Source organism: Triturus cristatus, chromosome 4_2 (genome assembly GCF_964204655.1).
Source record: "Triturus cristatus chromosome 4_2, aTriCri1.1, whole genome shotgun sequence".
NCBI classification, from domain to species: domain Eukaryota; kingdom Metazoa; phylum Chordata; class Amphibia; order Caudata; family Salamandridae; genus Triturus; species Triturus cristatus.
In genome coordinates this window covers 694,853,351-695,430,066 of record NC_140586.1, presented here as the reverse complement: position 1 = coordinate 695,430,066, position 576,716 = coordinate 694,853,351, and the positions used below count along the sequence as shown (strand labels likewise).

At 43.5% G+C, this 576,716-nt stretch overlaps 1 long non-coding RNA gene across 1 annotated transcript; it reads right to left on the bottom strand.

The window, feature by feature from the left end:
- Positions 1-227,540: 227,540 nt before the first annotated feature.
- Positions 227,541-559,131, bottom strand: LOC146834909 (uncharacterized). The gene is made up of 3 exons (XR_014960353.1): positions 559,003-559,131; positions 315,180-315,324; positions 227,541-227,653 (listed from the first exon to the last, which is right to left on the bottom strand). It is a non-coding gene; the product is annotated as an uncharacterized LOC146834909 (long non-coding RNA).
- Between the last annotated feature and the right edge of the window lie 17,585 nt (positions 559,132-576,716).

Sequence of the window (576,716 nt, the reverse complement as noted above, 5' to 3'; positions counted from 1 at the left end):
ATCTATCTATATATATATTCACTGAAAAAACCATAGGTTTCACACACGTTATAGTTAGGAATTAGCATTTAAAAAACCTTGCAAATTCACTGAAAAAACCATAGGTTTCACACATGTTATAGTTAGCGGAAATTTTACTGATAAAAAACCAATGAAATTGCCCCGTTATAGTTAGTGTTGGCAACTATAACTCACGCGACCGCAATCCTCTGCTGATGCTAATACTGTATTTAGACACTTATTTGCCCATGTCTTCTTCCATACATTTTTAGCTATACATATATTACAAATATTTTTTTTTATAAAGACACATATGTCATCAGCAGAAGATTGCGGTCGCGTGAGTTATAGTTGCCAGCACTAACTATAACGGGGCAATTTCATTGGTTTTTTATCAGTAAAATTTCCGCTAACTATAACATGTGTGAAACCTATGGTTTTTTCAGTGAATTTGCAAGGTTTTTTAAATGCTAATTCCTAACTATAACGTGTGTGAAACCTATGGTTTTTTCAGTGAATTTGTACGTTTTTTTAAATGCTAAGTTACTTTACGCCATTCGAGGCGTGCGCACCCACTTAACGCAGTGCGTTCCGTGCACGGTTTTTATCAACTTTAATAAGCCCTGTACATTTGGTGGCCTTCGGCCACCAAAAGCACAGGGGGTGGGGTCAATGTGGATAGTGTTTTTTTTATTTCGTTTTTATAATTTCATGTTGCCAAAATATAGTTTTTTTACTGATGTAATAACCCCTGTACATTTGGTGGCCTACGGCCACCAAAAGCACAGGGGGTGGGGTAAGTGTGGATAGTGTTTTTTTTATTTCTATTTTTTACCGTACGCTTACGGTAAGCGTACGGTAAGCGTACTCGGCGAAATTGCCTAAAAAAAAATAAAACCGTTTTTGCTCTTGGGGGATGTTTGGGGACTCCCTCAACATGACTATGTGGGAGGGAGTTGTCAAAACAGCCCCGTAACATGTTTTTGGGCATCATGTTTGATAAATAACATTCAGTGCGAGAGACAAAATGGCGGGCGCCGCTTCCTGGTTTCGGCCGATTCGAATGTTTACTAAGATCTAAGAGCCAATCAGAATCGCGCTCGCGCACGCCACCGTACGCGTACGGTAAGCGTACGGTAAGCGTACCGTAAGCGGGCTCAGATATATATATTGATTTAAAGGCTATTTTCTCAGAATCTACTGAACAGATTTACACCAAACCTACAAAAGGCACTTCCTTGACATAGGGACTACCTCTCTGCCAAATTTCTAGTAATTCTGTTCAGCCGTTCGGGCTGTAGCTCGTTCTAAAGGTCCTATGGAAAAATGCATGGGAAAAACGCGTTTTGGGACCCCCCTTTTATCTCAGCCCCCGCTTGACGAATCCCCCCGAGACTTTCAGGGTAGGAGCGGAGCGTAGCGCCCCACCTATTTTGAGAAATTCGCGAGGATTCATCGACCGGCGCCAAAGTTATTCAAAATAGAATGTTGCGGATTTCCTATGGAAAAGGGGTCCTAACTATAACTACCTACTGGCGACCGCCAGTAGGTAATATATACATATACATATATATATATCACGCTATGCACTTATCATGCACTGTCACTTTAAAAAGCAAAAAAACTTTCGCAGCATTGTCATGTGATCAAAACTCTGTGTGAGTTGAAACGCGTAATGGCGACTGCTGAATAAAACATCTCAGCGAAACTTGAGGTCCGTGTTTTCCCTTCCAGGAGTGGAATATGATGGCGATTGCAATATATGATCCAGGAGGTTTCTGCCCAGATCTACATGGATCCCCGTTCGACAAGTGGCCGACGCCAAAACACAGAAACCTACGTTCACCAGCTCCGGCTGGGATCATTTCTTTTGGAATCCGGTAGTATTATGTGTGTCGCCCCCCCCCCTCCCGTGGCACCAATAACTGCCATAAAAGCCTCAACCTTAGCTAGCGACGCCGAATCGGAGGATCTGGAAGATGCCGGCCGCAGTTCAGGTAGGCAACAACTGGTAGCAGTGTGTGGTGAATGGTATTTCGCTTAAGGATTGGTGCTTCTTCTCTCCTAAAACAAACACACAAGGAGTAATCAGCGCCAGCCCAATTTTAAAATTATAGCATGTCGCACGACATGATGCATGACCGCGAAGCAGCGGTGAGTGAACTATTTAGTGACTCACCGATAGTCCATTTGACTGCAGAGAAGGCATCAAGCAGCCAAACCAAGAACACCAGTAATATTAAAGACAAATTTAAACAGCTAGAGAAATGTATGGCGCCAAGAACAAAGTAAGTGGTGGGAATCAAAATCACTACAAGGTTAAGTTGATGTAGGGCGTGTACCGAGAGGATTGAGAATATTTATTGCATCAAGTTATGACAATTCTAATCCTCTTATGATGCAAGATTGGGCCAACTGTAATTTGGAGTCATCAAGAAAGCTTATACTGATATTAATCAAATATGCGGACATTGATAGAACTGCTCTGCTTGAACTAATTGATAAACTAAATGATGAAATACAAAAACTTGGCTTGAGTGATGAAAGTGCAAAGTTGCTTGTTCGTTTAAAGAAGGAAGAGGACAAAATTAAAGAGCACAAAGCGTATAAATTTCAACGCGATAAAACAGACTATGAACTCGGCCAGATATTTACATACTCTAAAAGATATGATGCTATCCGAAACATGAAAGATTACAACAAATAAAGTGATAAACTAATGCCAAGTATGTCCAGAATAGATGAACAGTCTTTGCAAACTTCCAACTCTGATTTAAGTTCCACTCCGGAGAGTGGGTCTGACTCTGAATTAAGGGATCCCAATCAAACCAACCCACAAAACAAAAAAACACCTGGTGAGGAACTTCATTTTTTAGTAATGGACCGAAGGGCAACTTTACGTCCACGAAATCCACAAACACAAGCATCAGGAACAGAACCCACAAACGCAGGCAGAGGAGGAAGGCGAGGAGGCAATACATCAAGACCCAAAAGACGGGCCACGGGGCGTTGGAACCAACTTTAAATAATCATCTGTCTGACACTGAGAGAAAAACTGTTATCAACTTGGCCAAAATCAATCTTACACTTGCAGAAGAACAAATTCTCAAATTGGGCCTATCGCATTGCCCCAAAAGCAATTTCAACTACGTGAAAACTAGAATGGATGTCTATCAATGCATCAGAAAGTTGAAACTTAAGAAGTACTTCATGATGAACAACAACAATGATAGTACCAATAAAACCTTACAAGATTCAAGACAGCTACAACAAACTGATGCTCCTGATACTGACAGATATCTATTATCAGACTTTGAAGTTCTATGGGAAGAGGGCAATACTGATGATATACAGACTACGACAACCCAAGCCAATATCAGCATACATACTGAGCCCCCCAACCAACTCCCATCCGGGGCAAATCGACCTTTAATCCCATTATGGGCAGAGATTCTATAGACATCTTCAATGAACAAACTGTAACACAATTAAAAAAATGACATCATAAGGTCGAAAACTCCAAGAAAAAAGTTAATCAATGTATCATGAACTACCATAAACTAATGACTCGATTAGAAAGTGGCAATTCTATTGTAATCAGAAGTGCTGATAAAGGCGGCAATATAGTAATTTGGGATAAAAAAAGAGTACACCAAGGAAGCATTGTCACAATTATCAGACCGTACTTGTTACTCCAAAAGCAATGGAGCTGAATTAAAACAAACATACACAAACTACAACATCCAACTAAATGCATGGAAAACCAACAATCTGATAACCATTGACGAATGCAACTTCCTAAAAAATGAACATCCAGTGACAACTACAATTTATTTTATCCCTAAAATACACAAAAATGTAGAACATCCGCCAGGTAGACCTATTATTTCAGCACACAATGGCATCTTAGAACATACGTCTCAGTATGTAGACTATTTTTTGCAAGGATTCGTCCAGACATTACCATCGTATGTGCGGGACACTAATGACTTTTTAACCAAACTAAACAAGTGCAACTGGCAGGAAAATTACCTGTTGATAACTCTTAATGTGACCTCTCTTTACACAAGTATACAACACAGTGATGGACTTAATGCCCTCCGATATTACTTGTCTAAAAGATCAGATTCTCTGACATTACACAGTAAAATGCTTATAGATATGGTAACCTTTTGCTTAGATAACAATATTTTCATGTTTAATAACATGTTTTTTAAACAAACTAGAGGCATAGCCATGGGTGCCAGCTTCTCCCCCAGCTAAGCATGTCTTCACATGGGCTGGTGGGAGGAGCTGGTAGTACACACTAATTTTAAGGTTGAATGCCAAAACAATATTATTGTTTGGTTACGTTATATTGATGATCTTTTTGTAATATGGTCAGGATCAGAACAGTCGGCACTTGATTTTATTAATGCTCTCAATGATGACTCTTTGAATGTACAACTAACAGCAATAATCAGTGCTGAGACGGTCAACTTTTTGGATATGCAAGTTTATATCAAGAACAACAGAATAGAAACAAAACTATATCGAAAAGAAACGGCAGGCAATGCCACCTTGCATGCCAGTAGTGCACACCCTTGTTATCTTATCAATAGCATTCCCTATGGGGAAATGCTCAGACTCAGACGAGTCAATAGTGACCCTATGTCTCTCAAACAAGCTCAAACTGAAAGCAAGGCCAGATTCTTGGCAAGAGGCTACACTGCTAAAACAATTGACAGCGCTATCGCTAAATCTATGACAGTAGAAAGACCAGATCTGCTATGTGGCAAACAAGCAGCCAATTCCAGCGACACTCAACAGTTATCTACTCTAAATCCAGAACAAATTGATTTTAGAGTAATACTGGAATTTAATAAACAAAACAGAGAGATTCGTAACATCCTCCAACGAAACTGGCCACTAGTTTTAGATGATTCAATCATAGGAGCTGTCTTACCAAAAAATATAACCATCACCTACAGCAGGGCCCAGTCAATGAGAGACATTCTAGTCAAGACTAACTCTGATGTTTTAGACAATTGCAACTGGCTATCAACACACAAGGGCATTTTTAAATGTATGGTGTGCAAAGCCTGCCAACATGCAACAAACACCACAACTTCTGTAACTCCATTTGGCCCTAGGCAGTACAAAATTAACAAACTTCTTACATGTAAAACAGAATTTGTAGTGTATGTCCTTGTCTGTCCATGTGGAAGCACCAAACTCCAGGCCTACAAACGCATTTCACAACATTTGCGAGCCATCAGCAAGCAGGACAACACCTACCCTGTGGCCTGACACTTTAGGGACATGCATAATTATAAAAATGATGTTCCAAAATGCTATCTTATAGATTCAGTTCCAGCTAGCAGCAGGGTTGGTAACAGAGAAGAAACACTACGTAAGTTTGAAACCAAATACATTCTGTTAATTAATTCTAAACAGCCTAATGGGTTAAATGTGACTGAGGATCTCTATACCTGCATATGACTATCATAACCAGTAATTGCCGCTTTTACCTCTAAATACATGATGAATCTAAATCTTTTTTAACATTTTAAAACATGAGTTCCTATATTTAATTATTTATAGAATTGCATGTTTACATGACTTTTTATGTATTTATTTATATATATGATGGTCATATTCCTTGTCTTTGAATTGATCCATTGCGTAGTACAGTACAATGGATATGTCGATAAAACCCTTAGGGGCACAATGACCTACATCCATGACTTAACTTCTTTTGATCTACCACCACAACAATTTAAGCTATTACAATAGCCAATGTTGAATTAATTGAACTTTCCCTAACCAAGCAAAAAAAAATTGGGGGGGGTAATTCTTCAATTCAAACAAATGAAATATTACTCAGTGTCTTTAGCATATTGATATTACTTTTTAAAACTATTGATGATGTCAAAATAAGGAAATTGTTCTTATCTTTTCCCTTTGTTCACACATTTAATTTTCACAGCACATCTGCACAAAGCTCAATATTTAGACTGTCTTTACGGTTGGACTATACTATATTAAGCCACATTATTGAGATATAAGAAATCTGGGTTTTTGATAAATATCAATATCTAGTTTTCAACCTATCGCAGGTTTAAATACGACAGAGAATAAGATATCAAGCTTCACATCAACAGGAAACTAAAACTATAGTAAAAAGACTAAGAGACGTGTATAATAACTTGTTTCGATGATTCCACATTTATGTGCCTACCCTTATCAATTGAATACTTTACACAGAATAGGATGCAACAAAAGTCGACAATTGTATTTTTATCACCCAGAGGTCTAACCGCTGGTATAATATATTGGCAATTGATTTTTGTTTGGTTTTATCCTGTTGCCATTGTATATATTTATATAAACATTTACATCCGTTCTCAATGTTGGCTAGACATATATTTCTACAAACCGAATGCACTTTTCAAATCAAACAGAATGAACTACTGAATGAAAGATGTTTTTTATTTCTATGACTGTCATAAGCTTCACGCTATGCACTTATCATGCACTGTCACTTTAAAAAGCAAAAAAACTTTTGCAGCGTTGTCATGTGATCAAAACTCCGTGTGAGTTGAAACGCGTAATGGCGACTGCTGAATAAAACATCTCAGCGAAACTTGAGGTCCGTGTTTTCCCTACCAGGAGTGGAATGTGACAACGATTGCAATATATATAATATAAATTCTCTGAAAAAACCATAGGTTTCAGGGGCGTTATAGTTAGCTGGACTTTTCACTCGTACAAAACCATTAAAATGCCCCCGTTATAGTTAGTTCAGCTAACTATAACTCGCGCGCCCGCAATGCACTGGTGATGACGTCACATATTACATCACTCATGACATGGTCAGTGACATCACTCATGTCATCACTGATTACATCTCAAATGACATCACTGATTACATCACTGATGACATCATCCAGTGACTGTGTGTTTTTCTGAAAATTACATATGTTTTATATATGTATATCTCAAGGTCGATGGAAGAATAAATGAATATATAAGTGTCTAAATGGATGATTTGTTTTTGAAAAATTGATTGTATAACTGACTGATTAAGTGTATCTTAGTGAATACATGGCTTAGTGAGTAATGTTTAAATATGTAAATATCTGTATTAGTCTCTCACTTTGTGTATCAGTGGCTTCATGGGTTGGTGAGTAGCTACATGAGTGTCTTTATAGGTTATTAGTTGGTTTTTTGAGTATCAGTATGAGTGTCTGAGTGTCTGTATGGTTCGGTGGGGGGTATTATGTAGTGCATAGGTACATGAATGAGTGACTCACTGTTTGTATGTGTTGAAGACAACATGTGTGCAGGACTGTATGGGTGGATGAGTGTGTGCATGGGTGTGTTAGTGAGTGAATGACTGTCTCAATAGTGTCTTTCTGAGTAACTACATATGTTTTAAACTAGTATATGTGACTATTGGTGTATATAAGTGAGTATATGTGAGAGTGAGAGATTGAAAGAGTTCCTGTATGAATAAGTATGTGTTTCTATAAGTGATTTTCTGTGGAAGTAAGTGTGTTGGTGTGTGTATAACTGTATATGCAAGTAAATGGATGCTTGATTCTTTATTAGCGTGAGTGACTATGTGTGTGAGTAACTCTATGGATGAGTGGCGTTGTGTAACAGGATGTATAGGTGTATGAGTACATATGATGAGTGAGTACATGTATGAGTGACTGTATAGGACTGTTGGTGAATGAGTGGATGTGTATGTGGATCTTAGAATTACTGAATAGGTTGTTGTAACTGGTATTGGTATGTCCATTGTTTTGAAAATTTTAGTTTCTATTTTTGAATGTGTGTATCAAAGGTTATATTAGGGGGAGAGGAGGTCTGCCACTCTATCACTAGGATGATGTAATCAGTGATGTCATCAGTGATGTCATTCGAGATGTCATCAGTGATGTCATGAGTGATGTCACTGACCATGTCATGAGTGATGCCATATGTGACATCATCAGCAGTGCATTGCGGGCGCGCGAGTTATAGTTAGGTGAACTAACTATAACGGGGAAATTTCAATGGTTTTGTACGAGTGAAAAGTCCAGCTAACTATAACGCTCCTGAAACCTATGGTTTTTTCAGTGAATTTCTAAGGTTTTTTAAATGCTAATTCCTAACTATAACGTGCCTGAAACCTATGGTTTTTTCAGTGAATTTCAAAGATTTTTTAAATGCTAATTTCTAACTATGCCTACAGAGATAGGACATGTGAAGAAAGAAGAAAAAACGCACAGAAAGAAAAAAAAGAAATGCAGAAAGAAGGAACAGAAGTTCTCAAAGACGAAGAAAAGTGCAGGTAGAAGGATAACGTGCAGAAAGAACAAACAGAAGAGCAGAAAGAAGCCTTGTTGCAAAATCATCCTGTACCCTCAACTTTTTCAGACGGATACTGGTGGTAACTGAGTCTGACTAACCAGTCCTAGAGCCAGTGCTATGTTAAAAGACGCTCAAAATACAGTGTACACACCTACATACACTAGGGAACACTATGCGTTGGGGTCTCCCTGTGATTAGCATGACCTCCTCTGTAAGCCCCTAGTATATAATAGGGCAGGGGATTAAAACTACCTCTTAAAATGCGCCACAGGGCATATTTGCACACATCACCTCAGGCCCCGTCCCCTCCCTTCCCCACGGTGTAAACACGCCCTGTGGCCGTTTTAAGTTGGGAGATTAAGTCCCCTTGAATCCTGAGGGTCCCTCGAGTCCAACTAGACCACTAGGTACCTCCAGTAAGCGCCACAGAGCTGCGTTGCAGAGAGATGTAAAAAGGGGCACGGGCTAGACCACCTCTCTGCAACGCAGTGCAGTGGCGCTTACTGGAAGCACCTGGTGGGCTAGTTGGCCCACAGGGTCCCTCAGGATTGAAGGGGAATTATTTCCCCAACTTAAAACGAACCACAGGGCTTGTTTGCACACGTTAACTCAGGCCCCGTCCCCTCCCTTCACCACTGTGTAAACACGCCCTGTGGCCATTTTTAGTTGGGAGATTAAGTTCATTTGAATCCTGAGGGTCCCTAGGGTCCAACTAGCCCACTGGGTACCTCCAGTAAGTGCCACAGAGTTGCGTTGCAGAGAGGTGTAAAAAGTGGCACGGCCTGGACCACCTCTCTGCAACGCAGCTCAGTGGCGCTTACTGGAAGGACCTGGTGGGCTAGTTAGCCCCCAGGGGCCCTCAGGATTGAAGGGGAATTATTTCCCCAACTTAAAACTCGCCATAGAGCATGTTTGCACATGTCACCTCAGGCCCCGTCTCCTCCCTACCCCACTGTGTAAACACACCCTGTGGCCGTTTTTTAAGTTGGGAGATTAGGTCCCCTTGAATCCTGAGGGTCCCTAGGGGCAAAATAGCCCACTAGGTACGTCCAGTAAGCACCATTGCAGAGAGGTGTAAAAAGGGGCACGGCCTGCACCACCTCTCTGCAACGCAGAGCAGTAGCGCGTACTGGAAGCACCTGGTGGGCTAGTGTGCCCCCAAGGTCCCTCAGTATTGAAGGGGAATTAATTCCCCAACTTACAACTGGCCAGGGGGCGCGTTTGCAGAGTGCTGCAAGGAGGGGGCATGGCCTCCGGCACGATGCTGGTCTTTTATTTATTTTATTTTTTTAAGAAGGAGGGCTGTGTGACCCCCCTTCTTCTTCTAATTTATTGGCCCTGGGGACCCCATCCCCCAGGGCCTGCACCCTAATTTTTTTTGTTGAAAAAAATTAATTTGGTTCTCCCAAGGCCTTAATCGGCCCAGGGGAACCCAACCCCCGGGTCATGGCCTTTTTTTTTTTTTTTAATTCTTTAGGAGGGGGGCTGCGTTGCCCCCCTCCTCAGGCCACTTATGGCCCCGGGGACCCCATACCCCGGGGCCGGCCTTTATTTTTTATTATTTAAAAAAAATATATATTGATAGAAACACCTAGGACATGCTGGACAAACCGTATGTACCTATCACCATGACGATTTGCGTGATATTCATTAAAAGCGACTATGCATAGAATGAATCCACATGGAATGTATTTACACCGCTAGTGAAGCTCTGACGTGTCTTACGCCCTACCGTGCCTAATCCCGGCACCCCCGCCAGTGGGTACTCTCCAAGTAGACACCCTTGTCGTTTATTTATACAAACATGGGTAGCTATTGACGGGCACATTTAATAAACACGCACACCAAGCCATTCAAAGGGGATTCGACAAAAATTCGACCAAACTATGCAAGAAACCCCCTCACGGTTAACAAAACACACATCCACCGCCGGATGTGTAATACTTTTTATTTTACTCTCTGGAAAGGAGACGAGCTCACTTGAGAGTCACAGCGTGCTCCTGGCTTAGCCCAATGCTGTGTTACACCCACCAGTGCCCGCCGAGTGCCACACACCTCTGTGTTGTATTCCATCAGCTAGTGCGTATGCTATGACACTCTCTAGCCCATGTGCACTGTAACACCACCCCGTGAATATGTCATGCCACACTTGCCTTCGTACGGGTTATATTGCCCCATCTAACGTACCTTCCTCGATGCCTATGTTATAACGCACAGCGCTATGCCATACATATTATAATCTGAGATCCATATCTTTGTCACAGTGCATATGCAACGTTACACTCCCCAGCACACATTTTATATTACAACTTCAGAGACTAGTTAGGTTACACAACACTGCCCTGTGCATATTACACTCCAAGGCACATATCGCGTAGCACGCGCTAGTGTCTGTGCTATCTCGCGCTCTCCAATGAATCTGTCATTGCGCACAATGTATTGCATATTATATTTCACGCCCCGGTTCATCTTATATCACACTTTTTGGTGCATAGTTTATACCATATACTATATCTAGTTTTCATTTTCAATCGTGCTCTCAGGACAATGTTCTATATAACACTGCATCCACCTACCCTTTTCACGGGCATTACATTTTGTGATGGGGGTGGAGGGTCAGGGGGTGTTTCTGCCAAGTGAGCCCGGAGTCACAGTCACAAACGTCCTCTTCTTCCTGAATAAAAGTGAGATTATGCTGCATACTTGTTCATATTTTAAGTAGTTCGCACAGACACACATTTTCAAAACCATAAAGTTCCTAATACCCACCTTCTCTGAACAGTTAGCTTGCTGCCCCATCCACCTCCTCCCTATCCTCTGTTGTCTGAATCCATGGACTAGCCTCCTCCCTCCTGCCATGCATGGTCTGATGTGCTGCCACTGCCCTCCATTTAGCATGATGTACCAGTCCACTCCTCCTGCCCTCCATTGCCCAAATCTATGGCCCATCATTGACCTCCTGCTTAGCCTCTGTGCTTAGCTTGCTGCCCCTATTCTCCTTCCCCCTGCCCTCCGATGTCTTTGTGCATGCCCCTGATCCATCCTTTTTGCCCACCATGTTCCATGGACCTGCCACTCCTATCTACTCTGAGTGTTCTGTTGAGCTGCCACTCCCCTCCCACCTGCCTAGCATTGTCAGGTGACTGTAACCTGTCCCTGCCACCTCCACCCTGCCTGTCCACATGCCATGCCCCTATCCCCTTTCTCCTGTTCTCCATGGTCCATTTTACTGCCACACCCTTCTGCCCTCCCTGGTCTGTTGGGCTGCAACTGCTCCTCCTGTCTGCCCCGTGCGGTCTGTTTTGAGGCCCCTTCCCCTGAACTCTTTTGTCTGTGCCCAGGTCCTGACCCTCCCGTCTATCCTCCATGGTCCTTTGTGCATGCCCCTGCACTCTCCTTCTTGCCCATCATAGCCATTGTGTTGCCACTAACCCTCCCGCTTGCCATGCATGGTCTTCTGTGCTGCCATGGCCCCTCCCACCTTCCCTGTGTGGTCAGCTAGCTGCCCCTGACCCCCTCCCACCTTCCCTCCATGGTCTGTGTGTATGCCATCATAGTCTCATTGTTGCTCTCCATGGTGTGTCTTGTTTCTAGTGCCCATCCTGCCTGACCTCCATGGCCATCTTGCTGCTCCTGCCCTGCCCCCTTGCCCCCAGCCCTCTGTTTCCATGTGCAGACCCCTATTCCCTCCCTCCTGGCTTGTCTGTTCCATTGTAATTCCCCTGAGCTGTCCCTCCTGCCCTTTATGGTCTGTTATGCTGCAGCTTTCTCTCCTGTCGGTCCATTATGGTCAGCTAGCTACCATTGCCTCTTTCCCCTCTGTTCTCTGTTGTCCATGTGCATGGTCCTGTCCCCTCCCTATTGCTTTCTATGGATTGTTGTGCTGCATTCCCGTCCCACATGCCCTGTGTGGTGTATTGTGCTGCTGCAAACCCTGATGCCTGTCCTGTAGGGTCAGTTTGGTGCACCTCTCCATGTCCCTCTTGTCCTCTGTTATCCGAGTCCATGTCCCTACCCCAATTCCTCCTGCCTACCATGATCCAATGTACCATACTTGCGAACATTTTGAACTTAGTAAGAGGGAGATTTTGAAAAAAAACTGGGGTATTGATTTTCCCCTTTGAGTTACATTGAAAAAGAGGAGATTGTAGACAGGAGACAGATCAAATAAAGCCCATTTGAGCTTAAAAACATTGGACGTTTCCTGGCTGAAACGGGTCTGTTGGCATATATGGTTGTACTACCACTACCTCTTCCTTCTGCCCACAATGGTCTATTATATTGCCACAGCCTCTCTTGCCAGTCCTGTATTGTTGGTTTGTTGCCCCTGCCCCCCTTTCTACTGTCCTCCATAGTCTGTTGTGCTGCCACTGCCCTTGCTGCCTGCCCAGTATGGTCAAATTGTTGCCTCTCCACTCTCCTACCTGCCTTCAATTATCAGAGTTTGTGCCCCTGGCCTCTGCCTCTTAACAGTATCCCAATGAACAACTAGATTGCTAACATTCTATATTTATTACAAAAGTGTGGAACGCCTGACGTCATCTTGATGTAATCAAAACTGTAATACCTAGAGCATTTCCTTTAGAAATTACATATATGAGAGGGTCTTATTTGCATCAAAATTATGGTTAGTGCTCTAAAAAACTAAAATGAGGACATATTCTCTGAGTTTTCAAATAGCGACAAAGAACTTTTAAATTATCTGTAATTTTTGTTTTTTTTATCCAGTTGACCACTTGATTAAATGTTGCACCTAGGGGAGAGGATGTGGTGTTACTTCCAGAGCTGCGGACTTTGCAACTGGGGAACCAGGTTGGAGTTTCTGCTTCAGCTCAACATTCTGTGATTCTGGTCAAATCACTTAATCTCCCCATATCTACAACCAAAATGAATTTGATCTTGTGTGATGTAACCAATGCTCATGTAAAGCACTCCAATACCTGACAAGTCTGCACTATATAAAACTGCAAATACACAAAAAATAAGTGTTTTGTACACTTCTGTCATTGGGCTACATGTGGGCTACATCTGGGTGATATTTTTGCTGCATTTGGGCTCTTTTGTCTCTGGTGGCCATCTTGGGAGATTTATTTGTTATGAAGTTTCCTAATTTCCTCATTTACTGCAGTCTCCTCAGTAGGAAATGCTTTCAGTTTTTTACTTTGATTCCATCAAGAAGGTATTCAGATATGTCACACATTTGCCATAAATTCTGAATGTTAGCACTCTAGTTGCTCATTAGATCACTGTAGTAAAGCTACTGCTCACCACGGCTGCTGGTATTAAAAGTGCATGTTTCAGTCTGCATATCAGAATTTTTTAATGGAATAGAAGAGGATTTGAGAAGTCACTCAAAATGTGCCCTCGTTTTTCTTTCTGCAGGACTAATCATAATTTCTATGGCAAAACGAACCCCCTCATTGTGTTCCTTTTTAAATTAAATGTTTTAAGAGTTACCACTTTATTCCAATCAAGATGGCTTCAGGTGTGCAATATGTTTGTCATAAGTAGGACTGTTAGCGCTCTAGTTGTTCTTTGGAACACTCTGGGAAGCTGCAGTAGAACATCATTTCTATGGCAAAATGAATCCCCTCATTGTGTTCCTTTTTAAATTAAATGTTTTAAGTGTTACCAGTTTATTCCAATCGAGATGGCGGCCGTGACACTGGCCGAGTGAGGCAGCGTTTTTCACTCCGCTGGGCCGTGTTAACATCCTAAACGGTTCCTATCCCTTCTAAGAAGTCGGCTGTGCCGGGGAGTTGCCGGGGAGATGCTGAGGAGATCGGGTTTCGCTTTAATCAGAAGTACAGTGAAAATACAACGAAATTTAATTTAAAACAGGACGGAGGAGCTGAAAGCCATTGCATTACATATGGCACTTGTATCTCGCCTGGACATCCTAAGACCCGCCTTCTCATTAAGACTGTGCTGGCTCTGGCGGGCTGTTCGGTGTTTGAATCCTAACGTATTCTACACGGCGTCTCACACACAGCCTACCTTCTCCGTGGATTCCCGGCTCCCTTCCAGGTTCCTTTCGGATTTCTCGGCTGTACCGGTGATGCCACCAAAAGCGTCAAAGTCAGCTCCCAAACCGGTGAAGTCTCGTAATCTCGTAATCTCACCCGTAACCACCCGCCAGATGCTGATATTAACATTTCACGGACCACTCGGAAGGGCAGAGCTCCAATGTCGGATAAAATCCCCGCTCAGGATTCATCGGCTGCTACAGCTGCAGCTCCATCTTCAGTACCGGGTAAGGTGCAGACTCTATCTGACATTTTTGCTAAATTGGGAGCTAGGGAAAAAAACTGCCTTATCTGCTTCCTCTGCCTCATCCGCTTCATCCGCTACATTAGTATCTGCAACAGTAGCCTCTACATCTGCTACTTTGTCTATCTCAGCGCAAAACTCTTCCTCGATGGGTATCCATGCTCCTCCTCCTCATGTTGTGATTGATTCTCCCCATGTGGTTCCCTCAGTGGCTATTCCTGACATACCTGACATACCTCAGCTTACAGTGTACTCCTCTCCTCTAACAGATCCACTTTTCTCGGCTCCCCTGGTGTCCGCCTCTGGCTCTGTTTCGGCCCAATGCATTATGGATAATGTAGTTTCAACTAATCATCAACCCTCAGATGCTATCGTTTCAGGAGCCTCGGCAGAGTTCCACGTCACGGGGGGTCGGCGATCAGTGATTCAACCGAAAAATTCTATTCCGTATCAGATCACTCGCTGTCTGGAGAGGAGGGTGATCCTGATTTAGAGTGGTCAGACTATGATAGCGAAGCTGCTGACTGGCGACCTAGTGAGACCACAGAAGCTCTAGCCACTGATACGGTCCGTAAGGCCCCTGGCATTAAACCTCTAAGTCAGGAGGGCCTATATGACAACTCTCGAGAAGATCAATCCCAAATCGATCTTCAGATATCACTAAATTCCAACGGTGGGGCCTTACCTGACGTGCCGGAGGAGGTCTCTCTGTCAACAATATATCATACGATTATCCAACACAGAGAAGCAACTAAACAAGAGAACTTACGCACCCAATCTGTGTGTCGTAAATTGCAAAATTCCCTCCGACGTGTTATAAAATCATCAGCTGAGATTAATACAAGAGTTACTGAAGCCGAAGAGCGGATCTCAGCCCTTGAAGATGCCGCAGCTGTCCAAAAGGATTTGGTCACAGAGGTTAAGGAACAGCAAAAGGATATAATATGGAAACTATCGGACCTTGAGAACCGCTCAAGAAGGAATAATCTACGTGTTTTGGGAGTTGAGGAGGATATTGAAGGAGGCGATGTCCGGCAGTTTATAGTTGAGCTTTTTACTGAAGCATTCCCAGAGGTTACTCAATGGAACTGGAACTCAGAAATCCAGAGAGCACATCGCTTCCCGTTCTCAAAAAAAAAGAAATCACCCTCTACCAACACTAACAGTTCTTATCCACGCGCTATCTTGGTTTGCTTTAACACCTTTCTTGCGCGTGAATGTATATTTGATCTAGCTCGACCTAACAAAAAGAGATCTGCCAAGGGCTGCCAATTTTTTGTTCGACCCGATCTTGCTGCAGAGACAGTGGATCGCCGTTGGCATCTCCGTCACCAGATCCCTCTTTTTCAGGCGAAAGGTGCCCAGGCTTTCTTGCTCTTCCCAGCAAAGCTGAAAATAATATATAAGACAGAAACAAACATTTTTCTCTCTGAAATAACTGCAAGGGACTATTTGGACTAGGGGTGGGCGGAATTTGCATAATTGCGTTACGCAAATCTCCGCGAAACGGTAAAAAATCTCCGCGAACACGCAGAAATCCGCGAACACGCAGAATTGCTTCTTCGCGATGCTTTTTTCCTGTTCACAATTGCTGTTTGCGTGCTCGGGGAGAAATATCTCGCGATCACGCATTTTGAGAACTCAAACAAGCAAAAATTTCGCGAAATCGCGGAAAGCAGACTTTTGAGCAATTTCGCGTTCTCCGCGGAACGCGAAATTACGCAAATTCCGCAAATTCCGCGGGCGGAACGGAATTTACCGCCCAGGCCTAATTTGGACACAATGTAGCATATTTTTCTTTTTTTTTTTAGCTGTCACTAAGGTTCTTTTTTCAAAGAGAAAAAAAAGGGCGAAAAGGGGGAAAAAATGATGATTGTTGTCACTGTTTAGAATGGGGATTTTCATACACTTTTGGGGATTGACTTATATAATATAAAAAGTGTTGCTGCATTTGTTCTTTTATCAAGCTAATGTGTTAACAGAGTGCTAATAGTGCGCAAATAGCACCAATTAAATGACTTTTTTCTTTATTATATCAATGCGATTCTAATAGGATTGACTCTCATCTATAATATTACGTGTATTGCTATAGGCCCAGCGGAGTGTGGTGTGACGCTCACTCAACCATCACAAGGACCTAGGTCCTGAGCTCCCGATTTTGGTTAAGGGGTAGGGGTAGGGGTAGGCGGGGGCAACGGGGAGGGAGGGGGGGTTGGAAGGTGGGTCGGGTGGGTTGGGGGGGTCACTGGGTGGTACTGTGGTGGGTACTTGAGGTGATTGGCGATATTAGTAATATACATGGCAGTGTGATTTCAATTACACTTAGGATGTTAACTATTTGTTTTTTCTTACGACATGTTGGTGGTATAATCCTTATACAGGGTCATTCTCTTTTAGGTATATATATATATATGATGTTTTCCCTTTCTATTATCTCTAAATGGCAAATCGTAGATTGACCTGTGCAACTTGGAACATATGTGGGCTAAATGATCCCAAGAAGCGTAGGATCTTTCATAAGTTGATGCAGGCCATGCAAGTGGACTTGATCTGCCTGCAAGAAACTCATACTTCTTGGGCTAATCGGCACTATCTTAAGTTTTTGGGCTATGATTTAGTGGCTACTACCAGACAAACTTCTACCATTAGGGGTGTCGCTATCATTTCAAAAGTAGGGGTTGCCCAAGTTAAAAGAACTAAGCAAGATAACACAGGTAGATGGCTAATAGTTGAATTGCTTATTAATAAATCTGTACTTTCGATCTGCTCAATATATGCATCTAACTTGGATGATCCACAGATTTTGATGGATCTAAACGTAGAATTAGCTAATTGGCCGCACCCGTTAATTTTCTGTGGAGATTTCAACATTAATATTCCTAGCTGGTTAGATATCACCAAATCTACTGATTATGTTGGCCGGAAACCCCAGGTCTATAAAGCACTTCGTACATTACTACTTGAACATGGTTTGGTAGATATATGGCATGTCAGCAATTCAGCCCATAACGGATTTACTTTTTACTCAATACCTCATCAAAAATTGGTTCGTATAGATTACGCTTTCACTTCTTTTGAAGTTTTGAAATCTATCAAGGTTCGGCTTGACCCTCGGACTATATCCGATCATAATTCTATAATTTTTAGTTTTCCTTGGGATCGACCTCCGCATCATATAAGACCCTGGACTTTTGATAGGAAATTATTATTGGATAAACTATATCATGAACGGATGCTAGCTTGGATTCCAGACTTCTTTGCAATCAATAGCCATACAGCATCTGTTGGTCTAGTCTGGGATACCTTCAAAGCTGCCTTACGCGGCGAAACTAAGAGAATTGCGTCTTATCGATGGCAAACTGAACAGCAAAATCTCAAAAATAGAGTTCTAGCACTTCAACAAGCTGAGCTAGACCTAAGCACTAGTATCCATATCGGTGAAGATCTAACATCTTGTCAGAAAGCGGTTGCTCTTGCCAAGGCTAATCTCTTGGATCCCTTGTATGCTGATATAGCTACCAAGTACTTTCAATTTCGTACATCAATGTATGAGTTTGGTGAAGCGTCTGGTAAGGTTTTAGCAAAAAGATTACAACAAAGGGCAATAGCTAGCTATATAACAAAGGTCAAAGATCGATCTGGTATTTTACAAGACTCACCTAATGGAGTGTTAAACACCTTTGTGGATTTCTATTCAACTTTATATACTGAGGAACTAAACATATCCCAGCAGCAACAAAAACAACTAGATCACTTTTTTAAATCTCTCGAAACTCGGAAGTCCTCTCCCGATCAGAATTCAATTCTGACTGAATCTATCAGTTGGGAAGAAATTGAAGCTGCCATAAAATCTTTGTCTTCTGGTAAAGCGGCAGGACCCGATCTCATACATCTCGAATTTTATAAAACTTTCTCACATTTATTTAAACAGCAGATGCTTGAAGTTTTTCAACTTGCTCAGAGGGGGGTCATTCCTGAAACCTGGCGACAATCGACCATTGTATTATTTAAAAAGAAAGGTAAAGACGAACTAAATCCAGCATCATACCGGCCCATAGCATTAATCAACACTGACAGTATAATCTATTCCAGAGTTCTAGCATTTCGTCTCGTTCCAATTATTTCTCCGTTAGTTTCCATTCGCCAGCATGGTTTTATTCAGGGTAGAGACACTACCGATCATATTAAGCGTGTTATCGCTCTTTTAGATTGGGCCCAGGTGACAAACTCTCCCCTTGGTGTGATCCTGTTGGACGCCGAGAAGGCGTTCGACAGGGTCTCCTGGGGTTATCTTTGGGCCGATCTTCATTGGAAAGGGATACCGCCTGAGTTTATTCTAGCTTTGCAAACATTGTATATCTCCCCAATTGCCAAAATCCGTATTTCAGGAAAGGAATCAAGCTACTTTTCTATCACACGCGGCACCAGACAAGGGTGCCCCTGCTCCCCCCTCCTTTTTGCTTTATATATCGATCCTTTTTTATCTCTGATAGAAAGAGCCCAAAACATTTCTCCACTTATTGTTCATGGCGTCGAGTATAAAATATTGGCATATGCTGACGATATAGTAGTATTAACAAATAACATCACTGTTTCTCTTGCTGCATTGGAGACCCTAGCAGTACAATTCGGTCTAATTTCAGGTTATAAGTTAAATATCACTAAAACTCAAATTTTGCAATCGTCAGCTATGCCAATATCAACTGCTCTTATTGCCCCACAAGCGACATACTTAGGCATTCAGATCTCGGCTGATGTTGGTCAAATTTCAGATCTGAACTATCTACCTATTATTGATCAGCTTCATAATAAACTAGAACGGCTGAACCACCTTCATCTCTCCTTATTTGGGCGCTGCAATGTTCTTAAAATGTTGGTACTTCCAAAATTCTTATATTTATTTAGATCCATCCCGTTATTAATTTCTAACCCTACTTTAATAAAAGCACAAAGAATTTGTCAGAGGTTTTTATGGGCATACCGCAAGCCAAGACGAGCTGCTAAATGGACCTATCTCCCGCAAGAACGCGGGGGCTGGTCAGTTCCAAATCTTGTTTACTATTATTGGGCTGCGATGATCCAACATTTTGCTTTTCCACTATTTGGAAAGAAGGTGGAATTACCGCCATTTTTGGCTCCTTCAATATACTCAATTTCATTAGGTGACGCTACACAAGGGATATTAACAAGCATTTTAGAACCAAGTTACTTCAAAAAAACGAGGTTCAAGGTAGCATGGGCCCTGTTCACGATCTGGCAAAAAATTCGTCGTCTCTTTTCTAATTACAAACTTAATTACCATACACCATTGAATGCGTCTGGGCTCCCTCCAGTGATATTTCAAGATTCAATAACTGTTATCTGGGCCTCACAAGGCCTGACTGATATAGGCGACCTAGCTGACTCTGGCCTGCTGGCATCTTTTTCTTTTTGAAACACAAATTTGAATTGCAATCTAATCATTTTTTTAAATATCTTCAAATTAGAAGTTTTCTCGATAAAAAACTCTCAGAAAACCCTGCACTCTTTGAGAAGATTTTGATATTTGAATTGGTTAAAAAAAAAGCCAAAATTGGTACATTATATCAAACTTTATTGTCTCAACTACCAGATGATCTCTCTGATTTTAATAATAAATGGGCGGTCAAATTTGGTGTACCCTCTATAGATTTAAAATTGCCACTGATGTTAGCCAAGACGGTTTTTGTCTCTGGTACTCTTCGTACCCAAAGTTATATGGCTATGTTTAATCTTTATTATACCCCAGCAAAACTAGTCAGATGGGGGATGGCCCCCGGAGGTATAAGCCTATCATGTGCAAGATGCAACTTTCCATCTGCGGATTCTCTCCACATGTTTTTTGACTGCCCTGAGTTATCACTCTTTATTAACCAAATTGAAACGTTTCTCACACAGATTACTCAATCTTCAATCAAAATTTCTGCTGAAATGGTAATTACTGGTTATCAATATGCTATGGATTCCACAAGATCAAGACATTTACATTCTTTTTTGTTTATTGCAATGGCAATGTTCAGACTTTGTATTACTTCTATTTGGATAAACCCTCAACCTCCCACTTTTTTCCACTGGCAGGCCAGGATGTTGGCATGGTTCAAATTAGAAACTGCTGTATGTAAGTTTCAGGGAAGGAGAAGACGTTTAATTGCTGCAAAAAACTGGGCTCCATTTCAGGATTGGTTAGCAAATTAATAATGTGTTTTTGTCATAAACTGTCATGTATTTTCTTTTTGTTTATCTTCAATGTATTGTATTTGTATTTGTTTTTATGAAGCATAAATCGCCAATCCCTCCCCCACCACCGCAAAAATGAAAAATAAAATAAAAAAATAATTTTTCTTTCTTCAGCACTAATCATAATTTCTATGGCAAAATGAACCCCCTCATTGTGTTCCTTTTTAAATTAAATGTTTTAATTGTTACCAGTTTATTCCAATCAAGATGGCTTCAGGTGTGCTATACTTTTGTCATAAGTAAGACAGTAAGCGCTCTAGTTGTTCGTTAGAACACTCTGGGACATTCTGTCAAAGGGCTATACTTGGGCTACATCTGGGTGATATTTGGGCTACATTTGGGCTCTTTTGTCTCTGATGGCCATCTTGGGAGATTTATTTGTTATGAAGTTTCCTAATTTCCTCATTTACTGCAGTCTCCTCAGTAGGAAATACTTTCAGTTTTTTACTTTGGTTCCATCAAGAAGGCATTCAGATGTGTCACACATTTGCCATAAATTCTCAATGTTAGCACTCTAGTTGCTCATTAGATCACTGTAGTAAAGCTACTGCTTACCAGGGAAGTCTGCTGCTGGTATTCAAAGTGCATGTTTCAGTCTGCATGTCAGAATGTTTTTATGAAATAGAAGAGGATTTGAGAAGTCAAAATGTGCCCTAATTTTTCTTTCTGCAGCACTAATCATAATTTCTATGGCAAAATGAACCCCCTCATTTTGTTCCTTTGTAAATTAAATGTTTTAAGTGTTACCACTTTATTCCAATCAAGATGGCTTTAAGTGTGCCATACTTTTGTCATAAGTAATACTTTTAGCGCTCTAGTTGTTCGTTAGAACACTCTGGGACATTCTGTCATTGGTCTATACTTGGGCTACATCTCGGTGATATTTGGGCTACATTTGGGCTCTTTTGTCTCTGGTGGCCATTTTGGGAGACTTATTTGTTATGAAGTTTCCTAATTTCCTCATTTACTACAGTCTCCTCAGTAGGAAATACTTTTAGTTTTTTACTTTGATTCCATCAAGAAGGTATTCAGATGTGTCACACGTTTGCCATAATTTCAGAATGTTAGCACTCTAGTTACTTATTAGATCACTGTAGTAAAGCTACTGCTCACCAGGGAAGTCTGCTGCTGGTATTGAAAGTGCATGTTTCAGTCTGCATGTCAGAATTTTTTTATGAAATAGAAGAGGATTTGAGAAGTCACTCAAAATATGCCCTCGTTTTTCTTTCTGCAGGACTAATCATACTTTCTATGGCAAAACGAACCCCCTCATTGTGTTCCTTTTTAAATTAAATGTTTTAAGAGTTACCACTTTATTCCAATCAAGATGGCTTCAGGTGTGCAATATGTTTGTCATAAGTAGGACTGTTAGCGCTCTAGTTGTTCTTTGGAACACTCTGGGAAGCTGCAGTAGAACATAAAGGAATCAACTGACAGTCACTGCCCTTGTTGGATGTACATGTTTTACTGAGAATGTCAGACTTCATTCTCATATGACTGAGAAAGATAATGTGAATTTACAGAAAATATGCTCTCAGTTTAGCTTATAGATCACCTTCCAAACCTCTGTGGGAAAAGCATGAGAAAATAGTTTTCTCTCAAACATGATTCATGATATCACAGCAGAAGGCTTTTTCACATGGTAAAATCACCTTAGAACACACCACAATTCCTAAAATGAGTATGGTACCATCAACAAATGTTTTATAATGTAATTAAAGTCTTAAAACCTTCTATTAACTTGGTGAGGTGCTATCATGTATATTGGTCCTAAGATGGCTGCCAACACTTCTTGGATGAAGTACTGACAGCCAATCAGATCTCACGTTGAGATGTGTGGTTAGGCTCCGCCCAGATATATCTATCTGTTTAACTCTAATTTTCTCAAGAACTACTGAACGGATTTACATCATTTAAGCAAAAGACACGAGTCTGAACTGAGGACTACCTCTTTGCCAAATTTGGTGTAATTCCGTTCAACAGTTCAGTCTGTAGCTGCGTCAACAGGTCCTATGGGAAAATGCATGGGGAAAATGCGTTTTGGGACCCCCCTTTTTTCTCGGCCCCCGCTTGACGAATCACCGTGACATTTTCAGGATAGGAGCGGACAGGAGCTGGCCTAAAGTTTGGAAATTTTCGCGAAGATGCGTCAATCGGCGCCAATGTTATTCCAAATAGAATGTTGCGGATATATATATATATTTATATATATATATATATATATATATATATATATATATATATATATATATTTATATATATTCACTGAAAAAACCATAGGTTTCACACACGTTATAGTTAGGAATTAGCATTTAAAAAACCTTGCAAATTCACTGAAAAAACCATAGGTTTCACACATGTTATAGTTAGCGGAAATTTTACTGATAAAAAACCAATGAAATTCCCCCATTATAGTTAGTGCAGGCAACTATAACTCACGCGACCGCAATCCTCTGCTGATGACATATGTGTCTTTATGAAAAAAAAATATTTGTAATATATGTATAGCTAAAAATTTATGGAAGAAGACATGGGCAAATAAGTGTCTAAATACAGTATTAGCATCAGCAGAGGATTGCGGTCGCGTGAGTTATAGTTGCCTGCACTAACTATAACGGGGGAATTTCATTGGTTTTTTATCAGTAAAATTTCCGCTAACTATAACATGTGTGAAACCTATGGTTTTTTCAGTGAATTTGCAAGGTTTTTTAAATGCTAATTCCTAACTATAACGTGTGTAAAACCTATGGTTTTTTCAGTGAATTTGTAAGGTTTTTTAAATGCTAAGTTACATTACGCCATTCGTGGCGTGCGCGCCCACTTAACGCCCACTTCGCGCACCGTGCGCGCACAGTGAGAACGCGGTGCGCTTCGCGCACCGCGCGCCCACTTTACGCAGTTAGTGCCGTGCACGCACGGTGGGCACGTGGTGCGCTACGCGCACCGCGTGCCCACGTTACGCTAGATGGGCCATGTACGCACGATGCGCTTCACGCACCGTGCGCACATGGAGGACATATGATGCGCTTCGTTGTGAAAGGTAATATTTTAATTTTTCACTGTAGTTAATAAGCCATGCACAAATGGTGCCATTCGGGCACCATTTGCACATGGGGTAGGGAGAGTGTGGATATTTTTTTTTTTTTTTAATTTTTAACGTATGCGTACGGTAAGCGTAATCGGCGAAATTATCGAAAAAATTCCGTTTTTGCCTTTAGGGGAACTTTGGGGACTCCCTCAACATGGCTAGGTGCTTAGGAGCTGTCTAAACAGCCCCTTTACATGTTTTTGCTCATTGTTTTTTAACCCCCTCTCAGAGTGCGAGAGAGAAAATGGCGGCCGCCACTTCCTGGTTTCGACCGATTAGAATGTTTACTAAGATCTAATAGCCAATCAGAATCGCGCTCGCGCACGTCACCGTACGCGTACGGTAAGCGCACCGTAAGCGCACCGTAAGCTGGCTCAGATATATATATTGATTTAAAGGCTATTTTCTCAGAATCTACTGAACAGATTTACACCAAACCTACAAAAGGCACTTCCTTGACCTGTAGACTACCTCTCTGCCAAATTTCAAGGAACTCTGTTCAGCCGTTCGGGCTGTAGCTGTGTCTAAAGGTCCTATGGAAAAATGCATGGGAAAAACACGTTTTGGGACCCCCCTTTTATCTCAGCCCCCGCTTGACGAATCCCCCCAAGACTTTCAGGGTAGGAGCGGAGCGGAGCGCCCCATTAGTTTTGAAAATTTCGCGAGGATTCATCGACCGGCGCCAAAGTTATTCAAAATAGAATGTTGCGGTTTTCCTATGGAAACAGGGTCCTAACTATAACTACCTACTGGCGACCGCCAGTAGGTAATATATATATATATATATATATATATATATATATATATATATATATATATATATATATATATATATATATATATATATATATATATATATATATATATATAGCTCACTGTAACAAAGTGTGGAGGGTTGTTATAAAGTTAGGCTAACAATTCATGTGTACAAAACCAGTGACATCCAGCAGTTATAATTAGCTTTTGTTTTCACACAAAGCATCCTGCATTTGAAAACGCACTCCGGAATGAATAATTGAAAAGGCAACTGGCATTCTTCCTTCATTAAAATACAAACAGCCTTACGCGTTTCGAAGTTACATCGTCTTGTTCACAGGCAAATCTGAGACTGCACAGCATTGCAAGCAAGAACTCTCACCTTTTAAGCTGAATTTTATTCTTGTTGCCCTCAAGTGGGCCGGTAAGTAAATCACAAAGTGTGGTGCATTATGGGGTGTATACTACAAAGTGCCTCCTTGATTGTTTCCCTAATGGGTTCTACGCAGTCCCAGTTCAGTAATATTCATTTTCCTTCGCCCTCCAGTGGGCTTCAGAAGGACGATGCCAGCATATTATGCCAATCCATTCCCCCACATGCAGACTTCGAGTAGTACTGTGTCCGCGTGGCCCCTTGAAGTCCGGGTGGTGCGTTTTCGCGACTGGACAGCCGCAATTAATTTTTCACACAAAGCATCCTGCATTTGAAAATGCACTCCAGAAGGGATCATTGAAAAGGCAACCAGCATTCTTCCTTCATTAAATTCAAACAGCCTTACCTGTTTCGAAGTTACATCTTCTTGTTCACAGGCAACTCTGAGACTGCGCAGCATTGCAAGCAAGAACACTCCCCTTTTAAGCTGCATTTTATTCTTGTTGCCCTCAAGTGGGCCAGTAAGTAAATCACAAAGTGTGGTGCATTATGGGGTGTATAGTACAAAGTGCCTCCTTGGTTGTTTCCCTAAAGGGTTCTACGCAGTCCCAGGTCAGTAATATTACTTTTTCCTTCACCCTCCTGTGGGCTTCAGAAGGACGATGTCAGCATATTATGCCAATCCATTCCCCCACATGCAGACTTCGAGTAGTTCTGTGTCTGAGTGGCCCCTTTGAAGTCCCGGGTGGTGCGTTTTCACGACTGGACAGCCGCAATTAATTTTTCACACAAAGCATCCTGCATTTGAAAACGCACTCCAGAATGGATAATTGAAAAGGCAACCGGCATTCTTCCTTCATTAAAATTCAAACAGCCTTACACGTTTAGAAGTTACATCTTCTTGTTCACAGGCAACTCTGAGACTGCGCAGCATTGCAAGCAAGAACACTCCCCTTTTAAGCTGCATTTTATTATTGTTGCCCTCAAGTGTGCTGGTAAGTAAATCACAAAGATGCAAAGATTCAAGAATATTGATTAGCATGAATATAAATGCTGAAATAGACAACAGGAATATTTGTACTTATATGATATTCAAAACATTTACATCAGTTTATTAAATGGTCTGCAGCCACCCTAATTAATGAATTAAGCATTCCGTTGTCAATTTCATATAGCCCAAGTGAAAAGGAAAACACTTTCCGCTCTTTCCCGTTTTCTTTCCTTCTTTATTTCCGGCTCTAGTTCAGGCCTATGGGATTTCCATGTGACCCACCATCTGGGTTGCGACCCTTCTCTTGTCCCTTTTCTAAGTGTTTGAAATCATTGATTAAACAAAATGTCATTAACATAGAGGCAACTTTACTTATGAGCCAGCAATCAAATTCACAAATCCTGTTTGTGAATATGTCCTCCGTGACAGATTCTGGGCTGTTCTTCTCCCCCTTTTCCTTTGCTCCTGTTATTATTTCCTGCTGTGCTATAACTTCCTTGTAATGCCTAAGCTTTTGTCTTGGGGATGGTGGCAGGATCGCAGGTAGTAGAGTTTGTTGGAGTAGTGACAGAGGACAGCAGGTAGCCAGGTCCTGGGATTTGTTTTCAGAGGTCTGAGGTGCCACAATACCAGGCTTGGGGATTTGTTTCAGGATCTGCAAGATGGCACCTTCTGGGTTTCCTTAGAAAATGAGTAATGGAGCATGAACTGCATGCTCACTGTAAACAATTTCCATCTGCAGAAGATATTTATCCAAACTATATGAAAAGATGGCCATAATTTGCACATTCCATTTAGGCTGCCAGTGCTGGTAGATTAACAGACCCAGAAGCCTCTTAACGGTTTACAGGATGTCTATACTTCAAGTTCTGTTGGCGTACAAGTGTTGTTTAATGTAATGTTTAAGTCATAAAGAAATGTACACAGTATATATAAGTGAGTTGCTAGTAGGTAAGGCATTCTCTCATTGGTGTTAGCTGTGGTCTGTAAAGCGTGCAGCAGTCTGCACTTTCTAATCTGTAGCTGGAGTTGCTCATCAATTTCCCAGTAAACCTTCCAGTGGGTGCTGCCTATAAAGTAATTCTGTTATTTACCCAGGTCCTAACTTTCCTGGAGTGCTTAAAATTGCAAAGGTGAAGGTATCAGCCAATACCCTTTGATTTAACTAAAATATATAAAATATACTTATATTTAGGGGCTTTCAGCCATCTTTCTTCACCCATTGGTCTGTTGTGTCATTCACATTTTGCTTCTGCCCACTACAGTAGATAGCATGGAGCAGTGGGTCAGCCTACTTAAGCCACTGGTTAACTTTACTTTGAGTGACTGCATTTTGCTCTCTAACAAGAGCACATTCACACTCAAGTTAGTTCCCTTCAAAGGCAGTGTTTTTACTTTATAATTACTTTAGTGTTGCCTTTGTGTCTAGAGCTTGATGTGAAACAGGACACTTCTGATGCACATTCCATCTTTATTAGATCCCATCACCTGCCAATATTATTGCAAATCCCTTTTGAGGTGTTTTGCTTTTCTGACTGCTACTATTTCCCACAATGCCATATTGTGTCCAATTGAAACTGTTCTGTATTAAGTTATCCTCTTTTACCTTTTTTCCTTCTCTCTTTCTTTCTGCCTTTGCTTCTTTCTTAGTTTCTTTCCTTCTTTGTATTTTCTTTCTTTCTTTCTTTCTTTCTTTCTTTCTTTCTTTCTTTCTTTCTTTCTTTCTTTCTTTCTTTCTTTCTTTCTTTCTTTCTTTCTTTCTTTCTTGTTTTCTTTCTTTCTATCTTTCTTTCTTTCTTTCTTTCTTTCTTTCTTTCTTTCTTTCTTTCTTTCTTTCTTTCTTTCTTTCTTTCCCACACCAGTTATCCAAAATGCACCACCGGCTACACACCACACCATTACTACTCTCCTGTTGAAAGGGCATGGCACATTTGCCACACTTGGGGACATTTTTACTAAACAATGTCGGAGTGCAGTATTACAACAAATTTGTCAACGCGCGCTCTGACATTTTTTAAACAGAGAGATGCGCCATATTTACAATAAAAATATGGCATACACCTGTGTTTCCCCTACCGCTGGTGATAAAAAAAGCTGCCTGGCACAGGCACCCTTCCGCCATGTTGCAAGCGTTCCTGTGCTGCAGGGGCGATTGCACATAAACAATCATTAATGGTGCTTCGCTCTTTTCATGTGTGCTGCATAATGCAGTACCCCTTCCTCAAAAGCAATGCCGGCTCCCGCAGGAGGCAGGGAGCCGGCAGGACTGTGGGGGCATTGGGGCTTACCGACGGTCCCCAATGCAAAGGGCCGGCCCGGGGGATGGGGTCCCCCGGGCCAGGAGTAGCTCAGGAGGGGGGCCATGCAGCCACCCTCCACGTTAATTTTAAAAAAAATGGTCCCCAGGGACCCTCAGGATTCAAGGAGACTAAATCCCCCAACTTACAATGCACCAGGGGGTGCGTTTGCACAGTGGTGCAGAGAGGGGGCAGGGCCTGACATAACAAGGGTGCAAACACACCCCCTGGCATGTTGTAAATTGGGGGATTAAATCCCCTTCAATCCTGGGGGTTCCTGGGGGCCAACTAGCCCACCAGGTTCCTCCAGTAAGCACCACAGAGCTGCATTGCAGAGAGGTGGTCCGAGGCCACTCCCCTTTTTACACCTCTCTGCAATGCAGCTCTGTGTGGCTTACTGGAGGTACCTGGTTGGCTAGTTGGCCCCCAGGGACCCTCAGGATTCAAGGGGACTTAATTCCCCAACATACAACACACCTGGGGGTGCGTTTGCACAGTGGTGCCGGGAGGGGGCGGGGCCTGATATTATAAGTGGGCAAACACCCCCCTGGCGCATTGTAAATTGGGGGATTAAGTCCCCTTGAATGTTGAGGATCCCTGGGGGCCAACTAGCCCACCAGGTATCTCCAGTAAGCTCCACAGAGCTGCAGCTCCCCTTGTTCAAAAGCAATCCTGCTTTGCTTCATTGAAGCAAGAGCAGGTTTTCCTGCTCTCGCTAAACGAGAGCAGTTTTTCCTGCTCTCGCTTCAATGAAGCAAAGCAGGGTTTGCTATGGCAAGGCGGGAGCTATGCTTCCGCCCTGCCATAACAAACAGCAATATCCCAGGGGTGGGCACCCCGGGACGTTGCAGGAGGCGGCCCTGTGGGTGGCAGTCCCCAGGGCCATCAAGGGCTCCTGGAGGGGGGGCCGCGTGGCCCACCTCCCAGGATTTTTAAAGCCCCAGAGGGGTGGTGGTCCCCAGGGCCTGGGGGTTCACAACAGCCCCCTGAATTTAAATATAGAGTGCCCCGGGTATGTGGTGATCCCCGGGGTGTGTGGGGGGCTAGAGCCCCCACACACATATTTTTGTAGAACATACAGAGCCCTGGGGATGTGGTGGCCCCCAGGGCTGCGGGGGGGGCCGTGTGCCAGCGGGTTTGATTTGCAAAGCCCAGGGGAGGTGGTGGACCCTGGGGCTGCGGGGGGCTGCGTGCCCCCCCTGTAAATCATCAATCAGGCCCAGGGGAGGTGGCAGTCCCCGGGGCTGCGGGAGCCCCCGCGGGTCCCTGCTATATAATTTGTGATTGCCCCCGGGGTCCTGGCCAACCCGGAGGCTTAACAATAACGAAGCCGGGGAGCCCGCTCTTCGTTAAAAAAAATATAGATATTTTCTCAGCAGGATTGGCGCACCCAGCCGAATTCTGGCGTTTGCAAAAAAATGCTTATTTTGGACCCCTCAAAAAAGGCCTAGGGGGTCAGGGTGATTCCACCCTGCCCCCTTTTCTTGTTTTTAACCACTTTTTCACTGTTTTCTTGTCATTCGGTTCTACCGAGTAACAAGATGGCTGCCAGCACTTTTTGGTTTGGAGTTTTGGCAGCCAATCAGAGTGAAGCTCATGCCCGGGAGGAGTTACGACTCCTCCTCGGTGCTCAGATATCGATAGTTTTCTTTTTCTAATTTCTCAGGAACTACTGAACGGATTTACACCATTTAAAACAAGCATTTACAATGCAATGGTCTGGGCATTGGTAAAGTTAGAGCTATTGGCATTGCTCATGACATTATTTTTATTTATGTTTTTGTTTTTAAAACATTTAAAGAAACGGCATTGTTATTTACAATGTCAATAGCTTAATCACTGTCAAATGCGAGACCTATTGCATTTGCACCCACACACACACACACACATAGTGGGCGTTCCATAACAGGCAGCTTTACCTACCCACGTGAGGCATGATAGAAAGGATCTGGGAATATCTCAGGAATAAGGACTCCAGGGTCAACAAAGCTGTGAGACCCGAACATGGCTTGCCTCAAATAGGTCAAACCAGCATCGATACAATCAATATTATCAATAACTATGCCAAACAGATTTCGCCATATTTATGGAACTTTTACTACTCGTATTGTGCTGCAGTTCCAATGTACATTAATCACTGAAAGTGAAAACTTAAACAACAAGTTAGTTACAAACTGATGGCATTCTAAATCATTGTAATCCCTTTTAACTTCGAGAATATACATTGGGTAGCAGTGAAAACCAGCTAACCATCGTCAAAGCGCCGCAAGCGGTTGCCACTTACTTATAACACATTATGTAAAAAAAGAATCTAAACAAGTTAGGTGGTAGAGACGATGAAAAGCCTGTCTCGGTAATTAAGACGTCTCATGAGTTTCGGTGGCTTATTTTAAAATTTAACAACACTCAAAACGCCTTGGAAAACGTGCAAAGCTAAAATCTCGGTCTTACCCGTGCAGGCCAATGCGGGTAACCCTTCATCTTGGCGAAGACCAGGTCCCCACACTTGTACTCAGTCTGCCGGTTGGTACGGGATATTTTCTTCATTGGCGTGGTTAAAAAGTAAAGTGTAACGCCTAGACGTGTGTGTTCTTGCCAAAAGGCGGTCACGGAGGACTCTGGCACGAAGAGAACTCTTAGCTCCTTGCGGTCTTTTTCCTAACTAGCGCCGGTGGCACCAACGGTCCAGGAGTCGCGTGTTGGCGGGAAGGGCGCCAGTCAGACTCTGTGGACCTGTCCAGGTGTCCAGAGCACTTGCTGGAGGCTGCCTTCTTACAGTTGCCCTCGCGATGATCGATTAAGGCAGTGGTTCCCAAACATTTTCTACCCAGGTCTCCCTTGACCTATTGGCTGTTAGCTGCAGCTCCCCATTATGTCACTTTTCTTGGCACGTGGGGGAATGCAAGCCTGGCCTCGGAGTACTTCCGTTTTAATCATAGCTGTAATCCAATCCTATGCACTGCAGCGCCCCATGGAGTGCCAATGAGTTATCGGAGGGACACCTGGATCTCAGATAAGGGAACTGTGAAGGAATGCTTGATGCCAGGCCCCGCCCCTAACAATACTTCATTCTAAAAGGTGCATGCATGGGTGCTACATGTTATGGCTGCTGGTAAACTGTTTTGTGTGCCAGATGCTGGAATCATGGAAGGAGGTTTATGCAAATGTTTTTGAGTGAAATTCGCGAGTCTGCCTTTCCATAGGAGGGGTTTTAGAGCTGATCTCCTCCCCAAGCCCCTCTCGTGGCTTGTCCTGTCACTGTGCAGCACAGTCAGAAATCTCAGCCATGCATTTATTGTAATGTTAAAGGCCAGAAGTAAAATAACGGAATCGCCATTGGTTCCAGCACTCCCGATTATGGTGGGCGCTGTTTAACCAACAATTGCACTGTTTTACATTCCCCGGCCAAAAAGATCCCCCCGTTCAATAAAAGCCCAACAGAGACCATACCTTCCCTGGATCTTATATAAACCTCCCTCTTAAATCTTCCCAGATACTGGCATGCATGGATGTGAATTTTAGAGTCCGAGTAACCAGCGGTTCCACCTGCCGTTCAGTGGGAAAGAAATGGGAGATAAAAGATAAAAGACGACATTTCCTAAGAAGCTAGCGGTTTCGGCAGATTCCAAAACCTGCATGACCCTCTCCCCTGCCCCCCACAGCACACCTCGGCACGAGGAATGGGAACTTGTTTATTATTTGCCACCTATGGCATATCCGGTTCATAAGACCGCCTGTGGCATTACACCGTCCATCCTACCTCCATGCGTCTTAAACCGCTCTGGCAGACAGAGGGTGAGCATCAGGCATACTGCAGTGAGGAGTGTCGTGAACGTGGACTTGACACTGGTTCTGCACATCACGCTGGGAGATGGTTTTTTTAAACGCTTCCTGGCTCCGTAAGTGTCTGAAGTGAAGTCGGAGCTGCCCGCGCTTTGTTCAAAGGTTATTTTTTGCATCGCGCTCCATGCAGTGGTTCACAAACTCTGTGCTTGGTGCGCGGCGCCCCAGGCTTGTTTTGATGGCGCACTGGAGTGCCGCGGTGCACAGATTGGGAACCGCTGGATGAAAGCCTTGTGATGTGCTCGCGCAGCTTTCAGAAGGGTTCCTCTTCGGTTCCCTATCTCAGATCTTCCACTGTTTCTCTTCGGTGGTGAGCGGTGTTTTTGCGCTTTTGTTCGCTGACGGCGAAGGCGCTACAAAACTGCCCCTGGGTGCGTTGTTTGTGTTTGCGAAGAGAGAGAACAAGCACACCACTGCCTTTCTCCGAGGCGAAGCAGAAATGCCTCGGAGAAAGGCAGCGGCGCTTTCGGATTCGGGGGCGTGTTTTTCTTTTCTCTCCTCTTGCCATTGGCTGGAGGAGATAATCAGAAAAGTAGGAAAAAACACGCCCCCGAATCCGAAAAGGACGGGGCCTGTTCGGAGAGACAATCCTCGTCTCCAATGGCTGGCCAGCATTCAAGAGGCCAGCCAATGGAGAAGAGGAGAGAAGAGGGGTGAGTTCAAGCCCATCTTCTCCAAAACATTAAATCTCCGGACTTCCGGTTCTGCCTTCGGCAGACCGGATGGTCCCGAGACCTAAAAAGGGCACTTTCGGAACCAAGGGCTACCTTTTTGCCAAATTTGGTGTAATTCCGTTCAGTAGTTCGGCTGTAGCTTTGTCTAAAGTTTCCTATGAATATTAACATTGAGGAAAATGTATTTTGGGACTCCCCTTTTATCTCGGCCCCCGCTTCATGAATCACCCTAAAACTTTCAAGACAGTAGCTGACCAGAGCGCTCCACTAGTTTTGAAATTTTCTCAAAGATTTGTCAAACGGCGCCAAAAATATTGGCAAAAGAAAATACGCGATTTCTTAGAAATGAGGTCCTAACTATAACTACCTACTGGCGACCATATATATTATGCACTTTGAAAATGTTCGAGTGCACACCATCGTTCCATTTTATTAGATATTTTTCAAATGCTCCGGGCAGGTATGTAAGCATGCTACCCTGGTTTGCGTGCCCCACCGTGCGTGTGAATTACATCTCCAAATACTTGGAACCTCGTCAGGCAACAAATCCAGGATGCCCAGCAACTGTAGATGAATCATCCAATAAAGTTCAACCATCTTCAATTGGTTTTATTCCAAAGTAATCTCAAACTCATCTGTGTTTTCATTTACAACATTCCATGTTTCATCAAAGTTCAGCGAGTGCCCTTCAGGTTTTGCTCATGTGACACATAGAAGTTCAAAATCATGTATATTCCAATGTGAAGAGTTCTTGACCCAATGAATTTCGGGCAATTGTAGCCCTTCCTCAGGGGTAACCACTGTAAAATCCAAATACAGCCACGTGTTATATACCTTATACATGTCCTCGGTTTATATGTATGACTCAATTAATTGCAGCTATGTTTTATAACTGTGCCCCATATTACAGTGCTCAAAATAAATAGTGTCTACAGTTTAAATCGACATAAACTCTGTCCAGTGCTCACTGAGTGCTCTTCTTGTATGCTCACTTGAAAAGCACGCACTTATAGTGATCTCCCCTTACTTTCGACCTATCCTTCCCGTTTACAACTCAAGCATACACCATTTTTTTTTTAAACGCAAAGGAAATCTTTCTAAAGTTGTACCCAAATAAACAGTTTTAGATTGTGCCGAAGCTACCACACCCACAGATAACTAATGTGCAACATACCTTCACAATGTGATATAAACCGGCGCGTTCAAATCAACCCTGTGTTCCCAACTAAACCCATCACAGGTGTGTCTATTCTTTATGGTGGGTATCACGTGCCTGCCCAAGTCACATGCTCTAACCCCTTGTGTCATCATAAAAAGAAGTACAACGTCTAGCATGCTCTTGCTCTCCCCAATATAATCTCCCCATGCGTTTTGAACAAAAAATATTAAAATGTCAAATGCTAAAGTTAGATACCTCATGCTTCATGTAGAAATGTGACTATGTAAAACTGAATATTTAAACCAAATGTGACCTGTATAAATGTATTGAATACATTTGACTATAACCAAAAAATGAACCTCAAGTGTCCCTTAACACAATACATGAAAATGTTAAAGCTTTCAAAATCATTCTGCCCATTTTACTTTGGTTCGGGTGCAAACTCCGCGGTAGATGGAAAAAGTACATTATGCACATTGAAAATTTTGGAGTGCACACCATCGTTCCATTTTATTCGATATTTTTCAAATGCTCCAGGCAGTAATGTAAGCATGCTACCCTGGTTTGCGCACTCCGTCCGTGCGCATGAACTACATCTCCAAACACTTGGAACCTCGTCAGGCACCAAACCCAGGATGCACTCCAAGTGTAGATGAATCATCCAATAAAGTTCAACCATCAAAATTCAAATTCAATTGGTTTTATTACAAAGTAATCTCAATCTTATCTGTGTTTTCATTTACAACATTCCATGTTTCATCAAAGTTCAGCGAGTGCCCTTAATGCTTTGCTCATGTGACACACAGAAGTTCAAAATCATGTATAAACCAACGTGAAGAGTTCTTGACCCAAAGCTTTTCGGGCTATTGTAGTCCTTCCTCAGGGGTAACCACTGTAAAATCCAATTACAGCCACGTGTTATATACCTTATACACGTCCTAAGTTTCTACGTAGGACTCAATTAATTGCAGATATGTTTTATAGCTGTGCCCTGTATTACAGTGCTCAAAATAAATAGGGTCTACGGTTCAAATCAACAGAAACTCTGACCAGTGCACACTGACTGCTCTTCTTGTGTGCTCCTTTGAACAGGCCTTACTGATACTGATCTCCTCTTACTATAGATCTATCCCTCCCGTTTACAACTCAAGCATACACATAAAATTTTAAAGAAAATTAAAAAGAAACCGCAACGGAAACCTTACTAAAGTTGTACCCAAATAAACAGTTTTAGATTGTGCCAAAGCTACCACACCCACAGATAACTAATGTGCAACACACCTTCACAATGTGATATAAACCGGTGGGTTCAAATTGAACCTGCATTCTCATCTAAACTCCATCCCAGGTGTGTCTTTTCTTTATTGTGGGTATCACGTGCCTGCCTAAGTCACATGCTCTTCACCTTCTGTGTGAATAGGACTCAAAATCACTCCCATCGCTACTACTGCTATGGGTGTCCAAATCTCTCCTTTCTGACTGAGGGACCCGTTTCATGTTTGCCAGTTTGCGTTGAATATATTCCTCATTTGTGTAGGAGTATACTTTCTCCTTCAAAAACCGTTTTCAAATCTTTCTGCAGTTTAGTGATTTTTGACTGCTGGTTATTCCCTGGAACGTGTCGCATGGGTATTGTTAATGGGTAAAATCTGCACATTGTGTGTTTGTGTCCAAATTGGATTATAATGCTCGGATTAAGGTCTACGAGTACCTAGAAGCTTGTTTGTGTGGTGCGTGTTCTTTTGTGGCATATGAGAGCCAGGTAATACCTCTCCCTGTAACCTTCTGACAGTTGTGTCTTTTGATATATGAGTGATTACTTTTTACTTTTACTTTCCTTTTTCTTATTTGACAGAACACAAATTGTGTATTGATCAAGGTATATCTGCATGACTAGAATCACATTCCACAGATACCAGAGGTAGGATTATAGGGGACCTCCCTTTTTGGGTCCCGAAGGGTCCTGATGAATGCTGAGAGACCCCTTCTTTATGGGTAGATGATATAAACAGAGAATAGGGACTTTTTCTTTGTCCCTTCTTTATGGGCACATCTTTTACTGCAGAAACATGTCGACACCTTGGCAGTAAGGAGGGGTGAAGGAATCTTAATTTTCTCCTTTCAACTCCATCCTTCACGTTTTTAAATATAGCCGGAAGGCCCCAGAATAAATTTGGGAGTGGGTATATATCTGAGCTAGTTTTAATTCTCACTGGCTACACTTTTTCTTTGGTGATCGCAAGAAATGTCATTGTTTGTATTGTTTTCCCCTCCCTGTTGCTCCACCCCAGGCGTTGGTCTGTAGCACGCCCTATGATGAAGCATGTCACAATTTTGTGAGTGAGGGCAGTTTTTTTACAGGGAACACGTCACTGTCTTTTGTGTTTTTTATATATATATTGTACACACAGTTCTTTACATTTCTTCCTTTCCCTACTCCTCTGTGTGTAATTCTAAAATTTGGTCAAACAGCAGTAATCCTCTTCTTTAGATGACTCAGTCACACTCTCCACTACAGAAATAATATAACAACACTAACAGGCTAAACATAAATTATGACAAAAAAAAAAAATATATATATATATATATATGGATGTCCTGCAGCATGGTACAACTGGTTGCTAGAGCAAAAGAGAATTGGCCAGGTAGCAGAGTACTTCCATTCCGGAATTGAAATACATAATAAACTTAGTTGAAAAAATCACATCATGTATTTACTAATTAAATTACAAACATCACCGATGCTAACAAAAGGTTTTTCAAAAAGAATGGGAGTGGAAACATTGTTCCTAGGGCTCTTTCCATTACTACAAAATGAATCTCTCTAATGTTTTAAGTGGCACTGGCCCATGAAGCAACATGTAATTGAAAAGCGGGATAGATTGTTCCTAAACTGTGTTCGGAGCACACTTTATTTAGGATAGTTAACACCACATACTCGACTAGGCTAGATCAAGGCCTTTCATCACTAATCGCTACAAATAATAAGTACTTCATCAACTACCTTTGGGACTGTTTCACTTCAGATGACAACACACAAAAAACTTAATTAAAAAGGACGTTTTTAACTCATCTGGGAACAGTAACAGCCGGCATAGATCGGGGTGGTGAGGCGGGGGGCGTCTGCTATAGGGTGCAGGGATGAACTGCACCTCTGCTCCTCTTGGAATGCGTGCTCCCATTGAAAGGTATAGGCATGCGACCGAACAGGGTTTGGTTGCATCCTACTTCCACGGCTGTAACCGACGACAGGAGGTAGTTCTGTTACCATTCCTGACCAATGTCAGTCGGACTCTGGTCCGTCCAACATTGGAATCGGCTCCATTGTGTTTTATATGTGTTATGAGTAATGTCTTGAGAATACATGTGAGTGTACATGACTCAAGAACGTTTGTAAATTGCAGTCTGTCCTAAACCCCATACTGTTTAATTTACATCTTTCTCTCTCTGCCCGCATTTTTCCAAATTTGGTACAGTTTACTAGTATTTTATTATGCAACATATGACTTATGATTCTATGTGCTGCTTCCTTCACTGCATCAATATTATTAAAAAAACTGTAATATCCCTTATAATATGGACATCATCTGTTTAATATGCTCTTCCTTGTTGCTTTTTCGATTTAAACCATAACCTGTTGTGTCTGAGTATCAGCTTTACTAACATCACTTTGACACACTTTCTTAACCTCTAGCATGGTTTGTGCTATCGCTTGCATGATGCTTTAAACATACTGTATATTTTATACTTGTACAGTCCACTCCCGCATCTTTATTTTGGATGGATTTGTACTCCCGTTTGATCTCACTTGGGACGTTTTTAGGCGTCTTTATGGTCTTATGCCTTTGTCTGTTCTGTTGGTGTTCACAACACAAAAATATCGCTTACTTTTGCCATGCCTCAGCATTAGTTGTTGCCTTTCACTCCTATTTTTACTTCTGACTTCCTGTGGATATGACACATTGCCCGGCTACATACGGTGTCGGTTGTTGCACGCTGTTGCAAATTATCGAGACCAAAGCGTGACATGATCCGCGCCTGAAGATATGTAAGGTTAGTCAGCGGTCTCTGCATTTCTAGTAGCTTTATGGTTGCCAGGTCTTATTAACAGGGTGTGTGTTAACTTTGCACTATATTTTTAGGCTCACCAAGGCCTCCATAGGTCCACCTATTGGTTTGGACTACATTTCATAAACTGCTGTGTGACCCGCCTGCCAACTTACATATGTACCTTATCTCCCATATTGGAGTGGAGTCATTCAGTACTTTTTTTGGCTGGCGATAGGAGGTACTGGGTTTATGGATATGAGCTTTGTGTGCGTATCAACATGACCCGTTTTCGATTATGGAGCATTAGAGTCCTTCTAGAGATAATTTTTCTGCAACATGATTACTTTTAGGCTGCATAATTGTTTGATTAGCACTCAGCCTTGCCCCATTGGTTTTTGTACAATTAATCTCTTTCAAACTTTGTTACCGGGAGGCTAGTGAGAGTGCGCTTAGTTCTACTGGTTTTCTTACCTTAGTAGTGACGAATTAATATTTCTCCCTCTTTCAGTTATGAACATTGCTTATTACGCATCATAGAATACGATTGAGAGGTCAGATTGTACTGCGCTTGGACATTTCGGACTTATTACAGCTTCAACTCACAGCACCATCTTTATATTGCTGCTTGGTAAGAGCTTTATATGGTTCTTTTTTTTATGTTTACAGTGTTTGTGGTGACACGGAGTGGGATATACAGATCTCTATCGGCACGAGTAATGAGGCGTCACACCTTGACATATTAATTTGTTGAGAACTAAAAATTGGGTATTTGTCTGTCTTCTGTGGCATGAAAGGAAAAGTTTCTCGGTATCAGGACCTAGTGATAGTACTTTTCGGGTGTCTGTCCCGGTCTAACACACATTTTCTCCAAATCAGCTTCAACAAGAGAATAAGGTTGCCTTTGGATACAGATTTTATGTGTCCTGTAAATCTTTTCATCTATATTCAAGATTGATGGCTATATAGCCATATATTTTATATATGTGTATATGACATCTGCAGCCTTGAAAATGTCCATAGGACGAAACATGTGTCGGCTGCCGCTGTGCTTGTTTTGTGCGAAAAGACTGGAAAATAAACACCATGGCATAAAGAAGAAAAGTTACTCTTAGACTATGTTTTTACAATTTTCATTGCTACGAACCAATATAACTGTATGGACTACTTACGTGTGCCTCGGTACTCTTGTACATGAAGTGCTCACTTAGGTGGGTGTTACCACTCCTCCCCTGCTCTACAGCCCCGCCCCGTCCTTTCTTTTAATGCATTAAGGCAGTGGGGGGATGCTCCTGTGCCTTAGCGGGGGAGCCGCCACAGTCTGTAGGAAGCTGACTCTTTATATGTTGGACCAAAAAGAGGTACAAAGGAATTACAGAGGCACAAATTACACCTCAAATGATCTCTTTTGTGGTAGTGTCGGAGAGCAGTTAGGCATATCAGAAGGTAGTTCTAAGCATATATTACAAACAAGCAAAGGCAGTAAGTGAGACCACACTCAATAAAGAAATATGACACAAACTTATAAAAATAATACTAACCTTTATATAAATTGAGATACCAAGATAATCAGAATAGAGAAAGTACTTTTTGAGTTATGAGTTTTTACGGTTTCCAGAAATGGACAGTACATTTTCCTGATCGGTAATGATATCCTATTGAGGAAAAATGTGTTTAGAATTCAGACACTTGACAACAACTTACAGGATTGTTCTTCAGGACTTAAGGGGAGTATGGGGGCAAGGTCCAAGGCCACACCAAAAGGTCATGTCAGGAAGCTCTTGGGCGTCTGGGTCCAGAGGCATGTCACGGCGTCGGGTGTTCACTTCAATAGAAGAACTGTCATGTGACAAACATGCTGCAAGCTGGGACTGAGGAGTAGTTTGGGTGGCTCTACAGGGGGGCTTGGCCCTTGAGGTCCTCAGGCACACAGGGACACCATTGGGTCACTTCTCCTTGGGCTGTGGGGCTCAGTGCAGCGGTGTCTTTTGGTGTCAGATCCAGTGCTGTAGTTTCTTGCGGTTGGTGGGGGCCTGCAGAAGAGGCTGCACGTGGCAACTGGAAGTCCAGACTGGGCAAACCCAAGGATGGGCATAGCACTAGGGAGTCTGGGGACCCCGTTGGCACTGTCACCTCCCTTGGACTTTGGATCTGGAGCGTGGGTGCATAGGTGCTATGCAGCATCACGTGGTGGCGGTTACAGACTCACGTCTTGGTCTTTGTTTGGCAGAAGAGGGGCAAACAGGATGTCTGGGGCACTCATAAAGTGGTTCTCACTGTCCCTGAAGTCCCTCGATGTGCAGGTCGGTACTCCTTGGTGTGGGTGTCCCGGACTTGGCTCAAAAAGCCTTGGTTGCCTCAAGGGGGTCCAGTACCACAGGGATTAGTACTGTGCAGCTCCGGTCGGTCCTGGCATCCCCAAACTTGGATGGAGGACTGATCTGACCTGTTGGAGCATGGCTGCCTCTTCCTGGTGGTTGCTGCATCGTCAGACTCCTTAGTCTGCAGGTTGGCATACCGGGTCTTGCTTCTTTGGTGCCTGCGGCTGCAGGGGAGTAGCTCCTGGACTCCAAAGGAGTTTTTTCAGGCAATTGGGGAAGCACTGGCAGTCCTCTAGGCTTTTGGAGACTGCACAGTGGCATGGGGAGTCTGCTTCTTCCATGATTGCTGGGGGCAGCAGTCAGACTGGCATGGTTGGATTCAAGTCAGCTGTTGCTCCTTGGTTCCCATTACAGGACTCTTCTTTGTCCGCTCCTTCTATTGATTCGTCAAAATCTGAAGTCCTGGTATCAGGGGGTCCCCTAAATACTCAAGGTATCAGGGGGCCCCCTAAATACTCAATTTAGGGCCGTTAAGGGGAGTGAGGGCTAGTAGCCAATGGGCTACTTACCCTAGGGGTCGCTACACCCCCTACATATTGTGACCACCGGACAGGAGCTCCTCCACTGAGCTCTTGGGTTAGGGATCACCAAATCGGTCGATATCCCTGTATACCCTGCCATTCATCACCCTGCTGCCCACCACCTTCATCACACATCAACATCGGACCCACCGCACCGACTATCTCACTCAGACCCCTCTCACCTTACATGGGACCGTCGGCCAGTGGACAGATAAGTTGGCAACTTGGTGAGCCCGTATGATACCTCGCCTCAGCAGACTGACTGACGATGACCTGAAGTCCCCACCGAGTGCTGCTCCTGGACCGTCTGACATCTCCGGAAGGTTTGGAATCGTCTACGACTTTGGGCTGCTGGTTTCCGTCCGCTGATACTTCAAGCAAAAGGGCCTGGTGAGTCCCCCTGTTGCTGGACACTCACCACCCTGGGCCCCGTGTGTGTTGCCCATGGGCAATTGGTGAGTGAGTACCGAGCCCTAAAACCGAGTCTCCAGAGACCGGGTGCAACATCTGTCTCGGCCGAGTCCCTGGCTATCTCTCGCCGCCTCGGTACCTTGGCCCTGATGTGGGTTCCCATACCGCCCGCCATAATCATTTTGTATCAGTCCTGTTGAGGAGAGGCCTCCCACCCTGGGAGCGAACTTCCTGTCGCTGCCTCGCTATCGAACTGAGTCCCGAGAGGGGCTGCGCGCGCCCGCACCCAGGGTTCCACCTGAGATTTCTACATATCTAATTGTGCAGTCGGGGGGATCTTCGCCATAACAAACATCACATTGCCATATCCAACCTCTGCATCGGCCCATCCGTGCACATCCCCCCTCCCTCAGATTTTTTACCGGTAATTTCTCTGCCCATCTGCGGCCGTGTCGCTCTTGCAAACGTGGGCCTGAGAAAGTCATTGTCCGGATGCAGCAGCATGTCGTGCCCAGCCGGCTATCTATGTTTGTTTTTCCTGCCTGCAGGCCAGTGACCCCTTGAGTGAGGAGCGCACACTGATCAAGATGAGCCTGGTCAATACCATCTACCGGAGCCACTAGTGCGGCGTACGAGTGATGTGACTCCGCCCACCCCAACGATCGTCTGACATAACTGTTCCTGTCCGTTTTTAAGGAAGTGAGAGCTGGGCCTGGGGGTCTCTTGAGAAACAATTGCAAGACATCCCTGACTCTTGTTGGTTTACATAGATGGTTGCCCATTTTGTTTGTATCTATCTTGATCTTTACTGCTGATCACGGGCTCCCATTTTGTTCTCTGGTCACTGGAGCGTGTAATTGGATGCCCTCCTCCCCGGCCTCTTTGCTCGGTTGGGCATAGAAAAAGAAAGTGGCTGGCTCCACTCTCTGCTGTTTGGTGGCCATCTTGGAATGGGCATCCTAATATTTATCCCACATTCCTGGTCTGAGCAGTGAAAGAGAGAAGGGCTACTATTGGTGGCCATCTTGGAGTGGGCATGCTGGCATTATCCCACACACTTGGTCTGGTCATAGAAAGAGAAAAGGGCTTATAAACAGATAAGGACTGGTTCCACCCTTTCTTGGAGTGGCCATCTTGGACTGGGCACTTTGTCATTATCCCACACACTTGGTTAAGGAATCATCCACTTAACACCATCCTTGCCCCCACAGTTATGACATTTCCACCGGACAATAGACACACTCTCAAAATGGATTTAAGCCCCGATCCCTCTGGATCCAATGCATTCACTAACAACTACCCACCGAACCTATCAAAAAACGCCGCCGACTAACATAAGCATCACATATTCAGGGCTAGGCCTGAAACCTTAATCTCAGATGTCTATTTTTGTACAGACAAAGGTAGTCGAGTTAATGGCCTTATTTTCTACACTAGGAAAAGAGCATCCTGGCGAAAAGTCCTATACACTATGCTCCGAATATCAGGTACCAAAAAAACACCTCATGGTCTTAAACTTACTACAGTGCCCTCATCCACACTCAATGTCAATGCCACCATCCCCCTCTATAACAAAGGGATCATCCTAATCCAAGCTTTCAATGTCAATCTAATTAAGATAGCCATTATCTTCCCGCTACTCAAAAACGCAGTTTCAGAGAAATCCATTGACACACACTCTCACAATACCATCACTCAGGTCATTATCAGTCCTCCCCCCACTCCTCTGGGGAAGTCCTCACTCTCACTAAACCACTCATCACCTTTAGATGATCACAGAGTTGCTCTGTCCCATGTTGATGTGCCCCAACCCCCTAAATCCGTGACTCAGATGGTGAGTGATTTTTCGAGTTCACTCGACGCACAGCCAGCCAGTCTGATTCTATATGTTCCTTGCTTGGAGAGTTCTCTGTGTGACCCACTATCTTTGCCTTTAATAACTGATCCCTCTACCCTCCTCCCTCTCCCCATGCCCCATACTATGCTGGTCAATGGGCAACTGCCCTCCACCGACCATGATCGCTCAAACCCATTATTTCCTATCTGGACCGTACCTGACCCTCAGCTCAAGGGTCATAGCGCCCTCGCCAATGCCTCATCTGTGATATCCAATGGCCAAAGAACTCAGCTAGGCCCAAATGATCAACTCCCTCCCCAGGAACCACTCTCCATCACCATGGACCCCAAGGACCTACACCGAGGCCCCCCCTTCTCCGCTTGCGCTCCCAACACAACCTTTACTCCTCTCTGGTTGCGCGCCTGGATGATATATCTCTCCAGCTGCACCTTCTCACTACTGAACTACATGACCTGAGAGCCCTCTCAAAATATTTTTTTCCTGTGATTAGCTCCCTCCACATTTCAGCGAACCTGTACAGAGCCTCCCCGAGAGTGAGTGAACACATGGGCCAGTTTTTGCCCCCGTCGTCTCGCAAACCATTCCTTTAGCGAACGCGCCCTCCCGCCCCAGAAGATTTGAGACCTACCTGGCGTCCAATGAAATCAATGATCTTCACAACTCTTACTCTACTAGGTCCAACTCCAACTTGATCCCACTGAGACAGATTCAAACCATCCATTCCAACCCGTACAGAGAACCTCCTCTCAATCTAGAGTCATTAATAAAGACAACCTCACGAGAGTGACCGTCATCCAGACTCCCTCCCACAGTAATCCACCACGACTTAAATGTGCACTACTCAATTGTAGGTCAGCCAGTAAACTGGCCTCCGACATCTTCGACCTCATCCATCACATGAATTTAGGCATTATTATCCTCACCGAAAAGTGGCTAAATCCCGCCTCCTATCCTATCTTAGACCTCCTAGTACCTCCTACTCATGACATAATTAGGCTGGACAGAGTCCGGAAGCTGGGGAGTGGCCTAGCCTGTATTCATAGGAACACACTTTCGATTTCTCACTTGAACTCCCCTTCGCCCTCCTCCTGTGAATACCTTTGTCTGAGTATCTCAAGTAATAACCTGCCGATTTGCAAACTTCACACTTTTCATCAGCCCCCGGGAGACAATCTCCCCTTTATCGATCAACTAATGGAAGTCATCTCTGGCAATGGCGACTCAGCTGTGTCCCAAATCTTCCTTGGTGACTTCAACCTTCACTGGTCTAATCCCAATGACCAGGCGGTATCCTGCCTTAAAGCATATCTGAATGATCATGAGCTGATCCAGCACTGTGAACAACCAACTCACAATAAAGGAGAAATGCTAGACCTCATTATCTCGAAAAGGCAGACCATCACATTGGATACCATTACCCCTTGTGATTGGTCCGACCACCATTGCATCCTCTTCTATATTAACAGGGAGGTGTTGATGAGGAAGGCTCAGCCAACTAAATCAATGATCTGGAAAAGGGACCTCAGATCAATAAACGCAACGGAACTAGCAGCCAACTGCAAATCTGCACTCTCCGCCCAAGCTGACTTGGTTGATGTTCAGTTACTCATTGACTCCTACAATTTGACCATCTCCAACATCATGGATGACATTGCACCTTCACAACAAAAAAGCGCTTCAATAAAAATATCTAAACCATGGTACAATGACAATTTAAACATGTAACGCCACAATCTTAGGGCAGTTGAATGCTCCTAGAAATCCAAACCCTTCCTAGAACAACTAAAACTCCTTAGAGATGTTAGGAGCTTCTATAACAAACAAATCAAGTGCCCCAAGGCAGACTATTTCAGACACTAATGCGATCAAGCTGCAAACTGCCCCAAGAAACTTTTCGAATTGGTGAAATGAGCAATCAGTGGCAGGCCCAAACCATTCGGATTCCAGAGTCATTCCACCTTCATGCGATGATCTTGCCGCTTTCTTCAATGAGAAATCAAGACGCATCACCATTAAACTCACCTCTAAGAAAGCTCTACTGCTATCCTTTGACCTCTTAGATAAGCGCAAACCTAGCAGTCTGATCACCAAAAACAATGCGTCATGGGGCTCCTTCACCCCATTCAGTGAAAAAGACATCAACATGATTCTTCAGCACATCAATCCATCTAACCACTTCATTGACCCGATGCCCCTGGCCATCTTCAAGGAAATTAAGAATGTACTCATCCCCACCTGGACAAGGATTGTAAACACCTCTCTAGTACAAGGCTCGATCCCAGACTGCCTAAAAGCAGCTCAGGTGTCACCTATACTAAAAAAGCCTAACGCAGATAAAACCGACCTCAATAATTTGCGCCCTATCTCCAACATCCCTACACTAGCCAATCTACTGGAAAATGCTTACAATCCCAACTTTGTGCTCACATAGAGAATTTCCAACTACTAGACCAACATCAATCCGGCTTCCGGAGGGGGCACAGTACCGAATCGGCTCTCACATTATGGATGACATTTTAAAAATGCTTGACCAAAATGATTCCTGCCTCCTAACCCTCCTTGACCTCTCCTCCGCATTCGACGCGGTTAATCACGACAACCTCCTATCCATTTTGAAGAACAGGATGGGTTTCTTGGGTCTGGTGTTACAATGGTTCGCCTCCGTCCTCCACCACAGATCACAAAGAGTCAAGGCAAACCACTCCCTCTCCCAGTCCTCTCCAGTACTCATGGGTGTCCCCCAGGGTTCTGCCCTATCTCCTATCCTCTTCAACCTTTTCTTGGAACCTCTAGTGAAATCACTAAATTCCACAAACATTCTCTACCATATGTACGCGAATGACACACAGCTTTATTTGAAAATCTCATCCCCGGATAACATCATCTCACTCAACACTACCCTTCAGGCCACACAAAATTGGTTAACTGAGAATCATCTACTACTCAACACTTCCAAGACTGAATTCCTTCTCATCTCTCCCCCAAACCACATCCCCAAGCTAGACCTTTGGCTGAATCACCTCATGGCCTTTAACTGCACCCCCCTCATCATTGACTCAGCCAAATCTCTTGGAATCACCCTGGACAATCACCTTAATATGAAAAATCATAACAGCAATGTGTGTAAGGGAGCTAACCATCTGATGAGGACCCTGAGAAGCATGAAACCATTCCTGTCACAAAAGGATTTCAAGCAGGTAGTCCAAGCACTGGTCTTGCCAAGGCTAGACTACGGCAGTGCTACAATCTGTGGCCTTCCCAAATACACCCTGGCTCCACTAAGGGCATAACTGAACGCTGCAGCCAGACTGGTCACAGGTACCAAACTAAATGAGCACATATCCCCAGTCCTTAAATCTCTCAAAGAGTTACCATACGAAGCTCGAATTGAGTTAAACACTACCGTTCTGACGCACAAAGCCTTGCATTTTAAAACTCCCAGGTACCTAGCGCAAAAGCTTGAATTATCCTGTTGTGGGGGAGCCTCAAGAAGCGCTAACACAAGAGAACTTGTTACGAGCCTTCTCTGGCGTGGCCCAAAATATATGGAACTCTCTTCCACCGAAAGTACACAGAATCTCCTCAACAACTGCTTTCAAACTGTAAGCCAAAAGATTCCTAATGGGCAAATTCCTACCCTAATCTGGGCTAGGTTCATTGGCTCGAAATTATTGATCCTATAACCACTGTTCCATCATGTGATGCTGATCTTCTTTACCACATTGTGTGCCCCCTTCGTAGTCCGCTATATACCTGTTTTTTGTGGCACTCTCCTTTGTGTCATTTGTCTGTGAATCATGCGATTATTCATGTTATGTATTCTTACTTTATGTAGATATTGGGTTTTTGACCTTCCTTCCACCCTTTTGTAAAGCGCTCTGATAAACTTCGGGTTCTTGTTCGCGCTATATAAAACTTTATAAATAGATTTAAAAAAATGAAAGAAATAAATAAATAGATGAACACTTTCTGTAGTGAGTGGGCAGTACCCTGTCCCAGAATTCCTAATTCCATCACACCCAATATGGTAGAATTTCTAAAGTTGTGCACACATAAGACTTGGTCACCCTAGAGGTGTGCCTACCCTGGCAGAGCAACACGCCTCCTGCATAGCTGATTTCCTCCCCTGTCCTGGTGCCAGATGGTTGAGGGCAGGGGGGTCGACATCCTCTCCTGTTTGAAAAGCCAGACTCGCATACCAAAGGCAGTGGGCTTTTTAAAGTTACCTGCCTAGGAATGCTAATTTTACCAGCCTTCCTGGAGGAGGAGGTGATAACGTCTCTTTCCAGACCAGGCATCGTCCTTGACCTCCTGAGAGTAAAGGCTCTCATCCATGAGGGTCAGGAACTTGTCTGTGGAGGCGGGGCTGGACTGGGCCAATCAGCTGGCGCACTAGATGGCTGGTGGGTTTCAGGGGGTACCTCTAAGGCACTCTCTGGGTGCATGTATTAATAAATCCATCACCAGAATCAGTATGGGTTTATTAATACAAGGTGCTTGATACCAAACACCATATGTTTCAGTGAAGCCATTACGTAGCTGGAGAACTCGTTTTGACCAGTGCCCAGTACATACCTTAAGATGGCTTCCCTGAGCACTTGAAATATCTCGCAAGAGAACTAGACATCACAGGAGCATATCTCCCCACATACAATATAATGCACCCTGCCTTGGGGCTCTAGCCCTGCTATAGGGGGGACTTACATATATTAGATGCAGTGACTTTGGTATGACATACAAAAGTGTATGTGGGTCAATTTGGGTGGCTGCAGCCCTTACGAACCCTCTTTAGTACCCATGCCCAACATATTTGGAGTACCATTTACTAGGGAGTTACTGTGGTGCTAAAATCCTTACCCACTTGTAGCACAATTAGACTTTACTATGTTTTAGGGAAGGAATACTGGTACTGAGGTATGGTTAACAGGCCTCGGTGCACTGTCAGAGTCGCAATACAGCATCTAGTAGAAAAATAGAGGGCAGAAAGTGGGGGGGTAACTGCAACAAAAATACAGTTCTCTACACACTCCTCAATTCATCTAGAGTTAACATTGATTCTGACAGAATATGGGCTTCCTTGAATCTCTATTCTCACAACAAGGGGTAGGGCAGAATGAAAGCTGCTAATACAAATATTTGAAAACTAATCAATTAATGCTTGATCTTGAACAATCTCCAAAATACAAAAAGACTAAGGGCCTGATTACGATTTGGTCGAGAAACAAGGCGCTATTTATTGCATCTCAATAATGATACCCCAGTGTACGTTATTTATTGGGTGCAATAAATAGCACCTGTTCAGGGAATAACAAAATTCACATAGTACGAGAAATACTGTACACATTTACGTTATTAAATATTGGCAGGGTTGACCTGCCGAAATTTAACAAAGGTTGAAGTATTTAATAATGCTGTCTCAAAGACAGCGCAAGAGCACAAAGAGCTCCTAAAAACAATGGAATTTGGCTGGGATTGACTCAAGCTCTTCATTATTGGAGGCGATAAATGCCTCCCAACTCATAATTCCGACCGGTGCACAGACAAGGTTTTACACCCTGTTTGGAATACCCCAACCCACTCATAACCAGGCCCTAAGTATCTACAGTGTACTTATGCTACAAACATACAATCTAAAAATAATCAAACCCAAACAGATTTTCCTAGGTTTTGCCTTACTTACAGCTAACTCCTTGGAGGGATCGTGTTAAAACGTACTTTCAAGATACAATAGCTCTGTCATCTTTGTTTTTCTCATGTAGAAACTATTAAACACATTCCTTGCATAAGTCATAAATTAGCGGAAGTACTTAAGACAAATCTTTCCACTTAGAGAGACCAGAACAATGGCAGCAGAAACTGCACTGGGCTTCAAAAATTCAATAGGATGCCCCATGGAATTTTTCTCTGTATTTGAACATATTTTAAAGTCCCTTACTAATCAGACGCTAAGCATTGTTACTAATAAATATTGATTACAGATATTCAAAGTAATGGCAATATAATGACCTTATAATAATTACTTTTGCTGCTTCATTTATATTTTATTTTACATGGGTTTAATACGTTAATGCAATAAAGAACTTTGCATACAATACTACTGTGCAAAAACCAGTGTAGAAACAGCACGGTGGCACAGCTGTTACACGGATATATGAACGCGAGGTTGAGTTTTAATTAGCTGGATAAGTGATGAATTATACAATACTGCATTAAAGTACAATAAAATATTTTTTTGAATAGGTGGTGTGCAATTTTGGGTAAAAAAGTATTTTTTAATCTGGTGCAGCGTGCTTTAGTGCCCACCCTTTTCTATGCAACATATATACTTGATGTGTGTTCAACTGGATTAATCTGCATGCCTTTTGTTAATCAATAGTAGAAAGTGGCTATGTATTCCTTTTAATGATAGCCACCCATATAATTAGTTGAATTATAATGCATGTACTTATCATGAAAGAGAATGCATGCTTTCTCTAGATTGCTTTTGCTGTGATCATTTATGTTAGCTATATTAATTTAGAATCTGTTTAGAAGCTAATGTTGGCCTGACCTGTAACTTGACCTTAGTGCACACATTTTGTTTTATAAAATGTTTTTCAAGTTTCTTGCTTTCTTTCCTCTGCCAGTGCCTTATCTATGTGCTTGTTAATTTGTAATGTACATATTGTTCAGTCTATCAGCCTACGAGGGTCTGATGGTTTTAATTAAATTTTGACCTCAGATATGGAGACTGAAACATTGGGAGAAGCCATCCCGAACCAGGCAAAACGAACTGATGTTACATCCAAAGTTGTCCAGATGATTGCTTCTCTGTTGGAAGCTGGGAAAATAGGGAGTCTACCTGCTCCCTGAGAACACTGTCTTTTTATTGGTTTGTTTTGTGGAAGGTGATGAGAAGAAGCCCCATAGAATCCTCATTCATGCTTTTTTTTGAGTTTAGAAAGCTTCATTGAATATAATAAACCAAGTAAAACATCAGTGCAAAATTACAACATTAGGCAATGTGACAAGATGATAAAGTCACTAAAATTCTAACATGATTTAAGAAATGCCTAACAGAACCAGGGGATATACTAAGGGAAAAAGCTTTTTTGAAAGGTATTATGTTTAAGGGGCAAAGGGAAGTGATAAGGAGAGAGAGGGAGGAAAAGGGAAGGAGGGGAAAGAGAAAGAAAATAAATAGATAAATAAATAAATAAATAAATAAAAATACTCAGTATAGTGGGTAAAATATGGAAACAAGATAATCAAGGGGTAACATGAGAAAGATAATTAGTTAAAGGCAACCATAGCAAATCTTTTTTGATCAAAAGGGGTACAGTGGTAGCAAAGGCGCGATCAAGTCTGTGATGATGACACAATAGATTCCACCAAGCGTTGTATGAGATCTTGGAGGTGTCTTTCCAATTCGTAGTAATTATCTGTAAAGAAATGGCTATATACAAATCTATAAATTTACGAGCATTACAATGAACATTCCATATAGGTGAGGTACCACCCAGGAAAATATGAACAATCTCAAAGGAGTGGTCAGTAGCTAATATTTCATTCAATTTTAACCAAATACGCGACCAGAGAGATTTAACTAATGGGCAGTAAAAAAACATGTGAAAGAAATCACTATTGATGTGAGGGCAAGACCAACATTGTTTGGAATCAGAGAGTTTGAAATTATGTAAGTCTGAAGGGGTGAAAAAAAGTCTGTTGTAAAAAAGTACAAAGTCTGTGTAGTGCTAGCAGAACGGGAAACAGTGTGTATCTTAGACCATAAAGAATTCCAGACCTGAAGGGGAAACTCTTGAGCTAGATCTTTTTCCCATGAAAGTTCAAGTTTGGACTTGGTTCTTTCAACCAGGGGGCATGCAAGAAGTTTATAAATAGCAGCAGCCTTCAGAGGAATTGAGAAGTCTGGTAGTGACAGAGAAGTGGTTGTGTCGGAAGGTGGGGGGGAGGTAATTTGAGAGAGAATGAGACTTAAGGAGTTTTTGAGTAAGTTATATTGAGAAGAGTGTGCGTTGGCGAGATGAAAAGAAACACGAATATCCGCGTAGTCTAGTAAGGAATTATGTACAAGGAGATGATTAATGGTAATAATACCTTTATCAATCCATTCCTTCCAAAAAAGTGCTCTGTTATTAATCTTTACAGATTTGTTATACCAAATTGGAGTAGAGGAGAGAAACTCTGGCTGCGAAAGAGAGGAGCGAAAAATTGAGAGGGCAAGTGTTCTAGAATGTCGAAAGATAGAAAAAACGCTGCGGAGGCTCAGATAAGCGAGTAGCCGCATTGAAGGAGAAAGGTGAGAGTTGCGCAAGTTCTACAGAGCTCCAGGCTGTCAAAGGAGGATCGGATGAGTCGGACAAAAAGGGCCAGATCTGTTTCAAAGTAAAGGCAGAGTGAAAGCGAGTGAGATTGGGAAAATTGGCTCCGCCTGATTCTTTGGGTTGTTGCAAACGGGAGATAGAGATCCTGGCTTTGCGGTTATTGCATAAGAATGAGGTAAAGATACGATTTATTGTTTTAAAAAAATAGAGTGGTAGGGAAACTGGAAGCATCGAAAGATAAAAATTTACAATGGGGAGAAGCATCATCTTAATAGTGGCTAGCCTCCCCCACCATGACAGGAAAAGCGGAGACCAATTAGCATTCAGGGAGGAGAGCTTATTAACAATATCCTTCTGATTAAGCTTAATGGTATCTCTAATATTGTTAGTGTAGAGAATACCAAGGCATTTAATATTGCCAGAATTCCACTCAAAGCCAGATCCTTGAAACATATAAGGAAGGCAAAATTTGTTAAGGGGTAGGACCTCAGACTTATCTATATTAAGTTTGTAACCAGAAACTAGAGAGTATTCATGCAGCAGTGAAAAGAGTAAAGGCAAAGATGTGGTCGGATTAGAGATATACAGTAAGATATCATCAGCATAAGCAGTGAACTTAATATGAATGTCCCGAAATGTGAAGCCGGTATATGATGGTGAGCGACAATTTTTTTCTAAACAGGGTTCCAATGCAAGAATGAAAAGAAGAGGGGAAAGAGGGCAACCCTGTCTAGTGCCTCTATGCAGAGAGAAGTAGTGAGATTGAAGACTGTTAACCCAGATGGAGGTTGAGGGGGCAGAGTATAATAATTGGATATATCGAATAATAGTAGGGCTAAAGCCATGCCACCTTAATGCACCAAACATGAAATCCCAGCATACTCTATCAAATGCTTTCTCAGCGTCCAATGTAATAGCAGCAACTGGGAAGTCCATCCTTGAAGCAAGGTGAATGATATTGAGGAAGGTTCTCGAATTGTCAGTAATGGATCTGCCCTTGACGAAGCCAGATTGATAAATATTGATGAGATTAGGAATAATTAAGTTGATACGGGAGGCAAGAATCTTAGCATAAATTTTACAGTCGGTATTAATTAAAGAAATGGGCCTATAGTTTTTGCAAAGGGAGGGATCCTTATCTTTTTTAGGAATTAGACATAACATTGCCTGCGTAAAGGATCCCTTGGATTCTCCTTGGGCCAAAAAATAAGTAAACAAAGAAAGTAGATGCGGCAAAAGGAGATCTTTAAAATACAAATAAAAACGGACCGTAAACCCATCAGGACCAGGTGCTTTATCTTTAGGGAGAAGAGTAATAGCTGTGAGCACTTCTTTTTCCGAGTGGGGGGCATCGAGGGAAGAAAGATCGGGAAAACTATCAGAGGGCCAGGGAAGAGACTGAAAAAAAGCATCGATTTGATCCTGAGATGGGACGGATTCTGGAGTATAGAGGGAAGAGTAATATTGAACAAAGCATTCAAGGATTTTATCATCAGTGTGATCGTGCATCCCACGTGAATCGGCAATAGTAATTATTTTGGATTTTTGCTTTTTGATTTTAAGATAGCTAGCGAGGGATTTGCCAGCTTTATTGCGGCCCGCGTACATCTTGGCATGGAAATTAAGGAGGTTATTACACGCAGAGTCCCAGGAGTGTTTGTTATATTGCATTTTAGCTTTAATGAGAGAAGAAAGTACATCTGAGGAATTTGTGGTGAAATAAAGATGTTCCAGATCCCTAATTTGTTTAAAAATTAGAGCAGACATAGACAGAGCTTTTTTCTTTTTTCGGGATACAAAATCAATAATGAACCCTCTGGAAGTAGCCTTAAAAGCGTCCCAGACAAAATGAAATTGAGAGGTAGAGTGAAGGTTATTTGTGAAGAAGTCTGCTGCAAAGAGCTTAAATTGTTCAACAAACTGTGAGTCAAGGAGGAGCGAATTGTTAAACCGCCAACGTCTAGAGGTACGAGTAGGCGAAGGAAAATCCATATCAACTATGACAGGGGCATGGTCGGATATTAGAATGGAACCTATTTCAGAGTTAGTCATGAATTGAAAGGTGTTTTGAGTGAGAAAAATATAGTCAATACGGGAATGTGATGCATGTACTGGAGAAAAAAAGGAAAATTCTAGAGTGTCAGGGTGGGAAAGTCTCCATGAATCTATAAGACCTCTGGATGAAATGGCCCTAAAGAAAGACTTTTGCATCTTATTAGGTACATATCCAGTGAGCGATTTGCGATCCAAAAAAGGGTCCATAAGTTGGTTACAATCACCCCCTGCAACTAAATCATCAGTCGCATGAGAGGAAAGAAGCATGGAGAAATCATTCCAAAAGTCTAAATCTAAACCATTTGGGCCATAAACGTTACAAAAAGAAAGTTTTGTATTGTTAACAGTAACATCTACAAACAACCATCTACCACAATTATCATGAAACTCATTCAGTAACTGAACAGATAATGATTTATGAAATAGAATAATTACTCCATTCTTGTTATTTGTTGCAGGAGAGCAAAAGGCTTCCCCAACCCATTGCTTACGTAAGGAAGACAAATCCTGTGAATTAAGATGAGTTTCCTGTAACAACGCAACATGACATTTCAGTCTTGCTAAGTGAGAGAAAATACACTGCTTTTTAACAGGATTACGAATACCTTTAACATTCCAAGAGATAACACGAAGACCATTCATTTCTGGAGATAAAATAAGTAAAAGCAGAAGAAGGTAGAGAAGTTAAAGCAGAGTGAAAGAAGAGGAAAAAGGGAGAAAACGTAATGGGGAAAAATAAATGATGGAAAGGAAACAAAAGCAAAAAAGCTAACACATGTGCCCACCACAAAAATGGTAACAGGAATAAAGGAAGAAAATCGCAGAGTACCATAGGCCGTAGGGAGAAAAGAGAAAAAAGATATAAGATTGAAAAAAAATTGTACATGTTGCCAAAAAAGTAGAGAAAAGAGGAATAAAAAGGGAAGGGAGGGGGGATGAAAGGAAAGAAAAAGGAAAGGAAAGGGAGAGAGGAAGAGAGAAGATAGAAAGGAGAATAAGAGGGAGTCAAGTCACCCAAAAAGTAGCAGAAAAAAGATGGCAAAAAGCCAAAAGGCTTTAACCATATAATACATCCAAGCAAAAAACATTAGTGTGGGAGAGGGACAACGAAGAACAAGACAGCCGAACTAGGAGAATTCAATAAGAAAGAGCAGGCTATCGTAATCAAAAAAGGAAGACAAACTATGGAGTAAAATATTTAACAGAAGACAACCAAATAGAACAAATGAAGGAACTTACCAACCAGTTAGGGAAAAAGGAACAGCAGCAGGGTAGAATACACATTATAAACAACAGGGCGACACGAATTGTGACCTTGACAACAACATCAAAAGGGGAAGACCTGCAAGATAAAAAAAGAAGGAATGAACAAAAGACATAAAAAAACTAAACTAAACAGTTTAAAGTAGGAGAAAACAAGACACAATACGTCAGACAATAACGAAACAATACAGTTAGGGTTTGCTCAGTTCCATGAGTTCTCCTTTGTGGGTATGGATGAACTTCTTCAAGTCTGCAGGGTCTTCAAAACTGTATGTTCTATCTTTATAAGTCACCTTGAAAAAACAGGGATGGATCAGATCATAACGTGCGTTCATGGATCTCAACGCAGGGCCGAAGGTCCAAAAATTCCTTTCGACGAGAAGCAGTACGCTTGGAAACATCCTGAGTGAAAAAAACTTTATGACCAGACCAAATCATTTGCTTATGTTGCTTGGCAGCTTGAAGAATCATCATGAGGTCTGAGTAAAGAAGGAAATAGGCGATGATTCCCCGCGGTTTAGATATAGAGGAGGTATTCTGAGGCCCCAGACGATGGGCGCGTTGTATATTAAAGTCTGAAGATTTCGGGAGGCCAACAATTTGAAGAACTTGAGTTTTCAAAAAATGGATGATGTCCGCCCCTTCAGAACCCTCCGGAATACCATAAATGCGGAGATTATTGCGCCTGTTGCGATTTTCTAAATCCTCCGTGACTTTTTGAGCTGGCTGATCTCCTTAGTGAGCGTGTCAACTCTAGCGACCGTATCCTGCGCGTCACTAATCCTCCGCTCAACATCAGAAAGTCTTGTGTCTAGACTAGACCACTTGTCATCTACCCTCTGAAGAGTAGTAACAGTGTCTGTCATAAAAGGACTAATAAGGCGCAATTCCTCCATAATGTCTTCGAGAGTAAGAGGCAACGGAGACTTATTTGGAGAAGGCGGGTCTTTCTTGGTACGCTTGACAGAAGAGGAATTAGAATCCTTACGACCCCCTGAGGAACCTGCCTGAGGTTTACCTGAATGCGCAGTATCCATATTGAAGATGTCGCAGCAGAAGATGACAGAAGAAGGCAGACGATTACAGCAGACTACAAAGCAATAATGGTGAAGCCACAATATTAGAAATAAAAATGGCGCAAAAAAAGTGATAGGCTCCAGCAAAGCACAACAGTGGATATCGTGGAAGTATGGAGCGCTTAGATGGTGCCACAGGGAAGCAGTGAGATGTTGATAAAAGCAGAACTAAGAGGACCTCAGCACCAGCAGCACCAGAATAGCCAAGACCAGATAACAGAGATCATCCGTCATGAAGATCCTGTACTGCAGATACGATATTCCCACACGACGAACAGGCTCAGCCGAGCGGGGCTCCTCACAGAACAGACATCACGTCTCGCCGTGTTGCGCACATTCCATACAGAAGGTATTTGACAGTTTTCCGCTGAGCAGTGCTACGCACATTCAAATCACAGCGCCCATTGAAGGAACCATCGTACTGAAGTCACTTTTCATCAGGAAAAACAAATGCCGTAGGAAGAAGAACACTGCCCTATGAGTTGCTAGGCAAAAAGGTTGACGGAAAAAAACTGCCTGTGGTCACATGAAAAACTCGTCAGGAGGAACTGCATTTTGCACATTCAATCACTAAAGTGTTAGGCAACTGAAAACCCACTGCACAGACAAAGCCCAATATTCAGTCCGAGAGAATAGCATCAGCTGGAGGTAATACCTGTTGAATTTGAGGCGCCATGACCAGGAGGAGAAAAGTTCCAAACGCAATTAGGCGGAGAGTCCAGGTCAACGTGCCCGTGTTCCTCGCGCCGCCGCCATTTTAAGCAACGCGACTGAGGAAAACACGAGCGCAGCAAAAAAGGGATGAAAAAAGCACTCCATGGGCGTTGCAACGCCTCCGTCGAATTCTTAAAGCATTCCGCAACCGATAACCGCTAAAAGAGCCAGCTGACAAGAACTCCGGTGTTCAGGGTGCGAACATCGTCACGGAGACGCGCCAGAGCTCAGAAGAATGCGGCCATCTTGACCGCGTGCAAGCCACGCCCCCCTCATTCATGCTTTAATTGGGTGTTCTTTAAAGTAGTAGACCAGACCCTGTCCTGACTTTTGCTGAGAAAACTGTTTCTCAACTCTGCTGATTTCCTCTACCCAGAGTATTCTGCTTCATGCTTGAATACTCAGATTCTTTCAATTAAACCTAAATCTGGTTCAACTGATGCTGACACCTTCCTCATAGAATTTCACCTTGCCACTTTTGATACTTTATTTAGAATGGGGAAATTCCTTTATGGAACCTGCTTGGGTATTATGTTTGCTGTATGAAATACTATTTTTAATTTTCTTTCATATAACATATAAATTCAGATTTCATGATCATTTGAACCTGTACGCTCTTATGATATACTTTCTTCAATTCTGCTGACTTTACTTGTAACATATTTTTTTTTAATAAAACCCTCAAGGTTAAGACCATCTTGCAGTGGTTTCTCCATTTGACCGTGGAGACATTGACCCACCACTCCTGTTGCCCCCACATGCATTGCCAAATGAGAGTGCCAAATCAAATTGCCATATTATTATTATTTACTGAGACCCCAGTATGTTTTACATGTCTGGCAGCCCTTGTCTGGGTAGGGCAGGGTATGGCCAATCTTGCTGTTTGGCAGTAAGCAGCTAAAGCCTCGTGCGCATGTCGGGTTGGACAGGCCTGTTACTGTGACCAACTAGAAATGTGTACTTTAGGCTTCTGAACTGCGCTGCTAAGGAACCAGGGGGAAACCAGCACAGTTACCCCAGTCTCTTTTGGAGCACTGGGTTCCCCTGCTCACACCAATCCTTGCTTTGCTCTTATTCTGTTTACTAGTAAAAGCAGCATGAGAGCAAGGCATGGCTTGGTTGTTTTTAAATCAGCCAGTTCAGGCTGTGGTAACATGACAATGGATTTATTGGTGCAAGGTGCTCTGGTGGAGATGGAGCCGACGGCATGTTCACCGGTTAGCAGCAAGAGTGGCAGCGTGTTTGTATGCTTTCCGCCTCACCCGAAATGCATAAAACAAAAAGAGATGAGCTAGCAGTTCCTAAAGAGGCTGGTGAAGGGCCAGGAGGAGCTGGAGTACACTTTGGAGGTATTGCAGATAAGTTAAAGGCAAATGCAGAGGGTGGGGATTCATCAGCTGAGGGCCCGCTCTGCGTTTTAACTCACAGACATACTCTGCAGTGAGACAGGTTTAATGCATCAGTGGTAACAATCAGCGGTATGCAGAATACAGTCTCCTCTGACATGACTATCACCAAAGACGACATCGGAGCCACAGACTAAAGAACATCGAGGACGTGCTGCAGCTGATTGGTAAGTCAACATTTAATTTGTCATTATAATAGAGCGTTAAAGTATTCATGCATGCCATGACATTAATTTAGTTACTGCATAAGTTGTATTCCCGGCTATTTTCTCATGTAGGATGTTTCATTATAGGTAAGAGGGTGTGGCATAACAGCCAGAGATGATGACTTTGGAGCTAGGGAAACAGGTTTGAGCCTCAGCGCTGCTTAACATTCTGTGATTCTGGGCAAATAACTTAATCTCACCGGTACCCGTAAAAAATGAAGGTAAACCTGTGTAATGTAACTAGTGTTTATGTAAAGCCCTCCAATACCTTTGGGTAGAGTTCTTGCAAAAGACTGATTGTATAGTGCATACTTTGAACTCTGTGCTTTCCTTTTTGACTGAGGCACTGCACTTGCACTGCCTTAAGCCTCAACTCCAGAGGTCTGAGTCGTGGTCTGTTATAAACAAAACACTTAACAAGTCATGATTGGGAGCTTTGGTGTTGAGCCTAAAGGCGCTGCTAGGTTCACACAATGGCTGCCAAAACAGTCACTTTGCCCCCCACCATTTGTGTATGTCACCAACTGCCACTGCCACCGTCCTCTCTGCTGTTCTTGTGGGGTCACATTGATTCCACTGTATTTGCAATGTACTTCTGATGTTAGCTTCTTTCTTACACTACAAGTCGACAATCAAAGGTCCATACAACCAGTTGGGGATTCTGTCTGATGACTTCACCACAAACCCTATCCTATCAAATACGAATCATTTTCACAATGAATATAGTCGTAATCAATTAATTAGCAATGCTGCACTTGAAACAATTTTATTTAGAGGTTTGGAAGTGTGTTTATTAACGTAGTTTAGTCATACCAAATGTTTGCAGAGATACCATTTTATTAATATGAACGCTGTTTTGTTCTGTTTATCTTGCTCCTGCTCATTACCCATCCCTATCAATGTCATCCCACAGTCTTCCCAGAGCACACAACACTGTAACACAATTGTTTTTTTTTTCTTAGAGAGCATCTACTGAGAATGAAACTTTCTTTGTATATTTAATGTGTCAACAATACAAGGTCCTTCAGCTGGAAGTTCTGATCTAGACCTGCTAGCATTTCCTAGTTTATGAATCATTGTTTGAAAAACTTTTAATATTGTGGTGTACAACTCTGGATTGCGCTGTTGCTGTGGAAATGGGTTAGTGTTATATTTACACTTATGCCAATTATTATTACGATTTGCTCAATATGTGTTATCACTAGTCATGCCATTCTGAATTTGCTCATTTTGTGTTCATAAAACCCCTGATCTTTGGGGTGAAAGAGAGAGACTTTTTGTTTTCCTTACAGGAGTCTGACGGATTATCTTGATGACTTTCATTTCATACTAGGGACACATTTGTTGAGAGTTTTCCATTTATATTAGAGATGTTGTCTTTACGATTGTTTTTGCTGATTGGAATTTAGAATAATTCTGATTTCTGGCTATGTATTCTGTATCTGAGCCTTCATGGCATATATATTTTGCATTTCTCTGTATTGCTTATTTTGAGATATTGTAATAAAACTCTTCAACTTTTTACTAATGAAGAACTTAATTAATCAGTTATTTTTATTACTCTGCTAATTGTTTGGAACTAATGTCAAGTAGGGTGGTGAGACTTATTGCACGATCAATTGTGTAAGAGCAAAGCTGCCAGAGGTAAAATTTGGCTTAAATAAGATATAGGGGTGCAGTACAATATTTGGGTTCGGCTCCCACAGTGAGTTTTATAGCTTCCGGTGAATATTTAGTGCCACACAGTTTACATGGCTTTGATAACTCGGCATTGAAAGGACCGGGTCCATAAGTTTCTGGACCTATTCTAGAACCACAATCTGATGGTTCTTTTTAGCAGCTTGAAAGCGTACAGGGGATAAAGTTTGCTATTATTGCCAGCCAAATCAACAAGAAATCTTTTGGACACATAGTAACCACGACCAACTACGTAAGGTTAGTTAATTTATTCCAAAACAACCGACTATAAAGATAACTCATGATGACCGTATAGAAATACATCGGAAACAACATGAAGCCAAATCTACATATCCAATTGAGGCGATGTTGCATAAACAAGACAATTAGCTAAAAAAAAAACAGGATGCAGAGGATCAGAAATCATGAGTTCAAATTTTCCTGCACCGACGGTTGGTGAGTAAATAGCATTAATCTATCCCTACTCTAACGCTAAGTGACATCCATACTTAAATATCTTCAGAAAGGAAATTTAAAAGGTGTCAGTCTGTGGAGTCTCCCGAAGAATTCTCTCCACAGTTAATGGGTCATGTAGCATAAAGCTACTGAGACAGAGCTTGCACTCAGATGCTCTCTCGCCAAAGTCAGAAGAAGAAGTGGGGCACTTTCCCTACTCCCAACAGCACATTATTTCAGGTATCCTTCCCAAGAGTCTTTGGCGGTAACACCATCTGCTCTGAGTACGATCTTAAAGGTAGTTTTCCATGGGATAACTATGTTCTTGATTTGCAACAAGTTGGCCTTGGTTCCAAGGACTTCTCTTGTGTGAAGCACAACAGCCTTCCTTCATCGACTCAAGTTTATGATGTAACTTCTTCTCTCCTTGCCTGACTAATAAAACAAAGACATTATTCTAGCTAACATGGGTGCTTCTTTCATTGCTAACACAAAACGTGAGAGAGAACAAATTCCACAGCACACATGAAATTCAGCTATTAATTCTAAAGCAGAGTTTCCAGGGAAATGCATTTCAGGCCTACAAGATTCAGCTAACATACAAAACCAATATATGAACTTTACGAATTTTAATAGGAAATTTAGGCACATTCAATTAATACATTTACCTATATGTAAAATGACACATTTAATAAGCAATTTTAATATATGAATTAATGTCATTATAACAATACGAGTTCTTCACGTTAATGTTTTCTGCTAATTACAATCACTTTCTACGTTAATTCTCCATATTACTTTCACATGGGCCTAGGCACATCAAGTTTCAGGTTAATACGATCCCAAATCCTAACACTTAACGTTATTACAACAATAAGATATATGCGGGTGCGCTCTACACATGTGATTATAATGCACCCCTACAAACAAAATGTGATTTCCACAACATTTGCATCAAAGACTAAAATTGGAAGCAAAGCTTGTAAGAAGGTCATATATCAGGCAAAACAGCCTAACGCATTATCAGGAAGAGAAACTACAAAAATACAAAGTGATTTTTTTAAGTGATTTTTGTTTAAGAATCTGAGATCTTGTTTATATTTTCTGACCTGCTGGTAATGGAAATTGTTGTCTTTGAACATTTTTTTGTTTAGGTGATGTTTCCAGCAATTGAGAAGGGATAAACTGTGAGTAAAATATTTATTTCCACACTTCAGAACATACATTGATAAATTGCTGTGGTTTTCATTCTATGACGATGGACACTCACACCAAACAATTTATTGGCGCATTTTAGTTCTCCGTGTTACCTGCACGTGCTGAAGCTGTATAGGAAAAACAGCTGTTGAGAAAATAACATTAAGTCCCAAATAAGGTAATCTTTGCAGGAAATAACTGTGCAGTTAGGAATCATCCCTTTTTAGTTTAATGTCTGTGTTTGTCTTGTCTCCAGTGATTAAAAGATTTACTACTGAAAGCATGTGTTTTTTCTGGCCAGGTGTGCTGTAAACCACAGTAACATCGGAATCTTCTCTTCATCCTAGCTATTATTTCACTCCAGCTCTCCAGGAAAAAAAACAATTTATTCCCCGTGTCTGTTTGTGTTAGCAGACGATGACGAAAGTCACAAAAGCGTAGGCTTGCAGTGTATACAGAGTATAGATGGAAGCCATTGTGTCTCTGTGCATTGAAAAAACACATAGCTTCCCTTATGTCACAAAAGATTTATTAAAAAACACAACCCTTCTTGCTTAAACAGAGCTGACAATGAGACTATATCCACTGACTGCTGCTTCACAATAACCTGCAAAGCATAACCTTACTCAGTGGTAGGCCAAGACATATTTGTTCCTGGTTCTAGGATGTGCAGTATCCAACAACCATCCATTTCAGAATTATGAATTTTACAGCTTTTCTTAGCTCACCTGGTACTTACCAAGTGTGATAAAAACTGCATCTCATGTTCAGTGCCTCATGACTGCCAAAAGGTGTAAGGAAAAACGAAGACCTGGGAAATACCAGGACATGCAGATTTTAGTGTGGTAAGGACCATAATCTGCAATCTAAGGGAAAAAACGTGATAGGTTCAATTTATAGCACATGCTAAAAACATACTAGACAGTATTGTTATTTATTCAGGAGTGATGTATGGCAAACAGCCTTAACCACAACACCAGAGCATGACATTCCTTTGTGACAACGCCTTAACAACAAATTACTCTTAACAGTGAAGGTTTTTGCTACAAGTTTTTTAACCACGAATATGCCTTCACCGCGGATGACTTTACAACAAAAATGTAAGTATTTCACAGGTAAGTAAGGCTAGTGGTAGCCGAAACGTGTAGGCCGTCCTATTTTTTGCTCACTTTGCACAATGGTGGGGAAATAAATCAATTTTAAAAACCATTACCTTGCTGTGGTGCCGTGACTTCGACGTGACTGAGAAGCTTTACACGGAGACGAGGGAATCCCAGGAATATATCTATATATATATATATATATATAATTCCCTTGCAGGCATAGAGTGACGCATAAATTATGCAAAAAAGAAGGAGAGAACTCTGGGTAGTTCCCAAATTTAGCTGGACGGCAGCTCATGTACAGAGCACCCTCAACACCAGCGACACTCTAAATTTGCTCACCTCAAATGTCTTCTTTTCTATCGAAGTTTTTAAGCACAGGATTAGTACAATGCTATCCACGCCGAGATAGTAATGGACAAAGTCTTTTGCCATTTGTACAGCAAAGTCTTTAAGCATAGGATTAGCACAGTGCTATCCACGCCAAGCTGTAAAAATGACAAAAGCCATTTATCACTCCAGGCACAGTATTACAGCTTTGGATTGGTGAAATACCATCCAGGCCAACCTGAAATGAATAAAAGCAACCCCTGACACGTGTTTCGCTGTCGTTACAGCTCTTCAGAGAGGTTTAGCTTTGTCCAGACACAAGGGAGCACACAATATAAGTCAAAACAATTCCCTTGCAGGCATAGAGTGACGCATAAATTATGCAAAAAAGAAGGAGAGAACTCTAGGTAGTTCCCAAGTTTAGGTGGACGGCAGCTCATGTACAGAGCACCCTCAACCCCAGCGACACTCTAAATTTGCTCACCTCAAATGTCTTCTTTTCTATCAAAGTTCTTAAGCATAGGATTAGCACAATGCTATCCACGCCGAGATAGAAATGGACAAAGTCTTTTGCAATTTGTACAGCAAAGTCTTTAAGCATAGGATTAGCACAGTGCTATCCACGCCGAGCTGTAAAAATGACAAAAGCCATTTATCACTCCAGGCACAGTATTACAGCTTTGGATTGGTGAAATACCATCCAAGCCAACCTGAAATGAATAAAAGCAACCCCTGACACGTGTTTCGGTGTCATTACAGCTCTTCAGAGAGGTTTAGCTTTGTCCAGACACAAGGGAGCACCCAGTATAAGTCAAAACAATTCCCTTGCAGACATAGAGTGACGCATAAATTATGCAAAAAAGAAGGAGAGAACTCTGGGTAGTTCCCAAGTTTAGGTGGACGGCAGCTCATGTACAGAGCACCCTCAACACCAGCGACACTCTAAATTTGCTCACCTCAAATGTCTTCTTTTCTATCAAAGTTTTTAAGCATAGGATTAGCACAATGCAATCCACGCCGAGATAGAAATGGACAAAGTCTTTTGCCATTTGTACAGCAAAGTCTTTAAGCATAGGATTAGCACAGTGCTATCCACACTGAGCTGTAAAAATGACAAAAGCCATTTATCACTCCAGGCACAGTATTACAGCTTTGGATTGGTGAAATACCATCCAAGCCAACCTGAAATGAATAAAAGCAACCCCTGACACGTGTTTCGCTGTCATTACAGCTCTTCAGAGAGGTTTAGCTTTGTCCAGACACAAGGGAGCACCCAGTATAAGTCAAAACAATTCCCTTGCAGGCATAGAGTGACGCATAAATTATGCAAAAAAGAAGGAGAGAACTCTGGGTAGTTCCCAAATTTAGGTGGACGGCAGCTCATGTACAGAGCACCCTCAATACCAGCGACACTCTAAATTTGCTCACCTCAAATGTCTTCTTTTCTATCAAAATTTTTAAGCATAGGATTAGCACAATGCTATCCACGCCGAGATAGAAATGGACAAAGTCTTTTGCCATTTGTACAACAAAGTCTTTAAGCATAGGATTAGCACAGTGCTATCCACGGCGAGCTGTAAAAATGACAAAAGCCATTTATCACTCCAGGCACAGTATTACAGCTTTGGATTGGTGAAATACCATCCAAGCCAACCTGAAATGAATAAAAGCAACCCCTGACACGTGTTTCGCTGTCATTACAGCTCTTCAGAGAGGTTTAGCTTTGTCCAGACACAAGGGAGCACCCAGTATAAGTCAAAACAATTCCCTTGCAGGCATAGAGTGACGCATAAATTATGCAAAAAAGAAGGTGAGAACTCTGGGTAGTTCCCTAGTTTAGGTGGACGGCAGCTCATGTACAGAGCACCCTCAACACCAGCGACACTCTAAATTTGTTCACCTCAAAAGTCTTCTTTTCTATCAAAGTTTTTAAGCATAGGATTAGCACAATGCTATCCACGCCGAGATAGAAATGGACAAAGTCTTTTGCCATTTGTACAGCAAAGTCTTTAAGCATAGGATTAGCACAGTGCTATCCACGCCGAGCTGTAAAAATAACAAAAGCCATTTATCACTCCAGGCACAGTATTACAGCTTTGGATTGGTGAAATACCATCCAAGCCAACCTGAAATTAATAAAAGCAACCCCTGACACGTGTTTCGCTGTCATTACAGCTCTTCAGAGAGGTTTAGCTTTGTCCAGACACAAGGGAGCACCGAGTATAAGTCAAAACAATTCCCTTGCAGGCATAGAGTGACAGATAAATTAAGCCAAAAAGAAGGCGAGAACTCTGGGTAGTTCCCAAGTTTAGGTGGACGGCAGCTCATGTGGAGAGCACCCTCAACACCAGCGACACTCTAAATTTGCTCACCTCAAATGTCCCAGAGTTCTCTCCTTCTTTTTTGCATATACACACATATATATATATATATATATATATATATATATATATATATATATATATATATATACATAGGGTGGGCCTAGGTTTTTGGGGGACAAAGGTATTTTTAGGGTGTACGTGGGTAGGGGTATTTAGGTGGCAGGGGTACTTTTAGCGTTTACAGTATGGGTTTTTGGGTGGCAAGGGTATTTTTTAAGGTTTGGGGTAGGGGTATTTGGGCGGCTGGGGTATTTTTAGGGTTTAAGGTGGGTATGGGTTTCTGGGTGGCAAGTGAATCTTTAGGGTTTAGGGAGGGTATGGGTTTATGGGTGGCAAGGGAATTTTTAGTGTTTAGGGGAATATGGGTTATTGGTTGACAAGGAAATTTTTAGTGTTTTGGTGGGTGCTGTGGGTTAATAGGGTGAGTGATATATATATATATACATATATAATTCTTTTTTTTTTTTTTAAATCAACAGGAGAATAACGCTGCACTTGCCAGGGAAGTTTTCCAAATCATTTATTGTGTCCAACAAGCAACTCACCCTGAGCACGTAGGCTGAGTTGCTTGTTGGACTCAATAAAAGATTTGGAAAACTTCCCTGGCAAGTGCAGCTTTATTCGCCTGTCGATGGAAAATATAATTCAGGGGTAGTTCACCCCGGACGCATGCACCAGCTGTACAAAGTCCACACTTTGTTTGGACTTCTTTGGTGTGAAGAAAATATAAATATATATATATATAAATATATATAAATATATCTATACACACACATATATTTATATGTATATATAAATATGTATGGTAGCCACAATCCTGAGACGATCCTTTTCTTGATCCAAAGCAGGTACGGACCACAACGTGGAGAAAAATTATTGTTTATTCTTGCAGATTTAAATGTGCAAGTGTATATTCCATTACAAGCAAGTGCCCAGCCTGATGCGTTTTGTCTGCCCAACGGCAGTCTTGATCACATGAAGCACTGGACCAATCATTACATATATATAGTGTCAAACAAAAAGGCACATGATACACATATTTAAATTAACTAAAAACGGAGTGCAAACATAGAAAGAGGCCTGTTTTTTTAAAATAAAGACGAGCCAATCATAATAGATCTTACATATTACTGATCGCGTTTTCTTGTTTGTGCAACCAAATGTAACAATGAAAGCTTAGTGCTCCTAGGTTCATGACTCACAAACAGAAATCGTCCAAATATGTGCAATTGGATTTAGCATATCTCGAAAACACAACTTTTAGCATATGTATATACATATATATATATATATATTCACTGAAAAAACCATAAGTGTCTAAATGGATGATTTGTTTTTGAAAAATTGATTGTGTAACTGACTGATTAAGTGTATCATAGTCAATACATGGCTTAGTGAGTAATGTTTAAATATGTAAATATCTGTATCAGTCTCTCACTTTGTGTATAAGTGGCTGCATGGGTTGGTGAGTAGCTACATGAGTGTCCATATAGGTTATTAGTTGGTTTTTTGAGTATCAGTCTGAGTGTCTGCATGGTTCGGTGGGGGGTATTACGTAGTGCATAGGTGCATGAATGAGTGACTCACTGTTTGTATGTGTTGAAGACAGCATGTGTGCAGGACTGTATGGGTGGATGAGTGTGTGTATGGGTGTGTTAGTGAGTGATAGACTGTCTCAATAGTGTCTTTATGAGTAACTACATATGTTTTAAATTAGTATATGTGACTATTGGTGTATATAAGTGAGTATATGTGAGAGTGAGAGATTGAAAGAGTTCCTGTATGAATAAGTATGTGTTTCTATAAGTGATTGTTTAAAAGACTAAGTATGTGTAAGTTTCCGTAGAAGTAAGTGTGGTGGTGTGTGTATAGCTGTATATGCAAGTAAATGGATGGTTGATTCTTTATTAGCATGAGTGACTATGTGTGTGAGTAACTCTATGGATGAGTGGCATTGTGTAACAGGATGTACAGGTGTATGAGTACATATGAGTGAGTACATGTATGAGTGACTGTATAGGACTGTTGGTGAATGAGTGGATGTGTATGTGGATCTTACAATTACTGAATAGGTTGTTGTAACTGATATTGGTAGGTCCATTGTTTTGAAAATTTTAGTCTCTATTTTTGAATGTGTGTATCAAAGGTTATATTAGGGTGAGAGGAGGTCTGCCACTCTATCACAAGGATGATGTCATCAGTGATGTCATCAGTATTGTCATGAGATGTCATCAGTGATGTCATGAGTGATGTCAGTGACCATGTCATGAGTGATGTTATATGTGACGTCATCAGCAGTGGATTGCGCGTGCGCGAGTTATAGTTAGCTTAACTAACTATAATGGGGGAATTTCATTGGTTTTTTACGAGTGAAATGTCCAGCTAACTATAACGTCTGTGAAACCTATGGTTTTTTCAGTGAATTTGCAAGGTTTTTAAAATGCAAATTCCTAACTATAACGTGTGTGAAACCCATGTTTTTTTCAGTGAATTTGTATGGTTTTTTAAATGCTAATTCTTATATTTAACGTGTGTGAAATTATTATTTTTTTTTCTTTTTGCAAGGTTTTTTACATCTTTTTTTTTTACTTTATATTCTCTTTAAACACTATGGTAAAATTTTTAAAATTCTGCAATATATAATTTTTCACCTTTTTTTTAACCAAACAGGTAAGATATAGTAGTATAGCATAGTGAATCTTTATTTATTTTTTTTACGTGCACGTACGGTAAGCTTACCGTAAGCGCACGTTGTGCTTTACGTACGTAATATTTCTACTCTGTTTGCGTATGGTTACGCAATTTACGTAGACGTCCGTACTGCGTACGCGACGCGTAAGCGCATACGTTACACGCGCACGTTACGCGGAAGTGTTGGAGCGTGCCTGTTATGCGCATGCGCGCATGCGCGTGACTGTTATACACGCATGCGTACTTTTACCGTAAGCGCTCCGTAAGCGTAACGTACGCGCACGGTTGGTCATGTGATCAAGAAACAGCACTTTTGATTGGTTTAAAGTACTTTCAGTTCTAGAACTCTCCTACACCACACCCATTCCCCTCATTTCTGCTTGTGATCCCTTAGGAGAAGGAGCTGAGTTGTCTTTGTGATACGATGGCAGAACAGCAGTCCTCTTCTGAGAGTGAGCCAGGTAGCAGCATCATCAGAGAGAGAAGGAGGAAACAAAAGACTTCTTTTGTATGGGAATATTTCACCTATCCAGAGGGGCAGAAAAAGGTAAATGCTCCTTTAGTCACCTGCTCACTTTGTGAGCGTGTCTTATCTAGAGGGAATCCTAGGAAGAAGTATTCCTTTGGAAATCACTCTATGGTTAGACACATTAAGGATAAACATCCCAGGACTTATGCTAGACATACTGGAGAAACATCTCCAGTAAGTCACCCAAGCACACGTGCAGATGCTCAGCCGAGTACTTCTTCGGCAGCTCAGCCGAGCACTTCCTCTGCGGTGGGAGCATCAACCTTTTCTGGTCCTCTGGATATAAACCCTCGTTTTGGGAGGGTTACAATGAGGTGCACAAGATGTCATGGCCTAATTGTTCATGCGGAGACCAGTGTTTCTCTCATAAACAATAGGATAGACCAGCACATCTGTGGTCCTTGTTAGTATTCCCATTCTTTCTGTTATCTTTCCCTTTATGAACACAACGGTTCTTTTAAGAGCCAACCTTACTTCTTAACTTTTTTTAAAATTTTTTAATTGACTTTTTTTATTTTTATTTTTTTACCGTGCGCGTACAGTACGCGCATTTTTTTTTTTTTTTTTTTAAAAACCCCAAAAATTTAATCAACCTACAAGGTCCATGAGGGACTACTACAGAAATGAAAAAAGCATAGAGAAGAGTAGTGAAAAAAGTGAGCATTAAAGTAAATGTGTGATAATTCCTGAAATTTCACACCTACCTGACAAAGAAAATAACTAAAAGAAAAATAAGTGATTTATTTTACTTGCTGTAAAGAAGTTTATTTTTATATTTTTCCTTTCTCAATCTGTAAAAAAAGAAAAATGTATTAATATTTAACAATACTTTTTAGAATACAGTGCACATATTTTCATTTTTGATCAAACATATTTTTGCCCTTTTTTTGCTGTTTTCAGAATATATTGCATTTTACTGTAAATCGTAAAAGCAATTGCATTCATCACTTAACAGCGGGCAAAAAAAAAAAACAATCAGAAAGATTGTTTAAAAAAAGCCCAGAATCTCTTCTCATTAAAACATACTGTAATATAAACCTCACGTAAGAACAATCACTAATTTCAGTAAATATCGTCCGAAAATTCTGTTGCATAAGCATAATCATCAAAATAATTTGTGTCAAAGAAGTCCACAATGCAAATTATTACCTTTCCGTAAGGCCAAATGGTAATTTTAATAATAATATTTGATGTCATTTCCGATGGTAATCCAATTAAATGGAAATAATGTTTTCGACAGATGTTGCAATTTCTTTCTAAAATTTTGGTTTCAGAAAAATTAAATAGGAATTTGCTAAATCAAAAGGCAAACGTTGCTTGAAAACCAATTCAGAATCATTACACAGTGTCCAGCCTTTTTCACATTTAAGAAAAACTGTGTAATGACTAGAAGTTACAAAAGGCCCATCATGGAAAATTATTGCAACTGTGACAAAAGTTTTGCCAGAAATTGATAATTGCTGTCCTGTAAATTTCTTTATTAAAGTGTCCAATTTTGTTCCATCAGCTCTACAACGTTGCATCATTAAAATTACATACTGTCCATAATTCTTTAAAAATAACGTTGAAAACATGTCTGATTTACATTTCGAACATTCCATGTTGTGATTGGCATCTTTAACTAATTTACTAAAAGTCACTGATTTAGTCTCTGGCAATGTTAAATAGATAAACCTTTCTGAATCAACATTAGAGCTGCATGTGTAGAAACAGTTTTCACAACTATGTTCCCATTTATAAGACAGACCAAACATATTTTCTATTTCTACCCCTTCATCTTCAAGTGCCAAAAGAATGTACATCAAGAATTCCTGTGCATCTTGCTGGACATTTTGTGAAAACTGTGTTCGTCCTGAACAAACATCTAATAGATTTCTAATTTCATTCGCACTTTCTATTTTTGCTTTATCAACACTCAGTTTCTCATAAAGAAGACTTAGCACAGAACAGAATCTTTTTTCATGATTTTCTATTATCTGCTCTTGCAAACTTTCAAGATAAAATACAACATTCAGCACTACATTTGCATAGCAGTTGACACCAGAGCTATTTTCAAAATGGAAACCAACAACCTGTTCAACATTGTCCTTTTTCTTTTTGCTTGCAATCACATGACTCTCTTTTTGTTATCTCTTCTCTACATCCTCATTACAGATATTCTCAAATCTCCTTTTCCGACAAACAACACGTTTCTCCAACACAGGATACTGACCTAAATGAGGAGCATAGGTTCTTCTTAATCTATTGTACTCCTTAACACAATTTGCATCAGCACTAACTTTTGAGTCATCAAAGTCTATCATGAATAAACCAGATAATGTTTTCACTCGTGACAAAGCAACATATGCCATACCTTCTTTGAACACTGGAGATCCAATGTTTACAAATGCACTATCAACAGTTAATCCTTGACACTTGTGAATAGTTACAGCATATGCTAGAGAAAATGGAAACTGCTTCCTACGTACATATAAGTCTTTCACAAGCAAAAAACGGACTGAACAACGACTAATGTCTTTTACCTCTTCAATCTGATCAAATTTTATTTTTAAAAACTCAATTCCTTCTTTTTTCTGGTAGTTAACAAAACCCACAACTTTACCCATAGCTCCATTCACTAAACCTTTTTCAACATCCAAATTTCTCCTTAGAAATACTCGACAGTTCATGCAAAGATATAGATTTTTTTCTAATCCAGCTGTTTTCGAAATGTTCTTCTCTAGAGAATCCAATTTATTTTTCAGTTCGCCTGTTAATGTAATAGTAATTCTTTCATGTTGGATTTTGTCCACTGCTTCCAATTTCCTAATCTCTTCCTTTTCCAATTTCAAAAGTTCCTCATTGAATATCGAGCATTCACGTAGTGTTGGCATTAAGCAGATTACAGTATTTTTTTCTGCAATGTTCTTGTATATTTTCTCTGCAACTATTTCCTCATTTGGAAATAAATTATGTAGCAACCGACTCTGTATTGCTTTTCTTCCTACTTCTGTGAGTAGTCCAATTCTGATATCTTTCAGAATACTTCCATATTCTTCATCCTTTGCTTGCCTCATATTGGTAGTGAGTTCTTTGTACTCAAAGAATGACCAAATATTCGCATTACCAATGCTTCCTAATGACTTCTTCGTGTCCTCAAGTGTCACAGTATTAAACACTGGTTGTCCTTTAACTGGAGTGAGCTGCAGTAGATCCCCAAAAACTATAACATGTTTTCCTCCAAATAGCACGTCATAGTCTCTTTTTAGAATTTGCTGCATTCTTAAATGCACAAAGGCAAGCATTAAGTTTGATACCATGCTTACCTCATCAATAATGAGAACTTGCATCTTCTTCAACACTCTTGAAACTTCGAAACATGCTTTGCCAGTTAGCTTGTGATATTCTATTTTGTTCTCATGCTCCACTGGTAACATTAGCAAGCGATGGAGAGTAATTCCTTTAATATTATATGCTGCTAATCCAGTTGGAGCAGTAACAACACAAGATAAAGTTGAATCAGTTTTTTGCTGTAGGTTGCTTCTGATGACTTTAATTAAGAAACTTTTCCCAGTTCCAGCTTGTCCACTCACATACAACCTAATTGGTTCAAATGCTGTGCATGTGCACTCTTTATTTTCATGTAGTAATCCGTGATCAATTTTTTTTCTGACCTCCTCATAAATTTGTCGTTGTTCTTCATTCAGTTGTTGTTCCAAATCTGGTAAGTCTATTGAATCTTCCTTTGCTTGATTCATAGCCGTTTCCACTTCAGTCATGGCTATTGCAGCTTCATTTTCTACGATTGGTTGTCCTAGGGGATCTTGACTGAGCGTTCCAGAACTTTGGCTGTCTTGAGAACTGTCTCTAGCTACTTCAGCTGCAATTGTAGCTTCCTGTTCAATTTCTTCGTTTAACATTTGGACATAATTCCTGAAAATACTGCATTCAATGGTATCTTTACATGCATTAAATGAATCCTCATAGCTTTGAAATTCTCCAAGTAGTTCGTCCTCTGAACGCCATGGTTTAAACAACTGTAAAAGTGCCAAGTAGTAAAATTCCTTTTTGTCAGTAGTGTCACAACTCAGCTTCCTATGATTAATCAAACTTCCTTTTGTTTGCTTCACTAAACATCCTTCCTCACCAATGACTTTATATTTTCCATTGTTGATGTCTTCTGTGGCTTTCCGTGAAAAAATGTAGTTCTGCAGCACTTCATAGAGACACATGTTCTCAAGATGATGACTTCTTTTTGGGTAATATGTGTCCAACATGTTTGTTTTCAAAATATCTGTACTTTCTGGGTCGTTCTCGGCCAAATATTCAATTTCTCCAACAGATTTCAGTACCCGATTTCGCATTCCTGCAAGGCCTAAACTGACCCAAATTATTCTTCTGGATTTTGAGTAAAGACTTGCAGATGATAACCTATCTGAACATTCGTAGGATCCAATTTCTCGATGCGTTAACATCTTCAAACTGAAACTGTACAGCTTCTTACTGACAGTCTTCTCATGAGAAATCTCTTCCCACATTTCCTTCAATTCTGTTTTCTCAGATTTAGTAATGTATGATGTGACATACCGAGCAACAGCAATAGAATTGTCTGCCTCATACTGAATATCCATGTTAGCATTCCACATGGATAAAATGACTGGGTTGTAGTCATTTATATATTTTGACTGTTCTTTTCTTCTCAGATTGTACATATTTTTGGGAGATTTTCTTGTAATAGTATGTCGCACAGCTGACATAAAACTGTTGACTCTTCCTTTTGAAAGAACAGGTCTTGGAAATCCAAATCGACATTTTGTGTAGAATTTATCTTTGGTCTTGTACTTTCGTCGACAGTATTTTCCACAGCAATGACTTTGGAAACGTAAAACTTGCTCTTTTAACTTTTTCTCTTCTGTGCTTTTAGGTATAGCACATGTTGCATATTCTTCAATGAAAGATAACACTGCTTCATCAGCATCTGTTCCAAATTTTGGAGCATCCTTGATCCACAACAGCATATGAATGTGAGGAGCACCTCTTGCTTGGTACTCTTTTCTCCAAAAGAAATCCAAAACTTCTCCAAGTGGTGGATTTTTTTTGTTGCAGATAAAGGACATCATAGCCTCAAATCTATGATTGAAATATCTGCAAACATTAACCGGATCCAATGAGCACAGTTCTCCTGCTGTCTTGTATTCGATGTTTTTAATGTTTGAATTTGCCTCTCGTAGAAAATCCAGTAAATCATCCCAAGCGTATTCGGCACAGCTTAGGGTTAGGAACCATGTTGGAGTTCCTAAATTCCGTAACATACATTTCAATTCTCCATGGCGTCTGTACCAATATTCATTCGTCCCACGCTGACAAGCCATCAGATTGATCAATTGTGATTCCAAATGATCATCTCGCTGCTGCACTTTGTTCATAAAATCCGTAGCAGACACATTATGTAGATGTGTTCCACTTTTTAAAATGTGGTTTACTGCATAAGATAATGCAGACAAGTCACTTTCAAATAACAGATGGAACAAATAAGGAATACTTTGACGAAATCTGGGATCTTCTGCATATAATCTTGTAGTCCGATACTCAGAAGCAGGAATCTGGACTGGACGTTCATCATATCGTCCACCTTCTCCTGTAGGAAACAGCTGGGGAAAACATTGAGCTTCCAAACTCTCCTCCCATACACTCACAGGAGTTCCTTGTGCTTTTTTCATTTGAAATAGATCAATGGTGTTTGCCATTACTTCTTTTGAATGAAGAGGATGTATGCTGAAATGTTCATAAATTTCTTCTTCTTTTGACTTGTCAACTTTTTCAATTTGCCCAGTTGGTGTGTCTGTGTCTCCTTCTAAATCTTCTTCATCTTCATCCATATAAATGGCTTCATACCATTTATTATTCCTTTTCAAATATAAATTTGCTCTTTATACTTTCCGTACATCCTCCAATTCCTGCCAAATTTTCTTATTCTTTGTAGGTACACCATTAACCAGAATAACTAATGGTTCAGTTTCCAAAGTATCTGTGTCAATAGTTTCCATATTTTTTTTCAAATCCAACGGCAAATAGACAACTCTTCCTTTTAAACCTCTCTGTAAATCTGAAGGAGGTAATTTGCCTGTTTTTGGCTCCATACGTACTATGGTCTGGAACGGATGAACACATTGAATGAGTATAGACTCATACGTATTTAAATCAGAAAGTTCTGCAGGAACTTCAACCAATTCTAAATTATTATGTACAGCTCTAGCTGGCATTTTATTTTCTTCCAACTTGTTGTAACAGTATTTACAAATACGATGATCTTCACCCAAATCAAAACAATTTTCAAGAAATATATATGTTGCAAAATCCTTCCACTTATAATTATCTTCTTCTTCACTTTTTTTGTAGAGATCAACATTCCTTGTTTGGATTTTGTAATGGCTTCTCCGGCAACAAATACAAGTAATATTTGGTCTTTCATTAGAGATGATAGCAAATTTTGTAATTTGATCTTCACATTTCTTATTTACGGAGGGTTCTACATTCTCTTCCACATTTTCCTCAATAACTGTGTCATTCCCTGCACTTTCTTGTTCTGGCCCAAAGTAACAAAACTGAATCTCATCAGTAACCTTCTCAACATCTGATACAGATCCACGAAACAGAGCCTTATTCAACTCATTTAACTTTAGTGCTGGACTTTTAGCAAAATACAATCTTCTCACAAATTTCCTAATTTCAGTATGATGAACTGCCAGCATCCTAAAATGGTGAAAAACACTTTGACAAACTTTCCTAGATAAACAAGCCAGAGAGTGACCTTGCAAACCAGTATTCTCTCTCACTCTGCATGGATCTAGTCCTTGAAGCACCTTAATCTTCTGTTTAACACTCTTTTTACTATATTCTCTTAAAAACTCACGTAATTTATCAATAAATTCCTGTCGCAAAGTACAAATACTACTACAATTCCAAGTATACACTGGGGCTTTAGGACGTCTCCCCATAACCTCATCTGCAATCACTTCTTCCTCATTTCTTGGAACCATTTTCTCCTTTTCCATTATACAACCATCCTTAACTTCATATGCTCGACCACTGGTGTCAACTGCATGGCAGCAAACTATTACTTTGAAGATAACTCTCTTCATTAAAAAATGGTTCAGTACTTGAACTATGCATCCATTCTCCTAAAAACACTTTACAAAAGTTATTTCTTTTTACTACTCTTTTCTTTTTGCTTTGTGACTTCATTACATTAACTATTTTTTCTAATGTACGCATCCTGTTCAAAATTAAAATGAATAGTTTTCTTTTTAAATTTAAAGCCTTTGCTACAATGGCTTCAATATCTTTTTTTCTCTTTAAAAATTTTGCTCTTTCCTTATATTTTTTCACATCCTTTAGCAAATTGGACATCACTCTTCTCTGAAACATTTTCCTACGGATCTCTTTAAATGCTGATTTTCTTTTCAAATTAATTATTATAGCTTCTGCTTGTACATTAGCATTTAGTAAATTCTCACTATTCTCCTGTTGTTTTCTACTTGGAACAGTTTTTCCAATGGGGGCATTTTTAAAATTTTTCTTTTTTTGAATATATTTTTAAAGAATTCCTTTGTCTGCTTACCAGAAGACTTTTTCTTTTTCCCAACATGAGCATCTTCAACTAACTTAGGTCCTCCAGTTGTCTTCAAATAAACCTTTTTTTTCTTTTGTTTTCTTTGTCTTGATTTTATAGGCATCTTATATTTCCTTCACTGCTCTGCAGCAATACCTGAAAGAAACTAAATAAAAATACCTTTTTTGTAATTTAAATATATTACTATATTTGTCATGATCATTTCTTTTCTTATAACACTATCTATCCCTTTCCTACAAGTGAAAAACACAAGAAAACCAACACAAATGTAATCTCTAAGATCTATTCCTGTGTGCACACAGACTCTTGGTGTAATTCTAGACAGAACACGATATTTCTTTTGCAATTCAAAAGCACACTTATTTTTTTTTTTTTTGCAATTGTTAATTACTCTAACAGTCTGACACATTTTCTTTATAGTTTACAGAGGCAGAAAACAGCACATGTGCAATCTGCTTTTTTCGAGCATATACATGTGTAACCTGGCAGACTGACTGCACTCCTGCAAAGATAATGAACCTTGGTGATGTTGAATGCATTAGCAATTGTCAGAGGGTCCAAAAATGCCATAAAAGACTCATGCTGTGACTTTACGCAGAAAATGAAATTTGCTTGCCAATTTCAAAGCACACTTACTACTGTTTTTTTCTGCAAGTGTTAAGTACTCTAACAGTCTGATACATTTTCATTACAGTTATCAGATACAGAAAACAGCACATGTCCAAACAGCTTTTTCAGACCATGAACATGTGTGACCTTGGTGACTGACTACACTCCAGCAAAAGAAATCAGCCTTAGTGATGTTGAATGTATTAGCGTTACTCACTGCTTCCATAAAACACCAGTCACTTGTGAATACTCAGCATAATTCTACAGGTTAAACTGCTTGGTGTGTGCTAACAGTCTGCTTATGCAGACTGTGTATTTTCAGTTGCAAGAGACATACGCATGGTTACTTCCCAAAAGAAACAGAGAGACACCAAATACATCTTTGACAGCAATTCCTCTATGCTCACAGACTCATGCTGTGATTTTACAAGTAAAATGAAATTTGCTTGCCAATTTCAAAGCACACTTACTACTGTTTTCTGTATTTTTAGGCAGAAAACGAAATTTGCTTGCCAATTTCAAAGCACACTTAGTACTGTTTTTTTCCTGCAAGCGTTAATTACTCTAACAGTCGCATACATTTTCATTACAGTTTTCAGACACAGAAAACAGCACATGTGCAAACAGCTTTTTCTGACCATGAACATGTATGACCTTGGTGACTGACTACACTCCAGCAAAAGAAATCAGCCTTAGTGATGTTGAATGTATTAGCGTTCCTCCATGCTTCCATGAAACACCAGTCACTTGTGAATACTCAGCATGATTCTACAGGATAAACTGCTGGGTGTGTGCTAACAGTCTGCTTATGCAGACTGTGTATTTTCAGTTGCAAGAGACATACGCATGGTTACTTCCCAAAAGAACCAGAGAGACACCAAATACATCTCTGACAGCAATTCCTCTATGCTCACAGACTCATGCTGTGATTTTACGCGTAAAATGAAATTTGCTTGCCATTTTCAAAGCACACTTACTACTGTTTTCTGTGTTTTTAGGCAGAAAACGAAATTTTCTTGCCAATTTCAAAGCACACTTAGTACTGTTTTTTTCCTGCAAGCGTTAATTACTCTAACAGTCGCATACATTTTCATTACAGTTTTCAGACACAGAAAACAGCACATATCCAAACAGCTTTTTCTGACCATGAACATGTGTGACCTTGGTGACTGACTACACTCCAGCAAAAGAAATCAGCCTTAGTGATGTTAAATGTATTAGCGTTACTCACTGCTTCCATGAAACACCAGTCACTTGTGAATACTCAGCATGATTCTACAGGATAAACTGCTGGGTGTGTGCTAACAGTCTGCTTATGCAGACTGTGTATTTTCAGTTGCAAGAGACATACGCATGGTTACTTCCCAAAAGAACCAGAGAGACACCAAATACATCTCTGACAGCAATTCCTCTATGCTCACAGACTCATGCTGTGATTTTACGCGTAAAATGAAATTTGCTTGCCATTTTCAAAGCACACTTACTACTGTTTTCTGTGTGTTTAGGCAGAAAACGAAATTTGCTTGCCAATTTCAAAGCACACTTAGTACTGTTTTTTTCCTGCAAGCGTTAATTACTCTAACAGTCGCATACATTTTCATTACAGTTTTCAGACACAGAAAACAGCACATGTCCAAACAGCTTTTTCTGACCATGAACATGTGTGACCTTGGTGACTGACTACACTCCAGCAAAAGAAATCAGCCTTAGTGATGTTGAATGTATTAGCTTTACTCACTGCTTCCATAAAACACCAGTCACTTGTGAATACTCAGCATGATTCTACAGGATAAACTGCTGGGTGTGTGCTAACAGTCTGCTTATGCAGACTGTGTATTTTCAGTTGCAAGAGACATACGCATGGTTACTTCCCAAAAGAACCAGAGAGACACCAAATACATCTCTGACAGCAATTCCTCTATGCTCACAGACTCATGCTGTGATTTTACGCGTAAAATGAAATTTGCTTGCCATTTTCAAAGCACACTTACTACTGTTTTCTGTGTTTTTAGGCAGAAAACGAAATTTGCTTGCCAATTTCAAAGCACACTTACTACTGTTTTTTCCTGCAAGCGTTAATTACTCTAACAGTCACATACATTTTCATTACAGTTTTCAGACACAGAAAACAGCACATATCCAAACAGCTTTTTCTGACCATGAACATGTGTGACCTTGGTGACTGACTACACTCCAGCAAAAGAAATCCGCCTTAGTGATGTTGAATATATTAGCGTTACTCACTGCTTCCATAAAACACCAGTCACTTGTGAATACTCAGCATGATTCTACAGGATAAACTGCTGGGTGTGTGCTAACAGTCTGCTTATGCAGACTGTGTGTTTTCAGTTGCAAGAGACATACGCATGGTTACTTCCCAATTGAACCAGAGAGACACCAAATACATCTCTGACAGCAATTCCTCTATGCTCACAGACTCATGCTGTGATTTTACGCGTAAAATGAAATTTGCTTGCCATTTTCAAAGCACACTTACTACTGTTTTCTGTGTTTTTAGGCAGAAAACGAAATTTGCTTGCCTATTTCAAAGCACACTTACTACTGTTTTTTCCTGCAAGCGTTAATTACTCTAACAGTCACATACATTTTCATTACAGTTTTCAGACACAGAAAACAGCACATATCCAAACAGCTTTTTCTGACCATGAACATGTGTGACCTTGGTGACTGACTACACTCCAGCAAAAGAAATCAGCCTTAGTGATGTTGAATGTATTAGCGTTACTCACTGCTTCCATGAAACACCAGTCACTTGTGAATACTCAGCATGATTCTACAGGTTAAACTGCTGGGTGTGTGCTAACAGTCTGCTTATGCAGACTGTGTATTTTGAGTTGCAAGAGACATACGCATGGTTACTTCCCAAAAGAAACAGAGAGACACCAAATACATCTCTGACAGCAATTCCACTATGCTCACAGACTCATGCTGTGATTTTACGCGTAAAATGAAATTTGCTTGCCATTTTCAAAGCACACTTACTACTGTTTTCTGTGTTTTTAGGCAGAAAACGAAATTTGCTTGCCAATTTCAAAGCACACTTACTACTGTTTTTTTCCTGCAAGCGTTAATTACTCTAACAGTCGCATACATTTTCATTACAGTTTTCAGACACAGAAAACAGCACATATCCAAACAGCTTTTTCTGACCATGAACATGTGTGACCTTGGTGACTGACTACACTCCAGCAAAAGAAATCAGCCTTAGTGATGTTGAATGTATTAGCGTTACTCACTGCTTCCATAAAACACCAGTCACTTGTGAATACTCAGCATGATTCTACAGGATAAACTGCTGGGTGTGTGCTAACAGTCTGCTTATGCAGACTGTGTATTTTCAGTTGCAAGAGACATACGCATGGTTACTTCCCAAAAGAACCAGAGAGACACCAAATACATCTCTGACAGCAATTCCTCTATGCTCACAGACTCATGCTGTGATTTTACGCGTAAAATGAAATTTGCTTGCCATTTTCAAAGCACACTTACTACTGTTTTCTGTGTTTTTAGGCAGAAAACGAAATTTGCTTGCCTATTTCAAAGCACACTTACTACTGTTTTTTCCTGCAAGCGTTAATTACTCTAACAGTCACATACATTTTCATTACAGTTTTCAGACACAGAAAACAGCACATATCCAAACAGCTTTTTCTGACCATGAACATGTGTGACCTTGGTGACTGACTACACTCCAGCAAAAGAAATCAGCCTTAGTGATGTTGAATGTATTAGCGTTACTCACTGCTTCCATAAAACACCAGTCACTTGTGAATACTCAGCATGATTCTACAGGATAAACTGCTGGGTGTGTGCTAACAGTCTGCTTCAAGTACATTATTAAAAAGTTATACAAAAGTTTAAAACGTGTCACAGACAAAGAACTGCTGTAAATTACTAAAGTTCTCACCATAAAGTGATTAAAGGAAAGGAAAGAAAAGGGGAAAGTTTTGTTTAAAGGTGAGAAGCAAGAAAAATATATATATTCTGATACTAAATGCACCACTCCCAAGATCTCTTTTAATATATAGAACCACGACGTTTAAAAGAAACGAACGAGAACAGAAAACAATGTGATATAAGACAGCATCATGAAAAATAGTAGAACTAAGAGTCCCAAAGCTCCAAATAATATAAGATAGTGGCCTTGTCCCCGGAAATAGGTATATGTTATTACCTTGACATATGGATAAAGTCAAATCACTATGTCATTACAGTGAGAGACTCGTGGGGACATTAAAAATGAGGAGGATACCTAGAAATATTCGAAAAAGAAAAAGGAGGATATCAAGCATGGAGATTGTGACAATGATCAAAAGAAAGACAGAAAAACTTAAAAAAGACATTAGGTTTGCTAGCCAGGAAAAGATTTATCCTTATTTGGCTGACAACTTTTATCAACAAGAGCCGAGTGGAGAATCAATAACAGTCTACATATAATAGACATCCGAGAAAAACCACAACCTTTTCTGATACTTCAGATTCGGATGGAGAAGGATATGGTTACTTTCAAGAATAAGGCCCGGAAAGCAATGCAACCAAAGCCACAAGAGGTGATCGCTCAGCTTTTTTAGCCATGTGAGGGAACCAACGAACCCATTGGCGAACGAGATATCAGCCCAGATTCAGAGGCAATCAAAAACATATTCAGAACCAGCAATACATTCCTCCTCAGAATCCGCAATACCCTCCACATTAAAGCCATTACCATCAGGCACAAAACCAATATCCGCCACAGAATGAGAAGCAATATTTGGTAACAAGACATGGCCAATATTGGCGAGATTGAGTGATATTCCAATCTTCAATCTCAGTAGTTAAATATTGGATTCCCCTACTGAATCCCTTTTAACTAAAAGACTGTCCTTTGTCCCTCACACTAAAAGTAAACAAATTTGAGATTCTTCTAGATTTGATGATCTTCTTTCGTAAGATCAGGCTACATTTTTTTTTGAAGATCAAGATAATTCAGCGCTTAATGCTCAAAATATGTCAGGACTCACTCCGAAGTCTACCTTTTTACCTACTTTGGAACAAGTTACTCCAGAAGTAGCTCTTTTTGAACATGTGGTGTACAAAAAACTCACCACAGCGATGAAATATATTCCATTTCCAGATTTTAATATCTGTTGTGAAGAAAACACCGCACTGAAAGACCTTGTTCTAAATACAACTCTTACTATAAAAAGTGGCCACAAGGGAGGAGGTATAGTCCTTATAGACACAGAGAACTATGACCATAAAATGGAAGAAATGTTAAGTGACAGACAACATTATACCCTGATCAACATTGATCCTACAAAAAGAGTCCTAAAAGTAATACTGGATATTACCACACAAGCACTTAGACACAACTACATCTGTGACAAAGAATGGGGATACCTCTATATTGACTATCCAAAAATAGCGGCAATATACGGTATCCCTAAAATACACAAGCATAGTACTGACCCACCATATAGACCCATCGTAACAACAATTGGATCAGTTATGGAACCTCTTTCGAAATATGTGGATACCCTGTTGAGACCACATGTCCCTAAAATACCATCCTATATTCAGGATACGTGGGACATTGTCAACAAAGTGGAATATTTCCAATTTAATGCCTCAATGGATACCATGGTTACCATGGACATTGAGGCTCTATATAGCAATATACCACAGGAAGGTGCCATGCATGCTGTTAAATGGTTTATATGGCTTTGTATTAGATGTTTCACTACTCATCATTTCCAAAACAGAAACATCATTGTAATTGCCTGAATGTGTTTCACAATTTTTTGTCCTCATGATATGTAAGTCTCAGGATACAGGCTTGTGTCCCACTAAGACTCTACTTACATTCTTTGGATCACTGCTAATTATTTTTACTTATTAAAGTTGCCATGTCCGGCTGGATATTGGCTATAATATAGTACCAATCTTGGCTATATTCATTGTATGTCTAACTATTTTTTGCTTCAAGGACCATTGTTTCCTGTAATACTTAACTTCCCAAGGTCCCTGTCTAATTCCTTTGGGTGCCCTTGTCCCCTTTTTACATAGTAAGCGCAATCGCTGGATTGCAAGGGCTCATGCTCTTATCCCCCCTTCGTGTTTAGAAAGTGGGTCACTTTCCTTCCCTACCGACTACCATATCTCTAGATTTCCCTTTCTTTCCCTTTTTCCTGTCATGTCAGATCACGCACCCCTTTACACAGATGAATACATCAAAAAGATTCTAGAAGGTCCATCCCTCTTCACTGACTCCACCAATGCTCCCCAGGAAATTAGTTCCACACTGCCCGAGCAACTAGAGAAAACCAAGAAAAAGTCTGTCAGGTTACAACTCATGATACGGATGCTTACAGAATATTTAAAAGCTGATATTATTCCGACAGGCCTCCAAGTCAGAAACATACCCGGAATTTTCACTGACATTCCTAAATACATCACAAATTTCAGCTACATTAGTACAACCTGCTCCAGGCATTGGATGGTCCGAGGTATCGATATAGCGACAGAAGAACTCAAGAAACTTCTGGAAGAGATAACAGACATTGAAAGACAAATAACAAACAGCGACACTATATCTGATAGTAAGAAACTGCTAGAACAAGTACAGAAAACCGTGGACGAATTCTATAGAATCGAACAGAATAAGAAATCCATCAAAGTAAAGAAGGACATTAAATCCTACTCCACGGAACGCACTTACCCTTACCTAACCAAAGATTTCTATATCAACAGATCCTATAATAACCAACGTAGCAACCGTCCCTGGGGTCGATTCAATAGAGGAAACACTCTAGTGGGATTCTCTGATACTTCTGTGGACTCATCTGATAGTTCGGACCCAGGTGAAGGGACCAGCAGTGCCAACAGAGCACCTGGTAATCCACAACCTTCAGCCTCTTTTTTAGGACGTGGCCAACACGAGCCACAAAAAAGAGGGGCTTGAAGCGTGCCCATTGGCAAAACCCACCAGGAGAACGACAAACCCGACGCAATTACTACCGTTGGTAGACTATCTACAACATATGGACAACAACAACCCCTCTAGCCAGACACAAACCAACCTCTTACTTCCTATATTTAATCTCACTAAACACCATCTGAATGATTCTGAATTATCTATACTAAGTAAGGGCCTTTCATTTGTACCCACCACTAAGACCAACTTTCTTGACCTACAGACTGAAGTTCTTAGGTTCTTCCGCAAGCTAAGATTACATAGCTATTTTTTGCTAAATCCTCTTTCACCCAAAGCACCCAACACCCCTTTGAGACCTCCGTCCACATTTTCTCCATCGGCCAATATGGTCCCATCGGAGATTTCCACCTTTGAGAAGCTGGTATTAAATGACCTATCACAACTGGCCAAAGATCACCACTTCATCCCTTATAACATCTCAATGGCAGAAAAATCAGCACTTCAAACTCTCAAGACCAACAACATGATTGTCATCAAACCTGCCGACAAAGGCGGTGGAATAGTGCTACAAGAAATCACTACCTATAAAAGTGAAATATTAAGGCAACTAGGTAATGCGGATCATTACTGCAGACTCCCCACCAACCCCACCAATGAACTCAAACAAATCATCCAGCAGGTAACCAAATCAGGTTTAGATCAAGGCTTCCTATCCAAACTCGAATATCAGTTTCTTAATGCAAAGGCTCCACGGATGCCAGTTATCTACACTCTACCAAAGATCCACAAGGACACTCTGAACCCACCTGGACGTCCCATCGTCTCAGGCTGCAGTTCCATTCTAGAGCCACTGGGTCTATATGTAGACTTTTTCATAAAATAATTTGTTCCATCTACTCCTACTATGTTAGAGACAGTATGCAGATGATTACCCTGGTAGAAAATCACATTTTTAATCCCTCAACTGACACACTCTGTACTCTTGATGTTGAGTCACTATATACAAACATCCCCCAGCGAGACGCATTACTCATCATTGAGGCAACCTTAGACACACGCATCAGACCACACGCAGTCCCGACCATTTTTATTTTGCAACTTCTCGAGATCTGCCTGACCAGAAACTTCTTTTTGTTTGACGGTCATTACTACCAGCAAACCAAGGGCACATCCATGGGAGCAGTTTTTGCACCAAATCTGGCTATCCTCTACATGAATGCACTTGAGATGAACCATATACTGATCCAACAGAACCCTTTCTTCTCTGCCATGTCACTTTGGAAACGATACATCGATGACATCTTCCTGATCTGGCATGACACCCAAACCATGCTTGAAAATTTCCTTCATTGGCTCAACAACAACTGCGGTGGTCTTAAATTCACACTCACACATAACAAAATATCCATTCCATTCCTTGACCTCAATATAGCACATAAAGATGGACATCTGATTACCAGCCTTTTCAGGAAACCAACTGAGCGTAATACTCTGTTGAAGTATAGCAGCAATCATCCAAGAGCTTTAAAAGACTCTCTTCCCTATTCCCAATACCTACGTATAAGACGTAACTGCACCCTCAAGGAGGACTACTTCTAAAACACTGAGCAACAAACTAACCTCCAGAGGCTAACCAAAAAGATTGATCCGCAATGCCCTCAAAAGAGCATGGTACTGTCCAAGTGAAGTTCTCTTGGAACCCAAACCCAAGAAAACAGAGAACCGCATAGTATGCCTAACCACTTTCTCCCTCGCCTCCAACAAACTACGCAAAAGTATTCTCAAACACTGGAGTGTGGTAAACGCAGGAATGCTCAACCTAGAGAGACCTCTCTTTGCTTTCAGAAAAAGCAAGAACATTAAAGACCACTTGGTTAGAGCAGCACTCCCCAGTACCACAGACACGGGTACCCTTCATGACCACTGGGCCTTACCATCTGTGATTGGTCACAATAGATGCGGTAACTGCTCTGTTTGCGGATTTACCACTGACTGTAAAGAGTTTGTATTTGGGAATATACGTAAACGTCACAATCACTTCAGTAACTGTAACACTTGTAATGTCATCTATGCCATCTTCTGTCCCTGTGATATGATTTACATAGGTCAGACCACGCAAAAAATCCGGATAAGAATCTGCCAGCACAGAAGCAGATTAAGATGTAAAACCCCAAATGCACCATTGGTCGAACATTTTGAGGCCAGAGGCCACACTGAGGACGATATACGCTGGACAGTAGTTTCTGTTGTGAAGATTCCACCGAGAGGCACAGATCTCTCCCAATTGTTGAACAAAGAGGAATTAAAGTGGATTCTAAAAACTGGAAGCATACACAGAGGGTTGAATCGCCTTGAGGACTGGACCTCCCTGCTATGAACTTGTTGGACCCATTCATCCCCAATTTCATGTACACCGACCAGAACACTGGAAATACACACAGAGGGCTGTTACCACCTTGAGGACTGGACCTTCTTGCTATGAACTTGCTGGACCTACTCATTTCCAATTTCATGTACACCGACCAGTACATCGCGGTCCCCATTCGCCACTATTCGGATGATTTAGTGGCAATGTTGTGCATAATCGATTGCTCTTAACTCTCGAATGTATATTGCTGTGACATGTTTGTTTTCTTTAAATATCAACTGTATTTCCATAACACTTTTACATTTAATACTTTCTGCCAAGGTAGGCCACCGCTCTTTACCCTTGCAAACTTTTCTTTCTTTTTCTTTATTTTTTAATTCCCCGGCCGCCTTGACCTTCATTCAGCAACCCTTGCTTTTTTACTCTCCCAATATGGCGCCCAGATACACCTACTTTTCTCCTATTCACCCACACGGCACTCCTCGAGATCACCTGACCGCCCATGTGACCGCCCACATGACCGCGTATACCTACAACATGATGTTGGTCCACACCCACTTTACAGTCGATCCGGCATTGTCCGAACGTGCTGTCCTTCGCATGGCCACGGAATTCGTCTCTCTAATCATATTGAGGTAAGAATCGCCACTGCGTTCCCATCGTCCTCACCACTTGATCACTCCCTGGCTCCTGATTCCATTCCCCTAATTTTAGTAATTTCTCCCACCAGACCTCCTATTACCGTGTCCCCCACTCCGGAAATTGAATTTCCAAGGTAAGCTTTTAACCCACTCCACCTCTTACTAACACGCCGCTTCACTCCATTTCCCTCATTATAACTTTTCTCTCCATAGGCATTGCACCTTCCATACGCGCCCTTCCGGAAATTTGCGTACCAGTTATCCGGCTAAGACACGGCGCCCGTTACGTTGCCTTAATTGGTAACACGAGGTATTTCCCTCACTCCCTCCACTCACCGAGCATTTTAACCCACTCCACCTCTTACTAACACGCCGTTCCCCTCATTTTAATTTTTCTCTCCATAGGCATTGCACCTTCCATACGCATCCTTCCGGAAATTTGTATACCAGTTATGCGGCTAAGACACGGCGCCCGCTCCGTTGCCTTAAGTGGTAACACGAGGTATTTCCCTCACTCCCTTCGCTCACCGAGCATTTGCGCCGGTTTTTAAACCACGTCACCTCCCGCCTTCTCTTCGCGGCACTGTTTGACAATCCATATGGCATTCTTCCGCTTCACTATTCATCTCCGGCACACAAACCATGGACCTGCACATTTTCTCTTCGTACTTCGCACGCAGTGCAAATATCTGGTTAATTCTTAGCCTTCGAGTGTGCAACCACCAACTCTTTACTCAATTTTTCTTAGATCCCACCTCTTCTTTCGTGTCCTTTATTATTACCTCTCCGGATGCTTCATGCCCGAAACGTTACTACTGCAAATGTAGATTACCTTTTGATCTGACACTAATGTTTTTTTCACCTTCTAAAATGTAATAATAACTATTATTTTGCCATTTTCTTTCCCTTCTCCCCGAATTTTTCCCTACCTGTGTATGTTTTTGTTGTTTGCCTTATTATTTCATGTAAACTCAGGCATTTGAATATGGGCAATTTAACTGATTAGTCCTGATGATGATCCTAAATCCCTCTGATAAGGATCGAAACGTCGTCGACTTTGTTGTCCACCTTACACATTTAAATTTTTTTGTATATAACGCATTGTGAAGGTGGCAAAAATTTGTATTAGATGTTTCACTACTCATTATTTCCAAAACAGAAACATCATTGTAATTGCCTGAATGTGTTTCACAATTTTTTGTCCTCATGATATGTAAGTCTCAGGATACAGGCTTGGGTCCCACTAAGACTCTACTTACATTCTTTGGATCACTGCTAATTATTTCTACTTATTAAAGTTGCCATGTCCGGCTGGATATTGGCTATAATATAGTACCCATCTTGGCTATATTCATTGTATGTCTAACTATTTTTCGCTTTCAGGGACCATTGTTTCCTGTAATAGTTAAATGGTTTATGGACACCTTCGACATTGTCCCAAATCAATTTTAATAGGTTGTCTCAAGTTGGTACTCCAGGAAAACACTTTCGAGTTTAATGGGACACTATATAAACAAACAAAAAGAGTCAGTATGGGGGCATCTTGTGGCCCCATGGTGGCTAATATCTATATGGCTCTTTTCGATTATAAATATATTGACAATGAGATTGCCCCATTGAGTGAACCAGTAAATATGTGGTCTAGCTATATAGACGATATATTCTTTATCTGGACAGGAAATTCAGATGACATCTCAGAATTTGTGTCATGGATAAATTTATGTGACAGTAACATCAATTTTGCAGCTAAGTTTGGCAACAGCAGGGTGGAATTTTTAGATATCTTCATACAGAACAATGTGGACCACCTAGAGGCAGATCTGTACACGAAACCGACTGAACGCAACATATTTCTGCATTTTCAGAATTATCACCCCCAGTCCCAAAATACCAGCATTCCTTTAGGACAGTTCCTGCGTCTCCGTAGGAACTGCACCAATTTACAGGATTTTGACCAGCGAGCTACTGAGATGAAAACTAAATTCATAGCTAGAGGTTACCCGAAGCGTCTAGTACGGGAGTCATATAAACGGCTCGTTTTTACAACAGACAAAATGTATTAACTAAACAAACAAAAGTTAATGATTCCAGATTAGTGTCCGTGACACGCCACTCCACCCTGAACGATAAAATATGTCACATTATTAATAGCAACTGGCTTATTCTCAATGCCACCAGAGAACCTGAAAGCTTTATATCGAAACCTTTATTCGCACACAGAAAAAACTAAAATCTTAAGGATTTAATAGTGCGCTCTAGAATGAAAATAGTTCACAAAACAACAATCCAGATAACACTCAAAGGCAAAGATTTCCCTTGTGGCAACTTTAAGTGTATGTCCTGTGTTGCTTGTCAGTTCGCCATCGAAACAACTACACATATGATCAATGGAAATAACATCAAACTGAGATCTCTTACGAACTGTAAAACCACCAACATTGTGTGCTTGATTGTATGTTCATGAAAGCTTGGCTATGTTGGTGAAACTTCTTGGTCAATGGCGACTCGATTAACAGAACACAGATCTGCCATTAGAACAAAGAAAACATCTGCCCCTATGGTTAAACACTATATGGAAGCACAGCATAGTACTCAAGAAATATAATGGCTGATTCTATAAAAAATACACATTAACGCGGGAAGCCAGAGCACAGACGTACGTAAACGGAGGGAAGTGTTTTGGATCTACACGCTAGATACATATAAATGAAGGATAAACAGTGAGATCCCCTGGGATCAAGTTATTCGATATAACAACTAATGATACGTGTGTCGCGTCTAAGATTCCGGATATCTATTCTCAATTCATTGCTGTATTCTTAGATATATTAGCAACAATATCTATCATTGCCTATATTTGCCACAGTCCATCAAGTGGCAAATACTTAGTATTCTGAGTCGAAGTCCTTCTTATTCGTTACCATCTTCTCTTCAGGGCCTCAATGTATAGGACATTCTCAGTTAATTTTCAAGTATTGAATTTGGTACATCGGGTAATCTGATCGTGCCCGACACTGGACCTTATAGTAACAGGAACTTTGCCTTCTATATATTGTCACCACAAAATCAGGCCAAGCCACCCTTACCCTTGCACATATTGGGTCCTTGTTTGTTTAAGTATTTTTCCTTTTACTTTCATTGATAAAATGAAGGTTATTTTACAAATTAAGATTTTCAATATTGAACGCGTGGATCCGTCGGAACAACTGTAATAATTTATGGTTCCACCAGTATGGGCCCTTGTCTATCAAAGCCAGCCATTCCCCATTCCAATATGGCAGTCTCTTTATGTATACATTACGGTCCTATTATAGACTGATTTGGAGACCCGCCCTAGTGCCCCTGCTACCTATCAATGACCCTTGACACCACATCTGGGCACAAGGTATAACCCAACCCCGCCTAAATTTGGTTTAAAATGGCATCTTAACTGGCAGTCCTTTGGCTTACCGGTTTAAGGCATCCACCAGCGAGAGACGGCCATTACGCACGAGGGCCGCAGTCTCGAGAAAAATTCAACCTCATTTCAGGTAAACAACATGATTACATAGTTTGTGCATTATGTCTTAGTATGTTCCTGGAACGCTTATCGTTCATGTAAGCGTTTGGTACAGCAATCTGATAGGTTTAAATTATTTTAAAATTGCCATCTAGAACCAGAATGCACCTATTCAAATACGATTTTATACTTTTCACTACACAGTTTTTCAGTATCCGCACATTCATGAATGCTCTTATGCCCTTTTGTCTATAGGACGCGTCGAGTGTTTCAAAATCAACATGTTTGGGACTCTTGTCTCGTGATATCGAGACCTGACCCTAGGCACCAGTCAGAGTCTTTTAGAAGATTCGTTCCTTCGCCAACTATTCCATCAGAGGTAGACCTTTTTTACAGCTACTTTAACACGTTTATAGTAGTTACATGTCAATCAATAACCAACAGATATAATATAATACAAGATTATCTGATGGGATCCCTTTCTCTTCTATTCTCTTCCCCCCTTATTACTTCTCTACAGATAGTGACGGTCAAGTTTCTGAACAAACTATGCCACATTTTAACATTTTTATCGGTTGCGACTAAAATCGAGATCGATTGTAGCATAACTATACATCTATTAGAGGTAAGACTGTTAAGTGCCGGCGTCGTTCCATCCAGCAGTGCGAAAAGATCCCCCTCTTTTTGTGTATAACTGTTTTTCGCCCTTTGGACCCGGGTCTTTTGTTTTATTTAAGGCAATAAATATTACTGCAGCAAGTCGCGTTAGTTGCGTTATCAATATGCTTTATGCATGGCTCAGAGGCATTAGGTGACGAAAGGTCAACAGAGAAATCATGAGATATAGACTGGAGGGCTTTATTATGATCATTGCCACAGTCTCCATGCTTGATATCCTCTTTTTTCTTTTTTGAATATTTCTAGGTATCCTCCTCATTATTAATGTCCCCACAAGTCTCTCACTGCAATGACATAGTGATTTGACTTTATCCATATGTCAAGGTAATAACATATACCTATTTCCGGGGACAAGGCCACTATCATATATTATTTGGAGCTTTGGGACTCTTAGTTCTACTATTTTTCACGATGCTGTTCTTATATATCACATTGGTGTTTTAACCTAAGGGTCTGTTGTTCTTTTCTTTTCTGTTCTCGTTCGTTTCTTTTAAACGTCGTGGTTCTATATATTAAAAGAGATCTTGGGAATGGTGCATTTAGTATCAGAATATATATATTTTTCTTGCTTCTCACCTTTAAACAAAACTTTCCCCTTTTCTTTCCTTTTCTTTAATCACTTTATGGTGAGAACTTTAGTAATTTACAGCAGTTCTTTGTCTGTGACACGTTTTAAACTTTTGTATAACTTTTTAATATTGTTCTTGAATTTGAGTAGGACCTGTACTTTATAGTCTTCTAAATAGCCACAGAAGTATTTTGCCCATCATGCATAGGCCATATATGGAATTATAGATGTATCCCTATCATGACTAAAGATTGTATGTCATTTATTTTTTCTAACAATATTTGTGAAAATATACGATTCTTTACTATCATCTAATTAATAAAAATAATAAAAATAGATATTTTTGAAATACATTTTTCGTTTTATCTGGTCCTATAGTGTTTTTATATGTGTCTAGGTCCACTTGTTCATCTATTTCCTAAGTAGTTTACTCACACATAGTTATTCTCCCTGATTTAGGAAATTTATTCAGGGGTACCCCTTTTGTTACACATAGTGTCCAACTAACTATAACATCGCTGAAACCTGTGTTTTTTTCAGTGAATTTCTGTGTTTTTTAAAGGCTAATTTCTAATGATAACGTCCCTGAAACCTGTGGTTTTTGCAGTGAATATATATATATATATATATATTACCTACTGGCGGTCGCCAGTAGGTAGTTATAGTTAGGACCTAGTTTCCATAGAATTTTTTTTTTGTTTTTCCAATAAATTTGGCGCCGGTTGTCGAATCTTCATGAAATTTTCAAAACTAGTGATCAGCTCCGGTCAGCTCCTCTCTTAAAAGTTTTGGGATGATTCGCAAGCGGAGGCCGAGAAAAAAGGGGGGTCCCCAAACGCGTTTTCCCCATGTTATTTTCCTTAGGTATCTTTAGACACGGCTACAGCTCGAACTGCTGAACGGAATTACACCATATTTGACAAAAAGGTAGCCCTTTGTTCAGAAAGAGTCCTTGTTGTTAAATGGTGTAAATCCGTTCAGTAGTTCCTGAGAATAATTTTTTTTTAAAAAGGTGGATAATCAATTTTCCATAGGAAATTTTAGCCAAGGCTACAGCCCGAACTGCCAAATGGAATTACACCAAATTTGGCAAAAAGTTAGTGCTTGGTTCAGAAAGCGACCTTTCTTGAAATGGTGTAAATCCGTTCAGTAGTTGCTGAGAAATTCAGAAAATAAAAGTTTCGATATCTAGGGACGTGGTGGAGTCGCGACCCCTCCCGAGCATGAGCTTCACTGTGATTGGCTGCCAACACTCCAAACCAGGAAGTGTTGGCAGCCATCTTGTGACTCGGTAGAACCGAGTCACAAGAAAACAGTGAAACAAAGGTGACAAAAAAGAAAAGGGGGCATGGTAGAAACACTCTGACCCCTAGGCCTGCTTAGGGGGTCCCAGAAGGACCCCCAGGGCCAAAAAAAAGATTTTTTTTAAATAGTTTTGGCAGAATTCGCGCTGGGGTCGCAATTCCCGCTGAAATTATCTGGCCACTTGTCACATCAGGGCCCACCCCCTCCCTTCACCACTGTGAAAACGGGCCCTCTGGTGCGTTGAAAGTTGGAGGATTACGTCCCCTTGAATCCTGAGAGTCCCATGGGTCCAACTAGCCCACTAGGTACCTCCAGTAAGCTCCACAGAGTTGCGTTGCAGAGAGGTGTAAAAAGGGGTGTGGCCTAGGACCTCTCTGCAACGCATTCCTGTGGCGCTAACTGGAAGTTCCTTGTGGGCTAGTTGGCACCCAGGTACCCTCAGGATTCAAGGGGAAAATACAAGTCATTGTAAAGACTTTTATTGTAAAGACACAGCTATTGTTCTGGAATTGTTGTAAAGGCATTCTTTGTAAATGCCAAAGTGGTTCTTTCATACAATAGTGATGTATATGAGCTTACTGTATCTCTGCATAAACTATCCTGTATTGATTCAAACAATCTGACAATATATGTCCAAGCACATTTTATTACGTTTCATAAAAATCTGCACTTGACCATTACATTTATTGATAAAAAATATATTTCTAATGTATTAGGAACAATTCAAAGATAAAAAACAAATGAATGGTTGCAAAGGCTTGAGTTAATTTTTAGCCACTGGCAATTTCTCTTGACGCTTTCCACTTCCTAATTTTTACAGTATTCCACACTACAATCAGGGACCAATCAAATCAGACTTTGTCCCACAAGAAAAGGGGTAGCCTGGCACAAACTCCCAAAAACAATGGAATGTGTCTGAGATTGATTCAAGCTCTTCACGTTCTTTTGCTGTCTTTAGGACAGCAGAACAGCTATTTACCTTTCATATTTCTATGCGGATTGTGTTTTATTGAATATTGAATGTGAATATATATATATTAAAACATGTCACTGACTCAATCCATTACCTCAACCAAAAACACAATGACTGTGTTCATCCCATGGTTGTCTTCTCTTTTGATGATTTCACTAACACACTCCAGTCTGTTCACTACTGCTGCACCTTCATTTCTTGCACCACTCTTCAAGCCTTCTTGGCCAGAGATTATGCCCTCTATATATGCCTTCAAAACTTGTATGCTTACTCACTTTCACAAGTCTAGCAAAGTCTACACTTGAGCAACATGACACCTACAAAAGAGTCCCTCAAAGTCCTTCAATGTCCTAATACAAGCTCTTAACTCTTAATCATATCAGCATGCTATCTCATTTCTTCACTTGATTGCCGGTGACACAGTTCTCTTTCTCTCCAACTTGCCATCAGAAATACTTTCAGCAACCTCTTTGATGCCTGTTCAGCTTTCATAACTCGAGTCCTTCTAAGGTCTTCCCCCTTACCTCCCTTTTGGGGTCATCTCCATATTATGATTATTCAACAACGCCTGAACTCCATTTGGACCGTTTTGGTCTAAATTCACAAAACAACTCTCCTTTTTAAGCTGTTCCATCTCTCTTCAAGCACTCATACCTCCTTGTTTCTTATTTAGAATGCTTTAACCCTGCAATAGTCCTACCTCTTAAAATCGACGCCTGATTCCTCTTCTCTGTCCAACTACTGTTATGCTGGTTAAATCGCTTTCTTCATTCAAATCCTTGAGTAACCGCTAGTCCAATTCACTCCAAAGAGATACTCCTTATACATGTCAAATGTTCTCATTTTCACACACTGAAAATATTGCCCATCCATTTACCTCATCCGGGATCCTTGTGTAATATTTAACACTATCATGAGCTAACCATCCTAGTAACTATTGCTTTCACAGACAGTGCTTAAATGGAATTAGAGTTCTCGTATTTCTTGATCACCTTGTTTTGTGTTTGCTACTGCACAGTGCTGTCTCCTTCCGTGTCTCTGTCAGTTGGAGTTCTAAAGGGATCAGTCCTGCAACTTTCAACAGCATCTTCAAAAGTGGCATTATTTGGTTTTGAACCCCTTCCATGCTCATGACGGCCGGGAGCCGCCATGAGACACGGTGGGCATGTGCTCATGATGGCTCCCGACCGTCATAACACCTGGCCCCGGAAATCCCTCTGGTACGGGCACCAGAGGGATTCCCTTTACACCCTAAGAGCCTCGGGAGCTGGGGGCCCCCCCTGGTTTCCCTGAAATGACGATCGGCGCGCACGTCGCGCTGACGTCATTTCAGTGAAACTGAAACTGAAATGAGCCAAGAGGCTCATTTCAGTTTCCCTTTCTATGTGCTCAGGGGGCTATCTCAGCCCCCTAAGCACGTAGAGAGACGGGAGAGGTATCGTTGGAAAGGGGGTCCCTGCTTGGGGATTGCCCCAGGAGGGTGATCCCCAAGCAGGGATCCACCCACTAGACACCAGGGAGGGGGGAGCGGCCCCTTGGGCAAGGACCTTTGCTCCCCCCAAATAAATGTGGTACAATTTTGTCTTTTTTCTCCCCCTGGTGGGCAGATGGGGGCATTAGCCCCCAATCTGTCCCCCCCGGGGGGCAAAAAGTCCACTAGACACCAGGGATTTCTGTAGGATATAAAAATAAGGGTGGGGGTGGCCCAAAACGGGCATGCTCCCATCCCCTGCAATCATTACAGCCTTTCTGCACCCCCTGGGGGACAGATGGGGCAGTAGCCCCCAATCTGCCCCACCGGGGGGCAGAAAACCCACTAAATGCCAGCGATTTTTTTTTGCATAATTTGTTTTAGGGTGGGGGCTGCCCAAAATGGGCATGCCAATGCCCCCCACCCCTGCCACTATTACAACCTTTCTGCCTCCTCTGGGGGGCATATGGGGGCAGTAGCCCCAAATCAGCCCCCCAGGGGGTCAGGAAGCCCACTTGATCCAAGGGATTTCTTTTGCATAATTATTTTTGGGTGGGGCTTGACCAAAACAGGTACACCAATGCCCCCACCCCCACCACCATTACAGCCTTTCTGCTTCTCCCTGGGGGCAGATGGGGGCAGTAGCCCCCAATCTGCCCCCGGGGGACAGAATGCCCACTAAACGCCAGGAATTTTTTTTGCGCCATTTTTTTTAGGGTGGAGTCTGCCTGAAACAGGCACGCCAATGCCCCTAACCCCCAAAAAATTGACAGTCTTTCTGCCCCCCCGGGAGGCAGATGGGAGCGGTAGCCCCCAATCTGGCCCCCCGGGGGCATAAAGCCTACTAGAAACCAGGGATTTTTTTGTTTTATTCGTGGAGGGGTAGGGGCTGCCCAAAATGGGCATGACAATACCCCCACCCCACCCCCAGAGAAAATGCAGTCTTTCTGCCCCCCGGGAGGGCAGATGGGGTCAGTGGCCCCTGATCTGCCCCCTGGGGGGGGCAGAAAGCCCACTAGGCACCAACAATTAGGCATGCTTTTTTTATGCGTGGGGGCTGCCCAAAATGGTCATACCAATGCCCCCACCCCCTCAAAAAATAGTCACTGTCTTTCTGCCCCCCTTGGGGGCATATCGAGGTGAACCCCCTTCCCCCGATTCCCCCCCAGAACGACAGAAAGCCCACTAGGCACCAACTGTTTTTAGCAATGTGCCTACGTGTGGATTTTGGGCCCTAGCGCAGCTGGCACTTAGGGAAACCTAGCAAGCCTGTACATTTTTTAAAACTAGAAACCAAGGGGAATCCAGGATGGGGTGACTTGTCTGGCTCTCACCAGGTTCTGCTACCCAGAATCCCTTGCAAACCTAAAAAAATGTAAATAAAAGCCACATTTTCCTCACATTTCTGTTGTGGGAAAGTTCTGGAATCTGCGTGGATCATCAAATTTCTTTCTACACAGCATTCCCCCAGGTCTCCCAATAAAAATGGTACCTCACTCACGTGGGTAGGTCAAGTACCCGTGACAGGCAAGAGCCCAAAACCTAGTCAGGGACATCAAAATTACCTATCACAAACCAACCTGGTTTTCGAGGGGGGTCCCATGAGTTTTTGGCCCCGGGCTCGGCGGCCATCAAGGGAAACCTACCAAACTCACACATTTCTGAAAACTAGACACCTAGGGGATTTTAGAGAGGTATGGCTTGCATGGATTCCCCAACGTTTTATTACCCAGAATCCTCTGCACACCTCAAATTTAACCTGAAATAAATCACTTTTTCTACACATTTTTGTGTGGGAAAGTTGTGGTATCACGCGGCTGACACAAATTTCCTACCACCCAGCATTCCCCCGGGTCTCCCGATAAAAATGGTGCCTCACTCGTGTGGAAGGCCCAAGTACCCACGACAGGCAAGGGCCCAAAATGTATTGAGGCAACATCAAAATTGCCTATCACAAAACGATCTGGTTTTGCAAGGGGGGTCCCCTGGGTTTTTGACCCCGTGCTCGGCACCAGCTAGTGAAACCTACCAAACCCACACATTTCTGAAAACTAGACATCTGGGGGATTCCAGGGAGGTATGGCTTGCGTGGATCCCCCAACATTTTCTTAGCCAGTATCCCCTGCAAACCTCAAATTTAGCTGAAAAAATCACTTTTTCCATACATTTTTGCATGGGAAAGTAGTGGCATCACCGAGCTGAAACTACCACCCAGCGTTCCCCAGGGTCTCCCGATAAAAATGGTGCCTCACTTGTGTGGGAGACCCAAGTACCCGCGACAGAAACCAAGGGGAATCCAGGATGGGGTGACTTGTCTGGCTCTCACCAGGTTCTGCTACCCAGAATCCCTTGCAAACCTAAAAAAATGTAAATAAAAGCCACATTTTCCTCACATTTCTGTTGTGGGAAAGTTCTGGAATCTGCGTGGATCCTCAAATTTCTTTCTACACAGCATTCCCCCAGGTCTCCCAATAAAAATGGTACCTCACTCACGTGGGTAGGTCAAGTACCCGTGACAGGCAAGAGCCCAAAACCGACCAAATGCATACATTTCTAACAACTAGACACCCGGGGGATTCCAGAGACGTATGACTTGCGTGGATCCCTCAACGGTTCCTTACCCAGAATCCCCTGCAAACCTCAATTTTAGCTGAATAAATCACTTTTTTCACACATGTTTGTGTGGGAAAGTTGTGGTATCACCGAGCTGACACAAATTTCCTACCACCCAGCATTCCCCCGGGTCTCCCGATAAAAATGATGCCTCACTCGTGTGGGAGGCCAAAGTACCCACTACAGGCAAGGGCCCAAAACATTTTATGATAGGCAATTTTGATGTTGCCTCAATACATTTTGATACATTGGGAGTATGTGGTTATTTGGATCACTTTGAAAGTTCACGTGGGCAATTTGGATACCTCCAGTACATGACCTGAAGTGTGGTTTTTCTATGCACTAAGTTGGTTTTGAGGTAAATGGTCTTGGCATATATAAGTGACTGAGAAGAGGCTTGTGATGCATCAGGCAACTCTAGAATGTGGAATTTCCGTTTGAGTAGTTTAAGAGTCTTTTCATTACATGAACATTGACCAAACCTCACCAAAACGTAGCCAAATAATAATCCCAATCCTTATCTAAACATTAAGCTAAAAGATAACCCTAACCATTAATTTGCCTCTTACGTTCCGTGACCCAAATCCTACTCTTGAAATTGTTGCACTGACCCACACCTAACTGTGACCATAGGACTAACCTTAAGGTATTTCCTTACCATAATGCTCACCAAACCCTGGCCCAAAACAGACCCTTGACACTAAACATGCTAAAATTATGGACCAGACTATTGCCTAGCTCTGACCTTAACCCAACTGCAATAACTGAAGGAAGCTCTTGAATCTTTTGTTAACATTCACTTTATCCTTTACTCTAGCCCTTACATTAACTGAATCCTAATCGTTACCGTTTACGCAAGCATATGCTAAACTGTAATTATTGTCTTAACTTGAACCTAGCCCTGTACCTGCCTCTGAGTAGGACCTGATTCTTCCCCTTCTTATCCTATTTTTTTCAGATACATTATTCCTCTAATTTATTTGTTTTTCTCTTTCTTTTATTTTTCAGTTAAATTGCTTTTCAATCACACATTTTCATTGAAACAATTTTCTAGGAATTGGATGAAATGATGGGATACTGAAACTACCCCAGACAATGTTTATGTGCACTACCATTCAACACTTTTTCTAAGACTCCCAGCAAATTACTTTTATTTATCTAGGTTTGTAACCCAATGCGTTCAATCACATCCATTAAATGCTTACTTCTAGCCTTGTGAAGATCACTGACAAAACAAAATACCTTTAAAAGCCAATAGTGTTCTGCCACATGATGACAGAGCGTTCGGATACACACCCACTGAGCCTGAGCCACAGGAGGTGTTAAACCCCTATATGAGTCTTAAAGCTCCCTCTCTGCTCCCACAGCTATTGTTGCTGGCACTAAGCAGACCACCCCAACAACAACTGTCAGTCAATGACAGTGGGAACTCTGGAAAGATATAGATACACCCTGCCCCTGTCTGCCAAGCTGCTTTTTTCACAGAACAGAGGGTGAGTCAGGGCAGTAGAAGCTTCCCTTATGGCTCCTGGCGTCACTGCATTACAGTATCAGTGGGATCCATCAGGGGAAGAAACCTTCTTTCCCTGGTCAAAGCCAATGGCCTCAATTTTGAGTTCTTCATAATTGTGTAATTTTTTATCACATGCATTAAACAACAATACCTTGGAGTTCATTATTTATCAGATGAGGTAAATAATGGCAACTATGAGTATTGCCCTCACAATGGAGCACAACACTGGGGATTTGTTTCTTCTTGACCAGATTCGGCATGCCTATTATTTACCAGGTGTTTTTCATCTGGTAAATTTCAGCAGAAATGATCCACCGAAGTTTATCAGATGAAAAATCTGACTGTTGGAGTTTTCCAACATACTCATAATTTTCAGCATTCGTGCAAACAGTAGTCTGTATGGGTGTCAAATTTTCAAAGGGACTCATGTTAGAGGCCTAATCCCCCTCGACTTCCACCAGAATCTCTACAAAATCCTACAGAGAGACAATGGGTGGGGAAAGGGCAGGCAAAGGCTGCAGATTAGGTCATTGGAATCTTGATAGCAATGAACCAACTTCAGTGTTTTTTGCTGCAGCCACCAAATTTTAAAGGAACTCCCATAAATCCAATTATTTAACACTAAACATTTATAAACTAACTTAAGGTGATGTGAAAGCTTCCAAAGTAAAGTACACCAGTTTTGTGTTTCAGGCCCATCAATCTTGAGGGAAAGTTCAACATTAGGAACTACTAATTTGCAACCACTAGTAGAAACCCCAAATGTATCAGCTCAGCTAGAGTTTGACCATCATTTTGACACTCATGTAATGCTCAATGAGTTATTCATGTTCATTTCTTTTTACTTTAAAGTGAAAAGGTTTTTTATTTTTACTCGTATTTTACATTTGTGTGAAATCAGAAGCCATGCTGATAAGGAAAATTCATACTAATAACATTTAGATCAACATATTTAATTGATGTTGGCGAAGGGCACCAGAGAGTATGGGATGTCAAGCCATGACAAGTCATGAAAAATACATATTTGTTAAATGTTGTCTTGCTGTCCAATTATAGACCCACCCTCACTTCTCCTTAGTAGCCTTTTACTAATCAGTAATGGATATATTCATTGTGTTACATTTTTATAAGCATCATGTAAATAAAACTCAGTAGATTCTACATTATTTTTTGGCAAATGCAGGAAATTACCAACTTGGCAACTCTGAGTAGAAGAAGCAAACAAGTTATGACCCATGTTCTGCTCTCCATTTACCTGAGGATATTGGCATCTATGCTGCTTAAATGGCGGACACTGTCAGGCATATTTGATTTATTGCTGTTGTGAGTTCTGGCAACTTTTCAACACAAGTGCATCTACACAAGAAATCCATACTTGTAAAGGCTCTATTTTAATCTAGTTTAGTGCAGGATAATAAACAAAATAATAGCACAAATCCGTAACATAGTAACAAAGGGGTAAGCATAAAATGTAATTATTATTAAACATATTATATAAAGTGCATTTTTAAGGATCCCTACTTGCCAGACATTTAAGCATCAAAGATTTTGCTGTACTGATGGTATGTATTTTGACAGACTCAACATCCATTCTTACCTGAACTTCATATGCTTTTTGTAAGAAACTGATTCTATAAATACTGCACCAAAGTGATGTACAGTGTGTGTAGAGTCCAAGAGTCTCCAGAGGTTTGGCAGAGGTTAAAGTTAGATAGAACCTTACTCTCTAAAGTGGTAGCTTGGTCGAGCAGTAAGGCAGTATCAGAGGACAGTGTAAAGCATTTGATGTACACACTCAGTCACCAAATGGTCTCACACACTCAAGAACTGAACTCTAGGCCAATTGTTTTGTATAAAAAAATATACTGTTGTTTTATTTATAGAACCAAGCAAGCCTGGTACAGGTAAGCATATAAATACTTTGCAGTAGTGATTGTCTTGTTTGAACACAGTTCAGAATTGCAGTATAACTGGTACTGGTTTTGATTACAGGTTTAAAAAAGCAGATTGCAGGTATAGTACATTCAATTCAATGGGCTTTTTAAGTAAAATGCAGTTAATTACTTTTCAGAATACTTTTCTAACCAGAGGACTGGATCCTAGATTCAACCCTGGGACATTTCCTGAAAACAGTTGAGTAAATGCGTTTTGGTTAAAGGTATGATTTGTAAAGAATATTATTGCATTTCAAAAGTTAACACAAAAACTTTTTCACATAGAATCACCAATGTTATCCTATAGGAGGAAATTAAATTAGCAGGTAAGTTACTTTTGCGTTACTTTTGCAATCCAGTGCTGGACTCCTAGATTCAGCACTGGGACATCTACTTAAAACAGGTAAGTAATTACGTTTTTGTAGTTTGTACGATTTTTAAAGAATATCCTTGTATTTCAAAAGTTGACACTTTTCACAAAGAACCCCCAACGGTATCCTATAGAAGGAAATTCAATTCACAGGTAAGTAACTTTTTAGTTACTTTTCTTACTCAGTGCTGGACACCTGGGTTCAGCACTGGGACCTTTCCTGCAAACAGTTGAGAAAGTTCGGTAGGTTTATTTGTGCGATTTTTAAGGAATATTCTTAGTTTTCACAAGTCAAAAATTAGAAACTTTTTGTGAGAAAAAGTGTAAATGTTATCCTATGAGGAAAAGTGAGTTATCGGTCTCGAGGTAAGTAATCAGTCTTTTGAGTTAAGGTTCTGGGGTTAGTCTCAGGGGTCTCCCAGGGTCAGTGATGCACTGTTGTTGGACCCCCAGTGGCACTAGGGCGGCCAGGTGCAGAGTGTTGAGGCCCAATGTTCTCCTATGGAGGATAGGGGGGCTCCGGTTGGTGGTGGCTGGCAAGCAGGCCACGGGGTTGTGGGAGCAAAGCTCCTAGGGTTAAGCTCAGGGCAAGTTGGGGACCAAGTTAGCACCAAAGCGGCACCCTCAGCGAAACTAGGGCAGCCGGGTGCAGGGTGCTGTTTTGATGTCGGGTGCCCTGTTGCTTTCAATGGAGATTTTCGGTTTTGGTTTTCAGCTGCAGGCTCGGTCCAGGAAGTCTTCCAGGAGGAACCAACAGCTGGGCAGGTAAGTTGGAGGGCTCGGGGACGTAGGTGCACCTTTGGTTCTTTTCTCCAGGGCTCAGGGCCGCTGGATGCTGGGGTGTGTTTTGAGGTCAGATTTCACCTCACCGGGCCACTCCCGGTTGGGGGGGTCTCTGTGCAGACGCTGCAGGCGACGTCGAGGAGTCCTGGAGGGGTCAACCCATGATGGACGCGGACTCTGGAGCGCTGGGGGACCTCGCTGAGACCAGTGAGCCACTCGAACTCAGGCCGTTGGTGACGGGAGCAGTTGTAGTTCCAGGCATCAGGTTTCTTTGTTCCCAGCAGGCTCAGAGTCTGTTTTCGGAGTTTCTTTTGAACAGGGCTGCTGTTCACAGGAGATCCGGTCTTTGTTGAAGGCAGTCAGTTCTCCCAGGGGTTCTGGAGGTCTCTAGCTGCAGGACAAGACTATTGTTGGCGCAGGATCTCTGGAAACTGCAGACGGGCCGGTAGGGCTGGGGCCAAGTCAGTTGTTCTCTGCAGTCTCCTCTGCTGGGTGTCTTCTTTTGTCCTTTTTCTTCTTAGGTTGCGGGAATTTGAGGAAGGAAGGTTCAGGGTGCCCCTAAATACAAAATGTAGGGGCGTTACAGGTAGGTAAAGGGCAGGGATCAGTGGGTGGGGACTTGAGGTTGTGCTTCACCTCGCCTCCCCCACCTTTGGGGTGGAGTTGGCAGAGGTGGGCACACCTCTCTTCCTCACTTGTTTTTCCCGCCCGTTGTCCCGCCCAAAGTGGGGGGTAGAACCAGTGGGGACCAGTTGATAAAAGCAGCAAATGGTCTGGAGAGGCTCACAAAGGCAGCATGCCTTTGAAGCTTCTCCTTCGTGAACCCTGCCCATCCTGGGGGAGGAGGCTTGGCACCTCGTCCCAGGATGTGCATTGTTTCAGGCCCCAGAGAGCAGCAGGCTCTCGACCTAGGGGTCCAAAAACATGTCGGGTGGTGGCAGCCTGCGCAGCCGCTCAGTCAGGTAACTGTTAGTTGGTAATTTTCAGGGGGCATCTCTAAGATGCCCTCTGTGGTGCATTTCACATTAAATCCCACACTGGCATCAGTGTGGGTTTAATGTGCTGAGAAGTTTGATACCAAACTTCCCAGTCTTCAGTGTAGCCATTATGGTACTGTGGAGTTCGTAATGACAACCTCCCAGCACCATATACTCTTAATGGCAGCACTGAACTCACAGGGCCCAGGAATGGACCTGGGTACTGTAGGGGTACAGGGCTCATGCACCTGTACCATCACCAGTGGCAAAGGGCACCCAGCTAGAGGGGTGACTGATGTATGCCAGGGCAGTGGTTTGTGGGCATGGCACACAGGGATGTGTGCCATGTCAACTCTTTGTTTGGTTCTGCACCTAGACACCCAGCCTGCAAAGGCAGGGTGTGTGTGTCAGGGTACAGGGCCTCCAAGGGTGGCACAATAAGTGCTGCAGTCCTTAGGGGCCTTCTCTGGTCACAGTGCCCTGGGTACCTATGATATCATTTACCAGGGGATGACATGTGGCCAGAGATGCCAATTGGGCTTAGTTTTGGGGAAAGAACACAGGCCCTGGGGTCCTGATTGGCAGGGCCCCAGAGCACATCAAGTCAACGAGCATCAATAGTCTGACAGCAACAAAAAAAGGGGGAGTTTACTGCAACAGAAAGCCACTTTCTCACACTTTTCCAGTCTGTATACCTGTCTTCGTGTCTAGGCTAAGTTATGTCTCAGCATGAATAAATGTTATAAGACAAAAAGCCCAGAGGGCCTGGAGTGGCGCACTTCAAAGCCAAGCTGCTCTGCTGTCTGGAATGTCTTCATATGTCTTCAAAGTCCTGATCTCTTTTGTGGAGAACGTATCTACTTTGTAAACCATTCATTTTGAGAAAAATAAACTAAACATTACTGACGGAAGGTGAGAGAAATAACATCGAAATTCCGTTGCCTAGTCATGTTAAATACTGGAGTTCTAGCTTTTCCCTAACAGCCAACTATTTCAATAAACTATGAACCAAAAGCATGCTATCAAATCACATTATCCAAGTAATCCACATTGTTGTACTATAATAAAATAATTACATTAGCCATTGCGAATGAAGAACACCTCATGTGACCAGAGGCCTCAAAGAGCAAATGAACCAGTGCACAATCTAGAAACTCCCTAAAGGACATAAAAGGCAAAACAAACTCACAATTGGTTATCTTGAAGCCTTCCACACTGAACATGACTCTTTTAGCGAATACAGGACATTTACCATTTCCTAAATCGCAACAAATACCATTTATCTAAACAGGAATCGCTACAATATGATTAACGGATATTTTTAATGTACCTTTTCTAAAGTCAATTAGCAATTTGTAAGCATTCAGTAATTTTAAATACTGAATCAGAAATGTTGAAGTGTTGTGAATTGCAAATTACGACTGTCACACTGGCAGCAAGTGATGACGTCACCCACTTCAGGAAGCATATTTACTTCCAGCTGCAGAGCTCAAGCAGAACTTCTCTCCTTTCAGAGGACTATCTGAATGCAGTCTATCTAGCAAGGAGCCACATGAGAAGAGGAAGAGAATTCAGTGACAAAGACCTAGAAAGATTAGTGGAGGTGTGTGTCCTAGAAGATGACAGACTTTCAATGTCAGTTCCAGAGACAACTAAAAAACTAATTTGGACAAGTATTCAACATTGCAAAAAGGCCAGTGGAAGAGATCACGAACAACCTGAGCTCCTGCATCTAAAAGATCATGAATAACCTGAGCTCCTACACCTAAATGAAGGTAGCAACTAGAAGAAAGGAGGCTGCAGCTACAGAGTTACCACCCATATATATGGAAGAATAATTAGAAACAACATTCCAGCCTAAAGCCATCCCTAGAGTCTTGAATATAGTCACTTCAGCACCTGTATCCGATGCTCCAGGTTGGTTATTCACAATCTACTTCTATGAATATAGGTGTAAACTGTTAGAAAAAATATATATTCATATGTACGCACCAGATAGATATTTCTAGTTCTCACCCACACTATCTCAAACCTACTGAATTATCCCTGTAACAAGCTGCTTTGAGTTTGCAGCTCAGGCCCTCCTTCGCACACCAGCCTCTCCTTCACAAGTCTTTTCCAGCACTGAGCAGAGTCCCTCCACTGCCCTCTCAGACACCTCCAACATCTGCCAATACAAACCACTCTGAGGCCTTCTTATGTTAAGTGTAGCTCCTGTGTCTCATGTTAAGTTTAGCTCGACCTCTTTTCTGTTCCTTTGTTTGCCTACACTGCATTATGTATATTTTTTCACTGTGTTGTTGTCATTTTGTGCATAAGTGGCAATTTTATTTTCTATATGGTTGCCCCTGTTTAGACTGTGTCCTCTTTTGGGGTTTTGCTGGTGAGTGCGCTTTTTAACATATATGAAGGCCCCATAAGAACGAGTCAGGGCAGATGAAGCTTGGTTCTAAGGCGTAGGACTGGGATGAATGCTTGCCTTCGGCCTTGGTCTGCCAATAAGCTTTTGTACCTTCAAATACATTTCATCTATTTCGGAACCCTAGTGTTTTCTTTGCATCACTCCAAGGAGGGTTGGAAAAGTTGTTCCCTAATGGATGGTGCAGTGACTCGGATGTGTGGAGTATCACACCTGGTGAGTACCTGGCTGCTTTGGCCCTCCAACGTACAGAATAGACTTCTTTGGCAATTAAACAGGGGACTGAGGAGCAAACTGCGAGTTTGCTCTATATCAATAATCTTATTGATAGTGGCTGATCCCTTTGGGGGAATTGTAATCCACACAGAAGAGCCTGTGCCAGAGGAGATTTTTGTTAAGGGGACCCAAGGGGCAAGACAACTTCCCGAGTGTAGTGTGGAGAACATTTTGATTATCAGGTGACACCAGAACACAGGGATATGGTTTTGAAATGTGCACACAAATAATCAGTTATTGATCAATAACTGTATTTGGATTTTATGTTGACTGATGGTAATGTGCCACTATGTTTCCTTGCAATGTTTCTTTGAAATACATGTATTCCTGCCCTGGAGAAGCAAACTGTTTTATGTGCTGTCTCTGAGTTGTCAATAGCTGTTGATTTCTCTTTCTCTCTTTCTTCCCATCCACTGCCTAACAACTTTTCTTGCAGGATACAATTGTTGTGTTTATATTTCAGGGTGTAAATTGTGAGCGAAGGGCACAATGGACAAGGGAATATCTAAAGGAAGTGGGGAGGTGAGGAGACCTCATATGTTGAAAAAGACTAAAAAGTTGTTTAAACAGCTGGCAGGAGAGATAAGTCTTAAATGACCGCCAGATAGCTCTTCAACTCAGGTTGTAGAAGAGACAAATTGTCTAGAATATGCAAAACCTTTTTGTGAGCTAGTCTGATGCGGAAACATAAAATAAAGGGAGATGGCCTAGATTTGGTTCTCTTGAGATAGATGATATTAAATACTTGGCAGAGACTATGGAACTACAAGGTGACCCATGATGAGATTCACACTATATAAATGATTGTTTGCAGCAGTGGAATTCAACTGCTACAAAGAGAGCTCTCCTTTCAAAAGAGAAAGGCCAGGGAAATGCAAAACAACCACAGTCTCCTATGACAGAGTGCGGAGACTGTTTTGCAGTAGTAGTGGTGAACAGTGGACGCGCAAAACCTAATAAAAAGGAGCTAAACTATGGAAAGATAGCCTAAACCTTTAGCCAATGTTTATTAGAATTCAGTAACTGTGTGCAAACAGAGAGAAATTTCTGCCACTGTGTAAACACTGTGGTTTTACATCAGCTTAAGTAGACAGGTTTAAAGCCATACCAAATGCCACTCTTCTAGAAGAGCTGCTGCTCTGCTGTGTATATAGACGCACCACCAAGTGTATGTTCACATAAATAAATTGAATAAACTGTTCAGTATAGCCAATCTTCAAGGCCTTTATGTCAAGCTAGGAGAAGGAGCAAATGGTGAACAAATAGCTGGGAGTATATTGACTGAGGAGGACATTTTGTTGTTAGCTGAGGAAGAAAGGAAAAGACAGAGATTAAAGACGAGTAGTGAATTCAATTCCTGACTTGAAGAAAGAGACAGTGGCAGGAGTGGTCACCCAACACAGAGACAAAGCACCCATTCCGCAAGGACTGTTCCACCTGCACCTAATTTTTCATCCCCTCCTCAAACAACTTCAGCTTACCCATCCCTTTCAGGCCCCTACATACACTAGGAGAGTGTTAGACCTGGCACCTTGGCGTGAGTCTCCCTTCCACTTTTTGTCGCTGTGCCTCATGTGTTTTGCTGGTGTTAGCTGCTCAGAGCACTGTGCCTCTGCCAACCAGTGCCACAGTGCAAGTGCTCCCTATTTAAAATGTATATGTTGGTTGGATTCCATGATTGGCTTATTTGGTTTACTGTCAGACCCCAGTAAAGTGCACCAGGAGTGACCAGGGCTTGTAAATACAAATGCTGCTGGTGGGCTTGCAGCACTGGTTGTGCCACCCACAGAAGTGGCCTGGTAAAATGTATCTAAGGTCTGCCATAGCAGAACCTGCGTGCAGTCTGGTACTGGCATGCTGACTGGGCGAGTGCACACACTTGCCAGTCCCTAAACCTTCCCTTAACTTCATATCAGTCACCCCTTTGGTAGGCCCAAGGGCGGGGTGCATTGTAAGCATAAGGTAGGACAAGCCCTGATGTGTGTGGCATGTCCTAATAGTGAATTACAGCCATTTTCGTTTTTCACTATTGTAAGGCTACCTGTTCTCCATAGGCCAGAATGGGCTGTTAGAATTGTTACATCCTATGATCCTAACAGACCCAGGGAACATGGTAGAAATTCGAGTTTAGTATACCTGAACTCAGAATAATAAAAGACATCTTTTAGTAAAGTTTATTTTAATATTCTGTGTTTGCAAATACCACTTTTAGAAAGTTGGTATTTGCTTGCCTGACCATTTCAGCCCGCCTCTGCTACGATGTATATCTGCCTGTCTGGTTGTGTGAGTGACAGGGCTGGGGAAACCCAGAGGGGCAGGGCTAGGTAGCCTGGTGGTGAATAGGAAGATTGGCAGTCAGATGGGTGGGAGGAGTACACCTGGGCTCTGAATAGGGTTGTGCTCTGCTACCACAATGCTGGCTCCACCTCCTGTGGAGCGGCTGATGTCTCTGCCCTGCACCCTGAATAGAAAGGCAGAGTCATGTCAACAGAGTGCTCAAGAACTGGTTTGGACTGGGCAAAGGCCCCTCAACCCCAGAGGAACAAAGGAATTAGGGGTATAAATATTGGGACCCTGCTCCCAAGAAATTAGATCCTGCTGAAACAAGAAGAACCTCTGCCAGAGGAGAAGGAACTGGGAAAGCTGTAGGAGGAGTACTATCCCTGACCTGGGGAATTGGCCTGCAGTGGTTGCCTTGCTGCTGAAGGAGAGGAGAAAGACTACTAAAGATTTTGCTTCAACTTGTGCTTTGAAAAGATCTCCAAGGGCTTGAACTGAGCTTGCCCCCTGAACGAAGTCCCAGGACCAGTGGACTTCACCCCCAGCTCCCCAGAGTCTTTTGGAAGTGCCTGCTGCTGTTGTTGGGCCTTCTGAGGGACTGCGTGTCGCAAGGAGCTGGAAGCGCGACGCAAGGAAGAGAAGCGTGCCGCCGTCAGAGCTGTTGCCATCGCATCTCACAGAGAGTGTCGCCGCTGTAGCATCGCATCGAGCGGAAGCGTCTCACATCATTCCGGAAGTGTCTCGCAACGCCGAAGAAGCGTGTCGCCATCCCAGCCATCGTAGCTGTCGCATTGCACCGCATTGAGAGAAGAGTCTCGCATCGAGGAGGAAGCGTGTCGCCATCGCAGCCATCGTCGTTGTCGCATTGCACCACAACCAGAAAAGCGCCTCGCATCCACGGAGAAGCATGCCGCCGTCGGAGCCGCTGTCGTCGCACCTCGCAGAAGGGGTGTCGCCGCTGCAGCATCGAGCGGAAGCGTCTCGCAACGTCGGGGAAGAGTGCCGCTGCCAAGGCCGCTGTCGTCGCATCTCACCAAAGGTGACGCCGCTGTAGCTGACGCATCGAGTCGAGCCTTCTCGCAACATCGGAGAAGTGTAACGCATCTGGAAGATCCCGTCTTTATTTCTTTTGCACCAAGAACTTCAACTCATCTGCATCGCTGCAACACTTTAGTTGCCCTGCGTGTCGCATCTAAGGTACATTGACTTAAAGTGTCGCATTTAAGAACTTAAGAGAAACTAAGCAATCTTCTACCAACTAAGCAACCGTATTGTGTATTTTTAATCGTTTAATGGTCTTGTGATAATCCTATATAAAGAATCCTTATTTTTAATATAAATACCTGTGTGGTGTCCATTTGTAGTGTTGTCACTTGGTTACTGTATGTGTTCACAAATGCTTAACCTATAACGCTCTGAGATAAGCCTTGTCTGCTCGCGCTTAGCTACCTAGAGGGTGAGCAGGGGCTGTTTTAGTAGTGTAACCCCTTTCCCTGACTAGAGGAAAGGTTCCCTGCTTGTCACAAGTACCTACCTGTGCCAACCAGAGAACCCGGATTCTAACAGAGAGAAATAACACAAATAGCAGGCATTGCCTCCAAAACAAGGCTTCTCATGTGTCCCTTATTTTTATATATTCCTGGAAAGGGATTTAACTAGGGTATTTGACATGCCAACTAGCTCTAGAGAAAGTAGTTTTAAAACCCCAGTCCTGAATGGACACCTGTCATTTGGAGGGGACATGCAGCGTGCTCTTGAAACCCCAGCCCCAACTGTAACTTTTGGCCTGAGGGAGGATTTAGGGCTAGGTGCAGAAGAGAAAGACAGCGAGGAGGAACGCAAGCAATTAGCCCACCTGAAAAGGTGAACACTGAAAGGGAGGAAATACAACACTCCATTAATAAACTCCATTGTAAGATAGACAACTGGGAACGTCTGATACATATATAGTCATGCACACAGGCTCTAAAGGTAAAGGGTGAGAACACACGTACTGATGAAATACTATTGAACACTAACATAACTTCACCAAAATAGTTTTGGGGGGGACAGCCATGTTAAAACCATGGAACCCCTTGGAGGCAGCTCAGATGACAAAGGATGCGCCGGACCCATTCACAGCCAGTTTGAAATATTATGAATGGCTTTATAAAATATGCCTACACCCCCTTCCTAGAGATGTTGAAGTGTTACTAAAAATAGGATACGGTAGCAGATGGTCTTTGATAAAAAGTGTGTTTCAATTCCACAAGAAAGAGATTGAAAAATACTGCTAATAATATGGATGCCACAGAAAATAGATTGATAAACTGGTTAGAGACTATCAAGGACACCATTAATGGCTTAGCAGTGAAACATGGTGATTTTTCTCAAGTCATGGCCATGTTGCAGAAGTAAGGAGAGTCAGTGGCTCATTACATCTTAAGGTATAATGAAGCAAGGGATAATAGTACAGGGTACCACGCACAACAGTGGCATGTAAAGTATTGGCGACTTAGACACTTATAGTTAAGGGTGGGCGGAATTTGCGTAGTCACGCTACGCCAAGTTCCGTGAAACAGCAAAAAGTCTCCGCGAGCACGCGGAATTCCGCGTGCTCACAAAATTTCTTGTTCCGCCTGTTACACTACAGCTGTAACTTTGCCACCGCTCCGGAATGGCGCAGGGGTCCTTTGAGTAATCTCTGTCCATCATATTCATTGTGGGGAAAGGGCGGGAAGACGTTGCATACAGCGAATGTGTGTATGGGGCGGGGCTTCGATGCGAGTTCACATGCATCTTGTTTATAAAAGGTCAGAGACCGATCAGAGCAGCAGATGAGGAGAGAGAACCTTCTGGTCACAGGAACTACACGGGGATTGTGCTCGAGAAAGTCATGGATGCAAAGACCTCCATCAAGCATCACAGCTACTTTTTGATGGTAGATATGGGGAGAAAGCACACCTGCCCAGCCTCGACCGACCGCACGATATTTTTGTGCTGATTAATAATGCGTTACCGAATTTGAGCTTCATCTTGAGCACCTGCTTTATCTGTAAGTGCTTCCTTTTGAGGTTTAATTTTAGTGAAAGGAGCATCGTGCCAGAATTAATCCTGCCCAGCATTTACATTTATCCAAGAAGATGCCACCTTTTTGTGCAATACCCCTACTGTACTCACAGTCTCACACCATCACCATGCCCACGAATTCCGTTCCGCCGCAGATCACGGAATTTTCGGCAATTTCGCATTTTGCGCGGAACACAAAATTGCCGAAATTTCGCAAATTCCGTGTTCGGAATGGAATTTACAGCCCACCCCTACTTATAGATGGATTGTTTGTTTTTGTGTCCCATAGTTGTAAACTGCACCACCATGATTGGTCTACTAAAGGATATCAAGAGCTGTGCACCCTTCTGATAACTATGGAAAGGGGTGGTGTTTTCCAGGTAAAGAAGGACACAGCTAAAAATGACAAACAGATGATGTTACAGCAAGAACAAAGAGAGGAGAGTCCAAAGGGAATGTGCTCTCAGGGGGCACAGCATAGACATGATGAAAGATATCCGAGAGGAGACAAGAGTAGGGATCAGTGTTATATTTGCTGGAAGTACAAGCACTAGGGCTGAAATTGTAGAAGTTATTGAGATAGGAGAGACAGATGGGAAAATGACAGGAATGAGAGAAATGACAGGTATGCTAGACATTACAGAAACAATAGAAATGACAGGTTTGACCGGGATGACGTCCAGCCAGCAGCACCACCCATGCCCAGAGACATCAAGCAGACACAACACTCCATTAGGAACCCTTTCCATGAACAACATTTATCAGCATAGGACCATGCTGAGAGAAGGGCGATGACCCAAAACTGCAGAAACCCAAGCCCAGTGTTGTATGGTAAAGGTATGAGACACACCTGTGGAGAATACATGTTTACAATTAAGGTAGGAGGTAAAAAGATTAATTTCATAACAGACAGAAACAAGTCAGGTCCCATTTATGGCGAGAAAGTAACTACTGTAGCTGGTAATGGAATGCTAATGCATGAAGCGTTAACAGAACCCCTATCAGTATCTGTTGAGGATTTTACAATTGACCCATCAGTTTTTCCTGTTACCAGATATGCCCATTAATTTGCTGGAGAGTGGCCTCCTCTGTAAATTGCATGCAACTTTCTATTTTTCATAAAATGGGATTTACTTACAAGTACATGAGGACAGGCTAGAATTGGCTAATAGAGCACACACTACTTGTATAATAAGTGAGGATACTGATTTTGTGCACCCCCTGTCTTGTCTCTCTCTCCAACACGTTACCAATGGACTCCATTACAGGAAGATTTCTATAATTACATGTTTCAAGAACTCTTTAAATACAGCCCTGACACTGAGAGTGATTTGGTTACTCATTTAGGGCAGTTGACATTAGTACCTGGGCCCGTGCACTGTACTGCAGTGTTTTTCTCATGGCCAGTGCCCGAATGGTATGCCTACATGGTAGACAAACATTTGTACTGGACAATGGAGGTTCTCAAGGACACAATGCATATAGGCAAATAAGGATGTGCAGTGAGTATTGAGCTAGGACCACAGGAAGAGAGGTTCTTTCAAGTGCCAGCTTCAGAACCACACATGTCTATAGCTGTAGCACCAGGTTTCTACCATACAGATTTGGACCCCATGGTCAAACGCCTTCAGGACGTACCAAGAACTGAAGATTGTATATTTCCTTTGGGAACAGTGTTGGGAGATGGAGAAGGATGCTGTTAGACCTTTAGTATGCTCAGAAATGACAGGACTGCAGTTTATGACAAGCTTGAAGGGAATACGGCTTTACAGCTGACTAAAAACAAAGTTATTGAGCAAGCGAACTTAGAGGCATGGGCAAAAAACAAAAATGAGTTTGGATTGAAAACATGCCCACCCCATAAAGTGACACTTAAGAAAAATGCAGAATTACTTTATGTGCATCAGTAGAGACTGTCACCTCAGACAGAGGAGGGAATAAAACCTGTGATTGAGGCTCTCTTACAACAGAGTATTATTAAAAAGACCACCAGATGCTGTAATAGTCCATTATTCTACTGCCAAGGGCAATACATGACAATATAGGTTCATGCAAGATTTACAGCAGATAGAGAACATTGCGGTTCCCTTAGCACCTATTATGCCTGACAACAATACTATATTATCTTTTATACATGTAGAGCTGAGTACTTTTCAGTCATAGATCTTTCCTCTGTGTTTCCAGTATTAAAGTCCATCCAGAGAGTGAGCACCTCCTTGCCTTCACAATAAAAGATATTCAGAACACTTTCACATGACTTACCCAAGGCTTTACTGAGGGTCCCACGGTCTAGGCGCAGGCAGTAAAGAGAGACCTAGATAGCCTACAACTGGCAGGTGGTAGCATCATCTTGTAGTACGCTGATGACCTCCTTGTGGCAGCTTCATCACTTGAGGCCTGTGAAAAAGACACTGCAGCTCTGCTAAGCCACCTCCAGGGGAGAGGACACAAAGCCAAACTGTCAAGATTTCAGTGCGTTGTTCCCTAACATAAACATTGATGGTAAAACTTGTAAAGAAAGGGACACCAGAAATTTTGATTACATTTTTTTATATTTCAAAATACTCAAAGTTGTATTTCTTCAAAAAGACACTAATCTATGAAAATTGAGAATATATTAAATGTCAGGTCCTCGTAGTGTTCAAATCAATGCATGAATGAAGGCCAAATGCATAAAACCAAAAGTTACTTAAAACAATGTTACCCACGTTCATGGCTATATAAATGATGCTAATAATGAAACATGTATATTTTAAATATAACTGAAATGTGAAATTAGACAATCATGTTAATTTTGAATTAGTACAGGAGTTTTTGAAACATGCTGACCATTTATATCAAATGAATATTTTCACTGTTTTCTAACCTACAACAGCTCAACCTACTCATAAAACACCAACAGAAACAGAGGATGTTGGTAAAACATTGTCACACAGAAGCTGAAACTGCTGTAACTGTGGCTACCATGCCTACAGAGACTGGAAGTGCATCAAGCAGCCAAACCACCAGCCCTACACCAGGAGACCCAACTATTACTTCCTATTCAGTAACTCAATAACAACCACTCCTGCTTTAGAAAGAGAATGAAGGGCTTAAGGCCTACAGTAAGACCCAGAATGGTAGCAGTCCAGTACACCTGCTAAGTTCCATGCACTGGAGCAATCAATGTTGAAATTTCAAAGAAAGCAATACTGGTCTACCTCAGGATTAAGTAGATGTGTAACAAAGTTAAATAGAGCGATTTATATAGGTAATATAGCAATTCGATCAGGTTTTGAAGAGTTCAATATGGCAATAAAAAACTAGGCCACCTAAGTTCTCAAAACTCTTTCAGACTTCCCCCCGGCATATTGGATGGGAAGTTTTGTAAGTGGGTTAGAAGGGTCAACCTTACTCTTAAGGTTTATATGTTGATGGAATATCTAAGACTAGAGATCAGGGTTCAGCCGAATTTCACTACACCATACCAATTTGAATAGAGTTACCCAGCTGATCCATTGGACTTGCCAGACTGTCACCCTCCACTTGTTGGAGGATATTCTGAATGGCGGGAGCAAAAAGAGAGCAATTTCACATTTTTACAGAGCGCTAGAATGCCCTTTAGATGTGACCAAGACAGGAAATATTGTACTATGGGCGTTGGATCTGAATATTGAGATTCATGAGGGAGACTGGGGCGCAATTTGGGAGAGGGCAGCTAAGTCCTCCATGTGTATCCAATACAGGGAGACTGCTTACAAATTGTTCCATATGATAGGAATGAGCGATAACTGTTGACGGGGTGCAAGACTCAAGGCACATATAGTGGGAGTGTCTGATAGTTGCTGAATTTTGGAAGCATGTGCTCCTCCAAATTTCTGAAATCCTGCAGATCACATTCACCTCCCTTTCCTTTCAGGCACTCTTATGTTCCCCAGATGAAGAGGGTCTTTATCCACTCACCCCCTCTGTGTGCTGCACGTGGTCAGTTATGAAGAAAATATTTGTCAGGGTTCTCTGTTCCCTCTCTTTTGGAAAACTACGTACCCAGGGACGCCTCCCATACCCATTATTCTACTACTGTTTTTATACCCTTTTTTATGCTTGTACTGCCCACTCCTGGTGCGGACACATATTGTTTATGCTTTTTTCCTCTTTTCCTTTGTTAAAACTTGATAAATAAAGCTGGGGGAAAAAACTCTGCATCACTTAGGCGTCAAAAGAGACATTTTCACCTCTAAGTATTTAGGCACTCTGTGGAATGGTTAGTTAAAGCCACCTCAACTATGTGTCGGAGAACTACTAACATGCAGATTGAGTTTCTACACCATAGTTGTGATGCAGGAAGGATCTTGGGCCAAATAACACACTGTTTAGAGGAAGTGCAAACTGCTAATGCAGGAATTAGGGCAGCAGTTGGGGAAACAAGGAGGGCTTAAGTTTGAGCAGTATTTCCATTAGGGAGTCTGCTATATCAAGCAGCACAGAGTGGAGAAAGGCAAGGAAGGACCATAAGACATTCAACAGAAAGAAAAACTACTTGACCTCAAAGGCATGAATAGTAAAACATAAAATGACACTGTTTTAAAAAAAATAGAAAATATTGTTGTTTTTTGTTTTAACATAAATAAAATGTCTATTATATAATAATTTGTTCAAAATCTATTTGTTATGCATCTTTAAATGAATGAGTGAATACATTTAAAAAAACTTTATCTAGTGTTCAGTACACATCGTTTAGCAAGTACTTAGGAATATTTCTGTTATATGTAACTTTCAAAAAGTTGTTTGTGACATCATACCTACTCATTCATCCCACTTAAGCTCTTGCCACATCAGGTCCTGGAAGGGGCAAGCAAGGGGAATTTTTTTATGATCTTCATTAGAATCATCACTTGCATGAGTCCATTTAGTGTTCTATGTATTGCTAGTTATGCAGAATAGCAATGGTAGGTCTCCTGAGGCTTGAGCGGGAGAAGCACTGAGGAAGTTTGTTTTTGCATTTGCGATCTTGCACATAACAGCGTTGTTTGCACAATCTTATGTTTAATTTTAAAATTGAATTTAAACTGATAAATTAATTTTAAACTGATTTTAAATACTGGTTACTTTACCGCATTCACCTCCCAGGGGCTGGAACCAGGGGGGAACTGACTCAGAATCGAGAGCCGGGCGGGACCATCTTAGGGGGTACGTCGATCAATGGACTAGGCTTTCCCTAACTGGAACATAAATTGCCAGGCTGGCCCGAATGCGCCTCTGGCGCGCCAAAGGCAAGCCTAAGTCAAGCCCGTCTGCGCCCGTCTGCCTTTGGGCCGCGGTCAGTGCCAGGACCCCTGGTAGTCACAGGTCAGTTAAGGCACCCATTCTTAGCTATGGTAGATCTACCCTGTTTAAGCTAAAGGGGGCAGCCAGAGCCAGGGACTGCATCTGCCTTTCAGTGGATGCATTACCGGCAATTCCTCCAGGAGTCTGTCCTAATTGTAAAATCCCCTTACCCATGGTTCATCTGGCCCAGATATAGTGAAGGCCACCCCTCCAGGGTTCTTATGCCATACTTTAGATAGGCCTATTAGGAAAAGAAGGGGCCGGGCGGTGATCTACCATGGATCGATTAAAGTAGCTTTTCAGCCTATCCCAATAGAAACATGTGAGGCCTTGTTTTTTAATCTTAGTCTATGCTATCATCACACCTTCAAAGGATGTTTACTGTACAGGCCGCCAGGAATTAAAAAACCCTTTTTAGCATCCCTCGGAAACATACTGGAAGAGGGCTTTTATTCAGAGGCCTATACAATTATGGGAAACTTTAATTTTCATTTGGAAGCACTTGCCGAACCAGACAAAGTGACTCTGAATGATCTGATGCTTAGCGCCGACCTGAAGCAGCGGGTAGTTGGTCCTACCCATGTGGCAGGACATACCTTGGATGTTATCTTTTACAATGACCCAAGCCTTCAATTCATGGGTCTCTTACCCTTGGTGTGGTCGGATCACGCCGCCGTTCAATTTGAGTTAACACTGACAGAGCATCGCGCTAGGGGTCTAGGTCCAAAAGAACATATAAAAACAAGAGCCTGGAATAAAATTGAGGGGACAGCTTGGCAGTAGCTTCTCACCTCCACGGCAGTTCAATTGCTGCTGGGAGTGGAGGAGGCGAGTCTGGTAAATACGGAATGGCTGGAGCAAGCCTGTGACATATTAGCTCCAGTTTAGATCCTCCGTCCTAAAAGATCACAAACCTCCGATCCATGGTTTACAGAGGAGTTAAGAAATCAAAAACTCATTTGCAAACGGCTCGAGCGGAGTTGGAGGAGAATCTATAAGGAATCAGAGAAAAGTCTTACAAACTTAGCCTGCAGAACTATAAACTCATCTTCTCTGCCAAACAAAAATGTTATGCAATTCGTATTGAAGGAACGAAGAACTCAGTAAAATAATTGTTTAGAACAGTCGCCACCCTGGCTTCACCTAGGCCTGCCATAGTCCATCCAAGTCAGGAACTATGTTAAGAAATTGACAACTTTTTTCTCTCCAAAGTGGAATCTATCTTCCTGGCCTTTAGTGGGGCAAGCACAGATGGGACGAATATGGCTAGGGAGGAATCCAAGGTTGTGAAGGCTCCAACCCCCACTTTTGAGAATATCTCGCCAGAGTTCCCTGATGATATTCAAAAGATCTTTGGGGATGTAAACTCAGGGTCACCTTATGACACATGTCCAGTTGTGGTGGTCAAACTGGCCTCGGGCCTGATCGTAGCATCATTATAATACATATTTTACACTATGTTGGTAACAGGGCACTTTCCAAACGCTGGAATTTGCCCTCCATTTTGCCCCTTTTAAAAAGCCTAGCTTGGACACTAAGGGTTCAAATAATTTTTGCCCTATCTCTATACTCCCACTCCCAGCAAAACTGATCGAAAAAATCATGAACAGACAACTAAGCACCTTTTTATCAGAGACACAAGCTCTGGATCCCTCTCAATGTGGCTTTATGTTATGTTATATTATGTTATGTTATATTAAATTTATAAAGCACACGGCTACTCAAAGTGTCCCGGCGCATACTCCAGAAAAAAAGTGAACTACACACACATCAGAAACTAAAAAAGCAATGTTTTAAGCTTTTTCCTAAACAACAATGGATCCTGAGTGTCCCGGAGTGCCAATGGTAGCACATTCCAAGCCAGGCAGGCTTTACGGACAAAAGAACTCCCGCCAAGCCTTTGACGCTTAAACCTAGGAATCTGCATCAGCAGCTGGTCAGAGGAACGAAGCTGTCTACTAGGTCTATAGAAAACAAATCTCTTTTGAAGATAGATAGGGCCTAAACCATACAGGGCCCGATGTACAATGGATAACATCTTAAATTTCAGCCGAGATTCAACTGGGAGCCAGTGCAAGCTGTGTAGGTGGCTCCGAACACTATGTGTGGAAGAAAGACCCAGAAGCAGTCTGGCTGCTGAGTTTTGGACCACTTGCAGCTTTTTTACCAGATAACCTGGACTACCAACCAAAATAGCGTTGGCATAGTCCATTCGAGATAAAATCAAGGCCCGGACCACAGTTTCCTTGGCACTAACAGGCAAAAAGGGAGAAACTTCCTCAAAATTTTAAAGTGCCGAAGCAGGTTCCTACCAGTTTCTTCACTTGTGTTGAAAAAATCAGGTTTTCATCGAACCAGACACCGAGATTTTTTGTGGTGCCCTTACCCATAAGTGGACGGGGTAAACGCAGAGGCCATAACCTTTCCCTAAAGTCCACTGGGAACGAGCCATACAAAAGCACTTCTGATTTTTCTTCATTGCACTTCAATTGTGCACTCCCCAGCCAGTGGAACACGGCTAGACAAACAGTGCTGCGCCGCCTCAACCGAGTCGTCACCGTTTCCCCATGAGAACAAAAGCTGAGTGTCATCTGCATAGGCCATCACCTTAACCCCCAGTGACTCCGCAAGATAAATCAGCGGAGTCACATAGATATTAAAGAGGGACACAGTACTAAGTCTGCACTCATTAAAGCCACTGAGGAGATCAGGGAAGCCGTTGATCGGGGAGGCAGGGCAGCACTGATCCTATTAGATCTGTCCTCCGCCTTCGATATGGTTCATCATGATATATTAATGGACTGTCTAAAATCATGTGGAATTCGTGGGAAAGCCTGGGATCTTTTAAGATCTTTACTTGTAGGTAGAGGACAAATTGTTGCATTGGGAGACTACCAGTCTAATCCTTTTGCACTGCCATGTGGGGTTCCACAGGGGTCCTCTCTCAGTTCGACGCTTTTTATTGTGAACGTCTGCGCTCTGGCCCCCATTATAAGCGCATTTGGATTTGGTCTTACCTCTTATGCGGATGATACCCAAATTGTGGTGTCTATGACACCAGGCAAAGAGGCGGGAATAGAAGGATGTTTCCAGGATTGCATGTTGTCAGTGAGAAGTTGGAGGGCAGAGAATTGCCTAAAACTTAACATGGGTAAAACCAAGGTTATATTGTTCAGCAATAATACCAACTTCTGGACACCAAACTGGTGGCCGGACTCGATGGATACCCTCCCTGTCCCCACTAAAAAGGTTAAAAACCTGGTCGTAATAGTTGACAAGAGTCTCACCTTTGGGCCCCAAGTAAATTTAATGGCATCGAAAACAATGTTTGTTATGAGTATGCTCAGGAAAATATTGCTGTTCTTGCCCCCAGGGAGCAGGCAATAAGTAGTCAAGGCTCTTGTAATGGCGAGACTGGACTACTGTAACAGTCTTTACCTAAATGTTCAACAAAGATTTTTGAACAAATTACAAGTGTTGCAGAACGCAGCAGCTAGACTGCTCACTGGGACATCGAGATTCTCCTCGATTTCTAAGGAAATCAAAAAATTGCATTGGCTCCCGGTAAGGAGTCGAGTACGTTTCAAGGCTCTGTGAATGGTTTTTAAAGCACTCCAAGGCACAGGGCCAGACTATCTAAAATGGCGATTCCAATGGTATATCTCAGAAAGAACACTTCGATCAATGTGGGCCAAGTTAGTCCTAGTGCCACGTACAAAAAAGCCCGATGGGGTGGCAGAAGCTTTGTTCACTGTGCGGTAAAAGCTTGGAATGATTTCCTGTTCCACCTGAGAAATGCCACTGAACTTTTGTCCTTCAGGAACGGCTTAAAAACGTGCCTTTTTTACCAATAATCTGGTCCCAATAAATCCGTTCTTCCGCTCTCGGCCATTAGGAGATATACCTAGCACCAGTACACCTCCGGATAATCGACGTGCTTAAAAAATGTCATTAACATAACATACCATATTTTGAATCACATTGCTGGATCATACTTTATGGCTTTTACCCAGCGTTTGTGTAGACATCGAAATCTGCCTTTAATTAAACCAAAGGTCATTGTTTGCCTGCGAGCAGCATTGTACCTCCTTTGTCTAAGGGTTCAGGAATGAAAATATGGAGCAATGATCCATGGTCTTAAGACATTAGCACTGTCACCTTAAAATGAACAAAGGTGCTTTAGAATTTATGAAAAACCCAAAGATTAAATTTTAAAAACAATTACGCCTCCCAGCTATCCTCTTGCTAGCCACTCACATAGTCCATTGTGTATAAAAATGTTAAGAGTCTTGAGTGCTCCCAGGTTTTCGAGCAACTAGCTCTGTGATCAGACATGTAGCATTGGATAGTTAATGAATATAGGCTATTTTTATTTCGATACACATACTCTATTACAGAGGGTAGACAAATTAGAATATATGTATAGTCTACACATCTAACCACTTGGTGAAAATCTGCTACTGCGTAGAATTGGATTTTTGTACCTTCCAATTCAGCAGGGGTACTTGGAAATGCAATGTGTGAATTTATTCTAGTCAAGACTGCGTCACGAACATTTATAAATTCATAAGGCATTCTGTGATATTCCTCATGCAACTGCAACCGTGTGTTGGTAGAAGCTAAAAGGTGTAAGCTACACAAAACCTGAATGTGTTTAAAAATAGCACCACTGTGTTGTGATTAGTACAGGGTCCAGAACGTTAATTGAAGTTATAATGACCAATTTGATCAACTTGTACCGACCACACAATTTCTCATCTGTTTCTTCAGTTAGAATCACTCCCTGTCTGAAAATCAATTTTCTGCACTTACTCCCTTAATAAGCTCCAGGAATCTGCAACCTTCTCACTACAGTCAGTATCATCTTAAGGACTTCTGGGGACCCGGGCACGAAATATTGTGGAGTCCCCTTTTGATCAAACTTTAATTTGAATACCCATTTTTCCTAATTCTGCCCTATATTGCCTAACAATTGAATTATATGATAAAGATTAAGATACACAAATACAAAGATGTAAGCCAGAGAGAAAGATTGCTTTCCCACCCCCCTTGCAAATTCTCACCTTGCTCAAGCCTTGAAATATTTCTAACTACAGCATAGAGTGCAGCCGTTATGAAAGGTTGCAATGTATTTGGTCCTACTTTTTTTTAAAATAGTGACTCTGTGTAAGGTAATTGCATCTAGTAGGTAAGTATTTTTTATCGCAAAATAAGGAATCACAAAATGTTTGGTGTGGTATGCTATTTTAAGAAACACACTATTAGCAATTCTTTGTAAATAGCAAACACATTTTTGGGGGTCTCTAACCATTTTGTGACTGGTGTGAGACTCGCTATTTTTCATACATCAGGCGCCTAATTTGAATCAATATACTATCATCAACTTAAGTTAAAAGTCATTGCTTCCTCATAAGAAATCATCAAGCTCAGCAATTTTAGTAAATTGCACCTGATCATCTGGGAAAGATGTGGCATTGATGTAAGGATTATTTAAGATGAGCCTTAATTTTGTATTGATCTAGTTGAGACTGCTGTAAAAGATTTGAGAATGGTATGCTGATGTGTATGCCTTGTTCCCATAAACTTTGATGGCAATTAAGTGCGCCTAGCAGACTTGGACACTAAAAAGCTATATTGTGAAGAAGGGGATGTTTTGAAATGTTTGGGCTTGGGTCTTCTCAAGAGTGATCCCTTCAAAGACACAAATGCATAAATAAACTGATGAAACTGTTTACAAAACACACAACACACATATAGGGAACACACTTGTTGGAGGAGTGGCGAGGACAAAAGGAAAGTGATTTCTCATTTTTACAGAGCACTAGAACACCCTTTAGATGTGACGAAGACAGGCTATATTGTACAATGGGAGTCGGATCTGAATATTTAGATTAATTAATATTGAGAAAAAGCAATACCTATATAGATTTAGGGAGTTACCTTAATCCTTTTATAGAGTAAAACTGGGCCTGGATAAATGGCATCTACCACTCAAATTAGCCCTTCAACAGGTCCTAAACGTAAGGCATATTCTAAGTCTCTATACTGCACCCAGTCCTCCAAAATATCTCCATGATTAAGAAATGAAGTTAAGACCACAAAGCTGAAGTTAACAGTGAACAATATTATTAGTGATTGTTAATGCTTTGTGATGTAGGAAACAATTGGTTGGAAGACCAACAGCCTCTGATTATAGAAACCATGCAAAGTTGATATGCATTGGGTACTTAGTGACCCTATGACTGACTAAATGGAGTAAAATAAATACACACTTTGAGTGCTCTTCAATCTAGATGTACATGCCCCGCACTAGCAATGTATAAAATTCAAGCTTTCTGTAACCAAAAACCATTCATATTGTCCTTACATATTATCAGGCCCCTGGAATGATGCGATTCTGTGGCTGTGATGTTGCCACATAAATTATAATTTTTCTGCACTTGCCACATTATCTATCTTCCGCTGCTTAATTTTCAGATTTTAAGAGTTTGTTTTTAGCTCAAATCGATCAAACATTGCCAAATGCGCTGCCACACGTTTTGCGCACAGGGGCAGGCTCTTTGGAAAGCTTGACATATCACTTTTCAGTTGCTAACTGCAGTTGCTAAACTGTTTCTAGTACGGTTAACCTTTTCCAAGGCACTAATAATGTGTAAAAAAATAAAAAAAAGAAGTAATACTGCCACAAAATGGAATGCAATTTGCTGCATTATTTGCCTTTTAGCACACATAAATTTGTCGACCCTGTTGCATAATGTGGTCATAACTGCTGCGTAACTTCAGTGGGCCTTTATCTAGGTTATAGCTCTCTTTGTGATTATGTCTGGTACGGTAAAGTGAACAGTTATCCAGGGACCATCCAAGATGTATTATTTCTATTAAAGCAAATTCAAATGTTAATTGAGCTTGATCATTTTTTTGCCTGTATGAGACAAGACATGATAATTTAATGAAGCTTTTTTTGTTAAACTACCAGCTAAAAACACCATCTCAATATCAGCACAATAACAAGTCAGAACAAATGATACTATTAGATTGCAAGAATGACCTGACTATTTCTACATTTACAGGTCTGAGACAAGGAAGGTAAAATTGGAATCCCTGAATCTTTAGTATTTGTGTGCACACTGCCATGAAGTAATCTGTCAGATAATATTCAAAAAGAAGCATTATTGGTCAATTTCCTTTAAATAAGTTCCTTGTGCAAACGCCTTTTCGTGCAGGGGTTACAATAACGAATGGAATGGTGTGGTAAATTCTAAGGATTTTATCCTTTAAAATTTGGCAGTTCAACCCTGCTGAAATTTAACTGGGGAAAAACGTCTGATAATGAGTGCGACATGCAAATTGTGATGCAAAAATCCCCAAGATCCACATGTTATGCATCATATTTAGGAAAAATCTTGTAAGTGTTCTTTTGTTTTTTGTGCAGAGGTTTATATAGCGCGAACTTGACCCGATTCCAATCAGATATTCGAGCGCTTTACATAGCACCAGTTATGTTATACAAGGATACCCATTCATTTTTTGTTAGGCACGGGGGGATTAAGTGATTTTCCCAGAATCACAGGAAGTTCAGCGTCATTACCGAGACTCGAACCCAGTTCCCCAGGTCCGAGGTCGAGCGCCCTAGCCGTTAGGCCAACTCCTCTCCTCTTCTGTTTTTCACGCACAGTGAATTCCAAATCCCCAAGGTGATTAGATTTCAATGGGTTTGATAAATACCCCAAATGCTCCACTGTACTCATAACCGAGGCCTAGGTTTGCAAGAATGCTACATTGTTATCTGTATCATGCCTTTAAATTCAAGCTCATGCTTCCATATAAAGCCATGCACAGAGGTTAGCCTTGAAGTCCCTTCTGTTCTACAAATGTTGGTGACTCCAAGTACAACACTTGTGTCTCAAACCTGCGGGTTTGCATTGATTAGAGAATCACTTTGAGTACCCTGTAAACTGAGCCCTATAATTTCTCTTTTTTTACAAAAATGTTCCCTCTTCTTGGCAAAAGATATTTTTCCCTTTGATTTGAACTGTTCTCATATAAGGCTGTCAAGTCATATCACTGTTCACCACTCTCAGCCCTTAGGCAGCTGCCTGGTTGAAGATTAAGGGGCAGATGTAGAGTTTGATGGATAATAATTCTTCCATTAGGGTAGTGGAGGACACAGTGTCCTCCACATTCATGGACTTCCATCTGCCAAAGATATAGAGGTCACCATTGGTCACCGGATGATCTCTGTACCTTGAACGTGACTGCCACCTTGGCGGGCCTGTCAAGATACAAACTTTAGTGAACAGTTGCAATTGGATTTTATGGCTTGCCCTGGCTGTGGGGGTTAATATAAATTTGTTCCAGAACCTGCCAGTGACAGACAGAAAGAAAAGGACATAACACAGCACACCCTAAATTGGGGAAGTGGTGTAATGCCCTTCCTCCGATGATCCATCTTCATCAGGCCACCATAAGAAGATTTACCTCAATTGAGCAAATAAGGGATCAGTTGAGAGAAAGCTGATGGTTCTCTCAACTCTAAACCGGTTGGGCAGACAATCATTTTGGCAAACACAGGAGTAACCTGTCTGCCAAACTAGAAATCGTCCCCATGTACAAAATAGTGGATCAGTTCATGTTAACAAAGGTGAAATTGTGATAAAGATTTACAGATTGTTTTCAAAATAAGCATTTTCTTGACCGTATACGTGTTTTATTGTATTCAAGTATAAAATGTGGTGTAGAAATGTGTGTAGTTCGCTGGTCATGTGCTCCAGTTTCAATTGGATAGCTGGAATACAAAGCACCTTTTGCAAAAATGCTTGTGTGAAGTGCAAGATCCAAGAAGCAACAGCTCAGTGGCTCAACCAGACAGTTTTGGCTTTAGGGAGGGTCTCTTTGGGACCCCCCCTCAAAAGGTGTTAGGGGAAAGGGTATCCCTACCCTGCCCCTTTATGTTTTTTAAAAAACCTTTTCAGGACAGTAGATTAAGTCCCTGAGCCCTGTAATGGCTGCCGCAATGTTTTTGTTCATGTTGCGGCCAGTCAATCGGACATTTGGAGCTTGATGGCCCATGGGAAAAAAAAGCCTCCAATCACAATGCTCTATATCTTGTTAAGTTGAGGTTCTCGGACTCTTGCGAGAGTCCCTTAAACCTAACCATCCAGATACACAAATATTTATTTACCTTAATATCTCCAAAACTACTGAATAGACCTACACCAATTTACAAAAAGCACACTTTTTCAACCAAGATTTAATGTCATGCAAAATGTGGTGTAATTCCATTCAGACATTTTGGCTGTAGTGCTTTTAAAAAAAAGAAATATGGAAATTGTATGGGGATTTTGCAATTTTGGAACCCCCTTTACTCTTACCTTGCTTGATGAATCACCCCTAAACTTTCCATGAAGGTCACGGAGGTTTTTCCTACCCCGTAAGTGATTATTAAATGAGAATAAGATCTATTGTGATCTGCTGGGACGACAAACTAACATTTGAGGGAAACATACAACAGTTTGAAACCACACATTGAGAAAGACGAGAAGGGGTCTTTAAACTGGGCCCTTGAATTCATTCGAAAGAGGCATTGGTCGGCCTTATTTACTTCTACCATTTGGTGTAAGAATTACAAGTTTTGGAGAATATTTTACAGAGAGAATAGGGGTGACTAACTGAGAGTGTGGTTCACTGACCCCTCTATATGTGACTGCAAAAGGATACCTGCAGTTGATACTGTTCAGATACCCTGGATTAAGAACAGATTCATATTGCGTTCTGGGAGATAATCGTCTTCCGTCCTGAAGAAGGTGCTGTTTAAGCAGCGATACCCACCGAAACACGTTGCCGCCTTTAGTTAACAGGCAGACTGTAGACTGTGAAAGACATTTGTTATTACTGTCAAGTTTACTGCACGAAAATCAAATGTCAGAAAAATGAATTTGGTCTGCTGTATTGGCCTGTTTTAATGATTGGAAATAATTTTTCTTGCTGGTTCTCCCAGTATTGTATTAATTTGTTTGGTTTTTAATATTTGTGGGCAATACTTGCCTCATAGTGTTTTTAACCTTCTTTTTATATGTTTTTTTATACCTAATAAAATACTCGTATTTTTCTAGCGTTTGGCCTTTGATGGTGTTGGTGTTATGTTCTGGTGATTTGATTAAGTGTGCGATTGTATGTGGTTTGGTTTATTAGGGTACCCAAAGGGGATTTCTTTTTGACTGAGGTCTATTAAGTGCCCTACTCCTTTGGTGGTAAAGGGGTCCCTCTCATTCTTTTTGAGTTACAAAGATCTTTGTCAAACTAAAATAAAACTTCTCTTGTACTGCATATACGATTAGACATAGAAAATGTGCATTCACACATCCATGATGATACAATCATAGACATGGGAACAGACCGTGATTATTCTGCAGTTGCATTGATATGGAAGAAAGCCTTTGTGAGAAATGTTTACGAGAGTCAAAGATAAATCAAAAGTGATGGCATTAAGGTGTGCCTAACTTTTGTCATCAATACAGAATGTTAATGTTCTAGTTGTTAGTTAGAAGTCTGCGGTGAAGCTGCAGTAGAACACTGAGGAAACAGATGACAGGCTGCTGCTGGTGTTGAAACTACATATTTTACTCAGGATATCTGACTTTGTTCTCACATGGCTAATGAAGATAGTGTGAACCTATAGAAAACGTAGTATCTTTTTAGCTTCTGGAGCACCTTCAATAACCTTGATGAAAAAAATCATGAAACAACACCTCTGTGCTGAGGATATGCATTTTTTATAGGGCATAACCACCATAGAATACAAAACAATTCCTAAAGTGAACTACTACCAACAAATGATTGATATTGTGACTAAAATATGTCATCACCCTTTAGATGTGCTCATTTTCGGGACGTCAAATAAAGCTTTCACTACAATGAATTTGAATGAGGGTCATATTACGAGTTCTGTAATGGCTGCCACAACATGATCCAATTTGTGGTCAGACAACCCCCCACCCCATTGTGGGGCACAAGTTCTGATTAGCGCTGTAAACTATAACTGGTGTATTTCAGTGTTTTTTAAATAAAATGTTATGTTTTAACTGACATTTTCACCAAACTATAACATCACTTTAACTTTTGTTTTTTCAGTGAATATATATATATATATATATATATATATATAAATATTACCTACTGGCGGTTGTTATAGGTAGTTAGAGTCAGGGCCAAGTTTCCATAGGAAGAGCATTTTTTGTTTTGCTTATAACTTTGGCGTCGTATGATGAATCTTCATGAAATTTGCCAAACTAATTCTTTGTTCATATCAGCTCTCATGTTGAAAGTTTGGGGGTGATTCATCACGGGGGGGGCCGAGAAAAAAGGGGGGTCTCAAAAAGTGTTTTCTCCATGTTAATTTCCATAGGAAACTTTAGACAAGGCTACAGGTCGAACGGGTGAACGGATTCACCCTAAATTTGGCAGGGAGAAGGTTCTTGGTCTAAAAAGCACACTTTTTGTTTATTTGGTGTAAATCCGTTCAGTAGTTTTGGAGAAATATTGAAATTTACAGATATCGATATTTGGGAATTCTGTCTTCTGATTGGCTGCGGGGTTACGAACACGAGCTTGCTGCTTATTGGCTGCGAGCGGTTGCAACTAGGAAGTGTTGGCATCCATTTTGTGATTCCGTTGAAGTGAGTAAGGGGAAAAAAGGGCAAAAAGAGTAGGAAAGAGGAGGGCAGGAGCGCTGTGAGGTCTGTGGGGTGGTTAGGGTGTGCTACACAGGGAGTGTGAAGCGATGTATTCACCCCTGCGGTGTGAAAGTGCTGTTTTGCCCAAAGTGAGATGGTGCTGAGGTGAGGTGCCGGTACACTCGGGGATGAAACCGTGAGCTGATTGCTGTAAACTGATCTGCTCCTGGCGCTGTAGCATACTGGCCGCTGTAGCATAGCTGTGCAAGTGGTGTTAGTATGGGTTTAGACTATAGCGCTGTGAGCTCTGTGTGGTGGTTAGGGTGTGCTATAGAGGGAGTGTGAATCAAAGTATTCACCCATAGCGGTGTGAAAGTGCTGTTTTGCCCAGAGTGAGATGGTGCTGAGGTAGGTGCCGGTACACTCGGGGATGAAACCGTGAGCTGATTGCTGTAAACTGATGTGCTCTGGGCGCTGTAGCATACTGGTCACTGTTGCGTAGCTGTGCAAGTGGTGTTAGTATGGGTTTAGACTATAGCGGGAGTGGAAAGCAAAATACTCACCCATACCGGTCTGAAGACTCGAGTGGAGTGTTTTAGCAAGCAGGAATAAAGAAATAATCGTGAAGAATATAATGCAGAAGGTTGCAATGCCACAGAAGACAAATGGTGACATCCGGTGTGTTTAAGAAAGTGGCTTTGTGGGTTGAAGTGATGGAGTCTGCAAGTTACATAAAAAGTGTCTTAATTTAAGTGCCATAAATGGAACCACTGGTGCAAGAGCTAAGGCATCCAGCTGAGGCAAACTCCAACCGCTTCTGCTGTATTCAAACCTAAGCTCCTGCATCAGTCAATTCCACATTACATTTTACAGTTCCATGTGATACAAACAATACGTATTAGACATAAATGACTGTAAATTGTAGAATGAAAATAAAGGTAGGATAGGATTACCACACTGTGCCAACCAGTTCCTAAACAATGCCGAGTTTTTTTATCTTGATCGCCAGCTCATGAGCAGAGGCTGAGGATGAGCTAATTTGTGTGAAAGGGCTTCGTGGATAACAGGCAGGCAGAGAGACGTGTGTACAAAGAATAGATATGGTTTCAAAATGGATGTCGGGTTTAGGCTAATTTCGCAAGTAAATAGCATATTTGCATAGGCCATACATCATCCATCCCTGATTAGTATGGAGACGTAAGGCCCAAAAATGAAAACACAGTTCAAATGCCTAAGCACACTTAGAAAGTTATTATATGAAAATAGTTCAATTGAAGTGTATTAAAAAAATGTATAGGAAAAAGTCAAAAAAGTTGGAAAAAATCAATCCAAGAATAAAGTGAATTGCTTACAAGTCTTGGAGATTGCAGTCCGGAAGTTCTTCAGCGGCTTGAGATGCGTAATGTTCCAAGAGGTGACTGTTGCCATCATGTGAGAAAAGCAAAGCGATCCAATTCATATCCTCAGAGGGACAGTAATGTTCCTCGAATGTTGGAGCGGCATTTTGAATTGGCAGGCAATCTGCGATGTTGTCAAAGGTCGCACGTTGCAGGAGTTCTTTCGTGGCTGCGCAGAAATCCCATTCCGCCAGGATACCTTTTTGTGTTGCATCCGCCATTGCTCCACTGCCTGAACAATCAAGTTCATGGTTTTCAAGATACTCTATTACCTGTTGGATATAGGGAGCATTTGCTGGGATGTTGGAAATGTATAGATCCATTCGCCAGTCGATTGGGCAAGTTTTGCAATAAAAACACGGTTGCACGCAGATCGTATATGTGTAAATAAATGTCATGTTGTAGCTGGCTCCGATAATAGATAGAGGCAGGCAGCCGAAAAGTTGTTCCAATTTTTCACGGTATTGATGTAGCTTTGCGGAGAGGCGTATTCTGTCGGACATGTTTGTTACAACAGGAGTGCAGCCATTGTTAACAAGCTAAAATAGTAGTAGGATGGCCGCAAACAGAGCGAGAATTATGGGCACTGTTCCTGTTATTCCAGAGATGATGGAATGAATGAATGCAAAAATAACAATTGATGGACAGAATGCAGAACAATGTCATACATTCACCCCAGTTCAGAGATCTGGGCCTAAATCCATCGTTTTTTTGCTCACCATGCCATTCCAGTTTGAACCCAGCCATATGCAAATCAGTCTTGACCCTGTGCCCCATGGGAACAGTCCAGCCCGAACTGCCAAGCCAGGTCCTCCCTGGACTGGAAACAAGCATCCTAGGACCGGTTTCGGGCTTTCAGCCCTCATCAGCCAGGATAGCCTGATTCCTGTGGCATGGAGAGCAAGGGACTCACGTCTGAGCATACCCTTTCCACTCGGGGTGACAAATGCAAAAATAACAATTGATGGACAGAATGCAGAACAATGTCATACATTCACCCCAGTACAGAGATCTGGGCCTAAATCCATCGTTTTTTTGCTCACCATGCCATTCCAGTTTGAACCCAGCCATATGCAAATCAGTCTTGACCCTGTGCCCCATGGGAACAGTCCAGCCCGAACTGCCAAGCCAGGTCCTCCCTGGACTGGAAACAAGCATCCTAGGACCGGTTTCGGGCGTTCAGCCCTCATCAGCCAGGATAGCCTGATTCCAGTGGCATGGAGAGCAAGGGACTCACGTATGAGCATACCTTTTCCACTCGGGGTGACAAATGCAAAAATAACAATTGATGGACAGAAGGCAGAACAATGTCATACATTCACCCCAGTACAGAGATCTGGGCCTAAATCCATCGTTTTTTTGCTCACCATGCCATTCCAGTTTGAACCCAGCCATATGCAAATCAGTCTTGACACTGTGCCCCATGGGAACAGTCCAGCCCGAACTGCCAAGCCAGGTCCTCCCTGGACTGGAAACAAGCATCCTAGGACCGGTTTCGGGCTTTCAGCCCTCATCAGCCAGGATAGCCTGATTCCAGTGGCATGGAGAGCAAGGGACTCACGTCTGAGCATACCCTTACCACTCGGGGTGACAAATGCAAAAATAACAATTGATGGACAGAATGCAGAACAATGTCATACATTCACCCCAGTACAGAGATCTGGGTCTAAATCCATCGTTTTTTTGCCCACCATGCCATTCCAGTTTGAACCCAGCCATATGCAAATTAGTCTTGACCCTGTGCCCCATGGGAACAGTCCAGCCCGAACTGCCAAGCCAGGTCCTCCCTGGACTGGAAACAAGCATCCTAGGACCGGTTTCGGGCTTTCAGCCCTCATCAGCCAGGATAGCCTGATTCCAGTAGCATGGAGAGCAAGGGACTCACGTCTGAGCATACCCTTTCCACTCGGGGTGACAAATGCAAAAATAACAATTGATGGACAGAATGCAGAACAATGTCATACATTCACCCCAGTACAGAGATCTGGGCCTAAATCCATCGTTTTTTTGCTCACCATGCCATTCCAGTTTGAACCCAGCCATATGCAAATCAGTCTTGACCCTGTGCCCCATGGGAACAGTCCAGCCCGAACTGCCAAGCCAGGTCCTCCCTGGACTGGACTGGAAACAAGCATCCTAGGACCAGTTTCGGGCTTTCAGCCCTCATCAGCCAGGATAGCCTGATTCCAGTGGCATGGAGAGCAAGGGACTCACGTCTGAGCATACCCTTTCCACTCGGGGTGACAAATGCAAAAATAACAATTGATGGACAGAATGCAGAACAATGTCATACATTCACCCCAGTACAGAGATCTGGGCCTAAATCCATCGTTTTTTTGCTCACCATGCCATTCCAGTTTGAACCCAGCCATATGCAAATCAGTCTTGACCCTGTGCCCCATGGGAACAGTCCAGCCCGAACTGCCAAGCCAGGTCCTCCCTGGACTGGAAACAAGCATCCTATGGCCGGTTTCGGGCTTTCAGCCCTCATCAGCCAGGATAGCCTGATTCCAGTAGCATGGAGAGCAAGGGACTCACGTCTGAGCATACCCTTTCCACTCGGGGTGACAAATGCAAAAATAACAATTGATGGACAGAATGCAGAACAATGTCATACATTCACCCCAGTACAGAGATCTGGGCCTAAATCCATCGTTTTTTTGCTCACCATGCCATTCCAGTTTGAACCCAGCCATATGCAAATCAGTCTTGACCCTGTGCCCCATGGGAACAGTCCAGCCCGAACTGCCAAGCCAGGTCCTCCCTGGACTGGAAACAAGCATCCTAGGACCAGTTTCGGGCTTTCAGCCCTCATCAGCCAGGATAGCCTGATTCCAGTGGCATGGAGAGCAAGGGACTCACGTCTGAGCATACCCTTTCCACTCGGGGTGACAAATGCAAAAATAACAATTGATGGACAGAATGCAGAACAATGTCATACATTCACCCCAGTACAGAGATCTGGGCCTAAATCCATCGTTTTTTTGCTCACCATGCCATTCCAGTTTGAACCCAGCCATATGCAAATCAGTCTTGACCCTGTGCCCCATGGGAACAGTCCAGCCCGAACTGCCAAGCCAGGTCCTCCCTGGACTGGAAACAAGCATCCTAGGACCGGTTTCGGGCTTTCAGCCCTCATCAGCCAGGATAGCCTGATTCCAGTGGCATGGAGAGCAAGGGACTCACGTCTGAGCATACCCTTTCCACTCGGGGTGACAAATGCAAAAATAACAATTGATGGACAGAATGCAGAACAATGTCATACATTCACCCCAGTACAGAGATCTGGGCCTAAATCCATCGTTTTTTTGCTCACCATGCCATTCCAGTTTGAACCCAGCCATATGCAAATCAGTCTTGACCCTGTGCCCCATGGGAACAGTCCAGCCCGAACTGCCAAGCCAGGTCCTGGGGATGGGTATTCCCAGACGTGGGACCCGTGCTCACTACGCCACTGGAGTAAAGCTATCCTGGCTGATGACGGCTGATAGCCAGAAACCGGTCCTAGGATGCTTGATTCCGGTCCAGGGAAGACATGGCTTGGCAGTTCGGGCTGGACTGTTCCCATGAGGCACAGGGTCAAGACTGATTTGCATATGGCCATGTGTAAACTGGGGTGGTGTAGTGGGCAAAAAAACGATGGATTTAACCCAGATCTCTTGACTGGGGGAGAATGTCTGCATTGTCAGCATTCCGTCCATCATTTGTTTGTTGTAACGCTTTTCGCCCTAAGTGGGATGGGTATTCCCAGACGTGGGACCCGTGCTCACTACGCCACTGGAGTCAAGCTATCCTGGCTGATGACGGCTGATAGCCAGAAACCGGTCCTAGGATGCTTGATTCCGGTCCAGGGAAGACATGGCTTGGCAGTTCGGGCTGGACTGTTCCCATGAGGCACAGGGTCAAGACTGATTTGCATATGGCCATGTCTAAACTGGGGTGGTGTAGTGGGCAAAAAAACGATGGATTTAACCCAGATCTCTTGACTGGGGGAGAATGTCTGCATTGTCAGCATTCCGTCCATCATTTGTTTGTTGGAATGAATGAAGTCTGATATTAGACTAAAAACAGTTTGAAAGCCCTTGACGAAGGCCGGAGAGACAGTGTTAAAAAAGTGTGCCAGACCTTAAATGTCAGATGTGTTGAAAATTGTGTCACAATTCACAAAGTGTAATGGGAGGTTCGTATTTAAAAGGGAGTGTATTTTACTTGAAGTTCGTGCTATCTGCAGTCGATAAATTACTTTTGGAGAAGTGAGGGACATTTCTGTTTGAAACAAATGCGCTTTCAGTTTACTCCGTTTAATAAAATCTGTTTTCAAAGTAGGTATTGAAGGCCAAGTTGAACTTTGAGAGTTACTTTGTGTGGGTGGGAATAGAGATTGCCTGAGGAAGTTATCCGGTTTGAAACAGTAAGGACATACAGTATGCCAGCTCACATTGCGTAGCAGTCCATGTTATTAAGAAACAGATAACTGCCGTTAGAAAGCTGTGTGAATGTTGGTTTGATTGTGGGAGTTGGCGTGCTTTTAAGAAAGCACGCAAGATTGGGGGCTGTAAGCTTAGAAGTGTTGTGCAGTTGGACATTCTTGCATAGTAATGAATGACTGCCATTGTGGTCCCACTTTTCACCTATGATAAAAACTTCAATATCCTCTTTAAGACAGCGATATGTAAATGGGATAAACCACTGCTCATAAATAAAAGCGCTACCTTATATTATCACATACAACATGACAAACAACATGTACACTAGGCCTGGGCGGTAAATTCCGTTCCGTTCGCGGAATTTGCGGAATTTGGGTAATTTCGCGTTCCGCGGAGAACGCGAAATTGCCCAAAAATCTGCGTTCCGCGACTTAGCGAAATTTTTTGCTTGTTCGCGTTCTCAATATGCGTGTTCGCGAGATATTTCATCCCGAGCACGCAAACAGCGATCGCGAACAGGAAAAAAGTATTGCGAACAAGCAATTCCGCGTGTTCGCGGAATTTCTGCGTGTTCGCGGAGATTTTTTACCGTTTCGCGGAGATTTGCGAAACGCGATTGCGCAAATTCCGCCCACCCCTAATGTACACCTAGCAGACACAACAACACTACGTACTGTGGGAACCGTGGCTAGCCATGTACACAAACCAAATATAGCACCTCTGCCACACAATGCATAATGCGGGGAGAGATGGGAGGAGAGTATGTGCGACAGTGGCAAGTGATTCTCGATTATAAAAGTATACAATGCAAAGTGTTGAGGGGATGTGTCGGAGAGACTTAAGTATGCAGAGCACAGACATGTACATGTGAAGATACACTGATGGTCTATTGAGTGAAGTGGACAGTGGACGCAACCATGATAGTACAGTCAGTAGGGAAGATTACGAAAACATAATGCGTACGTGCCCCCTCCCCCTCAAATCTTTAGCGTAGTGGGCTGGCTCAGCATATGCAAGGCTAGCGTAGGGGTATGAATAAAAGGCACGTTTCTCTGGGTGTGGTTCTCTTCCGGAATGGCAAACATGTCTGTCAGGTCAGCGCAGCTTACACCGCCACGAGGCTGACGCTGTGAGCGAAGGTGGCTGCGGGAATAATGCTCATGGCCGCTGCGACGCACATATGCCCCACAGTTCACCTTTCGACACTGCCGTATGTGAAAGAGGGCCAACCACGTGCCGGCGGAAGCTCCTGGGCCGAGGTCTGCGAGCTGGGAAGACTCCTGAGATCAACGCTGACCACCGCGACAGAGGCAGACAACTCCAAGCCTGAGGCCCAGCACCGTGGTGAGCTCTGTATGCTACTAACACAGTAGTCCAACAGTGGAACGGGACCTTGATCCCACAATGGACGATGTTAGAACTGCATCTGAGAGCGCAGATGAAGATATTCCTTTCGACCAGCTGTAACCAACTGTAGGTCCCAACAGTGGAACGGTGTCTTGATCCCACAATGGACGATGTTAGAACTACATCTGAGAGTGGAGATGAAGGTACTCCCTTTGACCAGGTGCAAGCAACTCTAGGTCCCAACAGTGGAACGGTGTCTTGATCCCAGAATGGAAGATGTCCAATATTACCTGCTGCTGGGTTTTCAGAGAACTCCCTCTGTTGAGGTGCATCAGACTCTGTGCTTCCGTAGCTAAGTGCTGCACATGATCATTGGGCTTGGCTGACTGCAGTGGGTGGAGTACATCGTGGTACAGCAGGTCGGAACCAGTGTTTTAGCTGGTTCTAGATCACCAGCAACCAATCCAACTATTTGGTCCATTGGCCACGTGGGAGGAGTGCCTTGATGTTTAGGATTGAGATCTGTAGGTGGAAGGGATATTGATGTACATTCTGTAAATGAACCTTTCTTTCCCTATAGGATATAAGGTATTTCCCCCACATGTCGAGCGCTTGAACCGCTTATCTCTCCAACTGTGTGCAGACCGGTGAATGGATAGTGTGAGTGTTGGTGTTATGGGCCCCACCAATGATTGCATGTGTGAATGAGTTAGTGTGACACTGGGTCTGCGACGAAAGGAGGATATCGGTATGGGTTAGCTTTCCCCGTTACCAAGGTTTTTGCGCTCCATCAGTGTCTTGATCCCAAAATGGACGATGTCTGATATTACCTGCTGCTTGTTGTTTTTTACAGAACTTCCTCCGTTGAGGTGCATTGGACTCTGTGCTTCTGTAGCTAACTGCTGCACATGATTATTGTGCTTGGTTGACACCAGTTGGTGGAGTACACCGCGGTACAGCAGGTCAGAACAGTGAAACGGGGTCTTGATTCTGTGATTGAGGATGTCAGAAGTTAAAGTTTGTGATGATTTGTGTGTACCCCCTCCGATCAGGTGCAACCAACTCCGTGTTTCCGAATCCAACGGCACGTGGTTGTGAGGCATTAATGACCACTGCCTCTGGCCTATTCTGCAGTCAGCAGGGCTCACAATTCAGATCGAGTGGTAATGGTTTAATTACAGAATCCAGTAGGCAACTAACTACAACGTCTATTGAAATATACACAATAGCCTTTTAGTATACTTGGTTGAAGAAGTTTTTTAAGATGACTTATAGGTCTACTATGCTTCTTGGTAGTGGTAAAGAACACTGAATAACAGTGTACACAGTGGACGGCAGAGATCGCAATTGGAATTGTTTTGATTTATTTATTTCAGAGTTTTGTGTAATTTCTGTTATTGTATTTTGTGAAGAAGGAGTGAGAAAAAGTATTCATGGAAGACTGTGCTCACTACTGCCTTCAATTTATACTGCAGACAGCAGTGTTCACAATTCAGATCAAGTTACTATTGTAGATGACGCAGTCCTGTAGGCAAAACACATTGCTCCAGTGCGCTCTGTCCGCACCACGCATACGCATCATCGCAGGGTCCGCACATGGTTTTTTTTGCTTTGCGTACTGCAAACTGGACAGCTCAAGTCAACGCCACATGGCTGTGAGCCCTTGCTGACTGCTCTCTGGCCTACACTGCAGACAGCAGTGTTTACAATTCAGATTGAGTCGCTATTGTAGATGACACAGTCCTGTAGGCAAAAGACATTGCTCCAGTGCGCTCTGTCTGCACCACGCATACGCATCATCACAGTGTCCGCACACGGTTTTTGTTGCTTCGCGCACGGCAAACAGGACAACTCAAGTCAACGCCACGTCGCTGTGGACCCATGCTGACCGCTCTCCGACCTACACTGCAGACAGCAGTGTTTACAATTCAGATCAAGTTGCTAATGCAGACGATGTAGTGTTGTAGGCAACAGACATTGCTCCTAGTACGGCCCGCCCGCAGCACGCAGTATTGCTGGCTGTGCACATGCTGAAGGCTTTTGATGTGGCTATCTGAGTGCACTAGACCTGATGGACCCTTTATGATATAATCTTTTCTTGTATTATTTCAGATCTACTGCCTGTATCTCAGTATAACACAAGTTATGGTTCTTTTACGATAGAATCTTTTCTGTATTATTTGACATCTGGTGTCCCTACCTTACTGCAGCACAAACTATTGACCCTTTTATTATTGAATCTCTGTGTGTGATCCAATTATTACTGTTGTAGTTGATGCTAGCCCCCTGAGGGCTGGTTTACACTCACCCCACACGCATTCAGCACAGACGTCACTGGATACGTTACCCTGGTAATAAAAAGGAGTTTAGCGCACATGCCCGTACCCACTTCCACTATCTATCTGTGTCTGTGTGTTCATTATCTATGCATAATACTGCCCCTGGGCCGTACCACATTACATTGTGCTGTGGAGAGCGTATGCAACCATGTTACCTATGGCAGTGGGGAAAAGTTCTGTAATGTAGCTTTTACATGCATGGCTATCACAGGTGGAAGGCTACTTTACAGAGCATGCACATTGATGAAGATGATGGTTGCATGTTGTGTGTAGTGGCAGATATTTGTATATAGCAAAAAGTTTTTAAAAAGCTCTGTAAGCAGAAGAGGAGTCTCTCATCAAATGCTGTAGAGAGAATGACTAAAATGGGTGGGGTCCTCCAACTGTTACAATGGGAAATGTTATGAAGCAATGAAATGCTTTTCTTTAAGGTCACATGGCAATCGTGCACAGAGCGCGCAAGGAGGCTGCATCCGACGCGGTTTTGAGAAAACATATTTATCATAATATAAGTTTATTACAGTTAGAAATATATAAATGTTTAAAATATTTTAGATGAGTGCTTGTTCTCATATACACTTTAAACTTATTTATATATAGTTTTGAGATGAAAAAAAAATGTGGGAATGGCGTTCCCAGTGTGACACCATACGTCTGTGACGTAACACAAGGCCTGGCAGCGTGCAGTCGTCGCATACGCAACGCGCAGCGGGCGTGTCCCCATACGTACATGACGTACGGTGTGGCTTGGTACCGGTCGGATACCAAAGTAGCATCTGGCGCGACCACATACGTACATGATGTTACGCGGGACGCGGTGCCACGAACCCGTTGGATGCGAAATGCGCATCCTTTACGAGTTTAGCAATATGGCAGATAGGATTTGCGTGCTGATGGAGCTTGGTACACTACCAGTATGGGACTTCAGTTTTCTAAAAAAAAAACATATACATACTTTTTTTTGAAGAAATAAAACATTACATATTTTTGCATTTAAAAAAAAAAAAGGATAATAGAGTTCCAAAATCTTACAAAAAAATAGAAAAAATATAGGTTTTATGAATATGAAAATATGACGTCCCTAAAACCTATGGTTTTTCAGTGAATATATATATATATATATATATATATATATATATATATTCTGCTCGTTGGGGATATGTCCATTCAATGAGCCGCACTCGAGACACAGGTAAGCATTTTCCCCTTCGCTTTTATTGGTATGGACAGTTGCGCTATCGTAATTCGCCGCACCTGAAAGCCCAACGCGTTTCAAGTCAATCTCTTCATCAGGGGCCAATCAGAAGAGGGCAAACTGGAATACCTTCTCCCCATACGGCGATATCGTGCGCCCAGGTGGCCCGCTCAGTTGAGACAACAAGTTGCCTTCTGGGAGATGATGTCCATAATTCACTCCTGTATGGAAGCCCTCTCAATACCATGCGGTGCACTTCTGTCCTCAATCCGTATCCTGTGCTCCACTCCTGGGCCAACATCGCGAGCTCGTGGCCCCCTCTTTCGGGGTGGTGCTGGCTCAGCGGCAGGACGGCCGCTATATATTCTGCTCGTTGGGGATATGTCCATTCAATGAACCGCACTCGAGACACAGGTAAGCATTTTCCCCTTCGCTTTTATTGGTATGGATAGTTGCGCTATCGTCATTCGCCGCACCTGAAAGCCCAACACGTTTCAAGTCAATCTCTTCATCAGGGGCCAATCAGAAGAGGGCAAACTGGAATACCTTCTCCCCATACGGCGATATCGTGCGCCCAGGTGGGCTGCCCAGTTGAGACAACACGTTGCCTTCTGGGAGATGATGTCCATAATTCACTCCTGTATGGAAGCCCTCTCAATACCATGCGGTGCACTTCTGTCCTCAATCCGTATCCTGTGCTCCACTCCTGGGCCCAACATCGCGAGCCCGTGGCCCCCTCTTTCGGGGTGGTGCTGGCTCAGCGGCAGGACAGCCGCTATATATTCTGCTCGTTGGGGATATGTCCATTCAATGAGCCGCACTCGAGACACAGGTAAGCATTTTCCCCTTCGCTTTTATTGGTATGACAGTTGCGCTATCGTAATTCGCCGCACCTGAAAGCCCAACGCGTTTCAAGTCAATCTCTTCATCAGGGGCCAATCAGAAGAGGGCAAACTGGAATACCTTCTCCCCATACGGCGATATCGTGCGCCCAGGTGGGCCGCTCAGTTGAGACAACACGTTGCCTTCTGGGAGATGATGTCCATAATTCACTCCTGTATGGAAGCCCTCTCAATACCATGCGGTGCACTGCTGTCCTCAATCCGTATCCTGTGCTCCACTCCTGGGCCCAACATCGCGAGCCCGTGGCCCCCTCTTTCGGGGTGGTACTGGCTCAGCGGCAGGACGGCCGCTATATATTCTGCTTGTTGGGGATATGTCCATTCAATGAGCCGCACTCGAGACACAGGTAAGCATTTTCCCCTTCGCTTTTATTGGTATGGACAGTTGCGCTATCGTAATTCGCCACACCTGAAAGCCCAATGCGTTTCAAGTCAATCTCTTCATCAGGGGCCAATCAGAAGAGGGCAAACTGGAATACCTTCTCCCCATACGGCGATATCGTGCGCCCAGGTGGGCTGCTCAGTTGAGACAACACGTTGCCTTCTGGGAGATGATGTCCATAATTCACTTCTGTATGGAAGCCCTCTCAATACCATGCGGTGCACTTCTGTCCTCAATCCGTATCCTGTGCTCCACTCCTGGGCCCAACATCGCGAGCCCGTGGCCCCCTCTTTCGGGGTGGTGCTGGCTCAGCGGCAGGACGGCCGCTATATATTCCGCTCGTTGGGGATATGTCCATTCAATGAGCCGCACTCGAGACACAGGTAAGCATTTTCCCCTTCGCTTTTATTGGTATGCACAGTTGCGCTATCGTAATTCGCCGCACCTGAAAGCCCAACGCATTTCAAGTCAATCTCTTCATCAGGGGCTAATCAGAAGAGGGCAAACTGGAATACCTTCTCCCCATACGGCGATATCGTGCACCCAGGTGGGCCGCTCAGTTGAGACAACACGTTGCCTTCTGGGAGATGATGTCCATAATTCACTCCTGTATGGAAGCCCTCTCAATACCATGCGGTGCACTTCTGTCCTCAATCTGTATCCTAAGCTCCACTCCTGGGCCCAACATCTCGAGCCCGTGGCCCCCTCTTTCGGGGTGGTGCTGGCTCAGCGGCAGGACGGCCGCTATATATTCTGCTTGTTGGGGATATGTCCATTCAATGAGCCGCACTCGAGACACAGGTAAGCATTTTCCCCTTCGCTTTTATTGGTATGGACAGTTGCGCTATCGTAATTCGCCGCACCTGAAAGCCCAACGCGTTTCAAGTCAATCTCTTCATCAGGGGCCAATCAGAAGAGGGCAAACTGGAATACCTTCTCCCCATATGGCGATATCGTGCGCCCAGGTGGGCCGCTCAGTTGAGACAACACGTTGCCTTCCGGGAGATGATGTCCATAATTCACTCCTGTATGGAAGCCCTCTCAATACCATGCGGTGCACTTCTGTCCTCAATCCGTATCCTGTGCTCCACTCCTGGGCCCAACATCGCGAGCCCGTGGCCCCCTCTTTCGGGGTGGTGCTGGCTCAGCGGCAGGACGGCCGCTATATATTCCGCTCGTTGGAGATATGTCCATTCAATGAGCCGCACTCGAGACACAGGTAAGCATTTTCCCCTTCGCTTTTATTGGTATGGACAATTGCGCTATCGTAATTCGCCGCACCTGAAAGCCCAACGCATTTCAAGTCAATCTCTTCATCAGGGGATAATCAGAAGAGGGCAAACTGGAATACCTTCTCCCCATACGGCGATATCGTGCACCCAGGTGGGCCGCTCAGTTGAGACAACACGTTGCCTTCTGGGAGATGATGTCCATAATTCACTCCTGTATGGAAGCCCTCTCAATACCATGCGGTGCACTTCTGTCCTCAATCCGTATCCTGTGCTCCACTCCTGGGCCAACATCGCGAGCCCGTGGCCCCCTCTTTCGGGGTGGTGCTGGCTCAGCGGCAGGACGGCCGCTATATATTCTGCTCGTTGGGGATATGTCCATTCAATGAGCCGCACTCGAGACACAGGTAAGCATTTTCCCCTTCGCTTTTATTGGTATGGACAGTTGCGCTATCGTAATTCGCCGCACCTGAAAGCCCAACGCGTTTCAAGTCAATCTCTTCATCAGGGGCCAATCAGAAGAGGGCAAACTGGAATACCTTCTCCCCATACCGCGATATCGTGCGCCCAGGTGGGCCGCTCAGTTGAGACAACACGTTGCCTTCTGGGAGATGATGTCCATAATTCACTCCTGTATGGAAGCCCTCTCATTACCATGCGGTGCACTTCTGTACTCAATCCGTATCCTGTGCTCCACTCCTGGGCCCAACATCGCAAGCCCGTGGCCCCCTCTTTCGGGGTGGTGCTGGCTCAGTGGCAGGACGGCCGCTATATATTCTGCTCGTTGGGGATATGTCCATTCAATGAGCCGCACTCGAGACACAGGTAAGCATTTTCCCCTTCTGCATGGTATTGAGAGGGCTTCCATACAGGAGTGAATTATGGACATCATCTCCCAGAAGGCAACGTGTTGTCTCAACTGAGCGGCCCACCTGGGCGCACGATATCGCCGTATGGGGAGAAGGTATTCCAGTTTGCCCTCTTCTGATTGGCCCCTGATGAAGAGATTGACTTGAAACGCGTTGGGCTTGCAGGTGCGGCAAATTACGATAGCGCAACTGTCCATACCAATAAAAGCGAAGGGGAAAATTCTTACCTGTGTCTCGAGTGCGGCTCATTGAATGGACATATCCCCAACGAGCAGAATATATATATATATATATATTCACTGAAAAAACCATAGGTTTCACACATGTTATAGTTAGCTGGACATTTTACTGATAAAAAACCAATGAAATTCCCCCGTTATAGTTACTGCAGGCAACTATAACTCACGCGACCGCAATCCTCTGCTGATGCTAATACTGTATTTAGACACTTATTTGCCCATGTCTTCTTCCATTAAATTTTAGCTTTACATATATTACAAATATTTTTTTTTCATAAAGACACATATGTCATCAGCAGAAGACATGTGTGAAACCTATGGTTTTTTCAGTGAATTTGCAAGGTTTTTTAAATGCTAAGTTACTTTACGCCATTCGTGGCGTGCGCGCCCAGTTAACGCAGTTCGTTCCGTGCGCGCACGGTGCGCTTCGCGCACCGCGCGCGCACAGTGAGCACGCGGTGCGCTTCGCGCACCGCGCGCCCACTTTACGCAGTTAGTGCCGTGCACGCACAGTGGTCACGCGGTGCGCTGCGCGCACCGCGTGCCCACGTTAAGCGGGATGGGCCATGTACGCACGATGCGCTTCGCGCACCGTGCGCACATGGGGGACATATTTTGCGCATCTTTGTGAAATGTATTCTTTGTTAACTTCTTACATGTTTTATGCCATACACAAATGGTGCCCTTCGGGCACCATTTGCACACGGGGTGGGGAGAATGTGGATAATTTTTTTTTTTTTACAATTTTTTACCGTACGCGTACGGTAAGCGTAATCGGCGATTTTCCGGAAAAATAAATATTTTTTTTTTGGGCTTGGGGGTGGTTTGGGGACCCCTGTATCAATGCTGGGTGGTTAGGATCTCATGAAACTGCCTCTTTACACATTTTTGGGGTTCGTTTTTGCTGCCCAACTCAGGAAGCGAGAGAGAAAATGGCGGCCGCCGCTTCCTGGTTTCGACCGATTCGAATGTTTACTAAGATCTAAGAGCCAATCAGAATCGCGCTCGCGCACGCCACCGTACGCGTACGGTAAGCTTACGGTAAGCGCACGGTAAGCGCACCGTAAGCTGCCACAGATATATATATTGATTTAAAGGCTATTTTCTCAGAATCTACTGAACAGATTTACACCAAACCTACAAAAGGCACTTCCTTGACCTGGGGACTACCTCTCTGCCAAATTTCATTAAATTCTGTTCAGCCGTTCGGGCTGTAGCCCTGTCTAAAGGTCCTATGGAAAAATGCATGGGAAAAACGCATTTTGGGACCCCCCTTTTATCTCAGCCCCCGCTTGACGAATCCCCCCGAGACTTTCAGGGTAGGAGCGGAGCGTAGCGCCCCACCTATTTTGAAAAATTCGCGAGGATTCATCGACCGGCGCCAAAGTTATTCAAAATAGAATGTTGCGGATTTCCTATGGAAACGTGGTCCTAACTATAACTACCTACTGGCGACAGCCAGTAGGTAATATATATATATATATATATATATATATATATATATATATATATATATATATATATATATATATATATATATATATATATATATACACGTTGGAAAATGTTGAAAGATTGATAATGATGTGTTTAAATTGTGAGCAACTGAATGAAATGTTGAATATATCTTTTCTATGTTCTATGTTGCAGTCTTTTTTCTATGTCTATAGCCATTGTGTCACATGGTCAAAATCACATGATAAACTTGTGAAAAAAAGTACACAGCATAATAAAATGTAGATAAATAGACGTGAGAGCAACGTAACGCACTTGTGATCAAGGCCACAGGACAGCAGCCGAAACGCGCCATATGGACTTTTGAATCTAAAAAATAAAGATGTACGTCCTAACGGAGTCTGTGCCTTACCTGTTTCATTGATCGCAAATTTGGGATTTTCGTATAATACTAATTAAAATATGTCAAAATTTGATGATGGTAGAGAGGAGATGGCACACAATCTCTTTGGTACAGGGATCTTGAAAGAAAAAACTACTTCGGAATTAACACAAAAAAATAGTTTAAAAACACTGTTCATAAGACTTGAACGATTGAAAAAACAGGAACTTAGTCGCTGGTGGGATGGTATTACCCTAAAACGATATATGGAAAATGGTATGGTTCCGAGGGGTTTACGTATCCTAATCTTCCCCACTTTTGAGGATCTTAGTGATGCCCTACTTAAAGAAGGGAATGTAATCTAGAGGGAGCATCAAAAACTATGATGAGAATTTTGGTAAAACATGCAATGGAAAAAGGGGAAAAACTTCAGGAAGAGATTATTGTGATTGAAAAACTAATTGGTGAAATGGAAGAAAAAGATCTGATTGATAAAAACTATGCTATCTTAAAACAGATCATAGATAACCATCAGATATATTTAAAAGACAAAAAGCTTAGAAAAATTAAAAGAGACGACAGGGACTACCGTGATGGAAGAATCTATACCTTCCATAAAAAATTTGACAATGTACAAGGGTTGGAGGATAAGAAAAGAAATAGAGAGGATAAAGATGAAAGTGAAGATACCAGCTCCATTAGTAACATATCTGTCTGGTCGCAGGGGGGTACTGCCTCATCCTCCTTGGCAAATAATGTCCCTTTAGGGGAAGGGACCTCGTCCTTTCAGAAAGAACTTGCAAAATTACGCATTTCCAGCCGACTCCAACAAAAGAAAGAACAACAAAAATCAGACGGGGAGGGAGGAGGACAAAAAGCAAATCCCAAAACTACAACCGGAAAAATGGACACTCTAATAAGAACCAAGAAGGTCAATATCAGTTAGTGTCAAATAATTATATTGTTAGTACGGATGCCGATGATGGTTGTCCCTTGAAGATTGTTCATCTTGCCAATAAAATGCTTGATAAAGATGAGACTAATGTCCTTAGTAAAGGTTTAAACTTTTTTCCAACACAAAGTGGGGATTTGGTTAATGCTCATGTAGATTTGTTTAAGTTTGTAAGGATGTTAAAACTTCGTGATTTTTTTATAAACAGACCACAAGAAGCTATCAAGGGTACACCCTCACGTGAGCCAGACTCTCATACAATCGCTGATGTTAGAAATATACAATGTCTCCTGTCTATTGGTGATGATGATGCTTATGAGATGTCCACTCTATTAGATGACTTTGATATCAGACAGGATGGCCATGTGGCAAGTGGATTACGTCCCAAATCCAAATTTATACCCATTTTTGGCTATGACTCAAGCATTGATGTTTTCCATAAGAAAATGTCGGAGGAATTATATGCATTGGAAACATCAAAAAAATATAAACCAAAATTGACACAAAACATCTCTCTTACTGAAAGATTGGCCCTTCAACGCCTAAGGGAGGATACCACGATTGTGATAAGTGAAGCAGACAAAGGGGGCAATGTGGTCATTATGAATCATCTTGACTACCTTAATGAAATCAATCGGCAACTGGGTGACACCTCGTGCTATAGACTCAATACACACAACCCTATTCCTAATCTTATTACCACCATCAATGGCAGACTTAGTGAATGGAGAGACGAATGTCTTATTTCGGAAGATGAATATAGATACCTTAAAGTTGACTGTCCATCAAACCCTTGTATTTACGTTTTACCCAAAATACATAAAGGAGGTCCTTTCCCCCCTGGAAGACCAATTATTTCGGGGGTGGGATCATCCACTGAGAACTTATCTAAATTTGTTGATGTTAAACTAGAAAAATTTGTACTTAATCTTCCATCATTTGTAAGAGATAGTAAAGATATTTTGGTCAAATTCAGAAATTTTCAGTGGTCGGACGAACTCTTGTTCGTGACCTTTGATGTCGTAAGCTTAAATACCTGCATTGACAAGCACTTTGGGATTATGGCTATGCGCTCTTTCCTGGATAGAGAAGGGGCTGGACTCTATCAATACAACAAAATGATCGTTGAGATGGTTGACATTATCTTAATGAATAATTTCTTCTTACATGATTCGAGTTGGTACCAACAGACCAAAGGCGTTGCGATGGGCTCCGGGTTTGCTCCCTCGTACGCCTGCCTCTTCATGGGGTGGTACGAGAAGAAGCATGCCTGGGCCCAAAGTGCCTCCCCATGGACGGAATTTATCGTATTTTGGGGGAGGTACATAGACGATATTATTTGTCTTTGGTCAGGGTCTGTTGAAATGTTACAGCAATACTTTGAGTACCTTAATGATAATGTCTTTAATGTCAGACTTACGATGGCATATCATAAGGATAAAATCAATTCTTTGGACATAAATTTCTATATTGAGGACGGGATGATACAGAGCAAGCTATATAGAAAGGAGACAGCGTGCAATGCGGTGTTGCATACATCCAGTGCCCATGCTAGCTCGGTTATCAATAATATTCTGTTTGGCGAAATGACCCGCATTAGGAGAAATTGCAGCACTGAGAAAGCTTTTTTGCTCAATATCAAGGCAACAAAAGGAAGATTTGAAAAAAGAGGATACAGCAACAAATTGCTAGGTAAAGCTAAACAGAGAATCCTCTGTACAAATAGGGACTCTACATTACTTGACACTCCCTCTGCACGGGGGACTCTAAAAAATGACAACAAAATTAGGTTTATTACCCAATATACTACCTATAGCAATAACATCTTTAATGCTTTATGCAAAAATTGACATCTCCTTTCTTCAATCCCTGGACTAAAGGATTGCATTACAAATAGGCCTGCTATCACATACCGAAGGGGGACCTCTTTGAGAAAACAACTCTGCCCCAGTTATGTCGTGACTCCTCCAAGAAATGGAAATTGGATACCCAAGAAACCTAATGGTTTTTTCACTTGTAGTCTGTGTAATATTTGCAGTAGTGGAAAAAATAGGACAATGTCCTTTTCATTTAACATTCCACGGATTTATAACATCACCCACTTTATCAACTGTAATACCACTCATGTGGTATACATTTTGGGATGTGAATGTAACATCATATACGTGGGGAGCACCACAAGATGTTTAAAAATTTGAATACAAGAACATAGGAGAGCATTAATCAATAGGGATATCAGATACCCTATTACTGAACACTATAATAACAAACATAATGGCAGTAATCTCTTCTGGTTTCACGGCATTGATCATGTACCTATAAGCAAGAGGGGAACGAATCGTGAATTGGCACTCAGACAATTAGAATCAAAGTGGATTTGTCGTTTGCGAGCCATCACGCAGGGTCACAATTCTGATTCTGAAATGCATTTCTTCCTCTAAAAAAACTATTTATATTTTTTCTTTCATGGATATGTTGTTACATTCAGGTACAGTAGTGCAATGTAACTCTCCATCTTATGACCTTTAATATAGTTTCTAGAGCCCTCCTTTTTTTGGCTTTCTTGTAAGGCCGTTTTCTTTTCTTTTCTTTATTTTCGGTTGCCCTGGTGTTTTCTGGGTTCTTTCTTTCTTTTATTGTTGTGTAGTGGCCCCCCTCTCTCACTTCCCATAGGCATGTTGATTAATTTCCAAAAGAATGTTTGATTTTGAGTATTTTATGCAGGCCCATTGCTCTTTGGTTTCGCGATAGAATTGGAACCCCTTTTCTAATTCCGTTGAAAATGGCATGCTCTTCGATGTTGGGGAGAATCTTGCGATGAGTTACAACACCGTTTTACCATGGCGCCCACCCCTTTTTTCTAATAATCTTCGTGTTTTTCTATCTTTTTTCCGACTATAAATATTGTGTGATATGTGACTCATTAATTCGTCCCATTATCGGGCTCACTATTTGACAAAATTAATTAATCTCCTTGCAAAAAATTTATTTTACACCAATATGCTTTTTAATGTTTGACATGGGACTTACCAACTAGTCCAAATAGCGGGCATATCTGTAAACCATACGACATGTTTCATTGTTTCAACATGGTGTCTCTTTTTTCCATACTCCTTTTTTTCTCCCGAATCAAAAGATCGCGAGGTATGGGATGTGGCTTACGGTCATATGACTGACACTTCCGGTGCTTATATCTTTCGAATTGAATGGGGCGCGACACGGACATCTTCGCCGCGTGGATTTATTTATTTCCCCGGTCTTTCGGAACATGGGACTTCCTACGAGCGTGTCTTATTTTTTATAAATGAACTTTTTCCAATGCTATTTACTTGTTATTCTTAGGATAGTAACTTTGAAGTCTGAGACATACCGTGGAATGGGTTATATTATACCCCTTTTCAATTAAGTAGGCACTACCTTCAGGCTTCTTCCTGTGTCCGTGTATTTGCTCTTTACTGCTTTCGGCAGTTCCTGTGCGAAAACGTGCCTCTTCAGCCATACATTGTTGTCCTTACTCAATTTCAGGCCTACCGCATGTTCTTGTTTTGTTTTACTTATGTGTCATCGACTACAAGACAGAGGTGGTAGTATCGGCACTCCCTTGCATGGTTATTTCAACTACATTGACCATAAGGCAGTTGTTCTTAAGATATGTGGTATAAAATTTTGTGTATTATGTTTTCCTTGGGACTCGCAAGGCGACATATGTGGATCATTCGTTTTTTTATATTTGCTTTTAGATTTTTGGAACCCTTCTGATTTCGATCGTATTATGGAGATTTAATATCAACTTTACTAAACCGACAAACTTGTTGACTTGGAGGCTTGATCTATAAAACCTTTTTTCTAAGACTAACACTCAAATTTTGGGTAAGTCCTTTTTGATTTACATCTTGAAACTATTTTGTCTGGTAACTGTCACGATCATACTAAATGTTTTATTTTACTATTGGACTTATATATTCCTCTGTTTGTAATTATTAAAGCGGGTAGATCAGACTTAGAAACACATCCTAGCCTTCTAAACATCACTGCCTTTGAAATGTAACAATAGTTTTCACAACTTGGAGCGATTCTGGACTTGGTATTTTCGCTTTATTATTTTCTCATTTTAAAATAGGCATCGTTAGCGCGCACGGAACGAACTGCGTTAAGTGGGCGCGCACGCCACGAATGGCGTAAAGTAACTTAGCATTTAAAAAACCGTACAAATTCACTGAAAAAACCATAGGTTTCACACACGTTATAGTTAGGAATTAGCATTTAAAAAACCTTGCAAATTCACTGAAAAAACCATAGGTTTCACACATGTTATAGTTAGCGGAAATTTTACTGATAAAAAACCAGTGAAATTCCCCCGTTATAGTTAGTGCAGGCAACTATAACTCACGCGACCGCAATCTTCTGCTGATGACATATGTGTCTTTATGAAAAAAAAATATTTGTAATATATGTATAGCTAAAAATGTATGGAAGAAGACATGGGCAAATAAGTGTCTAAATACAGTATTAGCATCAGCAGAAGATTGCGGTCGCGTGAGTTATAGTTGCCTGCACTAACTATAACGGGGGAATTTCACTGGTTTTTTATCAGTAAAATTTCCGCTAACTATAACATGTGTGAAACCTATGGTTTTTTCAGTGAATATATATATATATATATCAAGACCAGACTCCCTTTGCAAAAAGAAGTTCGAGCACACACGGGTCACCAAGAAAGAATGCTCCTTTATTCTGGCATACGGCATGACGCGTTTCGTCATGAAACTGACTTCCTCAGATGCCGCCAAACTAGTCAGTACTTTCTAAGCCCACATTTAAAGCATATATATATATATATTATCTACTGGCGGTCGCCAGTAGATAGTTATAGTTAGGACCGTGTTTCCATAGGAAATCCGCAACATTCTATTTGGAATAACTTTGGCGCCGGTTGACGAATCCTCGCGAAATTTTCAAAATAGGTGGGGCGCTCCGCTCCGCTCCTACCCTGAAAGTCTCGGGGGGATTCGTCAAGCAGGGGCTGAGAAAAAAGGGGGGTCCCAAAACGCATTTTCCCCATGCAATTTTCCATAGGGACCTTTAGTCCAAGGTACAGCCCGAACGGCTGAACAGAATTACTTGAAATTTGGCAGAGAGGTAGTCATCAGCTCAGGGAAGTGCCTTTTGCAGGTCTGGTGTCAATCTGTTTAGTAGTTCTTGAGAAAATCAAAAGTAAATTCATATATATATGTGGGCGGAGCCTAACCACACATCTCATCCTGAGATCTGATTGGCTGTCAGCACTTCATCCAAGAAGTGTTGGCAGCCATCTTGGGACCAATATACATGATAGCACCTCATTAAAAAGCATTGCAGTTAATAGAAGGTTTTAAGACTTTAGTTACATTATAAATCATTTGTTGATGGTACCATACTCATTTTATGAATTGTGGTATGTTCTAAGGTGATTTCACCATGTGAAAAAGCCTTCTGCTGGGATATCATGATTGAGAGAAAAATATTTTCTCATGCTTTTCCCACAGAGGTTTGGAAGGTGATCTATAAGCTAAACTGAGAGCTTATTTTCTGTAAATTCACATTATCTTTCTCAGTCATGTGAGAATGAAGTCTGACATTCTCAGTAAAACATGTACATCCAACAAGGGCAGAGACTGTCAGTTGATTCCTTTGTGTTCTACTGCAGCTTCCCAGAGTGTTCCAAAGAACAACTAGAGCGCTAACAGTCCTACTTATGATAAACGTATGGCACACCTGAAGCCATTTTGCTTGGATTAAAGTGGTAACTCTTAAAACATTTAATTTAAAAAGGAACAAAATGAGGGGGTTCATTTTTCCATAACAAGTATGATTAGTGCTGCAGAAAGAAAAACTAGGGCACATTTTGACTTCTGAAATCCTCTTTTATTTCATTAAAAAATTCTGACATGCAGACTGAAACATGCACTTTCAATACCAGCAGCAGTTTTCCCTGGTGAGCAGTAGCTTTACTACAGTGATCTAATGAGCAAAAAGAGTGCTAACATTCTGAATTTATGGCAAATGTGTGACACATCTGAATGCCTTCTTGATGGAATCAAAGTAAAAAACTGAAAGTATTTCCTACTGAGGAGACTGCAGTAAATGAGGAAATTAGGAAACTTCATAACAAATAAGTCTCCCAAGATGGCCACCAGAGACAAAAGAGCCCAAATGTAGCCCAAATATCACCCAGATGTAGCCCAAGTATAGCCCAATGACAGAATATCCCAGAGTGTTCTTAAAAACAACTAGAGCGCTTACTGTCTTCATTATGACAAAAGTATGGCACACCTGAAGCCATCTTGATTGGAATAAACTGGTAACACTTAAAACATTTAATTTAAAAAGGAACACAATGAGGGGGTCATTTTGCCATTGAAATTATGATTAATGCTGAAAAAAGAAAATGAGGGCACATTTTGAGTGACTTCTCAAATCCTCTTCTATTTCATTAAAAAATTCTGACATGCAGACTGAAACATGCACTTTGAATACCAGGAGCAGACTTCCATGGTGAACAGTAGTTTTACTACAGTGATCTAATGAGCAACTAGAGTGCTAACTTTCAGAATTTATGGCAAATGTGTGACATATCTGAATACCTTCATGATGGAATCAAAGTAAAAAACTGAAAGCATTTCCTACTGAGGAGACTGCAGTACATGAGGAAATTAGGAAACTTCATAACAAATAAATCTCCCAAGATGGCCACCGGAGACAAAAGAGCCCAAATGTAGCCCAAAATCACCCAGATGTAGCCCAAATATAGCCCAATGACAGAAGTGTGCAAAACACTTATTATTTTGTGTTTTTGCAGTGTTATATAGTGCAGACTTGTCAGGTATTGGAGTGCTTTACATGAGCATTGGTTACATCACAAAAGAACAAATTCATTTTGGTTGTAGACACGGGGAGACTAAGTGATTTGACCAGAATCACAGAATGTCGAGCTGAAGCAGAAACTCCAACCTGGTTCCCCAGTTGCAAAGTCTGCAGTTCTGGAAGTAACACCACATCCTCTCCCCTAAGTGCAACATTTAATCAAGTGGTCAACTGGATAAAAAAACATAAAGATAACAAATAATTTAAAAGGGCTTTGTCGCTATTTGAAAACTCAGAAAATATGTCCTTATTTTAGTCTTTTAGAGCACTAACCATAATTTTGATGCCAATAAGACCCTATCATATATGTAATTTCTAAAGGAAATGCTCTAGGTATTACAGTTTTGATTACATCAAGATGACGTCAGGTGTTCCACACTTTTGTAATAAATATAGAATGTTAGCAATCTAGTTGTTCATTAGGATACTGTTGAGAGGCAGAGGCCAGGGGCACGGACTCTGAAAATTGAAGGCAGGTAGGAGGGTGCAAAGGCAACAATTTAACCACACTGAGCAGGCAGGAAGGGCAGTGGCAGCACAACAGACTATGGAGGGCAGTGGAAAGGGGGGCAGGGGCAACAAACCAACAATACAGGACTTGCAAGAGAGGCTGTGGCAATGTAATAGACCATTGTGGGCAGAAGGAAGAGGCAATGGTAGTACAACCATACATGCCAACAGACCCGATTCAGCCAGGAAACATCCAATGTTTTTAAGCTCAAATGGGCTTTATTTGATCTGTCTCCTGTCTACAATCTCCTCTTTTTCAATGTAACAAAAAGGGGAAAATCAATACCCCAGTTTTTTTTCAAAATCTCCCCCTTACCAAGTTCAAAATGTTCGCAAGTATGGTACATTGGATCATGGAAGGAAATGGGGTAGGGACATGGACTTGGATAACAGAGGACAGGAGGGACATGGAGAGGTGCACCAAACTGACCGTGCAGGGCAGGCATCAGGGTTTGCAGCAGCACAATACACCACACAGGGCATGCGGGACGGGAGTGCAGCACAACAATCCATAGAAAGCAAGAGGGAGGGGACAGGACCATGCACATGGACAACAGAGAACAGAGGGGCAAGAGGCAATGGTAGCTAGCTGACCATAATGGACAGGCAGGAAAGAAAGCTGCAGCATAACAGACAATATAGGGCAGGAGGGACGGATCAGGGGCATTACAATGGAACAGACAAGCCAGGAGGGAGGGAGTAGGGGTCTGCACATGTAAACAGAGGGCTGGGGTCAAGGGGGCAGGGCAGGAGCAGCAAGATAGCCATGGAGGTCAGGCAGGATGGGCACTAGAACCAAGACACACCATGAAGAGCAACAGTGAGACTGTGATGGCATACACACAGACCATGGAGGGAAGGTGGGAGGGGGTCAGGGGCAGCTAACTGACCACACAGGGAAGGTGGGAGGGGTCATGGCAGCACAGAAGACCATGCATGGCAAGTGGGAGGGTTAGTGGCAGCACAATGGCTATGATGGGCAAGAAGGAGGGTGCAGGGGCATGCACAAAGGACAATGGAGGATAGAAGGGAGGGTCAGGCCCTGTGCACAGACAAGAAAGTTCAGGGGAAGGGGCCTCACAACAGACCGCACGGGGCAGGCAGGAGGAGCAGTTGCAGCCCAACAGACCAGGGAGGGCAGAAGGGTGTGGCAGTACAATGGACCATGTAGGACAGGAGGAAGAGGATAGGGGCATGGCATGTGGACAGGCAGGGTGGAGGTGGCAGGGACAGGTTACAGTCAACTGACAATGCTAGGCAGGTTGGAGGGGAGTGGCAGCTCAACAGAACACTCAGAGTAGATAGGAGTGGCAGGTCCATGGAACATGGTGGGCAAAAAGGATGGAGCAGGGGCATGCACAAAGACATTAGAGGGCAGGGGGAAGAAGAATAGGGGCAGCAAGCTAAGCACAGAGTTTAAGCAGGAGGTCAATGATGGGGCATAGAATTGGGCAATGGAGGGCAGGAGGAGGGTACTGGTACATCATACTAAATTGCACATCAGACCATGCATGGCAGGAGGGAGGAGGCTAGCCCATGGATTCACACAACAGAGGATAGGGAGGAGGGGGATGGGGCAGCAAGCTAACTGTTCAGAGAAGGCGGGTATTAGGAACTTTATTGTTTTTAAAACGTGTGTCTGTGCGAACTACTTAAAATATGAACAAGTATGCAGCATAATCTCACTTTTAGTCAGGAAGAAGAGGACGTTTGTGACTGTGACTCCGGGCTCACTTGGCAGAAACACCCCCTGACCCTCCACCCCATATCGCAAAATGTAATGCCCGTGAAAAGGGTAGGTGAACACAGTGTTATATAGAACATAGTCCTGAGAGCACGATTGAAAATGAAAACTAGATATAGTGTATGGTATAAACTATGCACCAAAAAGTGTGATATAAGATGAAACGGGCGTGAAATATAATATGCAATACATTGTGCGCAATGACAGATTAATTGGAGAGCGCGAGATAGCACAGGCACTAGCGCGTGCTATGCGATGTGCGCCTTGGATTGTAATATGCACAGGGCAGTGTTGTGTAACCTAACTAGTCTCTAAAGTTGTAATATAAAATATGTGCTGGGGAGTGTAACGTTGCATATGCACTGTGACAAAGATATGGATCCCAGATTGTAATATGTATGGCATAGCACTGTGCGTTATAACATAGGCATCGAGGAAGGCACGTTAGATGGGGCAATATAACCCGTGCGAAGACAAGTGTGGCATGACATATTCACGGGGTGGTGTTACAGTGCACATGGGCTAGAGAGTGTCATAGCATATGCACTAGCTGGTGGAATACAACACAGAGGTGTGTGGCACTCGACAGGCAATGGTGGGTGTAACACAGCATTGGGCTCTGCCAGGAGCGCGCTGTGACTCTCAAGTGATGTTCGTCCCCTTTCCAGAGAGTAAAATAAAAAGTATTACACATCCGGCAGTGGATGTGTGTTTTATTAACCGTGAGGGGGGTTTCTTACATAGTTTTGGTCGAATTTTTGTCGAATCCCCTTTGAATGGCTTGGTGTGCATGTGTATTAAATGTGCCCGTCAATAGCTACCCATGTTTGTATAAATAAACGACAAGGGTGTCTACCGGGATTAGGCACGGTAGGGCATCAGACATTTCAGAGCTTCACTAGAGGTGTAAATACATTCCACGTGGATTCATTGTATGCATAGTTGCCTTTTAATGAATATCACACAAATCGCCATGGTGATAGGTACGTACGGTTTGTCCAGCATGTCCTAGGTGTGTCTATAAATATATATTTTTAAAAAATATTTAAAAACAGTGGCCGGCCCTGGGGATTGGGGTCAAAAAAATATAATTAGGAGACAGGCCCTGGGGGATGGGGTCATCAGGGCCAATAAATTAGAATAAGAAGGGGAACCACACAGCCCCCCTTCTTAAAAAATTAAAATAAATAAAAGACTGGCATCGTGCCGGAGGCCACGCCCCCTCCTTGCAGCACTCTGCAAACGCGCTCCCTGGCGAGTTGTAAGTTGGGGAATTAATTCCTCTTCAACACTGAGGGTCCCTGAGGGCCAACTAGCCCAACAGGCATCTCCAGTATGCGCCAAGGAGCTGCGCTGCAGACAGGTGTTCTGAGGCCAAGCCCCTTTTTACACCTCTCTGCAACGCAGCTCTGTGGCGCTTACTGGAGGTACCTAGTGGTCTAGTTTGACCTTAGGGACCCTTAGGATTCAAGGGGACTTAATCTCTCAACTTAGAACAGCCACAGGGCGCGTTTACACAGTGGTAAAGGGAGGGGACGGGGCGTGAGGTGACGTGTGCAAACACGCACTATGGCACATTTTAAATTGGGGATATAATTTCCCTTCAATACTGAGGGCCCCTGGGGGCTAACTAGCCCACCAAGTGCTTCCAGTAAGCGCCACTGAGCTGCATTGCAGAGAGGTGGTCCAGGCTGTGCCACTTTTTACACCTCCCTGCAACGCAGCTCTGTGGCACTTACTGGAGGTACCTAGTGGGCTAGTTGGTCCCTAGGGACCCTCAGGATTCAAATGAACTTAATCTCCCAACTAAAAACGGACACAGGGTGTGTTTACACAGTGGTGAAGGGAGGGGACGGGGCCTGAGTTAACGTGTGCAAAAACGCCCTGTGGCCTGTTTTAAGAGGTAGTTTTAATCCCCCTACCCTATTATATACTAGGGGCTTACAGAGGAGGTCATGCTAATCACAGGGGGACCCCAACGCTTAATGTTCCCTAGTGTATGAAGGTGTTTTCACTGTATTCTAAGTGTCTTTTAACATAGCACTGGCTCTAGGGCTGGTTAGTCAGACTCAGTTACCACCAGTTTCCGTCTGAAAAAGTTGAGGGTACAGGATGAATTTGCAACAAGGATTCTTTCTGCTCTTCTTTTTGTTCTTTCTGCACGTTATCCTTCTTCCTGCACTTTTCTTCGTCTTTGAGGACTTCTGTTGCTTCTTTCTGCACTTCTTTTTTTTCTTTCTGTGCATTTTTTCTTCTTTCTTCACATGTCCTATCTCTGTAGGCATAGTTAGAAATTAGCATTAGCATTAAGGTTACATTAGGGTGAGAGGAGGTCTGCCACTCTATCACAAGGATGATGTCATCAGTGATGTCATCAGTGATGTCATTTGAGATGTCATCAGTGATGTCATGAGTGATGTCACTGACCATGTCATGAGTGATGTAATATGTGACGTCATCAGCAGTGCATTGCGGGCGCGCGAGTTATAGTTAGCTGAACTAACTATAACGGGGGAATTTCAATGGTTTTGTACAAGTGAAAAGTCCAGCTAACTATAACACCCCTGAAACCTATGGTTTTTTCAGTGAATATATATATATATATATATATATATATTCACTTAAAAAACCATAGGTTTCACACATGTTATAGTTAGGTGGACATTTCACTCGTAAAAAACCAATGAAATTCCCCCGTTATAGTTGGTTCAGATTACTATAACTCGCGCGCCCGCAATCCACTGCTCATGACGTTACATCACTCATGACATGGTCAGTGGCATCACTCATGACATCACTGATGACATCATCCTCGTGATAGAGTGGCGGTCGCACGAGTTATAGTTATCTGAACTAACTATAACGGGGGAATTTCATTGGTTTTTTACGAGTGAAATGTCCACCTAACTATAACATGTGTGAAACCTATGGTTTTTTAAATGAATTTGCAGGGTTTTTTAAATGCTAATTCCTAACTATAATGTGTGTGAAACCTATGGTTTTTTAAGTGAATTTGTACGTTTTTTTAAATGCTAAGTTATGTATGTATTATTATATATTTTTTTAAGGTTTTTCACGATGCGCGCACCCCGCGATGTTTAAAAAAAAAAACAAATACATTTTTTCACCCTTCGGGGTCCTTCAGGAACCCCCTGACAAAGGCTAGGGGGTCAGGGACTCTCTACCCTGCCCCCTTTTCACGTTCGCCACCTCTCTTTTTCAGTGTCGCACCCAAAACAAACAAAATGGCGGCAGACACTTCCTGATTTCGACCGATTCGAACGTTGACTGACATGTAACCACCAATGAGAATTACGCTCGTGCACGTAAGGGTGCGCGCACGGTGCGCGCACGGTGCGCGCTCATAGATATTTATGTACTTTTAACTGCAATTTTCTCAGGAACTACTGTACAGATTGACTCCATATATGCAAAAGGCACATGCCTGACCTGAGGACTACCTCTCTGCCAAATTTCAAGTAATTCTGTTCAGCCGTTCGGGCTGTACCTTCGATTAAAGGTCCTATGGGAAAATGCATGGAGAAAACGCGTTTTGGGACCCCCCTCTTTTCTCAGCCCTAGCTTGACGAATCACCCCGAGACTTTCAGGGTAGGAGCTGAGCGGAGCGCCCCATTAGTTTTGAAAATTTCGCGAGGATTCATCAACCGGCGCCAAAGTTATTCAAAATAGAATTTTGAGATTTCCTATGGAAACTCGGTCCTAACTATAACTATCTACTGGCGACCGCCAGTAGATACTATATCCATATATATATACAAACAAAGTTCCAGCCACGCTTACATAGTCAAGAGGCAAGGACCTCTTAGCAATCTCCTTCAAAGATAAGAACGAAACACTGCAGGATTCAAGTGTGCAGTGCAGATTTTTATTCCAGCAATTAAATCCAGAAATGCTCGGGCTTAGCGCCCACACACACACACACACACACACACACACACAAAATAAAAAAAACTTGCTAACATGTAGTGTAAATCCACTCCCAGAATTGTGACGCCTGACCCTGTGGCTGCAATGTAATATATATGTGCTTCAGTGATTCTCCATTGGTAAAAAAAGACACCAGTGCACCAGAAACAAAGATTGTTCAGAATGATCTGCTTACAGGAAGCAGGGATACTGGGAAAAAACATATGCCTTCCGTATAACAGCAAGTTCCAGCTCATCAGTCCAGTTGAAGAACAGTGAGGGGAAAGTACCAGGACGCTGCATTTCGGCTGCGTCATGTCCAGTAAGTGTACTCCACGTCAAGCGATATCATGTGTTTGGAACACTGAGCCCCTCTCAGCAGCCAGGGAGCATGTCTCCTAACAGCAGAGGTGGCCATTTACGGAGAGTTTTCTTTCCATTTAGTTCCTGGCACCATCTGACGTCTTAACAATAACGCTGGTTTGCCGGACAGGCCCAAGAGCAGCATGCTGCAGGTGCCGTCATCGAGTTTCCCGACAAGTTGGAGGGCAAGAGCTACATCGTTTTGGCGAAATTCTCCCCATAAATCTCAGGAAACTATCAAACTCGACACAGAAGCGAAAGTTCGAAAAATATTTTATGGGATAACAAAATAATAATTGTTCGTCGTGTTTCCAATTTTGGTTAAGAAAATTAACGTAAAAAGAACGCCTTGACAGACGGACAAAACCGACCCCACGTAAGGAAAAGGTTCAATATGTAACTAGCATTTATGCAACGCTGGTCAATGTTCATATTTTTCACACCGAGGAGGAAGTATGCAATGAAGGAAAATGCAACTGAAATGCAGAGCAGCTGGAATGCTTGACGGAAATTGTGGAGTGCAAACCTTTTACAGTGTGTCACGAATGAGACATTGGATTACCTTGTCAGCGAAGGGAGTGGGAAGAAGAATTGTTTTATAGTTTGTTTAGATTATCGGGTGTAATTTTATACTCCACGGTGTTTTGAGCAGAGGTAATTTATCACTGTTTAAAAGTTCCCATGTTGGCGTCAGAGCACACGTGTGATCCTTATCACAGGATCTGAGCTAACACACTGCTTGCTGGGAGTCTACTATTCTCAGAAAGCCAAACTTCCACAGAGACCACCCTTGACTTTCGGTACACCCACAGCAGCCCGTGACACAGTGCTTAGTTTGTGCCAATCATTGCAGATGGTAGGGAACTGGATTTAACTCTCATCATCACACTGACCCAGAGAAAGAAGCTTCAAGAGAAAAATAGGAAAACAGACCTAAAAGGTGAAAGTAAAGATGAAGAAGAACTCGCATGTGTGAAATACGTCAACAGGAAGTGTAGTGTGTTGGAGCAAAGATTATGCAGCCTTGGTATCTTGTATTTTCAGTACTTTCTGGGAGGTGGAGGGCGAGGGATGGTGTTTGCACTCTGCAAAATATGGTACACAAGGGCCAAGGGAGCCGCTGTGTATTTGGCCTTCATGGACCTTTGGTAGGGTGAATAGATCTAAGCTCTGGGACGCGCTGGGTCCATTGGTGTTGACCCGCTCTTTTTGTGCTCTTGAAGGATCTCCAATCCATGCCAGCTTGCTGGCATCTGTCAGATATGGCCCCTCTGGCAAATGGACGCAGCATTTTAAACTAATTTTTTCTTATCTGGGTATTTTATTAGATTCAGGCCTCAGCTGACATCCTTTGCTGAATAAGAACATGGTTAATTTTAAGAGAGCTATTTTTAGCCTACAGGATTTCTCACGGTCGTTAGGGCAAAGCCGATAAAGGTCCTTCTTGACATATAAATTAAACCAAATGTTTCCCCACAGAGGTCTCTTAAGTGTTGCACAAGGTACTCCCTCAATGATTGCTCAGGAGGAGTTGGGCATGGGCTATCTCTCGAACTCCTTACGTCTGAGCCCCTTTTTATTATGGCTGTCAGTATGGGTGAAGGAGGAGTTATTGTTAAACAGGAACATTATTAGGGACTGTATGCGCTTGGATAAGATGTTGCACAAACCATGGCTGTGCTACATTGAGTCTAACCTCAAGGATCTTGGGAGGCCGGAGCTCTTTCTGGAGCCTGACTGTATTGTTAAAACAGATCTAGTGTGGCTGAAGGAGGCTTTCTTACTCAGAGTGGCAGCTGAGCACGAGGCCTCTGCCTCATCTAAGCAATGTGTGCGCCAGCATGATATGGTCAAGTCTGTACCAGGTATTATACTGTACCTGCAAAAGGGGATGTCCAATCACCTGCGACGCGTACTGGCCCACTTTAGGCTGGGAATCTTTCACCAGCTGTTGTTTACCAACGCAATGGCATAAAAGCTTGGCTCTCCCAGTATGTGCTTGTGATAACCTTTCTATATGTAACACCATTTACATCACACTCATTTGCCTGAGATTTAACACTTTCTGACACAGATTTATTCAGCCTGCTCTACTTCCTATGCACTTTAGACAGGCTAGACCTGCGATCTTATACTTGCGGCTTTTATCATCAAGTAATATCTGTTTTTATGCCACGGTTTTTAACTGTGGTTTTCCCATCATTCAGATGCTGACAGTTGGTGTTTCTGTTTTCTGTGTATGAATTGGTCTTACCTGGGAAGGTTATTATAAGGCACTTGATGTACTACTGTTATCTTTTTATTTCCTGATCTGATTGTTTACACCTTATGGATTGTTTTAGGTCTTGATTTGTATACTTTTATGATTTTTACACAAAATCGAATAAAGATGGTTGAACTGAAGAGAAAAATAGGAAAACAGACATAAAAGGAGAAAGTAAAGATAAAGAAGAATGCACATGTGTGAAATAAGGAAACAGGAAGTGTAGGGTCTTGGAACAAAGATTATGCAGCCTTGATATCATGTAATTACGGTATTTGCTCAGGGGTGGAGGGCAAAGGATGGTGTTTGCACTGTGCAAAATGTGGTGCACGTCTTCAGATTTCAGCTGCGCTCCTCGAACCGAGGCTTAAAATCAACATTTCAATATTAGATCAAAGACAGTGAAGCATATTTTGCCTCACAGTAAGGAGAGAGAGCTATGAAATTACAAACCCTGAAAGCTTATTAACTATTAGTACAGATACAAACTTAAATCTACCAATTTAGCCATAAATCAATTATCACCCGATTACAGCATAAATGCAAAGCCTAGATATTTAATGATAAAGTAGGCAGATGACGAAGGATTCGGTTGTCCTGAAGGGAAACTCCCTCATGCTAAACTAAGTTAACAAAGTTTCAGGTAAAGCTGGGAAAATTCATAAGCTGCAAGTGTCAGCAAATACAGCCTCTGAGAAGTACCAAATAAAGGTTCCAGTCGCTAAAAGAAGACATGTATTTGCTCAAGAGAATAACTCAGTGATTCAAAGAAAACCCAGAATAGGGTCTCAAGAGTGGGAGAGGGATGCCTGCCGCCAAAGGTGGACAGTAAGTCTAACTAACTAAAGTCAAAACATGGAATTAAATGAATTAGATACACTGCACAGTTCCAACAAAAAGGAACAAATCAAAACTAAACATAAACAAAGTGCATGGTGTTTGCTCACTCTAATGACTCATACATTGAACGATTTCAGTCCCGCGGTCTTCATAGATATCAGGGAGCATTTAAAGAGTAAGTGCTTGATACAGGACTCCTGGAACTACCTATGCAGCCCAGATTAATTATCCAAATGGTCCAGAAGCGTTTGCTCCAATGGTAGTAGGTGGTTTAGATCACACTTGTATTAAATGTTTAAGCTGGAATGTGGCAGGACTAGCTTCCAAAGCCACGATTGAAGATTGGCAAACTTTTATCCTGAGGTATGATATAGTCTTCATGAAGGAAACATGGGATGAAAAAAAGATAGTTTTTGATGGTTTTACTTGTTTTAGCTTGCCAGCGATTCCGTCCTCAGCAGGAAGAGCCAAAGGGGGGTTGACAGCTTGGTTTAAAGTAAATATTGGCTGTTCTATCTCTCCCATCTTTCTGGAGCAGGGGGAGGTGCAAGTCTTTTGTCTTAGCTGGAATAATATTTTTAAGATTGATATGGTGAATTTTTATAACAATAACTTCTCCAGTAAGGGTGATTGCAATTTCCAGTGCCTCTTTGAGGTAATTGACATGCTGGTGGACAAAGACGCTCCGGTGGAATGTCCCCTCAACCTGATAGTGGCAGGGGACTTTAATGCCAAATTAGGATACTTACCATTCAGATCTCCAACTATTTCTGTACCCCCCACCTGTGAAGAAGTTTGCAACACGACGAACACTAGGGGGTGGGTCCTAATTTACTTACTGTCCGAACAGGCCTGGTCAATAGGATCACTAACCCCACTGGCTGTGATATTCCAACTTTTACAGGGCGAGGGGCAGTGTGCACCATATACTATATCTTTACTTCTAGGTGTATGTCCTTAATTACAAAAAACAGTGAGGTCATAGTTCAGATCTACAGCGACCATAATCAGATCTCTGTGCGAATATAAACCCCATTCAAGAACCACAAGCCCAAGCTCCCATCCCCCCAGGTCTTAAATACAAAGGATGCAGGGCGCGAACTGGTCTGGCGTACTACAAACTTGAAGTGCATTATGTCCCACGTAGTTACCAATAGCTCGACTTTGGTGAACAGTTGTAATTTGGCTAGCTGCAACCTGGCCATTATCCTAACCCACTTCACTAACCTTTTGTTGTTGATAAAAGAGAAGTTGACTAGGCCTATTGCACAGCCACATCACCAAGTCAAATCCTGGTTTGACAAAGAATGTAGATTTGCTAATGTTTCCCTACATAGGGCCTTAAAGCAATCTCCCAGTGATCAGAGTGCCATTATAGCCAGCTGGAAAATCTACAAGAGAAGGAAACAGGCCATAAAGGAAGAGAAATGGGAATCCATCGTTGGAGCTTACCAACTAAAAGACCCACAGGCCTTTTGCAAAGCAGTGCACTCTGTTTAATCTCCTCCTTCACTGCAAGACAAAGTAACGGTTCATATCTCAGAGGAGGTCTGGCTGGGGCATTTTTCTGGGATGTGGCGCAGCGGCCAGGGCGTCTGACTCCGGACCACGGAGGCTCACGGTTCGATCCTAGGCACCGGCGGCAGATCAGTCCAGCACCATGTGACTCTGGGCAACAGTTTGCTTAATCTTCCCGTGGGCCCCCAGCACCTTGACACCTTCGGGTAATTGTTCGTGCTTTACAAATACTGGACATATACATTTGATGGTGGGCCAGACGAAGTATTGCAGCCACCGGCCCCACTGGGTTTAAACCTGGAGTTTAGAGAGGAAGAGGTTCTGAAAGCGATTTCTGACAGCAGGTCTAAGAAGGCTCCAAGCACGGATGGTGTCCCCCTTGATCTGTTCAGGGAGGATCCAGGGTTCTGGACTCCCGTCCTCACTTCTGTATTTAATTCCACGTGGGAGTACTCAGGTCTTAGAGTACTCCATAATAGTCCCTATTTTAAAAAAAGGCCCCGTGCATGACGTTAAATACTATCGCCCAATATTCCTCCTGGATTCTACAGCCACAATTATCGGGAGGGTAGTCCTGGATCATCTACTTGACTGGACTGATAAAACTAGAGCACTTGCCCCAAGCCATTATGGATTTAGAAAGGGCCTAGGAACAATTGAGCAGTGCCTCAATCTTCACCTAATCATGGCCAAATATAAATATGCTAAATGAGTTCCCACCCATTTGGCATTTATTGACCTATCAAGCGCCTTGGACTGCGTATCCTGAGCTAAGTTGTGGTCTATTTTAGAGATATGGACGTTGATGAGGGACTGGTCTCATTTTTAAGACTTCTTCACTATGACCTTAAGGCAACAGTCAGGTATGGTAGTGCTGGTGAATGTACAGAATTGTTCAGTACATGAATGATCTGGAAAAAACCCTGATCTCTGTTGGGACTGATGTGCCTTGTATGGAGAAAAAGCCCGTTCCAGCACTCCTATAAGCTGATGATGCGGTGCTCCTGGAAAGGACAGCCAATGGCCTTAAGAGGCTCATTTTCAGTTATGTCAGTTTCAAGAGTGAGCTGGAGTTGGAGACTAACCTTAAGAAAACCTTTACCATGGTCTGTGGTCCTAGAAACACGAAAACACACACTCTTAACACAGCTGGTAAAACATTAGACAGGGTCAGCTCCTTCCCTTATCTGGGTTTGGACTTTGATGATGGCTGCACTTGGTCCACCTGTATTAAAAACAGGATTATGCACTATACCCAAGCTGTTGGCACTACTTCCGCGCTTGCCATGTCCATTGGCAAAAAATCCATTGCGCCAATCGTAGAGATCTATAATCTGAAGTGTTTGCCAATTATGACATATGGAATGGGTATTTGGGGATATAGGGATGCCTTTGTTATGCAGACGGAAGAGAACCGATTTTGTCGCCGGCTACTAGGTGTCCCTCCATCAACTCCGCATTTTCCATTGCATCTGGAGTTAGGCTCGGGATATGTTCAAGATACTATTAATGCTGCACCCCTGGCTCTTTGGTGTTCCATCTGGTACAAGAAAGAAGCTATACTTAATCAGGCAGTCATCAGAGACTGTATATCTTGTGACTGTGGTTTGGCCATACCATGGTTAAAATATATCAAAGAGAGTTTCTTGGTGCTGGGATGTGCACACCTGTTTGAACATCCCAAGTCAATTGTGAAGAAAGATAGAAACTGGGTCCAGGATTGTTTTCTAAAGCTTAAACAAGTAACCAGGGAACAAACGGAAGTGGCCAAACCTGTAGTTGGAGATTATTGCATTATCAAAACGGTGCCAACTACTGCTCAATACTTATTATATGTATCCAATGTGTATGAGAGAACCCTGCCAGCAAGGTTCAGATTAGGCTCCTTCTGTTGATTAATCTGTTTTCCTCTAGGCCAGTATTCCTCAGATTCCATTTGCACTTGTCCATGTGACGAGCACTCTTGCCAAACTCTTTTACACTTCGTCTTCTTTTGTCAATTCTACCTGCCATTCACAAGGACATTTTCATTACCCCTGTTATGCAGACATACATGTTTTAAGTGTAAAGTCGCCCTATTTTACCTGTTGCAATTCAATGACCACTGTGTATGCCAAGCAGTTGCTACCTTCTTGAAGTGTGTTTTTGCTAAAAGAAGGAGCATGTTGTTCTGATGAAATAGTTTTCATACTCTTTTAAATAGCATTGTGGGTCTTATATTGTGAAGTAAAAGTTTGTTCCTGGCATCCTACTTTTCTACTAGATTTGATGTCCTCGGATTTAAAACTTATGCACTGTCACTTTACATATTGCATATTATCATTTAATTTTTAGATTTTTTTAATATATGCAGTTTATACTGTATAATTTTTTCCTAATGTATTACCTTTAATGATCTGCTCTTTGGGAGATCGAATAAAGATGAAGATGGATTCATTGATTGACTCCTGGAATGAGAGAAAGATAATGCATAGCAAGCAAAAACACACCATTTAATTTAATATAGAGCCTTTAAATCAAGGCCTAGAGTGACTCTGGCTAACTTGAAGTGAACACACTCTAAATATGGTTAACTATTAATGTAAAAATCACAGATTATACTAAATCTACATACAAAATTATATGTGAATATATATAAGTCAGGATTGTATGTGTTATGCAATAGCTTGTCATTAAACACACAGGAAAAATAGTGACAATGAGTCACCAGTGTCAGGCTCCTTAGAACGTTAGGCTTATAAATGAAATACAGACAGCAACTATAGCCTATAGTTTGTTCTGCAAAACAAGAGTTGGAAGTTCATTTAAAGGCATTCCCTTATTTGGGTCTTTTTCTGCTCTGAAATATTTTTTATGTTTTTTAATTCCTATGCTAAGGATTCCTTTTTTGTCCTTCAACCTATGGGTAGACCTCATCCCAAAAAGTAAACCAGGGGAAAGAGTAATCGTTTCCATTCCCAACCCTTTCTTCTCTTGTATTTGAACTGTCTATACATGTTATGCATACCATTGCATTATAGTATTTTGTGTATATTGTATAACTCATGCCTTTGCTCTGTATTGCTGCCTTTGGATGCTTGACATGCTCTTGCATTAAATGTGCATTACACATGTATATATGAGAAATAAATTAACCCTATAGTCCAAGATTGGGCTGGGCTACACCATTGATCAACTAGTTGCCAATGTATGACATCTTATTGCAAAAGTAGAAAAACAATTGTTTTTCACTAAAAGTTACAATATGTTTGGGAAACCTGAAATTTAGACTACTGGTGAATATATGACATTTAAGGACATGGCCATTCCATGGGAGAAAACCTGCATGTAGCTACCGTCACTTTGACAAGCTAACGACTCTTCACTCAAAGAGTAGACACAGGCACGAATGTCTACCACAAGGTGAGGCTGTTAGAGCTTCTCCAGCTGCTTCTTAGCTTCTCCCTTTCAAATGTCCCTCTCCTTCCCTTCCATCTCCTACATGCCTCCTCTGTCTGAGCACATCCTACTCTTGACAAGTGCACGTTTGACTATTCTCTATTTCAGCAAATTTCCCACAACTCATCTTCAAGTTCACAATCTCTTCTCCTTCAGCTGAAAATCATGTGTATGCAACCTAACAATATCTAATCGCCTTTAACTCCTGTATTAATCCCACCAACCATGTGCTTGAGCTCATCTCCCCCCTACTAATGATTGTAACCAACCAGTATTACTTTAGTCCACCATAAAAAACTGAAATGACTGCATGGAATGGTTTGATTTGAGCATACACAACAAATCACAACAGCAAACAGTAACCAATAACACTGCACTGTCCGTTAACCTTGTCATTCCGGAACAGGGTTCTAACCGGCGTTGGTGAATTAAATTAAATAATTCATGTTTTCAGCATTTCTTTGTTGTGTACTTGTTTCTGAATTGTGTGCATTGTTTTGAGGCTCTAATGGCAGATATTGTGTAGGCAGGAGTCCCCGGCATTCAGTAGGGATTCAGTGGGGGTTCACAGAAGTTGAACGCCTAAGAACCACTGCTCTAAATCATATGACTCTTCTCAGCACTACCACCAAATTGAGTTGTCTGATAATCGGGCATGGATGTCATTAAATATGTCATGGATGGCGCACCATGTGAGGTCATAAGCAGTGCATGATGGGGCCCAAGTTTCAATTAATGACTAAACTATAACTGCTGTTTCAGAGGTTTTATTTTCTAATGTTAGCTCTTGTCTCATTTTTACCACTAACTATAACGTCACTTTAACTTTTTGTTTTATTTCAGTGAACACGTTCTAATTTAGCCCTGGGGACAAAACTCTGTGAGGGCCAAATCCTCACTGTGCAAGGTCTTAGACAGTAACTGAGGGGATTAACTGCAGACCCTGGCCTCATGGCTAGGTTCTGTTACTAGCTCTCTGCTGGCAGAATTTCTCTCTGTGTACAGTGGGGGTTGGACACTGGGCCTGCTCCAAGTCATCGGCTGGTGACCCTCTCTGGGTGCCCAAACACCATTGTGTGCAGTGGGGTTGGACACTGGTCCAGCGCCCAACTTTACATGGGTGTTCCTTTGTGGGCACCAAACCACTGAACACAGCTAGGGTTGACCTCAGTGTTTGACCTCAAGGGCAGGTCCCACGGTCAACTCTTCCAGTGCAGCCAACCCATCACTGTAAACAAAGTTCACCTACCAAAAAATGTTGTATCCTAAAATTAGGGAGGTGTTCAATGACTGAGAAGATGGGTGTGGGAGGCCAGAGTTTATACTCTAGTCACATGCCCTGCAGTTTTAAGTCCACAGGTTGACAAGTAGGCATTTGCCACGACACCTTCCTGCAGGCCCTATGGACAACCTTCTGTAGTTTGGAAGAATATATTACATGCATTCCTGAGATGAGCACAATGGCATAGAATCTTAGAGCCATGTTTAAAACCTCAAAGTGAGTTAAACCACCTCTACGTGATTCACCCCAATATTCTACATCATTCAACATTGTGTAATGCCTCAAAATCAGTGAAAGTCTGGAAATTAACATCCACACATAATACATGTACTCTTTACATAAAATCTATCTATAGCACTGTAATACAACTATTTAGCATAAGCACATGCCCTGACATCCACTTGTGGGTAATCTATTGTCAACAGATGCTTTGACTTTTCTTACAATTTTCTTCAAACAGGCTTTGATTTTAAGCACCAATCTACTTTGAAACATGCCTCTGCACCCCACATCAGGTGCCCTCAGCCTTTCCCTAATTTAACATGGAGTACCACTTGCACACAAAACTTTACTGACTTGTAATTGGCAAATCATATAACTTTCAACACGCACAATCACACTTGTCTTCAGGGCTTCTACTATTTCCATTCTATGCACCCACTTGTGTTTACTAACAACTTTATTTTTGAAAATGATATAAGGGCTTATGGAGTGATGTGTACAGCGATATCATGGATAATTATTCGAGATGTCAGTGATGTCAGTTATGTAATTTGAGATTTCATTAGTGATGTCATATATGAAGTTATTTAGCTTGTCATGAATAATGTAACATGTCTTCCACAAAACATTTGTTCTAGAGCCTGACAAACTGCTAGGTAGACTCATCTGGCACAACTCGTGCCGCCGGATAGCCCTATCAAAACTTCAGCTCCCGCCAGACTCTGGGAGTTTCCAAATTCAGGTTCTATTACCTGGTTGCCCATCTGCAGTGGCTTGCTCATTGGACAGCTGGGGCCAATTTAGAGAATATTAGCACTCTGAATCCCTTGCATTTGCCACAGAGGAAGTTAGTAGCTCTGGCTCCAGAAACTTGCCAGGGGGGTCGACCCCCCAAGGCTACTTACGACTGATAGGCCTGAAGAGTCTTATAAGAGGCTTTCGGGTTACCAAGAGCTCACCCTTCTACACCCTTGCACTGTATCTGCTTGGTCTACCTGTAGGGCTGGATCGCTTGACTAAACAGGATCTGCAACACTGGGACCAGGCGGGGATTTCTACATCAGGGGACCTCTTCAGCAATGGCCACTCCAAACCTTTGCGGACTTGATTTAACAATCGGCCTTCCAGAAGGGGTAATTTACCATGTATGTCCAAGTCTGTCAGACTTGGGTGACATCAGAATGCATGGAGAATAGAACCAGCTACCAGCCAGCTCACAAATACTCTACTGGCACTCTACAAAATGCAGACCAATCTCGTGGTTTCTAGATTTGGCCCTTCTCACAGTAAAGTGCACTTTCACCATCCATTGGAAGGCCCCTGTGCCTCCTCTTAGCGAGCATTGGCAGATCACCATGGTCTGTGGGCGGATGCTGAGGCCGTTGCCCTACTCAGTGAGGAAGCGAGAGGTTTTCACCATCATTCGATAGCCTCTGCATGGGACAGGCTCCTGGAAAAGCTGAGCGCACCACCTGACGATTGCACCAACTCTTTCTAATCCCCCATAACCATCACGTACTCGGAACTGGCAACACATTGGCCTCCATTCCCTCCCCCCCAATTGGTCCGCTTGCAGCACCCCATAGATGGTAAGGTGAGGGTCACTCTTTTTGCTCCTAAATGGGATGATGCAATGATAATGTATTCTATGATGGATGTGTCCTGAAGCGTTGTATGTGTTGTAAATCTCGATAAAAATAGTTTTTAAAAATTAGTCATGTCATATGTGAAGTCATGAGCAGTGCATGACAGGGACTCATGTTACAGTAGTTCACTAAACTATAACTGGACAATTTCATTTTTTTCAGTTTTTTAAATGTTAGTCTTATCTCATTTGTTTCCACACCTACCGGTAACTTTATTTTAACCTTTGTTTTTTTAGGAATTTCTGGGTTCTATCAATCTTTCACCACGCCTAACTGTATTGTCAACTTAACCTTTGTTTACCCTTTGTTCTTCTCAGTGAACACTATATAAAACAAACACACACACACAATAAAAACCTTCCCTGCAAAGTTGTGATGGAAATGAACTTCTGATGTAGTTGTCGGAGATGCAGTGTCCTACAAACATTCTGTCACTGAACATATCTTGTCACAAATCCTATTCCGTGCTTCCCTAGGGAAGAACAGTCACAGTCATCTGGCGATGGCAGAACTGTTTTAAAGTTCCGCCCTTATAAGTTCTTACAGCTCACCTCACATATATGTGCTTCTGAGGTGCTGCATTGTTAAACAAAGACACCAGTAACACGATGATTTTTCAGAAGAATCTTTAAAGGAAGAAGATGTTTCAGTAAAATGCATATGTGTGACATATAACTGCACATTACAGCCCATGAGCCCAGTTAAAGATGAGTGACGGGAAATTACCAGGACGGTGTATTTCTTCTGCTCTGCTGCGTCACGTCCAGTACGCCTACTCCACGTCAAGTGATATCATCTGTTTGGAACGCTGAGCCCCTCTCAGCAGCCAGGGAGCCTCTATCCTCCCAGCAGAGGCGTCCATTTGAGGAGAGTTATCTTTCCATTTAGTTCCTGGCACCATCTGGCTCCCTAAGAATTGCTTAACAGGCCTTAGAGTGACGCGATAGGTGCAGTCAAAGGGATTCCCTACAGATTGCAAGGATAACGTCATTTTGGCAACAATTCGCTCCATGGGTCTCATACATATTTGGCAAATATCAAACTCGATACAGAATAGAGTTCCCAAAAGTTGGAAAACACAATAGTATAACAAATCAACAATTGTTCGTCGTGGTTCCTAATGTGATTTAGAAACAATGTAAAAATAAGCCTCTTACTTATGATAATTATATATTGAACTTTTTCCTTAGGAGGGGTCGGCATTTTCATGTATGCAACGCTGACAACATGTTCATATTTTTACACAGAGGAGAAGTACGCAGTCAGGGGAAAAAACAACTTAAATATGGAGCAGCTGGAATGCTTGACGAACCTGGTTATGGGTGGAACTGACATTGGATTCCCTTGTCAGTGAAGCAAGTGGGAAGATGAATCGTTTTGTTTGCTTAGATCATCTAGTTTTATTTTGCATTCTATAATGTACGGGAACACAGGAATTGTATCACTGTTCAAAAGAACCCATCGTGCTGGCATGCATCACAGCACACAAGTGACAGCAGAGCAGATCCCTATCACAAGAGCAGAGCTCACATACTATTCTTAGGAAGCCAATGCTCCGCAGAGACCCCCATTGGCCTTCGCTACACCAGCAGCAGCTAGCGACACGGTGCTTAATTTGTGCCGGTGATGGCAGATGGGGGGGATGGGAGTTATCTCTCATAAAACTAACCCAGAGAAAGACGCTGCGAGAGAAAAATAAGAAAACAGAAAAAAAAGATGCAGAACCCACACAGGTGAGATACCAAAACAGGAAGAGTAGGGCGTTGGAGCAAAGAATGCACTGCTTTGGTTGGTATTCAACCGGTTGGTAGCTGGCAATTTCAGCATTTGCTCTGGGGTTGATGGGGGAGGGAGACAGTATCCTAAGAAAAACTATGGGGCATATCAACAAGGCAGCGCTATAAAATTATCGCCGCTTTTGCGGCCGTTTTCGGCTGAAAAGCGGCAATAATTGATTTGCTTTATCAGCAAGGTCACCCTATCGCGTGAATCCATGCCTTAGCGCCCTTTCCCGTAATGCCCAGCTTTGTATCTCTAACGAGGTGCAAAGTCGGCGTTCTGTCCCAAAATAACTGGAGAAATGTCGCCAACCGACATTTCTCCAATTATCAATGGGCACGCTAACAAGCATAGCGATAAGAAAAGTAGCGTTAACCGCGGTTATCGCTACTTTCCTTACGCCTGCTTTCAGGTTGACTTAGCCATTATATCCAATGGAAGGTGGATATAATGGCCAAGTCCACCCTGCCCTATCAACAAGCTATCACCAAATGTTGTGCAATTATCCAGCGATAATCGCACATTTGCCAGCTTGCGCCTGGAATTTTATCGCTGTTGAGATAAGTGTTGCTGATAGCACGCAATCTCAGTGATAAAATTCGGCGCTAGCCAGCGATAATTATCCTAGTACTAAGTGCGCTTAGCGATAATTATCACCGGTTGTTGATGATATGCCCCTTTGTTCTTACAAAATAAATACTGACAGCAGCTAAGGCCTATAGTTTGTTGCTTTGATTATAAAACGAATTGGAAGTTCATTTCCGGACATTTCCTTACCTCTGTTTTTCTGTTCTTACATTCTCTTGATTTAGAAAAAAATCCCAGTCTGAAAATTCTCGTTATGTTTCTTCATCCCCTGGGTAGATCCTTTCCAAAAGATCAAACGGAAAAGGATTATTCTTTTCAGTTCTCAAATCCTTCCTTCTCTTGTACTTGAACTGTCTGTACATGGTGTGTAAACCATTGCCTTATAGTGTATTGTGTGTATGCCACAACTCATGTTGTTAGTTCCGTACTGCTGATTTTGGACGCTTTACATACCTGACATCAACTGTGCATTAGACATGAATATCTGAAAAGGGAATGAATACCGTGAGCCGATGGTAAGTTGAGTTATACCAGTGGCCAGCCAGCATTCAACTATGCACATCTTATTGCAAAAGTAGTAAAAAGATTGTTGATACTAACAGGTAGAATATGTTAAGGAAATCTGCAATTCAGATGTGACGTGTTCCGGTGAATATAAGACATTTAAGGACAGGGAAATCTATGTAGGAAACCTGCATGTAGCCATGGTCACTTTGGGCAAGCGAAGGACTCTTCACTCAAAGACACAGGTTACAGTACCAACGTCTACCACTAGGTGCGGCTCCAGCAGCTTCTCCAGCTGCTTCTTACCATGTCTATGTGTGCCCTCATGTGACACTCCAAGACAGAGCAGGCTGCGCAGCACCAGTTTCTATAACCATCCTGGCATCGCCAGCGATGCCAGGTGGAAGCGCAGCTGCCTGGTGTGGAGCCTGGGACAGTGGAGCTAGCGTGCAGATGGAGACTGGCGGTCGAAGTGGTCATTCCCTTAGATTGGACCCTTGGGATCATTTTAGACCCAAATGAGTTCCAGTGAACACCACAATCATGAAAGCCAAGTTCAATTTACAGGCATCAACTTTCACAAACCACAGCAGCTGGACACAGTCATGCTGACACTCAGCAACGTGGAAAGTGCTGAGTCCAAGCATTTCGTGCACCCAGTTTGAAGATCAGTTGTGTTCTAGAAATAGTTCGCTCACTGTGTAAGAAGCATATTAAAGAGGGATCCAACTTCGTTGTAACTCAACCCACTACATTCTGCTCCCGATGTGGCATTTTTAGGTATTAATAATAAACATTTTGGTTTCTTACAACCAATGATTTTACAGTTTTGAATGTCTGCCAGTAGTCAGTCCCCATTTCCTATATTACTTTTGTGAAATAAAGTGAGAGATGATTCGTTTCCCCATCTCGCCTGTTGCTGCATGCCCAGGATTAGAGGAATATAAAAATTAGCGGATTAATTAAGAATGTATATACATAAAAATGCAAAAACTGAAAATGTTACATTTTAAAATGTTCTGTAAATAAGAAGGAATTCAAAATTGGAGGCTAAAAATTCAATTGAAATCCTTAGCTTGATTAGTGGGTGGCAGGCAATACAGCGACCAGAATCAAGAAAGGATGATTTGTGGCCTAAATTGTACCACTGATAGTCCCTGACAAAAAGAGAGCATGCATTCGAAGTTAAATAGAGAAACTGATTTGTTGTCCCTTTTAGATATAAAAGTAAATTTTAAAAAGCTCCAACTTTCCCATTAAAACTAACATTTCTATTTGTGCTTATTTTTGTTTAGTTAATTTGATGAAATATTTCATAGTTTAAGTATTTCCTTGATGCATACTTGTTTCTGTATTTTTTTGTATAGTTTTGGGTTTCAAATTGTAGATATTGTTTAGGACGGAGTCTCCGACTTTCAGTAGGGTTTCAGTGGGGGTGCACAGAAGTCAAAAGCTTACACATCGCTGCTCTAAAATCTCCTCAAGGCTCTCACCAGATTGGATGGTTTGATAATCTGGCACAGAAGTCATTTAACGCATAACAAGAGATGTAATATGTGCAGTCACAAGCAGTGCATGATGTGGGCAAAAGTTGTAATTAATGACTAAACTAAAACTGGTGTATTTCAGTAGTTTTTAGTTTTTTTTAATGTTAGTGCTTGTCTTATTTAGACATTCAACTACTTTAACCGTTGAGGTTTTTTTCAGTGAAATTCTCAGGTATTTGATCATTTTCTAATTTGGCCCCCTGCCCAAACCTTTGTGCGTGCAAAACCCTCCTGCACAAGATCGTAGCTTGTGCACAGCAGGGGTTGGCTGCAGAGCCCGGCATCACAAAATTATCTGCAATAGCTGCGCTGTCAAGCTCGACCATAAGTAGGAAAACAGTAGCAATGAGAGAAAGTAAAAATGAAAAAGAACTCACGCGAGTGAGATAAGGAAATAGGAAGTGTATGGTGTAGGCTCCTAAAAAAACCTTGGCTTTACAAATTAAATATGTACACGCTGCTGAATCCTATAGTTTGTTCTGTTGTTTATAAAACGAGTTGAAAGTTCATTTTTAGACCTATGTTTACATATATTTTTATCTGTTTCTATACTTACTTTGTTTTTTTTTAGATTTCCAATCACAGAATTATCGATTTGTTTCCTCCAACCTTGGGTAGATCCCAGTTTGAACTGTCTGTACATGGTGTGCATACCATTACTTTATAGAGTTTTGTGTGTATTCCACAAATCATGCTATTGGTTCTGTATTGCTGACTTGGACGCTTGACATACCGTGCATTACACATGTTTATATGAAAAAGAAATGAATACCATAAACCGACAATGGGCTGCGCCAAACCAGTGACCAGTCAGCCCCTCAACGTATCATATCTTTTTGCAAAAGTAGTAAAATGATTGCATTCACTTAAAGGTACGAATATTTTTGGGGAATCTGCATTTCAGATGAATATTGTTCGGGTGACTACACGTAAATTACGGACATGGAACATCAATGGGAGGAAACTTGCATGTAGCTATGGTCACTTTGACAAGCTGACTGACTCTCACTCAAAGAGTAGACACAGGCGCGAATGTCTACCACAACGTGAGGCTGGTGGAGCTTCTCCAGCTGCTTCTGAGCATATGTATGTGTGCCCTCATGTGAAGCTCCATGGCAGAGCAGGCTCCACAGCACCAGTTTCTATAACCATCCTGGCATTGCCAAAGAAGCCGGGTGCAAGGGCAGCTGCCTGATGTGGAGCCTGGGACTGGTGACCTGGCATGCTGCTGGGGGATAGCAGTTGGGTGGTTATTTTTCTGAGGCAGGACTCTTGGGAGCATTTAAGCCCAAACAAGCCCCAGTAAACAACAACACCATGAAAGCCAAGATATATAAACAGGCATCATCTTTCACAAGACACGGCAGCTGGACACATATATGCTGAGAGACACTCCGTGAAGTGAAAGTATTTGTCTCACCATGTAAGAGGCATAAATAATGAAGAGGCACTCTCTTTCATTCCTTGCTCGAATGTAGCCCAACTCAACTTCCTGCTTCCCGATGGGACACTTTTTATGCATTAATAATCATAATTTTGGATTATTAAATCAACTGATTTTACAGTTTTGAAAGTCTGAATTTTGTAAGCCTTACTCAAGCACCAACCACCATCATAGTCAGAGTGAGCAGCAGGCAAACTGTAAATTAACCTAGGCTACCCCTCTGGTAGCTTGCACAGAGCAGTCAGGCTTAACCTAAAGGTAATGTGTGAAGTATTTGTGCAACACTTCAAACAGTAAAACAGTGAAAACACCACACAAAAATATTCAACACCAGGTTAGAAAAATAGCGCTTAATGTAATTAATATAAGACGAAAATTACCAAAATGACAAAAATACAAAAAATAGAACTTGAGATATTGAATTTCAAAGTTTTTAAGTAATAATAGCGCCAAGAAGCAAAAAAAATGTTGGGGGGATATCTAGTCGCGCAGGACCGGGACAAAGTCAAAGGTTCAGGCCAACCACAATAGAGTGTGGGCAGGCTACAGTGACCCAGTTAGCCCCGCTATACAAAAGCACCTTCATTCCTGGTTCGGGAGCACTTGCCTGGATCTTCATCGAAGATGCGTCGCTCAGCCAAGGTGATGCGTCGGTTCCGAGAAGCAATGAAGATGCGATGCACAGTCCTCAACATCAAGTATTCTGTTGATGAGGCTTACGATGTTGATGAGGCTTACGATGTGTAGTCCAGTGTTGATGATGCACGGCACAGGTTCCGATGAGCAGTGAAGCTGTAATGTGGAGTTCCGTCATCAGTGTCAAGGCTGCTGTCAAAGAGAGATGCGCAGAGCTTGCGCTGGGTAAAGTGTTGTGCAGTGAAGGTTCTGAAGGCAGTGCTTTCGTCTCAGATGCAGGAGGCTGTGGCAATGCAACTCTTTTGTGATGTGTCGAATCCACGCAACAGCGGCAATGAGTCGGTTCTGCTTGAAGATGCACCACTCACCGAGGAGATGCGTCGGTTCTGCTGGAGGATGCATCGCTCAGCAGAGGATTCACCGGTTCTGCTGGAGATACACCTTTGGCCCACTTCCAAGTGTCCAGGACTGGAGTGGACCACTTGGAAGGGCAGACTCACAGATGGCAGAGTCTAGGTGTAGAAGCAGGTTTGTTGGAAGTCTTTTATGTCCTTTAGATTTCAAATCAGCAGGTCAGCCAGCTAGCCCTTGGAGTCACTCTGGGTTCAAGTGATGCAGATCCTGTCCTTCTCACTCAGGCAGGAGGACAGGAGGCCACCAGATGCGCACCACAAAGCAGGAGTCCAACAAAGCAGCAGTCCAGCAGAATGGCAGTTCTTTTAGTAGCACCGTAGTCCTTCCTGGCAGAGTTTTCACAGGTCCAGAAGTGTACTGTATTGGTAGTGTCTGCGGTCCAGTACTTATACCCAGTAGTGCCTTTGAAGTAGGGGAGACTTAAAAGACAGGTCTTTAAAGTGCACAGAGGCCCTTCCCTTCCTGCCCTGGCTCCAGACTCACTACAGGGGATTATGCAGCCCTTTGTGTGGGGACAAGACAGAACCCATACTGGTGTAATTAAGGTTGGGTCCAGCTCCTCTCTCACACCCTACCAGGATGGCCTATCGAGTCACACATAATCTCCCATTGTATGTGGCTGTCTAGAGGGAATACACAAAGCCCAGCTGTCACCCAACCCGGACATATCAGAGACAGGCAGCAGTCACCAAATGGCTAAAGTAAGAAAAGGCCAACTTCCTAAAAGTGACATTTTCAGGATTGCAATCTAAAATCCAACTTCGCCATAAGTTTGGATCTAAAATTATGATTCCAGAGATACCAAACTCGAAATGTCTGTCTCTTCACAATTGGGAGTTACACATATAAAATGTAATAAGGTAATCCCAATGTTATCCTATGGGCAAGATAGGCCGTGCAGTAATGAAAAATGAGTTTAAGTGGTTTTTACTACTAGGAGATGTAAAACTTAAGAATATGTGTCCTGCCTTTTAAATTCTTTGCACCCTGACCTCTGTGCTGTCCAGAGACTACCTCAGAGGTAACTCACATGTATAAAAAAGGAAGGTTTGGGCCTTGCAAAAGGTCAACATGGCAGTGTAACGGTACACACGGGCTCTGCAATGGCAAGCCTGATACATGGTTAGAGGGCTACATAAGTGGGTGGCACAAGCAGTGCTTCAGGCCCAGTGGTAGCATTTAATTTGCAAGAACTGGGCACATGTAGTGCACTTTACTAGGCATTCATAAGTAAATTAAATATGCCAATTGTGTATTAGCCAATTTTGCCATGTTTTAGCGAGACAGCACATGCACGTTAGCACTGGTTAGTGGTAAAGTGCTCAGGGGCATATTCTCAAGGATCTATCGCGAGTTATCAGCACATTAACGCAGGCAAAATCGCGATAAATTCATCGTCCCATTCACAAGCTGGTGCTAACAACCGATAACGCCAGTTTACCTGCGATAGCACCCGCAAAAGACATCACCACGGATGACCCCGGCAACTAATGCTAATGAGATGCAGAGTAGGCGTTCCCGTGTAAAAAGCCGCAACAACACCACTCCGCAACATTCTCAACGACCAGCCAGATCTGCGAAAGGATCTAACACCTGCTATGACCTGGTGCAAAGTCAGACAACAACCGAGAGCACAGCCCATAGCCAAACATGAAGAACAACAGATGCCCCGAGCAACTGAACATGCAGCCCGGAGCCCCAATAGGGCAACAAAACCCACCGCCACCACCCCCAGGACCCCCCCCCCCCTCCCTTGGACAAAGATGAGGCACATCAACTCCACAAAACCATGAACCAAACAAATCACCTGAAGTCGCACAATCACAACACCTAACATAAAGGTGTGGCCAGAAAAAGGCAAATCATACATTCATATCATATGATCCAAATAAAACGTTTATTAGAGATGAAACAAAAAACAACAATTCTGAAGAGGCACAGTGGGTCTTCTCTGCGCATTTTGTAATTCACAGCCTGCAAGACAGAAATACAGATAAGAAGGTGTGTCATGCACCCATCAAAGTACAGAGAGAGAGAGAAAAAGAGAGAGAGGGGGAGAGAGAAAGAGAGGGAGAGAGAGGGAGAGAGAAAAAGAGAGAAAGAGAGAGAGGGAGAGGGAAAGAGAGGGAGAGAGAAAAAGAGAGAGAGAGAGAGAAAGAGAGTGCCGACACTGCGGACCCAGGCCTCACTGCTCACCTGCTGCCACCGGTGTGTCCCCAACCACGTGCCGGTATACACTGCAGTCCCCCAGGTCCCTTATCTGCAACAGTTCACAGAGACATGAATGGCAGAGTCCATAAAGTTGCACACACCATCATCGCTTGCCCGTCCCTGTGCACACAGGCTGCTGCACTGCAGCCCCTTCCGCTGCCCAGCTGTGACTGCCCGCCCCTGCTCAACGAGGCCTCACTGCTCACCTTCCGACACCGTCGTGTCTCCAAGAGGACACACCACGTGCCGGTGGGAGCACCAAGACCGGGGCCCGCGACCATGGCACCCTCCACATCATGCAGCCTGCACCACGGGCCACCAGGTCACAGAGACCATATCAGTGCACATGGCCTCATCGCAGGCTGCGCACCTGCTCAGCCCTATAGGTGCCACTAACTCTGTGAACCGCTAGGCAATGCCATGTGGCAGGAAGCCAGCACTGCCCGCTGGCTTAGGCCTACACTGTGGTCCAGCAGGGCACACACTAATCCTCACCAGTCCGGACTGCACGGACCGCGCATCATCGCAGGCTGCACGCCCTCTCAGCACTTAAGATGCCCCTATCTCAGTGCACTGAAACAAACTATTCCGTGGCGGTGTGCCTGTGCCTGCCGCAGTGTATCCGGTGCCACCAAGTCTGTGCACCGCAAGCCATGGACCCTTTATGATTAAGTCTCGGGGTGCGGACGCCATCATGTCACCCCCGGCACTGTGCAATACGCTGTGGCATGCATCAATGAGAACCACACGGAGACACCCAGTTACAGAGTGGAAATGGCATCCAGCACGTACGCCAGGCCCTTTATATTGGCAGGGTCACATGTCCTGTGATGGCTGTGCTGGCTCGGTGTGGTGTGGGTGTAAACCAGCCGTGATGAAGTGGCTGTGGCATGCTGACAACTGGACCTGTGAGCAGCAGATCCCTACAGGGAAGGGTTGGGACATGTAGCGTTGTCGCCTCCCCCATGAGCGTAAGGCAAGTGGACTGGCATGGCGTATACCTGTCCAGCATAAGGGTGTAAACAATGACCCCGGGGCGCTGGGCATGGTTCTGTCCTGGGCTGGACAAGGAAGTAACTAATGTGTGTGTCCCCGTTGTAGTGTTGGCGCCGCCCGTGCCGCAATCGGCAATGTGTCACTCATGTCCCACAACATGAGCAACATGGACGTAAGGGGGAATCACTGACTCTACATTCATCAATACTTCCACACCTGAAAGATTATAGGCATGACACATCGGTGTGACCACAGATGTTTATTGCAAACTCAGTGGGGTTCTGAAGCCGGAGCAGTACAGGGCCATGCAAACCCCACTTCACATTGTTGGCCCGTGTAGGGCCAGCCAGAGTCCTTCAGGGAATGACAGGTACATCAGAAGAGGAGGAGTTCAGTCTGTAGTCTGATAGCTGTGTAATTGGTAACCAAACAGAATATGGCAGTCCATGTCTAGGTCCAAGGTGAGTGTTGCAGAGTGCATCGGGGGACAGTGGAAGGTGATGATGCAGAGGGCAGAACTAAGCAGAAACAAGCCATTTGGAGGAGATGAATGGTACTGCATTCTTCTGACCACGGAGACAGATTGATCCGCATCTTCGTCCTCTGCTGTTGCATGTGCCTCACATGTGGGTGGTGGTGTGCTGTTTCCAGCACTGTGTAGCAGTGACACCTAAGGGGCCATAGGTGTAATATCTGCCACACTGTGTGTCACTGACACATTAGGGGCCGGGATGTGGATGGAGTGGTAGCAGCAGCATGCATCAGCGCCAGGCCTTGTGGCAGCAATGCCATGAGGAGGGTCTTTATGGCATTGAGGGACCCAGATACATCTTGCTGGTGTGCAGCCGTGGCAGCCGCTCATTCTGCCCGCTCCATGTTCTCCATGAGCCTCCGCATGAGTCTCAACTACCGGGTGAGTTTGCTGGAGGCACTCTGACTAGACAGTCATTCTTGTCGCAGTGTGAGGACTCTAGCAATGTCAGCCATGGTTCGTAGGAGAGCATGGAGCGGACTGTGGGTGTCCGTTAGGGACTGTGAGTGGTCCTTGATGGGACTTAGACACCCACGTATGGTGTCTAATTTGTCTGCCATGCGGTCGAACCCCACCTGCACCTGTTCAGCCAGCTTCTCCTGGCACCCCAACAAACGGCGTTGGAAGGCCAAGTGTTTGTCATGGGGGTCCTGGGAGGCAGCCGTGGTGGTGGGTACTGCCTGCTGTGTGTTCTGTGCAGGGGGTAGGTTCTCCTCGTAGCAGCTGGGCTGCCCTGCTCCTGGAGGTGGGGTGCGGAGGCTCTCCACAAGCTGTTGGAGGGCTTTGGAGTCGAAGGTGGGGTGGTCCTATTCGTCATCAGAGAAGAGAGGTTGGGCCTGCTCTGCAGGAGGTGTTGGATTCCCCCATGCAATGTGAAGGTGAGATGCAGTTTAACATTGTGTTCACATGTATGTTGACGCATTGTACATGTTTACATTCAGACTGAATGACAGTGTACATTGTGACTGTTTGTGGGAAGCTGCCTATATGATGCGGGACAGTGGACATTTCGACAACATAACAGATGTGTACTTGTACATTGTCAACTCACATTTCCCTGCAATGCCATATGTGGTTGGCCAGTTTCTGCACACAAGCGGCACCAGTTGTGTTCTCTGTTCTGTTGTGGACGTGTTGTGGATTGTGCCACATCGTTGTCAATGTTGATGTGCTCTGCATGTGATGTGTGAGTGCCTCATTTTGGGGGAGTCGCCCCTGCAGCTCTGATTTGGCTGCCCCTTATTCCTTACATACAGTGTGCCTCTGACCTCTGTGCTTATACAGTGCTGAGATGTTGCATACTGGGCAGTGGCGTAATGAAATATGAGTGGGCCCCCCTACAAAGCACATGGAGGAGGGGACCCGTGGCGGCCCACACCTACCACTTTGCCCTCCCACCCAGAAATCTAGTATATTTTGATTTGAACCCTCAAAACGTTTAAATGAAATGCCTCTATATTGTCTCTCTAAGTTCTAATGAGAAAGTGGGAGACACTCTTAACATACAAGCTATGCCATTTGTAACAATACTCTCACAAGCAGATTATTTAACTGAGGCAGAAATCAGAACAATGCCAAGGAGAGATCCTATTGTCTCAGGAACTGCCTAAGGCTGAAGAACAAAGAACAACTATGAAGGGTCTGAAAAAGGAATTGACATTAATGGACAAAAACTTGAAACTTTGAAAGACAAACCTAAACCTGCAATTATATAAAAACTCGACTGACAATATACATGAGAAGTACACAAGATATAATTCAGTATCCTGCGAATGTCAAGAGAAATAGACTGCTGAATTATCTGCATGCCACACACTAGCGACTGTCAAGGGTTGTGCATGATAATAACGTGAACTGAGGAAGCAATTTCAATTTCTACCATCATGTCTTTATTAGTAAGCATTGCAAAACAGGCAGGCAAACAAGGCTGAGGTAGAAACTGTTTGGATGCTTCAGAACATTGATGCAGATATTTTGTCTGTTTTAATTGATCATTTCTGTAGTATAAACAATGCTAAATACTAGATTTAAGGCACACATATTACAGACAAGTGCAAGCAAACCATATATAACACTGCATGTATAATAAAAACAAACCATATCAGCAAGTACCTAATGACAATCTATGCATATCTATGCAAACTGTAGTTGATAAAGCAAAATAAAAAGTTCAAATACTTTCAAAGTGCATAATAAAGCAATCACCAGTCCAGTATTATACAAAAATCAAGCATGTTTTGTAAAACAACACAACTTTTATTGCATCAAGGTGAAAATACTTTCAAAGTGCATGGTAAAAACAAGTCCAGCAGTATGCAAAAATTAAGCCAGGTTAGGCAAACAATTCCCCGTTTGGTGTGTGCATACTTCAAAGCAACTGGTAAACAACAACAACTACAGCACCATACAATAATCAAACCGGTTTAAACTAACAATTCCCTTTTTGAAGGCTCAAATATTTCAAAGTGCCTGGCAAAACGGTTACAAGTACAGCAGGCAGCAGCATACAAAAATCAAACCACTTTAGTCAACCAATGCCCTTTTGGTTTGTGCATGAAAGTGCAAATATTTCAAAGTGACTGGTAAAACAATAACAAGTACAGCAAGCAGCAGCATACATAAATCAAACCTATTTAGTCAGACTAATTCCCCTTCTGTTTGTGCATGAAGGCATAAATATTGCAAAGTGCCTGGTAAAGTATAACAATTTATCAGCATAAACATCAAACCCATCCAGTCAAACAATGCCCCTTTTATCTGTGCATAAAGGTGCAAATATTTCCACGTGAGTGGTAAAAACGCTAACCAGTTTAGCAGCATGAACATTAAACCAGTCTCGACAAGGTATGCCCCTTTAGTTTGTGCACAAAGAGGAAAATATTTAAGTGACTGGCTAAACAATAACAAGCTCAGCAGCAAAATAAACAAAGTGGTTTACTCAAATGATGCCCCTTTTGTGTTTGCAAAAGAAAGTGTCAAGGGGGTGCATATATGTCATGTTAAACTGAATACATTTCTTCTCGCCTCTATAAACGTATGTTCAGAATATTGAGGTAGCCTATATATAAGCGAACAATATTTAAAGTATGATATACTGGCAGAATGCTGGGGGCACAGCTGCCAAGGTTTCAGATTGCCATGTGTGACATTCTCACAATTTCAGTGTAATTGTAAGTGACATTTCAATGACTATGAGTGACACTTTCTTGCGAGAAAAATTAAGCAATGAAGACGATCAACACATATAAATATCAGAAATAACACCACAAAGACTGTCGCGGTCGAAACACGTCAGTCTTTTGAATAAACCTTTGAATAAACTATGGCAATTATATCTCAGAAGGCGAGCTTTACTCTGTTTGTGTCCACAACGCAGTGCTGTTTGCATTTTCATAGTGGGACATGCTCGCACTACTGTGCACCAACCCTAACAGGTGGATGCAATCGGAAGAATTTTCGGTCCTTTCATATATCTCTCTCTGTGACTCCTTTTATCCCTCTCGCTCTCTCCCTCTTTTTATCCCTCTCTCTCTTTATGGCTCTCTCTTTATTCCTCTCCTCTCTCTTTATCCCTCTCCTCTCTCTTTTTATCCCTCTCACACGCTCTCTCTCTATCCCTCTCTCTCTCTATCCTTTCATCCCTCTTCTCTCTCTCTGTCTCTTTTTAGCCCTCTCCTCTCTCTCACATGCTCTCTATCCCTCTCCCCCACTTGCATGCTCTCTCTCTCTATCCCTCTCTTCTCTATCCTTTTATCCCTCTCCTCTCTCTCTCTTTTTATCCCTCTCCTCTCCTCTCTCTGTCTCTTTTTATCCCTCTCCTCTCTCTCTGTGATTCTTTATATCCCTCTCCCCCTCTCACGCGCTCTCTCTCTATCCCTCTCCTATCCGTCTTTATCCCTCTCCCCCTTTTGCTCCCTCTCCCTCTTTTTATCCCTCAATCTTTATTCCACTCCTCTCTCTCTATCCCTCTCCTCTGTCTTTATCCCTCCCCTTTTGCTCTCTTTCCCTCTTTTAATCCCTCTCATTATTCCTCTCCTCTCTCTTTTTATCCCTCTCTCTTTATTCCGCTCCTCTCTCTTTTTATCCCTCTCTCTCTTTATCGCTCTCTCTTTATTCTTCTCCTCTCTCTTTATCCCTCTCCTCTCTCTTTGTATCCCCTCCCACGCTCTCTATATCCCTCTCCTCCTTATCCTTTTATCCCTCTACTCTCTCTGTCTCTTTTTATCCCTCTCCTCTCTCTCACGCGCTCTATCTATCCCTCTCCTCTCTTTATCCCTCTCCCCCCTCTTGCATGCTCTCCCTCTATCCCTCTCTTCTCTATCCTTGTATCCCTCTCCTCTCTCTGTCTCTTTTTATCCCTCTCCTCTCTCTGTCTCTTTTTATTCCTCTCCTCTCTCTGTGACTCTTTATATCCCTCTCCCCCTCTCACATGCTCTCTCTCTAGCCCTCTCCTCTCTGTCTTTATCCCTCTGCCCCTTTTGCTCTCTCTCCCTCTTTTTATCCCTCTCTCTTTATTCCACTCCTCTCTCTCTATCCCTCTCCTCTGTCTTTATCCCTCCCCTTTTGCTCTCTCTCTCTCTTTTTAACCCTCTCGCTTTATTCCTCTCCTCTCTCTTTTTACCCCTCTCGCGTGCTCTCTCTCTCTCTATCCCTCTCCTTTATCTCTTTATCCATCCACCCCCCCACTTTTGCTCTCTATATAGCCTTAGAGTCCTTCCTCGCTGCAGCCTCCTCTCTCTTTCGCACCCCCCCTATCCCGAGCATAGGCCCGGTGATAAAGGCGATGTGACGTCTGAATGCACCAGTGAGGTGTTTGGGACAACAGTATTTTAAGACCCGTGGAACATAATTGTAACCCTAACAAAAGGACATTTATAGGAACGTTTGCAGCAGACTGTTATTTTCAAGACAATGCTTTACTTTACTTCCCAGAAGAATATTTTTTCTAATATACCAATTGATTGAATTTGCCAATGAACTGAGGGCACGAGAGGGACTATTGTGGACGGGCGGTGGATGCGGTGCTCAGTGAAGACCTATCACTGCAGAATTTTACAGTGAATTGCCACGCTATAGCTTGAAATAGTTCACGGATAGACTTATAGCCCGACTGGCCTATTCCCATGATGTCATCATATGTTAGCATATAAAATAAAAAGCCTTCCGAGTAATTCGCTGGTGCTTTTAATTGTCAGTGAAACCAACGTTCGTAATAAGCTGTCATATTCATTGCAATATTGCACCAGGTTGCACTGTTTGTTTTGATCTGAAAACATTAATTGAGTTATGTGTTCTCCATAGAGGCCGCCGTGCTATTACAGATGAGCGCCATTTTCACACAGTTGTGAAAAATGTCACCTTGCCTTTAAACATCCGTCATGAAAAAGAAAAACATTTTTGGCAAACCGCTATGCACTTGCTCTCATCCTCGGCTTGCGCAATCTAACTTGCTGCTCCATCACGCTTCAAACATTTTGCGCCAGTGACCTCTGTAGCGCCGAAGCGTTCATTCATTCACGCCCGGCAGACAGTCCGCCGCCTTTATTGCCTAGGTTTAGCTGAGGTGCTCGCCTCCAATGCGCACGGGTCTCTTTCATACACTCGTCCGCTCCCTAATCGGATAATACTCTCATTTGCTTAAGTCTATCAAAGTGGGGGGCCTCTCGGCGCATTATTTATTCAATTGTCTCCTCCTCCCCATTTCCCGCACATCATAAAGTTTATGTGTAAAGTAATCCCAACCCCAGCAGCTGCGGGCGAACCATATTTAACCATGTGTGTAGTAGGTAAATCCCAGCAACGCTCTGCACTACCCGCTTCTCTTAAGCCTACCTACCTTCCTCAAAGGCACCTGCCCACGTTTTTTTTTTTTCTTTTAAAAAAGGAGCTGTGTGTTATCCACATTATGAGAGTCAGGTCTTTGGAATGGTTGAAGCAGGAAGGAATATTCTTACGACACTCAAATGTCCAATTCTATATTCGCCAAACGTATAATCGCCAACAGCCATTAAAACCCTGGGATGCCACCAGCCGCCCTCACCTCACTGGTCACGATTCACGTGCACTTTTAATTGCGCTGCACAATGCGCATGACTGACAGTAGTCACCAGCCCCACCCTGAAGACCGCGCAGACGCGGAGACATCTGCATGCGTGCACCAATTAATTAATAAAGAGGAGAGCCTCAGCGGCCGGGCCGGGCGTGCGCACACCATTTAAATAATGAAGATAAGAGGCTTGCTGGCTCCGCTGAGTGAAGGGGCCCCTGGAGCGCTGGCCCCTCCGCAACACGGAGGCTGCGGGGGCCTGTTTAACGCCCCTGATACTTGGGTGCATTGGTCTCTTGGTGGGAGTTGGGGGTCTAGGGCATGGTTTGTCCGCAAATGTGCTTTGCTTACTTGTGCATGTGTGCCATTGTGCCCATCTCCCCCGTCCCCCCAGTCCCTGGTCGTTACTCACCCTGTTGCTGTTGTGTCCGGTCATGTTGAGCAGTGTCCAGTCCCCCAATTCCTGCCACTGTCTCTCCACTGATGATTGTGGACACCATTTCCCACATCTCATCCAGCTCCTCCTGTGGCGCTGGACTCCCGCCGCCTCCAGTCTGCATTGCTGCCTTCTGGTTGTTTGCGAGTTTCTGCTTGGTTTTGCGCTTGACATAATTCCATTGCCTCTTGACCTCTTCCATTGACCTCTTCAGCACTCCAACTGCATTCGCCTTGTCCACGATGGTCTGCTATATTTCATTGTTAGTTTCCAGTGACACAGTGGAGGTGACGAACAGTAGTTGATGGTGTTCTATCATCTCCGTTATCAGGATCCTGTTTTCTTGAGGACAGAAACGCTTCTTCCTACTCTTCTTGTCCTTGCCCTTCCCTGACCCCGAAGTCCCAGGCTGGTCCTCCGGGGGGCTTGTGGGGTTCTGGTTGTCCTCTGCACTTGCTCCGGCTACCTCCATTGGGCTTCGCTGTTGTTTGGCTTTTGTCAGTGCTTTTTTTTACTTTTATGGTGCATTTTCCCGCATGAAGCGTGGGAATTGCAGGCCTTTGGCTGGTTTTCACTGATTTTTGTATCGCGATTGGCCTTATCGCAGCTTTTTTTGTGTTCATGTTTTGCATTTTTGTGGCGTCGCCTTAACTTTATCGCGGTCATTTGGTGCGTTATGGTGGGACTATCGCATGGTGCCGCCGGGTTGAGAATACCACGTTAACACTGTGTCATTTTCCCGCGATAGACTGCGATGAGAAGAGTCGCGTTAAGCTAAATTTGCGATGGTTATCACATGTCTTGAGAATATCCCCCTCAGAGTCCTAAATCAAAAGAAAACAAATTCAGTAAAAATAGGAGGAGCAAAGCAAAAGGTTTGAGGATGAGCCTTCAGAAAAGGCCAGTTTCCAACAGGACTTTTAAGTCCCAACAGTATGTATCAGTGGTTCTTAACTTTTGACTTTTGTAGTCTACCGCTAAATCACGACTTGAGGCCAAATACTCTACCAAATTTACAAAAATGTTTTATTTATTTGAAAAACAATAAATACAAAAATAGATATTTTTTAATTAAAGGTTGGAAATTTCCTCAATCGTTTTTAAATCTAAAAGATGAAGAAATAGTCTAGACTTAAGCATATCAATATGTCGATTTTGCTCCTAATGAATTCTTTCTTTTTGTCAGCACATTCCTGTACTTCAATTGAGGCCACCAGTCATCCATACTAGATTCTGTTTGTTGTACTTGCGGTGCTCTCACAAATCAACCTAAGGATACCACCTTAATTTTTAGCCTCCAATCTCCTATTCCTTAACATTCACTGAATGTTTAAAAATGTGCTTCCTTATGTATATGTACTTTAGTAATCGGCTAATATAATTTATTTGTATAAAGAGTTGTGGACCCCCAGAGGTCTGTGGAATGCAGGTTAAGAAATACTGGTCTATATTTTACCAACGTGTGATCCACCTTTTGATTTCCTTTTAAATAGCCAAACTACAACCATTGATAGTGTGATAAGACTTTTTCTGGGCCAATAACTATACTAGGAAATTAGGAATATGTGTAACAACTGATGAGATGGGATTGATACTCTAATGAAGTTAATTGCTTATTCCAAAAGGCATGGGATGTTCTGGGACCCACAAAATATTCCCTGCTATGAGACTTAAAGTGTGCTCCAGAATTAAGTCATGAAGCTGATCCCCCAGTCCTGCTAAAATATGGGAAAATGATGGAGGCATGATAGGGAGATCTATTGACAACTCTAGAAGTGAAGGGTACTACAATTTCACCCTCGACAATGGTGCAATTAGAACAATGTGGGCTGCCTGCCTGAAAAGTTAAGAAAGCACTCTGGATATCATTAGAGATGGATGAAAAATGTAGAGATCCCTGCATAACTAATCTTGCAAAAAAGTGTCAGTTGCTAACAATTCTATGTCTAGTCTCCTACTAAAACAATTGATGTAGCTGAGATGAGAGAGAGGACGGAAAGAGATATGTTGTAAATGGACTCCTAAGCTTATTAAGAGCCTCAAAGTACCGCGGATGTAGTCACCAATTACTGTGGTCCCAGATTACCCATGAAAACCAATCTGCTATACGACTGTATTGTCCTGGAAAATATTCCGCTCTCTGGAAGATTCCCTAACTAGTAAAGAGGCTTTGCCAGATCCACGAAATGTTTTGACTTTATGTCCCCTAACGGATTTACATAACTAATTACTGTCAAATTGTCTTGGTATTGCACACTTTGCTTAGCCTTTCTCAAAACTGTGAAGTGCAAAAAGAAGACTGCAAGAATCTTTGATAGCACCCTTTTTGACCTTCTTCCCCCGTTCATGAACTTGCTACATTGAGCTCCAATGACTGTTCCAAGCATCTACGTGACTAAACCACCATATTATTTCATATGGGCATTGTGATCCACAGGAACCCCATATGAATTTTTCCTGTTGTTGGCGAGGAGTGAGGCAAGCGAAGGAGGTGGGGGCGGGCGAGCCGAGAGTGCAAGTCGCAGAGCACTATCAAAGCCCTGGAGCGGCCCTGCTGGCCCTCCGTCACTGCCCCCAGCAGCGGCTCCCGTAATGGCAGCGGCTCCCATAATGGCATCGGCATCCCCCCTCACGGTGAGCCCCCCACTGCCGTGACCGCCCTGGTGCGAAATCGCCTCGGATCAGCTGTTTCGGCCACCAGCCACCCACCCGCCCCAGCCGCTCCAGCATTCAGCCAGCCAGCCAGTAGCTCCAGCGGCTCCAGCCAGCAGCTCTAGCAGCTCCAGCCAGCAGTTCTAGCAGCTCACAGCTCCGGCGCTGAGAAAAAACACACTGGCCAGCGAGCCGCGAGCTGAGAGAGGTAACTTGGGAGCAGGGGCGGGGCTGGGGACAGCAAAGTAAAGTAAAGGACAGTAAAGTAAAGGAGCAGAACCGGACCATGCAACCCCCATAATCTCTTGCAATTGCCGCAACCCCAACAACCCCAGCAACTCCTGCAATTCCAGCAACCCGCATGGCGGGGGGGCGGCGTGCAATGAGTGTTAAGGCCACTAGTGGGCAGTGCTTAGAGGGTGCCCAGGAGGACGCGGAGGCGGCCCGGTAAGCCCTGGGTGCCCCAGGTGCAGTCTGCGCCAACTCATTGTACCTAGTCAGTAAACTTTTCCAAAATGCTGTGACAGCAGAAGTTAAGACAAATCGGATTATAACGGACAATACTTGATTCTATTTCCATTTCCCGCCATCTGTTATTCTTCTCTAATGTCTTATAAAAAATTACGCACTCGTACGATCCACATGAAAAGACTGGGCACACACCAAACATCACGAAATTGCCTAGGTAAAGCAGCCCACATCGGATTTCTGTCCGGGAATGCTGACATCTCAAAAATTTTCACTAAGCCTGCTAAACCCGACCAAGGGTCCTTTCAAATCGCACACCTAGACGAGGGTAATGCACAGGACAAAAGCCCAGCTAAAGTGGAGAAAAACAATTCCTCCATTCAAAATATCAAAGCCTGCGATGGAACGTCGTTAAATGACACTGCAATCTTAACATCTGCAAAAAACGACGATCCCCAAGGATGTGCAGATCCAACTGATCCATCTCCTAGTCCAAACGATTACAAGATCCGTCAAATTTCAGAAACTGACTTTACTTTACCAGATATAAAAATTAATGAAACACTATTCCAAAGGGTTGACACAATAACAGTGGAGACCCAGGTACCTTTAAATAGCATTCCCCAGATACCATCTGCCTCAGAAATGAACTATTGCCATCTCTTGGTACTTCCATTTCTAAATAATATGCTATCTTCTAATGTCCAAACCCCAGTGTCCAACTCATTACAGACCCTACAAAGCATCTTGGAGTCAGTACTACACCTTCTAGGGAATATAATGGAACACTCCGACCAGATGCTGGACACACAAATAGGAATGCTCCAATATCTAGTAAAGAAACATCAGCAAACAGACCAGCAAGTTCCACCATCGAAAAGCAAAGGAGTGGCGATAGGAAACTTGGATAACTCAAAAGATAATCATCTAATAGAAATGCTCCCAACACAAAAGAAAGAAAAAGCGACCCAAACCAACTAGAATTTAAAAAAAGGAAAGACCAAAAAAACGGATGACGAAAAAATATTTTCCCTTAGAGAGCTAGTTAAAGATCTGAATAAAGAAAAATATCGAAAACAAGCAATTCCTTACTATCCAATCTTCTACCAATGCAGACCAAAGGTCCTACCTCAATCCTCAAAAACAAACAAAAAAGCAATAACAACAATGAGCGACTCCTTAACAACAGACCTCCCGGATTCAAATTTAACAAAAAAGGGAAAAAAAGACCAGCGGCTAAAGACCAAGAAAGCGCTAGTAGAAGACTCACGAAAAAGAAAGCTCAGAAGCTAAAATTTCCGATGCACCTAAGTCATGAATGCAAAATATCAGTAACGGTAGAATCTCCAAGTCCAACATTAAGAGTACACGAGACCGGGCATAATGACCAAGATCTTAAGGTGAGAGTCAACCACAAACAGGTAAATCCTTCTGCCTCACAATATTCCATGCCTGGGTACGATACCGAGCAACCAGCATTACCAAAAGTCCAAAACAAAGGACAGATTTCAGGAGCATCAACTCCACAGGTACAGAGAAGTCAATCATGCTTCTTGGAATTCTCTGACTTACTTCCCCTGGGAAGCGACGCATTAAATCGAGGGAATGTACTGAATCTATTACGTAAGATCTCTCAGTGTAATTCAGGTTATGTGTTATTCCAACGATAATCCTAAATGAAAGTGAGATTCTATAAAAAAACAGATACAACGTCACAGTTGCGAACAATAAAGGAGCTCAAATAAAGGGGAAACTCAAGGAAAAGAAAAGCATAAAAATTCAGTCTTTCGAGGACAACATCAGTAGCCTCAAAAATACTGTCAATATCCCTAACGAAAATCTTACTATCCCTAACAAAAATTTTACCATTTCGATAGAAAATGGAGAGAGAGTGATCTGCAACACAAACAAACTTAAACAGGAGAGCTTGCCAAAGGAACAACACTGGTCTTGGATATCGGAAACCCTAAACAGCCACAAACAGGGAAGGGAAATCAAACTCCCTTTCTAACAGTAGGCTGTCCATCGTATCCTGGAACATCGCAGGAAAAAATTAAGAAAAATTGGCGATAATTGCAGAGGACTCCCCGGCGTCGGTCACACTTCAAGAAACTTGGGCAACAAAGCCCTTTGATCTAAATAATTATTTTGTTTACGACAAAGCAGCAGAACCAGTACCCCGGGGTCATGCTAAAGGAGGACTAGCGATTTTGCTTCATGAGGATTACTTTTGGGATCAGGAAGTGATCCCCATGCTCCAAAAAAACATCCAATGTATAAAGGTTAAAAGCAGGCCAGTCACCAGGGACCCTTCAACTGACTTAATAATTTTTAATGCCAACATTCCACCAGGTCCCTCGAACAATGGTCTTATGGTAAAAGCATTAGAAGCAATAGAAAGGGTGGAAATAGAAAGAGGATTCCCTCCTGCTTTCCTCTTAGGAGACTTCAAAGGGAACATTTCTAATGATCTCTCAGAACAATGGGAATATGGAGAACGAGTAGACACTCTATCAATTTCTACACCACTATTCCCCCTTGGGATCAAGGCTGACAAACGAGGGAAAATTCTATTATCTTCTCTCCCTATAATGAATGGAGTCACCCTAAATGGATGCGTCGGTGGAGACATACCGGCAACTTTCACTAGAAAAGGCAAGGGCACCTCGTCTATTCTAGACTACATGATCTGCAGCCAAGAACTGTTTGGCAAAATTGAAAAACCCGGTATTAAATTCCATCAGGGAAGTGACCATGCAATACTAAGTCTCGAAACTGCTAACTCTGCAACGTACCTCCCCAGGGCCCATCATGCATTTACAAAGTTCTGTATTTGTGAACCAGTCCCAAGGGCAATTACTATGGAAATCCACCATCTTTAACAAAATCAATCATGCAATTGACAACACACAAGTGCTACAATTCACGCACTCCATGGACCCAATAGCAAATTTCGAACTGGTCCTAAACAAAATCATGCAAGTTCTACTGGCAACTCTAAAACATCGGGCCCCCGGAGCAAAACCTAACGTCAGAAAGAATCCAGCTACAAGATCTACCACGTTAAATAAATTAATTCGCCTGCAATTTCTACAGTTTTCAGAGACAAGAAATCAAGAAATCAGATACTTAAAAAAATGCCGGAGAAGAGAAAAAGAAAAAATCCGGAAATCGCAACAGGACAAAAACTGGGTTGAAATCCAAATCGAAGCGAAACAAAATAACAACCCGGGAGTACTGGAGTCTAATAGCTAAACAAACAGGAACTAAGAAATCCTTGCAGGCTTCACCGGTTCCCCCAATTAAATGGGAAATATATTTATGTAACTTATATAGATCGAACTATAATCAAGAAAAATGGAGTCACCCACAAAGTACGCAACAAGAACATACTTCAAACACTTCTCCCCCGTGGCCCCTCAAATAGTGAAATATATAGAGAAAGCCAGATCCTCTGCTGCAATGGGCCCGGACCAAATTCCAATAAAGGTACTCCAAAGCAAACCTGAGGAATGGAGCAAATTTCTAGAGCCACTATACTCTCACTGCTACTCTACTGGGAAAATTCATAAATCATGGAGGGGGAGCATAGTGATACAAATCCACAAGAAAGGATCACGGCTGCAACTAGGCAACTACCGACAGATCGCATTGCTGGACGCAATAGGGAAGATCTTTGCGGCAAGTGTCTTGGACCACCTTTAAGACTGGGCCTTTTCTTCTGGAGTGATCCCTTTTAATCAGGTCGGGTTCAGACAGAAACACTCGGTAACGGACAATATAGCAGTTTTACAGACAATTATCGATAAATACGTGGTCTCAAAATCTCAGGTCATTTATGCCATCTTTGTCAACTTTTCAACAGTATTCGAGAGAGTGGACAGACCAACACTCTGGAACAAACTTAGAAACCAGGGAATTCCGGAAACTCTTCTTCATTTAATCATCTCACTACATTCAGAAACGTGGTGCCAGGTACAAATGGGAAAAGAAAAAGGTCTAACTTGCCAGATAGCTACCTCTAAAGGACTTAGGCTCTCCCCCTTTTCTCACTATACCTCAGTGACCTCCCGGACAGTTTTCTAAAGGTTGTCAATTTCCCTCCTAAGATCGCATCATGTTACATACACATAATGATGTATGCAGACAATGTGGTCATTTTCGACCTCACCCCATTTGGACTACAAAGGAACTTAGACGTGCTAACTAGCTACACAAAAGAAAACTACCTGGTTCCAAACATAACAAAAATGAAAGAAGTCCCACTGAGAGGGAAAAACCCATATACAAAATACAATTGGACACTGGGAGGAGACACGATAGAAGTGGTAAAAGAATACATCTACCTGGGACAAACATTTACTCAATCATTAACAAACTCTCCTCACTTGCAGCATCTGAATCACAAAGCAGACACTCACGCGGGGGCACTTCTACGACTATACTCTTCTTCTAGGCAAAGGCATTTTTCTTCCTTATTACAGGTCTACAGTTCCAAGATCCCCCTATCTTATCCTATGCTCTGGAATATATTCCAATTACCCAGTGGCACCAAATTCAAACTAAAGAAGGGAAAATTCTCCACAAATTGGCTAAGGTCCAACAAGCTGTTCCAGCACAAGCACTACGTTTGGAGTTTTCTTTTATTAGCTCCTTTGCCAGAGCAATCACCAACATATTAAGATGGGCTTACAATGTTCTACATGCCGATTATGCCACCTTAAGATTTTTATTAAAAACTGAAACATTTGAGCCCAAATCTACTAAATATACTTTTAATCAGAATCTGACAACAGTTTTCAAACTAACAAAATGCACAACTGAACTCCTGAAATCATGGACTCCTGCCCATCTGAAGATCTTCCTGAAACATTTGGCGTCGAGGATCAGCTTTGAATTGGAAACTCTCGACTGTTTCAAATTGCACCATTATGAACTCTATGCTGAATCGATGGAATGCAAACAGGTCCAACAATATATCCATTTTACCCTAAGGAATGAAATTCGGCATTTTATAATCTTACTTCGGCTTGGGTTACTTCCTTTAAATTCACTCACCTTTAAATGGACAGGCAAAGAAAAAGCTAACAGTATTTGCGATCTTTGCAGTGGTGGAGTGCAAGACCTGAAGCACGTACTGTCAGTATGCCCGAATTCGAAACTAGTCGAGGCAAGAAGGTGCTATTTAAAACCAATCCAACTTAGATACAATAGTGGAACTGTGCAAAGTTTGATTTTGCTTTTTAAATTTCCCGCAGATGAACCTGTGTGTCATAACCTGTTTAAATTTTTTTAAATTTGTATTGAATGTTTAAAATCTATATCATAATAACAAATGTTTTGACTGAAATTTGTTGTTTGCAGTAAACATTAAATCAAATAAATAAACATGAACTTGAATAAGAAAGACCTCTCTGTAAATGTCTCATCTTCAGAAGTGGAAGGGCTTGATAATAGAGAGGACCTGGAAAAACTGACTAAATAGAAGATGGCAGGAGGTGTACCAGTCTCACTGGAGAGGCGCTTCCTGAAAGTGTAGCACTAAATTAAACTTTCCCTTGATAATTTTCAACTTTGATTTCGGCAGTTGCAGTAGCTGATTGCTGAAGTCCAGTACGAATTCTAAAGACTCCTTCCCCTGAGACAGAATGAGATCTGATTTCTTCCAATTTACTACAGATCCGAAGCTCTTAATTAACTCTATGGTAAACTAAACCTGATTCATTACAGTTATTTTCTACTGTTCTAGAAAGATTGTGTTCAATGTCAAATTTTGTATTCAAATGTTCGGTCTTTTAAAATCACTACACCATATAATATCAATTGCATTACTTAAAGCATCCTATATGTAAAAAGAGAACATTAATAAAAGAATAAAATCTTCATTCATTGTTCTACACTTCATAAAATCAAAGACCCGATTATATTGTCCATAAAGTGATGCACCCTAACATCGTCCTCATCTTAAAGACCATAATCATTATAAAACTGTATATTAAATTATTTGATTTTCTTCTGCAGTTCTTGCTAATTCCTTTAGATACAAATTTATGAATGTAACCCCGCTGAAGACCAGTGGAATCGAAGACCCACCTAACTAGATGGTTATAGCTTCTCTGCATGTTCATATGTTCATATTAATGAATTTTTCTTTCAAAAGTATCTTTCTATCTTTCAATAACTTTGGACATGCACAGAGAATATGTGATAGGGATTCATGTTTGTAGCTGCACAATCAGCAGTCTTGATTTTGGAGCTGGACTTTGCAGGAGGGGATCAAATCCTTTGTTTCCCACATACCAAAGCGTAAATGCATAAATTGGTTCTTTAACATTTTTGAGAAATGTGCTGATAAATAAACCTGTGGTTTCCTGTTGCCATATGAGTTAATCACCGTCTTTGTAATAAGCTATTTTCATCTGCTATGTTAGACAGGATTTTTGTTGACAGATTTAATGCTTTGTTACGGGCCTGTTACCCCATGCCTGAGTTCCAAATTTCTTGAACGCAAAGATCCTCAATAACGTGTGCTAAGGAACAGCACCAGGAACCTTGTGTTTTCTTCTCTCTCTGCGCTTCTATTTCTTTCCAGCACAAATCCTCAAAATAATTAATTGTGGCTGCTCTAAGCCTTCCACATAGTTTAATAAAAGCACTTTTACTCCAATGTATTTTAGTGGTCAAACCAAACTCTAATCGGAATTGAGCCGGTGCTGCTGCTTGCTGAATGAGGAAGACATTTTTATAAACCTTCGTTTGGATACTATTTAGGATTGAGGTTTCACAACCCCTCATAATTTCGTTAGCATATGTGACAGAACGCATTCACTGTGCAGACATAACAGATAATAGGTGGCTATAAGATGGACAGCTTAATTTCTTTTTTAATAAATTGAAGCCGTAGTTAAGATTTTGGGCTTTAGCCCTCATTTCTAGAAGCTGATGCTTATAACTCAGTGTTCTCTCTATTTTAAACCCCAGATATTTATATGAGGCAACGACCTCGACATTGTTTCCGTCCAAAAACCACACGTGTTTTTTGTATTTGGCATCCACTAACCGCACTACCTTTGTTTTAGATACATTTAATTTTAACCCATTTCCATCCATATACTTTGCTAGTGTACTCATGCTGCGTTGTAGCCCAATTGGAGTTTGGTTGAGAAGCACTATGCCGTCAGCATACTGCAAGTATCTGATTTCCTCTTTGGCTAACATTGGTGGATGGCTGTTCACTCCAGTAAGTGCTTCATCAAGATCACCTAAATACAGATTAAAGAGGCTTGGGGCTAACACGCACCCCCTGTTTTAATCCATTGTGGGTACTTATTTTCTTTGTTCCACAACTGCCATCACCTATTTTCACCTGAGTCCAGGTATCAGTGTACAGTTCTTTGATGGCGTTCAGTAAGTTGTTTAGAATACCCCACGTCACCAGTTTTCTCCATAATTGTTTTCAGGGCACACAATCGAAAGCTGACTTCAAGTCCACAAAGCATGCAAACAGCCGCTTGTTCTGATGTTTGGCATTTTCGATTAGTAGCGTTATAGCTTAAAGATTAGTTAGTGTGCCTGCCCCTACCCTGGACCCGGTTTGAGAGCGAGGTATACGTTTTGTGTCGGTTAACAATTTTTTGAGAAGTTCTAGCAGATGGGTAGAGTATAGCTTAGCTTCATCATCTGTTAAAGCGATGAGTCTGTATTTGCTGGGCAGTGACTGATGTCCACCTATAAAGATTGGTTGAAAAATGCTTACCATCCATGATTGTGCGATTATATTTGTCAGAAACAGCTCCTTAAACAGTGGTCTAAGATAAACTGCCCAGTATGCAGGTTTTCCCTTAAAGAGACCATTTGGTATACCATTAGGGCCTGCTGCACCCTCTGTTTATTATTTCTTTATGATTTTTGTTAATTTTTCTGTATCTGTAAGTTCAAGGATATCTGTTTGCTTTGATGGTTATTCATCATCATTTTTTCTTGAGTTCGTGTGGCTATCGGCGTTGCTGTTGACACGCCCCTTCTCTTTTCAGTTACATTACCACAACTGTCTGTTTTTAGTTTGGTCTCCGGTTCTTTGTACACTGCTTGCACATAGGCTGCCCACATGTCTGCGTTGATACCTACAGTATGATGTCTGGATTTTCCATGTGTCAGCATGTTTATCACTTGCCAAAACTCTTTACCATTAGGTTGTTTACTTGCCACTAGCAGTTTATTCCAAATAAGTGCATGGTGTTTTATTTTAGCTTCGCGGCAGCTCTTCTTATATTGAGCTCTTAGTTTTTTAAGCTTACCTTTGTCTGGTATTACTCCGTGTCTTAACTGCTTTGCAACTCTTCTAATTTCTTGCAGAATTTGGCGTTTCTGCCTTTGCAGTTTCATGCTGTACCAGGGCTGATGTCTGTTTGCCAAAATGTACTTTCTGTATGAGATGTGTCACTCTTGCTTTCCTTTATGTGGGAATTGTTCCTATAAGATGGCTAATAAGGAGACCCAAGCCTGTACTCTTTCACTATTTACCAATAGTCGATTTTCTTGCATCCCAGTTCCCTTCTCGATTTCTTCTTTTGTTCCTTAGAAAGATTGTGTTGTTTGTGAGTATTTCTGTTCTTATATCATGAGTCTCTGAGGGTCACTGCTAAAGGTTTAGACAACTTAGTGAAGCACCATGGGGAAGAAGACAGACTGAGGGGAAGGGGAAGGGACCGGAACCTGAAAAGCATGATCCTGTCCTGTGGAGAAGAAATATGAGTACTGTTAAATAGGCATCCTTTAGATCTAGATGAACCCTCCTTTTCCTGGGAAAAAGATTATCCCTCAGATTAGGCCTGGGTGGTAAATTCCATTCCGCTCGCGGAATTTGGGTAATTTAGTGTTCCGCAGAGAACGTGGAATTGCCCAAATTCTGCGTTCCACGGCTTTTCGGAATTTATTGCTTGTTCGCGTTCTCAAAATGCGTGTTCACAAGATATTTCCCCCGAGCACGCAAACAGCGGTGGCGAACTGGAAAAAAGCATCGCGAACAAGCAATTCTGCGTCTTCGCGGAATTTCTGTGTGCTCGCGGAGATTTTTTACCGTTTTGCGGAGCTTTGCGTAGTGCAAATACGCAAATTCCGCCCATGCCTACCTCAGATAGATCATAGTCTCCATTCAATGGCTCACACAATGGGTGCCGAGCGCCACTAGGGGGGAAGAAGAGCGCAGGGAGGACTTGGGGCCCCTATTGTTGTTGTCCTGCATTATTCTGCGGCTCCCGGTCAACACCACAACCCTCACCCTGGAACTTAACACAGCACGAAAATGCTGGAACAGATATTTGTGGAGAGCCTTTATTAAGTGCCCCTATGTGCCGCAAATACCATTGATAATGTGCAGGGCCCAGCCACACGGTGGCAACTGGCAGAGATTGGAGACTTGGGAGGAACAAGGGCTGACTACCATGGGGGACCTCTACGAGGAGGGAGCTATGAGCCTGTTTAATTATCTACAAACCCGCTTTGACCTACCCGGGGGGGATTTCCTACAGTACACGGCCCTCAGTGCAGCTATCAGGAAGCACTGGTGTGGGGGACTTACAGAATCACCAACTTTCCTGGGCTGCCAATACGTGGTGATGGCAGCCGGAACTTTTAAAGCAGTGACGTGCCTCTATAGATGCTTGATGCTAGAATCCTGTCTACCCTGATGCTTAAATGGGAAGCTGATATAGGGGAGGCCATCCCGAATAACGGGTGGGGAGAGCTAGTGGAGAGAGCCTGGAAGAGCACTAGGAATGCACGGTTTCAGTTAGTGCACTTTCATATCTTACATAGAGCATACCTTACCCCGGCAAAACTACACAAATATATTCCGACCCAATCAGTGGCCTGCCTGAGATGTGATGCAGAAAGTGCAGATTTTAAGCACATGTTATGGGAATGCCCATTCCTCAACAGTTATTGGGAGGATTTAATAACAATACTGTCAGACCTCACTGACAGAGAGCTAGAACCAACCCTGGCTCACTGAATTTTACACTGGTTCCCCCCCACGTCAAAAAACAAAATTACTAGTAAATTGTTAGATTTGGGTCTGCTCCTGGCCAAGAGAAACATCACCACACATTGGAAGGCGTAACAGGACCCCAGCATAACAAAGTGGAATGCAGAATTCCTAAAATGGGCCGAGTGTGAAGGAGTGATTAGGTTACAAATAGCGAAATGAACGGGGAGTGAAAAGATCCTGGAAAGGGCTAGAGCTTGGGTGCGCTCGTTGTAGCACTCAAATCCCCCGAAGAGGATGCAGATGGTGCATCTATAGGTGACCCTGTGGCGGCGATGGTCTAACACATAGGTAGCTCTAAGACCACCACGTTCTGTAGCCTCACGTTCAGCAGTGGCACTAGACAAGCAAGCCAGATAACACTCAGCTGCAGCTGCCTCCCATTCAAATATGTCTCCCCACTGAGATAACAGTTCTACTGACCTCTTGTAGCCCGCACCTAAGTGACACGCCTGGGGGGTGGTGAGGGAGGAAGGGTGGGGGGATAGTTGGGGAAGGGAATTTACAATGGCTGAAAATACTTATTGTGATGATTGTATGATGTACCCGAAAAGTTGACATGGACATCCTATGGTGCCTCAACTGTGCCTCTAATAACCTGATTTAAACTGTGACTTTGCTAACTGTCTGGGGTATTTAACAGGAACCCCCTTTTTGGATGTATGGAAAATCAATAAATATTTGTTTAAAATAAATAAATAGATCATAGTTTCCATCTTGAAGAGCCTGTATACCATAAACCATCGGAGACCTCTCAAGTGTATAATTGGAGAGAATGTCTTCTTTTTCGTTTTTATTAGAAAAATGTTGCCAACAATCTATCTGGGCCTAGATCTATTTTACTTCAATTGGAGACAATTACCTTCACAGAGATTAACTTCATATCCTATTGGGAGAAATTAATAGGATTTGTGATGCTAGCTCGAAATAGAAGTGTCCTAATTTCTACTCGAAAACCCCAGTCTGTAGAGCTCAAGGTCGTTCACTGTCTGCAGCCAATCCTGCCTCATATTTTAACTGTTGGCATACCTCGAATTCCACCCCCTCTGGTTTGCCCTCTGCTATAGCATATATACCCTCCTCCTCTTCTCCTTTGGAGAATGAACATGGGACAGTTGTTTTGGTAAGATTGATAGTACATGGGGTCTATAATTGTACAACAAATGGCCAGCCTTAGTAGATTCACTTGCCAAAGGAGTAGTGTGCCTTGTCAAGAGAGGGAAAAGACTGTACTTATTTCCCAATCTTTTTGATGTAATCATCCCTGGAAAAAAAATTATCATCCTGAACACCATCTGCATCTGAAAAATCACCCAATTTTGGGTCTATTTTTATTATTAGGCCTTTCTTTCTTTCAATAGATAGGGTTTGTATGTTTCCCAGGAAACATACCAACCTTTAACCCCAACTACATTTTACATGGTCTAGAGGTTCGCATGATGCCTCTGCTTGCTCAGCCAAACATAACATTTTTGTCATGGTCCCAGGGTGCTCAGGCTTTTAACCTAGGCATTAGGCCCACGCCTTGCCAAAACACCTTCTAAGGTTGCAACCCATTCTGCTTAAGAACTTTGGGTCCATCACAGGTTTAGATGCTCTCTTGTAGTGGGTGAGGGTAGTCCGCGATCATTTCGGACCTGCTGGACCCATCAAGACAAGCTTTTAATTTGGGAGTCATATATTCTTACACATGAGAAGAGTTGGGGTGCTGAATTAGGTTGTGACAAACATGGGGACTCCCCCAACATCTAAAACACAGTTGGAATTTTTTCTTGAAGCTTTATCCTCTTAGGAACAGGCTCATTCAAATCATCATTAACATCATAAAACACATAATCTAAGTCATTATAATCTGCATTGAGATTATTGATTATTCATATCAGATATTGTATCCAGTGCCCTCTTACATGTCCCAGACATCGCCTCCACATTAGAAGATCAAGATCTCAACTGAAAATCACCATGCAGACCTGAACAGATATTTAAATGCTGATGAGGCGCTACAAACAAGCACATTATCAGCATTTGGAGAGTCATCTTGTTTTGACAAATGCTTTTTTTTAATGGTCCTTTTACTACTCTGAGAATGCGCCCCAGAGCTAGAGGTTAACTTCGCAGCTCTCGGCTCGGATGTTGAGGGTGTATTTTGGAAACAGGAGCATAAAAAACCTGCAATCACCTCAGCAACAAAGTGTCGATATCAGAGGCTAAAAACCTCTAAGAACAAGACTATTCTTTTTTCATTCAATTTCACACAGAAACATTTTTAAAAAATCCCCCAGATGCTGCTTAATCATCTAAATCAGCATCCCAAATTAAATTCCCCTCCCTATTGACTAGGAAGAGGAATCCTGTGACAGTAATGTCGAAGTGCCTAGGAGTCCCAGGCAAGCGCTTTGAAGTAGGCGAAGCAACACAAATTAGTCAAATAAAGAGTACCCTCAGGCAATGTGCTGTCGAAACATGCTGGAGGGAGGACCTTCAGTATCTGAAGAACAAAGCTCAGTTACTAAATTCCTAATTTCTCAGGAGAGCATGGACCTTTTCCTGTACTTATATAAATCCTGCATAAGTTTCTGCGAAATGAAATTCTACATTCTGGAACTGACCCTGAACGGCAGATGCCAGGTCTAAAAGCAAAAATAGCCAAGAACTATGGGCAGTGTCCTTGTAACAACAGTAGACAGTATTCAGTGAAGCACCTATTTGTGGGCTGTGTATTCTTCCTTGAGGAAAGGAAGAAGATTCTCCTGCCTGTTTTTAAAAAATATGGGATACGGTTGAGAGAAATGGGCCTAAACTTGATAAGGGGCCTCAGATTTCAGGATGTAGCCATTGCCATTGGCCAATACCTGTGCAAAATAATAACATCTTATGCTAGGCCTTCTACCTCTTAATGTTCCGGACCCAGGTTGGCAGTCCCGTCACGTCGGTAGTGATGTGTTTCTAACTGGTAGGCTGATGTCAACTATGTTAGGAGAATACCCTGATTAGGACACTGGTCTTGAGATGGGAAATCTTGCTTTGCTGGTCAGTTTGGATTGAACGAGACCCTTGTGATTTTGATCATTTGGCTTTGCACACTGTACATTATAACGTTTTAGTTTGCAAAATGAGTTGCATGCTGCTGGTTACTCTGTTATTCTTACAAATGTTTTAATACATGTTGGATAATGGGCTGCTGACCATCCACTGACTTTTAGTGAGAAGACATTGTAATTTTTATACCGTTTTGTATTCATTATAGGCCGATGACATGTTGGTTGAATTGATTTCATTAAGTGCTATGTATTGCTGATTTTATGATATTTGTAATTATATATTAAATGAATTGAGTAATGTGCAATATTTCTGTAAGAATGTATTTCTTGGATATAAAGAAGGTCGACAGTGACAGATTAAATTATGAAGTACAACTTTTAGAAGGCGGGTTTGGGGGGCAGCCGAGCCCCGCGAGCTCTGCCCCACGGGCAGTTTGGGAGGGGGAGGGGTGGCCTCACCAGCCATTTTGTGATATTGGGCTGCTTGGGTATAGCCCAAAAGTAGCCCAAACGCTATGAGGGCCCCCAGCACTTTTGCCCAGCCACCATTTTAGGTTCTGGTGACCTGGTGGCTGGGCGTGCAGGCAGGGAAAGTTCTTGTTGGTGAGATAGTTTAGTGAGTGGTAGCACAGTTTCTTTGATATTCCGGTCGAGTATGGCAGGTGAAGACTACAGGGTCCTCGAGGCGGTCCGGCTCCTTAGCGAGGCCGGCCGTTTGGACCTCTTGATGCCGGAGGGCTCAGGCAGGGGGCGCCTGGTGAGGCTCGCGCCGCGGGGGTCACAGGCCCCGTTGGGGTGGCGTGCTCCCTGCCGAAGAGAGCAAAAGGAAAGGTGAGTCAGGCTGTATGCGCGCGCGGCGCGCATGCGGCCTCAGTTAAGCCTGAAGAGCCGTGGCCTGGGGGGGTGTGAAGGCCACGGCGAGTGGGGAGAGTAGCGGGGCGCTTCCCCGGCAGATCCCCGAGAGCGCGGGCCGCTCGTATGCAAGGAGAGCGGCCCCGCATGTAGAGAAGGCTACGGAGGCTCCGAGACTGAAACGGGAAAGGGGGGTCCGGAGGAAGAGCAGGCCTCAGGGCTCGCCGGCCGGGCCACAGGGAGGATGATAAAAGCCAGGAAGTGGGAGGCAGGGAGCTCCGGGGGGCAAGGCAGGAGTGCAGGTTTGCAATGGGATAACCTCCCAAGTGGGGGGGGCTGAGCGAGCGGGGTGTACCAGGGATGCAGAGCACTGAGGAAGGGGATGGTTTGGGGGCCTCGCCCCAGTATATGGAGGGCAGGGCTATCTATGGCAAGGGAGGGATGTGTGAGGCAGCAGGGGTAGAAACGATAGAGGGTGTAGGGGTCGCCAGCGGGGGGAGCACTGGGGGAGGGGTTGGAGAGCGAGGGAGGGGACAGCATCCCCGAAGAAGTAGAGATGGTTGGCGGCGCCAGGGATTGGAAGGGTTTGGACATTTTCACTTCCTGGCATGAAGAGGTTCGGGGGTTGGACAGGGTAGGCCAAATTGACACCTACATGGTGCAGGGGGGTCATTGGGTCTGGAGGCCAACAGGAGGCGGGAGGAGGGAACCTTGCTCAAGAGGGGGTAGATAGGGGGGCAGGGGCCATGGTGGGGGGAGAGGGACCTGAAGGGCCAGGGATATTGAGAACTTAGAATAGCGTGAGGGTGAAGGGGACGAAGGGGTTTCAGGCGTGGCCTTAGATTTCAGCAAGATGGGGCGGCACTGGGCGTCTTCGACATTTGGTGTAGGGACAGGTAGGGTGCAGGTGGATGGGGTCAGGGAAGTTAGGCACAGCGCACCAGTCCATACTTTTACCTTGCAGGCGTCGGGGCAATGGCGGGAACCAGACTCGGCACAGCTGGGAGCGGCTTTGCAGTGCCGAGGTGAAGGGAGGGTGGAGCCTCACACGGCGTACCCAGTACCGCCGTGGGAACCCATCGTGGCCGGCACAAGTAGGCACCAAGCGGTCTCGCTGGCCCCAACACCCGATGGTCCTCAACTGGAAGCGGGACACAGGGAGCGTAGGTCTTCCTGTGATTTGGATGCGTTTGTATGGAGGAGGGTGCAGTCGGCACCACCGGTTGACAGAATTCGGGGGCCTGTAGAGCCCAAAGTGTTGGATTATGATGTAGATAGCATGGAAGAGGGTGAATTACGGGATGAAGTGGAGGGTGCGGGGGGCCCAGTAATGCTTGTTCTAGTACCTTGCAGGTGTCACGGTGCCTGGAGGAGCCCACGGGTTGGACATCTAGGTTGGTGGACAAGTCAGCCCTGGTACAAAAGAGGAATGCAGCGAGACGAGCACCCTCTTTGGAACCAGGTAATCAACAAGAGCCTGTGAAACCTAAGATGGTGTCGGGAGGGATTGGGGCGGGGAGGGGGTGGAGGGAGAAGGAGAGAGGTTAAGCAGAGGTAAATATGTTTTGGATGTGGGGGTTGGCATTGACGCAGCAGGTACAGGTGACGTCACGAGGACCAAAGGGTTGGGCGACGCAGCAGAGGGGACGGGAGATACAGTGGCTAAACCAGAGAGCAAGGAATTGAAGATAAAGAAGCTGCCATATATGGGGGTTACAAAGCCATTGGGGGCACATCTTACGTTGACCACTAAAGAGCGCATTTGGAAAGGGGAATATGTGGACTTGCTTAAATTGCTACACAGGGAGGTGTGCGCAAAAGAAGGTTTAAAGGAGGAAGAATACGAGCTGACCAAGCGGCCGAGAGTGCCCCTTACCATTGAGAACTGGATGGCTGCTTTTCTAATATATGCCAGTGTGTACTGCGAAAACTACCCAGAGAGGTGCTTGGCTCTCTTTAAGTACATTGACGTCATTAGTAAGGCGCACATTATGGGGGAGGGTTATGCCTGGGCGCAATATGATGAGAAGTTTAGGGCCCGCATGGCATGGGACACCGAAGCCAAGTGGGGGGAGTTGGATGCTGACCTCTGGCAGCACACAACGGGATCCGCCCGGGCAGGGAAGACGATTTTTATGGCCAGCCGGCTCCCGCGAGTTTATCGGCCCTGTCAGGGGCGACCCACCCGTTTAGGGGTGGGGGGCGCAGGGAGGGGACAGGCGGGAGCGGTGGGGGCCTGTTGGGATTTCAATAAAGGACTGCGCACAAGAGAATATTGCAGATTTCAGCATGACTGCTCGAAATGTGGAGGCAGACACGCATTGGTCAACTGCTTCAGGGGGTGGGGCCAGTAATCAGCGGGTCAACAGTGTCAACAAGGGGGTTATCACTCCGGGGGATAACAGCAGCAGACCAGCGGGGGAGCTAGGGTGGCTAAGAGGGCTGGGCATAAAGACTCGTACACCGGTTAGGGTGGGCACACTAGTGGCAGCCTTACAGGGTTATGGCCAGACGGTTGCAAAGACACTACGGGACGGTTTTACGGATGGTTTTAGGTTAGGGTATACGGGCCCCAGGATTCGACGTTGGGTGGACAATTTACAGTCAGCCAGAGAACACCCAGAGGTGATCCAAGACGAAATCGACAAAGAAGTTCATGAAGGCCGCATGGCGGGCCCATTTGATGATTGGCCATTGGAACCGGGGAACTTCTGGTTAATCCAGCATTTATCTTGGCCCAAAGGTAATTCGGTGAATGATTTCATTGACGACACTGAGGCTACAGTGTCTTACTCATCGGTTGACGTCGCCATGTCACAGGTAGTAACCGCGGCCGCAACAGCGAAAATGGCAAAATGCGACATAAAGTCAGCTTTCCGACTGCTTCCAGTCCACCCAGAGGACTGGGACCTCTTGGGTATGCATTTCAAAGGTAAATGGTATGTGGACAAAGCACTACCGATGGGCTGCATTATTTGAATGTTTCAGTACGTTTCTACAATGGTTGTTTTCCAGGCGTACGGGGCACCAATTGGTGACACACTACCTGGATTACTTCTTCTTTGTGGGCACCTCAGACTCCACGGAGTGCCAGGCCATGCTGGACCCCTTCAAAGAGATCATGAGGGAACTCGAAGTACCTCTGGCGCCGGAAAAAATAATGGGGCCCAGTACGTCTCTGTCCTTTTTGTGAATTGAGCTGGATTCCCGTGCAATGGAGGAACGATTGCCAAGAGATAAAAATCAGCAGATGCTGTGGCTGCTAGAGGCGATGCTGGTGAAGGACAAAGTCACAGTGCATGATATTCAGGTGTTGCTGGGACATCTTAACTTGCATGCAGAGTAGTGAGAGTAGAGAGGACCTTTTGTAGATGTCTGGGTAGGGCATTGTTGGGACAGAGACCGCCACATCACCATGTATGACTATCAGCGGGAGTGAGGGAGGATTTGCAAATGTGGAAGTTTTTCTTACAGAATTTCAATGGGATGCCATTGGCACGAGAGGAGGACATGGTATGAGATGTTCAGATTTTCTCAGATGCAGCGGGCAGCCAAGGTTTCGGTCTTTTCTGGCAAGGGAAGTGGTGCGCGGAACAATGGCCTAGCGAGTGGAGGGCGGGGGCAGGCGCATAGCCTTCCTGGAATTTTTCCCCCTGGTAGTCGCAGTAATGCTATGGGGTGAAGAGCTGGCCCACAAGAAAGTGAAATTCAGGATTGACAATATGGCAGTGGTCAAAATTGTCAATCAACAGTATGCTCGGGATGAGCAGGTACTGAAGCTGTTAGGCTGCTTGCGCCATGACATAGTTTTTCGGGCAGTGCACGTGCCGGGTGTGGACAATGACATTGCGGATGCTTTGTCTCATTCACAGTGGGGGAAATTCCTTGGGCTAGCCAAGGATGCAGACAGGACTCCGACCCCCATGCTGCGGCAGTTGTGGTACGTCGGCAACACCAGATGCTTCAGCTGGTGATAGGTTCCCTAGCACCTTCCATGTGGTCAGCATATAGCCTGGCCTGGCAGTAATTTCTGGCCGATGCACAGGATAGAGGATGTAATACAGTTTATATTACAGCTGAATAATAAAGGCTCTCTAGAGTGACCATTGCGGGGAAATTGGCTGGGATTGCTTTCGTGGGGAAGCTTCTATGGGGATATGCTCCATCAGCAGGGGAGTTGGGGTTGCACATGTTAGAAGGGTGGGCCAGGGAACAAGGTGTGAAGGGGCGGGTCTGTCAACCGTTGTCATGGGATATATTGAAGAGGCTATTGGGAGCCCTGCCCGCGATATGTGAGGACAATTTTGAAGTGGACCTTTTTTTCACATTGATGTTGTGGATGTTTTTCGGGACGTTCCACGTTTCTAAGATGCTGGGCCACAAACATACAGGTAGGGTCTCCTGGGCAGATGTTGTTCCGCGCCAGGATCATGTTTGCATTTGGCTGCGCAGGTCCAAGACTGACCAACGAGGGGTGGGGAAATGGGTGTCATTGCAGGCGGCAGACCCCCCCTTAACTTGTCATTGCAGATGGGAGGCTCAATGTAGGGCCCTGTCAGGGAGCCAGGCCAGGTGGGTTTTCAAGCACAAAGATGAGCGCAGAGTGACAGAGTTTCAGGTACTGTCAGTATTGCGAGGGATTCCCAGTAGGGGATTTGGTATACACTGATTCAGGATTGGGGAGGAATCTGAAGCCAGGAACAGGGGATGGGGGAGGGAAGATATCATGACACTGGGAAGATGGTCTTCTGACTGCTACAGGAGATATGTGCACGGCGCTGCTGGGGGGTTATAGCATGGTTACATGCCTTTTCCTTTGTTCACGCAGTTTTTCTGTTTCAGGTTCGGTTGCGGGCCTCCTTGCCAGGGAGATGACGATATGGATAGTGGGGCATTCATTCATGAAGTGGGCCCAGTTTCAAGCGCGGGACAGCTATTTTGGGGAGAGTTTGTGGTTTAATATAGAGTTATTCAAGGTTCAGTGGAATGGGCGGGGGCATGTTTTGGAGAGAGTTGTTGAGGACACTGAACAGCATGTTGGTGGCTGGTAGGTGCCTCGACATTTTGTTAATCCATTTGGGGGAAAATGATATTGTCTGGGAAAAAGGTTTGGTTCTTATGCGAACTGTGAAGAGGGATTTAGCCATGCTGAAGCGCCAGTGGTCGGGATGTTCTGTAATCTGGACAGAGTTTGTTCCACGTAGGGTATGGAGGGGTGCGGTTAACCCAGGGGCAGTGGATAGGGCCAGCAGGAAGTTGAATACAGAAATGGCACGGTTTTGTAAAGAGTTGGGGTTTTTCAGGATTGCCCACCGAGAGATTAAATATGACACCATGGAATTTTTTAGGAGTGATGGGGTTCATTTATATCGTCTGGGGATGGATTTCTATTTGCTGGAGATTCGGGAGGTCCTAGCTCGGGTGCTGAAGGTCCAAGCAGTCTTACCAGGGCGGGGGGGGCAGAAAAAAGGGGATGCGGCGTACCCGCCTACGCTCCCGCTTTTTCCTGGGTGGCGGGGTTCTTAAGAAGTTGGCTACATTGGCAGACGTTTTTAATTAAATGTTGGAAGTTTGTGGGCAGGGCCAGGGGAAGGTTAGGCAGGTAGGATACGTTTAGATTAGAGGTTAGCTAGTTACAGTTGCAGAAAGGCAGGGAACTGCAATACTGTGTATTGGGATTGTTATGGAATGTTATGTAATGTTATGTTATCGACAGGGTGGGGGATTGATGTGGGGATCGTAGGGGTGGGGGGAATGGAGTTTCAGGTAATATACATTTTCCAAACTAGGTCCCCACCAGATCGGAACCCTCATCCCCCAGTCTTCTAAAGGGTAAAATAAGCCAGCTCACCATGAGCTCAGAAAAAGTCTAAGACAGAAAATAGGAACAAGTACTAAGTATGAGCTCTTTCCTTTAGAGGAGAGATAAAATATGAAAGGACTACACGGAAACTGACGAATGAGCAAAAGGCCGGTAAATAAACAGACATACTGTGCCTGAAATTGACTAAAACTAACAAACAAATGAGCAGTACTTATTTGATGTGCAGTATCATGGAAAGAGCCCTGCTGTGCTTCTATTTCCTGCCGTGGAGTGGAGTGTCTTCGGTCATGTATCTTTTTGATTTAAGAAGTTGACTATTGAAATAATAGCAGCAATGCAAGAGCTACCGAATAAGATCTTCTGGTCTTGTAATTAAATGTAGAGAAGAATCAAAAAGCTATTTTGAAATTGCTATGATGATACCCTCTCGAGGAGACCATTTTCAGGAGGTAACTCATTCTTGCAAGGTCCAGCCTCTTGGCTTATAGCCGGAAGCAATTCTGGTTTTTGTGGAAGCTCCTTATATTGCAATCTAACAACAGTTATTGCAGGAAAGTAACAGCGAACCTTCAAAGGTCATAAGCCTAACTCCAGCTGTATTTACACAGGTTTTCATATCTTTAAACCACTGACATGAAAAGAAACAAATAAACATGAATGCTATGAGGAGAATTTCCTGGGAGATTAAGAAATAACCTAATGGAGAAGTAAGAACAGTGAAAGGTCAATGTAAAAAATCCACCCCCTTTCAAAACCCATTGCCACCACCACACACTTGCATGGACCCATCGTCCCCAGCTGTCTTTATTTTTGATACCACACAACCATGGAACATATGTATATGTCAGGAAAAGTCAAAACTCAGCTATTTCCTATTTACTGCACACCAAATTAGAACACTTTTAATTGTGTTTTGTATACAGTTTTGCAGAGTTTGTTCAGCGCTCATGCATAACTTAATTTTTGATCCAAATATTGAATAGGGTCAGAAAAAAATATTTCCTAGATTTGTCATGCACATGCTTAGCTACAGTAAAACATCTTACACAATTTTCCTTATAATTGCATTTAATGTTAATAGCTATTTTATTAAACATGCTTTTTAAATCATTTTCAATTCAATCTTTTTTGATCCTATTTCAGTTCCTTTAACAAAGCATATGATGTTTTTCACATGTACATGTGCTCAAGAGTAGTATTTTGCCTGTTCGTTAGAAGACTAAAAATCCACATTTATCTAGAGTACAAGAAATATATATAACTAAAGATGGTTAGCAGTATATAGCAGGGATTAATTCTTTATGATTACACTTTTACCACATGGTTATAATCACTCTTTACCTGGCTTCAATTTAATGTTGTCCACCTGCCAGATCATCTGCCCTTGCTTTCTATGTTTACGTAGTGGCAGAGTATAATGATGAGGTGGATATAACATAGTCTCCATTACTCCTACCAAATATTAAAAAACATATCCAGCTTCCTGCCACCCACTCCCATCACCCTCTACATTTAACCTCCCTCAATATTCAAAAACTACCTAATGTCCTGCCACCCACTGTCACCAATTGCTCTTCAATCCCATCCCCTCAAAATAAATGTTTTAAAACACCGAATTTCTTTCCAAAATCAACAAATGACATCCTAGAAAAATGTCATGGGCCTGGTTGCTGAAAAAAATATACTCACGCCTTAGGACAGTCCACACAATTCAAATGAAGAATGAGGTACCACCACATTATGACTCGGTGGTGGTCTGTGGAAAAGGGATCCTTCCAGATTTGTAAAGGGGAAGTATGGCGCTATTGGTTCACTTTAAAAATTGTTCAACACTAACAAAGATATGGGATAGCTGGGATGGCATACAAGAGTACGTAAAAAAGGAAGGATGACTCAGCATGAATAATGGAATTCTTGGAATGGCTGAATACCAAGTACCAAAGCCTATGATTTCCTATGACCCATGATAATCGGTAAATACCATTCCTTGATGTGATTATAGAGGCAGAACATTGAAAACTAACCACCAAACTATCTACCAACCCCACAGATACGAATACCCTTCTCCACTTTGGTAGTGTGAATCCCTGTGCATTGAAAGAGAAACTTCCAATGGGACAGTTTCTGTGCATTCATAAATAGTGTTCTAATATGGATGATTACAAAAAAGAAGCTAATGTTATTACCATTAAACTAATGGAGAAACAGTATCCCACCAAGACAATCTGTGGATCTGACAAGCGAGCCAGAAACAACCATAGGGAAAATATCCTTATGGAATAGAGCAACCAAGACAAAGCAGATATTACCTGTGTAAGCAGATATAATATTATTTCCAATCAAGTAAAAAAATAATTATGAAGAATTGGCGTATTCTCTTATGTAATGAACTGAAGTTCACAAAACCACTCTTTTCTTTCAAACCAGACACAAGTCTTAGAGACTTCTTAGTACAAAATATATCACTTCCCTTGATTTGAATTTACAAATACCATGGGATCAGAGGAAACACACTAACTGTAACTCTAACAATGAAATCGATTTGATAAAGTGCCATGTAAACTATGGTACATAGGCATGACATCAAGAAAAGTAAAAATCCAAATTAGTGAACATCGCATCATCATTCGCTGCAAAAAGGCTTGCACAAAACTGACAAAACATTTCCTAGACAAAGGACATCAGGACACAGACCTCTTTTGAACTATAATTGATAATGTTAAACTAAGCGATGACATGCAAAAAATGTGAGAAGAGATGGGTTTGTAGGCTTGACAATTGCAAAAAGGGTCTGAATGATGATATACCATGGAATCACTTGAATTCCTAATGATTCCATTGAGTTACATTATCCACAGTAAAATTAGTGCTGAATCACTGATTTTCTATGGTTTATGTAACAATACAATGCCAACATCTAGCAATTTCAGCAAAAATTAGGCTAGAAACATTACACAAAATGTAAATTATTTCACTGAGATTGCGTGGGATTATTTTCATTCACAACACACCTTTGCTATGGTAAACATCTTTTAACAAAAAAATAAGTTTTTTCCAGGGGGTCTGAAAGTGAGGTATTATCATCATACTGGTTAATGCTGATGCTCTGTTATTGCGACCAATTGATGACCAGAAATGACAATATCTGTTTGTGAATAGTCGACGAACAGAATTAGAAATATCTACCCTTGATTTGCCCAACCACCTGTTACATTTTAGTTTTTTATGTTTATGATACAATAGGTTTTTGAAAACAATCCAGTTGTACATAGTATGGTCAGGTGCCAAACAGTTTTTTTGCCTGCATACCTTAATAACCATGTTTGTTATACCATGGCACCACTCTATCAATAGAATGAACTGCATTTCCCATGGTTCTCAAAGGCACGCTCCTGTGAGAGGATGCAATCAAGCGACGTCACTGCCCGCGATGACGTAATCACATGGAGTTGCTGCCAACGCCCACCACGGACAGCAGGCTTCAGAGAACAAAAGCTGCACTGCTTTCTCTCATGTCAGAGCCAGCAGGAGCACCTTTCAAGACATTAGCTTAGCAGTGAAACACCTGCAAGTTCTGTTCATTCTTGTATTGTTTTCCCCCTTCCATTCAGACATTTTACCCCCTATATACTGTGGCTACTTTCTCACAGTGTGTGACTACAGGGGCGTGTCCCTTTCCTTCTCCCATGTTGCATTAGGATATTCCATATTAGAGTGAGAGAAGAATGTTTGCAGTGTTATGTCATATGTGTCAGTACACTAAAATGTGTTGTATGTCTCCATGTCTGATACACATAGATGTCAGTGGCTTTGATACGTTTTGCTCACAAAATGAGAACACGAATGACACCTGAGAAATGAGCAAGTATATATTTTGTAATTCGAGGCATGATATATATGGGCTTCAACAAAAGAAATTCACGCGACTTTGCACAATCACAAAAAGAAAAAGGAGAAGTGCCAAATTCACTGTGGATGTTGAGTTCACACGACCTATGTATGTGTTTTAGCAAAATATTGCATGTTTTTTCTTACAGGAATCAAGTTTGAATATTGCTAATATCGAGTAGCCTAGTAAGCGTTTACACGCATGCATTATTGTGTTGCATGTGTGTTTTTCCCCCACACCCCCATTAGTAAAGTTGGACGGTTAATAACCAAATATTTAGCCAAGGCACCTTTTTGTCCTGATGAAAGCCCCGGACCTTCATAGCCTTATTTTTGTGGCTCGAACATGGACATACTCGATAGGGTAATAGGATCACTACATGCCTTTAATTACCCCTCTTTATTAGTGTTTTTAACCATACCCTGCCCCTTGGCCTGTTTCGTGCCAATCCTTGAGGAGACTAATATGTATATAAACTCAAGGTTTATGCCTGGCAAAAAGTTTATTTTTCCAGGCCTAAATGACAGTTTAAAACATTTTTTAAAAGGTCTACTTAAGTGGGTGGCACAATAAGTGCTCTAGACCCACTGGTAGCATTTCATTTACAGTCCCTGTGTACATGTCTAACCACTTTACTAGGCACGTAAATGGAATGTGCCAATTGGGTGTTAGCCAATTGTACCATGTTTACAGGAGAGAGCACAAGCACTCTTGCACTGGTTAGCAGTAGTAAAGCGTCCTACAAGCCAACAGAAATGGGTTTCAAAAACAGGAGGACTGAAGGGCAGGTGCGGCTGGTGTCAGGGAAAGTAAAGGGGCAGTTCGGGCGTGGGGAGGGTAGGGATGACGACAATTGCTATTTGTTCCATATCACTATTCTGTATGCCGAACAAGAATGATAGACTTATATACCCAATCATAACTCATTCTCTTCCTCATCCTGGTTACTTACAAATGAGATGATCTACTTTTTTGTCCCTTTTGTTTTTTTTAACTGTGTTGCTTCATCACATCCAGGAACTACCTGTTCAACATTCTCCCCTATCCTTTTCTTTTGAATTGTACCAGAAACTTTATTCTAAGCTGATTTTTCACAGAATCTTTCTGTAAGTCTGGAATACTGAGGACTGAGCGGGGGTGGGGGGGGGACAAGGGTTCAACTCCCAGAAGCCTATATTGAATCATGTTGAATTAATGTTTTTCCCTCCATAACATGGTGCATGATCATCTCAAAGTAGGAAGTGCGCAAAGCGCCTTGAGGATAGTCACCCCGCCCTGCCAATTAAGTACAATTGTATGACTTTCATTGACAGCAGAACTATTGAAAGCATAGGCTTGTTTGATAAAGGAGATAATCAACATCAAATCCCTTGCCTACAATAGTAATCTGTACAATTCCATGTAACAAGCTGTCTGTCTACAAGGTTTCACACAGTGTAATACATAGTGTATTATCAATCCAACCTTAAAGGCCTACTGACTTTAGCATACAGGCCTACTGCTTGTGTCATAACGTTTCAAAATAAACAGATCATACATATGACATTTGGTATAAATGATAACTGTTCCCAGTGAACCAATCAGGCCTACATCCTTTTTCATTGGCTCCCTGCCATAACCAACTGAGGCCTACTTTACTGAGTGTATGCTTTTCCATAAGGCATACAGTCAGGAAATGACTGTATGCCTTATACAATACATAACTCCTCTCAAAAGGGTGTATCAATGATTATCACAATGCAATTCTTCAATGCCCATGGTTTTTCCGAGAGAGTGATCAACTCCTAAACCCTTTCCTACTGCAGCAACCTTTACATGTCACAAAATACCAGTTTTAAATAATGTCCACCCTTAAAGACTGTTGCCCTTAACAAATGCTGGTCACAGAAATAAGTCAGACTATCTGCTTTTGTCATAACCTTTCCTAATAAACAAACCAGACCATCTATAGCCTTCATCTTTTGACTTGTCACCAGAAACAGCTGAGGCCTACTGTCTTAAGCATAACATTTTACACAAGGCAAACATTAGGCATAGAATATTAAAATGACACATTTGTACAGAATTACCGTTGGCAAAACAAAATACCAAAAGATTATCACATGGTAACTCTCCAAACCCAGGGTTTGTCTGTAAGGGTAAACAACACAAACAAATTTGCCTACTATGGTAATCTGTGACATCCCTTGTACGAAAATGCCTCTCTGCAGGTTATAACACAGTGTAGCAACAATTCGCCCTTAAATTCTAAGTCTTTAAGATATGGTTTACACAATCATTTTGCCAGGTCTACTACCTTCATTGTAGCTTTAAAAAAAAAAAAAATCAAGTCTGCTTTTTTGAGCATAAGCTTTCCCACAAGGCCAAATATTTCATACACGCACACATTTTTCAGTGGAAAGGAAAAATGTATACCAAATTAAGGCCAGGCTACAGTTTCCCTGTCTAGCAATACCTGATAACTAGGATGAAATGCAAAATTAGACAAACCTCAGTATGTGAAGACCACACTAGATAAAAAGGAGTGCTGTATTTTCTCAAATATTATTTATATTGTGGTCCTTTTATTTTTAACAAGGGTCGCCAAGGCCATAATGAAACCTGGGGTGTACGGTGAGGGGCCAGTGGCACAACACAACGTGAGTCGGCTCTCTTGCAAAGTGCATGCAGGAGCCCCCCCCATAATCTGGACCCATTCCAGAACTCTCAGGCTATGAGCCTGCCTGTGCCGAAGGGGGGCTGCAGAGCTTATGTCACACCACAGTGAGGGGCCTACTTAACATCCAGATAGACTCTATTTTCCGTGAGAATGTGACAGCTGGCTAGTGAAGCCCCTCCACGACCAGACGTTTGAGAGCCCTCTGCACTGCAGGGGATGCAGTGCCCAGTGTAATGCCCCTTAATGCCACTATCGGCCTAGAGGGACCCTAAATGTCTGCTGATTATATTCTGGAGCATTCAGGTACATAATCACTTGAAATAATGCATACCAGGTAAAGAACTGTGTACTCAGTCTCCAGCTTATGTGCCCTACAAGTATTTTGAACACTGAAAAAATACAAAATTTTACAAAGCGGGCCCTGATTCAAGATAGCTACATAGTAATCAAAATTGGACTCTTGATATTCAAGTGATTTAATAAGCATCTCGAATGGATTCAATGGATGTTCAAAACCGAGACAAGAAGCCACCAATGTATATGACATCCGCATCAGTCTTCATTGGCTTACCTGGCATTCATATAAATTGCAAGGTCCATGGCATTGACAGTTCTCTAATCCATTGCCTGTTGTAACCTTGACAGATTATTTTTGGGCTATTTTAGTCATAAACAGATTCTGATGAGTTGCATTAACAGCAGAGGAGTAGCACAAAGAGACATTACCGTACCTCTTCATCCGTTCCTCGCTCCAGTACTTGCATCATAAGAGAGAACGGCTTCTCCTCTCCTGTCCAGCACTCCCTTTCCTAGCTCTTTCATCTGTTTTCCCCATTTTATTATCCCATCTTGCTTCTACAAGGGAACATAAAGACGGCTACAGGACCAAACTACATTATTGAAGGTGGGCTCTGGGGTGAGAAGGAGGAAATGGGACTACTGGGACAAGAAAGGAAGACTCAAAGTATGTAGTAAGTAGTGGAATGCAGAGGTAATCCCATAATTACCTGTGCATTCCATTCCTGATCCTGTTACTTATGTCATGGCAATGACAAAGCAGAATGCCTTTGTCACGACCCAAGTCTAGTAAAAAAGACACAGAAATAAAACTACTTAAACAAATCAAAGAAGAAAAGATCACTACTTAAAGTACAGACTCTCCTGACCAAATATTTGTCCCACAATACAAAGGCCACATTGAGTCAGTAAAGTGTGTTGGAGGTGGATGGCATAGGCCAGATGGCAGCTTTATATACATCGGAAATAGAAGGTCAACCCGATTCTTCCCAAAATACTGCCATACCATGAATTGAATGACCTTGAATGGCTTTCAAAACCAACAAGCATTTGCAATGCAATAGGTCTCGCATTATAAAAGTGTGAGCAGTTGGCATTGCTAATAATAATGTAACACTAGCTATTGGCATTGTAAATGATAATGCCATTTATTTATGTGTTTGTTTTATAAAATAGATAAAAAGGGCATTGTCAGGAACAATGACAATAGCTGAAACTTTTGCAAATGGGAGACCTACTGTATTGCAAATGCTTGTTTCAGTACTGCAGGCTTTTTTAAAAGTTTTAGTCACTACTCAAAATGAAATCCATTTTATCAGTGTTGCCAGTGCTCCTTTATGTTTAATGCCCTAAATGAAACACAATGTTCTAAGCAGATTGCAAACCAGCATCTCCAGCCCCGATCACAATGTCTCACTTCATGCTGGAGAGTGGGCACCCTGTTTTCATGCAGCGCCAAGACGGGGTGAACTAATGCACAGACTGAGGTCAGTCAGCCTCCGAGGCTCAAAGCATTCCTTGCAACAGTCCGCTGTGTCAAGGTATTGCCATGTGTAAAGCACACACTCTGCAACAGTGGTTTCAAAGTTGGGGGTGACTTCCAAAACTTTCCCGAGGTGTTCATCATGTTTGGTGACAGCGTATTTATGCTGACCGCGAGAAAAACAGTTTGTGGTTGTGTGTGTGTTGTGTGTGTGGTTGTGGGTGTTGTTGTGGTTGTGTGTGTAGTTGTGTATGTTTGTGTGTTGTTGTGGTTGCATGTGTAGTTGTGGTTGTGTGTGTGGATGGGCGTATGTGTTATTGTGTGTGTGTGTGTGTGGTTGTGTGTGGTTCTGTGTTTGTGTGTGGTTGTGTGTTGTGGTTGTGTGTGTGATTGTGTGTGTAGTTGTGGTTGTGTGTTTGTGTTATTGTGTGTGTGGTTGTGTGTGTGGTTGTGTGGGTATGTGGTTGTATGTGGTTGTGTGTGTGTGTGTGTTTGTGTGGTTGTGTGTGTGTGGGTGTGTGTGGATGTGGTTGTGTGTGGTTGTGTGTGTGGGTAGTTGTGGTTGTGTTTGTGTTTTTGTGGTTGTAGTTGTGTGTGGTTGTGTTTGTGGTTGTGTGTTGTGGTTGTGTGTGTAGTTGTGGTTGTGTGTGGTTGTGTGTTTGTGTTATTGTGTGTGTGTGTGGTTGTGTATGTGTGTGGTTGTGTGTTTGTGTTATTGTGTGTGTGTGTGGTTGTGTGTGTGGTTGTGTGTGTGTGGTTGTGTGTGTGTGTGGTTTATATTTGTGTTTGCGGTTTTGTGTGTGTGCTTGTGGTTGTATGTGTGGTTGTGTGTGGTTGTGGTTGTGTGTACTTTTGGTTGTGTGTGGTTGTGTGTTTTTGTGTGTGTGTCAGTGGTTGTGTGGTTATGTTATGTTAGTGGAACTTTTATAGCGCACAGCTACCCTAGGGTGTCCCGGCGCTTGATGTAGTTCTCCCAACACCCAAAAAGAAAGAGAATCAGAAAAGCCATGTTTTAAGCGCTTTCCTAAATGATAAAAGATCCTTAGAATTTCTCAGATTAAAAGGAAGCTCATTCCAGGCTCTGGCCGCCAGTGCGACAAAACTTCTGCCGCCCCATCTGGCTTTCCTTATGATGGGGAGAACAATCAGTTTTGCTCCTAAGGAGCGCAAAGGTCTTGCCGGTACATACCAGTGAAATTGTTGTCTCAGATGTAGAGAACCTGTATTCTGAAGAGCGCGAAAGACTAAACAAAGGGATTTGAAAAGAATTCGCTTTTTTACAGGCAGCCAGTGCAGTTTTCTTATTGAGCCGGAAATCGGGGTAGACCTCGATGTTCCCGTAAGCAGTCTGGCTGCTGAATTCTGGAGCATTTGGAGTTTACGTAAGTTGCCCTCCTGCATGTTCAAATAGAGACCATTACAGTAGTAAAGACGTGACATAATCAAGGCTGTTACCACTGTAAATTTGCATTCTAATGGCAACAGCGGAAGCACCTTCCTCAGACTCCTAAGTATGAAAGAGGTGGTGGAGATTACGGCATTCACTTGAGCTTGCATAGAAAGGCATTCATCTAGCACTACGCCCACATTTTTGACTTTTCTTGAAGGAACTGGAAGAGTACCCATAGTCTCAGGCCACCAACTAGGAGTCCAGAGATTGATATTATTGCCGAATAGCATCACCTCTGTCTTACTTGCATTAAGCTTTAAGCAATTCTGTGACATCCAATCTCCCACTGCTCCCATACAGTCATGGAGCCTCTCCCCTGACGCCCTCTCCTGGCCTGGTTGCATAGAAATTACTATTTGAGTGTCGTCAGCATAAGATGTTAGACAGAAGCCGAATGACTCAATCAAAGGGGCCAGAGGAGATACGTAGAAATTAAAGAGCGTGGGGCTAAGGGAAGAACCCTGTGGAACCCCACAGGGAAGAGAGAAGGAATTGGAGACAAAGTCACCCAAAGCCACTGACTGTCATCTATCGGAAAGGAAGGACTTTATGAGAGACCATGCTTTATTCTGTGTTCCGCGCGCCGACGACCGGTCCATCAACACTCCATGATGGACCGTGTCAAAGGCCGCTGAAAGGTCGAGTAGAATCAGCACTGCCTTACCACCCTGGTCCAGCCCTCTCCTAATCTCATCCGTAGATTTGAGAAGGGCGGTCTCAGTGCTGTGCCCTTCTCTAAAACCAAATTGGGTGGGATCCAAAGCATTGGTGTCACGCAGAAAGGCACTCAGGTTATTTTTCATATACTTTTCCACCAGTTTCGCCGGCAAAGGAAGACGTGAAATAGGGCGGAAACTGTTTGGATCGTTAGTATCCAGGTTAGGTTTCTTCAACAATGGAAGCACCGAGGCTACCTTCCATCGATTAGGAAACTGCCCATGAGAAAACATAGTATTGAAGAGAGACGTCAATGTCAAAGCTATGGGTTCAGATGCCAACTTTGCTATTGCCACTGGGCAAGGATCATGAGGCGACCCAGATTTAGCAGTTAGCAAAAGATTAAGGGTATATAGATACGCTATTGGTGGAAAAATATCCAGAGTGGAATTTAAATCCGGACAGGCCTTCGGGCCTGAGTTAGTGCCCGCTGGCTCTTTAAAAGTATTAAAAATTGTTGCCACTTTAGCGGAAAAAAAATAGCGATTTACACACAGAAATCCCTAATGGGAGTAAAGTGGACAGACAGTGGGTGCGCTAGCCTAGTGACTATTTTATAGAGTTCCTTTGTTGAATTGCTCGCAAGTTTAATCTGTTTTGTGAAAAACTCTCGCTTAGTTTCCATCAGCAAATGTTTATAACACAAAATACTTTATTTATAGATCTCTTTTGCGGATGGAAGATAGCCCTTCCTCCAAGCCCGTTCCAGTTGTTTACATTTTAGTTTATGGGATTTTAATTCTGGCGAATACCAAGGAGCCGTAGGTTGTAGCCTTTTAGGGATGATTACTTTTTTAGGTGCTAGAGTGAGGCACGCATCTTCAATCCATGCTGTATGTACAGAGGCGGCTTCTTCAACCTCTGTAGGGAGGGGTCTCTGTGTGGAGAGTAGTAGATCCATAAGATCATTCCCTTTAACCTTGTTCCAAGTTCTGATTTCCTTAGACTTCCCCACCGAAAGGTCTCTGCCCTGATCTTTCAGGCCAGTTGCCTCGAACCTAATGGCAAAGTGATCAGACCAGGCAAGAGGAAAAACATCGATGACCGAAAGATGTGTGGAATTTGAAAAAATCCCGTCCAAAGTATGCCCTGCCTGGTGAGTGGGAACCCGTACCAATTGTTTTAGCTCTAGACCACCCATGAGGTCAAGACATTTTTCTGTGTCTTTATCACCATCCATTTCTAAATGGAAATTAAAATCACCCAAGATGAGTGAATCCAGGGTCAGACCCTCCTCAAGGACAACTCCCACCTCTGCTAGAAATGGGTTCCTAGGACCCGGAGGTCTGTAAATTAGAAAACCCCTAAACATGTGACAATGATGGAGCGTAAAAGCAAAGGACACGGCTTCAAAATACGAATTGACAACTATATCAAAAGTCGCTTTAATAGAGCTATCGTTGATCACAGCCAGACCTCCACCTTTCTTAAAAGGTCTATTCGCAGTATAGCAAGAGAAACCAGGGGGTGTAGCTTTCACAAGGTCTGGCCCCGAAGCTTCGTTCATCCAAGTTTCCGTAATAAAAGCTATTTTAATGTTATTGTCCTCTATCAGTGTTGTACACTCAACACTGTGTGTTGTGTCTGTGGTTGTGTGTGTGTGTGGTTGTGTGTGTGTGGTTGTGTGTGTGTGGTTGTGGTTGTGTGTGGTTGTGTGTGTGAGTGGTTGTGGTTGTTTGTGGTTTATGTGTTTGCTTGTGGTTGTGTGTGTGGTTGTGTGTGGTTGTGGTTGTGTGTGTACTTGTGGTTTTGTGTGGTTGTGTGTCTGTGGTTGTGTCTGTGGTTGTGTGTGTGTGTGGTTGTGTGTGTGTGTGGTTGTGTGGTTGTGTTTGTGGTTGTGTGCGTGTGTGGTTGTGGTTGTGTTTGTGTGGTTGTGTGTGTGTGTGTGGTTGTGGTTGTGTGTGTGTGGTTGTGTGTGTGGTTGTGTGTGTGTGGTTGTGAGTGTGTGGTTGTGGTTGTGTGTGTGTGGTTGTGTGTGTGTGGTTGTGTGTGTGTGTGTGTGTGTGTGTGTGGTTGTGTGGTTGTGGTTGTTTGTGTTTGTGGTTGTGTGTGGTTGTGTGTGTGAGTGCTTGTGGTTGTGTGTGTGTGTTTGTGGTTGTGTGTGTGGTTCTATGTGTGTGTGTGGTTGTGTGTTGTTGTGGTTGTGTGTGTTGTGGTTGTGTTTGTGATTGTGTGTTTGTGTTATTGTGTGTGTGGTTGTGTGTGTGTGTGGTTGTGTGTGTGTGTGGTTGTGGTTGTGTGTATGTGTATGTGTGGTTGTGTGTGTGTGGTTGTGGTTGTGTGTGTGTGTGTGGTTGTGTGTGGTTGTGTGTGCGTGGTTGTGGTTGTGTGTGTGTGGTTGTGGTTGTGTGTGTGGATGTGTGTTTGTTTTATTGTGTGTGTGTGTGTGTGTGTTCTTGTGTGTAGTTGTGTGTGCGGTTCTGTATGTGTGTGGTTGTGTTTGTGGTTGTGTGTGTGGTTGTGTGTGGATGTGGTTGTGTGTGTGTGTAGTTGTGTGTGTGTCTGTGTGTTTGTGTGTGGTTGTGTGTGTGGATGTGTGTGTGTGGTAGTGTGTGGTTGTGGTTGTGTGTGGTTGTGTGTGGTTGTGCGTGAGTGGTTGTGGTTGTGTCTGTGGTTTTGTGGTTGTGGTTGTGTGTGGTTGTGTGTTTGTGTTATTGTGTGTGTGGTTGTGTGTGTGTGTTTGGTTGTGTGTGTATGTGTTTGTGTGTGTGTATAGTTGTGTGTGTGTCTGTGTGTTTGTGTGTGGTTGTGTGTGTGGATGTGTGTGTGTGGTTGTGTGTGGTTGTGGTTGTGTGTGGTTGTGTGTGGTTGTGCGTGAGTGGTTGTGGTTGTGTTTGTGGTTTTGTGGTTGTGTGTGGTTGTGTGTGTGTTTGTGGTTGTGTGTTGTTGTGGTTGTGTGTGTAGTTGTGGTTGTGTGTGGTTGTGTTTGTGTTATTGTGTGTGTGTGTGTGGTTGGTGTGTGGGGGGGTTCTGTGTTTGTGTTATTGTATGTATGTGGTTGTGTGTGTGTAGTTGTGTGTGTGTGTGTGGTTTTGTGTGTGTGTGTGTGGTTGTGTGTGTGTGTGGTTGTGGTTGTGTGTGGTTGTGTGTGTGAGTGGTTATGGTTGTGTTTGTTTGTGGTTTTGTGTGTGTGCTTGTGGTTGTGGTTGTACGTGTGGTTGTGTGTGGTTGTGGTTGTGTGTGTACTTGTGGTTGTGTGCTTGTGTGTGGTTGTGTGTCTGTGGTTGTGTGGTTATGTGTGTGTCTGTGTGTGTGTGGTTGTGTGGTGTGGTTGTGTGTGTGAGTGGTTGTTTGTGGTTTTGTGTATGTGCTTGTGGTCGTGGTTGTGTGTGTGGTTGTGTGTGGTTGTGTGTGTACTTGTGGTTGTGTGTGGTTGTGTGTGTGGTTGTGTGTTTGTGTGTGTGTGGTTGTGTGTCTGTGGTTGTGTGGTTGCGTCTGTGGTTGTGTCTGTGTATGGTTGTGTGTGTGTGGTTGTGTGGTTGTGTGTGTGGTTGTGTGGTTGTGTGTGTGGTTGTGGTTGTGTGTGTGGTTGTGTGGTTGTGTGTGTGGTTGTGGTTGTGTGTGTGTGGGTATGTGTGTGTGTGTGTGTGTGTGTGGGTGTGGTTGTGTGTGTGTGGTTGTGTGTGTGGTTGTGTGTGTGTGTGTGGTTGTGTTTGTGTGGTTGTGGTTGTGTGTGTGTGGGTGTGTGTGTGTGTGGGTGTTGGTGTGTGTGTGGTTGTGTGTGTGTGGTTGTGAGTGTGTGTGGTTGTGTGTGTGTGGTTGTGTTTGTGTGTGTGGTTGTGTGTGTGTGGTTGTGTGTGTGTGTATGTGTGGGGTTGTGTGTGTGGTTGTGGTTGTTTGTGGTTGTGTGTGGTTGTGTGTGTGTGTGTGAGTGGTTGTGGTTGTGTATGTTTGTGGTTGTGTGTGTGGTTCTATGTGTGTGTGTGGTTGTGTGTGGTTGTGTGTGTGGTTGTGTGTTTGTGTTATTGTGTGTGTGTGCTTGTGTGTGTGCTTGTGTGGTTGTGTGTGTGTGTTGGGTTCTGTGTGTGGTTGTGTGTGTGGTTGTGTGTGTGTGGTTGTGTGTGTGTGGTTGTGTGTGGTTGTGTACGTGTGGTTGTGGTTGTGTGTGTGTGGTTGTGGTTGTGTGTGGTTGTGGTTGTGTGTGTGGTTGTGGTTGTGTGTGTGTGATTGTGCGGTTGTGTGTGTGGTTGTGTGTGTGGTTGTGGTTGTTGGTGATTGTGTGTGGTTGTGGTTGTGTGTGAGTGGTTGTGGTTGTGTGTGTGTGTGTTTGTATGTGGTTGTGTGTGTAGTTCTGTGTGTGTGTGGTTATGTGCTGTTGTGGTTGTGTGTGTTGTTGTGGTTGTGGGTGTGGTTGTGTGTTTGTGTTATTGTGTGTGTGGTTGTGTGTGTGTGGTTGTGTGTGTGGTTGTGGGGTTGTGTGTGTGGTTGTGTATGTGTGGTTGTGTGTGTGTGGTTGTGTGTGTGGTTGTGTGTGGTTGTGTGTGTGGTTGTGTGTGCATGTGGTTGTGTGTGTGGTTGTGTGTGTGGTTGTGTGTGGTTGTGTGTTGGTGTGTGGTTGTGTGTGGTTGTGTGTGTGAGTGGTTACGTTTGTTTGTGGTTTTGTGTGTGTGTTTGTGGTTTTGTGTGTGGTTTTGTGTGTGGTTCTTTGTGTGTGTGTGGTTGTGTGTTGTGGTTGTGTGTGGTTGTGGTTGTGTGTTGTGGTTGTGTGTGTAGTCGTGGTTGTGTGTGATTGTGTGTGTGGTTGTGTTATTGTGTGTGTGGTTGTGTGTGTGTGGTTGTGTGCGTTTGTGTGTGGGTGTGTGTGTGTGGGTGTGGCTGTGTGTGTGTGTGGTTGTGTGTGTGTTTGTGATTGTGTGTGCTTGTGGTTTTGTGTGTGTGGTTGTGTGTGTGTGTGTGGTTGTGTGTGTGTGTGTGCTATCATAACACAATGGCACAAACTTTAATTTAATTAGACATGAGAAACCATACATAAGAGATGAAGAATTGTTATCAGTAACAGACCCACTAGGCCTCCAGTCAAGTAATAGTGGTCATGAACTTTATAAATTAAAAACAACCAAAGGGAAAAATTAACAATCTCATCACTCACCCACTAGAGGGTCTCTCTCAGAAGGAGCATAGATCCCGCTTGGACTCAGAATCTCTCAGGTGCAACAAAGCCCCTTTGGTACAGAAAGATAGGGTGGATAACCCTGGCTGAGTGGTTAACAACGAAAAGTCCACCTTTGACACACCAGTCATGAACTTACAGATACAGAACTGGTGGTCGGTCATTGACACCACACTAACAACCATGGGCTAGGTGGCAATGGTGCATGCTGATTAAATGGACTCTCAGATTGTAATATTACAGTCCCTGGCAAACAACGTGAAGAAGATAGAATCGCGACTGGATAATCTAAATTCTCTCATAATGAACGCCCAGTTACAGACTGACAGGCCAATGGAGCGGTGTTATTGCTCACTTCTCCTCGAAAAAATCTCTGCATTCCCTGTAATAAATGTCGAATCTTCTCAGAGAATATAAAGCAATTAACATACATCATAACAGCAATGAAAGGCCCCTTGTACGAAACACCCAGCTCAGTGAGGAAGCATTCCCCGTTCCTCATCACAAAGTTGACCAAGTACTGTTTTTGCTGTCAGTTCGCCCGGGGCACAAGCAGGCATCCACTTCTGTCAGGACAGCTGATCGCTGCAAAAAAGACAGAAGTGGATGCCTGCTTGTGCCCCGGGGGGACTGCCAAAAAAAAAAAACACGCAAAGGGAAATGCTACCGCCGGCCACAGCTTGCAGTGCATGTGCGGGAGTGGTGCGCGCGCAGCAGTATTCACGCCATATGGCGCCTCTGCTCAAGCGCGCGCCCGCGCACATGCACTGCATGCTGTAGCTGGCGGTAGCATTTTTTGAAGCCCTTACTTAAGGTGTCGCTAGACCAGCGCAAGCGCTGGGTCAGGCGAGACCTAAAAAGCCTGAACCTAGTATAAGGAATTTACAGTCTTTTCCCAAGGATCCAAAGTCACTATGGAGGGTTTTGTATCCACACTTTGCTGTATCAAAATGTATGCAAAAGATTGTCACAAGTTCTCTATTTCATAAATCTGCATATGCAGATATTAACAGCATATAGCCCATCCAGCACGTTGCTGGATTACTGGTCTACGGAGAGATGGGATATATAAAATAAAATAAATAGGAGAGCAAGAGCTTAGAAAGAGAAAGCCTGATAGGAGAGGTGAAATCTCTCTCATGATCTAAGTACTGGGACGAGAAAGAGAGAATCAGAGTACAGAAGATCATCAGTAAGTATTTTGACCCTCCAATCTAATCAATCTATAGGAAGGTCAATTTAAAGGAAAGGGAAGCAGATCCAAATCCAATTTGTTAATAAAATGCAAATATTCTATTTTCCTTTAAGAAATTAAGTAGCACAGCACATATGGCAAATAATCAAATTAATAATACAATCTAAAAAGCCATTATACAAAAGGACCACACTGCACCTAGCCCTCTGTAGTGCAGTAGCAGTTTGAGTTCAAGTGGCACATCTTTTATTATATTGCAGACAAATACAGAACGAAAATGGTGCACAGTATCAATCCCACCATTACCTTTCATTTCATCTGCTTGCACATGATTTTCATTGGACGTTATTATCGTACAGAGGAAGTAAACAAGAAATTAAACTTTACACAATGGTATTTTTTGCAAATCCATATGACAACATAGCAATGAAGACATCAGCACATAATCTTGTAATTAATTTTCAAAATGCATCCCTTCAGATATGGAATCTGGAAGCACAGTCAAAATAGTCCATGGCTGCAGCTGAATTTCCGAGAATTTCTGGAATGAAAATTAATAACAATTCTCATGCACAACATTTAAACATGCAATTCTCCATGTTATCTGTAAAAACATTTGTTTGCTTAAAATCAATAATAGCAAAACTCCACCTATGTATCAGACTGATTTCTTTGCAGTTAGTGCTCTTATGAAAAGTGTTAAATTAAATATGAAATAATTTATTATATTCAGATCTCATCAAACTAAAGAGATTTGTTTCCCCACCCTGGATTTGAAATTAAACCTCTATTTATTTCATAGACAGAGATAGTGTAAGATCTGTCAGCCATGGGTTAGTCTTCACCTTCCTATTTTGTGGAAATCAATGTTGTTGGCCTTAGCACTCTAGCATTGGTTAGCAGTGCTAAAGTGCACAACATGCTTGTGCTCACTCCATAAAACATGGCAATTAGTTGTAAGCCAATTTTGCCATATATATTTACTTCTAAGTCCCTGGTAGAGTGGTATACCATATACCCAGGGCCTGTAAATTAAATGTTCCTAGGGGGCTTGCAGCACTTATTGTGCCACCAAATTAAAAAGCCTCTTAAACATGTCCCAGGTCTGATATTGCAGTCTGAATGCAGTTTTAAACAGTCAATTCGACTTGGCAACATACCCCCTTTGCCAAGCCTTAAACTTACATTTTGTTACATTTAAATCACTCGTAAGGTAGGCCCTAGAGAGCCTATAGGGCGGGATGCATTGCAATTAAAAGGTTGGCCATGTACTTTTGAGTTTTACATATCCTGGAAGTGAAAAACAAAACAAATCAGTTTTTCACCACCGTGATGCCTAACTCCCATAAGATAACTTTAGGTTGAGTTATTATGTTTAATAAGTGCTAACTTTTGATTGGGTGAAAGTAGAGTTTTCATGTTTGGTGTCTGAGAAGTTGTAATTTAAAATCCTCTTTTATGGTAGAGTCGGATTTTTTGTTACAATTTTGAAAATGCATCTTTTAAAAAGTTGACATTTTCCTGCCCTATTGGGTGTCTGCAGCAATGACTGAGTGTAGATGGAAGCTGAACTTCCTCCCAGACAGCCACACAACAGAGGGATTAGATATGTCTGGATGGGCCATCACTGTCAGGATGAGGACAGAGCTGGGCACATCCCTATTTGCAACTCAATAGGCTGAGCCCTGCCTTTCTACAAAGGACTTGTCACCAGTACATTATGCCTGAAGCCAGGCTGGAGCCAGGGCAGGGGAGACAGGAAAATCCAAGAACTTCGAAGCAAATTCTTTAGAACTTCTCCTACTTCAAGTATAAAATAGGACCCCCAGAGATACTTTTCAGTTCACTTTCTGGACCTGTGGAAGGACTCTCAGAGGACTTCCTGCTGTGTACTTCAGCAGACTGCTTTGCTACACCTGGAAGGTCGGCTGCCTGAAGTCTGCCTTGAACCCTCAGTGGCCCGTCCTGCTGCTTGAGCCCTGTTCTACTTCTTAAACCCATGACTACCAGAGTGACTCGAATGGCTTGTAGGCTGACCTCCTGATTAGAATCTCAGGTACAGTAAAGGCTCCCTTAATCTTGAACCACCACCTGGACACAGCCTGATTGAGTCCTCACATTCCAAGTGGTGCCTCTCCAACCCTGGACCCTTGGAAGTGGTGCTAAAGGTGACCAGGTAGCCAAAATACAAAACTTGGGACTTGGAAATGTTTTGGCTAAAAACTGCTTGCTGAACCTAGAGAAGACCAGGACCAACCCGCTTGTCTATTCACCCAAGGTGTATCACCGGTCAGCCTGACTTTGCCGCAGTTCCTGCTACAATCTTCCCTGCAGCAGCAAATCCTGTTCATCAATTGTAAGAAATTGAGTTGCTGGCTGAGGAGGAGTGAAACCCTAATCAAGCAGAAACCACAATCCATTGTTAGGGTGAAGTCACAAGCAAACTCCAAATTAACCTGGGCTCAATCCCCTGGTAGGTTGGCACAGAGCAGTCAGGCTTAACTTAGAAGCAATGTATTGTGCAACACTTCAAACAGTAACCAGGTGAAACCACACCACATCAGATGTAGAAAAATGAATTAATCCCTGATAAATAACAGGACTGAAACAACAATAATCCAAATAGTGGAAGCAGTGGTATGCAAGTTTTAATATTTCAGTGAAAACAGTTCCAAAAAGCACAAAGTGGCAACTGTGGATATCTGGTTGCGTCGAACAAAGGCAAAGTCACCAGTTTAGTCAGACCGAGGTGGAATTAGGGCCAGCTTCAGAGACCCAGTTAGGCCCACAGAACAAGAGTACCTTCAGCCCTGGTTGTGGAGTGTTGCAAGGTCCTGCGGCGAGGATACGTCACAAAGCCGATGCGATGCTTCGGTTCCGAGGCACTGCGGAGCTGCAATGTGAGGTCCTGTATCGTCGCTGTAGATCTCATTAATCCCATTGATGAGGGCTTGCAATGTGGAGTCCGGTGTCGAGGATGTGCTGCATAGTCGAGGGGATGCATTGGTTCAGAGAAGCTGTGGGGCTTCGATGGGAGAACCTGTGCCGTCATCAAGGCTGCCGTTCATGAGAGATTTGTATTGTAAGGGCCTGCATTGAGAAAGCTTTGCACAGGCGTCGGTTCTGATGCAGGCTTTGAGGTCAATGCAGAGTCCTTGCTTCAGGAGAACCCTCGCAGCAGAGGGGATGTGTCGGTTCTGCTGGATCCACAGATTGGCTAGCTGGGCACCATTAGGGCTGCTTCCAAGGGTCCAAGACCGGAGTCGCACCACTTGGCAATGAGAACTCAGACACAGCCTAGTCCAGGTGCTGGGTTCAGTGTTATTGGAGCCATCTGTCCCTGAGGCTCTACTCAGGAGGCCAGCCAACTAGCCATTGGAATCACTCTGGTTTCCTGAGTTCAACAGATGCAGGTCCAGTCCTTATTATCCAGGCAATATGGCAGCAGGTCATCACAGCAGGACAGCCATTCCTCAGAGCAGCACTCCAGTAGAGTGGCAATTCTTTCAACAACACAGCAGTCCTTCTTCCTGGCAGAGTATCCATAGGTCCAGAAGTGTACTGAGGAGTTGGTGTCTGAGGTCCAATATTTATACATGGGCCTTCCTTTAAAGTGGGAGAATGTTCTAGAGGTTTCCTTTTGAAGTCAACAGGAATCCTGCCTTCCCTGTCCTGATTCCAGGCTAACTACAGGGGTGTATGCAGCCCTTTGCTTGGAGGCAGTACAGAGCCTACTCAAGTGTAAGTAGGGCTGCGCCCAGTTTAGCCCTCCCATCCTCCCAGTGACGGCCCATACAGGCTCACCAAAGCCCTCTCTTGTGCATGGCTGTTTAGTAAGGGTGGGCGTAGCTGGCGGAGTACCACTACACGAATTCTGCAGAATTGAACAAAAACTCCATGAACTCCGCTCCGCAACTCTGCTCTGTCTCAACCCAATTAATAAAACAGAAACCTCACATACCTTTGATTAAAAAACAAGTAACTCTATATTTACATGCAAAAATGCATACAGTCATCTCACAAAAGTGAAAATAAAAATACAGCAAGCAGTGAGAGAAGTGATGATTTTGGGGTCCTCCCTAACCTAGGGAGAGAACCAAGCAGATGCCTTGAACACAAAGAGCACATTATGCTGAACGATTCGGTGGTGATCCCATCCTCCTAGGACCACCCCAAGCACAGTTATGGGCGAAGATACAATCCCAACCAAAGGCCCTGCAAAGTATTATGGGTTGACATTCTAGAGTGCAGTGAATATTATAGTATGCAATATCAAAACATTCCTCAAGCGGCAGTGGCTCTCCCTGCTCAGCTGTGAGCTATTACTATAATCTTCACTACCCTCTAGAATCTCGTCCATAATGATTTGCTGGGCCTTCCGTTGGCATTGTATTTTTGCCCATAACTTTTGCGTGGGGTGGGTAGGAGGATGGGACCACCACAATCGTTGAGCGTGAAATGCTCTTTGTGTTCAAGGCATCTGCTTGGTCCTCCCCCTAGGTTTGGGGGGACCCCAAAAATCATCACCTCTCTCATTGCCTGATATTTTTCAAAGCTTACTTTTGTGAGTTGGTGATAGGTTTTTTAGCATGTAAAGGTATAGTTGTTTCATCAAAGGGTTGTGGGTACAGTAGTTTACTCCAGAGTTTTTACATGAATTTCGTGTTTTTAATGTAATGCGTGATCTCCTCTTCGTGAAACTCTCCACACCTCATCCCAATTCATAAAACTGAAATCTCACATTCCTTTAGTTAAACAACAAATAACTCTATCTTTACATGCTAAAATGCATATAGCCATCTCATGAAAGTGAAAATGAAAACAAAGCAAGCAATGCGAGAGGTGATGATTTTCTGGTTGGTGGTCAACTCTGGAAATATCACCAGAGGACAATGAGGGCAGCCTTTCACCTTGTTGGTGAAAATAAACATAAAAATGACGACTGACCCTTTTCACTACTCCCTCCCTTGTAGCCCTTGTTGATAGAACCTTGATGTATGTGAGTGAAAACAGAAGATGTAGCAGAGCTTGTAAGAAAGAACAAGGATTGGCAAAGCAATAGGTGTCACCTACGCATGTTCTAGCCAAAATGTACCCCAGCATGACTGCTGTTCAGCATGGCTAATAGTTAGTGGGATAAAGGAGAGTGACATGGAGTGGAGTGTCATAGTGGGGAGTGAAGTGGTGTAAAGTGGTGTAGAGTAGAGTGGCATTACTTGGAGTGTCATGGAGTGTCGTGGAGTGTTGTGGAGTTTCGTGGAGGGAGTTGAATGTTGCAGAATGGAGTACAGTTTAGTGGAGTAGACTGTCAGAGTGAAGTAGAGTGTCATAGAGTGGAGCGGCATAGAGTGTCATGGAGTGGTGTAGAGCAGAGTGGTGTGGCATAGAGGGTGTTGCATAGAGTGGAGTGGAGTGTTGTAGAGTAGATTGGTGCAGAGTAGAGTGGAGTTGCATAGAGTGTAGTGTTGTGTTATAGGATAAAGTGGAGTAAATTGGCATGGAGTTGCATAGAGGAAGTTGTGTAAAGCATTGTGGAGTGGAATAATGTAGAGTGGCACAGAGTGAAGTAGAGTGTTGTAAAGCAGAGTGGCATAGAATTGAGTAGTTTGTCATAGAGTGGAGTAAAGTTTAATGGAGTGCAGCGTCATAGAGTGGATTATTGTAAAGTGGAGTGTCATAGAGTAGAGTAGAGTGGCCTAGAGTAAGTTTGCGTAAAGTAAAGTTGTGCAGAGTAGATTGGCGTAGACTGCAGCCACATTGAGTGCATTGGTTTTGAGTAAAGTGGTGTAGAGTGCATTGGCATAGAGTGGAATGATGTAGAGCAGAGTAATGTAGAGTGCAGTGGCATAGCATATAGTGGTACAGTGTTGATTGCAGTGGCAAAGAGTTCCATGGCGTAGAGTAGATTGTTTCAGAGTTGATTTAAGTAGTGTAGAGTGGAGTGGTTCAGGGTGAAGCGGAGTGGTGCAGGGTAGAGTGCAGAGGTGTGGAGTAGAGTGATGTGGAGTAGAGTGGTGTAGAGTGCAGGGGTGTGGCATGCAGTGGTGAATAATAGATTAGAGTGGTGTGGAGTGATGCAGAGTGTAGTGGCATAGAGTGCATTGGTGTAAAAGGCAATAGAGTGGTGTAGAGTTGAGTGGTTCAGAGTAGAATAGAGTGGCATAGAGAGCAATTTTGGAGAGTAGAGTGGTGTTGGGTTCAGTGGCAGAGTGCAGTCTTGGAGAGTAGACTGTTGTAGAATGACAAAGAGTAGGGTGGCACAGAGTATAGAGGCACAGAGTAGAGTGGTGCAGACAGCAGTGGTGTAGAGTACATTTACATGGAGCAAAAAGATGGATATGCTAAATTGATCTGCACATCATCATATGTACGTATGTCATGTAAATTCAAATAAATCAATTTTTAACCATAATATTGGGTGCTAATACAGTGCCAAATACTTATCCACCTAAAGTATTGAAAAAACATTTTTTGTAACTACAAAGTAGTCCAAAAAATTTGAGTCCACCTTATAGGCACAGTAGCACACCAGAGTAAAGTCACAAAATTACGTAAACCTGATCAATGTAACAATATTTCACTTGATATAATTGTATCCATCCAACTGTGCCAAATAACACAGAAAACTACAAATGATGGTCCAATTTCACGTCGAGATGTCAATAGTTGAGCTTTTATTTCCAATTCACACAGCAGCCGACGAGCGTTTCGCCCACAGGGCTTCTTCAAGGCTCCAAAGTCAATTTCTTTTTCATGTGAATAATAGATCTCTTGCAAAAAAGGTGTCAATCTTCGTTGTAAACCTGTCTCAAGGATTCTAATGGGAATTGTCAAATGCGTGATAACAGATCCAATCACCATCAATCTAAGCTTGTAAATTCCAAATTGTCTCAAATGTAAGGATCATCTGACCTGGGACCTTATTACGACCTCACTGCTGTCCTGAATTCTGACAGCTTATCGCCACATACTTCCAGCGTTTGTGGTGTAGAGTACATTGGTACAGAGTGGAATTAAGTGGCATAGAGTGCAGTGAGAGAACAAAATGGTGTAGAATGGTGTAGCATGCAGGTGTGTAGCATGCACTGTCATAGAGTGCAGTGGCACAGAGTAGAGTGACCAAGAGTGCAGCCTTGCAGAGCAGAGTGTAAAAGAGTGCACAATGGAGTAGTGTGGCGTAGAGTGCTGTGGCATAGTGTGCATAGGCATAGAGTAGACTGTTTCAGAGTCGAGTAGTGCAGGGTAGGGTGGAGTGGTGCAGGGTAGAGTGGAGTGGCATAGATTAGTGGCATAGATTGGATTGGTGTGGAGTGCAGTCTTGCAGAATAGAGTGGCATAGAGTGAAGTGGTGCAAAGTAGAGTAGAGAGGCATTGAGTGAAGTGGCGTAGAGTACATTGTCATAGAGTGCAGTGGTGTACAGTAGATTAGAGTGGCATAGAGTGTCGTAACAGAGTGCTTTGGCATAGAGCGCAGTAGAGTTTTGTAAAGTAGAGTGGTACAGAGTGTAGTGGCATAGAGTGCAGTGATGCAGAGTAGAGTGTTGCATGCATTGGTGCTGAGTAGAGTGACGTGGAGTGCAGTGGCATGGAGTAGACTGTTGCAGAGTACAGGAGGGTGGCATACAGTGCAGCGGTGTAAAGTAGATTGCGTAGAGTTCAGTGCCATGGAGTGCATTGTTGTTGAGTGCAGTGACATAGAGTGCAGTGTCGTAGAGTGCAGTGTCACAGGGTGCAGTGGTGCAGGGTAGATTAGAATGGCTTAGAGTGGATTGGCGTAGAGTGCAGTGTCATAGAGTGGAGTGCTGCAGATTTGAGTAGTGTAGTGGCACACAGTGCATTGCATAGAGTGTCGTAGAGTTAAGTGGTGCAGAGTAGAGTGCAGTGGCATAAAGTGCAGTTGTGCAGAGAAGAGTGGTGTAGAGTTCAGGGCCCAAACATAACACTAAAACCAGACCCTTGCCTTTTTTGCCATAGGTTCACTTTGTACCTGTAGGTTTTTACAATTAAGGGAGACCAGCAACTACTACACTGAACCATCTACACCTTACCTTCGCCAAACGGCAACCTCTGAGGGAGAAGGATGAGTTCATTAAAAAACACCCCAAGGTTCCGGGCTCATTCAACTAGTTCAATATCTTTTCCTGGGTAGAGCTGCATTGCAATGATGAATTTCGTGAATGATTGCAGCCAGAAACAAGAAGCCCACAACTCAAAATGTATAGGGAATACACCATGCCTCGTCCAGCTCACTGTAGTGGCAGCTCCTTAGATGGCTGTAAAAGTAAGCCAGGATAGTAATAAGTTTGCTCTGGGCTCCAAATAATTGCCTGCACTGACTGCCTGTGTAAGAAAACTCACTATGGGGCATATTATCAAGGTCCGATGATAAATATCACAATTTGCATATTTATCGCCGGCGATCTCTTTATCAACAGCGCGCATCGCCGAGGCGATAAAAATTCCAGAGATAGTGGGGATATCGCCATTTTCCATGGTGGAAAACGGCGATATCCTAGATGATATGGCCTGTGGTCTTAGCCACACAATCCACCCCCATGTTAGGTATGCCTTAGTCAGGAATTTAACAGGCATTAAATTCCTGCGTTAAGGCATACTTAACGTGATTTTAAATATCGCTAACTCTCCTTGTCAATATGACAAAGCTGGGTTAGCGATATTTTCCCAAGGGAGTCTTGTCAGGCACGCCTGCTTTGCATCTCATTAAAGATGCGATGGGAGGCGTGCTGACAAGGGGCGATATTGCCAGTAAACTGTCACTAACAGCTTGCTGATAGGGCAATAAAAATATCGCCGCTTTAGCGGCAAAAAGTGCCGCTAAAGCGGCGATATTGCCCTTGATGATATGCTCCTATGAGTTTTGCAAGCCCCACTCCACTAATCTTTTCTAATGAGGTTCCTCCTGTTTCACAGGTTTGCACTCATTTTGTAACTCCTGCAGTCCCAAGCCAGAGCATTTGCCCAGAGCGAAGACGACCTTACCACACCTGAGATCTATCCAAATGGGACGCTGTTTTCTAATGTGAAACTATATATGGACTAGTCATGGACTTGCACCACGGACATCTACATTTTTATTCACTGACTAACCTGAGCCTTCCTCAGTCTGTTCTCCTTCGAATTTAAGAATGTTTCACAAGTTAGAGAAAAGAAGTGCAGCATGTGGAATTATCCGGCTTTGAATGACACTGCAATTCTGGCTACCCTTGTCCATGCTCATGAATTCTACTAAGGATATTGATGAAGTTATTACCCATGACATACATCACTGTGGACTCGGTAATGTATGCTTTGTTTCTAGGGACACATACAATCAGAGACCCCCAGAACATCTGGAAGCTTCTGTGCTGTTTTAAAGATGTTCTTCTGTTTTCCAGAAATCCCCTGGTGTTTGGGAAGAAGGAGCCAGTGACTCGGGCCTGCCAAAAGAAAATCCACAACCTCCTGTGGGACTATGAGGTAATCGTTGGATTAGATGCCTACAGCGACAAAGACACCTGAGGACCCCAATGGATCCTCCTACCTTGCTGGGGGGAGGTGTCCCAGGGGGACTTCTAACCCTGGTTTCTCTTTGGGGAAATGAGCAGCCAGACGAAGAAGGTGAAGTACATTTATTTTTTGACTAAACTTATATTTTCCTCTCACAGGAAAATGGTCAATGGGATAGCTTGTAAACATGCAGTCAAGTTTGTTGCCTACAACTGAGAAGAGGTTTTCGTGAAAGGTGACAACTGTATGTATCAGAACACGAATTCCTGAAAAGAAAAAAAACCGATTTGTTTCACTGGTGCTGCTAAACAGAGACGCTAATGCCCCTCAAACACAGAGGGGCAGATTTATGAGCCCCTTGCGCCACTTTTGCGTCACTTTTAACATGGGGAAAGTGACGCAAAAGTGGCGCAAGGGGCTCATAAATCTGCCCCAGAGTGTTCAGAATGGTCCGCGTTCCATTTGACAGCACATTCCTGCTTATCTGTGCATCTCCAGCAGAGTGAGTTGAAATTACCAGGAGGGTGCATTTCTGCTGCGTCACATCCAGTAAGTGTACTCCACTTCAAGCGATAGCATCTGTTTGAAGCACCAAGCCCCTGTCAGCAGCATCCATATTCCGCGGAGGGGCGTCCCGTTTACGAACGTTGGGGCAGATTTATGAGCCCCTTGCGCCACTTTTGCGTCACTTTTCCCATGTTAAAAGTGACGCAAAAGTGGCGCAAGGGGCTCATAAATCTGCCCCGTTATCTTTAGATTTAGTTCCCGACACCGTCTGATTTTGAAAGAATAACATTGGTTTGCTGGACATTCCAAAGGGCGACAAGCGCCAGATTTAGTCACCGAGATTTTCGACAGTCTACAGGACAAAAGCACCATTGATTTGGCAACAAGTCGTTGCTTACAACTGCAACATCTCTTTCAAGTATCCAACTCTTGAAGCAGAAGAGAGTTCTCAAATGAAAAAAATATAGGATTACAAGACTAACTGTTCGTTGTGGTTTCCATTGTGGCATTAGTGAACTCTCATAAAGAGAAAGTGCAATGTTTAATTGAGATGAATGCATTACTGATAATATTTATATTTGTTCCCACAGAGGAGTATGTAAGCAGTCAAGGTGGTAAACGACTAAAATTTGGAGCAGATGGAGAATGCTTAACAGCAGTTGTTATAAGTGCAAACTTTACAGTGTGTCACAAATCAGACACTGTCAAGCCTAGTTTATTTATTTGCATAGTTACTAAAAACCATTGCAATGGCATAAAGCAAGCAATTTAAAATCAAGAATGCACATCAGTTAATAAAATTCCCTCAGATAGCTGTAGCAGCTAGTCAAAGTACAGCAAGATCTTCACAGAAACTTGTTTAAAAATGCAAGGCAATTCAGTTAAAGCTAGTTGGCTGATTGCGCAGTGAGTTGAAATGCAAATGTGCAAAGTCAAAGTGCGTGTGAGCTATGAGTACTAAAGTGGCAATGTACAGCCTCCTTACACATGGTCAGACGGCGATGTAAATATATTGAGGAGGGACCTTATAAAGCGATCAATATTTTTTGGGAACAAGTTCAAATGTCCATCTTATTCTTGATCAGTAGGGGCACCAGTTCCCACAAATGATTATGTCATCTAAACAGACTAAGAAATGGGTCGAGGGGGCGTGGCTTGGAGCGTCAAGATGGCCGTTGCACTCTAAGAGTGCTCTGGACCGCTCCTGCATCCGCCGCAATCAGCACTCATCCACCCCGCCAACCTACCGCCGGCATCCTGTCACAACTTATGCCGGTCATTAGAGGCGAGAGCAGTGATCCTGGGTACAGTGGCTGGCCTTACATCCAGATCTCTGGGCTGCGCTGCACCTAAGATGGAGGCACCTAATCCCTACACCTTACTGTTGGGGCCTGTGCCTGGGTGCTGAGACTGGTGAGGGAGGTGCCGCTGCGGCGGACCAGGCCCCCTCAGACATGGCCGGCTGCCGGGTTGGCCACTGTGCGACCTTCCTGCTGTGGGCGAAGTGTGGAGTCGTGGCACGAACCGGCTCCGCACAAACCAACAAGAAAAGCTTTGGCCTCCACCGGGGCCCTCCATCAACCCCCCTCCAGGGCTGGGGCGTGGACCTGCCCGCGATGGCCACCAGGCGAGACAGGCTTGAAGAATCAGCTGCTGCTTCGGGCAGCGGGCAGATAACGACCCATGGATGGAGCTTCCCCCTCTCCCCCCGCACGCCGTGATCCTGAGGCTAAGGGCAATTTTGAGCTCTGGCTTGAGCTGCCGAGATCCACAACTGAGCATCCGCTGCCTGAGGCCCTGCGACCGGTGAGTTAGGGGTCCGCGACCGGTGGGGCGGAGGAGACCTGCCCTGAACACACTCCTCAGGCTGGGAATGACCACAACCATGGCCCCAATGACCTGCAACTGGTCCTGCCCACAGCAGAGGGGTCTAGACTGAGGCAGACTGGCTGTCTCTACCGGGCAGCAGGAATCTCTGCAGGGGTCTTTTCCCCCCAATCCCCTGTCCATAGAGGTTCCGGCCCACCCTACAGCGCTCCTGTGTCCTGCGGCCTGGGGATCCATCGGCCGGGGTAAAACCTTGCCTGCGGGTACTGAGACCCTGATCCTGGGCCCCCCACTGCCTGCTACAGCAAACCTCTTGGAGGTCCCCACTGTCGCTGGAGGGAGCGCTGGCACAAGCACGACTTGGAGCCTGGGCACTGGCAAGGAGTGAAGCGCCACCCGGCCTCCAGGAGCGGTCTGGTCCTGCAGCAAATGTGACGGGACGGAGGAGTCGGCTGCTGGTTGGGTAGCGGGGGCCCAAGAGCTGTGCCCCCCTCTGCTGGACCCTGTGGGCGGAAGCTGGCCTGGTGAGATCTGTTGACCCACTACCCGGGAAGAAGTGCCCTCCCACGGCATGGTGGGTGTGGGTAGTAACAACGTACAAAGGTAACCATCCAACTGGCCCTTGTGAAGACCCAGGCATAGCAACACTTGGTTCTCTGGTGGCGGGGACGACATGGCCCTCATCCGGCAGGACCTCCGCAACGTGACTTCCACCAGTTAAAATACCAAGTTGCACGCCTACAGACCCACACTAAAGAACTACATAAGCAAGCAGAAGATGCCGAAAACAGGTCAAGACGCAATAACCTCCGTCTGGAAGGATTTCTGAAAGGCTCAGAACAGGGGCAGATGTGCAACTTTATTGAACACTGGATACACTCATGGATGCCCAAAGATTCCCTCTCCCCGTGGTTTGCGGTAGAACGGGCTCACCACTCCCTGGCTCCCAAACCTCCGCCGGGACACCACACATGCCAATCATTGTCCGAATTCTCAATTTTAAAGACAGAGATTCCATCCTCACCGAAGCACGTAAGCTCAAATCTCTAACGTACCAGGGACACCCAATAATGATCTTCCCTGACTACACACGAGAGGTCCAAAGACGATCATTCGTGGAGGTAAAACAAATACTCTGTGCATTGGACCTTCAATATAGGCTCCTTTTTCCAGCCCGCCTCCGAGTGGTGTTTCAGAACAAAACACTCTTCTTTGAGTGTCCTGAGGCGGCCTGGACTTGGCTGACGGAGGAACGCACCCTGAGATTGGACGCCCTGGATCGCTCCCCACAGGCCCGACCCAAAGACGCCTGGGCGAGGTCACCCAAATCAATCCACAGATGCACACGCTAACGCAAAGGTAGGGGAACACGCCGGGCTAGATCGGAGTCACCCTTGGGCCCTTGACTGCATTCGATAACGCGGGAGCCTCCGCGTGACTCCCTCTCCTCGCAGCGAGCTGGCTCTGTGGGCTGTTCGGACCCCAGTGGACTTGGTGGATTTAGACCCCTCCCAGAGTCCGGCACTCCTTGAATGCTGACTTTGTGCAGTGGCGGACTGCCTGAAACATAAGACATGGCTCATTCCTGATGGCCGTGTCTCCCGCAATTCCAGTTCTTTTGATTGCAGTGATACAATATCCTTTATGTGAGGAGGGGTGCTTCACGAATCTCCACACCCAAGTGTCCTAGTTTGGTATTTTGCCTTGGTTGTTGGGGTCGACAGATGCTTCTTTTTCCAAAGTATAGGGTGGGGGGGAGGTAAGGAAGAACGGGGGGACCATTGCCCCAGTTTCTTGTTCATTCACCTTGTTGACCACACCAGCACTCTTCTTCAGCACCACAACACCCACACGCTTAGCCCAAGTCGCAGAGACGCGCCTGTAGTCCACAGCTTCCATGCAGGGCAATGCATCCCGTGCCCCGCTTGCCTCCTGTGGGTCCTATCTGCACTTCCACCTACCATGACAGACACATGACAGACAAGCCAAGTTTATTTATTTGCATAGTCACTAAAAACCATTGCAATGGCATACAGCAAGCAATTTAAAATCAAGAATGCACATCAGTTAAGAAAATTCCCTCAGATAGCTGTAGCAGCAAGTCTAACTACAGCTAGGTCTCTACAGAAACGTGTAATATCATGGAATGTTAATGGGTTGCTGGACAGAGTTAAAAGGATGGCCGTTGCACTCTAAGAGTGCTCTGGACCGCTCCTGCATCCGCCGCAATCAGCACTCATCCACCCCGCAACCTACCGCCGGCATCCTGTCACAACTTATGCCGGTCATTAGAGGCGAGAGCAGTGATCCTGGGTACAGTGGCTGGCCTTACATCCAGATCTCTCGGCTGCGCTGCACCTAAGATGGAGGCATCTAATCCCTACACCTTACTGTTGGGGCCTGTGCCTGGGTGCTGAGACTGGTGAGGGAGGTGCCGCTGCGGCGGACCAGGCCCCCTCAGACATGGCCGGCTGCCGGATTGGCCACTGTGCGACCTTCCTGCTGTGGGCGAAGTGTGGAGTCGTGGCACGAACCGGCTCCGCACAAACCAACAAGAAAAGCTTTGGCCTCCACCGGGGCCCTCCATCAACCCCCCTCCAGGGCTGGGGCGTGGACCTGCCCGCGATGGCCACCAGGCGAGACAGGCTTGAAGAATCAGCTGCTGCTTCGGGCAGCGGGCAGATAACGACCCATGGATGGAGCTTCCCCCTCTCCCCCCGCACGCCGTGATCCTGAGGCTAAGGGCAATTTTGAGCTCTGGCTTGAGCTGCCGAGATCCACAACTGAGCATCCGCTGCCTGAGGCCCTGCGACCAGTGAGTTAGGGGTCCGCGACCGGTTGGGCGGAGGAGACCTGCCTTGAACACACTCCTCAGGCTGGGAATGACCACAACCATGGCCCCAATGACCTGCAACTGGTCCTGCCCACAGCAGAGGGGTCTAGACTGAGGCAGACTGGCTGTCTCTACCGGGCAGCAGGAATCTCTGCAGGGGTCTTTTCGCCCCAATCCCCTGTCCATAGAGGCTCCGGCCCACCCTACAGCGCTCCTGTGTCCTGCGGCCTGGGGATCCATCGGCCGGGGTAAAACCTTGCCTGCGGGTACTGAGACCCTGATCCTGGGCCCCCCACTGCCTGCTACAGCAAACCTCTTGGAGGTCCCCACTGTCGCTGGAGGGAGCGCTGGCACAAGCACGACTTGGAGCCTGGGCACTGGCAAGGAGTGAAGCGCCACCCGGCCTCCAGGAGCGGTCTGGTCCTGCAGCAAATGTGACGGGACGGAGGAGTCGGCTGCTGGTTGGGTAGCGGGGGCCCAAGAGCTGTGCCCCCCTCTGCTGGACCCTGTGGGCGGAAGCTGGCCTGGTGAGATCTGTTGACCCACTACCCGGGAAGAAGTGCCCTCCCACGGCATGGTGGGTGTGGGTAGTAACAACGTACAAAGGTAACCATCCAACTGGCCCTTGTGAAGACCCAGGCATAGCAACACTTGGTTCTCTGGTGGCGGTGGGTCGACTGTGGGCCACGTGGTCTATGGGGGAACCGCCTGCCCTGCTTACCCCGCACCCACTTACCACTTGGAGACTCATGGGGGCAGGCCCTGAACACCGGGCCTGGTTGGCCTCTCCTGCCCCATCCGTGTTTCACGGCCAAGGCCGCTCTCCCCTCCTCTGGTCGTACCAGGAGCATCTGGAGGTGCTGCATTTCTCAAGGGGATGATAACCTGCCAGCTGTTATGGGGAGGGACCGGGGCCCGAAGCCTCCCACAACACAGACCAAAATGGACCAATACACAACCACGGAGGTCGGAGCGATGGGCGGCTCCACAGAACCAAACGCTCCCACAATCACTGACCTTAGCACCATCCTCCAGGCAATCAATAACTCGCAAACCTCAGTGGAGAACAAAATTGGTGAGATCCGAGTCGACATGGCCCTCATCCGGCAGGACCTCCGCAACGTGACTTCCACCAGTTAAAATACCAAGTTGCACGCCTACAGACCCACACTAAAGAACTACATAAGCAAGCAGAAGATGCCGAAAACAGGTCAAGACGCAATAACCTCCGTCTGGAAGGATTTCTGAAAGGCTCAGAACAGGGGCAGATGTGCAACTTTATTGAACACTGGATACACTCATGGATGCCCAAAGATTCCCTCTCCCCGTGGTTTGCGGTAGAACGGGCTCACCACTCCCTGGCTCCCAAACCTCCGCCGGGACACCACACATGCCAATCATTGTCCGAATTCTCAATTTTAAAGACAGAGATTCCATCCTCACCGAAGCACGTAAGCTCAAATCTCTAACGTACCAGGGACACCCAATAATGATCTTCCCTGACTACACACGAGAGGTCCAAAGACGATCATTCGTGGAGGTAAAACAAATACTCTGTGCATTGGACCTTCAATATAGGCTCCTTTTTCCAGCCCGCCTCCGAGTGGTGTTTCAGAACAAAACACTCTTCTTTGAGTGTCCTGAGGCGGCCTGGACTTGGCTGACGGAGGAACGCACCCTGAGATTGGACGCCCTGGATCGCTCCCCACAGGCCCGACCCAAAGACGCCTGGGCGAGGTCCCCCAAATCAATCCACAGATGCACACGCTAACGCAAAGGTAGGGGAACACGCCGGGCTAGATCGGAGTCACCCTTGGGCCCTTGACTGCATCCGATAACGCGGGACCCTCCGCGTGACTCCCTCTCCTTGCAGCGAGCTGGCTCTGTGGGCTGTTCGGACCCCAGTGGACTTGGTGGATTTAGACCCCTCCCAGAGTCCGGCACTCCTTGAATGCTGACTTTGTGCAGTGGCGGACTGCCTGAAACATAAGACATGGCTCATTTCTGATGGCCGTGTCTCCCGCAATTCCAGTTCTTTTGATTGCAGTGATACAATATCCTTTATGTGAGGAGGGGTGCTTCACGAATCTCCACACCCAAGTGTCCTAGTTTGGTATTTTGCCTTGGTTGTTGGGGTCGACAGATGCTTCTTTTTCCAAAGTATAGGGTGGGGGGTAGGTAAGGAAGAACGGGGGGACCATTGCCCCAGTTTCTTGTTCATTCACCTTGTTGACCACACCAGCACTCTTCTTCAGCACCACAACACCCACACGCTTAGCCCAAGTCGCAGAGACGCGCCTGTAGTCCACAGCTTCCATGCAGGGCAATGCATCCCGTGCCCCGCTTGCCTCCTGTGGGTCCTATCTGCACTTCCACCTACCATGACAGACACATGACAGACAAGCCAAGTTTATTTATTTGCATAGTCACTAAAAACCATTGCAATGGCATACAGCAAGCAATTTAAAATCAAGAATGCACATCAGTTAAGAAAATTCCCTCAGATAGCTGTAGCAGCAAGTCTAACTACAGCTAGGTCTCTACAGAAACGTGTAATATCATGGAATGTTAATGGGTTGCTGGACAGAGTTAAAAGGATGGCTGTTCTACGATACGCGCTGCGCCAAACAGCAGACATACTACTACTCCAAGAGACCCATCTCCTAGGCAATAACTATCCCTCTCTGGTGCGATACGGCTACGACAGACTATGGCATTCAGGATTCAATCGGGGTCAAGAGGCATGGCAATCCTTGTGCGCCGCAACCTTCCTTTCATACTTATCAAAGCCACTACCGATCCCCTGGGATGGTTTGTAGCCCTGAGAGGAACCATCGGAAGCACTGCCCTCAATTTAATCTCTGTATACTCCCCACCATCACTGCTTGCTCCTACCCTGAAATGCGCCACAGACCTCATCGCCTCATTGCCCTCGGAGATGATAATAATTGGAGGTGACTTTAACGCAGGAATGCAACTGGCCCTTGATGCCGCAAATGCCCCGTCTGCCAAAAGATCCAACCACGCTAAGCTCCTGGAAAATCTGTGATGCATGGAGGGTCTGGCACCCCCAAAGCAAATAATTCACACATACATCTGCCGCTCATCATACAGATGCAGGACTTGACTATATTTTTATGCCCACCCTTGACTGTCAGAAAATTAGAGACATCACCATCCTCCTTAGGGGTATATCTGACCATGTTGCATCCGATATAGAGGATGAATGCCTTGTTTCTCCAAGACAAGGACTTTAAGAAATCTGTAGGGCAAGAACTCATGCAATACTTTCTCACTAATCAAGACTCCATCTCCTCCCCGGGCATTCTGGGGGAAGCAGGCAAGGCCACCATTCGCGTCTTTGCCAAAGGCCAGCTTAAGCTCAAACAGCTAGCACAGAACTCTCAAATCACTCTCCTGGAGGCTCAGGCAACTTTTCTTGAAAACTGAACAACAGCAGAGGGATGACTCACTAGACACACGACTGGCATTCCTACTGGATGAGATTAGGTAAACTTCTATGGAGGCTGCCAGGCTACTTGTGGAGATCCTCTGTAGCTAGAGTATATGGGTGGGGGGACAAAAACGGAAAGATTCTGCACCGACTGGCCACATACCCCATGGCTAACCTCATAATCCCAGAGATTAAAGACCCAAACGGTATTGTCCATCGCTCACCCGTAGCGATGGCCCAGAGTTTCGTGGCTTACTGTTCTAGGCTTTACTCTAGGCAGCGCCCTAGCCTTCCCCTCCCTGAGTTGCTCCACCAAGAGCGCATCTCTCTCCTTCGTCTCACAGCAGCAGAAAGAGCTGACCTGGACCTCCCCATTACTCGAGAGGAGATCCTATACCTTAACCAGGCAAAACTCCGGGGCCCGATGGGCTCCCACAGGAGTTCTATGCGGCCTATCGGGATATACTTGTTTTCAGCCTTCTGGAGGTATATGCTGAAGCGGTTGAGGGTGGCTCTTCTGGCCAGAGATGGACGTCACCACCATAGTGGTGATCCCTAAATCCAAGCCTCCCTCAGTGCTATGCTCCGACTACCGCCCCATTTCTCTCATTAACACAGAAGTTAAAATATTCACATCAGTTCTTGCCAATCTGATGAGGTGAGGCCCTATCTTGCCAAATTGGTCCACCCCGACCAATGTGGGTTTATGCCGTCTCGAAGCACTAGACATTGCCTCAGGCGTCTCCACTTAGCTCTAGCACACCTCCAGTCACTGACCCCCTACTTAGCACTTCTCCTCATCGACTTTGAAAAAGCTTTTGATTCTGTAGACTGGCAGTACTTAGAAGAGATACTGCTCAAGTTGGGTATGGGGCAACACTTCCATGATTTAATTAAAATACTGTACTCCAGACCACAGGCGAGTGTCCTTATTAACTGGACTTTGTCAGGGCCGTTTCCTATTAGAAGGGGGACAAGGCAGGGATGTCCCCTCTCACCGCTCCAATTTGCATTAGCGATGGAACCCTTGACATGCCTCATATGATCTGACAATCGGATTAGGGGTTGGAAATGGCCAGGCTTAGATGAAGACAAAATTGCTCTCTATGCGGTTGATGTCCTGCTCTTTCTGGCTGAACCGGCCCATTCTGGACCTCTTTGTCTTTAGGCATTGCATCTCTTTGGGCAGGTCTCTGGCCTCCATTTAAACCCCACCAAATCCATCCTGGTGCCCCTCCATGTCTCGAGAGACAGCTTTGATTGGCAGTCCACAATACCCATTAGGAGGCAATCCTTTAAATACCTCGGAATCTGGGTGGCCCTGCTTCCTGACCTTGCATGGTCGCTTAACGTAACCCCATTGATGAAGACAGCCCGAGCTGACCTCCACAGATGGCAGACGTTATAGCTGAACCCTCTGGGAAGAGTCGCCCTGTTCAAAATGATGATATTGCCCAGATTTCTATAAATAATTCAAAACACACCCTTTTGTTTCCCAAGAACTTGGTTTAAGGAGCTAGATAGCCTGGCCACTAAATTCCTATGGAGTGGTCGGAGACCTCGTTTGGCCCAGTCCCAATGCCGGATCCCATCCTTCGATGGAGGAATGGGCATGACTAACCTATACCTATACTACTTGGCGGCCCGCCTACTTATGAACCAGGATTGGTTTAATGGAGGCTGGTCAGATCCGGCATACAGGGTGGAACTTAGTATTCTGGGCTTACCCAAAATCCAGGAGATGATGTACGGGGGCCTGTCTCTAGATCTTTGCATGTAGTGACATGGGGGCTCCCTGGCTTGGCACGCCTCCCTGCACCATACCCAATGGTCAAACAAACTAACTCAATACACGCCTCTCTGGCAGGGCTCCTGGCTCCAGGAGGTCAGCGGCCTAGAAGGATTCAGGGCTTGGGACCTCATTGGCATCTCGCAACTCGGAGACGTATGGGGAGGTGGCCACATGTGCACTTTTCAAGACCTACAAACTCGATACTCCCTGCACTCCTCTCAGTTTTACAGATATCTGCAGTTACGCCACGCCCTCTGCACCCACATTACAGACGGCACCTCACTGCCAGAATACAGTCCACCTGAGGCGCAGACCATGACAGGCAACTTGGGGAAGGGAGGGATCTCCCATATCTACTGGTCCTTAACAAATAACACCCTCAACACACTGGACCAAATTAGGGATCAATGGGAGGCATGGATAGGGCCTCTTGAGGAAGAAGACTGGAGAGACGCACTGATGGCACCCAAAACAGTCACCACTTCAGCCAGGCTCTGTCTGGTCCAGCTATAGTACTTACACACCGCATACCTAACACCAAAACGCCTCCACAGCACAGGGCTCAGACCCAATGCATCATGCTCGCGCTGCAACCAAGACCAAGCAGATTTCTTTCACATGGTATGGAGCTGTCCCGTCATCGCACGATACTGGGACTCCATAGAGAGGGAGCTCACAGAGGTCCTGGGCAGGGAGGTCCTGCATAAGGCATTAACTGTGCTCCTGGGAATCACTGATGGGCTGGACGGGTCTAGAGCCGACAAACTGTTTTTAAACACAGCCATGATGGTGGCCAAGAGAGACATTGTGGCCAACTGGCTGACTCCTGCCTCACCTACTACAGCAAAATGGCGCAGAGGGGTGGACTGGTGCGGAGCACAGGAAAGACCTATGTATGAGGAGAGAGGGTGCCCAGAGAAGTATCACAAAGTCTGGGGCAAATGGCTGGAGCCACTAGAAAAATAACACCTCAGTTGCGGGATTGTGGGGTATGTGCGAGACTCTGTTTTGTTTTCATTTTTTGTAGTCATGTTCCTCAGGGGACTTCTGTGTATGGGTACCATGACGATGCCTTAGAGCTGCTCTGAAATGCTGTATTTGATGTCTGCTGATTTTTTCCTTTTTCTTTTCCCTGTTTTAAAAACCAATAAAGTTGGCTATCCCCAAAAATAAAATTGGTCAGCGCTTAAGGTGTATGAGCAGCGCAAGCAGGTCAGTAAGATCTGATTGGCTATAAGTGGAGAGAACCAAGAGGTGTTTCAGAAGTTTCTCTTTGGTAGCTCTTGAATACCATAAGTTGAAATAGTTTGGGGCTGCTAGTGTTCTGTAATTATTTAGGGTCATCAAGGCATGGGCCCTGCCTGCAAAGATGGTCTTAACTTCCGTAAGCGAGAGAAGCTTTATCGTTTTCAATGTTAGCTTTTTGAAAGCTGTCTGGCCAATGGAAGTTTCCCATAGCTGAGTTAGCCCAGTTACTGTCAGAGATCCTGGAGGTAGGCTCTGGCGGGGAGGTGTACCTATTCTGCAATTCCTGCCATAGGTAGTAGTTCATGGAGTAGGAGTCTGTCTTTCTGATTTTGTTCCAGCAGATTATGAATGCCCCTCATCTGGCCAAGGTACGTCAAATCAGACATTGGATTATTGTATCAGCAAAATAATAGTTTTATCGTTTTTTGGACCATATAGCGTAATCTCCCATTTCATGATCTACATTAGCAAATGGATAATATTGCTAACTATATAAATGCGCCCATCAAGCAAGCATGCACCAGAGCAAATGAGAGGCAGAACCATGTCACCTGAACACAACTAACATCATGTACTACGTTCAGAAAGCAATTCTCCATCAGAGACCAGCATTGCCCTCCCCAATCACCTTCAAAGTCTTCTGCAGTGTTTTCAAAGGGGTCAACACAAGTTTCTCACCTCACTGTACCTGTCAGACAAGATCCCATTAGCATTCATAGCAGCACTTAATTTTCACCAGTGTTTACAAGTGGTGAGAATGGGGACTGTGACAGATGTTTCATCTTCAGATGTTGGCTAACAGCAACAAAGAGAAAGGGAAAAATAAGAAGCAGGAGAAAGATAGGACAACAGTGACAACAGCGAGGAAGCAGGGATAAAGAAGAACACAGAGTGAGACGAACAGTCAGGATGCATATCACATTAAGTGAGACCTGACAGCGCTGAATTAAAATGTGCCTGATTTAAAGTTTGGTAGATGGGTTACTCCTTCATACACATGACGTATATCCTGTTTGCCTTATTAAAAGTGCCATAGAATATAATAAACCTGTTATAAGGTGGACTGGATATCCATCACATTTGTGAGAGTAGCATAACCCATCGTCAAAACTCTAGTTTAGGCCAACAGTCTCTGCCATAGTTTTGTGCTGACTGGTGGCTTAAGTAGTTGAAGACCTGCAGCAGTGCTACTTTGCCAGAGTAGACGATGGTAAAGGGTTGTTTGTGAAAGAAACTGTAAAGCCATGTGCAGCTTTCGTCTGGATATATAGAAGCATACATAAACATAAGTAATATAGCACATTTAAAACATAACACACATAGCAGTCGAAACAGAACTCAACAAAACTATTGCAGTACAACAAAAGAAAATAACATTGGAGTAATAGAGCACAAGACACAGGCATACAAAACACATGTTACCACCTCTAACACCCTGCTTTCATAATGTGGTGGTATGAGGTGTTTGAGGCAAGCACGTCTTTAACTCACCACCAAGGACATGAAATAGCACCAATAAAAATACTTTTGCCATCTACTCAGTGGTTTCAGAAAGAAGCATGAGGTAAAATCAAAACTAGCCAATATTGGCATTAAACATTCCCAGCATTTTGCCGGTGAGCTCCTAAAGACAATTTGGGTTCCTGCATTTTTTGGAACAAATTAAGCACAAGCACGAGGTGAGCGAAAGGCCCAACTATAGTTTGTCCAATTCTGCATGAAAAGTTGGATGTTCAGTTTGTTTGGCCTTCCCTTGCAAAGTTTATGTTTTTACTCCTGCATTTTATTGTCTTTTTTATGATACCCAGTCCGAAAATTCACGTTTTGTTCTTCCAGCCTTGAATAGATCTCTTTATAAAAGAAGGACAATAAGGAAAGAATGAATCTCAAGTACCCAGTCCTATCCCATCCCTTCTCTTGCTTTCTAGCTATCTGTAAATGTTATGTTATATATGGCTTTGACAGCTTGGGGATGTTTGCATCTTAATCTTTTGGTGTAAATCATTAAATAACCCCCGCCACTGATCGTAAGACCTTTGTTCGTCGACAAAAAGAGTGTTAAAAGGAGTAATTATTTACATCAATTCTTCTTTATCAACAAATAATTTTTGTTTATTTGAGTAAATAAAGAGCCTTTGTGTGCATTAAAGGGTTTATTATCAATTTAGTAAATACAAATTGTTTTATTAAGTAATTCTTAGTCTTTAGTCATCAATGTTGTAAGTTCAAAGAATCCATTAGTCGATATTTCAATAGCAGATAAAATACAATATTAATAAAAATTATAGTCAAACTTGTGTCACTACAACAAGCGTGTTCCATAAAGGAGTTTCCCTAATCTAAATTAAATTAAGGATGGAATAAGGTGTCAGTTCAGAATACCAATACGGAGTTCTGTTCAGGAGACATCTTTTGCAAGGGAATGGAATTCAATGGAAAGGCCACCATGAAGCGATATGGTCCAAAGAAACCCAGGAAAGGATCTCCAGAATGAGACGACCTACTTTAGGATACATGCTAATTTAAACAAAGCGGATTATGAATCAAAACAGGTATCATATTCTCTGTTCACAGCATGCAATAAGATTTCAGTGAACTGCCAAGTCGAGCCGAAAAGGTGTCAAGACCTGGAGGTCACAGCTCACGTACCAAGATGAGATACCGACGGATAGAGCGAGGCCCCCTTCCCTGAGCTGTTGCCAGGTTGAGGTGAGGCTACTTATCCATACACTTTGGGCACAACCAGTAAATCTGGAAAATGAAAATGGCAGGTTTGATATTCGAGCACATATCCTTTCACTAATTGTTGGTAGAAGCATTTTTTAGGTCCTAACGAAAGTCTTTTCGGGTCGACTTGGCTGAAACATGTAGACCTCTTCGTCTGATGCAATGCAGTTTAAATCCATACTGCTTTTGCACTGTATTTTAATCCTGTCAGCAGGAACGGGTTATTAAAAGTATTTTTTTTCCTTCTAGGCAATTTTAACTCCACTACCTTCACAGTTTGATATTTCTGTTGCGCTGCACCCTCACCATTATTTTCCTAGCATCTTTCATCTGTTGAATTTAGCTTATCCTGGGTAGAGTAGGATTACCAAAACATCCCTGAGCTCCTTCCTCTCATAGAAGGAGTTGTAGCCCCTGGTGGGACTAGGGTACTCCCACCAAGAGGAGAATCCCAGATGATGAAGCATGCCACCTTTGGTGGGTGAGGGATTTCGTCCTGAAAGGGATTTCTCCCATAGCTAGTTTGTGTGAGATTTTTGTTTGTCACTCTTCATGCCCACGTTGTAATTGTAGACCCAAAGATTATTTTTGTGTTAATTCTGAACTGTTTGGGGATACTTTCCTTGCAGGTCTTTAAATATTTTTCCTTGAACCCCCCTACATTTTTTTGTGTTATATGCTGCCTCAGATTTACACATCCTTGTAAATCTGGGGCAGCACCAAAAAGCAATGGGTGTTGCGGTGGAACACCCACAGAAACACCCATTGCATACTTTTGTCATGCATTTACTGTATTTTCAAGGCTGTGTTAAGCTACAAAAAGTGGCTTAACGCTGCTTTGTAAATATGGAGAAGCACATAGCACCACCAGAACATCGCTAAAAGTGATGTTGTAGTGGTACTATGCCCTTGTAAATATACCCCATAATGGGGCAACTGGCTATCATTTTCCACCAGTTAGGTAAATCCAACTTTTTTCTAAGCCCTACAATATTCCAGGATAAAATCTAACAGGATATGTGTTATCTTTAATCCTACGTGGGTAGCCCTTCTTGGTGTAACTTAAGGGTGCTATCTCCGATTCTTTCACAGGAGTATTATTTTCCCTATAGCAAGGGGGATGTTGAGTGAGCGAGGGACCCTGGTGCATGTTGGGGTCACTCTGTCTTCCAGGTTGTATCAGTCAGTCTTGTGCGTTAAGATTACTAAGATACCCAAATTGCTTGCCCTTCCTCAAATCAAAACTTAACACCTGCAGCAGATTTTCTATCCTCCTAGGTGGTACACAGGTCTCAGCACATCTTCTCAACCCTTACCCCTCAATAAAGACCAGTTATGGGATGGAGGTATGCAGCGAGGTGGCTTGTAGAAGAAACATAATGTAACCCCAGTTATGGTTTGAGGCAGGAGTTTGCTACATCAATGTACCTGTAGTATTTTTTCTACCAGGACAGGGTTACGAAAATTCATTACAACACAATACCCCTCAATAGACTTTGCTCCTCTCCTCTCCTCTCCCCACCCAACCTACCTGCCTTACCAAGATCACATTCTGATACAAGGTATTGGTGTTAATGTTGCCTACCCTGGAGCCAAACCAGTAGACACATTTGTTTTTAAGTTCCCTCCAGGTTTCACTTTTGTTTACAGAAAGGGGAGTGACCCCGACCCGCATACCTACATATGGTGCTCGTTCAGGGGGAATGTCAAAGACGGACACCATAAGGGTCTTTAAGGGAACTGGTTGGTGTTGTTGGCCAATAGATCACTTGACTACTGCCTGAACACTACCGTCCTCCACACGTCCCATTTCTCTCTGCTCAGGCGGAACAGGTGTCAGTCGGTCTGTGGCATAAAATGTTGCTCCCTGGTTTGCTTGGCCGATTGCACAGTGTGGGGGTAAACGACCAAAATATAGAATCCAAAATATAGACAGGACAGAATATCGACTCTAAAATATAGATAGCACAGAATATCGATTTACCAAAATATAGATTGGACAGAATATCAAAATTGGGGTATGAAATATTGATTTTCATAATATCGAATTTCAAAATATAGATTTCCATAATATCGATTTTTTTTTAGTGTTATGTATGATAGTATATGTATTAAAATGATGTATTATTTTTGTAATGTATGTTTAATTTTTTTAAAGTAATGAACGTTATGTAATTTAATTTTTGCGTACTTTAATTCCGTAGCGGGGTGTGGTTTTATAGGAGAATAGGGTGGGAAGTAATTTAATTATAGTAAATTAAATATTAATTTTTATTTATATGTATTGATAATTAATTGATTGATAATTCATTATTAATTGGTAATTAATTGTTATTAATTGGTAATTAATTTGTATTCATTGGTAATTAACTTTTATTAATTGATTTATTGATAATTATATTAATTGTATTTTTTATTATTAGGAGCGGGTTGTTGGTTTACAGGGGAATTGGGTGGGAAGTAATTTAATTGTAATAAAGTAAATATTAATTTTTATTTATGTGTATTGATAATTAATGGATAATTAATTATTAATTGTTAATTAATTTTTATTAATTGGTAATTACTTTTTTTCAATGGTGATTAATTTTTATTAATTGGTAATTATTTGTAATTCATTTTTTATAGGTATTGATAATTAATTTAATCTTATTTTAATATTAAATCATTACTTTCCCTACTGTTGCACTCTCAGGAGTGGGAATAGTAATTTTTACCCTCCCGCTATCCAATGCTTTCCCTACTAATGCACTCACTGGAGTGGGAATAGAAATTTTTACCCTCCCGCTATCCAACGCTTTCCCTACTGTTACACTCACTGGAGTGGGAATAGTAATTTTTACCCTCCCGCTATCCAACGCTTTCCCATACTGTTGCACTCTTTGGAGTGGGAATAGTAATTTTTACCTTCTCGCTATCCAACGCTTTCCCTACTGTTGCACTCTCTGGAGTGGGAATAGTAATGTTTACCCTCCCGCTATCTAACGCTTTCCCTACTGTTGAACTCTTTGGAGTGGGAATAGTAATTTTTACCCTCCCGCTATCCAACGCTTTCCCTACTGTTGCACTCACTGGAGTGGGAATAGTAATTTTTACCCCTAAGCTATCCAATGCTTTCCCTACTGTTGCACTCACTGGAGTGGGAATAATAATTTTTACCTTCCTACTATCCAACGCTTTCCCTACTGTTGCGCTCTCTGGGGTGGTAATAGTTATTTTTACCCTCCCGCTATCCAACGCTTTCCCTACTGTTGCACTCACTGGAGTGGGAATAGTAATTATTACTGTCCCGCTATCCAACGCTTTCCCTACTGTTGCACTCTTTGGAGTGGGAATAGTCATTTTTACCCCTACGCTATCCAATGTTTTCCTTACTGTTGCACTCACTGGAGTGGGAATAGTAATTTTTACCCCTACGCTATCCAACGCTTTCCCTACTGTTGCACTCACTGGAGTGGGAATAGTAATTTTTACCTTCCCTCTATCCAACGCGTTCCCTACTGTTGCACTCTCTGGAGTGGGAATAGTAATTTTTACCCTCCTGCTATACAACGCTTTCCCTTCTGTTGCACTCTTTGGAGTGGGAATAGTAATTTTTACCCCTACGCTATCCAACGTTTTCCCTACTGTTGCACTCACTGGAGTGGGAATAGTAAATTTTACGCTCTCACTATCCAACAAAATCTCTACTTTATTTTACATTACATTTATTATTTTTACATTTTAAGCTTTTTTATAATATTTTAAGTATGTTTTATTTAATTGTTTTTAATATTTAATTACTTTTATATTATTTTTAATACATTTAAAATATTCGATATTTTAGCTAACTATATTTTAACATTCTATATTTTGGAATCGATATTTTAGTACTTACCTGTTTGCAGATAGGGATTCTATATTCTGTACTTCTATATTTTGGAGTCAATATTTTGGGCATTCTATATTATGTCCCTCGATATTTAGTCACTGAACCCAGTGTGGGTGCAGGTGTCATGACGATATCGGTTGTATCTCTGCCTTAACCATCTGCTCAAAAGGAGCCCAAGCATGACCTCACAAGGGCCTCAACTGTGGAAATTCTATTTGAGACCGTGTTTAGCGAAGTAACCATTCACTGCTCCATTGTAGCCAAAAGGTCTTTACAATGTTTCAATAACTTTTCATCAGTATCATGTGTCATGCAATCAGGCTTCACAACAAGCCGTCACATATTACAGACTTCCCCCTGTGGTTCCAATTTCTTAGGCCAATAACGTGGGCTCTTTGACTTCAACTTTTGTTTGGAGGGGGATCCCGTAGCCTGAGTGGGGGAGGTAAAAAGTATTTGGTCTTGGGAGCCGTTAGGGGGTGTCTGGCCCAAGCAGGGAGTTGGTGTTACCAACATGCCTTCACCCGTTACTCCCTTTGCTAAGGTGACCAGGGGTTCAGGATGATGCTTAACTAATGTGGTGACTGATTTTATAGTTGCTTCCAGCTTTGCCTCTGTCCTGCTGATCTCTTTATTTAGCACGCCCATTGCTCTGGGTAGGAATTTTACAAAGAACCACCCTCCCCCGTTGTCAGGTGCTGTGTGAGTTCTCCTGCCCGTATTTATGTGCAACCTTAGGTTAAAGTCAGAAAATTCAAAAGCACGTCTTCACACGGGCTGGAACTCCTGACCACTTTTGTTTCCCATTAACTAAAGATATACATATCACCAATGACAATGACTGAAAGATTGTGGACACATGAGTTCACAAAATGGCTCCACATTAACATTGCTAAATACTTGTGAAACACTTGTTCTGAAGGCACAGTTTAGAGTTTTTATTCTCTCCAACCACCCACTAGTACTGCCATATGTATGAACTATATTGCTGAGATACACACAATGTAGTCTACAATTATGGCATATACTGTTTTGACTTTTAAATAAATTGAATGAAACTGATGAGTATAGTAGACAATCGTCTTCACAAACTAATTTCACTGATTCAAAGACTGTGAGCACCAAGTAGGCAACTCTTTAGCCACAATTGACACTGAAGAGTCTCAATGTATTTTCCTGGTCACACAACCTGCAGACTTTCCTAGCTTTAATCTGTATCATGCTCAATATGTTGTTTATTTGTGGAATTTTATAATTAGTTTACCTATATTTTGAAATACTGCTCATGGTTTAACAGGTGAAATATAAATGGCATATTTAACTGGGGAGAGGATGTAGCCTTATGGCTAGAAAGGTCAACCGCGGACCTGGGGATGGGGGTCGAGTCTCGGTAACGATGCTCAACATCCTGTGATTCTGGGCAAACCACTTAATCTCCCCGTGCCTAACAAAAATGAATGTGTCTGTCTGTCACGAAACTGGTGCTCATGTAAAGCACTCTGATACCCGATGTCTCGGGTCTAGTTCGCGCTAAAGAAAACTCTAAAAAAAAAACTAAAAAAACTGATCAAAGCCTACAAACTATATTTAGGCTGCACTGTTTTCAGTATTTATTTTTGTGAATTTCAGTGTTGTTTTCTCAGTGTTTTACAAAACTTTTGAAACCAGTGCTTATCAGTATTTATTCAGGATTTATTCAGCTACCTAACGCCCAAAGTATACAGAAACAATGTTTTTACATTGTGTACAAAGCATGATCTTTTTTGCAGTGATTGTTATAAAATGCATATTTCATTTAATGGAGAAGTAATGCAGGGTATTTAGTGCCTTCCCATTGGCACTGTTTCCAATGGGCTTAAATTAGATTGTTTAAACAAATAAATAATGTGTATTGCACTCTCACATCACATTACTCTCTCTCACATCTTATTACTTCTCACACACTCTGTGAGGACTCCGTCTGATTTATAGGACTATTGATTGATTAGAATGTTATATTCAAATGTTTCAATAAAAAGTTCCTGGACACAGTTCGGGTCATTCACCTATTCCTTACTGAATATTATGACATTGTAAGGGTGGTCAACCCTGCCAAGTACCTAGTGAAACCTTTAACATTTGTAATTACAACAGATTAATTTGATCCCCTGCGCTCCAAGATAACTGAAAAACACTTAAACCTTGCCTTTACCTTGTAAATAGTATATATGTAGTTTAAACATATACAAACCATATTAACCATATTGATGACACCGTCTTGGATTTGGGGCCGGTTCCGCCTGCCCGATTACAATGACCCGAATACTGTCGGATTCCCATTTTTCCCAATGGGAGCTCGTGTTCCGCCCTAAAACCGGCCGTAACACAGGCTCCTATGGGGAAATACGGTGTGTGAGGAAAACCTTGCAACCTGAAGCAGGCACCCCATTGTGCCTGTCACACAGTGCAAGGTTTTACAGGGGGGTCCCTTAGGTACCTCCTCGGCCTCCAACCGACGGCTACAGGATGAAGGGGGCACTGCTAGGGGCCCCCAAAGTCACTTTATGACAGACTTTTTATGTCAGAAAGGCCAGCACAGAAAGGCTGTTGGAAACCGACATTGTAATCCAGAGGACGGAAACGCTGTCGATAGGGGTGTACGATGCGGTTCCAACTGACACAGAACTGATTTGGAAAGACCGCACGGTTTATGTTCCAACCGCAAAGATCGTAATCGGTCGGTCGGAATGTAAACTGACCGAATTGGTCGGAAGGGTTCTGATGCGGTTGAGGAAATTCCGACTGTCGGGAGGAGGCTTTCGGCCCAACTTCATAATGTGCCCCTCAGTACATTTCTGTGTACAGCTTGATACACAAGGAGTGGCTTGTACAGACTGGTTTATAATCATTTTGTGTTCTTACATGACATGCACAAATTCTGCATCACCCATTATACTTGTTTTTTAATTGCTGTCATTCGCAATGCCATATTTGAACCTATCAGTAATGTCATCGTTGATGATATGTGCAATGACCCTGATATATCAATGGTTTAATCTGAGATGTCATCAAAGATTCTTGTGTGAGGTCATGAGCAGTGTGTGGTGTGGCATGAGTTATCACCTACCCATTCCTCACCAATTTTAAGGGATTTTTGTGTGTGTTTCACATAACCATAGGTTCACTTTAGCTGTGTTTTTAAGAGAATGCTTGAGTTTTTTTTAAATATACATTATGTCATATGCGCAAATCTAATCATGAGTTAAACGCAGCAATTTTTCTTGAGTAAATAAGTTAAAATGTAATCCTACATCTCTACGAAGAACTGTTTTGTGTAATGCCAATGATGTGCCACATTGGAAGCACAAAAAATAACTCAACAATTACAACAGACTCAGGGTTGTGGCTTTAACACAGTCTTACTGTGAGCTACAGGCCTGCTCGGGGGTCTCTAAATTTTCTTTCCTAATGTGTGGTCTTCTCCGTTAACATGCCAGACGAGGTGCAGAATAATTTAGTGCCCGCGCTGATAATGTTTTATAGATATGTTGCCATCTGCCCATTGGGACGAGGCCTGACATTTCACACCACTTCGTGGAGGCCCACAGTGGTGCTGAATGATAATTAATTGTGATCACTGCTCATTCGGGGCAGATTTAATCTGGTTGCCAATTGAGGGCTCTCCAGTTTCTCCAATCTCTCCAGCTGTTTGACAGCTTAAAGCCTGCAAACGTATACTGTTATTTAAACATGTACGTGTATTCCACGTTAGCACGCTCTGCAGGGTAGAGAATGTATAATTATTTACAAATGTAAAAAAATAACCCCGCAAAAACCGGAGCTACTATTTGGTTTCAGATTCAGATAGTTTCACAAAACTTTCACCAGATACAGAAAAGGTATGATCAAGTCTGTGAATATATTCAGAACAAAAAATATTATCTTGAAATGGCATTAATTTTCCATGTGGGTTTCTTAGTAACAGCTGCAAAAGCGATGACGTGCCAGGAATTTTGCTGTGATTTATGGCCTTTCAAAAGCCCTTAATATTTAGCACCCATTGGGGGTTTCTGCAACATGTTGAGTGGTCGAAAAAGCCTATGCTAGAGAGGAGATTGGCTTCCAATAACTGTTGTGCAGAAAAGTTTAGGAGCTATTTTAGCTGCAGGTTATAGTGGAAAAGCACCGTTTGTACCGACCTAGAACACAGCACATCATCTGCTGTCCCCGGTGAGAGTGAACTTCGATTTGTCCTATTCTTTGACTTTCTCTGGAAAGTCAGGACAATGTGCAAAGGCAGGCCCCTCACAGGACACTGGTATTCTGAATAATTTGCAACTCCAGTATTTCATCACAGAATATAAATAGCGTCAAACTACAACAAAACGCCACTCGAAACAGGTTCATCAAAACCTAGTCGACAGTTTTCTTTTGTAGTCAGATGTTTTGACCATTATATGGTCAGTTTCAGAAGAAGTAAAATACATAAGCCGCTTTCTTTGAAGAATCCCATATTATGATTGGCTAAATGTCAGAAATAGTTATGCAAACTGGCCGCTTAACAGGGCTAAAGAAATGGATTTTCACTTATCTGTTTTTTTTTACGAATACAAATTACTTGAAAAACGCTGAATGACTCTACTCCTGGGAATAAGGCATGACATTTGGGGAAGAAAATAACAAAGGTCCAGATTTTATGAAGATTAATCTAAGAGAAAAAAACTGTTTCTGATTAGAAAAGCACATGAGTACTTGAGTTCATGCTTGCCCAGGGAAAAATATATATATATATGTATATATGTATATATATATATATATATATATATATATATATATATATATATATATATTACCTACTGGAGGTCGCCAGTAGGTAGTTATAGTCAGGACCTATTTTCCATAGAAAATCCGCAACATTCTATTTGGAATAACGTTGGCGTCCATTGATAAATCTGCGCAAAATTTTCCAAACTTCTGGCCAGCTCCGGTCCGCTCCTATCATGAAAATTTCATGGTGATTCGTCAAGCAGGGGCCAAGAAAAAAGGGGGGTCATAAAAACGCGTTTTCCCCATACATTTTCCCATAGGACCTGTTGTTGCAGCTACAGCCCGAAGTGCTGAACGGAATTACACCAAATTTGGCAAAGAGGTAGTCCTCAGTTCAGACTCGTGCCTTTTGCTTAAATGGTGTAAATCCGTTCAGTAGTTCCTGAGAAAATCAAAAGTAAAATCACATATATATCTGGGCGGAGCCTAACCACACATCTCATCGTGAGATCTGATTGGCTGTCAGCACTTCATCCAAGAAGTGTTGGCAGCCATCTCGGGACCAATATACATGATAGCACCTCATTAAAAAGCACTGCAGTTAATAGAGGGTTTTAAGACTTTAGTTACATTATAAATCATTTGTTGATGGTACCATACTCATTTTAGGAATTGTGGTGTGTTCTAAGGTTATTTTACCATGTGAAAAAGCCTTCTGCTGTGATATCATGAATCATGTTTGAGAGAAAACTATTTTCTCATGCTTTTCCCACAGAGGTTTGGAAGGTGATCTATAAGCTATACTGAGAGCATATTTTCTGTAAATTCACATTATCTTTCTCAGTCATGTGAAAATGAAGTCTGACATTCTCAGTAAAACATGTACATCCAACAAGGGCAGAGACTGTCAGTTGATTCCTTCATGTTCTACTGCAGCTTCCCAGAACTAGAGCGCTTACAGTCCTACTTATGACAAACATATGGCACACCTGAAGCCATCTTGGTTGGAATAAAGTGGTAACTCTTAAAACATTTAATTTAAAAAGGAACAAAATGAGGGGGTTCATTTTGCCATAGAAAGTATGATTAGTGCTGCAGAAAGAAAAATTAGGGCACATTTTGAGTGACTTCTCAAATCCTCTTCTATTTCATTAAAGAATTCTGACATGCAGACTGAAACATGCACTTTCAATACCAGCAGCAGACTTCCCTGGTGAGCAGTAGCTTTACTACAGTTATCTAATAAGCAACTAGAGTGCTAACATTCTGAATTTATGGCAAATGTGTGACACACCTGAATGCTTTCTTGATGGAATCAAAGTAAAAAACTGAAAGTATTTCCTACTGAGGAGACTGTAGTAAATGAGGAAATTAGGAAACATCATAACAAATAAGTCTCCCAAAATGGCCACCAGAGGCAAAAGAGCCCAAATGTAGCCCAAATATCACCCAGATGTAGCCCAAGTATTGCCCAATGACAGAATGTCCCAGAGTGTTCTAACGAACAACTAGAGCGCTAACAGTCTTACGTATGACAAAAGTATGGCACACCTGAAGCCATCTTGATTGGAATAAAGTGGTAACACTTAAAACATTTAATTTACAAAGGAACAAAATGAGGGGGTTCATTTTGCCATAGAAATTATGATTAGTTCTGCAGAAAGAAAAATTAGGGCACATTTTGACTTCTCAAATCCTCTTCTATTTCATAAAAAAATTCTGACATGCAGACTGAAACATGCACTTTGAATACCAGCAGCAGACTTCCCTGGTGAGCAGTAGTTTTACTACAGTGATCTAATGAGCAACTAGAGTGCTAACATTCAGAATGTATGTCAAATGTGTGACACATCTGAATGCATTCTTGATGGAACCAAAATAAAAAACTGAAAGTATTCCCACTGAGGAGACTGCAGTAAATGAGGAAATTAGGAAACTTCATAACAAATAAATCTCCCAAGATGGCCACCAGAGACAAAAGAGCCCAAATATCACCCAGATGTAGCCCAAGTATAGCCCAATGACAGAATGTCCCAGAGTGTTCTTAAGAACAACTAGAGCGCTTACTGTCTTACTTATGACAAAAGTATGGCACACATGAAGCCATCTTGATTGGAATAAACTGGTAACACTTAAAACATTTAATTTAAAAAGGAACACAATGAGGGGGTTCATTTTGCCATATAAATTATGATTAGTGCTGAAGAAAGAAAAATTAGGGCACATTTTGAGTGACTTCTCAAATCCTCTTCTATTTCATTAAAAAATTCTGATATGCAGACTGAAACATGCACTTTTAATACCAGCAGCAGACTTCCGTGGTGAGCAGTAGCTTTACTACAGTTATCTAATGAGCAACTAGAGTGCTAACATTCAGAGTGTATGGCAAATGTGTGACATATGTGAGTACCTTCTTGACGGAATCAAAGTAAAAAACTTAAAGCATTTCCTACTGAGGAGACTGCAGTAAATGAGGACATTAAGAAACTTCATAACAAATAAATCTCCCAATATGGCCACCAGAGACAAAAGAGCCCAAATGCAGCACAAATATCGCCCAGATGTAGCCCACATGTAGCCCAATGACAGAAGTGTGCAAAACACTTATTTTTTGTGTATTTGCAGTTTTATATAGTGCAGACTTGCCAGGTATTTGAGTGCTTTACATGAGCATTGGTTACATCGCACAAGATCAAATTCATTTTGCTTGTAGACATGGGGAGATTAAGTGATTTGACCACAATCACAGAATGTTGAGCTGAAGCAAAAACTCCAACCTGGTTCCCCAGTTGCAAAGTCTGCAGCTCTGGAAGTAACACCACAGCCTCTCCCTTAGGTGCAACATTTAACCAAGTGGTCAACTGGATAAAAAAACATAAAGATTACAAATCATTTAAAAGTTCTTTGTCGCTATTTGAAAACTCCGAAAATATGTCCTCATTTTAGTTTTTTAGAGCACTAACCATAATTTTGATGCAAATAAGACCCTCTCATATATGTAATTTCTAAAGGAAATACTCTAGGTATTACAGTTTTGATTACATCAAGATGATGTCAGGCGTTCCACACTTTTGTAATAAATATAGAATGTTAGCAATCTAGTTGTTCATTGGGATACTGTTGAGAGGCAGAGGCCAGGGGCACGGACTCTGAAAATTGAAGGCAGTAAGGAGAGTGCAGATGCAACAATTTGACCACACTGGGCAGGCAGGAAGGGCAGTGGCAGCACAACAGACTAGGGAGGGCAGTGGAAAGGGGGGCAGGAGCAAAAAAAACAACAAAACAGGACTGGCAAGAGAGGCTGTGGCAATATAATAGACCATTGTGGGCAGAAGGAAGAGGCAGTGGTAGTACAACCATACATGCCAACAGACCCGTTTCAGCCAGGAAACGTCCAATGTTTTTAAGCTCAAATGGGCTTTATTTGATCTGTCTCCTGTCTACAATCTCCTCTTTTTCAATGTAACTCAAAGGGGAAAATCAATACCCCAGTTTTTTTTTCAAAATCTCCCTCTTACCAAGTTTAAAAAGTTCGCAAGTATGGTACATTGGATCATGGTAGGCAGGAGGAATTGGGGTAGGGACATGACTCGGATAACAGAGGACAGGAGGGACATGGAGAGGTGCACCAAACTGACCCTACAGGGCAGGCATCAGGGTTTGCAGCAGCACAATACACCACACAGCGCATGCAGGATGGGAGTGCAGCACAACAATCCATACAAAGCAATAGGGAGGGCACAGGACCATGCACATGGACAACAGAGAACAGAGGGGAAATAGGCAATGGTAGCTAGCTGACCATAATGGACAGACAGGCGAGAAAGCTGCAGCATAACAGACCATAAAGGGCAGGAGGGACGGATCAAGGGCATTACAATGGAACAGACAAGCCAGGAGGGAGGGAATAGGGGTCTGCACACGGAAACAGAGGGCTGGGGGCAAGGGGGCAGGGCAGGAGCAGCAAGATGACCATGGAGGTCAGGCAGGTTGGGCACTAGAACACCATGGAGAGCAACAATGAGACTATGATGGCATACACACAGACCATGGAGGGAAGGTGGGAGGGGGTCAGGGGCAGCTAGCTGACCACACAGGGAAGGCGGGAGGGGCCATGGCAGCACAGAAGACCATGCATGGCAAGCGGGAGGGTTAGTGGCAGCACAATGGCTATGATGGGCAAGAAGGAGGGTGCAGGGGCATGCACAAAGGACCATGGAGGATAAAAGGGAGGGTCAGGACCTGGGCACAGACAAGAGAGTTCAGGGGAAGGGGCCTCACAAAAGACCGCGCGGGGCAGGCAGGAGGAGCAGTCGCGCCCTGGCTTGGGGGTGCGCCGCGCCGGCCATTTGTCGCACTGTCTTCTCTGGATGGGCAAGGGTATTGTTCTCGGCTGCAGATCACGATGTCAACCAAATCGGAAGCCGAAAAACAGAAGCCCAAGAGCACCAGGCGGGGAGGGTACACCCAAACCAACAACATGGACCGTTATGCCCATCAGAAGGAGTCGCCGGGCGGCTCGGGTCGGCCACTGGAAGCCCTGAAGGACGGTCTACCCCCCGCTACGGAACCAACCCTCCAGGACGTTATGGGTGCCATCGAGGGAATGCAGGCCTCTATCGGGCGGCAATTTGAGACCTTGGCACACAAAGTGGACACCATCTCGATCGACGTTAACTTGATTCGGGCAGACCTGGGGAACACCAATGAACGGGTTCAATCCCTGGACCTTAAAACTTCTGGCCTCCTGGGTGATGTCTCCGACCTGCAGCTGGAAGTCCGCAATTTGAGGTCCGCGAACGACCTCTTTGCCCGACGGTTGGAGGACTTTGAAGGCCGGGCACGGTGCAATAACGTGCGCATTATTGGGGTCCCGGAAAACTCGGAGGAACAGTCTGTGGACCTGTTCGTGGAGGACTTGGTGGTTAACCATCTGGCGCCCAAAGGCCTCAGTAAGTTCTTTACTGTTGAACGGGCCCACAGAGTCCCTGGTGGGAGGCCCAAGGTGGGGGCCCCTCCGAGACCGATTGTCGCAAGGATCTTTAATTTCAGGGACCGGGACGCCATTCTACAAGCATCAAGAGTGTCCGGCCCGACGGCCTTCCAGAACACCACTGTGAACTTTTACCCCGACTTTACTCAGGCGGTGCAGAAGCAGAGGCAGAGCTTCCTGGTGGTTAAGAGAAGGCTTAGAGGGATGGAATTGAAGTACACCATGCTCTTCCCGGCCAGACTGCGCGTGGTGTATGAAGAGCGGACTTTCTTTTTTGATTCACCGGACATGGCTGGAGAATGGCTGGACACATTGCCCCAGCGACGGGCCGGCGGGGAGCATGCTGGTGGAGCAGAAGGTGGTGGCGTGGATCAGGAATGAGGACTCTGGTGCAAGATTATTTTGACTTTGCCCCGGACAGTGACTCGCAGTTTTTGGTTTCTCCGGGAGTGTAGTAACCCGGGGGGTGGCGGGGGTATGAAGGGAGCTTTCTCCTCCTCTGGGTTTCTTTTTGTAGATTAGTCTTAGAATAGGGCGACAGGCACACTGCAAGTTGGGGGGGCTTTTCAAGCTTACGCAGGGGTGCAGGGTGGGGGGTGGACTGGGACTGTTGGGATGGTTGTTGTTGGTTTTTGTTTTGCAAGGCGTAGTGATGCAAGCTTCTGTAGTTCAAGTGCGGTTCTTCGGGGGGGGTGGTGGTCTCCTTACATTTCGGGATGGGGGGTAGGGGCTTAAAGGTACTCAGTTGGAATGTTAATGGCTTAGGGGATCGCATTAAGCGAGGGATCGTTCTGCAATTCTTGAAGCGATGTTCCCCTGATATAGTTCTACTGCAAGAGACGCACTTGATAGGCAACATGTGCTACGCGCTCAACAGGAAGGGCTATAAATTTGTCGCGCACTCGGGGTTCTCCTCGGGCTCCAGAGGGGCTGGAATACTTGTCAGGGCCTCACTGCCGTTTGAGGTTGATTCCACCACTGTTGATGAAAGGGGGCGATTTGCGGCTGTGGCGGGGAGGTGGGAGGGCAAGACGCTGGTCCTGGTCTCTGTGTATGTCCCTCCTGGGCTGCAGCCCTCCACGTTTGAGGACCTGGGGAGGGCTCTGCTGGATCTTCCACAAGGGATGTTGGTGGTGGGTGGAGATTTTAATGCGGTTGGCTCCGGATTGCTTGATAGACACCCACCTAGGAGCACTGGGGGGGCGCAGAAATGGCTTACGGATTTCGTGGATACCCTTGGTCTGGTTGACTGTTGGAGACCCCACTCAGCGACAATACACCTTTCACTCAGGGGCGCATGGCAGTCTCTCCAGAATTGATTATGTACTTACTTTGGCTGCACACGCCTCCTTTGTGTCTGAGGCTAGGCACATGGCTAGGGGTATTTCGGACCATTCGCCGGTGTGGATCTGTATGGATGTTGGTCGAGAGATGGGGGGTAGGGTGGCCCCGATTAACCCCTGGTATCTCCGTGACCCTAGGACTCGTAGCGCTGTGCTGAAGGCGGTCGATCGCTACTTCCAGGAAAATCTAGGCTCCGTCGCGTCTGCGGTGTCCTTGTGGGAAGCGTTCAAAACTGTGCTGAGGGGAGAGGCCCTTTCCTTGATAACGGCGGCCAAGCGTCGGAGGGATGCGGAGGTCGTACAGCTCGAGGCGGAGATAGCGGCTCTAGAGTTGGCCTTGGAGGGGGAAGTTCTGGCAACAACGCTGCACAAATTGAGCCTTAAGCAGTCGGAGTATAAGGCCCTGGTGACGGACGCGGCCAAAGCCCTGAGTAGGGAGCAGCAGGGGCGACTCTACGATGTTGGGGACAAGGCCGGGAAATTAATAGCGTGGCTGGATAAAAAAGAGCGGGTTAATCGTGTTGTGCCAGAACTTGTTACAGAGGGTGGCGTTAGTGTTACTGAGCCGGATGGCATAGTTCAGTGCTTCGCGGATTATTTCCGTACGGTCTACACCTCGGTATCGGACAGGCCGGTTGAGGACTCGTGTGAGCTTCTGCGCGATCTGGCTCTGCCTTGCCTCTCTGATATAGACAGGGACGATTTGGATGGTGACATCACATCTGACGAAGTCGCGGGTGCTATCCGTTCACTGCGCCCGGGCAAGGCCTCGGGCCCGAACGGTCTGCCAATTGAGTTCTATAAACTCCGTCCGGACAAGATTGCTCCGCATCTGCGAGCTATGTTTGTGGAGGCGCGGGAAATGGGATGCCTTCCCTTTGACCAACGTCTGGCGACAATTGTGGTCATACACAAAGACGGCAAGCCCAGAAATAAATGCAGCTCCTATAGGCCGATTTCGCTACTTAATGCCGAGCCGAAAATCCTTGCTAAAATACTGGCCAACCGCTTGATTAGGGTGATTGGGGACCTGATTCACCCGGACCAATCCGGTTTCATCCCGCATCGTAACACTGCGTTGAACCTTAGGCGCATCCACGGCGTGCTCGCGCGGACGGGGACGCAGGAGTCGACCGTTGTGGCTGCACTCGACGCCACGATGGCCTTTGACACGGTAGAGTGGGCATATCTGTGGGCGGCACTTGCAAAATTCGGATTTGGGCCTGGCTTTGTTGGCTGGGTGAGATTACTATATGAAGGACCCTTGGCCAAAGTCGCGGTCAATGGTAGGGCGTCCTGTCCGTTCGTGCTGGGGAGGGGCACCAGGCAGGGTTGTCCCCTGTCGCCGTTGTTGTTTGCTCTTGCCCTTGAACCGCTGGCGGCATGGATAAGATGGCACCCGGACATAAGGGGGATCCGATGGTCACCAGATCATGAGGACCGCATCTCTCTATATGCCGACGACATTTTGCTATACCTCACCTCCCCTAGGAAGTCTCTCATAGTAGTCTGTGACGTTTTGGCCTCTTTTGGTAGGAACTCGGGTCTCACCATTAACTGGGGTAAGTCGTACCTGTATGCCCTGTGTGGAGACGTCCCTGTTCTCCCGCGGAATTGTTCGATCCAGATCGCCCGGGATGGCTTTTTGTATCTAGGGATCTATATCTCCGCCGATCCGATTGTTCGGTATGAGAGAAACCTGCTCCCTCCATTGACGCACTTGCGGCGGGATGTGGCGGGTTGGCGGCGGCTGCCGCTTTCCCTCCTGGGCCGGGCCGCGCTGTTCAAAATGATGTCTCTTCCCCGCTTTCTTTATGCCCTGCAGAATACTCTGGAGCTGGTCCCGGCCAGCTATTTTCGGGAGGTTGAGAGCCTCCAGCGCTCGCTGCTGTGGGAGGGCCGACCGCGTATAGCTATCGCAAAACTGACCCTTCCGTGGTACGATGGGGGTATCGCGCTTCCTGACATCAGGCGATACTACTGGGCCACCCAGTTAAGTGCTATCAACCACGGCGTCTACGGACCGGCGCTGAGCCCCGGCTTTGCTATGGACCGATGGTTGCTGCGCGGGGGTAATTACTTTAGAGCACTCTACTCCAGGTCGATGGATGGGTCCCTCACGGGACCGACCAAGACAGCGGTACACGTGTGGAAGGCTGTTACGAACTCGTTGGGTGGGAAGGATAGGCTTACCCGCGCCACTCCGTTGTTTGATTCCGATGTGTTGGGGAAACTTTGGCACACGAAGGGGTTTGAGAAGTGGGACCTGATTGGGATTTCCAGAGTGGGGGATCTTCTTGTTAAGGGACGAGTGAAATCGTTTGCTGAGCTACGGACGGAGTACGATCTGGAGGCTACGGAATATTTCCGGTATGCACAGGTGCGCCACGCTCTGCGGTCCGTCCTCGTCGAGGGGGAGGCTGTGCCCGAGTCCTCTCCTTTGGAGGATCGGATTCTGGATGGCCATATGCCGGAGAGTACAATCTCCTTAATCTATAAGAAGCTTGTTAACGTCCGGACCGACCTCCTCCTCGGGGTGCGTGATCAGTGGACTAGGGACGGTCTTGAACTGGATGATGAGGACTGGCAGTATGCCATTTCCTCTCCTAAGGAGGTCGCGATCCCGGCACGGCTAAGGCTAGTGCAGCTTAAGATACTTCATAGAGTCTATGTCACGGGCCCCCGACTGATTCATATGGGTTTCTCCGAGGATGGTTTGTGTAAGAGGGGCTGCGGGATGGTGGGCACCTTCTTACATATCATATGGGAATGTGGTGTGATTGCGGAGTTCTGGAAGCGAATTCATGTAGTGATGCAGGAGGTCACGGGCTTTGCACTGCTGCCTGAGGCACGGCGCTGTCTTTTGAATGTCTGGGGTCCTACTGACTATGATGCTGCGCAGACTCAATGGGTGACCCTGGGAAATATGGTGGCGAAGCGTGATATTGCGCGACTGTGGGGCTCTCAGAGACCTCCCGCTGTGGAAGCATGGATGGAAAATATGGACTGGAGCATGTTTAGGGAGAAGACGGCGTACTGTGCCCGGGGGCGGCCTAAAAAATGGCATAAGATATGGGGGCGATGGAACCAGTATAGGGGGGATATATGTCTGCCCCCGGCAACTGAACCGTTGGAGGAGCACCTTTCCCCCTAGCCTTACTTCAAACTTGGGATTACTATGAGGATATTACGTTAGATTGCTAGTGCCTCTGCTTCTCCCTCATCCGCCCGATCGGTGGTTTTGTTCTGTGTTTGAGAATGGGGCTGCGCTCCCACCAGGAACTTGCACGTGTTTATTGGGTACACTGCCTTGCTTGTGTTATTTATTTTAGGTTGTTCTAAAAAAGGAACCTTTGTCTTTTCCTGCACCAGAGCTATGGACACTTCCATGTGTTGTCCTTACTTGGCTGCCGAACCTCTGGGATGTCGGCTGAATAGCTGTGTTCCAGACTGATATAAATAAAGGTTTTTAAAAAAAAAAAAAAAAAAAAGGCCATGACCCAGGGGTTGGGGTCTCCGGGACTGATTAAGGCCTTGGGAGGGCAAATTAGGGTGCAGGCCCTGGGGGATGGGGTCCCCAGGGCCAGTAAATTAGAAAAAGAAGAGGGGCCACACAGCCCTCCTTCTTAAAAAAATTAAATAAATAAAAGACCGGCATCGCGCCGGAGGCCACGCCCCCTCCTTGCAGCACTCTGCAAATGCGCCCCCTGGCCAGTTGTAAGTTGGGGAATTAATTCCCCTTCAATACTGAGGGTCCCTGAAGGCCAACTAGCCCCACAGGTATCTCCAGTATGCGCCAGGGAGCTGGATTGCAGACAGGTGTTCTGAGGTCACGCCCCTTTTTACACCTCTATGCAACGCAGCTCTGTGGCACTTACTGGAGGTAGCTAGTGGGCTAGTTGGACCCTAGGGACCATCAGGATTCAAATGAACTTAATCTCCCAACTAAAAAACGGCCACAGGGCGTGTTTACACAGTGGTGAAGGGAGGGGACGGGGCCTGAGTTAATGTGTGCAAACAAGCCCTGTGGCGCGTTTTAAGTTGGGGAAATAATTCCCCTTCAATCCTGAGGGACCCTGGGGGCCAACTAGCCCACCAGGTGCTTCCAGTAAGCGCCACTGCGCTGCGTTGCAGAGAGGTGGTCTAGACCGTGCCCCTTTTTACATCTCTCTGCAATGCAGCTCTGTGGCGCTTACTGGAGGTACCTAGTGGTCTAGTTGGACCCTAGGGACCCTCAGGATTCAAGGGGACTTAATCTCCCAACTTAAAACGGCCACAGGGCGTGTTTACACAGTGGGGAAGTGAGGGGACGGAGCCTGAGGTGACGTGTGCAAACACGCCCTGTGGCGCGTTTTAAGAGGTTATGCTGATCACAGGGGGACCCCAACGCATAGTGTTCCCTAGTGTATGTAGGTGTTTTCACTGTATCCGTCTGAAAAAGTTGAATGTACAGGATGATTTTGCAACAAGGCTTCTTTCTGCTCTTCTGTTTGTTCTTTCTGCACGTTATCCTTCTTCCTGCACTTTTCTTTGTCTTTGAGGACTTCTGTTGCTTCTTTCTGCATTTCTTTTTTTTCTTTCTGTGCGTTTTTTCTTCTTTCTTCACATGTCCTATCTCTGTAGGCATAGTTAGAAATTAGCATTTAAAAAACCTTTGAAATTCACTGAAAAAACATAGGTTTTAGGCACGTTATAGTTAGGAATTAGCATTTAAAAAACCTTAGAAATTCACTGAAAAACCCATAGGTTTCAGGGGCGTTATAGTTACCTGGACTTTTCACTCGTAGAAAACCATTGAAATTCCCCCGTTATAGTTAGTTCAGCTAACTATAACTCGCGCGCCCGCATTGCACTGCTGATGATGTCACATATTACATCACTCATGACATGGTAAGTGACATCACTCATGACATCACTGATGACATGTAATATGTGAGGTCATCAGCAGTGCATTGCGGGCGCGCGAGTTATAGTTAACTGAACTAACGATAACAGGGGAATTTAAATGGTTTTCTACGAGTGAAAAGTCCAGCTAACTCTAACGCCCCTGAAATCTATGGTTTTTTCAGTGAATTTCTAAGGTTTTTTTAAATGCTAATTCCTAACTATAACATGCCTGAAACCTATGGTTTTTTCAGTGAATATATATACATACATTGTCATAGAAAAAACAAAGGTTATATTAACATAATAGTCAGGTGAATATGTCAGTGACAACATTAACATTTTGAACTAAAAAAACACATAAATTCACCAGTTATATTTAGCGGAACTAACTATAACTTGCGCCCCTGCCATGCACTGCTTATGACCTTCTTATGACCACTCATATTACATCACTCATGACATAATTTATGGCATCACTTTATGTTGCTTTAACCTTTTCTTTTTTCAGTGAATTTCTAAGGCTTTATTTAAACAGGTCAAAACACCCTGCGTGCACCAAACCCCACTTCGTGCACAACCTTTTGCTATGCTCAGCAGGGGTATGATGTATGAGTGGGTGAGGGATATATTTTTTTGCCCTATTGGGCTTTTATACTTGTGGATCCTCTATTCGGGACCCAGAAAAGGTTTTGGGTAATTTCTTGCCCATGAGGAGTCTCTCAATGACCCCTCTATGTGTCCTATGCTATGGCGTCAGGATACCTGTACCTTGACCCCTTATATGCTTTAAGACTTGATTTTTCCTTCTCCCGGGCCAAGCATCAAATACAATTGCGGCCAGAACTTTCCTACGTTGCACAGAAACCACTGCAACCTTTCACATTTTTTAACAGTTTCCTAAATAATTTCAAGGCTCAGAGAACTTGTATCTACTTTTTGTCCAAACCTTTACTGAGAATCAACATTAAAAAGGTTTATAAAATGCTCTCAAATAGGATGACATTGTTTTACAGCTAAGTATTAAACATTGCTATAAAAATTGCCTTTGCTTTTTCCAAGAATCCGCGGGTACCCATGAATCCCCGGCAGAAAAATCAGCAAAGGATCCGCGTCCCTAGATAACTATACATTTCTTTTTTTAATAACTCTCAAACTACTCAACAGATTTACCTCAAATCACAACATGCACAATCTGAGGACCAAGGCCTCATTTTCTAGCAAATGTGGTGTAATTCCGTTCAGCGGTTCGGGCTGTAACTGTGTCTAAAACCTATTCCCATAGACATTGCATGGGAAAATTTAGTTTTGGGAATCCCTCCCCTTTTTCTCAGCCCCCGCTTAAGGAATCACCCTGAAACTTTGCAGATAGCAGCAGAAGTGACCAGTACTATACGTTTGAAAATTTTAAGAAAATTTGTCAAACGGCAAACCAAAACCAGAGGGTACAGGGTCACTATAATTAGGAAATAGAATTTTAAAAAACCTCAGGAATTCACTGAAAAAACCAAAGGGTACAGGGACATTATAGATATGCTCATATTTCACTTGTGCAAAGCCATGGAAATTCAGCAATTATAGTTACCTAACCTAACTATAACTTAGGCCCCACCAATGCACTGCTAATGACCTCACAAATTACATCTCTCATGACATGGTCAGTGACATCACTCATAACCAGCCGCGGTCGGTAGTAGGAGTAGCTGCAGAGCGGTGATGTGGGGAGGGGGAAGGACAGGGTGGGGGGTAGTAAACTTTGAATTACGGAGGTTTACAGGTAAGTTAACATATAAATTAATAAAACAAAATGTTGTTGCGTGCACTGCATCGCATTTGGGGATGCAGTGCACGCAACAAAATTAGTTTTATTAATTTCAATGTTAACTTACCTGTAAACCTCAGTAATTCAGAGTTTACTACCCCCCACCCTGCCCCTCCCCCTCCCCACGTCACCGCCCTGCAGCGACTCCTACTACCGACCGCGGCTGCTCATAACATCACTGATGACATGATCCATGGAACCACTCACACACACCCACCCATACCCCATACAACCTCTTGTACGCCCACTCACATACCCTCACAACTACTCACATACCCATTCACAGACCCATACCAGTTCTCACACAGCAACTCACACCTCCATAGAGGCACTCACACACCCACTCCTTCACGCATACAGCCACTCATACAACCATTCACTCACCCACACGGCCACTTATACAACCATTCACTAACCCGTACAGCCAGTCACATAGCCACACACTCACCCATGCAGCTACTCACACACCCACACACACACATTCAATTACTCACTCGCCCATACAGCCTCTCAACACAGCCACTCACTTACCCATACAAGCATACTCACACACTCACTCACACACCCACACAACCACTTACATACCTATTCACACATCCACACAAGCACTCACACATCTGCTCACTCATCCATGCATCCATTTACATGCACTCACTCTCAAATACAGCCACTCATACACCAACTCACTTAACCAAACACTCACTTAAAGAGTCACTCACTCACCCATACAGCCACTTACACACCAATCACTCATTCATACAGTCATTCAGATACCCACTCACTCACCCATACAGTCACTACACACACAGTTATCCACCCTTAGTGCCACTCACACTGCCACTCACTTACCCATGCAGCCACCGACACACCCAATCACTCACCAATACAGTCACTCACACACCATCTCACTTACCCACACAGCTACTCAAACACCCACATATACACCCATACAGCCACTTACACACCCTTACAAACAAACAAGGATGCATACAGTCACACAGCCACTCACTAAATATATGTTAAAAGCAGTATCACTCAGTATAGGTGCGTCTAGTACGCTAATCTAACATTTGTAGTAGGATAGTTTATATTTTTAACACCCATGAACTGTTAAAAACACTTACACTCACTTGATGATGTCATCAGCGATGTCATTTGAGATGTCATCAGGAATGTCACTGCCCATGTAATGAGAGATGTAATATGGGAGGTCATAAGCAGTGCACTGCGGGGGCGTAAGTTGTAGTTAGCTCAGGTAACTATAACTGCTGAATTTCATTGGTTTTGTATGAGCGAAATCTGAGCCTAACTATAATGTCCTTTTAACCTTTGTTTTTTTCAGTGAATTTTTTTGTTTTTTAAAATTATATTACCTAACTGTAAAAAACCTGTAACTTTTATTTTTTTAAGTGAATATATATATATATATTCACAGAAAAAACCATAGGTTTCAGGGGCGTTATAGTTAGCTGGACATTTCCCTCATACAAAACCCTAGAAATTCCCCTGTTATAGTTAGTTCAGCTAACTATAACTCGCGCCCCAGCAATGCACTGCTGATGACGTCACATATTACATCACTCATGACATGGTCAGTGACATCACTGATGACATCACTGATGACATCATCCAGTGAGTGTGTGTTTCTGTAAATTTTAAATATGTTTAATATATATATAGGGAAAAACCTATGGAAGAATGAGTGGGTGTATAAGTGTGTGAATGGATGATTTAGTAGGTGCGTGACTGACTGTATTAGTGAGTCATTAAACGTATCTTACTGCAGAGTAGTGACTAAACTGAGTGAATGTTTGTATCTGTCTGTCTGTTGGTGTATAAGCGGCTGCATGGTTTTGTGAATAGCTATATGAGTTTCTCTATGGGTTATTGATTGGTTGTCTGAGTATCTGTTTGGGTGCCTGAGTGTTTGTGTGGGTGGGGTGTGTGTGACTCTGTGCATGCATGTGTGAGTGGGTGATTCTATGGGTGCATGGTTTTAAGAGTGCATCTGTGATGGACTGTATGATTGGGTGAGTGTATGTATGGGTGTGTTAGTGATTGAATGTATATCTCAGTGGTACATGTGTGAGTAACTACATATGTGAAAGGCAGTATATATGTGTGTAAGAGTATGTAAGTGGGTATATGTGAGAGTGTGTGATTGTGAGAGTGGCTGTATGGATGAGTGTGTGCTTGTATCAGTGATTGTATAAGAGCGTAAGAATGTGGTACTATTTTTATGAGTAAGTGAACTTGTGTGTGTATAACTGCGTAGGTGAGTAAATGGGAGTGTGATTAATTATTTGCATGACTGACTAGGTGTGAAAGTACCTCTATGGATGATTGGTGGTGTGTGAGTGTCTATGTAGGTGTATAAATGCATATGAAAGTCCTGTACTGAGTGACTGTAAGTATGAGTGACTGTACAGGTGAGTGAGTGGATGTGTGTGTAGATCTAAGAGTCAATGAGTGGGTATGTAGTTATTGGTATTATGATTTTGAGAATGGACGTCTGAAATTTTGATTGAGTATATCAAAGGGTGTGAGAAGATGCACTAATTTATCACATGGATGACGTCAATAGTGATATCATCTGTGATGTCATTTCAGATGTTATCAGTGATGTCATCAGTGATGTCACTGACCATGTCATGAGTGATGTAATATGTGACGTCATCAGCAGTGCATTGCGGGGGCGCGAGTTATAGTTAGCTGAACTAACTATAACAGGGGAATTTCTAGGGTTTTGTATGAGGGAAATGTCCAGCTAACTATAACGCCCCTGAAACCTATAGTTTTTTCTGTGAATTTCTAAGGTTTTTTTAAATGCCAATTCCTAACTATAACGCCCCTGAAACCTATGGTTTTTTCAGTGAATTTCAAAGGTTTTTTAAATGCTAATTCCTAACTATATCAGGCCTGAAACCTATGGTTTTTTCAGTGAATTTCAAAGGTTTTCTAAATGAAAATTTTGAAGGTATTAATTGTTATACTGATTTTTTTATACTGATTTACTACATTTTTTAAACTATTTTTTTTAGATATATTTTTTTATTACATTATAATTACATTATACATTACAATACAAAATATACTTTATCAGAATGAATTACTTTAGTTTAAATACTTGGCAAATAGGCAACAGACTTTTAAGTACAGTAGTTACAGTTGTTGCAAAGGTCAACTACAATTTCAAACACAAAGCAACATTGAGCTCAATGTGAATTTCTAGTTAAATGCAATTAGTTACTTTATGGATTACTTTTCTAACGACAAGACTGGATCCTAGATTCAGTCCTTGGACATCTCCTGTAAAAAGTTGAGTAAAAGCGCTTTGGTTACAGTAGTGATTTTTAAGGAATATTATTGTATTTTAAAAGTTGACACTTAGAAACATTTTCCCATAGAATCACCAATGTTATCCTATGGCAGAAAATTCACTTAGCAGGTAAGTAGTGTTATCGTTACTTTTTCTTACTCAGTGGTGGATCCTGGATCCAGCACTGGCCAACCTCCTGTAAACAGTTGAAAGAATGTGTTTAAGTCATACAGACGATTTTTTAGGAATATTTTTAGTTTGTGAAAATAGACACTTAGAAACTGGTGAAAACCACACAATGGATTCCTATGGAAGGAAATACAAGTTACTGGTAAGTACGCTTAGAATTACTTTTCAGGGTCAGTGCTGGGCTAAAAGATGCAGCCCTGGGTTCTCTCCTGATAACAGGTGAGTAAATTGGAATTCGTAGTTCGGCCGCTTTTAGAGGAATATTTGTACGTTTCAAAAATGGACACTTTGAAATTTTTCTGGTGAAAACCACACAATGGATTCCTATGGAAGGAAATACAAGTTACTGGTAAGTACGCTTAGAATTACTTTTCAGGGTCAGTGCTGGGCTAAAAGATGCAGCCCTGGGTTCTCTCCTGATAACAGGTGAGTAAATCGGAATTCGTAGTTTGGCTGATTTTAGAGGAATATTTGTACGTTTCAAAAATGGACACTTTGAAAATATTCTGGTGAAAACCACACAATGGATTCCTATGGAAGGAAATACAAGTTACTGGTAAGTACGCTTAGAATTACTTTTCAGGGTCAGTGCTGGGCTAAAAGATGCAGCCCTGGGTTCTCTCCTGATGACAGGTGAGTAAATCGGAATTCGTAGTTCGGCTGATTTTAGAGGAATATTTGTACGTTTCAAAAATGGACACTTTGAACATTTTCTGGTGAAAACCACACAATGGATTCCCATGGAAGGAAATACAAGTTACTGGTAAGTACGCTTAGAATTACTTTTCAGAGTCAGTGCTGGGCTAAAAGATGCAGCCCTGGGTTCTCTCCTGATAACAGGTGAGTAAATCGGAATTCGTAGTTCGGCTGATTTTAGAGGAATATTTGTACGTTTCAAAAATGGACACTTTGAAAATATTCTGGTGAAAACCACACAATGAATTCCTATGGAAGGAAATACAAGTTACTGGTAAGTACGCTTAGAATTACTTTTCAGGGTCAGTGCTGGGCTAAAAGATGCAGCCCTGGGTTCTCTCCTGATAACAGTTGAGTAAATCGGAATTCGTAGTTCGGCTGATTTTAGAGGAATATTTGTACGTTTCAAAAATGGACACTTTGAAAATTTTCTGGTGAAAACCACACAATGGATTCCTATGGAAGGAAATACAAGTTACTGGTAAGTACGCTTAGAATTACTTTTCAGGGTCAGTGCTGGGCTAAAAGATGCAGCACTGGGTTCTCTCCTGATTACAGGTGAGTAAATCGGAATTTGTAGTTCGGCTGATTTTAGAGGAATATTTGTACGTTTCAAAAATGGACACTTTGAAAATTTTCTGGTGAAAACCAAACAATGGATTCCTATGGAAGGAAATACAAGTTACTGGTAAGTACGCTTAGAATTACTTTTAAGGGTCAGTGCTGGGCTAAAAGATGCAGCCCTGGGTTCTCTCCTGATTACAGGTGAGTAAATCGGAATTCGTAGTTCGGCTGATTTTAGAGTAATATTTGTACGTTTCAAAAATGGACACTTTGAAAATTTTCTGGTGAAAACCACACAATGGATTCCTATGGAAGGAAATACAAGTTACTGGTAAGTACGTTTAGAATTACTTTTCAGGGTCAGTGCTGGGCTAAAAGATGCAGCCTTGGGTTCTCTCCTGATAACAGGAGAGTAAATCAGAATTCGTAGTTTGGCTGATTTTAGAGGAATATTTGTACGTTTCAAAAATGGACACTTTGAACATTTTCTGGTGAAAACCACACAATGGATTCCTATGGAAGGAAATACAAGTTACTGGTAAGTACGCTTAGAATTACTTTTCAGGGTCAGTGCTGGGCTAAAAGATGCAGCCCTGGGTTCTCTCCTGATAACAGGTGAATAAATCGGAATTCGTAGTTCGGCTGATTTTAGAGGAATATTTGTACGTTTCAAAAATGGACACTTTGAAAATTTTCTGGTGAAAACCACACAATGGATTCCTATGGAAGGAAATACAAGTTACTGGTAAGTACGCTTAGAATTACTTTTCAGGGTCAGTGCTGGGCTAAAAGATGCAGCCCTGGGTTCTCTCCTGATAACAGGCGAGTAAATCGGAATTCGTAGTTCGGCTGATTTTAGAGGAATATTTGTACGTTTCAAAAATGGACACTTTGAAAATATTCTGGTGAAAACCACACAATGGATTCCTATGGAAGGAAATACAAGTTACTGGTAAGTACGCTTAGAATTACTTTTCAGGGTCAGTGCTGGGCTAAAAGATGCAGCCCTGGGTTCTCTCCTGATGACAGGTGAGTAAATCGGAATTCGTAGCTCGGCTGATTTTAGAGGAATATTTGTACGTTTCAAAAATGGACACTTTGAAAATTTTCTGGTGAAAACCACACAATGGATTCCTATGGAAGGAAATACAAGTTACTGGTAAGTACGCTTAGAATTACTTTTCAGGGTCAGTGCTGGGCTAAAAGATGCAGCCCTGGGTTCTCTCCTGATAACAGTTGAGTAAATCGGAATTCGTAGTTCGGCTGATTTTAGAGGAATATTTGTACGTTTCAAAAATGGACACTTTGAAAATTTTCTGGTGAAAACCACACAATGGATTCCTATGGAAGGAAATACAAGTTACTGGTAAGTACGCTTAGAATTACTTTTCAGGGTCAGTGCTGGGCTAAAAGATGCAGCCCTGGGTTCTCTCCTGATAACAGGTGAGTAAATCGGAATTCGTAGTTCGGCTGATTTTAGAGGAATATTTGTACGTTTCAAAAATTGACACTTTGAAAATTTTCTGGTGAAAACCACACAATGGATTCCCATGGAACGAAATACAAGTTACTGGTAAGTACGCTTAGAATTACTTTTCAGGGTCAGTGCTGGGCTAAAAGATGCAGCCTTGGGTTCTCTCCTGATAACAGGAGAGTAAATCAGAATTCGTAGTTCGGCTGATTTTAGAGGAATATTTGTACGTTTCAAAAATGGACACTGAAAATTTTCTGGTGAAAACCACACAATGGATTCCTATGGAAGGAAATACAAGTTACTGGTAAGTACGCTTAGAATTACTTTTCAGGGTCAGTGCTGGGCTAAAAGATGCAGCCCTGGGTTCTCTCCTGATAACAGGTGAGTAAATCGGAATTCGTAGTTCGGCTGATTTTAGAGGAATATTTGTACGTTTCAAAAATGGACACTTTGAAAATTTTCTGGTGAAAACCACACAATGGATTCCTATGGGAGGAAAGACATGTTACTGGTAAGTGAGCTTAGAATTACTTTTCAGGGTCAGTGATGGGCTAAAAGATGCAGCACTGGGTTCTCTCCTGATTACAGGTGAGTAAATCGGAATTTGTAGTTCGGCTGATTTTAGAGGAATATTTGTACGTTTCAAAAATGGACACTTAGAAAATTTTCTGGTGAAAACCACACAATGGATTCCTATGGAAGGAAATACAAGTTACTGGTAAGTACGCTTAGAATTACTTTTCAGGGTCAGTGCTGGGCTAAAAGATGCAGCACTGGGTTCTCTCCTGATTACAGGTGAGTAAATCGGAATTCGTAGTTCGGGTGATTTTAGAGGAATATTTGTACAATGGTGAAGGAAGGGGGAGGGGCCTGAGGTGACGTGTGCAAACACGCCCTGTGGTGCATTTTAAGTTGGGGAATTAAATTAGCCCACCAGGTACCTCCAGTATGCGCCAGGGAGCTGCATTGCAGAGAGGTATTTAGAGGCCATGCCCCTTTTTACAACACTCTGCAACACAGCTCTGTGGCGCTTACTGGAGGTACCTGGTGGGCTAGTTGGTCCCCAGGGACCCTCAGGATTGAATAGGAATTAATTCCCCAACTTAAAAAGTGCCACAGTGCGTGTTTGCACAGATCTCACCTCAGGCCCCACCCCCTACCTTCACTACTGTGCAAACGCGCCCCGTGGGGTGTTTTAAATTCGGGGATTAAGTCCCCTTGAATCCTGAGGTTCCCTGGCGGCCAACTAGCCCACCAGGTACCTCCAGTATGCGCCAGGGAGCTGCCTTGCAGAGAGGTCTTCAGAGGCCACACCCCTTTTTACAACACTCTGCAACGCAGCTCCGTGGCGCTTAGTGGAGGTACCTGGTGGGCTATTTGTCCCCTAGGGGACCTCTGGATTGAAGAGGAATGAATTCCCCAACTTAAAACACGCCACAGGGAGTGTTTTCACAGTATCACCTCAGGCCCCGCCCCCTACCTTCACCACTGTGCAATCGCGCCCCGTGGTGCGTTTTAAGTTGGGAGATTAAGTCCCCTTGAATCCTGAGGTCCCCTGGCGGCCAACTAGCCCACCAGGTACCTCCAGTAAGCGCCAGGGAGCTGCGTTGCAGAGATGTGTAAAAAGGGGTGTGGCCTCATTACACCTCTCGGCAACGCAGCCCCCTGGCGCATACTGGAGGTTCCTGGTGGGCTAGTTGGCCCCCAGGGACCCTCAGTATTGAAGGGGAATTTGTTCCCCCTCTGCAAACGCGCCAGGGGGCGTGTTTGCAGAGTGGTGTAAGGAGGGGGCGTGGCCTCCGGCCCGATCCTTCTTTTTCCCCCTCTGTTTTTTAGAAGGGGGGCTGTGTAGCCCCCCTTCTTTTTCTTTTTTTTTGGCCCTGGGGACCCCATCCCCAGGCCGCGTGGCCCCCCTCCCCAGGCCATAATTTGCCCCGGGGACCCCATCCCCCGGGGCATGGCCCTTTTAAAAAAAAAAAAAAAATTATGGAGGGGGGCTGCATAGCCCCCCTCCTGTGCCACCTATGGCTCCGGGGACCCCATCCCCCGGGGCCATTTAAAAAAAAAAAAATTGGGGAGGGGGGCCGCGTGGCCCCCCTCCCGGGCCACTTATGGCCCCGGGGACCCCATCCCCCAGGGCCTGACCTCTGTTGGGGGCCGTGGGGGGGTCCCCAATCCCCCCACGGCCCCACCGGCTCCCCGCGTCCTGCGGGAGCCGACATTGCTTTTCCACATGGGGAACAGCTAACATGCTGCTCCCCATGTGGAAAAGCAGTTGTCTTTGGTATTTGGAAGAGAGAGCAGGTTTCCTGCTCTCTCTTCCAAATATGACAGGGCGGGAGCCGCGAGGCTCCCACCCTGCCTTAGCAAACAGCAGTGTCCCGGGGGTGGGCACCCCGGGACACTGCAGGAGCCGGCCCTGGAAGGTGGCGGTCCCCAGGGCCATCATTGGCTCCAGGGGGGGGCTATGCGGCCCCCCCCACTTAAGTTAAAGCCCCGGGGAGTGGTGGTCCCCGGGGCTTGGCGGTTCCGTAATGGACCCCCTATTTTACATATTCAGTGCCCCGGCGAGGTGGCGGTCCCCGGGGTGCGTGGGGGGGCTCGAGCCCCCCACACAGGGTTGTTTGTTTTATTTAAAAGCCCCGGGGGTGGCTGCCCCCCCGCATACATTAACATAAGCCCCGGGGGGTGGTTGTCCCTGGGGCTGTGAGGGCCCCCATCATAAAACCATATTGCCCCCGGGACTTGGCCCCCCCTGGGGGCTAAATCTAAACGAAGCGCGGCAGTCCGCGCTTCATTTTTTTTTCTTTAGCGGGATGCGCGGACCCTTGGGGGTCCTTGTGGGACCCCCTGAGCAGGCCCCCTTGTTGCATTTTGCGTCTTTGTTTTTGTGCTTTCTTGTGCCTCGGTTCTACCGAGGCACAAGATGGCTGCCAACATTTCCTGATTCAGAGTGTTGGCAGCCAATTAGCATTCAGCTCATGCTCGGGAGGGTTCGGGGAGGGTGCGTGGAGGATCCGCGGATCCTCCGTGGCCATAGATATCACTAACTTTTTTACCTTAATTTTCTCAGGAACTACTGAACAGATTCACACCATTTATGCAAAAGGCACGAGTCTGAACTGAGGACTACCTCTTTGCCAAATTTGGTGTCATTCTGTTCAGCCGTTCGGTATGTAGCTGCGACAACAGATCCTATGGGAAATTGCAAGGGGAAAACGCGTTTTGGGACCCCCTTTTTTCTCGGCCCCCGCTTTACGAATCAACGCAAAACTTTCAGGGTAGGAGCAGAGCGGAGCTGGCCAAAAGTTTGGAAAATTTTGCGAAGATTCGTCAATCGGCGCCAAAGATATTCCCAATAGAATGTTGCAGATTTCCTATGGAAAATAGGTCCTAACTATAACTATCTACTGGCGACCGCCAGTAGATAATATATCTGTGTGTGTATATATATGTATATATATATTCACTGAAAAAACCATAGGTTTCAGGGGTGTTATAGTTAGCTGGACATTTCCCTCGTACAAAACCCTAGAAATTCCCCTGTTATAGTTAGTTCAGCTAACTATAACTTGCGCCCCCGCAATGCACTGCTGATGACGTCACATATTACATCACTCATGACATGATCAGTGACATCACTGATGACATCACTGATGACATCTCAAATGACATCAGTGATGACATCACTGATGACATCATCCATTGAGTATGTGTTTCTGAACAGTTTTATTATGTTTAATATATATAGGGAAAGGCCTGTTGGAAAATAAGTGGGTGTACAAGTGTGTGAATGGATGATTTTCTAGGTGCGTAACTGAGTCTATAAGTGAGTCATTAAATGTATCTTACTGCAGACTAGTGACTAAACTGTGTGAATGTCTGTATGTGTCTGTGTGTTGGTGTATAAGTGGCTGCATGGTTTTGTGAATAGCTATATGAGTGTCTAGATGGGTTATTGATTGGTTGTCTGAGTATCTGTATGGGTGCCTGAGTGTTTGTGTGGGTAGGGTGTGTGTGACTCTGTGACTAGATGTGTGAGTGGGTGATTCAGTGGGTGCATGTTTTTAAGAGTGCATCTGTGATGGACTGTATGGTTGGGTGAGTGTATGTATGGGTGTGTTAGTGATTGAATGTATATCTCAGTTGTACATGTGTCAGTAACTACATATGTGAAACGCAGTGTATATGTGTGTAAGAGTATATAACTATCTATATGTGAGAGTGTGTGATTTTGGGAGTGGCTGTATGCGCCATAGTGCAAGGATATCTGTGTCATGTGCTGTTTTCTGCAGGAAGACACAGAATTTGTTAGTATTTTTATGAGTAAGTGAACTTGAGTGTTTTTAACTGTATAAGTGAGTAAATTTTACTGTGATTAATTATTTGCATGACTGACTAGATGTGTCAGTACCTCAATGGAGGATTGGCGGTGTGTGAGTGTCTATATAGGTGTATAAATGCACAGAGTGACTGTAAGTATGAGTGACTATACAGGTGAGTGAGTGGAGATGTATGTAGACCTAAAAGTCAATGAGTGGGTGAGTAGTTATTGGTATTGGAGTATCTATGGTTGTCAAAATGGCCGTCTGAAATTTTGAGTCGGTGTATCGAAGGTTATATTAGGGTGTGAGAAGATGCACTAATTTATCACATGAATGACGTCATCAGTAATGTCATCAGTGATGTCATTTGAAATGTCATCAGTGATGTCATCAGTGATGTCACTGACCATGTCATGAGTGATGTAATATGTGACGTCATCAGCAGTGCATTGCGGGGGCGCGAGTTATAGTTAGCTGAACTAACTATAACAGGGGAATTTCTAGGGTTTTGTACGAGGGAAATGTCCAGCTAACTATAACACCCCTGAAACCTATGGTTTTTTCAGTGAATTTCTAAGGTTTTTTAAATGCCAATTCCTAACTATAACGCCCCTGAAACCTTTGGTTTTTTCAGTGAATTTCAAAGGTTTTTTAAATGCCAAATCCTAACTATAACGTGCATGAAACCTATGTTTTTTTCAGTGAATTTCAAAGGTTTTTTAAATGCTAATTCCTATCTATAACTTATCTCTGAAGATATCATGAAAAGCATTCTTTTTTAAAAGTAGAGTGCACATTAGTTTTGTGGAAAAGCATCTTTGTGATTGCTTAAGAAAAAGCAGTTTCAACGTGGAGTACATATCGTAGGATAAAATTTGCTCAGCTCAACCACACCTGCTACTTGCATTTGGAAGGCACTGTTCGAACTTAAAACAATCGTCAACTTTTAACCTGCACGTGTCGTTAAATGTTCAAGAAAATGTTACAAAAAAATATCGTAAAGTTTTTAAAAATTGATGAACTTTTAACCTGCACGTATTGTAGAATGTTCTAGAAAGTGTGTTGATAGAATACGTTGCACTTCTGACTTCTATGTGTTGTTTTAAAAAAACGGTTCATATGGAAAATTAAAAAGAAACCAATAGAGAAGTTTTGAAACCTAAAAGAATCAAGGAACTATTCTAATTTATTCTTTACATGTATATATGTGTGCAGCAACAAAGTTATAGACACAACAGCACTAGGAAGAGGAAGAAGAAGGGAGTGGGGGGAGGGGTGGAGATGGGCAGAATGGCACACATGCACAATTAAGTACAACACACATATAGACTAACAATGGCCAAAATGAAACACACCAACAAGGAGCACAAGTCACACAACCTGCCAACATCACACCACTGAACGAGCATAGAAGTGAAAACCACACTGCATTCATACAGGATGTGTACAAAGGCCAGTCGTTGGTGTTGTGGGATGTCTGCGACCGTGGTCATCATGGATGAGATGCCCAGCATGTGGCACATGGTCAAGTTCACTGTGTGTTATGTTGCCAAACGGCTGCTCCTCCCTCCCACGAGCCCCCACACTTTTGTATGGTGAGCTGTTGTATCTCGTGCACTCGTACGGCACACCATTGTAATGCCTATTTGCGCATGTCCTGCTACATTCCAACTACAACATCACAGTGCCGTTTGGAGGTAGTGCATGCCACTTTACAACATCGACTGCTGCGGCTCTTGTAACAGGCCACACCAGAACACAGAGACACACTTACCGCACTTCCTGTACACGGACATGTCTGAGACACCCCGTTCCCCTTGCCGGATAGGCACACCCCTGCACTGACCTGGGAACGACAGACCAGCACACGCCAGTTGTGCATGCAGGAGGATGCGTACGTAGCTACACATCCAGGCTCACTGCCAACGCTGAGGTGACAGCACACTGTGATGTTGCAGGGCTCGTGCCTATCATGCTAAGACAATGACCACAGGGACACACTTACTAAGATGTGGGTTTGGGGGCATTGGCGGTCCTGGAGTTGTTGAGATGAGTCTTCTGGCCCTCATGGGTATCCCTGTATCATGCTCATTGACACTATGGTACCTGTGGGTGTTCTGGTGTGGCTCTTGGCTGTGTTCCCTTTCATGGTGCAGGTAGTTGTCCTGCTTAACACCAGCAGAAAGCAGGTGTAAAATCCCTGGTGCTAACGTGTCTTATCGCCGGAATTTGTTTCACATTGCAATTGGTGTGAAAGTTGTGATGTGATTTTTTTCGTGTGCACAACAATATACGAACTGAGCAGTGTATCTCGTCAAGATCCAGCACCTGATGCACTATTCCCAATCAATATAAATACAATGAGATTTCTTAACAGATTTTGTGTGTACACTGTAAGTGCAGCCAATACCTCAGTGCAATACAATACAGGATTTTAGTATTTAGAATAAATCGCAAAGGTGCACCTCGTGTCTTTTTGCACGGGAACGGCTACTCTCCATTTCATTATCAGCACTTTAACGGAAGTAAAGTTGAGATAAATCTAACACACTATTCAGAAGTTGGTGCAAACTGCAGATATCACCAGTATTCCAGCGATAAGTTCCCCAACAAAATTTAACACCATGGTGGACTCCATCAAAAAACAGTAATAAGAACAAGAAAGAGTCACACAGCAGTTAAGAGAACAACCAAAAACATTATTAATTTTTTTTCCAAACTTTATTTTTTATAATAATAAATATATAAACGATAAACTATTTTCAAACTTAATTTTTTTATTAACATAAATATAAACAATAAACTAATAAACAAAATGTAACAACAATAATACAAAACAACAAGGCGGAACACTCCTGTGGGAACCACGGATGTCGACGACAGACCTGGAAAATCAGAAAGATTGTTAAAAAAACCCAACATGGTTTTCTCAACAAAATACCACAAGAAACAAATCACAGATATATAAAATGTATACAGCTAACAACATTTTATAAGTTTAAATTACAAAAACTGTAAATGTTGCCGCTTTAAAATATTTACTGAATCTGAGGAACATTTTTTGCAGAAGGCACCACGCCCACAACGTTTTTCTTCAGTGGTGAAGAAATGTTTTACTTTTTCCAAGGGGCAAACAAAGACCAATGCCACCTTCTTCATTCGCAAGATTTGCCAAAGAGTTCTGTTACAAGGGGATCCTAACAAAAAATACTCGTGCGGCACAGCAAGTATGATGAAACACCTAAGGACCCTTCATCCAAACAATCTTGCACGAGAAGAGTGCAAACAGATGAGAAACACTCCTGTTCTGTATCTGTAAAAAAGAATCACAAATAAATGTATATTAATAACTTTCAAATGTATACTATTCCATTACTGTACAAACACATTTGATATAAAACTGACTAAACTATAGCCCTGAACCACAAGTGTGACGATCGTTAAAACACTACATGCATAGTGCATACTACTTTGAAGCAGTTCATGCCCTAAAGCCTACCTCACTAAAAGACTACATGCTAACTGACTAAATGATTACAGTAATATAAGGAGACACACTGGGTGAGTGACAGGGTGTTTGCTAGAAGAGTATGAATACTAACTAGGGAATTGAAGGTGTGAAACACAACTGTGTAGGTGATTAGAGGACTGCATCCATACTGCATAGGCATTTAAAGCAGTCCATGTGCTAAGGCCTGGCTCATTGCATGACTACTTGGGTACTGACTGAATGATTAGAGTACAGCAAGGAGAGTGCCTAGGTGAATTTATAAGTGCTAGGCTTTTCGCACAGGGAATGGATTAGTACTTGGTACTGAATGGGTCACTAGAGGAGTGCAAAGGCAGTCACAAGTGCTGGACTGTATGGATACTGACTAGGAAATTGAAAGTGTGAAAGGCAACTGTCTAGGTGGTTAGAAGACTGCATGCATAGTGCATAGGGGTTTGAAGCAGTCCATGTGCTAAGGTCTGGCTCAGTGTATGAATACTTAGGCACTGACTGAATGATTAGAGTACTGCAAAGATAGAATCTTGGTGAATTTATAAGTGTTTGGGTTTTAGCACAGTGAATGGATTAGTACATGGTGCTGAATGGGTCACTAGAGGACTGCAAAGGGAGTGACAGGGTATTTCCTGGAAGTGTATGGATACTGACTAGGGAATTGAAGGTGAGAAAGACAATTGTGTAGGTGGTTAGAGCACTGCATGCATAGTGGATAAGGGTTTGAAGCAGTCCATATACTAAGGGCTTGGTCACTGGATGAGTACTTGGGTACTGACTGAATGATTAGAGTACTGCAAGGAGAGAGCCTGGGTGAATTTATTAGGGTTTGGCGCAGTGAATGGATTAGTACATGATGCTGAATGGGTCACTAGAGGAGTGCAAATGGAGTGACAGGGTGTTTGCTGGAAGTGAACGGATACTGACTGGGGAATTGAAGGTGTGAAAGACAAGTGTGTAGGTGCTGAGAGGACAGCATGCATAGTGGCTAGTGTGACCCTTGACCCTCGGGTAGGTCTCTTCTCCACCGCTGCAGCTCCGCCTGCCTGATTCCTGTGTCCCGCCAGTTCAGCGCGTCTCCCGATTGCGCGCTCACCGACCGGGCTCTGTGCCCTGTGTGTGCCTGCCCGCCCCCATCTCGTTCTGTAACCCATTTTGACTGCGTGAGTGTGCCTGCCCGCCCTCCTTTCATTTTGTACTCTGTATGAACGAGTGACTTTTGGTGTTTGACTGAGTGACTGCTTTTTTTTCTCGCTCCCGTCTTTCCCGCCGCTGCCTTCCATGCGGCCCCGCCCCCCTGCTCCCATTGGCTCATGCCCTCCTGCCTCCCAGCTGACCTCTCCTCCCCTCCTCCCCTGTTATGGCAACCACTGCGCTGCCGCGCGCAGCGGGCGCGCCGCTGGCGCGCCATAGGCGCGCCAAAGGCAAGCCCGTTTGCGCCCGTCCGCGCCCAGCACCAGGAACCCTGGACCTCAACGAAGCCAATGCACCCGACGAACCTACGACACCGCCACCCTCCGCGCACTCAACACCGGCCGGAACCCCGCCTGCCACCTGGCCATAGGCGCGCCAAAGGCAAGCCCGTTTGCGCCCAGCACCAGGAACCCTGGACCTCAACGAAGCCAATGCACCCGACGAACCTACGACACCGCCACCCTCCGCGCACTCAACACCGGCCGGAACCCCGCCTGCCACCTGGCCACCCCGTAACGCACCCACGGACCCTTCACCTGCCAAGAGTGCAAATTCACCTGCAGCCGTCCCGGGCCGGCACCCGCCAAGCCTACCACCAGCAAGAATCACCTCAAGTGCATCCTGCTCAACACCCGCTCCGTCCACCGACACGCAGTCGAACTCTCGAACCTCCTAGACACTACAGCACCCGACGTCGCCTTCCTCACATAGACCTAGATGAACGCCTCCTCAGCCCCCGACATCGCCATAGCCATCCCGGACGGCTACAAGATCACCCGGAGGGACCGCACCAACCAAACCTGAGGAGGCATCGCCATCGTCCACAGAAACACAATCCGCATCACGACCAACTTGGAAGACACCATCACAGCTGCCGAACACCTGCACTTCCAGATACACACCGACCCCAGAACCACCCTCAGAGGCACCCTAATCTACAGACCCCCGGGACCACCCACTCAATTCAGCGAAGCCATCGCAGACTTCATTAGCCCGCACGCCCTCACCTCCCCAGACTACATCCTCCTAGGAGACCTCAACTTCCACCTGGAGAACAGCAATGACAGCAACACCACCACCCTGCTGGACAACCTTGCCAACCTCGGACTCGAGCAACTGGTGAACACCCCCACCCACTACGCCGGCCACACGCTTGACCCCGTCTCCTCCTCCAGCAAGTACATCTCCTTCAGCCACTCCACCGGACTCCACTGGACAGACCACAGCTGCGTCCACTTCTCCTTCAGGAAAACCACGACCCACCACCACCCGCAACAGGCCCCCCGCAGAAGCTGGAGCAAGATCACCGCCGACCAGATCATCACCTCCCTCAGCCTGAACCCTCCCACCATCACGACAGACCCCAACGAAGCAGCCTGCAACCTCGCACAATGGCTCGCCAACTGCGCCGACGAACTTGCACCACTAAAGAAACCACCCAGCAGACCCCACAGCAAGAAAGCCCCGTGGTTCACCGACGACCTCATAAACTCAAAGAAAACCTGCCGCTCCCTGGAGAAAACCTGGCGCCAGGATCAGACAACAGAACATTACAGCCCTCAAGAACGCCACCCGCAAGCACCACCAACTGATCCGCACCACCAAGAGAAATACATACAAACAACATCTGGACAACAACACCCACAACAGCAAGGAACTCTTCAGCATCGTCAAAGAGCTCTCCAACCCCAGCGCCTGCAACAACGACATTACACCCTCGCAAGACCTCTGCGACTCACTCGTCTCGTTCTTCCACCGCAAGATCGCCGACATACACGACAGCTTCGGCACTCAGACCACGCACACAACCACCGAACCCGCGCACCCAACCACCACCCTCTGTGCCTGGACCCCAGTCAGCACCGAATATGAAAGCACGTACAATGAGCACCATCCACTCCGGCTCCCCTACAGACACATGCCCACACCACATCTTCAACAAAGCGGACTCCATCATCGCACCCCAACTCCGGGACGTCATCAACAGCTCCTTCACATCCGCCACCTTCCCGGAGAGCTGGAAACACGCCGAGATCAGCGCCCTCCTGAAAAAACTCACCGCGGACCCCACGGACCTCAAGAACTTCCGACCCATCTCGCTCCTCCCTTTTCCTGCCAAAGTCATTGAGAAGACGGTCAACAAACAACTCTCGCCTTCCTCGAGACAAACGGATCCCTCGACCCGTCACAGTCTGGTTTCCGAGCAAACCACAGCACCGAGACCACCCTCATCGCAGCTACCGACGACATCAGGTCAATGCTCGACAATGGGGAAACCACCGCCCTCATCCTCCTGGATCTCTCAGCAGCCTTCGACACGGTATGCCACCACAACCTGATACAACGCCTCAGCGTCACCGGAATCCAAGGCGCGGCCCTGGAGTGGATCATCTCGTTCCTTGCCGGAAGAACCCAGAGAGTCCGCCTCCCCCGTTCCTGTCCGCAGCTACCGAAGTCATCTGCGGCGTCCCACAAGGATCCTCGCTCAGCCCCACCCTCTTCAACGTCTACATGAGCCCCCTCGCAACCATCGCACACAAACACAACCTCAACATCATCTCCTACGCTGACGACACACAGCTGATCCTCTCCCTCACCAACGACCCAAACACCACCAGAACCAGCCTCCAGGAAGGGATGAGAGACGTCGCGGAATGGATGAAGCTTAGCCGTCTGAAACTGAACTCAGACAAAACGGAAGTCCTCATCCTGGGACCATGCCCCTCTGCCTGGGATGACTCCTGGTGGCCACCCGCCCTGGGCACCGCCCCCAAACCCACAGACCACGCATGCAACCTGGGCTTCATCCTGGACTCCTCCCTCACGATGACCAAGCAAGTCAACGCCGTCTCAGCATCCTGCTTCAACACCCTGCGCATGCTCCGAAAAATCTTCCGATGGATCCCCACCGCAACCAGGAAGACGGTCACCCAGGCCCTTGTCACCAGCCGCCTGGACTACGGAAACACCCTCTACGCCGGAACCACAGCCAAGCTCCAGAAAAGACTACAGCGCATAAGGAACGCCTCGGCAAGACTCATCCTGGACATCCCCCGCCACAGCCACATCTCAGCCCATCTGAAAGATCTGCACTGGCTCCCCGTCAGCAAAAGAATCACATTCCGACTCCTCACCCACGCACACAAGGCTCTCCACAACGCGGGCCCCAGGTACCTCAACAACCGACTCGCATTCTACACACCAACCCGCCAGCTCCGCTCCGCCAGCCTCGCCCTCGCCACCATCCCACGAATTCGTAAAGCCACCGCCGGAGGAAGATCCTTCTTCTATCTGGCAGCCAAGACATGGAACTCCCTCCCCACCCACCTCCGGCTGACCCAGGACCATTTCGCCTTCAGGAAACAACTCAAGACCTGGCTGTTCGAGCAGTAGCGACCCCCCTCTCCCCCAGCGCCTTGAGACCCTTATGGGTGAGTAGCGCGCTCTACAAATTCCTTGATTGATTGATTGATAGGGTTTTAAAGAAGTCCATGTGCTAAGACCTGACTCAGTGCATGAATACTTAGGCAGTGACTGAATCATTAGAGTACTGGAAAGAGAGTGTCTTGGTGAATTTATAAGTGTTTGGGTTTTGGCACAGTGAATGGATTAGTACATGCTGTTGAATGGGTCTCTAGAGGACTGCAAAGGAAGTGACAGGATGTTTCCTGGAAGTGTATGGATACTGACTAGGGAATTGAAGGTGTAAAAGACAAGTGTATAGTATGTTAGAACACTACATGCATACTGCATAGACATTTGAAGCAGTGTATTTGGTACTTAGAAACTGACTAAATAATCAGACTACTTCTAGGACAGTGCTTAGGTAAAACTTTTAAATTTTCAGTTCTGCCACAGTGAACAGAATAGTACATGGTACTGCACCTTAGTGTCAAACCCTGACTCATTTTATCAATGCATAAGCAAAGACTAGCTTCTAATGCTACTAAAACTTGACAACATGAGAGGTTTTAAATTAGTTATCTGTCAGCAAATACACAATGTTACCAAATGCTTCTCTCACAGTGGTTCTCAAATGCACACAGACTCACAGTGTAATTCTAGACAACATCCACTATACCTAGGTGTTTACCAAAATCATTCACTACTGTGGAAGTGGTAAGCGAACTGCACACAATCTTCATATTTCAGGACTACATTTTATATCAAAGCCTGACTCATATAATCAAAGCATAAGCAAATACTGGCTTCTAATGCTACTAAAACTTCACAACATGACCAGTTTTAAAACAGGTATATGTCAGCAAATACACGATGTTACCAAATGATTCTCTCACAATCCTTACCCAAATGCACACAGACTCACAGTGTGATTTTAGACAAGCAACACTATCCTAGGAGTTTACCAAAACTCATTCACTACTCTGGAAGAATTTATGGTACTGCTGACAATCCAAAGAATCAAGGGGGAGTGGACCACTTGTCCTGTGTAGCCAGGGTCTTTTTATGTTCTTGGTTCCGTCAAAAAAGAACCCTCATAACTATACACAAGTGCGAAAGCGGTATGAACTGGGACACCGCTCATGTGTAATTGTACAGCATCATCATCGGGTCTTTATTGTATGTATGCTGTCTTCCGCCAGGAGGAAGACCAACTGGTTGTACAGTAGCGTCCAGATATAAAAACGAGGGAATCAAGTGAGGTTAAAATTCTCTAAATCGTATTTTCTGCTGTGACTTTATTCTGAGAATATTGATAAGAGAAGCATAAAAATATTCAAGTATGAGTAAAGACCGAGTTACTGGTCCGTCATACTTATCAACTGGTAAGGGTCAACATGTTTCAGCCTTCTGTTAGCATCTAAAGGCTTTCGTCAGGACCGATATGAAGGAGGACGCGTTATGGCTCCTTGTTTAGTGAAAGTTATTCACTAATCTAATTTCATGTGGTCAGATCCTTGGTATCTGTACCTAGTTTGGAAATGGAAAGAATAGTTGTTGTAGATACACATTTTATGGATCCACGTTTCATGGTGCAACCGTTGTTGTGCAAGAAAGTGAGGTTAATGGCTTTGTGAGTCATAGGTAAATGGCGCGAAATGAGGGAGGCTATGAGAAAAGAGGGGATGCCTTGAGCAATTGGGAGGTTTTTTAAGGAATCATGCACTAGCCTTTAGAAAGGCGTTAAGGAATCGCTATACTGTGTGGTTAGTTTATTGAGTGATGCGAGAGTATGGCGGGTTGTATCGACGTTGTACATTCTTAGTGAAATCGAAAAAGTGTGATCGATTGTGGCATTGGTTTAAGATTGTATAGCTATCGTGGCGTAGTACAAATGGTGATAAATAATGTCAACAAATATCGTAACATTGCCTCGCTTAAACGATGTTATACTTTTCTGTGAGGTCAAACAGTACAAATTATTCATAACACAAAATTACCTCGTGAGAATGAATATTGCGCTCTCGGAGGTACCGAGAGATGTGAAAGGAACTGCCTTTCTAAGAAGGAAGAGGTAAAAGGTAAAAAAGGATTAGAGGCGTCTTACTTTGGTGTAGCGTGTTGTTCCAATCTCAGCCGCCATCAGTGCTTACCGATTCCGTCACGTATTGGGACTGGTGCTAGCTCTGCCCGTGGTACCTCCGATGACACTGAGCCAATCGGTGTTCCCGTTTACATAGGGAACGCTCATGGAGGTAGTAGAAGGACTTGTTAATCGGTAATGGTTGGCAGAAAAAAGGGGTTGGCAAAAAAATATGGTTGGGAAGCAAAGAAAATGGCATCTTTGTGTGTATATTTCGTGTGTGATTGTAACCATTTCGGGATGGTTCTTCGTGAAAAGATATAAGTATCACTTAATTAAATCCCAACAGGATGATTGGTCTCATATGTAAGTTGAAGTCTTTTTCGTAGTAACGAGATCTTGGTTTCCTTATTTTTAAAGTTTGTCGAGAGTCACAGAATCAGGCCAGTGAGTGCCAAGGAATATTATCATTCAAGCCTCGTTTGTCAGTGCCCAAACGGTGAACCCAGCGTTGTTCTTTTTCGAAAAGGACACGGTCAGCATTGTTGGTTACCGATTGAAGACTTTCCAAAATGACCCATTTGAGATCATTGACGTTGTGATTCTGCTCTATATAGTGCCTGCTCATTTTGGTAGTTAGTCTTTTACAGTTTACATTGCTCTTGTGTTCCGTGATTCTTTGTTTAATTTTGCGGCAAGTCATTCCAATATACCTGAGATCACAGGGGCAAGTAATCATGTAGACTACATGCGTGGTATTGCAATTGGTATGTTGACGTAGTGTCCAGGTTAAGTTAGGGAGAAGTTGGATAGTTTTTGTCATTTTCGTTAGATTACACACTGAGCATGTGCCGCAAGGATAATGTCCTGTGATTGGTTCTAGGTTCCAGGCTGCTGTGATGGTCTCTCTTGTGCTCTTAGGAGATGGTCTTGTGTGCACTAGAAAATCTTTGATATTTCTTGTTCTCTTGTTGGCAAACCTGGGTTTCGGCCATTGTTAAGCGTCTGAGGTTAAGATCCTCCAGTTTTTGTTGATGATTTTTTTCACTGTGTTTGTTATAGTGTTGTAAGTGGTGACACAGGTCAGGAGGTCTTCTGGTTCATCTCGTGTGGTCATTTGTAGTAGATTTTCTCTAGGTTGATTACGTGCTCTTTTCTGGCATTTGTTGATTGTTCTTATTGGATAATCTCTTCTTACAAGTTTCTCTCCCAGTTCTTTAGCTTGTGTTTTGTAATCTCTGAGATTACTGCAATTTCTCTTGAGTCTGAGAAACTGACTGTAAGGTAGGTTGTCTCTCAGAGGCCGGGGATGGAAACTTTGGTAAGATAGTAGACTGTTTTTTGCTGTAGGTTTATGGTAAGTTTTTGTATGGAGGTTGTTCTTCTCCGAGTAGATGGTGACGTCAAGGAAATCGAGTTGTTTTTTGTCTGACGTACAGGTGAATTTCAGGCATTCGTCTCTCGAGTTGATCCAATTTAGAAATTCTAATAGGATTTCTTCAGTGCCTTCCCAGATCATGATGACATCATCTATGTAGCGTTTCCAGAACTTCACCCGTGTGATGTAGGGATTAGTGGGATTCTGTATGTGTTGTTCTTCGAAATCACTTACGTATAGACCCGCAAACCTACAGCAAAAAACAGTCTACTATCTTACCAAAGTTTCCATCCCCGGCCTCTGAGAGACAACCTACCTTACAGTCAGTTTCTCAGACTCAAGAGAAATTGCAGTAATCTCAGAGATTACAAAACACAAGCTAAAGAACTGGGAGAGAAACTTGTAAGAAGAGATTATCCAATAAGAACAATCAACAAATGCCAGAAAAGAGCACGTAATCAACCTAGAGAAAATCTACTACAAATGACCACACGAGATGAACCAGAAGACCTCCTGACCTGTGTCACCACTTACAACACTATAACAAACACAGTGAAAAAAATCATCAACAAAAACTGGAGGATCTTAACCTCAGACGCTTTACAATGGCCGAAACCCAGGTTTGCAAACAAGAGAACAAGAAATATCAAAGATTTTCTAGTGCACACAAGACCATCTCCTAAGAGCACAAGAGAGACCATCACAGCAGCCTGGAACCTAGAACCAATCACAGGACATTATCCTTGCGGCACATGCTCAGTGTGTAATCTAACAAAAATGACAAAAACTGTCCAACTTCTCCCTAACTTAACCTGGACACTACGTCAACATACCAATTGCAATACCACGCATGTAGTCTACATGATTACTTGCCCCTGTGATCTCAGGTATATTGGAATGACTTGCCGCAAAATTAAACAAAGAATCACGGAACACAAGAGCAATGTAAACTGTAAAAGACTAACTACCAAAATGAGCAGGCACTATATAGAGCAGAATCACAGCGTCAATGATCTCAAATGGGTCATTTTGGAAAGTCTTCAATCGGTAACCAACAATGCTGACCGTGTCCTTTTCGAAAAAGAACAACGGTGGGTTCACCATTTGGGCACTGACAAACGAGGCTTGAATGATAATATTCCTTGGCACTCACTGGCCTGATTCTGTGACTCTCGACAAACTTTAAAAATAAGGAAACCAAAAACTCGTTACTACGAAAAAGACTTCAACTTACATATGAGACCAATCATCCTGTTGGGATTTAATTAAGTGATACTTATATCTTTTCACTAAGAATCATCCCGAAATGGTTACAATCACACACGAAATATACACACAAAGATGCCATTTCCTTTGCTTCCCAACCATATTTTTTTGCCAACCCCTTTTTTCTGCCAACCATTACCGATTAACAAGTCCTTCTACTACCTCCATGAGCGTTCCCTATGTAAACGGGAACACCGATTGGCTCAGTGTCATCGGAGGTACCACGGGCAGAGCTAGCACCAGTCCCAATACGTGACGGAATCGGTAAGCACTGATGGCGGCTGAGAGTGGAACAACGCGCTACACCAAAGTAAGACGCCTCTAATCCTTTTTTACCTTTTACCTCTTCCTTCTTAGAAAGGCAGTTCCTTTCACATCTCTCGGTACCTCCGAGAGCGCAATATTCATTCTCCCGAAGTAATTTTGTGTTATGAATAATTTGTACTGTTTGACCTCACAGAAAAGTATAGCATCGTTTAAGCGAGGCAATGTTACGATATTTGTTGACATTATTTATCACCATTTGTACTACACCACGATAGCTATGCAATCTTAAACCAATGCCACAATCGATCACACTTTTTCGATTTCACTAAGAATGTACAACGTCGATACAACCCGCCATACCCTCGCATCACTCAATAAACTAACCACACAGTATAGCGATTCCTTAACACCTTTCTAAAGGCTAGTGCATGATTCCTTAAAAAACCTCCCAATTGCTCAAGGCATCCCCTCTTTTCTCATAGCCTCCCTCATTTCGCGCCATTTACCTATGACTCACAAAGCCATTAACCTCACTTTCTTGCACAACAACGGTAGCACCATGAAACGTGGATCCATAAAATGTGTATCTACAACAACTATTCTTTCCATTTCCAAACTAGGTACAGATACCAAGGATCTGACCACATGAAATTAGATTAGTGAATAACTTTCACTAAACAAGGAGCCATAACGCGTCCTCCTTCATATCGGTCCTGACGAAAGCCTTTAGATGCTAACAGAAGGCTGAAACATGTTGACCCTTACCAGTTGATAAGTATGACGGACCAGTAACTCGGTCTTTACTCATACTTGAATATTTTTATGCTTCTCTTATCAATATTCTCAGAATAAAGTCACAGCAGAAAATACGATTTAGAGAATTTTAACCTCACTTGATTCCCTCGTTTTTATATCTGGACGCTACTGTACAACCAGTTGGTCTTCCTCCTGGCGGAGGACAGCATACATACAATAAAGACCCGATGATGATGCTGTACAATTACACATGAGCGGTGACCCAGTTCATACCGCTTTCGCACTTGTGTATAGTTATGAGGGTTCTTTTTTGACGGAACCAAGAACATAAAAAGACCCTGGCTACACAGGACAAGTGGTCCACTCCCCCTTGATTCTTTGTATTTATGAAAGGAAGCCGAATGGACCACAGCTTCTCCTTCCCTCCCCTATGATTATTCTGTAATTAAGCAGTGCGCAGCTGTGGGAAATCATAAAACCAGAGTGACCACCAGAATTGAGGTAGAGTCCCTGGTATTCTTTCAACCACAGAAAGTGGTTTTCACATTGAGGAACGAGCTATCGATATCATTTTGGGAAAATGGCCGAGACTCAGGGATTGAGCTATTCTGAAGAAGAGGTGAATGCGATTCTCAGTGAGTCTTCTTTACTACAAGATAAAGACCTAGCACAAACATTATCACAGACGAATGAATGGGATGACCTTACCGAGATGAAGAAAGATCAGGTACGAACCGCCATACATGGCATTATTACGAAAGAGTATCTCCGCGCAAATGTGGCCCCTAAGGGACTATGGGTACAAAATGCCCCACGCATTTTCCTGAAAGACATGATTTTCAGGAAAGATTGGTCCTCTATATCGTGGAAATGTACAAGAGATTACCTAGTACTTATTATTAAAACAGCCACAAGACTGGTAGAAGCATTGTCAATCAAAATTCAAGTGAGTGAAGCCAAACTCAAAACGACAGTCCAGATTTCAGTATATAAGAAAAGACTAGAGGAGATAAATAGGGAAATGAACGAAACAAAGGAGTACATTACCCAAAATAAGATACAGAAACTGAGTAAGGACCTCAAGAAATTCTCAATTGAAAAAATGCACCCCTATGCCAGGGAGGATTACACCATACCAGATCAATATGATGATGACTCTACAGGAGAGACATCCAGTAACAACTCTGACTGGAGCAGCGATGACGGCATTAATCCCAGACGAGGAAGAGGACAACACAGACGAAACCAACGATGACGAGGGAACAACTGGTCTATGCCACGTTTCTATGACCAACCACAACAGGACTTTCAACCATACATACCTAATTTTCAAGGATGGATGAACCCGTATCTTCAAGGACCACATACGATGGGCCCCATGATGAATACTCAACCACTTTTTTTTTTAGGGAGAGGCCAACACACCCAAAGAGGGAGAAGAAAAGGAGTAACTTGGAGCGAACAAGAGAGGCAAGTACACACCCGCAGTATGTCCAAAGAACAACCAGGCCCCAGCAACGCGAGTCACTGGTGATAAACCTCACAAATACAACACTTACGGAAGACCAAGAGAGAGTACTCAACAAAGGATTAGGTTTTGTCCCCACTCCTCCATTGGACATCTTTAAAGTAAAATGTGAACTTTCAGAGTTCTGCAGAAAGATCAAACTCAAAGCTTTCTTCAAAGATAAAGAAAACGAGACCCCGAGGAGTGATACCAACCTCAGACCAAAATCAACCTTCTGTCCACCGAACCACATGGTTCCTGTGGAAGTACTAGCCTTTGAACAGGCTATCCTTAGAGAAGTGGATAACATCAAACCCTCCTCAAAAAAACCATACATCAACATCACGAGGCAAGAGAAACAAGCCATGGAAGAACTGAGCAGGAATGAGAACATAATTGTCAAACCAGCAGACAAGGGAGGAGGTATTGTCCTCCTCGACAAACAAGGATACAATACACAATGTCTGGATCTACTATCTGACAAGAAATTCTATGAAATAATTATCAGTGACCCAACTAAGAGGTTACAAAGAACCATAGATTTAATGGTAGAAGAAGCACAGATCAACCAGTGGATATCTAAACACGAAGCAGATTTTCTCAGAACCAAGTCCCCTAGAGTACCTTATTTCTACTCTCTACCTAAGACTCATAAAAACAGAGTCCCCCCGCCAGGACGACCTATCGTCTCAGGTATTGGTTCAGTACTAGAACCTTTATCTCAGTTTGCTGACCAGTTTCTCAAACCCTTAGTACAACTAACACCTACCTATTTAAAGGACACCCGAGACCTTTTGAACCAACTGAGTAATCAAACCTACAATGAGAACACCATGCTTCTAGTAGGGCTGGATGTAGAGAGCCTTTACACCAGCCTCCCGCAACAGAAGACACTGAACACCTTGGAAAATATTCTGTTCTCAGAAACTTGGAACCACTCCACACCAAGACACTTCGTTTTGGAATGCTGCAGACTAACCCTCACCGAAAATTATTTTGAGTATGACGGCACCCTTTATAGACAGCGCCACGGTACATCCATGGGATGCACATTTGCTCCTAGTGTAGCGGGTCTATACGTAAGTGATTTCGAAGAACAACACATACAGAATCCCACTAATCCCTACATCACACGGGTGAAGTTCTGGAAACGCTACATAGTTGATGTCATCATGATCTGGGAAGGCACTGAAGAAATCCTATTAGAATTTCTAAATTGGATCAACTCGAGAGACGAATGCCTGAAATTCACCTGTACGTCAGACAAAAAACAACTCGATTTCCTTGACGTCACCATCTACTCAGAGAATAACAACCTCCATACAAAAACTTACCATAAACCTACAGCAAAAAACAGTCTACTATCTTACCAAAGTTTCCATCCCCGGCCTCTGAGAGACAACCTACCTTACAGTCAGTTTCTCAGACTCAAGAGAAATTGCAGTAATCTCAGAGATTACAAAACACAAGCTAAAGAACTGGGAGAGAAACTTGTAAGAAGAGATTATCCAATAAGAACAATCAACAAATGCCAGAAAAGAGCACGTAATCAACCTAGAGAAAATCTACTACAAATGACCACACGAGATGAACCAGAAGACCTCCTGACCTGTGTCACCACTTACAACACTATAACAAACACAGTGAAAAAAATCATCAACAAAAACTGGAGGATCTTAACCTCAGACGCTTTACAATGGCCGAAACCCAGGTTTGCAAACAAGAGAACAAGAAATATCAAAGATTTTCTAGTGCACACAAGACCATCTCCTAAGAGCACAAGAGAGACCATCACAGCAGCCTGGAACCTAGAACCAATCACAGGACATTATCCTTGCGGCACATGCTCAGTGTGTAATCTAACGAAAATGACAAAAACTATCCAACTTCTCCCTAACTTAACCTGGACACTACGTCAACATACCAATTGCAATACCACGCATGTAGTCTACATGATTACTTGCCCCTGTGATCTCAGGTATATTGGAATGACTTGCCGCAAAATTAAACAAAGAATCACGGAACACAAGAGCAATGTAAACTGTAAAAGACTAACTACCAAAATGAGCAGGCACTATATAGAGCAGAATCACAACGTCAATGATCTCAAATGGGTCATTTTGGAAAGTCTTCAATCGGTAACCAACAATGCTGACCGTGTCCTTTTCGAAAAAGAACAACGCTGGGTTCACCGTTTGGGCACTGACAAACGAGGCTTGAATGATAATATTCCTTGGCACTCACTGGCCTGATTCTGTGACTCTCGACAAACTTTAAAAATAAGGAAACCAAGATCTCGTTACTACGAAAAAGACTTCAACTTACATATGAGACCAATCATCCTGTTGGGATTTAATTAAGTGATACTTATATCTTTTCACTAAGAACCATCCCGAAATGGTTACAATCACACACGAAATATACACACAAAGATGCCATTTCCTTTGCTTCCCAACCATAATTTTTTGCCAACCCCTTTTTTCTGCCAACCATTACATATTAACAAGTCCTTCTACTACCTCCATGAGCGTTCCCTATGTAAACGGGAACACCGATTGGCTCAGTGTCATCGGAGGTACCACGGGCAGAGCTAGCACCAGTCCCAACACGTGACGGAATCGGTAAGCACTGATGGCGGCTGAGAGCGGAACAACGCGCTACACCAAAGTAAGACGCCTCTAATCCTTTTTTACCTTTTACCTCTTCCTTCTTAGAAAGGCAGTTCCTTTCACATCTCTCGGTACCTCCGAGAGAGCAATATTCATTCTCACGAGGTAATTTTGTGTTATGAATAATTTGTACTGTTTGACCTCACAGAAAAGTATAACATCGTTTAAGCGAGGCAATGTTACGATATTTGTTGACATTATTTATCACCATTTGTACTACACCACGATAGCTATACAATCTTAAACCAATGCCACAATCGATCACACTTTTTCGATTTCACTAAGAATGTACAACATCGATACAACCCGCCATACTCTCGCATCACTCAATAAACTAACCACACAGTATAGCGATTCCTTAACGCCTTTCTAAAGGCTAGTGCATGATTCCTTAAAAAACCTCCCAATTGCTCAAGGCATCCCCTCTTTTCTCATAGCCTCCCTCATTTCGCGCCATTTACCTATGACTCACAAAGCCATTAACCTCACTTTCTTGCACAACAACGGTAGCACCATGAAATGTGGATCCATAAAATGTGTATCTACAACAACTATTCTTTCCATTTCCAAACTAGGTACAGATACCAAGGATCTGACCACATGAAATTAGATTAGTGAATAACTTTCACTAAACAAGGAGCCATAACGCGTCCTCCTTCATATCGGTCCTGACGAAAGCCTTTAGATGCTAACAGAAGGCTGAAACATGTTGACCCTTACCAGTTGATAAGTATGACGGACCAGTAACTCGGTCTTTACTCATACTTGAATATTTTTATGCTTCTCTTATAAATATTCTCAGAATAAAGTCACAGCAGAAAATACGATTTAGAGAATTTTAACCTCATTTGATTCCCTCGTTTTTATATCTGGACGCTACTGTACAACCAGTTGGTCTTCCTCCTGGCGGAGGACAGCATACATACAATAAAGACCCGATGATGATGCTGTACAATTACACATGAGCGGTGACCCAGTTCATACCGCTTTCGCACTTGTGTATAGTTATGAGGGTTCTTTTTTGACGGAACCAAGAACATAAAAAGACCCTGGCTACACAGGACAAGTGGTCCACTCCCCCTTGATTCTTTGTATTTATGAAAGGAAGCCGAATGGACCACAGCTTCTCCTTCCCTCCCCTATGATTATTCTGTAATTAAGCAGCGCGCAGCTGTGGGAAATCATAAAACCAGAGTGACCACCAGAATTGAGGTAGAGTCCCTGGTATTCTTTCAACCACAGAAAGTGGTTTTCACATTGAGGAACGAGCTATCGATATCATTTTGGGAAAATGGCCGAGAATCAGGGATTGAGCTATTCTGAAGAAGAGGTGAATGCGATTCTCAGTGAGTCTTCTTTACTACAAGATAAAGACCTAGCACAAACATTATCACAGACGAATGAATGGGATGACCTTACCGAGATGAAGAAAGATCAGGTACGAACCGCCATACATGGCATTATTACGAAAGAGTATCTCCGCGCAAATGCGGCCCCTAAGGGACTATGGGTACAAAATGCCCCACGCATTTTCCTGAAAGACATGAATTTCAGGAAAGATTGGTCCTCTATATCGTGGAAATGTACAAGAGATTACCTAGTACTTATTATTAAAGCAGCCACAAGACTGGTAGAAGCATTGACAATCAAAATTCAAGTGAGTGAAGCCAAACTCAAAACGACAGTCCAGATTTCAGTATATAAGAAAAGACTAGAGGAGATAAATAGGGAAATGAACGAAACAAAGGAGTACATTACCCAAAATAAGATACAGAAACTGAGTAAGGACCTCAAGAAATTCTCAATTGAAAAAATGCACCCCTATGCCAGGGAGGATTACACCATACCAGATCAATATGATGATGACTCTACAGGAGAGACATCCAGTAACAACTCTGACTGGAGCAGCGATGACGGCATTAATCCCAGACGAGGAAGAGGACAACACAGACGAAACCAACGACGACGAGGGAACAACTGGTCTATGCCATGTTTCTATGACCAACCACAACAGGTCTTTCAACCATACATACCTAATTTTCAAGGATGGATGAACCCGTATCTTCAAGGACCACATACGATGGGCCCCATGATGAATACTCAACCACCTCCTTTTTTAGGGAGAGGCCAACACACCCAAAGAGGGAGAAGAAAAGGAGTAACTTGGAGCGAACAAGAGAGGCAAGTACACACCCGCAGTATGTCCAAAGAACAACCAGGCCCCAGCAACGCGAGTCACTGGTGATAAACCTCACAAATACAACACTTACGGAAGACCAAGAGAGAGTACTCAACAAAGGATTAGGTTTTGTCCCCACTCCTCCATTGGACATATTTAAAGTAAAATGTGAACTTTCAGAGTTCTGCAGAAAGATCAAACTCAAAGCTTTCTTCAAAGATAAAGAAAACGAGACCCCGAGGAGTGATACCAACCTCAGACCAAAATCAACCTTCTGTCCACCGAACCACATGGTTCCTGTGGAAGTACTAGCCTTTGAACAGGCTATCCTTAGAGAAGTGGATAACATCAAACCCTCCTCAAAAAAACCATACATCAACATCACGAGGCAAGAGAAACAAGCCATGGAAGAACTGAGCAGGAATGAGAACATAATTGTCAAACCAGCAGACAAGGGAGGAGGTATTGTCCTCCTCGACAAACAAGGATACAATACACAATGTCTGGATCTACTATCTGACAAGAAATTCTATGAAATAATTATCAGTGACCCAACTAAGAGGTTACAAAGAACCATAGATTTAATGGTAGAAGAAGCACAGATCAACCAGTGGATATCTAAACACGAAGCAGATTTTCTCAGAACCAAGTCCCCTAGAGTACCTTATTTCTACTCTCTACCTAAGACTCATAAAAACAGAGTCCCCCCGCCAGGACGACCTATCGTCTCAGGTATTGGTTCAGTACTAGAACCTTTATCTCAGTTTGCTGACCAGTTTCTCAAACCCTTAGTACAGCTAACACCTACCTATTTAAAGGACACCCAAGACCTTTTGAACCAACTGAGTAATCAAACCTACAATGAGAACACCATGCTTCTAGTAGGGCTGGATGTAGAGAGCCTTTACACCAGCCTCCCGTAACAGAAGACACTGAACACCTTGGAAAATATTCTGTTCTCAGAAACTTGGAACCACTCCACACCAAGACACTTCGTTTTGGAATGCTGCAGACTAACCCTCACCGAAAATTATTTTGAGTATGACGGCACCCTTTATAGACAGCGCCACGGTACATCCATGGGAAGCACATTTGCTCCTAGTGTAGCGGGTCTATACGTAAGTGATTTCGAAGAACAACACATACAGAATCCCACTAATCCCTACATCACACGGGTGAAGTTCTGGAAACGCTACATAGATGATGTCATCATGATCTGGGAAGGCACTGAAGAAATCCTATTAGAATTTCTAAATTGGATCAACTCGAGAGACGAATGCCTGAAATTCACCTGTACGTCAGACAAAAAACAACTCGATTTCCTTGACGTCACCATCTACTCGGAGAATAACAATCTCCATACAAAAACTTACCATAAACCTACAGCAAAAAACAGTCTACTATCTTACCAAAGTTTCCATCCCCGGCCTCTGAGAGACAACCTACCTTACAGTCAGTTTCTCAGACTCAAGAGAAATTGCAGTAATCTCAGAGATTACAAAACACAAGCTAAAGAACTGGGAGAGAAACTTGTAAGAAGAGATTATCCAATAAGAACAATCAACAAATGCCAGAAAAGAGCACGTAATCAACCTAGAGAAAATCTACTACAAATGACCACACGAGATGAACCAGAAGACCTCCTGACCTGTGTCACCACTTACAACACTATAACAAACACAGTGAAAAAAATCATCAACAAAAATTGGAGGATCTTAACCTCAGACGCTTTACAATGGCCGAAACCCAGGTTTGCAAACAAGAGAACAAGAAATATCAAAGATTTTTTAGTGCACACAAGACCATCTCCTAAGAGCACAAGAGAGACCATCACAGCAGCCTGGAACCTAGAACCAATCACAGGACATTATCCTTGCGGCACATGCTCAGTGTGTAATCTAACGAAAATGACAAAAACTATCCAACTTCTCCCTAACTTAACCTGGACACTACGTCAACATACCAATTGCAATACCACGCATGTAGTCTACATGATTACTTGCCCCTGTGATCTCAGGTATATTGGAATGACTTGCCGCAAAATTAAACAAAGAATCACGGAACACAAGAGCAATGTAAACTGTAAAAGACTAACTACCAAAATGAGCAGGCACTATATAGAGCAGAATCACAACGTCAATGATCTCAAATGGGTCATTTTGGAAAGTCTTCAATCGGTAACCAACAATGCTGACCGTGTCCTTTTCGAAAAAGAACAACGCTGGGTTCACCGTTTGGGCACTGACAAACGAGGCTTGAATGATAATATTCCTTGGCACTCACTGGCCTGATTCTGTGACTCTCGACAAACTTTAAAAATAAGGAAACCAAGATCTCGTTACTACGAAAAAGACTTCAACTTACATATGAGACCAATCATCCTGTTGGGATTTAATTAAGTGATACTTATATCTTTTCACTAAGAACCATCCCGAAATGGTTACAATCACACACGAAATATACACACAAAGATGCCATTTCCTTTGCTTCCCAACCATAATTTTTTGCCAACCCCTTTTTTCTGCCAACCATTACCGATTAACAAGTCCTTCTACTACCTCCATGAGCGTTCCCTATGTAAACGGGAACACCGATTGGCTCAGTGTCATCGGAGGTACCACGGGCAGAGCTAGCACCAGTCCCAATACGTGACGGAATCGGTAAGCACTGATGGCGGCTGAGAGCGGAACAACGCGCTACACCAAAGTAAGACGCCTCTAATCCTTTTTTACCTTTTACCTCTTCCTTCTTAGAAAGGCAGTTCCTTTCACATCTCTCGGTACCTCCGAGAGCGCAATATTCATTCTCACGAGGTAATTTTGTGTTATGAATAATTTGTACTGTTTGACCTCACAGAAAAGTATAACATCGTTTAAGCGAGGCAATGTTACGATATTTGTTGACATTATTTATCACCATTTGTACTACACCACGATAGCTATACAATCTTAAACCAATGCCACAATCGATCACACTTTTTCGATTTCACTAAGAATGTACAACGTCGATACAACCCGCCATACTCTCGCATCACTCAATAAACTAACCACACAGTATAGCGATTCCTTAACGCCTTTCTAAAGGCTAGTGCATGATTCCTTAAAAAACCTCCCAATTGCTCAAGGCATCCCCTCTTTTCTCATAGCCTCCCTCATTTCGCGCCATTTACCTATGACTCACAAAGCCATTAACCTCACTTTCTTGCACAACAACGGTAGCACCATGAAACGTGGATCCATAAAATGTGTATCTACAACAACTATTCTTTCCATTTCCAAACTAGGTACAGATACCAAGGATCTGACCACATGAAATTAGATTAGTGAATAACTTTCACTAAACAAGGAGCCATAACGCGTCCTCCTTCATATCGTTCCTGACGAAAGCCTTTAGATGCTAACAGAAGGCTGAAACATGTTGACCCTTACCAGTTGATAAGTATGACGGACCAGTAACTCGGTCTTTACTCATACTTGAATATTTTTATGCTTCTCTTATCAATATTCTCAGAATAAAGTCACAGCAGAAAATACGATTTAGAGAATTTTAACCTCACTTGATTCCCTCGTTTTTATATCTGGACGCTACTGTACAACCAGTTGGTCTTCCTCCTGGCGGAAGACAGCATACATACAATAAAGACCCGATGATGATGCTGTACAATTACACATGAGCGGTGACCCAGTTCATACCGCTTTCGCACTTGTGTATAGTTATGAGGGTTCTTTTTTGACGGAACCAAGAACATAAAAAGACCCTGGCTACACAGGACAAGTGGTTCACTCCCCCTTGATTCTTTGTATTTATGAAAGGAAGCCGAATGGACCACAGCTTCTCCTTCCCTCCCCTATGATTATACTGCTGACAATCTACATATTTAAGTACACCACATCAGTGTCAAAGCATGACTCATTTAATCAACGCATAAGCAAAGACTGGATTCTAATCCTACTAAAACTTCACAACATGACAGGTTTTAAAACAGTTATTTGTCAGCAAATACATGATGTTACCAAATGCTTCCCTCACACTGATCCCAAATACACACTAACTCACACTGTGATTCTAGACATGCACCACTATCCCTAGGAGTTTACCAAAACTCATTCACTACAGTGCAACTGGTAAGGGAACTGCACACAATCTACATATTTCAGGACTGCACTTTTCTGTCAAAGCCTGACTCATTTAATCAAATCATAAGCCATAACTGTCTTCTAATGCTACTAAAACTTCACAACATGACAAGTTAAAACAGTTATCTGTCAGCAAATACACAATGTAACCAAATGCTTCTCTCACAGTGGTTCCCAAATGCACACAGACTCACTGTGTGATTCTAGACAAACAACACTATCCCTTGCACTATACCAAAACACATTTCTTCATCTAGAAGTAGTACTACATTTTAGTATAGAAACATAACATAACTCATTTCACAAATTCATAAACAATGACTGGTTACTAATTCTACCAAAATATAAAAACTGCACAGTTATCTGTTTACAAACACATTAAAAACACAAATGCTTATCACAGAATGGTTTCTACATGCACACACATTGTAGAGAAAAAAAACTACTCCCTACACTTTAGCAGGAAAAATACATTAGTCTGATTAAAATCAAAATAGTCTACATACATCCCCTCACAATTAAATAACTCATCTTTCAAGTTATTTTGTAGATTAAGAAGTATATCAATCACTCACCATATTTTCTTTTACAGAATCTCTGCACTGTGCACCTCTCAGCAAAAGCAAAGAATGAACACGTTTCCTTTTCATTTTCCACACATATACATGTAAACATCAAATCACAATCCTTCGCACATAAAGAAAAAGCAAACACACATTTCTATTGGTTAAACATTTCAACCCTTTCCAACTGAAATACATTTCAACCCTTCCCCCAATCTGCCTTCTGCCTGTTACCATAGAAACAGGTCATGGAACACTGCACTGAGCTCACAGGTCACAAGTTCAGCACACAATGTTCCTACACAAGACAGGAAGTGTGCTTGACTTTTCAACATATCAGCTTATCATATATAATGTTCCTTACAATCTGTTTTTGTTAACCAATAAGAATCATACCTTTAAAAAACAGAAACATACACCCTACCTTTCATTGTAGAAAGTTGTCATACAACCAATGATTTCTTGTCATTTTTCAAAAAACGTTGCCGTGGATCCGCGCACCCACCGCGAGAGAATCCGTGCATCCAAAATGATAGGATGCGCTCACCGTGCGCGCATTTCCCTGTTTTTTTTTTTTTAAAAAGGGGGCCCTAGGGGGTCCTTCTGGGACCCCCTAAGCACCTCTAGAGGTTCAGAGTATTTCCACTCTGCCCCCTTTATATGTTTTACACACTTATTCCCCTTGCATCTTCAGCCTCGCTTCTACCGAGGCAGAAAATGGCCGCCAACAGTTCCTGGTTTTGAATGTAGAGAGACACTCGACAGCCAATTAGCATTCAGCGCTCGATCGGGAAGGTGCGCCCTTGGTTCGGGGAGGGTGCGCTTACGGTGCGGGTACGGTCCGCGGATCCTCCGCGGCCATAGATATCACTAACTTTTTTACCCTAATTTTCTCAGGAACTACTGAACAGATTCACACCATATATGCAAAAGGCACGAGTCCGAACTGAGGACTACCTCTTTGCCAAATTTGGTGTCATTCCGTTCAGCGGTTCGGGCTGTAGCTGCAACAACAGATCCTATGGGAAATTGCATGGGGAAAACGTGTTTTGGGACCCCCCTTTTTTCTCAGCCCCCGCTTGACGGATCACCGTAAACCTTTCAGGGTAGAAGCGGAGCGGAGCTGGCCAAAAGTTTGGAAAATTTCGCGAGGATTCGTCAACCGGTGCCAACGTTATTCCAAATAGAATGTTGCAGATTTCCTATGGAAAATAGGTCCTAACAATAACAGTAGATAATACATACTTAATAAAATATATAAATATTCATATACACACAGACCTATGAGATCTTTTTTTTAAGTTTAATTTTATTAAGAAAAAGTTGAAGAAACAAAGGAAAACGTCATATATAAGAAATTACAATATAATAGAATTATAATCTTCAACAAATAAACAACCATTAATGTTATTGAAAAGGAAATAGGGAGGGAGGGGTACTGGGAAGGAAAAAGAAGAGATGGGGAGGGGGAATACACTATTGTATTGAAACATTGAAAATGAAAATATTATCTGAAACTTAATCTCTATCTGCATAAAAAGACATTTGCGAATACAAAGTAACTATAAGAGTTAAAACAGTGAAAGGAGTAACATTAGGATTATTCGTAGAACTAAAATATAAAGACAACAAGTAATTCAAGGGGGTTTTCTGACTTCATCAGGAGTATTAGCTATTGTAGGGGAGGCTGAAGCAGTACAAGTTAAGTATGTGGACAGAGGGAGCCATAAAAGGTCTCTTTTAGTGGACAAAGATATGGGAGTGACATGGCTAGTATCAAGTCGGTGATGAAAGCAAACAGCATTCCACCATGCTCTGAAAGTAACTTTGTCAGCTTGTTTCCAATTGGAAGTTATTAAATGGAGAGCTATTGCTAGTAATAAATCAATTGGTGAGGGACTGGACGATGAGTGTGTCCAAGACGGTGATAGGGAGCCCAAAAGGACGTTAGAAGGAGAGAAAGAAATTTGGGTTTTAAAAAAGTTAATAATTTGGGACCAGACTAGTAACCAAAACCGGAGATGGAGGGACAATCAAAAAGCATGTGTTTTAAGTCAGCTGAGGGATATGAGCAGGTCCAGCAAGCTGAGGAAGTATCCATAGAAAAAGAGGCTAGTTTTGCGGGGGTGAATAAAAGGCGCTTGTAAATAAAATAAAGTGTTTGAGATGTATTAGCTGCTCTCGAAGTCTTATGAATCTTTATCCATAATTTATCCCAAAAGGGGTAGACCAACATTCTGCTAAGTCCTTTTCCCAAGCAAATTCAGCTTTTTCCTTGTTCCTGTCAGATGAGAGAAATAGTTTTTTATATAGAGAAGAAGCTGAGGGATTGGTAGAAAGTAAAGGGAAAAGAGTGGAACATCTGGTGGGGAGAGTGGGATTAGATGGTAAGGAAAGAAGATATTGAGAAAGAGAAAAACAAAGTAAATCATATTGAGCTTTACAGGAAGAGGGCAAGGAAAATTTTGATTGAAAGTCTGAGAAGGATAAAGGAGCCTTATTAAAAACTAACTATGAGATCCATAGTAATCCTTTGAGTCTCCGGGCTTTCCAATAAACGGTACGTCCTTTAATACGTAATAAGTGATTATGCCATAAGGGTTGTTGATCTAACGTGGAAAATGAGAGATAAGAGGACGGCAGAAGTGGTATTAGAATTTTACGAGTATGAGAGATGCAGTGAGGACGAAAAGAAGAAATATTATTAGTAAAGGTAAGAGCTTCTTTAAAATAGGAAGGAGCTATAAAGTGTTTTTCTATATTCATCCAGATAGAAGGATAAGCACATTGATCAAGAGAAAGCCAACGAGAAGACTGTCTTAGAGAAAAAGCATAGTGATATGATTTAAAATCAGGAAATTTAAGGCCTCTAAAAGTCTTGTCAGCTTTTAGAGCAGTCAGAGCTATTCTAGGAGATTTTTTTATTCAGAGGAATTTTGTTAAAAGAGAATCAATTTTCTTAAAATAGATTCCAGGAATATGTACTGGGATCATGGACAGAAGATATGGCATCAAAGGAGAAAGCATCATCTTGATAGAGTCTAACCGTCCCCACCAGGAGAGAAAAAGCGGGTGCCAGCGGTCAATAGATTCAGATAGAGTTTTAATAATATTATCAAAGTTTTCCTTTAATGTTTCTGAGATGTTTGAAGAGAACCACAAGCCTAAGTATTTTATCTTAGAAGTTTTCCAAGAGAAACCGGTAGATATAAAATCCTGTTTTAGACAGAATATGTTTAAGGGCAGAACCTCACATTTGTCTGAGTTGAGACGGTATCCAGATAATTGGGTGTAATGACAAACATTAGATCTCCCCTGGACCAAGGAATGTACCGTCACTTTCCCAGGGAGAAAATATCAGTTCCAAACTTATGGAATGTAACAAATACACAGCACTTCCTAAGGTGGGCAAACTTTCAACACTCCCCCAAAGGCAAGGCAAGAAAACAATAATTTACACATCACTTGCTCAGGAGTAGCACCAACTTCCTATAACACAATTACCTGCTATAAGGGAATTCACCCATCCTTCTACAACAGAATACTTGGCCAAGAAGAGTCCACACCTCCTGCTACAAGGAAAAGACGAATTGGTATATCTGGTATGTATTTATTTGTAAATAGCACCACACAGTAAGCCAAATGCACCTAACATAGCAGACTCTAACACATCAATAATATGATTGAACATAAAATCAAGGCAAATATATATATGAGAAATATATATGTATGGATATAAGAATCAGAAAATAAGAAGGAAAGGAAAGAATTCAGAAAAGAATCAAGAGACAGTAGCAGAGACACCTCACCTAATGCTCCATTTCACCCCACTTTGCTCAAGGGGAGTCCATTGCTTGAACCGGGCGAAAGCTCAGAGGTGACCCCACTTTCCATGACAACACGTCTGCTCCACGGATGAACTTCCACCAAGCCAGTATAGACTCCCCTTTTTAATACACATTCAAAACACAGCGAAGCTTCTAGCAAGCCACGCCCCCTAGTTCTCATGAGAGCCAGTACCAGCCTGCTTCAAGGTCAGACCAAGGGTTGATCAGGCCCCTGTTATGACTAAAAGTCAAACCATGTACATTCCTCTGATAAGAACCAGTTCTCTCTAGTCAGTAAAATGCGAAAAACAGCAGGAAAGCAAAACATGCCCTCTTCTTCACAGAAAATGGCTTCAGAGTTAGTTAAGCCATGCACACAAAGGCCCAAAGCAAGATGGAATCAAAAAAGCAAGGAGCACCTATAATTCTCATCCACACAACTTACAAGCACCACTGTGCACACAGAAATGTTTGAAGCAAGGTAAAGTCAGAAGGCAGAATGACATTAGACCACGTCAAAGCCAATAGGTCAAAGTCATAATTCACCTAACCCAAATAACATTATACACTAAATCCCTCAGTATACCACATTGAGCACATGTGTGCACCACCACCCACAAGACTGCACCTCAACATCCCATACCTTCTATTCTTGGAAAGACTATTCCACTAAAAGGCAGAACACACTTAAGTCAGTACAGAATGGTGGTGGTTGAGGGTCATCATAGGGTGTCAGACCACACAAGTGGCTGATTCACTACATTGGGAAAAAATATCAACTTGGGCTAAAAAAGCTGGATGGGATGTAGACGGATTCGAACAATATAAAAGGATGTCGTCAGCATAAACAGACATTTTAACATGAGTGGTATCAAGTTGAAAGCCAGTAATCCTAGCATCTAACCTAATTTTCGTTAAAAAGGGTTCTAATGCTATTATAAATAAAAAAAAAGATAGAGGACACCCTTGACGTACCCCTCTAAAAAGTGAAAAGTAATCAGAAGTTTTACCATTGACAAAAATAGAGGCTCTAGGACCAGAGTAAAGTAAAGAAAAAAGAGAGATTAATTTAGTAGGAAGTCCTATCCATTCTAGTGCCTGGAACATAAAATCCCATCCGATCCTATCAAACGCTTTTTCAGCGTCTAGTGCTATTGCAGCAATAGGATAATCAAGAGAGGAAGCTTTACTCAGAATGTTAAAAAAGACTCTAGAGTTATCGGAAGATAAACGGCCTTTAACAAATCCTGATTGTTCCGGGCCAATGAGGTTAGGTAAAATAGGGTCAATACGGAGAGCCAGAATGTTTGCGAAGATCTTATAGTCCAAATTAACTAGAGAAATCAGACGATAATTTTTGCAGAGAGAGGGGTCTTTATTTTCCTTAGGAATTAAACAAATCATGGCCTCTTGAAAAGTTCCTGACGAGGACCCGTCTTTTACAAAAGCATTATAAAGTAATAATAGTTGGGGGAGTATTAGAGTCGCGAAGTGAGCATAAAATTCAATAGTAAATCCATCTGGACCTGGAGCTTTCCCTTTTTTCAGTACTGAGACGGCATGAGTGATTTCAGAGAGAGTGATGTCGTATTCTAAAGATGCAAAATCACTGTCATAAGGGGGAGGAGTATTAATCGATTGAAAGTAAGCAGAAATTGCAGCTGAAATTGGTTGTTGTTCTGGAGTTTAAAGAATTTTGTAGCATGAAACAAATTTGTTCAAAATATCGTCATCTTTAAATAGAGAATCACCAGCGGTGTTTCGTATAGATTCTATTTTAGTCCGCTCATGACGTATTTTTAAATAGTTCACAAGTAATTTCCCCATTTTATGCTGGCCTCCATAATACTGGGCACTACTTTTTAAGAGATAAGAGGAAGCGGCTTCAGTAGATAATTTACTAAAATTAATTTTTGCCTCAATAAGATTTTTTAAAGAAGATTCAGAGTTCTAATGGTAGTAGGAATATTCAAGTCGTTTGATCCTGGCTAGTAATTGTGTATTTTTAGCCTCAAAAAAACTTTTTTTCCGTGAAACAAATTTCTGATAAAACCCCTGGCTGCAGCTTTAAAACAATCCCAAATCATTACCGGAGAAGAATCTGGGGTAGAATTAAAAGAAAAGAATTCAGAAGCAAAGGAGGTGAATTGGCTTCTAAAATTAGGATCCGCTAATAATGTATTATTGAAGCGCCATCTGCCTGAATGGGAGGGAAGGTATCAATTCAAAATCAACAAAAACTGGAGCATGGTCTGATATTAGAATAGAGCCAATCTCGGCGTGAGAGACTTGCTGAGATAAAGGTTTACTAAGGAAGAGATAGTCTATTCGAGATTGTGAATTGTGAGGGGGGGGTAGAAACTATATTCACGGATATCTGGATTACAAAGCCTCCAGATACCAACAAAAGATTTATGACGTATGGTGGATGTAAATTGTGAATGCATCTTGGTGTTGGAAAATTTAACAGAAGAATGTCTATCTAATATAGGGTCAAGAACCTGATTACAATCGCCTCCAAAAATAACATAGTGATCATCAAACACAAGAAGTTTATCAGATACAGGAATCCAAAACACATTATCAATATTAACAGGTGCATAAACATTAAAAAGCACTAAAGGTATTTGATCTATAAGCAGTTTAACAATTACCCAGCGACCTTCCAGATCAATTTCCTGATGAACAACTGAAATCTGATCTTTCTTATGGCATAGAATGGAGTCTCCATTCTTTTTTCCTAGAGCTGGGGATGAAAAAACATTTCCCACCCAACCTCTTTTTAGTTTAGCTGCTTCAGAGTCTGATAAATGGGTCTCTTGAATTAAAGCAATATCAACATTTAATCTAGCTAAATGGGTTAATACACGTTGTCTTTTTATGGGATTAGTAACTCCTTTAACATTCCAAGTTACAACTCTAAAAATAACCTGTTAAAATGAACATGAACAGTTATTATATAAACAATTGAAGTAACATGCTTATTTTTTAAAGAAAGAAATAAAATAGATGAAAAAAGATTAAAAAAGAGAATTGAGATTAGAGAAAGAAAGCAGGTGTACTTTAAGAAAATAGTGCTGAGGATAGGAGAAAGGAAAAAGGAAAAGAGAAGAGAAAGGGACAGGGAGAATAAGAGGTAAGAGAGAACAAAACACAGAACAAAAAGACAGTATAAATCAAACAATTGATAATGAAGAAAAAAGTAAAAAAGACATACCACAAATAGACAATGAGAATGGGGTGGGTGGAGCCACATGAGGCAGATAGCACACCGGACCAAGGACTCCATACTGACTCCGCAGAGGAAAACAACCTCCAGGTACAAACGAAGAAGACTTATTCAAGGCATCACAAAACTGCATCTGAAAGAGTCAAACAGAAAAATAAATATGAATAACAGGTCTCACATCTTAATGGAAAACAACCGGGATAGGGATAAAACATAAACAACAACAAGCAATACATTATATTGCAAAGCGATTAAGATCGAGGGGTGTCCATAGCCTCATCTCTACAAGAATTCAGGAAATGTTGAAGAAGCGCCGGATCTTCATAATTCGTTGTTTTGTTGTTATAAGTCACTTTGAAGAGGCAAGGGTGGAATAGGCCATAACGGGCATTCAGGGATCGGAGTGTAGGCCTCATCTCTAGAAACTTCATTTGACGATCTGCGGTAACTTTGGCATAGTCCTGCGCAAAGAAGAGATTTGAGCCATTCCATGAGATCTTTTCTTTCTGTTTGGCAGCCTGAATAACTTTAAGGAGATCCGTATACTCTAGAAAACACAAAATTACCCCTCTAGGTTTCATTGAGGAGGAAGATGGAACAGCTGTACGAGACATTTGACCTAGGCGATGAGCTCGTTGAATGTTCAAAGATGGAGAGGTTGGAAGTCCAAGAAGCGTGGGTAAAAAAGATTGGAAAAAGGATATAGAATTAGATCCTTCAAGACCCTCCGCAAGCCCGTAAATTGTTACGCCTGTTGCAGTTTTCCAAATTCTCAACCTGTTGTTTAAGATTTTGCATTTCTTTGTGTAGGCATGGAACTTGATCTGTGACTACCTGAACTGATGCAACTCTTCTCTCCAGCTCATCAACTTTTTGTTCAGTGTGAGACCAATTATCCTCCAAGTTCTGAAGACGAGAATTCGTTTCAGCCATATATGGTTTAAGAGAGCGAATTTCTTCAAGTAGCAATTCCATAGAAATAGAGGAGGAGGAATTGGTGGGCAAAGGGGGATTCGTTTTCACTCTTTTACCCGGCGTAGAAGCAGAGGTGGAAGGAATTTTTGAATTATTTTTATAGCCAGAGCGTGAATTATGAGAGGGTGTACCCTTCGTTGCATTAGTTTCCATTGTTGCGTCTTCCACATTGTCTTGCAATACACTGAATGGGTTAGTATCCTCCAATGACCGATTGTTAGTATTTATTTGATGAGGGCTACTTCGAGCGGAACGAGGCATTGTCATTGAGGAAAATTGGGTGGAATTTGAGAGAGAGAAGCAAAGTCCAGAGTACAAAATGGCGGTCAGAAATGCTGTTATTATTTTAAAACCACTGAGTAAATAAAAAGCAGTCCAAAAAGCATCAAAGCAGTTAAAAGGATTTCAATGTGGGGAAAAACTGAAGAAAACGTGTGTTCTATCCCCAGCTAAACATGCTTTATAACCCTTAAAAAATGCAGTGAGAAAATCCAGTCAGCGGGTGCCACGGGTATCAGTCATAAATCAAAATGGCGGCCGCATTTCACTCGCGAACCATGTTGGGCAAAAAGCAAGAAAAAGGCATAATAACCCTCACCCCGTGTACCGTGAAGGTCGCATTTCAGGCAGCAGGCGTTCCGATAATAAATTCTGCAGCCTTGAAGGTCAGGCGGCTGGAAAGGAAACCTGGAGGGGTCCCGTCACGCTACGCCGTTACAGAGCTCTCCAGAGCGGCGGCCATCTCCTCCGGTGCCTAAGCCATGCCCGACCTATGAGATCTTTAACCAAATATTTAAGGGAAAAAGCACTCCTCTAAGAAATGGCTAATATTTTGGAAATGATAGGTACATTTATATGGCCATGCATCTTTTACTCACTAAATGATGCAACTATATAAATAAACAAGAATATGATAATGAGTAAGAGAATGACTATTGACAAAGTCACAGAATCTAGATAGTAGAGGAGTCTTCACTCAGCTTCACTTTGTAATTCTTCACGGCAGGATACATGGCCTCCTCATTCTCTTCCTCATGCCAATCCGATACTCCAAAGACCTGGACTTAATAACATACATTGAGTTCTTCTCTGTGAAAAGGATACATCACCTCCTAATCCTCTTCTTTGCCCTAGTCTGTACCTGAGAAAGACACCCCCTTTCTTTCATTGGTATCCTCTCTGTAGAGAATACATTAGCTTTTTATGCTCTTCCTTGCTTCAGTCTGCTCTGCCTGAGACACGCGCATTGCTACATACTTTTACTTTCTCTGTTTCAATGATTGATTTTCCTTCTCCTACTCTTTAAAATTTGTACCTCCCACAGCATACAACTGCACTGCCTACACTGTTTTTCTTTTTAGAACAGGAATTTCCTGTTCTTCTTCCCTATTTTTGCCCCCTTACGTATGAACCCCACTGCCTACACTTTTTTCTCTCAATGGTAGGGTTCAATTGCCTCCTCTTTGACATATGCAGTAAATTATCTAGGTATTGTTCAGGTGTTGCATGCAATTCAGTCCTAGTTGCATGGAATGTAGTTTGATATAACATTTGTATATGTAAGAACAAGGTACCTTCTATGAATACAACTTAATAGGTCTGGGATTGGGGGTAGTATCCAAAAATTGCAAAGGAATATCCCACTTGACCTGTATTGCTTCTTATAGGGCTCTAAAAAGCTCCCTAGGCTGGAATAAAGATTTATTTCATTTATAAATGTGAACCATTTTTTCCTTGTATTATTTTCATATTATTATATTTTTTTCCCATTAATTTCATAAATACTCTTATATTTTGACTTTGAGTTTCTTAGTCTATAGTACATGTCATAATGAAGAAAAATAGAAAATACAAAGTTTTTTGGGTCAGAAAAATAGTAAATATAATCAACATATAAAGTGCTATACACAAATATATACGGTGTTATACAAAAGGCTACAATAAATAATGTAAAAGCTATTTCATCAGTCCATTACCATTCCTTTGTATAGACCATGGGATGGTCTTAGAAAACACAAGGAAACACTTATCCATATATATATTCATGGAAAGGAGTCATGAAAATGATCTAATCCCACTCTGTCTAACCCACTCATATCTCACACTATCACACATTCATACCCTCATTTTTACCATGGATATTTGTTCTAACCAATATTGATTGTCACCATCAAAAGAACAACGGAAAGTAACAATTATCTGAACCGTTGCTATGCTGTAGGTCAGAATCTTGAATAGTCCGGTCTAGGTTTTGGTGGAAAGAAAATAAAAACTCCACCTTCTTCAGGACCATCTATGGAGAATTCTCATAACAAATGGTGGACCAGCGTGTGAAATATCTTTGAAAGGTATACAAATTCCTTTCTCGACCAGCCTTACCATAGTTTTTATTTCGATTAAAAGGCTATCTCCAATGTTTTTTTCTGCACACAAAAGTCACAGAGAAGTGACTTACACCCATGTGTTTAGGGAATGAAAAAAGTCCGAAGAAAGATATATATTAGCCCAAAGGCCCGAGAAAATAGATACCTTATACCTCATGAGAAGCAAGATAATACATTTAACACAGCTTTATGCTCTCATTATTAGACAACTGTGTGAATTGAAATTTGAGTTCCAATGAAGGAAAAGATATACCTCCACCAGAAAAAAAGAATAAACCCTGTAGGACTTCATCAAGCGACAAGTGGTGTAAGTATCCAGTTAGTGGATTACAGCTGTTCAGACAAATGTGGCCAGATCTTGTTATTACCAATATGTATATTATCACTGATTTGACAAATTTCATTTCAATGACCATAGCATCATCTGTGATTGTTACCTCCTGCGTATTTTCTCCTTTCATATCATCTAAGCACATGCTTCAAGTCTTGTCCATGGATATTTTTTTATATTTAGGTAACTGGATGTGACTTGGGATGTATTCCCTTGCATATTTTATTCCACTTAACATTCAATCCTGTAAACGGTGTATGATTATTATCAAGGGGCCCAGGTAACAGCCATATCTAATAGCACTAGTCTGCGATATTACTTAGTGTACTAAGTGGCTCTGCTTGAGGGGGTCACATTACTAGGAACAGACTGACTGGCTTTGACAGTTTATTAAAGTTGCAGGTTGCAAACACAAGTTTTGCCCTTATGCTAAAAAGCAAAACCCCAATCAAGTCTACCATGCAACATTTGATCGTTTACTTGCCTTACGATCCTAAGTTGGTTTGTTTGAACCGGAATGTCCTGATCTTCTTCCCAATTTGCTCCTCCTTAGACATGAACCCCAGTGCCAACACTTTATTCTCTCCATGGGAGGATTCAATTACCTCCTCTTTGACATATGCAGTAAATTCTCTGTATATTGTTCAGGTGTTGCATGCAATTCATGCCAAGTTGCATGGAATGGAGTTTGATATAACACTGTATTTAGATGCATGCATGGTGCAAGTAAAAGGTCTAGAAAGCAAGCACACTTGTTGTTTTCACTTGCCTGCTAATAAATGTGTGCTTTGATTGTCATGTGTTTTCCTTAACTAATGTTAACAGAGCCAAGAAATACATTTTCATTCTCTGGTGCATGCATTGTTTGTAAGCATGGAAGCTGAGAGTTAGCTACAAGAGAGATGACCTTGTTTGTTCCACCCTGTACAAAGTAGAAAAGTAGCATTAAGGTTCTGTGTGCATTTTCTTGAACGATAATCACTATTCAAGCATTCTCTACAATGACACAGGAGTGAACATGAATCAATCCCTCCCTGATCCATTGAACACCATGACTTGAAAAGGTATAAAGGATATGGGGACATTAGTGGGGTTATGTAGAGGATATATATGTATGTGGTATGTTTATAGAGCAAACTAAACCAAAGGGCAGCAGCGAGTTGTGCATGGTCAAAGTCAAACATAAAATCAACAAGTGATAGGAGAGGTTGCTGGCTTGTGGACTGTTATGCAATGTGATGTAGTGTTTTTAAAGCAGTACGTCTTCAAGTTGGAGCAACAATGTGGGAGTCCTCATGTTTATGGGGATGGTGTTTCAGATCCTGGATGCATAAATGAAAAACAGCTTGCATCCTTGTCTTTTCTTTTTTACTGTTTATAGTCTGCATTCTGATGGTTTCCTGGCTGTGACCACCAGAGATAGAAAGCTTGTCTGCAAAATAGGTGGGCACTTGTCTTGATATGTTTGTAAGGGATGCAGCTGGGTTTGAAGATGGTTTGGGCCAGCAAGGGGAACCAATGGAGTACCATCACAATGGCTGTGATGTGATCATTTTTCTTTAGGCCCTGGATGAGTCCTGCTGAAGTGTGTAGTTTGCCCTTAAGGGGTGACAGTGTGAAGTTTAGGAGGCTATGGAGCAAGGCGTTACTACCATCCAGATGCTGGAGTATGAGGGCTTGAAAAGCAGAAAAACAGTTTCAGTTTCTTTAGAAGAGTGACTGGGTACCAGGTGACGATCATTCTAGTGCACATGGTTTGTAAACTGATGGTCTCTAATAAATTCTAATACAGCAAAATACCAATCATTTGTTTGTCCTGATTTGACTATACTTCTTGGGGATTACAAATTCTCTGACGGGTGTGTCTGACTTCGAAAACTCCCTTCTAATAAAGCCAAACTCTTTGGAGGCAGTATGACAGACACCTGACAGTTCTCGTAATCAACCAATAATGTTGTAATTACCTTTCAGGGATTTGGGTACAAACACGAGTGCCCCCAATAAATTGGAGCTAACATGACATCTTCTGCATATTTTGTGAGAAAATAAAGTCTAAAGGCCAGAGCTGCCACCTTTGGAACTGAAGAACGAAGGGGCATATTTACAAGGGCTTTATCTCCGCTTTTTTGGCTTTTAAAGCCAAAAAATCGGAGATAAATATATCGCCCTATTAACAAGAGGGTGCTACCATGCATTAGCGCATGTTAGCACCCTTTTACCCAATGCCTCCCTTTGCATCTCTAATGAGATGCAAAGTGGGCGTCATTGGGCAGGACAACCTTGTAAATATCGCTGATGTCCACATCGCGATATTTACGAGGCTGGAGTAGCATTTTAGCACACGTTAGTTATTGGAGAAAACCGCTGAAAAAACGTTCACATTGTGAGACATGCACCCTGAAGCCTACAGTGTTTTCTTCTATTGGTCAATTCACTTGACTGCTTCAGTCTCTTCCTCATCCCAGTCTGCACCTTCATAGACATACATCGCACTAACTACATGGTGTTTCTCTCTGGGATAGGTTACAGTGACTCCTGATCATGTTCCTTGTCCCAGTCTGTACTTACTGAGGAAGTAACCCCGCTTCAAACAATACCTCCCTCTCCATAGCAGTCGGCATTTCTTACTTCTGTCTTTAGTCCACAGGTTTTGCAATGGCTTAGAGTGGCAACAGACTGGTGTATCTTATTGTCACTGTTTCCATTAAACATGGCCCATGGGCAGGTTCTATTACATTGCATTGCTGCTCTTGGTCTACTCAGGGGTGGCTATTACATTGCTATGGTTTACCCAGAGTTTTGGAATACACTTCTTTCCAAGCGTCAGTATTAACCAAAGTTTACCTGACATATTAAATATTTAAATTGTTCTCCCATCAATGCTATTGAAATGTTGACTTCAGAAAGGTAATTTAATTTAAATATAGACTGTCAGCTTACATTTGTGTGCACAGCATTGCCAAGAAGAGTAAGCTTTGAAATTCTAGGAAGGTTTTGCAATGTGTACCTTTTAATAGCAATGTTTACGTGGAGAAGAATGAGTTCCTTACATAGTAGAGTACCAAGGTTAATGGACTAAGTATTAGATTTTAGATATCTCCTTACATGCAAAATCTAGGTATTTAAAATACTTCACTAGACTGCTTGAACAGCACTGTTCAGCACTTTGGATGCGTGTGCGTGTGTTTAAGTTTAGTGGCTTGTGAGTGATTTTCTGTGCAGATTCTGAAGATTTATACTTTTTGGCAAAAGTGTGGAGCACCCATGAAAACATAGGGTTTAGTGGCAAATGTTCTCACTAACCTGACACACATGACAAAAAAGGGCAACACAGTTCAACAAAAAGGATCATTGGTTATGTAGTTATTAACAATAGTGTACTTGGTAAGCATTTTGTTGTAAGTACTCAGGCCGACTTCCTTAGCCCCTAATGTAATTCCTGCCTCTGAGAAATAGGGGGAAGCAGGGTTCTACTAAGGTCTCTTTTGGGTTGTGCTTAGTTAACCTTAGGTGTACTTATTAGAGGATGTGTGGATTCGGACAGATCCATCAAAGAACCTCTTACCCCTACAGGGTATTGATACATGGCCTTGCCCTACAATTGGTGCACTGACAAACTTTGGAATTTAAAACAAATAGTGCTTTATGTGTGCTAATATAATATAAATCATCAATATGAATTCCCACAGTATTAATAAATAATGTTAGGATTATTATAAAAGTGAAGATAACATTGCTCATCATCAGATATCTATAATTAATTACTCTACCAGATGCTTCTCAGTAAAATTTCCCAGGGATAGCATGTCCCTCAGTTCTTCTGGTTGTATATCTTCGTGCTTACCTAATTAGGGAGACCTTATATACCCTTCCTCTCATAAAATGCCTGTGGAGCCAGTTGGCCCTATCCCTGGGACCCATACATTGCTACTTTAAGCCGAGCACCATGCTTTCATCTTAAGCATTTTTTGAACAACTCTAGATGTTTCTTCTTTGGGGTATTTATTTGCCTAGTTTGTGCATTGAATGTTTTGGGGTGATCCGTCAAGCAGGGGCTAAGAAAAAAGGGGTGTCCCAAAATGCATTTTCACCAATCATTTTCTCATAGGAACTTTAGACACAGCTACAGCCTAAAACGCTGAATGGATTTACACCAAATTTGGCAAAAAACTTTATCTAGGTCCAGAAAGAGTGCTTTTTGTGTTTCAGTGTAACTCCAGTCAGTAGTTGTTGAGCAATTAAGGCTAAAATCTCAACTGAGATCTAATTGGCTCCCACCACCTCAACCAGGAAGTTGTGGCAGCCATCTTAGGATTCAGGACTTGGTCCAGAGACCTAAAAGAAAAAAGAAAAAAAAACACAAGGGGGCAGTGTAGGAATACCCTGACCCGCTAGGCCTGGTGGTGTGGTCCTAAAGGATCCCCGACTGAGGCCAAAACTGTTTTTGTTTTATTTTGCCATGAGTTCTGAAAGTATCTTCAAATCTGCGTGGAAAAAAGATTTATTTTAACAGCCCACCGGGTGGACATTTTTCCAGTAGTAACAAATATTTTACTTTTGGGGGGGGTTTAACCCCCATCCTCAGGCAAATTCTGGCCCTGGGGACCCAATCCCTTGGAGCCCAGCTGCATTGTTAAGGGGGAGGGGACACAAGGCCCCCGTCCCCAGACTGTGTTTGGCTCCAGGAACCCCATACTGAACCCAGATCTGTGACTCGGGGTGAGTGTCTGAAACGTTTCAGTGCTTTGTCCATCATCTCCTTGTGTTTGCTTTGTTCGCCCTAAGTTGGCAGGGTATGCACAGACGTGGGTCCCTTGCTCACTTTGCCACTGGATTCAAGCTAGCCTGGCTGATGAGTGGTGTTACCCCGAAACCAGTCCCAGGATGCTTTTTCCGGTCCAGGGAAGACCTGACTTGCCAGTTCACTCTGGACTGTTCCAAAGAGCAACAGGGTCAAGACTGATTTGCATATGGCTGGGTCTGAACTGGGGTGGCAAAGTCAGCTAAAGAACGAGGATGGATTCAACCCAAATCTGTGACTGGGGGTGAGTGTCTGAAAAGTTTCAGCACTCCGTCATTCATCTCCTTGTGTTTGCTTTTTTCACCATAAGTTAGCGGTGTATGCCCGGACGTGGATCCCTTGCTCACTTTTCAACTGGATTCAAGCTAGTCTGGCTAATGAGGGGTGTTACCCCAAAACTGGTCCCAGGATGCTTGCTTCCAGTCCAGGCAAGACCTGACTTGGCAGTTTGGGCTGGACTGTTCCCTTGAGGAACAGGGTCAAGACTGATTTGCATATTGCTGTTTCTTAACTGTGGTGGCGAAGTGAGCTAAAGAGCGATGATGGATTCAACCCAGATCTGTGACTAGGGGTGAGTATCTGAAAAGTTTCAGCGCTCTGTCCATCATCCCCTTGTGTTTGCTTTATTGACCCGATCCCACTTGGCCAGGTCATGTTGTTAAGGGGGATGGGGGCAAGCGGCCCTCATCCCTGACATGATTTTGGCCCCGGGGACCCCATCCCCAGGGCCCAGCTTTTTTTCAGAAGGGGGAAGGCATGTGAGCCCCCTCTCCGGGACGGTATTGGCCCGAGGACCCCATCCCTCAGAGGAATATACAAAGGGGGGGACTACACGGCCCCCTCTCCAGGTCAATTTTGACCCTGGGGACCCAATCCCCCGGGGCCTGGACAAATATGTAAAGGGGGAGTGGACACTCCTCTCCGGGCCAAAAATGGCCCAAGGGACCCCATCCTCCGGGAACGGGATGCATCTGCAAAGGGTAGGAGGGCCCCCTTCCTTGAGCCATTAATGGCCCTGGGTACCCCATTCCTTGGGGCATAGTGGTTTTCCTGCCCACAGTGGCGTGAGTAGGGAAACCTTCATTTGCTCTCGCTTGGTGGGAGCAATTTCAAATCTACCACCAAGCGGAAGTCAACACCAGGTCAGCTCCCAGTGAGCAAGAGCTTCCGCCAACTGGTAGAGGACTTTTGACATGTTTTCCTGTGCCGAAACAGATGAAAAGGTTTAAGGATAGTTAAACAGAGCGCAGTCTCATGAGATGTTACTTTGCTGCTGCCCGTGAACAAGGAAATGTTTTTTCTGAAACACGTTGGGCAATAGAATATTAAGGGATATTCATGCTGATGTTCGACATGCTGTGCATTATTTACATCCTGGTGAGGAGAGTGCTCTTTTTTTTGGACAATGTGGAACTGAATAAATCACGGCAGTCCAAGCCCTGTTAAAGCGCACCATCGCCTGTTACCTAAGGCGGGTCTCAGGTTCTGTGATTGGAGCCATGCAGAACACTGGGATCACGTATTTGGCATGACAAGGTGCATTGTTTTATCCACCTTATCAAGGGTAAAGATATATTTGCAGGACATTGAAGCAGCATGGTAATAATGTTATGTGTTATTGAACTGCGATTACCAGCATGCACTGCCTGAAAGTATGACGCTCACTTGGGCATTATTAAAAGGATATTTAAACAGAGCGCAGTCTTGTGAGATGTTACTTTGCTGCTGCCCGTGAACAAGGAAATGTTTTTTCTGAAACGCGTTGGGCAATGGAATATTAAGGGATATTCATGCTGACCTTCGACATGCTGTGCATTATTTACATCTTGGTGAGGAGTGTGCTTTGTGTTTTTGGACAATGTGGAACTGAATATATATATATATATATATATATATATATATATATATATATATATATATATATATATGTACACGAGCTGCCATCCACCTAAACTTGGGAACTACCCAGAGTTCTCTCCTTCTTTTTTGCATAATTTATGTGTCACTCTATGCCTGCAAGGGTTTTGTTTTAACTTCTACTGGGTGCTCCCTTGTGTCTGGACAAAGCTAAACCTCTCTGAAGAGCTGTAATGACAGCGAAACACGTGGCAGGGGTTGCTTTTATTCATTTCAGGTTGGCTTGGATGGTATTTTACCAGTCAAAAGATATAATACTGTGCCTGGAGTGATAAATGGCTTTTGTCATTTTACAGCTCGGTGTGGATAGCACTGGGCTAATCTTATGCTTAAAGACTTTGCTGTACAAATGGCAAAAGACTTTGTCCATTTCTATCTCGGCGTGGATAGCATTGTGCTAATCCTATGCTTATAAACTTTGATAGAAAAGCTGACATTTGAGGTGAGCAACTTTAGAGTGTCGCTGGTGTTGAGGGTGCTCTGTACACGAGCTGCCATCCACCTAAACTTGGGAACTACCCAGAGTTCTCTCCTTCTTTTTTGCAAAATTTCTGCGTCACTCTATGCCTGCAAGGGTTTTGTTTTGATATATATATATATATATATATATATATATATATATATATATATATATATATATATATATATATATATATATATATATATATATATATATATATATATATATATATATATATATATATATATATATTTTTATTGTATCCACCTTCCCAGAGCCCACTTGTCTGTATGATATGTACCTGAGTTATTATTGCTCAGACATGACTTTGCCTGTCATCAACATTTCTTTGGCAGAATGGTAGAATGAGGTCAGGATGGAATGATGACTGAAATGTCGGGTACTCATGTTTTCCAGGATTCGCCTTGTGCCTCCCATTGACCTATTCCAATATTATTACACAGTGGAAATGGCTCATGGCAACATTACATTGACTGGCTATAACTCTGCATTCTCTATGCACTGCTTATACTGTTATAACTATAACAGCTGCCATTAACAGCCAGATTTCCCTACTTTGGAACTGGGGAACCAGGTTCAAGTCTTAGAGTTGGCCCAACATCCTGTGATTTTAGGCAAATCACTTAATCTCCCCATGACTTCCAAAAAAAAGAATCTGTCCTTGTTTAATGTAACTGGTGCTCATGTAAAGCACTCCAATACTTTCGGGTTGAGTTTGCTTTATATAATATTGTTGAGTGGAGTATAATGTTGTTGAGCACAGAATAGCAGAGTTGGGTAGGGTAGACTGGTGTAGAATGGAGTAGCTTACAGTGCAATAGCGTATAGTGGAGTGGCATACAGTGGAGTGGTGTAAGTGCAGTGACACAGAGTGGAATAGCATAGAGAGGAGTGTGGTAGAATGGAGTTCTGTACAGTGGAACAGCGTAGAGTGCAGTGTTGTAGAGTGGTGTGGCTTACAGTGGAGTGGCATTGACTGGAGTGGCTTAGAGTGCACTGGTGTGAAGTGGAATAGTGTAGAGTGGAGTGGTGTAGAGTGGAGTGGGGTAGAGAAGGGTTGTGCACACTAGACTAGCGTAAAGTGGAGTGGCATACAGGTGATTAGCATAGAGTAGAGTGGTGTAGAGTGGAGTGGTGTACAGGCAAATAGCATGCAGTGGAGTGGTGTAGAGGAGAGTGGAGCAGAGTCAAGTGGCATACAGTGGAATAGCGTACACTATATTAGCATACACTGAAATAGCGTACAGTGGAGTAGCATACAGTGGAAAAGTGTACAATACAATGCTGTAGAGTGGCGTAGAGTGGACTAGCGTACAGCAGAGTGGCATAGAGTGGTCTGGCATTCAGTGTATGGTGTAAAGTACAATTGGGTATAGTGGGGCAGTGTACGTTGGAGTGAGTTAGAGGAGAGTTGAATAGTGTTAGGCCTGGGAGAAAATGTCATTCCGTTCGCGGAAATTGCGATACTTTGACATTTTTGCGTTCCGCGGAAAGCGCGAAAATGTCAACATTTCCGCATTCCGCAGCTTAGCGATAATTTGATTCTTGCTCGCGCTGTAAAATAATACATTCTCGCGCGCGCGATCGCCTTACCTGAATCCCTGCGTTCGCTAACAAGTTTTCTTGATCCGGTCGCATTCTCCATGAGATGTTGTATTGTTTTTAGCCATTTACGCTGTCTCGCGACAGTTCGCGCCCGCAGTGACGTCATGCGTCGCGCGATCACGTCTTTCTTCTCGCGATCATGCACCGCGAGACAACTGAAAACAAGATGGCCGCGCCCGCGAGCAACCACATGGGTAAGTTGGCGAGCCGCAACCATGCAGAAAATCTCGTGAACATGCGGGAAAAAAACTTCCGCATCTTCGCGATATTTCCGCGTGTTTGCGATAATTTTTAAAATTTTTGCGATAATTTGCGAAAGTGGATTTCGCAAATTCCGCCCACCCCTAAATAGCGTAGAGTTGAAAGGCATAGATTGCAGTTGTGTACAGCGGAATAGCATGTAGTGGAGTGAGGTGGAGTGGGGTACAGCAGAGTGGCATATAGTGGAGTGGATTAGAGTGGAATATCAAAGAGTGGAGTGGAAAAGAGTGGAGTGGCGTAGAGTATAGTGTGGTAGAGTGTAATATCGTACATTAAAGTAGCGTAGAGTGCAGTGGCATAGAGTGGAGTAGCATACAGTGGAGTGAGGTACAGTGTAGTGGCATACAGTACAATAGCATAGAGTGGAGTGGTGTAGAGGTGAATAGCAAAAAGTGGAGTGTCGTACAGTGGATTGTCGCAGAGTGGAGTGGCGTAGGGTGGAATAGCGTAGAGTGTAGTGGTGAGAGTGTAGTTGCATAAAGTGGAATAGTGAAGAGTGGAGTTGTGTATAGTAGGCCAGTGTAGAGTGCAGTACTATAGACTGTTGTGACATTGAGTGGAGTGGCATAGAGTGGAGTAGCGTAGAGGGGAGTGGGGTAGTGTAGAGTACCGTAGAGTTCAGTGGCATACATTGGAGTGGTGTACAGTGGAATACCATATCTTAGAGTGGTGTACAGTGGAGTGGCATAGAGTGAAATAGCATAGAGTGGAGTGCCAAACAGAGGAGCTGTGTACAGTGAAATAGTGTACAGTGGTTTAGCGTACAGTGTATTTGCATATAGTGCAGTGGCAAGTGTTTTAGAGTTGAGCAGCATATAGTGAAATGGCTTACTCTAGAATGGAGTAGAGTAGAGTGGTGAAGAATGGAATAGTGTAGATTAGAGTAGAGTGGATTATGGTGAAGTAGCATAGAGGAGAGTGGAGTGAGGTACAGTGTAGTGGTATACAATGGAATTGCACAGACTATAGTGCCAGAGAGTGAAGTGGCGCACAGTGTAGGGGCATACAGTGGAGTGTTGTTGTAGAGTAGAACAGGGTAGAATGTAGTAGGGTAGACTGTAGTGGCGTACTGTGTGATAGTGTACTGTGGAGTGGCATAGAGTGGAGTGTTGTAGAGTGGAGTGGAGTGGACTAGAGTGGAACAATGTGGAGCATAGTGTCGTAGAGAGGAGTGGCTTGCGGTGGAGTAGTAAAAAGTGGAATAACATTGAGTTTTATTCCATACAGTATAGTGATGTAGAGTGGAGTGGCACATTGTAGACTAGCATAGAGTATTGTCTCATAGAAAGGAGCATCATAAAGTGGAATAGGGTAGAGTGCAGCATGGTAGAGTGCATTGGCACAGAGTGGAGTGGCAAGAGTGTAGTGCTGTAGAATGAAGTGATGTATGGTGCAATAGCATACGTGTCATAGAGCGGAGTGGCGTTAAGAGCAGTGGCGTACAGAGTAATAGCATATAGTGCAGTGGTATTCACTGAATCGGCATACAGTGGAGTGGCATAGAGTGGAATACCGTAGAGTGTAGTTGCATACAGTGGAGTAGCAAGGAGTGGAGGGGTGTACAAAGTAGTAGCATACACTGGAGTGTCATAAAATGCAAAGTCATAAAGACTAATAGAGTACAGTGTAGTGGCATATAGTGGAGCGGCTACGTGGGGTACAGTTTAGTGGCATACAGTGGATTAGCATAGAGTGGAGTGGCATAAAGTGGAGTGATATAGAGTGGTGTGGCATAGAATGTAATAGGTTAAAGTGGAGTGGCAAAGAGGGTAGTGGCATGCAGTGGAGTGTGTTTATTGAAACAGACATAGTATGAAAGTGTGTTCATGGATGAAGATGTAGCATGGCAGGAAAAAAATTGTGTAAATGGTAATTTTTGGTAATATTTGTGAATAGTGTAAGTAGTTTTAATGTTATAATTTTCAAAATACTTAGTTATATCGATCCACGGTATACCACAGTAAGCTCACGGTATACCATGGTACATGTGCATGATAAGGCAGTATGTGATTTACTAATGGCTGTGTCTACAAAATGTAAAAGCCAGCCATGCCGTTTTCAGCACATTTTGGCTGCATTCTCCATTTTGCTGTGTTCTGAGTTAGGGTCTTAGATCTAGGTTAGTAGTAGGTTTTATTGTTGTCTCTCTACCTATTATTAAAGTGTTAATAGGTATAGAAATGCATGAATAATGTACTATATATATTTAAAGCAGTTTAGGGAGAATTGCGTATTTAACTGTGTTTTAAGTAACGTGGTATATTTGTAGGTATTTTTGTGGTATCTAGTAAACTTTTTTATGTTGATTTAAATATGTTAAAATAGAAAATATACTGGCACTGTGTATTTGTAAAATATAGGGTCCTACAGTGCATTTTGTATTTTTGGTACCGTGGTACTCCGGAGGCAGTACTCTGTCACATTCTTTTTAAAATATAAAGAAACTTAAACATACTTTATCAAAATACTTACCTCGATCTATGAGTGAAATGCAGAACTCAGGCAAATTGCACCTAAAAACAACTTGGCTGCCTTTAACTTTTGTAAAGGTAGTCATTTGCCAATCGCATATAATGACTTGTCATCACTATGTACTGTGAAATACCATAAAATAAAATAAAAACCTGCAAAAACAGATATCACTAAGTTAAAAATGCCTCATGAATCAAAAAATACTTAAACTATCCACATGTAGTACCCAAAAGAATCCTCTGGACATCATGATGTCTAATTCTGCCAAATTGAATGAAAATCGATTCTGCCATTTTCGTGCTACGAGAGATACAAAAGTCTAGGCAAAATGTACTGGGGAAAAAACGCATTTTAGGACCCCATTTTTATCTTTCTGCTCCTTTCACCAATCACCATCATAACTTTGCATCATCCGCCAATGTAGAAGGAAGAATACGTCTACAAGATTTTGTGGAGATTCTCCAAACGGGCGCAAAGTTATTAATGGTGAAAAATCAAAGGAATTCCTATCTCTGTTAACCCTAAGTAGAACTACAGAGTGCCTACCGCCACTCTGATATATATATATTGGGAGCTCCCTATGTGTAAAAGCAATGCTAGCTCCCACAGGAGGCAGGGAACCGGCAGGGACCACAGGGCCTTGAGGTTCCCCGTGTGGCCCCCAACATTTCTAAGTGGGTGTCCTGGGAGGGACCAGGACACCCACACTATAGGCCTGGTTCCTGGGGATGAGGTCCCTGGGGCCAAAATCGTCCTAGGAGGGGGGCTGCTAAGCCCTCTACCTTTACATTTCTAAAAAAATGGCTGGGCCCCGGCGGATGGGGTCTCCAGGGCTGAAATCACCCCAGGGAGGGGGTCCTGAGGCACCTCCCCTAAAAACATATTTTTAAAAAAAGAAAGAAGGGCAAGTCACAGGAGGCCTGCCCCCATTATCTACCACTCTGCAAACGAACCTCCTGGCTCAACGCTGGTTGGGGATGAAGTCTCCTTTGATACAGAGTGTTCTTGGGGGCCAACTAGCCCTCCTGTTACCTCCAGTAAGTCCCACACAGAGGGATTGTTGAGAGGTCTTCGGAGCCCACGCCTCCTTTCTCCCTCACTGAGCAAAATGCACCTACTGGCACACTACTGGTTGGGGGATGAAGAACTCTTGGATTCTGAGGGTCCTGGGTGGCTCACATGCCATCCTGTTACCTCCAGTAAGTCTCAGAGAGCGCGATTGCTGAGAGGACTTTGGAGGCCATGCCTTCTTTATCTACCACTCTGCAAATGCACCTAATGGTGCACTGCTTGTTGGGGGATGAAGACCCCTTGGATGCTAAGGGACCTTGGGGGCCAACAAGTCCTCCTGTTACCCCCAGTAAGTCCCACAGAGTGCGATTGCTGAGAGGACTTTGGAGGCCATGCCCCCGTTCTTCACTACTCTCCAAACCATGCTACCTGGTACACTGTTTGGTTGGGGGATGAAGTCCATTTGACTCTAGAGTGCCCTTGGTGCCAACAAGCCCCTCATGTTGCCTCAAGTAAGTCACACACAGCAGAATTGCTGAGAGGACTTTGGTGGTCGCGACCCTTTTTCCAACACTCTGAAAACGCACCTCCTGGTGCTCTGCTAGTTTGGGAGAAGTCCATTTGGATGCGGAGGGTTTTGGGTGCCCAGATGCCCTCCTGCTTCCTCCAGTAAGTCTGACACAGCAGAATTCCTGAGAGCTAGTCTGCAAATGCAATTACTAGTTAAAACAAACCATAGAAATTCACCATAAAAGAACCAAAGGTTACAAGGATGTTAAAGTTAGGAATCTTTTTTTGAAAAACCCTTAAAAAACCATAGGTTACAGGGACGTTATAGTTAAATAAAGAATTTTAAAAAACATAGAAATTCACTGAAAAAAACAAAGGTTACAGGGATGATATAGTTTGGCTCAGATTTCAGTCATACAAAACTGTGAAATTCAACAGTTATAGCTACTTGAGCTAACTGTAACTCACGCTCCTGCAATGCACTGCTTATGACCTCACATATTAAATAACTCATGCCATGGTCAGTGATATCACTGATGACATCAATGATGACATCACTAATGATATCAGCCACAGAACCATTCACGCACCCACTCATACCCGCATATAACCTCTCATATGCCCTCTCACACACCCGCACAACTACTCACATACCCATTCACAGATCCATACCAGTACTCATACACCCACACACTCATCCATAGAGCCACTCACATACCCATTCACTCACTCGTACAGCCACTCATACAACCAGCTACTCACCCATACAGCCAATCACATACCAACAGATTGACACCCACTTATTTACCTACACAGTCACTGACATACCCACTCACTCACCCATACAGCCTCTCAACACAGCCACTCACCCATACAGGTACTCACACACTCACTGACATATCCCCATTACCACTTACATACCCATTCACACATTCATACAAACACTCACACATCTGCTCTCACCCATGTAGCCATTCACACAGACATTCACTTCAATACAGCCACTCATACACCAATTCACTTAACCAAACACCCACTCAAACAACCACTGACTCGCCCATACAGCCACTTACACACCCAGTCGCTCACTCATACAGCCATGCAGGCACCCACTCACTCACCCATACAGTCACTTACGCACCCTTTTACGTACCCATAGATCCACTCACACCGCCACTACTGAGAGGTGGTCGAAGGAAACGCACCCTTTTCCCACCAATCTGTAAACACACCGTCTGGTGCACTACTAGTTGGGGGATGACGTCCCCTAGAATGCTGAGGGTCCTTGGGGCCAACAAGCCCTCCAGTAACCCCCACAATGCATGAATGCTGAGAGGACTTTCAAAGCCAGGCCCCCTTTCTCAAACACTTTGAAAACGTACCACCTGGCACCATGCTGGTTGGGTAATAAAGTCCCATTGGCTCCAGAGGGTCCTTGGGTGCCAACTACCCCTCCTGTTATCTCATGTAAGTCTCACAGAGCGGGATTGCTGAGAGGTTGCTGGAGGCCACATCCTCTTACTCTACCACTCTGCATACATGCCTCCTGTTACACTGCTAATTGGGGGATGAAGTTCCCTTGGATGCTGAGTGTCCTTAGAGGCTAGGAACCCCTTCTGTTACCTCCAGTAAGTCCCAGACAGTGGGATTGCTGAGAGCTGGTTTCTCCACTACTGGGCAAACGTGACTACTAGTTAAAAACCATAGAAATTCACTGAAAATAATAAAGGTTAGAGGGACATTATAGTTAGGGAATGGAATAAAGAAAAAAACAGAAATTCACTAAAAAAACAAAGGTCACAAGAACGTTATAATTAGGATCAGGTTTCACTCATACAAAACCAGTGAAATTCATCAGTTATAGTTAGCCGAGTGAAGTCATCAGTGACGCCACTGACCATATCATGAGTATTGTAATATGTGAGGTCATAAGCAGTGCATTGCGGGGGTGTAAGTTATACTTAGCTCACCTAACTATAACTGCTGAATTTCACTGGTTTTGTACGAGTGAAACCTGAGCCTAATTATAACATCCCTGTAACCTTTGTTTTTTTTCATTGAATTTCAATGCTTTTTTTCTCCATTTCCTAACTATAACATCCCTGTAACCTTTGATTTTTTAGTGAAAAAAAAAATAATAATAACATATATATATATATATATATATATATATATATATATATATATATATATATATATATATATATATATAGTCAAGATAGAGTTGCCCTCTGAGGAAAGGCCGCACCCGGGGAGTTAACACCTCCTTCGTGAGGACAGCAGATGAGCCAGCCTCCCCCTCCAAACAAGAGCCAATTACCAGGTTAGCTAATGCAATTGCCAAAGGAGCTAGAATCCCCAAGTCATGGAAGGGGGCTGAGATCCTTCCAATTCACAAAAAAGGAGATCGGTCCGATCCGGGCAATTATCGCCCGATTAGCCTCATTGATTCTCTTCAAAAGGTCACTGCACGGATGGTCTTAGGTAGAGTTCAGGGTTGGATGGTTTCTGAGGGCATCTTGTCTCCCATGCAAGCAGGCTTCAGATCTGGTACCAGCACCATCGACCAGGTGTTTAGATTTTGTCTGATTTACTGGAAGGTGGTGCTGCTGGGCGGGGGAACAATCTTCGCCGCGTTCATCGGCCTGAAAGCGGCCTTTGACATGGTGCCGAGGGCTAAACTGTGGCGTGTCTTGAGAGACTTAGGCTTGCCCATGGAACTACTTGACTTAATTGTTAAACTGCATGATGACAACTTTGCAAGGGTTCGGTGGGGAGGTCAAGGACAAGTGACGAACGGCTTTCCGGTAACACGCGGGGTCCGTCAGGGGTGTGTTTTGGCGCCCACACTATTCCTGTTATTTATTGACCTGGTAGTAAAATTTTTTAAGGCTTTCCCCACTGACGCTCCTTCCCTGGCTGGGACGAGGTTCCCCATGCTTATCTTCGCTGATGACACCCTGCTCCTCTCTAAGACCAGAAGTGGATTACAGCGGGCTCTGAACCGCTTTGAGGAGTTCTGTGTCATCAACGATCTGAAGGTAAACGTAGGTAAAACTAAGTTTATGGTTCTTACTAAGAAACTCTCGGTGCGGAGTTCGGTAAGCATGGGTGGGGTTAATTTGGAACAAGTTGAGCATATGACCTACCTAGGGGTGACACTAGATTTTCGCTTGCGATGGAAGGAGCAGGTGGTCGAACAGCAGCTAAAACTGGCCCGCTTAACTGGTTGTCTTCTTAGGGAGCAAAAGAGATCCATCACCAAACGTGTGCACCCAGCGCTAAAAATTTATGACACAAAGATTAATGCCGCTATTTTATACGGTGCGGATCTCTGGGGGTAAATGGATCTTTCTAGCCTGTTTAAAGCACAGTGTAAGTTCTTGCGGAGTTTAGTGGGGCTACCGCAATCCACTCCATCCATACCTCTTTGTTTGGATTTAGGATGTAACCCAATTAATGAGATGGCAAGGTTCAGATTGGTAGCCCTCTGGAGGCGGATTTGGACTTCTCCCGACCATGTCCTTTTTGCTAATGAACTTGCTGAAGTTAGGTCTATTGAGGGCTCCGGGAGAATTCCATGGCTACGTACGGTAAAAACCATTTTGGTCGAAATGGGAATGGAACAGCTGTGGGTGTCTCCAGGAACTAATGTGTTTCCCACCAAACAAGAATTTAAAGCGCTGTATTGGGCCTCAGTTCGACAAACCTTAGTGATTGCCTCTAGCTCTACTAGTCTAACAGGAAGGTTCCTGATTAATAAGCTGGATCTCTCTCACGAGAATTACTGGGATATTATTACCAGGCCTCTCGACAAGAAACTTTATCACCAGTTTCGGGTGGGATCCCTGCCTTTGAATTCATTCACAAAAAATTGGGCTTCTGGAGTAACCGAATTTTGTCAATGGTGCCCAGGCCATAAGGAGACTGAGGGTCATCTTTTATTTGCCTGTCCCATGTATCAAGACCCACGTAGAAAATGGATAAAACCACTGTTCCACCGCCTTACCTGCAGTAGGTCTGCGGAGGCCATTCGGGTATTAAAGACCAATACCTCAGAGTTGTTTGTGGTGAGCATAGCGAAATTTCTTGGTTGGGTTTGGATTATTAGAGCTAAAAAACAGGCAGAAAAGATTCCTCCTCTGAATTGTATTTAAAACATTATTGTTCTGATCTAACGTTGGACATTGTATAGTGTATTAAGACTGTTTTAATTACTGTTTTTATACTCTTAAAATGATTTAGAGGGGCTGTCTTTGTATTATTAGGATGTTAATAAGGGTTTTAATGTACTGATCTTATTGTGTGTAAAAATATTCGAAACTTGGACAGTTTATTGTGTATGTAAAGTATGAGTAGATTGATAATTGGTCCAAACTGTCTGTGTTGATCTTGCTGTCTTTTATGATTTTATTATCGAAATAAAGACTTTAAAACCTGACCTGAGTAGTAGAGAGTAAGTAGTAGAGTGTGAGTAGTAGAGTGAGTAGTAGAGTGAGTAGGAGAGAGTGAGTAGTAGAGAGTAGTAGAGAGAGAGAGTAGTAGAGATTGAGTAGTAGAGAGTAGTAGAGAGTGAGTAGTAGAGAGTGATTAGTAGAGAAAGTAGTAGAGAGTGAGTAGTAGAGAGTGAGTAGTAGAGAGTAGCAGAGAGTGAGTTGTAGAGAGAGAGTAGTAGAGAGTAGAGTAGTAGAGAGTGAGTAGTAGAGAGTGAGTAGTAGAGAGTAGTTTAGTAGTAGAGAGTGAGTAGTAGAGAGTAGTAGAGTGAGTAGTAGAGAGTAGTGGAGAGTGAGTAGTAGCATGAGTAGTAGAGAGTAGTAGAGAGTGAGTATTAGAGTGAGTAGTAGAGAGTAGTAGAGAGTGAGTAGTAGAGAGAGAGTAGTAGAGAATAAGTAGTAGAGAGTAGTAGAGTGAGTAGTAGAGAGTGAGTAGTAGAGAGAGAGTAGTAGAGAGTAGGAGAGAGTGAGTAGTAGAGGAGTAGAGAGTGAGCGGTAGAGAGTAGTAGAGAGTGAGAAGTAGAGAGTGAGTAGTAGAGAGTAGTAGAGAGTGAGTAGTAGAGGGTGAGTAGTAGAGAGAGAGTAGTAGAGAGTAGTAGAGAGTGAGTAGTAGAGAGAGAATAGTAGAGAGTGAGTAGTAGAGAGTTAGTAGTAGAGAGTAGTAGAGAGTGAGTAGTAGAGAGTGAGTAGTAGAGAGTAGTAGAGTAGTAGAGAGTGAGTAGTAGAGTGAGTAGTAGAGTAGTAGAGAGTAGTAGAGAGTGAGTAGTAGAGAGAGAGTAGTAGAGAATAAGTAGTAGAGAGTAGTAGAGTGAGTAGTAGAGAGTGAGTAGTAGAGAGAGAGTAGTAGAGAGTAGGAGAGAGTGAGTAGTAGAGGAGTAGAGAGTGAGCGGTAGAGAGTAGTAGAGAGTGAGAAGTAGAGAGTGAGTAGTAGAGAGTAGTAGAGAGTGAGTAGTAGAGGGTGAGTAGTAGAGAGAGAGTAGTAGAGAGTAGTAGAGAGTGAGTAGTAGAGAGAGAATAGTAGAGAGTGAGTAGTAGAGAGTTAGTAGTAGAGAGTAGTAGAGAGTGAGTAGTAGAGAGTGAGTAGTAGAGAAAGTAGTAGAGAGTGAGTAGTAGAGAGTGAGTAGTAGAGAGTAGCAGAGAGTGAGTTGTAGAGAGAGAGTAGTAGAGAGTAGAGTAGTAGAGAGTGAGTAGTAGAGAGTGAGTAGTAGAGAGTAGTTTAGTAGTAGAGAGTGAGTAGTAGAGAGTAGTAGAGTGAGTAGTAGAGAGTAGTGGAGAGTGAGTAGTAGCATGAGTAGTAGAGAGTAGTAGAGAGTGAGTATTAGAGTGAGTAGTAGAGAGTAGTAGAGAGTGAGTAGTAGAGAGAGAGTAGTAGAGAATAAGTAGTAGAGAGTAGTAGAGTGAGTAGTAGAGAGTGAGTAGTAGAGAGAGAGTAGTAGAGAGTAGGAGAGAGTGAGTAGTAGAGGAGTAGAGAGTGAGCGGTAGAGAGTAGTAGAGAGTGAGAAGTAGAGAGTGAGTAGTAGAGAGTAGTAGAGAGTGAGTAGTAGAGGGTGAGTAGTAGAGAGAGAGTAGTAGAGAGTAGTAGAGAGTGAGTAGTAGAGAGAGAATAGTAGAGAGTGAGTAGTAGAGAGTTAGTAGTAGAGAGTAGTAGAGAGTGAGTAGTAGAGAGTGAGTAGTAGAGAGTAGTAGAGTAGTAGAGAGTGAGTAGTAGAGTGAGTAGTAGAGTAGTAGAGAGTAGTAGAGAGTGAGTAGTAGAGAGAGAGTAGTAGAGAATAAGTAGTAGAGAGTAGTAGAGTGAGTAGTAGAGAGTGAGTAGTAGAGAGAGAGTAGTAGAGAGTAGGAGAGAGTGAGTAGTAGAGGAGTAGAGAGTGAGCGGTAGAGAGTAGTAGAGAGTGAGAAGTAGAGAGTGAGTAGTAGAGAGTAGTAGAGAGTGAGTAGTAGAGGGTGAGTAGTAGAGAGAGAGTAGTAGAGAGTAGTAGAGAGTGAGTAGTAGAGAGAGAATAGTAGAGAGTGAGTAGTAGAGAGTTAGTAGTAGAGAGTAGTAGAGAGTGAGTAGTAGAGAGTGAGTAGTAGAGAGTAGTAGAGTAGTAGAGAGTGAGTAGTAGAGTTAGTAGTAGAGTAGTAGAGAGTAGTCAGTCAGTGTCAGTCAGTGTCAGTCAGTGTCAGTCAGTCAGTGTCAGTCAGTCAGTGTCAGTCAGTCAGTGTCAGCGTCAGTCAGTCAGTGTCAGTCAGTCAGTCAGTGTCAGTCAATCAGTGTCAGTCAGTGCCAGTCAATCAGTGTCAGTCAGTGTCAGTCAGTCAGTGTCAGTCAATCAGTGTCAGTCAGTGTCAGTCAGTCAGTCAGTGTCAGTCAGTCAGTGTCAGTCAATCAGTGTCAGTCAATCAGTGTCAGTCAGTGTCAGTGTCAGTCAATCAGTGTCAGTCGCTGTCAATCAGTCAGTGTCAGTCAGTGAGTGTCAGTCAGTCAGTGTCAGCTAGAGCAGCTCTGTTGACTTGGTTCTCTGGCTCTAGGGCAGCTCTGCTGACCTGGTTCTCTGGCTCTAAAGCAGCTCTGCTGGCCTGGTTCTCTGGCTCTAAAGCAGTTCTGCTGACCTGGTTCGCTCCCTCTAAAGCAGCTCTGCTGACCTGGTTTCTCTGGCTCTAGAGCAGCTCTGCTGACCTAGTTCTTAAGGCTCTAGAGCGGCTCTGCTGACCTGGTTCTCTGGCTCTACAACAGCTCTGCTGACCTGGTTCTCGGCCTCTAGAGCAGCTCTGCTGACCTTGGTCTCTGGCTCTAGAGCAGCTCTGCTGACCTGGTTCTCTGGATCTAAATCAGCTCTGCTGACCTGGTTCTCTCCCTCTAGAGCAGCTCTGCTGACCTGGTTCTCTGCCTCTAGAACAGCTCTGCTGACCTGGTTCTCTCCCTCTAAAGCAGCTCTGCTGCCCTGGTTCTCTCCCTCTAGGGCAGCTCTGCTGACCTGGTTCTCTGCCTCTAGAACAGCTCTGCTGACCTGGTTCTTAGGCTCTAGAGCAGCTCTGCTGACCCGGTTCTTAGGCTCTAGAGCAACTCTGCTGCCCTGGTTCTCTCCCTCTAAAGCAGCTCTGCTTCCCTGGTTCTCTCCCTCTAGAGCAGCTCTGCTGACCTGGTTCTCAGCCTCTAGAACAGCTCTGCTGACCCAGTTCTTAGGCTCTAGAGCAGCTCTTGTGACCTGGTTCTCTGGCGACTCTAAAGCAGCTCTGCTGACCTAGTTCTCTGGCTCTAAAGGCTCTGACCATCCAAATGTTTAGCTTTTTTGATATGTACTACTTTCAAGGTAAGATTAAGTAATCCAAACACTATCAATGCACAAATACATTCAGCTGTGCACTATATATATAAACCTCTAACCAGCTACTTAGTAAAGTACTACCCATGCAACCTAGGAATCCTCCTGTCTGTCCCATGCACTTCTCCAATCACCCATCCAGCACTATCTACGTATCCTATCACTCCGCAATACCTATGCACTTATAAATTCAACATGTACTCTCTTTGCAGCACTGAAATTATTCTAGTGACTAGTCATGTACCTAAGAAATGACTAAGCCAGTAAAACTAGTACAGCTATAATATTCTGTGCACTATGCATGCAGACGTCTAATCAGCTACATAGCATTGATACCGTCTTTTAAATACTCAGCTAGTAACTATGCAGTCTAGGAACCCTTCTGTCTGTCCCATGCACTTCTCCATTCAACCATCCAGCACTATCTATGTATTCTATCACTCTGCCAATGCCTAAGCACTAATAAATTTAGCATGCACTCTCTTTGCAGCACTGAAATTACTCCAGTTATTAGTCATATACTTAAGGAATGGCCTAGCCACTAACACAAGTGCAGGTACAATATTTTGTACACTATGCATGCAGACCTCTAACCAGCTACATACTTTTGATACGCTCTTCTGAATACCCAGTTAGTACCTATGCAGTCTAGGAATCCTTCTGTCTGTCCCATGCACTTCTCCATTCACGCATCCAGCACTATCTACGTATCATATTACTCCACCAATACCTAAGCACTTATAAATTCAGCACACACTTTCTTTGCAACACTGAAATTACTCCAGTCATTAGTTGTATACTTAAGGAATGGTGTAGTCACTAACACAAGTGCAGGTACAATATTTTGCACACTATGCATGCACACCTCTAACCAGCTACAAGCTATTGATACGCTCTTCTAAATACCCAGTTAGTACCTATGCAGTGTAGGAATCCTCCTGTCTGTCCCATGCATTTCTCCAATCACCCATCCAGCACTATCTACTTATCCTATTACTCCACCAATACCTAAGTACTTATAAATTCACTATACACTCTGTTTGTAATACTGTAATTACTCTAGTTACTAGTCATGAACTTATGGATTGGCCTAGCTACTAACACAAGTACAGCTATAATATTTTGTGCACTATCTGAGCTGACCTCTATTTAGCTACATACTATTGATACACTCTTCTAAATACCCAGTTAGTACTCATGCAGTGTAGGAATCATCCAGCCTGTCCTATGCACTTCTTTAATCACTTATCTACCACTATCTACTTGTCCTATCACTCCACCAATATGTAAGCACTTATAAATTAAGTGTTCACTCTTTTTGCAGCACTGTCATCTTTCCAGTTACTTGTGGTATTCTTATAAAATGACCTAGGCATCAGCACAAGTACACATAAAATATTCTGTGCATAATCCCTACAAATCTCTAAGCAGATACATGCTATTGGTCCACTCCATTAAAAACTGAAGTAGTACCCATGCAGCGTAGGATACATCCTGTCAGTCTCATGCAATTCTTCAATCACCCATCCAGCACTATGTTCTCATTGTATCAGTCTGCCAATACCTAAGCACTTATGGGGCAGATTTACAAGCACCCTGCGCCGCCAGTACGTCACTTTTTGTAATGTAGTGATGGCGCCAGACACTCCTTCATATTTACAAGGAGAGGAAAAGCCACCCTGCGTGGTCTTTCCTCTCCTTGTAAATACGACCCCTTCATACACAGAACTTTTCTTTGAAGGGGCGTTCCATAGGTGTTGCTGTGGGTGTTCCCACGCAACACCCCTAGAACAAGACACATCTCCAGATTTATGAGAAATCGTAAATCTGGAGATGCGTCTGAATGCTGCGCCATCCTAGAGTTGGTGTAGCAAGGCGCAACGTGGAGAATTGTTTTCATTTCTCCTCATTGTTTCCTCTTTCAATGCATGCTGCATTCCACAGCATACATTGAAAGAGGAAAATGCCTTTACTGATTGTTTTTGTTCAGGAAGGTGTCCCTTCCTGCACAAAAACAATCTCCGTACGACACAGACATCCTTGCACCATGGTGCAAGGGTGCCTGTGTCACCACATGGCTGCAGTCTGTGCAGCAGTGCAGAGGGAAGCACAGAGTTGCAACATATTCATGTACATATGTCACATCCCTGTGCTTCGGAAGTGCCGCAGTGCAGTGCAGCTAAAGAGCTTGTAGTGTCAGGCTGCAGTACTTCCTCATAAATCTTCACCTATAAATTCACCATACACTACTAATGCATTCTTTCAGTCAATCATGCTGTATACATATATTCAACCAAACTTTCACACATTACCTTGCAATTATAGTTCTTTCTTTAACCAGATAAGGTAGTTCTGATAAGAACTTTTTTTTTCTTTAGTATTTTTTTTTTTTAACAATTTTGAATTTTTTTGGATGTTTTTTCAAAAAATGAACAAAAAAGAACGAATAAAACAGGAAACTTTTGGAATTACTTATCATTCCAAAAACAAAAAAAACAAAAATTAAAAACGATGGTTGCGTTGCGCAGCGCAAACTGCATTCACCGACTGATCACCGAAACATATGTGTCTTACACTTCACGCAGTGTTGCTCGAGAAAGGCGAATTCTGGCCTAATGTCCATTGCAGGTGTTCCTGAGGACGTTGGTGTATATAAATAAGTATGTGTAAGAGTCAGTGATTGTGAGAGTAACTAAATGAATGAGTGTATAATTGTAATAGTGATTTTTTAACATATTAACTATGAGTTACTATGTGTTTGAATAAATGAGGTGTTGTTGGATAATTGTGTAAGTGAGTAAATGTAAGTGTGATCAATTTTTTTCATGAGTGAGTAGGATGACTGCATAACCGACTAAGATGACTGCTGATGTGTCAATGTCTATATATGTATATAAGAGCATTTGATAGTGTTCTATTAATTAGTGACTGCATGTATAAATGATTCTGTTGTTGAATGGGTAGTTGTGTGTGTAGACTTAGGAATCAGTGAGTGGGTATGTAGTAACTGGTATTGGTGTGTCAATGGTTTCAAATATGGTACTCTGTATTTTACAGTGAGTGATGAAAGGTTATACTAGTGTATGATGAGGTCTATCAGATTGTCACATGGATGATGTCATCAGTGATGTTATTTGAGATGTCATCAGTGATGTCACTGACCATGCCATGAATGATGCAATATGTGACATCATCAGCAGTCCATTGCGGGCGCGCGAGTTATAGTTAGCAGAACTAACTATAACGGAGGAATTTCTATGGTTTTCTACAAGTGAAATGGCCAGCTAACTATAATACCCCTGAAACCTATGGTTTTTTCAGTGAATTTCAAACTTTTTTAAATTCTAATTTCTAACTATAACGTCTCTGAAACCTATGTTTTCTTTCAGTGAATTTCAAAGGTTTTTTAAATGCTAATTTTTAAGTGTGATAGTAGGTATACCTATTTTTTTGTACTGATTTTCTACAGTTTTTCAACTGTTTATTCATAAATATTTTATTCATTAAACATGTTTCTGAAAATTGCAAAAAAATAATAATTTTACATTCAAACTGAAATATTGATTAATTTTCTTGTTTTCATTTTTTATTTTAATATATTTATATTATTTTCTTTTAAAAAAAAATGCAAATTTTTTTCGGAGTCGCGCACTCAAAGCGTACACATCATGGTGGGTGTGTGCATTGTAGCCGCAATTTTAGAAAAGTCGTGAAGGATCCGCGTACGGTGTGCGACGGCTGCGTGTTTTTCAGTTACATCATACACATTTAATATTACGTGATGTGCGTGATTGGTATGCGACCAGTCCGCGACTCCTGCTCCCGCACATTCGCGACACATGCGCATTACGGTCCGAGATGCTTGCGCGTCCCGTGTGACGTCATATACGTAATGGGGTGCGCTGGGTGCGCAACTCCTGCAAAAAAAATTATGTTCCAAAATGATATGTATGTGTCTTTAATATACATATTAGGGCAAGAGATTATCTAAGATATTCATGAAAATAATATATTTGTACTTATAATAAAGTTATATTATTTTTAAATATATTTTCACGAAGTCGGTGCATGAATCGTGAGTGCAGAGAACCAGGTCAGCAGAGCTGCTGTAGAGCCAGAGAAACCAGGTCAGCAGAGCCGTTGTAGAGCCAGAGAACCAGGTCAGCGGAGCTGCTCTAGAACCTAAGAAGCAGGCCAGCAGACCTGCTCTAGAACCAGAGACCCAGGTCAGCAGAGCTGCTCTAGAGCCAGAGACCCAGGTCAGCAGAGCTGCTCTAGAGGCAGAGAACCAGGTCAGCAGACCTGCTGTAGAGCCAGAGAAACCAGGTCAGCAGAGCTGCTTTAGAGGGAGAGAACCAGGACAGCAGAACTGCTTTAGAGGCAGAGAACCAGGTCAGCAGAACTGCTTTAGAGCCAGAGAACCAGGTCAGCAGAGCTCTTTAGATGGAGGGGACCAGGTCAGCAGAGCTGCTTTAGAGACAGAGAACCAGGTCAGCAGAGCTGCTCTAAAGCCAGAGAACCAGGTCAGCAGAGCTGCTTTAGAGCCATAGAACCAGGTCAGCAGAACTGCTTTAGAGCCAGAGAACCAGGTCAGCAGAGCTCTTTAGAGGGAGGGGACCAGGTCAGCAGAGCTGCTTTAGAGACAGAGAACCAGGTCAGCAGAGCTGCTTTAGAGCCATAGAACCAGGTCAGCAGAGCTGCTTTAGAGCCAGAGAACCAGGTCAGCAAAGCTGCTCTAGAGGCAGAGAACCAGGTCAGCAGAGCTGCTTTAGAGGGAGAAAACCAGGTAAGCAGTGCTGCTTTAGAGCCAGAGAACCAGGTCAGCAGAGCTGCTCTAGAGCCAGAGAACTAGGTCCTGCAGAGCTGCTTTTAGAGCCATAGAACCAGATCAGCAGAGCTGCTCTAGAGGCAGAGAACCAAGTCAGTAGAGCTGATTTAGAGGGAGAGAACCAGATCAGCAGAGCTGCTTTAGAGCCATAGAACCACCAGGTCAGCAGAGCTGCTCTAGAGCCAGAAAACTAGGTCAGCAGAGCTGTTTTAGAGCCATAGAACCAGGTCAGCAGAGCTGCTTTAGAGCCAGAGAACCGGGTCAGCAGAGCTGCTCTAGAGCCTAAGAACCGGGTCAGCAGAGCTGCTCTAGAGCCAGAGAACCAGGTCAGCACAGCTGCTTTAGAGGGAGAGAACCAGATCAGCAGAGCTGCTTTAGAGCCAAGGGACCAGGTCAGCAGAGCTGCTCTAGAGCCAGAGAACCAGGTCAGCAGAGCTGCTTTAGAGCCATAGAACCAGGTCAGCAGAGCTGTTGTAGAGCCAGAGAACCAGGTCAGCATAGCTGCTCTAGAGCCTAAGAACTAGGTCAGCAGAGCTGCCTCAGAGCTAGAGAACCAGGTCAGCAGAGCTGCTTTAGAGCCAGAGAATCAGGTCAGTAGAGCTGCTCTAGAGCCAGAGAACCAAGTCAGCAGAGCTGCTTTAGAGCCATAGAACCAGGTCAGCAGAGCTGCTTTACAGCCAGAGAACCAGGTCAGCAGAGCTGCTCTAGAGCCAGAGAACCATGTCAGCAGAGCGGCTGTAGAGCCAGAGAACCAGGTCAGCAGAGCTCTTTAGAGGGAGGGGACCAGGTCAGCAGAGCTGCTTTAGAGACAGAGAACCAGGTCAGCAGAGCTGCTTTAGAGCCATAGAACCAGGTCAGCAGAGCTGCTTTAGAGCCAGAGAACCAGGTCAGCAAAGCTGCTCTAGAGGCAGAGAACCAGGTCAGCAGAGCTGCTTTAGAGGGAGAGAACCAGGTAAGCAGTGCTGCTTTAGAGCCAGAGAACCAGGTCAGCAGAGCTGCTCTAGAGCCAGAGAACCAAATCCTGCAGAGCTGCTTTTAGAGCCATAGAACCAGATCAGCAGAGCTGCTCTAGAGGCAGAGAACCAAGTCAGTAGAGCTGATTTAGAGGGAGAGAACCAGATCAGCAGAGCTGCTTTAGAGCCATAGAACCACCAGGTCAGCAGAGCTGCTCTAGAGCCAGAGAACTAGGTCAGCAGAGCTGTTTTAGAGCCATAGAACCAGGTCAGCAGAGCTGCTTTAGAGCCAGAGAACCAGGTCAGCAGAGCTGCTCTAGAGCCTAAAAACCGGGTCAGCAGAGCTGCTCTAGAGCCAGAGAACCAGGTCAGCACAGCTGCTTTAGAGGGAGAGAACCAGATCAGCAGAGCTGCTTTAGAGCCAAGGGACCAGGTCAGCAGAGCTGCTCTAGAGCCAGAGAACCAGGTCAGCAGAGTTGCTTTAGAGCCATAGAACCAGGTCAGCAGAGCTGTTGTAGAGCCAGAGAACCAGGTCAGCATAGCTGCCCTAGAGCCTAAGAACTAGGTCAGCAGAGCTGCCTCAGAGCCAGAGAACCAGGTGAGCAGAGCTGCTCTAGAGCCAGAGAACCAAGTCAGCAGAGCTGCTTTAGAGCCATAGAACCAGGTCAGCAGAGCTGCTTTAGAGCCAGAGAACCAGGTCAGCAGAGCTGCTCTAGAGCCAGAGAACCATGTCAGCAGAGCGGCTGTAGAGCCAGAGAAACCAGGTCAGTAGAGCTGCTTTAGAGGGAGAGAACCAGGTCAGCAGAGCTGCTCTAGAGGGAGACAACCAGGTCAGCAGAGCTGCTCTAGAGCCAGAGAACCATGTCAGCAGAACTGCTTTAGAGCCATAGAACCGGGTCAGCAGAGCTGTGTTTTAAAGCCAGAGAACCAGGTCAGCAGAGCTGTTGTAGAGCCAGAGAACCAGATCAACAGAGCTGCTCTGTAGCCTAAGAACTAGGTCAGCAGAGCCGCTCTAGAGACAGAGAACCAGGTCAGCAGACCTGCTGTAGAGCCAGAGAAACCAGAGCTGCTTTACAGGGAGAGAACCAGGTCAGCAGAGCTGCTCTAGCTGACACTGACTGACTGACACTGACTGACTGACACTGACAATGGCTGACACTTATTGACTGAAACTGATTGACTGACACTGATTGACTGACACTGACTGACTGACACTTGACTGACTGACTGACACTGACTGAGACTGATTGACTGAGTCTGACTGACACTGACTGACACTGATTGACTGACACTGACTGACTGACTTACACTGACAGACTGACACTGAATGACACTGACTGACTACTCTCTACTACTCTCTCTCTCTACTACTCACTCTCTACTACTCACTCTCTACTACTAACTCTCTACTACTCTCTACTACTCACTCTCTACTACTCTCTCTCTACTACTAACTCTCTACTACTCTCTACTATTCACTCTCTACTACTCACTCTCTACTACTCTCTAATACTCACTTTCTACTACTCTACTACTCACTCTCTACTACTCTCTACTACTCACTCTCTACTACTCTACTACTCTCTACTACTCACTCTCTACTAACTCTCTACTACTCATTCTCTACTACTCTCTATTACTCACTCTCTACTACTCACTCACTACTACTCTCTATACTACTCTCTACTACTCCTCTCTACTACTACTCTCTAATATTCACTCTCTACTATTCACTCTACTACTCTCTACTACTGTACTACTCACTCTCTACTACTCTCTACTACTCACTCTACTACTCTCTACTACTCTCTACCACTCACTCTCTACTACTCTACTACTCACTCTCTACTACTCTCTCTTCTACTCACTCTTTACTACTCACTCTACTACTATCTACTACTCTCTCTCTACTACTCACTCCCTACTACTCTCTACTACTCACTCTCTACTACTCACTCTCTACTACTAACTCTCTACTACTCTCTACTACTCACTCTCTACTACTCTCTCTCTACTACTAACTCTCTACTACTCTCTACTATTCACTCTCTACTACTCACTCTCTACTACTCTCTAATACTCACTTTCTACTACTCTACTACTCACTCTCTACTACTCTCTACTACTCACTCTCTACTACTCTCTACTACTCACTCTCTACTAACTCTCTACTACTCACTCTCTACTACTCTCTATTACTCACTCTCTACTACTCACTCACTACTACTCTCTCTACTACTCTCTACTACTCCTCTCTACTACTACTCTCTAATATTCACTCTCTACTATTCACTCTACTCTCTCTACTACTGTACTACTCACTCTCTACTACTCTCTACTACTCACTCTACTACTCTCTACTACTCTCTACCACTCACTCTCTACTACTCTACTACTCACTCTCTACTACTCTCTCTTCTACTCACTCTTTACTACTCACTCTACTACTATCTACTACTCTCTCTCTACTACTCACTCCCTACTACTCTCTACTACTCACTCTCTAATACTCACTCTCTACTACTCTCTACTACTCATTCTCCACTACTCACTCTCTACTACTCGCTCTCTACTACTCTCTACTTCTCACTCTACTACTCACTCTCTACTACTCTACTACACTCTCTACTACTCACTCTTTACTACTCTCTCTACTACTCACTCTCTATTACTCTCTACTACTCACTCTCTACTACAAACTCTCTACTACTTGCTCTCTACGACTCGCTCCCTACTACTCTCTACTACTCTACTACTCACTCTCTACTACTCCCTACTACTCTCTACTGCTCATTCTCTACTACTCTCTCCTACTAACTCTCTACTACTCCACTACTCTCTACTACTCACTCTCTACTACTCACACTCTACTACTCTCTACTACTCTCTCTACTACTCTCTCTACTACTCACTCTCTACAACTCACACTCTACTACTCACTCTCTACTACTCTCTACTACTCACTCTCTACTATTCTCTCTCTACTACTCTCTACTACTCACTCTACTACACACTCTCTACTACTCACCCTCTACTACTCTCTACTACTCTCTACTACTCACTCTCTACTTCTCTCTCTCTCTTCTACTCCCTACTACTCTCTCTCTACTACTCTCTACTACTCACTCTCTACTACTCTCTACTAGTCTCTCTCTGCTACTCACTCTCCACTACTCACTCTTTACTACTCTCTACCACTCAATCACTACTACTCTCTCTCTACTACTCACTCTCTACTACTCACTCTCTACTACTCTCTACTACTCACTCTACTACTCTCTACTACTCTCTACCACTCACTCTCTACTACTCTACTACTCACTCGCTACCACTCACTCTACTACTATCTACTACTCTCTCTCTACTACTCACTCCCTACTACTCTCTACTACTCACTCTCTACTACTCACTCTCTACTACTCATTCTCCACTACTCACTCTCCATTACTCACTCTCTACTACTCTCTACTACTCACTCTCTACTACTCTACTACTCTCTCTACTACTCACTCTATACTACTCTCTCTACTACTCACTCTCTATTACTTTCTACTACTCACTCTCTACTACACACTCTCTACTACTTGCTCTCTACTACTCGCTCCCTACTACTCTCTACTACTCACTCTATTACTCACTCTCTACTACTCCCTACTACTCTCTACCTGCTCACTCTCTACTACTCACTCTCTACTACTCCACTACTCTCTACTACTCACTCTCTACTACTCACACTCTACTACTCTACTACTCCCTACTACTCTCTCTCTACTACTCTCTACTACTCTCTCTACTACTCTCTCTACTACTCACTCTCTACTACTCACTCTCTACTACTCTCTACTATTCACTCTCTACTACTCTCTCTCTTTACTACTCTCTATTACTCACTCTACTACTCACTCTCTACTACTCTCTACTAGTCTCTCTCTCTGCTACTCACTCTCCACTACTCACTCTCTACTACTCTCTACTAGTCTCTCTCTGCTACTCACTCTCCACTACTCACTCTCTACTACTCACTCTCTACTACACACTCTCTACTACTCACTATCTACTACTCTCTACTACTCTACTACTCACTCTCTACCACTCACTCTACTACTCTTTACTACTCTCTACCACTCACTCTCTACTACTCTACTACTCACTCTCTACTACTCACTCTACTACTATCTACTACTCTCTCTCTACTACTCACTCCCTACTACTCTCTCTTACTCACTCTCTACTACTCATTCTCCACTACTCACTCTCTACTACTCGCTCTCTACTACTCGCTACTACTCACTCTACTACTCACTCTCTACTACTCTACTACTCTCTCTACTACTCACTCTCTACTACTCTCTCGACTACTCACTCTCTATTACTTTCTACTACTCACTCTCTACTACACACTCTCTACTACTCACCCTCTAGTACTCTCTACTACTCACTCTCTACTACTCTCTACTACTCACTCTCTACTTCTCTCTCTCTCTACTACTCTCTGCTACTCACTCTCCACTACTCACTCTCTACTAGTCTCTACTACTCACTCTACTACTCTCTACTACTCTCTACCACTCACTCTCTACTACTCTACTACTCACTCTCTGCTACTCACTCTACTAGTATCTACTACTCTCTCTCTACTACTCACTCCCTACTACTCTCTACTACTCACTCTCTACTACTCATTCTCCACTACTCACTCTCCATTACTCGCTCTCTACTACTCTCTACTACTCACTCTACTACTCACTCTCTACTACTCTAGTACTCTCTCTACTACTCACTCTATACTACTCTCTCTACTACTCACTCTCTATTACTTTCTACTACACACTCTCTACTACACACTCTCTACTACTTGCTCTCTACTACTCGCTCCCTACTACTCTCTACTGCTCACTCTCTACTACTCACTCTCTACTAGTCCACTACTCTCTACTACTCAATCTCTACTACTCACACTCTACTACTCTACTACTCCCTACTACTCTCTCTCTAATACTCTCTACTACTCTCTCTACTATTCACTCTCTACTACTCACTCTCTACTACTCTCTACTACTCATTCTCTACTACTCTCTCTCTTTACTACTCTCTACTACTCACTCTACTACTCACTCTCTACTACTCTCTACTAGTCTCTCTCTCTGCTACTCACTCTCCACTACTCACTCTCTACTACTCTCTACTAGTCTCTATCTGCTACTCACTCTCCACTACTCACTCTCTACTACTCAATCACTACTACTCACTCTCTACAACTCACTCTCTACTACTCACTCACTACTACTCACTCTCTACTCTTCTCTGCTACTCTACTACTCACTCTACTACTCTCTACCACTCACTCTCTACTACTCTACTACTCGCTCTCTACTACTCACTCTACTACTATCTACTACTCTCTCTCTACTACTCACTCCCTACTACTCTCTACTACTCACTCTCTACTACTCATTCTCCACTACTCACTCTCTACTACTCGCTCTCTACTACTCTCTACTACTCACTCTACTACTCACTCTACTACTCTCTACTACTGTCTCTCTACTACTCTCTACTACTCACTCTCTATTTCTCTCTCACTCTACTACTCTCTACTACTCACTCTACTACTCACTCTCTACTACTCTCTACTAGTCTCTCTCTGCTACTTACTCTCCACTACTCACTCTCTACTACTCTCTACTACTCAATCACTACTACTCACTCTCTACTACTCACTCTCTACTACTCTACTACTCACTCTCTACTACTCTCTACTACTCACTCTACTATTCTCTACTACTCTCTACCACTCACTCTCTACTACTCTACTACTTACTCTCTACTACTCACTCTACTACTATCTACTACTCTCTCTCTACTACTCACTCCCTACTACTCTCTACTTCTCACTCTCTACTACTCTCTACTACTCATTCTCCACTACTCACTCTCTACTACTCGCTCTCTACTACTCTCTACTACTCACTCTACTACTCACTCTCTACTACTCTACTACTCTCTCTACTACTCACTCTTCTACTCTTTCGACAACTCACTCTCTATTACTTTCTACTACTCACTCTCTACTACACACTCTCTACTACTCACCCTCTACTACTCTCTACTACTCTCTCTCTACTACTCTCTACTACTCACTATCTACTTCTCTCTCTCTCTACTACTCTCTACTACTCACTCTACTACTCACTCTCTACTACTCTCTACTAGTCTCTCTCTGCTACTCACTCTCCACTACTCACTCTCTACTACTCTCTACTACTCAATCACTACTACTCACTCTCTACTACTCACTCACTAATACTCTCTACTACTCTACTACTCACTCTCTACTACTCTCTACTACTCACTCTACTACTCTCTACTACTCTCTACCACTCACTCTCTACTACTCTACTACTCACTCTACTACTATCTACTACTCTCTCTCTACTACTCTCTACTAATCATTCTCCACTACTCACTCTCTACTACTCACTCTCTACTACTCTCTACTACTCACTCTCCACTACTTACTCTCTACTACTCATTCTCCGCTACTCACTCTCCACTACTCGCTCTCTACTACTCTCTACTACTCACTCTGCTACTCACTCTCTACTACTCTACTACTCTCTCTACTACTCACTCTATACTACTCTCTCTACTACTCACTCTCTACTACTTTCTACTACTCACTCTCTACTACACACTCTCTACTACTCCCTGCTACTCTCTACTGCTCACCCTCTACTACTCCCTCTCTACTACTCCACTACTCTCTACTACTCACTCTCTACTACTCACACTCTACTACTCTACTTCTCCCTACTACTCTCTCTCTACTACTCTCTACTACTCTCTCTACTACTCTCTCTCTACTACTCACTCTCTACTACGCACTCTCTACTACTCACTCTCTTTACTACTCTCTACTACTCACTCTACTACTCACTCTCTACTACTCTCTACTAGTCTCTCTCTCTGCTGCTCACTCTCCACTACTCACTCTCTACTACTCTCTCTCTGCTACTCACTCTCCACTACTCACTCTCTACTACTCAATCACTACTACTCACTCTCTACTACTCTCTACTACTCTACTACTCACTCTCTACTACTCTCTACTTCTCACTCTACTACTCTCTACTACTCTACTACTCACTCTCTACTATTCACTCTACTACTATCTACTACTCTCTCTCTACTACTCACTCCCTACTACTCTCTACTACTCACTCTCTACTAATCATTCTCCACTACTCACTCTCTACTACTCACTCTCTACTACTCTCTACTACTCACTCTACTACTCACTCTCCACTACTCTACTACTCTCTCTACTACTCACTCTCTACTACTCTCGCGACTACTCACTCGCTATTACTTTCTACTACTCACTCCCTACTACTCTCTACTACTCACTCTACTACTCACTCTCTACTACTTCCTACTACTCTCTACTGCTCACTCTCTACTACTCACTCTCTACTACTCCACTACTCTCTACTGCTCACTCTCTACTACTCACACTCTACTACTCTACTACTCCCTTCTACTCTCTCTCTACTACTCTCTACTACTCTCTCTACTACTCTCTCTACTACTCACTCTCTACTACTCACTCTCTACTACTCTCTACTACTCACTCTCTACTATTCTCTCTCTACTACTCTCTACTACTCACTCTCTACTATTCTCTCTCTACTACTCTCTACTACTCACTCTACTACACACTCTCTACTATTCACTCTCTACTACTCACTCTCTACTACTCTCTCTCTACTACTCTCTACTACTCACTCTCTTCTACTCTCTCTCTCTACTACTCTCTACTACTCACTCTACTACTCACTCTCTACTAATCTCTACTAGTCTCTCTCTGCTACTCACTCTACTACTCACTCTCTACTACTCACTCTCTACTACTCTCTACTACTCACTCTCTACTACTCTCTACTACTCACTCTACTACACACTCTCTACTACTCACTCTCTACTACTCTCTCCTACTCTCTCTCTACTACTCTCTACTACTCACTCTCTTCTACTCTGTCTCTCTACTACTCTCTACTACTCACTCTACTACTCACTCTCTACTAATCTCTACTAATCTCTCTCTGCTACTCACTCTCTACTACTCACTCTCTACTACTCTCTACTACTCACTCTCTTCTACTCACTCTCTACTGCTCACTCTCTACTACTCTCTTCTACTCACTCTCTACTACTTTCTACTACTCTCTACTACTCACTCTCTACTCTCTATTACTCACTCTCTACTCTCTAGCTCTCTACCTCTATCTACCTCTCTCTCTACTACTCACTCTACTACTCACTCTCCACTACTCTCTACTACTCTCTCTCTACTACTCTCTACTACTCACTCTATACTACTCTCTGTCTCTACTACTCTCTACTACTCACTCTAATACGCACCCTTTACTACTCTCTACTAGTGTCTCTCTGCTACTCACTCTCTAATACTCACTCTCTACTACTCTCTACTACTCACTCTCTACTACTCTCTAATACTCTCTCTCTGCTACTCACTCTCTATTACTCTCTACTACTCACTCTCTACTACTCTCTACTACTCTCTACTACTCACTCTCTACTCTCTATTACTCACTCTCCACTCTCTACCTCTATCTACCTCTCTCTCTACTACTCTCTACCTCTCTACCTCTCTATGGCTCTACCTCTACCTCTCTACCTCTACACCTCTACCTCTCTCTACCTCTCTCTACACGCACACATATGCACGTATATATATATATATATATGCATATATATGCGTGTGCATTTATATATATGTATTTGTGTATATATATATATATACATACATATATAAACATATGTATAATCTGCATATATATAAATACAAATATAAATGCATGCATAGATATACATATACATATATGCATACATATGAATGCTATGTACATGAAAGTTTGAAAAACACTAATACAAGCAAAGCTAAAAAGCCACCTAATTACAAACAGAATTGCTTTAACTTAAACGAGGGCGAGACCTATTCCATTTTCAATGCTTGTTTACTTTGGTTCCATCAAGAAGGCATTCAGATGTGTCACACATTTGCCATAAATTCTGAATGTTAGCACTCTAGTTGCACATTAGATCACTGTAGTGAAGCTGCTGCTCACCAGGGAAGTCTGCTGCTGGTATTGAAAGTGCATGTTTAAGTCTGCATGTCAGAATTGTTTAATGAAATAGATGAGAATTTGAGAAGTCACTCAAAATGTGCCCTAATTTTTCTTTCTGCAGCCCTAATCATACTTTCTTTGGCAACATGAACCCCCTCATTTTGTTCCTATTTAAATTAAATGTTTTAAGAGTTACCACTTTATTCCAATCAAGATGGCTTCAGGTGTGCCATATGTTTATCATAAGTAGGACTGTAAGCGCTCTAGTTGTTCTTTGGAACACTCTGGGAAGCTGCAGTAGAGCACAAAGGAATCAACTGACAATCTCTGCCCTTGTTGGATGTACATGTTTTGCTGAGAATGTCAGACTTCATTCTCACATGACTGAGAAAGATAATGTGAATTTACAGAAAATATGCTCTCAGTTCAGCTTATAGATCACCTTCCAAACCTCTGTGGGAAAAGCATGAGAAAATAGTTTTCTCTCAAACATGATTCATGATATCCCAGCAGAAGGCTTTTTCACATGGTAAAATCACCTTAGAACATACCACAATTCCTAAAATGAGTATGGTACCATCAACAAATGATTTATAACTAAAGTCTTAAAATCTTCTATTAACTGCAATGATTTTTAATGAGGTGCTATCATGTATATTGGTGCCAAGATGGCTGCCAACACTTCTTGGATGAAGTGCTGATAGCCAATCAGATCTCACGATGAGATATGTGGTTAGGCTGCGCCCAGATATATATGTGATTTTACTTTTGATTTTCTCAGGAACTACTGAATGGATTTATACCATTTAAGCAAAAGGCATGACTCTGAACCAAGGTCTACCTTTCAGCCAAATTTGGTGTAATTCCGTTCAGCAGTGCGGGCTGTAGCTGCGACTAAAGGTCCCTATGGAAAACTGCATGGGGAAAACACATTTTGGGACCCCCCTTTTTTCTCAGCCTCCGCTTGACAAATCACCCCGAGACTTTCAGGATAGGAGTGGACCAGAGCGGGCCACGAGTTTTGAACATTTCGTGAAGATTCGTCAACCGGTGCCAAAGTTATTCTAAATAGAATGTTGCGGATTTCCTATGGCTACTAGGTCCTAACTATAACTACCTACTGGCAACCGCCAGTAGGTAATATATATATATATATATATATATATATATATATATATATATATATATTTATATATATATATATATATATCTACTGGCGTTCGCCAGTTGGTAGTTATTGTTACTTTTTTCCATAGGAAAAGTGTTTTTTGTTTTCCCGATAACGTTGGCGCCGTGTGACGAATCTTCGTGAAATTTTCAAAACTAGCGGTCAGCTCCGGTCCGCTCCTGTCTTGAAAGTTTCGGGGTGATTCGCCAAGCAGGGGCTGAGAAAAAAGGGGGGTCCCAAAACGCGTTTTCCTTATGTTTTTTTCCATAGGAAATTTTCAACAAAGCTACAGCCCGAACTGCTGAACGGAATTACACCAAATTTGGCAAAAAGGTAATGCTTGGTTCAGAAAGCAACCTTTTTTTTAAATGGTGTAAATCCGTTCAGTAGTTGCTGAGAAAATAAAAAAATAAAAGTTTCGATATCTATGGGCGCGGTGGGTTCGCTAACCCTCCCGACCACGAGCTTCACTGTGATTGGCTGCCAACATTCCAAACTAGTAAGTGTTGGCAGCCATCTTGTGACTCGGTAGAACCGAGTCACAAGGAAACAGTGAAACAAAGGTGGAAAACAAGAAAAGGGGGCAGGGTAGAAACACCCTGACCCCTAGGCCTGCTCACAAGACCACAAGGACCACCAGGGCTAAAAAAAGCATTTTCTTTAATAATTAAGGTGGAAATCGTGCTGGGGTCGTGAATCCCACCGAAATTATAAAACAAAATGAAGGCCCCTGCGCTTCATTTGAATGAGGCCCCTGGGTGGGCCAGGTCCCGGGGGCAATGCCCAATTTATAATTTATAATTGTGGGGTCCGTGGGGGCCCCCGCAGCCCCAGGGACTGCCACCTCCCTGGGGCTATGTACATGATATGCGGGAGGGCACGGGGCCCTCCTGCAGCCCCGGGGCTGCCGCTCCCTGGGGCTTGTGTTTTAATGTGTGGGTGGGCCTCCAAGGCCCCCCAACCCCGGGAACCACCACCTCCCCGGGGCTTTAAACACATTGGGAGGGGGGCCGAGCAGCCCACCTCCTAGAGCCCTTGATGGCCCTGGGAACCACCAACCCCCCAGGGCCGGCTCCTGCAGTGTCCCGGGGTGCCCACCCCTGGGACACTGCTGTTTGCTATGACAGGGCTGGAGCATGGCCCAATCACCCAGCCAGTACCATGTACTAATCCAATCACTCCGCCAATACCCAAGCACTTATAAATTCACCATGTACTCCACTTGCAGTACTCTAATCTTCCAGTCAGTACCCATGTACTCATGCAATGACCCATGCACTAACACATGCAGTGCTACAATCACATGTGCACTATCCATGCAGTCTGTTAACCACCTATAAACTACTGATTCACTCCTCCAATTACCCAGGTAGTACCCATGCAGTCTAGCAATCACACTGTCACTCCATGTGCACTCCTCAAATCACCCAGCCAGTAACATGTACTAATCCAATGACTTCACCAATACCCAAGCACTTATAAATTCACCATGCACTCTCCTTGCAGTACTCTAATCATCCAGTCAGTACCCATGTACTCATACAATTACCCAGGCAATAAACCATGCACTTCTGCAATCCTTTGAGTGCTACCTTTACAGTTTAGTAATCTCCCTGTTACTACCTATGCACTCCTCCAATTACCCAGCCAGTCCCATGTCCTTATCCAATCACTCTGCCAAAACACATGCACTTACAAATTCACCATGCACTCTCCTTGCAGCACTCTAAGTATCCAGTCACTATCCATGTACTCATGCAATGATCCAGGAACCAACACATGCAGTGCTACAATCACATGTGCACTATCGATGCAGTCCTCTAACCACCTAAACATTACTGATTCACTCCTCCAACTACCCAGGTAGTACCCATGCACTCCAGCAATTCATTCTGTCACTTCCCGTGCACTCCTTCCATCACCCAGCCATCACCATGTACTTATCCAATCACGCTGCGAAAACCCAAGCACTTATAAATTCACCATGCACTTTCCTTACAGTACTCTAATCATCCAGTAACTACCCATGTACTCATTCAATGACCCAGGCACTAACACGTGCACTGCTACAATCCCCTGGGCTCTACTGATGCACTCATCCAATCACACAAGCAGTAGTGATGCACTCATACAATCACTTATGCACTACCCATGCACTCTTTCAATTACTCCAGCTCTACATATGAAGCCATGCAATCATCCAAGCACTACCATACACTTATTGCTCTTTTTAAACAGATCAGGTGGTTCTGAACAGAACCGGTTTTTTCCTTCTTTTTTCTGTTTTATAATTTCTGTATGTTTTTTTAACTATTTTGTAAACAAAATTCGGGGTTTAAAAAAAAAACAGAAGAAAGAGTCCCACAATGAAATTAGACAGTCATTGCAGGCAAAAAAAAAATTAACATGAGTGGTTTCTTGCGGCAGAAACCACAGCTTCCACAGACTGCTCGCCAAAACACACTACAGCATTGCGCTTGATTCACAGTTGTTTAAGATTGGTGAACTCAGGACGAATATCAGGTCCATGGCTTACTCCTGATGTGCTCGGTCCAGCAGCCTGGTCATCATGCTGCGCAGCTTCCTGGGCGCGACGATGTTGTTCGCGTGCCAAATGCCGAGGATGTAGTGTCTGGAGATGCTTGAGCATGCTGGACGACAGAAGTACTTCCTTTGACTTCCTCGTGAGAGCACCCTTCGACAGAGAGTGGAAGTAACGTTTGTTGCATTCACCTTCTTCTGTCCGTTTGGAAATGTGAAGAAGGCCCAAAATGCTGACTCTTTTTTTTTTTGGATTGGTTCCTTCAACACTTCTTCTGCCTCTGTTAACAAGTTAACTTCAGTTGAAGAAGCCATTTTGTAGATTAAAAAACACCCCAGAAATTTACAAAATAGAGTGGTAACACAACAGGTGTGTCTCCTAAGATGTAGAAGAAGGAATGAACAAAAAAGGGAGGGGTCCTTCACATTCTAGAAAGAAAACCTCGTAAACCAATCAGATGCTTTCTTTTCAAATCACATGGGGTTCGCGCAGTCAGCGCGCAATCGACGCACACCCGGCGCGACTTCCGGAAAACATATTTAACAACAATATAACTTTATTCCAAATACAAATATATCATTTTTATCTTTAGTTTAGATAATCTCTTGCTTTAATACACATATTAAAGTTCTATATATATACATTTAAAACATAAATATTTTACGGACGTCGCACACATGGCGCGACAGCATACGTAAGTAACGTAACACGGGCCGGAAACTGCGCATTCATAGCTTAGCAAACGTGCATCGGACGCGACTCTCAGAAAATATATGTATCAATACCTTTATTGGAATTACAGTATCTGATTTTTGTATTTAGAATAGATAATCTCTTCCTTTAATACACATAATAAAGTTATATATATATACTTTTAAAACATAAACATTTTAGGGCCATCGCGCCCCAGGCGCAACCGTATACGTAAGTGACGCTACATGGGGCCGGACACAGCGCACCCGTCGCATACCAAATGCGCATTCACTACGACTTTAGCAATATGGCGGCTTGAATCCATGCACCTACCGAGAGGGGTACATGATCGGTACGCGACTCCACTTTATTTAAAAAAATAAATATATATATATATATTTTTTTTTAAACATTATATTATTTTTACAACAAATAAAAAGCTATATAAAATATTTTTTACAAATAACAGTTACAAAAGATTTCTTTAAAAAACCTTTGAAAGCCAGTGAAAAAACTATAGGTTTCAGGTATGTTATAGTTAGAAATTAGCATTTAAAAAAACCTTTGAAATTCACTGAAATAACCATAGGTTTCAGGCACGTAATAGTTAGAAATTAGCATTTAAAAAACCTTAGAAATTCACAGAAAAATCCATAGGTTTCAGGGACCTTATAGTTAGTTGGGCATTTCACTCGTACAAACCAGAGAAAGTCTGTCGTTATAGTTAGTTCAGCTAACTATAACTCGCGCCCCCGCAATGCACTGCTGATGACGTCACACATTACATCATTCATGACATGGTCAGTGACATCACTGATGACATCTCAAATTACATCACTGAAGACATCACTGATGATATCATCCACGTGAAAATCTGATGCACCTCCTCACACTCTAATATAACCTTTGATACACCCACTATAAAATACAGACTACCATTTTCTAAACCATTGACACACCAATACCAGTTACTACATACGTACTCACTGATTTCTAGGTCTTCACATACATCCACACATTCACCCATACAATCACTCATACCTACAGTCACTCATCAATATAACACTATCATATGCACTCATATGCCTATACGGACACTCACACACCGCCACTCATCCATGGAATTACTCACACACCTAGTCAGTCATGGAAAGAATCAATCACACTCCCATTTACTTACCTATACAGTTATACACACACCACCTCACTTATTCATACAGATACTAACACATACTTACTCTTATATAATCACTGATACAAGTATACACTCATCCATACAGCAACTCTCACAATCACTGACTCTCACATATAGTCATTTATATACTCCAATTCTCATATACACTGCCTTTTACATATGTAGTTACTTGGACATGTACCACTGGGACATCCATTCACTCACCAACACACCCATACACACACTCACCCACCCATACAGCTGTTTCCACATGCACTCTTGAACCCATACACCACTCACACATCTATGCACATAGTCATACACCTCACACCCACCCCCCCACACACACTCAGTTTCCCATACAAATACTCAGGCAAGCAATCAATAACCCATATAGACACTCATGTAGCTACTGACCAACCCATGCAGCAGCTTACACAACAGACAGACTGATACAGACATTCACACAGTTTAGTCACTAACCCATGCATTCAGTAAGACACATTTAATCACTCACTTATACAGTCAGTCAGGCACCTACAAAATCCTCCATCTAGACACTCATACACTCACTCATTCTTCAATACACCTTGGCATATAAATATATTAAACACATTTAAACTTTACAGAAACAGACAGTCACTGGATGATGTCATCAGTGATTTAATTTCAGATGTCATCAGTGATGTCATCAGTGATGTCACTGACCATGTCATGAATGATGTAATATGTGACGTCATCAGCAGTGCATTGCGGGGGCTCAAGTTATAATTAGCTGAACTAACTATAACAGCGGAATTTCTCTAGTTTTGTATGGGTGATATGTTCAACTAACTATAACGTCGCTGAAACCTATGGTTTTTTCAGTGAATATATATATAGATGTAGATGTAGATATAAAACAGAGTGGGGGTAGACACTCCTAAGTTATAGTTTGGGTTAACAGAGATAAATAAATATATATCCAAAACACAGCTCACTCCAACTACAGAAAGCCTCAGCAGTCCAGTAGAGTTGCAGTGATTAGCAGTTTATTGCTCAAGCGGAAGAACGAACATCGATGCATTTTAGTGTATGCACATCTTGGTCACCACGATGACCGTCTACACAATAGGTACATTTAAAACAACAAATAGTGTTTACCACAATCAATACTAAGAAGGACAAAGCTTTTTTGGATACGCGTCAGCAACATTTTTAAAAGGACTTTTTATTATGCACATTGAATAAGATGTTCATAGCAATCAATACGTGTGCATGTGTCACACAATATGTCAGGTTGCAAACCCATACTTCTATTACATGATAAACTGCAGTTTTGCTCATCTTATTTCATACAGTAATCAGCAAAGTTCTGCTTTTTACTCCAAGTTCGGGTGTCATCTTTAAATGGTCAAACATTCATATAATTGTGTCCAAGTGGGCTACCACTTTCATCAGACATGCTTCGTATATATTATATATATATATATATATATATATATATATATATATATATATATATATATATATATATTCACTTAAAAAACCATAGGTTTCACACAAGTTATAGTTAGCTGTACATTTCACTATTAAAAAACCAATGAAATTCCACGTTATAGTTAGATCAGGTAACTATAACTTGCGCGCCCACAATAAACTGCTGATGACGTCACATATTACATCACTCATGACATGGTCAGTGACATCACTCATGACATCAATGATGACATCTGAAATGACACATTGTGGATTGCGGTCGCGCAAGTTATAGTTACCTGATCTAACTATAACGTGGAATTTCATTGGTTTTTTACGAGTGAAATGTACAGCTAACTATAACTTATGTGAAACCTATGGTTTTTTAAGTGAATTTGCAAGGTTTTTTAAATGCTAATTCCTAACTATAACGTGTGTGAAACCTATGGTTTTTTCAGTGAATTTGTACGTTTTTTTAAATGCTAAGTTATGTATTTATTTTTAAATTTTTTTTCTGGTTTTTCACCGTGCACACACCGTGCGCGCGCTGTGGGCACTCGGTGACCGAGCGCCCACGTTGCGTATTTCGTGCCGTGCACGCCTCGCCATTTTTTACAAAATATCCATTGTTTTTTTCTCCCTTGGGGGTCCTTACATTTATATATTAAATGTGATTCTTAATTCTTTTTATTTTTTTTTACCGTACGCGCACTCCACGATTTTTTTTTAAAATTATTACATTTATTTTTCGTACTTTTTGGTCCTTCGTGGACCCCCTGACAAACTCTAGGGGGTCTGCAACTCTCTTCGTTGCCCCCTTTTCACGTTATCCACCTTTGTTTTTCAGAGCGAGAGACAGAAAATGGCGGCCGACACTTTCTGATTTCGACCGATTCGAATGTTTACAGTCATGTAACCACCAATCAGAATTGAGCTCGCGCACGGCACCGTACGCGTACGGTAAGCTTACCGTAAGCGCACGGAGCGCGCTTACAGATATATATATTGATTTAAATGCTATTTTCTCAGGACCTACTGAACAGATTTACACCAGACCTGCAAAAGGCACATCCCTGACCTGAGGACTACCTCTCTGCCCAATTTCAAGTAATTCTGTTCAGCCATTCGGGCTGTAGCTCGGACTAAAGGTCCTATGGGAAAATGCATGGGGAAAACGCGTTTTGGGACCCCCCTTTTTTCTCAGCCCCCGCTTGACGAATCCCCCCGAGACTTTCAGGGTAGGAGCGGAGCGTAGCGCTCCACCTATTTTGAAAAATTCGCGAGGATTCGTCAACCGGCGCCAAAGTTATTCCAAATAGAATGTTGCGGATTTCCTATGGAAACACGGTCCTAACTATAACTATCTACTGGCGACCGCCAGTAGATAATATATATATATATATATCCAACACATTGCTTCTACCGCCCCACTCCGCTCGTGGTAGAAGAACACCAAGTAATCACGCTCTCTCAGGAGATTAAATCAGGCTTAGATTATATATACATATATATATATATTCACTGAAAAAACCATAGGTTTCAGGGGCGTGATAGTTAGGAATTGGCATTTAAAAAACCTTAGAATATCACTGAAAAAACCATAGGTTTCCGGGGCGTTATAGTTAGCTGGACATTTCCCTCGTACAAAACCCTAGAAATTCCGGTTATAGTTAGTTCAGCTAACTATAACTCGCGCCCCCGCAATGCACTGCTGATGACGTCACATATTACATCACTCATGACATGGTCAGTGACATCACTGATGACATCACTGATGACATCTGAAATGACATCACTGATGACATCACTGATGACGTCATCCAGTGAGTCTTTGTTTCTGTAAAGTTTTCATATGTTTAAAATACATATTGAAAGGCCTGTTGAAGAATGAGTGGGTGCACAAGTGTGTGAATGGATGATTTTCTACGTGCGTAACTGACTCTATAAGTGAGTCATTAAATGTATCCTACTGCAGACTAGTGACTAAACTGTGTGAATGTATGTATGTGTCTGTGTGTTGGTGTATAAGTGGCTGCATGGTTTTGTGAATAGCTATATGAGTGTCTATATGTGTTATTGATTGGTTGTCTGAGTATCTGTATGGGTGCCTGAGTGTTTGTGTGCGTAGGCTGTGTGTGACTCTGTGCATAGATGTGTGAGTGGGTGATTCTATGGGTGCATGGGAGTGCATCTGTGATGAACTGTATAGTTGAGTGAGTGTATGAATGGGTGTGTTAGGGATTGAATGTATATCTCAGTGGTACATTTGTGACTAACTACATATGTTAAAGGCAGTATATATGCATGTAAGAGTATATACGTGGGTATATGTAAGAGTGTGTGATTGTGAGAGTGGCTGTATTGATAAGTGTGTGCTTGTATCAATGATTGTATAAGAGTATAAGAATGTGGTACTATTTTTATGAGTAAGTGAACTTGAGTGTGTATAACTGCATAGGTGAGTAAATGGGAGTGTAATTAATTATTTGCATGACTGACTAGGTGTGAGAGTACCTCTATGGATGATTGGTGGTGTGTGAGTGTCTATGTAGGTGTATAAATGCATATGATAGTCTTGTACGGACTGACTGTAAGTATGAGTGACTGTACAGGTGAATGAGTGGGGGTGTATGTAGACCTAAGAGTTAATGAGTGGGTATGTAGATATTGGTTTTTGAGTATCTATGGTTTTGAGAATGGAAGTCTGAAATTTGGAGTCGGTGTATCAAAGGTTATATTAGGGTGTGAGAAGATGCGGTAATTTATCACATGGATGACGTCATCAGTGATGTCATCAGTGATGTCATTTGAGATGTCATCAGTGATGTCATCAGTGATGTCACTGACGATTTCATGAGTGATGTAATATGTGACGTCATCAGCAGTGCATTGCGGGGGCGCGAGTTATAGTTAGCTGAACTAACTATAACAGGGGAATTTCTAGAGTTTTGTACGAGGGAAATGTCCAGCTAACTATAACGCCCCTGAAACCTATGGTTTTTTCTGTGAATTTCTAAGGTTTTTATATGCCAATTTCTAACTATAACGCCCCTGAAACCTATGGTTTTTTCAGTGAATTTCAAAGGTTTTTTAAATGCCAATTCCTACCTATAACGCCCCTGAAACCTATGGTTTTTTCAGTGAATTTGAAAGGTTTTTTAAATGTTAATTCCTATCTATAACTTATCTCTAAAGATATCATGAAAAGCATTCTTTTTTAAAAGTAGGGTGCACATTAGTTTTGTGGAAAAGCATTTTTGTGATTGGTTAAGAAAAAGCAGTTTCAACGTGGAGTACATATCATAGGATAAAATTTGCTCAGATCAACCACACCTGCTACTTGCATTTGGAAGGCACTGTTGGAACTTAAAACAATCATCAACTTTTAACCTGCACGTGTCGTTAAATATTCAAGAAAATGTTACAAAAAAATATCGTTAAGTTTTAAAAGATTGATGAACTTTTAACCTGCACGTGTTGTAGAATGTTCTAGAAAGTGCGTTGATAGAATACGTTTCACTTCTGACTTCTATGTGTTGTTGAATATTAAAAAAACGGTACATATGGAAAATTAAAAAGAAACCAATAGAGAAGTTTTCAAACCTAAAAGAATCAAGGAACTATTTTAATTTATTGTTTACATGTATTTATGTGTGCAGCAACAAAATTATAGGCACAACAGCACTAGGAAGAGGAAGAAGCAGGGAGTAGGGGGAGGGGGGAGATGGGCAGAATGGCACACATGCACAATTAAGTACAACACACATATAGACTAACAATGTCCAAAATGAAACACACCAACAAGGAGCACAAGTCACACAACCCGCCAACATCACACCACTGAACGAGCATAGAAGTGAAAACCACGCTGCATTCATACAGGATGTGTACAAAGGCCAGTCGTTGGTGTTGTGGGATGTCTGCGACCGTGGTCATCATGGATGAGATGCCCAGCATGTGGCACATGGTCGAGTTCACTGTGTGTTATGTTGCCAAACGGCTGCTCCTCCCTCCCACGAGCCCCCACACTTTTGTACGGTGAGCTGTTGTATCTCGTGCACTCGTACAGCACGCCATTGTAATGCCTATTTGCGCATGTCCTGCTACATTCCAACTACAACATCACAGTGCCGTTTGGAGATGGTGCATGCCACTTTACAACATCGACTGCTGCAGCTCTTGCAACAAGCCACACCAGAACACAGAGACACACTTACCGCACTTCCTGTACATGGACATGTCCGAGACACCCCGTTCCCCTTGCCGGATAGGCACACCCCTGCACCGACCTGTGAACCCCAGACCAGCACACGCCAGTTGTGCATGCAGGAGGATGCGTACGTAGCTACACATCCAGGCTCACTGCCAACGCTGAGGTGACAGCACACTGTGATGTTGCAGGGCTCGTGCCTATCATGCTAAGACAATGACCACAGGGACACACTTACTAAGATGTGGGTTTGGGGGCATTGGCGGTCCTGGAGTTGTTGAGATGAGTCTTCTGGCCCTCATGGGTATCCCTGTATCATGCTCATTGACTCCATTGCACCTGTGGGTGTTCTGGTGTGGCTCTTGGCTGTGTTCCCTTTCATGGTGCAGGTAGTTGTCCTGCTTAACACCAGCAGAAAGCAGGTGTAAAATCCCTGGTGCTAACGTGTCTTATTGCCAGAATTTGTTTCGCATTGCAATTGCTGTGAAAGTTGTGATGTGATTTTTTTCGTGTGCAGAACAATATACGAACTGAGCAGTGTATCTCGTCAAGATCCAGCACCTGACGCACTATTCCCAATCAATATAAATACAATGAGATTTCTTAATAGATTTCGTGTGTACACTGTAAGTGCAGCCAATACCTCAGTGCAACACAATACAGGATTTTAGTATTTAGAATAAATCGCAAACGTGCACCTCATGTCTTTTTGCACGGGAACGGCTACTCTCTATTTCATTATCAGCACTTTAACGGAAGTAAAGTTCAGAAAAATCTAACACACTATTCAGAAGTTGGTGCAAACTGCAGATATCACTAGTATTCCAGCGATAAGTGCCCCAAAATTTAACACCATGATGGACTCCATCAAATAACAGTAATAAGAACAAGAAAGAGTCACACAGCACTTAAGAGAACAACCAAAAACATTATTACATTTTTTTTCAAACTTTATTTTTTATAATAATAAATATATAAACGATAAACTATTTTCAAACTTTATATTTTTATTAACATAAATATAAACAATAAACTAATAAACAAAATGTAACAGCCATAATACAAAACAACAAAGCGGAACACTCCTGTGGGAACCACGGATGTCGATAACAGACCTGCAAAATCAAAAAGATTGTTAAAAAAAAAACAACATGGTATTCTTAACAAAATACCACAAGAAACAAATCACAGATATATAAAATGTATACAGCTAACAAAATTTTATAAGTTTAACTTACAAAAACTGTAATTGTTGCCGCTTTAAAATATTTACCGAATCTGAGGAATTTTTTTTGCAGAAGGCACCACGCCCACAACGTTTTCCTTCAGTGGTGTTTGAAATTTTTTACTTTTCCCAAGGGGCAAACAAAGATCAATGCCACCTTGGTCACGTGCAAGATTTGCAAAAGAGTTCTGTTGCGAGGGGATCCTAACAAGAAATACTCGTACGGCAAGGCAAGTATGATGAAACACCGAAGGACCCTTCATCCAAACAATCTTGCACGAGAAGAGTGCAAACGGATGAGAAACACTCCTATTCTGTATCTGTAAAAAAGAATCACAAATAAATGTATACTAATAACTTTCAAATTTATACTATTCCATTACTGTAAAAACACATTTTATATAAAAACTGGCTAAGAAACTAAAGCCCTGAGCCACAAGTGTGACGATCGTTAAAAAACACTACATGCATAGTGCATACCACTTTGAAGCAGTTCATGCCCTAAAGCCTACCTCACTAAAAGACTACATGCAACTGACTAAATGATTACAGTACTATAAGGAGCCACACTGGGTGAGTGACAGGGTGTTTGCTAGAAGAGTATGAATACTAACTAGGGAATTCAAGGTGTGAAACCCAACTGTGTAGGTGATTAGAGGACTGCATCAATACTGCATAGGCATTTAAAGCAGTCCATGTGCTAAGGCCTGGCTCACTGCATGACTACTTGGGTACTGACTGAATGATTAGACTACAACAAAGAGAGTGCCTAGGTGCATTTATTAGTGCTAGGCTTTTCGCACAGGGAATGGATTAGTACTTGGTACTGAATGACTCACTAGAGGAGTGCAAAGGCAGTCACAAGTGCTGGACTGTATGGATACTGACTAGGAAATTGAAAGTGTGAAAGACAAGTATCTAGGTGGTTACAAGACTGCATGCATAGTGCATAGGGGTTTGAAGCAGTCCATGTGCTAAGGCCTGGCTCAGTGTATGAATACTTAGGCACTGACTGAATGATTAGAGTACTGCAAAGATAGTATCTTGGTTAATTTATAAGTGTTTGGGTTTTAGCACAGTGAATGGATTAATACATGATGCTGAATGGGTCAGTAGAGGACTGCAAAGGGAGTGACAGGGTATTTCCTGAAAATGTATGGATACTGACTAGGGAATTGAAGGTGAGAAAGACAATTGTGTAGGTGGTTAGAGGACTGCATGTATAGTGGATAACGGTTTGAAGCAGTCCATATACTAAGGCCTGTGTCACTGAATGAGTACTTGGGTACTGACTGAATGATTAGAGTACTGCAAGGAGAGTGCCTGGGTGAATTTATTAGGATTTGGCGTAGTGAATGGATTAGTACATTATGCTGAATGGGTCACTAGAGGAGTGCAAATGGAGTGACAGGGTGTTTGCTGGAAGCGAACGGATACTAACTGGGGAATTGAAGGAGTGAAAGACAAGTGTGTAGGTGCTTAGAGGACTGCATGCATAGTGGATAGGGGTTTGAAGAAGTCCATATGCAAAGACCTGGCTCTGTGCATGAATACTTGAGCAGTGACTGAATCATTAGAGTACTGGAAAGAGAGTGTCTGGGTGAATTTATAAGTGTTTGGATTTTGGCACAGTGAATGGATTAGTACATGCTGTTGAATGGGTCTCTAGAGGACTGCAAAGGAAGTGACAGGATGTTTCCTGGAAGTGTATGGATACTGACTAGGGAATTGAAGGTGTAAAAGACAAGTGTATAGTATGTTAGAACACTACATGCATACTGCATAGACATTTGAAGCAGTCTATTTGGTACTTAGATTCCGACTAAATAATCAGACTACTTCTAGGACAGTGCTTAGGTAAAACTTTTACATTTTCAGTTCTGCCACAGTGAACAGAACAGTACATGGTACTACACCTTAGTGTCAAACCCTGACTCATTTTATCAATGCATAAGCAAAGACGAGCTTCTAATGCTACTAACAGGTTTTAAATTAGTTATCTGTCAGCAAATACATGATGTTACCAAATGCCTCTCTCACAGTGGTTCTCAAATGCACACAGACTCACTGTGTGATTCTACACAACAACCACTATACCTAGAAGTTTACCAAAAATCATTCACTACTGTGGAAGTGGTAAGCGAACTGCACACAATCTTCATATTTCAGGACTGCACTTTTATGTCAAAGTCTGAATCATATAATCAAAGCATAAGCAAAGACTGGCTTCTAATTCTACTAAAACTTCACAACATGACCGGTTTTAAAAACAGGTATATGTCAGCAAATACACGATATTACCAAATGCTTCTCTCACACTCCTTACCCAAATGCACACAGACTCACAGTGTGATTTTAGACAAGCAACACTATCCTAGGAGTTTACCAAAACTCATTCACTACTCTGGAAGAGTTAATGGTACTGCACACAATCTACATATTTAAGTACACCACATCAGTGTCAAAGCATGACTCATTTAATCAACGCATAAGCAAAGACTGGATTCTAATCCTACTAAAACTTCACAACATGACAGGTTTTAAAACAGTTATCTGTCAGCAAATACATGATGTTACCAAATGCTTCTCTCACAGTGATCCCAAATACACACTAACTCACAGTGTGATTCTAGACAAGCACCACTATCCCAATGAGTTTACCAAAACTCATTTTCTACAGTGCAAGTGGTAAGGGAACTGCACACAATCTACATATCTCACAATTGCAATTTACTGTCAATGCCTGACTCATATAATGAAAGCATAAGCCATAACTGTCTTCTAATGCTACTAAAACTTGACAACATAACATGTTTTACAACACTTATCTGTCAGCAAATACACGATGTTACCAAACACTTCTCTCACAGTGGTTCCCAAATGCACACAGACTCACAGTGTGATTCTAGACAAACAACACTATCCCTAGGAGTTTACCAAAACTCATTCACTGCAGTGGAAGTGGTGAAGGAACTGCATACAATCTACATATTTCACGACTACACTTTAATGTCTATGCCTGACTAATTTAATCAACGCATAAGCAAAGACTGGCTTCTAATGCTACTAAAACTTCACAACAATACAGGTTTTAAAACAGTTATCTGTCAGCAAATACACAATGTTACCAAATGTTTCTCTCACAATCCTTACCCAAATGTACACAGACTCACAGTGTTTTTTTAGACAAGCAACACTATCCTAGCACTTTACCAAAACTCATTTACTACTGTGGAAGGGGTAAGGGGACTGCACACAATCTAAATATTTAAGTACAGCACATCAGTGTCAAGGCATGACTCATTTAATCAACATATAAGCAAAGAGTGGATTCTAATGCTACTAAAACTTCACAACATGACAGATTTTAAAACAGTTATCTGTCAACAAATACATGATGTTACCAAATGATTCTCTCACAGTGGTTCCCAAATGCACACAGACTCACAGAGTGATTCTAGACAAGCACCACTATCCCTATGAGTTTACCAACACTCATTCACTACTCTGGGAGAGTTAATGGTACTGCACACAATCTACATATTTAAGTACACCACATCAGTGTCAAAGCATGACTCATTTAATCAACGCATAAGCAAAGACTGGATTCTAATCCTACTAAAACTTCACAACATGACAGGTTTTAAAACAGGTATATTTCAGCAAATACACAATGTTACCAAATGCTTCTCTCACAATCCTTACCCAAATGCACACAGACTCACAGTGTGATTTTAGACAAGCAACACTATCCTAGGAGTTTACCAAAATTCATTTACTACTCTGGAAGAGTTAATGGTACTGCACACAATCTACATATTTAAGTACACCACATCAGTGTCAAAGCATGACTCATTTAATCAACGCATAAGCAAAGACTGGATTCTAATCCTACTAAAACTTCACAACATGACAGGTTTTAAAACAGTTATCTGTCAGCAAATACATGATGTTACCAAATGCTTCTCTCACAGTGATCCCAAATACACACTAACTCACAGTGTGATTCTAGAAAAGCACCACTATCCCTATGAGTTTACCAAAACTCATTCACTACAATGCAAGTGGTAAGCGAACTGCACACAATCTACATATTTCACAACTGCAATTTACTGTCAATGCCTGACTCATATAATGAAAGCATAAGCCATAACTGTCTTCTAATGCTACTAAAACTTGACAACATGACATGTTTTATAACACTTATCTGTCAGCAAATACACGATCTTACCAAACACTTCTCTCACAGTGGTTCCCAAATGCACACAGACTCACAGTGTGATTCTAGACAAACAACACTATCCCTAGGAGTTTACCAAAACTCATTACTATGTCAGTAAATACACGATATTACCAAATGCTTCTCTCGCAATCCTTACCCAAATGCACACAGACTCACAGTGTGATTTTAGACAATCAACAGTATCCTAGGACTTTACCAAAACTCATCCACTACAGTGCAAGTGGTAAGGGAACTGCACACAATCTACATATTTCAGGACTGCACTTTTATGGCAAAGCCTGACTCATTTAATGAAAGCATAAGCCATAACTGTCTTCTAATGCTACTAAAACTTGACAACATAACATGTTTTAAAACAGTTATCTGTCAGCAAATACACGATGTTACCAAATGCTTCTCTCACAGTGGTTCCCAAATGCACACAGACTCACTGTGTGATTCTAAACAAACAACACTATCCCTTGCACTACATCAAAACACATTTCTTCATCTAGAAGTAGTACTACATTTTAGTACAGAAATATAACATAACTCATTTCACAAATTCATAAACAATGACTGGTTTCTAATTCTACCAAATATAAAAACTGCACAGTTATCTGTCTACAAACACATGAAAAACACAAATGCCTATCACAGAATGGTTTCTACATGCACACACATTGTAGAGAAAAAAAGTACTCCCTACACTTTAACGGGAAAAATACATTAGTCTGATTAAAATAGTCTACATACATCCCCTCACAATTAAATAACTCATCTTTCAAGTTCTTTTGTAGATTAAGGAGTATATCAATCACTCACCATATGTTCTTGTACAGAATCTCTGCACTGTGCACCTCTCAGCAAAAGCAAAGAATGAAAAAGTTTCCCTTTCATTTTCCACACATATACATGTAAACATCAAATCACAATCCTTCGCACATAAACTCAAAAGCAAACACACATTTCTATTGGTTAAACATTTCAACCCTTTCCAACTGAAATACATTTCAACCCTTCCCCCAATCTGCCTTCTGCCTGTTACCATAGAAACAGGTCATGGAACACTGCACTGAGCTCACAGGTCACAAGTTCAGCACACAATGTTCCTACACAAGACAGGAAGTGTGCTTGACTTTTCAACATATCAGTTTATCATATATAATGTTCCTTACAATCTGTTTTTGTTAACCAATAACAATCATACCTTTAAAAAACAAAAATATACACCCTACCTTTCAGTGTAGAAAGTTGTTATACAACCAATGATTTCTTTGCTTTTTCAAAAAACGTTGCCGTGGATCCGCGCACCCACCGCGAGAGAATCCGTGCATCCAACGCGATAGGATGCGCGCACCGTGCGTGCATTTCGCTGCTTTGGGGCGCCCCAGGGGGTCCTTCTGGGACCCCCTAAACACCTCTAGAGGGTCAGAGTATTTCCACTCTGCCCCCTTTATATGTTTTACGCACTTATTCCCCTTGCTTCTTCAGCCTTGCTTCTACCGAGGAAGAAAAGGCCGCCAACAGTTCCTGGTTTCGAATGTAGAGAGACGCTCGACAGCCAATTAGCATTCAGCGTGCGATCGGGAGGGTGCGCGCTCCGTTCGGGGAGGGTTCGCGTACGGTGCGGGTAGGGTCCGCGGATCCTCCGCGGCCATAGATATCACTAACTTTTTTACCCTAATTTTCTCAGGAACTACTGAACAGATTCACACCAAATATGCAAAAGGTACGAGTCCGAAGTGAGGACTACCTCTTTGCCAAATTTGGTGTCATTCCGTTCAGCGGTTCGGGCTGTAGCTGCGACAACAGATCCTATGGGAAATTGCATGGGGAAAACGCGTTTTGGGACCCTCCTTTTTCCTCAGCCCCCGGTTGATGAATCACCACGAAACTTTCAGGGTAAGAGCGGAGCAGAGCTGGCCAAAAGTTTGGAGAATCTCGTGAAGATTCGTCTATCGGCGCTAAAGAAATTCCAAATAGAATGTTGCGGATTTCCTATGGAAAATAGGTCCTAACTATAACTATCTACTGGCGACCGCCAGTAGTTAATATATATATATATATATATATATATATATATATATATATATATATCATAAAGAAGCAACAGCGTTCCCCCGTTTCTGGAGCCCCAGGCCCTTCAGGGTGGCCTCACTACATGAGCACGGAGCAGCTCACAAACACCACACTGGCAGGAAAAACAATGTGAGGCCCAATACCTTGAGAGTTGCTTTATTTCAGAGTCTTTACAGAGCGTCTGTTTCCTTTTCGCCCAATGTTTCAGCTTTTTGCCTTGATCACGGACAGGAACACAAGCGCCCAGGTGCTCACAGGTGTTATTTAAAGGGTGTATCACGTGACTGCATTAGTAAGTACTACCGTTCCCAAAGTGCATTGTGCATATTTTTCAAATCATGGCATGGCAATCCAGAGATATTTTGTTACTTCGGTGATAATAACTGCTGCACAAGCACTGATATTTACAACGAATCGTTTTCAAAGCAGGCAGGTGAGTTTAAATCCTTGTCGCAAATGTCTTTGAAGTATTTGGCTCATGAAAAGAAAGGCATCTTTCAGGCACGATTAAAGCAGGGAATCATCCCTCTTTAAATCCCTTCCACGCGCCATTCCTTTTGCTGCATTAGACATCCCTTCGTGGGTTGGAAGGCGCGAGTGAGCCAGGCTCCTCAATTAATATCATAAAGAAGCAACAGCGTTCCCCCGTTTCCGGAGCCCCAGGCCCTTCAGGGTGGCCTCACTACATGAGCACGGAGCAGCTCACAAACACCACACTGGCAGGAAAAACAATGTGAGGCCCAATACCTTGAGAGTTGCTTTATTTCAGAGTCTTTACAGAGCGTCTGTTTCCTTTTCGCCCAACGTTTCAGCTTTTTGCCTTGATCACGGACAGGAACACAAGCGCCCAGGTGCGCACAGGTGTTATTTAAAGGGTGTATCACGTGACTGCATTAGTAAGTACTACCGTTCCCAAAGTGCATTGTGCATATTTTTCAAATCATGGCATGGCAATCCAAAGATATTTTGTTACTTCGGTGATAATAACTGCTGTACAAGCACTGATATTTACAAGGAATCGTTTTCAAAGCAGGCAGGTGAGTTTAAATCCTTGTCGCAAATGTCTTTGAAGTATTTGGCTCATGAAAAGAAAGGCATCTTTCAGGCACGATTAAAGCAGGGAATCATCCCTCTTTAAATCCCTTCCACGTGCCATTCCTTTTGCTGCATTAGACATCCCTTCGTGGGTTGGAAGGCGCGAGTGAGCCAGGCTCCTCAATTAATATCATAAAGAAGCAACAGCGTTCCCCCGTTTCCGGAGCCCCAGGCCCTTCAGGGTGGCCTCACTACATGAGCACGGAGCAGCTCACAAACACCACACTGGCAGGAAAAACAATGTGAGGCCCAATACCTTGAGAGTTGCTTTATTTCAGAGTCTTTACAGAGCGTCTGTTTCCTTTTCGCCTAACGTTTTAGCTTTTTGCCTTGATCACGGACAGGAACACAAGCGCCCAGGTGCGCACAGGTGTTATTTAAAGGGTGTATCACGTGACTGCATTAGTAAGTACTACCGTTCCCAAAGTGCATTGTGCCAGTAGAGAATATATATTATATATATATATATATATATATATATATATATATATATATATATATATATATATATATATATATATATATATTCACTGATATATATATATTCACTAAAAAAACCATAGGTTTCAGGCACGTTATAGTTAGGAATTAGCATTTAAAAAACCTTAGAAATTCACTGAAAAAAACATAGGTTTCAGGGGCGTTATAGTTAGCTGGACTTTTCACTCGTGCAAAACCATTGAAATTCCCCAGTTATAGTTAGTTCAGCTAGCTATAACTCGCGCGCCCGCAATGCACTGCTGATGACGTCACATATTACATCACTCATGACATGGTCAGTGACATCACTCATGACATCACTGATGACATCTCAAATTACATCACTGATGACATCATCCAGTGAATGTGTGTTTTTCTGAAAATTACATATGTTTTATATATGTATATCTCAAGGTCGATGGAAGAATAAATGGGTATATAAGTGTCTAAATGGATGATTTGTTTTTGAAAAATTGATTGTATAACTGACTGATTAAGTGTATCTTAGTGAATACATGGCTTAGTGAGTAATGTTTAAATGTGTAAATATCTGTATCAGTCTCTCACTTTGTGTATAAGTGGCTGCATGGGTTGGTGAGTAGCTACATGAGTGTCTATATAGGTTATTAGTTGGTTTTTTGAGTATCAGTATGAGTGTCTGAGTGTCTGTATGGTTCGGTGGGGGTATTACGTAGTGCATAGGTGCATGAACGAGTGACTCACTGTTTGTATGTGTTGAAGACAGCATGTGTGCAGAACTGTATGGGTGGATGAGTGTGTGCATGGGTGTGTTAGTGAGTGATAGACTGTCTCAATAGTGTCTTTATGAGTAACTATATATGTTTTAAGCTAGTATATGTGACTATTGGTGTATATAAGTGAGTATATGTGAGAGTGAGAGATTGAAAGAGTTCCTGTATGAATAAGTATGTGTTTCTATAAGTGATTGTTTAAAAGACTAAGTATGTGTAAGTTTCTGTAGAAGTAAGTGTGGTGGTGTGTGTATAACTGTATATGCAAGTAAATGGATGTTTGATTCTTTATTAGCATGAGTGACTATGTGTGTGAGTAACTCTATTGATGAGTGGCGTTGTGTAACAGGATGTATAGATGTGTGAGTACATATGATGAGTGAGTACATGTATGAGTGACTGTATAGGACTGTTGGTGAATGAGTGGATGTGTATGTAGATCTTAGAATTACTGAATAGGTTGTTGTAACTGGTATTGGTATGTCCATTGTTTTGAACATTGTAGTTTCTATTTTTGAATGTGTGTATCAAAGGTTATATTAGGGGAAGAGGAGGTCTGCTACTCTATCACAACGATGATGTCATCAGTGATGTCATTAGTGATGTCATTTGAGATGTCATCAGTGATGTCATGAGTGATGTTACTGACCATGTCATGAGTGATGTAATATGTGACATCATCAGCAGTGCATTGGCGGCGCGCGAGTTATAGTTAGCTGAACTAACTATAACGGGGGAATTTCAATGGTTTTGTACGAGTGAAAAGTCCAGCTAACTATAACGCCCCTGAAACCTATGGTTTTTTCAGTGAATTTCTAAGGTTTTTCAAATGCTAATTCCTAACTATAACATGCCTGAAACCTATGGTTTTTTCAGTGAATTTCAAAGGTTTTTTAAATGCTAATTTCTAACTATGCCTACAGAGATAGGACATGTGATGAAAGAAGAAAAAACGCACAGTAAGAAAAAAAACAAATGTAGAAAGAAGCAACAGAAGTCCTCAAAGATGAAGAAAAGTGCAGGAAGAAGGATAACGTGCAGAAAGAACAAACAGAAGAGCAGAAAGAAGCCTTGTTGCAAAATCATCCTGTACCCTCAACTTTTTCAGACGGATACTGGTGGTAACTGAGTCTGACTAACCAGTCCTAGAGCCAGTGCTATGTTAAAAGACACTCAGAATACAGTGAAAACACCTACATACACTAAAGAACACTATGCGTTGGGGCCCCCCTGTGATCAGCATGACCTCCTCTGTAAGCCCCTAGTATATAATAGGGCAGGGGATTAAAACTACCTCTTAAAACGCGCCACAGGGCGTGTTTGCACACGTCACCTCAGGCCCCGTCCCCACACTTCCCCACTGTGTAAACACGCCCTGTGGCCATTTTAAGTTGGGAGATTAAGTCTCCTTGAATCCTGAGGGTCCCTAGGGTCCAACTAGACCACTAGGTACCTCCAGTAAGCGCCACAGAGCTGCGTTGCAGAGAGATGTAAAAAGGGGCACGGCCTAGACCACCTCTCTGCAACGCAGCGGAGTGGTGCTTACTGTAAATGTAAATGTAAATTGATACTTGTATAGCGCACCACTCACCCGCAAGGGTCTCAAGGCACTTGTACGAATACTGCTGTGGAACCCATCCTGGCTTTCCCTGTGAGGCGTTCACTCCTGGGCACCCCCAAGGAGGAGGCCAGGCATCCTTAGCGTTGTGGGGGCCGTTGTGGTGATTAAGCAAGCTATTGCCCAGAGTTGCAGAGTGGGACTCCATGATTGGAATGGCACCGAGGTGAGAATTATCAGGTCCGTGGAATTTTTGATCCCAAGACCCGCCGAGGCGGGGAATTGAACCCTGGTCCCGGGCTAGACCTCTGCATCAGGGTCTGCCACTCTAATCATTGAGCCACACTTCTCCACTTCTCCACTAGAACTGGAAGCACCTGGTGGGCTAGTTGGCCCCCAGGGTCCCTCAGGATTGAAGGGGAATTATTTCCCCAACTTAAAACGCGCCACAGGGCTTGTTTGCACACGTTAACTCAGGCCCCGTCCCCTCCCTTCACCACTGTGTAAACACGCCCTGTGGCCGTTTTTAGTTGGGAGATTAAGTTCATTTGAATCCTGAGGGTCCCTAGGGTCCAACTAGCCCACTAGGTACCTACAGTATGCACCACAGAGCTGCGTTGCAGAGAGGTGTAAAAAGTGTCACGGCCTGGACCACCTCTCTGCATCGCAGCTCAGTGGCGCTTACTGGATGCACCTGGTGGGCTAGTTAGCCCCCAGGGGCCCTCAGGATTGAAGGGGAATTATTTCCCCAACTTAAAACGTGCCACAGGGCTTGTTTGCACACGTTAACTCAGGCCCAGTCCCCTCCCTTCACCACTATGTAAACACGCCCTGTGGCCGTTTATTAAGTTAATTTGAATCCTGAGGGTCCCTAGGGTCCAACTATCCCACTAGGTACCTCCAGTATGCGCCACAGAGCTGTGTTGCAGAGAGGTGTAAAATGTGGCACGGCCTGGACCACCTCTCTGCAACGCAGCTCAGTGGCGCTTACTGGGAGCACCTGGTGGGCTAGTTAGCCCCCAGGGGCCCTCAGGATTGAAGGGGAATTATTTCCCCAACTTAAAACGCGCCATAGGGCGTGTTTGCACACGTCACCTCAGGCCCTGTCCCCTTCCTTCCCCACTGTGTAAACATGCCCTGTGGCCGTTTTTTGAGTTGGGAGATTAAGTCCCCTTGAATCCTGAGGATCCCTAGGGGCAAAATAGCCCACTAGGTACGTCCAGTAAGCGCCATTGCAGAGAGGTGTAAAAAGGGGCACGGCCTGCACCACCTCTCTGCAACGCAGAGCAGTGGCACTTACTGGAAGCACCTGGTGGGCTAGTTGGCCCCCAGGGTCCCTCAGGATTGAAAGGGAATTATTTCCCCAACTTAAAACGCGCCACAGGGCGTGTTTGCACACGTCACCTCAGGCCCCGTCCCCTCCCTTCACCACTGTGTAAACGCGCCCTGTGGCCGTTCTAAGTTGAGAGATTAAGTCCCCTTGAATCCTAAGGGTCCCTAGGGTCAAACTAGCCCACTAGGTACCTCCAGTAAGCGCCACAGAGCTGCGTTGCATAGAGGTGTAAAAAGGGGCGTGGCCTCAGAACACCTGTCTGCAACGCAGCTCCCTGGTGCACACTGGAGATACCTGTTGGGCTAGTTGGCCCTCAGGGACCCTCAGTATTGAAGGGGAATTAATTCCCCAACTTGCAACTGGCCAGGGGGCACGTTTGCAGATTGCTGCAAGGAGGGGGCGTGGCCTCCAGCGCGATGCCGGTCTTTTATTTATTTAATTTTTTTAAGAAGGAGGGCTGTGTGGCCCCCCTTCTTTTTCTAATTTCCTGTCCCTGGGGACCCCATCCCCCAGGGCCTACACCCTAATTTTTGTTGTTGAAAAAAATTAATTTGGCCCTCCCAAGGCCTTAATCGGCCCCGGGGACCCCAACCCCCGGGCCATGGCCTTTTTTTTATTTAAATTCTTTTGGAGGGGGCTGCGTTGCCCACCTCCTCAGGCCACTTATGGCTCTGGGGACCCCATCCCCCGGGGCCGGCCTTTGTTTTTTAATATTTTAAAAATATATATATTTATAGAAACACCTAGGACATGCTGGACAAACCGTATGTACCTATCACCATGACGATTTGCGTGATATTCATTAAAAGGCGACTATGCATAGAATGAATCCACATGGAATGTATTTACACCGCTAGTGAAGCTCTGACGTGTCTGACGCCCTACCGTGCCTCATCCCGGCGCCCCCGCCAGTGGGTACTCTCCAAGTAGACACCCTTGCCGTTTATTTATACAAACATGGGTAGCTATTGACGGGCGCATTTAATATACACGCACACCAAGCCATTCAAAGGGGATTCGACAACAATTTGACCAAACTATGCAAGAAACCCCCCTCACGGTTAATAAAAAACACATCCACCGCCGGATGTGTAATACTTTTTATTTTACTCTCTCAAAAGGAGACGAACCTCACTTGAGAGTCACAGCGTGCTCCTGGCTGAGCCCAATGCTGTGTTACACCCACCAGTGCCCGCCGATTGCCTCACACCTCTGTGTTGTATTCCACCAGCTAGTGCGTATGCTATGAAACTCTCTAGCCCATGTGCACTGTAACACCACCCCGTGAATATGTCATGCCACACTTGCCTTCGCACGGGTTATATTGCCCCATCTAACGTGCCTTCCTCGATGTGTATGTTATAACGCACAGCGCTATGCCATACATATTACAATCTGGGATCCATATCTTTGTCACAGTGCATATGCAACGTTACACTCCCCAGCACATATTTTATATTACAACTTTAGAGACTAGTTATGTTACACAACACTGCCCTGTGCATATCACAAATGTCCTCTTCTTCCTGAATAAAAGTGAGATTATGCTGCATACTTGTTCATATTTTAAGTAGTTCGCACAGACACACGTTTTAAAAACAATAAAGTTCCTAATACCCACCTTCTCTGAACAGTTAGCTTGCTGCCCCATCCACCTCCTCCCTATCCTCTGTTGTCTGAATCCATGGACTAGCCTCCTCCCTCCTGCCATGGATGGTCTGATGTGCTGCCACTGCCCTCCATTTAGCATGATGTACCAGTCCACTCCTCCTGCCCTCCATTGCCCAATTCTATGGCCCATCATTGACCTCCTGCTTAGCCTCTGTGCTTAGCTTGCTGCCCGTATTCTCCTTCCCCCTGCCCTCCGATGTCTTTGTGCATGCCCCTGCTCCATCCTTTTTGCCCACTATGTTCCATGGACCTGCCACTCCTATCTACTCTGAGTGTTCTGTTGAGCTGCCACTCCCCTCCCACCTGCCTAGCATTGTCAGATGACTGTAACCTGTCCCTGCCACCTCCACCCTGCCTGTCCACATGCCATGCCCCCATACCCTTCCTCCTGTCCTCCTTGGTCAATTTTACTGTCACACCCTTCTGCCCTCCCTGATCTGTTGTGCTGCAACTGCTCCTCCTGCTTGCCCCGCGTGGTCTGTTGTGAGGCCCCTTCCCCTGAACATTCTTGTCTGTGCCCAGGTCCTGACCCTCCCTTCTATCCTCCATGGTCCTTTGTGCATGCCCCTGCACCCTCCTTCTTGCCCATCATAGCCATTGTGCTGCCGCTAACCCTCCCGCTTGCCATGCATGGTCTTCTGTGCTGCCATGGCCCCTCCCACCTTCCCTGTGTGGTCAGCTATCTGCCCCCGACCCCCTCCCACCTTTCCTCCATGGTCTGTGTGTATGCCACCATAGTCTCATTGTTGCGCTCCATGGTGTGTCTTGTTTCTAGTGCCCATCCTGCCTGACCTCCATGGTCATCTTGCTGCTCCTGCCCTGCCACCTTGCCCCCAGCCCTCTGTTTCCATGTGCAGACCCCCTATTCCCTCCCTCCTGGCTTGTCTGTTCCATTGTAATGCCCCTGATCCGTCCCTCCTGCCCTTTATGGTCTGGTATGCTGCAGCTTTCTCTCCTGTCTGTCCATTATGGTCAGCTAGCTACCATTGCCTCTTTCCCATCTGTTCTCTGTTGTCCATGTGCATGGTCCTGTCCCCTCCCTATTGCTTTCTATGGATTGTTGTGCTGCACTCCCGTCCCGCATGCACTGTGTGGTGTATTGTGCTGCTGCAAACCCTGATGCCTGCCCTGTAGGGTCAGTTTGGTGCACCTCTCCATGTCCTTCCTGTCCTCACATATCCGAGTCCATGTCCCTACCCCAATTCCTCCTGCCTACCAAAATTCAATGTACCATACTTGCGAACATTTTGAACTCGGTAAGAGGGAGATTTTGAAAAAAAACAGGGGTATTGATTATCCCCTTTGAGTTACATTGAAAAAGAGGAGATTGTAGACAGGAGACAGATCAAATAAAGCCCATTTGAGCTTAAAAACATTGGACGTTTCCCTGGCTGAAACGGGTCTGTTGGCATGTATGGTTGTATGTATGTATGTATGTATGTATGTGTCTTGTAAAGCGCACTGCTGCCCTGAGGCACTACCACTGCCTCTTCGTTCTGCCCACAATGGTCTATTATATTGCCACAGCCTCTCTTGCCAGTCCTGTATTGTTGGTTTGTTGCCCCTGCCCCCCTTTCCACTGCCCTCCATAGTCTGTTGTGCTGCCACTGCCCTTCCTGCCTGCCCAGTGTGGTCAAATTGTTGCCTCTGCACTCTCCTACCTGCCTTCAATTTTTAGAGTCCGTGCCCCTGGCCTCTGCCTCTCAACAGTATCCCAATGCACAACTAGATTGCTAACATTCTATATTTATTACAAAAGTGTGGAACGCCTGACGTCATCTTGATGTAATCAAAACTGTAATACCTAGAGTATTTCCTTTAGAAATTACCTATATGAGAGGGTCTTATTTGCATCAAAATTATGGTTAGTGCTCTAAAAAACTAAAATGAGGACATATTTTCTGAGTTTTCAAATAGCGACAAAGAACTTTTAAATTATTTGTAATCTTTATGTTTTTTTATCCAGTTGACCACTTTGATTAAATGTTGCACCTTGGCGAGAGGATGTGGTGTTACTTCCAGAGCTGCAGACTTTGCAACTGGGGAACCAGGTTGGAGTTTCTGCTTCAGCTCAACATTCTGTGATTGTGGTCAAATCACTTAATCTCCCCATGTCTACAACCAAAATGAATTTGATCTTGTGTGATGTAACCAATGCTCATGTAAAGCATTCCAATACCTGACAAGTCTGCACTATATAAAACTGCAAATACCAAAAAAATAAGTGTTTTGCACACTTCTGTCATTGGGCTACAGGTGGGCTACATCTGGGTGATATTTGTGCTGCATTTAGGCTCTTTTGTGTCTGGTGGCCATCTTGGGAGATTTATTTGTTATGAAGTTTCCTAATTTCCTCATTTACTGCAGTCTCTTCAGTAGGAAATGCTTTCAGTTTTTTACTTTGATTCCATCAAGAAGGTATTCAGATATTTCACACATTTGCCATAAATTCTAAATGTTAGCACTCTAGTTGCTCATTAGATCACTGTAGTAAAGCTACTGCTCACCACGGAAGTCTGCTGCTGGTATTCAAAGTGCATGTTTCAGTCTGCATATCAGAATTTTTTAATGAAATAGAAGAGGATTTGAGAAGTCACTCAAAATGTGCCCTAATTTTTCTTTCTTCAGCACTAATCATAATTTCTATGGCAAAATGAACCCCCTCATTGTGTTCCTTTTTAAATTAAATGTTTTAAGTGTTACCAGTTTATTCCAATCAAGATGGCTTCAGGTGTGCCATACTTTTGTCATAAGTAAGACAGTAAGCGCACTAGTTGTTCTTAAGAACACTCTGGGACATTCTGTCATTAGGCTATACTTGGGCTACATCTGGGTGATATTTGGGCTACATTTGGGCTCTTTTGTCTCTGGTGGCCATCTTGGGAGATTTATTTGTTATGAAGTTTCCTAATTTCCTCATTTACTGCAGTCTCCTCAGTGGGAATACTTTCAGTTTTTTATTTTGGTTCCATCAAGAAGGCATTCAGATGTGTCACACATTTGCCATAAATTATGAATGTTAGCACTCTAGTTGCTCATTAGATCACTGTAGTAAAACTACTGCTCACCAGGGAAGTCTGCTGCTGGTATTCAAAGTGCATGTTTCAGTCTGCATGTCAGAATTTGTTTATGAAATAGAAGAGGATTTAAGAAGTCAAAATGTGCCCTAATTTTGCTTTCTGCAGAACTAATCATAATTTCTATGGCAAAATGAACCCCTCATTTTGTTCCTTTGTAAATTAAATGTTTTAAGTGTTACCACTTTATTCAAATGAAGATGGCTTCAGGTGTGCCATACTTTTGTCATAAGTAAGACTGTTAGCGCTCTAGTTGTTCGTTAGAACACTCTGGGACATTCTGTCATTGGGCTATACTTGGGCTACATCTGGGTGATATTTGGGCTACATTTGGGCTCTTTTGTCTCTGGTGGCCATCTTGGGAGATTTATTTGTTATGAAGTTTCCTAATTTCCTCATTTACTGCAGTCTCCTCAGTAGGAAATACTTTCAGTTTTTTACTTGGTTCCATCAAGAAGGCAGTCAGATGTGTCACACATGTGCCATAAATTCTGAATATTAGCACTCCAGTTGCTCATTAGATCACTGTAGTAAAGCTACTGCTCACCAGGGAAGTCTGCTGCTGGTATTCAAAGTGCATGTTTCAGTCTGCATGTCAGAATTTTTTTATGACATAGAAGAGGATTTGAGAAGTCAAAATGTGCCCTAATTTTTCTTTCTGCAGCACTAATCATAATTTCTATGGCAAAATGAATCCCCTCATTGTGTTCCTTTGTAAATTAAATGTGTTAAGTGTTACCACTTTATTCCATTCAAGATGGCTTCAGGTGTGCCATACTTTTGTCATAAATAAGACTGTTAGCGCTCTAGTTGTTCGTTAGAACACTCTGGGACATTCTGTCATTGGGCTATACTTGGGCTACATCTGGGTGATATTTGGGCTACATGTGGGCTCTTTTGTCTCTGGTGGCCATTTTGGGAGACTTATTTGTTATGTTTCCTAATTTCCTCATTTACTACAGTCTCCTCAGTAGGAAATACTTTCAGTTTTTTACTTTTATTCCATCAAGAAGGCATTCAGATGTGTCACAAATTTGCCATAAATTATGAATGTTAGCACTCTAGTTGCTTATTAGATCACTGTAGTAAAGCTACTGCTCACCAGGGAAGTCTGCTGCTGGTATTGAAAGTGCATGCTTTAGTCTGCATGTCAGAATGGTTTATTGAAATAGAAGAGGATTTGAGAAGTCACTCAAAATGTGCCCTAATTTTTCTTTCTGCAACACTAATCATACTTTCTATGGCAAAATGAACCCCCTCATTTTGTTCCTTTTTAAATTAAATGTTTTAAGAATTACCACTTTATTCCAACCAAGATGGCTTCAGGTGTGCTATACGTTTGTCATAAGTAGGACTGTTAGCGCTCTAGTTGTTCTTTAGAACACTCTGGGAAGCTGCAGTAGAACACAAAGGATTCAACTGACAGTCTCTGCCCTTGTTGGATGTACATGTTTTACTGAGAATGTCAGACTTCATTCTCACATGACTGAGAAAGATAATGTGAATTTACAGAAAATATGCTCTCAGTTAGCTTATAGATCACCTTCCAAACCTCTGTGGGAAAAGCATGAGAAAATGGTTTTCTCTCAAACATGATTCATGATATCACAGCAAAAGGCTTTTTCACATGGTAAAATCACCTTAGAATACACCACAATTCCTAAAATGAGTATGGTACCATCAACAAATGATTTATAATGTAACTAAAGTCTTAACACCTTCTATTAACTGCAATGCTTTTTAATGAGGTGCTATCATGTATATTGGTTCCAAGATGGCTGCCAACACTTCTTAGATGAAGTGCTGACAGCCAATCAGATCTCACGATGAGATGTGTGGTTAGGCTCCGCCCAGATATATATGTGATTTTACTTTTGATTTTCTCAGGAACTACTGAACGGATTTACACGATTTAAGCAAAAGGCACATGCCTGACCTGAGGACTACCTCTTTGCCAAATTTCAAGTAAGTCTGTTCAGCCGTTCGGGCTGTACCTTCGACTAAAGGTCCTATGGGAAAATGCATGGGGAAAACGCGTTTTGGGACCCCCCTTTTTTCTCAGCCCCCGCTTGACGAATCACCCCGAGACTTTCAGGGTAGGAGCTGAGCGGAGCGCCCCATTAGTTTTGAAAATTTCACGAAGATAAGTCAACCGGCGCCAAAGTTATTCAAAATAGAATTTTCAGATTTCCTATGGGAACTCGGTCCTAACTATAACTACCTACTGGCGACCGCCAGTAGAGAATACATATATATATATATATATATATATATATATATATATATATATATATTACCTACTGGCGGTCGCCAGTAGGTAGTTATAGTTAGGACCACGTTTCCATAGGAAATCCGCAACATTCTATTTTGAATAACTTTTGCGCCGGTCGATGAATCCTTGCGAATTTTTCAAAATAGGTGGGGCGCTATGCTCCGCTCCTACCCTAAAAGTCTCGGGGGGATTCGTCAAGCGGGGGCTGAGATAAAAGGGGGGTCCCAAAACGCGTTTTCCCATGCATTTTTCCATAGGACCTTTAGACACAGCTACAGCCCGAACAGCTGAACAGAATTACTTGAAATTTGGCAGAGAGGTAGTCCTCAGGTCAAGGAAGTGCCTTTTGTAGGTTTGGTGTAAATCTGTTCAGTAGATTCTGAGAAAATAGCCTTTAAATCAATATATATATCTGAGCCAGCTTACGGTGCGCTTACGGTGCGCTTACCGTACGCGTACGGTGGCGTGCGCGAGCGCGATTCTGATTGGCCCTTAGATCTTAGTAAACATTCGAATCGGTCGAAACCAGGAAGCGGCGGCCGCCATTTTCTCTCTCGCACTCTGAGGGGGGAGCTGATAAACAAATGCCAAAAACATATAAAGCGCCCATGCACATAACCATGTTAGTTGAGTCTTCAAAGATCCCCCAAGGCAAAAAACTGTAATTTTTTATTTTTCGAAAATTTCGCCGATTACGCTTACCGTACGCTTACCGTACGCGTACGGTAAATAATTATTTAAAAAAAAAAACCCACTCTCTCCACCCCGTGTGCAAATGGTGGCCGTAGGCCACCATTTGTGCATGGCATATAAGAGCACAGCATTTCCCCAAAAAATTTCAACAGATTACCTATCACAAGGAAGCGCATAATATGTCCTCCATGTGCGCACGGTGCGCGAAGCGCATCGTGCGTACATGGCCCATCTAGCGTAACGTGGGCACGCGGTGCGCGTAGCGCACCGCGTGCCCATCGTGCGTGCACGGCACTAACTGCGTAAAGTGGGCGCGCGGTGCGCGAAGCGCACCGTGCGCGCACGGAACGAACTGCGTTAAGTGGGCGCGCACGCCACGAATGGCGTAAAGTAACTTAGCATTTAAAAAACCGTACAAATTCACTGAAAAAACCATAGGTTTCACACACGTTATAGTTAGGAATTAGCATTTAAAAAACCTTGCAAATTCACTGAAAAAACCATAGGTTTCACACATGTTATAGTTAGCGGAAATTTTACTGATAAAAAACCAATGAAATTCCCCCGTTATAGTTAGTGCAGGAAACTATAACTCACGCGACCGCAATCTTCTGCTGATGACATATGTGTCTTTATGAAAAAAAAATATTTGTAATATATGTATAGCTGAAAATTTATGGAAGAAGACATGGGCAAATAAGTGTCTAAATACAGTATTAGCATCAGCAGAGGATTGCGGTCGCGTGAGTTATAGTTTCCTGCACTAACTATAACGGGGGAATTTCATTGGTTTTTTATCAGTAAAATTTCCGCTAACTATAACATGTGTGAAACCTATGGTTTTTTCAGTGAATATATATATATATATATATATATATATATATATATATATATATATATATATATATATTCACTGAAAAAACCATAGGTTTCACACATGTTATAGTTAGCTGGACATTTCACTCATAAAAAACCAATGAAATTCCCCCGTTATAGTTACTGCAGGCAACTATAACTCACGCGACCGCAATCCTCTGCCGATGCTAATACTGTATTTAGACACTTATTTACCCATGTCTTCTTCCATTAATCTTTAGCTATACATATATTACAAATATTTATTTTTCAGAAAGACACATATGTCATCAGTGATGTAATATCTGACGTCATCAGCAGAGGATTGCGGTCGCGTGAGTTATAGTTGCCTGCAGTAACTTTAACGGGGGAATTTCATTGGTTTTTTATGAGTGAAATGTCCAGCTAACTATAACATGTGTGAAACCTATGGTTTTTTTAAGGGAATTTGCAAGGTTTTTTAAATGCTAATTCCTAACTATAACGTGTGTGAAACCTATGGTTTTTTCAGTGAATTTGTACGGTTTTTTAAATGCTAATTTATTTATGTATTATTTTTTTTATATATTTATTTTACAATAAACTACGTATTAAAAATTATTATTGTTTTTTTTTTTGGTTTTCACCCTGCGAATTATAATTTTTTTTTTGTAAAAAAAAAAATTTTTGGGGTGTGTTTTTCAGGGTGCGCGCACTGTGCGCGCACCCCCGCGATTTTTAAAAAAAAATAAAAAAAATGTTTTGCCTTCGGGGTCCTTCAGGGACCCCCTGACAAAGGCTAGGGGGTCAGGAACTCTCTACCCTGCCCCCTTTTCACGTTCGCCACCTTCCTTTTTCACTCTCGCACTGAAAACAAACAAAATGGCGGCCGACACTTCCTGATTTCGACCGATTCGAACGTTGACTAACATGTAACCACCAATCAGAATTACGCTCGCGCACGTTAGGGTGCTCGCACGGTGCGCGCACCCTGCGCGCATATAGATATATATATGCTTTTAAATGCTATTTTCTCCGGAAATACTGAACAGATTTACACCAGACCTGCAAAAGGCACTTCCTTGACCTTATGGCTACCTCTCTGCCAAATTTCAAGTAATTCTGTTCAGCCGTTCGGGCTGTAGCTGTGTCTAAAGGTCCTATGGAAAAATGCATGGGAAAAACGCGTTTTGGGACCCCCCTTTTATCTCAGCCCCCGCTTGACGAATCCCCCCGAGACTTTCAGGGTAGGAGCGGAGCGTAGCGCCCCACCTATTTTGAAAAATTCGCGAGGATTCGTCGACCGGCGCCAAAGTTATTCAAAATAGAATGTTGCGGATTTCCTATGGAAACGTGGTCCTAACTATAACTACCTACTGGCGACCGCCAGTAGGTAATATATATATTCGCAGAAAAAAACATAGGTTTCAGGCACGTTATAGTTAGGAATTAGCATTTTAAAAACCTCAGAAATTCACTGAAAAAACCATAGGTTTCAGGGGTGTTATAGTTAGCTGGACTTTTCACTTGTACAAAACCATTGAAATTCCCCGTTATAGTTAGTTCAGCTAACTATAACTCGCGTGTCCGCAATGCACTGCTGATGACGTCACATATTACATCACTCATGACATGGTCAGTGACATCACTCATGACATCACTGATGACATCTCAAATGACATCACTGATGACATCACTGATGACATCATCCAGTGAATGTGTGTTTTTCTGAAAATTAAATATGGTTTATATATGTATATCTCAAGGTCGATGGAAGAATAAATGGGTATATAAGTGTCTAAATGGATGATTTGTTTTTGAAAAATTGATTGTGTAACTGACTGATTAAGTGTATCATAGTGAATACATAGCTTAGTGAGTAATGTTTAAATATGTAAATATCTGTATCAGTCTCTCACTTTGTGTATAAGTGGCTGCATAGGTTGGTGAGTAGCTACATGGGTGACTATTTAGGTTATTAGTTGGTTTTTTGAGTATCAGTCTGAGTGTCTGCATGGTTCGGTGGGGGGTATTACATAGTGCATAGGTGCATGAATGAGTGACTCACTGTTTGTATGTGTTGAAGACAGCATGTGTGCAGGACTGTATGGGTGGATGAGTGTGTGTATGGGTGTGTTAGTGAGTGAATGACTGTCTCAATAGTGTCTTTATGAGTAACTACATATGTTTTAAACTAGTATATGTGACTATTGGTGTATATAGGTGAGTATATGTGAGAGTGAGAGATTGAAAGAGTTCCTGTATGAATAAGTATGTGTTTCTATAAGTGATTGTTTAAAAGACTAAGTATGTGTAAGTTTCCATAGAAGTAAGTGTGGTGGTGTGTGTATAACTGTATATGCAAGTAAATGTATGTTTGATTCTTTATTAGCATGAGTGACTATGTGTGTGAGTAACTCTATGGATGAGTGGCATTGTGTAACAGGATGTATAGGTGTATGAGTACATATGATGAGTGAGTACATGTATGAGTGACTGTATAGGACTGTTGGTGAACGAGTGGATGTGTATGTGGATCTTAGAATTACTGACGAGGTTGTTGTAACTGGTATTTGTATGTCCATTGTTTTGAAAATTTTAGTCTCTATTTTTGAATGTGTGTATCAAAGGTTATATTAGGGTGAGAGGAGGTCTGCCACTCTATCACAAGGATGATGTCATCAGTGATTTCATCAGTGATGTCATTTGAGATGTCATCAGTGATGTCATGAGTGATGTCACTGACCATGTCATGAGTGATGTAATATGTGACGTCATCAGCAGTGCATTGCGGGCGCGTGAGTTATAGTTAGCTGAACTAACTATAACGGGGAATTTCAATGGTTTTGTACAAGTGAAAAGTCCAGCTAACTATACCACCCCTGAAACCTATGGTTTTTTCAGTGAATTTCTGAGGTTTTTTAAATGCTAATTCCTAACTATAATGTGCCTGAAACCTATGTTTTTTTCTGTGAATTTCAAAGGTTTTTTTAAATGCTAATTTCTAACTATGCCTACAGAGATAGGACATGTGAAGAAAGAAGAAAAAATGCACAGAAAGAAAAAAAAGAAGTGCAGAAAGAAGCAACAGAAGTCCTCAAAGACGAAGAAAAGTGCAGAAAGAAGGATAACGTGCAGAAAGAACAAAAGGAAGAGCAGAAAGAAGCCTTGTTGCAAAATCATCCTGTACCCTCAACTTTTTCAGACGGATACTGGTGGTAACTGAGTCTGACTAACCAGTCCTAGAGCTAGTGCTATGTTAAAAGACACTTAGAATACAGTGAAAACACCTACATACACTAGGGAACATCATGCGTTGGGGTCCCCCTGTGATTACCATGACCTCCTCTGTAAGCCCCTAGTATATAATAGGGCAGGGGGATTAAAACTACCTCTTAAAACAGGCCACAGGGCGTTTTTGCACACGTTAACTCAGGCCCCGTCCCCTCCCTTCACCACTGTGTGAACACGCCCTGTGTCCGTTTTTAGTTGGGAGATTAAGTTCATTTGAATCCTGAGGGTCCCAAGGGTCCAACTAGCCCACTAGGTACCTCCAGTAAGTGCCACAGAGCTGCATTGCAGAGAGGTGTAAAAAGTGGTACGGCCTGGACCACCTCTCTGCAATGCAGCTCAGTGGCGCTTACTGGAAGCACTTGGTGGGCTAGTTAGCCCCCAGGGGCCCTCAGTATTGAAGGGAAATTATATCCCCAATTTAAAACGTGCCATAGTGCGTGTTTGCACACGTCACCTCAGGCCCCGTCCCATCCCTTCACCACTGTGTAAACACGCCCTGTGGCTATTCTAAGTTGAGAGATTAAGTCCCCTTGAATCCTAAGGGTCCCTAGGGTCAAACTAGACCACTAGGTACCACAGAGCTGCGTTGCAGAGAGGTGTAAAAAGGGGCTTGGCCTCAGAACACCTGTCTGCAGCGCAGCTCCCTGGCGCATACTGGAGATGCCTGGTGGGCTAGTTGGCCCTCAGGGACCCTCAGTATTGAAGAGGAATTAATTCCCCAACTTACAATTCGCCAGGGGGCGCGTTTGTAAGGAGGGGGCGTGGCCTCCAGTACGATGCCAGTCTCTTATTTATTTTAATTTTTTAAGAAGGGGGGCTGTGTGGTTCCCCTTCTTATTCTAATTTATTGGCCATGATGACCCCATCCCCCAGGGCCTGTCTCCTAATTATATTTTTTTGACCCCAATCCCCAGGGCCGGCCACTGTTTTTTATTATTTTTTAAAAATATATATTTATAGACACACCTAGGACATGCTGGACAAACCGTACGTACCTATCACCATGACGATTGCGTGATATTAATTAAAAGGCGACTATGCATACAATGAATCCACGTGGAATGTATTTACACCACTAGTGAAGCTCTAACATGTCTGATGCCCTACCGTGCCTAATCCCGGTAGACACCCTTGTCGTTTATTTATACAAACATTGGTAGCTATTGACGGGCACATTTAATGCGCATGCACACCAAGCCATTCAAAGGGGATTCGACAAAAATTCGACAAACTATGCAAGAAACCCCCCTCATCGTTAATAAAACACACATCCACTGCCGGATGTGTAATACTTTTTATTTTACTCTCTGGAAAGGGAACGAACATCACTTGAGAGTCACAGCGCGCTCCTGGCAGAGCCCAATGCTGTGTTACACCCACCATTGCCTGCTGAGTGCCACACACCTCTGTGTTGTATTCCACTAGCTAGTGCATATGCTATGACACTCTCTAGCCCATGTGCACTGTAACACCACCCCGTGAATATGTCATGCCACACTTGTCTTCGCACGGGTTATATTGCCCCATCTAACATGCCTTCCTCGATGCCTATGTTATAACGCACAGTGCTATGCCATACATATTACAATCTGGGATCCATATCTTTGTCACAGTGCATATGCAACGTTACACTCCCCAGCACATATTTTATATTACAACTTTAGAGACTAGTTAGGTTACACAACACTGCCCTGTGCATATTACACTCCAAGGCGCATATCGCATAGCACGCGCTAGTGCCTGTGCTATCTCGCGCTCTCCAATGAATCTGTAATTGCGCACAATGTATTGCATATTATATTTCACGCCCGGTTCATCTTATATCACACTTTTTGGTGCATAGTTGATGCCATACACTATATCTAGTTTTCATTTTCAATCGTGCTCTCAGGACTATGTTCTATATAACACTGTGTTCACCTACCCTTTTCACGGGCATTACATTTTGCGATAGGGGGTGGAGGGTCAGGGGGTGTTTCTGCCAAGTGAGCCCGGAGTCACAGTCACAAACGTCCTCTTCTTCCTGAATAAAAGTGAGATTATGCTGCATACTTGTTCATATTTTAAGTAGTTCGCACAGACACACGTTTTAAAAACAATAAAGTTACTAAAACCCGCCTTCTCTGAACAGTTAGCTTGCTGCCCCTTCCCCCTCCTCCCTATCCTCTGTTGTGTGAATCCATGGACTAGCCTCCTCCCTCCTGCCATGCATGGTCTGATGTGCTGCCACTGCCCTCAATTTAGTATGATGTACCAGTCCACTCCTCCTGCCCTCCATTGCCCAATTCTATGCCCCATCATTGACCTCCTGCTTAAACTCTGTGCTTAGCTTGCTGCCCCTATTCTCCTTCCCCCTGCCCTCCGATGTCTTTGTGCATGCCCCTGCTCCATCCTTTTTGCCCACCATGTTCCATGGACCTGCCACTCCTATCTACTCTGAGTGTTCTGTTGAGCTGCCACTCCCCTCCCACCTGCCTAGCATTGTCAGATGACTGTAACCTGTCCCTGCCACCTCAACCCTGCCTGTCCACATGCCATGCCCCTATCCTCTTCCTCCTGTCCTACATGGTCCATTGTACTGCCACACCCTTCTGCCCTCCCTGGTCTGTTGTGCTGCAACTGCTCCTCCTGCCTGCCCCGTGCGGTCTGTTGTGAGGCCCCTTCCCCTGAACATTCTTGTCTGTGCACAGGTCCTGACCCTCTCTTCTAGCCTCCATCGTCCTTTGTGCATGCCCCTGCACCCTCCTTCTTGCCCATCATAGCCATTGTGCTGCCAATAACCCTCCCACTTGCCATGCATGGTCTTCTGTGCTGCCATGGCCCCTCCCTCCTTCCCTGTGTGGTCAGTTAGCTGCCCCTGACCCCCTCCCACCTTCCCTCCATGGTCTGTGTGTATGCCATCACAGTCTCAGTGTTGCTCTTCATGGTGTGTCTTGCTTCTAGTGCCCATCCTGCCTGATCTCCATGGCTATCTTGCTGCTCCTGCCCTGCCCCCTTGCCCCCAGCCCTCTGTTTACATGTGCAGACCCCTACTCCCTCCCTCCTGGCTTGTCTGTTCCATTGTAATGCCCCTGATCCGTCCCTCCTGCCCTTTATGGTCTGTTATGCTGCAGATTTCTCTCCTGTCTGTCCATTATGGTCAGCTAGCTACCATTGCCTCTTGCCCCTCTGTTCTCTGTTGTCCATGTGCATGGTCCTGTCCCCTCCCTCTTGCTTTCTATGGATTGTTGTGCTGCACTCCCGTCCCGCATGCCCTGTGTGGTGTATTGTGCTGCTGCAAACCCTGATGCCTGCCCTGCAGGGTCAGTTTGGTGCACCTCTCCATGTCCCTCCTGTCCTCTGTTATGTCCCTACCCCATTTCCTTCCATGATCCAATATACCATACTTGCGAACATTTTGAACTTGGTAAGAGGGAGATTTTTAAATAAAAATGGGGTATTGATTTTCCCCTTTGAGTTACATTGAAAAAGAGGAGATTGTAGACAGGAGACAGATCAAATAAAGCCCATTTGAGCTTAAAAACATTGGACGTTTCCTGGCTGAATCGGGTCTGTTGGCATGTATGGTTGTACTACCATTGCCTCTTCCTTCTGCCTGCCCACAATGGTCTATTACATTGCCACAGCCTCTCTTGCAAGTCCTGTATTGTTGGTTTGTTGCCCCTGCCCCCCTTTCCACTGCCCTCCATAGTCTGTTGTTCTGCCACGGCCCTTCCTGCCTGCTCAGTGTGGTTAAATTGTTGCCTTTGCACCCTCCTACCTGCCTTCAATTTTCAGAGTCCGTGCCCCTGGCCTCTGCCTCTCAACAGTATCCTAATGAACAACTAGATTGCTAACATTCTATATTTATTACAAAAGTGTGGAACGCCTGACGTCATCTTGATGTAATCAAAACTGTAATACCTAGAGCATTTCCTTTAGAAATTACATATGAGAGGGTCTTATTGGCATCAAAATTATGGTTAGTGCTCTAAAAGACCAAAATAAGGACATATTTTCTGAGTTTTCAAATAGCGACAAAGCACTTTTAAATTATTTGTTATCTTTATGTTTTTTAATCCAGTTGACCACTTGATTAAATGTTGCACTTAGGGGAGAGGATGTGGTGTTACTTCCAGAACTGCAGACTTTGCAACTGGGGAACCAGGTTGGAGTTTCTGCTTCAGCTCGATATTCTGTGATTCTGGTCAAATCACTTAGTCTCCCCATGTCTACAACCAAAATGAATTTGTTCTTGTGTGATGTAACCAATGCTCATGTAAAGCACTCCAATACTTGACAAGTCTGCACTATATAACACTGTAAAAACACAAAATAATTAGTGTTTTGCACACTTCTGTCATTGGGCTCTATTTGGGCTACATCTGGGTGATTTTGGGCTACATTTGGGCTCTTTTGTCTCCGGTGGCCATCTTGGGAGATTTATTTGTTATGAAGTTTTCTAATTTCCTCATGTACTGCAGTCTCCTCAGTAGGAAATGCTTTCAGTTTTTTACTTTGATTCCATCATGAAGATATTCAGATATGTCACACATTTTCCATAAATTCTGAATGTTAGCACTCTAGTTGCTCATTAGATCACTGTAGTAAAACTACTGTTCACCATGGAAGTCTGCTCCTGGTATTAAAAGTGCATGTTTCAGTCTGCATGTCAGAATTTTTTTATGAAATAGAAGAGGATTTGAGAAGTCACTCAAAATGTGCCCTCATTTTCTTTCTTCAGCATTAATCATAATTTCTATGGCAAAATGAACCCCCTCATTGTGTTCCTTTTTAAATTAAATGTTTTAAGTGTTACCAGTTTATTCCAATCAAGATGGCTTCAGGTGTGCCATACTTTTGTCATAATGGAGACAGTAAGCACTCTAGTTGTTTTTAAGAACACTCTGGGACATTCTGTCATTGGGCTATACTTGGGCTACATCTGGGTGATATTTGGGCTACATTTGGGCTCTTTTGTCTCTGGTGGCCATCTTGGGAGACTTATTTGTTATGAAGTTTCCTAATTTCCTCATTTACTGCAGTCTCCTCAGTAGGAAATACTTTCAGTTTTTTACTTTGATTCCATCAAGAAGGCATTCAGATGTGTCACACATTTGCCATAAATTCAGAATGTTAGCACTCTTTTTGTTCATTAGATCACTGTAGTAAAGCTACTGCTCACCAGGGAAATCTGCTGCTGGTATTGAAAGTGCATGTTTCAGTCTGCATGTCAGAATTTTTTAATGAAATAGAAGAGGATTTGAGAAGTCACTCAAAATGTGCCCTAATATTTCTTTCTGCAGCACTAATCATACTTTTTATGGAAAAATGAACCCCCTCATTTTGTTCCTTTTTAAATTAAATGTTTTAAGAGTTACCACTTTAATCCAAGCAAGATGGCTTCAGGTGTGCCAAATGTTTATCATAAGTAGGACTGTTAGCGCTCTAGTTGTTCTTTGGAACACTCTGGGAAGCTGCAGTAGAACACAAAGGAATCAACTGACAGTCTCTGCCCTTGTTGAATGTACATGTTTTACTGAGAATGTCAGACTTCATTCTCACATGACTGAGAAAGATAATGTGAATATACAGAAAATAAGCTCTCAGTTTAGCTTATAGATCACCTTCCAAACCTCTGTGGGAAAAGCATGAGAAAATATTTTTCTCTCAATCATGATATCCCAGCAGAAGGCTTTTTCACATGGTGAAATCACCTTAGAACATACCACAATTCCCAAAATGAGTATGGTACCATCAACAAATGATTTATAATGTAACTAAAGTCTTAAAACCTTCTATTAACTACAATGCTTTTTAATGAGGTGCTATCATGTATATTGGTCCCAAGATGGCTGCCAACACTTCTTGGATGAAGTGCTGACAGCCAATCAGATCTCAGGATGAGATGTGTGGTTAGGCTCCGCCCACATATATATATGATTTTACTTTTGATTTTCTCAGGAACTACTGAACAGATTGACACCAGACCTGCAAAAGGCACTTCCCTGACCTGAGGACTTTCTCTCTGCCAAATTTCAAGTAATTCTGTTCAGCCGTTCGGGCTGTACCTCGGACTAAAGGTCCCTATGGAAAATTGCATGGGGAAAACGCGTTTTGGGACCCCCCTTTTTTCTCAGCCCCCGCTTGACGAATCCCCCCGAGACTTTCAGGGTAGGAGCGGAGCGCCCCACCTATTTTGAAAATTTTGCGAGGATTCGTCAACCGGCGCCAAAGTTATTCCAAATAGAATGTTGCGGATTTCCTATGGAAACACGGTCCTAACTATAACTATCTACTGGCGACCGCCAGTAGATAATATATATATATAAAAATTCACTTGGAAAACCAAATGTTACAGGTCCGTTATATTTAGCAAATAGAATTGAAAAAGCCTTAGAAATTCACTGAAAAAAACAAAGTTTACTGGGATTTTATAGTTAGGCTCGAATTTAACTCGTACAAAACCAGTGAAATTTGTCAGGTATAGTAGCCTGAGCTAACTATAACTTACGCCCCCGCAATGCACTGCTTATGACTTCACTCATGACATGGTCAGTGACATCACTGATAACATCTCAAATGACATCACCGATGATATTACTGATGCCACAATCCACAGAACCACTCACACACAAACTCACACCCCCATACAACCTCTTGTATGCCCACTCACACACCTGAACAACCACTGACATACCCATTCACAGACATATACCAGTACTCACACACCCACTCACTCCTTGTTTTTGAAAATATATTTTTGCAGTTCCAGAATGACTCCTGATTAATTATTTTATTCAAAAATGCTTTTTGTGGCCCTGTGGGGTCCCTGTGGGACCCCCCCTCAAGAAGCCTAGGGGGTCAGGTCTGTTTCTACTCTGCCCCCTTTTCTTTTTTTAAAATGTTTATTATGTGACTCGGTTCAACCGAGTCTCCAGATGGCTGCTAATACTTCATGGTTTGAAGTGATGGCAGCCAATTAAATCTCATCACGAGATCTCGCCTGGGGACACGGAGCCTCTGCGTCGCCAGTTGTATATCTTAAAAACATTTACATTTCTCCACACCTACTGAACAGATTTACACCATTTAATAAAAAGGGCAATTCTGGCCCAACAGCTACCTTTCTGCCAAATTCGGTGGAATTCCATTCAGTAGTTCGGGCTGTAGCCGTGTCCAATGTTTTCTAAGGAAATTAACATGGGGGAAAAGTGTTTTGTTTCCTTACAGTGAAACCCCCCCCAAAAGCTATTTTCACTGTAGCAGGGTTGGATATTACATAGGAAATATTGAGATACATCATTACATTTAATTATGTTATCTCTGGCTAGGAAAAATCGAAAAATGTCATTATTGGACCTTTGAAATATATATTACAAGCCCAATTCATTGTGACAATGTGACATCTCTACTTAAGCATCTTCAGAAAGGATGAATAAAAAGGAATCAGCCTGTGGAGCCTTCCTAAGAAGTTTCCCCACAGCCAATGGGTCATGCAGCATAAAGCTACAGAGACAGAGCTTGTTCTACGATGGTCTCTCTCCGAAACCAGAAGAAGAAGTGGGGCTTTTTCCTACTCCCAAAAGCACATTATTTCAGGTATCTTTCCCAGGAGTCTTTGTGGATCATGCCATCTGCTCTGAGTAAAGGTAGCTTTCCATGGGATAACAGTATTCTTCCCTTGCTATAGTTTGTCATTGGTTCTCATGCCTTCTCCTGTGTGAAACACAATGACCTTTCTTTATCAACTCAAGTGACAGTATTGTAACATCTTCTCTCCTTGCCTGACTAGTAAAACAAAGACATTATTTTAGCTAACAAGAACACTTCTTTCACCTGCAACACAAAATGTGAATAAGAACAAATTCCATAGCACACATGAAATTCAGCTATTAGTTCTAAAGCGCGAGTTTTCAGGGAAATGCATTTCAGGCCTACAAGAGTCATCTGACATAAGAAATCAGTATGTGAGCTTTACGAATTTACTCATGAAAATAAGACACATTCAATTAATGCATTTACCAACATTTGAAACAACACAATTTATAAACACGCTTAGAACATGAATAATTGTTTCACAACATGAGATCTTCAGGTTAATGTTTTCTGCTAGTTACATTCACTTTCTATGTTGATTCTTCATGTTACTTTTCAAAGTTAATACATTTCACAATTCTAATACCTCATGTTAATACAACAAAAGATTATATGCGGGTGTGCTTACACATATGATTATCATGCAGCCCTACAAATAAAATGCAATTTCTGCTAAATCAGGCGCAGACCCACTACTGCACCAAGTGGGAGCTGACAACAATTCCCTCATATAGAACACTGCTCACAAAGGCCAGTTACATGCTCCCAGCACTGTGTCTTTGACTCTCAACAGACCCACATGTACATTTACCAATAGTGTCAAAGTCAACAAAGCATTCTTACCTGAAATCCGCACTGGTCAATTCGCAGAGACATTATGGACCGACTTCCTAGCACCCTACCTCATGACCTGTGATTGGTATATAACACAAGGAAGATGCAATAGGATTAAAGGAGGAGGGCCTAGTGCTGCAGGCTTTAGTTTAGTTGTCGACCTGCGAGGCAAAAAGAAGGCTCTATTACGTTTCTGACTTCCTAAAGTACGTAACTTATGTGCAAGGGTGCCTTTGTTGAGGGGAAGATTGTTTATGTGCAGGAAGCTGTTTTGCAGCTTCCATGTGTACTACACATGGAAGCTGAAAAACAGCATTTTTTCCAAAATGATTGTTTATGTGCAGGAAGGGGGTCTTCCTGCACATAAACAATCATAGGCAATTTGCTGTTTCCATGGAAACAGCAAAAACGAGGAGAAATAAAGCATATCTTCTCGTTTCGCATGTTTAAGATCATGTTTTCCCTGGTCTTAATTTTGGCGCTGCCCTTGTAAATAGGGGCAGAGTCAAAATCAATGGGTTTTGCCGTGAGACGCCCTCTGCAACACCCATTATCCTCCACTTTCCCGCTAAATACAACATGAAAGGGTGCCTTATTCACAAGGCAGCGTTAAGCCATGATAAGTGGCTCAACACTGCCTAGTAAATAAGGCAAGGCCCCTATCACCATTACAACATCACTGAAAGTGATGTTGTGGTGGGAATAGGGGTTTGTAAATATGCCCCCTTGACTGTTACAGCAGCCAAGCATCGCCCCTGCTCTACCCTAACTTTTTTCACTGGCAAGGGGGGAGCGTTCAATGATATCCCCTCGGAATGTATCTTCTCTCTCCCTCTATTACTCTTCCCTACCCTTCTCTACCCCAGAAAGAAGCCAGATAGAAGCCCCACATATGTATCACCTGCTTCTCACAGGTGCTGATAAATGTGTGCATTAAAACTTTCATAACAGGGACTACCATGTGGAATACTGCACAGTAATTCCATGTCCACATACTTATTCCTCAATCTGAGGGATTTAACTCCTAAAAGGGGCAAACATGTGCAGAGATACTCGTCAGAAACAGTAATTCCAGGAATCTCCTCATGTTACCTCCTAACTGGTAATCAGGACCTATGTGTTTAGGAACTCAAAGTGGGTTTCGAGGAGAGGGGTATCGGAAGGAAAGATCTGTTTTGAATTACTATATCACTCATAGTGAAGTTATCAGATCTGGTGCTTGATGCAGAAAAAAGTCTAGTCACTGCACAGTCATTGCACTGTGCTGCAGCTAGACACAGACTTTGAGACATGAGGGATTCGTAGATCCCTCACATTGCAAGACAACTGTTCACAATGAGATTAAATAGCCCGCCTGGCTATTATTAACAGTGGGGAATCCACTTGGAACTCATTGAGGTCAACTGTGAACCCTGGGCGGAAGTCTTCCTGTGACGGCAGACCTCCATACCAGCATTCACAATCTGCAGGCATGGTTACAATGCCACGAAAAATGGAACAGTACTATTGAGCCAGTGGCCCCTGCCAGCACACTTAACAAGATGAAAAATAAAACAATAATAAAACGGGTTAAAACGCTGTTTTTTGTAATTTTATTTTTATTGTGCCGAGTCTTGAGGGCCGGCCCAGGGTGATGACAGGTACTGAGGGGGAGTGTTGAGCAATGCCTTCACTGCACATGTGGGTTTGGACGGTCGTCTCAGGCCAGAGAAATCCTCATGTACAGTGAAGCTCTCAACAACCTCAGCTGTATTGCTGGGGTTGGAGAGAGCAGGCACAGGCTCCCAGTCTGTCCTGGGGCGCAAATCATTGACATTCTGGCCACCCCAAAGCTGCTCTCATGCATGAGAGCACCTTCAGGATTGACCACGGGCAGGCCTGCAGGGAAGAGGAGAGGAGCGGGACAGCGTGACGCGATGCTGGAGGGCGGCAGGTAAGTTCTTTTTTAGGTTGAGACTAGACAGCACTTGCACAGTTAGGCAATCTGCTGTCTTTATTTTGTGGGGTCTGACCCCTCCCATGCTTTGGATTGGCTTTTGTGTGTGTCTATTAAAATTTGTAGCCTGCAAATGGCTAATAGTGGGTGCATGTCCCATCTTTTCTGAGAAGTCCACTCCCATGGAGTATTGTCTAGGATTCACACAGCGATGCACACGCAACCTATATGTGCAGTCTGTTGCATTATTACTTCCAGCGGTTCCAATGCAAAAATGCTGCCAAGGTCCAGCGCACTCCTTACCCTCACACCGGTCATGTCCAACCATGGCACTCACACTCCAGGCTTGCTGCCACTTGCCTCCAGAGCATCTTGGTGCCAAAGAGGACCCCCATGCTTCATGGCACCAAGCCCATACCTCTTACAGCAGCTGCCCTGGCACAGCAAACCCCCACCCAGCCCCACCATCCCAGGAGCAGGCGCCACACAGCCACTGCATCCCTTGATACTCCGAAACATGCCACAAGGCAAACGCTGCCATAACCACACAGCCACCCCCGCTCCCCGGCAAACACAACAGCAGCACTCTTCGCCAATGCATATCAACTCCACTTCAGATGCACAGCGCCGGTCCCACCCTCTCCTCCCCTGCAATGCCATACATATTTAACCCTTGTTATCGGATGCTATTCACCCCAAGTCACCCCGGCTCAATTAATATAAGCTAACCCCTGCCCCGTGGCTGCATTTGTTGCTTTATGCGTACATCTCCTTTATTTACACTGAGATACAACCTGTTTAAGTTATCACGACCGCCAGCAATTATACTTATGTTTTAAAAAAACACACCAGGCTTTTTGTATTTGTTTGTTTTCAGTGGCCTCGCGCTTCTTTTTTTACTTACATTTGTTGTTTTATGTGTACATTGTGTTGCTTTATGTGTGGCTTTGTTTAAGGTTTTAAAAGAAACATGGCACATTTCTGCTTATATATATAAAAAAAAAATACCACACTTGACTTCCTGCATATGTTTCTTTTTAGTGGCCTCACACTTCATTATTTACTTATATCTGAAGTGCCATAGCGCTGCATGCTGTAGCAAGGCCTTCTTTGGAATGGAGCGCTTTAAGTAACATGCTGTGCTGCTGGCTCTCTGAAGCAGAACGTGCGCTCTGAAGGTACCACAATGTCGTTTACAGCACAGTCCACAGTGTGGGACATTCAGAGTTGTGCGTGAAGGTGGTGCATTTGAACTCGCGACGGTGCAGCTGCACTCTGTGCAACTGGTTTTCCAGGGGGCGCACTATGACATACAGATGTGCCATTTAAATCACAGGCACTGATGCGATAAACTTAGGAGCTGTCAGAAGTTCTCAGAACACGAGAGAAAGCACGCTTTCATGCTTGCTCTAGGCTATATTTGAACGGAGAAACGAACAGTAAAACCCAGGAAACTAGACCATAAACAGGCTCATAAACAGCCAGAAAATGCATAATCAGTTCAGCTGCACAACCACCTATTAACTTACCCATCACTTACTCATCCATCCATTCATCCACCTACCTACTCATCCACCCATTAACACATGCATTTACTAATCGATTTACACATTTCCATATACACTATTAATCCAGCAACTTGCCCATCCACGCCCCCACGCACTCATACATTCCTTGATTCATCTACTCACCCAACTATCCATGCATTCGCCCATCGGTCAACCCAGGAGTGGCCCATCCTTCAACTCAGCGATCCATCTACTTTCATTCAATCTATCCATTTATCCCATAGTCGACCTACCGTTCTTCGCGTTTTTCTGCATGCAGAGTCAAAATTGTGGTAGATGGTGGTTGTTTTTACATTCTTATAATCGCAAACACAATTTGGGGTCTGCTCGAGTTTCCCTCGGTTCCTTCACTCATGCTTGCAAAGTTTAGTCTAGGGCGTGTGGTTAAAAACCAGAAAATTTTTAAAACACCACAAAAAGCATATTTTTCTAGGCAGACACTGAAAAAAAATATTTTTGCATGAAAAGTGTACCCAAAAATGTTTGCTGGTGAAATATACGACAAAAATGTTTTGGCGGGCACGCTTTACACGCAGATAAAGTTTTGCAAAGGTTGATGTCTGTAGCAATTTTGAGAAGTTGCAGTGTTACTGACCTTCACACAATCAGAACGTCAAACAAAACACAAATAATTTTTTTTTTTTAAATACATTAGAATTTCATACTTCATCCACTGGCGCAGATGGCGTTGCATCGCGCACAGTGTAATTTGTTTTATTTATTTCTTTATGTACTTAACTCCGGTCGGCTGTATGCCAGAGTTTACTATCCCCCACCCTGCCCTCCCCTTGCCCCACCGCCCCGCAGCACTCCCTCGAGGAGCCCCGCGACTGTTATGACTGTGAATTGCTTCGCACTGCCCATACTAAAATCAATATATTTGTAATGTACAAACATTGTTCATAATTATTGTAAAGCAAAAGTTGTTTATTAGATTTTGGTAAATGGGTCTGTTAGCTTTTGAAATCTATTTATTTAATTTCCTAGAGCACATACACGTTTAATGAAGCGTTCTAAAAAAGTTTGTTATTTTAGTTTTACTGTTGAGTGTGTGTGCATGTCCAGTCTTTTGGTTTAACCTTTTTTGGTTGCTTATACCTTGTTTTAAGTGATGAAGTGTGAAATAAAACGAGACAAGATTCAAGAGGTAACTCCAGTTTATTCTGTCTCTGTCGATATCCATCGCACTCACTCACAATCGGCAAAGGCGCTCACATTAGAACGTTCGTCACGTACCATGGGCAGTGGGAAGAAGGGAAAAAAGAACAGGGGGAATGAAAGATACCAAATTGGAAAGGAGAATATAGTTATAACACATCTCCCTTCTATACAATTGAATAACAGGAGTGAATATACATCTAGGTCATGTTATAGTCTTTATGCCATATTGGTCTATTGCATTGGTTCCTTAAGTATCTACCCTCAGGTTTGTAAAACGATGGTCCATTAACCTTCGGTATTTGTTTTTCAACCGGACTCCCAGTATCAATACTGTTATCTCTGGATATTCTGTTCTGACTCCACATTTGTCCATCATCCAGACATACCACATTTTTGAAAACTTTACAAATTCTTTTCCTTTCTGAAAATTTTGAACAACTTGAATGAGTATATCTAGGTAATTTCACTCTCACCCAATCACCTACATTCCAAACCTTCTTCCTTTCTGATACATTGGAGTTGTACTTGTCAACATATCGCCCTTGGTGGCGTTCTATTCTTTCCATCATTTCCTCTCTATTAACCACTTCCACATCATTCCCAACCAACCATAAAGGACTTAATTTGGTGCCAGGCTCTCTTCCTTTAAGTGCCTTGAAAGGTGACACTTTGGTAATAGAGTGAGGTGTTATTAGGTAAGACCAAATCATATTCTCTAATTCTTGTTTTATGTCAGTACCTTTAACAGTATTCAATTGTATACAGTCTTTAATCATTCTGTTAACCCGCTCTACAAGACCATTTGCCCTGGGACAATATAATGCAGAATATTGATGCTTCACTGAAAACGTATGTAAGAACTCCTTCATTAAAGAAGATTTGAATTGGACCCCATTGTCTGTGATCAAAATTTGGGGTACTCCCTCACTTCTGAAAACTTCTTGTAGAAACGTAATGACTGTGCTAGTGACTACACTGTCCACAATTTTAATCACAACCCATTTAGAGTGGTAATCAACTAATGTAAGAATGAATTTGCCATTTAATTCTTTGACATCAATCGAACCAACAAAATCCAGTGCCAATTTATTCCAAGGGGCATTGGGTACCTCCACAGCTGAGATCTCACCTTTTTGAAAATGTTTACTTTTGTCACTGTTTGCGCAATTTATGCATTGTCTAATGTTGATTTCCACCATGAAATCCATACCTGGCCACCAGTAGTGTAATCTGATCTTGTTTATTGTTAAGCTGCACCCTAAATGTCCTTCATGTGCTAACTTCACCAATTTCTCTCGTAAATTTTCAGGAGGCACAAGTTTTTCACCTCTATACACATTCTCATCTTGTATGAAAAGTTCATTTCTCACTTCCCAATATCCTTTTAGATTACTATCTAATTCAGAGCATCCATTTGGCCACCCCTTGGTTATCAGTTCCTTCACCTTCTTAAGTGCAGAATCACTACCTACACTCACTTTCCACTCATCCTCTTGTATGCCTTCCATTATGGTGGCTACCACATACTCATCAGTCCCACTGATATCTTCCTCATCGGCTTGTAAGGGTAATCTTGATAAGAAATCCGCTGCGTGGTTACTGGATCCTGGAATGTACACAATTCTAAAGTTATACCCTTCTAATCCAAGGAACCATTTAGAAATTCTTGGTGTAGTTCTTTCAATATTTTTAACCGAGAAAACATTAGTGAGTGGTTTGTGATCTGTTTTTATAACAAAAGGGATTCCCCATAGGAAGACCCTAAAATGTTTTACAGCCCAAAAACACGCTAAAGCTTCTCTTTCCACTACGGAGTATCTTGCTTCCGCATCGGACAATGACCGAGAAGCAAAAGCTACAATTCTCTCTACACCGTCAACTACCTGACTCAAAGTGACCCCCAATCCTTTTGTGCTCGCATCTGTCGTAAGTATAGTGGATTTACATGTGTCAAAGTGTCCTAAAAACGGTGCATTAATAATACACTCTTTCAATTCATTGAAAGCTTTGTTGCAGTCCTCATTCCATACAAATTTTACATTTTTTTTTAACAATATCCGTAAAGGTTGAGTAATGTCTGCAAAGTTTTTTTACAAATTTTGAATAATATTCCAACAACCCAAGGAAGGACTTTACTTCATCTTTAGTAGATGGTACCGGTGCTGACTTTATAGCATTGATCAAATTGATTTTAGGTTTAATGCCCTCCCTGGAAATTACATGTCCCAAATAAGTTACTGACTTTACTCCAATCTGACATTTTTCCTTTTTTAAGGTTAGACCTGCAACTTTTAATCTGTTCAACACTTCCTTAAAATTTATATTATGTTCCCTTTCATCTTTCCCAAAAATTAATAGGTCATCTTGGAAACACAATACACAATCTATTCCTTCAAGTATCCTTTGCATCACCCTCTGAAACACTGCAGCTGCAGAAGCCAAACCAAATGGCATTCTACAAAATCTGAACGCCCCAAACAGTGTAATGAATGACGTTAAAGATTTACTAGTGGGGTGCAATTCAATCTGGTGGTATACTGATGAAAAATCGATAACCGAAAAAAACTCAGCATCTCCTATTTGGCTCAACATTTCATTAAGATTTGGTAATGGATGCCTGTCAATCCATATATTATTGTTCAACTCCCTCAAATCAAGACATAATCTGATAGCTTTATTGTCTGGTTTGGAAGTGATAACGATGGGGGCCACCCACTCTGCACTTTCTATTGGTTCAATGACATTTTGACTAATAAGTTTCTCTAATTCTTGTTTGAGGGGTTCTTTTAACCGTGTGGGCACATTTCTACACTTATGTGCAACAGGTTTAGCCTTTTCCTTCAGAATTATCTTGTGTTGGAAATCCTTCAAGCATCCCAATTTATCCGTGAACACTTCTGGAAATTCATTAATTAACTCAGTACCACAAACCGATCTATCAACCAAAAGAACTGGAATTTCTGCACTAGGATCAAGTTTTATTCCTAAATCTTTTTGATGAGCCCATCCCAAAAGATTTGAACCACATTTGGCTACATACACCTTGCCCACTGTACTTCTTCCCTTGAACATAATCCTCATCACTGCCATCCCTACCAAAGGAATGGGGTCTTTATTGTATCCCACGGGAACAATGAGTGATACCACATTTCCATCGAATTTAGATTGGAAAGTTTCTCTATTTATGAAAGTAAAAGGGGAACATGAGTCTGCATAGACCTCTACTTTTTTCCCTTCTAATTCTATCTCACACTTGGGTAGATCAACCATATTTACGCCATCAATCCCTTCCACATCCACTTGAAGGACAAACTTACTATTACTCTCATCATACATGCCTATGGCATTTAAATTTTTCTCTGCAACATCCTTACACATGCGTGCAAAATGCCCCTTGCGGTTACATTTTCTACACGTAGCCGTTCTGGCCCAGCACACAATGTTATTCGCTAAATGTCCTGTGCTGCCGCACCTGAAACATCTCATTTTACTCTCTGGAATAATTTTTTTTTCTGTTGTTCATTTGAATTTTCATATTTCTTCTTACCATTGATGGCACAAACATATTTTAAATCCTCACATATTTAATTTACCTCCTTGTCGCTAAGAACAGACATTTCTTTTATGCATACCGCTGTGTGCTCAATACTCTTGGCAATTTCTATGGCTTTCTTCAAGTCTGGATTTCCAACTAACAGCTTCTCTTGTATTTTTTTATTGTTAGTACATCGTACTAACTGATCCCTGATAAGTGAATCAGTCAACTCATTGAATTCGCACGTATTAGCCAAACCTCTCAATATTGCAATGTAATTACTCACACTTTCGTTCTTTCCTTGGGTTCTATCATAAAATTTATGTCTCTCCAAAACTACATTTATTTCGTCTGCAAACTGTAACTCTAATTTCCTAAGTGTCACGGCATAAACATCTCTTTCCCCAAATTCTTCACCATCTTCCTCAATATCAGGAAGACTGTCATAAACCTTCCTCCCTTCCGCACCCAAGTTATGTAGCAATATATGCTGTCTACATAGCGCCGAGAACCCATTTGCGCCACTGGCAATCAAATATGTTTCGAACCCTTTTATCCAGTTCTTCCATGTCATGCTAGGTTCCCCTGCTTCGGTTAGAAATGGAGGCGCTTGACTCATGCTTGCCGCTGCCATGTTAATTTCTTCCAGCCTTCACCGATTCACAGATTTTCCTGCTCACAATCTGGCCCTTCCCAATATCCAGATCCGTAATTTAAATTTTTCATGTGTTTTGTCCCACTCTTATCAACTTCCGTTTTTTATGTCCCTTAATACCTCTGGAAAGGAATGAACAAATCTGTAAGTATTTTGCAACTGAAACGCTCCAACCTCCTACCTCTAACTCACAAATAAGACTATTTTTCTATTTCTCTCATCAGAAAGGCAGTTCCCCGCCCATCCACCACTACAACAGTACTCTTACCGCCCTGATCACCCGGCGAATTAATTCTTTTCCCTCAAGTTGTCCTTACGTCCAGTGAGATCTCTTCTCCGTTTGGGAAGACACTCCTCCCGCTGAATGCTGACAACCGACCCGGAAGGGTCTAACATGCAAGGCTCCACCCTTGGGCTGTTCCGACGTCAAGCGTGATCTCCGTCCACACTGTGGAGGTACTCCTCCCACTACGACGCTTCTACACAACCCGGATGTGATTACCTCCTCCACTTCCTTCCTGGTATTCCTCTCACGCCGCAATACTTCTTCAGTACAAAGTTTTTCTTGCCGGTGAATTCTTCTTTTGAGAGGTAGTTCTCCACGGGCCACACACGAAGGGGATACCGATGCGTTGCCCTTCACGCAACTCACTCGTCGCCAGTGAAATAAATCAAGACAAGATTCAAGAGGTAACTCCAGTTTATTCTGTCTCTGTCGATATCCATCGCCCTCACTCGCAATCAGCAGAGGCGCTCACATTAGAACGTTCGCCACATTCCATGGGCAGTGGGAAGAAGGGAAAAAAGAACAGGGGGAATGGAAGATACCAAATTGGAAAGGAGAATATAGTTACAACAAAGTGCTTAAATCTTCCTGATCCCTAAAACCAACCCCCACCCCCTAAAACCTCCCCCATCTTGCCCTGCCCCATCCCAACTATTCCCTTGGCCTGAAAACTGCCCCTTTCCTGTCCTTTGCCCTGAACCCTAAAACCCCACTTACCTCACCGCAATCCATCATATCCTCTCCCGATCCTTCCTCTTCCTGCTTTCGCCAGCTAGCAACTAGACAGCGCATATGCCTTATATGCATGGTTAAGGCAAGCATGGTTACACTTGCGATGTCGGAACACACGTGGCTGAGGCCATGGTGTTCCGACTGTTTCCCCGTGGGATGTCATTGTGCTAAAAATACATGTGAGCAAAGCTGCGTTGCAGTAATGCGTGATAATGTGCCGCATCACAAAATACTCATAAGGTCCCAACGGCAAGACCGATTGTATTGCAAATACTTGTTATATTTTGTGTTCGTCTCCCTCGTCCCCCATCCACACCCCCTGATACCTTCCCACCCCGCCCATCTCTTTTCCCTAACATGAACCGCTTCTGCTTTGAGCATGCAGGGGTCCAAGGAATCACTGTTTGTTCTTCCTAATTTTCCATCCTGCACACTGCATGCTTTCACATATTTAAAGGGGACATTTTGCACACTGCTACCAGCTGCCCCTGCTAAACATGCCATGCTTTGGCCGTGCAAAAACAGCTGCAAGACATGTTTGCATGCCATTGCAAGCTGTGTGGGGAAGATGAACACCCCTCACCCACCCACATTCCAATGCAACCTGCAAGGGTTCACATCATTTTTTTGCACTGGAAAGTCTGCTGGGCTAGATTTACGAATGCAAAATCTTTTATTCAGTAGTCTCCAGATAGTTCAGTGTCGATTTACAATGTCATTTCCAGCTAAAAGAAGATTTTCCTTGTTTTAAGTACCTGTTGGACATGGCCCTTCTTGGCAGGTTCACCCCTGAACTTTTTGCTTTAAGCTCTGACACGGTGGTAGTGGTTTTAGGCCTCTGGGCACTTTAGCACTGTGGCCCAGTGTAAAGTGCATACGCGCTCTGAGTGCTTGTGGTGAGATTGGCCTGCCCTCCCATAGGAATGCATGGGGGATATGTGTGTCCATGGTAATTCCTGGTATGAGAAGACTGCAGGGTCGAGTTTAGTATGTATGAACTTGTGAGAATAAATGCTGCGCTATGGTGTGCGCAGATTTAGGGTGACTGGTGGAGAAATGCCACTTTTAGAAGTTGGCATTTCTGTGTGCTGTGTGTCTGCCTGCCTGATGTGAGTGGCATGTCTGGCTTGTGATTGACAGGAGCTGGGAGGTGTGGGTGGCTCCAGGAGGGGCAGGATGAGTCAGCTAGGCTGAATGGAACACCTGGAGGAAGAGTGGTGGGAGGAGTAATCCCCTGACTCTGAATAGGGTGGTGATTCCATAGTACAATGCTGGCTCGACTCCCTGTGGTGTGTCTGATCACTGAGCCCCCACCTGACAAAGGGGAGAGCAGCTGGGAAAAACAAAGTGCTCCAAATCCCCCCAAAACAGTCCTGACTGATATCCCCAAGCCCTGTGCTGTGACACAAAGGGAAATGTTAATATAAATATAGGGGCTGTGACCCCATGAAAGTGTTCAGGCTTGGTGTGCTGTTCCTGCTGGGGCGTGCTGCTGCTGGGGCCCAGGGGGGGCTGCCAAGAGGGCTTGCCTCCCTGGGCCCTGCATTTCCCCTTGATACCGAAAGGACTTTTGGGACCACTTTTCTTGTCATCCTCCAGGACCTTTGCTGCATCTTTTGCGCCCTGGATGTGCTTTATTTTTACTCCACCAGGAGAGATGAGCTGGCATTTGCAGCACTGTGCTGCACGAGGAGAACCAGGGAATCCGCAGCGTAGGGATTCCCCCGCAGTGTGCACACTGAGCCAGAGCCCACCCCGCTTTCATGTCGCAAATCATCTTTATTCTAATGGTGGGAGCACACCCCACTTTGAGCGTTTCAAAATGCGGGTGCCCATCCCGCTCTATATTTTAAATCAGGAGGGAGCCTACCCCTCATTGTCCGCGTCATATTTATTTTTAGACGCGGGTGCCACCCCGCGTACTACCTGTGGGAAGGAGATCACTGCTGCGGCCGAGTGCTCCAAAACCGGAAGTCAGGCGGCGTAAGGTCTGACGTGGTGCAGGACTTCCGCTTTCCCGAGGGAAGCCCCACGTCCTCACGAAGAGCCCGGGTGAAGGAAGGCAGGGCGGCCGAGGCCGCCGATGGCAGCGCGGGGCTCCCATGGCAAAGGGAGAGCCCCGCGGGTTGCTGCATTCCAGAAGACAACGGCAGAGGGGGCACGAGGCACATTGTCGGTGCCTGCCCCCGCCGCGTGGATCAAGCAAGAATCCAGCCGCAAGGGAGAGCCCTGTAAGTAGGGGCTTCTCCGTTGGGTGGTGCGGAGCGAAACCCAGGCTGGTCCTCAGATTCCGAGCAGCCCCGTCTGGCAGCGGGCTGCTCCAACGATGGTGGCATGATTTAAAGAGCCACATGGGGGTCCAGAGGGCACAGAATTGCCGGCCCCCCCTCCCCTTTTCTAAGTAATGTCACAGCTGCGCCGCCATAGTGGGCAGCTGCCTCGTGGGCGCATTTGTTCTTTCCTGTGTTGGCCATTTCCTTTTACAGTTGCCCCGCTTGACAGTGGGCAACTGCAACGTCGGGGGCAATATTGTTTAAGAGAGCCCAAGTGAGGCCCCGAAGGCACAAATGTGCCAGGGACCCTTTACTGTATTCTCAGCTGCACTGTACCAGCACGGGCAGCTGCAACTTCGCACATTTGATCTAAGGGCACAGTGAGTGCCAGGCCTTCATGGGAGATTTACAGCTGCGCAGCAATTAGTGCCAGCTACACAGTTTAGGCTATTCTTTCTTTGGGGGCATGGTTGTTGAGTTAGGAGTCAGATGCACTCCTCTGCCCCAGTAATTTCCCAGCTGCGCAGCACTTAGTGCCAGCTGCTATGTTTAGGCCTGCGCAAAGTGCGCACCCTTGACTTCCGCTGCCTTGGCAGCGCGCCCTGACTTTGGGACACAGGACATTTTGAGCCCCGTCTAGAAGGCCAGTTGGCCAGGGGGACTGTGAGGTTAATAGGGCGCCTTTACTATGGTCTTTATGAGGAGACTATGTGCTAAATGTGATTTATGTGCTGCTAGGAAATGTGATTCATTTAGTTTGATTTACGCACCCTGTGTTATACCTCTAAATGTGGTTGTTATGATAATTAGGTTGGTTTGCAGATTATGCTTTATGTTAGTGAGATTATGTTCCACTGAGAGGATTTCCTAAATGTGAGTTATACTTAGGAGGTTAGGGTCTAATGCGTTTAGACTTATGGGAGGATTGCATAATGTGTTTATGCTGGTGAGGTTGGCGCAGAATATATTTCATGCCTAAATGTGATACTGTGCATAATATGGTTTATGTTACAGGCTGATGCTAAGTACAGTGATTACCAGTGGTTACTGGTTGTACGTTTATGAGATGTATTACTTTTACTAAGTTTGCTTTGTGATGGTTCTGACAGTGGTCCAGTGGGTCCTGTCAGGTGTATATATTCCCTTGTAAATATGACCTAGTGCCAGGTGGCACCATGTATATTATGTGTTTACTATTCTAATGTGTTATGAGAATACAAAGGCTATTTTTGATATAACCTTGCGTGGAGTTCCTTTTGTAGTGTGCCTGGGATGCTGTTGCTGTGTGCGTGTGCAAATGCTTTACACATTGCCTCCGGGATAAGCCTGACTGCTCGTGCCAAGCTACCAAGGGGGTGAGCAGGGGTTATCTTTGGCTTGTAACTCCCTTACCCTGACTAGAGTGGTGGTCTCTGCCTGGCTTTGGCGCAAGCCTTAGCCAACCAGATATCCCATTTCTAACAATACCATTCGATACAAAGTGCCCTTTTCTGTCAACATGCCAAAAACAAAGTCTGCATAGAAGTCCAAGGCTACGAAAACCTGACAAAATGACCATTCAAGCTGCGAAACTTGCACACGTGATGCCAAAATAAATGCATCTGTTTTTGGGGTTTGGTGGAACAGAAACATCAAGTGGACACACAAGCAAATTATCCTATTTGCAATGGGTCAGTGGGGACCTCACTGAAAAACACACCCCGTGGCACATTGGCCTTGTCCCGCTGGACCACTCGTAGCTCTGAGTGACAATTGTTTACTCTTCTCTGGTTTAACTACTCGGTTTTACAATGTCCAGCTCCTCTTACTGTAAGAAAGCGGGCAGGGGTATTGTTTTCGTTAGGGCTGTAATGTTATACCTGCTGCCCTTATTAGTTCAGCAAGAACCTTTTACTATCAGCGCGCCTAATCAGAGATGTGTAGTGCGATGAATGATGACGACTCTTCCTTTAATGAGGCCACGTTGGTGTTTTGTTGTGGTGAGTGGTACCCGATGTTTCCAGTTAAATGCAAGCAGCTGGCAGCGGGGCTCCTGTGATGAGAATTGACTTTCTCAGAAGGCTACTCGGGGTCACACATTGCGTGCGCTGAAATTCTGACTAGCTTTGCAGTGTGTTATTGTTGGCTCAGGTTTACACCCTAAAGAGATTACTCTGTAATATACCCAGATTAGGGGTACATTTGAAATGTTCCTGGTGATTACTGTGCAAGAGGCTCCTCGCTGAACGAGGTTACTGACTGGCTATACAAATCGCTAAGTGTCATCATTATAGTTCATAGAGTTGAACTAATGCATTGTACTGCTGAACCTTGCATTTTCTGCAATTCATCAAATCACAAAAGCCTATTCTAATTTTAATCGACTAACATGAGATACTGTTGTAAGCAACACAAAGAAGATAGATGCTGACAAACTACGTAAGCCCATGACAAACTTGCCAGAAAATATGCTGTAGGAATCTGATCTAGTGATGCCCAAATCTGGCATATTTTGATCTACTCCAGGAGCTCTGGGGAATAACTAGTAGAAACGTTACGAGTTCAGCAAAGTGCAGTCTGTAACTGGATGGCAGATGTGCAGTATTAGCAGGACTCAATAAATCAATCAGGGTTTTCTAAGGCGCACAGCTCACCAGTTAGGGTCTCAAGGCGCTGGGTGGTGGGTGTGAGCAGCTCTGTTAGGGTAATTCGAAGAGCGAGGTTTTGAGGTCCTTTCTGATTTAGTGCAGTGTCGGGCTATGTCGCAGGTGAAGGGGGAGATCTTTCCAAGTCTTGACTCTGAGGTAGGAGAAGGAACTTCCACCTGCTCTGGTCCTGTAGACACGTGGGCGGTAGCTAGGGAGAGGTTGGCTGAGCAGAGGTTTCTCTTGGGGGCATGAAAGGAGATGCGGTTGTTGAGGTATTGGAGTCCAGTGTTGTGGAGGGTCTTATAGGCGTGCGTGAGCAGCTTGAAAGTTGTTCTTCTTTTGACGGGGAGCCAGAGGAGGTTGCAGAGGTGTTGAGTGATGTGGTTGTGCCATGGGATAACAGGGATTAGTCTGGCTGTGGTGTTCTGGATGGCCTGGAGTTTGTGGAGGAGTTTTTTGTTGATTCCGGCATAGAGGGCGTTGCCGTAGTCCAGTTTGCGGGTGACGAGTACGTGAGTGACCGTTTTCCTGGAGTCAGGGGGGGGGGATCCACTTGAATATCTTGCGTGGTATGTGGAGGGTGTTGAAGCATGTGGAGGAGAAGGCGTTATTCTGGTGACTCATGGTGAGTGATGAGTCTAGTAAGATGCCGAGGTTACATGTGTGGTCTGTTGGGGTAGTAGGGTTCCGAGGGAGGGGGCCATGTGGAGTGGGTGGAGCAGAAGATGAAGAATTCTGTTTTCTACGAGTTGAGTTTCAGGCAGCTGTTCCTTAACCAGGTTGCGCCGGCTTTCATCCCTTCTTGGAAATTGTGCCTGGTGCTGCCGGGATCCTTGGTGAGGGAAAGGATGAGCTGGGTGTCATCGGCGTAGGAGACAATTTTGAGCCCTTGGTTTCTGACAATGGTTGCGAGGGGGACCATGTAGATGTTGAAGAGGGTGGGCCTGAGGGAGGATCTTTGGGGTACTCCGTATCTGATCTCTGTCAGGTCTGGGATGAGGGGCGGGAGTCTTAAACTCTGTGTACTGCCTGTGAAGAATGATCACAGACAGTCTAGGGCCATTCCTTGGATGCCGGCGTCATAGAGTCTGGTGGCTAGTATGCGGTGGGAGACAGTGCTGAAGGCTACTGATCAGTCCAGGAGAATGAGGGCTGCCGTTTGGCCTTGGTTGAGGAGGGCGCGGATGTCATCTGTGGTGGTAAGGAGGGTGGTCTTGGTGCTGTGGTTGCAGCGGGAGCCAGATTGAAAGGTGTCTAGGATGTTGTTGGTTTGGATGAAGTGTGCGAGTTGGATGTTGACGGCCTTTTGAATGGCCTTGGCTGCGAAAGGGGGCAGTAAGATGGGCCTGGAGTTCTTGAGGTCTGTCGGACCTACGGAGGGCTTCTCTAGGAGGGGGTTGACTGCGGCGCACTTCCAGTTGTCGGGGAATGTGGAGTTCTGGAGGGAGCTGTTGATGGTTCGAAGTTGCTCGAGTGCAATGGTAGTGGCGGCCCTGTGGAAGATGTGTGGCAGGCAGGGGTCAGAATGTGCTCAGGGGTAGATTCACTTCATACTCTTTAGGGTTTCTTTTGTTGTGTCAAGGTAAGAAGGGCATGTTTGGTGGCGATGCTAGGGGTGAAAGTTGGAACGGTGCCGAAGTCTTGGTCGGTGAAGTTGTTGTAGAGCGTCTTGCTGCTGAGGTGAAAAAAGGAGCTGAGTCTGTTGCAGAGGTTTGGTAAATTCCTGTATGTTGCCGAAAGTTCCTTGGAGTTGTGGGCATTGGAGAGGATTCTGTCTTGAAGGAAGTTTTTCTTTGTGGATTTGGTTAGTTGGTGGTGTGCAATGGTGGCTATTTTGTAGGTGGTGCGTGCTTCCGGAGTTTTGCTGTTCCTCCATGTCTTTTCCAGCCATCGGCAGGAGCAATTGGATTCCTGGAGTGCTGTGGTGAATTAGCTTTCTTGTTGTGTCATCTTGTGGAGTTCTGGAGGGGGGGCTAGTGTGTTGGTGCAGTTGGTAATCCATTGGTGGAGGTTGCGTGCAGTTGTGTTGGCGTCTGTTGAATTTGGGGGTGGAGTGCAGGTGAGGGTGGAGGTGAGGTGTTTGTCGGAGACTTTGTTCCAGTTTCTGCATGGGAGGCGGCGCGCGTGCTTGTGTGCGGTGGGTTTAGTAAAAGAGAAATGGATGCATTGGTGGTCAGTCCAGAGCAGTTCTGTGGTCAGGCTGAAGAAGATGTTGTTTCCTGCTGCGAAGATGGGGTCAAGTGTGTCCCGTTGTGTGAGTGTGGGCAGAGACAAGTTGCTTCAGCCCTATGTTGGTGAGGTTCTCTAAGAGGGCGGTGGTGTTGGAATCGCTGTGGTTGTCCTGGTGGAAGTTTAGGTCTCCGAGTAGTATGTAGTCTGTGGAGGCGAGGGCGTGGGCGTGGGGTGCGATTAGGTCGGCAATTACATTGGTGAAAGGAGTGCAACGGCCAGAAGTTCAGTAGGTGAGTGTTCCGCAGAGCATGGTTCTGGGGTTGGGCTGGATCTGGAAGTGGATGTGTTCCATGGGGGGCGAAGCGTTGCCCGAGCCGGTGACTTTCAATTGGAGGGAGCTTTTGTGGATGATGGCGAGGTCTCCTCCGTGGTGGTTAGGGCTGTCTTTTCTCAGAATCTTGTATCCATCGGGGATGGCAGTTGCGATGTCAGGTGCAGAGCTGGTGTTGGTCCAGGTCTCTGTGAGGAAGGCGACGTTGGGTACGTGAGTGTTGAGGAGGTCCAAGATTTCTACGGCGTGTCTGTGCAGAGAGCATACATTGAGGAGGATGCAGCGCAGTGGTTTGTGTGTGCTGGCGTCCAGTGAGCTGAGGGCTACTGTTGAGGTCCAGAGGTGGGTGATGGTGTGGCAGCAGTGTCAGCAGGAAATCGTGCCTTGGGTATTGCTAGGCGTCAAGAGCTGGCAGTCTTTGTTGCAACCAGTTGGTGCCCGGGTCGTAGCGGTGAGTGGGTTGGGTGTGGAATAGCAGAAAAGCAGGGTGCTCTTCCACTTGACTACTAGGGATGAGGCAAAGGCAGGAGCCTGCGTGTGGAGGAGGGCCTCGAACACCTACTAGGAAGGGGGCAGAGCCTTAACGGTGGAGCTGCGCAGGGGAGAGCAGTGGCACTGACCAAGAAGGTCACACAGTGACCAAGAAGGACTGCGCTTGGCATTATAGCCTCTACTCGCATTAAATGTCAGACATGTTTAATTTGAGGCAGGATGAAGACAGACCCTATAGGGTGAAATGGATAGTTCAAAAAATGGTAATATTTGTGATCATGTTGTCTATATATATAGATACAGTTGGACGTAACCCTGGTATTTTGGGGAATAACCAGTGGAAAACATTGCTCCAGCTTTAATTCTACTGGGTTTCACAACCAAAAAACAGCTACTGAGGGCATCTCAGCAAATTACTGGAAAAAGCACGAATTGCCAAGGTGGCTCATCCAAGATGACGGCACCTCCTGGTTTTCCCACAGACATGCTCATTTTGGTGGGAAACAGAGTAATATGCTTACAAGACATTTTTGAACTCTACTCCATCAGTGGCACCTGGATAAAAAGGAGCAAAGTTCAGTAATCTGATTATCGGATATTTGTCTTTTCTGGAGGATTACCACTGTGTTCGGAATGAGTTGCTAAATATTTGACAAGCATGTCTGTTCCATAGAAAAAGTTATTCATGGATCTGCTACATATGCTACGTGAAGAAAGCAAATTGGTTATGATTCTAAATTGCAAAATATCAACAAAGCTTAGTTCCACCTTCATTTATTAAGATTTCCTTAGAAACAGCTCTCGCTGTCTGTTGTTGAAGATGCATTATCTCTAATACATTCAGATGTAAAGATATTGTGGGATTTGGGGCAGCCCCATGTTCTTAATTGGATTACTTTCTTGTCTATCTCTTCGCCGTGCTTCTTATGCAATGTCTTTTCCCACTAATTTTTGTATATCCTACCTCTGGAGCATGTTTTCTTGATTGTGTTCATGCTGGATGTCCTTCCACTAGCATTCAGAGGACTACTTTGTCTTCTTCTTTTAGCTCTCTATATGAGTGCATTCCTTTTTTTTTCTCCCTCCATTGGTTGCTACCCCCCGCCCCCCCAAATACCCACACATATATTCAATTTTTGCTCAAACCTCCTCATTCCTCGCTCAGGCATTGCTTCAACCAACATTCCTTGCCCAACCTGTTATTTTTAAGTGCCCCCACCCAATGGATTAGCAGGGGTTGCCAGTGCCCGGGGCAAGGCAAGTATCCTTACATTTTTCTTTGAAAATGTTGTGCCCCTAATCATTTTTCACCCGTGGCAACCGGCCCTGTGTCCCCACAGACGCCACGCCACTGCCACCACCCGCTTCAAGCTCCTTCATTGTTCTTTGAGGGTTCACTCACTCTGTCCGTTGGCCCCCCTGTGATCTTTGGTTATTTTGTTTTCATATTTTTGTTTGGAGGGTCCTGCAGCTGCAATCTGCCATTTCCTGCGAGGTCACCGGCTTTGCAAAACGCATTTTCGCACGTTCAATTTAATTGGTTTTATTTACTACTTCCAGATTGTTTTTCGCCATCTTGAAACGGTAACTAATAAGATAAACAAAATTGCGGCTGCATTATGCAGAATGCAGACACAAGCGTGGTGTCACGTCTGCACATACATCATTCTGCTTAGACGCAGTAACATTATGCTGCATATGCATGTATACGTGATGGCATATGCATGCCTAAATGTCATCACACATTTGCTCTTGCTTTGTCTGATGCTGGCAAAATGCATTTCTTTTTGCCAATGTAGAACAGCATCTGCAAAAATAATCGGAAAAGTCATTACGTCTACATTGGTAGCCGAAAGGCAAGACTTATTGGCATTGCCATTACTTGTTTAGTTAGCCTCTGCACAGGGCACGCAAGTTGCATCAGTCAGTTTACAACTCTTTCTATTAATTATGCAATTTATTTTACCGTTCAAAAATATTTGCATCATGCCCTAAGTGTCCGCCCATGTACAACTGCAAGTTACTTATAATTCCTTTAAATGTAAAAACAGCTGCTCACAAAATAAATATTTATACTCCAATCTTTATACAGATCAATTCACGCAACTTTACCGTGAACACCAGCATGAAAGAAATGTTAAAATAATTGCTAAAGCAACGATGCAAGCTTATTAAAAGAACACCTGCGTGTAAATCAGATATGCTCATGTTGCATCACTCCTTTCTTCTAATGTTTTATTCTACTTCAACAAGACTTAATGATGATTATGATTAAAGGGGCCGTCAAGGGAAAAGGCCAGTTCTACCACCACCAATGAGCATTTCAAATGTAGCTTTGTTTGATAATGTCAGCTTGGGTTCCAAGACATATTGGGACATTAAATGAGAGCCCCCATCAGCTCAAAACTGGTGGATTAAAACATTGCATGTGTTTTGCCTAGGCCTACATCACTTAAAACCATAAAGTATATCGCAGAACATTCATGGAGTTGGCTTTAAATCTCTGTTTTAACACTGACTTATCCGTGATCTTCTGGGGCTTTTACAAGCAGTGAAACGGAGTCAATGGTGGAAATTAGGAGCATTGTTCGTTCAAAGATAAGAGCAAGGTCAATACTGAGAGCTAGAAGCCCTTATTTCACAATTAGATGTGTCTTGCGTAAGTTAGACTTCAATAGCTTGCCGAAGGAGAGGAGGGAAGCTAGTAGATTATCACTTGGTAATGAGTTAGAAGATCCTAAGTCAAATCGAGTGAAGGGTAATAGCAATAGAATTGTTCATATACGTTACGCTCACTGCCGTTTTATTTCTGAGCAGATCTGGTTTCCTACTTATGAGGTTGCCAGTTTCCATTATCAATATTGATGCAGAACCTAGGAGTACCTAACATTTTTGATTTCATTCTCAAGTCCGGAGTCAAGATCAGTTAAGGCAAGAGATACAGATTTGTTATGTTGGTTAGCCAGTGCAGGCCTCCTGCTGTGAAGGGGAAGGGCCCCCCATTAAAAAGCCTACCATTAAAAGTGTGTCATACTAGATTGCACACGTTTTCTGCTGCAAGGCACATTGTGGCTTACCAAGAACATAGAGAGGCTTGGAGACCATCCATTGTTTACCATTTGTTGACTTTCTTTGTCAAGAAATCTTCCACCTTTCACTGCTCTAAATAGCCTGCCACTGGCATCTGATGATATAACCCCATAATTTGCCTTTTTGAATCAGAGTACCTCTTTTGGTTCGGTGAATTGGATCTTTCATGAGTCAAGTTTCTTGATCCATTTGTTGACACCTCTGGCTGACCTTCCTGAGAATGGTGTCCAGAAAATGATCCTGTGTGACCACTCCAGCCAAGATGCTAGGCAGTATATCTGCCTTGATATACTCTTCAATTAGTAAAGACAATGTATCAGCTTTGCCATGGTAGTTTCAAGGTCTATATATGTAACTTTATATTGGAAACACAAAAAGACCAAAGACTACTTCAATTGGTGGACATTGGCACATTTCATTGATGTGAGGTTGATTCATGAACAGCCCCTTCCGGATAATGCTGCCAATGTGAAAAGTTTTCTTCATGGGAGGAAGCTTTCTGTCATGGATTGTGCAGTTCTTTTTAGACCTAAGGAAATTCAGTGACTAGAAAACCACATATGTAATGCTTCTGTGTCCAGATATCTTTTGGAACATATTGCTCCTATCGTGTAATAAGAGGCATTTGTTTCAACAATAAATGGTAACTGAACATCACAATGTCTTAATATCAGTGTGGACGTGAAGGCTGCTTTAAGAGCTAGGAATGCTTGATCGTGTCCCTAGCCTTGTTGATGGAATGCTAGAAAGCCACAGGACCATTACATAAACTGAAAAGCCTAGCAAGACATTCATAATGTTCATATCTCCATGATATGAAGACAGTTGATCTTTTTTTTTTTACTCATGTCATCTGCAAAGTCCTTGTATGCTGTTAAAATGTCTAATCCTTCACTTGTTTTCCCTGCTCTCAAAGGCTCCATGGGTTCTTGTACTGAAGAGTGAGTAGCTAAACACATAATGATTACCTCCTCTCAATTGTGTTTCTTAAATAACATTCTGTCAGGCAAAGCTGGGAATGGAAAGTGAGGGATGAAGCACTCCAATCAAGCATGGGGTTATTCCTTCTCAACCATGGAGTTCCTAAAACAATAAAAAATATAGGGGGCAGCAATAACGCTGAATTGAATTTCTTCCAAGAACCAGGTCTCTGTAGTCATCACTAGAAGTTTCATTTCACTTTTCACCAAATCAGATGATAACGGGAACTCATCAATTCCCTTTACTCATTCAGGTCTCTTTACTTTTGCAGAGCAGATAAACTCAGAGAATGCAGGGTAGTTCTTGATGATTTAATGTAACGGAAAGAAGGCAGCTATACAACCACCTAGCTGGCTTAGTTACTGTCGAATAAACTGTCCCCACCAGAATCCTCCCATTTCCCACATTCCTAGAACCTGCCAACTGCCAGCAATCTACTCACAAGAACACTACACACCTTCCCCTTTAAACAAAAACAAGTAATAATCCTAATACAAAACTATTTACAAAGACAGTTTAAAAAGAATAAATTAGACAAAAGAATATAAAAACAATATATACCCATAGTTAATACTGAACAAAATCTTTCAAATTAATGGGAATATTCGTTACTGGTGTACTTCTCCGAACTTCAATATTTTGCCCTTCTTTGATAGTGTAGTCAATAAAATGCTGTGAACCCTTCCCATCATTTGTTACACTTGCACTAGGAGCCATACCATGTGTGTTGGAAGATCCACACCCTAAGTCTCCTTGTTCACCATCTCTTGGTTATCCTGTACCATACCACTGGGACCCACAATTTTCTCACCTACATCATCAGACTCAACCAACCTATATTCCCTTCCTAGTACTACCCTGTCACCATTCCAATTGTCAGAATCATCTTACGCACCAACATACGAGTCATCATCAACCACGTCTGTAAATCCACTTCCTTTCATTGAAGCACCTTTGCACACATAAATTCTTATGAAAATCCCTATTTTACCCTCCTCTACTCTCACTGCTTTACTGAAAATGTCCACCACCTTCACCGGATGCGATCATTTAGACAATGTTCTAATGAACACACCACCCAGCTTCACCCTTACCACATTGACAACCTTCAACTTAGACCCCACAGATGAAGTCTTCGGACCACTTTACTGCATTTTCATCTGCAGTAAATCAATCTTTATATCATATGCATTTTCATCTGCATTAAATCAGTCTTTATTTCATATGCATTTCTCACTTTCAACCACCATGGCATCAACTTCAACCATGGCTTCCTACCCCGTAACATCTCAAACGGGGACAACCCTATAAGTTGATTAGGTGATTTTCTTTATGTCAATAAGATAGCCCTTAAGGCTTTCCTCCATGGTAAACTACTCTTTATGGCCAACTGAAGTGACTCTTTTACTACCCTGTTAAAGTGTTATACTTGACCTTTGGCCTGGGGTGATAATTAGATACTCTTTTGCGTAGAACTCCGCACCTCTTAAAAAAACTGTCCATTTCTTTGCTTACAAATTGTGGTCCATTGTCAGATATAAGTTCCTCAGGTATTCCTTCATGTCACAAAATGTAATCTAAAAATTCAATGACCTGCGTGGAAGTAACCTTCTCCACCATTTTAAACTCCGCCTATTTGGTGAAGTAGTCCACTGCCACAATGGCATACACATCCTTACTAAGTAACATCCCAAATGGTCCCAATATATCAACTCCCAATCTACGCCAAGGCCCTCGAGTATATTCAATGGGGCTCACACCAACAGCTAACAGTTTGGCAGACTTGTCACTATTTCGCGCATGAACTGCACTCCTGCACCCAATTATCAATCAGACCATGTACACATGGCCACCAGTAAAATTCACATATTCTCTTTTTCCTGGCAGGCATTCCCATGTGTCCTTTGTGAGCCAGGCTGAAAATGGATTCTTTTCATCTCTGCGGCGGGAACATTTTGCCACCTCTAATGACTATACCCTGCGAAATCATTAATTAATCTCTGACTTTGAAAAATTATGCCACCTCACCACTCAGTTTTCTCTCCTCTGGCCAACCTTTACTCAAATGGGCGTAAAACACAGTCAACTTTTATTGCTTCCCTCAATATTTCCTCAAATATTGTTTCTGATCCATTTCATTTGCACACCAACTGTTAACATCATCCAGGGTGTATGCTGCATCACATTCCACATCTTCATTTAATTTAGTTCCATCCACAATTGGTAACTGAGACATACAAGCTGCATGTACATCAGTCCACCTAGGAACATATCCCACAACACACTCATATCCTTGCAGCTTCGCAGCCAACCTTGCTAACCGAGCTGTTAACATCCTTCCACTACCCACAGACAACATATTGACCAACAGTTTTTGGTCAGTTCTCAGTATAAATTTCGCCCCACATAAGAATCGGCAAAAATGCTGTGGTGCCCAAGCACAAGCTATAAATTCCTTTTCTGTGGTAGAAAAATTGCACTCAAATTTTGCAACATCCTAGAAGCACATGATACTACCCATACTCCAAGTCTGTCTTACTGCATAAGCACTGCCCCAACCTTAATCTACTAGCATCCACTGATACAACACATTGTTTACCAACCACAAATGATTTAAAAAATGGTGCACCAATAGTTTCCTTTTTTAATACTTCAAATGCCTCCTGTTAGCTTACACCCCACACATATTTAGCATTTTTGTTTAGCAAATGCCGCACAGGATGCACTTTAGTAGCATAGTCCTGCCCACAATTCCTATGCTATTCTGTTAACCCCAAAAAGGACAGTAGTTGGTCCTTAGAGGCAGGAGCATTTAAAGTGCTTTCCACATGGTTTTGTTTAGCTCTGATACCCTCCTTTGAGATTTCATGCCCCAAGTGCTCCACTTTATGTTTCTGAATATGCACCTCGAAAATTTCAGACCTTTGTCTTGCAATCTTTTCAATACATCCAATAAATCGTGTGTTTTCCCAAAAATCAAAATATCATCTTGGAAGACAATGGCTTCCCCAATACCTTCCAAAATATTTTTTATAATACCTGTAACACCGAGGCTGCACTTGCTAATCCAAAGGGCATTTGCAAATCGTGAAACATACTCTGCGGTGCAACAAATACCGTCAGATGTTTGGAAATCTCATGTAATTCCACTTGGTAGTAAGGCACTTGCTAAATCTACCATAGAAAAAAATGGAGGCACCCGCCAATGTTGACATTAACTCATGTATGTATGGGAGCGGGAATTTGCCTATCCACATTTTCTTATTCAAACTGCATAATCCACGCACAAACGGAGATCCCCAGACCCCTTAAGAGACAACCTGATGCAAGATACTTCACTAATTTGCTTCTAACCAGCTCACTCATCATCCCTTTAAGTTTTTCATGGTAGGCCAACCATTCCTGGCCATGTGCCTCACAGGTATTGAATTGATTGCCTCTTCATTCAGTATGATCTTATGTTTAAAATCAACATACTTCCCCAAACTTCCTTGAAAAGGACCTGGGAATGATGTGCTTATTCCTGTGACATAATCGCCTATATCAGATGTGATTACATACACAGGTAGACATTCATTGGGATCTAAGCTTATACACATCCCTTGTTAGTGGGGCCAACCAAGTATGGCCCATCTTTTGTTGCCACATAAACTTTGCCTCTTGTTCTTCTTCCCCAAAATTCCAAATCTGCCCAAAAATATCCTTGCAGATCAATGTTGTGTCCTGGGTAATCTCCTGGTTGAATGTCAGCTGTAAGCAATTTTTTGTCACCCCATATTTCATTGTCAAGGTCTTGCCAATAATACTGTATTGGGCATCAACTACCATCCTTATTGGCTTCCCATTAACTGTTAACATGCATCTAAGAAAACCTCTGCATTTAGAGTCACCCACACATAACATGGAATTGAAATCAGCACCAGCATCAACCACCTCATCATAAGTAATGGAACTTCCTCTGGGATGATCTACACACCATACCAAAGTGTCCCTTTTTTGTATTTGACACACACTTTGTCCTATGCTGGACATCCCTTAAACTTACCAACATGGTACACATTTCCACACCTGTAACAACTGATGCTACTTTTTACCCAAAGCTCTTAGGGTATTAAATAAAATCGCCACTGGAAGGTCATGCCTCTAAGAGGCTCTCTGCTTGGGATCACATTTTAGTGTAAATCTCTGCTAAGCTAGCTCCAGATGCCCTATATCCACCGTATCACGACTACCTACAAAGTTGCATCCGGTGCATACTGCGGTCAGAGCAACGCCCATTCTCCTCCTCCTACCGGCTGCTCGCATTAGTCTGGCAGCTGGAAGCAGATACCACCTCGTCTTTGCTGTGCATTGTCGCTGGCTACAGTGCTCCACACCCTCTGCCAGCCAGAGTTCTCTACTCAACCGGCCCTGGAGGAAGGAACCCATGGCCATCTTGGATGTTTTTGGTGAGATGAACTGACTTTATTGCTTACACTAATCCTGCCCACTGCACTTTCCAGGTAAACTATCTGTTTTGCGCCGTTGATACGCTCAAGGCAGGGTCCATCTTGCTGCTCATGCTCATTCCCTCTTGACATACTGGTAATCCTTCTCCCTGTGATCTTTGCTGCATACTCAGCATCTTTCCAACAATCTTCCCCAGTAAAACTAGTTGTGACATCTGCATTCTTTGGAATCCTTACCTGTGAACAGGACTAGTGTGTCCCCAGATGACGCCAATCTTGAGCTACGGCCCCTACCATGCCACTTGCTCTCCTCGTCCAGTGACAGCCATCTTCTCTCAAACCCTCAACTAATTTACTCCCCCCCACATCCAACTAGCCCTACAGGAGATATATCTTGCTACATGGAAATTACAAACGGCCCTGTAATTACAAGGTTGAATGTACAAAATTTAAATCACGTGTCCGCGGTGCAAGTTGACTGCCAAGCTGGAGCTCTAGGAAAAAGTTCCTGGATTGTGGGTCACTAATTGGCATACATGCCTGCTTGTACCCCACCATCCACCCTCCACAAACCCAACACTAGGGTCCACCCACAAGATACCTGCCATTCTGTGCCCTAATACACTCCTTGACCAAGTGGAGATGTATTACTACACAGCTCCATCGCACTGCACCCCCACCAACCAAGATGCACTACTACACAACACTGCTGCATTTCACTTCCCCTACACCATCTTCCCTACACACCACCCCTCTTGAAACCCCACGGTCCGTATTCCTTCTCCATCATCTTCCCTTCCAACCTTTCTACCACAGCAGCCCAAAAAATAAAAACAAAATCAAATTAAACAACACCTCAAACTGCTAATCGCAGACTTCGACCACAACACCTCAAAAGATACAAAGAGAAGGGATCTCATCTTCCACACTACCGGTCCTGTAAAATGGAACGCCATCCTCGCAAAACACCTTTACATCACTGAAGCCACTAAAATCCTTCATGGCTGCAAACTAACAATCTCTGGCTTGCCCATTTTCAAAGGCAATGCTACCACAACCAACTGCATTAACTGGACTATTATGATACAAGCCAACGATGCCAACCTCTGCACTTTTGAATCTATTTTTCCTATATTAAAAATGCCACATCACTGCTGCATATCTACTTCATCTCCAGCCCTTCTCCCCCAAAGAAGAATAAACAAAACAAACACCCCAGAACGACATCACTAACTCCACTCCCTCTCTTACCAATCACCGTCCCCTCAATGAAACATTCACGAGTCACATCACAAACTTAACTCACTCGCTCACAACACACATGCCCACAGGGAAAGAACCAAATATTCTGGGGAGATCACTGATCTGCACGATTACCCCTAGTGCACAAAATATGGAGGACACACACACCAACTCACACACTAGCCCTAATCACACCACCAGCTTAAATCAGATTTCCTTCATAAATGCCACCCCAAACCCCTCAACTCTTCTGCCATCTACCTCTCTTACAAAGCATACCTCCTTAGCTGTCTCCCAGACCTCTCAGGATGCAGAGCTGCTCATCCGCCCAACTCCCACTGTCCACCTCTTGCGCCAAACAATGCACTGAGAACACCCTTGCAAAGGGACCGACTCAACTTATCTAACAGTCCTGCCATCTTTAACAAGGAACTAAGTAGCTCCTTCAACTGCACCTCCACCAACTCCGACTCCAACTGACGCTGGAATTAACTGTATAATCCTGGACAACAACACCCCCACAACATGAAGCAACTCACCGATTCACTAATTCAGACTACAGACAGCATCAGCCCGCACAACATGAACCGATCCACCCTCAATCGTTACTCACATAAACAAATGCTCTTGCCCAAGCTAAATTAATGGCTAATGTGCATAGAGAACCGACTAGAAAAACTACTACAGGTTCTCAACATTATCACTAAGAACCTAAACTCAGTTTTAAACCCATAAAACAAACAAAGACAGGAACACTCAGCTGGATCACAACACCTCTCAACAACAAAACCCATAGGCCCAAAAGAACAACCTCCACAATGTCTCTGAGAGAGGTGACAGAGCTAACCAAATCATACAGCCCGGCATATAACAGGCACATCCCCTCTCAAAAATTCAGGTTATCACGGGACTAGGGAAATACCCCCCACCATCGTCAACAACCAGACAACCAGCTCACCTCATCAATATCCAGCTGTGCTCCTCCTACCAAGATACTACTAACTTTAAAAAGACCAAATGCATGCTCATAAACTGTAGGTCGGCAACCAAGCATGCAACAGAACTAGCAGAAAAAATCTTGAATCATGACATTGATATCGTATTCATGACAGAGATTTGGATAAGCGCTCCTCCCACTCGATCTTGGACATGCTAGTCCCACCGTGGTTTTCAATCATTAAGAAAGACAGGAAGGACCACCGTGATGGAGGCATCGCCATTATACATACGAGCAACATCAAATCAACAAGGGTGAAACAGACACCTTCTCCTACAGTTCATTTGAACAAATCATCACCTCTATAAAGATGAAAGGCAACTTAACAATGCACAGTCATCTCTACCACCCCACGGGTAACATACTATCCATTGAAAAACACCTAGCAGACATGATAGCACACTGGTCACTCTCATACACCAACAACATCTTCCTAGGTGACTTAAACCTTCACTGGGACGATAAAACCAACACCCTGATCCAATTCCTAAATGACCTATTACTCCGCAACAACCTCTCCCAGCATTGCAAAGGTCAAACCGACATTAAAAAAGGCTCAACCCTGGACGGCATCGTAACTCAGAAGAAACATTGACCATGGATAGCACCCTCCCTGTTGGCTGGTCAGACAACCACACCATCCTATTTCACATCAACAAAGTATCTCCCCTCCCAATATGTACGCAAAAAAGCTTCCAATGGAAGAGAATCTTCAGGCTAGTTCCTCTACAAGACCTTGAAGAAAGAATGATGTTTCTTCTATCCCCCTCGTCAGAGAACCTCTCAACAATTGAACTCATCACCCATTACAACACAACAATGTCCTCCATCCTGGACCAAGTAGCCCCTCTGAAACTGAAAGAGGTAAGAAGCACTTCCTCAAGATCCTGGTTCAATAAAGAGCTCAACACTGAAAAAAGGCAGATTAGAGCAGCTGAAAGACTCTTTTGAACAAATCCATACACAGCACACCTGGACCAGTTTAGAGGGGAACTTAGACAATATAAATAGCACATCACTAAGCGGCCAAAAGGACTCTTCAACATTATTAATCAGGAAACCTCCAAGCCAGCCCTGAAAACTCACAAATGTAAAAACAAGATGGGAAACATGTGCCTCCTTCTTCAATGATAAAATCACAAAGATTGACCTCTCCCTCGATCTCAAGCAGCTCCCCAATGGGGCCAACCCTCTAGAAGTGAAGATAACCCCCCTTCTCACTCCAAGCCCCTTGTAGCAACAAGCACCACAAAGGACATTCAAACCCCAGGGTCCCACATAAACCAGAGGAGCTGGAAGGTTTTCAACTCATTCACTGAGGCAGACATATCTTCCCTGCTGGCTAGGTCCAAACCCTCCTCCCACCTTGAGGACCCCCTCCCAGCCTCTCTAGCCCAAAAACGAAATCATGCTCTTAATGCGCTCTGGATCAGTATAATAAACAGCTCCCTGTATACTGGAGTGATGGCAGAATGTCTAAAACTCTGTCAAGTCAAGCCAATAATAAAAAAACGGGAGCAAACACAAACAACTTCAATAATGTCAGACCAGTCTCCAATCTCCCCTTCCTAGCCAAAACTCTGGAGAGATGTGTTCTCACGCAATTTAACCATCACATTGAAAATAATAATCTCCTGGACCCTCACCAGTCGGGCTTCAGAAAGGGATGCAGCATGGAAACAGCCATCCTAAACATAATAGATGACTTACACAAATCCAAGGATAAGGACCAGTGCTGCCTACTCTGTCTCCCAGACCTATCGGCGGCCTTCAAAATGGACAACCACAAGTTTCTCTTGGACTTACTCCAAAATAGAATTAGTGTGGATGGGGTGATCCTGCACTGGCTTGCATACTTCCTACATAACCGTGTTCAAAGAATAAAAATAGACAATCAGACCTCTGATACAACAGCGATAACATGGAGTGTCCCTTAGGCTCTGCCCTCTAACCAACACTATTCAGTATCTACATGGAACCTCTCACCGTCATTCTCAACCAAGCAAAAATCCCCTTCCATTTATTATGCAGATTACACCGAGCTATACATGGAAATCTCCTTGCTAGAAGACATCCACTGATTAAATGATACCCTCAAAGAAGTCCAACACTGGTTATCTCACCACCACCTAAGGCTCAACCAAGATAAGACAGAAATTGTACTTGTATCAAACACTGAGCAGCACCCCTGATGCTAGAACAGATAAACTCTATAGATTCTCTCAACTGCACTCTATCAGTAGCCCACTGTATCAAATCGCTAGGTATCACTCTAGACTCCAAACTAACCATGAAAGATTATATAAAGAATAATGCGAAGAGTGCCTTCTACAACCTAAAACTACTGAACAAAATCAAACCATACCTTCCTCAGGAAGATCTCAAATCTGTCACACAAGTACTGGTGCTGTCTAGATTGAACTACGGGAATGCCACCCTCACAGGCACTGCCAAAGACCATCTTGCACCCACCATAACAGCTCTTAATGCAGCAAACAGAATGGTCACAGGAATCAAAAACAAGCATTTGCATAGCCAATAGGTCTCGCTTTTGGGATCTTTTAAGTATTTAGTTTTGCAGCACAATATCATTGGTGCAACAACATCAGCTGTTGCATGGATAAACCTTGTACATAATAAATGTTTAGCCATGCAACAGTTGATGTTGTTGCACCAAGGATATTGTGCTGGATAACTAAACACTTATAAGGTCCCAAAGGCGAGACCTATTGGCCATGCCAATGCTTGTTTTATCAGCCGTAGCCAAGTGCTCACAAACCTGTCTGTTGCGTGTGCTAGCCCTCAAGAATCTGTGAGTTTCAAGTCAACTAAATGCTTTTGAGGATCAGAGGCTTAGTTTCTAACATATGTCCAGTCGGAGAAAAATAATGAATCCTTTGTATAATATGACTTTTCTCCCAATAAAATATCCCCCATTGATCGAGTTATTTCAACACTATGGCCATATAGGAGTTCCATGGTCGCTCCTGGTTCTTTACAGTGTCCCTATGACACACTGATGCTGCCCAGGGCACTGACAATTGTACCCAAAATAAGTTTTCTCTGAAGAGATTGTGTATATTCTCGGCAGCCAGCTTGTTGCTGTGCAACTCACTCTTACTCTGAAGTTCAGAAATGTACTAAAAAACGACATCCAATGTTCTCAGTGCTCCCCTTACACATTAAAGTAAATTATTTAGAGGTGATTAAATTTGCACGGTGTACTATATTACTCTCAAATATTTATTTTTTTCAGAATGCAATGATGGCGGACTGTGGCATTCATTTTGCTCTTAGAAATAATACAGACTTTATTGAGATTTGCTGTCACTCGGGTAGGGCATCTTGTTCAAAGTTTAGCTTGATGAAAACGTAAACTTTAAATTGTCTTAAAATACACCCAAAGTCACTAAATCATCCGGATCTGTTTTCAATCAACAGTGTCAGGCTTTAGGTGTGACTGTATGTTAATTCAAACTTCGTCTGTGTCGAAAAACCTAAAAACACTTACAAATATAATGTATAGCTTTAGAGTGTGTTCAAGATGACATCTGCATTATGTAAGCACCAAAATGCGTAATCTTTTCTTAGAGTAAAAAAGGCTCAACACTGAAAGGAGGCCTGAATCCTAGTACTGCAGGATTAGACGACAAAAAGAGATGGGAGCATGTGTCAGAAAAAGTGCAATTCGCATTTCTGATAATCTAATTTCATTTGAAAAAAATCAAATACCGAATCGTGGGGGCCATGGGCTTCGAACCTTCTGGACTTAGTCATAATGTAAAAAACGAACTCTCCTTTCTGTTATTTTATTTCCAAACTCTGAATTAATAATTATCATGCATGTTATCCGATAGCAAACATCGCCTTAAATCAAAATGTAAAATATATGTTTACATTATTGAGCTGTATTAACCAGTGACAACGGTAACTCTAAAATGCGATATTTTTATTTGCATTCATATTTGATGAAGTACCATATTTGCATGCAGTGGCTCGAGAGATGTTTTTGTAAAAGACGCTCTGAGTAAAAAAAACCTAACCTAGTAAATAAGCGCCGTCCTCCTGCATCCGTTTGGCTTAAAGAGCTGACAAAACCTTTCCAAACTCAAAGCACAATTAGTCATTAGGGTCTAGTTTTTCAGCGCTGTAAAGCAATTCGTAAGCTATTCCTTTTTATAGGGTTAGGCATTACTTAACCGACAAAGATGTCCTGGAAATTGAAACCTCTAGTTATGAAGCCGCCACCTTGTTCATTACATACCCTGATAGTCAGATCATCTATGAACAAGCGCGTGTGCCTTGTGCAAGTAGGAGGTGGTGGGGAGTGAGACCAAGAGCAGGCAGCGTTTCCCTTGCGGGAGCAAGCGCGATAATTGCTACCAGATGGCTGCTAACTCCCACAAGGAAATCGCCATGCCACTGCACTGCTTTGAATGGCAACGCGTGCACGTTTTTGCCTGCAAAACCGGACCGATTTCTAAAGGACTCTTCCTATGCAGCGCATGTGCGCTGCGTAGGCGAGACCTAAATATGACCATATCTCCCTCACTCACAAAGCTGTGCATACTGGAAAACCAACGTACCTTGCCTCTAAGCTAAAAATGGCAAGACAGACTAGAAACCTCAGAAGCTCAAACACCATGCTCCTTATCCCACCCAAAGTCCACAAACAAAACTCTTTGGCTCGCTCCTTTCAATGTAATGCCCCATAAATCTTGAATTCCTTACCATACACATCAGGAACAACCCCTCCTTCTCATGCATCAAAAGTCAGTTAAAGGCTCTCCTACTCAACCGACATCTCACCTAATGGATCACCGTTCATCCAGCAAGACAATGTCTCCACCCTCTGCTCTCCCAGGACCCCTATACTATTTCTCCTCTGCTATGCACATCCACGTTCTTGATTTGATTAGACTTTTATCTTGATGTAAACATATACTGTAAAGCACTCTGATACCTTAGCGGCTTGCCAGTGCTAAATAAAACTCCTACATAAGTAAATATATAAAATTTTCAGAATCTTTCTTAACAGGAGACATCTGGCTTTTCATGGGAAAAATCTGGCTTTTCATGGGAAACATCTGGCTTTTCATGGGAAACCTCTGGCTTTTCTTGGGAAATGTCTGACTTTTCACCATAGAAACATCAGTATTAGATTAAGGGATTTTGACACTCTGGCCACTGATCTCTTTACCTAACTTCTCGGACTGTTCAATTCCCCATGCGATATTAATAACTGCACTTAAGGAGGATTCTGTACCAGCCCCATAGCCTTTCCTGAATTTTCGTGCTTTTGGTCTTCATCATTCTTTGGTCCCTCAACACCTGTTCGTAAGTTATCATTTCAACTGCACAAGATCCTGCCAATGTCCATAACACAGACACGTAATTCTCAATTGACTCCTCCTCCATTTGTGCATTTGAATAGAATTTGAGCCTTCCCATCACTGTATTGATCTTCCTTCCAAACCTGATACCCATTCTTTTTATGGCTTGTTCAAAAACATTCATATCTCTGGCAGCCTCCAAAAGAGGAAGAATATTGAATTATTTTAAACCTGCTTTAATAAAGTTGTTTTCCTCTTCGCTGAGCAATATTCACTCTCTAAAACCTCTACATAATCTAAAAACATGGTATACCATAATTCCCATTTTATTTTTGGTTCCCCAGCAACTTCCAGAAAATGCGGTGGAGCTGCGATATTGGCCATATTTAATATTAGAACTAATATTTAGGAATTCATTTTAGAACATGTTTGCACCTGTAAAATCTGAATTAAGGAAAATAAAGGCGCTAAATAAACAATAACTGTGGCTATGCAACTTCAGGTGTGCCTGTCACCATGGATACCGATCCACAAGCACTATCAAAATACCAAAATCTGGTGTGCCTGGCACCGTAGATGCAGGCAAAAGGGCACCTCAATAAATTTGGGCCTAAAATGTAGCCCGAACCAAGATGGCAACCAAGGGAAAGTGACAGTGCGTTATGACGTTCACCACCAGCCACTCCCCCTGAATGTATATGTAGCCCATATAGAGTGCAGCAGACCACCAAGGCATCAAATCGCTATGCAGGAGGGAGAACTGAGAAAAAGATACAAGCTCAGAACAACAGAACCCCCTCCCCGAATAAGGTTTAATCCACAAAAAGCCATGCTTTGACTTACTTGTGGAACGACAGGCTCCTGATATACACTGTAAGGGAGTGTGTGAGCCTGGCCATTGCCACAGTGAAGGGTCATTCCCCCACTTCGCTTTCTTACGTCGAGGGACAGCTACCATATATTGTCAGCCGAATGCAGCAGTCTGATAGGGACATACCAATTCAAGGTTGTCCTGAGATAACTCAATCTCTGAGAGTGGAGGGCTTTGTGAGTCAAGAAGAGTGATTTAAAGTGCACTCATGTGCGACAGCGTTCTGGGTGATTTGGAGCTTATTTAAGAAATATTGGATGGCCTTCAGATAAGGGGCATTACATTCGTCTAAGAAGGAGGTGATGAGAGCAATGACTACTGACAACCTCAGCCCTTTTGGAAGTAAGGGTAATATTTTCCTCAGAATACCAACCGTCCAGAAGCAGGAACTCACTGTTCCACTATTCTGGGTGTCAAACGACAAGATGTAATAAAAAAATCACACCCAACTTTTTAGGCGCAACCACTGGGGTGGGAAGAATTCCACCTGTTTCTGGTCACCAGTGGTTAGTCCAGAAGGTGTTGTCGGCTCCAAACATCAAGATCTCAGTTTTTTCTCCATTCATTTTCAGCCAGTTCGCATTCATCCATCTGTTGATCGCCCACTTATAAGCCCTAAACCTGTCCTCCACCTGATCCCAGTCATCAGAGATGGACATGATGATCTGGGCATCGTCCGCATTGGAACATACCTGGAAACCAAAGTACTAGTTTTGCTAGTGGTGTGACATACAAGTTAAATAAAGTGAAGCTCAAGGATGACCCTTGCGGAACCCCATAAGGAAGCTGAAAGGGAGGGGGCTCTGAATTCTCTGCAGCTGACTGTGATTGTTCTATTCCACAGGAAAGATTCCACATACCTCAGCCCCACCTGGATTGCTGCACCTCCGAATAATATCAGAGGTAGCTATAAGCGCTGATTCAATACTATGATTTCTCTGGAACCCATTCTGAGAAGGGTCCAGGAGTTTTTGATCTAGTAAGTACTTAGCTACTTCCTGGTTTAAATGGTTCCCCAATATCTTAGCAGGAGCAGGCAATATGTGTGATACGTTTGCCTAGTATATGCTGTCCACTAATTAAAGTGGGCACCTTGTACCAGCCCAAACAACCCCTTATGGTGATAGGTTAAAGACAACCTTTATTGAAAGCTATCATAGTGGTAGATATGGAGAGCAGCCTTCAGGCTAAGTCTTGAAGGAATGCAAAGCAGCTTGTTTTACCAGTCTATAATCTCTTGAATGACCAAATGAAAGGACAACCACACCAGGTATATATTCAAAATATATGTATTTAAGATAAAACACACCCCTCTAGTCTCTTTATGAGGCTGGAGTTCGAAGTACTTAAGTTACAAGTCAGTATTCAACAGTAAAAGCACAAATACAGGTTTGGGCCCTAGGGGCGTACCAAATCATATAGCAATAAAGTGGTATAAGAACCACGACTGAACTAGACACAAGGCCTAGAGCCTTAAGATGCGCTTGGGCCCCAAAGAACCACCCAAGGTAGTGACGTAGGGGACCCATGTTGGACGCCAGGAAGATGATGTACCGGCAAAAGTTCACGGTGTCTAGGGGTCCCACGTGGGACGCCAGGAAGATGATGTACCGGCAAAAGTTCACGGTGTCTAGGGGTCACGGTTCCACGTCACCCACGAGAGCCACAGGCCTCAGCTTTGCTGGGGACTCAGGGTAGCCTCGGGGACGTCTGGAAATCCACCTCTGGTGATGCAAAGACTTCGGCATCCAGCAGGAGCTTCAGAGTTGCAGACCGGACAGTTGCTTCTTTGGTGCCTGCCAAGCAGGGGAGTCACTCCTTGACCCCAAGGGAGCTTTCTTCCGTCTTCTAGTTGAAATAGAAAGTCGAAGGTCCAGGATATATGTTGCAGAGTTTCGTCCAGGGTAATCTAAAGTTTCAAGGACTGGGTTCATATACTTATACTAAGATAGGGGGTTGGACATACTCTGGGGACCCACCTATTGGAGGGTTTGGAAAGAGGGGTGGTTACACCCATTTCCTTTATCCAGTTATTTGCCAGAGCAGGGGCAGGTAGCCCCTGCAACCTGTTTGAACTGGACTATGCACAGGGACACCAAGTGTGCCCCCAGTGCAGGACTTCAAAGCACCAGAGAGTGCTCCCACCCAGGCCCAATACACATCTGCCTGTCTGGGGAGGTGGTTACACCTACCTGGGACAGGAAACCTATTGTCCAGGCCGCCCCTGCCAGAGTTTCGGTCAGCAGCAGGAGGCCAGACCGGTGTCTGTGGCAGGGGCATCCATTTTGTGATGCCAGGGCTCTAGAAAGTCTTTACCGGGCAGACCAGTGTGAACATGTCTCTCCCTCTAGAAGGGTGGAATGCTACTCCCGCTGCCAGAACTGGCGGGGGGGGGGTAGTATTCCAAAGTGTTTGACTCCAAGCACAACATGTTTCCGTGCAGCCAGTCCAAAGTTAGCATTTACCGCAAGGTTATACTGCACTTAAGAGTATATGGTCAGGTAGCACCACAAACAGCATCAGAGGAGGTACTCTGAATGCTGCAGAGGGTCTCTGCTCATGGAGGGGCACCCTCTCACATAAAAAACCAAGCACTCTGCCTTCAGGATTGTTAAGGCCTGCCATAGGAGTGACTTATAGGTTTTATATGTGTGTGCAATGGTAGTGATATAGGTAGCTTATACCACAGTAAGGGGTGCATGCACCACCTTATCCAGGCTGCAGTAGCAGACCTGTGGTGTCATTTTGGAGTGCTTCCCAGGGGTGGCATAATACATGCTTCAGCCCCTGGTATGCCTCTGAGGTACCTATGCCCTGGGTACATAGTATGCCATATACAAGGGATCTATGAGGCACTCCAGAATCCAATTAGAGATGTACCTAATGTACATGGAAACCATTTTAGAGAGAAAGCAGCTAGGCTGGGGTCCTGATTAGCAGGGCCACAGCCAGACTAAGGTCGAAAAACAGTGAAACACCAGCAAAAAGTGGGGGTACCCATGTGAAGCAGATATTACTCTCCTACAATATGCAAACAGCACACACGTTTTTCAACTCACTTCCTCTGGCTTTTATTTTTTAAGGGAACGACAACAACCTCCTTCCAGCCCTAAGGGTACATCCCTGATCCAGGAAATCCCTTTAAATCTCCTTCAAGGCCTCTGCCATAAGGTCCATGTTGGACCTGGCACCTCAGTGTGTGTCCCCCTTCCATTTTTTGCTGTTGCCTCATGTGTTTTTGCTGGTTATAGATGCTTTGGGTACTGTGCCACTGCTGTCCAGTGGCACAGTGCAAGTGCTCCCTATGGTAAATTGATGTATGAATTAGTAATTCCATGATTGGCTGGTTTGGCTTACTTGTCAGACCCTAGTACAGTGCACTAAGTGTGCCCAGGGCTTGTAAACCAATTGCTGATGGTGGGCTTGCAGCACTGGTTGTGCCACCCACAGAAGCAGCCTGTAAAAGTGTGTCTCAGGTCTGCCATTGCAGAGCCTGTGTGCAGTCTGGTACTGCCATGTTGACTGGGCAAGTGCACCCACTTGCCAGTCCCCGAACCTTCCCTTTTCTGCATATTAATCACCCCTGTGGTAGGTCCAAGGGCAGGGTGCATTGTAGGTAAAAGGTAGGACAAGCCCTGATGTGTGTGGCATGTCCTAATAGTGAATCACTGAATAAGGGTGTCGCATCACCAAAGCATCTCGCAGGGCCTGTCGCGGCTCAGAAGAATTGTTGAGTCACTGCGCGGACATCAGGCGTGCACGCATCATGTCGCATCAAGAAGAAGACGTCATCTTTGTTTCATTACACTGGATCTTCATCGCATCACGGCATTGCGGGCCGCATCGCCACGTAAGCGCAGTTAGGAACAGACGCATCACCTTGCCTGTAACACTTTCGTTGTATAGTGTTAAGCATCCAAAGGTACATTGAACTCAAAGTGTCGCATTTTAACATCAAAAGAGAACTAAGCTAATTCTACCATTTTAAGTACAGTAGTGTGGATTTTTGTCGTTTATGGTCTTGTGATAAGTCTATATAAAGAATACTTATTTTTATACTACAACTTGTGTGGTGTCCATCTGTAGTGTTGTCACTGGGTTACTGTATGTGTTCACAAATGCTTTACACACTGCCTCTGAGATAAGCCTGTCTGCTCGTGCCAAGCTACCAAGTGGGTGAGCAGGGGTTATTTTAGGAGTGTACCCCCTTACCCGGCAAGGGCCCCTATTTGGTCAAAGGTACCTACCTCTGCCAACTAGAGACCCCCAAATCTAACATTGGTGGTCAGCGGTGAGGATTCTGGACTTGCATTTGTGACTCATATACAGTGATTGGTGAACACTACTAGTGAGTGCAGACCAAATGCGACCACATACATTTTGGTAGACTGTTTTTCCTGGGATTTTCTATTTTTGCAAGGAACTGCCAAGTTTAACCACCATGGAGAGAGCAGCATCCTTAGCATCTGTTGATTTTGATTGGGAAGAGGAGAAACTGGAATGCTACAATGTGAGACAGCTGAAGCACTTCTGCAAGAAATGTAAAGTTGCAATGACCGGTCTCACCAAGAAGAATGAGTTCCAAAAGGCACTGAGAGCCTGGGTCGCAGCAATGAGTACCCCTGATAATGAGGAAGGGGCTGAGGGTGCCGAGGAGCAACTGGAGGGGCCATTGGGTCCAGGGGGGAGGAGAGAAAATTCCCCAGTAGGTAGCAGTGTTTCTGACAAAGGCCTGTCTCCAGAGGAGTTGGAGGACAGGGAGAGGTGTAGGATGCACGAGATGGAGCTGACCAAGCTCAAGTTAAGTGGGCAGTTAGAATTTGAAATGCAAACTAGGAAATTTGCCCTAGAGGAAAAGAGGATGCAACTGGAGCTTGCGAAAATTTTGAGGGAGATAGAATTGAAAGCAAGGAGCTTAGAAATTACTCCCTCTGGTGGCAGCACACCATCAATGCCTGTGGAAGCTAGAGTGTATATTCCTAGAGATGTGTTGAAAGAGTTTTATAAGAATGATGAGATTGGGCAGTGGTTTAAAGCCTACGGGGTAGCCATGTCTTCACACCGGGTCCCTGAGAAGGATCGGGGAATGGGGTTGTGGGGGCGGTTCCTTAGTGAGGGGCGGAATACACTGTTAGACTTGCCCTCTGAAAGACATAATTCTTATAGCCACATGAAGGAAGCATTGATGTCCAGGTATGGGTTGACTCCTGAATTGTATAGACAGAGGTTTAGAAATTGCAAGAAGATGGAGTCAAGCACCTGGGTAGAGTATGTAAATTTATTTTGCAAAGCATTGGATGGTTGGGTGAAGGGTAGCAAAGTGAATGATTTTGAGGGGCTCTTTGATTAATTTGCATTGTCAAGTAATTGTTTTCCAGAGCTACGCCAGCACCTGATTGATAGCAGGCTAACAAACCCTAGGAAGCTTGCTGAGGAGGCAGACCGCTGGGTGAGCACACGGGTCCACAAGGGCCATGTGGGAGACAGCCAAGAGTGGGCAGCGTCCCCAGAAAATGAGTGGGGGGGACAGGGATAAACAGAGGGAGTTCCAGAGAGGGCCCTAAAGTAATTTCCAAGGGAAAGCTTCCCAGCCTCCCCCTGAGAAGAAGCACGGGGCCCTGACAGGTAACCCTGTTCCTAGGGGACCCCTTAAGTGCTACAAGTGTGGAGAAATGGGTCATAAGTCTAATGATCCCCGGTGCCCACAGTTTGGAAAGACAGCACCCACTGGTGCTCCACCCCAGCACATGTCGAGCGTAGCCCTAGGGGAGGAGAGGGGTGTCCAAGGTGGGTGGAGTCCTGCAGAGATGTCCCTTGTCTGTTTAGGAGACTGTGAGGTGGTCCCCAGGACCCAACTGCCTGATAACACTAAGAAGTACAGGCAGTGGGTGACCGTCAATGGCCATAGAGTGGAGGCTCTTAGAGACACAGGAGCCAGTGTGACAGCTGTCAAGTGTCACCTGGTATCTCAAGAGCAGGTTGTCCCCAATGCATTTTACCCAGTTGTTGCCGCTGACAACACAGAGAGCCACTGAAAGGTGGCTCGGGTTCCCTTTGAGTGGGGGGGGGGTCTCTGGTACTCTTCAAGTAGCTGTGAGGCCAGCCATGCCTGTTGACTGTTTGTTAGGGAATTTGGAGAGCTCACCTTGGTCTAAGGTGGAGCGAAGTTCTCATTTGGAGATGTTGGGTCTGCCTGACTGGGCGTGTGTGAACACATGGTCAATGGCAGCCAGTAAGGGTGCTCAAGAGGACCTGGAGCCTGAGAGGGGGGCCCAGGTGCCTGCCTTAAAGAGAAGAGGCAGGGGGCACGGGAAACCGGCACCCAAAGTTCCCACGGTCCAGGAGGAGGCAGACCCTGAGGGGGATGCCATGGAGCCTACAGGGGAACAGGTAGCTGAACTGGGGGACCTGCCTGAGCTGACCCATTGGCAGCACGAAGGAGGACCCTCCAGGGAAGAGTTCTGTGAGGAACCGAACAAGTGCCCTTCTCTTGTGGGTTTGCGGCAGCAGGCTGCAAGCCAGGCAGCAGGTGATCAGTCTGGATCACATTGGATCTCATGGGAGAATGGACTCCTGTCTAGTGAGCCTAAGGTTGCTGAGCCTGGGTCAGCCCATGTGCTGGCGGTACCCCAGCGCTTCAGAGCCTTCCTACTGGGGCTGGCTCACTATGTGCCGTTAGCAGGACATTTGGAGCAGGAAAAGACCTTTAAAAGGCTTGTCACCCATTTTTATTGGCCCCAAATGCGCAAGAGTTTAGACACTCATTGCAGAACATGTCAGACTTGCCAGGGAAGTGGAAAGAGTGGGAGGGAGCAGAAGGCTCCTCTCCAGCCCTTCCCTGTGACCAGCACCCCCTTTGAACGGATGGGTATTGATATTGCGGGGCCACTGGACCCCAAGTCAGCCATGGGCAACAGGTTCATACTGGTCTTGGTGGACCATGCCACCCGGTACCCAGAAGCCATACCTCTGAGGACAGTGACGGCCCCCAAGGTGGGACAGGCACTGATGGGAATTTTTCTCCCGAATGGGATTCCCTAGAGAGGGAGTGTCTGACCGAGATACAAACTTCATTTGCAAGTATATGAAGTTCCTGTGGCAGGAGTGTGGGGTAACCTATAAGTTTACCACTCTTTACCACCCCCCCCCAGGAAATGGGTTAGTTGAAAGATTCAACCAAACCCTAAAAGGCATGATTATGAGTCTTGAGGAACCTATGAGGCGTAAGTGAGATGCCTCTTACCATGCCTGCTGTTTTCATATCGTGAGGTACCACAGAAATCTCTAGGGTTCAGTCCCTTTGCGCTTCTCTATGGCCACCCAGTGAGAGGACCGCTGAGTCTGGTCAAGGAAGGCTGAGAGCAATCTCCCAGGAAACCTCCCCAGGATGTATATAGCTACATGCTGGCCTTCAGGAATCAGACTAGGCGTTTCAGGCAACTCGCTGAGGCAAATCTGGAAGCCAGCCAGGAGGAGATGAAGCGGTGGTACGACCAGAATGCCACTCTGTTAGAGCTTCAGCTTGGTCAGAAAGTGTGGGCCATGGTCCCAGTGGAGCCTTGTGCGCTCCAGGATAAGTGGACCGGACCATTTGAGGTGGTGGAGCGCAAAAGTCCTGTTACCTACTTGGTGGACATGTGGTCTCCCAGGAACCCCTTGCGGGTCCTGCATGTCAACCGCCTGAAGCCCGACTTGGAGAGGTCCGAAGTGGGCATGCTCTTAGCAACAGATGCTGGAATGAAGGAGGAGACTGAGCCCCTTCCTGACCTACTGTCGGCGACAGAGCGAGATGGGTCAGTGGATGGTGTAAACCTCTCTTCCACCCTGACCCCCAAGCAACAGAATGACTGTCACCAGTTGCTGGGACAGTTTTCTGATCTGTTCTCCCTGATTCCCAGTGTCACTGATTGGTGGTCCATGATGTGGACACTGGAGATAGTCCTCCTGTGAAGCACAAAACTTACAGGGTGACTGACAGGGTGAAGGCTTGCATCAAGGAGGAGGTCTCTAAGATGCGTGGGTTAGGGGTGATTGAGTCCTCTAACAGTCCTTGGGCCAGCCCAGTGGCCTTGGTCCCAAAGGCTTCAGCACCGGGTGCCACACCAGAACTCCGGTTCTGTGTGGACTACCGAGGGCTCAATTCAGTCACGAGGACTGACGCTCACCCCATCCCCAGAGCTGATGAGCTCATAGATCGGTTAGGGGTTGCCCGGTACCTCAGCATGTTTGATCTAACGTCTGGGTACTGGCAGATCACCTTGACTGATGGGGCAAGAGAGAGGTCAGCATTTTCCACACCAGATGAGCACTACCAGTTCCAGGTGATGCCCTTTGGGATGAAGAATGCCCCTGCCACCTTTCAGAGGTTGGTCAACCAGGTGTTGGCTGGACGGGAAGAGTTCAGTGCCGCCAGCTGGATGACATTGCAGTGTTCAGCACCAGTTGGGAAGAACATCTGCATCACCTATGGGAAGTGTTGATGGCGCTGTGGAGGGCAGGCCTCACGATCAAGGCAAGTAAGTGCCAAATTGGGCAGGGTTCCATGGTGTACTTGGGACACCAAGTTGGGAGCGGCCAGGTGGCACCCCTACAGCCCAAGATTGAAACCATCCTGGCTTGGGAAACCCCAAAACCCAGACCGAGGTGAGAGCCTTTTTAGGACTCACTGGGTATTACAGGAGGTTTGTCAAGGGGTATGGCAGCATGGTTGCAACCTTGACAGAGCTGACTTCCAGGAAGCAGCCCAAGAAAGTGATTTGGACTGACACCTGTCAGAAAGCTTTTGAGGCCCTGAAGACTGCTATGTGCACGGCGCCCGTGCTTCTGGCACCCAACTTCTCCAGAGAATTTATCGTTCAGACAGACGCTTCAGAGCATGGTGTGGTGGCTGTTTCTCACAGATAAATGAGGAGGGCCTAGATCAACCCGTAGCCTTCATCAGTAGGAGGTTACTTCCACAGGAACAGAGGAGGAGTGCGATTGAGCGTGAGGCATTTGCTGTTGTCTGGTCACTGAAGAAGCTGAGACCATAGCTGTTTGGGACTCACTTCCGGATTCAGACAGACCACAGGCCCCTCAGATGGTTGATGCAGATGAGGGATGAGAATCCAAAGCTGTTGACGTGGTACATTTCCCTACAGGGGATGGAGCACGCCAGTGCTGATGATCTGTCCAGATTTTTCCGTCTTAGTGTTGAGAACTCCCAGGAGGTAGGGTAGTTCTCCCCACATTTCAGCTGGAGGGGACACGTGTTAGACCTGGCACCTTGGTGTGGGTCTCCCTTCCATTTTTTGCTGTTGCCTCATGTGTTTTTGCCGGTTATAGATGCTTTGGACACTGTGCCACTGCTGTCCAGTGCCACAGTGAAAGTGCTCCCTATGGTAAATCGATGTATGTATTAGTGATTCCATGATTGGCTGGTTTGGTTTACTTGTCAGACCCTAGTACAGTGCACTGAGTGTGCCCAGGACTTGTAAACCAAATGCTGCTGGTGGGCTTGCAGCACTGGTTGTGCCACCCACAGAAGAAGCCTGTATAAGTGTGTCTCAGGTCTGCCATTGAAGAGCCTGTGTGCAGTCTGGTACTGCCATGTTGACTGGGCAAGTGCACCCACTTGCCAGTCCCTGAACCTTCCCTTTTCTGCATATTAGTCACCTCTATGGTAGGCCCAAGGGCAGGGTGCATTGTAGGTAAACGGTAGGACAAGCCCTGATGTGTGTGGCATGTCCTAATAGTGAATTACAGCCATTTTCGTTTTTCACTATTGCAAGGCTCCTGTTCCCCATAGGCCAGAATGAGCAGTTTGATTATTACATTTTATAATCCTAACTGACTCAGGGAACTAGGTAGAAATTCGAGTTTAGTATGCCTGAACTCAGAATGATAAAATACATCTTTTAGTGATGTTGGTTTTAACATTCTGTGTTTGAAAATACCACTTTTAGAAAGTAGGCACTTTCTTGCCTAAGTATCCAAGCCTGCCTCTGCTAGGTTTTGTATTCCTTGTCTGGAGTTTGAGTGACAGGGGCTGGGGGATTCCAGGAGACAGGGTGAGTCAGCAAAGGGCTGAATAGAGAAATCTGCATGTAGATGGGTGGGAGGAGTTGCACCTGGGACCTGAATAGGGCTGTGCCTTCCATCCACAATGCTGGCTCCACCTCCTGTGGTGCGTCTGATGTCCCTGCCCTGCACTGTGAAAGGAAAGAAGGACTCATGTAAACAGAGTGCACGCATCATGTTGCATCAAGAAGAAGGCGCCATCTTTGTTTCATTGCACCCGATCTTCATCGCATCACGGCGTTGCGGGCCGCATTGCCTTGGAAGCGCAGTAAGAAACCGATGCATCACCGTTCCTGCGTGTAAGGAACCGATGCATCACCTTCCCTGCAACACTTTCGTTGTACAGCGTTACGCATCCAAAGGTACATTGAACTCAAAGTGTCGCATTTTAACATCTAAGCTAATTCTACCATTTTAAGTACAGTATTTGGATTTTTGTCATTTATAGTCTTGTGATAAGTCTATATAAAGAATACTTATTTTTATACTACAACTTGTGTTTTGTCCATCGGTAGTGTTGTCACTGGGTTACCGTATTTGTTTAAAAATGCTTTACACACTGCCTCTGAGATAAGCCTGTCTGCTTGTGCCAAGCTACCAAGGGGGTGAGCAGGGGTTATTTTAGGAGTGTACCCCCTTACCCTGACTAGACACAAGGGCCCCTATTTGGTCAAAGGTACCTACCTCTGCCAACTAGAGACCTCCAAATCTAACAGTCCAGAATTAATCGGAATCCACGCTGCAGCAGACACACGCAGTCTCACTCTGCCTCTCTCGTGCACCATGATGACAGTGCATGTCGCAATGGCTTCCTACAGCGCTCGCACCGCAATACCCTGAAAAGATCCCCAATGGGGATACTCACAACACCACAGCCCACAATTAAGTACTTTACAGCAATTATTCTGTGCCGTCACTTCGCGACTGCTGTCGATGGTCCAGCACATGAAACCCGTTAAACCCTGCTGGACAACACGCATGGTTAAGGTGACGCTGCCTTCCTTCTTCCCGTTATGTTACCAGTTTGTGTAGGAAAGATAAACTCACACAACGCAGGGTAGTTCTTGATGATTTAATGTAACAGTAAGAAGTTAGTTTTACAACCACTTAGATTGCTCCAGTACTGTTGAATAAACCGTCCCCACCAGAATCCTCCCGTCTACTATATTCATAGAACCTGCCACTCGCCAACATTCTACTCACAAGAACACTTGTGCCTTTCATGAATTTTCGTGCTTTTGGTCTTCATCATTATTTGTTCTCTCAACACTTATTCGTAGGTTAAGAAATGGAATCTTTAGATGATCATGACACCGCTCATCATTTAAACGACCAGATGCACTTGCGGCCACCAAAGCAATTCATTTTTGCAAACCATAGGGTAGCAATATCATAACTTGCAAGTAGAAATGCACCTTACACACCTTAACAGATGGTGAATTCATATATTGGTCCATTTGTGGTGAGTCAGTCATAAATGGTCTGCCTCATTTCTGTTTTTTTTAAACATTGTTTTAAAAATGGTTGGAGTAGAGACACAGGCCCTCCTCCTTCTTCCTTCTCTCTTAATCTCCAGCAGTTATGGGTCCACCAACTCTTCCCACCTGCATGAGTTCTTCCATAATGATGTCTTCTTTTTCCACCAAAGGCATGGAATGGATGCTACACTTGTCCAACTTCATCTTTCTGCCTGTCTTGCTTTAGGTGTGTGTCAATTTACAAGGTGAGCTCTATTAATGCCGTAGCCGCTGAGGGTCTATTTATCTCTAAGGATAAAGTCGCCTTTAATTTGTTGTTTATCCCTTGGCAAAAGGTGATGAGAGCAGGTTCACCCATCCAGGCAGCTTCAAACAAACTGCTGAAACTTTCTAATATAAGCAGGAAGTTTGTGTTGTCTCTGTCTTAAAGTAAGTAACCCTGAGTCTTGAGATTGAATATTTAGTTTTTTCCAACCATAACCTTGAATAGTAGCATAAAATGGCATATTAGATGGCAATACAATAAGATTATTTATGAGGGGTAGCCAAAAATAAATGCGCCCTTTGATAGGACAAAGGTTATCCCATGACCTCATGGCTAAGACACAGCTGAAGCAAAGTGGTGGGGTTTAAAAAAAAAATGCAACTAACATTGAGCTAATAATGTGTACAATAGCAGAGAATCTCTCACATATTTATGTGTAGGAGCAATATGCACAGTTTGCAGTAACGCTACAGGATTTCCATAACAATGCAGAAAGTACCACAACTGCAAAATCGCATTATTACAATGGCACATGCTATGACTTTGCCCCCATGTCCTTCCGGTGTTGGATAAAATATGCTCTGCCTCTGCATCCTTGGCATAAACCTCTAAACATATCGGATGAGGAAACTCACCTCATCATTGGAGACCATATGAATATAGCATGTTACAATGCATGCTATTACATCGTGTTCTATTACAACGCAGTTGTTACAACAACAGTGTTGTTAGAAAGCGATACCTTTACATTGCAAGTCTTTAGATCGACTTGCTGTAGGGGGCGCACTAGACTTAAGAATAGTACAATTTACAATTTCGACTCCAGCATGCGCAATAGTAGGGAAGGTGTTGGAATAATAAATTATACTATTCCTTAGGTTAGAGCACTCCTTACAGCAAGTCGGTCTAATGACTTGCGATGTAAAGGTATCACGTTCTAACATTGCGGTTGTTGTAACGACCGTGTTGTAAGTATAACACGATGTAATGGCAGCGTTGTAAACCCAGACTGCTTTTACTCTTCATTTGGGTACTAAATAAATATATTAACCGAAAGAACACTGGAATGATTAAAAAAAAAAGTTGTGTTCCATCCCAGAGAAAACCACAAAATACAAGTAGCTAAAGCTAAGGAAATGAATCCTTAAAACACAGAGTCAAGGACAACATTGGGCTGGTTCAGGGTTAGGGAATGCCAGAGGACAGCAGTAGTTCAATAAGCAGAAGTATCACCAGCAAAGATCTGGCAGAATGCTAATGAGCATGATGTTTACTTTGACTTCAGCTTACATAAAACACATGCGCACAAATGCTGCCCAATTGGGTTCACTTCCATTTTGCTATGAGTAAAAATATATTTTATGAGGCTTTCTTAATTGAACAATGTACTTGGCACAACAACTGGACCGTTTCAGCAATGTCATGCATATTCATATTAGAGAAAAAGTTCGACACAAACTTTGATATGTGTTTTTTTAGTTTCTAAAATTAGTTTCAATAAATAATAACTGTTTTATGCAAACACAAAGTTATAGAGGGGCACTGGTGTCAAATATCATCCACTCTTTTTTGAGTAAAGCAATTTAGGGCAGGCCCAGATCTTTTCTATAAACTGAACCCATTACACTACCATCTGTTTTACATTTTTGGCGTGATTACAGGTGATTATATAACCTCATCATGTGCAAACCTTTGAATATGCAGGTCATGGGTTGCAGATCCATTACCTGCATACATAGTAACAGGAAATGAAATTCTAACAGCTATAAGGAAACATTGAGCAGCCTACCTCTCCATCCTCATTAAATACTCGATTAACCACATTACAGAAAATGACTGTAACATGGTGTGACTGTGTTAGCACATTGTCTAGAGTATACTTTTTTCTTTGACTTTTTTCTTTTTTACCATTCTTTCTTTTGATCCTGTATATGTTGTTATTCTGTGTATGATTGTCTGCGTGTGTCTGTCTTTATTGCTTCATTCTTGCTTCAATCAAGCCTTTATTTTCTTATTTTTTGTTCTTCCAGCTATGTTTCATTCTTTCCTTCCCATATACATTCTCAGTTTTTTTATTTTTTTCCATTCATTTTATATTCCAGTCCCTCATACCATCCTTGTAGATATATTTAGCATATCATGGTATGCCTTTTATTTAGTAGAAGTAAAATATATTGTTATTTGTGCCATTACAGAATGGACCAAACACATGCAAATCAGTTCTGGCCTTTCTCCAAAAGTGATAGTCCAGTTCAAATTCCCAAAATGGTGGATTTGGATGCAGGCCAGATTAATAAGTATGTTAATTCCAGAATTCCACCCAGGTCTTATTAGGATTCCTGCTTTTACTGCTAATATTATTATTCTGAAATGTTTACTAGGTTATCTACAGACTCATGTGGTGGCAGCTAAGTGTGGGTTTTATTTTTTGTGAGACTCTCACATGGATTTGTCTGAGGTTTGTGATGTTTTTTTCTCTATCCTTCATGAGATTTAGCAGTGGAAACCTTCTCACTATAGAAAAGAGCTGTACACTATTATACAGCCAGCTGAATGTTTTGAGTAATTTTGCATTTAGTACCCATGCCCCATCACAAATATATAGTTTGTGTCCCTAAAGGGTGTTTAAAGGATCCAATAAATTGGGCTTGAACAGTGGTGCCCCAAGCCTGAGGAGGGTACTTGGGCACACCAGCACTCGCTAATCCTCAGAGGTTGGTTAGTGTGAGAGAAGCTGACACAACCCAACGTTTGAGGAGAAGGGAACAGGTAGTGAAGCCAAGGAGGTGTTATAGCATGCTGCTCACCTTTCATGTGTGCAGAAAGCCTCACGCACTGCAGGAAAGATTTCTGAGCCATCGCTAGAGCCCCCCCCCCCCCGTGAAAAGTGACTGGCACAGTAAGAACACCCTCTGTAGGAAAAAGTGGGTTATTAGATGTGCAGGATGTGAGACCTGTGGAAGTAATAGGTCCAGAAATTCCCCTTACTGTGAACAAAACACCCCATTGCAGCACTTGACTCTCTCATGGTAGCGAAGGAGAGCAGCCCAAGGCCTACTCATGGGAGGTGGTGTGAGCTACTAATCACCATTCGCTAGCACACAATATTAACACTCAATAGAAAATGACTGGCCAGTCTGTGCTTGTTCTTTGAAAGAGGAAAAGTACATTTATTACGCATACACACAACCAAATACAACACATTAATTTACATATTAATTTACATATATAGATATCACTCCAAACTTCGCTTGTGGTATTTCTGTTTTGATCCAAAGAAACAAATGAATGCTAACACGTTTTTCTGGTGCAAGTGAAGGGTTTATTTAGAGCCCGTACACCACCGCCATGAGGCGTTTCAGCCAGAGAAGGCCTTGATCACATTATGTGCCCGCAGAGTATCATCACAATTTTAAAGTGCAAGTGCATGAACGCGTGACTTAACCTTATCGTAGACATCAACGAAATACTGCAGACTGCCATGAGTACAATATACATGTCAAATACATTTTGTTGTCTCTCACAGCTGCACAGGTAAAAACAAATTATATAAATACATATTTATACATTTCAATAAATATTGGAACAGGCAATACACACATAAATAAATAAATATGTATGTTTTATAAACGATTTTAAAATTAGAAATAAAGCATGACAAGCAATTTAAAATGTGTTACACGCGTTAAAAACAATTTGCTTAAAATCAATGCCTGCTAGACACCCTTAATATGTTTTGCTTGTAAACCGTTTATGGGTCATTGAGTTTTACCACTGTGCAAACCTTGAAAATCCAGCCCAAGTGGCCCTTGCCTGCTTCTAACTGTCTACGAAAGAAGTACTAGTGCATAAAAAAGTGCTAGTGCAAAAATTGAAGTGTCATCTTTATGAACACTCATGGTTCATAATGTGCAAAATGTGCAAAAATTCAAAAAGAAAGATTTTCTTGCAGCAGTTATTGTAAAATACTGTAAAATGTTTGTCAGTTTTTGTCAATTTTCACTATGAGCCATTTAAAGGCAGGTATAAAATTCCTCACTGGAGTTATGGCCCTGTGGAGTCTTGGTGTCCAAATTAATTATATATCTATTCTCCAGCTTCTGTAGAAGAGCTTCCCTGTTGCCTCCACATCTAAGAGTGCGTACTGCATCCACAACAAAATATTTCAGATTTTCCAACCTGTTGTCATGGACGCCTTTAAAGTGTCTTGCAACCTGGTAAGATGCATCAGAGTTCGTGATTGCCCTGATGTGCTGGAGTATCCTCTTGTGGACCAGCAGTTTCATGCTGCCAACGTACTTCAGTCCACAAGAGCACTCCAGCACGTAAACTGCATATTCTGTTTTACATGTAAGCAGTTTACTCATTGGTACTGGTTCTACCTTGAACAGAGTCTTGTAGGTTGTATTGTTGACCCCGAATTTACATGCCCGACAAGTGGTGCATTTCACGAACCCTTTTCTGGAATTTAGCCAATTGGTAACTGGTCTGATTTCTGGACTACTACTCACGAGGGCATCGCTCATGGATCTTGCTACCCTAAAGGTGATATTAGGATTTTTTGGCAGTTTGCCTCAAATGACCGGAACACTTAATACTAAGGGCCAATTTTTATTTATAATCCTTCGTAGTATCTGATGTTGTTTGTTATATGTCAGGACTAATCTAGTTGGTTGTTCTGATTGGGCAGCATCAGCATTGTTAAGGATAGCTTTATTTGCCAATAGATCAAGTCTATTGGCAGTTTGTGTCTTTCAGATTGCATTATCTATGATTGTTTCAGCATATCCCTGGTCAAGAATCTTACTTTACTCTCTAGCTGTGCCATTACACAGTCGCTGTCCATACTGCAGATCCGTCTAATTCTGAGCATTTCACCAAACGGAATGCTATGGATAAGGTGTCTGGGATGGTGGCTGGTAGCATGTAATAAGGTGTTTCCTGACATGGGTTTTATATGCAGCTTAGTTTCTATTTTGTCATTGGTCACATAGACTTCAACATCCAAGAAGAAAACCGACTTTTTACTAATGGTTGCAATGAAATGCAAGTTTAGGCTGTTGTTATTGAATTGCTCAATGAAATGGAAAGCACTATCTTCCATGCCCCTCCAAATCACAAACAGATCAACAATGTATCTGTACCAGGATAATACATGATTTTTTTAAATATCGTCATATTTTACTTTCAACACTTGCTCCTCCCATAGATCCATATGGAGGCAGGCATAGCTAGGAGAAAAGCATGCCCCCATTGCTACACCCTGTGTTTGGTGGAAAATCTGATTTTAGAATAGAAAGTAATTGTTTTCCAAACTAATTGAAATCATGTTAACAAGCATCTTATTGTGCTGGTACAAGTGCATTGGCCTGGTGCCCAAATAATGCTCAACTGCCTTGATGCCATCCTGGTGATGAATACTAGTGTACAGTGATGAAACGTCAAGGGACAGCAATATAATTCACTACTCCATTTGAAATCGTTAATGTTCCTTAAAAAGTCACTAGTATCTTGAATGAATGATGGTAATAGTCTCACATGCTCCTGTAGGAAGCAGTCTATGTACCTTGATGCATTTTCCAATTAACTATTGCGGGCGGAGATAATAGGTCTGCCCGGTGGCCTCAATGTGTCTTTATGAATTTTCAGAATGAAAGATATCACCGGTATTGTAGGGTGATCGTTCTTTAAGAATTTGAATTTACTCAGGAGACCAGCACTTTTTCAAGCAATTAATTTAGCATAAAAAGCGTTCCATGAGTTTTTAACTGTTTGGAGATTGCTCCTCCTGTAGCATTCTCTATCATTTAGTTTTTTCAATGCTTCCTCCATATAGAAATCCCAAGGTCAAATCACAACATTGCCTCCTTTATCAGAGTTCCGTACTATAAGCTGATCATTTGATTGCAATTTTGTCATCAGCTGGCAGTATACATTGTTGTGATAGGTATATTTTTTACGCGCTTGTGATATTTGATAGTTCACTTTTTTGAGTTTGGAAGTTACCTGTTCATTAAAGATATCAAAGCTGTCATGAAGCATAACTGGCTGGAACGTAGATTTCGGTTTGAACTTAGTTAGTGCAGTCCCACCTGTATCAGGCTCAATTTCAATAGTCTCTGCTCCACTGTTTGTGCTCTCATTCTGTAGTCGTTGGTGATCCTTTAATAGATCTACATCTGCTGCTGTTAAGATGCCTGGACTTGTTGGCATACTTACGACAGTGACATATATATATATATATATATATATATATATATATATATATATATATATATATATATATTACCTACTGGCGGTCGCCAGTAGGTAGTTATAGTTAGGACCACGTTTCCATAGGAAAACCTCAACATTCTATTTTGAATAACTTTGGCGCCGGTCGACGAATCCTCGCGAATTTCTCAAAATAGGTGGGGCGCTACGCTCCGCTCCTACCCTGAAAGTCTCGGGGGGATCCGTCAAGCGGGGGCTGAGATAAAAGGGGGGTCCCAAAACGCGTTTTTCCCATGCATTTTTCCATAGGACCTTTAGAACGACCTACAGCCCGAACGGCTGAACAGAATTACTCAAAATTTGGCAGAGAGGTAGTCCTCAGGTCAAGGAAGTGCCTTTTGTAGGTTTGGTGTAAATCTGTTCAGTAGATTCTGAGAAAATAGCCTTTAAATCAATATATATATCTGAGCCCGCTTACGGTACGCTTACCGTACGCTTACGGTAAGCGTACGGTGGCGTGCGCGAGCGCGATTCTGATTGGCTCTTAGATCTTAGTAAACATTCGAATCGGCCGAAACCAGGAAGCGGCGGCCGCCATTTTGTGTATTTCACTCTGAAAAAAAAGAGTGAAAACAAAGTAAGGGGGCAATGAGGAGAGTTACAGACCCCCTAACAATTGTAAGGGGGTCAAAGAAGGACAGAAAAGTACAAAAAAAACATTTATTGATTTTAAAAAAAATCACGGGGTACGCGTACGGTAAGCTCACGGTAAGCGTACGGTAAAAAAAATAAAAATAAATAAATGAAAATCAGATTTAAGAGTTTAGAAATTAGGGAGCTCTAAAAAGAGCTGTTGTGTTTATGGAGTCATTTTTTTAGTGGTACTTACAAGTAAGTACCGATGCAGAGTCTAAGGTTCAAGAGGAAGACTCTGTTCCCTTCATCATTGAAGTGCACACCATCTCCTCTATAAATGTCTTGCATGTCGTAACGCAAGTTGTTGTGGTAAATGGCACCCATACCATAGTCACGGAGGAAAGCAGAAACAGATTTGTTGACGTGCTTTCTTGCTTTGTCAATCTGTGGACAGAAATGATTGGACCAGTTCCATTTTTGCCTTTGGCATATGTTGGAAAACACAAAGGCAGTTTTAGGGAAAAGTGTAAACAGTTGTGCAAAGGTGTCCTTCATAAGCATTTCCAGACCTACCCCAGTCAAAGTGCCTAGGTCATTGCCACCACAGTGCACTATTATGAGGTCAGGGTGTTGGATTTGCATGAAGGATTTCACCAATGGCATCAATTGGTGCCACTTTAACCCTCTCTGACCAATCCATTTAATGTCTACATTTGGCAAAGCAAGGTCTCTCACCATATCTGTTTTCTCTGCAAACTTTTCACTCCAGAAGACATAGCTGTGCCCTACAATCCACACTGTGAACATCTTCAAAGGAGAACTGGATGCACTCAGGAGGTGTCTTTCAGTAGAATGGCAATATGAAAATAAAGACAGTTTGGAAATGGAGGCATACATATTTTTTACAAAACAAAAAGAACTGATTGGCTGTTTCATACCATTCTAGAATAAAAAATAGGCTGTATGTGAAAATTAATAGAAGCATGTTTTGTATTGGTACAAAAAAATGTGTAACCAAAGAACAGTACTATGGATTTGCAGTTAGGTTTGAAAAGTCAAGCACTCTTGCTCTGTGGAATTGAAACATTGTGTGTCGAACTTCTGACCTAACTGCACACAGCAGTGTTCCATGAGCTGTTGCTATGGTAGCAGGCAGAAGTCAAGTTGGGGGAAGGGTACTAGGCAGAAGTCAAGTTGGGGGCAGGGTACTTTTGGAAAAGGGTTGGTTTTCAACCAATAGAAATGTGTCATTACATTTGAAAAAAAGGGGGAAGCACTGAGATTTGAAACTTACATGTATATGTGTGGAAAAATAGAGGGAAAGTTTGCCATTATCTGGTTCTGCTGAGAGGAGAGAGGTGTACAGAACAGAGATCCTGGCTCTGATAATCTGCTGTTTGAGTGACACATTTCTTTCACAACTAACTAAATTTAAAGGTGAGTTTACAGTTTGAGAGGGGATGTATGTGGTAACTTAAGAAATGAATAATAGAAATGGGAATTGTTTTTGTTGTAGTTACACATGGTGGATTCATAATGTGTCAGTCTGTAAAAGAGATTTTCACTTGGCCCGAAAAAAAAAGAGCAGTAAGTGTGCTTTCAAATTGGCAAAGAAATTTCGTTTTGGCACTTATGTGAAAACATGACTCTGTGTGCATAGAAGAATTATAGGCAGAAATGTATTGCGTCTTGCTCTGGTGATTTCACAGTTGCAGTAGATGGAAAAGAGGAGCGAATTTTTGGGGGAAGAAGCAGAGGCTTAGCACACACCCATGTGCTTGCCATGTATAGTCATGCACAGTAATTAGAAGCGGGTGGGGTTTTCAGGTTTAAGTCTGTAATGCAAATACATTCAGCATCACTAAGGCTGGTTGCCCCTGCTGGAGTGTAGGCAGTCACAGAGAATACACACGGTGGTGGTCTGAAAAAAAAACAGCTTGGACATGTGCATTTAAATAAATTTAAAAAAAAGGTTTCAGAATGTGTCAGTCTGTAAAAGTGATTTCAAAGTGTAAAAAGAGATTTTCACTTGGCCCGAAAAAAAAAGGAGCAGTAAGTGTGCTTTCAAATTGGCAAAGAAATTTCGTTTTGGCACTTATGTGAAAACATGACTCTGTGTGCATAGAAGAATTATAGGCAGAAATTTATTGCGTCTTGCTCTGGTGATTTCACAGTTGCAGTAGATGGAAAAGAGGAGCGAATTTTTGGGGGAAGAAGCAGAGGCTTAGCACACACCCATGTGCTTGCCATGTATAGTCATGCACAGTAATTAGAAGCGGGTGGGGTTTTCAGGTTTAAGTCTGTAATGCAAATACATTCAGCATCACTAAGGCTGGTTGCCCCTGCTGGAGTGTAGGCAGTCACAGAGAATACACACGGTGGTGGTCTGAAAAAAAAACAGCTTGGACATGTGCATTTAAATAAATTTAAAAAAAAGGTTTCAGAATGTGTCAGTCTGTAAAAGTGATTTCAAAGTGTAAAAAGAGATTTTCACTTGGCCCGAAAAAAAAAGGAGCAGTAAGTGTGCTTTCAAATTGGCAAAGAAATTTCGTTTTGGCACTTATGTGAAAACATGACTCTGTGTGCATAGAAGAATTATAGGCAGAAATTTATTGCGTCTTGCTCTGGTGATTTCACAGTTGCAGTAGATGGAAAAGAGGAGCGAATTTTTGGGGGAAGAAGCAGAGGCTTAGCACACACCCATGTGCTTGCCATGTATAGTCATGCACAGTAATTAGAAGCGAGTGGGGTTTTCAGGTTTAAGTCTGTAATGCAAATACATTCAGCATCACTAAGGCTGGTTGCCCCTGCTGGAGTGTAGGCAGTCACAGAGAATACACACGGTGGTGGTCTGAAAAAAAAAAAAAGCTTGGACATGTGCATTTAAATAAATTTAAAAAAAAGGTTTCAGAATGTGTCAGTCTGTAAAAGTGATTTCAAAGTGTAAAAAGAGATTTTCACTTGGCCCGAAAAAAAAAGGAGCAGTAAGTGTGCTTTCAATTTGGCAAAGAAATTTCGTTTTGGCACTAATGTGAAAACATGACTCTGTGTCCATAGAAGAATTATAGGCAGAAATGTATTGCGTCTTGCTCTGGTGATTTCACAGTTGCAGTAGATGGAAAAGAGGAGCGAATTTTTTGGGGAAGAAGCAGAGGCTTAGCACACACCCATGTGCTTGCCATGTATAGTCATGCACAGTAATTAGAAGCGAGTGGGGTTTTCAGGTTTAAGTCTGTAATGCAAATACATTCAGCATCACTAAGGCTGGTTGCTCCTGCTGGAGTGTAGGCAGTCACAGAGAATACACACGGTGGTGGTCTGAAAAAAAAACAGCTTGGACATGTGCATTTAAATAAATTTAAAAAAAAGGTTTCAGAATGTGTCAGTCTGTAAAAGTGATTTCAAAGTGTAAAAAGAGATTTTCACTTGGCCCGAAAAAAAAAGGAGCAGTAAGTGTGCTTTCAATTTGGCAAAGAAATTTCGTTTTGGCACTAATGTGAAAACATGACTCTGTGTCCATAGAAGAATTATAGGCAGAAATGTATTGCGTCTTGCTCTGGTGATTTCACAGTTGCAGTAGATGGAAAAGAGGAGCGAATTTTTGGGGGAAGAAGCAGAGGCTTAGCACACACCCATGTGCTTGCCATGTATAGTCATGCACAGTAATTAGAAGCGAGTGGGGTTTTCAGGTTTAAGTCTGTAATGCAAATACATTCAGCATCACTAAGGCTGGTTGCTCCTGCTGGAGTGTAGGCAGTCACAGAGAATACACACGGTGGTGGTCTGAAAAAAAAACAGCTTGGACATGTGCATTTAAATAAATTTAAAAAAAAAGGTTTCAGAATGTGTCAGTCTGTAAAAGTGATTTCAAAGTGTAAAAAGAGATTTTTACTTGGCCCAAAAAAAAAAGAGCAGTAAGTGTGCTTTCAATTTGGCAAAGAAATTTCGTTTTGGCACTAATGTGAAAACATGACTCTGTGTGCATAGAAGAATTATAGGCAGAAATGTATTGCGTCTTGCTCTGGTGATTTCACAGTTGCAGTAGATGGAAAAGAGGAGCGAATTTTTGGGGGAAGAAGCAGAGGCTTAGCACACACCCATGTGCTTGCCATGTATAGTCATGCACAGTAATTAGAAGCGAGTGGGGTTTTCAGGTTTAAGTCTGTAATGCAAATACATTCAGCATCACTAAGGCTGGTTGCCCCTGCTGGAGTGTAGGCAGTCACAGAGAATACACACGGTGGTGGTCTGAAAAAAAAACAGCTTCGACATGTGCATTTAAATAAATTTAAAAAAAAAGGTTTCAGAATGTGTCAGTCTGTAAAAGTGATTTCAAAGTGTAAAAAGAGATTTTCACTTGGCCCGAAAAAAAAAGGAGCAGTAAGTGTGCTTTCAAATTGGCAAAGAAATTTCGTTTTGGCACTTATGTGAAAACATGACTCTGTGTGCATAGAAGAATTATAGGCAGAAATGTATTGCGTCTTGCTCTGGTGATTTCACAGTTGCAGTAGATGGAAAAGAGGAGCGAATTTTTGGGGGAAGAAGCAGAGGCTTAGCACACACCCATGTGCTTGCCATGTATAGTCATGCACAGTAATTAGAAGCGAGTGGGGTTTTCAGGTTTAAGTCTGTAATGCAAATACATTCAGCATCACTAAGGCTGGTTGCCCCTGCTGGAGTGTAGGCAGTCACAGAGAATACACACGGTGGTGGTCTGAAAAAAAAACAGCTTGGACATGTGCATTTAAATAAATTTAAAAAAAAAGGTTTCAGAATGTGTCAGTCTGTAAAAGTGATTTCAAAGTGTAAAAAGAGATTTTCACTTGGCCCAAAAAAAAAAGAGCAGTAAGTTTGCTTTCAAATTGGCATAGAAATTTCGTTTTGGCACTTATGTGAAAACATGACTCTGTGTGCATAGAAGAATTATAGGCAGAAATGTATTGCGTCTTGCTCTGGTGATTTCACAGTTGCAGTAGATGGAAAAGAGGAGCGAATTTTTGGGGGAAGAAGCAGAGGCTTAGCACACACCCATGTGCTTGCCATGTATAGTCATGCACAGTAATTAGAAGCGAGTGGGGTTTTCAGGTTTAAGTCTGTAATGCAAATACATTCAGCATAACTAAGGCTGGTTGCTCCTGCTGGAGTGTAGGCAGTCACAGAGAATACACACGGTGGTGGTCTGAAAAAAAAACAGCTTGGACATGTGCATTTAAATAAATTTAAAAAAAAGGTTTCAGAATGTGTCAGTCTGTAAAAGTGATTTCAAAGTGTAAAAAGAGATTTTCACTTGGCCCGAAAAAAAAAGAGCAGTAAGTGTGCTTTCAAATTGGCAAAGAAATTTCGTTTTGGCACTAATGTGAAAACATGACTCTGTGTGCATAGAAGAATTATAGGCAGAAATTTATTGCGTCTTGCTCTGGTGATTTCACAGTTGCAGTAGATGGAAAAGAGGAGCGAATTTTTGGGGGAAGAAGCAGAGGCTTAGCACACACCCATGTGCTTGCCATGTATAGTCATGCACAGTAATTAGAAGCGAGTGGGGTTTTCAGGTTTAAGTCTGTAATGCAAATACATTCAGCATCACTAAGGCTGGTGGCCCCTGCTGGAGTGTAGGCAGTCACAGAGAATACACACGGTGGTGATCTGAAAAAAAAAAAAAGCTTGGACATGTGCATTTAAATAAATTTTAAAAAAAGAGCAGTTTGTGTGCATTGAAAATGGCAAAGAAATTTCGTTTTGTGACTATTGTGAAAAGAAATGTAGTAATATATTTAAATACAATAAAGGATTTTTTTTTTAGTTTTTTTCAGGTATTGCTGAAGAACAGTGAACAAAATTTAAGATGCCTACAAAATCTCGAGTTCAAAAAACTCTAAAAAAAAAACTATATTTGAGGACAACTGGAGGACCAAAGTTAGTAGAAGATGCTGATGTTGGGAAAAAGAAAAAATCTTCTGGTAAGCAAAAAAGACAATTCCTAAACAAAATATTGAAAACAAACAAAAATGTACAAAATGTCTGTTCTCGGAAAAATGTAACAAAACCTACAGAACAGCAAAAAATTGAGGATTTAGTTAATGCAAATATACCTTCTGCAATTGAAAAGTTTAACATAAACAGAAAAACAGCATTTAAAGAGATACGTAGAAAAATGTTTCAGAGAAGAGTTATGTCCAATTTGATAAAGGATATAAAGAAATATAAGCAGAAGGCTAAATATTATAAGAGAAAAAAAGAAATTGAAGCCATTGCAGCAAAAGCATTAGAATTAAAAAGGAAACTATTCATATTAATTTTGAATAGGATGCGTACATTAGATAAAATGGTTAATGTACTGAAATCACAAAGCAAAAGCAAAAGAGTAGTGAACAGAACAAACTTTTGTAAAGTGTTTTTAGGAAAGTGGATGCATAGTTCAAGTAGTGAACCTTTTTTTAATGAAGAAAGCTATTTTCAAAGCAATAGTTTGCTGCATGCAGTTGACACCAGAGGTCGTTCATACGAAGTAAAAAACGGTTGCATAATGGAGAAGGAGATAATGGTTCCAAGAGATGAGGTACAAGTGATGGCAGATGAGGCAATGGGGAGACGTCCTAAAGCCCCAGTGTACACTTGGAATTGTAGTAGTATTTGCACTGTGCGTCAGGAATCTATTGACAGATTTCGAGAGTTTCTAAGAGAATATAGTAAAAAAAGTGTAAAACAAAAGATTAAGGTGCTTCAAAGTCTGGATCCATGCAGAGTGAGAGAGAATACTGGTTTGCAGGGTCATTCTCTTGCTTGTCTATCTAGAAAAGTGTGCAATAGTGTTTTCCATCATTTTAGGATGCTGGCTGTTCATCATACTGAAATAAGAAAGTTTGTGAGACGGTTGTATTTTGCCAAAAGTCCAGCAATAAAGTTAAATGAATTGAATAGGGCTCTGTTCCGAGGAACGGTATCAGATGTAGAGAAGGTTGTTGATGAAATTCAGTTTTGTTACTTTGGTCCTGAACAAAACAGTGCAGAGAAGGACACAATAAATGAGGCAGAAGTGGAAGAGAATGTAGAACCCTCTGTAAGTAACACATTTAATGATCACATAACAAAATTTGCAATAGTCTCTAATGAAAGACCAAATGTTACTTGTATTTGTTGCCGCAGAACTCATTATAGAAAACAAACTAGGAATGTTGATCTCTACAGAAAGAGTGAAAATGAAGATAATTATAAGTGGATGGATTTTGCCACATATATATTTCTTGAAAATTGTTTTGAATTGGGTGAAGATCAGCGTATTTGCAAATACTGCTACAACAAGTTAGAGGAAAATAGAATGCCGACCAGAGCTGTACATAATAATTTAGAATTGGATGCTATTCCTGCTGAACTTTCTGAATTAAATACATATGAGTCTATACTCATTCAATGTGTTCATCCGTTCCAGACCATAGTACGTATGGAGCCCAAAACTGGTAAATTACCTCCTTCAGATTTACTGAGAGGTTTAAAAGGTAGAGTGGTGTATTTGCCCTTGGATTTGAAAAAAAATATGGAAACTATTGATGCAGATACTTTGGAAACTGAACCATTAATTATTCTGGTTAATGGTGTCCCTACAAAGAATAAGAAGATTTGGCAGGAGCTGGTAGATGTGCGGAAAGTACAAAGAGCAAATTTGTATTTGAAAAAAAATAACAAATGGTATGAATCAATTTATATAGAAGAAGAAGAAGAAGAAGAAGATTTACAAGGAGACACAGAAACACCAACTGGACAAATTGAAAAAGTGGACAAGTCAAAGGAAGAAGAAATTTATGAACATTTTAGCATACATCCTCTCCATTCGAAAGAAGTTATGGGAGACAATATTGATCTCTTTCAGATGAAGAAAGCAAAAGGAAATCCTGTGAGTGTATGGGAGGAGAGCTTGGAAGCTCGATGTTTTCCCCAGCTGTTTCCTAAAGGAAAAGGAGGACGATACGATGAACGTCCGGAACAGATTCCAGCTTCTGAGTATCGGACTACAAGACTATATGCTGAAGATCCCAGATTTCGACAAAGTATCCCTTATTTGTTCCATCTTTTATTTGAAAGCGACTTGTCTGCACTGTCTTATGCAGTAAATCACATTTTAAAAAGTGGAGTACATTTACAAAATGTGTCTGCTAAGGATTTTATGGAGAAAGTGCAGCACCGAGATGATCATTTGGAAACACAACTGATCAATCTGATGGCTTGTCAGCGTGGGACAAATGAATATTGGTACCGACGCCATGGTGAACTAAAATGCATGTTACGCAACTTAGGAACACCAACATGGTTCCTTACCCTAAGCTGCGCCGAGTACGCTTGGGATGATTTACTGGATTTTCTACGAGAGGCCAATTCAAACATTGAAAACATCGAATACAAGACAGCAGGAGAACTGTGCTCATTGGATCCGGTTAATGTTTGCAGATATTTCAATCATAGATTTGAGGCTATGATGTCCTTCATCTGCAATAAAAAAAATCCACCCCTTGGAGAAGTAGTGGATTTCTTTTGGAGAAAAGAGTACCAGGCAAGAGGTGCTCCTCATATTCATATGCTGCTGTGGATCAAGGATGCCCCAAAGTTTGGAACAGATACTGATGAAGCAGTGTTATCTTACATTGAAGAATATGCAACATGTGCTATACCTAAAAACACAGAAGAGAACAAGTTAAAGGAGCAAGTTCTACGTTTCCAAAGTCATCGGTGTGGAAAATACTGTCGACGGAAATACAAGAGCAAAGAAAAATACTACACTAAATGTCGATTTGGATTTCCTAGACCTGTTCTTATAAATGGAAGAGTCAACAGTTTTATGTCAGCTGTGAGACATACTATCACAAGAAAATCACCTAAGAATACCTACAACCTTAAAAGAAAAGAAGAATCAAAAAATATAAATGACTACAACCCAGTCATTTTATCCATGTGGAACGCTAACATGGATATACAGTATGTTGCTGACAATTCCATTGCTGTTGCTCGATATGTAACGTCTTACATTACGAAATCAGAAAAAACAGAATTGAAGGAAATGTGGGAAGAGATTTCTCACGAGAAGACTGTCAGTAAGAAGCTGTACAGTTTTAGTTTGAAGATGTTATCGCATCGAGAAATTGGATCCTACGAATGTTCAGATAGGTTATCTTCTGCAAGTCTCTACTCGAAGTCAAGAAGAATAATTTGGGCAAGTTTAGGCCTTGCAGCAATGAGAAATCGGGTACTGAAATCTGTTGGAGAAATTGAATATTTGGCCGAGAATGACCCAGAAAGTACAGACATATTGAAAACAAACATGTTGGACACATATTATCCCAAGAGAAGTCATCATCTGGAGAACATGTGTCTCTATGAAGTGCTGCAGAACTACATTTATTCACGGAAAGCTGCAGAAGACATCAACAGTGGAAAATATAAAGTTGTTGGTGAAGAAGGATGTTTGGTGAAGCAAACCAAAGGAAGTTTGATAAATCACCGGAAGCTGAGTTGCGACACTACCGACAAGAAAGAATTTTACTACTTGGCTCTTTTACAGTTGTTTAAACCATGGCGTACAGAGGATGAACTACTGGGAGAATTCCAGAGCTATGAAGATTCTTTTAATGCTTGCAAAGACAGCATACAATGCAGTACATTCTCAACTTATCTGCAAATGTTAAATGAAGAAATTGAACAGGAAACTACAATTGCAGCAGAAATAGCTAGAGACAGTTCTCAGGACAGCCAAAGTTCAGGAACACACAGTCAAGATCCCCTAGGACAACCAATCGTTGAAAATGAAGCATCAATAGCCATGAATGAAGTGGAAACGGCTATGAATCTAGCTCAAGAAGAATTTATAGACTTAGAAAATTTGGAAAGACAACTGAATCAAGAGCAGCAACAAATTTATGAAGAGATCAGAAACAAAATTGATCACGGATTTCTACATATCAAAAAAGAGTGCTCATGCACATCATTTCATCCAATCAGGATGTATGTAAGCGGACAAGCTGGCACTGGAAAAAGTTTCCTAATTAAAGTCATCAGAAGCTACCTAAAGCAAAAAACGGATTCTACTTTGTCTTGTGTGGTTACTGCTCCAACTGGGTTAGCAGCATATAACATAAAAGGAATCACCTTACATCGTTTGCTAATGTTACCAGTGGAGCATGAGAACAAAATACAATTCAACAAGCTAACTGGAGAAGCATCCTTGGAAGTTTCACGAGTATTGAAGAAGATGCAAGTTCTCATTATTGATGAGGTGAGCATGGTATCAAACTTAATGCTTGCCTTTGTGCATTTAAGAATGCAGCAAATTTTGAAGACAGACTATGACGTGTTATTTGGTGGAAAACACGTCATAGTTTTTGGGGATCTTTTGCAACTTACTCCAGTTAAAGGACAACCAGTGTTTAATACTGTGACACATGAAGACACGAAGAAGTCATTGGGAAGCATTGGAAATACAAATATTTGGTCCTTCTTTGAGTACAAGGAACTTACAACTAATATGAGGCAAGCAAACGATGAAGAATATGGAAGTATTCTGAAAGATATCAGGATTGGACTACTCACAGATGTTGGGAAAAAAGCATTACAGAGTCGGCTGCTACATAATTTATTTCCAAAGGAAGAAATAGTTGCAGAGAAAATATACAAGAATATTGCAGAAAACAAAAGTGTCATCTGCTTAATGCCAACTCTACGTGAATGCTCAATATTTAATGAGGAGCTTTTGAAATTGGAAAAGGAAGACATCAGGAAATTGGAAGCAGTGGACAAAATTGAGGATGGAAGAATTACAGTCACAGTAACAGGCAAACTGAAAAATAAATTGGACTCACTAGAGAAGAACATCTCCAAAACAGCAGGATTAGAAAAAAATCTTTATGTTTGCATGAACTGTAGAGTGTTTTTAAGGAGAAATTTGGATGTTGAGAAAGGCTTAGTGAATGGAGCGATGGGAAGAGTTGTGGGTTTTATTAATTATCAGAAAAAAGAAGGAATTGAATGTTTACAGATAAAATTTGATCAGATAGAGGAAGTTAAAGACATTTGTCGTTGTTCAGTTCGTTTCATGCTTGTGAAAGACTTATATGTACGTAGGAAGCAGTTTCCGTTTTCACTAGCATATGCTGTAACTATCCACAAGTCTCAAGGATTGACTGTAGATTGTGCATTTGTGAACATTGGTTCAACTGTGTTCAAAGAAGGTATGGCATATGTAGCTTTGTCACGAGTCAAAACATTATCAGGTTTATTCATGATAGACTTTGATGACTCAAAAGTTAGTGCTGATACAAACTGTGTAAAGGAGTATAATAGATTAAGAAGAAGCTATGCTCCTCATTTAGGTCAGTATCCTGTGTTGGAGAAACGTGTAGTTTCTCGTAAAAGGAGAAATGAGAATATCTGTAATGAAGATGTAGAGAAGAGGAAAAAAAAGAGGAGTGATGTAATTGCAAGCAAAAAGAATAAGGAAAATGAAGAACAGGTTGTAGGATGTCATTTTGAAAATAGCTCTGGTGTCAACTGCTACGCTAATGTAGTGCTGAATGTTGCATTTTATCTGGAAAGTTTGCAAGAGCAGATAATAGTAAATCAGGGAAAAAGATTCTGTTCAGAGCTCAGTCTCCTTTTTCAAAAGCTGAGTAAAGATAAAACTCAAATAGAAAGTGCTACTGAAATTAGAAAACTTTTAGATGTATGTTCAGGACGAACACAGTTTTCTCAAAATGAACAGCAAGATGCACACGAATTTTTGATGTATTTTCTTCAGGTAGTGGAAGAAGAAGGAGTTCCCATTGACATTTTTTTTGGTCTCTCTTATAAATGGGAACATAGTTGTGATAATTGTTATAATATATGTGGCTCTATTGTTGATAATGAAAGGTTTATTTATTTGACATTGCCAGAGAGTAAAACAGTCACTTTTGCAAAATTAGTTAAAGATGCTAATCATAGCATGAAATGTGGTGAGTGTAATTCTGACATGTTTTCAACATTAATTTTAAGGGAATACGGACAGTATGTAATTTTAATGATGCAACGATGTAGAGCTGATGGATCAAAATTGGATACTTTAATAAAGAAGTTTACAGGACAGCAATTATCAATTTCAGGAAAAACTTTTGTAACTGTTGCAATAATTTTCCATGATGGACCTACTGTTACTTCTGGACATTACACAGTTTATCTAAAATGTGAAAAAGGCTGGACACTGTGTAATGATTCCAAATTGATTTTCAAACAACGTTTGCCTTTTGATTTAGCAAATTCCTATCTAATCTTCCTGAAACCTAAATTTTAGAGAGATTTGGCAAGATCTGGACAAAATAATTTTACCATTTTACTGGATTACCATTGCAATTTTGTAGAAAAAAGATTTTTAAAATTATCATTTGGCCTAAAGGAAAGATAACCAATTGTAATGTGGACTTTTTTAAATTTTAATGCAATTTTCAAAAACCAATAATTTAGAGATAATCGGTAACTTCTGCACATTTTAATTTATGGAATGCTATTGGACTGCCATTGGAAATTTTTTCAAAAATGATTTAAAAAATTACTATTTGGCCATGTGGAAAAGTAAGCAATTCTATTGTGGACTAAATAAATTATTCAAAAAATTTTCGTGAACCAAAATGTTACAGAGAATTGGTGAGATCTGGACAGATTAAACTTTAGAATTTTAATGGTTTTCCCTTGGAAATTTATTCCAGGAAAAAAAAAAAAATACTATTTGGCCTAAAGGAAATAAAATCAGATGTATTTTGGAGTTATTTGAGATATAATATTGTGATTATACTTCTGAAACAAACATATCAGACGGTATTTTAAAGAAAAAAGTATTGTTTTTAGATGATATTTTTTTAGAATAATATGCATTTCTGTAATGATAAGTTTAAGTGAGAAGACATTCTGGGCTTTTTTAATACAATCTTTGTGATTGTTAATTTTTTTTGCCCGCTGTAAAATGATGAATGCAATTGCTTTCACAATTAATAGTGAAATGCAATATATTCTGAAAACAGCAAAAATAAGGCAAAAATATTTTTTTTTTAAAAATGTAAATATGTGTATTGTATTATAAAATGGATAAAAAATATTAATACTTTTTTTTTTATTTTCAGATCGATATAGAAAATTTTCGGAAACTACAACCATTTTAAAAACTATTTTTAAAAAAAACAAATGAATAAATATTTTTTTGAGTGAGTATGGTAAGTTAAAAATAAAAATTGTAGTCTCTCAAGGACTTTGTAATGAGATAAATGATTTTTAGTGTTTTTTTTTAAAAAATAAAAAAAAGGTACGCTTACCGTACGCGTACGGTAAAAAAAAAAAAAAAAAGTTTTTAAAAAAAAAGAAAAAAAAAGATGAAAGATAAGGTTGGCTCTTAAAAGAACCGTTGTGTTCATGCAGGGACAGAGGAAAGAAAGATTGGGAATATTAGACGGTACGACAAGTGTGCTGATCTATTTTACTGTTCACCAGGGAAACACTGGTCTCCCTATAAGTAATTAGATCGTGACAAGTGGCGCACCGTACTTCAACCCTCGCAAACCGAGGGTTAATTTCCAGAGGGCCAGCAAAAGGAGATTCTCCCCCCACAGATGAAGGGCTCACCTGACCTGCAGAAGAAGGAGTCTGCCCTGCAGATGATGGTCCAGGCTGAGCTGCTGTGGATGTACTGGCTCGTCTTTCTGAAGAGTTACCTCCAAAAAGATGACCATGTGTCCTTCTGTGTACTTCCTGGAGGTGTCTCTTCATGGTGTGATTCCCAAAGGAATACTTCCTGTTAGGATTACCTCTAGAAAGTACACGCTTACACAGCTTGCAAGTAACTAAGGGTGCATTCACCTTTTGCTGGCCTTCTGGAAAAGTAAAATACTCCCAAACGTAAGAAGGCTTTACTTTCCTCGCTCTCTGCCTCAAGACAGTGCTGCTGGTGCTAGCCTCACTCTCAGAAGAGCTCTGCTGTTCTGCCATCGTATCCCAAAGACAAACCAGCTCCTTCTCCCAAGGGATCACAAGCAGAAATGAGGGGAATGGGTGTGGTGTAGGAGAGTTCTAGAACTGAAAGTAGTTTCAACCAATCAAAAGTTGTGTTTCAAGATCACATGACCTACCGTACGCTTACGGTACGCTTACGGTACGCTTACGGCAAAAAGTACGCGTGCGCGTAAAAAAGACACGCGCTTGCGCGCATGCGCATAACAGTCATTTCCCGGCACTTCCGCGTAACGTGCGCGTGTTGCGTAAGCGCGCACGCGTCCCACGCGCAGTACGCGCGGCTACGCAAAGTACGTAACTATACGCAAGCAGCGTAGATAGATTACGGACGTTGCGTAAACCGTACGCTTACCGTGAGCTTACGGTACGCGTACTATAAAAAAAAAAAAAAAAAAAAAAAAAAAAATCTGGAAATAAATTTTACTTGTTTATTTTAAAAAATTTATATAAAATAAATATTTAATGATTTTAAAAAATTAAGCATAGTCTTTATAAAAGGTAAGAAAATTAAATTAAAAATATGTTTGAAAAAAATGAAGAAAAAAAAAAAAAAATAGCATTTAAAAAACCTTGCAAATTCACTGAAAAAAACATGGGTTTCACACACGTTATAGTTAGGAATTAGCATTTAAAAAACCTTAGAAATTCACTGAAAAAACCATAGGTTTCACACACGTTATAGTTAGGAATTAGCATTTAAAAAACCTTAGAAATTCAGTGAAAAAACCATAGGTTTCACACACGTTATAGTTAGGAATTAGCATTTAAAAAACCTTAGAAATTCAGTGAAAAAACCATAGGTTTCACACATGTTATAGTTAGCTGGACATTTTACTCGTAAAAAACCAATGAAATTGCCCCGTTATAGTTAGTTCAGCTAACTATAACTCGCGCGCCCGCAATGCACTGCTGATGACGTCACATATTACATCACTCATGACATGGTCAGTGACATCACTCATGACATCACTGATGACATCTCAAATGACATCACTGATGACATCACTGTTGACATCATCCTTGTGATAGAGTGGCAGACCTCCTCTCACCTTAATATAAGCTTTGATACACACATTCAAAAATAGAGACTAAAAATTTCAAAACAATGGACATACCAATACCAGTTACAACAACCTCTTCAGTAATTCTAAGATCCACATACACATCCACTCATTCACCAACAGTCCTATACAGTCACTCATACATGTACTCAGTCATCATATGTACTCATACATCTATACATCCTGTTACACAATGCCACTCATCCATAGAGTTACTCACACACATAGTCACTCATGCTAATAAGGAATCAAACATACATTTACTTGCATATACAGTAATACACACACCACCATACTTACTTCTACGGAAACTTACACATACTTAGTCTTTTAAACAATCACTTATAGAAACACATACTTATTCATACAGGAACTCTTTCAATCTCTCCCTCTCACATATACTCACATATATAAACCAATAGTCACATATACTAGTTTAAAACATATGTAGTTACTCATAAAGACACTAGTGAGACAGTCATTCACTCACTAACACAACCATTCACACACTCATCCACCCATACAGTCCTGCACACATGCTGTCTTCAACACATACAAAGAGTGAATCACTCATTCATGCACCTATGCACTACATAATACCCCCCACCGAACCATACAGACACTCAGACTGATACTCAAAAAAACAACTAATAACCTATATAGACACCCATGAAGCTACTCACCAACCCATGCAGCCACTTATACACAAAGTGAGAGACTGATACAGATATTTTCATATTTAAACATTACTCAGTAAGCCATGTATTCACTATGATACACTTAATCAGTCAGTAACACAATAAATTTTTCAAAAACAAAGCATCCATTTAGACACTTATATACCCATTTATTCTTCCATTGACCTTGAGATATACATATATAAAACATATTTAATTTTCAGAAAAACACACATTCACTGGATGATGTCATCAGTGAGGTCATCAGTGATGTCATTTGAGATGTCATCAGTGATGTCATGAGTGATGTCACTGACCATGTCATGAGTGATGTAATATGTGACGTCATCAGCAGTGCATTGCGGGCGCGCGAGTTATAGTTAGCTGAACTAACTATAACGGGGCAATTTCATTGGTTTTTTACGAGTAAAATGTCCAGCTAACTATAACATGTGTGAAACCTATGGTTTTTTCACTGAATTTCTAAGGTTTTTTAAATGCTAATTCCTAACTATAACGTGTGTGAAACCTATGGTTTTTTCACTGAATATATATATATATATTACCTACTGGCGGTCGCCAGTAGGTAGTTATAGTTAGGACCTAGTTTCCATAGGAAAAGAGTTTTTTGTTTTCACAACAACTTTGGCACCAGATGACAAATCTTCGCGAGATTTCAAAACTCGTGGGGTACTCCGGTCAGCTCCTATCCTGAAAGTTTCAGGGTGATTCGGTAAGCGGGAGCTGAGAAAAAAGGGGGGTCCCAAAACGTGTTTTCCATAGGAAGCTTTAGACACGGCTACAGCCCGAACTGCTGAACGGAATTATACCAAATTTGGCAAAAAGGTAGCCCTTGTTTCAGATAGAACTCTTTTTGTTAAATGGTGTAAATCCATTCAGTAGTTCCTGATAATTTTTTTTAAAAAGAGGTCGAAAAATGAATTTCCCATAGGAAACTTTAGACATGGCTACAGCTCGAACTGCTGAACGGAATTACACAAAATTTGGCAAAATGGTAGTGCTTGGTTCAGAAAGCGCCCTTTTTTTAAATGGTGTAAATCCATTTAGTAGTTGCTGAGAAAATCAAAAAATAAAAGTTTCGATATATTGAGGCATGGTGGATCCGCGGACCCTCCCGACCACGAGCTTTATTGTAATTGGCTGTCAACACTCCAAACCAAGAAGTGTTGGCAGCCATCTTGTGCCTCGATAATCGAGGCACAAGAAAACAGGGAAACAAAGGTGAAAAAAAAGAAAAGGGGGCAACGTAGAAACACCCTGACCCCCTATGCCTGCTCAGGGGGGCCAAAAAAAGCATTTTTTGTTTTAAATCTGTGAAATTCACGCACCCAGCGGGAATCTCACCCGAATTTCTTTTTAAAAACGAAGCGCGTGCTCTTGCGCTTGTTATTATTTAGCCCCCGGGTGGGCCAAGTCCCGGGGGCATGCAATAATGTAATTGTGGTGGGCCAGAGAGGCCCCGGCAGCCCCGGGGACCACCACCCCGGGGCTTTCCATAAATATTTGCGGGGGGCACATGGCCCCCCTGCAGCCCCGGGGACCGATACCCCCCGGGGCTTTTATTTTTTAAAATATACATCTGTGGGGGGGGGCTCGAGTCCCCCCCACACGCCCCAGGGACCGCCACCTCTCCGGGGCACTAATATTCAAATTCGGCGGTCCGTAACGGACCCTCGAGCCCCGGGTACCACCACCTCCCCGGGGCTGTGCAATATTTGTGAGGGGGGCCACGCGGTCCCCCTCCTGGAGCCCTTCATGGCCCCAGGCATGGCTCCTGCAATGTCCCTGGGTGCCCACCCCCGGGACACTGCTGTTTGCAATGACAGGGCAGGAGACGCCAAAAATAAAAAAAAAGAAGTAAAAAAAAATTAAGGCCCGGCCTGGGGGATGGGGTACCCGGGGCCAATAGAGGCATCAGGAGGGTGGCCACGCAGCCTCCCTCCATAAAAAAATTACAATATTTGGCCATGCCCCGGGGGATGGGGTCCCCGGGGCAAGAATTGGCCATGGGAGGGGGGCCCACGCGGCCCCCTTCTTGTTCATATATATGTATATATTTTTTTAATGTGGGTCAGGCCCTGGGAGATGGGGTCCCCGGAGTCCAAAAAAAGTAAAAAGAAGGGGGGCCACACAGCCCCCTTCCCCAAAAAATAATTTTAAAAAACACACGATCATGCCAGAGGCCCCGCCCCCTCCCAGCAACACTCTGCAAATGCGCCCTGTGGCGCGTTTTAAGTTGGGGAATTAATTCCCCTTGAATACTGGGTGTCCCAGGGGGCCAATTAGCCCACCAGGTACCTCCAGTAAGCGCCACAGGGCTGCGTTGCAGAGAGGTGGTCCAGGCCACACCCCTTTTTACACCTCTCTGCACGCAGCTCTGTGGCGCTTACTGTAGGTACCTGGTGGGCTACTTGGACCCCAGGGGCCCTCAGGATTCAAGGGGACTCTATCCCACAACTTAAAACACACCACGGGGCGCGTTTGCACAGTGGTAAAGGGAGGGAGCGTGGCCTGAGCTGAAATGTGTGCAAACCCGCCCTGTGGCGCATTTTAAGTTGGGGAATTAATTTCCCTTCAATCCTGAGGGCCCCTAGGGGCCAACTAGCCCACCAGGTACCTCCAGTAAGCGCCACAGGCCTGCGTTGCAGTGATTTGGTCCAGTCCATGCCCCTTTTTACACCTCTCTGCAACGCAGCTCTGTGGCGCTTACTGGAGGTACCTCGTGGGCTAGTTGGACCCCAGGGACACTCAGCATTCAAGGGGACTTTATCCCCCAACTTAAAACGCACCACGGGGCGCATTTGCACAGTGGTGAAGGGAGGGGGCAGGGCCTGAGTTAACATGTGTGCAAACACTCCCTGTGGCGCCTTTTAAGATGGGGACTTAATTCCCTTTCAATCCTGAGGGCCCCTAGGGGCCAACAAGTCCACCAGGTGCTTCCAGTAAGCTCCACTGCGCTGCGTTGCAGAGAGGTGGTCCAGTTCACAACCCTTTTTACACCTCTCTGCAATGCAGCTCTGTGGCACCCAGCAGTGAAAGGGACTTCAATCCCCATCCAAGAGTGCGCCAGGGAGGGCGTTCGTAGAGTGATGGGCGAAGTCGGCGTGGCCTGGTACGAGTACTTACCAGTGCTGCTGTGTGGGACTGACTGGAGGCAATAGTTTGGGAAGTTGGCCCCAAGGATGTCCTTGGGGGCCAACTACCCCTCTTGTTACCTCCAGTAAGTCCCACACAGTGGGATTGCGAAGAAGTCTTCTGAGGCCATGGCCACCTTTGTGTACCACTCTGCAAACGTGCCTCGTGGCAGACTACAGGATGGGGAATGACGTCCTATTTAGTCCTGAGGGAATTTGGGGGCCAAGAATCCCTCCTGGTACCTCCTGTAAGTCCTGCGCAGCGGAATTCCTGAGCGTTGGTTGGACGCCCAGCACCATTTCTCCACCACTCTGCAAACGCGACTACTAGTTAAAGTAGCATATTTCAGCACCTCTGACTTAGAGGTAGTTTTAATCCCCCTGCCCTATTATGTACTAGGACCTTACAGAGGAGGTCATATTAATCACAGGGGTACCCCACCGCATAGTGTTCCCTAGTGTATGTAGGTGTTTTCACTGTATTATAAGAGTCTTTTAGCATAGCACTGGCTCTAGGCCTGGTTAGTCAGAGTCAGTTACCACCAGCACCCGTCTGACAAAGTTGTGGGCTCAGGATGATTTTGCCACAAGGCCTCTTTCTGCTCCTCTGTTGGTTCTTTCTGCACCTGTGTTGCTTCTTCCTGCACTTTTCTTTGTCTTTGTGGACTTCTGTTGCTTCTTTCTGCATTTCTTTTGCTTCTTTCTGTGTGTTTTTTCTTCTTTCTTCACATGTCATACCTTTGTAGGCATAGTTAGAAACTAGCATTCAAAAAGCCTTTGAAATTAACTGAAAAAACCATAGGTTTCAAGCACGTTATAGTTAGAAATTAGCATTTAAAAAACCTTAGAAATTCACAGAAAAACACATATGTTTTAGGGACAGTTATAGTTAGTTGAACATTTCACTCGTACAAAACCAGAGAAATTCCCCCTTTATAGTTAGTTCAGCTAACTATAACTTGCGCCCCCGCAATGCACTGCTGATGACGTCACATATTACATCACTCATGACATGGTCAGTGACATCACTGATGACATCTCAAATGACATCACTGATTACATCACTGATGACATCATCCATGTGATAATTTGATGCATCTTCTCACACCCTAATATAACCTTTGATACACCCACTCAAAATTACAGACTACCATTCTCAAAACCATAGACACTCCAACACCAATAACTACATACCCACTCACTGATTCCTAGGTTTGCACACACACATCTACTCACTCATCCATTAGGCCTGGGCCAAAATTCCGTTCCGTTCGCGGAAGTTGCGATATTTTGGCATTCTCGCGTTCCGCGGAAAGCGCGAAAATGTAAAAATTTCCGCATTCCGCAGCTTAGCGATAATTTTTTTCTTGCTCGCGCTGTAAAACAATACATTCTCGCGCGCGCGCGATCGCCTTACCTGAATCCCTGCGTTCTCCGACAAGTTTTCTTGACCCGGTCGCGTTCTCCACGAGATGTTGGATTTTGGTAGCCATTTTGCGCTGTCTCGCGAGAGTTCGCGGCCGCATTCAAGTCATTTTTCACGCGATCACGTCATTTGTCGCGCGATCAGGTCTTTCTTCTCGCGATCATGCACCGCGCGAGTATGAGAAGATTGAGATCTCGAACATGTCATTCTACATCGCGAGCCAGAGAATGAGGACGCGGGCACATGAAATCGAACGCGAACAGGAGAAAGAGACCGCGAACACGTCATATCCAACGCGACAGGGACAAAGAAGAGAACGCGATCATATCGTTTTCGACACGCCGGCGGAAGTAATGTGAAGCTGGAGAACTCAACAACGTAAAATTTACAATTTGGAGAGGAATATCGGCTCTAGCAGCATGAAACCATCTGCAAATACTGATTTTGGATGAAAAGAACTCCTTACATTCACATTTGGCTTTCCTTTTTTGTGCAAGGACTCCAGGAGTCATTTTTTTTTTACAAAGTGGAGAGAGGGAGGAAGTGACACAGATTCTCCAACTTCCTGTTCCTGTCCAGCAGGCTCCTCCCAGTGCTTTGTCCATCTCCTGCTCATTCTGCCTTTGGATTTGGAGCTGGAAAGATCTCTCTTTTTGTCTGCTGCATCATTGCAATTGGATTTCAGGATTTTTGGAATAGGATATTTTACAAGTAAGTGGTTGTTGTGTTTGATTGTGGGCATTGCAGTTGTTGTGTAACTACAATTTATTTTTGATAATTAATTATCATCATTCCTTTTTTTTTTTTTTAATTTATTTTAATTTTGTGGGTTGTAGTAGTAGGCCCGAGCTAGCCATGGGCATGGCCTCATGGGTGTGTGTGTGCATGATGAAGCAACTGTTCCTTTTGTTTTTTGAATATATTTCATTTTCAATCACATTTAGGGCATGGATGGCATTGGATTGAGTTGGGGAAGTGTGTTTTTTGGGGTGGCCTTGCTGATGTTGTTGGGCCTGGACATGTGGCTGGTGGCCATTTTGAGGCCTAGGCCTGCAAGCTTGCCTGGCCTTGTCTGCCAGCAGGCCTGCTTTCATCCACTGCTACCAGAGCAGGTAGCCACAGCTTTAGTAATCTACTGTTTTCTGTGTGCTCTGTTGAATTTAGACATCATTTTGGGCATGGATGCCATTGGATTGAGTTGGGGAAGTGTGTATTTTGGGGTGGCCTTGCTGATGTTGTTGGGGCTCTCCATGTGGCTGGTGGCCATTTTGAGGCCTAGGCCTGCAAGCTTGCCTGGCCTTGTCTGCCAGCAGGCCTGCTTTCATCCACTGCTACCAGAGCAGGTAGCCACAGCTTTAGTAATCTACTGTTTTCTGTGTGTTCTGTTGATTTTAGACATCATTTTGGGCATGGATGGCATTGGATTGAGTTGGGGAAGTGTGTATTTTGGGGTGGCCTTGCTGATGTTGTTGGGGCTCGCCATGTGGCTGCTGGCCATTTTGAGGCCTAGGCCTGCAAGCTTGCCTGGCCTTGTCTGCCAGCAGGCCTGCTTTCATCCACTGCTACCAGAGCAGGTAGCCACAGCTTTAGTAATCTACTGTTTTCTGTGTGCTCTGTTGAATTTAGACATCATTTTGGGCATGGATGCCATTGGATTGAGTTGGGGAAGTGTGTATTTTGGGGTGGCCTTGCTGATGTTGTTGGGGCTCTCCATGTGGCTGGTGGCCATTTTGAGGCCTAGGCCTGCAAGCTTGCCTGGCCTTGTCTGCCAGCAGGCCTGCTTTCATCCACTGCTACCAGAGCAGGTAGCCACAGCTTTATTGATCAAGTGTTTTCTATGTGATCTGTTGAATTTTTAGACATCACCTTCCTGAGAGTGTAGTGTGGCTGTACACAGTACTAGTAGTATAACATAGCTCTAGTTAAAAAAAATTCATAAATGGCTAGACTATCTTTTGTTTGCACTAGTACAGTACTAAGTAACTGAACCACAAAAACAAATGCAACATTTCACTGATGTTCTTCTCCTGTCTTCTTTGCTTTTAGGTGCACAAAAGACAGAGTAGGAGGTGTCATCGGCATCACCTGGCTACCCGTTGTACTGCCAGCCAGACAGAAGTCCTGCTGCGCATCACGCCCACGTGTGACCAGAACTTGTTGTGCATCTGCCTCCTGCCTGACGTCGGAATAAGATGGCCCCAAAGAAAGGTACCAGGTCCAGTACCAAGAAAGTTGCTGGTGAGAAGAAGGAACAGAAAAAGGAAATGCCATTAACCACGACTGGTGGTGTGCCGGCCAAGGTTTTTTTTGGCACCAAAGCGTTGTCCGGGAACCAAGCTGGGAGCAGCACAGCGGTCCAGCAACCCCACCAACCTAGGCCCAAGGGCTTTACTGTCGCAGAGGTAGCCAGTCTACTAACGGGCAGCGATGTTGAAGAAATGTCATTACCGCAAAGTAGTACACAATCAAGTTCAACGCAGGCGCAAACTCAGCAGATCAGTGTGCAGCCGCCGCAACAAGAACAGCAGCAGCAGCCGGCGCAACCAGAACAGCAGCAGCAGCCGGCGCAACCAGAACAGCAGCAGCAGCCGGCGCAACCAGAACAGCAGCAGCAGCCGGCGCAACCAGAACAGCAGCAGCAGCCGGCGCAACCAGAACAGCAGCAGCAGCCGGCGCAACCAGAACAGCAGCAGCAGCCGCCGCAACCAGAACAGCAGCAGCCGCCGCAACCAGACCAGCAGCAGCAGCCGCCGCAACCAGAACAGCAGCAGCAGCCGCCGCAACCAGAACAGCAGCAGCCGCCACAACAGCCCACCATAGTAGTTGTTGCTCCTGACGTAGGGGCATTTCAGGAAATCGAGCTTCCTGCAGACAAAGCGGAGCGAAGTCAAACCACTGTTTCGGAAGATCTATTGTCTTCCAGACCACCAGCAAGGAAAAGGAGGCTTAGTCCATCATCTTCTTCTTCAAGCCCCGCTTCTGATGATCGTGATGACACTTGGGTCCCACCAGCTCGGTCTGAGAGTGAAGTACGCCACAAGACATTGCTTCTGAAAAGGAAGGTCCCAGAAAAACTTAGAGTTATGGAGGTAGATGTAGAAGAGGGGGGTGATGATGTTGATGAAGACGAGCCAGTCATCACGCACATTACTCCCGCCCCAAAGGGATTGGAGACCGACATTCTAACCCTATCCAGAAAGGCTGCTACTGAGCGGGATGTAGCACGGATCTCACCAACACAGGTTACACCACCACTACCTCCAGCTACCATATTTTCCAAGGCCCGGCAGGGACCTACATCCAGCTCAACCACCTCAGTAGGAAGTGGTAGTAAAAGTCACAGTGTGGGTGGACAGGGTCACATATTTTCAAGGACCCCCTCAAGTTCATCTGGTGTTGAAAGTGGCACATCCAGCAGTGCCAGAAAGTTCTCCTCCCCAGTTTGGGACTTCTTTTCTGTTAGCGCCAAGGAGGAGAACATTGCTATATGCGCAATTTGTCGGCAAGGTGTTCGGCGTGGTAAGCTTGGTACAAACTATGGTACCGGAGGACAAGCAAGTCATCTCAGAATACACCACACTATTGTGTGGGAGGATCACCTACTTAAGTTAAAAGAAAGTAGGAAAACTAAACCCTTTGAAGTTGGTCAGGAATCAGGGAGCGATATTATTGTGGTGGCAGGTGAAGAACAGGGAGGCATTTCTAGCCCTGTCTCCAGTAGTGCAGTCACTGCAGTGGTAACGCCCACATCCTCCTCAGTAACATCAGAGTGGCACCGCAGTAAGAGCCATACTCAGAGTGTGGGTGAGACACCAAGGTGACCGGCGGCGAGTACCTCAATGAGACAATCTGTGTCGTTGAGCCTTAGTGGGTTAATGGCACCACTAAGGAAAGTAAGCCAGCCTACCATTGACAGCATGTTTAGGTTGGAGGGGCAGTTCCAACGCAACCACCCAACGGCACGATTGTACAATGCGAAGCTGGCTAAAATGTTAGCGCTGGACCTTCTTCCTTTTTCATTTGTGGAAGGGGTGGGTTTCCTTGAATTTGTGTCTGCCATCTGCCCGAAATGGAAAGTTCCAAGCCGGTCCTATTTCGCAAGAATTGCTGTTCCGGCACTACATCATGATGTGCTGGAATTGGTTGGACAAGCTTTGCAGAAGAGTGCTGTGCACAATATCCACCTGACAACAGACATGTGGACCAGTTGCCAAGCCACAGATTACATGTGTATCACTGCACACTGGATCTCTTTTGTGGGGGTTAAAGATCAACTATCTGCACGAGGTGTTGTTGACACAGCTGCGATTTTTGAAGGTACTCGGAAACATGCAACTGTAGCCATGTTCGCCATGGAGAAATCTCATACGGCTGAAAACATTTTAGAAGAGTTTCGCACCAAGGTTTTGGAATGGCTGCAGCCCAGAGGGCTTGGTATTGGTTTTGTTGCCACAGACAATGGCAGTAATGTACTTAAGGCCATGGAACTTGGTTCCTATTTCAGGGTTCCGTGTTTGGCACACTGCATAAACATTATAGTGCAAGACTTTCTGAAAAAAGAACCCATAGTAAGCAATTTACTGTCCATCTGCCGAAGAATATGCACTCATTTCAGCCATTCTTTTAAAGCTCGGAAGCAGCTGAGGATCCTCCAACGTGAGCGTAGGGTGCCAGTCAAGGCACTCATCCAGGAGGTGGCAACACGTTGGAACTCAACGTATTACATGCTTGATCGTCTGTATGAACAGCACAGGTCACTCAATGATTATGTCTGGTACAGAAGCAGTGATGCTAGTGTTAAAGGCATGACCCTTCAGAGGGAGCAATGGACCCTAATTCAATGCCTGACTGAGATGCTGTCTCCTTTTGAGGTCTTCACACGTGAAGTCAGCAAGGAGGACTGTACAATGGGCCAAGCGATCCCATTGTTGCAAATGCTAGAGCATGAGCTGAATAATGTGTCTGAATCCTACAAAGGTGTAGAGGACAGAAGGCAAGCCCATGACTTGGTGGAGAGCTTATCCAGGCGCTTATCAGAAAATGTAAGGATACAAAATAAAATTTTGTCACAAGACCATTACATTTGTGCCACAATTCTGGATCCACGTGCAAAATTAGGACTATTCCTTTCTTTTTCCGACACTGATGTTGCCCGCTACAAAAGTTGTATAGCTGAAGCAGCCATCAAGTTTGAAAACGAAGGGCTGCTAATTAAAAGCCCGCCACATCAACCCACAACAAGTACTGATACTGAAGCAGGCCATGCAGAATCAAGTGCAACTTCGTCGGCTGAGGGCAGTGCGGTTGGCTCACAATCGCAACACTCACCATCACCATCGACTACAAAAACAATAACTGGATCATTCAGCCGAGTACAATCATTATCAGATTGGTATGTAAAGATGGGCCGTAAGCACAGTGCTGATGCACAGAAAAAACAGCACAAAAGCTTACCAGCAGCAACCCTGAACATTGAGCGGATGGTCCAGGCCTATCTGGACGACCCAACAGAGGTGTACGTTGATCAAAACCCAGTGCAGTATTGGTATAGGAAAAGGTCTGAATGGCCACAGCTCAGCAGGCTGGCAATAAGCTATCTGGCTTGCCCTGTCGCAAGTGTCTCTTCCGAACGTGTTTTCAGTGCTGCTGGTTCCATTGTAACCTTGAGAAGGACCAGTCTATCTCCCAAAAACGTGGAGAGGTTAACAATGATCAAAATGAATCAGCACTTCATACCACCGAATTACACAATGCATGAATCAACAGAGGAAGATGAGGACAGCGGCTCAGGTGACGGAAGTATTGTGTCAGATGATTACCTACTACTGGACGATCCCCCAGAGTTTGAGGACGAGCTATACTTCCCTGACAATTAGGCTCGCACTTACTGTCTTCCTCCCTTTTTTCCCCCTTTGTTTGTGTCTGTTGTTCCGGTTATAAACTTGTGAATCGCAACCAATGCATTATCACCGTCTTCTAATCTTCTAATTTAAGATACAAGTTTCAGGTGTCTGCCATTTGACACTACAGTCCTCAGAATCCAGCTCCTCCGCTCGATCATACTGCATCTCCTGGTCAATTCCATTTCCCTCATGAATGATGATTGGATGATGGTAACAACAAATTCAAACTTTCCTCGTCCTTCCAAAACAAGTGGACCATGAATCTGATGACTTCTATAGCTATCCTCCTTCAGAGCCGAGAGAGACTGGCCATTAACTGAAAATAAGATGCAACAGGTAATGATTGATGCCATGCATTGTCCGCAGAAAAGCAGACTGAGTGATGTAAATTTTGTTGTGTGTGTTGCGCATGAATGAATTGATGTAATTGTGCACTGCCACTAATCAACTTTCTACAGAACACACTAGTAATTACTAATTTTCCTCTTCTGGCAAACAAGAAATGTGTACTTCTCTCCTGCATCTTGGTGATACATTGCTTTTAATTCAATACAGGAAGGGCACTCACTCAATCTGCGCAATGCAAATGACTGTGACTTAACAGCACCGTCCATCATGATGATGGCGAAAGAGACGGCCTGCAGCGTTAACGAGATGAGATGCAACAGGTAATGATTGATGCCATGCATTGGCCGCAGAATAGCAGACTGAATGATGTAGATTTTGTGGTGTGTTTCGCATGAATTGATGTAATTGTGCACTGCCACTAATCAACTTTCTACAGAACACACTAGTAATTACTAATTTTCCTCTTCTGGCAAACAAGAAATGTGTACTTCTCCTGCATCTTGGTGATACATTGCTTTTAATTCAATACAGGAAGGGGACTCACTCAATCTGCTGCGCAATGCAAATGACTGTGACTTAAACAGCACCGTCCGTCATGATGATGGCGAAAGAGACGGCCCGTTAACTTAAGATGAGAAGTAACAGGTAATAAATGATGATAATTAATGGCATGCATTGGACACCTGACTCTGAGCTATTGATCTTTGTGTTTGCGTTGTTTGTTGTGCACAAAGTGAATGATGTCAAAGTGTACTAGTGTTAATCTATCTTTCTGTACACAATAAAGAATGACTCAAGTCAGTAATATTTATATTTCTACTCTTGTTGTGTTCTAAAAATTACACTTGTACTGCAGGCCGATCTTCAGTCAGTAGAAGTATCAGAGCTGATGATGAAGTCAGGAGGATGTTTCATGAGTGGCATAAAACGGAAAAGCCTAAAGGTAAACACGTGAACCACAACCACAGCACACCCAAATGTCTGTGTAGAAGTTGAATAGAGTGTAGCGGTGGGATGACTGCAGTGCATTGATTTTACTAACTTTAACTGTAAAATGCTATGTCTGTAATGGATAATGTGCTTTGCGTTTGTCCAACTCTTTGAGAGAAAAAAAAAAAAGGACTCTAAAGTGTTAACGTAGGATGTGCTAATGGTAAGCACTGTGGGCCTGATCTCTCCTGTTACTGTTGAAGGTCTATGCTGGAAACAGACTACAGTAGAGATGATGCATATGCATACATGCCACCTCGGAAAGTGTTCTTGTTGCACTACACCATCACTTGTGCATTTGTTTTCACTTTCTTTCTGAATATCCCCTTTGGTTTTCAATCTAAAATTACAGGCCGGGCCTTGTCCAAAACTTTGTAAAACATTACAATGCATATTAATTACCTTACCAATCAATCACCTTTTTATTCCAGCCGGGCAGTGGCGAGTGGTGAGGCGACACACCCAAGATTGATGGACGAGAGGAGCAAGAGGAATGCCGAGATGCAAAAAACCAGTCCACATTTTTGACCAGGATAAGACAGTAACAGTATCCACTTTTCACTTCTTTTAAATAATTTGATTAATATCTTGTATACATTCTTTACAACAGTGTGTTCTTGGAGTTGTTATTATCAATCATCATTACGTTTGCTCTGTGTTTACGATTCTTCACTACCAATATTTAAAATTTCTATTTGCTATCTGTTAAAGTTTTAAGGCCGGAACAGAACAAGAAATAGAAGTGTATGTAATCCGGGTCTCATCATGCATGCATTTCCTTTTTTATACCTTAACATATGGAATGGATATGGTATGGTAGTCTTCAATGATTGTCGTTTGTTTGTCTATGTATGCATACTGTTTTTCTATGTCAAACCTTTCCCAAAATCCCCCTTCCCATCCAATCAACGGACCCTAACCCTCTTCCCCCGGGCTGTGTGACTTATTGTCGAGGTGTAACTAAATTAAATGTACACCAATACTTAATCACACACTTGCTGGGGCGGATGTGGTGAAAGCAACACTACTTCAATTTCAATGCAGAGCGATGATCTTCTTCTGCTTGCCCACCCATGAGTAGGATATTTCACAGGTTATTTTATTTAACAAAGGAACATATACCTCAGCATGAATTGCCGGCATTGATTTGATTTGTTTGTTGTCATTCCTCATATAGAGCACTAACTGTTAGACTGTAGGCATAGCCAAGTCGACAAAACTATAGTTTGTAACTCTGTCTAGTAGGCTATCCTCATAATATCCAGCATTCATTTTTTTTGTCAAATATTTGAGCATATAATTGTTGCTCGGTAAATTCTGTGATGTACTTCATTCAACTACTCCTCTAACAGTCTCTCAAAGGCGATTGACTATCTCCTTTTCTTTTTTTGGAAATGCTGCTACCCTGCCAGTGTATACTACTACTATACTACCACCACCACCCCAATCATGGCATGTATGAAAAAGGAAACCATCTTCACCATGCAGCCAGTGCTGTGCCACAGTTGGACATAAACATCAAGCACCGGTAAGAGAGAAGTTTGGGGGAGGCAGAATCAATAATGGACATGTTGTCAATGATGTCAGTTTCAAACACCACTCCAAAGAATGCATAGTAGGACCAGTCAATGAGTGAGGTGTGTCGCATCTATCTGTTTGTGTCTTATACAGTCAGCAAATTATTGAAATCAAACACACGCTATGGGCGGCCATGCACCAGCAAAGAAACAGTGTGATGTAAAACAGTTACCCCACCTACAAAACATTAACAACATTGCATGTAACATAGAAAAATATATTTAATTGACCCTAACAAATAAACTAAACCCACAAAAGCTGACCCACCCCCCTCCCTAACCCCAACGACTGTCCATAGAAATAGAGAACGCCCAAACGAGTGAGGAAACAAACAGGAATTAAAAAAGGGGCAGTGACAGGGACTAACTGGTGGGGCGGGACTGGAGGAGGACACGAATCTGGTCCTCTAAATGGGCGACGCGGCGTCTAAGGCCGCGGCAGTTGCAACCACAGTGGGGGGGGGCACCGGAGATGGCACGGTGGCGGCGGGCAGCCGCCAGACGGTGGCGCCGTACCGCTGGAGGGCGGTGGCTGGGGCCCGGGGCACTGGAGGAGGCTTCAATTGCTGCTGCACTCTCCTCTTCCTCCTCGGCTAGGACCACCAGCCGCCGGTATTCCTGCTGGATTGCCTCCAGCTTCCGGCGCCGTGCCTTGGCGGCCAACTCCTTCCGGTTGATTTTCGGAGTAGCTGTGTATCAAAAAGAAAAAAACAAGACAATTGTAAAATATAGTCTTAATAAAACAGTAGGACAAGGTAATTATTTATACACATAGTGGCATGGTAGAGTAGCACTATAAAATAAAGCACAGTAGTACATAACATTTTAAATGTCGCCCGTCCTTCTTCCTTCCACCTGTCTTACACTTTTTAGTTGAACAGTGCACCAGGTGCTCTTCTCCATAAAACTTTCAAAGCGGAGTTGAAATCAGATAGATGAGGCCATTGGTTACTCAATACTCTGGCTCCTAGTCCTATACCAATTAAAGGGAATTCTAGTCTTCTAGTTCACTCTTCAAACGTCCCCAAGAACTCATACTTACTTACGACATCGGATAGCGGGCGGACTTTGTCCGCCCGCCATCCGACTGCTAAAAAGGGTGGGGGTCCCGTGGGGACAATTAATTAGGATGATGCGCCCGGCACAGTGGCGGGCGCACCCTGTTATTTTAAATTTAAATTCTGGTTGGCTTTGCTGAAAGCAATGCTAAAATGTTGTGCTGCTTTTCCAAGCACAACATGACGGGCCTCGCACGGAGCCTGTCACGTTTTGCTTTGAAAGTCGGGGGGTACCATAGCATCGGTAGGTACCCTCCATGGGGGCCCCCAAGCATACTCTGCAATGTGTGCATGCCTTTCCGTGGCGGACGGTAATGCCGCCACGCAAAGGCATTCCAAAATGCAGATTATATGGCTGCCGGTGTGGTGAGAGAGACACCACCGCCATATTGAACCCTTTTCCGCCTAGACATGTCTGAATATTTTCTACAGGGATGGCGGGAGGTTTGCCCCTGCTGTGACGGCAGTGAATTCCAGCCAGCCCGGCGGGGGCAATACGCCCACCATCCTAATGGGGCCCTAATTCACAACTTTACAGTATACATATACATACAGTACACCTTTGCAGTGAGTGTGCTGTCAAGTTCAACAATAGTTAAAGATTATGAATCTAACTTACCACCGCCTGCCACTGGTGCTGCCACTCCCCCTCCGTTGCTATCTGCAACTGCCGCATCCTCGCCCTCTGCGTCGCCTTCGCTGGCCCCAGCAATGGTGGTCGGTAGTGCGCCTAGAAAACATTACACATTTATTAGGCAACATATACACCTCCCCCCTATTGATCAGTAGCAAGGTTGAAAAATGAGTTAATACTAACATAAATCACTAGTACAAATCAGGTAGTAGTAGAGTAGACACTAAGTTATATGATCATTGTAGCATTTGCTTGATTAGCCCTAGCCATGCACATGTGACGTTACCTTTACCTTGCAGCTTCTTAAGACACCTTTGAGCCCACATGACCTGCCTCACACTGCTACTGTCTAGTCTACGCGCTGCGTACAGGCGGTCAACAAACATTAACAAGCCACTTTTTTAGGAAGAACTGGTGTACTACTGTTACTGTTAGTCCATATTGCTTATCCATAGATGCTACACTTTTTGGCACGGCTGAGAAATGCTTGCAAGTTGCAATATACTAACGCACACCATTTCCTTTTTTCGCATTACAGACGCAAGATTCGCTTCTACGAACCAGAGCTTCTGAACGATGCACCAACTACCAGTACTAGGTTCCTCTGAGGTGAGGGGTCCCTTCACTCACATCTTCATTTATAAATGTATATAAACTAAATTGCTATGGGATGGTGGTGCTGCCTTCCACCACTTCAGTTATCATGATTTAATTCCCAACTGTATTAGTGTAACAATGTATTTTGTTTTAATGTTATTGATTTGCCGGTTGGTGCTGCTAAGATAACAGTGTACAGACCTTCTCAAATTGAAATAAAAATTTTAAACTTACATAGACTTTGTGGTATTTGGTGTGGAGTGGACTAACTTACACGATTGAGCAAATTAAAGTAAGGGTGTGCATGTGAATTGCTTCCACGACAGAGGTTGGGTGTGTTAATGTTCTGGGTTGTCTACTTGTTGGTTGTCTTGGGGGGAGGGTTCCGAGACCTAATAGGTATGACAAGACAGTACTATAGTCAAGCAGTGGAATTGTGGTGGGTGCGGAATTTCTGATTGAGGTGTGCAAGGAAGGTCCAACCTACCATCACCAACATCCTATTTTCTGGTGCAAATGTATGTGCAAGATCCCTACAACAGTTGTATGTCCTATAGGGTATCATATCAAAATATTAAGAAATCTGGTAGGGCTGTTGCTGTGAATTTTCAAAGCCTAAACATCAACAAGAGTAAAAAGTAGTACAAGACAACGACCCAACGGATTGTACGAGCTACTGGTGAATATGAGTTTTATATTACAACCTTTCACAAAGAGTGGCACTGGGCAAGACTAGCTACTACAGTACAGACAGACAGACTGATAGTATGTAGTAGTACTCAGTCATCATAGCGGAGGCAGGGATAAGCTTTTTGAAACCGTACAGATCGAAGGATAATTGGTGGTAAAAAAATAGCATTTGGAAACACACTATAGTTCGGGGGAAATGGGGCAGTAAAAGTTATGGAATAAGAAATATTATTAAAAACAAGAAGACTTACTGGGGCCAGCAGAGGAGCCCTCAGCGGTGTCCTCCTCGTGGTGTTCCTGTCCCGCCGACTGCCCAGTCCCTGCCCGTCTGCCCCTGGGTGCTGATGAACAGGAAAGATATAAGAAAGACAAACATTGATGGATGGTGTCAACTTAAGCAAATACAATTTTTTTCAACAACGGTCAAAAAACACTTATGTAAACAATTGCAATAACTACATTGACCGATCTCATCTGGTCAACATGTAATATCGGGGGATTCGCAGTTCGACTACTTAAGTTACTATTTATCAACAGTAATCCATTCTTCCATTCTGATTCCAGAAAACTAAGTTACAAGTAAGCCTAAGTATTAGTACAACCTACCACCCAACCTAGCCCACCTATTCCAGGCATGCCAATTGTACATTAAGTATGCATTTCGACTGTATTCCTCAACAATGTGTATGATCCAATCATGGAGGACACATTAACATGACTACATTTTTTGTATATACACAATTTTGGTTTGATTGATGCTCATCTGCTACTGCTAAGTAACTGCAAAGCCTACCTCCACTCATTGAACAAACTAGAAAGGTTCTAAAGACTGGCGTACTAGCAGCACGTCACGTAACTGAGTGAGGGGGCATCACGCATACCACTAACCAATTAGAAGCTCATACAAAGTACCTAAACCTATGTATCAATCCGCCCCTATCTATTAGTGACAGGACAAAGTAAGGAGTGGACATGAGTCACTGTAGCATTACGTAAATTAATTTCTCTAAAATAAACTCGTAAAGAATCACGCTAAGCAAGCGCAAACGCAAAGCTGCAAACAAGTAAGATTAGTAGTAGCGCAGAAGAGCACCTGTGTCATAATCACAGAAGACTTTTAAACATTATTAACCTGGAATGTATTGCAAGCAGCAACATTCTATCTGGTTGGAAGGAAAAAAAGATATTCGCAATATATAACATAGAGCAGAAGAACAGACACAAAGTTGTAATAATTAAATAGGTACTCACCAAGCCCCGGGACCTCCACTCCTAGCAGGTCCAGCAGGTCCTGCTCACGGTCCAGGATGTCGGACCACCGGTGCGTCAGCTGTGCCTGGGTGCGCCGGACCCCAGAGATGCGAGACACTGCCCGGCGCACCTTCCCCCACCGCTGCCGACGCTCCCGGAGGCCGTACCCGGACCCAGGCCTGCCACCTGCTGCCAGGGTTGAGGGGAGGTGGCGCTGCACAAAGAAAATTAGTGCAGCCAACTCCGCCTACCCAAATAAGGCCCGTGCATGCACCCCTTGTGGGCGCCGCCTTCCGCAAGGAAGGCGGTCGCGGCTCTGGCTGCGCCGGCGAACAGCCCTGCCCTTGGACATGGTTCTGGGGACGGGGCGGGAAAGAAAAGGTAAAATAAATAAAGGAGTAAAGGAAATAAATAGCAGGCAATACAAAGAGAAAAAGTAGCTAAAAAACAAAAAAAAAGGTACACAAAAACCAAAAATATAGAGGCAGGAAAATAGTTAGAGAAATAATAAGTAATAAAGATCCGAAAAAAGTGGCTATAAACAAAGGATTGAAAAGATTTAGGGAGGATTGAAAATCAGGCCCCAGAACCATGCAATAGAGTGGAAAACAAGATGGCCGCGCCCGTTGCGACCACGTGCGCAAGTTCGCGCGATATTTTCTCCCTGAGCAAGCAAAAAGCAACGCGATCAAGTAAAAGCGATCGCGAACAGGAAATATCGACCGCGAACATGCATTGCGCGACCCGGAACAGGAAGTAAACAACGCCAGAGGGCGGGACAAGTGAAAACAAGATGGCCGCGCCCGTGAGCGACCGCATGGGTAAGTTGGCGACCCGCGAACACGCAAAAAATACCGCGAACAGGCGGCAAAAAACTTCCGCATCTTCGCGATATTTCCGGCGTGTTTGCGGAGATTTTCTGCATTCTCGCGATAATTTGCGGAGGTTAATTCCGCAAATTCCGCCCACCCCTATCATCCATACAGTCACTCATACTTATGGTCACTCAGTACAGGACTATCATATGCACTCATACATAGAGGTACTCACACACCTAGTCAGTCGTGCAAATAATTATTCACACTGCCATTTACTCACCTATACAGTTAGAAACACACCAGCTAACTTACTCAAACAAATACTAGCACATTCTTACGCTCTTATACAATCACTGATACAAGCACACACTCATCCATACAGCCACTCTCACAATCACACACTCTCACTTATAGCCATTTATATACTCCAACACACATATATACTGCCTTTCACTTATATAGTTGCTCACACATTTACCACTGAGATATACATTCACTCACTAACACACCCATACATACACTCACCCACCCATACAGTCCATTACAGATGCACTCTTAAGACCAGGGACCCAGTGAATCACCCACTCACACATCTATGCGCAGAGTCACACACACCCCACCCACACAAACACTTAGGCACCCATACAGATACCCAGACAACCAATCAATAACCCATATCGACACTCATGTAGCTATTCATAAACCCATGCACCCGCTTACACACCAACAGAGAGACGAATACAGACATTCACACAGTTTAGTCACTAACCCATGCATTCAGTAGGATACGTTTAATCACTCACTTATAGACTCACGCACCTACTAAATCATCCATTCAGACACTTATACACCCACTCATTCTTCAATACGCCTTTCCCTATATATATTAGACATATTTAAACTTTACAGAAACACACAGTCGCTGGATGATGTCATGAGTGATGTCATTTGAGATTGGCAGTTCGGGCTGGACTGTTCCCATGAGGCACAGGGTCAATACTGATTTGCATATGGCCATGTCTGAACTGGGGTGGCGTGGTGAGCAAAATAATGATGGATTAAACCCAGATCTGTGACCGGGGTGAATGTTTTGCCAATGTGCAACATTCCGTCCATCATCTTGTGTGTTTTGATGTCATTTGAGATGCCATCAGTGATGTCACTGACCATGTCATGAGTGATGTAATATGTGATGTCATCAGCAGTGCATTGTGGGGTCGCGAGTTATAGTTAGCTGAACTAACTATAATGGGGGAATTTCTCTGGTTTTGTACGAGTGAAATGTCCAAATGATGGAGCAAGGTTTCGTGAGAAAAGAAACTTGCTCGTATGCAATCCTCTCGAATAACCTGTAACATTATAATCAACATGTTTGTGAGTACTAATTTTGCATTACATTTAAAATATTGCATCTAGGAGAAGCTTTTCTATGTGCTTTACTAAGGAGTAACCCGAGTGTCTTTAAAAATGGCTGCCAAAATGCGGGAACTCTTCTGCGCATGCGTTTACTGCATCTACGTAGTATGACGTCTCCTGTCGCTTGGTGGGAAATCGTTGCAGCTGCGCAACAGCTCTTAACATGGCTGCTCAAAAACATCGCATTAACGCACATGCTGTGCTGAAACTAAGCTATGCAAGTTTTACTAAGCCATTAATGCAAAAGAAATATTAAGTAAATGGGGTTAGAGTAGAAGTAAATGGTATACAGTGAATTCATTTAATTTTGTATTCTAACATGTTCTTCTCTGACTTTATTAATAGCTCGCATTTGGGCCTTGGAGAGTGACCGATGTCCCTATCCTTTGCGACAATTGCGCATGCGCGCAACCTCCTTGTTCTGAAACTAATGAAATCATTGAATGGCTGCCAATCCATGTGCCCAGCAAGGAAATGGGAAGATCAACTTCTGAGCCTACGAGAGGAAGACCCTGAAACATTGTATTACAGATTTATCGATCCACATATGAAATGCTTGTGGGAATAAAGCTACTGGGTATTAAAATTAAGGGGCGGGGAAGTTGACAACAGAACTAAAGAAAATGATTGCACTTAGTATGGTGTGATGTCCTCACCCCACTGCTGGGCCCAATCAAATTGAGGGGTGTACATACAATTGAAACATTTGGGGGTGGATCATACATTTGAATTGGTATTACAGAGGTAAGTTCTAGATAGCTAGACACACTTGACTGAATTGATGCCGATGCTATGCTGAGATGCTGCCCAATTTTGCTGCAATCTGATTGAAGAGTCCAACACTAGGGAAAGATCGCAGAACAACCGAGGAGGCACATCTAGGAAGGGGTCTGAACGAGCCCGAGCCGAAGAGAGTAGCACCAGAGAGGGGTGTAACGCTGGTGTTACACTAGAAGAGATCACCTTCCCGGTCCTGAACCTGTCCTGAATCCTTGAAAACTGTGATGTCTAGGTCCTCACACTGTTCTAGGTAAATATAGCTCTGTGGGGTTATGTTACATATTTGCTCTCTATTCTCTCTGTCCTCAGGTGCTGTCATCACTAGAATTTAACTAATGTGAATTGAATCATAAGCTAACTGTACTACTTTTACAGGATGGAGGATTGTAGTGTATCTACTTGTATTTTGATCTGACTCACAAAATTATTAATTCAGATAAATCTTTGAAACTCCTTCTGAGTCTGTGGTTCTTTGAATAAAAGTAAAATGTATTTTTATTACTATTATCATTTCCTACCTATTCGAACCTACTACTAGATCTTTTGTCAACGTACATTTACTTAGGAGACAGGATTGGTAACAATACTGGTGTAAAGGTTCCCTAAGGTAAATTAAAATTGATGTCCAGCGGATATTTGCTAGCTCATTGAGTGTATGAATGTATATGGGCCAAAATGAGTGTTGTGTGTATGTATGTGTAGAGCTGGTAAACTCCGCTGCATCAGTTTTTCTTGATAGCAGAGGCGTGGTTAGTATAGTTAGTTAGGTGAGGATTGTATTTGAAATTTTGAATTATTGATTTATGTTTTAACCAAAACCCGTTATGTATTGTTTTATGTTGTCTGGAAATTCCCGGGAATATTGAATAGCGGGTGGTAAATGGAAGCCACACTGCAGTGAGGTTATTGGTCTGGATCGAGAAAGTGCTGAAAGTTATGCAGGACTATGTTAGAGAATAATTTCCTTTATGTTAGTGAGAATAATTGATAGCGAGGAGTTCGCTGGTGAAATGTTGGTATTATATCACCTAGAAAGGGTAATACTGAAGGAGTAGCAGGTTCTCTGATGCTTGTGTGAAGAGTAAGCAGAAAGGATTTACTCGCAGTGTATGAAGAGTAAGCAAACGGGTTTTACTTGTGGTAAAAGAAATTCTACTATTCTTTGAATTATTGGGTCAGACACAATAGCGAATGTTTATACGTTGTTAATTAACCCCTTCGCTGTCAGGCCTTTTCCCCCTCCTGTGCCAAGCCTTTTTTTGGCTATTTGGGGTAGTGCGCGCTTAGGCCCCTGTAACTTTTTGACCACATTAGGTATCCACACCAAATTTGCGTCCTTTTCTTCCAACATCATGGGGATTCTAAAGGTACTCAGGGTTTGTGGATTCCCCTGGAGGGGTCACAGAAATGAGCCAAAATACAGCAAAATATTGGGGTTTTTTCGGAAAAATTGGAAAAACGGGCTGCAAATGAAAGCATCTGGGTTTTTCCCTGCAAATGTTAGCAAAAAAGGGTTTGTGGGGTTGAAATCACCATTTTCCCAGCTTTTCGGGGACACCCGACTTTTGTCAGAAACACCACATTTTTTACACAGTTTTGGCATTTTTCTGGGACATAGCCTATTTTTGCAATTTTTTGTGCTTTTGACCTCCTTCCAGTTAATGGCAGAAATGGGTACAAAAGTAATAATGGATCCTGGAAAGATATACATTTTCGAGAAGAAGACAAAATTCTGAATTCAGCATGTAGATCCATCAAGGTGTTTTTATAGAAACAAACAGTTAAATATAGGATAAATTGAAAATTAGTTGAAAAAAACAGCCTTTTGTGTCAACGTTTTCACCTGTAACTTCTTCTAATTATGACAGCTCTTTGAAAGCAATATACCGTTGCATCCGCTGGACATTACTGGTTGTGGGGATATATAGGACTTGTAGGTGCACCAAGAACCCGACGAGCCCAGAGCCAAAAACTGAGCAGCAACTTGCAATGTTTTTTTATTATGTACCGGGTATATAGTAATTATTCTGTAAAAATGTGTACATGGAAAAATCGGTATGAAATACACCTATGTATTTCTGAAATGGGAACAAAATATAGAGTTTAGAAACAGTAGATATTTGCACATTTCTGAAATTGGGAATACTCATACTAGCATGAGAATTATCAGTAATTTTTTAGAATGACTTATTTTTTACACAATGTCTTTCATTTGGAAGGCAGAAATGCATCGAAAGTCAAGAGATACTAACAGTTCCTTTACAAATCTGAATGACCCTAAGTCTCCCGATAAAAATGGTACCTCACTTGTGTGGGTAGGCATAGTGCCCGCGACAGGAAACGGTGCAAGACGCAACGTGGTCACAACTCAATATCGCTGTGAAAATTTACCCTTTTTTGGCAAAGTGCCTAGCTCTAGTTTTTTAACCCTAGCTCTGCGGGCACCTTGGGAAACCTAGAAAAACTATACATTTTTTAAAACTAGACACCCAGGGGAATTCAGGATGGGGTGACTTGACTGCCTCCCACCAGGGTCTGTTACCCAGAATCCCTTGCAAACCTAAAAAACTTGTCAAAAAAAACACATTTTCCCCACATTTCTGTCATGGAAAGTTCCGGAATCTGCGTGGATCCACAAATTTCCACCCACCCCGCGTTCCCCAAAGACTTACGAGAAAAACGGTACCTCACTTGTGTGGGTCGGCCTAGTGCCCGCGACAGCAAACGGCGCAAAACGCCTCCCACCAGGGTCTGCTACCCAGAATCCCTTGCAAACCTAAAAAATTGTCCAAAAAAAACACATTTTCCCCACATTTCTGTCGTGGAAAGTTCCGGAATCTGTGTGGATCCACAAATTTCCACGCACCCCGCGTTCCCCAAAGTCTTACGAGAAAAACTGCACCTCACTTGTGTGAGTAGGCCTAGTGCCCGCGATAGGAACCGGCACAAAACGCAACGTGGTCACACCTCAATTTCGCAGTGAAAAATTACCCTTTTTTGGCAAAATGTCTAGCTGTAGTTTTTGAACCCTAGCTCTGCGGGCACATTGGGAAACCTAGCAAACCTATACATTTTTGAAAACTAGACACCCAGGGGAATCCAGGATGGGGTGAGTTGACTGCCTCCCACCAGGGTCTGTTACCCAGAATCCCTTGCAAACCTAAAAAATTGTCAAAAAAAACACATTTTCCCCACATTTCTGTCGTGGAAAGTTCCAGAATCTGCGTGGATCCACAAATTTCCACCCACCCCGCGTTCCCCAAAGTCTTACGAGAAAAACGGTAACTCACTTGTGTGGGTCGGCCTAGTGCCCGCGACAGGAAACGGCGCAAAACGCATCGTGGTCACACCTCAATTTCGCAGTGAAAAATGACCCTTTTTTGGCAAAACGACTAGCTGCAGTTTTTGAACCCTAGCTCTGCGGGCACCTTGGGAAACCTAGCAAACCTATACATTTTTAAAAACTAGACACCGAGGGGAATCCAGGATGGGGTGACTTGACTGCCTCCCATCAGGGTCTGTTACCCAGAATCCCTTGCAAACCTAAAAAAGTGTCAAAAAAACACATTTTCCCCACATTTCTGTCGTGGAAAGTTCCGGAATCTGTGTGGATCCACAAATTTCCACCCACCCCGCGTTCCCCAAAGTCTTACGAGAAAAACGGTAACTCACTTGTGTGGGTCGGCCTAGTGCCCGCGACAGGAAATGGCGCAAAACGCATCGTGGTCACACCTCAATATCGCAGTGAAAAATGACCCTTTTTTGGCAAAATGACTAGCTGTAGTTTTTGAACCCTAGCTCTGCGGGCACCTTGGGAAACCTAGCAAACCTATACATTTTTGAAAACCAGACACCCAGGGGAATCCAGGATGGGGTGACTTGACTGCCTCCCACCAGGGTCTGTTACCCAGAATCCCTTGCAAACCTAAAAAATTGTCAAAAAAGCCCATTTTCCCCACATTTCTGTGGTGGAAAGTTCCGGAATCTGCGTGGATCCACAAATTTCCACCCACCCGCGTTCCCCAAAGTCTTACGAGAAAAATGGTACCTCACTTGTGTGGGTCGGCCTAGTGCCCGCGACAGGAAACGACGCAAAACGTAGTGAGGTAACATCAAAATTGCCTATCTCAAAACCACTTGGTTTTGCAAGGTGGGTCACTTGGGTTTTTGGCCCGGTGCTCGGCGGCCATCTAGGGAAACCTACCAAACCTATACATTTCTGAAAACTAGACACCCGGGGGCTTCCAGGGAGGTATGGCTTGTGTGGATCCCCCAACGTTTCCCTACCAAGAATCCCCTGCAAACCTCAGTTTTAGCTGAAAAAAATCACTTTTTTCACACATTTTTGTGTGGGAAAGTTGTGGCATCACCGGGCTCACTCAAATTTCCCACCTCCCAGCGTTCCCCTGGGTCTCCCGGTAAAAATGGTGCCTCACTTGTGTGGGAGGCCCTAGTACCCGCGACAGCCAAGGGCCCAAAACATAGTGAGGTGACATCAAAATTGCCTATCTCAAAACCACCTGGTTTTGCAAGGGGGGTCACCTGGGTTTTTGGCCCGGTTTTCGGCGGCCATCTAGGGAAACCTACCAAACCCATACATTTCTGAAAACTAGACACCCGGGGGCTTCCAGGGAGGTATGGCTTGCGTGGATCCCCCAACGTTTACTTACCCAGAATCCCCTGCAAACCTCAATTTTAGCTGAAAAAATAACTTTTTCACACATTTTTGTGTGGGAAAGTTGTAGCATCACCAGGCTCACTCAAATTTCCCACCTCCCAGCATTCCCCTGGGTCTCCCGGTAAAAATGGTGCCTCACTTGTGTGGGAGGCCCAAGTACCCGCGACAGGCAAGGGCCCAAAACGTAGTGAGGTGACTTCAAATTTGCCTATCTCAAAACCACCTCCTCTTGAAACGTTGGGGGATCCATGCAAGCCATACCTCCCTGGAAGCCCCCGGGTGTCTAGTTTTCAAAAATGTATGGGTTTGGTAGGTTTCCCTAGATGGCCGCCGAGCACAGGCCAAAAAGACAGTTGACCCCCTTGCAAAACTAGATCGTTTTGACATTGTTTGTTTCTACAGCGTGAGAATTTCGGCACAATATTGCAAGGAAAATGTGACAGACATTTTGAGGTTTGCAGGACATTGTGGATAAAATAACTTTTTGGAATTCATAAGAGAGACATCACCATGAACTCCCGTGGGTTTGCGACAATATCTACAGTTGGTGGGTTATTCTTACATGGAACATACACCTTGGCAGAGAAACTAAAAAGACAAAAATTCCTGCACAGCCATCAATTCCTCAAACGCACACACATACTGGTTGGATTTGGCACGAGGGTGAGTGTTGGTTCAGTATATACAATTGTATTAGCAAGTGATTTCACAAAAATTAAATGCACTGTTAATAATTAAAAGGGCGAGAAACTGAACCATTGACTCACAGCTCGTGAGCTGTAAAGCCACGACAAGGCACCAACCTCTTTACAGGCCATTCATACACCTTTCATACGTGTGAGACATACAAAACCATTCACACTGCCAGCCGCGGGCCCATCACATAACAAAACTCACACCAGCACACAGCACCATTCAAGGGCCCATCACTTTCACACGCCCACATTCCTGACACAGCAACTACACAAGCTGATGGATTGCGTGGAGTGGCACTCAGCTAACAGTGTGTGCAGTGACCAGCAGCAAGTCACTACTCACACACCGCCAGCCAAGCACCATTCCACGCACACCGCCAACCAAGTGCCAGTCCACACACACTGCCAACACATTTAGGATTTTTATTAGACAAAAATAAAAACACAAACAAATCGCAAATCGATACAAATCTACAAACACAAAATCAGAAACGAAATACATTGCACTAACGCCAACCTTGAAACAGAATCAAAATTTTCAAAGAATACAGACCAGACAGTTCACTTTACCACTCATGAATGCTCCCAAAAATTCTTTTGCGTGTGGTACGCTCTAAAACAAGCAGAGACACACAGCCCAGGTTTAGAAGGACAGTCGGGGCAGTACATACGAATCTCCTTCCGCGTACCTCTTCGCCAACAGACTCTGCATCTCCTAGTGGGAAAATCTTTTGCCGGTGTGGGAGGGATGAAATCAGGAAAGTGGCGATCTTTCAATCGAATCACATCCTCCACCACTCCAAATCTAGGAACACTTGCATGTTCCACAACAACAAGGCTAGCTATCACAGAGTGCTGAAACTGAAGAAATGTCAAGTTTGACGCAGGAGAACACTCCTTGAACACAATAAAAGCATTGAAATTTGCTAATTCGAAGAAATGGATGGCCAACTTCTTATACCAAACATAATCCTTCCGAATAGCAGAGTAAGGTTCCAACCTCTGATCTACTCTGTCAACACCACCCATTTGCTTATTGTAGTCTAGAATGCACACAGGTTTGCGCACTTCAGCAACCTGACCCCAAACAGCCACAGGTGAAGTACTCTCATCATGGATGATAGTCAGCATGTACGCATCCCTCCTGTCCACAAATTTTACAGCTAGTAGTTCATCACTACGCAAGGCACTGCACTGCCCCCTCTGAAGTTTTTTTGCAAACAAGCTCTTTCGGATAACCTTTACGGTTAGAGCGGATTGTGCCACATGCAAAAGTGTCCACTTTATACAATTCCTTAAATAATTGCACAGCAGTATAGAAGTTATCAAGGTACAAATGGTGGCCTCTGTTAAACAGTCTTCTAGCAAGATCCCACACAATTTTCTCTGAAACTCCAAAAGTGGATGGACAACCTGGGGGGTCAATAGTAGAATCTCTACCAGTGTGCACACGAAAAGTAAAAACATATCCTGTCCTACTCTCAGACAACATATACAGCTTAATTCCATAGCGTGCCCTCTTGCTAGGGATGTACTGCCTAAAAACCAAACGGCCCTTGAACAAGACCAAAGACTCATCAATAGATATTTCTTTCCCTGGAGTATAGATCTCAGAAAATCGATCTACAAAGTGAACAAGAACGGGCCGAATCTTAAAAAGACGGTCACAGTCAGGGTGATCTCGTGGCAACACCATAGAATTATCAACTAAAATCCAGCATACGTAGCAAAAGTAAATACCGATTACGAGTCATAACTGCAGGAAATATGGCAGTTGCCAACAAGGGGCTAGTAGACCAATATGAAGCCAAGGTTGGCTTCCTTACCACACCCATCAATAAAGTCAAACCCAAAAACTTCTTAATCTCTTCCAGATATGTGGGAGTACACCGGGTAGCTCTAGACTGGGGCCTAAGTTTGTCGCTGTTGTCCCTCAAAAACTGTTCAGCATACAAATTCGTCTGGTCAACAATCTCACCCAAAAATACATCATCCATAAACAACTGAAAAAACTGTATAGGCAAAAAGTGTTCACAATCCACTGTACACCCTGCATCACCGCTAAAGGCAGGCAACACTGGCTGCACCATGTTTGGATCAACCCAAAGTCCAGCACTTCCAGTAGGAAGCCTAGCAGCCTCAGACTGCAATCCAGATGCCTCTTGCACCATCAGCACAGCAGTTTCCTCCTCTAAGACAGGCACTTCATCCGCACTGAGAGTTGCTTCATCCACACCAAGAGTACCTTCATCTGCACTGAGAGTACCTCCATCATCTGATGATTCCATGTTGAGAGAAAACTCACTGCCAGAATCTTCCCCTCCCTCATCTCCCTCAGACGCACTGTCAGTCTCATAATCATGCTCAGAGGAAGATTCAAGAAGCATACCAACCACCTGTTGAGCAGTCATTCTACGGCTAGCCATATTGCTTACTAATAAAGGTAACTTGTCAAACAAGTCAACAACAACAAACACTTTGTAAAATAAGTAATAAACAAAAAGCACCTTTATCAAAAACTCAGATATACTCCAAAACAATACCACTCACTTGCCAGAGGCAGCTAAACTACTCACCACCACCTACTCTGTACAGACACAGTATGGATCAACAATATCCCACTAAAAAAGAAAGAGAAAAGCAATTACACATAAGACTATGCAAAATACATTGCAAAGAATTTCATGCTCAAACCACTAACTAAATATGCCGCCATTATGACATCACTTACACAAAAATTCATTCAGACATTACAATATTACTCATTTGGAGTAAATACAACAAAAAAAAATTCTTACCAAAACAATGCAACTACACAAAACTGCAGAACAACCACTGTCAAAACTGGAATCAGGAATCAAAAGCTTTAGACTAGAATAAAAAGGAGAAAAAAACTTTATTGTCACATATGCATATAATGCTCTAGACCATCACGTACTGCGCAAAATTTATTACTTGAACCTCCCACTTTCAAGAAGGAAAGATCCTTTACAAGCAACGCGGCGAGAATCTGGAACTCAGCCTCAGCTCCGGACCACCCCCTCCCTCTTCCCAGTCCTTCAACACTGACCTCAAAGTTCTCCTCCTGCAAAGACACTTCCAAACTTAATTCACACCCTCTCTATTGTCTGAAGGAAGTTTTTCCATTATAGGAAATTCTGTTCTCCATGTCCGTAGAAGTGCCTTCCCAGTGTGTTCCTGTGTTTTGAGTGTCTGCCATTTATTGCACTTTTATACCTCTACTTGTATTTTGTACTCTTTGGTAACTTCCACACATGTCACTTTTCCTCTTGTAACGTATTGTTTGCTACCTCTTGTATTTTGTTTACTTTTGATACATGCACAATTACCACCATTGCCTCATGTAACATAACGTTTGCTCTTGTTTTCAGAGTGTCTGCCATTTATTGCAGTATTTTACCTCATGTGACATCCATCGGAGAGCTGCGTGAATAATTACCTGGTAATCCCCTCAGCACAATGCAAACACCCACCCGAAATAGGTACCCAGTGAGGTCACACCGTTCGCATCGCCCTAACCTGCTCAAGGTTCATGTGACCTCAGTGACAGTCACAGCGACTGGATCACTGTTGCTCTAGGGTGTGCTGCTTCGTAGGCCTGCCCGCAAGACTGAAGATGAACTTCAGTATGGATTGTGGTGGACAGGCCTTCAAGGTTAACCCACAATTGACACCACTAGGGTACACCTGCTTGTGCTAAGACATCAAGCCTTCTAAGGTCTAGTGGGGCCTTCTACGGTCTAGCATGGGAATGTGCTCCTTCAGTACAGTGGTGTAGTGGACTGGTCATGAATGCGGAACCCGGTTCCCCAGTTCCAAATTCCACAGCTCTGGCCATAGTGCCACATCCCCTCTGAACACCATACTTGCCCACTGAGAGAGACTCGCACTGCCTTCAGCTATAACCTAATTGTGCCCGCTATAAACACTTGGATATGGCTCAATTCAAATTATGCACTTGATAAGAGTAATATGCTGCCTAAAAAAAAAATTAAAAAAAGCAACAACTCATAGGGAATGCAAAGCATGTGAAATGTAAGCAGAAACAACATGGTTACCTAAACGATCTCTCACTAACTATTCAGAAATCAGCGAGTGGTTTCACCTGAAAAGTTATGGACATGACTAGAGGGCCCTGAAGGGAACCGTTTCACTGTCCATTGCTTACATCCTTACAAAACGTAAGCAGTATGGTATAAAAAGACCACATCCATAAACACAGAGCCATGGTACACATTGTGTTTTCCAATCCACCCATCAACCAGGTATTGCAGTACCTCCAGGAATGGTGCACTCTCCCAACCTGGAAACAACAATGCTCTTCAAAGAAAGACGAGAAAATGAAAGTAGCACTTCACTGGCAAACTCTGTAAAGTGATGCTGGTGTATTTGGATGTACAAAAAACCAATCTGGCCACTTTGCAACCCCTCTGTCTTGTTATTAGTCAGGCATTTAATTCTCATATAAGAAATTCTATTTCTCTACATGCTGCTGCACTTTGGATTTGGAAAATTAAAAAGAAGGGCATTTCTCGGCATTTTTGGATCCATTTCACAGGGAAGCAACTAGAAAGACGAGCGTTTTTCAAATTTGGATCCATTTCACAGGGAAGCAACAACAGGCACACACGAACGAAGCCGAGCCTCGTGGCATGCCTGGGCATACCAAAGTGCCCCCACCCTAACCCAAACCCACCGATGCAAAAATCATGCTGCTGCACTTTGGATTTGAAAAATTAAAAAGAAGGGCATTTCTCGGCATTTTTGGATCCATTTCACAGGGAAGCAACTAGAAAGACGAGCGTTTTTCAAATTTGAATCCATTTCACAGGGAAGCAACAACAGGCACACACAAACGAAGCCGAGCCTCGTGGCATGCCTGGGCATACCAAAGTGCCCCCACCCTAACCCAAACCCACCGATGCAAAAAAAAACCCTCCCCAGCCCCAAAACTCACCTTTACTCTCCGACGCGCAGGAAGCAAATGGCTTCCTGTGCCTCGGAGAGCAAAGGGGAAACCTCCAATGACATCAGCGCGGCTCGTGTGCTTACGTCATTGGGGGGGCGGGGGTAGGCAGGGGAAGGTCTTCCCCTGCCTTCCCAGTAAAAAAAAAAAAAATCGACCAGTCACAGGGGGAGCGCCAGCGCTTCCCCCGTGGTTGGGTGCCATGACGAACTGGACTCGTCATGGGCACAGCGCGACTGTGCTCCATGACGAGTCCAGCTTGTCATGGGCACAGAAGGGGTTAATGAAAATTGTGTGAATATCGTGAGGAAATAAGTTTTCGCATTACCTTGTAAAGGAGGGGTCAGTTGAGGGTGCTACACTGACGTCATTGAGAGCTGCGCTGCGATTGGTTGAAACAGCGAGTGTGTAGTGGATGCAAAAATTGTAAAGGAGGGGTTAGTAGTAAGGAGTGATACTGACGTCACAGAAAAGCCGCGCAAGCATTGACTGAGGGAGCGAGCAGAGTAGAAGTTGATTGGTCCTCAGACTAGAAAACGCGCTGGTATTGGAGAAATATTAGAGTTATACGAGCGTCTGATTGGTCATCAAAATAGAAGTCCCAAGAATAATAGTAGATAGTGGAGTTTGCATGTACGATCCAACATTAATAGGGACTCGTCCAGATAGAAGAGTTATAGGGTTTGCTTACGAACAAAACCTTAACAAGTACAAGCACGCAATGTACGGAGAAAAGAGAAAAATTAAATTTTTAGAAAAGGTCAAGAATTATTTTAAAAGGACAAACCCATTAAGAGTAGAGAAGGGATTCTCATTTCTCCTCCCAATACGCCTGCATCATACATGATGGTGGAAAGAGGCTATCATACTTGTGTATGGTTAGAAAATTGGGTAGAATACACAAAAGATGATGGAATATTAGCATATCCTGAGTACGGAAGCTTTATTGGAAGAATATTGTACAATTTGAGAACTCGGATGAATGAATTAGAACCCAGACCTAGATTGACTCAGTATGAGGCTCTAGAAGAATGAGAAATGGAAGCTTTTGAACGGGATAGACCACGAAGTAACAGGACCCAAAGCAAATATTATTCTAAATTTCCCCGAGAGACTAGAGATAGTCAAATTTAACAATGGAGACAGGCCATGGTGGCAGAAGGGTTATATCCTGTACTGACATCAGAAGAGCAGATAGGAGGTAAATGTACAGAGAAAGCCAAGCATTTAACTCTGCTAGGTAGCGAAGATGCAGAAGAAGGATACTTAGAAGACATATTGATGAAAAGTCCTCCACCTTATAATGATGGATTCAATAAAATGACTCCTAGTGCACCGATGATAGGAACACCTTTGATTCCTCAGATAGTACATGACACAGCAGACAGAGTACTTCAAGAGAAACAAAAGGAAGCGATAAATAAGAATAGAGATGAATTGATTCAGAAAATAGCTCAAATAAATGCTCACCAGAAGCATTGACCATACCAGTAACAATAGGTCCAGTAGTGCCAAACTCTTCTAAACTTCCTGTAATGCCTACCCCACGCATAGAACCTAGAAAAGAAAAGATGATAGTAGATGACCAAGCAAGTGAATGTGAATCGTAATATCATTAATGGATTTGCCCATACGAGAGCCAATAATGGAAACCCCGAAAATAAATGTGCCCAGTGGTTCGAAGAAAGTTAGACTAGAAACCTCAACAGGAACTAGAAGTGCCACAATAGTAACCTCAGAAGATATAGAGAGATGGTCTCAAGAAATAGAGAAACCAAAGTCACAGGCAAAAATATTAGACATTTTTAAAGTACGAGTAGAATTGGAAGAAATGGTTGCTGGAAATGTGGGTCTAGACAGTTTAAACATGTTCAGTGAGGAAGAGTTACTGTTTATTTGCAGAAGCATTACACGAAACACAAAAACATTCCATGAAAAACGGACAAATCTGGCATCTGAAATGGGAATTGACATAGGGAAGTGAAAGGTGTTGCAGAAACCATATAGAGCAGAATTTTCTGATAAGGATTTGGAAAAGATGAATTTGTCTGGAAGAAAATTACAGATCAGGGAGTTATTATTTCTGTTACAAAAATGGGGAGATCTTGAAAGATGGAAATTTAGGTGGGCAAAGAAAGAGGAAGAAGCACAGGTAAATCGAACGACACCTGAATATGCTATGAGAGAAACAGAAAAGGCTGAGAGGTTGTATCCGATGAGGGAAGTACCTGGAGGGGGGGTACATACATGTACCATGGACTAGACAGGATATTTTGTCATTTACGAATGATTTCCCAAAATTGAGAGAGAAACCAGTGGAATGGTACAGACAAGTTGAGAGGTTTGTGAACGTTTCAAAGGTTTTGTTAAAGGATCTGGATGGTCTGTTTAACATATTAGTACCTGCGGATTTTTGGACAGAGTGTAAAATTACTATAGATTGGCCTAGTGAGGAATATCCAAGAGATTCCAAGACAGGAGCCCCGTATGAAGATGTAATGAAAAAATATCAAGTGATCACTTTTCTGAAGAGTAAAATTCCCCCGAAAGAAACTGATTGGGTAAAAATAGAAAGCCAAGGAAAGAATTAGTCTGTACATGCATACTATGAACGTCTTTTACAGGTGTTCAAACAGTATAGTGGGTTTGAAAGTTTAGAGAACAAGGACATGACACATTTTGTGACAGGGCTAAGATTGGATATATTTCAAATGATTAAGCAGCACATGTTGTGTTGGCAATTGAAGCATATAGATGAGATTTTGAAATATGCCAAATATTGTGGGTATAACAAACGAAAAGCCTAAGAAGAAAAAGTAATGTGGGCTCAAGTAAAATTAGCTGAACAGCAAGAGCTTCAATTGAATAAACAGTCAGAAAATCAAGGAAGAGCACAAGGTCAAGTTGACAATACTGGGGGAAAAACACGGGGAAGGTTGAATCGGGACGAGGTCAAGAAAAGTGGGGAGGAAGGGGAGTGCGTACTTGGCGCATCCCTACCGGTAGATCAGTCAGGTCCATATGTAGAAGGTAAAGTGGAAGGAAAAGACATCACTTTCTTGTTGGATACTGGTGCTACCAGGTCTACTGTGAGAACAGCAGACATTTCTAACCTGCCCGTCTCGGGTGAAGCCATCTAAGTCGTAGGTGTTTCGAACAAACAGATTAGAACTCCGATCACTGAACCAATGGAGGTGCGAATTGGAAATTTTAAAGAAATGCATAAATTCGTGGTCTGTGACTCAAGCTCTGTAAACTTGCTTGGAAGGGACTTATTGTTAACCCTGGGCGTAGTTCGCGGAGTAGCGCTACGCGTAGCTACTTCACACTACGCGAGATACGTGCAGCGCTACGCGAACTGCGTAGTACGCTGTTCACGATGATTGCAGAGTGCCGGATGCTTTTCCGCACTGTGCAATCATTGCAATCGGCATCTTGCACAGTGCAAGCGGTCATTTTCTGCCATACGCGAGCACTCGCAATGAGAAACCTGACCTCCCACATTGAGAATCTCGCCGGGAGGTTTATTTTCCACGCTCACTTGATGTTGCTGAGCGCGAACGAGGAAAAAGTCTTGCCGGGATGTCATTGTGCTTGCTCGCGGTCGCCAACTTGACGTTGAGGACCGTGAGCGAGCAAAAAATGCCAGCTACGCTACGCGGTTTTGCACTGTGTTACATGCACTTCACGTAGCGCGAAGTAGCACATACTACGCAAACTTCGCGAGCGTAGCGTAGTTGTCTGCCCAGGGTTACTTATTGTGCAAAATTAATTGCACCATATTTTGCACACCGGATGGTGTTGTCATACAAACCCCAGATGAAGTTGGAGTTTACAAGTTCATGCTGGCTAAACAGGGAACGGAAGTAAATGAATTATATTCGATGATGACTCAAAATGAATTACCTGCCGAAGTCAAACTGACTGTAAACGCAGAGATATGGGATTTTACCGGAAAAGAAATAGGATTGATGGCAAATGTAGTTCCCGTAAAAGTGGCAGTGAAAGAATGGGCTGTTTATCCGAATACCCGACAATACAAAATGAGTCAAGAAGTAAAGGCAGGTGTTGCAGCAGAGATTGAGTGATTAGTCGAACAAGGCATCCTGAAAGAAATAATGAGTAGCCCTTGTAACTCACCTATAATTGGCATTAAGAAACCTAATGGAAAGTATAGGGTGGTTAAGATCTTAGGAAAATTAATAAGATTGTTGTATCATGCTGCCCTGTGGTGCCAAACCCAGCTGTGATTCTTTATCAGATACCCTGGAAAGCAGGTTGGTTCACAGTAATCGATTTATGTCATGCATTCTTTTCTATTCCATTGCATCCAGATAGCCAGTTTTTGTTTTCATTTAGATTTGAAGAGCATGTTTACGTGTGGAATCGTGTGCCTCAAGGGTACACTGAAAGTCCTTCAATCTTTAATCAGATCCTCAAAAGAAGCCTTGAATCTCTTGTGTTGCCCAGAGAGTCAGTCCTGGTGCAGTATATCGACGACCTGTTGGTAGCGTTGAACGCTCAAGATGACTGTGTCACTGATTCAATTGCATTACTAAATCACTTGGCAAAAGGTGGACACAAAGTGTCCCCTGAGAAACTTCAGTTCTGTAAGAACTCAGTCAAATATTTAGGACATCAAATAGAAAGAGGAATTACAAGGGTGACCGCTGAAAGAATCAGAATAATAAGACAAATGCAGTTGCCTCAAACCCAAAAAGAAATAAGAATGTTTCTTGGGGTTGTAGGATATTGTAGGCAGTGGATTGTAGGATTTGTTTTTCTAGCTAAACCCCTGATACAGATGACCAGAAAGAAAGCGAAGGACCCTATAGAATGGGATGATGAAAGCATGGGATCATTTAGAAAGTTGCGAGATTGTTTGTGTGAAGATTCCGCTTTAGGAATGCCGGACTATTCAAAATAATTTGCATTATTCTGCTATGAGCGGGGTAATTGTGCACTTTCAGTTCTGACACAGAGACATGGATTAATGAGAAGACCAGTGGCATATTTTTCTGCTACCCTAGATCCTGTGGCATGTGCATTACCAGGCTGCCTGAAAGCTGTCGCCGCAACCTGTGTGAGCATAGAACAGAGTGAGTCAATTGTGATGGGTCACCCTGTCAAGGTGTATGTTCCTCATGCAGTGGTGATCTTACTGACCAGAACCCGAACGCAGTACCTTACTCCCAGTAGGCTAACAAAATATGAAAGGATAATACTGGGGGCTGAAAACATGACTATAGTGAGGTGTACTGTTCTTAATCCAGCCACTTTACTACCTGATCCCTACCAAGAAGAAGTGAAAGATGAGGTTGAACATGAATGTCTTGACGTGACAGAACTTAGCACCAAACCACGCCATGAGGAACCCTTGAAAAATGCAGATCATGAGCTATTTGTAGATGGCTCATGCATGCGACACGAGGAGGGAGGATTGAATGCTGCTTACGCTGTATGTACATTAACTGGAATAGTCGAAGCATCCTATTTACCAGTAGTCAGATCTGCACAAGTAGCCAAATTGATTGCTTTAATTAAAGCATGCAAAATTGGGAAAAATTGGAGAGTAACCAAATTCACTGACAGTCAATATGGTTATGGGGTTGTTCATGATTTTGACCAGCTATGGATGCAAAGGGATTTCCTGACTTCCTCAGGAACTCCTATTAAAAATGGAAATTTTGTGAGAGAATTAATTGAGGCAATTCAATTACCAAAAGAGTGGGCCGAGGTTAAGTGTGCTGCTCACCAATCAGAAGATGAGTATATGACAGCTGGTAACCGATATGCTGACCAGGTTGCCCAACACTGTGCGAGGCATAAAATTACACTAAACAAGAAAATCGAAACTTGTGGAATCAGCTACCAACTTATGCTACTTGCAGGAGTAGGAACCTCGGAGGAGGTGAAAGATCTGCAGCATGCAGTAGACATGAGAGAAAAGGAAGAGTGGGTGAAAATAGGATGTCAAAGAAGGGCAGAAGACAGTGTGTGGGTTTGTTATGATGGCAGACTAGTAATGCCAGACAGTATGATTGCACCGATGGCTAGAATGTATTATGGAGACTAGGCCTGGGCGGTAAATTCCGCCCCGCTCGCGGAATTTGGGTAATATCGCGTTCCGCGGAGAACGCGGAATTGCCCAAAATTCTGCTTTCGGCGGCTTCGCAGAAGTTTTTGCTTGTTCGTGTTCTCAAAATGCGTGTTCGCAAGATATTTCCCCCCGAGCACGCAAACAGCGATCGCGAACAGGAAAAAAGCATCGCGAACAAGCAATTCCACGTGTTCGCGGAATTTCTGCATGTTCGCGGAGATTTTTTACAGTTTCGTGGATCTTTGCGTAGCGCGACTACGCAAATTCTGCCCACCCTTAGGAGACACACTTGTGGGCAGAGATGCAATGATTCGACTTTTGAGACAAGATTGGTTTAACGCGAAGTGCAGGAATGTAGCTGAGAGTCTTTGCCAAAGATGTTTAACATGTCAACAAATGAATCCTGGCAGGAAAACTGTGGTTAGTATGGGAAAAATTGGAAAGGCAGAAGGTCCTTTTGTAAGACTTCAATTAGATTTCATTCAACTGCCTGCTTGTTGAGGGTTGAAATATGTACTTGTCATAGTTTGTTTATTCTCAAAGTGGGTGGAAGCATACCCGACCCGAAGAAATAACTGCTTGACAGTGGCCAAACTGTTATTAAGAGAGCTCATCCCTAGATTTGGTTTTCCAGTAACGATTGAATCAGATAGAGGGTCTCATTTTAATAATGAAATAATTCGAATAATTTGCAAAGCATTCAAAGTCGAACAAAAATTGCACTGTGCTTACCGTCCAGAGTCTTCTGGGGTGGTAGAACAATTAAATAGCACAATCAAGTCAAGACTTGGAAAGGTGTGTGCATCCACCCCACTGAAATGGCCTGATGCTTTACCTCTGGTTCTGATGGGACTCAGAAGTATTCCAGACAAAAATACTGGATTGAGTCAATCAATCAATCAATCATTGACATTTATAAAGCGCGCTACATACCCGTAGGGTCTCAAGGCGCTGGGGGGGGGGGGGGTGCCGCTACTGCTCGAACAGCCAGGTCTTCAGCTTCTTCCTGAAGGAGAGGTGGTCTTGGGTCAGGCGCAGGTCGGTCGGGAGGGAGTTCCAGGTCTTGGCGGCCAGGTAGGAGAAGGACCTTCCTCCTGTAGTCGCTCTTCGGATGCGGGGGACGGCGGCGAGGGCGTGGTTGGCTGATCGGAGGTGGCGTTTGGGAGCGTAGAAGTTGACTCGGCTGTTGAGGTAGCTCGGGCCTTGGTCGTGTAGGGCTTTGTGTGCGTGGGTGAGGAGGCGGAAGGTGATTCTTTTGTTGACGGGGAGCCAGTGAAGGTCTTTCAGATGTCCGGAGATGTGACTGGTTCGTGGGATGTCGAGGATGAGTCTGGCTGAGGCGTTCTGGATCCGCTGGAGTCTCTTCTGGAGCTTGGCGGTGGTACCGGCGTAGAGGGCGTTGCCGTAGTCCAGTCGGCTGGTGACGAGGGCCTGGGTGACGGTCTTCCTGGTCTCGGTGGGGATCCACCAGAAGATCTTCCGTAGCATGCGAAGGATGTTGAAGCACGCCGAGGAGACGTTGTTGACTTGCCTGGTCATGGAGAGGGAGGAGTCCAGGATGACGCCCAGGTTTCGTGCATGGTCTGTCGGTTTGGGTGCGGTGCCCAGGGCGGGAGGCCACCAGGAGTCGTCCCAGGCGGAGGGTGAGGAGCCCAGGATGAGGACCTCCGTCTTGTCCGAGTTCAGTTTCAGGCGGCTGGTCGTCATCCACTCGGCTACCTCTTTCATCCCTTCGTGCAGGTTGGCTCTGGCGGCGGCGGGGTCGTTGGTCAGGGAGAGGATCAGCTGGGTGTCGTCGGCGTAGGAGATTATGCTGAGGTTGTGTTTGCGTACGATGGCCGCGAGGGGGCTCATGTAGACGTTGAAGAGGGTGGGGCTCAGAGATGATCCTTGGGGGACGCCGCAGATGACTTCGGAGGCCTCTGACTTGTACGGTGGTAGGCGGACTCTCTGTGTTCTTCCGTCGAGGAAGGAGATGATCCATTCCAGCGCCTTGTGCTGGATGCCGATGTTGCTGAGGCGCCGTACTAGGGTGCGGTGGCAGACCGTGTCGAATGCCGCGGAGAGGTCTAGGAGGATGAGGGCCGCTGTTTCTCCATTGTCCATCAGGGCTCGGATGTCATCGGTGGCGGCGATGAGGGCGGTCTCGGTGCTGTGGTTGGCTCGGAAGCCGGACTGTGAGGGGTCGAGGGATCCGTTCGTCTCGAGGAAGGCGGCCATCTGCTTGTTGACGGTCTTCTCGATGACTTTGGCTGGAAACGGGAGGAGCGAGATGGGGCGGTAATTCTTGAGTTCGGTGGGGTCCGCTGTGGGTTTCTTGAGAAGAGCGCTGAGTTCGGCGTGCTTCCAGCTCTCGGGGAAGGTGGCGGTGTCGAAGGATGTGTTGATGATGTCTCGCAGGTGGGGTGCGATGACAGCGTCGGCCTTGTTGAAGACGTGGTGAGGGCAGGGGTCGGTCGGTGATCCGGAGTGGATGGAGTTCATCGTGCGGATGGTGTCTTCGGTGCTGATCGGGGTCCAGGCGTGGAGGGTGGTGGTGGGGGGTGGTTGTTCGGTCATGGTGTGCGTTGGTTGGTTGTTGAAGCTGTTGTGTATGTCGGCAATCTTGTTGTGGAAGTATGAAGCGAGGGAGTTGCAGAGGTCTTGCGATGGGGTGATGTCGTTGTTTCCTGCGCTGGGGTTGGAAAGCTCTTTCACGATGTTGAAGAGTTCCTTGCAGTTGTGTGCGTTGTTGTCCAACCGGTCCTTGAAAGCTGTTTTCTTGGCGGCGCGGATCAGCTGGTGGTGTTTCCGGGTGGCAAGTTTGAAGGAGGTCCTGTTGTCCGGTGTCGGTTCCCTTCTCCAGACTTTCTCGAGGGCTCGGCAGTTCTTCTTGGAGCTCTTGAGTTCGTCGGTGAACCATGGGGCCTTCTTGCTGCCGGGTCTGCTGGGCGGGGTCCTCAGTGGGGCGAGTTCGTCCGCGCAGTTGTTGATCCACTTCGTGAGGTTGTCTGCGGCCTGGCTGGGGTTCGCTGAGCTGGCAGGAGGGTGCTGGCTCAGGGAGGTGGCGAGCTGGTCTGCTGTGATCTTGTTCCAGCTTCTGCGGGCGGCCTGTTTCTGGTGGTGGTGGGACGTCGTTCTCTTGAAGGTGAAGTGGACGCAGCTGTGGTCCGTCCATTGAAGCTCTGTGGCGTGGCTGAAGTTGATGTCTGTGCTGGAAGAGAAGACTGCGTCGAGTGTGTGTCCGGCGAGGTGGGTGGGGGTGGACACCAGTTGCTTGAGTCCCAGGTTGGCGAGGTTGTCGAGCAGGGTGCTGGTGTTGCGGTCGTTGTTGTTCTCCAGATGGAAGTTGAGGTCTCCCAGGAGGATGTAGTCGGCGGAGGGGAGGGCATGCGGGCTGACGAAGTCGGCGATGTCCTCGCTGAATTGCGTGCGTGGTCCAGGGGGTCGGTAGATCAGGGTGCCTCTGAGGGTGGTGTTCGGGTTGGTGTGGATCTGGAAATGCAGGTGTTCGGCGCTGGTCAGGGTGTTGTCGGTGCTGGTCGTGAGACGGATGGTGCTCCTGTGGACGATGGCGATGCCTCCTCCCATCTGGTTGGCGTTTCGGTCCCTCCGGACGATCTTGTAGCCCTCTGGGATAGCGATGGCGATGTCGGGAGCTGAAGAGGCGTTCATCCAGGTCTCCGTGAGGAAGGCAACGTCAGGGGCTGTGGCGTCTAGGAGGTTCCAGAGTTCGATGGCGTGTCTGTGGACGGAGCGGGTGTTGAGCAGGATGCACTTGAGGTGGGTGCTGCTGGTGTTCGTCTTGGCGGGTGCTGATGTGAGGCTGGTCCGGATGCAGGAGAACTTGCAGGCGTGGCAGCTGAAAGGTCCGTGGGTACCTCGTGGAGCGGCTAGGTGGCATTCTGGGAGTCGGCCGGTGTTGAGTGCGGTGAGGGTGGCGGCGGAGTACGTCAGGCGGGTCGGTCGGGCTCTTCGGGGGCCAGGGGTCCTGGCACTGGGCGCGGTCCAGGCGCGGACGGGCGTAGACGGGCTTACCTTTGGCGCACCTTCGGCGCTCAGGCGGCGCGCCCGCAGCTCGACACCGCTGCGCGTTCGCACGGTCGCCATTTAAGGCGAAGTGCGCGGGTGGGCGGAGCAGCTGGGAGGCGGGAGCGGGGAGGGTACAGAAGAAAAAGGGGCGGGGCTAATGGCGGTGGCGGGAAGCGGGAGCGGGGAGGGAGAGCGGAGGGCGGCGAGGTAGGCGGGCAAGCAGGAAGGAGACAGGCACAATGGAGGTCAAAAACACGAAGAGGAAATGGCACAGAAAAAACAGGCAATAATACAGGTCAAAACACGAAGAGAAAACGGCACAGAAAAAACAGGCAATAATACAGGTCAAAACGCGAAGAGAAAACGGCACAGAAAAAACAGGCAACAATTCAGGTCAAAACGGGGGAAAAACAGTAGGAAAACGATCTTGGGCACAGAAAGAGAACAAGCACAAATTTCAGACAAAAACGGGCTAAAACCAAAAGGGGAGCGCTCAAGGCGGCAGCGAGGTCGGCGCTGAGGCAGAGGCAGGCACTGGGGGCACACGCAGCAGCTGGTGGCCGTGCGGCGCGGGGGTGTCCCACAAGTGGGTCACACTCACCTGCGTCGCACGGTCGCCATTTAAGGCCAAGTGCGCGGGTGGGCGGAGCAGCTGGGAGGCGGGAGCGGGGAGGGTACAGAAGAAAAAGGGGCGGGGCTAATGGCGGTGGCGGGAAGCGGGAGCGGGGAGGGAGAGCGGAGGGCGGCGAGGTAGGCGGGCAAGCAGGAAGGAGACAGGCACAATGGAGGTCAAAAACACGAAGAGGAAATGGCACAGAAAAAACAGGCAATAATACAGGTCAAAACACGAAGAGAAAACGGCACAGAAAAAACAGGCAATAATACAGGTCAAAACGCGAAGAGAAAACGGCACAGAAAAAACAGGCAACAATTCAGGTCAAAACGGGGGAAAAACAGTAGGAAAACGATCTTGGGCACAGAAAGAGAACAAGCACAAATTTCAGACAAAAACGGGCTAAAACCAAAAGGGGAGCGCTCAAGGCGGCAGCGAGGTCGGCGCTGAGGCAGAGGCAGGCACTGGGGGCACACGCAGCAGCTGGTGGCCGTGAAATACTCATGGGAAGAGCCATGAGACAAGCATGTGTACCAGGACACAAGCTGTTGAATATAACTGATGACTTGGTTTTGGAGTATTGCAAAGAGTTGGCTGACAGAGTGTGTTCTATCTCTCATCAGGTTGGGGAAGACGCAGTCAACAGACAGCTGAGCCAAGCGCATGATCTGAATCCCGGTAACTGGGTACTTGTGAAGAATCACACTCGAGAATCATGCCTAGCACCAAGGTGGGACAAACCGCATCAAGTTATACTGACTACTTCAACAGCTGTAAAGTGTGCAGGATTGCCTAATTGGATTCATGCAAGTCATACCAAAAGGGTACCAGCTCCTGAAGAAGAAGAGTTTCAATTGAAACGAGAATTTGAAGTTGCTGAAGGTTGTGCAGCTGAAGAACTTCCTATAGAAGATCCTGAGGCCGCTGCCCAAGACCAACCAAGCACTTATCAGGACGACTTGATCCCAGTGGTGGACATACCTGAAGTATTTATAAGAACTAGGAGCCAAACACAGTTAGACAGACAGGAAAAGAGTGAGGACCAGTCAGCTGTAGAAGAACTCACTCAGGAGAGTAGGGAAACGACTATTAGGGTTCCTGAGCAGGAACAGTTAAGGAGAGAACAATATACTCAGACAGAAGAAAACAAAAGCCCCATTCCTGAGTCTTAGGAGGGATAGATAGGGTTTAGAGAAAACATTCAGGCAGAAGAAAGTCAAAGGGTAAGAAGACCAGAACAGGACCAGACAGGCATAGAAACACAATTTCAGGATACAGAAGAAAAAACAGACATCACCAATCCTGAACAGGGTCAGATTGAGGTAGATGAACATATCCAGGCAGAACAGGCCAGCACAATAAGCCCTGGACAAGGTCAGATAGAGAGAAAATCTGAAGACAAAGATGATCAAATTGTGCCAGAAATAAAGGAAAATGAAAGAAGCCTGGAAGAACCTGGCAGTGCTGTGAAATTTAAGAAAAGTCGAAAAGGTGATAATTGGCAAGAATAATCAAGAGGCTGAAATACCGCCTTAAGACAATCAGTGAAGAACCTGATCAAGTAAACGAAGTATCCAGTTAATCTGGACCTTCCTCTGTAACTCCAAAACAAAGGAGTCAAAGATTAAAGACATTGAATAATAAATTCAAGGGTCCTGAGTGGACATATGCCATTCTTGAAGATTTTGAAAATCTCGTCTTGAATGAAGAAAGTGATGAAGAAATGAATGTTGAACGAATCGCTGAAGAAGTGAAACCGACTTTATCAGGAGAGAAGACGCTTAAGGTGTAATCTCATACCAAGCTCTCAATTAAAGAAGAGACAAATCCTCTTGTCCACAATGTCTGATGCTAAAGTTACTGGAAAACCAAAACAAAGCTGCACAAAGAAGTGTTGTAGGATCTGTATATGTAGCTTATTATTAGTCTTCATAATATGGGTAATATTAGCAATAGCTATTCCTTATTTGATGGATAGAACCAAACAGAATAGTACTAATGCGCATACGGAAATAGCAAACATTAAAGGAGATAGAGTAGAATTAGAAACACCAGACGAGTTAGATTTACACCACACTGTAGATAAAAACGAAACTGATTTAAATGTATTTGCAAATCTCTTAGTACATTATGTAGAAACAATGGAAGTTAATGATTGTTATGTCTGCATGAAATTGCCAAACTCAGTAGCTGAAGGAGTAACTTATCATCACTTACCTTTGGGTATTTCATGGAGCGTATTGGCTAATTTATTTTATAGAACTGGAAAACTGCAGTATTATTATTCAAATGTAGATGTAATATTTTCAGACGTCCCTAAGCGAAAGAGCATGAACCCTGTCCTTAGTACTAGAGACTCACAATTCATGGGTGAATATTTCCTAACAATGAATACAATAAATATAGCTGATGCACACAACCACAACCTAACATGTAAATTGCATGAAGAAGAAAAGATATTTTTGAATTTAGTAGAACAAAGGAGACAGGATTTCTAAAGCAGGGCCTCAGAACCGAAACCTCAGATACCTATATGGGGTGAAAGGGAAGATCTTTTGGTAACTGGCAAGACTCATGCTGCTATGTCTCTGGATTTTGAAAAGAAAGGGAAAATCTGTCTTCATAGACTAAAAACAGAATATAACAATGTATTTATTGGTTTCAGTGAATGTGAACAAAACTTCTTAGTAATTGGGGGTTGGGGACTAAAAGGAGGAACTGATCCAGTATTTCCTGGAATGTATTATATTTGTGGAATCAAAGCCTATTTTAGGTTACTTGATCACTGGTACGGGAGTTGCTATTTTGGAATAGTATTCCCTAAAGTTTATCATGTTAAAAGAATCACTGGAAGCAATAATGACAGTAATGGACAAACCCGATATAAAAGAGCTAGCTTTTCAGAAAATGTAGGTGATATATTTGGTGCATTGATACCTTCAGTGGGGGTTCTGCTGAATTCTCGAAAAATCTGTCAATTGTCAACAGTAGTTGATCGGTAATCTACTGACACTGCTGGAGGATTCTTATTAATTAACACAGGATTAGTTGCTGTTAGGTCTATGGTTTTGCAAAATCAACTTGCCCTTGATATCTTATTGGCAAAAGAGGGTGGAGTCTGTAAAATGTTGAAAGCGCAACATTGTTGCACATATATACCTGACAAAAGTGTAGAAGTTGGAAGGTATATTAAAAATATTACGCATTTGGAAGAAGAACTAAAACCACTGGAGGTTGACAGTGTATGGAAGAAAATAACAAATAGCGTTTCCACTATTAGTAGTTGGTTTTCTAAAATAGGTAAGAGTATCTTAGGACAAATATTATTGCCGATCATCTGCATAACTTTGTGAGTTCTGAAGATAATGTGTTGCCACAAATGCAGTGGAAAAAGAAAAAGGTACGAAGTGAATGAGAAGTGTAGGAAAAGAAAATTAGATGAAATACGACTTGAAGAATTGAAAGGAAATATCTACAAAAGAATGAAAGGATCACAATTTAAGAAAGGAAAAAAGGAGGGAATAAAAGATTTGAAGAATTCAAAGTGGTAGAGTGCTAAAGTTGGCATCTGATTTAAAACCTATGGGTTTTTTCAGTGAAATTCCTCCGTTATAGTTAGTTCAGATAACTATAACTCGCGCGCCCGCAATCCACTGCTCATGACATCACATATTACATCACTCATGACATGGTCAGTGGCATCACTCATGACATCACTGATGACATCATCCTTGTGATAGAGTGGCGGTCGCGCGAGTTATAGTTATCTGAACTAACTATAATGGGGGAATTTCATTGGTTTTTTACGAGTGACATGTCCACCTAACTATAACCTGTGTGAAACCTATGGTTTTTTAAGTGAATTTGCAAGGTTTTTTAAATGCTAATTCCTAACTATATCATGTGTGAAACCTATGGTTTTTTAAGTGAATTTCGTACTGTTTTTTAAATGCTAAGTTATGTATTTATTAATATATATATATTTTTTAAGGTTTTTCACCGTGCGCGCACGGTGCGCTTCGCGCATCGTGCGCGCGCGTTGGACGTACCGTGCGCACACCGTGCACCCACCCCGCGATTTTTATTTAAAAAATTAAAATGTTTATTTCCCCATTGGGGGTCCTTCTGTGACCCCCTGACAAAGGCTAGGCGGTCAGGAACTCTCTTCCCTGCCCCCTTTTCACGTTTTCCACCTTTTTTCCCCCTTTCCTTTTCAGTGCGAGAGACAAAATGGCGGCCGACACTTCCTGATTTTGACCGATTCGAATGTTGACTGACATCTAACAACCAATCAGAATTTCGCTTGCGCACGGCACCGTGTGCGCACGTGCGCGCACCGTGCGCGCACGGTGCGCGCGTATAGATATTTATATGCTTTTTAATGCTATTTTCTCAGGAAATACTGAACAGATTGACACCAGACCTGCAAAAGGCACTTCCCTGACCTGAGGACTACCTCTCTGCCAAAGTTCAAGTAATTCTGTTCAGCCATTTGGGCTGTACCTTCGACTAAAGGTCCTATCGAAAAATGCATGGGGAAAACGCGTTTTGGGACCCCCTTTTTTCTCGGCTCCCGCTTGACGAATCACCCCGAGACTTTCAGTGTAGGAGCTGAGCGGAGCGCCCCATTAGTTTTGAAAATTACGCGAAGATTCGTCAACTGGCGCCAAAGTTATTCAAAATAGAATTTTGAGATTTCCTCTGGAAAAACGGTCCTAACTATAACTATCTACTGGCGACCGCCAGTAGATAATATGACAAATATGACAAAAGTATGGCACACCTGAAGCCATCTTGATTGGAATAAACTGGTAACACTTAAAAATGTAATTTAAAAAGGAACACAATGAGGGGGTTTATTTTGCCATAGAAATTATGATTAGTGCTGAAGAAAGAAAAATTAGGGCACATTTTGAGTGACTTCTCAAATCCTCTTCTATTTCATGAAAAAATTCTGATATGCAGACTGAAACATGCACTTCTAATACTAGCAGCAGACTGGTGAGCAGTAGCTTTACTACAGTGATCTAATGAGCAACTAGAGTGCTAACATTCAGAATTTATGGCAAATGTGTGACATATCTGAATACCTTCTTGATGGAATCAAAGTAAAAAACTGAAAGCATTTCCTACTGAGGAGACGGCAGTAAATGAGGAAATTAGGAAACTTCATAACAAATAAACCTCCTAAAATGGCCACCAGAGACAAAAGAGCCCAAATGTAGCCCAAATATCACCCAGATGTAGCCCAAATGTAGCCCAATGACAGAAGTGTGCAAAACACTTATTTTTTGTGTATTTGCAGTTTTAGATAGTGCAGACTTGTCAGGTATTGGAGTGCTTTACATGAACATTGGTTACATCACACAAGATAAAATTCATTTTGGTTGTAGACATGGGGAGATTAAGTGATTTGACCAGAATCACAGAATGTTGAGCTGAAGCAGAAACTCCAACCTGGTTCCCCAGTTGCAAAGTCTGCAGCTCTGGAAGTAACACCACACCCTCTCCCCTTGGATGCAACATTTAATCAAGTGGTCAACTGGATAAAAAAACTAAGATTACAAATAATTTAAAAGTTCTTTGTCGCTATTTGAAAACTCAGAAAATATGTCCTCATTTTAGTTTTTTAGAGCACTAACCATAATTTTGATGCAATTAAGACCCTCTCATATATGTAATTTCTAAAGGAAATGCTCTAGGCATTACAGTTTTGATTACATCAAGATGACGCCAGGCATTCCACACTTTTGTAATAAATATAGAATGTTAGCAATCTAGTTGTTCATTGGGATACTGTTGAGAGGCAGAGGCCAGGGGCACGGACTCTGAAAATTGAAGGCAGGTAGGAGAGTGCAGAGGCAACAATTTGACCACACTAGGCAGGCAGGAAGGGCAGTGGCAGCACAACAGACTATGGAGGGCAGTGGAAAGGGGGGCAGGGGCAACAAACCAACAATACAGGACTGGCAATGTAACTTTTCAATGTAACTCAAAGGGGAAAATCAATATCCCAGTTTTATTTCAAAATCTCCCTCTTACCAAGTTCAAAATGTTCGCAAGTATGGTACATTGGATCATGGTAGGCAGGAGGAATTGGGGTAGGGACATGGACTCGGATAACAGAGGACAGGAGGGACATTGAGAGGTGCACCAAACTGACCCTACAGGGCAGGCATCAGGGTTTGCAGCAGCACAATACACCACACAGGGCATGCGGGGCGGGAGTGCAGCACAACAATCCATAGAAAGCAATATGGAGGGGACAGGAACAGACAACAGAGGGGAAAGAGGCAATGGTAGCTAGCTGACCATAATGGACAGACAGGAGAGAAAGCTGCAGCATAACAGACCATAAAGGGCAGGAGGGACGGATCAGGGGCATTACAATGGAACCGACAAGCCAGGAGGGAGGGAATAGGGGTCTGCACATGGAAACAGAGGGCTGGGGGCAAGGGGGCAGGAGCAGCAAGATGACCATGGAGGTCAGGCAGGATGGACACTAGAAACAAGACACATCATGGAGAGCAACAGTGAGACTATGATGGCATACACACAGACCATGGAGGGAAGGTGGGAGGGGGTCAGGAGCAGCTAGCTGACCACACAGGGAAGGTGGGAGGGGCCATGGAAGCACAGACGACCATGCATGGCAAGCGGGAGGGTTAGTGGCAGCACAATGGCTATGATGGGCAAGAAGGAGGGTGCAGGGGCATGCACATAGGACCATGGAGGATAGAAGGGAGGGTCAGGACCCGGGCACAGACAAGAGAGTTCAGGGGAAGGGGCCTCACAACAGACCGCGCGGGGCAGGCAGGAGGAGCAGTTGCAGCACAACAGACCTGGGAGGGCAGAAGGGTGTGGCAGTAAAATGGACCATGGAGGACAGGCGTAAGGGGATAGGGGCATGGCATGTGGACAGGCAGGGTGGAGGTGGCAGGGACAGGTTACAGTCATCTGACAATGCTAGGCAGGTAGTAGGGGAGTGGCAGCTCAACAGAACACTCAGAGTAGATAGGAGTGGCAGGTCCATGGAACATGGTGGTCAAAAAGGATGGAGCAGGGGCATGCACAAAGACATCGGAGGGCAGGGGGAAGGAGAATAGGGGCAGCAAGCAAAGCACAGAGGCTAAGCAGGAGGTCAATGATGGACCATAGAATTGGGCAATGGAGGGCGGGATGAGTGGACTGGTACATCATGCTAAATGCAGGGCAGTGGCAGCACATCAGACCATGCATGGCAGGAGGGAGGAGGCTAGTCCATGCATTCAGACAACAGAGGATAGGGAGGAGGTGGATGGGGAAGCAAGCTAACTGTTCATAGAAGGTGGGTATTAGGAACTTTATTGTTTTTAAAATGTGTGTCTGTGCGAACTACTTAAAATATGAACAAGTATGCAGCATAATCTCACTTTTATTCAGGAAGAAGAGGATGTTTGTGACTGTGACTCCGGGCTGACTTGGCAGAAACACCCCCTGACCCTCCACCCCCCATCGCAAAATGTAATGCCCGTGAAAAGGGTAGGTGGACGCAGTGTTATATAGAACATAGTCCTGAGAGCACGATTGAAAATGAAAACTAGATATAGTATATGGTATAAACTATGCACCAAGTGTGATATAAGATGAACCGGGGCGTGAAATATAATATGCAATACATTGTGCGCAATGACAGATTCATTGGAGAGCGCGAGATAGCACAGGTACTAGCGCTTGCTCTGTGATATGCGCCTTGGAGTGTAATATGCACAGGGCAGTGTTGTGTAACCTAAGTAGTCTCTAAAGTTGTAATATAAAATATGTGCTGGATAGTGTAACATTGCATATGCACTGTGACAAAGATATGGATCCCAGATTGTAATATGTATGGCATAGCGCTGTGCTTTATAACATAAGATTCGAGGAAGGCACGTTAGATGGGGCAATATAACCCGTGCGAAGGCAAGTGTGGCATGACATATTCACGGGGTGGTGTTACAGTGCACATGGGCTAGAGAGTGTCATAGCATACGCACTAGCTGGTGGAATACAACAGAGAGGTGTGTGGCAATCGGCGGGCACTGGTGGGTGTAACACAGCATTGGGCTCAGCCAGGAGCACGCTGTGACTCTCAAGTGAGGTTTCTCTCCTTTCCAGAGAGTAAAATAAAAAGTATTACACATCCGGCGGTGGATGTGTGTTTTATTACCCATGAGGGGGTTTCTTGCATAGTTTGGTCGAATTTTTGATGAATCCCCTTTGAATGGCTTGGCGTGCATGTGTATTAAATGTGCCCGTCAATAGCTACCCATGTTTGTATAAATAAACGACAAGGGTGTCTACTTGGAGAGTACCCACCAGCGGGGGCGCCGGGATTAGGCACGGTAGGGTGTCAGACATGTCAGAGCTTCACTAGCGGTGTGAATACATTCTACGTGGATTCATTGTATGCATAGCCGCCTTTTAATGAATATCACGCAAATCGTCATGGTGAGAGGTACATGCGGTTTGTCCAGCATGTCCTAGGTGTTTCTATAAATATATTTTAAAAAAACAAAAAAAAATACAAAGGCCGGCCCCGGGGGATGGGGTCCCCGGGGCCATAAGTGGCCTGAGGAGGGGGGCAACACAGCCCCCTCCTAAAAAATAAAAAAATATAAAAAAGGCCATGACCTGGGGGTTCGGGTCCCCGGGGCCAATTAAGGCCTTGGGAGGGCCAAATGAATTTTTTTCAACAAAAAAATTAGGGTGCAGGCCCTGGGGGATGCGGGCCCCAGGGCTAATAAATTAGAAAAAGAAAGGGGGCCACACAGCCCTCCTTCTTAAAAATAAATAAATAAAAGACCAGCATCGCGCCGGAGGCCACACCCCCTCCTTGCAGCACTCTGCAAACACGCTCCCTGGCCAGTTGTAAGTTGAGGAATTAATTCCCCTTCAATACTGAGGGTCCCTGAGGGCCAACTAGCCCCACAGGTATCTCCAGAATGCGCCAGGGAGCTGCGTTGCAGACAGGTGTTCTGAGGCCACGCCCCTTTTTACTCCTCCATGCAATGCAACTCTGTGGCGCTTACTGGAGGTACCTAGTGGGCTAGTTTGACCCTAGGGACCCTTATGATTCAAGGGGACTTAAACTCTCAACTCAGAACGCCCACAGGCCCTGTGGCGTGTTTTTAAGTTGGGGAAATAATTCCCTTTCAATCCTGAGGGACCCTGGGGTCCAACTAGCCCACCAGGTGCTTCCAGTAAGCACCACTGCTCTGCGTTGCAGAGAGGTGGTGCAGGCCGTGCCACTTTTTACACCTCTCTGCAACGCAGCTCTGTGGTGCTCACTGGAGGTACCTAGTGGTCTAGTTGGACCCTAGGGACCCTCAGGATTCAAGGGGACTTAATCTCCCAACTTAAAGCGGCTACAGGGCGTGTTTACACAGTGGGGAAGGGAGGGGACGGGGCATGAGGTGACGTGTTCAAACACGCCCTGTGGTGCGTTTTAAGAGGTAGTTTTAATCCCCTGCCCTATTATATACTAGGGGCTTACAGAGGAGGTCATGCTAATAACAGGGGGACCCCAACACATAGTGTGCCCTAGTGTATGTAGGTGTTTTCACTGTATTCTGAGTGTCTTTTAACATAGCACTGGCTCTAGGACTGGTTAGTCAGACTCAGTTACCACCAGTATCCGTCTGAAAAAGTTGAGGGTACAGGATGATTTTGCAACAAGGCTTGTTTCTGCTCTTCTGTTTGTTCTTTCTGCACGTTATCCTTCTTCCTGCACTTTTCTTTGTCTTTGAGGACTTCTGTTGCTTCTTTCTGCATTTATTTTTTTTCTTTCTGTGCATTTTTCCTTCTTTCTTCACATGTCCTATCTCTGTAGGCATATCTAGAAATTAGCATTTAAAAAACCTTTGAAATTCACTGAAAAAAACATAGGTTTCAGGCACGTTATAACTAGGAATTAGCATTTAAAAAACCTTAGAAATTCACTGAAAAAACCATAGGTTTCAGGGGCGTTATAGTTAGCTGGACTTTTCACTCGTACAAAACCATAGAAATTCCCCCGTTATAGTTAGTTCAGCTAACTATAACTCGTGCGCCCGCAATGCACTGCTGATGACGTCACATATTACATCACTCATGAAATGGTCAGTGACATCACTCATGACATCACTGATGACATCTCAAATGACATCACTGATGACATCATCCTTGTGATAGAGTGGCAGACCTCCTCTCCCCCTAATATAACCTTTGATACACACATTCAAAAATAGAAATTAAAATTTTCAAAACAATGGACATACCAATACCAGTTACAACAACCTATTCAGTAATTTTAAGATCCACATCCACATCCACTCATTCGCCAACAGTCCTATACAGTCACTCATACATGTACTCACTCATCATATGTACTCATACACCTATACATTCTGTTACACAACGCCACTCATCCAAAAAGTTACTCACCCACATAGTCACTCATGCTAATAAAGAATCAAACATCCGTTTACCTGCATATACAGTTATACACACACCACCACACTTACTTCTACAGAAACTTACACATACTTAGTATTTTTAACAATATATATATATATTCACTGAAAAAAACATAGGTTTCAGGGCGTTATAGTTAGCTGGACTTTTCACTCGTACAAAACCATTGAAATTCCCCCGTTATAGTTAGTTCAGCTAACTATAACTTGCGCGCCCGCAATACACTGCTGATGACGTCACATATTACATCACTCATGACATGGTCAGTGACATCACTCATGACATCACTGATGACATCTCAAATGACATCACTGATGACATCATCCAGTGAATGTGTGTTTTTCTGAAAATTACATATGTTTTATATATGTATATCTCAAGGTCGATGGAAAAATAAATGGGTATATAAGTGTCTAAATGGATGATTTGTTTTTCAAAAATTGATTGTATAACTGACTGATTAAGTGTATCTTAGTGAATACATGGCTTAGTGAGTAATGTTTAAATGTGTAAATATCTGTATCAGTCTCTCACTTTGTGTATAAGTGGCTGCATGGGTTGGTGAGTAGCTACATGAGTGTCTATATAGGTTATTAGTTGGTTTTTTGAGTATCAGTATGAGTGTCTGAGTGTCTGTATGGTTCGGTGGGGGGTATTACGTAGTGCATAGGTGCATGAATGAGTGACTCACTGTTTGTATGTGTTGAAGACAGCATGTGTGCAGGACTGTATGGGTGGATGAGTGTGTGCATGGGTGTGTTAGTGAGTGATAGACTGTCTCAATAGTGTCTTTGTGAGTAACTACATATGTTTTAAACTAGTATATGTGACTATTGGTGTATATAAGTGAGTATATGTGAGAGTGAGAGATTGAAAGAGTTCCTGTATGAATAAGTATGTGTTTCTATAAGTGATTGTTTAAAAGACTACGTATGTGTAAGTTTCTTTAAAAGTAAGTGTGGTGGTGTGTGTATAACTGTATATGCAAGTAAATGGATGTTTGATTTTTTATTTTCATGAGTGACTATGTGTGTGAGTAACTCTATGGATGAGTGGCGTTGTGTAACAGGATGTATAGGTGTGTGAGTACATATGATGAGTGAGTACATGTATGAGTGACTGTATAGGATTGTTGGTGAATGAGTGGCTGTGTATGTGGATCTTAGAATTACTGAATAGGTTGTTGTAACTGGTATTGGTATGTCCATTGTTTTGAACATTGTAGTTTCTATTTTTGAATGTGTGTATCAAAGGTTATATTAGGGGAAGAGGAGGTCTGCCACTCTATCACAAGGATGATGTCATCAGTGATGTCATTAGTGATGTCATTTGAGATGTCATCAGTGATGTCACTGACCATGTCATGAGTGATGTAATATGTGACAGCATCAGCAGTGCATTGCGGGCGCGCAAGTTATAGTTAGCTGAACTAACTATAACAGGGGAATTTCAATGGTTTTGTACGAGTGAAAAGTCCAGCTAACTATAACGCCCCTGAAACCTATGGTTTTTTCAGTGAATTTCTAAGGTTTTTTAAATGCTAATTCCTAACTATAACATGCCTGAAACCTATGGTTTTTTCAGTGAATTTCAAAGGTTTTTTAAATGCTAATTTCTAACTATGCCTACAGAGATAGGACATGTGAAGAAAGAAGAAAAAGCGCACAGAAAGAAAAAAAAGGAATGCAGAAAGAAGCAACAGAAGTCCTCAAAGACGAAGAAAAGTGCAGGAAGAAGGATAACATGCAGAAAGAACAAACAGAAGAGCAGAAAGAAGCCTTGTTGCAAAATCATCCTGTACCCTCAACTTTTTCAGACGGATACTGGTGGTAACTGAGTCTGACTAACCAGTCCTAGAGCCAGTGCTATGTTAAAAGACACTCAGAATACAGTGAAAACACCTACATACACTATGGAACACTATGCGTTGGGGTCGCCCTGTGATCAACATGACCTCCTCTGTAAGCCCCTAGTATATAATAGGGCAGGGGATTAAAACTACCTCTTAAAACGCGCCACAGGGCGTGTTTGCACACGTCACCTCAGGCCCCGTCCCCTCACTTCCCCACTGTGTAAACACGCCCTGTGGCCGATTTAAGTTGGGAGATTAAGTCCCCTTGAATCCTGAGGGTCCCTAGGGTCCAACTAGACCACTAGGTACCTCCAGTAAGCGCTACAGAGCTGTGTTGAGGAGAGATGTAAAAAGGGGCACGGCATAGACCACCTCTCTGCAACGCAGCACAGTGGCACTTACTGGAAGCACCTGGTGGGCTAGTTGGCCCCCATGGTCCCTCAGGATTGAAGGGGAATTATTTCCCCAACCTAAAACGCGCCACAGGGCTTGTTCGCACACGTTAACTCAGGCCCCGTCCCCTCCCTTCACCACTGTGTAAACACGCCCTGTGGCCATTTTTAGTTGGGAGATTAAGTTAATTTGAATCTTGAGGGTCCAACTATCCCACTAGGTACCTCCAGTATGCGCCACAGAGCTGCGTTGCAGAGAGGTGTAAAAAGTTGCACGGCCTGGACCACCTCTCGGCAACGCAGCTCAGTGGCGCTTACTGGAAGCACCTGGTGGGATAGTTAGCCCCCAGGGGCCCTCAGGATTGAAAGGGAATTATTTCCCCAACTAAAAACGCGCCATAGGGCGTGTTTGCACACGTCACCTTAGGCCCCGTCCCCTTCCTTCCCCACTGTGTAAACATGCCCTGTGGCCGTTTTTTAAATTGGGAGATTAAGTCCCCTTGAATCCTGACGATCCCTAGGAGCAAAATAGCCCACTAGGTACGTCCAGTAAGCACCATTGCAGAGAGGTGTAAAAAGGGGCACGGCCTGCACCACCTCTCTGCAACGCAGAGCAGTGGCACTTACTGGAAGCACCTGGTGGGCTAGTTGGCCCTCAGAGTCCCTCAGGATTGAAAGGGAATTATTTCCCCAACGTAAAACGCGCCACAGGGCGTGTTTGCACACGTCACCTCAGGCCCCGTCCCCTCCCTTCACCACTGTAAAAATGCACCCTGTGGCCGTTCTAAGTTGAGAGTTTAAGTCCCCTTGAATCCTAAGGGTCCCTAGGGTCAAACCAGCCCACTAGGTACCTCCAGTAAGCGCCACAGAGCTGCGTTGCATAGAGGTGTAAAAAGGGGAGTGGCCTCAGAACATCTGTCTGCAACGCAGCTCCCTGGTGCACACTGGCGATACCTGTTGGGCTAGTTGGCCCTCTGGGACCCTCAGTATTGAAGGGGAAGTAATTCCCCAACTTACAACTGGCCAGGGGGCGCGTTTGCAGATTGCTGCAAGGAGGGGGCGTGGCCTCCAGCACGATGCCGATCTTTTATTTATTTTATTTTTTTTAAGAAGGAGGGCTGTGTGGCCCCCCTTCTTTTTCTAATTTATTGGCCCTGGGGACCCCATCCCCCAGGGCCTGCACCCACATTTTTTTTGTTGAAAAAAATAAATTTGGCCCTCCCAAGGCCTTAATCGGCCCCGGGGACCCCAACCCCCGGGTCATGGCCTTTTTTTAATTTAAATTCTTTAGGAGGGGGCTGCGTTGCCCCCCTCCTCAGGCCACTTATGGCTCTGGGGACCCCATCCCCCGTGGCCGGCCTTTGTTTTTTATTATTTTAAAAATATATATATTTATAGAAACACCTAGGACATGCTGGACAAACCGTATGTACCTATCACCATGACGATTTGCGTGATATTCATTAAAAGGAGACTATGCATAGAATGAATCCCCATGGAATGTATTTACACCGCTAGTGAAGCTGTGACGTGTCTGACGCCCTACCGTGCCTAATCCCGGTGCCCCCGCCGGTGGGTACTCTCCAAGTAGACACCCTTGTCGTTTATTTATACAAACATGGGTAGCTATTGACGGGCACATTTAATATACACGCACACCAAGCCATTCAAAGGGGATTTGACAAAAATTCGACCAAACTATGCAAGAAACCCCCCTCACGGTTAATAAAAAAAACATCCACCGCCGGATGTGTAATACTTTTTATTTTACTCTATGGAAAGGAGACAAACCTCACTTGAGAGTCACAGCGTGCTCCTGGCTGAGCCCAATGCTGTGTTACACCCACCAGTGCCCGCCGATTGCCTCACACCTCTGTGTTGTATTCCACCAGCTAGTGCGTATGCTATGACACTCTCTAGCCCATGTGCACTGTAACACCACCCCGTGAATATGTCATGCCACACTTGCCTTCGCACGGGTTATATTGCCCCATCTAAGGTGCCTTCCTCGATGTGTATGTTATAACGCACAGCACTATGCCATACATATTACAATCTGGGATCCATATCTTTGTCACAGTGCATATGCAACGTTACACTCCCCAGCACATATTTTATATTACAACTTTGGAGACTGGTTATGTTACACAACACTGCCCTGTGCATATTACACTCTGAGAAAATTCGATTTTCAATCACGATCGAATTGAGCCCCCATTTTGTGCTCCGCCGCCATTTTGTATTGCCCTCACTCAGGCAGCACGACGAACAAAGTCTTTTCTGCTTTTCCTGCAATATTGTGTCAAAATAGCCTTGTGCCTCTGTTTACAAAGCTGGTGTTAGAGACTGGCCGAGTACACTAATCCCTATCTGGTTTTTCTAATCCCTGTCTTAACTATCTGTTGGTTCACACTATTCTCTTCTGACTTTATCTTATCTTCTGGCCCTCGCTGTCCTCTGCTCGTATTCTCTCATTTCACAACTGTCCTCCAAAACACACAAACGTATCTCGCCACCTGCAAGTCAGTTGCGGACACGTTAATACCTTAACCTGTGGGAGGGATGGCAAACACAGTTGGAGGAGAGACTTCTTCGGGTTACTCGATACTTATGTTTTCCAATGCTTTCCATTGGCTCTGACTTACTTTTAGACTGTTCTTATTGGTTTTTCATGTATGTCTTAGGTGTGTTCTTGGTTAATCTATATGTCACCTATGTACTATAAAAGATTGTGCGCCACGGAGTGAAGTGGCAGTCTCCTGAGAACATACCGTGTGTACTTCTGGGACAACTGTACTAGCTGCAGCTAATAAAATCTGATCTTTTACGCCGACAGAGTGTCCCCGTGTCTCGGTTAGCTGAAGCAGGTGAACCCAGGAGATCAAGGAGTACCCTGCGCCACCAGGCCCATAAGGTTTCTGGTTCTTCAAATGGTGCCCAACGTGGGGCGGCTTCAGAGGTAGTGGTTCTGCCTGAAGGTCGTGAGGAACCCCGCAAGAAAATTCTGGAGGAATCGCGAACCACGTCAAGCGACCCCTGTATGTCGAAAGTGGTCCGAAGGTCTTTTGCAGCGTGGTTACTCCTTCCTGACGGCTACTGACGACTGCTGCCCTGTCTGCTGCCCTGCCTTGGCCCTCTTTTTGGTGATGTATGGTAAAGCGAGATGATAGACGGGCCTCTGTTGGTGGAAGAAGACATCTTAGTTAAGTATTGGTGGTTCGCTCCCACATTTGGTTCTTTGGTTCTTTGGTTCTTAGGTTCTTTGGGTCTTTGATTCGGGTATTGCCATAACCGAAGCCGAGGGGTAAGTACATTTGTGCTGTGCTAATTGAGTTAACCCCCTTGATGTTTGTGAACAGTCCAGTGAAATAGCGATGCCTGGTCTGACTAAGTTTAAGAAACTTTGTTGCTTTGGTTGTAATAGGGATTCCCGGCTGGAGGACTCTTGTCCGTTTCCTTCGGTTGGAACTCCCACTTATGAGCTCTATTCTAAACATGGTGTTGGCCCCATTGCCTTTAACGAGACATGGATCCGATACACAAAGAATGATGGTGTTCTAAAATGGCCAGAAAATGGTAGTTTTGTGCCTGACATACTAGATAATTTGGAAACTATTTTATTCAAAAGAAAAGCCCGGCCCGCAATGTTTGACTCTTTCCACCTTTGGCGTAAGGAAGCCAAACAGAGAAAAATTAAGCAATAAAAACGAGATAGGAAAGCACAGGGTATGACAATTATACAGGCTGCCCAGCAATTTAAAGATGATGAAGTTAACAATGCGATGGAAATTTCAGAGAGACAGCATCGTATGGCGATAGATAAATGCTATCCGATGTTGCCAGCTTCCCCTTCTGATAAAAGAAAGGACTTAGAGGAAGATCCCTTGATGTCTCACCTATTGAGATTGCCTCCGCCCTATGTACAAGGTGCTAATGCACCCCCGTTGTTACAGCCTGCTCAGCCGCCAGTTGCGCCTCCGCTTGCTTCAGCTCTTCCACATTTGCCCCCTCAAGTATTGCCTCCTATGCCAGCTTTGCCTTCGACTCCTTTTCTTTCATCTTCTTTGCCCTCTGTTCCCCCGGTAATTACTGATTCTTCTCTAGTTAGTTCGCCTAATACATTGTCCTCTATCCTTATGTCAAATAGTCTCCGTCTATGCGTAAACAACTCACAGATACGGTCTCTGTTCTTTTATCTCCTTTCTTTGAGGCGTCAAATGTGTCTCCGGCATTTTCTCGAAGACAGTCTCGTAGTCAGTTCCCAGCTTCCGAAGAACGAGAAAGGTTGGACTCTCTCGCTCGCAAATGGATTGAGAAGGGTCCTCAGTATAGTGTACCTGACATTATGCCTACCTTCTCACAGTGGAATGCACCTACGCAGAGATATGTTTTCAATGTTATGTGTGATACTCTTGTTAAAAGTTGGGAGGATATGGACTTGGGTTCGGTTCCTCAGGGTCTGTTAGATATTCAGGCTAATTTTGATAAGGGACTCATTGTGGGTTCTAAGGTTGAGGACGCTGTAAAGACACTTGTTACCTTTAGAACTTTATTTACCTCACAGACTTTTCTTGACTCCGATCCCTCAGTTAGGTTGACACTGAAAAATTATCCAATGGGAGAGGTTCCTCCGGTATGGAGAGAAGAGGTTCCAGCAGCAGGTGCTAATCAAGCTATTCCTGCTCATTTCCAGCGAATATGGGTACATGTGCCCTGTAAAAGATCTGAAGTCTTGGCTCTTAAACAGTCTCTACCGGATCCCCGTAAGAACCCTGCAGGTTATTATAAAGAATTGTCACAGACTGTTGATGCCTGCATTATGAATATAGCAGATATTGATATGTTGATCGGGAATGTAGTCCCACAAGCGTTATGGGCTAGGATTCGTAAGGAGAATCATGCTCAAGGATTAGGTGGAGACTGGGATGCTATAATTGCCACAGATAGAGCCCAAGTGGGTGGTGCGAAGCCTGATGCTTTGATTTCAGAACTCCCTGGAAGGATTATTACATTAATGAAAACGATGATGCCTGCCCTGAGAGTTAACTGGGATAAACTAACTGCGTGTAAACAGAAGAAAGATGAGAGTGTCTCCGATTTCTTCACTCGTTTCGAGGAGACATTCATTGATCACAGTGGTCAGGACATGGCTACAGAGGGTGGACAGCGATTATTTGTAGATAAGTTCTTATTTAATTTGCTACCCGAGCTGTCGAATAAGTTGAAAGACTCCGAAAGTTTGTGGGCTGTTTCCTCTTCAGCCCAGATATTGGCTACTGCTCAATATTATGAAAATAGAGATAAAGAAGAAAGAGATAAGAAAGAGAAAAAGACTAAAGAATTGGAAACTAAGGTTCTCTTGCAACAGGCTTATCCACCTCATTATGCTCAGCCCCAGTTCCAACAGCCTCCACAGTTTCAGAGGGTGTATCAAAAGCCTGAGTCATATACTCCGCGACCTTTGTTAGGTCCTAATTAATGTGCCTATTGTAGGGAGGAAGGCCATTTTAAGAATAGTTGTCCGGTTTTATTACAGCGCAATGGGACACTATCTGCTCCACGAGGTCGTGGTGGCCTCCAGTCAGCAAACAGAGGTAGAGGTCGAGGTATGTTGACCCAAAAACAGCGTTCCCTTCCTCCTTCTAATTCCGTGAACTACTTTGATCAGCAAAACGTTCGGTCTACACAGTATTACAATGAGGAGTGTTATGTTGAAGGCGAGAATGAAAGTCTTCATGTTAACTAGGACAGCCATGGACAAAGTGAGGGAGTTGTGTCGATTTCAGTAGATCAGAATGGACCTTATGTTAATGTCACTACAATGGGTGTTTCAGAGCCATTTCTTTTAGATACTAGTGTGATGAGAAGTTCTATCATTCATTCAAAACTCCCTGGGGCACCGTTGTCTGGCTTAACGAATGTATCTGTAGGTTTTTCTGGCGCCCCAGTTCGTAATCCGGTTTCTTGCCCTTTGCCTATTTCAATTGGCCCTTATGATTTGGAAGTTCCGCTTCTCTTAACGAATGGTTGTGGCGAGAATCTATTGGGCTTGGATCTATTGAAAAGATTGCATGCAGCGATATATTGCTCTCCTTCTGGTGTATATCTTACTTTAGGACAGAAACTGACTTCTCCAATGTATTTGTCAAAAGATCAATTCCCACCTGAATTGCTCTCTCTTCCTACAACACTTTGGGCCACGGATCCAAATGATGTTGGTTGTCTTAAAATTCCACCTTATGTTGTTACTCTCAAACCTAATGCTGAATTGCCACGCGTTCCTCAATATAGAATTTCCACTGAAGGTGAAAGAGCGCTTTTGGAAATCATTCATGATTTGATTCAGAAGGATGTAGTTGAGGAAACGAGAGGTAACAGATGTAATAGCCCTATTCTTCCTGTTCTTAAACGCACTGATCCTTCTCAGCCTCCTGTTTATCGCTTTGTAATTGATCTTCGGGAGATAAACAAAATTGTTGTACCCCAGTTTCCTGTTGTCCCAGATATCACTGCGTTGTTGACGATGATACCTTCTACAGCGGTTTGGTTTTCTGTTATCGATCTGAAAAATGCTTTCTTTAGTATTCCCATTGCTGAAGAGAGTAGGGAAATTTTTGGCTTCTCTCTTGGAGGCCGAAGCTTGCGGTTCAAACGCGCACCTCAAGGCTATTGTGAAAGCACCTCTATTTATAGTCAAGCTCTGAAATGTCATCTTGATGCTTTTTCCTTGCCGTCTGGTGCTGCTCTCATTCAGTACATGGACGACTTGTTAATCGCTGCTGATTCAGAGGATATATGTAAGAATGTGACGGTTGCACTGTTGCGACACTTATCCAATCTTAATCATAAGTAGGCTTTCCTGTTTTCAGTTTCTATTTTTGGTAAATTCTGGTGGGGTTTTTTCAATACCTTAAAAAAACAGTGATTGTCAGTGGTTACACATTTTTGCGTCATTAAAAATAACAGAAACTGTGTTTTTCCGGTGTTTATGGAATTTTAATTTAATTTTAATTATTGCTTGCTGTCTGCACTGATGGTGCATGTGCACAGGGTATATGAGATCCAAATACATTTTACTGCACCAGAATGGACTACAAAGTCAATAACATTCTTCATTAACTCTGAAAATTGTAAAGATGCTTTCAGCATACCGTCTAGCAAGTGACAAGGAACTCTTACAGGGAAGCACTTCAGCTCAGGTATCGATTTTGACAGACCATCATAGAACTTGTTCACATACGTAGCTGATTACTGCAAATACAAACAATATCACTCCAATCTTTATTGAACTTGGTCGGAACTTTTTTAAGCAGCATTCCAAGTGACACTGCACTCCATTTTAACCAAACGTCTGGTGTCATGTTTTCACCACAATCTCAGATACTTGGTGACAACATTCTTTTCACATATACCTGTCACTACATGTTGCATTGAATGTTTAAAGCTTGGGCTGTTGGGAAATTAACTTGCAATCAATACTGACTCACTAGAAAAGTAGGCTGATGTATCAAAGGATTTCACCCATTCTCTGTCCTTGGGTAAATGTGATGGTACACTTTAGGAAAGATTCTTATGAAACCAGCCATTTTACCTATCAGTGAAATCAAATGTAGCCAAAATATCAAATATCATTTTGATATTTCCCGATTCTCTCCAGTTTATAAAATAACTAAATAAGACCTAAAAGATGCTTCTAAACACTGCATCTTTAGACCAAAGACCACAAAACATATAAAAGCAGAGACAATGTTTTAGTGACATCCCTAAACAACAAACCTCAAGCAGAATAATGTTAGCCCAGTCTTTCTTGATGCTACCTTGTATAACAAAGTTGCATTGTATTGGCCCCTTCAAGAAGAAATAGAAATGTCTCTTTCACTCACCTTTTCCTTTCTTTGAATGGCACTTAGTTTGTGGTTGCAAAGGTGTTTTTTCAGTGTTTATATGTTTACACCAGTGATGGCGATTTTCCTTTCGGTGGGGTTTTATCAGTTAATATAGGTTTAAAACTAAAACCAGATAGCCTAATCATAAGGTTTCACCTTCTAAGCTGCAATATGTTCGCCGAGAGGTTACCTACTTGGGTCATCTCTTATCAAAGGAGGGAAGACGATTAACCCCAGAACGTATCCAAGCTATTGCGCAAATGTCTGTGCCATCCACACAAAAAGAGGTACGTGCCTTTCTAGGCATTACTTCCTATTGTAGGCAGTGGATCGCTAACTTCTCTCTGTTGGCCAAACCTTTGTTGGCACTCACCTTGAAAGATACGCCTCAGCCCCTTCCATGGACTGACGAATGTCAGAGGAGTTTTACTGACTTACGTGCTGCTCTGTGTTCCGCTCCTGTACTAGGTACTCCTGATTACAGTAAGCCTTTTACGCTCTATGTTCATGAAAGAGAAGGTTGTGCGTTGTCAGTCTTAACACAGCGATTTGGAGATAAACAACGACCATGTGCCTATTTTTCGGCTACGTTAGATCCAGTCGCTAAAGCATTGCCTAGTTGTCTTAAAGCGACAGCAGCAGCAGCAATTTCTATTCGACAGTCTGCTGGAATGGTGCTAGATAACACTCTTATTGTTATGGTGCCACATGCAGTGGATACTTTGCTAAACAGAACAAAAACACAGCATCTTACGAGTGCTCGTTTGTCTGGGTATGAGCTGACGCTCTTGGCTAGTCACGTGCATATCAAACAATGTAATACTTTAAATCCAGCTACTTTGTTGCCTCTTCCAGAAGAGAAGGGTGTTTAAGAACAACATGATTGTTTCTTCCGTACTGAGGAAGAGACAAAGGGTAGAATTGACTTAACAGATACGCCATTAGTGAATCCAGATGGAACGCTATGGGTAGATGGTTCTTGTTTTAAGCTTCCTAATGGAGAGACAACTTCAGCCTATGCTGTTACTACCTTGCATACAGTCGTGGAAACAGCACGCATAAGACATAATTCAGCTCAGGCAGCTGAACTGATAGCCTTAACCAGAGCGTGTGTGTTATCCAAAGGAAAAAGAGTGAACGTGTATACCGATAGCCAGTACGCTTTTGGTGTGAAGTTCAATTTTGGAAGTTTGTGGAAAGAAAGGGGATTCCTTACTTCCCACGGCACTAAGATACAACATGGTCAGTTGGTGACTGACCTTCTTGAGCCACTTGTTTTGCCTACCCAGATAGCAATTCTGAAGTGTAGCGCACATAAGAAGATTGTTGACGATGTTGGTCGCGGAAAGGCATTTGCGGATGAGGTATTGAAAAAGACAGCCAGAGATGCTACAAGTCGCATGTATGTTGCAGGCCCTGCAAATTGGGTCAGAGAAAAAGGAATGTGTGAAGACACAGTAGAAAGTGTGAAGTCAATTCAAGAAGAGGCTACAGAGAAAGAATTGAGAAAGTGGAAAGAAAGTACAGGAATGTTAGACGAGATGGGATGTTGGGTGGAATTGTCCGAGCACCAACGTTGGCTGTTACCAGCCGCTTATGTACTACCTGTAGTTACTATGGCGCATGGTCCAGCCCATCTAAGTGCAAAAGGAATATGCAAGCTTCTGGCTCCAGTGTGGCAAAACGAAGGAATCCCAAAGTGTGCAGAAAATGTAGTGAAACATTGCATTATTTGCTTAATGTACAACCCGGGAAAGGGAACCCCAACTCCAGCAGGTCATTTTGGTCCTCCGACCTATCCATTTGAGGTGTTGCAAATTGATTACATTCACATGGAACAATGCAACAATCTCAAATATGTTCTAGTGGTGGTATGTGCCTTTTCCAGATGGATAGAGCTTTACCCCCTGAAAGACAATACTGCTTTATCTACAGCCAAAGTACTTCTAAAAGAGTTTTTCCCTAGATTTGGTTTGCCGTGCATTGTCTGGAGTGACAATGGGAGCGAATATGTGGGCCAAGTCATGCAAAAAGTTTGTGCAGGTCTTGGTATAAAACAGAAGTTCCATGCGGCAAACCATCCACAGTCAGCGGGTCTAGTGGAATGCTACAATGGTACTTAAAAGCTTAAGCTTGCGAAAGTGCAGGCTAGTACAGGCCTTAGTTGGCCCGATGCCCTACCTTTGGCTCTCCTATCCACCAGAACGGCTGTGCATTCTCGTTTGGGACTTAGCCCTTATGAGATAGTTTTCGGATGCCCAGCTAATGTATGGGGGGTCCCTCGCCCTAAAAAGTACTCTGAAATACCATACCCGATGTTGATAGATTATTTACACGACGTCACAACTAAATTATGTGTTCTCCATCAACAGGTTCAGAGCGCTTTGCCAGAGGCCTCCACAGACTCAGGTCATTCCATCCAACCAGGTGACTGGGTTTGTGTGAAGAATTCCCAAAGGACGAAGAACTTGGAGCCTCGCTGGAGAGAACCCCGTCAGGTTCCTAACTACCCGTACAGCAGTAAAGGTTGAAGGAAAGACGAACTGGATCCACGGCATGCACTGCAAGAAGGTTCCTTTGCCTTTGCCCTTTGATCAGTGGGTCCGTAAGGGTATAAGTGACTCTGAAAGCGAGAAGGTTCCCCGATTCATACCTTTTAGTCAGAAAAAGAAAACGACGACATTCTCCAAGAAGCTGTACCACCACATTTTCGTCTGAACACCACAAATCCACGAACATTGTTTCAGGATCAGACTGTACCTGATAAGGCTCATTACGATTTAAGACCTAGATTGAAGAAGAAAACTTGAGATTCTCTCTTCCATGTAGTTTCTATCCCGGTTGCAGGGTCACGGTAGGAGTCTTGGTTGTGACCTGAGTAGTGGCAATAGGCCTTTAGGACTTGCAGTGTCATAGGACGGCAGACAATCGTGACCAAGTGATTAAAGAAGATTGCCGTGAGCATCCATTTAGAAGATGGAAACTACATTAGGCGAAAGAGAGAGAAAGAACAAAACGAAAGACAATTATTATAAAATAATATACAGTCGTTGTGGTATAACTTTATGTGTTTTCATATTATTGTGTATTTTGTTGGCGTCTATAGGTTGGATTGTTCATGCTATGCAGCAAAAAGCTGTCCCTTCTTCTATTACTGTGCCTTCCTATTCTACTATCTTTCCGCATCTATTTCATACACTTCCTCAACATGAACTCGTTAGAAGAATTGAATATTACAACAATTAATTTATCCAGTTATTACACCAACACCAATTAGTAATTAATACAACCGATTGTTGGGTGTGTGGACTAATGCCTCATACCACAGAAAAAGGGATGCCATATTTAGTCCTTCCGTTCTCTTATGAAGGTTCTGCTTGGGCTTATTTTGTTATTTTCTCTAACGCTTATCAAAGCCGATTTAAATGACCTGTCAGTTCCTATATTGGTGGACCAGATTTCAGTCATAGTTCATTTATAAAGGGAATGGTAGCTATGGCCAAAATCATGGAAAACAGTAAAATTTCTGTTGATGAGAGAAAAGCATATACTAATTGGAACGTCACTCATTATGTCACAAGCCTTAGTGATAAGGTTAAACAGGGAAAATCTCCACCAATTTGGACTGTCCCTCATCAAGGCAATTTTTGTTTACAAATAAATGGCCAGACTACTGACATCGAACAGAGAAAAAGTTTTTGTTCCCATACATAAATCCACTCATCTCAGAATTCGCCGCCATTAGTTCCATCTCAGGGCACGTATTTTATCTGTCACGATAGAGCCTATACGTGGTTGCCAACTGATTTTTCTGGAACTTGCTATATAGCTTTTCTTCTTCCCCCAACATACACTGCTTCTTCAAATTTTCATAGAAACAGATATGGCAGAGGAATTATTGATTCCAAAGATACAGCAGGACAAGAGGGAGGAGACTTCCTTAAACGATTTCTTCCTTTTTGGGGTCCTATGGCAAACAGCAGGAATATGAGACAACTGGTTCGTGTTGTAGAGACTACCATAGACATCACTGTAGGAGCTTTGAGTAATATTACAGAGGAACTACAGGCGGATTGTCTTATGACTTTGCAGAACCGAGTTGCCTTAGATGTTATTCTTGCAGATCGTGGTGGAGTCTGTAAATTGATCAAATCAAGTTGCTGTATTTATATACCTGATGATGCTCCGACAGTATACCAGGTCATCTCTAAATTACACATAATCTCCGAATCAATTCATCAGGACAAAGGAGATTGGTCGTTATTGGGATGGTTTTGGGGACTACTGTCCAAATGGGGTTGGAAAGTGCTAACGTTTCTAGGTATGGTTTTAGCCATCATTTTCTCTTGTTGTCTTTGCATGCACTGTGGTCCCGCCATCTGCGACCTTTGTGCTACTATGTGCATCCCAAAACCCAAGACACAAAGAACAGAGAATATTAGAATGATATTACAGCAACAGTTCGATGACCTCATGGCTATCGACATCGACTCAGATTAACGTGAGTCTGTGTATCTTGCCTGAGTTCTGGCAAAAGGAGAGTCTGAGGAAATTCGATTTTCAATCACGATCGAATTGAGCCTCCATTTTGTGCTCCGCCGCCATTTTGTATTGCCCTCACTCAGGCAGCACGACGAATGAAGTCTTTTCTGCTTTTCCTGTAATATTGTATCAAAATAGCCTTGTGCCTCTGTTTACAAAGCTGGTGTTAGAGACTGGCCGAGTACACTAATCCCTGTCTCGTTTTTCTAATCCCTGTTTTAACTATCTGTTGGTTCACACTATTCTCTTCTGACTTTATCTTATCTTCTGGCCTTCGCTGTCCTCTGCTCGTATTCTCTCATTTCACAACTGTCCTCCAAAACACACAAACGTATCTCGCCACCTGCAAGTCAGTTGCATACACGTTAATACCTTAACATGTGGGAGGGATGGCAAACACAGTTGGAGGAGAGACTTCTTCGGGTTACTCGATACTTATGTTTTCCAATCCTTTCTATTGGCTCTGACTTACTTCCAGACTGTTCTTATTGGTTTTTCATGTATGTCTTAGGTGTGTTCTTGGTTAATGTATATGTCACCTATGTACTATAAAAGATTGTGCGCCACGGAGTGAAGTGGCAGTCTCCTGCGAACATACCGTGTGTACTTCTGGGACAACTGTACTAGCTGCAGCTAATAAAATCTGATCTTTTACGCCGACAGAGTGTCCTCATGTCTCTGTTAGCTGAAGCAGGTGAACCCAGGAGATTAAGGCGTACTCTGCGCCGCCAGGCCCATAAGGTTTCTGGTTCTTCAACTCCAAGGCGCATATCGCATGGCACGCGCTAGTGCCTATGCTATCTCACGCTCTCCAATGAATCTGTCATTGCGCACAATGTATTGCATATTATATTTCACGCCCCGGTTCATCTTATATCACACTTTTTGGTGCATAGTTTATACCATATACTACATCTAGTTTTCATTTTCAATCATGCTCTCAGGACTCTGTTCTATATAACACTGCGTCCACCTACCCTTTTCACGGGCATTACATTTTGCGATGGGGGTGGAGGGTCAGGGGGTGTTTCTGCCAAGTGAGCCCGGAGTCACAGTCACAAACGTCCTCTTCTTCCTGAATAAAAGTGAGATTATGCTGCATACTTGTTCATATTTTAAGTAGTTCGCACAGCCACACATTTTAAAAACAATAAAGTTCCTAATACCCACCTTCTCTGAACAGTTAGCTTGCTGCCCCATCCACCTCCTCCCTATCCTCTGTTGTTTGAATCCATGGACTAGCCTCCTCCCTCCTGCCATGCATGGTCTGATGTGCTGCAACTGCCCTCCATTTAGCATGATGTACCAGTCCACTCCTCCTGCCCTCCATTGCCCAATTCTATGGCCCATCATTGACCTCCTGCTTAGCCTCTGTGCTTAGCTTGCTGCCCCTAATCTCTTTCCCCCTGCCCTCCGATGTCTTTGTGCATGCCCCTGCTCCATCCTTTTTGCCCACTATGTTCCATGGACCTGCCACTCCTATCTACTCTGAGTGTTCTGTTGAGCTGCCACTCCCCTCCCACCTGCCTAGCATTGTCAGATGACTGTAACCTGTCCCTGCCACCTCCACCCTGCCTGTCCACATGCCATGCCCCTATCCCCTTCCTCCTGTCCTCCATGGTCCATTTTACTGCCACACCCTTCTGCCCTCCCTGATCTGTTGTGCTGCAACTGCTCCTCCTGCCTGCCCCGCGCGGTCTGTTGTGAGGCCCCTTCCCCTGAACTCTCTTGTCTGTGCCCAGGTCCTGACCCTCCCTTCTATCCTCCATGGTCCTTTGTGCATGCCCCTGCACCCTTCTTCTTGCCCATCATAGCCATTGTGCTGCCACTAACCCTCCCACTTGCCATGCATGGTCTTCTGTGCTGCCATGGCCCCTCCCACCTTCCCTGTGTGGTCAGCTAGCTGCACCTGACCCCCTCCCACCTTCCCTCCATGGTCTGTGTGTATGCCACCATAGTCTCATTGTTGCTCTCCATGGTGTGTCTTGTTTCTAGTGCCCATCCTGCCTGACCTCCATGGTCATCTTGCTGCTCCTGCCCTGCCACCATGCCCCCAGCCCTCTGTTTCCATGTGCAGACCCCCTATTCCCTCCCTCCTGGCTTGTCTGTTCCATTGTAATGCCCCTGATCTGTCCCTCCTGCCCTTTATGGTCTGTTATGCTGCAGCTTTCTCTTCTGTCTGTCCATTATGGTCAGCTAGCTACCATTGCCTCTTTCCCCTCTGTTCTCTGTTGTTTATGTGCACGGTCCTGTCCCCTCCCTATTGCTTTCTATGGATTGTTGTGCTGCACTCCCGTCCCGCATACCCTGTGTGGTGTATTGTGCTGCTGCAAACCCTGATGCCTGCCCTGTAGGGTCAGTTTGATGAACCTTTCAATGTCCCTCCTGTCCTCTGTTATCCGAGTCCATGTCCCTACCCCAATTCCTCCTGCCTTCCGTGATCCAATGTACCATACTTGTGAACATTTTGAACATGGTAAGAGGGAGATTTTGGAAAAAAACTGGGGTGTTGATTTTCCCCTTTCAGTTACATTGAAAAAGAGGAGATTGTAGACAGGAGACAGATCAAATAAAGCCCATTTGAGCTTAAAAACATTGGATGTTTCCTGGCTGAATCGGGTCTGTTGCATGTATGGTTGTACTACCACTGCCTCTTCCTTCTGCCCACAATGGTCTATTATATTGCCACAGCCTCTCTTGCCAGTCCTGTATTATTGGTGTGTTGCCCCTGCCCCCCTTTCCACTGCCCTCCATAGTCTGTTGTGCTGCCACTGCCCTTCCTGCCTGCCCAGTGTGGTCAAATTGTTGCCTCTGCACCCTCCTACCTGCCTTCAATTTTCAGAGTCCGTGCCCCTGGCCTCTGCCTCTCAACAGTATCCTAATGAACAACTAGATTGCTAACATTCTATATTTATTACAAAAGTGTGGAACGCCTGACGTCATCTTGATGTAATCAAAACTGTAATACTTAGAGCATTTCCTTTAGAAATTACATATATGAGAGGGTTTTATTTGCATCAAAATTATGGTTAGTGCTCTAAAAAACTAAAATAAGGACATATCTTCTGAGTTTTCAAATAGCGACAAAGCACTTTTAAATTATTTGTTATCTTTATGTTTTTTGATCGAGTTGACCACTTGATTAAATGTTGCACTTAGGGGAGAGGATGTGGTGTTACTTCCAGAGCTGCAGACTTTGCAACTGGGGAACCAGGTTGGAGTTTCTGCTTCAGCTCAACATTCTGTGATTCTGGTCAAATCACTTAATCTCCCCATGTCTACAACCAAAATAAATTTGATCTTGTGTGATGTAACCAATGCTTATGTAAAGCACTCCAATACCTGACAAGTCTGCACTATATAAAACTGCAAATACACAAAAAATAAGTGTTTTGCACACTTCTGTCATTGAGCTACATGTGGGCTACATCTGGGTGATATTTGTGCTGCATTTAGGCTCTTTTGTGTCTGGTGGCCATCTTGGGAGATTTATTTGTTATGAAGTTTCCTAATTTCCTCATTTACTGCAGTCTCCTCAGTAGGAAATGCTTTCAGTTTTTTACTTGGTTCCATTAAGAAGGCATTCAGATGTGTCACACATTTGCCATAAATTCTGAATGTTAGCACTCTAGTTGCTCATTAGATCACTGTAGTAAAGCTACTGCTCACCAGGGAAGTCTGCTGCTGGTATTTAAAGTGCATGTTTCAGCCTGCATGTCAGAATTGTTTTATGACATAGAAGAGGATTTGAAAAGTCAAAATGTGCCCTAATTTTTCTTTCTGCAGCACTAATCATAATTTCTATGGCAAAATGAATCCCCTCATTGTGTTCCTTTGTAAATTAAATGTTTTAAGTGTTACCACTCTTTCCATTCAAGATGGCTTCAGGTGTGCCATACTTTTGTCATAAGTAAGGCTGTTAGCGCTCTAGTTGTTCGTTATAACACTCTGGGACATTCTGTCATTGGGCTATACTTGGGCTACATCTGGGTGATATTTGGGCTACATTTGGGCTCTTTTGTCTCTGGTGGCCATTTTGGGAGACTTATTTGTTATGATGTTTCCTAATTTCCTCATTTACTACAGTCTCCTCAGTAGGAAATACTTTCAGTTTTTTACTTTGATTCCATCAAGAAGGCATTCAGATGTGTCACAATTTTGCCATAAATTCAGAATGTTAGCACTCTAGTTGCTTATTAGATCACTGTAGTAAAGCTACTGCTCACCAGGGAAGTCTGCTGCTGGTATTGAAAGTGCATGTTTCAGTCTGCATGTCAGAATTTTTTAATGAAATAGAAGAGGATTTGAGAAGTCACTCAAAATGTGCCCTAATTTTTCTTTCTGCAGCACTAATCATACTTTCTATGGCAAAATGAACCCCCTCATTTTGTTCCTTTTTAAATTAAATGTTTTAAGAATGACCACTTTATTCCAACCAAGATGGCTTCAGGTGTGCCATACGGTTGTCATAAGTAGGACTGTTAGCGCTCTAGTTGTTCTTTAGAACACTCTGGGAAGCTGCAGTAGAACACAAAGGAATCAACTGACAGTCTCTGCCCTTATTGGATGTACATGTTTTACTGAGAATGTCAGACTTCATTCTCACATGACTGAGAAAGATAATGTGAATTTACAGAAAATATGCCCTCAGTTAGCTTATAGATCACCTTCCAAACCTGTGTGGGAAAAGCATGAGAAAAGAGTTTTCTCTCAAACATGATTCACAGCAGAAGGCTTTTTCACATGGTAAAATCACCTTAGAACACACCACAATTCCTAAAATGAGTATGGTACCATCAACAAATGATTTATAATGTAACTAAAGTCTTATTACCTTCTATTAAGTGCAATGCTTTTTAATGAGGTGCTATCATGTATATTGGTCCCAAGATGGCTGCCAACACTTCTTGGATGAAGTGCTGACTGCCAATCAGATCTCACGATGAGATGTGTGGTTAGGCTCCGCCCAGATATATATGTGATTTTACTTTTGATTTTCTGAGGAACTACTGAACGGATTTACACCATTTAAGCAAAAGGCACATGCCTGACCTGAGGACTACCTCTTTGCCAAAGTTAAAGTAATTCTGTTCAGCCGTTCGGGCTGTACCTTCGACTAAAGGTCCTATGGGAAAATGCATGGGGAAAACCCGTTTTGGGACCCCCCTTTTTTCTCAGCCCCCGCTTGACGAATCACCCCGAGCCTTTCAGGGTAGGAGCTGAGTGGAGCGCCCCATTAGTTTTGAAAATTTCACGAAGATAAGTCAACCGGCGCCAAAGTTATTCAAAATAGAATTTTCAGATTTCCTATGGGAACTCGGTCCTAACTATAACTATCTACTGGCGACCGCCAGTAGATAATATATATATCACAAACACACTACCAAATATTACACATTGATTTACATATTTAGCAAAGGATGCATTTATATATATATATCAGTTAGAATACCTTAGTGACACTATGAAATCACATTTGGCCCCTAAAGATTCATGACCCCCAAAACCTTAGTATCCCCACATAGCTCACCACAATATAGGGGGGTATAACTTGAAATAAAACAGGCATATTGGCTATGTCAAAGAGTCCTCACAATACATATTAGGCAAGCCTATTGGCTTTGTTAAAGGTCACAACCTTATGACACAAATAATGCATTTATTAAAATCCCCATAATTTCAGGGAATCAATAACAACTAGATATAACTGCTGTAATTACTGTCATTAAAGCTTTTAAATAATCACTGTCAACTTTAAATAGTTAATAAAGTGCATAAAGAAGATACTGTAACATAAATTTAACAAGTGAATGTCTTCTTTGTACACTTTCAAACCACATGAAAGGCAGCCATAGCACCAGCCCCTCTCAGCTTCACTCTCAGCAATAAAGCAATATCCCCAGCCTTGGAAAGGCTTTGAAAAAACAATGAGAAAGTTAGGAAGGGTCATAATTTCTTTGCCACCAGAAAAGTAGGGTCATTTTTTTAAACATCTAGGGGGGAAGGGGGCTGATGCACTCCTGCAGCACCCACCCAAACTTTCTTTCAATTACCTCTGCCTATTTTGGGGCTGCCACAGTGATGAAAAATATGCAAATGAAAATCCCTGAAAAGCATTATGGGACGCTGTTCTGGCCATATACTTTTTGTTGTTGGTGCACAGCATCGCGCGATGCAGCTTTCCTTTTCATTTCTTTCCCTTTATTTGCATTATTTAGGGTGCTCGATCCCACCCAAGTACACTGCATGGTGGTCTTCTTTCAGGGCAGCTTTGGAGGCCCACCCGACTGCCCAAGCCAACTCCCCGCAGGCCAGCACGATGCGGGAGCCAGCAGCGCTCATCTACCCTGCCCACTACTGTGGGCTGGATTTCTTCTTTTGTGGTAGCCACCCTGCTCCCCCGACACAGACAGGCCCACCACGGCTGGGGTGCTCCCCATGGACCCTTGGTGACCAAAAGATGGGATCCCAGGTCTCTCCTCCTCTTCTTGGGGGAACACAATGGTGCTCCCCCTGGGCCGCTGACATCGGAGGCCCAGAAATGGAGTCCCATGCCCCTTTTCTCTCTTTGTTAGGGGGTGTAACAGTGCTTCCCTAGTCCCCGAAATGGGGACTGATGAGGAATGAGTCTGGGAAGGAGGGCCCCACACACGACCCCTTCCCTGCACAGAAATGGGGGTAATGTTCAGGCAGAAAGTGGAGTCCCATGCTTTCCATTACTCGCAAAGGAGGTCAAAGGTCACCAAATTGAAAAGGCGATAACACTAACATTGTCTTGTTTTACTCTTGGTGGTGAAATCTAGTCACCTAGAGTGGTTCCAGCAGGCCACCTGGCCTAAAAGACAGTGTACCTTGCAAGAAGCTGGTTCCACTGGCTCCCTGCACCATATTTCCTCCTGGTCTTTGTCTCTGGGTACAGAAGTCCAGAGGGTGTGTAATGGGGCAAGCCTTACAACCCGCCAGAGAGTCTCACTGGTCCTGAGATCAACTAAGGGCAGAGTTCTTAGTCCTTTTGGGCATCAGGAGGTTTGTCCTTCCAGTTGTCCATGGCTGTCGCAGTCCCAAGGTCTAGCAGCAAACAGATCAAACTGCCTCTATCTCCCATATGAAAGAGTATTTAAAGGGGGTGGAAGGATCACCTGGCTAATTCTAGGGTGCCACATCAGCTCTCCACCTCAGTCCCAACTCTCCTGTATAGCATGCTGGAACAGTTCAAGCTTGCCATTATTCAGGGCTCAGTGATCCCATCTGCTCTTTAGGCCTCCTCTCCCCCCTCACTGACATCACTGCCAGGGTTTTTTTCAACCAAACTTCAATGAGGAGTGCTCTCCTGTTTTGGCTCAAATTATCTGGGCTTTCTCCTTTGTTTTGGTGGGCTGTGCTGTCCCAAGCCCTGGTAGAGTGTGTCAGCTAATTAACTGATGCAGATTTTTTCCCAACCACTTTCTCTTAAAGAGCTGAGGGAATCATGATTAATTACAATCCATCTTGGCACAGAGGTTTCACCCTATTTTGATATCTTGATAGACTTTGTAGGCCAACAGGAAGCAAAACTGCCCTCCAAGGCAGATTTCCACCATGTAGATGATACATTGTCCTTGCAGAAAAAGCAATAAAACATGCTGACTTTCACTATGAGTGCCCAATAATATTATGTGGCCTACTCTAGGTCAATATTTCAGCTGGGGGTGTGCTTAATGTTTCATTCAGCCCACGGAATTGGAGGATTTTTGGTCACTCCACGTTACTCTTTAAAGCAGAGTTCCAGCTGATTTCCGCCAATTGCAGCATGGCGGAATTTCTCTTCATTAAGGCTCCAGAAAATGCAACCTGAAGAGCAGAAAATGAGATTAGGGATTGTCTAGCATAATTTTCTAATGCAGGCAGCTCGCGAGCGACTCTGGTCAGAGGGCTGTTGTTAGAGTAGGTTTGCTGCTGCTTGAGTAGATTTTCTACTCGAGTTGCAGTAAAATTTACTTGGCTGAAACCATGGAATGGAGTCAAGTTTATGAAAGTAAAGTTACTACTAGTAGCTTTTCAAATATATGCAGATGTCTTCGCTACCCAGAGAGAGGTCTTTGCCACCCAGGTGGAAATCTCCTTTTTATACAATATAAGAACAATTTTAAACAACTGAAAAAAAATAATGTAAAATAATTGTATTTCATTTTTAAACCTAGAGCAAATAAAAATTGACAGCACTATTATCTTAAAAGTGTATTTAATAATTCATCGACATACTTATTTTTATTATCGTTATTTATGTAAAGACTTATTTACAATCTCACCTACAGTAAAATGTTTATTTTTATTTAACATATAATAATTATTGAACGTTATGTATATAATTAATTTTAAGCATTTAAAAAAAAAAAATAAGTTACATTTATTTTTAAATGGTGAAACCTTTATTAAACCAAAAAATAACATTTATTTTGAATCATGTATCATTTTTTAACAGTAAAAAATACATATTTTGTTAGTGGAAATATGTTAATTCATGTTAACATTATTTCCTAAGGGAGTTTACTCTTAGTCCCTTCAATGGAAGGGTGTTACATTTCCAGTTGTTGGTTATGTGTGATGATGGACTAACTTCAGATTTGAGCTGGGGAACATTTACAATAGTTTTTAGACCTTTTCGGCTGTTTAGATTTCAGAAGTGGAGTTTGTTAATACCAATGTGCTTACTCTTTTGTAGGTAAAACCTCCTTACTCCTTCCTGGACCCCTCCCATTTAGTTGTAAGCATTCCTTATTTTTGAGCCACTCCCCTAGTCCCTTTCACCTTTACTACTAAAGCATAGTCGTAAATGTGCCGAGATCTGCACAATCGGTGGGGACCTCTGTGTAAAATAGCTATAAAAGGTATAAGCGGAGATCTTCACATCTAAGTTTGGGATTTTCATCTTGTAGTACATGAGTAATGCTAATTTAGTATGACTAAATGTACTACAAGTACGGTGCTTGAAAAGTACCCCTCTGTATCTACTTCTATGTCTCTACCTCAACTTTCTCTCCACATTATTCCTCTCTCAGGACTTCACTACTCCCTTTCCTTTTCTCACTTTCTCATCACCTCTCAATTTCTTTCTCTATCACTTTATAGCTCATCTCTCTTCATCTCTCTCAGCTTCTGTCACTGCGTTCTACCTCACCTGCTTTCTGTCTCTTCTCCCTCAACACCCCTCTCTCACTCACAAGCTAGCCCTCCAGTTTACTTCACCATTTGATTGCTGTGTCACCTCATTGTTCCACCTCACCTCTTTGTCTTTTGACCTCTGTCTTCTCTTTCTACCATCTCTCTCTGCACCTCCTTCTCTATTTAAACTCACCCTGAGTACCTCACCTCTCTCTGTGTACTTTTTGTTATGCATCTTTCAAAATTACGTATCTTTCTCCAACACGCTGTACATGACAACCCTCTCATTACCGCTTCCGCCCTCCCCACATTGCTAATATCTTAATCTCTCTTTGGAAACCTCATCTGTCTCTTTTCCCCTCTTCCTTTTTTCTACACTACATTTCTCTACCCCTCACCCTTCTCTATCTTTCTGTCTCCTACCCCACTATTGTTACATGACCTGCTTTCTACAACTCTTCTCATTTTGTTCTACATTTCTCTGTTGAGACCTCTCTCTGGCTCACCACTCTTTCTTCTTCTTTCACAATCGCACACCTTGCTTTATCCCACCACTCTTCCTCGAGCTACATTTCCTTCTCCATCTTTCTCTCCATACTTCTCTGCCTCATTCTAAAACCTTACTTATCTCTAAACCTATATTTCTATCGAGCTTGTCACCTGCAAAGGCCTTTGCAGCATTAGCCTAATACCAATGTCTATCCCTGCTGATCATTCGACACCTCAATGAGTCATACTGCTAACCGGTTCACTGTACTTGATTTTGGCACTTACATATATATCCCAATTGAAAAAAGCCTACTGCTGCTTTGCTTCATTGCACTGCTAAAGCATCAGGCGCTGTATTGCATTGCTAGCTCTAGCAATGAATAGAGAGGATCTGTGGGGTAAGTGGACATGGAAGAGGCTACTGCACCATCAAAATGCAAAGGACGTGCCCAATGCACCGGAGAGGGAGAGCTCCAAAGGATGGACGTGCTGTAGGAAACTAAAGGGGGGGATTACTCCTGCAGGAAAGGGTCAGAGTCCTGTATGAGCCTGGAAGGAGGGGATTTGTCAAGGGGTTTGGATGTAGGAGTGCTTCAGAAGACTGCAGTAAGATTTCTGGAGGAGCCTTAAGAAAGAGAGTACTACATCAATGTAGGAATTGAGTATGGCCGGAATCTGGATAAATGAGTTGTTCCAGAAGCAGAAAAGGGAACCACTACCAGTGCCTGGAATGAGGGAGTGCTGCAGGAGCCTGGATGAAGTGCTGGAAGAGCCTGGGATAGCAACTCTAGACGCAGGTCCAGAGGGGCAACAAAGCATGCAGGGGGTGCTCACAGCATGTCCGCATCTACTTGTGGTGTGTGGATCGACCTCCAAGGATGTGTCTTCTGGCAGGAGTGCATGTGATTGTTTGCCTAGTGTACATGTGGTGGGCGTTCCTGCATATAAAATTGCCATACCTGGCACGAGGTGGCGATAACTGGCATATGATGGTAAATTGTGGTTTGATGCACGTCTCAATCTTCATCACAGTTGTAAAGTTGTACCGTGCAATTGAATTCACCTGTCATTCCCATTTTTCAGTCAACTGCCTAAGGGATGGTTGAAGTTCTCCATTGCTTGATACGATAGAGAGCTACTCAGTATGACCCGCCTGTTTCAGAATCCACCCACCAACACATTACAGGATTGAATGGGGGGTTCATTAAAACCTGGGTTTAGAGGCTTCCTACTGCCACCTCACAAGGGATGCTTAGACTGTGAGGAATGCGACCTCTCACTAAATTAGTCCATGTTTCATCTCATTCCTATTGATTAATGAGCATGGATACACATCTTATGGCATTCCGTTGTTGCTTGATTTTGCTCTCGTATCTCACTGCTGAAGAGTGTGTCCTGAGAAGGCTCCCGGCTTCTTGATCTTGCGCAAGAACCCAACTCACTCGCTGCTCACTCAACCCTTATATATGGACAGTGCATTATGAATATTTACCATTGGTAGAAGTCACATTAGGTTGTCTCTTTTATTCCTGCACAGCAGATGGATTTCACATCCAGACACACTTCTTGAAGTGGGTTTGCCAAATATGCATTGACATCCTACGAGAGGAAAGTCTCTAACAGCCATACCCCCAGTGAAAGGCAACCTGCGGCCAGTTCACATCTGCTTCCTTGCACTTTAAGACCCTCGTTTAAATGAATGATGAGGACAACATTTAAAGAGCACCAAAGGCACTGGAACCTCAGCTTCAAAGCGTGCTGACCTCATTGTTTTACGAGTGTTAGCCTCATGCTCAAAGCTCTGTGTAAAATCCTGCGGTTTTTATTTCCATGAGAGGCAACGAATGGCACCAGCAGCTAGGTGGCTTGTCACAAGGCGTTTTAAACAAGTTAAAGTATCACTATATCGAGTTAGATGGTGCCAAATCCATTGGCATCTTGTTTTTCACATGTTCAGAACTTTAAAAAATATATATTTTAAGTAATAAACAAAAAATAATAAAGATGTAGTGGAGAGACAGAATAACCAATCGTGGAGAGACAGAAAAGTTGGCACAGAAGAAAGACTCCATGATTGTACTTGTGCAAAGGTAATTTCTAATCTTTGAATGCGCCACCATTAATGAGGTTTTACCCTCCATTTTCATGAAGATAAATACAGAAGTGAAAGCCTAATTCTCCCCATGCATTTTTCTGGTTACATTTACAGAGAACAGGGATTGGTGCCTGAGGCCAGAGACGTTTCTGATTTCACATCCTGCACATCAGGGCACAAGTCCTAAAAAAAGAAGTGGGGGGACGCTGTCACCGGAAGTGACGTCACAACAGGAATCTCATGAAAAGAAGTGGGGGGACGCTGTCACCGGAAGTGACGTCACAACAGGAATCTCATGAGTATTCATATGCCTTTAGATGACGGGGCATTTCACAGCACTGCTACCCCTGGTCTGTTCCTCGATGTCCTTTGCAACCCCTCCTCCCCCCCACTCCCCCCCCCCACTCCCCCGAGGGGGTGCTCCAGTTGCACAACGAAGTGCTCAAAAGTGCACAAGATACAGAAGGACACACATTCCAAGCGTTAACCGCCAACGCCTGCTCGCTCCTCCTCCCAATCACTCCAGCCTGCACACACCACCGGTGCCTCTTAAAGTCTCCAATTACAAATATTAGCATATCTTTGTTAATTTACAGGAAACTTCCCTCACACCCGGGCTCTCTGCTCACACAATGCTGTCCAGCTTTTGGGCAGGGGGGACGGCGTCCACCCGGAAAAACCTGGTAAAATAAGTGGGGGGACGCCGTCCACCCGCGTGGTACCCCGACTCGAGCCCTGCTGCACATCTTCGAGCTTACGAATTACTGACCGCCAGAGCATATAATATTATTTTGGGGTAACATTTCCTGTCGAGTGTCGTATACTTCAGCTGTCAGCTTAAAATAGTGCCCACCTCGTGCTGCCACTGTTAAGTGTGGCACTGCACATGTTCTCAATTTTCATCTATCTGCTTTCCACAGTTTGAAAAAGCCTCCATTGGGGCTGCCAAGATACAATCTTCTATCCATTTGGCTGGAATGTCACTGAAATCCGTTCTGTTGCAATATGCATGCCAAAAGTAAGTCAAATTAAAATCGACTTTCAGAAGGCTTGCTCTTCACAAAAAAACTCATACTCAATCCAAAATGTCCAACAATAGTTTCTATTTGGTGCTGCATTAAAACAGCCTCTCTCTGTTTTCATGGCCAAGAAAACAGTTTTTCTCTACTTCCATTACCTCCTTGTCCGTCTTCCTCACCACAGTAATTCACATATGAGCTTTATGCCCCCACAGAAACTCCAAGCCAAAGAAAGTCAGACTACTTTTGGTGGACATGCTGTTGGCCGCCACGTTGCATTTTGGGAGTGTTTCCCTGGCAACTGGAGCGTTTGCGGCGTCAGGTGTTTGCCCTTCATTTAGTTTATTTAGTCCTTTGTTGGGCAGTTTGGTGCTTTTCTGCATAATGGAGTCGGGTGGCAAAGTGCTTGTTATGTTCCAAAACGTGGAGGAGGTAGAGACATCAGAGCCTCTTCCTTTGTTAGCTGTCATTCAGCAGATGATTCAAGCTTCTGTGGCTGCTGCATCCAGGACAAGGAGACTGTTCCTCCTTCTAAAAAAAATCGAGGGTGGATCCTTGTCCTTTGCATGAATCTGATGGGGAGGAAGATGTGGAGCTGAAGGGTCGTTATGTGCAGGGTTTTGACTTGAAGGAGGTCCTTCAGCACATTTGGTCTGATTTGCTGTTTCCTGAGACAGGGGTGTCTGAGGAAGACACAGATTTATTTTCCCAGTATCAGAAGAAGGAGCCTGAGTCCTTACCTTTTCCTTCTACGGTTCGAAGGGTTTTGAAATCTCAATAGAAGGATATTGATAAGCATGGATTTCCCTGTTTATTAGCGAGGCGCTATTCTTTGCAGGACTTTGCGGAAAAGTTCCCTGCTCCTGTGAAAGTGGATTCATTGATGGCTGGGATGACTTCACACAGTCCTATAATTTTGGAGGGTGCTGCTCCGGTGGACCCTGTTGATAGGAATGTGGATGCGGCTGTTAAGCATACTTTTGTTTCTTCCAATTTTGCTATTAGAGCTGCGGCCTATTCCTCGTATACTATTCATTCTTTACTGAAGGACTTCCTGTCTTTGGGTGAGTTGATGGACCAGAACAAAGACATTTCACCCACCCTCGCAGGTGCAGGTCTTATCTGACATTTCTTTTGATTCTTTGAGGCAACAGCCTCTACGGCTGGCTCTTTTGTCGCTGCACGCCGCCAGATGTGGTTACGTTCTCAGAAGGCCAATGTGAATCAGAAGGCGTTGTTGTTGAAAATTCCCTTCTCTGGGGTGAAGCTCTTTGGACCTCATCTGGAGGATATGGTTCAGAAGTCTGCTGAGGATCGCAAATTTCTGCCTCTGGAGAGGTTGGCCTGTCCTCGGCTCTTTGGTGCCGGGAGGGCTTTTGGTCCGGCTAGGCAAGGGAAGACTCACCAGCCATTTCGTGACAGGAGGCGTGGCCGGGGTGCTCCTTCCACTGACAAGTCCTGCTTCCCTGCTTCTTCTTCTACCTTCTCTGCTAATTCCAAACCCTGCCTATATGGCCGAGTGGAGATGTTCAATTTCAGATCAGTGGGTCCTTCAAGTGGTGGCAGAGTGGTTTTGCATTAGTTTTTCTGTGAGACCCCCCCAACAATTTTCGTGTCACACCTTTTCCCCAGGACAGGTTGAGACAAAGTGCTGTCCTGGCAGGTGTTCTGCGTCTTGTGGAAAAAAAGGCTGTGGTTCCAGTGCCCCCAGGGCAAGTGGGGCTCAGGGTTTCTTCCATTCTTTTTCTGGTTGAGAAGCATACCGGCGGCCATAGGCCTGTGTTGGATCTAAAATGACTGAATATATTCATCTACTCCTGTCAAGTTCAAGATTGTATCCCTGCAGCTAATTCTTCCCTTGATCAATCAGAGGATTTTCTGGCTTCCCTCGGCCTGCAGGATGCTTATCTCCATGTCCCGGTCCATCTGGAGTCCAAAAGGTTTCTATGCTTCTGTGTACTGGGTTGACATTATCAGTTCAAGGTATTGCCTTTTGGTGTTTATCCCTCTCCCTGGGTCTCTACTAAAGTGTTGGTCCCACTGATTGTGGTGTTGCATGGGAGAGGGATTAGGATTTTTCCTTATCTGGATGATCTTTTGATTTCTGCCTCTTCATTCCCTAAGGTGGAGTGTCATGTCCAGGAGGTTTACCAAGTGCTGGGGGGACCATGGCTTGCTGGTAAATCTGAAGAAATCATGCCTTGTACCGACTCAGGCTCTCACTTATATTGGGGCTTGCTTTATGACTCTGTTAGGGAAGATTTTCCTGCCTCATGCCCGCAAATTGACACTGATGTCAGAGATTTGTGCCTTGTTGTTCATGCACTGTCCTCCTGTGAGATGTTGGTTGATGGTGCAGAAGCTGATGCCTGCTTCCTTGATGGTGGTTCCTTGGGCCCGCTTGCATATGTACCGTGTGGTAAACCATATTATGTCCCACTGGCTCCCGTATGGTCAGGATTTCAGTCAGGGGGTGTCTATGACTGCCCAGGTCAGAGTGGATCTGGGGTGGTGGTTGGACGAGGTGAATCTCTCCTGGGGTTGTCAGTTTCTGGCGGTTCCTTCTCGAGTAGTGACAACCAATGCCAGTCTGTTAGGCTGGGGGGCTACCTAGGCAGTTTTCCATCCAGGGCAAATGGTCCAGGGCCCTAATGTCCTGTGTTTTTAATTACAGATAACAGAAGGTGGTTCACTTGGGTGTCTTGCCCTTTGCAGCTCTTCGGGTGGGTCACCATGTACAGGTCCAGATGGACAACCAGTTTGTCATGTCTTACTTGAATCATCAGAGGAGTTGCAGGGTGCAGTCCCTCAGTAGTCTCAGCTGGGTCATTTGCTCTTGGGCGGAGAAGATGTTGGGCTCCCGGTCTGCCATTTACCTACCGTGCAGGGAGAATGGGATGGCGGACTGTCTCAGTAAGGTGTTTTACTCCATGGGTTCACTAACTCTGACCCTGAAGGCTAAACTGATGTTGCAGATGAGGTTTGGGTGTCTGAAGAAGGACGTGTTTGCCTCTCTGGACAATGTCAAGCTCCATTGTTTCTACACGATTATGCCTTGCCTGGGGGCTTGGAAAGTGGATGCAATGTCCTTCCCGTGGCTTCAGGGTCTGTTGTATGCATTTCCCCCGTTTCCCCTGATTCCGTCAGTTTTGCAGAAAATCTGAAGAAATGGCACTTTGGTGGTTCTCGGTTGGCGCCGGCACCCTTGGTTTCCCTATTGTTGGAGTTGGCGGTGCGTCCGGGCTGGGCGCTTCTGTTTCATCCATATCCATTGTTGGGTTTCCAGGTTCCCTTCCTAGTGTTTCAATCAACGAGTCTTCAGGTTTGGCTCTTGAGCGTCAATCTCTGATGCAGTGAAGTTTTTCCCAGGTGGTGGCTGGCCTCATTCAACAGTCCAGGCGTCCTTCTACCTTGAAGGCTTATGCTAAGCATTGGGAAACCTTTTCTGCTTGGTGTCTGCGCCAGGGTTTGTCTGTTGATGGTGTGGATCCGGCTCATGTTCTGGATTTTTTTAACAGAGGGTTTTTAACTGGGGTTGGCTCTTTCTACTCTTTGGGTACAATGAATGGCTATTTGGGTATTTCAGGGTTCTCATTTTGTTGGCTTTGAACCTTTGGTGGCTCGCTTGTTCAATGCCCTAAATCGATGTTGTCTTCCCCTCCATGGGATCTTCTGTTGGTGTTGAGAGCCTTGTAGGGGGTTCAATTTGAGCCTCTGGAGTCTATGGTCTTAAAGATTTTGACCTTGAAGGTCATGTTTTAGGTGGGGATTGCTTCTGCCAGGCTTGTTGGGGAATTGGGGGCCTTTTTGAGATCTGCCCATTTTTTGCAGGTTTTGGAGGCTAGAGTGGTGTTGAGGACTCACCCTACTTTTGTGTCTAAGGTGGCTTCTTTTCTTCATAGGTCTGCGGAGGTGGTCCAACCTGTTTCCTTTGCCGATCCCCAGTCTGAGGAGGAGTCTCTGTTGCATCTTTTGGATGTGAGGCGTGCTTTGTTGATATACTTGTCACGGACTGCTCCTTTCCTTAAGGTGGACTTACAATTTTGGCTTGGCTAGGCAGGGCTTAAAGCCTTTCCTTTCTACTCTTAGTTGTTGGATTAAGGGAGCTATTCTGTTGGCTTATGACGCCCAGGACGGTGTTCTTGGACTTCCTGTTCAGGAGTGGTCTACTCGTTCTGTGGCGGTGTCTTAGACCACTTTCGAGGGGGTGTCCATGGAGGATATTTTCAGCGCGGCCACGTGGTCTTCTCCTCATACCTTTATGGCGCATTAGATTTGAGGTTGGGGGTGGTGCTTCAGTTGCTTGTGCCACTTCTGTTCTAGGTTCTGTTGCTTTTTGAGGTTCTGTTCAGTCCCATGTTGTGTGTTATTAAACCTGTTGTTGCTGACTTTCTATTTGTTGGCTGTCTTCTGTTCTCCATGAAGCCGATTCGGCTTTGGTATTAGCTCATCTGTGAATTACTGTGGCGTAGAAGATGGACGAGGAGGTAATGCCCCGGTTACTTACCGGTAATCTTCATTACTCCGAGTCCTAGCCTCGCTCGCCTCTGTATAATTTCCCAATCCTTCTGGGCCTTGTTTGGAGGCTTCATGTTTATGTGACTTTGGTTGCGGGTGTTTGTGGTGAATGGTGCCTCCTTTTATCCCATTGGTGGATAGAGGTGATGGCCATGTTGGAGGGATGGGAGACTTGTAGTCTGATATTTTTTTGCTTGGAGTTTCTGTGTGAGCTTAAAGCTCATGTGTGAATTACTGTGGAGAGGAAGACTAGGACTCAGAGTAATGAAGATTACCGGTAAGTAACTGGGGCATTCAGTCACAGAACTTGCACTCCACCTGCAATAGCTTGTAATTTATGTGGTCCACCTCACTCCCATCAGAAGGTAGGGCCGAGACATTATTTTTCCTTGGGCCTGTGCTTTCTCAGGGCTCTGCCCATATGCTACAAATTGGTTATTTATAGATTTTAAAGCCAAGTTGTTCTACTCATTATTGATTAGGCAACACGCACACCTACTACCACTAGATGGCACCACATGCTGTATATGCTGTCTTTGATCTTTCCCTGCAGGACTTTAGCTTTACCCAGTACAGTTTGTTGACCAAGGTGTCACAAATATTTCTGACATAACTAGTCCATCCATCAATGTTTTTTTAACTGTGACAGCTGGGTTCTTTGAGTTTGCATGAATATATCTGCAGTATTGCTGATGTCAACGTTTTATTACCTTATTTACAGATATGTGTTTCCTCACTAGTCTCACATTCCATTGCAATCTCCATTGGCTGGAGACCAACAGTCTACATAGGCTCTCATTACCTACTTGCCAGTCTTCATCGCCACAATATTCACATGGTGAGTGTTAGCTTTCCCACAGAACCCTCCAAGCAAAATTAGCGCTCTAGATTCTGCCATCACTCCCTAATATGCCCGACTTCCTCTTCCTACTGCTTGAACCTTAAGAGGAAGCTCAACCCACCACACTCACAGTTTTTTTTGTTCTGCTGCGCAGACTCTACAAGCAAGTTGAACAGGTAAGTGAGGTGAGATCGCACTATAGCGAGCCCTGTGTCCCCGTTAGATGTCAAGAATATGCGTACTCACTATTATTTCAGAATTAGCAATCATGGTGGAAAGCCCTGTTGTAACAGGCACTTACTGGGATTAAATGAGGCTCTGGGATTGCGAGGAGAGGCCCTGCGATATTCGGCTCAGTGTCTAGCCAGGTGGGATGCAGAAATGCCGTGGTAGGCGGCAGCGCTGCAGGCAGATTGACGGTGTGCTCGCGCCATGCGGTGCGTATTTGTGGGTTGCTGGGCAGCAAGGACGCCAGCGAGATTCCCGACACCCTTGTTGCTCAGCGAATGTATATGCTGACAATAAGGAGGTGTTTTTCAACTTTGTTTTATTGACCTAATTATGTAATTGTGATTGCAAGAGAAAGCAGGTCCTAGCGGCAGTGTTGGGCACGATCCCCCTGAAATACTTATATCACAGGCAATCCAGATGATGATACAGGCTGCCATGGCCGCAGCTTTTAAGGAGAGAAAGGGTTCATCCTCTTCTAAAAAGCAGCATGTGGAGCCCTCTAGCAGTGCTGATGCAGATGGGGAGAAGGAGGATTTGAGAGGAAGATATGTGCAAGGTCAGAAGTTAAAGGATGTCTTTCAAGATTTCACTGACAACATGGCTTTTACAGTTCCTCAGGTCTCAAAGTAATCAGAGGATTTCTTCATGCAATATCAGTGAAGGGAGGCCGAACCTCTGCCTATGCATGCTTCTATAAAGCGGTTGTGCAGAATGAGTGGCATGACATTGATAGGTACTTTCCCTAGGTATTTGACAAAGAGATATGCCATATACAAGTTTGCCAAGGACTTTCTACTTTCAGTGATGGTTCATTTGTTGATCGCAGGTTTATCGTCACACAGTGCAATTATATCAGTGGATGCCTCCCCGTCAGATCCTGTGGGCAAAAGGGTGGACACTGCAGCTTAGATGATCTTATGAAACCTCCAATTTTTCCATTTGAGCCTCTGCATACTTGTCACATACAATTCAGTCCCTTCTGAAGGTCTATCAAAGTCCGGTGGAACAGATGGAGCAAGGGGCAGATATTAGGCAACTTTAGAGATAATGGAGCAACAGACCAGGCTGTTGTCTGACATACCATAAGATACCTCGAGCAGCAGTGGCATCAGCAGGTGCTGCGATTCAGGCCAGGAGACAGTTCTGGCTAAGGAATTGTAAAGCGGACACTGCGCAGAAAACATTGCTGATGAAGATGCCTTTTTCAGGGGTTAAGTTGTTTGAGGCACCATTGGAGGAAATGGTGAAAAAGTCGGTTGAGGACAGGAAACATTTAGCACCAATACTGCCACCTAGGATTTGGTCTTTGGAAGCAAGAGAGCCTTTGGACAGCCAATGTCTTCAAGAGGCAGCCATCCTGTTTGTGGAAGGGGGAAGCAGCCGGGGTGTCCCTTTCACAGTAAAATCCCGGTCTCACCAGTGAGAAGGAGGGGCACACCAGCAAGTAAAGCCCTGACCATTTGGGCGGCTCCAACATACAGATTATGATCATAGGCAGATTGATGAGGATTCTCAAGAGTCGAAAGAGATCAATCTCAGACCAATGGGTGTTGAGAGTCATAGAGGAAGGCTACACCATCATTTTTGATTCTCCGCCCCAGAGTATTTTGTGCACCCACCCCTTCCATCCAATCAGAGAAGAGTGGGGCCCTTTTGACTGGTAATACCTACTTTAAAAAAAGGTGATAAAACGTATTCCTCATCATCAGAAGGATCACGGGGTGTACTCCATTCTCTTCATGCTAAGGAAAGCATAGAAGTTTTCAGACCAGTATTAAAGAGGGTCAACTCTTTTATTCCTCATATTAAGTTCAAAATGTTATCATTGCAGGAGATTCTTTCATTTTTGAATCAATGGGAGGTGGTGGCATATCTGGATCTATTGGATTCCTATCTCCTTGTACACGATACACCCCTCCTATCGAAGGCTTCTCAGGTTCTGTGTGGACAAACAGCACTACTAGTTTCAGGTACTCCCCTTTTGGTTAACATCTTCTTGTGGGGTTTTTATGAAAGTATTGGCACCTTTGGTGGGGGTCATTCTTAAGATGGGAATACAGATTTTTCTGTTTCTGGATGACTGACTGGTCTCTGCTTCTTCTTTTTCTAAGATAACCAGTCACATCAAGGAGGTATGCAGGATCCTGCAGGTTCATGGTTTCCTCATCAATTCCATCTAGTTGTTAGTGAGGATCTAGTGTTCATTGGGATCTCCTGGAGATGGTCAAGGGACAAGTCTTTCTCCCGGTATAGAGAAGAGAGACCATCAACAGAGAGATTGGGAGTCTTCTCAATCAGAAATCACCTCCAATATCCCTGTGATTGAGGTTACAGGGGTTGATGGCAACAGCAATCAATGTTCTGCCATGGGTGTGTTTGCACATGCACCCCCGATCAACCATCTCCTGATTTAGTCCCCATTTTCCCACATGTACGACCTACCAGTGCAGGTGTCTCAGATCAGGGGTTTCTTGGAGTGGTAGTTGGACAACAATGATCCATCCAGGGGACTTCTATTTCATGTGACTTCTTCTTGAGTGCTTACTACGGATGCTATTAAGTTGGGGTGGGAGGCAACCTTGGTTTCTTAGTCCATACAGGGAAAATTGGACCATCTGGAAGCTGGCTGCTCCTTGAACTACAGGCAATCCAGTTGGTATGTCTGGAGTTTGCTTCATACCTCAGGAGTCATCATGTTCAGGTCCAGATGGACAAATAGGTGATGATGGGGTATTTGCACCATCAGTTGGCTTGAAGGGTGCAGACTCTGTGGCACCTGACTCAGGAGATAATGTAATGGGCAGAGAGTAATCTGTTGTCCCTGGTCACAGTGTATCTCCTGAGCAGAGAGAATTGGCTGCTGACAGCTTGAGCAGGGGTTTTGCCCAACGAGTGTGATTTCCTTGACGAAGAGGTGTTTCAGAAGTTGCAAAGGAAATTGGGGTGTCCGACTGTGGATCTGTTTGCATCCGGGACAATGCTCTCCCTCCACGCTTCTGCACAAGTATTCCTTGCATAGAGGTGTGGAAGACAGATCCAATGTTGTTCAAGTGGGCAGGGGAGCTACTATGGGCATTCCCACCGATTATTAAGATTGCCTGGGTGTTACACAAGATCAGACTATGCAAAGCCTGGGTGCTTTTAGTGATTCTGGGGTGGATCAGATGACCATGGTATCCTCTTTTAACGACTCTAGCGGTGCAGGCACATTGGGTCATTTCGGACCATCCCTATCTGCTGAGGAGCCTTCTCGTCCCAGGGAATGCTGCAGAGATTACACCTTCAAGAATAGCTGTTGAGAGGGTGAATCAGTTAGCATAGAGTTGTTCTGCTGGAGTGGTTGAATTGATTCAGAATTCCCAGTGGCCGGTGACCATGCGGTCTTATTCTAGGCATTAGAGTTCCTTTTCCTGATGGTGGATGGAGAGAGGACTGAACTCAGGGTCGGCTAAACCAGTGAAGGTGTTGGATTTTTTATCAGATGGTTTTACATTGAGTTTAGCTCAGTCTACGATAAGGGCACAATGGGCTTTGAATGCTTTCAGAAGCCCACATTTAGATTATTTGGTTAACTTAGTCTCCAGATTGATTCAGAGTTTCTTTCTGCAAAGTCTTAGGGGCCCATTAGCATGGCGGGCGCCAACACATCCAACCGGACGGCCTTTTACCCTGCCACAGCATGGCGGGGGTACCATGGTGGACAGAAAGACCGTCTGCCGCTTTTCCGCTGGTAGGCAATCGTCCGATTGCCTACAGGGTGGAAAAGGCCCACAATATGGTGGCGGTGAATCCATATTAGCATGTGGCATTTTCAATGACTCTCCATAGCAAAGACTTTGCCATGGAAAGGCATGCGGTTTTCGCTTTGGGGTTCCGTTGTGGGCCCCCAGGGGAGTGGGGGGCTGCACTTGGGGGTACCTATGGTACCCCCAAACATTGGCATGGACAAGGTGGCAGGCACCGCATGGTGCCTGTCACGTTATGCATGCCAATGCACAACATGCATATATTGCTTTGTGGCGGGTGCTGAATATAAAGCATGCTGTGTAATATAAAAGTTCAGGATTCGAACCAGCAAACTCAAGATAACTGAATTGAATCAGTATCTCCTGCCACAGTATCTACCTTTCCAGATACCATTTATGTTAGAACGAAGGCCTTAATCAAAATGTAGGTGCACGGTGCTCGTTTTTGTTCACTTCAGCATGCATTTAATGTACCCTCATTTCCTGGGTTCAGGGTCTTTTCCGAATACTTTACTCAACGTAATTTATTGCAGCATAACTTATACTCAAGATTTGTTTCTGCTCTCTTCTAGTCAATAAACTTTTCAATATTTCTGGATACAGACCGGGGAAGGGAACTCAGAAAGTGCAAGGGGGGAAAGGGTCGGGAAGAGAGTTGTGGAGTTATATGATGCAAGAAAGCAAGGAAGTGTGGGGTGACAGAGAAAGAACAATGGTGAAAGCAGAGGTGGGTCTGGTCTAATGGAATTTCTTTTTTTTGTAAGGGAATTTAAGGATTTTTTTGTCCCAACCTCCCCTCATCAGAGTGTTGATCAGGCCAATATAAACTCATGGGTTTGGCATTGTCAGAAGTGAGGTAACTGTAGGGAAACTATTTACATGCCAGCCAACAGCACTCACCATTAAAGGGGCCATCTAGTGAATGATTTCACATTAGGTTTTACAGACCAACCAGATATAATCAAAAAGGGGCATTCTAGCTCTCAGACTGCTGCTAGTTGTTGATTATGAAATACAATTGGTTAAGAGGAAAATTTGCAAGGCCCCTTTAATCCGATTCCATGCTCAGTGAGTTCTACACTGCTTTGCCTAGAATTAAGCTTTAAACAGGGCCAGACTGGCCTTTTATTGCATCAGCTACATTCCCAGTAAATGGATTCGAAAGCCCAGGGCTTAAGAGTGAGATGAAGCCAGAGAGAATGCGATAACTGGGAGAAGATAGAGAGAGAAAATAAATGGATGTATGGAACGAGATGAAGGGAGCAGGGCTAATTTCAGCATTTTTGCCAGGGCTGCTTTTGGTTCCTTAGTATGGCCCTGGTTCCAAATAATTTGTTTTGTGATCTGCTCTGAGAATATAATAGCCTGCAGTTTGGGGTAGATGGTCATCTGCAATACCATTTGCTAAGATTTGCAGTTGCATTGATCCCTCCCCTCTATTGATGCAGTACAAGGAAACCTACTGTGTGCTGTTTTTCTCAAACATGCTTTCATAGCCTTTAGTGGGCATAATTATTAAGCCTTTGCCTTTGCACCGGTCAAGGCACACCCACAGTGTATTGCGGGCCACAAAGTAACCCCTGTCTTGTACCCAATACAAAAGTCACTCTTTTTAACAGAGACAGACTGTCTCACTCATTAAACAAAAGGGCTTGCCTTCTGCCACGAAATACAGGCTAAAATCAAGGCTTGCAGCCTGCCCCGTTCCACATGGGTTGCTGGTAGGAAACAAAGTACACTGTTGAACTGTTTAGCCCTTATTTAGATTGCAGTTTACATCTATTTCAGAACTCCGACAACAAGGTAAAGTCTCTCCTTGAAATGAAAACGCTCAGCCTGGCCCAGGTCTGCTGCTAACCCCTGCAGAGTTCAAAGACAGCTGGGGCTGCTCACAAGAGTGTTTGCAGTAGGTCAGGATGTAATGGAAACTCTGGAGTCTGCTCCTCTGGCAACATTTTAGGGCATGGAAACGAGTCATCTCGGCCCTCGCGCTGCGAGCGTATACATACCTGTGCATCTTAAGTGTTCCGGGAAGAAACTCATCAGCCAGGATGACGATTCAGGCCACATATTTATGACTGCATGAAAACAGAATCCGCACATCTGCTTTTCATCTCTTTTATCCCTGGAGTGTTGCTGAGTTCATCTACTCTAAAAAACGAGCCTGTGAGTGAAACAAAAGAAATGAGCAAGCAAACAAAACACAGACAGCGAAACAAGTGATCAGAAAGATAAAAAAAATTAGCAGATTAAAATGCGGTAACAAAACACTTTAATATTAGTATTAACTTAAGCTTGACTTCCTTCCTAGTCATGATTTGTTAAAGGTCAAAGGCCAACGTGAATAAGAGGCTGAGCGAGGGCGTTGCAGTGATTCAGTGAGCAGGTTCATGACGCGAGAGATGAAGTGAATAAGCAATTGAGCTATTGTTTCCTCGTATGCATAAGTATTGTTGTTTAAGGACATGATCTACAGAACTGCTTATATGCTGATCACACGTCATCATATGTCATTAAAATGGTCCTCATATGACTGTATTGTAGTTTTTGGCATATGTTAGACGGCGACCTCAGAGGAGCCCTGAAAGGGGGTCCTGGCTACCCTGAGATCCACCCTCAAAGTATCGTAGCCGGGCACTGGCGGGAGACTCCTCAGGAGGAGGAATCCCGTATCGAGGATCGTACTTCTGGCACCACACGACACAGAAACACCACACCGTGCGTTCTTAGGAATCACTCTTTATCAAACAGGTTAGCACTGCAAATATGTACAGGGAGAGCGCAGGCTCAATGAGTCTCGGAAGGGATAGGGGGTAGCGGGACAGTCTCTGGTAAAAGGTTCAAGGCGAGGACGTACCCGGCGCACAGCTCACAATCCTCGAGCTGGGGGGTAGGCTTGTTGTTGTTGGGGTCCGGCGGGACCAGTGGAGTCGGTGGAAGCCGCGAGTCACTCAGCGGGCTCAGGTACAGTTCGGAGGTCTTACGATCTTCAGGGAGCCGCGAGTCACTCAGCAGGGCTCAAGTACAAGTTCGGAGGTCTTACGATCTTCGGGGAGCCGCGAGTCACTCAGCAGGGCTCAGGTACAAGTTCGGAGGTCTTACAATCTTCGGGGAGCCGCGAGTCACTCAGCAGGGCTCAGGTACAAGTTCGGAGGTCTTACGATCTTCAGGGAGCCGCGAGTCACTCAGCAGGGCTCAGGTGGTTCTAAGTTCCAGGAGCCGCGACCGCGTCAGCAGGCTCTCGTTGTTCCAGCGTTGAATCTGCCGGACAGTCTCAGAGCACCCCTTGTTATAGGTCGACCCCTCTTTGATGTCCGGAGTCTGTGCAGGCAGGGGTCTTGTCACCTGGGGGTCGCTTGTCGGGGTTTCCTGCCATTGTCTTTTGATCCTTTCAGGGCCGGGTCGGGAGGAGTCCCAGACACCCAGCAGGCATGGAGCCAGCTCTCAGGGAGGCCGGAGGGCCGATCGAAACTCATCGTCCCAGGGGAGTTCAGAGGTGCGATAGAACTGCTCCTCCCTCTCTCATCCCCTGGCAAGCGGGGTGTCCTCCAGCCGGAGTGGCGCCGCTAGGCCCGGGTCGCGCTGGAGCCGGGCGGCCATCTTGGTGCATGAGTGGGCACGCGGGCCCGGGGTGGCCGAAGGGGGAGAAGCCATGGACGAGGATGTCCGGGTCGGGTGCGTGTGTTCTGGTAAAAAGGATCGGCTAGGCCGTGGGCTCGGGGCTGCAGGTACCTGGTTAGGTGGTGCGGGGACAAGTAGAGCCATGCTACGAGGCCGGGTCCAACACGCGTCCCCCCCAGCTGAAAGCCGGAGAGAACTGCCCATCATCTTGGGGGGTTCTCTTCGCTGAGGCGGAAGAACCGGGAGAGGCCGTCAGCGTTGGCGTGGTCCGTACCAGGGCGATGTTCTACGGTGAAATCCATCCCCTGGAGGGAGATTGACCACCGCAGTAGCTTGGGGTTTTCTCCTCGCATCTGCATGAGCCATCGCAAGGGCCGATGGTCGGTTTGGACTTTGAAATGGGTGCCGAACAGGTAGGGGCGTAGTTTCTTGAGTGCCCAGACCACGGCAAAGGCTTCGCGCTCAATGGTGCTCCATCTCTGTTCTCTGGGCAACAGCCGCCGGCTGAGGAAGGCGATGGGCTGGTGTAGGCCTTGGTCATTCACCTGGGACAGGACGGCCCCAATGCCATGCTCGGAGGCATCGGTTTGGACCACAAACTCCTTGGAGTAGTCGGGAGCCTGGAGGACGGGGGCAGTACACATGGCCTTCTTTAGGGCATCGAACGCCTCCTGGCAGGCAGTCGTCCACTGCACCTTCTTTGGCTGTTTTTTGGATGTGAGTTCTGTGAGAGGGCCGACAAGACTGCCATACCCCCGGATGAATCTTCAGTAGTAGCCAGTGAGGCCCAGAAAGGCTCAGACCTCCGTTTGGGTGGTGGGGGGTTCCCAGGCCAAGATGGCGTCGATCTTCGGCTGTAGGGGGGCGACCTGGCCACTCCCGACCTGGTGCCCCAGGTAGACTACTGATCCTTGCCCAATTTGGCACTTGCTGGCTTTTACTGTGAGGCCTGCCTGGCGCAGGGCGGTTAGCACCCTCCGGAGGTGCTGGAGGTGCTCACTCCATTCGGAACTGAAAACGGCGATGTCGTCTAGATAGGCCGCGCTGAACTGTTCCAGCCCGGCCAGGACTCTATTCACCAGTCGCTGGAAGGTGGCCGGGGCATTTTTCATTCCGAAGGGCATTACGCGGAAGCGGTAATGCCCATCTGGGGTGGAGAAGGCGGACCGCTCCTTGGCTCCCTCGGTGAGCGCAATCTGCCAGTATCCGCAGGTGAGGTCGAATGTGCTGAGGAACCGGGCTGCCCCGAGTCGGTCAATGAGCTCGTCGGCCCGTGGAATGGGGTGGGCATCGGCCCGGGTGACGTCATTGAGCCCCCGGTAGTCCACACAGAATCGGAGCTCGGGGGCGACACCGGGGGCCGCTGCCTTCGGGACCAGGACCACGGGGCTGGCCCAGGGACTGTCAGATGGCTCGATTACCCCCATGGTCAACATCTTCGAGACTTCAGCTTGAATGCAGGACCGGACCCGGTCAGGGACCCGGTATGCTCGGTGTCGCACCGGCGGGCTGTCCCCGGTGTCCACGTCATGGACACACCAGTCGGTGACTCGGGGGATCAGGGAGAAGAGGTCGGCAAATTGTCCTAGGAGCTGGCGGCAGTCCTCTTGTTGCTGGGCAGTGAGAGCTGGGGAGAGGTTCACTCCTTCCACGGAGCCATCCTGCTCCTTGACACACAGGAGGTCCGGGAGGGGATCGGACTCATCTTCGGCCCCGTCATCGGTGGCCAGCAGGAGGCTCAGTTCTGTCCGCACGAAGTGGGGCTTGAGGCGGTTCACGTGAAGGACCCGAAGGGGATCCCGAGGCGACTGGACGTCCACCAAGTATGTGACTTGACTCTTCCGCTCAATCACTTTGTAGGGCCCGGTCCACCTGTCCTGGAGGGCGCCTGGCTTCACGGGGGCCATGACCCATACTTGTTGGCCTGGCTGGAACTCGACCAGAGTGGCATTCTGGTCGTACCAGCGCTTCATCTCTTCTTGGCTTGCCTCTAGGTTGGCCTCGGCCAGTGCTCGGAACTTCCTGGTCTGGTTCCGGAGGGTCAGAACATATTGGAACACATCTCGTGGGGTGGTCTGGGGTGCCGCCTCCCATCCTTCCTTAACCAAACTGAGGGGACCTCGGACGGGGTGTCCATAGAGCAACTCAAACGGGCTGAACCCTAGGGACTTCTGGGGGACTTCTCGGTAAGCGAACAAGAGGCAGGGGAGCAGGACGTCCCACTTACGCCGGAGGGGCTCTTCTAGGCCGGTGATCATCCCTTTCAGAGTCCTGTTAAACCTCTCTACTAGGCCGTTCCCTTGGGGATGGTACGGGGTGGTGAACTTATAGGACACTCCACATTGTTGCCACAGGGACGTCATGTACTTCGAGATAAAATTAGTGCCTCGCGGGGAAAACCCACCCGGGAAAAGATCCCCATCAGGGCCCGGCCCACCACGGGGGCCGTGACGGTGCGTAGGGGGATAGCCTCAGGGTATCGGGTGGCGTGATCCACTAGGATCAGGATGAAACGGTGACCTTGGGAGGTGGGGGGGTCCAGGGGCCCCACGATGTCGATCCCGACTCGTTCGAAGGGGGTACTGATGACCGGGAAGGGTTGGAGGGGAGCCTTGCGCTTCCCCCCACTCTTCCCACTAGCTTGGCACGTGGGACAGGACTTACAGTGGGCTTCTACAGCTGCTCTCATTCTAGGCCAGTAAAAATGGGTCACGAGACGGCTGTAGGTCTTGTCTTGACCCAGGTGGCCGGCGAGGGGGACGTCGTGGGCTAAGCCCAGGAGGAAGTCTCGGAAGCGGAGGGGTACCACCAGCACCCGTCCGGATCCCAGCTCCACCGACTTCTGCTCGCTGTACAAAATGTTATTTTCCCAATAAATTCGGTGCGTTCCAGTTTGGTCGCCTGCGGCTTGGCCCTCGGCCTGGCGCCGCAGTCCGACCAGGGAGGGACAAGTGGCTTGCTCCCGGCAAAATTCCTCCCGGGTGGGCCCGCCCTCGTGGCGCCATGGGGCCAATTCGGGTAAATCGCCTAACTCGGGGACTGGGGCGGTGTCGGACGGCGAGGGTTCGTCGCTGGCGACTGGCCCTTCCGATGGGGGGACGGGAGGACCCTCGGGGGTCACTGTTCTGACTTCCTTGGTCGGGGCGTCTTCGACTTCTCCCAGGGGGGGAAGTCGAGCTGACATAGATCGGGTGGTGGCGCACACCCACTCGGGGAGCCCCATCATTCCTAGGTGGGCCTTGCGCTCGACGTGCTTCCAGGGAGAACTCTCCAGGTCGTTCCCTAAGAGGCAGTCGACCGGCTGGGAGGTTCTTACGGCAACCCTCAGTTTACCTGTCACCCCACCCCACTCAAACGGCACCAGGGCTACCTGACACATACTCTCTCTATTATCGGCGGAAATTACCGGGCAAAAGACGTTGGGGAGGATCTGCTCCTCGGGGACTAAGTGCCTGAGGACACCGGTGATGCTGGCCCCGGTGTCCCGCAGGGCCTCTATTTGGTGGCCATTGATCTTGACGAGCTGCCCGTATTTCTTCGTGTTGGAGGGCAGGAGGCTACCAGGGACCATCTCTCTATCTCCCAGGGATACTAGGGCCATAGCTGCGGGTTCCCACTCCCCGGCTTCCTCAACCTCCTCCCCCAGAGCTATGTTGGCCATCTGTCTTGCAGGGGTGATTTGGGTGGCCATGGGGCACTCTGGGTCATTGGCGTAGTGCCCGGGCTTCTGGCAACGAAAGCAAGTGACTGTTACCCGGTGTCCCCGTCTCCCGGGGGGTCCCGTTACTGGTGGGGGGGGCGCTGGAAAAGGTGGAGGTTGGGTCTTCGGGGGGCTAGGCTGGGACTCTCGCTGCCCTCCCTGGTTCCCTCCTCCTCTCTGGCGGGGTGGTCCCTGACTGGCTCGGGGGTATTCTCCTACCATGCCCCGGGGGACCCGGGTGTTGGTCCAGCGGTCTGCTTCCACCGCCAGCTTCCTGGGATCGGTGAGTTTGCTGTCAAGCAGATGCTGGCGTAGTTCCACACAGCAGTTCGCAGCCAGGTGTTCCCACAACATGAGGTTGGTGAGTTCCTCAAGGGTGGTGACTTTGCTGCCCTTTATCCACCCATCAAAGGCCCGACTGAAAAAGTTTACATATTCCACCCAGGTGGTGCCCGGGATTTTCCTGCAGTCCCGGAATCGCTGACGGTACATCTCGGGGGTGAGACCGTACCTTGTGAGTAGAGCCTCTTTCATGTGGCTGTAGGAGGTCTGCAGAGAGAGGGGTAGGTCAAGCAGGGTGTCTCTTCCTTCGCTCAGAAACCGTCCCCACAACCCCGCCCCCCAGTCCTTCTGCGGGACCCGATGGGAGGTCATGGCGACCTCGTAGGCCCTGAACCATTGTTGAATGTCATCGTTTTTATAATATTCTTTGACCACGTCCTTGGGGATGTGGACCTTCTGCTCCGCTGGGGAGGCCGCCTCTCGGTTTCCCGGGGGCCTCCCTTCCTCGCTCCTGGCCTTGAGCTCGATTTCCTTCAAGCTGCGTTCGTGCTCTAGTTGGAGCTTCCTTCCTTCGTGTTCCCGTTGGAGCTTCTTCTCTTCTAGCTCGCCTTGCACGCGCATTTGCTCTACTGCTAGCTTTTTTCCCGCTAACTTTAATTCGCCTTCGATTTTGAGTTTGGCTAACTCGAGTTCCTGATTGCGGCTTCTCTCTCTGTCCGCGAGTTCTTCCGGGGATAGGCCCCCGTCTGGTACGATGCCTCGCACCTGATTGCTGCTGCTTTCGCCTTGGGGGGGTTCGGCTTCGTCGGGGCGCTCCCCCGTGCCTTCCGGGCGGGAGGCCCCGGCATCCACCCAAGCTTTCAGTGCTTTCTGTAAATCCTCTTTGGTGTTGAGACCGGTGGTAGCGATTTTAAGTTCTTTGCAGAATTGCTTTAGTTCTTTGTGCGTGTATTCTTCTAGTTGTTCCACCTGGAACACCCTGTTGGCGTTGGTTTCTGCGGGGATCATGACGTTTCCTTCTGCCATCTTTGTCGGTAGTGCGTCCGTCGTTCACGGTACGATCTTCAGGTGATGGGCCCGAATCCCGTCGCTTGCCACCAATGTTAGACGGCGACCTCAGAGGAGCCCGGAAAGGGGGTCCTGGCTACCCTGAGATCCACCCTCAAAGTATCGTAGCCGGGCACTGGCGGGAGACTCCTCAGGAGGAGAAATCCCGTATCGAGGATCGTACTTCTGGCACCACACGACACAGAAACACCACACCGTGCGTTCTTAGGAATCACTCTTTATCAAACAGGTTAGCACTGCAAATATGTACAGGGAGAGCGCAGGCTCAATGAGTCTCGGAAGGGATAGGGGGTAGCTGGACAGTCTCTGGTAAAAGGTTCAAGGCGAGGACGTACCCGGCGCACAGCTCACAATCCTCGAGCTGGGGGGTAGGCTTGTTGTTGTTGGGGTCCGGCGGGACCAGTGGAGTCGGTGGAAGCCGCGAGTCACTCAGCGGGCTCAGGTACAGTTCGGAGGACTTACGATCTTCAGGGAGCCGCGAGTCACTCAGCAGGGCTCAAGTACAAGTTCGGAGGTCTTACGATCTTCGGGGAGCCGCGAGTCACTCAGCAGGGCTCAGGTACAAGTTCGGAGGTCTTACGATCTTCGGGGAGCCGCGAGTCACTCAGCAGGGCTCAGGTACAAGTTCGGAGGTCTTACGATCTTCAGGGAGCCGCGAGTCACTCAGCAGGGCTCAGGTGGTTCTAAGTTCCAGGAGCCGCGACCGCGTCAGCAGGATCTCGTTGTTCCAGCGTCGAATCTGCCGGACAGTCTCAGAGCACCCCTTGTTATAGGTCGACCCCTCTTTGATGTCCGGAGTCTGTGCAGGCATGGGTCTTGTCACCTGGGGGTCGCTTGTTGGGGTTTCCTGCCATTGTCTTTTGATCCTTTCAGGGCCGGGTCGGGAGGAGTCCCAGACACCCAGCAGGCGTGGAGCCAGCTCTCAGGGAGGCCGGAGGGCCGATCGAAACTCATCGTCCCAGGGGAGTTCAGAGGTGCGATAGAACTTCTCCTCCCTCTCTCATCCCCTGGCAAGCGGGGTGTCCTCCAGCCGGAGTGGCGCCGCTAGGCCCGGGTCGCGCTGGGGCCGGGCGGCCATCTTGGTGCATGAGTGGGCACGCGGGCCCGGGGTGGCCGAAGGGGGAGAAGCCATGGACGAGGATGTCCGGGTCGGGTGCGTGTGTTCTGGTGAAAAGGATCGGCTAGGCCGTGGGCTCGGGGCTGCAGGTACCAGGTTAGGTGGTGCGGGGACAAGTAGAGCCATGCTACGAGGCCGGGTCCAACAGCATAGAAATTGGTATTAGACTTCAAAACATTGATTCCATCCATGTATTCGAATTCATGACAATATTAGTAATAATAGATTAAATCGTTTAGTTTTATATGTGTGAAGTAATGTTTGAGATTATAAAAACTGTAAAGTGGAATAAGTGACTATTTTGCTTTACTTACTTATCTAATAAATTGCTTATTTTATTTTGGTTTCCTGTTGTAGCCTCTATTGCTCTTCCATCAACCTTTACTAAACCATGAACTAAGGATTTTCTTACAGTGTTTTGGTTGAAATCCCAATGGCTGCACACATTAATGCTAAAGCCTCAATGGCCCCAGGTGGTAATTAACGTTAATGTTTTAACCACGAGCGGTGGCTCCTCGAGAGCAGAGGAGCGTTACCCTGCCTACTGCGAGCGCACACATAAGTAAAATGCCATTTTACTTACAAGCGCAGTGTGAGTGCAGGGGGCGGGGCTAAATCATGCGATCGCAGGATTACAGCTGCCCCTGCAGTGCACGTCGGGTTGGCCGGCTGGTTTGCCATGGCCAGCCCGACATGTGCCGTGTGCACCTATCCATCACATGGCTGCAAAACAGCTGAGGGATTGCTGGTACAGGCCTCAAAATGAGCGCCGAGTTAGCCTGCTCCCACCAATCCTGGAGCTGCTCTCATTCTAAGAACAGCTCCAAGATTGATTGTTGGTGTTACCTTGAGCAGGAAGAAAGTCCTTTGCTTTCCCGCTCGAGGACATTGATGAGAAACAGAAGTGCCACACCAGAGGAGCAATAAATATGGTGAATTTGGCGCCGTTGCACCCCACCATATTTATATAGTTGCAGCTGCCGCTAGTTTCAAGGCAGTAATGTACCTTTATGGATCCAGGCAGTGATGAGAAAAAGAAGCAAATACTGGAAATGTCAGTAGGTCTTGTCTTATTTATGTTGTATGTAGTAATCATTCGTTTTTTAAGAAAGCGTTATTGAAAGAGAAGAATCTTGTCAAGGATTTGCAGAACTTAAACTGCATGAGTTGATGACAATGAACGCTATTCCCTAGAATGAAGCTCTGCTGTGTATGTGAGAAAGCGCAGATATAAAGACAAACTGGCGGAAAGGGGGAATGTGAGTTTGAGAGAAAAAAAGACAGATGGAAGTCCATGGTCTTCTCTGGTGTTGTCTCTGAAACTTCAGCAGACTCATGGTAATGTTCTTACAGGTTAACATCAAGGATTTACAAGAGATGCAAGAAAAAATCCTTTACTATAGTGCACAGTCTGAAGCAATAACATTAAGGAGGTGGTTTTCGTTATCAATTGCTTACTGGCTTCAGAATGGCGGAAACAGTGGAGCTAATGTGGAGGAATCCTCTATCAGTAATGAAGCATTTCCAATTGACAGCAATCATGGAAAAAAGCTGACACACGGCCAAAACACGGCAAATGAAGATGAACCATAATCCAGAAGCCGGTCAAGTCAGGCAATAGAGGGAAATGAAACAGTGGAAAACAAGAAACTTAAAGGACGGGGTAAATACAGTGACAGAACTGTTGCAACAGTGAAGGAGCCAATACAACATGAGAAGTTGGCCGGAAAGCCTAGCCCTATGAACTTTCAGGCTAACAGTCAGGTTGTCCCACCTGCCATAAGCCGGTCCACCATAGTCTCACAGTGATTCTAATGCAGATTCAGTTGTGTCTTCTTCGCACAGCAAGTCCCTGTCTCCACACACCATGAGTATTCTTGACAGATCTTGTTTTACATTTTTCTTTTCTTGTACAATAAATGTGTTATTGGAATAGGTATATATATAATTACTCACAATTTTATAGAGGAAATAATATAATTGAGGGCAAATTAATGTTGTTTTTTTAAAACAAGAAATTGTGTTATTAATTGCTAAGGATGTGAGGCCTTCACAAGTAAAAAGTCTACAATGATCTCTACTGGGAACAAAGTACCCCATTGTAGCACTTGACTCTCTCAGGGTAGAGAAACAGAGCAGACTAAGGCCTGCTCAAGAGAGGTGGTGTAAGCAAGCAATCCCAATTCGCTGGCACACAACAACAACATTCAATAAATTATTGCCCAGTCAGTTCTTTTTCTTTTAAGAAGTAAAAGTACAATTATTACACACATCCAACTAAATGCTATGCGTTAAAATACAAAAAAGCGTAGATTAAAAAAGCGTGGGTGACACACTGATATCACATTACATCCCTAGTAGGTCCTGAACCCTTTAATCACAACATCCCCTCACCTATACCAGATGCAACATCATAATATTAAGGGGAATTGCTAGTAAAAGATAAGCCTACTTGCTTTGTCAGGTTGTCACTAAATTATTAACACTAACCACATACATGTTATACTTTGTCAACATAATACCATAGGGATCAATAGGAAAAATATCAATACTTACAAGCATTCATTATAACTGCATGCATGGTGAGTTTTACTTTTACTTCTCCCTGCAACAAACCTGTCCTCTGCTTTGTTCCTGGTGCTATTCACCTGTTGGTGATAACATCTTGCGGAACCCCTTCATAACCAGCCAGCAAAATATCCTCCTAGCCTTACTCCTCCAGCCCCAGAACCTCCTGGCTTCTTGAAAGGCATCTGGGTGGCAGTGGAGTTCAGGGCCAGACACAAGATGTCCGAAGGTAACCATCCAGGGAACCCAGCAGGTCCTTCCTCCCAACTGGGGTATAAGTGGGGGCAGTGTCATTGGACCTGGAGAGAACCATCCTAGTCCCGGGGTCAGCTGGTGTCTACATCCAGCAGGGCATCAGGTGACTTCTTCTTCTAGCTAGGTATCCTTTCACTTTTGTCACTCCCAGGTCCGGGGTCATCTCGTCTGTCTTTCCCTTGTGCAGGTGTTTTAATTGGAGGTGAAAGGTTGTAGGAGCGGGGTGGCCTTTGCCAATCCCAGGATGCCACATTATCCCTCCATTCCAGTCCCAACCTCCCTGCACAGCATTCTGGAACAATTAAAGAGATACCCTGAGAGACTCAGCTCTGCTACTTACGTGACACAGTCACCTGATCCCTTCCCATTAAAACTTCAAAAATGAGACCCTTCTGTGTTAGCTCTAGAGGGTATGACTTCCTCTTTTGTTCCCTTGAGCCTTTGCTGTCCCAGCATAGGTGCAGTTTTTTTACAAGCTAATTATCATACCCCCACCCCTTCCTTCCGCAGGTACTAAGCAAATCACTGTTAATTGCCCTTCTGTGTGGGGAGGTATTTGATCCCTCTGCTGGGGACCAGAATAATGAACTTGGTCCAGTAGGATGGACAAAGGCCTAGAATCTGATTATGAGCGGAGCCAAGTTTATTTTTTCATGTAAAATACACACATTTCTGTAATAAAGGCACATACTTGATAGAAAAAGTACAGGTAGATATATATATATATATATATATATATATATATGTGTCTCCAAGCTCCTCTGACCTCCGTTCCCAGACAAGACTTCAGCAAGGGAATCGGCGAAAGATCACAGCACCACGCACCGAAGGTATCTTTTCTAGTGATTATTTATTAACCCATTTAACCAAGTGCATACACAAAACGGTAGAGGACGGTCTACGCGTTTCGGCTCCCAGCCTTCTACTGCACCATAGAGTCCTGGGGACCAGAAAGTCTCTTTTAAAGTGCCAGTGCAATTTTACATTTCTTTTTTCTATTTTCATTAAAAGAAAAAACAAGGCTATGCAAAATCCTTAAAAGATACAGTTTTAAATCAATTAATTTTTCCTTTGGCTGATTTCATGAAAAAGTAGTTTGCAAGGATATATACAATTAAAACCAAAAGTTTCAAAATGTATGTGTGCAAATATACAAGTCGAGCACTAGTTATATGGGAGAGAGTGTGATTTTAAGACAACGAATGGGATTAATCATGTTATTTCATGTTAACATTCATGTTCCACTTAAAATCATTAATTATTTGTAAAGTACATAAGTGCAGAGTAATAATTATTGGAAGAGCAAAGTCCTTTTTCATTTTTCATTATTAAGAGGAGATTTTGTAGGAGAGGAATAAAATTCAATTGTAAAGTACAATTTGTCTTTTTGTTTGTTTTGCGGATGATAAAGAGCAGTTGTTGTAAATATACTTTCCTTTCAAGATTAACATTCCTAAGATTTGAAATTCTTTCCAAAATTTAAAAGCTTTTTAAATATAATCAATTTATGATTTCAAAGCAAGGATACTAGTATGTATGTTATAAAGTGACTAGTGCATAACATTTTCTCATTAAAGTAAAAACCATACTATAATACATACTACTTCAGTGCTCTTGTTTTGATCCTAACCACTAGGACCCCTATGAATTCTGATCATTATTACAATTTGACTTAATTTCTGCTATAGATTTTCAAGTGGACAGATCCCATGCGCGTTTTTCTTTTTCTTTTTTCTTTTTTCTCTCTCTCCCTCCTCTTGTGATGCAACTAAGTAAAACATCATTGACATCAATGTTGATAAGATGCAGTCATTTGTTTTTTCATTAAATTTTCTGAAACTATCTGGTGACCACAATCATGGTACTGTTCTTATTCAGTTCCGATTTTCGTATATATCCATATTCTATTGCAGATGAACATGTAATTCTGCATCCAAGTTATGGCCAAGTGGGCTTTCAGTGCCAATTGCTAGGATGAGTTTAGATTCCATTTTACACAACTCCAATGTTCTATTTCCACCTCTCTCTTTTTGTTTCACAATTTTGATGCCACAATATTTGAGGTGTTGACAGTCACTCAAGTGAAACTCATGGAAGTGTTTGGCCATAGGGTACATGAAATCTTTGTTTTTAATAGCATGTAGATGTTGCAATATCCGTAGTTTCAGTTTGTTGATTGTGTTTCCTATATATTGTTTTTTACCGGACCATTCTAGTTGGTATACAGCAAACTTGGATTCACATGTAATGTGGTCTTTGATTGGTTCAGTTCGACCATTCTGTAGTTTGTATGATGTTGCATTTTGACCATATTCACACGCCTTGCACTTGTAGCATTTTCAGAAGCCTGGTTTATTGAGCCAGTTTGAGTTAGTAGTTTTTAGAGGTTCAAGACGGCTTTTTGTTAGAATGTCCCCAAGGATGCTGTCTTCCTATACGTGATGTTAGGATGAGGCGACAGAACTTTGCGCAATTTTTCATCTAGTAGTAAGACACCCCAGTTCTTTCTTACAATTTTCTTCAAGTCCCCACTCTGATTTTTGTAGTCTACAATGAGGCGAATGGTTGTTTCACTTTGATGTCTATCCATCGGAGGATGTTTTTGTGTTAACAATTCTGACCTTGCTTTCTGAGTAACTCATGTTCTTGCTGTTTCCAGCACTTCCTCAGGATATCCTCATTCCAAGAATGTTTGCTCATTTCATTCAGTTGAAATTCAGTGTCCTCCACTTCAGAGCAATTTCTTTTTGCCCAGAGCATCTCTCCATAGGGTATTGACCATTTGAGATTTTTCGGACGTCCACTGTTTGCATGCAAGATACTGTTACACAAAGTGGGCTTTCTATACATTTATGTACAGACCCTATGGTCTTTTATAAACACTTCTACATCCAAGAAGATGATGTTCGCGGGGCTTATCGTAGATGTGAAGGAGAGGTTATACTTATTGGTATTCAAAGTATGAATGAAAGTTTGGAGATCTGTGTGGTCGCCCTCCCATATTATAAAGAGGTCATCGATGAATCTCAACCAAAATATGATGTTTCAATGATTCCTTTTTTCCAGTACTTCAGTTTCCCAGACTGCCATGAGTAAGATCGCGTACATCGGCGCGAATGATGTACCCATGGCAGTCCCTTGATTTTGCAGGAAGATGTCTCCTTGGAACAAAAAGATATTGTGATTCAAGCAGTATGTCAACATTTCAATCAACATTTCAGAGTGCTCGAAAAAGGTGATGGATCTTGTTTGTAGCAACTGTTTTACAGCAGCTACGCCTTCCGAGTGGATGATTGATGTATAAAGCGATGTGACATCGATCGTCGCCATCAGAAAGCCATCTCTCCACTGGATCATTTCAATTTTATTCAGGAAGCCAATTGTATCCTGCAAATATGAGTGAAGTGACATGACATAATTCATGAGAAAAACATCCAAGAAGCAGGAAGTGCAATCTAGCAGGGAACCAATGGCACTAACAATGGGTCTACCTGGTGGGTTTGTGAGTGACTTGTGGACCTTGGGGAGGAAGTAGATTGTTGCCATGACCGGATGTTCAGTTTTCAGATACAAGAACTCTTTCAAGTCAATAAGATTCCTTTCCTTCCAGGCACACAACATTTGATGATATTCCTGAGTCCAATTCTCCATAGGGTTTGATGTCAATTTTTCATAATGCTCTTTTATGTTGAGTTGTCTTTTAGTTTCAGCCACATAGTCATTGCGGTTTTGGATCACAATATTACCGCCTTTATCAGAGGCTTTTATGATTATTGTTGTGTCCTCTCGTAGATCGTTAAGAGCTTGCTGTTCACCAGCTGTTATATATGGATATATATTTATATATGTATATATATTTTAATATATGTATACACAAATATATATGTATATGTAAATATATGTTTTTTATATATTTACACACATAAATGCATATGACTGTGCGTGTGTAAATATATATAAAGTAAATACACACACATATATATATTTAAATATATGTCATTAAAACCCCACAACCCCTCAACCCATACCCAACCGAAACACTAAAATAATGACCATTGCCAGCTAAAAACCAATACCCACCCTAAAGCCTAACAATTTCCCTGCCACCCAAAAAGCCTTACCTCACCCTAAACTCTAAAATTACCCTTGTCACCCAAAAACCCTTAGCCACCCTAAACACTAAAATTACCCTTGCCACCCAAACCTCCATACCCACCCTAAAGCTATCCTTGCCACCCAACAACCCATACCCATCCTAAACAGTAAAATTACACTTTCCACCCCAAAACACGCAAAACCCTTATCCACCCTAAAACCTAAAATGTCCTTTACCACCCAAAACTCTTAAACACCCTAAACCTGAAAAATCCCCTTGCCACCCAACAACCCATACCCCTATCTAAAGCCTAACGATTATCTTGCCACCCAAAATCCCTTACCCACACTAAACCCTAAACATTACCTTGCCACCCAAAAACCCTTACCGACCCAAAACCCTGAAAAATCCCTTGCCACCCAAAAAACCATACCCACCTTAATCCCTAAAAACTCCCTTACCACTCTAAATCCATACCCACTCTAAACCATTTCTCTATATTTGCAAACGGTTTTTAATTTCCTGTAAAAATACTTACATTTTTGTGGTAAAGGTATGTATGGTAAAGACATTTCCTTGTTAAAATATGTACAGGTAGGTACAAATACTGTGGGACATATTTACAAGCCCCTTGCGCAACGGTGCACCACTTTTCTTTACGCATTGGCTGTGCAGTACGGTGCTTCATAGTTACAAGGTCACGTAAAGCCAAACTGCATGGCTTTTCGTGGCTTTTTAAATATGGCTTCTTTTCACGCAGCAATTTGTGTGAAATGGACGTGCCTTGATTGTAGCTGTGGGTGTCTCTATGCCATGCTCATGGATTTTGGGTATTTCCAGATTTGCAACATTTCCTAAACCTGGGAATACATCAGAATCCTACTTATCCCCAGGGGAGGCTTAAGGAGGTGCAATGAGGAGAAAAACCTATATTTCTCCTCGTTTTTTCCACTCTCTATGCATGCTGCATTCTGCAGTACACATAGAAAGAGGAAAACATCTCACATGATTGTTTTTGTGCAGGAAGGTGTGCCTTCCTGCACAAATATAATCTCCTCTTGGATGTCATGAGTGATGTCACTGACCATGTCATGAGTGATGTAATATGTGACGTCATAAGCAGTGCATTGCAGCCGCGGGAGTTATAGTTAGCTCAACTAACTGTACCAGGAGAATTTCTCTGGTTTTATATGAGCCAAATGTCCAACGAACTATAACGTCCCGGAAACCTATGGTTTTTTCAGTGAATTTCTAAGGTTTTTTAAATGCTAATTCCTAACTGTAACGTCTGTAAAACCTATGTTTTTTCCAGTGAATTTCGAAGGTTTTTTAAATGTTAATTTCATATTTTAATATTTATAAAACCTATATTTTTCAAATAGTTTTTTAATATTTTGCAACTCTATCATCCTTTTTTTAAACTTTAAAAATTATGTAATCTTTTATATCTTCCCCGCAAAATATGTATATATTTTTTTTGTGGGAGAAAACTACAGTCCCATACTGGTAGTCTACCAAGCGCGATCAACACGCGAACCCTATCCACCACATTTAAATGATGCGCATTTCGAATCCGACGGGTTTGTGTCACTGCGTTCCGTGTAACAACATGTACATATGAGGTCGCACCAGCTGCTACTTTGGTATGCGACGGGTACGCACTACCAAGCCGCGTGTTACGTCATGTACGTATAGGGTCGTGCCCGCTGCGTGTTGCGTATGCGATGAGTGCACACTGCCACGCCCTGTGTTACGTCATGAACGTACGGAGTCACGCCGCATGCGCCATTCCCTAATTTTTTTTGTCTCAAAACTATATCTAAAAAACTTTAAAGTGTATATGAGAGCAAGCAATAATTAAAAATATTTTAAACAGTTATATATTTCTAACTCTAATAAACTTATATTATAATAAATATATTTTCTCAAAATCACTTTGGGTGCGGTCTCATTGCGCACTGGCTGCGTGATTGCCATGTAACCATAAAAAAAAGCATTTAATTAGTTTATAACATTTCCCATTGTAACAGTTCGAAAACGCCACCCATTTTAGTCAATATCGGTACTGCATTTCATGAGACACACCTCTTCTGCTTAGAAAGCTTTGTTCAAAACGTTTTGCATTATACACATATCTTACACTACACAAAACACGCAACCATCATTTTCATCAATATTCATGCTCTGTAAAGGAGCCTTCCACCTATGATACCCATACACCTAAAAGTTACATTACCGAAATTTTCTCCAATACCACAGGTAACATGGTTGCATACGCTGTCCACAACAAAACGTAATATAGTACGGCCCAGAGACAGTATCATGCATAGATAAGGAACACACGGACACAGATAATTAGTTTAAGTGGATACGGGCACGTACGCTCGACTCCTTTTTATTACCATCGTGACATTTCCAGTGACGTCTGTGCTGGGTGTGTGTGTGGTAAGTCTAAACCAGCCTTCAGACAATGGTTGCTGCTAGCATCAATTACAACAGTAATCATTGGATCACACACAGAGATTCAATATTAAAAGAATCAATCATTTATGCTGCAGTAAGGTAGGGACTGTAGAAGTGAAATAATACAGAAATAATTCCATCGTAAAAGAAAAACAACTTGTGGTATACTGACACACAATCAATAAATCTGAAATAATACACAAAAAGATTATATCATAAACGCTCCATCAGTTCTAGTGCACTCACATAACCACATCAAAAGCACTCAGCATGTGCACAGCCACCGATAATGCGTGCTGTAGGCAGGCCGAACTAGGAGCAATATCTGTTGCCATCAATACTGCATCATCTGCAACACCGCCTCAATTTGAATTATGAACACTGCTGTCTGCAGTGTAGGCCATAGAGAGCGGTCACAAAGGACCCACAGATACGTAAAGTGACTTCACCTACCCAGTTTGTCGTCAGCGAAGCAACAAAAAAGAGTGTTCTAAGCCTGCAATGATACATATGCATGGTGCAGACAGTACACACTGGATCAATCTCTTTTCCT